Source organism: Lithobates pipiens, unplaced genomic scaffold (assembly GCF_037356315.1).
Source record: "Lithobates pipiens isolate NorthernLeopardFrog02 unplaced genomic scaffold, aLitPip1_a1.2 Scaffold_23, whole genome shotgun sequence".
Lineage (NCBI taxonomy): Eukaryota > Metazoa > Chordata > Amphibia > Anura > Ranidae > Lithobates > Lithobates pipiens.
Genome location: NW_027507785.1, coordinates 232,532,833 through 233,109,548, shown reverse-complemented (window position 1 = coordinate 233,109,548; position 576,716 = coordinate 232,532,833). Strand labels below are relative to the sequence as shown.

The following is a 576,716-nucleotide window of genomic DNA, read 5'->3' as shown; positions in this document are numbered from 1 at the left end:
GGGGGGTTATAACCCTTTTCTACAAACCTGCTTTTAATAATCTGGGCCTGATTGAGAAAGTTGCTTGTGGTTGAACAGTTCCTTTCCTGTTGCATCATGACAGCATACACTCTGGCAAACACTCTGGCTTGTGACTCTGCCTCCACAACCTGATAGGACCACATAACTATAAGGCCGCGTACACACGGGCGGACTGTTCACCCAACTTTGTTCGTCAAACAGTTTGACAAACAGTCCGCTCAAAATTAGCATGAACGGACTTGACCACACACGATGAACGAACAGTCCGCTGAAACCGTGCGCGATGACGTACGTCACATACGACGGGACTAGAAATAGGAAGTCCAAGACACAGCAAAGCACCCTTTGGGCTCCTTCTGCTGACTTTGCGTTAGTAGAAGTTTGGTTAGAGACGATTCGCGCTTTTCAGACTTCAGCTTAATTTGTCCGTTCACTGCGGCGCAGTCTACCTGTGAGGTTTGTATCTGTCTTTCGGTACGCGTGGATCAGTTGTACCTGTTATTAGGCGCTTCTGGTCCGCTCGTTTCTGGGTTTCAGGTCGTTCTTCATAGGTCTGGCTGTTCTTCAGTGCATTCAGTTGAGCTTGTCTGTCCAGCCGACCGTTTCAAAGCCATGGAGTGTGGACGTACTCGGGAACGAGTTCGTGCTATATTGGGGCTTGGTGTTGGGGGTTAATACTTTGACCCGAGCCCAGTCTGTGAACAGGGTGAGGAGGAGTTCATGGACAAAGAATTGGTTGCGCCAGCGTGACCAATTCTCGCATATGCCTTTACTCCGTGAGATCCGTGAGAATAATCCTGATGATTTCAGGAATTATCTCAGGATGACGGACCCCGTTTTTCACCGTCTGCTGGCTTTGCTGACCCCTTATATCAGCAGGCAGGATACCTGCATGCGGCAAGCCATCACTCCGGAGCAGAGGCTCGTCGCCACGTTGCGCTACTTGGCGACAGGGAGAAGCCTTCAGGACCTCAAGTTCTCGACAGGCATCTCCCCCCAGGCTCTGGGGATCATTATTCCAGAGACCTGTTCTGCCATTATTCGGGTCCTGCAGAAGGAATATATGAAGGTAAGTTTGTTCTTTTAATATTGCATTATATGCATTATATGCATTGTATGTTTGTATTCATTTCATCATGACTTTTAATATCCATGACAGGAATATGATGTGAATGTCCCCTTTATATGAATGCATGCATTTTTTTTTTTTTTTTTTTTTTTTTATTTAAATGTTTTTTTTTTTTTTTTTGGTGTCATTTTTTTTGAGCTTTTTACCTTTTTTGTGTCCCACATGCATATTTGCTTTCATTAACGTCCTCAGCATTCAATCCTGGGCCCCATATACACCCACAGCCAAGACTGTTTTTCTCTATAATTCATATTGTCAGCTCCATTGTACTATTTTACTTGCCCCCCCACCCTTTGTATACTCTTTGTATACACCCTGTGTGTGGAGAGAGAGAGAAAGAGAGAGAGAGAGAGAGAGAGAGAGAGATAGATAGATATATAGAGATAGAGATATAGATAGAGATATAGATATATAGAGATATAGATATATAGAGATAGAGATATATAGAGATATAGATATATAGAGATATAGAGATATAGATATATAGAGATATAGATATGGATTGTCAACTCATTAATTATTCCCCCCACTCAAATTGCTTGCAGGTGTTGGATACTTATTAATTAGTCCCCCCACCCCACTCAAATTGCTTGCAGGTGTTGGATACTTATTAATTAGTCCCCCCACCCCACTCAAATTGCTTGCAGGTGTTGGATACTTATTAATTAGTCCCCCCCACCCCACTCAAATTGCTTGCAGGTGTTGGATACTTATTAATTAGTCCCCCCACCCCACTCAAATTGCTTGCAGGTGTTGGATACTTATTAATTAGTCCCCCCACCCCACTCAAATTGCTTGCAGGGTTTGGATACTCATTAATTAGTCCCCCCACCCCACTTACCCACCTAATTTATGTCCCCTGGTCCATCAGAGGGCTGATTAATCTGTGAATTGGTCCGCCTACTTTTTTTTTTTGGCAGAAAACAAATTTGCAATATTTCTGTTTAACTGTTGTTCCAAAATGTTTTGGAGTTTTATTTGTTATGAATTGTTTTTATATTAATGACTAATTATTATTTTTTTTTTCACAGGAATGGCAGACTGTGGCTTCCCAGTTCGCTGCCCGTTGGGACTTCCCCAACTGCGGAGGGGCGATCGACGAGAAACATGTGAGAATTGTGCCCCACCCCATTCGGGGACCTACTATTGGAATTATAAGGGGTTCCATAGTGTGGTGCTAATGGCGGTGGTGTCGGCACAATGTGACTTTCTTTATGTGGATGTGGGGAAGAACGGCCGGATGTCTGACGGAGGAGTCTTTAGGCAGACCGAGTTCTGCCACCGTCTTATCACTGGTGGCCTGGACTTGCCACCAGATGCCGAGAATGTGGAGGGGCTACCGTTTGTTTTTCTGGCTGATGAAGCTATTCGGTCTTGAGTGAACATCTTATGAGACCCTTCCCCCAAAGGACCCTCACCCCGGAGAGGAGGGTTTTTAATTACCGGCTGGCCAGAGCAAGAAGGGTTGTGGAGAGTGCCTTTGGCATTATGGCCAGCCGGTTCCGTCTGTTACTGACAGCCATCAACCTTGCAGAATATAAACTGAACTATGTTATTCTGTGCTGCTGCATTCTGCACAATTTTCTACGGAAATTTTCAGGTAACCAGTACCTGCAGCCTATTGGGCCTGAGGCTGGACTCATATTTCCAGAACTGACAGGGCTGGATCATGCCCTTCCTGGCTTAGCCCCCGAAACAGCACGTGAGGTGCGTGACCGCTATGTCAGCTATTTTAATGGTAGGGGGGCTATTCCAATGCCAGCTGAGCAATAAAAATGTATTTTTCTTGAAATATGTCTTGTCTGTTAAAATTTTTAAGTTTGGTTCTTGTTTGCTTTTCACGTTGCTTGTCTCCTACATTGTCCTAATTCAGGGATATGCAATTGGCCAACCTCCGGCTGGTGCAAAACTACAAGTCAATCATGCCTCTGGGTCTCATGCTTGTGGCTGTCAGTCTTGCTATGCTTCATGGGACTTGTAGTTCTGCAACAGCTGGATTTCCACTAATTGCATATTCCTGTCCTAGTGCATTTGTATAGCAAAGTGGTTTTTGACAATAGGAAATAAGGCCCTTTGTGACAGAAAACACAAAATGACTTCCCAAACTGGTATTGAGTATTGAAAGAAGTAGACACACACACACACACATCTTTTTTTTGATTTTTTAATAGTGCACATTCCAACCAGTGCCTCTTTTTTAGATCTTTTTTTTTTTTTTGTGTTTTTTTTTTTTTTTTTGGGGGGGAAATTGTTTTTTTTTTGTTGAAATTGTTTTTTTTTTCTTTTTTTTTTTTTCTTTTTTTTTCTTTTTTTGTAAACATAGAAATATATAGATATATCTAAAATACAATTATCACAAAAATAAAAAAATAAAATCAGATTTTTAACTATTTATATAAAACAAGGGGTAAAGCCAAATTTTGAGGATGCACACCAAAAATTGGTAATGTCAACATGTGCTATGTACCATCATGAGTGATCAATGGATGTGTTTGGTGTGTGCAATCCCTTCCTCTCACATACTAGAATGAGGAAGGGTTTGCAAACACCAAATGCGTCCATTGCGATCCTCGGATGGCACATAGCACATGTTGACACACCGTGTGCATCTTCAAAATTTGGCCTCTAAAAACAATCTTGTAAAAACATTAAAAACTTTTTGGCAAGGAAATGAAGAACATGATCGATTGTGTTTTAGGGAAAAGGGGCTTAGATTCTCCCTAAAACATCGATCATGTTCTTCATTTCCTGCCTCATAGGGACCAGTTGCTGTTGTATGGCCTGGATTTGGTGTTGCATGGCCTGGATGTTGCTCTCCCTTAAATCCATCCTGCCATTCCAGGCCATGATCTGCCCAATCAGCCTCTGGGCACTGTCGCTCGAAAACGGCTCTGCAGCTTGTTGTCCTTCCACAACCAGATCATCACCTAAAAACATGTGTAGATAAAAAATTGGTTAACATATACAGCCATTAATTGTTTACCTTAAGCTGGGTTGTCAGACACTCACTTTGTGGGGTGCGTATCTCCACCACCTCTTCCTCCTCCACATCTAGCCCTGGGCTTGGCTGCTCCAGCTGGGACACGGGGCTGGGAAGCTCCATCACCGACACGGGGCTGGATGGCTCCATCACCGACACGGGGCTGGATGGCTCCATCACCGACACGGGGCTGGGGCTAATTGCCCAATCAGGCTGGCGAGGTCGGGGGGTCCTGGGCTGCTCCGCCTCTTGTCTGAGTCATTGTTCCCCTATGAGAATGAAAAAAAAAAAAAAAAATACTTTTAAGCATAGTGATATTTGAGTTCAGAAATTTGAATATGAAACATTGGTTTGAAGTGGTGTACAATTATTAGCTGGTTATTACAAGATCCTAGTTTAATACATCCTTAAAATGACTTTTTTTTAGTTAGGCTGTGTTCAGACTGCTGCGATGTGCGAACGCTGCAAATCTACTGTGGTTTCACGCATCGCATACGCAGTTCGCACTGCCCTATGTGACCTGCTGGGAGTATCAGTGTAAAGTTTTATTGACACCTCCAAATTAGTTCTCATTTCACAGTGCAATCTTTAAACTCAGACAGGAATCGGACCACATGGTGTGAACACCCATGTGATCCGATTCGGCTGTGGACTAAAAAAAGGGCCATGTACAAGTTTGGGCCGCATGCGATGCGAATTTAGCCATACTATATGTATGGCTGAAATCGCATCACACAGAGATCACATGTGATTTGCACTGCAGTGCGGTGCAAATCACATTTGATCTCGTACATTGCAGCAATGTGAACCTAGCCTTTAACCAAACTGTGATACTTTATATCTTTTGTCCAAGTTTCACAGACGGACACACTCGAATCATCCCCTGGAGTACCTGTGTGTGATTATGTCAAAAAATGTTCTATGATGTCCCAAACTACACCTAAATGTTTCCCAGTCCAGATGTTGAACCAGCATTTTATCTATCTATCTCATTTTTTTAATTGAGTCTACATTGCACTGAATAAATTTATGAAACTTTAGTAAAAATGTATATCCTATAAACTGAGCGTGACAATTCAGTTTATCATGAACAATACAAAAAAATTAATAACAAATTAAAATCGAATCCAACACCAGATAAATTTACACCATACACAAATTCATGCTATTTACGCCCACATATACGAACAACCATATGCGCTCATTACATGAACTATTAACTACACGAACAATCAAATCCGCCAGATTTACATACACTACCTACACGAACGATTACGAACAAATCCGCGGGATTTACATACACTACCTACACAAACGATTACGAACAAATCCGCCGGATTTACATACACTACCTACACGAACGATTACGAACAAATCCGCCAGATTTACATACACTACCTACACGAACGATTACGAACAAATCCGCCAGATTTACATACACTACCTACACGAACGATTACGAACAAATCCGCCAGATTTACATACACTACCTACACGAACGATTACGAACAAATCCACCAGATCTACATACAATACCTATACGAACGATTATGTCCAACAGTCACGAGAAACGCGGAGTTTACTCACTTTTTTTCAGGGCCTTTTTGATGCGGTAATATTGGTCCGGCTCCCTGGACTTGATGTCGGACCATCGTTTCCGGAGCTGGTCCTTGCCCCTTCGTGCCCCAAATTTGTTCTCCAAGGTTGTGACGACCTCATCCAAGATGGCGCTTTTCCGGACATTAGGTTTGGGGTACGGGCCATGTTCCCCATCATAGTCCTCCCTTCTTAATATAGCCACCATCTCCACCATCTCTTCAAAGGCCATATTGGTGGCCTTATATCTCCTCCTTGCTCCGGAAGCATGGGGTCCATGGCTTTCCTCCGCGCTGCTCACGCTGCTCATTGAATTTGCGTCCGCCATTTTCTCCTATCATTCACCCACAGCGGAACGAGGGTAAAAGGGGCGGGGAAACACGGTCACAAGGAACGTCAGGGGCGGGCGACGCAGGCGGACCCTGAGCGCATGCGCTGTATATAAAGCGTTACCGCGAGGCCGTACGCTTGTCCGAACGGAAGCAGCGAGTGCTACACGCGACGGTAAGATAGATATCGTTTTATTTTCGTTTAATTTAAAGCCTGCGTTAGGAATGTGCATATTGAATTTTAATCTTATTGATGTTTAATTGATTTTTATGTGGGTTGGTGGTTGAGTGGGGTTGTTGTTTTGTGTGGTAGTGTGGGGGTGGAGGTGGGTGTATAGGGGGGTGGGGGTAGTGTGTGTGTGTGTGTGTGTGGGGGGGGGGGTTAGTGTGTGTGTGTGTGTGTGTGTGTGGGGGGGGGGTAGTGTTTGTGTGTGTGGGAGGGGTAGTGTGTGTGTGTGGGAGGGGTAGTGTGTGTGTGGGGGGTAGTGTGTGTGTGTGTGTGTGTGTATGTGTATGGGGCAGTAGTGTGTGTGTGTGTGTGGGGGGGGGGGGGTAGTGTTTGTGTGTGTGTGGGAGGGGTAGTGTGTGTGTGGGGGGTAGTGTGTGTGTGGGGGGGTAGCGTGTGTGGTAGTGTGTGTCTCGCCTACATTGTCACAATATAGTGTGCATTTGGTCTGACTTTTTTTTTTTTTTCAGAAAATGCAAAGGTATACCAAAGACCCCTTTAAGGAGGAGGCCTTCCTCTCAACATTTCTAGATTTAGTTGAGTCGCACAGTAATCTTTGGGATTCAAAACACCCCCAATATTCAAGCCGTGCTGCCCGGAAGAAGACACTGGAGACAGTTTTGGCGTTTGTGAAAACCTGACTCCCCCAGGCAGACACTGACTTTGTGAACGCCAAAATTAAGAACCTGCGTAGCGGGTATAGGCGGGAGCAAAGAAAGATCCTAGAGTCCCAAACATCAGGAGCAGCAGCAGGTCAGGTCTATGTACCTAAGCTGTGGTATTATGACAGGCTGCGTTTTCTGGATGACACGTCAGAAGCCAGGCAGTCACTTTCGACTCTTCCGTCTACCCGTCCCTCCACCCTTCCCTCCGCCTCAGGTGAGCCATCCCTGGAAGATCCAGACCCTTCCTTGCTGGACGAAGTTGATGCGCCCAGCTGGAGCCAGGTATATTTTATTTTCTAAAGTTTGGATTGCTCAAATATCAATGATGTAAAGTTCAATGTTTGAATTGCTTCCAAATCTAGGATTTCATCACAAATTAAATTAGATAGAAGGATACAGTAGTTTACACAAATGTGGCTCAAATCTTGGTGAACTGATGGAAAAATGATGGTGTCAAAATGATAGCCTTTTGTATTTCAAGACAAATGTATTTGCAAGTGAGAACTGTAAAATTGTTAGTGATTGATGATTTCAAAATATAGACATATTTTATTTATTGATTTCTTTGTTTTTTTACACAGGATGAGCTCACCCAGGAGGAGGCCGGGACCAGTGGTATGGAGGAGGAGGCCGGGACCAGCCACACACAAGAGCTAGCTGGGCCCAGCAGGAGTCGGACTGAAAGCCAGGTCCCTCCCCTCCGCCTAGCCAGCAAAAGGCCCAGGAGGATGGCCCGTACAGAGGAGGAGTCCTTGGCGCTTATACGCCAAGCCACACAAGTTCTGTCCAAACCCCCCAATCCGGAGGAGGCCTATGCCACTTATCTGGCTAGTAAGCTACTTGAAATGGACAAACCACAGCGAAACTTGTGTGAAGCAATATTTTTTGATGCCATCCAACTGGGTCTGAAGGGTGAGCTCACACCCACCACCAAGCTTTACAACGTAGACCCTACTGCTCCTCCTCCTCCTCCTCCTCCTCCTCCTCCTCCTCCTACCACAACTCCACCACCAGAGGCACAGCCTCCAGCGACGCGTGGAGGGAAGGCTAGACGGAAGAGTCGCAAGTGACTGCCTGGCTTCAGTCTGCTCTGAAAGAAGACGCAGGCTGTTGTAGTACCACAGTCTGGGGACATAGATCTCATCTGCTGCTGTTCCTGGTCTTTGGGATTCTAGGACCTGGTTGTGCTCCCTATTTACATGCTACACAGGTTCGGAATTTTGGTGGCCACTCACTTGATATGTGCCTGGGGGACAAAAGGCTTCACAAACGTCAAAATTGTCTCCAGTGTCGCCTCGCTCTTGATTTATTTTTGTTCTGAGGAAAAAAAAAAATTTATTATTTCAAAAAAATCTTGTATGTTTTTTTTTTTTTTTTTTATATTTTTTTTAAATTTTGGCTTAAAAAACAAAGTTTATTTGTGAGTAGGCAGATACATGTCAAAAGACTCTGGGGGTTATTTACAAAACACACGTTCATGTAAATATGCTAACTTCAAGTGCAATTTTTAAAGCACTGCAAGTGCACTCGGAAGTGCAGTCGCTGTAAATTTGAGGCTTAACATTTGAAATGAGGGGAAGCTCTGCTGATTTTGAACATGCAATCATGTGTAAGCTAAAATGCTGGTTTGGGTATCTATCTATCTATCTATCTATCTATCTATCTATCTATCTATCTATCTCTACTTGCATAGTCCTGCTTGGCCCAAAAAAATGCAAGTCCATCTTGTTTCAACCCCCCCCCCCCCCCCCCCCCCCAAAAAAAACAAAAAAAAATATGACAATAGTAGTTCCAAAAATATATAGTAATAGATAAATTCTATATATTTTTTTTTTTAAGAAATAAATAAATAAATATATATATATATATATATATATATATATATATATATATATATATATATATATATATATACATTTTTGGGGGGGGTTTTATTTTATATTTTTTTTAAAGATATATATATATATATATATATATATATATATATATATATATATATATATATATATATAAATTTTTTTTTTTTTTTTTAGGGTTTTTTTTTTTTTTTTTTTAAATTTTGAATATATTTTTTCTATAATTGGAAGATTAATCATAGGATGAGGATGAATAAAAACATGTGGTATAACTCTGTGTGAATATAAGCAGCAAAGCTACTTCACTTTTCTTGCATTACGAAGAAGAAAAGAACGGGCTATATTAAAAAACCACAAAATTAGCAGCATGACGAATATGCTAGCTTCAATACGAACACTAGTTTTACAAGACCGAGCGCTTCCGCCCTGTCCGCCCTGAAAATTCTTTCTGAGCATGCGCGAGACTTAGTTTGACGAACAAGCCTACACACGAGCGGACTGTCCGCTCAAACCAAGTTTCAGCGGACAGTCTAACGGGAATTCCGAAAAACTTTGTTCGTCAGACTGTCCGCTGAAACTGTCCGCTGAAGCCCACACACGAGCGGACTGTCCGCTGAAACACTGTTCAGCGGACAAAGTTGGGCGAACAGTCCGCCCGTGTGTACGCGGCCTAAGATGATGATACGGCCCCCGCCCCAGCATTCTCTAATTTTTCCTCATCTGCTCCTCACCTGTTGAGACCACACGGATCAGCACCTCCTTACCGCTTCGCCCCAGCCAGATTCTAGCCTCTCCTGGTTGGAAGTCCTTACCGGTACAGCCTCTAAACGAAGCTAAATAGAAGGAACCCCACTCTGGTGATCTCAGGGGTATGTTTCACAACTCTCTCTGTGTCCTTGGGAAAAGCCTTAAAGCGGTAGTAAACCCGCATTTTTTTTTTTTAAACCTGCAAAGCAAAAGGCATAATGAGCTAGTATGCACCGCATACTAGCTCATTATGAAATACTTACCTTAGAACGAGGCCCCGACATCTCGCCCGATCCACGCCGAGGAAGCCGACATGCTCCCTCGGCGTCTCTTCCGGGTATCGCGGCTCCGGCGCTGTGAGTGGCCGGAGCCGCGATATCGTCACTCCCGCGCATGCGCGCGGGAGATTTAAATCCGGCCGGACGAGCGCTGCCGGATTTTCGCGAAGAGAACCCCCTTGTGCGCATGCGCCGCTGCAGTCAGCGGCGCATACCGAGGGGAATATCTCCTAAACCGTACAGGTTTAGGAGATATTTTTTTTACCTACAGGTAAGCCTTATTATAGGCTTTCCTGTAGGTAAAAGTTAAAAAAGTGGGTTTACTTCCACTTTAAACAGGCTTAAAACTGCTTCAAATTGTCCTCAGCTATCTTCAGTTGAGTCTTAAATAGACTCGGGTGTCGCCTCCTATTCATCATGATAAGCCTTAAACAGGCTTTGCAACATGCTATTGAGCACTTTGGCATATAAGCCTTAAACAGGCTTGGCCATAATGCAGTGGTCTCCATTCTATCTGTTCTCTGTGTACCTGTTTTTGTTTCCTTCTTTCCCCATCTGTGTTGGCCATTCTGCTCGGCCCTGTAGTCCTCCCTGTAGTCCTCCCAGGGTCGCCGGGATGTGTGTTGAGTGTCCCAGCGCTTTCACGCATGCAAAGTACGATTGCTCTGGGCAGTCTGTTAGTTTTGCTAGTATCTAAGATGGCGCCGGCCGCCGCCAATTTAAAAAGCTGATTGACTAAAGCTGCATTGCACTTGGTGTCCAGAGCCTAGATTGCGGTAGTTACTTTTCCTGCCTTTCATCTTTCAAGATCCTCATTCACCATGCTGAGGTAAGTGGCTGATTATTACTGTATCAATGTATTTTTTTGCCTTTACTGCTGTGTTTCCTCGTTTTCTGTTCCTCTACATGCCAATTGTTTGTACTGTGTATTTTCTTAGGCTTGCCTTTTTCTCCTTTCCATGAAGACCACTGCCCTAGTAGTTCACCATCAGCCTAATAGGTAAGGGGGGGGGGGGGACTTTGGTAAGTAGTGAAGACTTAAAAAAGAGAGCAATCCTAACGCTGCCTATATGGTTAGCCCTACCAGGTCCGCAAATTCACCCAAACCAAGGTACACGCAGAAGAAGCCATTCCGGCCACAGGCGGAGCTGCTCAAGTCGCAGGAGAAGTCGCTCAAGCCACAGAGGGAGTCGCAGAAGAAGTCGCTCCAGATCTTATTCTAGATACAGCCGTTCCTACCATGGAAGATCTCCTCCTGTTCATAGACAGCAATCCCCTGTGCGACCCTCTAGAAATGCATGCTGGATATGTGGGGCTTCAGCTCTCCCCAACAAACTGGCTTGCCATAGATGCTTTGAGGAGGCTACTAAAGAGAGAGAACTATACTCTAAGGAGCCTGCTGCTTCACTGATCTCCACTCCAGAGATAGAGTTGTCAACTCGAAGTGCCTCACCTGCTCCTCCCAGCTCGGCAAGAGAGCAGGATTCCCCGTCTGACAATGAGGGATTGGATGCGTCTGCTGGTTTTGATTTCTCCTTACTAGAACCATTTGTTAAATCGGTGAAAGAACCGCTGGAAGTGCAACAGAAACGGAAAAAATACTTCCCAAATATCAAAAGGGAAATTATATCCTTTAAAGGGGCCTAAAGTGAGCCCTCTCATTTCTCCTCCCATTGTAGACGCATCTCTCATGCAACTGGCCAGGCACGTAACACTGCCAATTGAGGTCGCGGTGACATTCAGAGACGTCCTGGATAGAAGGATCGAAACAGATATGAAAAGGGCTTATCTAGTGGCAGGAGGTGCTTGCAGACCAGCAGTGGCACTGGCAGCTGTAGGTAGGGCCATCTTCAGCTGGTCTGGGAATACCGAGAGGTTGGTCTCAGAAGGCTCAGACCAGGAGAGCATTGTGAAGGCGCTACAGGAGCTAAGTCTTGCAGGGGACTTTGTGGCGGAAGTATCGTGGATGCGATTAAATCAGCATAAAGGGCCATGCTGGCATCTGTAATGGCTAGGCGGGCATTATGGCTAAAACCCTGGTCGGCGAATACTATCTCAAAATCCAATTGGTGCTGAATTCCATATGATGGCAAAAATCTCTTTGGTGCAAAGCTGGATTCCTCAATTTTGAAGGTGACTGGTGGAAAATCGGGACCGATACCATCAGACAGGAAACCAAAGCAGCAGAGACCTCCTCCCTGTAGGCGCAATCTGATGGACAGATACAGGGATGTGAAAGCTTATAGGCCGGGAAAAGAATACAGGAGGAGCTGGAAGAACCCTCAAACTTCTTTTATGAAGTTCCAGAAGCCCAAGACTCCCACTCCCGGTTACCAAAAGTCTTTTTGAAGGTACGCCCATCCAGCCAGCAGTAGTGGGGGCAAGGCTTTCACAATTCGAGTTGGCTTGGGCGGAAGCAATAAAGGACCCATGGACAGTGGCCACTGTCCTTTTCGGGCACAAGTGGTCTTTCAGAGGGCGCCCCCCACGGGATAATTTTTTGCCAACCAGGCTTCCTCCATCAGGGGAAAAACGGTTTCTGCTGACCAGTTACGTTCAGGAGCTTCTTCAAAAGAAAGCAATAAGAGAAGTACCCACTTCACAGAGGGGACAGGGATTCTACTCCCCATTATTTTTGGTCAAGAAAAAAATCAGGGGACCTTCGCTCCTGTTCTATATCTAAAAAACCTTACTCATTCCATCCGAGTGGAAACATTCAAGGTGGAGAGTTTACAATCGATCCTCCAAGCCATAAATCTGGGGGATTGGATGCTCTCCATAGATCTTCAGTATGCCTATCTTCATGTTCCCTCCATGCCGCCTTCCAGAAGTTCCTTCGGTTCTCAGTGAATCAGGGCCACTTCCAGTTTCAATGTCTCCCGTTCGGGATCTCTACCGCTCCCCAGAACCTTCATGAAGGTACTGCTTCCAGTGATAGCGTCCTTAAGGGAGAAAGGATTGAGAGTCCATCACTACCTGGACGACATTCTTATCCTCTCAAGCAGCCAGGAGTCCCTTATCCAACATCGGGAGGTTCTAGTGGCCACTTTACAAGGCCTGGGCTGGTTGATAAACTGGAAAAAAGCAATGCTCATCCTACCCAGAGGATGATCTTCCTGGGTGCAGAGTTGGATACTCAGGCAAACACGGTGGAACTACCGGTGAACAAGATTTCCCCACTGATTCAGGGGAAAAGAGCAATCTCAGCAACATCTCTGCCGCCAGAGCGTGGCTCAGTCTTCTAGGTACTCTGTCTGAGACCATTCCTATGGTCCAGTGGGCCCAATGGAACACGAGATCCCTTCAGACTTCCTTTCTGCGTCAATGGGATGGCTTATCCATGACCCAACCGATCTACATCTCGGAGGAGGCCAAACAATCCTTGCAGTGGTGGACTCGTTCCATGCAATTTGACGAGATGCAAGCATATAGTTCCCCTTCCTTAGGAATCCTTGACCTTGGATGCAAGCATGGAAGGATGGGGGGCTCACTACCAACACCATGAAGCTCAGGGCCACTGGCCATTCAGGGGATGCAGTTTCAAATGTGCTGGAGATGAAAGCAGCCTTTCAGGCCCTCCTGGCTTTCAGTACCTACCTGAAGGGGAAACGAGTCCTTCTGAAGATGGACAAAAAAGTGTCCGTCGCCTATATCAACAGGCAGGGGGGTACCAGAAGCTCCTCCCTGATGCGGGAAGTTCGCCCTGTGATGGAGTGGGCTCAATTGAACTTACTGGATCTGAGAGCGGCCTATATTCCAGGGACCGAGAATCTCCTAGCAAATTCACTCAGCGGAAGTTTTGTTTCCAACAACGAGTGGTCTCTGAGTCCCCAAGCATTTACGCTCATAATTCAGACCTGGGGCTCACCGCACATAGATCTAGCAGCTACTCCAGCAATGCAAAATGTCAGAGGTTCCTATCAAGAAACCCCTTCCCTTCAGTGGAGGGAATAGACTGCCTTCAACATCCCTGGTACTAGGCTCAAGAGGTTGACAGCATTAGTAGTGGCAGTGATCCCCTTTTTGGCCGAGGAGGCCGTGGTTCACTACTCTCCTTCAGCCGAACACAGCGGATCCGCTTCCTCTCCCACTGTCAGCAGACCTGCTCTCCCAGGGCCAGCTTCTACATCCGAACCCGGAGAGGTTACATCTGATGGCCTGGAGGCTGAGAGGACTAGGTACCTAGAACAGGGCTGTAATCAGAAGGTAGTGGAGACATTACTTCAGGCTAGGAAGCCGACTACCAACAACACATACCGAAGGATCTGGGAGAGGTTTACCACCTTTTCCCAACTATAAGGTTGGGACATATCTTCTCTGACAGCCCCAAAAATCCTGGATTTCCTGCAGTCAGGCCTAGAGAAAGGGCTTCGATCCAGTACTCTGAAGGTCCAGGCATCAGCCATATCCGCTATGACCGGGGTAAAATGGGCACACGACCCCCTGGTCATCCAGTTTCAGAAAGCTTGCCTTAAGCTTAGGCCACCTAGAAAACCTTCATTCCTGGCATGGGATCTTTTAGTTGTCCTGGAAATCCTGTCTAAAGATCCTTTTTTCACGCTCGACAACATCTCCCTTTGGGACCTGATGTTAAAAAATTATTTTCTGATCGCTATTACTTCAGCAAAAAGAGTCTCGGAGATGCAAGCCTTGATGGTCAGGGAGCCTTGCCTGGTCGTTTACCCGGGCAGGATAGTGCTAAAACCATCAGATCATTTTTTACCGAAGGTATCCTCATCATTATATTTTAATCAGGAGATTAACCTTCCTGCCCTTATAACAGATCAGGGTGATCCTCATCCTCTGGATGTCAGGGGCAACATTCTGAAGTATTTCTCAGTATTCGAGTCATTCAGGAGATCGGAGAACCTCTTGATTCTTCCATATGGCCCTAGGAAAGGTCAAGCTTCATAGCTGGTTAAAGCAATCAAGAAGGCTGATTTACTGAGTAAATTACAGATTTCGGAGGGCTTAAAGGCGCATTCCACCAGGGCAGTGGCAACTTCTTGGGCAGCCTATTGTAGGGTCTCGGCGGTCTTCCAGAAACACCTTCATATTACATTATAGGGTGGATTCTGCATGGCTTTCAACAGTAGATTTTGGAAGGGCCGTTATTCAGGCCAACTCTTCTGTTCCTTGTTAATAAATGTATTTTCTTGCACTCCCACCCAGTCTGCGAGTTACTCCCCAGAGTGTATGCTGCCATGATGCGACAGGAAGCTGGAAAATTGTATACTTACCTTTCTGTAATTTTCCTTTCCTGTGGCATCTTCATGGCAGCATACAATGTCCCACCCGTTTGAGGTGATTTATATATACGGAGAATGCTGGGGCGGGGGGCGTATCGTCATCTTATAGTTATGTGGTCCTATCAGGTTGTGGAGGCGGAGTCACAACCTAGAGTGTATGCTGCCATGAAGATGCGACAGGAAAGGAAAATTACAGAAAGGTAAGTATACAATTTTCCAGCTTTAACACTCATAATTTGGCCTTTTGGTATGTTCCTCAGCCAGAGGGGATGGTGTCCACTCTGCAAAGGAAGATAACTGTTCCTATTGGTGGGTTTAAAATAGACCTTCGTCTCCAAATGGTTATTGTGTCTGTATACATTTACATCCAGTAAATTGATCTGATCCTTATTGCTTTGACTAGATAATTTGATGTGATTATTATTTGCATTTAGATAGTCTATAAACTCACATAATGATGCCTGTAAAAGACCAGTTCTTTCCTCTTATTTCCAAATACAAATTTGTCCTCCCATTTTCCCATAAAGAGGTTTGCAATACTGGGCACAAATTTTGCACCCATAGCGACCCCTCTCTTCTGGGAGAACTGGTTATCAAAACAAAAATAATTTTGACAAAGACAAAAGTAAAGTGCATTACGTAAAATATTTTCTTAATTTTTGGTAAATCATCTCTTTTGCTTAAGGCCCATTTGAGGGCTAATAAGGCGTCATTATGTTGGATAACCGTATATAAAGAGGTCATGTCAGCTTTTACCAGATATATCTTTGTATTAGTTACTGCCACATTCTTCAAAAGTTGCAAAAAAATCTTTGTTAAAATTCTCTCTTTTAAGCCTTTGTTTCAAGGACACTACTCTGAAGAAACTAATCCAAATACTGGCCCAACCTTGATGTAACAGACCCAATACCATTAACTATAGGTCTGGCTGGAGGGTTGACTGTGTCTTTATGTATTTTAGGAAGAGTGTAAATGGTAGGTATACAACAACTACTTGGTGCTAAATATTTCCTTTATTTACCTGTCATCACTCCGGATTGGTGACCTGACTCTACCAAAATACTTAATTCCTCTGTATAATGTGAAGTAGGGTCTCTATCCAACATTTGATAAGTCTCATCGTTAGACAACATTTCTGTTAACTGCCCCCGATATAATTCTTTAGATACAATCACTACCTTTATCTGCGGGCCTTACAATTATATCGCTCCTTTTTTCCAGCTCCTCAATCCCTTCTTGTACATACCGTGGGTTGACATTTTTCTTAGGCACCACTTGTTCTAGATAACGCAAAACCAGATTTTAAATACTTACAGATGTTGAGTTGTAGTGTTTGAAGGATTGAAAAAATATTTATTAAAGATTCACGATCCACTGCTCTGGATGTGTTATTTTCAATATTATTCAGGTGGGGGTTCTTATTTAAGATTTTTTTATTTATTTAATTTCATCATGTATTTGTGTACATATATGTACACATCAAACTTGCTAATTGATCTTTTCAAACTATATTTAAGTCCCAGATAAGTAAAATATTCATTTCTTTAGCAGATAATTCCACATTAGTTAACCGCTTCAGCTGCAGAGGATTTTACCCCCTTCCTGACCAGAGCACTTTTTACAATTTGGCACTGCGTCGCTTTAACTGACAATTGTGCGGTCGTTCGACGCTGTACTCAAAAAAAAATTCTGTACTTTTTTCCCCACAAATAGCGCTTTCTCTTGGTGGTATTTGATCACCTCTGCGGTTTTTATTTTTTTCGCTATAAACAAAAAAAAGAGCACCAATTTTGAAAACATAAAACAATATTTTTTAGTTTTTGCTATAATATATAATAATTTGATATATAAAATATCCCCAAATAAAAAAAAAACAACAACATATGTCTTCATCAGTTTAGGCCAATATATGTTCTTCTACATATTTTTGGTAAAAATAAATCGTAATAAGCGTATATTCATTGGTTTGCACCTGCAAACTATGGGAAAGATTTATGGCAATTTTATGGTATTTTTTTATTTTAACTTTTTTTACTATTAATGGCTGTGACCTGTGATTTTTAGCAGTACTGTGACATTGCGACAGACAGATCGGAGACTTTTGACACTTTTTTGGGGCCGTTGGCATTTATACACCGAGCAGTGTCATAAAAATGCACTCATTACTGTGTAAATTTCCCTGGCAGGGAAGGGGTTAACACTAGGGGGTGATCAAGGGGTTAATTGTGTGTTTTAACTGTGTGAGGATAGAACTGACTAGGAGAGAAGACATATCGTTTTTCCTACTTAGTAGGAAGAAACGATATGGCTCCTCTCCTCTGACAGCACAGGGATTTGTGTTTTTATGTACAGAAATCCCTGTGCTGGCGCTTGTGCACGTGATCGTGTGTGGCCAGCAGAGATCGTGCCCACCAACCACACGCATCGGGTTCCCCCTACTGCGCAGCTCATGCGCCGCCTCTGGTGGCTGAAAAAGGCTAGGATGTACCCGTGTGGGATTTCACCCAGGAGAGCCATTGTGTCACAGTATATCTGCGTGACATGGTCAGAAACCAGTTTAATTGCATATACCACATACTTCCTTTTTTGGACCCTGAATCCTACCCTACAGACCCTAATTCTTCTCTCCCTGATGGGCCCTGCTTTTTCCCCGCTCCCAATAGGGTTGTTCCTGCCATTGGGGTTCCCTCTGATCTTATCAAGCACCAGAGCCATTGGCGCTGGTAGGGTGCACCCTCGGTGCCAAAATCTCTGAAAATGAAGAAACTGGTGGAGAAATGTTAGGAAACAACAGGTGCCTATCTGTCTATGGTGAACTAGTGGTAAGACAGAGCAGAGCATGTATGCAGAAGAATTGGCACCATGGGGTGGATAGGGGCTTTAGGCTTTATTCTGTAGAAGAAAAGCTAACAATTGTGTATTGTATACCTATGGAAAATATCACTTTTTATACTGGAAAATGCGAACATCATCAATCACAGGGTTTATGTTGACATAGAGCATACTTGTGTTCTAGAGTGTCGAGCATGCACAGACCCTGCTGATTGCACATTTGTTTTTTTTAAGCCAGTTTTATGAGTTTTGTCTAGTGTCCTATAAATTTGTACTTATGATGGCCGGATCAACAGTTTGTGATAAATGAGGGGTCTATATTGGCTGGCACTCTACTTTTTATAGTTATTGGTGAAATTCAAAACTCTGTGACCTACAGCAATTAATTACAATGATGCCTTTTACGGATACATATTCATAGTCACGTTTATAAATCTAAATGAAAAGCTTGGAAGAAATAGGTATAAAGAAGACTTCTTGAAGCAAGGCGAACTAGGTGGACCGAAAATAAAGGCCATAATTTGCATTTTAATGATTACTGTAACATTATAATTCTTGCCCAACAGACAGATCAAAGAAATTGTTTCTTTGGAAGGGTTTATATGGTAATGTGGGGGCAGTGTATGGTTGTGATAGAAGAGGAAGAATCTATGAATGAAAAAGGAAAGGAGCTGTACATTGCAATACCTCTTTATAAAAGCATGCCAAAGTACAACGATGATGAACCTGTATATAGTGCAGAAACCAATAACAGCCAACTAGGTTTCAATTTATTGTAGGCAGTTCATTGAAGCATGTGGAACATAAGTGCAGCGCTAAAAGTTGATTTCAAAGTGAACTGAAAACAATATGAAACAGTGTACATATACATGTATGTGAAAAAATGCAAAAAAATGGTCTGAGAGTGAACTCAAAACAATATGAACACTGTATAAATATACATAAGTATACAATAAAATATACAAATGTAATAAACCTTTAAATGGAAGATAATATACTGAGTGTCATATCGACAAATATGCAGAAAAAAATTCTGTGAATAATGTCCAATGATAATGTCCAAAAGAAGGGAAACAAATCCTTAATGTTTGAAAAAGTGAAACAAACAATAGAATTATAAATATCCAAAATGTGGTTCAAAGTAGTTGACACTTAAACTAAGTAGCAATGGGGGTTATTTACTAAAGGAAAATTCACTTTGCACTGCAAGTGCACTTGAAAGTGCAGTCGCTGTAGATCGGAAGGGGGACATGCAAGGAAAATAAAAAACAGCATTTTAGCTTGCACATGATTGGATGATAAAATCAGCAGAGCTTCCCCTCATTTCAGATCTACCCCTTAGATTTAGAGCTACTGCACTTCCAAGTGCCCTTGCAGTGCAAAGTGGATTTGCCTTTCATAAATAACCCCCAATGTGATATAGAAAAATGTGCCCAAACTTGCTGATAAGTGATCCACCACCAGAAAATCAAAAGGCTTACCATAAAGATTGAACCCAAATGGGCGTACACCTAATGGGTCAATAAGGCTTGTAGGGCTACACATCCAAGGGGAATTGCCGTAATGGACACGACCTCCAATCAGAAGACCAACTCCAACAGTGAACCTCAATGGGGGTTCTCCAGTTGGGGACGGCGTGTATCCCTTGGACCAGGGGCAGACTGACCACTGGGCCACTCGGGCACTGCCCGAGGGCCCCGAGCCACTAGGAGGCCCCATCAGGGTTGCCAGCCTCAGTAAAACCAGGGACAGTATGTAAAAATCTGTGTTTTTTTTTACATCTGTCTCTGAAATGTCCCTTACCGACATCCTTTTGGTCTAAAAATCCCAAGATTATAGCTGCCCTACCTCTCCAGTACCTTCTCAACCAATAGAAACATGTCTGTGTATCCTGTGTGTACATGTATGTGTATACTGTGTGACTGTGTGTTTGTGTGTGTGTGTGAGAGTGTGTGTGTATACTGTGTGGCCCCATAAACTTGGATTGCCTGGGGGCCCCATAATATCCTTTTGCCCGGGGGCCCCATGAGTTGTAGGTCCAGCTCTGCTTTGGACATATGTTTTCCCTGATCACGGTAAACAGCCAATGAAATTGGCTGTTTACCATGTGATTGGCTATGTCCAATCAAAGCTGGTCATAAGTATAAACACAAACGGCAGTTTTCAGGAGTCTCTCCTGCTCTCTCCTCACACACCAATCGTGTGAGGAGAGGAAAGGAGAGATCTGAGAGTTACAACTTTACTGTCTGCATTTTACAGATTACTTTGCACAACCTGTCACACAGCCCATCTGGACCTGTCACAGCCAAACTGTCACACAGCCCATCTGTCACACAGGCCGCCACCAGTACCACCATCGGTACCCCCATCTGGATCTGTCACAGCCCATCTGGATCTGTCGAAGCCCATCGGTACCCGCCACACAGTCCCGCCATAAAGTATCGTCACACAGTACTGCCATAAAGACCCATCACACAGTCCTGCCATAAAGTACCATCACACAAACCCACCATCAGTACTCCAATCAGTACCATCACACAGGCCCGTCAATAAGTACCACCATGTCTCAAAGGATTTACACACCTGAGGAGGCATATGCCATCCTTACCATGTCAGAGGATGAGAGCAGCGGGGAGCTCTCATTATCCCATTCTGGTTTGGAATATGAGCCAGTGGAGGATAGTGGATAGGAGTCTGAGTCAGAGGAGGAAACTGTCCCTCCTAAAAGAATAAGGAGATCAGGACCAAGATCAGGACCAAGATCTGAAGACCTGCCTACCACCAGCAGCGCCAGACCCCAGGAAGAGGAGCCCAGTACCAGTACTGGAAGTACACGCCCAACCCAAAGAATCCAGGCCCAGTCCTACCTTCCCAATGCCCTGTTAAACTCCTTATGGTTGCCTGTCGACTCAGGATCCGCTATAATGCGCCCTTTCACCGTACAGCCAGGTGTGCAGCCCAACACTAAAAAATTTTTCCCAATTGGATTATTTTTAATTATTTTTACCACAAGATTTGCTGCAGAATATGGTGTATCAAACCAATCTGTATGCAGAGCAATTTATTGTTGCCAACCCCAATTCATCCTACATCCGCATGTTCCAATCGCGACATCTCACACTGGACGAATTTAAATCGTTTTTGGGCCTTACGTTCAATATGGAGCTTACAAAAAAGAACAAACTCCATCCCTATTGGTCTACCAACCCAGTCCACCACATGCCCATATATTCTGCTGTCATGTCTAGGACACGCTACGACAGGATTATGCGTTTTCTACACTTTAACAATAATTTGTAGTGCCCTCTCCAAGATCATCCCAACCACGACAATTTGTACAAGATATGCCCCCTAATAAATGAATTTTTCCAAAGATTTTCTGAAATTTTTATCCCAGGCCAAAACATTTGTGTGGAAAAATCCCTTATACATTTTACTGGACGACTGCACTTCAAGCAGTATATCCCAAGTACGAAAGCCAGGTACGGTTAAAATTGAATAAATTGTGTGATCGAGCCACTGGGTTCATGTACAGATTCCAGATTTATGAAGGCAAAGACTCCCATCTCCAGTCCCGTGAGTGCTCGACTTATATTGGAACAAGTGGGAAAATTGTAGGGGAGCTGGAATACACCCTGTTAGAAAAATGATAACATTTATATGTGAACAACCAATATACCAGCCTGCCCTTTTTTCGCAACCTTTATTGTAAACAAACCCTGGCCTGCGGTACTTTCTATTGACAAAAAATTACTAAACGGAGAATCGGCATTCATGAGAAATGAGGAAGTGTTGGCCATGAAGTGAAGGGACAAGAAACATGTCCATATCCTCTCTACCATCCACAATGACACCTTGAAGATCCGGAGAAGACGTGGCCCTATTTTAAAGCCTGAATGTGTCCATGACTACAATTTGTACACGGGGGTTGGATTTAAATGATCAGATGCTACAACCCTATTTGTCAACCCGCAAGTCCCGTTATTGGTATAAGAAAGTTGCATTTAATCTTTAATTTCTTATGGCCCTGTTTATTTAGTTTATCTGCTACCAAAAAGCAACTAAAACTCAACAAATCACCTTCCTCAAGTATATTGAAGATATCGTCACTGCCCTGATTTACCAACAAGGACCCGCCCCAGGAAGCATTTGCACTGATTGTGTGAGTCGACTTCATGAGCAACATTTTCCTTATAATATTCACCCCACAGGATCCGGAAGAAGACGCCAAAAGAAATGTTGTGTATGCAGCAGGAATTAGAAGAGATACAAGTTATTATTGCCCCAATGTCCCTCTGAACCTGGCCTGTGCATCAGAGATTGCTTCAGAAGTTACCACACATCCATTAGATGTTAGTTCCCCTTCTTTTTAACAGACTGCCATTTCCCCATTACAAATACCTATGTGGATCATTTGCCTGCTACCATGTTTCTACCTTCCACGTTAACTGACCCTGGCCATGTTTCTGACTTCCACGTGCACCAACCTCAGCCTGTTTACAGACGATGCTTCTGCGTGCCATTTTAAAACATGTTTCTGACTTCCATGTGCACCGACCTCGGCCTGTTAATCGACCATGTTTTTGCCTGCCACTTCGACTGCTCTTTTGCCCTTCCAGCACACAGGGGTCTCACATATATGAGGGGCTTCAGAATAGCGTTCTGAGTATAGAGTATAGAAAATCAGTTTTTGGTTTTCTGTGTTCCCAGAACAGGGTCTGGTTGTCCAGAAGCTTCAAAGAGATGTGGATGGGAGAAGCCCCTACCCCTAAGCTTGCTGGCCCTTTCTGCTGCCTGGACCAATACTTTGGCTGTGTTGACCATATCGCTGCCTGTAATGACCCAGGACTTTATGGACTATGTTTCTTCATCCTGCCTGGGCCAATACTTTGGCTGTGCTAACCATATCGCTGCCTGCTGCCTCTACTGACTATGGACAGTAATTCTGCCTCGACATCTCTGGAGAGTGCAAAATCAGGTGCAGCTATGCATATAAACCAATGAACTTCCAGTTTTTTTTTTTGTCAAAGCTTATTTGAACAAGCTGAAGTTAGAAGTATTGCAGTATTGGCTGCCATGCACAGCAGCACCTGATTTTACACTCAAAAGTTCTGGTAAATCAACCCAATGTGTAAATTGTCACTTGTCACTGTTTTCTAGTGTCACTTTGGAGAGGAAGGGAGAAAGCTAATGGAGTATGATTCTGACTTCATTAGCTCAATAGAGGGCAGGTGAGACGACAGGTCTCTAAAAGACCCCTGATGCCTTAAAGAGAACCTGTCTTTTCAAATATATCACATACTGTAGGGGACTTTATTGTCCAAGTGATATAACTAAGTGATATAACTAAAGTTATAGTGAAAGTAAAGGAAAAAAAAGTCTAAAAATAAAGTTACAGCCAAGCACTTAACCACTTTCAGACCGGACCATTTTGCTGGTAAATGACCAGAGGTCTTTTTACAATTTGGCACTGCGCTGCTTTAACTGGTAATTGCGCGGTCATGCAATGTTGTACCCAAACAAAATTTGCGTCCTTTTCTTCCCACAAATAGAGCTTTCTTTTGATGGTATTTGATTGCCTCTGCGATTTTTATTTTTTGCGATATAAATGGAAAAAGACCGCAAATTTTGAAAAAAAATGATATTTTCTACTTTTTGTTATTAGAAAAATCCAATAAACTCAATTTTAGTCATACATTTAGGCCAAAATGTATTCAGCCATATGTCTTTGGTAAAAAAAAAGTCAATAACTGTATATTTATTGGTTTGCGCAAAAGTTGTTACATCTACAAACTAAGGTACATTTTCTGGAATTTACGCAGCTTTTAGTTTACGACTGCCTATCTCATTTCTTGAGGTGCTAAAATGGCAGGGCAGTACAAAACCCCCCCAAATGACCCCATTTTGGAAAGTAGACCCCCTAAGAAAATTGATAAGTGGCATGTTGAGCCCATTAAATATTTTATTTTTTTGCCTCAAGCGATTGAATAATGACAAAAAAAAAATTTTTTTTTTTTTTTACACAAAGTTGTCACTAAATGATATATTGCTCACACATGCTATGGGCATATGTGAAATGACACCCCAAAATAAATTCTGCTGCTTCTCCTGAGTACGGGGATACCACATGTGTGGGATTTTTTGGGAGCCTAGCCGCATACGGGGCCCCGAAAGCCAAGAACCGCCTTCAGGTTTTCTAAGGGCGTAAATATTTGACTTCACTCCTCACTACCTATTACAGTTTTGAAGGCCATAAAATGCCAAGATGGCACAAAACCCCCACAAATGACCCCATTTTAGAAAGTAGACACCCCAAGCTATTTGCTGAGAGGCATGTTGAGTCCATGGAATATTTTATCTTTTTCCACAAGTTGCGGGAAAATTACAAACTTTAATTTTTTTTTATTTTTTTTTCACAAAGTTGTCACTAAATGATATATTGCTCACACATGCCATGGGCATATGTGAAATGACACCCCAAAATAAATTCTGCTGCTTCTCCTGAGTACGGGAATACCACATGTGTGGGATTTTTTGGGAGCCTAGCCGCGTACGGGGCCCCGAAAGCCAAGAACCGCCTTCAGGTTTTCTAAGGGCGTAAATATTTGACTTCACTCCTCACTACCTATTACAGTTTTGAAGGCCATAAAATGCCAAGATGGCACAAAACCCCCACAAATGACCCCATTTTAGAAAGTAGACACCCCAAGCTATTTGCTGAGAGGCATGTTGAGTCCATGGAATATTTTATATTTTGCCACAAGTTGCGGGAAAATTACAAACTTTAATTTTTTTTTATTTTTTTTTCACAAAGTTGTCACTAAATGATATATTGCTCACACATGCCATGGGCATATGTGAAATGACACCCCAAAATAAATTCTGCTGCTTCTCCTGAGTACGGGGATACCACATGTGTGGGATTTTTTGGGAGCCTAGCCGCGTACGGGGCCCCGAAAGCCAAGAACCGCCTTCAGGTTTTCTAAGGGCGTAAATATTTGACTTCACTCCTCACTACCTATTACAGTTTTGAAGGCCATAAAATGCCAAGATGGCACAAAACCCCCACAAATGACCCCATTTTAGAAAGTAGACACCCCAAGCTATTTTCTGAGAGGCATGTTGAGTCCATGGAATATTTTATATTTTGCCACAAGTTGCGGGAAAATGACAAACTTTTTTTTTTATTTATTTTTTTCACAAAGTTGTCACTAAATGATATATTGCTCACGCATGCCATGGGCATATGTGAAATGACACCCCAAAATAAATTCTGCTGCTTCTCCTGAGTACGGGGATACCACATATGTGGGACTTTTTGGGAGCCTAGCCACGTACGGGGCCCCGAAAACCAAGCACCGCCTTCAGGCTTTCTAAGGGCGTTACAGTTTTGAAGGCCATAAAATGCCAAGATGGCACAAACGCCCCCCAAATGACCCCATTTTGGAAAGTAGACACCCCTAAATTTAGGGGTACACTAGTGAGACTAGGTAATAAATGGCGGGTGCCCTGAAACTATAAAAAAAAAACTAACCAACCAGCGTCACCTGTAACCGTTATATGGTGATCACTGGTGAAAGGGTTAACTAGGGGGCAATCAGGGGGCTTTATGCGGTAGTATATGGGGGTCCCTGGCGCTATAAAAAGCTGCGGCGAACCTAAATACCTACCTGCCTAACTAGCGTCACCTGTGACACTAATACAGCGATCAGAAAAACGATCGCTTATTAGGCTGGGTTCACACTGGAGCGATGCAGGAACGCCACAAATCCGCGGCGGGTTCCCGCATCGCATGCCTCCCGGCGGCAGTTCACACTGCCCTATGCGAACTGCTGGGAGTGTCAATGAAATGTTAATGACACCCCCAGATCAGTTCGCATATCGCAGTGCGATCTGCAAACTCGGATTGCATGGTGTGAACAACCAATGCGATCCGATTCTGCTGCGGACCAAAAAAAGGGTCCCGTGCGAGTTTGCGGCGGGTGCGGCGGGTGCGACGCAAATTCAGCCATACTATCTGTATGGCTGAACTCGAATCGCACAGAGATCGGATGTGATTTGCACTGCAGTGTGGTGCAAATCACATCCGTTCTCAAACCGCTGCAATGTGAACCCAGCCTTAGTGACACTGGCGACGGGGGGTGATCACGGGGTTAAACCTTTATTGGGGGGGTTAGGGGGGTACCTTAGAACTAAAGGGGGCTAACCCTAACTGCCCTAACAGTTATTACAGTCACAAATGACACCCGACGGGTGATCAGGGGGTTAAACCTTTATTAGGTAATAAATGGCGGGTGCCCTGAAACTATAAAAAAATAACTAACCAACCAGCGTCACCTGTAACAGTTATATGGTGATCACTGGTGAAAGGGTTAACTAGGGGGCAATCAGGGGGCTTTATGCGGTAGTATATGGGGGTCCCTGGCGCTATAAAAAGTTGCGGCGAACCTAAATACCTACCTGCCTAACTAGCGTCACCTGTGACACTAATACAGCGATCAGAAAAATGATCGCTTATTAGGCTGGGTTCACACTGGAGCGATGCAGGAACGCCACGAATCCGCGGCGGGTTCCCGCATCGCATGCCTCCCGGCGGCAGTTCACACTGCCCTATGCGAACTGCTGGGAGTGTCAGTGAAATGTTAATGACACCCCCAGATCAGTTCGCATATCGCAGTGCGATCTGCAAACTCGGATCGCATGGTGTGAACACCCATGCGATCCGATTCTGCTGCGGACCAAAAAAAGGGTCCCGTGCGAATTTGCGGCGGGTGCGGCGGGTGCGGCGCGAATTCAGCCATACTATCTGTATGGCTGAACTCGAATCACACAGAGATCGGATGTGATTTGCACTGCAGTGCGGTGCGAATCACATTCGTTCTAATAAACCGCTGCAATGTGAACCCAGCCTTAGTGACACTGGCGACGGGGGGTGATCACGGGGTTAAACCTTTATTGGGGGGGTTAGGGGGGCACATTAGAACTAAAGGGGGCTAACCCTAACTGCCCCAACAGTTATTACAGTCACAAATGACACCAATGCAAAAAAAAAAAAAAAATGCAATTGGTGTCACTGTGACTGGGGGGGCAGGGGTAATTGGGGGGGTGATCGGGGGGTAAAGGGGGGTGTGAGTGTGCCTGGCATGTTCTACTGTACGTGTGGTGTGTTGGTGCAACTCACCGATCCTCTCTCCTCGGTGCCGGAACGAAAAATACCGACACGGAGGAGAGATTACATCACTTCCTCTCCTGTGAGGAGAGGAAGTGATGTCACGGAGCATTTCTATTCGTCTGGAGCGATCGCGAGGGGGTGGCCATGAATGAATGGCCGCCCCCTCATCCCGGATCGCTCCCGAACGAATGCCGACCGCCGCAGGCACCGGGGGGGGCCCGATCGGGCCCCCCACCCGCGGGAAGGCAGGGACTTATATATACGCCCATATGCCTGCCCGTGCCATTCTGCCGACGTATATCGTCGTGCGGCGGTCGGCCAGTGGTTAAAAACTCGTCCCCCAAAAAGCACACACACATGAACATAAATGCATCCATTGGGGCACCTAAGTACGAAAACTTTGCTTGCAATACACATGCTACATATTGCCTGGAACGCAAGAGTGAGAGTGATAATTCTAGGGTCGCTATTTACATCTAAACTAGGCTGGTTAAATCTAAGCTGATGACCTGCAGGGGCTTTAGCACAAATGTAAAGCTTGAATTGTTGGATATCTGGTTACAATTATTTTTTAAACATAAATGCAAAAAATGCTCCTTCGGTGAAAGAGTTATTGGGTTTCTCATTTTGTAAGTGAGTTTCTGTCTCATTCCAGTCCTGGGTCTTTATTTCCAGGTAGGAGTGGCCTTTGGTGCCAGATCTTCCAGACATTAGTGGGCCTCTGCTGTTTGATTCCTACAGATCTTCGGTCCGAGTTTTTGGTACATCATTGGAACACCACTGACTCTCTACATGGAAAAAAGCTTTGGGAAAACAGATTGGTAAAAAATTTATTTTCCATAGCTTAGTAAATGTTTAAAATTATGTAATTTTTTGGGGCGGGGCGGGGGTTGTACTATTAAACGTTTTTTTGTTTTGTTTTGTTTTGTTTTGCATTCTCTTTTTTTCCATCTTCTTCATAATACTTAAATGTCTTTGTGGTCATCAGCCCGATCCCCAGCTGATGCTGACCACCATAAAAAAGGTTTTTTTTTGCTTAAAATTATGAAAGAGGGGACTTACCTGGTGTATACTGGGTACATTTGTTGTGGAAGCACTGATAAAGAAAATTTAGGAAGATTCTGCATAAAATATATTAAAATTCAATTAATTTTTTCTTTGTCATACTTGTAATTTTTTATGTTCAATAGATTTTTATTGAAATTTGTAGTAGTACAAGAAACAAAGGAACAAAATAAAAGATAAGCGAAATATCAATAGTACAGTCAGTAGTAAAGTAATACACCGTGTGTCCAGAAGCTGTACAAAATAATGCAGGGTTGTTTGTAATGTACAATTATGACAGAAAAGAGAGTGAACATCAGTACTCGGGGAATATCCTCTCACCAGACACCCCAAATGGGATCTTGCTGTGTACTGGGTCAAGGATCAGCCTCAGAGCATCTTAAGAATAAAAGGGCAATACTAAGGTTTTCCCCGAGGATGCAGACAAACAATATGGGTCAAATATGACCAACTTTCAAGAGAAAAAAAAAAAAACAGAATAACAAAAAAAAAAAAAAAAAACATATATAACGCTTAACATAGTTAGGATGTAACAAATGCAAGAGCAAACAATAGTTATCACATGAGTACCTGGATCCGGGTAAGTGGTGGGCGTATTAGAGTACGAGTATGGTAGCGGGTAAGAAGACATAAAGCATAAACAAAAACAAAAACAATTTGGGGGGAGGGGAGAGGGGGGAGAGGGGGGATGGGAAGGAGGAAGGGTTTGGGGAGGTGAAAGATGAAGTGGTAAGAGAGCAAGTAAGTGAGCCCTTAATGGAGTATGAGTATTAGATAAGTAGGGGATGGGATTTGTCAAACCATTGTAACCAAGCTTCCCACAGTTTCATGGTTCTGGGTAGGTGGCCCTCAGCAGTGGCGTGCATGCGTTCATACATTCCGTGTAGGTGTGTTGTTCTCACAACTTCAGCACAGGAAGGTGTGTCAAGGGATTTCCAATTTCGGGTCAGAGTCAATTTTGCTGCTAAGCAGATGTGTGTAACTATGCATCTAAGGCCATGTGGGAATTGTTCGATGCCAATGTTGAATAAAGCTAGAGCGGGATCAGGTGGGGTAGCTATGTGGGTGACCGCCGATATAAGATTGAATATGTCTGCCCAGAAGGGGACCAGTTTGGGGCAGGACCAGAAGGTATGATAGAGGGTTCCTGGGAGGCCACAGTGCCTCCAGCAGGCTGAATTTGCGTTATCAAAGTATTTGTGTAGAAGGTTTGGGGTAAGGTACCATCTAAGATTGATTTTATACGTGAGTTCCCAAAGATTGGCCGACTTGGTTGCAGAATAGACAGCTTTTATGGCGAGCGACCATTGTTGTGGTGAGTATGAAGTACCTGTTTCATGTTCCCATTTCACCAAAGGGGGTAGTTTAGCAAAGATCATTTTATCATTAAGTGAAGTATAAAACAAAGAGATACCCTTAGCTGTAACATCATTACCTGATATGTATTGCCAAATTGTTTTCGGAATACTCACATGGAGATGGGGATTTTGTAGTAGGCAGTGAGTGATTTGAAAGTATTTAAAGTAGTCGCGGGGGGGAAAGATTAAATTCCTGTCGTAGAGATGTAAAGGATTTGAGAAGTCCAGAATCATAAAGGTCTGCTATGTGTGTAATCCCATTGTTTTTCCAAGAATGGAGACGCAAATCGGAGATCAGTAATCCAATAATATCTATTGGAAGGGGAATTTTACAGTTGGTGATGTTTGATTTTGTGTGGGTAATCAAGTATTTGAATGCTAACACTGATGCTACTATAGATGGGGAAAGGTGAGTACAATTTGCCTTCAATTTAGGCGCTGAGAGGAGCCACAATCCCAGATTGCTACCAGGTATTTGGCAGGATTCTATGGAGCTCCACTGATTGGAAGGATCAGGATTGAACCAGGCTCTAATTTGAGCCAGTATAGCTGTGTTGTAATAGTCTCTAATATTAATATATGCCATGCCTCCCGCCTGTTTGTGTTTTATTAGGGAATTGTGTGCTATTCCAACCTTTTTTCCTTGCCACACAAATCTTCTGAGGAGTGACTGAATTTGCGTGTGGAAGGTTGAAGGTATGGGGATCGGGATTGCTCTAAATAAATACAAGAGTTGAGGAAGATGAATCACTTTAAACGCTGCTAGTCTACCCGAACTTGTGAGCATCAGTCTAGACATTTTATCTAATTCTAGTGATAGTTTATTGAGAAAAGGGACAAAATTGGTTTTGAATAGATCTTTAGGGCGAGAAGTGAGAGTGATACCTAAGTAACTCAGAGAGTCTGTAGACCAGGTATATTGATAACGATTTTTTAGGAACAGAGATTGGCGCTCCGGTAAGAACAAGGGGAGGACATAGGATTTAGAAACGTTCACTTTGTAATAAGAAACAAGACTGAATTCATCAAGTGTTTGTTGTACCGAAGCCAGGGAAGCTGTGGGATGTGTCAAAGAGAAAATAACATCATCAGCAAAGAGGCTAATTTTGTGATCTGTGTTGCCAATGTTGATACCAAAGATGGTGGGGTGGAATCTAATTTTAGCAGCCAGGGGTTCGATCAGTAGGTCAAAGATCAGGGGCGACAAGGGGCATCCTTGGCGAGTTCCGTTGGAGATGTGAAATGGCGTCGATAGCATGGACGGGCAGTAAACTTGGGCCGAGGGATTAGAATAAAGGGCTAGGATGGCTGAGAGAATATGGTTCTGGAATCCAAATTTCCCTAGGGTCAATTTTAAGTAATGCCAGTGGACCCTATCGAACGCCTTCTCCGCATCCAACGATAGAAGCAGAGAAGGCGCTCGATGGGCCACCGCGTGATGGATAAGATTGATCATCCGTCGTGTAGCATCTGAGGTTTGGTACCCCTTAACAAATCCCGACTGGTCAGGATGTATCAACATTGGCAAGACGTCGATCAATCTTTTTGCTATAACTTTAGCGTAAAGTTTCACGTCATGATTTAATAATGAAATAGGGCGGAAGTTTTGAGTTAAGTTTGGTTCCTTCCCCGGCTTCGGTATAGTCACTATTAAAGCTCTAAGCATCTCTTGAGGAAAAGAGGCAGAGGAGGCAGCAGAGTTGAACAGCGGTGTCATGTGCTCAGTGAGAATGGAGCTGAATTGCTTATAATATTCTCCCACAAAACCATCAGGGCCGGGTGTTTTACCATTGGGTAGCGTTAAGATGGCAGATTGAATTTCTGTTTGTGTGAAAGGGGCATTTAATTCCTCCAGCTGTTGTGAAGTCAAGCTGGGGAGTTTCACAGAATCTAGGAATGCTTGTATCTGTACGGGGGTGGGTTGGGCTTGATCAGGAGCGTTTTTCAAATTGTATAGTTTGCCATAATAAGCGCTAAAGGCATTAGCGATATCTTGTGGGTTTTGTAATTTGGAGTTAGAGTCAGGATGGTGGATATAAGGAATGGGACGTCTAGTGAGAGGTCCCTTAATCTGGTGGGAGAGTAGTTTGCCAGATTTATTACCTGCAGCGTAAAAGTTCGTTTTGTGTCTCCGCTGAATATTGTCATGTTTTTCTAGAAGAAGAGCCCTAAGTTCTAATCTTAATGATATTAATTCCGATTTGAGTGCTTGGGTGGGTTGGGATTTATTGAGTAGATCAGTATCTTGGATGCGCATGAGAAGTGCGTCCATCTGCTGCCTTCTTCGCCTGCCATCTCTAGCTCCAAGTTGAATGAAAAGTCCCCGCATATATGCTTTATGCGAGGCCCATAAAATGTGGGGATCTGCAACAGAGTCTTTGTTATGAGCAAAGAATGCTTCCAATTCGTTTTTCAGTGTTTGAGCATAGGGTTCAGATTGTAAGATTCTTGTATTCATTCTCCAAAGATACGCTGGAGAATGTCTGACATTGTCTTCCAAGGTAATGCTGACGGGGGAGTGATCTGACCATGTAGTCAGGTGTATGTTGGAGGAGGATACGATTTGAAGGGTCCTGGGATCTGTCAAAAAGAGGTCGATGTGGGAGTAAGAGTTGTGTCCTGGGGAACAGAACGTATAGTCCCTCTCATCTGCATGCTGACATCTCCAAACATCCAGAAGACGTAGCTTATTCAGCAGAGGATTCAGTGCCAGCCTGCTTCTCCTGGGCTGGAAGGACGAATCAAGATCAGGATCAGGGGTGCTGTTAAAGTCTCCACACCATATTGTAGTGCCTTGTTTTTTTGTTTCCACTTTTTTATGTAATTTGCATAAGAAACGAGCTTGATGAGTATTGAGCGCATAGACATTAACAAAAGTATAAGGAGCCCCATTGATGATACAGGATAGAATAATGTAACGGCCTTCAGGGTCCTTGGTGCACTGAACCAGTTGAAACGCTAAAGAATTTTTAAAAGCAATAAGCACCCCTTTCTTTTTTTTACTTGCATTAGCTGTGAAGACAGTACTGAAGTCTCTATTGGTGCATGTAGGGGGATTACTCTCTTGGAAATGTGTTTCCTGTGCGCATAGAATTTCACATTTGGTATGCTTGGCCAGTGCCCACAAGGATCTTCTCTTCGCAGGGTGATTTAGTCCCTTCGCATTGATTGTAACAATGGTGATAGGCATATGTAGTGCAGGAACGTCAAAAAAATGACAAAGGTATTACCTGATAGGGCATAGGGCTAGAGGAGACTGGGACTTCAGTGAGCGATGAGATATATTTCAGCTGTCAGAATAGGTGAGCGTTGAAGGTGAACAGCAAGAAGTGCAGGTACCGTGCTAGTAGACTTGTAATAGAGGTGAGGGTAAATCTTGAATGGGAGCGTTGAGGCAAGTAGGTCGAGGCTCTCGAAGCGCTGTGTAAGGCAGAGATACAGGAGGGGAAGGAGGAAATAAGGGGAGGGGAAGAGCGCAGGGAAAGAACAAAAACAAAAAAGGAAAAGTACAAAAAGGTACAAACGTAACTCAACGGTCCAAGAAACAACAATAGCAGTGGATTGATATGATTCGGAATGCTGCTTGGTAGATGACCGTAAACTGTAGTAAGTGTTTCGAGTGAGGAATTACCTCAGCGCCTCAGTGCGTAGAAACACTAAATAGGGGTAACGAGTCTTAAGACCGGGTGTGAGTAGATGGCAGCGCCAAACGGCAATTGTAAAGCATGGTCCCAAACCACATAACTAGTGGGAGGCATTTTTCTGGCTCCTTGGGGGCAGAGGTTGGGTTGAAAGAGAGGCTGTGTTACTTTGATCCATGGGTGCTGCATCTGGGGGAGCAGGGATGATGTCCCATCTTTGTAGTAGGTGCAAGCCTTGTTGCAGAGACGTTACTACATGTTTTCTCCCTTCACAATGAATGGATAGTTTAGCAGGTGCTATCCATTGGTATTGAAGCTGATGGTTACGGAGAGCTTTAGTTATTGTGTTTAATTGTCTCCGTCTGCTCAGAGTGTGCTGTGAGAGGTCAGCATAGATTTGGAGACAGGAGTACGGGTCTGGTAATGATTCCATTCCCCTCATTTTGTGCATAAACTGTTCCTTGATGTGATAGAAGTGCACCCTCAATATGACATCTCTAGGTACTGCATCTGGTAAGAACGCAGGTTTAGGTAATCTGTGAATGTGGTCTATGACAAGCTCAATATTTTTTGCCTCAGGAAGCACCATTTTGATGAGACCTTTAGCAAAGGCAGGTAGCTCAGTATTTTGGACAGATTCTGGGATCCCTCTAATTTTAAAGTTATTACGTCTGGCCCTGTCCTCTAAATCCGCCATTTTGTCTTTTATCCAAGCAATGTCCTGAGATTGTGCCTCCTGAGTGTCAATAACATCATTTACTGTGCCCGTAATGTCACTTACAGTAGCCTCCATGTGTGTGATTCTGTCATCCATTGCTCCTAACTTGTGGCCAAAACTATGCATAAGGGAGAGCATGTCAGATTGCAAAGAGCTCCTCAGAGACATGAGCATGTCTTTCAAGGTAGAGTCTAGTACATCCTGTCCAGTGGTAGGAAATGCCGCTATGGCGTCAGGCTGGTGGTGCATCTGAGGGTAGGCCTGAGGCATCCCACTGTTCTGAGCCCTGCCCTGGGCCGGTTCCGTGTCATCCAGGCGCATTTTAGCCTTAGCTGGGCTGTGGGCTGTGTGTGTTCCCGGGGGAGAGAGAGAGTGTCCTGTTTTGCTTACCAGAGGATCCGATGTGAGGTGGTAAGCTCCCCCTTCATTTGATCGGGACGAGGCCTCAGCCTGTGTAGATTGTGAACTCGCTTCGGCGCCATCTTGGTTCTTCCGCGCGGACGGCTGGTACATATACGCCATCAGTTTTCGAGGAAGCCGACTATCCTTTCGCTTGAGCGACATCTCCGGGAGGTAGAGCGGGTGTTCCCCCAGGTTGCCAGAAGCAAAAAGAACGGATTGGGATCGCTGGAATGCCGCTTCAGAAGCCGTTCGGACGGAGAGCAATCTCCTCACGCAGCGATCTCAGTCACGCGCCGGCCACGCCCCCTCCTTGTAATTTTTTAAAGTGGTGATAAACATTCCCCCTTAATATCATAATGTGCTAGTATGCATCTTTTTAAGATGCAGCATGTTCCCCAGCTGCTGACGGCCATCACAAAAAAGGTCTTGTTCCAGGTCTGGGTCTAGATGTTTGACCTCCACTATCCCTAAATGAAAAAAAAAAAAATTGGGGAAAACAGGTAAGTATGTAATACAGCAAAGTTCATTAACCTTTTTGTTTTTTCATAGTTTTGTGATTTTTGCACTTTCTATTTTTTCTTCATTTTGTATTTTTGTAGGTTTTATTTGTTTGTTTTTGTTGCTTAAAACTGCTAAAGAGGGGGCTTACCTTGTATATCTTAGTTGTGGAGGCACTGGAGGACCAAAACCTTTATTGTTTTCGGAAAGGATGATGACAACTATCCTCTTAAGCCCGAGCAGGGTCCTCTGTCATTCTCTAAAGTGGAAAGATGGACAATCTTTGCTTTTCTGTTATGGCAATTTATGGGGTTAATAAGCAAGCTGATGACAAATATCGCTCTGTGGTCGCATGAAACAATTCAAGTGTGATCTATAACCTCTTGACATGCAGGCATGTACTGGCCATCGGGACTACCGGGAGATTCCCGGTGGGCCGATGGCTCAGTGGGCAAGTCTGGTGCAGTCCTGGAGCCGCTCCTCTCTGACAGTGAGTGATTGCCATTTCACTCCTGTCACGAGGAGCAGCTTCCATCATATGCTGGAGAAAGCATTAGGTGTTATGCTCCCTCCAGCCTGCAGGGGGGATAGACAACTGGCCGACTCTCCTACCTCTCTCCCCTATCACTTGTTATCAAATTACTGGAGAGAGGAAGAAGAGAAGCTGCCTTCAGAACTGTGAGTACAAGTGGGAGGAGGACACTCTGATGTAAGGGGCTGGTGATGGGACTCTGATGTAAGGGGCTGGTGATGGGACTCTGACGTAAGGGGGCTCCTGATGGGACTCTGATGTAAGTGGGCTGCTGATGGGATTCTGATGTAAGTGGGCTGCTGATGGGACACACTCTGTAAGTGGCTGGTGATGGGACTTTGATGTAAGAGGCTGGTGATGGGACTCTGATGTAAGGGGGCTGATGATAGGACTCTGATGAAAGGGGGTGCTGATGGGACTCTGATGTAAGGGGCTGCTGATAGGACTCTGATGTAAGGGGGCTGCTGATGGGACTCTGATGTAAGGGGGCTGCTGATGGGACTCTGATGTAAGGGGGCTGCTGATGGGACACTGATGTAAGGGGGCTGCTGATGGGACACTGATGTAAGGGGGCCGGTCTGGATGAAGTCCAGGGCCAAATTTCTGTCCCAGTCCAGCCATGCTGCATGTTTTTTTTTTTTTTTACTGCTTGCACGTTGTACAAGCAAATGTATTATCAAATTAAATATTATTCAACATATTATATTGAGTTGAGTTTGATAGGCTAATACTGTACTTTGGGTATACCTAACCTAATGGTAAATGTAGGTTTTGTTTGATTTGGCATTTATCTATGCAATGTTTCCTGGCATGCAGATCCTTGTTGTGATGAGCTCTATGTATAAGGGAACAGTATGAAATGATAAGACTGCATAGGTCTGGGTTACTTGTGCTGCCAGGAAGTTTTGCATCCTAGAATTGTCTAATAAAAGTAGGTAAAATGTCACCGCTATAAATATTACTTTATTAATAAAAAAAGTTTTATTTTTTAACACCAAAGTATTGCTTTAAACTACATAACAATTCTCTTGTCACTTTACTTGAAGAAGTATCCTCTAACAGCTTTATAAACATACTGCAACTGACTCTTGGAATGTGTTAATTTAAGAGGGAAAAGTAAAATATTGCAATGCACAGATATATACTAGAGCAAATATATTTTTTTCTGAATACAGATAAAGGATGTATTAATTATTCATTGAGACTACTGGTATACACCTCTGTCAAATATCTATATTTAAATATTTCACCGTCAAAAAAGGAACTTAAAGTGGATGTAAACCCTCACATAAAAAAGTGAAGTATGAAATAAGTCTCCCTACATAAGTTTTACATGCATATCTGCTGTCTTCAACTTTAAATATGCTTTAGAAAGTTCAGATCGTGTTAGGAGATTTTCTCTTCCTGTTCAGCACTGCAGTGAAGCCTGGGCATACAGCCAAGACAGCTGATTGGAGGAAAGGCACACACCCCCGCTTCTCATAGATAGAGACCTTCAGAACATTTCTTTGAATAGTTCACACACTCTGCTAATCTATTTATAGCATACTCTCCAACACAAAATTCAAGCTGCTTTTATCTCAGTTGAGGGAGAACTTGTCAGAAGTAGGGATGAGCTTGATGTTCAGGTTGAACATAAGTTTGACTCAAGCACCGGATGTTTACTCGTTCGCCGAACAGCGAACATTATGGGGTGTTCACGGAAAATTTGAGTGCCGCAGGATGCCCCATAATGCACTGTGAGATGGAAGTGCATTGCTGTATGATGATGACAGGCCACGCTTCTTCAGAGTGTGGGTCTCAATAGCCAGACCGTTAAATTTAGCATTTGTAAAGTAGGATGGGACCTTGCGAGAGAAGGTCTGGCCATGATGGAAGGGTCCATGGGTCCCCTACTGCCATTTTTATGATCTCTGCATACCAAAATTCCCTGGGCCCCATTGGGGGCCACAAAAATCAACAACTTCCTTTCCTGCTTGATCCTGCGAAGAAGTCAAGGACGCAGACAGAATAGGAGGGAATGCACAAATCAGTGAGAACCGATTCCACAGGAATAGCAAGGCATCTGTTCCACATGCTAGCGGATCCTTTGTTCTTGACACAAAGTTGTTGATTTCTTTGTTGAACCTGGACACAAACAGATCTATGTCTGGTATCCCCCATTTTTTACATATTTACAGGAAGATATCAGGGGGTGAAGGAACCATTCTCCCGGGAACAACTGCTGGCAACTCAAGTAGTCCACCTGCCAATTTTCTATTCCTAGAATGAAGACTGCCGATAGGCAAAGTACATTGTTTTCTGCCCAAGGTAGGATATGATTCACCTTTCTCTGGGCCGCACAACTTCTTGTGCCCCCTTGGTGATTAATATAGGCCATTGCTGTGGCGTCGTCAAATTGAATCCTGGCAGGACCATACCATAAACTGAACGTTCAAGCCCTCAGGACCAAGAGCTCTGCCTGAATTTCTAAAATGTTAATAGGCAAGGCCTTTTCTGATCTGGGGCACTTCTCTTGGACAGTTGCCTCTTCCAGGACTGTTCCCCAACCTAAACAAAAAAGGTTGGCATATGTTGTTACCACTTCCCAGGTAACTTGACAAAGGATTTTCCCCTTAGATTTTTGGATATTAACCATAAACTGAGTCTCTGGCACACCCAGCCTACAGCACCTGGTATTTCCAGGTGGTCTCTCATTCGGATACTAACCAGGCCCAACCCTGCTTAGCCTCCAAGATCAGACAAGACCGGGTGCTATCAGGGTGATGTGGCCATAGGCATTGGAGTCAGACACATTGGGAATGTAGAGCTTGAACCCTTTGTTCCAAGCCGATAGGATACTGTTTTGCAGCAGTTTCCAGCTTTGTTAAATGTCCGGATAGATGGATGGCCACAACCGAAAGTGCGTTCCAGCGTTCCAAAGCTGGAAACCGATTAAAACCATTGGAAATACAGAGGTGCTGCTCCAAATCAGTTGTTGGAACACAGAGGCAAGCCTATTGTCACCCCCCCCGTCTGCTTTTATACTCCATCAGCTCTGCAAACCCCATGGACCGGATTGAGACATGGATGCATCCCTATTTCATTTACATGCCTAAATCTCTCTGACCTTTGTGAGTAGCCATTTGGCTGTATGTTTTTCATTTTAATAAATACTTTATCTTTTATACTGCACTTAGTCTGGCGCACCTTCTCCCTGTTCTTTGTGTTTTTGAATTCTTTAGAGAGCCCTGCTTCTTCTCTCAAGACTGTTGCTGCCGATGGTGCTTCCCATATATTATTACAAATGCTATTGTTATTGACATTTTAAAATACTCATACTCAAATAGAGGCTATACAGTGACTGATTTTTTGCGCCATCTGATCCCAAATATTTATCAACCCACAATACTGGACCTGTAAAAAGCACCCTGTCAGTAAAACTTTATGGCCTTAATACCAAAAGTACTGGATCCTGGGGTCCAGCTCTCTAAAAAGAGAAGCGTTACAGACAAAATCTTGTTTCTTCGGATACAAGGCCTGGGTACCATTCAATTCGGCATAAAGACACTTTGAATGGATCCGGCTGCATAGCTAGCCCCAGCAAGGAATGCTCCAGTGGAGCTCAGCACAGCACATCTTCACTCGTGACCAACACCTTAGACACTGGCAAAAAAACTGAGATACTGTCAGAGAATTAGTAGACCGGACTATGTGGACTGCACAGAGGAAACCAAACATGCATGTAAGATGAATAATGGTATTTATTAGGATAGGTGATAAATAAGTAAATACAGTGCACAAATAACACCCATAAACAACAAATAATATATACAAGCAAAGGGGCAATACCAGAATCTCAAACATTAGCCAGGCCAAGGTCATACACAGGGAGATCAGTAGACGGGGACAGGGAACAAAACAAGACAATGAGAGAATGGATGGATAGGACTGCAGGGCAGGGATGTAAGGTAACAGGTGTGACCGTATGGGGATCAGGACAGGGAGACAGGATCAGATACACCGGTAAGAGGTTCAGGTTCAGGAAACAGGCAACCAAGGTCAGGGCCAAAGGAAAGGGAAACCAAGGCAAGCACGTGAGGGCTTACCAGGTATTTATGAGACTGCCAGTAATTGTCCTCATGTAACACCTGAGCACAGGAAGTGTTGTCTGCTCCATACTGCCAGGATCAATCCGCTGGTGGACGCCAGTACTGCGCCCAATGATGACATAATACCAGCAGGGAAAGTCTCCCCTGATAGTTCCAAACTGCCAGGAGACACCTACTGGTGGACCTCAGTACTGCAAATGATGGCTTTTACCAGCGGACGGATCCTTTCCTGACAGAACCCCCCTCAAAGGAGCGGCCTCCGGATGCTCCAACTGGCTGAAGTTGTCCATAGTCTATGGCATCAAGCAGAACAATGGATGGGGGTATGTAACACTGGGCAAGAGGAGCTTTAGTTGCTTAGGGCAGGGCATCAGGTACATCAGGGCAAACAGCAGGCACATCAGAGCAAACCGCAGGCTCCGGGTCATCGAGCTGGACAGCAGGCATGGGTACTTCAAGCTGGGCAGCAGAGAGTGACACCTCAGGCTGGGCAGCAGGCTCTGGGTCGTCGGGCTGGGCGGCAGGCTCTGGGTCATCAGGCTGGGTGGCAGGCTCCGGGTCATCGGGCTGGGTGACAGGCGCTGGGACATTAGGCCGAACAGTGAACACCGTAAAGACTGGCTGGATCACAGGCACCGGCTCAGCAAGCTGAGTAAGGGCCCCGGCCCTCTGGGCTGGGTAACGGGCCCTGGTTCAACAAGCTGAACACCAGGCGCTGGTTCAGAAAGCTGAATAACATGTATCGGTTTAACAGACTGGGACACCAGAACAGGACACCGGGACCCCAGACCGGAACACCAGGACCCCAGACCGTGACACCGGGACCCCAGACCGGGACACCAATATCAAGACATCAGGCTGGAAGGCAGGCACCGAGACATCAGGTTGGAAGGCAGGCAAGGAGACATAAGGCTGGAAGGCAGGCAACGAGACATCAGGCTGGAAAGCGGGCACATCAGGAAGGCAGGGAAATTGGACTGGAAGGCAGGGAAATTGGACTGGAAGGCACTGGGATGTCAGGCTGGATAGCAGGCACTGGGACATCAGGCTGGGTAGCAGGCACTGGGACGTCAGGCTGGGTAGCAGGCACTGGGACATCAGGCTGGGTAGCAGGCACTGGGACGTCAGGCTGGGTAGCAGGCACTGGGACGTCAGGCTGGGTAGCAGGCACTGGGACGTCAGGCTGGGTAGCAGGCACTGGGACCTCAGAATTAGGTGGGTCAACAGTTTCAACTGGTGAGAAGGCAGACTGGGGCAGGTTGGTCGGTGTGGAGGCAGACTGGGTTACTGGCAGGATTGTGTGGGTTGGGAAGAACTTTTGTTTCTGCTTTGGTTTAGCTACTGCAGCTTTGTAGGTAACTGCAGGGCTGTAAGAAAAAGATGTAACTGGGCAAAAGGAAGACCAGGGAACAGTGGCTGGAAGAGGGTTTTGTGAGATTGTTACAGGTGGAGGAGAAGAGGCATGTGGATTGAAAGCAGGATAGGTGCAGTGAGTAGAGACTGAGTAATAGTACTTGGTGGAAAGTTGTATATACTGGGCTGTAGCTGAGGTTGCCATGAGCGACAGGGAGATAGATTTTTGGGAAAGCAGGTGATTAATGGCAGGGCTGGGTTGTTGTGGCCTGGCTGAATGCAGAATATCCGACCATGCCTGTAGCACAGGTTGAAGAAAAGTTGGTTCACATACAGCCTGCTTAATCTGAGATTGTACTGAACAAATGCAGTCAATTATCACCTGCTGGGAACAAGAGGAATAATGTTCATCGAAAAAAGCCGGATCATCCTCTAACAACCATACCAGCGACTCAATCTGATCAAAACTGAAGGGGGGAGAAAAGTCATCTCTGCCCTTGGGAGTACTGGACAAGGCTAGCTCTGTACACAGCTGAATCAGAGGCTGAAAATTTTCAAATAGCATACCACCCTGATCCACCGGAGAATGGGCCAGACGGATACACTCTAAAGCCCTGTACACGCGGTCGGAGAATCTGTCGGAATGCGTCTTATCGGACCGTGTCGTCAGATAATCCGACTGTGTGTGGTATGCATCGGACTGATTCCGTCCGAATCTATTTCCCGACCAACTGGGCCGGTCGGACCTAATCCGATCATGTGTATAGCATTTTGATCGGACCAAGTGCCACGCATGCTCAGATCAAATTCCTACATCCAAGCTATTGGCTACTAGCCTGAATGTAGTCCCATCGTAACGAAATTACGTCATCACGTTCTGAAAGATCGGATTTTTCGCCAACTTGGCCCGACCGTGTGTATGCAACAGTTTCGGACACAATCCGTCGGACTAAATCCGATGGGCAAAATCCGACGGATTTGGTTGGCAGAATCTCCGACCGTGTGTACAGGGGCTAAGGCCCCTTTCTCACTGAGGCATTTTTCAGGTGCTACAGCTCTAAAAATAGCGCCTGTATAGCGCCTGAAAAAAGCGGCTCTGTTCACTCCAGTGTGAAAGCCGGAGGGTTTTCCCACTGGTGTAGTGCGCTGGCAGGACGTTTTATATATATAAATATAAATATAAATAAATATATATATATATATATATATATATATATATATATATATATATATATATATATATATATAGCGCTGATATTTTTGCCTACTAAAGCCGCGTACACACGGGCGGACTGTCTGGCCAACTAAGTCCGTCAGACAATCCGACGGACAGTCCGTCATACTTTCGAATGAACGGACTTGACCACACACGGATAGCCAAACAGTCCGCCGAAAGCTTGCGCGATGACGTACAGCACGTACGACGGGACTAGAAATAGGAAGTCCAAGACACAGCAAAGCACCCTTTGGGCTCCTTCTGCTGACTTTGCGTTAGTAGAAGTTTGGTTAGAGACGATTCGCGCTTTTCAGACTTCAGCTTAATTTGTCCGTTCACTGCGGCGCAGTCTACCTGTGAGGTTTGTATCTGTCTTTCGGTACGCGTGGATCAGTTGTACCTGTTATTAGGCGCTTCTGGTCCGCTCGTTTCTGGGTTTCAGGTCGTTCTTCATAGGTCTGGCTGTTCTTCACTGCGTTCAGTTGAGCTTGTTTGTCCAACCGACCGTTTCAAAGCCATGGAGAGTGGACGTACTCGGGAACGAGTTCGTGCTATATTGGGGCTTGGTGTTGGGGTTAATACTTTGACCCGAGCCCAGTCTGTGAACAGGGTGAGGAGGAGTTCATGGACAAAGAATTGGTTGCGCCAGCGTGACCAATTCTCGCATATGCCTTTACTCCGTGAGATCCGTGAGAATAATCCTGATGATTTCAGGAATTATCTCAGGATGACGGACCCCGTTTTTCACCGTCTGCTGGCTTTGCTGACCCCTTATATCAGCAGGCAGGATACCTGCATGCGGCAAGCCATCACTCCGGAGCAGAGGCTCGTCGCCACGTTGCGCTACTTGGCGACAGGGAGAAGCCTTCAGGACCTCAAGTTCTCGACAGGCATCTCCCCCCAGGCTCTGGGGATCATTATTCCAGAGACCTGTTCTGCCATTATTCGGGTCCTGCAGAAGGAATATATGAAGGTAAGTTTGTTCTTTTAATATTGCATTATATGCATTGTATGTTTGTATTCATTTCATCATGACTTTTAATATCCATGACAGGAATATGCTGTGAATGTCCCCTTTATATGAATGCATGCATTTTTTTTTTTTTTATGTATTTTTTTTTTTTTGTCATTTTTTTTAGAGTTTTCTACCTTTTTGTGTCCCACGTGCATATTTGCTTTCACTAACGTCCCCAGCATGCAATCCTGGGCCCCTATACACCCACAGCCGAGACTTCTCTAATTCATATTGTCAGCTCCATTGTACTGTTTTACTGCCCCCCCACCCTTTGTATACTCTTTGTATACACCCTTTGTGTGTATGTGTGTGTGTGTATATATATATATATATATATATATATATATATATATATATATATATATATATATATATATATATATATGGATTGTATACTCATTAATTAGGCCCCCACCCCACTCAAATTGGTTGCAGGGATTGTATACTCATTAATTAGTCCCCCACCCCACTCAAATTGGTTGCAGGGATTGTATACTCATTAATTAGGCCCCCACCCCACTCAAATTGGTTGCAGGGATTGTATACTCATTAATTAGTCCCCCACCCCACTCAAATTGGTTGCAGGGATTGTATACTCATTAATTAGGCCCCCACCCCACTCAAATTGGTTGCAGGGATTGTATACTCATTAATTAGGCCCCCACCCCACTCAAATTGGTTGCAGGGATTGTATACTCATTAATTAGGCCCCCACCCCACTCAAATTGGTTGCAGGGATTGTATACTCATTAATTAGGCCCCCACCCCACTCAAATTGGTTGCAGGGATTGTATACTCATTAATTAGGCCCCCACCCCACTCACCCACCTAACTTATGTCCCCTGGTCCATCAGAGGGCTGAGTAATCTGTGAATTGGGCCGTCTTGTTTTTTTTTTGTTTAATAAAAAACTTTTTCAATATTTCTGTTTAACTGTTGTTCCAAAATGTTTTTGAGTTTTAATTGTTATGCATTGTTTGGATTTAATGACTAATTTTTTTTTTTCCTGTGTTTGACTCCCCAGTTTCCTTCCACGCCACAGGAATGGCAGACTCTGGCTTCCCAATTCGCTGCCCGTTGGGACTTTCCCAACTGTGGAGGGGCGATCGACGGGAAACATGTGAGGATTGTGCCCCCACCCCATTCGGGGTCCTACTATTGGAATTATAAGGGGTTCCATAGTGTGGTGTTAATGGCGGTGGTGTCAGCACAATGTGACTTCCTGTATGTGGATGTGGGGAAGAACGGCTGGATGTCTGAAGGAGGAGTCTTTAGGCAGACCGAGTTCTGCCACGTCTCATCACTGGTGGCCTGGACTTGCCACCAGATGCCGAGAATGTGGAGGGTCTACCGTTTGTGTTTATTGCTGATGAAGCGTTCGGTCTGAGTGACCATCTGATGAAACCCTTCCCCCAAAGGACCCTCACCCCGGAGAGGAGTGTTTTTAATTACCGGCTGGCCAGAGCAAGAAGGGTTGTGGAGAATGCCTTTGGTATTATGGCCAGCCGGTTCCGTCTGTTTATGACAGCAATCAACTTAGCAGAGTATAAACTGAACTATGTAATTCTTTGTTGCTGCATTTTGCACAATTTTCTACGCAAACTTTCAGGAAACCAGTACCTGCAACCAATTGGGCCTGAGGCCGGACTAATATTACCTGAACTCACAGGGCTGGATCATGCCCATCCTGGCTTAGCCCCCCAAACAGCACGTGAGGTGCGTGACTGGAATGTTACTATTTTAATGATAGGGGGGCTATTCCAATGCCAGCTGACCAATAAAAATTAATTTTTCTTGAAATATGCATTGTCTGTTCAAATTTTTAAGTTTGGTTCTTGTTTGCTTTTCACGGTGCTTGTCTCCTACATTCTCCTAATTCAGGGATATGCAATTGGCCAACCTCCAGCTGGTGCAAAACTACAAGTCAATCATGCCTCTGGGTCTCATGCTTGTGGCTGTCAGTCTTGCTATGCTTCATGGGACTTGTAGTTCTGCAACAGCTGGATTTCCACTAATTGCATATTCCTGTCCTAGTGCATTTGTATTGCAAAGTGGTTTTTGCCAATAGTAAATAAGGCCCTTTGTGACAGAAAACACAAAATGACTTCCCAAACTGGTATTGAGTATTGAAAGAAGTAGACACACACACACACACACACACCTTTTTTTTTAATTTTTAATAGTGCACATTCCAACCAGTGCCTCTTTTTTAGATATTTTTCTTTTTGTTTTTGTTTTTTTTTGTAAAATTTTTTTGGAAACATATATATATATATATATATATATATATATATATATAAAATAAAATTATAAAAAAAATACATAAAATCTAATTTTTAACTATTTACAGAAAACAAGGGGTAAAGCCAAATTTTGAAGATGCACACCAAAAACTGGTAATGTCAACATGTGCTATCTACCATCATGAGTGATCAATGGACGTGTTTGGTGGGTGCAATCCCTTCCTCTCACATACTAGAATGAGGAAGGGTTTGCAAACACCAAATGCGTACATTGCGATCCTCTGATGGCACATAGCACATGTTGACACACCGTGTGCATCTTCAAAATTTGGCCTCTAAAAACAATGTTCTAAAAACATTAAAAACTTTTTGACAAGGAAATGAAGAACATGATCTTTCGTTTTAGGGAAAAGGGGCTTAGATTCTCCCTAAAACATCGATCATGTTCTTCATTTCCTGCCTCATAGTGTCCAGTTCTCGTTGCATGGCAATCATGTTGTTCTGCATCAAATCGATCTTGCCATTCCAGGCCATGATCTGACCAATGAGTCTCTGGGCACTATCAGTCGTAAATGGCTCTGCGGCTTGTCCCTCCACAACCAGATCATCACCTAAAAACATGTGTAGATAAAAAATTGGTTAAAATATACAGCCATTAATTGTTTACCTTAAGCTGGGTTGTCAGACACTCACTTTGTGGGGTGCGTATCTCCACCACCTCTTCCTCCTCCACATCTAGCCCTGGGCTGGGCTGATCCAGCTCGGACACTGGGCTGGGCTGCTCCCTCTCGGACACTGGGCTGGGCAGCTCCATCTCAGACACTGGGCTTGGGCTAACTGCCCAATCAGGCTGGTGAGGTCGGGGGGTCCTGGGCTGCTCCGCCTCTTGTCTGAGTCTTTGTTCCCCTATGAGAATGAAAAAAAAGAAAAAAAAAAAGGTATACCTTTTAAGCATAGTGATATTTGAGTTCAGAAATTGGAATCTGAAACATTGGTTTGAAGTGGTGTACAATTATTAGCTGGTTATTACAAGATCCTAGTTTAATACATCATTAAAATTATTTTTTTTTAGTTAGGCTGTGTTCAGACTGCTGCGATGTGCGAACGCTGCAAATCTACTGTGGTTTCACGCATCGCATGCCTCCCGGAGACAGTTCACACTGCCCTATGTGACCTGCTGGGAGTGTCAGTGTAAAGTTTTATTGACACCTCCAAATTATTTCTCATATCACAGTGCGATCTTTAAACTCGGACAGGAATCGGACCACATGGTGTGAACACCCATGTGATCCGATTCGGCTGTGGATTAAAAAAAGGGCCATGTACAAGTTTGGGCCGGATGCGATGCGAATTCAGCCATACTATATGTATGGCTGAAATCGCATCACACAGAGATCACATGTGATTTGCACTGCAGTGCGGTGCAAATCACATTCGATCTCGTACATTGCAGCAATGTGAACCTAGCCTTTAACCAAACTGCGATACTTTATATCTTTTGTCCAAGTTTCACAGATGGACACACTCGAATCATCCCCTGGAGTACCTGTGTGTGATTATGTCAAAAAATGTTCTATGATGTCCCAAACTACACTAAATGATTCCCAGTCCAGATGTTGAACCAGCATTTTATCTATCTATCTATCTATCTATCTATCTATCTATCTATCTCATTTTTTTCTTTAGACTACATTACACTGAATAAATTTATGAAACTTTATTAAAAATGTATATCCTAAACTGAGTGTGACAATTCAGTTTATCATGAACAATACAAAAAAATTAATAACTAATTAAAATCTAATCCAACACCAGATAAATTTACACCATATACAAATTCATGCTATTTACGTCCACATATACGAACAAGCATATTTGCTCATTACATGAACTATTAACCACACGAATGATCAAATTCGCCAGATTTACAAATATATCGTATACCTATACGAACGATTATGTCTGACCGTCACGATAAACGCGGAGTTTACTCACTTTTTTTCAGGGCCTTTTTGATTCTGTGGTATTGGTCCGGCTCCCTGGATTTGATGTCGGACCATCGTTTCCGGAGCTGATCCTTGCCTCTTCGGACCCCAAATTTGCTTTGCAAAGTTTCGACAACTAGATTCATGATGCAGTTTTTGCGGATATTGGGTTTGGGATACGGGCCATTTTCCCCATCGTAATCCTCCCTTCTCAATATATTCACCATCTCCACCATCTCTTCAAAGGCCATGTTTGTGGCCTTATACCTCTTCCTTGCTCCGGAAGCATAGGGTTGAGGGCTTTCCTCCGCGCTGCTCACTGAAATTCCGTCCACCATTTTCATCTATCACTCTCCCACAGCGGAACGAGGGTAAAAGGGGCAGGGAAATACGGTCACACGGAACGTCAGGGGCGGGCAACGTGGGCGACGCAGGCGGAGCTTGAACGCATGCGCTGTATATAAAGCGTTACCGCGAGGCCGTACGTTTGTCCGAACGGAAGCAGCGAGTGCTACACGCGACGGTAAGATGGTTATCTTTTTATTTTATTTTCATTTTAAGCCTGCGTTAGGAATGTATATAGTGAGATTTCACCTTGTTGATGGTTAATTGATTTTTATGTGGGTTGGTGGTTGAGTGGGGTTGGTGTTTTGTGTGGTAGTGTGGGGGTGGGGGTGGGTGTATGGGGGGGTAGTGTGTGTGTGGGGGGGGTAGTGTGTGTGGGGGGTAGTGTGTGTGTGGGGGGGTAGTGTGTGTGGGGGGGGGGTAGTGTGTGTGTGTGGGGGGGGTAGTGTGTGTGTGTGGGGGGGTAGTGTGTGTGTGGGGGGGTAGTGTGTGTGTGTGGTAGTGTGTGTGGGGGTGGGGGTGGGTGTATGGGGGGGTAGTGTGTGTGTGGGGGGTAGTGTGTGTGGGGGGGTAGTGTGTGTTGGGGGGTAGTGTGTGTTGGGGGGTAGTGTGTGTTGGGGGGTAGTGTGTGTGGTAGTGTGTGTGTGGGGGTAGTGTGGGTGTAGTGTGTGTCTCGCCTACATTGTCACAATATAAATAGTGTGCATTTGGTCTGACATTAGTATTTATGTTTTTCTTTTGTTTTTTTTTTACAGAAAGCAAAATGCAAAAGTATACTCCAGACCCCTTTAAGGAGGAGGCCTTCCTCTCCACATTTATCGATATGTTGGAGATGCACAGGAGCCTGTGGGATTCCAAGCACCCACAATATTCCAACCGTCCTGGCCGGAGGAAGACACTGGGGACAATTTTTCAGTTTGTGAAAACCCGACTCCCCCAGGCAGACCTTAACTTTGTGAGCTCCAAAATTCAGAACCTGCGTAACGTGTATAGGCGGGAGCGCAAAAAGGTCCTAGACTCCCAAACATCAGGAGCAGCAGCAGATCAGATCTATGTACCTAAGCTGTGGTATTACGACAGGCTGCGTTTTCTGGATGACACGTCAGAAGCCAGGCAGTCACTTTCCACTCTTCCGTCTACCCTTCCCTCCACCCTTCCCTCCACCTCAGGTGAGCCATCCCAGGAAGATCCAGACCCTTCCTTGCTGGACGAAGTTGATGCGCCCAGCTGGAGCCAGGTATATTTTAGTTTCTAAAGTTAGGATTGCTCAAATATTAATGATGTAAAGTTCAATGTTTGAATTGCTTCCAAATCTAGGATTTCATCACAAATTTAATTAGATATAAGGATACAGTAGTTTCCACAAATGTGGCTCAAATCTTGGTGAACTGATGGAAAAATGATGGTGTCAAAATGATAGCCTTTTGTATTTCAAGACAAATGTATTTGCAAGTGAGAACTGTAAAATTGTTAGTGATTGATGATTTCAAAATATAGACATATTTTATTTATTGATTTCTTTGTTTTTTACACAGGATGAGCTCACCCAGGAGGAGGCCGGGACCAGTGGTATGGAGGAGGAGGCCGGGACCAGCCACACACAGGAGCTAGCTGGGCCCAGCAGGAGTCAGACCGAAAGTCAGGTCCCTCCCCTCCGCCTAGCCAGCAAAAGGCCCAGGAGGATGACGCAGACAGAGGAGGAGTCATTGGCACTTATACGCCAAGCCACCCAAGTGCTGAGCAAACCCCCCAATCCTGAGGAGGCCTACGGTACATATTTGGCAAGCAAGTTGCTAGAAATGGAGAAGGTACAGCGCAACTTGTGCAAAGCCATTTTTTTGACACGATTCAACGGGGTCTGAAAGGTGAGCTAACACCAACCACCAGACTGTACAACACAGACCCTACTGCTCCTCCTCCTCCTCCTACCACAAGTCCACCACCAGAGGCACAGCCTCCAGCGAAGCGTGGAGGGAAGGCTAGACGGAAGAGTCGGAAGTGACTGCCTGGCTTCAGTCTGCTCTGACAGAAGACGCAGGCTGTTGTAGTACCACAGTCTGGGGACATAGATCTCATCTGCTGCTGTTCCTGGTCTGTGGGATTCTAGGACCATGTTGTGCTCCCTATTTACATGTTACACAGGTTCTGAATTTTGGTGGCCACTCACTTGATGTGTGCCTGCTGATTTTGAACATTCAATCATGTGTAAGCTAAAATGCTGGTTTGGGTATCTACCTATCTATCTATCTATCTATCTATCTATCTATCTATCTATCTATCTATCTCTACTTACATAGTCCTGCTTGGCCAAAAAAAACGCAAGTCCATCTTGTTTCAACCCCCCCCCCACAAAAAAATAAAAATAAATAAATAAATAATTTTAAACTGACAATAGTAGTTCCAAAAATATATAGTAATAGATAAATTCTATAATTTTTATATATATATATATATATATATATATATATTTATTTATTTTTTGGTTTTTATTTATTTTTTTAAATATTTTTCTCAAATTGCAATATTAATCATAGGATGAGGATGAATAAAAACATTTGGGATAACTCTGTGTGAATATAAGCAGCAAAGCTACTTCACTTTTCTTGCATTATGAAGAAGAAAAGAATGGGCTATATTAAAAAAACACAAAATTAGCAGCATGACGAATATGCTAGCTTCAATACGAACACTAGTTTTACAAGACCGAGCGCTTCTGCCCTGTAAATCCTTTCTGGGCATGCGTCATACTTAGTCCGTCCGACTAGCCTACTCACGAGCGGACTGTCCGCTGAAACCAAAGTTGGACGGACAATATTACGGAAATTCCGAAATACTTAGTCCGCCAGACTGCACGCTGAAAAAGTCAGCTGAAGCCCACACACGAGCGGACTGTCCGCTGAAATGTGTTTCGGCGGACTAAGTTGGACAGACAGTCCGCCCGTGTATACGCGGCTTAATGCTTTAAGATGTAAACCTATGGACAATGTAATAACTTAGTATGTGGCGCCCTCTAGCGGCATAAAACAGGAAATGGACTTGGATGGTTTTCTCCTTTCTAGAGCACTGAACAAGGGAAAGGAAGTGACTGTTGTTTACTTTTCATGTTTGACCTACCTACCCAGAATGCCAGGTGACCTACCCATGATCACCCTGTATTGAAATGCATGCTGGGTAGGCTATAAAAGGACTCTGCATGGCCATCTTAGGTCTCTTCTGGATGCATGGTCTGCCTGTAAGGAACCAGGAGGAGGGCTGCAGAGAGATAAGCTTACAGCCACTGTGGAGCACAGCCATTGCAGACCCTGCTACCCATCTGTGCTGGAGCGACTGAGTAACCAGATCAGGAAGGATCCGGAGACACCTGTCTGTGTCATCAGAGGGGTCCGATCCATGTTGCAGAGCAGAGTGGTGTGACGGAGCCGGCCGGCTAGAAGTAAGACTGTCAGAGAGTAGCCCGTAGCGGACGTGTCACTGGGCACGCTGCAGGGCATCGATGTGTGCCGGTGCGCGCTGGAGCTCCTGTGCGCGCGGCTGTGCGGGCGTGTGCGGGTTCGTCGGCGCGTGTTGGCGCCAATCGGCCTACTTAAGTGTCCCGCCGCGGTGTGCTCGGTGCTGTCCGATCTGCAGCTTCCTGTGCCCTGTTACCTGTGACTTTGATTGTGTTCCTGACCTCCTGTTTATCCGGCTCGTCCCTTGGATTATCCTGACTGCTGCCTGCCTTTGACCTCGGCCTGTCTCTGACCTTCGCATCTGCCTGCTCCTTTGTACCACGCTGCCCGCCTGTTGCCTACCCTGCTTGTGATCTGGACTTGAACTTGCTCATCCCTTTTCTGCACCGTCTGCCTGCTGTCATCTGTGCCTGTGGCTGGACCTGCTCACCATCTCCTGTTCGCATCTGCTCCTGCATCCAGCTGTGAGAGTCTGTCTACCTGTCCGAACCCAGCCGTCGGATCTCTTCTCCAGCATCTAACCCTGCCAGGCTCTCATACCTGTCTGCGCTCCCGTGCCACCTGTCCATCCTACCAGGGGCCGTGAACCAGACTCGTAAGGGAGACCTTCCCCTGCTATTTCGGGCTCACCTGTCAGGTACGTGGGTCTGACAAAGACACAGTGCACCGAAGCGGAGCTGGGACCTGTAGTCCCATGGAGCAGAATCTAACAAAGACTGACATTAGGCAGGCCTAGAGCCTACTCATCATTGCATTCCAGCACTGTGTCATACCAGAGGCTATACCAAATGGAGTATCTCCAGGAACAGTTCCAGGATCCCTTTTAAGTTAACCCGTATTATCTCACTACTTTTTGGATTACAAATCACTACAGACCTTTATAGCTAGCAGAAGAAAGAAGATCAAAGACTGTGTTATTGCAAGGCCTTTCACCTAGAATTCAAAGTGGGGGGGGGGCTCCCTTGTAGTTGTGCTATTATTATCTGTTGTTTAGACTTACTGTAATGTCACATTACATTGATGTGACAGCATGACTACTGTAATTACAACCTCATCATAACCATAGTAAAATACATATTTGGTTAAGCACTTTGGTGTGGAGTATTGTTCTTTTTCCAGCAGGTGGAGCCATTATATTGTATAGTGTGGGGTTATCTTTCACCATTTATTCCACACCAACATTGCACCACAGCTGTCTCAAGGGGATTGAGCCAAGTCAGTGGGGGGTTCATTAGCAGAGTGCAGGCCCAAATAAATTCAGCAGCTCCTTCGGGGGTCAGTGCTACATGTGGGGGCTCGTCCAGGATCCTGTCACTCTGCAAGCAAACCCGCCCCCTTGGTAACAGTATGGACCCCATCACCGTGGTCCAGTGGTGCGATGCGGAAGGCACACGCTCAGAAGCGAGCATGGCAAGATTAGAGAAATTGCACAGGCATTGTCCCCAGACAGGAAGGCCTATGTGGTCACAGTGAGATCAGATTATGGAATCCCTCACGCTTATGCACTACTAGAGTGGAGGAAAGTTGTCCCTGAAAATTTTCAAGATACCAGTGTAAAATTGTCAGAAGGGACAAGGTTCTTCCTGACACATCCCACCAGGTCACAAGAGGACTGTCCCTGTCCGGAGCAGATGGAGCCCCTTAGCAAGACGGAAAGGGCCGTTGCTAAATCCCAGTCAAAGCAATAATTGGCTGATCTGAAATGGCAAAACAATGACATACAAGAGAGATTTCAGGAGACCTCCAGCATGATAGCCGAGCACATTAAAGGACTAAGTGTCACATGCAGAGATCTAAAAGACAGTCAGATAACACCCAGACCTGTGTCGGTAATGAAGAGGCGCTCTCATAACCGCCTGCCAGAAGTGACCATCAGGAAAGACTTCTGGATCGATGGCCAGATAGGAGAGAGAGGGCAGAAACTTTTTTTACATTGATACATGTCCCCTGGGGCAGGACACGGGTCCCCAAACCCTTTTTTAGGACAATAACTTGCATATTAGCCTTTAAAATTAGCACTTTTGATTTTGAACGTTCGAGTCCCATAGACTTTAACAGGGTTCTAAAGTTCACGCAAACTTTCGGTCCGTTCACAGGTTCTGGTGCAAACCGATCCGGGGGTGTTCGGCTCATCCCTAGAGAACATGCCACATAGTTTCGACTGGTCGTATACTAGCCTCTTATTGAATGTTCCGAGATTACAACTAGGACTTGTTACTATACCTACCTTGGGTTTATGTGCTTTAGTCAACTTACCATTAATGCCCACAATACTAGCCTCTGGAATATGTTCCGCGATGACTACCTCTGGGCCCCCCCCTCCATTGCCTAGTTTAAAAACCCCTCTAACTATTGGTGACCAACTGAGAAGTCTGCCCAGTCCTCCAGGAACCCAAATCCCTCCTTACTACACCAGCTCCTCAGCCACTTGTTTACTTCTAATCTTCCTCTGCCTTTCTGGTGTGGCTCAAGGTACCGGTAGTATAGGAGATTAAGGGGGGATATGATCAACATGTACAAATATATAAGGGGTCCATATAGTGAACTTGGTGTCGAGTTATTCACTTTACAGTCAACAAAGAGGACAAGGGGGCACTCTTTACATCTAGAGGAAAAGAGATTTCATCTCCAAATACGGAAAGGTATAGAATAGACTCCCTGCAGAGGTGGTTCTGGCCAGCTCAGTGGATTGCTTTAAGAAAGGCCTGGATTATTTCCTAAGTGTACATAATATAACTGGGTACTAACATTTATAGGTAAAGTTGATCCGGGGAAAATCAGATTTACTCCTGGGGGATCAGGAAGGAATTTTTTCCCCTGCTTTAGCAAATTGGATCATGCCCTGCTGGGTTTTTTTTTGCCTTCCTCTGGATCAACTGTGGATATAGAATTGGGTATATGGGATTGTATGATATTATTATTATTTTTTTTTTTTTTGTGGGTGAACTGGATGGACTTGTGTCTTTTTTCAACCTGACTAACTATGTAACTATGTATTCCTGAGAATATTCCTGAGAATTCCTGAGAATACTACCTTGGGGGTCCTTTTCCTCAATTTAGCTCCCATTAGCTCCCAAGTCCCAAAAATCGTCCTTTAAGACACTCCACCTGCCTCTGACATTGTCATTGGTGTCAGCATGCACCATGACAGCCGCGTCTTCCCCGCCCCTCCCAGTAATCTGTCTACCAGATGCATGATGTGCCGAACCCGAGCTCCCGGTAGACAGCATACAGTTCGGCGCTTCAGGTCTTTGTCACAGATTGCCCTCTCTGTCCTAACAATTGAGTCCCCTACCACCAGAATCTGTCTATCCTTTCCCCTCACTTCTCCCCCACTCTCACTGGAGGAGTTCTTCCCCTGACATCTAGGACAGTCCCTCAGCTCCAGCAGTTCTGGTCCCTGACTTGTTTCACCAATGTCACTCAATGGAGCATACTTATTGGGATGCTCCAGCCCTGTATTGTCCTCCCTGGCACTTCCACCTCTATCCTTCCTGACTGTCAACCATCTACTCTTTTCTGGTGCCTGCACCTCTTTGTCTCCACCTGCCTCTGTGCTGACCCCTGTCAGCACCTCCCGGGTACGTTCCCGACTCTCCTTTAGTATGGAGGGTCTTCTCAGTGCTGACAGCTGCTTCCCTAGATTCAGAACCTGGGTTTCCAGGGAAACAATGCGCTTACATTTTGCACAGCAGTGTTTGCCCATTTGATCAGATAATCAAGGAACGCATACATGCCGCAAAATGTACACCGAGTCGCATCTCCACACCCACCGGGCATCGTACCTACCAATTTAATGAGGATTGGGGATTATACCCTGTCCAAATTACCTAACAATGAGCTTCCTAACACTAATACGCAACAATACACTACACAGGTACTTGCAGACCATGTGCACTCGCAGACCCGTGTGCATTCGCAGACCCATGTGCACTCGCAGACCACGTGCACTCACTGCCCATGTGCACTCACACTACACAGGTACCCACAATACACAGGTACACACAATACACAATACACAGGTACTAACGATCCCCACCACAACTCAGACGAAACTCAGGTACTCCCACACTCAGGTACTCCCAACATTCAGGTACTTTTTTTTTCCTGGCACCACCAACACCCGAGGCCCAATTTTTCTGCACCAGTTTGACTGGGGCATGTAATTTCAATTATTGAACGAATTTAACAGCAGGGCCCGTTTCTGCACCCAACAAGAGTAACAGAGGGGTTACAGTGTTCCAGCACCACCAACACCCAAGGCCCAGTTTTTCTGTAGAGTATATAGCGCAGTCTGTATAGTATATATAATGCAGTTCAGAGTATATAATGAAGTCAGTGCAGTATATATAATACAGTATAGGGTGCATAGTGCAGTGTTGAGTATATAATACAGCACATTGAAGTGGTTAAGGGGAACCCTATGACACAATTAAGAAAAAAATGGCCTGGGATCTCCCCAAAATCCATACCAGGCCCAGGTCCCCAAACACTTTTTAGGACAGTATCTTGCATATTAGCCTTAAAATTTTTTAAAAAAGCTGGCGTTGGGTCCACCCAAAAATCCATACCAAACCCTTATCTGGGCAAGCAGCCTGGCAGGCCAGGAAAGGGGGAGAGTGAGTGCCCCCCTCCTGAACTATACCGGGCCCCTTGCCCTCAACATAGAGCATCTTCCCGACAACCTGACCATTGGTTGTTGGGTCCCCCAGATCCCAATCCCCCTGTGTGAATGGGTATCGGGTATATCTTACCCCTACGAATTCACCAAAAAAAGTGTCAAAAAGTAAAAACCACAACAAGAAAGTGTCCCTCCATCTTCAATCATGCCACTCAACAGAACCGAAAAATAGAAAAAAAAAGCTCTGCCTTGATGAGAGGCCTCCTGGCGGCTGCCGTCTCTTGGCTGAGACAGCTGTTATATAGGCAAGGGCAGCGCCACCCTTCTGACATAACCAAGTGACCCCACCCCCTTCTGACATCATGTGATGGCAGAGGTGGGCGGGGTCATACCGTTACGTCAGCCGGTGGCCCCGCCCTTGCCTATATAACTGCTGTCAAAGCCAAAAGGCAGCAGTCGCAGTTAGGGATGAGCTTCGAGTTTGAGTCAAACTCATTGCCTGTTCGGTGAACAGTGAACAATTTGGGGTGTTCGCGGCAAATTCGAAAAGCCGTGGGACACCCTGTACAAGTCTATGGCAGAAATCTAAAGTGCTAATTTTAAAGGCTAATATGCAAGTTACTGTCCTAAAAAGTGTTTGGGGACCTGGGTCCTGCCCCAGGAGACATGGATCAATGCAAAAAAAAGTTTTAAAACCAGCCGTTTTTTCGGGAGCAGTGATTTTAATAATGATTAAAGTGAAACAATAAAAGTGTAATATTCGTACCTGGGGGTGTCTATAGTATGCCTGTGAAGGGGCGCATGTTTTCCGTGCTTAGAACTGTCCCTGCACAAAGTCATTTCATTTCTGCAGAAAAAAAAAGTCATTTAAAATCACTCGCGGCTATAATGAATTGTCGGCTCCCGTAATACAGAGAACACTCATTGAAAGTCATTGATAAAAACAAAAGCGTGGGGTTCCCCCAAATTCAATTACCAGGCCCTTCAGGTCTGGTGTGGATATTAAGGGGAACCCTGCGTCAAATTAAAAAAAAAATGTATGTGGGGTTCCCCCTAAATATCCATATCAGGCCCTTCAGGTCTGGTATGGATATTAAGGGGAACCCCGTGTCAAATTAAAAAAAAATTGACATGGGGGCCCCCCTAAAAATCCATACCAGACCCTTTATCCGAGCACGCAACCTGGCAGGCAGCAGGTAAAGAGGGGGGCAAGAGAGCTCCCCCCCTCCTGAACCGTACCAGGCCACATGCCCTCAACATTGGGAGGATGCTTTGGGGTCCCCCCCAAAGCACCATGTCCCCATATTGATGGGGACAAGGGCCTCATCCCCACAACCCTGGCCGGTGGTTGTGGGGGTCTGCGGGCAGGGGGCTTATAAGAATCTGGAAGCCCCTTTAACAAGGGGACCCCCAGATCCCGGCCCCCCCTGTTTGAAATGGTAAGGGGGTACAAAAGTACCCCTACCATTTCACAAAGAAAGTGTAAAAACAGTTAAATAAGACAAACACACCTTTGAAAAATTCCTTTATTAAAAATAAAAAAAATAAAAAGATTCCACCGGTGGTAATCCACTCTTGCTATCCAGCGATGGATGATCATCTCTCCGGGGTCTAGCGATGGCTGATCTGATCCAGCGACGGGTGATCTCTCAGTCCAGTGCAGTCCATCCATGGGCGGGGTCACCCATACGTCATTGGGGAAGCCTGGCTTCCCCATTAGCGTCAGAGGGGGCGGGGTCAGTTGACGGGTGGCCCCGCCCTCCTCATATAAGAAACCTCAGGCTGTCGTGATCCCGCAGTGTCTCCGACAGTGGAGACAGAGAATGCATGGATGGACTGCGCTGGACTGAGAGATCACCCCCTTACCATTTCAAAAAAGGGGGGCGGGATCTGGGGGGCCCCTTGTTAAAGGGGATCCAGATTCTGATAAGTCCCCCGCAGACCCGCACAACCCCTGGCCAGGATTGTGGGGATGAGGCCCTTGTCCCCATCAACATGGGGACATGGTGCTTTGGGGGGGACCCCAAAGCATCCTCCCAATGTTGAGGGCATGTGGCCTGGTACAGTTCAAGAGGGGGGGCGCTCTCTCATCCCCCCTCTTTTCCTGTGGCCTGCCAGGTTGCGTGCTAGGATAAAGGGTCTGGTATGGATTTTTAGGGGGACACCCACGTCAATTTTTTTTTTTAATTTGCCGCGGGGTTCAATGACTTTCAATGAGTGTTCTCTGTATTGTGGGAGCCGACAATTCATTATAGCCGCGAGTGATTTTAAATGACTTTTTTTTCTGCAGAAATTACACTGCAGAGGCAGTTCTAAGCACGGGAAACATGCGCCCCTTCAATGGCATACTATAGACACCCCCCAGATACGAAGTTTAAAGGAATATTACACTTTTATTGTTTCACTTTAATCATTATTAAAATGACTGCTCCCAAAAAAACGACCGTTTTTAAAACTTTTTTTTGCATTGGTACATGTCCCCTGTGGCAGGACCCAGGTCCCCAAACAAAGGGGAAAGGGCTGTTGCTAAATCACAGTCAAAGCAATAATTGGCTGATCTGAAACGGCAAAACAATGACATACAAGAGAGATTTCAGGAGACCTCCAGAATGATAGCCGAGCACATTAAAGGACTAAGTGTCACATGCAGAGATCTAAAAGACAGTCAGATAACACCCAGACCTGTGTCGGTAATGAAGAGGCGCTCTCATAACCGCCTGCCAGAAGTGACCATCAGGAAAGACTTCTGGATCGATGGCCAGATAGGAGAGAGAGGGCAGAAACTTTTTTTACATTGATACATGTCCCCTGGGGCAGGACACGGGTCCCCAAACCCTTTTTTAGGACAGTAACTTGCATATTAGCCTTTAAAATTAGCACTTTAGATTTTGAACGTTCAAATCCCATAGACTTTAATAGGGTTCTAAAGTTCACACGAAGTTTAGGTCTGTTCGCAGGTTCTGGTGCGAACCGAACCGGGGGTGTTCGGCTCATCCTTACCTGGGGTGTAGGCATCGCACACCATAAACATATGATAAAGCACAACCTGGGACTTCCCCAGCCTATGGCTTTTATCTAAAGTTCACCAATCTGATGATTTGTTATCCAACCAATCGAATTCCTTGTTTCTGGCACAATATTGCCATTCAAGAAACACTTTTTGAGACCTGAGGCCCCATCTCTCTTTATTGTGGTTTGTGCATTCTTTCCACATTGGATACTTTAATTACATATAACAGTTCACTTCCATTTAACCCCTGAGGAAGGAAATTAATACGTTTACCTTTATTGCCCTGCTTTTACGAAACATGTTGGGATTTTTGTGATCATATTACCTGCATGACCCCTCTTCTGGAGTCTACCTGTGATCCAATAATCAAGCAACTGTGTATGTATCTACACCCTATTCAATGGTTTTAGGTATATTTATAATGTAATTTGTTAATGTCTTTTTGTAATAAAATTACTTGTTTTTTACATATACAGTGCCTTGCGAAAGTATTCGGCCCCCTTGAACTTTTCAACCTTTTGCCACATTTCAGGCTTCAAACATAAAGATATAACATTTTTATTTTTTGTGAAGAATCACCAACAAGTGGGACACAATTGTTAAGTGGAACGAAATCTATTGGATTTTTGAAACTTTTTTAACTAATAAAAAAATGAAAAGTAGGGTGTGCAAAATTATTCGGCCCCCTTGCGTTAATACTTTGTAGAGCCACCTTTTGCTGCGATTACAGCTGCAAGTTGCTTGGGGTATGTCTCTATCAGTTTTGCACATCGAGAGACTGAAATTCTTGCCCATTCTTCCTTGCAAAACAGCTCGAACTCAGTGAGGTTGGATGGAGAGTGCGTTTGTGAACAGCAGTTTTCAGCTCTTTCCACAGATTCTCGATTGGATTCAGGTCTGGACTTGACTTGGTCATTCTAACACCTGGATACGTTTATTTGTGAACCATTCCTTTGTAGATTTTGCTGTATGTTTGGGATCATTGTCTTGTTGGAAGATAAATCTCCGTCCCAGTTTCAGGTCTTTTGCAGACTCCAACAGGTTTTCATCCAGAATGGTCCTGTATTTGGCTGCATCCATCTTCCCCTCAATTTTAACCATCTTCCCTGTCCCTGCTGAAGAAAAGCAGGCCCAAACCATGATGCTGCCACCGCCATGTTTGACAGTGGGGATGGTGTGTTGAGGGTGATGAGCTGTGTTTCTTTTACGCCAAACATATCGTTTTGCATTGTGGGCAAAAAGTTTGATTTTGGTTTCATCTGACCAGAGCACCTTCTTCCACATGTTTGGTGTGTCTCCCAGGTGGCTTGTGGCAAACTTTAGATGAGAATAAAGGGGTGGGTCCTGCGCAAATCGTGCCACTCAAATAAAGTACACAAATTCAAAATAATATAAATATGTGCATACATACAATGCCGTGAAAAAAAATATAGTCCAAAAAACAGCACGCATAAAAATATATAAAAAATATATAAAAAAATGGAAAAAAGGTTTAATGATAGAACAATAATAAAATGTCCGCTACTCAAGGCTCCCAGAACTCTCACCTTTAAACAAAGTGAATAAGCAAATCAAACAAACTCCAGGATTCTCTTATTTCATTCATAAATAATAAATAATAGCCATCAGGAAATCCAAAGGAGGGATGCAATGATACAATTCCGCCACTAGAGGGCCAGTCCCAGCTTCCAGAACAGGTGAAATGGATCTTCACTTCTATTTCACAGTGTATGGCTCAAAATAAGAGAGAGGAGGGGGAGAGAGAGAAACAGGAGACTTCCATAGTGTAGTAGTTTAAAAAACGGCAGGTAGATTTATTAAAAAGCAGTAAAGACTCTCACATTTTAATTGCAAAAACAAGCACAATCAGGAAGAGGGTATAATGACAACTTCCTCCCGCCTTACTCTACTTCCGGTTCGTCCTCTGGCCAATCCCTACGCGTTACGTCATGTGACTTCTTCATGGGGATCCCCATGAAGAAGTCACATGACGTAACGCGTAGGGATTGGCCAGAGGACGAACCGGAAGTAGAGTAAGGCGGGAGGAAGTTGTCATTATACCCTCTTCCTGATTGTGCTTGTTTTTGCAATTAAAATGTGAGAGTCTTTACTGCTTTTTAATAAATCTACCTGCCGTTTTTTAAACTACTACACTATGGAAGTCTCCTGTTTCTCTCTCTCCCCCTCCTCTCTCTTATTTTGAGCCATACACTGTGAAATAGAAGTGAAGATCCATTTCACCTGTTCTGGAAGCTGGGACTGGCCCTCTAGTGGCGGAATTGTATCATTGCATCCCTCCTTTGGATTTCCTGATGGCTATTATTTATTATTTATGAATGAAATAAGAGAATCCTGGAGTTTGTTTGATTTGCTTATTCACTTTGTTTAAAGGTGAGAGTTCTGGGAGCCTTGAGTAGCGGACATTTTATTATTGTTCTATCATTAAACCTTTTTTCCATTTTTTTATATATTTTTTATATATTTTTATGCGTGCTGTTTTTTGGACTATATTTTTTTTCACGGCATTGTATGTATGCACATATTTATATTATTTTGAATTTGTGTATTTTATTTGAGTGGCACGATTTGCGCAGGACCCACCCCTTTATATTCATTATTTGATAGTTTGTGCTCACTATTTTGTCCTGCTGCATTTTTTAGTTAGCATTTGCACTTTATATCACTCAGGCTCTTTTTCACAGCATCTGTGTTTCATTATATCTGATTTTGGATTTTGTTCCACTTTAGTCACTTATTACCACTTAGCGGCGCGAAGGCTGACCACTTTTATTTTTAAACTTTAGATGAGACTTTTTATGGATATCTTTGAGAAATGGCTTTCTTCTTGCCACTCTTCCATAAAGGCCAGATTTGTGCAGTGTATGACTGATTGTTGTCCTATGGACAGACTCTCCCACCTCAGCTGTAGTTCTCTGCAGTTCATCCAGAGTGATCATAGGCCTCTTGGCTGCATCTCTGATCAGTCTTCTCCTTGTCTGAGCTGAAAGTTTAGAGGGACGGCCAGGTCTTGGTAGATTTGCAGTGGTCTGATACTCCTTCCATTTCAAAATGATCGCTTGCACAGTGCTCCTTGGAATGTTTAAAGCTTGGGAATCTTTTTGTATCCAAATCCGGCTTTAAACTTCTCCACAACAGTATTACGGACCTGCCTGGTGTGTTCCTTGGTCTTCATGATGCTCTCTGCGCTTTCAACAGAACCCTGAGACTATCACAGAGCAGGTGCATTTATACAGAGACTCGATTACACACAGGTGGATTCTATTTATCACCATCAGTCATTTAGGACAACATTGGATCATTCAGAGATCCTCGCTGAACTTCTGGACTGAGTTTGCTGCACTGAAAGTAAAGGGGCCGAAAAATTTTGCACGCACCACTTTTCAGTTTTTTATTTGCTAAAAAAGTTTAAATTATCCAATAGATTTCGTTCCACTTCACAATTGTGTCCCACTTGTTGGTGATTCTTCACAAAAAATTAAAATTTTATATCTTTATGTTTGAAGCCTGAAATGTGGCAAAGGGTTGAAAAGTTCAAGGGGGCCGAATACTTTCGCAAGGCACTGTACTTCTGTTTCCATCCCTTACTATTATTATGTGGAGAAAGGGCATTCTTTCACATAATAACTTGCATACAAGCCTTTAAAATCAACACTTTTGATTTTTTATGTTCACGTCCCATAGACTTTTATAAGGTTTGCGTGTTCGTTCAAACTTTTTGCCTGTTCGCATGTTCTGGTGTGAATCGAACGGGGGGGTAGTGCTTTTGCCCATCCCTATGCATGTAAATGGTTTAGCTTTGTCGAGTAACTCTGATGTATATATATTACTTGCTCTTTATGGCTGATCTTGCTGGTTATACAGAAGCATGAATGTCCCATTGGCTGTTATCTATATATTGTGATAGCAGAAAATGCTCATGCCCCAGAAGAAGCCCCCTTAGCGATGAAACTGGTCGGTAAAGGAGCTGTTTCCTGCTATCGCGTTCCCGTTTACAGTATCTGGATGTTTTTATGGTGGCCGTCTATGTTGTATACAGCGTTGGTTTTTATCTGAGCAAATGTAAGTGCCATACCTTTTATTAAATGAGTCTTTAGGGATTTTAAACTATCTGGTGTCTACTTCATTTGCATGGTTAAGTCTGATCCTGGGGTGAATGGAGCCTGGTCTGATTATCCAGTGAAAGTTCCTAATTTGTTCTGAGAACACATCTCCAGCTGATGACCCCTGCAAAGAATATGACATCAAGCCTGTTTGACCCTCTGTAATAAAGGGTCCAGGCTCTCTGGTAATAGTCCATATTGCTTGAAGTGGCGGTACATGCACGAGGTGGAGGGCAGTGGCGACAGGTGCTCGAAATTTTTGGAGGGGCGCAAACAAACTGAAGAATTCTGAAAAAAAAACCCCCATCAATTGCAGGAAATGTGCCAATCAATTTCCGCCACTTACCATCAAACGCAGCCACTGTGCCATCAAATGCAGCCACTTTGTCCATCAAATGCAACCACTGTGCCATACCAAATGCTGCCACTGTGCCCCATCAAATACAGCTACTGTGTCCATCTTATGCAGCCACTGTGCCCCATCGAATGCAGCCTCACTGTGCCCATCAAATGCAGCCTCACTGTGCCCCATCAAATGCAGCCTCACTGTGCCCCATCAAACGCAGCCACTGTGCCATATCAAATGCTGCCAGTGTGCCCCCCGCCAGCTGCCTGTGCATTGTATGAATCTAATCTATTGTTGCTAGAGGGTATCGCAAGAGAGTGGGCGCGGTGCCCGTGCGCCCTTATGGACGCACTGCCACTGGTGGAGGGTCTTCTGGATTAATCTGCAATTTTATGGATTTGTGTTTTTTGGTTTTTCTATAATTTAACTATTTTCTATCAACGCTTTATGTTTAGCACAACACTGTCTTTGTATAAAAGCACTCTATAGCTCTTTGATCTCCACTATGCATACCTAGACCACAAGAGCGTTTTTACAAGACTTAATTGAAGTCCTCAATGCAGTTTACTTTATAGGAATGCTAAATGTGAGAACCTTGTGTTTGCTGGCAGGTTAGTGATCTTTTGCATGGGGCAAATGATGAGATTGGTATGTGCTCTGTTCTTTTGGGTGGCATGCAAATGTATTTTAACAAGGCAAATCTTTGGTATTGAAATATTAAAATTTGTAAGTGCTGTTTTCCTAGCTTTTTTAATTACTTGCATCACTCACATTGTCGTTTGTACTAGGGAACAATAAGTATTGCCTTAGAAAATCCCTAAAGATGTGTGAGTCAGAAATAAACAAAGACAGTACTGTTTTTTCCATATCTAGGAAAAAATAATAAAAGAAATATGGTTGTTTATAAAAGATGGAAAGGATAAGAAATACTCTTTATTTTAGCCTGTACCAGCAATTAAAGTGAACTTAAGCCATCCAGTTCTGTAGCATTCATTAGAAATGCTTGTTCTGCTATGTAATTGCCCACTTGGTACCAGGCTTTCTGAAAATGCAGTAGTGGAATAAAATGTAAAATGCCATATAGGTTGTCTTACACTTAAAAAAAATAAAAAAATAAATAAATAAAGTGAACTTAAGTGGATAGTTACCACTGGCTATAATACTTAAAATAAATGTTTTCTTGCGAAAATAAGTGCTGGAAAATCAAAAAGTCATATTTTGCTTGCTTCTCTTGGGCATATGTTTGGCATTTTGAACATAAAGTAGTGAACATCTACAAGGCCAGTCAAGTCCAGAATCAAACCATAACAGTTTCGGACATAGGAAAATCTGTTTTGTTTAGATATCAGTGGAAAAGTAACTGTTTATGTTGGCTCTGTGCAACCAATAAGAATCAGATCTGCCCTGGAAAATGACTGGTTTTATTGGTTAATATTATATATATATAGACCAGTACAAGTTTTTACTTGAAAACTATTTAATAAATAATGCCTAGGCTTTCAAAAGAAAATGCAAAAGAAGCAAACATTAGGCTCAGAGCAAAAAAGAAAAGAGGACAAATGAAGCAAAGATGGAGTTGGCCTGACTCTTGGCCATTATACAAGTCCTAAAGTCAAATACACTTGTTTTTAAAATAAAATGCCTGCCAAAACTTTTGTCTTGGATAGAATACAAAAGAGTCTGTATGTACTTAAATTAACTATAAAATGTATTATGCATCTGATTGCTATACTTGGACTTTTCTAAAAAAAAAAAAAAGATACATGACAATACATAGCAGCATACATATGATATAGCTCCTCCCCTATATCCACCCACAGGACCTGTTTAGCTTTATAAAAGTCTGACAGAGCTATCTACCCCATCCTCCATATAAAGCACAAAGATCAGAGAGAGGGTTCGTATGCTGCCATGTATTGGCATCAGGAAAGGAAAATGACAGTAAGTATTTGATACAGTTTTCCATTTTCCTGATGCCAACATGGCAACCAACATATGATACATAATGAGCTTTTGAAAGGGAGGGTTTAATGCTGCAAACATAGTCTTTATTGGACAATAGACATACAGTAGAAGCTTGGATAGTTTTCCTCCCAAACTCTACTGTAGTAAGAGCTGCTGGATTCACCCTGTAGTGTTTTAAGAACGTATGATGTGATGACCAGATAGCCGCATTGCAGACTGTCGCCAGGGACACTCCTGCCAGTGTTTGGCTCATCCCTAGTTATGACACCAAACTCGCAGGAGGAAAGTTGGTAAGTGATCCCAAAGAACATAGGACAAAGACTTTTTTTTACTGTTAACTATAATGGAAATCAAGTGTACTAGTCCATGTCTCTACGCATGCCTCTGAAGGAAAACTAATTATATTTGAAAGTCCTCCTGGAAATGATTACATAAAAGTTATGCTAGTTGTCCATTTGAATAAGTTGGGTAGATTGGAACTGTCTTTATTTACAACTCTATATAGGATCCAGCTAAAAGTGATCTTGGCTTCCTTAATTGCGTCTAAGTCTAAACTATGGCTACGCTTCACTCGCTAGACCCATGGTCAGCACTGGAATTCTCTGGGGACTACTTCCCCTTTAACTGTTCTACCTAGACAGGTCACCTAAATACCTGCATTGCACCCAAATCTCTTTTCCAAGAGTACCTGGCATGAGCCTACTTCTCTTACACACACACACACACACACACACACAATCTCACGCACAGTAACTCCACTCTTCTCCGGCTTTTTCACCTTGAAGTCACCATACATATCTTTTGGCTCCTCCTCTTTTTCATCTAACTGCCAGTCATTATTGAGATACATTTTTTATAGCTACATGGCCAGCAGTGTTTAATAACAGATTAAATCTCCTACTTTAACAATATTTTAAAATGGTTACTTAAAAAAATGGTTTAAACTACATACTACTACTACATACTACTACTGTTGGGGATGCAGTTTTTGCTCTGACTGTAAAGGGTGAAAAATACTATTTTAGAGACTTTAGTTCCAGGAACACTATATTTGCTTCTGCGAGATCATAAAGTAGATGTATGTTGCAAGACATCCCAATGTATGCATTTCATAGGTATACTCTGGTTTATTTAGCGGTAATGGGTTTTTGCAGGAATATGTAATGACAGGGCAGAAAGATAATAAACTTCAAAGTTTTCTATACTCACCGAAATAAGAGGTCTGCACTATTGCAAAACAGCAATGAAAGCTGTTTGAAAGAACTATAAATTATTCAGTAGAAATATAAGTGTCCTGTCCTGAATGGATGTCCAGGCAAAGCCTATTGGTGATTTTTTTGAAAGAGAAAATACTGGCAGAAAACATTCTTAACAGGTGGTTAGAGGTTAATATGGAACATTAAAGCCCACTGTAAACAAATGTACAGATAACAGGTGCGTTATATGCATACACAGTGGATCTAGTTGTCAGTGCCAACATTTTAGCAAGGGTCTGTTAGGATTTGACATCAGTGATTCAGGTGCCCGATAAGTTAAACATGCATCTGTTAAATTAGTATTATGCTTTAGGTAAATGATTAGGGTTAGTGTTAGGACCGATGGTTAGCATTTTGAGGAGTTATGCGTAAAGTTAAGTGTTAGGATGCAAATTGAGGTAAGGCTTAATAAAGGCCTAGGTGAAGTGTTGAGGTTGAGGTGAGGACTATGTGTTTGGGTCAAAGGGGTTGATTTACTAAAGGCAAATAGACTTTGCACTATGCAAGCAAAAATGCTATTTTTTTTTATTTTCCTTGCACGTGATTGGGTATTCTTTGCAAAGGGAATGTTTTCTAAGCTCTGGGGTAACTGCACTTGCAGAGTGCAACAGCAGTTTGCAAAGTAAATAGTCTATTTTGCTTTAGTAAACCAGCCCCAAAGTGTCATTAAAGTTGCTCTATGAGCAGGGTATCTCCCCTCCCACTCCCACCAATAAAATGTACCTATGTACCACCGCTAAAGATAATTCCTTAACTGCATTAAAAACTAAACAAAATTCCTAATTCTCCTACTTAAATCTGCAGTCACATGACACCCCAAAACCCATATTTTTTTCTCCTGCACTGTATAGTAGGAGGATCTCTCTTTCAAGCAACCTTGTCCCTTCCTTGCCACATGGATGCTCCCCATCCGCAAAGAGGAATCCAGTTGCAGTGTCCTCAAGGATATCCAAAGACTTCAGTGGCAGCGTTATGGCTTCATGGTGAGGGGTGGCAACAAATCTGGTTGGCCATGGTCCTGGACTGCAGCAGTAACCACTAGTGAAAGAAGTCCTGTGGATGGTAATGTGATGATGTATTTGGGTAAGCTAAAAATTGTGTTTTCTTTTTAAATTTTGAAAAGGCAGGAGTGAGGTATGTGAAAGATGATAAGAGAGGGTGACTGCTTTTGCTTGCAGATGTACATTAAAAAAAGGTGATGATGCTGATATGTTGTCTAATTACCTTACTATAGATGGAGAGGTCACAATGGAAGCTGCCAAACTCAATGAGGTAGGTTATCACCTACCTGTGTACCCATGTATGTAATTACAAATTCTGGTTGGTATTATAGTTCACATAATTGTATTTATTATTATTATTATTATTATTATTCAGGATTTATATAGCGCTAACAGTTTGAACAGTGCTCTACAATGTGTTTAATCAATGTATTTAGGTGTTAGCCTATACTTTCAGTTTAAAAGTCAAAAGCAATTTCTACACCATGTTGGTCTACTTTAAAACACAGTGAACCAGTTTTACTATTGAAAAATTATCAAAATTTACTGTTTGTTTTTTTTCCAAATTGTTCATCTTTGGGGCAAAGCTTATATCTTACACAGTTGTAAGGAATTAATAGGATAAATAATATCTTAAAGTGGTATTAAATCTATAATAGCAAAATTAACATACTCCAGCCTACCGGTTCTTAGATGTATTGGCTGCAATCATTTTATTTTTTAGGTTTTTTTTCTTTATTTTCATTTGTTGATCCTGCCAATGAGTCTGTTATCTTCTGTTCCTTTAACAGAACAATCTGTCCAGCAAAATAGGATTTGGAGGATTTAGACAAACCACTGACATGTATTAGAAGAGGCAGCTGTGCATGGTCATGTTAACCACTTCAATACCGGGCCATAGTCAAATGACACCCACAGATGGGATCTCCCAGCCCCCGGGGGCCCGCAGTGCAGCGATCGTGGATGAGGTGTGTCCTTCAGACACAGCCCATCCCCGATCTGTGGGATTTTCATCCCCATCCACCCCCCGATACACGTAACCGGCCGTGTCCAATCACAGCCGGTCATGTGTACTGTGCATTCATAGAGCTCGGGGCGCGTGCAGAGTGGCGATCAGGGACGCGGCTTGTCACCCTGACACAGCCCAACCCCAATCGCAGTAAAGAGCCAATGAAATTGTCTCTTTACCACGTGGCCAGCTGTGTCCAATCACAGCCGGTCACAGAATGTAAACAAACCGCGTTAACGAGATGTTACCGGGTTCTCCTCCTCACACACTAATCGCGTGTGAGGAGGAGATTGCGGTAACATCTCGTTACCACCCAGTGTACACACCAACACACACTGATTACCCCCCAATAAAGAGGACCTGTCATCACCCATCACAGCCCATCTGAGTACCCGAGCACCTGAGTACCTGTCAGCCCATCTCAGTACCCGAGCACCTGAGTACCTGTCAGCCCATCTGAGTACCTGAGTACCTGAGTACCTGTCAACCCATCTGAGTACCCGAGTACCTGAGTACCTGTCAGCCCATCTGAGTACCTGTCCCAGCCCATCTGAGTACCCGAGTACCTGTCCCAGCCCATCTGAGTACCCGAATACCTGAGTACCTGTCACAGCCCATCTGAGTACCTGAGTACCTGTCAGCCCATCTGAGTACCTGAGTACCTGTCAGCCCATCTGAGTACCCGAGTACCTGAGTACCTGTCAGCCAATCTGAGTACCTGAGTACCTGTCAGCCCATCTGAGTACCCGAGTACCTGAGTACCTGTTAGCCCATCTGAGTACCTGAGTACCTGAGTACCTGTCAGCCCATCTGAGTACCCGAGTACCTGAGTACCCGTCAGCCCATCTGAGTGCCCGAGTACCTGTCACAGTCCATCTGAGTATCCAAGTACCTGAGCACCTGTCCCAGCCCATCTGAGTACCCGAGCACCTGAGTACCTTTCCCAGCCCATCTGAGTACCCGAGTACCTGAGTACCTGTCACAGCCCATCTGAGTACCCGAGTACCTGAGTACCTGTCACAGCCCACCTGAGTACCCGAGTACATGTCACAGTCCATCTGAGTACCTGTCACAGTCCATCTGAGTACCTGTCACAGCCCATCTGAGTACCTGAGTACCTGTCACAGTTCATCTGAGTACCCGAGTACCTGTCACAGTTCATCTGAGTACCCGAATACCTGTCACCAGCCCGTCAGAGTACCCAAGTACCTGTCACCAGCCCGTCGGAGTACCCGAGTACCTGTCACCAGCCCATCGGAGTACCCGAGTACCTGTCACCAGCCTATCGGAGTAACGGAGTACCTGTCACCAGCCCATCAGAGTACCCGAGTACCTATTTGCAGACCATGCCTCATAGAATACACGTTGAGGTGTTTGCTTTCCAAAATGGGGTCATTTTGGGGGTAATTCCATTGTCCTGGTGCTCCAGGACCTTCAAAAGTGAGATAGGTAGGAACGAAATGAGAGGTGTAATTTATGCTCCTAGAACGCCTGAAGGTACCACTTCCATGTTGGACCTCTGTATATGGCCAGGCTGTGTAAAAGTCTTACACATGTGGTATCACAATACTCAGGAGGAGTGGCAGAATGTGTTTTAGGGTGTAATTTTTATTATCTTATAAATGGACAACTTTGTGTAAAAAAAAAAAAAAAAAAAGATTTTCATTTTCTTTCCACGTTTTCTGAAGACTTGTGTAAAAAAATTAACCGTTCAAAAGACTCATAATGCTTCATAGAATATACTTTGGGGTGTTTGTTTTCCAAAATGGGGTCATTTCGTGGGTAATTCCATTGTCCTGGTGCTCCAGGGCCTTCACAAATGTAATAGGTCATTAGGAAATTAGAGGTGTCATTTATGCTCCTAGAACACCTGACGGCGCTCCCTGCATGTTGGGCCTCTGTATGTGGACACGCTGTGTAAAAGTCACACACATGTGGTATCACCATACTCAGGATGAGTAGCACAATGTATTTTGGGGTGTAATTTTTGCTATGTACATGCTTTGAGTTAGAAATATCTTATAAACTGACCACTTTGTGTAAAAAAAAAAAATGTTTTCATTTTCTTTCCACGTTTTCCGAAGACTTGTGGAAAAAAATTAACTGTTCAAAAGACTCATTATGCCTCATAGAATATACGTTGTGGTGTTTGCTTTCCAAAATGGGATCATTTTGTGGGTAATTCTACTGTCCTGGTGCTCCAGGGCCTTCACAAATGTAATAGGTCTTTAGGAAATTAGAGGTGTCATTTATGCTCCTAGAACCCCATACGGTGCTCCCTGCATGTTGGACCTCTCTGTGTGACCAGCCTGTGTAAAAGTCCCACACATGTGGTATCGCCATACTCGGGAAGAGTTGCAGAATGTATTTTGGGGTGTAATTGGAAGTGTGTGTATGCTGTGTATGAGAAATAACTTGTTATTATGACAATTTTGTAAAAAAAAAAAAAAAAAAAAACATTCTTCTTTTTCCCAAGAATTGGGGGAAAAAATTACAACTTCAAAAAACTCACCATGCCTCTTACTAACACCTTGGACTGTCTACTTTTCAAAAAGGGATAATTTGGGGGGTATTTGTGCTTTCCTGACATTTCAGAGCCTCAAGAAATGAGATAGGCCGTCTGTGCATCAGGTGTGATCAGATGTGATCAATTTGCACCATAGCTTGTAGACTCTATAACTTTCAAAGAGACTAATTAATATCCACTAATTTGGGTTATTTTTACCAAAGAGATGTAGCAGTATAAATTTTGGCCCAAATTTATGAACAAAAATTACTTATTTGCAAAATTTTATCATAGAAACTAAAAAAGTGTCTTATTTTTTCAAAATTTTCACTTATGTCGCAAAAAATAAAAAACCCAGTGGTGATTAAATACCACCAAAAGAAAGCTCTATTTGTATGAAAAAAATGATAAAAATTTTGTTTGGGTACAGTGTTGCATGACTGAGTAATTGGTATTCAAATTGTGAGAGCGCTGAAAGCTAAAAATTGGTCTGGGAAGGAAGGGTGTATAAATGCCCTGTATTGAAGTGGTTTAATATTGTTCATTCAAAGCATATGTCAGTGCACTCGCAGGTGCTTTACACAGCCTCTATGAACAGCCACATATAGTGTTCTTAGATAAGGCTGATTTAGATTTTTTCACACCTTTTTCCTTTATTTTCATCTGAATATCCTGCAAATAACATGTTTTTTGTCCTTGGGTGTTTATGATCTCTCCTCCACCATATTTAAGGACAGAGCCATGCTTGTCAATGAGGCTGGACTTTAAACATGTTTTCCTTTGTTCATCTCTATTACAGGAAGGTAGGGGGTGGGGAGATTTACAAAAGGAAGATAACACGAAGTGATGGGGACCAGTGTCGGATTTATACCTTGGGGGTTTAGGGGGCACTTCAAGTTCAGGAGGCCCCTAAACATAACAATTCAATGACAAATAAAAAAGTTAACTAAAATGAACGATAAACCACAAAATATATTAGGTTCCACGTTAGGTTCTTGTCGAGACACAGTTGCCCATTTCGTCCAACACTTTGCTGTGTCATTTTGGGCAAATTATGGTCCAGGGTCATGCCTGTCCCAAATTTGACCAATCTTCTAATTTTGGGTAAAACAGGCTAACAAAAATTTACACTTTTTTGCTTTATTGCTTAACAAAATTCTAGACCACAGAGTGTCAGATTCGCCCCTTGACCCAATCATGGTCAAGCACCACAGCCAGGAAGCAAAGTATTGAAGTCATGGCATGTGTTCACCCCCAGCCACTGACTCTTCAGCTAAAGGGAGAGTGGTTGGGGAGGTGGTAAAATCTTGTGGTTGTGCTGCATTTCACACCATTCATTTAAAAAAGTTCTAAGATTGCAATGATGCTAGTATGGTAGTGATCCCTTGCATCGAATGCCCCACTCACATTTTATGTAGAAGGAGTGCGCGTTTCTGCTATCAGTGTCTGGTTAAAGCTTGTAGGAGGAGTTCTCATTCTACTCTGACTGTCCTATGAGGCTGCAAGACTCCTTACCCTCTGTCCTCCCAAGAAAAAAAGCTCCAAAACCAAACTGTGCATGTGCAGAGTGACTCCAAAGGCTCTGTACTATCAGGAGATGGATTGGGAACTGTGGAAGAAGAGGAGGATTAGAGAAGACAGGATCAAATAGCCTTTTTACACAATGCAGAGGTTCCACAGTGAATATAACAAGCATGCTTTACTGTATATACAGACTGATTTTACTGTTGTGGGTTTAGTAACAATTTAACTGTTCCATATCCTGACACCCACACACTTTGTTTATTTTATTTAACAATAAAACAACTTGTATAATTGTTTCTCTTTTCTATAAAGGAAGTTTGGGGCTCCCACTGGCGGGGGGGGGGGGGTAGGGTCAATTGGCCCTTCTGCCCTCTTATAAATCTGGCACTAATGGGGACACTGGATTTCTAGTAAGGAGCAGATATTTTCTCTACTTGATGAAAATGTTCTTAGCAAAGAAGGAAAAGAAAACATACGCAACCATTACATTTAAAAATGACAAAGCTACAATGTATTACATTTTGGGTCTTGGATTTAGTTATTATTTAGGATACAACATTTTAGATTAGTTTATCATGTAAGGTTAGATTTATCATGTAAACTTTATTAAACACATGTCCAACTCATAATGGTCAGAAGATCATCAAACAATACTGGTTTTACAGATCGTCTTACAAAATGCATCTAATGTTTATTTTTGTTGGTAGATGTTCAGGTTCAAGGTCAGAGAGGTGAAACTTCCTAACAAAAGTGCCTAGGCCAATATTTAGTAGAAAGCCAAAGAAAATAACCTACAAACAAAAAAGCGAGCTTGGATCTGTCAGCAGCAGAGAAAGGTGTAGCAGAAACCACAATTGGACGTCTTTACAGTAAAAACATATGAGGCTTGCATTAAACGAATGGGGATTAGTGCTGTCACCCACGTTGGCTATGATCCATCAGTGCATGTGTAGTGTGGATCGTAAGGACTTTCAAAAGGAGATCCAAAATTCCAAATGAGGAAAGTTGGAATACATTTTTTGTTTCTGTTTATTCCATCATGTCTGTTTAAAAAGGCAGAAACGTAGTTGGATTTCTGGAACTCAAGGGGCCAATATTTATTTTAATGCTAATCCAAACGAAGGCAATACATCTAACTGCCAACATACACTCAGCTAAACTGTTTGTATGACCCAAAACAAAGAGAAATTAAAGAATAGATTATTCTTGGCAGTTTAAACTGTTGGGTGTGTAAAAAGCTTGGTGGGTGACCAATACATCAATACTTTAAAAATATTAATATTTCCATTTATTGGAGGCATTTATAATGACTATACTCATTACAAAGTTTACAGGATCTCCAAGTCATATTTAAAGAGGTATTCAACTCGAAAACAAAAATGTAATATATTGTAGTTTACTAATCCTTAAATCTGGAGGCTGCATTCATTATTTCTTTCTTTTCTTTTTTTTTTAAGCTTTTTAACTTTTTTAACCTGGTGATCTGGCCAGTAACCCACTTCTTGTCTTAGGGTACCTGCACTCTGGATGGGGTAGCAACAGAGACACCCATTAAAGACAGCATTGTCAGGCGGGGGGGGGGGGGGGGGTAGGGTGATAAGGTGTTAGTGTATAAAGGGAGGAGGGGGGTGTGAGGTGGTGGTATTACCTAAACATTTTTTACCTTAATGCAGGGTATGCATTGAGGTAAAAAAAAGTTTAGATTTTATAACCACTTTAAAGGTGAACTCCAGCTAACACTTTTTAACCACTTAAGGACCAGGCCTCTTTTTCAGACTTGGTGTTTTCATGTTTAAAACTGTTTTTTTTGCTAGAAAATTACTTAGAACTCCCAAACATTTTATATTGTTTTTTTTCTAACACCCTAGAGAATAAAATGGCGGTCATTGAAATACTTTTTTTTACACCGTATTTGCGCAGCGGTCTTACAAGCGTACTTTTTTTTGAAAAAATGCACTTTTTTGAATAAAAAAATAAGACAACAGTAAAATTAGCCCAATTTTTTTTTATATTGTGAAAGATAATGGTATGCCAAGTAAATTGATACCCAACATGTCACGCTTCAAAATTGCGCCCGCTCGTGGAATGGCATCAAACTTTTAGCCTCAAAAATCTCCATAAGCGACATTAAAAAAATTCTACAGGTTGCATTTTTTGCGTTACAGAGGAGGTCTAGGGCTAGAATTATTGCTCTCGCTCTACCGATCGCGGCAATACCTCACATGTGTGGTTTGACCACCGTTTTCATATGCGGGCGCTACTCACGTATGTGCCCGCTTCTGTGCGCAAGCTCGTCGTGACGGGGTGTTTTTAAAAAAAAAATTTTTTTTTCTTATTTATTTTAATTGATTTTATTTATTTTTACACTGTTTTAAAAAAAAAAAAAAATGGATCACTTTTATTCCTATTACAAGGAATGTAAACATCCCTTGTAATAGAAAAAAGCATGACAGGTCCTCTTAAATATGAGATCTGGGGTCAAAAAGTCCTCAGATCTCATATTTGGGCTAAAATGCAAAAAAAAAAAAAATATATAATATACCTTTAAGAGGTATGGGCGGAAGTGACGTTTTGACGTCGCTTCCGCCCTCCTATGGTATAGAGACGAGTGGGGGCCATCTTAGCCTCACTTGTCTCTATGCCCAGCTAGGAAGAGGACCCGATCGCCTCCGCCGCTACCGACGGCTCCGGTAAGCGGCGGAAGGTGTGGGAGGGCGGCGGGAGACCACCGTTATCGTACAGCTGACCGCCGCCTGAAGAGATGGATATCTCGGTTGTGGCAGCAGCTGCTGCCGTTACCGAGATATCCCTCTTCAAAAAAAGGACGTACATCCCCGTGAGGCGGTCCACAAGTGGTTAAGCAGTTACAGCAACAGTTGTATTTATTTTTTCCTTTTGGGATAAAGGTTTTGATTAAAAGCTGCCCATTGTAAGAAACCCAGCCAGTGGTAAATCAGCTATCTGAACCCCCTAACTGCCACTTTTACTCGACTGCAGACTTACTGGCTGGATCAGCAGGTGAAAATAAAGGCAAAAAAAGTCCAATTAATGTAAACGAATGAAGCCACCACACATAAGAATTAGTAAGGTGCAAAATATAAAATTTGTATTTTTGGGCTTAACCACTTGCCAACCGTTCTATGGCCGAATGATGGCTATTGACATTATCCCAGAAATATGCACCTCACGCACCCACTGCACACATCCAGGGGGCTCTGTGACTGCTGTGCCCTTCGGACACAGCTGGTCTCAGATCGGGGTAAAGGGCCAATCACAACACCCCTTTAACATGTGATCACCTGTGTCCAATCACAGCTGATCACAAATGTAAACACACTTGCTGGTTTTCAGCAATCCTTTCTTCATGTGCTGTCATGGTATGAGGAGAGGAGAGACGGTAACCGGCAAGTGTGAAAGGGGACATCTACACTGATAATTAGGGTACTGATCATCAGGGTCCTGTTTATCAGTGCTGCCTTTCAGTGCCCATCAGTGCCCATTAGTGCTGCCTATCAATGCCGCCTGATAGTGCCCATTAGTGCTGCCTATTAGTGCCCACCAGTGCTGCCTATTAGTGCCCATCAGTGTTGCCTATCAGTGCTGCATATAAGTTCAGTCTCATCACTGCCCACCAGTGCTTCCTCATCAGTAACCATCAGTACCACCTCATCAGTGGCACCTAATCAGTGCAGCCAATCAGTGCACATTGGTGAAGGAGATAAATGACCTGTTTGCAAAATGTTATAACAGAAACTAAAAAACTTCTTTATTTAAAAATTTTTGGTCATTATTATTATTTTTTGCAAAAAGAAGAAAAAAAAAAAAAAAAAAAAACAGTGGTGATTAAATACCACCAAAATAAAGCTCCAATTGTGTAGAAAAAAATATTAAAAATTCATATGGATACAGTGTTGCATGAGCACGCAATTGTCATTCAAAATGTGATAGTGCTGAGAGCTGAAAATTGGCCTAGGTAGGAAGGGGGCGAAAATGCCTAGTAGGCAAGTGGCTAATATCGCTTTAAGGAGCAATTGCATGCCCCAAATTCAAGCACTCTATCCATCAAACACTGCAGCTGCGGTAAATTCAGAGAGCTCAATCAGTTTTTTTGTATTTGGTGTGGTATTATATCAATTAAGAGGAGTGAGCTACCTCCAGGCAAGCCTGCTCTGCATTAGCAATTCTATATATGCTCCGTAGTTGGTAGTTTTGAGGTAGGGAGCACATTTTATGGAGGTGTCTTAGCATATCAATGTGGCATCAACATATATTTACAAATGTATGCAACAAAAACCTCGTAGAAGTTGAAACAGTTTAGTTATTTTAATTTTTTTAGCTGGGTAGCTTGAGAGCGTGCTTAAATTGTTTTCATTCTGCCCTACCCAAATATATAGATATAGTTTCAGAGAATATGGTCCTATGTGGAAGGTAAAACAGCTCTCATATATGCATTTCATCTTTGTAGTTAGCTGTTTGCCTGCAATGCAGCTTTAAACAAATACTCATTTTAACTGAGCATTTTTATTAGTTTGCCTGGACTTCTGCTTTAACAGGATTGCCAGGGGAAAGAAAACGGAAAATTGTATCATACTTACTGGAATTTTCCTTTCCTGGTACCTATACATAGCAGCATACCTGTGATAAGCTCCGCCCTGGAGTCCTCACCTCAGGATAGTTAATATGTTATAAAAGTGACAACCATACCCCCAACAGCATTCTCCTATTATATTGAATACCGCGGGAGGGCATGTATGCTGCCATGGATAGGCACCAGGAAAGGAAAATTACGGTATGATCCAATTTTCCATTTTCCTGGTGCCTCCATGGCAGCATACCTGTGATAATATAAGTAGCTAACAACAGGGTGGGTAATGCTCATAAAGAAAAAAATGTATTAAGGAAATGCAAGAACTGACTGAATCGCCCTTCTTCCAAACTCCACTGAAGTGAGCGCCCCTGGATCAATTCTGTAGTGCTGCATGAACGGGGGATGAATAAGTGACCTGCAAATGGTTTCTAGAGAGACATTAGCCCTCCCCACCCATGATGGAGACTGCCCTAATTGAGTGGGCTTTCACAGCTGAAGGATCCATCCCTCTAGCCCTATACACCTTTTAGATCAGCTTGCAAATCCAGGAGGCGATAATCCTTCATGTGGCTTCCTTCCCTCTATTCCTACCCCAAGGAAGTATGAACAATTTGTTTGACACTATAAAGTGACTTGTGGCTTGCAGGTAGCATCTTAGCACCTTGGAAATGTCCAGTTCTTGTAGTGAACCTGAAAGTGGATCCGTAAAGGTGGGCAGTGCCCAAGCATCTGAGAGAGTAGCCCGACAAGAGACTTTTGGGACAAACCCCTGTACTGTCTGCAGTTCCACCCTATCCAGAAAGAAAGATATGTGCTCATCTTCTGCCCTCAATCTTGTAATTCCGAGGCCCTTTTTCCTGAAGTCACTGCAACCAGAAAGGCCGTTTTGAGCATCAGGTTCCATAGGGAAGTGGATTCTATTGGGACGAAAGGCTGAAAGATCAGACAGTCCAGGACAAAGGGCAAATCCCAAGCAGGAAAATAACGTCTTACTGGAGGTGGGATTTTTTTGACTGCCCTGAAGAATTGAATGCAAGCCTTCTGCCCATCTTTTCTGGGTGGGTGCTGATATAGCCGCCACCTGAACCTTAAGTGAACTGAGACTGAGACCCAGGTCCTTGTAGAAAATCCAAGAGAAGTGCAGTGGATGGCATTGTAGGATCCGAATACTTGTCTGCTACAAATAATTCATAATTCGTGGAGGGTTTTCTGGCCTTCAAAAAGTCAAGATAACATTAGTAGAGCAACCTAAGGACTGGAATTTCTCCCTTTCAACATCCAAACATGCAGATACGGCTTGTCAGGAACTGGATGCACAAATCTCCCTTGGGAGAGAAGTTGAGGAAGCACCGGAATCTTGAGCGGATGACACATACTGAGGCCCATTGTCCAGGAGAACCACAGCCTCCTCAGCCAGATTGGTTCCCTCATCAACCTGAGGAGAAACTTTGAGATCAATGGCTTGGCAGGGAAAGCATAGGCTGTTTTGCAATGCCACGGGCTCGAGAGGGCATCGGCTTCTTCCACACGAGGATGAGGCAGGTGGGAGAGAAATCTTGGAAGTTTGGCATTCATTGGTGAGGCAAAAAGGTTGATTTCCAGAGGATTCTGAAGACTCATGATCCAATTGAACACCAAGGGGTACAGAGACCATTCGTTGTTGTCCTGAAAACAGCGAGACAGATGATCTGCCTCTTCATTCAGATGCCCCAGAAGGTAGACCACCTTCAGATCCAGCAGATCTCTCTGCCCACAACATAATAAGCTCCACTTTCCTTAGCAAAGGGATGCTGTTTGTCCCCCATTGTCTTTGGATATACGACACTGCTGCTCTATTGTCCATGCATACTAGTACTTTCTTCTGGTGTAGATGTTCTCCTAGATTCACTAGGGCTACATAGACTGCCCATAATTCCAAGATATTGGAGACTACCCCCACCTTCCTTGTATTGCAAGGTGATCGCAGTGTACTCTCCAGCCCCTCAAACTCGCATCGGAGGTAAGAATGGTCCAGGAGGGGCATTGAAGAAGACTAGGTCTTGAGATTAAGTCCTTCTTTGACCACCAGAGGAGACTCCTCTTCATGGAAACTAGAGCTGCACAATTAATCGTTAAAAAATCGCGATCTCGATTCACCCCCCCGAAGATCTATTGCTGATTTTCTGATTCTTTCATATAACAAGTGGAGAGGCTATCTGCTCAGTACTCCAGGCAGTCTGCCAAGTTTTCAACAACGTGCAAATGCAGGAAGCCCACTTGAAAAATCCTCAGATGCCAATGAGCCCAGGGTAGCATCGAGATACAGGATGACATGGTCCCAATTAGACTTAAACAATTTGACACTGACAGGTGAGAAAGTGTTCTTACATGACAAATTTTTTGGACAATAGCCGTTACTTTCTGGGGATGGAGGCACACTGTTTCGGCTGAGGTGCTGAAAAGAGCACAGAGGTAGATCATTAACTGGGTTGGAGTCAGGAGACTCTTTTCTGTATTTACCAACCACCCAAACTCCTTCAGGATGAACAGGAGAATCTCCCTGTGTTCCAGAAGCTGCGTTGGACTGGAGGCTAGCAGTAGGATGCCATCTAAAAAGTGAAAAACTTGCAGTCCTCTTTCCCCGAGGGGAGCCAGGACTGCGATTAACACTTACAAAAATGTTTTATTGGGGATGTGCACAGCCTGAAAGGAAGGCACTGGAACTGGAGGTGTATGGGACCCACTACCACCCTTAGAAACTTCTGAAAGTCAGGGAGAATGGCGACATGAAAATATGCGTCTTGCAAGTCTACCAAGATCATCCAGTCTCCTGGTTGGACCATCTGGATGATAATTTGTAAGGATTCCATTTTGAGTCCAAATGAATGAAACAATTTAATCTCTTCAAATCCACTACTGGTCTCCATTCTCCACTCTATATGGGGATAAGGAAGAGAGGAGAATAGAATCCTGTGGATTTCTCGGAAGGAGGGACAAGGATTACTGCTTGCTGCTCCTGTAGCAGGTGAAGATATTTCTGCAGAGCCTCCGCCTTTTGGGAGGAAGCTGGTTGTTTTGTCAGAATGAATGAGTTTTGTGGGGGATGATCTAGGAATGTCCAAAAATGACCAAAACAGACAGGTGATACCATCCAGAGATCTTTTCACCAGCTGGACCAAACTTCGGCAAACTTCTTCAACCTGTCTCCTACTGGAGTAAGATGGCCTCCTGTCAAGTTTTCATTGCCTCCTGGAGGTTGGAGAGACTCCTCTAATTGTTTAACCCTTTCCCGCCGAGCGTACGCACATCTGCGTACTCGGCTTCCGGGGGTTATACCGGGATGATGCCCGCACCTGCAGGCATCATCCCGGTACCGTTTTTTACAGCAGGCGATTGGCTATCCAGGCATAACAACCGATGCGGCTAAAAGCCGCTCGGCTGTTATGCCGGAGGAGCGGGAGGGGACGTCCCCCCCTCCCGCCGCCTCTCGCCGCTGTTACCGGTGCTCCCGCTCGATCGGGAGCACCGATTAAAGATCCGTCGGCTCTGGCTGCTGGGGAGGAACTGGAACGAAGCCGTAATCGGCTTCGTTCCAGTCTCCTCATCGTAAACACGGAAGCGACGTCATGACGTCACTTCCCGTTTACTCGGCTGCCAATGGCGCCGGTTTTAAAAAAATATCCGGTATTCAGAATCGCCGTTTTCGGCGATCTGAATACATTGAAGTGTAAAGGAGGGGTGGGGGGTCTTTTAGACCCCCAATCCCTCCATAAAGAGTACCTGTCACCACCTATTACTGTCACAAGGGATGTTTACATTCCTTGTGACAGCAATAAAAGTGATCAAATTTTTTTTTTTTTTTTTTTAAAACAATTTAGTCATTTAAAAATAAATAAAATAAATAAAAAAAATAAAAAAATTTTTTTCAAAGCGCCCGCCGTCCCCGCGAGCTCGCGAAGCAAAGAAAACGCATGCGGAAGTCGCGCCCGCGTACGTAAACGGTGTTCAAGTCACACATGTGAGGTATCGCCGCGATCGTCAGAGCGAGAGCAATAATTCTAGCAGTAGACCTCCTCTGTAACGCTAACCTGGTAACCGTAAAAAATGTTTAAAGCGTCGCCTATTGAGATTTTTAGGTACCGTACTTTGTCGTCAATCTACAAGTGCGCGCAATTATAAAGTGTGACATGTTTGGTATCTATTTACTCGGCGTAACATTATCTTTCACATTTCGCAAAAAAATTGGGCTAATTTTACTGTTTTTTTTTTTTTTTATTCATGAAAGTGTCCCTTTTCCCAAAAAGTTGCGTTTAAAACACCACTGCGCAAATACCGTGTGACATAAAATATTGCAACAATCGCCGTTTTATTCTCTAGAGCCTCTGCTAAAAAAATATATATAATGTTTGGGGGTTCCAAGTAATTTTCTAGCAAAAAATATGGATTTTAACTTGTAAACACCAAATTCCAAAAATAGGCTTAGTCATGAAAGGGTTAATTTCAGAAAAGTGGCTTGAGTACTTCTCTAATTTTTCTTGGGATCTCTAATTTGACGGAACTGAGAGAAATTCCTGTTCCTGGAGGACTAAAATTTAGAAAAAACAACTCGAGAATGCCTAACCCTCCTGTCCTGGGGGAGTAACCCCAATTTAACCCCAGTCACTCGAGAGATTGCCTTCTCCAGCCTATCCCCAAACAGAGCATTCCCGTCAAAGGGGATTTTGCACCAGTTTCGTTTCAATGCTGCGTCGGATGCCCAAGGTTTCAGCCACAGAGCCCGTTTGGCCATAATTGTGTGCAAAATCGCTCTAGCTGAATACCGTACTGCATCAATTCTTGCTTCCCCTACGAAGTCTGTGGATAATTTAAGCTCCTCCAGAGATTTAATGATGTCGTCTTTAGGTACGTCTTGACGAATGGCTAACTCGATATTCTCAGTCCAGATCCTGATGGCATTAGAGACTGAAGCGAATGCTACAGCTGGCCTGCAAGCTCCTCCTGCCAACTGGTAGGCTTTCCTTAGGTCCAAGTCGATGCGCCTATCCAACAGATCTTTAAAGGAGGCTGAGTCCTCCATTGGTAGGGTGATGTTTTTCGCTAGGCACACCACTGCATCATCGACCACCTGAGGAGTGTCCAAGAGAATGGAATCAGACTCTGCTAAAGGGTATAATTTTTTAAGTCAGTTTAAGGAGAAACGTTTGTCCATCTTCTTCCATTCCCCCCTCTATAAGATCCTTTAAATCCTTCCATAAATGTAAAAATGCAAATTTTTCCTTTAAAAAATGGGAAAAAGGTCTTAGCTTTCTTAGGCGGTTAAAAAAAAGTTAAAGCCTGAGGGTTCCAATTCTTCCGCAGAATCCTCTGATTCCGCTTTGCCTCCTGTGGTCAGGGGAAGAGGCCCTTATGTGGCTACTGCAGGACCCACGGTTGCTGGCCCTGGAAGGGTTGACCCCGAAGGCTGAACCTGCCCACTAGCTATGCCCTGTTGCGATGGAGATGAGTGCATTAGCTTGGCTAAAGAGTCCTTGACCACTTTTTTATTAAGTCTGTCACCTGCTGCACTTCAGCTTGTTCTTGTTCAGCATAACCCTGAAAACAGTCTTTGCAGATTAGCTTATCTGCCATAGGGGTTGCTCCACATGCCTGCCATTTTTTGGTACTTTGCCGCCTGGGAGGGCTGGATGAGCAATTCCTTTTAGAAGCTGACCTCCCATCAGAATGATGTTGAGAACTAGTCGATCAACTGTGATCCGAATTTGGCCAGGAGTGACAGCTGTGATGGCCAGAAGTCTTGTTAGACATATCTTGGCGTATAGGGCTGAAACGAGAACAACAGCGTGAAAGGGACTCTTGTTAAAAAAAAAAAAAATCTCCTCACCTAAGAAACGAGGCTCTTAATCTGATGGTGGCTGACTCTGTGGGGGCAGGCAGATGGCGAAAGGCAGCAAAATAGAAAACCAGAGCAGAGAAAAGGGAAGCCATAGGAACCCTTTCCCCCTGGCACTAAGCATACTACAATAAATTATTTTTTCTATCTTTTTTATTTTTTTACACTTTCCCAAAAAAGAAACCATAGCCAAAGTAATAAAAATTTAATATTTAAACATTCTTAACCCCTGAACTATGAATATCTCTTTTTACATTATCATTTTTAAAACATTTAAATTAACTCACCATACGTGATCTAAAACTGCTGCTATAGGAGCATACCAAGGGCAAGACTTGAAATGACAGAGCCTAAGGCTAACTAATGCTCTGACCGTCTAAATAAGGAAAGGGGAGGCGGAACTGTCCTTCCCCCCCTCTTTCCCGCTCTGCCCCCTGACGATTCAGCCTCAAGTGAGGGAAAGTCCACAGGGTTTTCCCACAAGAAAGATGGCGTTACAAGCCTCTGTGAACAGCGCATGCTCAGGCTGGCTAGGAGCACCGCTCTACAAATCAGAGGCTAGACAGAGAATACAATACCACCCATTCAGCGGCGCTTCGCGCCCCGGCGCTCGCCGCACACAAACCCCTACCTGTCCCCACCCTGGAAAGCCAGCATAGCCTAATATGCAGGACTGTTTTTTCCAAGTTTGGAAACCGCTGCTGCCCCAAAAGACCCTCAGAAGGTGCTGTCCTCTTATCAGCGATGTTAGTAGCCCAAGATAGGGGACTGTATCTGCGAGAGGCCTGAACCCAGACGGAAGCTGCATATGGCAGAGGAAGGACACGTACTGAAACTATCCATCACGTATAAGGAAAAAAAAAGGAGAATGCTGACGGGGGTATGGTTGTCGCTTTCATAACATAGTAACTATCCTGATGGTCTCCCAAGCTTGTTCACAAATCAATTCAAAATAGTCTGGTGAAGTAAAAAATTGCCAAGTATATTATATACATGGTAAAAGCCAAAAGCTAAGTTAAAAGTATTACATCACAACACTGTGGCAACATCTGAGTTTTCTGCAGATCCCCCCCCCCCCCCCCCCCCGTACTGAGCTACAAAGTACAGAACAAAAAATGTATATATAATGTTCATTTTCGCAAATATTGAAAAGGCTTGACTTCAAAATGAAAACAAATCTGCCAAGCAGGTGATACAGTTACTTTTAGTTTGGCTTTTACCCTTTTCATAATAAACATTTGTTTTTTAACATTTGCAGACCCATTTGATATATTTTTGTGGATGACCCTAAGAGACTAGCATTATTATATTTATTTTTCTTGGCAGATTTAAAAAAATATGTAAACCCTAACTGGATAATATATAGTTTGCTAAAGCAGGGATCACGATTTTTTTAAAATATTGTTTTCCATCCTTTCTTGATCTTCTAAACCCTTTTTTTTCTATTTGTGACAGCTGTGGACCATGCCTATGCATTGTGTTCCTCGGCACCGCCATACATAGTCTCCATCAGGTATTATTTTAGTGAAGACTACAAATATAATAGGATTGAAAAACAACTTTTGAAATTACCTAAAGAGGGAGTCCCGCAATTTTTTTTTTTAAAAGTCAGCAGCTACAAATACTGCAGCTGCTGACTTTTAAAATAAGGACACTCACCTGTCCCAGGGTCCATCGATTTCGGCACCCGAGGCCGCACTGACCCTCGGTCCTCAGATGCTGCCATCCCAATCTTCGGGAAGGAAATCAGGAAATTAAGCCTTGCAGCTTCACTTCCCGGTTCCTTACTGCGCATGCGCGAGTCACGCAGAGCAATAAGAATGGTCTGCACTGTCTCTGGGACCCGTGTGTCCCAGCAGACAGCGCGGTAGGACAGGAAGAGGCATAGACTCCAGTGAGAGTCTATGCCCGGAAGTGGCTGCAAATACCTGTCTTAGACAGGTATCTGCACCCCTCCCCCCTGAAAGGTGCCAAATGTGGCACCAGGTGGAGAGTTTCGAAAAGCGGAGGTTCAATTTTTGTGTGAACCTCCGCTTTAAAGAACCTATAGAAGACCTACATACAAAACTTTACTTTTTTTATTTTTGGATGGAGTAAGAGAGTTTTATAACTCCTGTCAGTTTTTTTTTTGTCATCTGTGTCCCATTGGGGAGATCTTCCTTCACTTCCTATCCTATAGCAAAAATAGAAAGTTACAGGAAATCCGTTTAGAGTGAGGAAATCTTTGGTTGTCACCAGAACTAGTGCCTTCATTGTAAGATTTCCCCTCCATTCTTGTTCAGATGACAACTCAAAATGTCACGCTTTTCAGTAAACAGGACAAAGAGACCAGACAGCAATAAAAGCCTGTAGCTGTTATAATCCCTCTTCGCTCTTTTCAAAGCTAAAAAAACAAAAACAGAAACCTTGCCTTAGTTATATGAAATTCTAGTGTGGTTTGGTGAATGCCTGAAACTGTTGCATTTGTTTCTTTGCATCAAAGACCTGAATAAATCTTGAAAAGTATTCTGCAATCTGGTGTCTGGACACTCTCCCTCTATCTGTATATGGTATATATCAACTGCTATTTACTGATCGCAGCCACAGCAAACTCAATGTGGCATGTCGAGTTGACAGGCAGCATTACCTGTCAAACTCAGCTAATTAAGTGAATGGGACCATGTTACAAGCCAACTGATTAATGCAGTGCAACTGCAAGTGAGTCTCATAATTTTGCAAAATAAAACAGACATTCAGTAGGCATCAGAATCACCTTCTGAATGCCTGGCAGCAGCTGCTTTGCCGTACTCTGAAAAGCAATCGACCACAGATTGTTTTTTTTTTCTTAAAAATAAGTGTGAACTTAGCCTTATTGTCAAAGTTTCTAAGCTCATGTCAGTTCCTGAATCCTGACTAGTGATGGCCGAACGGTTCGCCCGGCGGTCGTTTCGCGGCGAATTTCCGACATTCGCGGTCCGCACGTTCGAACGCCTTTTTCCGTCGTTCGCCGCGGCGGACTTACGTGTTTAATGTATACAAGAACTTTAACCTTTGGTGACACGTTTATCATGTGATACAGGACAGCCAATTGAGACATGACAGCACATGGACACTTGTACATTCCCCCTAACCTATAAATACACCCGATCCGGTGGCCATTTTACATTCTTTCTTCTGTTAAGATAGGGACAGGTTCCTGTGTGGAGTAGGGAGAGATAAACCACTAGCTATTTGGTACACAAAAGTTCTTTTCAGGACTGGTATAGGTGTTAGGTGTTGATAGGTTTGCTGTGCTGCTGATTCTTGCAGCAGCCTGAGTGTCTTTTGTTAGTTTAGAGAAAGGGAAAGGACGGTGTATGCTACAGGGACAGCCAGATTAGTCTTTCATCATCATCATCATCATCATCATCATTAGCTGTTACTATCAAGGTCCACAAAAGAGCTGTTCCAGTAACCACTAATCGTTCTCTTTTTTTGCCAATTTGTATAGGGACAGGAAGGAAGCAGTGTTGTCAGGCAGTGAGGGTAATTTTAAAGACTTGCTGTTATTATTAGTTCCACAAAGGTTCTTTTCAGGACTGGTATCAGTGGTACAGTAATAGGCTTGTACATGTATAATATTCTTTCTTCCAAATATAGAAAGGATATTATACTTGACTGCTGCCCTTCTGCTGCAGTCTGCTAAACATTCACAACTCACTTGTTCCACAAAAGTTCTTATAAGGACTGGTAACTTGGTATAGGGTGCTACGGTACATAGGCTTGAGTGCGGTACAGTCTGCTGTTCTGTAAGGACCGCTATCGGTCCACAATAGATAGGGTTGACGTGCACCACTGCTGACCGCTGCCCTATACTGCAGCAGTCCTTCAGCGGTATAGGGACTGACGTACAGTCTGCTAATCACTAACACACAACCTGCTTGTTCCACAAAAGTTCTTATAAGGACTGGTAACTTGGTATAGGGTGCTACGGTACATAGGCTTGAGTGCGGTACAGTCTGCTGTTCTGTAAGGACCGCTATCGGTCCACAATAGATAGGGTTGACGTGCACCACTGCTGACCGCTGCCCTATACTGCAGCAGTCCTTCAGCGGTATAGGGACTGACGTACAGTCTGCTAAACACTAATACACAACCTGCTTGGTCCACAAAAGTTCTTATAAGGACTGGTAACTTGGTATAGGGTGCTACGGTACATAGGCTTGAGTGCGGTACAGTCTGCTGTTCTGTAAGGACCGCTATCGGTCCACAATAGATAGGGTTGACGTGCACCACTGCTGACCGCTGCCCTATACTGCAGCAGTCCTTCAGCGGTATAGGGACTGACGTACAGTCTGCTAAACACTAATACACAACCTGCTTGGTCCACAAAAGTTCTTATAAGGACTGGTAACTTGGTATAGGGTGCTACGGTACATAGGCTTGAGTGCGGTACAGTCTGCTGTTCTGTAAGGACCGCTATCGGTCCACAATAGATAGGGTTGACGTGCACCACTGCTGACCGCTCACCTATACTGCAGCAGTCCTTCAGCGGTATAGGGACTGACGTACAGTCTGCTAATCACTAACACACAACCTGCTTGTTCCACAAAAGTTCTTATAAGGACTGGTAACTTGGTATAGGGTGCTACGGTACATAGGCTTGAGTGCGGTACAGTCTGCTGTTCTGTAAGGACCGCTATCGGTCCACAATAGATAGGGTTGACGTGCACCACTGCTGACCGCTGCCCTATACTGCAGCAGTCCTTCAGCGGTATAGGGACTGACGTACAGTCTGCTAAACACTAACACACAACCTGCTTGGTCCACAAAAGTTCTTATAAGGACTGGTAACTTGGTATAGGGTGCTACGGTACATAGGCTTGAGTGCGGTACAGTCTGCTGTTCTGTAAGGACCGCTATCGGTCCACAATAGATAGGGTTGACGTGCACCACTGCTGACCGCTGCCCTATACTGCAGCAGTCCTTCAGCGGTATAGGGACTGACGTACAGTCTGCTAAACACTAATACACAACCTGCTTGGTCCACAAAAGTTCTTATAAGGACTGGTAACTTGGTATAGGGTGCTACGGTACATAGGCTTGAGTGCGGTACAGTCTGCTGTTCTGTAAGGACCGCTATCGGTCCACAATAGATAGGGTTGACGTGCACCACTGCTGACCGCTCACCTATACTGCAGCAGTCCTTCAGCGGTATAGGGACTGACGTACAGTCTGCTAATCACTAACACACAACCTGCTTGTTCCACAAAAGTTCTTATAAGGACTGGTAACTTGGTATAGGGTGCTACGGTACATAGGCTTGAGTGCGGTACAGTCTGCTGTTCTGTAAGGACCGCTATCGGTCCACAATAGATAGGGTTGACGTGCACCACTGCTGACCGCTGCCCTATACTGCAGCAGTCCTTCAGCGGTATAGGGACTGACGTACAGTCTGCTAAACACTAATACACAACCTGCTTGGTCCACAAAAGTTCTTATAAGGACTGGTAACTTGGTATAGGGTGCTACGGTACATAGGCTTGAGTGCGGTACAGTCTGCTGTTCTGTAAGGACCGCTATCGGTCCACAATAGATAGGGTTGACGTGCACCACTGCTGACCGCTGCCCTATACTGCAGCAGTCCTTCAGCGGTATAGGGACTGACGTACAGTCTGCTAAACACTAATACACAACCTGCTTGGTCCACAAAAGTTCTTATAAGGACTGGTAACTTGGTATAGGGTGCTACGGTACATAGGCTTGAGTGCGGTACAGTCTGCTGTTCTGTAAGGACCGCTATCGGTCCACAATAGATAGGGTTGACGTGCACCACTGCTGACCGCTGCCCTATACTGCAGCAGTCCTTCAGCGGTATAGGGACTGACGTACAGTCTGCTAAACACTAATACACAACCTGCTTGGTCCACAAAAGTTCTTATAAGGACTGGTAACTTGGTATAGGGTGCTACGGTACATAGGCTTGAGTGCGGTACAGTCTGCTGTTCTGTAAGGACCGCTATCGGTCCACAATAGATAGGGTTGACGTGCACCACTGCTGACCGCTCACCTATACTGCAGCAGTCCTTCAGCGGTATAGGGACTGACGTACAGTCTGCTAATCACTAACACACAACCTGCTTGTTCCACAAAAGTTCTTATAAGGACTGGTAACTTGGTATAGGGTGCTACGGTACATAGGCTTGAGTGCGGTACAGTCTGCTGTTCTGTAAGGACCGCTATCGGTCCACAATAGATAGGGTTGACGTGCACCACTGCTGACCGCTGCCCTATACTGCAGCAGTCCTTCAGCGGTATAGGGACTGACGTACAGTCTGCTAATCACTAACACACAACCTGCTTGTTCCACAAAAGTTCTTATAAGGACTGGTAACTTGGTATAGGGTGCTACGGTACATAGGCTTGAGTGCGGTACAGTCTGCTGTTCTGTAAGGACCGCTATCGGTCCACAATAGATAGGGTTGACGTGCACCACTGCTGACCGCTGCCCTATACTGCAGCAGTCCTTCAGCGGTATAGGGACTGACGTACAGTCTGCTAAACACTAATACACAACCTGCTTGGTCCACAAAAGTTCTTATAAGGACTGGTAACTTGGTATAGGGTGCTACGGTACATAGGCTTGAGTGCGGTACAGTCTGCTGTTCTGTAAGGACCGCTATCGGTCCACAATAGATAGGGTTGACGTGCACCACTGCTGACCGCTCACCTATACTGCAGCAGTCCTTCAGCGGTATAGGGACTGACGTACAGTCTGCTAATCACTAACACACAACCTGCTTGTTCCACAAAAGTTCTTATAAGGACTGGTAACTTGGTATAGGGTGCTACGGTACATAGGCTTGAGTGCGGTACAGTCTGCTGTTCTGTAAGGACCGCTATCGGTCCACAATAGATAGGGTTGACGTGCACCACTGCTGACCGCTCACCTATACTGCAGCAGTCCTTCAGCGGTATAGGGACTGACGTACAGTCTGCTAATCACTAACACACAACCTGCTTGTTCCACAAAAGTTCTTATAAGGACTGGTAACTTGGTATAGGGTGCTACGGTACATAGGCTTGAGTGCGGTACAGTCTGCTGTTCTGTAAGGACCGCTATCGGTCCACAATAGATAGGGTTGACGTGCACCACTGCTGACCGCTGCCCTATACTGCAGCAGTCCTTCAGCGGTATAGGGACTGACGTACAGTCTGCTAAACACTAATACACAACCTGCTTGGTCCACAAAAGTTCTTATAAGGACTGGTAACTTGGTATAGGGTGCTACGGTACATAGGCTTGAGTGCGGTACAGTCTGCTGTTCTGTAAGGACCGCTATCGGTCCACAATAGATAGGGTTGACGTGCACCACTGCTGACCGCTGCCCTATACTGCAGCAGTCCTTCAGCGGTATAGGGACTGACGTACAGTCTGCTAAACACTAATACACAACCTGCTTGGTCCACAAAAGTTCTTATAAGGACTGGTAACTTGGTATAGGGTGCTACGGTACATAGGCTTGAGTGCGGTACAGTCTGCTGTTCTGTAAGGACCGCTATAGGTCCACAATAGATAGGGTTGACGTGCACCACTGCTGACCGCTCACCTATACTGCAGCAGTCCTTCAGCGGTATAGGGACTAAGAGTTTTGTCACAGGGTCATTTAAAAAATGACATGCAGAGGAAGAGGCAGGCCCTTCCGCAGGGGTGGTAGGGGTAGGGCAGGAGCAACAGGCTTGAGCCAAAGTGGGAAGTTGCAGAAGGTGCGTTCAATTACTTTAAAGGATGCACCAGACTTGGTTGAGTGGCTCGCTCAGCCTTACTCTTCTGCACCCTCCTCATCCTCTCGATCTGCACCCTCTTCTTCACTCTCTGCTATGTGCACCCCCAAAGACACTACCACCAACAACACGACCACCACCACCACCACCACATACCTTCCGCTTGAGTCACTGGAATTATTTTCCGATCCATATCAAGAGGACATTTCTGATGCGCAGCCACTCTTGGTATTGGATCAGGAAGAGGAGGTAGCAACAAGCGCTACTCAGCAGTCTGACGCCAGTACCCAGATCAGCCCAAGGAGGAGGTTGGTCCCCGGTGTTGCTGCCTACTCTACTTATAGCGGTGGGGAAGGTGACGTTGATGATGACGTGTCTAGTGATGTCACGTGGGTGCCCACAAGAGAGGAAGAGGAGGGGAGTTCAGAGGGAGATATGGACCAGCAGATAGGGAGGAGAAGCAGCAATGACTTACATTGCACAGCAGGGACAAAGCAGACTGCAAATGTATCAGGAGCGAGTCATCGACCATGTACGGTCACATCTGGCGCTCCCAGGACACCGGCACATGGCTCCGCAGTGTGGGCTTTTTTTAACGTGTCCGCTGCTGACAATAGCGTTGCCATCTGCAATCTTTGCAGTCAACGCGTTAGTCGCGGTAAGCCCAATACTCACCTAGGGACGACCGCCTTAAGAAGGCACATGAGCAGCCATCACCGAGCCCAGTGGGAGCAACGGAACACACAAAGCCACACTGCAGGCTCTCACCGTCCAGCCTCGTCTTCTACTTCTCCTTCTCCTCTCTCCTCACAATTGTCCTCCACTCCACCTTCCATCACGCCAAGCTCACATTTTTCTGCAAAAAGGCAGGCTTCCGTGGGCCTAATGTTTGAGCGTAAAAAAATGATGACGCCGGATAACCCTCTTGCCCAACGGTTGGCGGCTGGCTTGTCAGAACTCATAGCCCGCCAACTACTGCCATATAAACTGGTGGACTCGGAGGCCTTTCGCAAATTTGTGGCCATTGGAACACCACAATGGAAGGTCCCAGGAAGGAAGTATTTCTCAGAGAAGGGCATCCCAGAGCTATATGGCCATGTTCAGCGGCAAGTGAATGTATCTCTGGCACACAGTGTCGGTGCCAAGATACATCTGACCACAGACACGTGGTCTAGCAAACACGGGCAGGGAAGGTATATCAGTTTTACTGCCCACTGGGTGAACCTTCTGACGGCCGTCAAGCATGTAACCCGTGGCACCCGTGTAGATTTGGTTTTACCGCCACGGATTGCATGCAGGCCTGACTCTTCTTCTCCTCCTCCTACTCCATCCTCCTCCCTCTCCTCCTCAGCTGCCTCCTCCTTTTCCGCTGCTAGCGTCTCTTCCACTGCACCGCCCAAGCTCCCCAGAACCTATTCCACATGCCAGGTGAGACGTTGCCATGCCGTGCTGCGTCTGTTGTGCCTGGAAGCAAAGAGCCACACTGGCCCGGCACTCCTTTCAGCTTTGCGTTCACAGGCAGATGAGTGGCTAACACCGCTCAATTTGACAGTTGGTAAAGTGGTGTGTGACAACGGTGCCAATCTGCTTAGCGCATTGAAACAGGGCAAAATCACGCACGTGCCGTGCATGGCACACGTCTTAAACTTGGTCGTGCAGCGATTCCTTGTCAAATACCCTGGGGTCCAGGACATCTTGCGGCAGGCAAGGAAAATCTCGGCCCATTTCAGAAGATCTTACACGGCCATGGCTCGCCTTGCTGACATTCAGCGGCGACACCATCTGCCGGTCAGACGTCTTATTTGCGATTGCCCGACGCGATGGAACTCAACCTTCTATATGCTTGATAGGCTGCTCCAGCAGAAACGTGCAGTTAACGTCTACCTGTATGAACTCTGCGAAAGAAACGGTTCTGGGGAGCTGGGTTTTTTTTCACCGCGCCAGTGGCTGCTCATGCGCGACACATGCAGACTTCTGCGGCCATTTGAGGAGATCACCAAACTGGTCAGTCGCAGCCATGGCGCCATCAGTGACATGGTACCTTATGCCTTCTTTCTGGAGCGTGCATTGCGTCGTGTCATTGATCAGGCTGTGGAGGAGCAGGAGCGGGAAGATGAGGAAGTCGCAATGCTGGATGAATTCCCAGGGGGGGCTACTCTATCTGAGACAAGTCAACAACAGGAGTCTGATGAGGAGTCAGAGGAGGATGGTGCCGGGGCGGATGAGCAGGAGCAAGAAGAGCATGCTTTAAACCTTTCTGGGATCCCTGTTGTGCGAGGATGGGGAGAGGAGAATGAAGAGGACGACATTATCCTGGATGATGAGCAGGAGCCAGGCCACCACACCGCTTCCACTTTAGTGCAAATGGGGGCCTTCATGCTCCAGTGTTTTAATAGGGACCCCCGTATAAAAAGCATGAGGGTCAAGGACCAGTACTGGGTGGCAACGTACTTAGACCCCCGGTACAAACACAAAATGGCGGAAATGTTACCGCCGTCGCAGAGGGCTGTCAGAATGCAGCACTTCCAGGCCTTGCTTCGAGAAATGCTGCATTCTGCTTTTGCGTGCGCTGGCAGAGGAGCAATTCCCACTCCCAGAGAAGGATTTGCGGGTACCAATCCAACAGCGCCTGCAAGAAGAGGCCGGTTTGAAGATGTGTTGGTGACTTCGGATATGAGGTCATTCTTTCAGCCGACCCATCGACAGGTGTCATCCGGATCCAGCATCAGGGAACGCCTAGACCGTCAGGTGTCCGACTACATTGGGTTAACGGCCGATGTGGACGCTCTGAGGAGTGATGAACCCCTAGACTACTGGGTGGGCAGGCTTGACCTCTGGCCAGAGCTTGCCCAATTTGCAATCGAACTGTTGGCTTGCCCCTCATCCAGTGTCCTGTCCGAAAGGACGTTCAGCGCAGCAGGGGGGATTGTGACCGATAAGCGTACTCGCCTAGCTCACCACAGTGTTAACTACCTCACATTTCTAAAAATGAATGAGGCATGGATCTCGGAGGAATTCAACACATGTGATCAGTAGACCATGTATATGTCTATAAACAATTTTTGGAATCAAGCACACAGACCTTCTTAATTCATTTGGCTCACTTCCCTGACCCAAAAAAGCACACCGTACTATATGCCCCTACCCTCCTCTTTGAAGAGGTTGAGCGGTGTCATATTTCTACTGGGGCTGCTTATTATGAGGGGTTCCCACCATCCCTGTGCTGTGCTGACTTCCTCCTGGGTGTTCTTATTATGAGGGGCTCCCACCATCCCTGTGCTGTGCTGACTTCCTCCTGGGGGTTCTTATTATGAGGGGATCACACCATCCCTGTGCTGTGCTGACTTCCTCCTGGGGCTGCTTACGGTGCTGCTGTCAGCGCTGTATGTCACGGAGCTGCTGTCAGCGCTGTATGTCACGGAGCTGCTGTCAGCGCTGTATGTCACGGAGCTGCTGTCAGCGCTGTATGTCACGGAGCTGCTGTCAGCGCTGTATGTCACGGAGCTGCTGTCAGCGCTGTATGTCACGGAGCTGCTGTCAGCGCTGTATGTCACGGAGCTGCTGTCAGCGCTGTATGTCACGGAGCTGCTGTCAGCGCTGTATGTCACGGAGCTGCTGTCAGCGCTGTATGTCACGGAGCTGCTGTCAGCGCTGTATGTCACGGTGCTGCTGTCAGCGCTGTATGTCACGGAGCTGCTGTCAGCGCTGTATGTCACGGAGCTGCTGTCAGTGCTGTATGTCACGGAGCTGCTGTCAGCGCTGTATGTCACGGAGCTGCTGTCAGCGCTGTATGTCACGGAGCTGCTGTCAGCGCTGTATGTCACGGTGCTGCTGTCAGCGCTGTATGTCACGGAGCTGCTGTCAGCGCTGTATGTCACGGAGCTGCTGTCAGCGCTGTATGTCACGGAGCTGCTGTCAGCGCTGTATGTCACGGAGCTGCTGTCAGCGCTGTATGTCACGGAGCTGCTGTCAGCGCTGTATGTCACGGTGCTGATGTCAGTGCTCTGTATTACGGTGCTGCTGTCAGTGCTCTGTATCTCCTGCACCCTCTTGTTTGCCTACCCTGGTCCCTGACCTTCCCTCTCCTCCATTGCCTTCATTAGCTCCATAGTCCTGAATTGTCAGAACAATTTCCCAAATAAAAAAAAAATGCTTGTAGTTATCGATCCCAAATTCACCTCATACATGTATTATGCTATTGTCCAGGTGGTGGGACTACGTGCTACCCCCTAATAATTACCCCGTGGCCGCAAATTCGACCTAAAGGTTTGCGAAATTCGCCTCCCATTGAAGTCAATGGAGCCCGCGGCGAACGGTCGTTTTCGCGAACGTTTGTGTCCGTTCGCGTTTCGCGTTCGCGAAACGTCCCGTCGGAAGTTCGTCCATCACTAATCCTGACTAACAGGGTGCCCTCTCAATGGGTTCTCCAAAACAAACAGGTAACACTAGTACCTTTTTAGTGTTCTGTCAGCTCCCTGACAGTGGCAGTGCATCCCTAAAGGGCGCAGGAGCTTTGCCCCCTCTCTGCTGGCATGAATCTATTTTTGGTCGGCACGGAAACCCCCTATTCAGGTGTCCGGCACCTTTTTGGGGCCGGACACCTGAATTACAGGGGCGGGGGTGATTTTGGAAGAACCTGATTAGAGCCGTAGGCTCCAATAGGCTCCCAAAAAGGTGAACAGCGGGCGCAATGCTGTGCGTTCGCTGTTCACTCAGCTGTGTGTTAGCAAAGTGAAGGAATTCGCTGTGCTAGCACTGAACCGCCTCTCAGACAATCAGGTGCTCGGGTCTGTTACCTGTCACCTAATTGGGTGAAATGTCAGGCGCTGTGATTGGATGCCTGATAGAGAGGATGGAAAAAGACTTCAAGGAGCGTGCAGGACACCGCTGCTGACCCGTTGCGAGACAGGTAAGTATCAAGCGATGCACACTGGCAGCATTTGATGGGGCACAGTATCGACAATTGATGGGCACACTGGCAGCATTTGATGGGCACACTGGCAGCAATTGATGGGCACAATGGCAGCAATTGATGGGCACAATGGCAGCAATTGATGGGTACAGTAGCTGCGTTTGATGGCACAGTGGCTGCGCTTGATGGGCACAGTGACTGCATTTGATGCCACAGTGGCAGCATTTGATGGGCACAGTGGCTGTGTTTGGGCACAGTGGCTGCGTTTGATGGGCACAGTGGCTGCAATTGATGTTTTTTTTTTCAATTTGGTTGCGCTCCCCAAAAAATTTTGAGCACCAGCCGCCACTGCTCCCTGAGCAGTAAAGAGGGCCATGAGCATCAGTCAGCTCACATATATAATAGCACGTGGACAGCTGAGATTAATAATGAGGTTTGGCTACCAGGCAAAATGTGGACCTAACAATGCCACTCTACAAGCCTATATGCTCCAGACTCAAAACAGAAACTATTAAGATTCAGAGAAAACAATGTTTTTTCTCCACCTCAACCATAAACCCTGGAACACGTTACTATATTTTTGTGAGAAACCTAGGCGATAGGTACACACCATCCACAATCCTGCCTGCCAGAGCTACCCTAATATATAGACTTGTAAACCTTACCAATACATAGCTGTATGTAAAGGAGCGAAATATAGAAAACCCATCATGTCCTGTAGCTGTACTCTGAGAAGTTCAATCCTCACCTAATCAATAGGACTTCAGTTGTTGGAGTACCATTGAGTTACTCTACCAACATGTGAAATTTGAATGACCTACTGTATGTAAGTTAATAAAAAGTCGATGTCCACTTTTGCATTACTTTTTGTACACACTTCATATACAGTATCTCAGTGAGTACACCCCTCACATTTTTGTAAATATTTTATTATATATTTTAATGTGACAACACTGAAGAAATTAAACTTTGCTACAATGTAAAGTAGTAAGAGTACAGCCTGTATAACAGTGTAAATTTGCTGTCCCCTCAAAATAACTCAACACACAGCCATTAATGTCTAAACCGCTGGCAACAAAAGTGAGTACACCACTAAGTGAAAATGTCCAAATTAGGCCCAATTAGCCATTTTCCCTCCCCTGTGTCATGTGACTCGTTAGTGTTACAAGGTCTCAGGTGTGAATGGGGAGCAGGGGTGCTAAATTTGGTCTTATCGCTCTCACTCTCTCATACTGATCTCTGGAAGTTCAACATGGCACCTCATGGCAAAGAACTCTCTGGGGATATGAAAAAAAGAATTGTTGCTCTACATAAAGATGGCCTAGGCTATAAGACGATTGCCAAGACCCTGAAACTGAGCTGCAGCATGACCATAAAGTGGTTAACCAGGACAGGTTCCACTCAGAAAAGACCTCACGATGGCTGACCCAAGAAGTTGAGTGCACATGCTCAGGATCATATCCAGAGGTTGTCTTTGAGAAATAGACATATGAGTGCTGCCAGCATTTCTGCAGAGGTTGAAGGGGTGTGGGGTCAGTCTGTCAGTGCTCAGACCATATGCCGCACACTGCATCAAATTGGTCTGCGTGGCTGTCATTCCAGGAGGCAGCCTCTTCTAAAGATGATGCACAAGAAAGCCTGCAAACAGTTTGCTGAAGACAAACATACTAAAGACATGGATTACTGGAACCATGTCCTATGGTCTGATGAGACCAAGATAAACTTATTTGGTTCAAATGGTGTCAAGCATGTGTGGTGGCAACCAGGTGAGGAGTACAAAGACCAGTGTCTTGCCTACAGTAGACATGTGTGATTAGTTTCACATGTATCGAAAATTCGTACATTCAGTTTCTGGAAATTCGTACGAATCCGAAATACAAATTTTTATGCACGAATTCTGTACGAAATACAAATTTCGTTTACGAATTTCGGATCCAAATTCATAACGAAAATTCATAATTGTTACGAAAAGTTAATTAACCTAAAAGTTAAAACCCCAGGAAGTCAACACAGGGATGGTGGGAACCCCTCCAACTAATTTCAGAATTTCGGATACAAATTAACAGAAACGTGACTGGTGTTTTGTTCACCAATCAGAGGAAGTCAGCACAGCACAAGGATGGTGGGAGCCCCTCATAATGATAAATTCATCATAACGAACTTTCGTTATTTTAGGAAAAGTTTACGAATCTAACGAAAACTTGTATTTCGGACTAATCCGAATTGAATTTTGGACTCGAGTTACTAAATTCGAATTCATTTTCGTACGAAATGAAATGGAACAAAACAAAGCAAAACAAATTTATTGATGGCGCATATGTCTAGCCTACAGTTAAGCATGGTGGTGTGAGTGTCATGGGCTGCACGAGTGCTGCCGGCACTGGGGAGCTACAGTTCATTGAGGGAACCATGAATGCCAACATGTACTGTGACATACCAAAGCAGAGCATGATCTACTCCCTTTGGAGACTTTGTCACGGGAAAGTATTCCATCATAAGGACCCCAAACACACCTCCAAGATGACCACTGTCTTGCTAAAGAAGCTGAGGGTAAAGGTGATGGACTGGCCAAGCATGTCTCCAGACCTAAACCCTATTGAGCATCTGTGGGACATCCTCAAACGGAAGGTGAAGGAGCACAAGGTCTCTAACATCCACCAGCTCCGTGATGTCATCATGGAGGAGTGGAAGAGGACTCCAGTGGCAACCTGTATAGCTCTGGTGAACTCCATGCCCAATAGGGTTAATTCAGTGCTGGAAAATAATGGTGGCCATACAAAACATTGACACTTTGGGTACCAAAATGTCATTTCTTCAGTGTTGTTACATGAAAAGATATAACAAAATATTTACAAAAATGTAAGGGGTGTACTCACTTTTGTGAGATACTGTATATACACACATGTATATCCCAGTAGCCATACAAAAATTCCTACTATCAAAACAACTAATCCTACTTACCATTTATACACTATCAATCTCACATTTCACCCTCCACCCCCCCCCCCCCCCCCCCCACAATGTTCAATAACTAATAATTCCTACTGCCAGCAATCACATATTTCTCACCCCTTATTCCCTAAAAATCATATGAATACCACTTTTCCATGCATCAATTTTCCAGATATGCTTCAATCTTAAAAGACAAAGGTAACAAAAAAATCAGAAGCAGAATGAAGTCAATTTTCATTTAAACAACTTGGTCCAGTCACCATAGTAGTATGACAGAGTGGCAGGGCAGACCCATCTCTGAAATTACAACCTCGTCTTGGTACTGGAGCAAAATGGAATCCATGCTTATTTTAACTGAGTTTCTCATGATGGTCAAAGACATGGGCTTAGTGACGCTACTGCAGATGACTGGACAACAAACCTGGATACCATGCCCCTTGTTCATGGCCTATGTAGCCAACCAAAAATCAAGCCTGGAGAGAACTGTAGATTAGACAGGGGCGCTGTCAATAAAGTTGTTTTGCTTTGTTCCATTCCGTTTCATATTGAAAAAAAAATTATTTTGTAATTCGTGTCTGAAATTTCATTCAGATTCGTATGAAATACGGATTTTCGTTAGATTCGTAAACTTTTTATTAAAATAATGAAAGTTTGTTATGATGAATTTATCATTATGAGGGACTCCCACCATCCCTGTGCTGTGCTGATTTCCTGGGGTTTTAACTTTTAGGTTTGTTAACTTTTCAGAACAATTACGAATTTTTGTTATGAATTTGGATCCAAAATTCCTAAACGAAATTTCGTATTTCGTACAGAATTTGTATGTATAAAAATTTGTATTTCGGATTCGTACAAATGTACGAATTTCCACAAATTCGTCCGTATTTTCGATTTATATGAAACTAATCACACATGTCTACTGTAAATTATATTGGCAATATAAAAAAGAATATAATGACAGTAATGACATTAATAGTGCAGAGTATAGTATTGAAAAGCAAATGGTGGACAAATACATTCTGCAGAGATAACCAAATTGTAGATGATGTAGACATTATTTTAATGTTACCTATTATGTAGTTTAGTCTCTTTCTTGGTAATGATATATATTTTTCCCAGAACAACTCTTTTTGCAAGGTAATTGTTTCAAGGCATGAGACTTTCCAAAGAACTGAGATTGCACAACATTGCACAGTATTTTAAAGAATTGTTGTACACAAAGTTAACCAATCCACTTCCAGAAAAAAAGTTAAAAGTATTCTAGTTACAGGCCATGCTTGGTCAACATATGGCGTTACTGCATTATGCTAAAACCAAAAAGTGCAAATTACAATGGAAAGAAGGATACAGTCCTTATACTGAGTCACTTGATCTTCAGTCAGATTTAATCATTTAGCCATGTTTTACACATCATAGTCATTGTGTTTTTACTTCCAAACCAGTTATGACATGTTATATTCAAATCTGACCTAATGTTAGTATACAGGTACATTATTTGTAGAGTAGTATGTTTCAGATATGGGACTGTAGTAGTTACCATTAAAGTATACATAAATCTGAAACCCTTTTATTAGTTTTAGAAAGAATGTGAAAGAAACAGTCACATATAGGGATGGCCAAATGGTTCGCCCGATCGGCGGACTATTGCCGCCGTACGCCCAGCGGACTTCCGTGTTTACTGTGTAAAAGAACTTTGACCTATGATGACACATCCATCATGGGGTACAGAACAGCCAATTGAGACATTACAGCACATGGACACTTGGACATTCCCCCTAACTTATAAATAGACCCGATCCGGCGGCCATTTTACATTCTTTCTTCTGTCACTATAGGGACAGGTTGCTGTGTGGAGCAGGGAGAGATTGCAGTGACCCAAATCGCTAGCTATTTGGTCCACAAAAGTTCCTTTTCAGGACTGGTATAGGTGTTCAGGATATAGGTTTGAGGCACTGCTGTGCTACTGATTGTTGCAGCAGCCTGTCTCTTGTCAGTGTAGAGAGAGGGACAGTACACTGTGTGCTGCAGGGACAGTCAGTTTAATCATTAGCTGTTACTATTAGGTCCACAAAAGTGCTATTCAAGTTATTGTTCCAGCAGCCTCTGTTTTGTCAGTTTAAATAGGGACAGGCAGGAAGCTGTGTGTGAGGCAGTGAGGGACAGTCAGTTTAATCAGTAGCTGTTACTATTAGGTCCACAAAGGTTCTTTTCAGGACTGGTATGGTAATAGGCTTGTACACGTGTAATATTATTTCTTCCAAATATAGAAAGAATATTATACTTGACTGCTGCCCTTCTGCTGCAGTAGTCCTTTATCAGTATAGGGACTGAGGTACAGTCTGCTAATCATTCACAACCTACTTGTTCCACAAAGGTCCTTATAAGGACTGGTAAGGTCTAGGGTGCTACAGTACATAGGGTTGAGTGGGGTACAGTCTGCTATTCCTTAAGGACTGGTATAGGTCCACAATACATAGGGTTCAGGTGCACTACTGCTGACTGCTGCCCTATACTGCAGCAGTCCTTTATCAGTATAGGGACTGAGAGTTTTGTCACAGGGCCATTTAAAAAATTACAGGCAGAGGAAGAGGCAGGCCCTTCCGCAGGGGTGGTAGGGGTAGGGCAGGAGCAACAGGCTTGAGCCAAAGTGGGAAGTTGCAGAAGGTGCGTTCAATTACTTTAAAGGACGCACCAGACTTGGTTGAGTGACTCACTCAGCCTTACTCTTCTGTACCCTCCTCATCCTCTCGATCTGCACCCTCTTCTTCACTCTCTGCTATGTGCACCCCCAAAGATACCACCACCAACAACACCACCACCACCACATACCTTCCGCTTGAGTCACAGGAATTATTTTCCGATCCATATCAAGACATTTCTGATGCGCTGCCACTCTTGGTATTGGATCAGGAAGAGGAGGTAGCAACAACCGCTACTCAGCAGTCTGACGACAGTACCCAGATCAGCCCAAGGAGGAGGTTGGTCCCCGGTGTTGCTGCCTACTCCGAGATCTCTACTTATAGCGGTGGGGAAGGTGACGTCGATGTTGACGTGTCTAGTGATGTCCCGTGGGTGCCCACAAGAGAGGAAGAGGAGGGGAGTTCAGAGGGAGATATGGACCAGCAGATAGGGAGGAGAAGCAGGAATAACTTACATTGCACAGGAGGGACAAAGCAGACTGCAAATGTATCAGGAGCGAGTCATCGACCATGTACGGTCACATCTGGCGCTCCCAGGACACCGGCACATGGCTCCGCAGTGTGGGCATTTTTTAACGTGTCCGCTGCTGACAATAGCGTTGCCATCTGCAATCTTTGCAGTCAACGCATTAGTTGCGGTAAGCCCAACACTCACCTAGGGACGACCGCCTTAAGAAGGCACATGAGCAGCCATCACCGAGCCCAGTGGGAGCAACGGAACACACAAAGCCACACTTCAGGCTCTCACCGTCCACCCTCGTCTTCTACTACTCCTTCTCCTCTCTCCTCACAATTGTACTCCACCTTCCATCACGCCAAGCTCACGTTTTTCTGCAAAAGGCAGGCTTCCGTGGGCCTAATGTTCGAGCGTAAAAAAATGATGACACCGGATAACCCTCTAGCCAAACGGTTGGCGGCTGGCTAGTCAGAACTGATAGCCTGCCAACTACTGCCATATAAACTGGTGGACTCGGAGGCCTTTCGAAAATTTGTGGCCATTGGAACACCACAATGGAAGGTCCCAGGAAGGAAGTATTTCTCAGAGAAGGGCATCCCAGAGCTATATGGCCATGTTCAGCGGCAAGTGAATGTATCTCTGGCACACAGTGTCGGTGCCAAGATACATCTGACCACAGACACGTGGTCTAGCAAACACGGGCAGGGAAGGTATATCACTTTTACTGCCCACTGGGTGAACCTTCTGACGCCCGTCAAGCATGTAACCCGTGGCACCCATGTAGATTTGGTTTTACCCCCACGGATTGCATGCAGGCCTGGCTCTTCTTCTCCTCCTCCTCCTACTCCATCCTCCTCCCTCTCCTCCTCGGCTGACTCCTCCTTTTCCGCTGCTAGCGTCTCTTCCGCTGTGCCGCCCAAGCTCCACAGAACCTATTTGACATGCCAGGTGAGACGTTGCCCTGCCGTGCTGCGTCTGTTGTGCCTGGAAGCCAAGAGCCACACTGTCCCGGCACTCCTTTCAGCTTTGCGTTCACAGGCAGATCAGTGGCTAACACCGCTCAATTTGACAGTTGGTAAAGTGGTGTGTGACAACGGTGCCAATCTGCTTAGCGCATTGAAACAGGGCAAAATGACGCACGTGCCATGCATGGCACACGTCTTAAACTTGGTCGTGCAGCGATTCGTTGTCAAATACCCTGGGGTCCAGGACATATTGCGGCAGGCAAGGAAAATCTCGGCCCATTTCAGAAGATCTTACACGGCCATGGCTCGCCTTGCTGACATTCAGCGGCAACACAATCTGCCGGTCAGACGTCTGATTTGCGATTGCCCGACGCGATGGAACTCAACTTTCTATATGCTTGGTAGGCTGCTCCAGCAGAAACGTGCAGTTAATGTCTACCTGTATGATCTCTGCGGCAGAACTGGAGCTGGGTTTTTTTTCACCGCGCCAGTGGCTGCTCATGCGCGACGCATGCAGACTTCTGCGGCCATTTGGGGAGATCACCAAACTGGTCAGTCGCAGCCATGGCGCCATCAGTGACATGGTACCTTATGCCTTCTTTATGGAGCGTGCATTGCGTCGTGTCATTGATCAAGCTGTGGAGGAGCAGGAGTGGGAAGATGAGGAAGTCGCAATGCTGGATGAATTCCCAGGGGGGGCTACTCTATCTGAGACAAATGAACAACAGGAGTCTGAAGAGGAGTTAGAGGAGGATGGTGCTGGGGCGAATGAGGAGGAGCAAGAAGAGCATGCTTTAAACCTTTCTGGGATCCCTGTTGTTGTGCGTGGATGGGGAGAGGAGAATGAAGAGGACGACATTATCCTGGATGATGAGCAGGAGCCAGGCCACCACACCGCTTCCAGTTTAGTGCAAATGGGGGCCTTCATGCTCCAGTGTTTTAATAGGGACCCCCTATAAAAAGCATAAAGGTCAAGGACCAGTACTGGGTGGCAACGTACTTAGACCCCCGGTACAAACACAAAATGGCGGAAATGTTACCGCCGTCACAGAGGGCTGTCAGAATGCAGCACTTCCAGGCCTTGCTTCGAGAAATGCTGCATTCTGCTTTTGCGTGCGCTGGCAGAGGAGCAATTCCTACTCCCAGAGAAGGAGTTGCGGGTACCAATCCAACAGCGCCTGCAAGAAGAGGCCGGTTTGAAGATGTGTTGGTGACTTCGGATATGAGGTCATTCTTTCAGCCGACCCATCGACAGGTGTCATCCGGATTCAGCATCAGGGAACGCCTAGACCGTCAGGTGTCCGACTACATCGGGTTAACGGCCGATGTGGACGCTCTGAGGAGTGATGAACCCCTGGACTACTGGGTGGGCAGGCTTGACCTCTGGCCAGAGCTTGCCCAATTTGCAATCGAACTGTTGGCTTGCCCCTCATCCAGTGTCCTGTCCGAAAGGACGTTCAGCGCAGCAGGAGGGATCGTGACCGATAAGCATACTCGCCTAGCTCACGACAGTGTTAACTACCTCACATTTCTAAAAATGAATGAGGCATGGATCTCGGAGGAATTCAACACATGTGACCAGTAGACCATGTATATGTCTATAAACAATTTTTTTAATCGAGCACAGAGACCTTCTTTCTTCATTTGGCTCACTTCCTTGTCCAAAAAAAGCACACCGTACTATATGCCCATACCCTCCTGTTTGAAAAGGTTGAGCGGTGTCATATTTCTACAGGGGCTGCTTATTATGAGGGGCTCCCACCATCCCTGTGCTGTGCTGACTTCCTCCTGGGGCTGCTTATTATGAGGGGCTCCCACCATCCCTGTTCTGTGCTGACTTCCTCCTGGGGCTGTACCTCTGCTGTGCATATTATGAGGGGCTCCCACCATCCCTGTGCTATGCTCATTATGAGGGGCTCCCACCATCCCTGTGCTGTGCTGACATCCTCCTGGGGCTGCTTATTATGAGGGGCTCCCACCATCCCTGTGCTGTGCTGACTTCCTCCGGGGGCTGTACCTCTGCTGTGCATATTATGAGGGGCTCCCACCATCCCTGTGCTATGCTCATTATGAGGGGCTCCCACCATCCCTGTGCTGTGCTGACATCCTCCTGGGGCTGCTTATTATGAGGGGCTCCCACTATCCCTGTGCTGTGCTGACTTCCTCCTGGGGCTGTACCTCTGCTGTGCATATTATGAGGGGCTCCCACCATCCCTGTGCTATGCTCATTATGAGGGGCTCCCACCATCCCTGTGCTATGCTCATTATGAGGGGCTCCCACCATCCCTGTGCTATGCTGACTTCCTCCTGGGGCTGCTTACGGTGCAGGTGTCAGTGCTGTATATCACGCTGCTGATGTCAGTGCTCTCTATCACGGTGCTGGTGTCAGATGACTCTATCACTGTGCAGGTGTCATTGCTGTATGTCACGCTGCTGGTGATCATCTCCTGCACCCTCTTCTTTGCCTACCCTGACCTTCCCTCTCCTCCATTGCCTTCATGCGCTCCACAGTCCTGAATTGTCACAACAATTTCACATATAAAAAAAGAATGCTTGTAGTTGTCGATCCCAGATTCACCTCATACATGTGTTATGTCATTGGCCATGTGGTGGGACTATGTTTGCACAGCTAGTAATTATTTTGTGGCTGCAAATTTGACCTGTAGGTTTGCAAAGTTCCCTCCCATTGAAGTCAATGGGGCCCACCGCGAACGTTACGGTTTCGAACTATCGGCCGCGGTCCGCGTTCGCGAAACGTCCCATCGGAAGTTCGTCCATCACTAGTCACATATAACAAAAAGTGGTTTGTGAAAGAGATGTCACTAAAGTTTTAGGCTGAAAAGGAGTATTCAAGAAATATATCATAAAGCACCCCAACTAAACTGCAATATAAACATATTTTTTAAAGACATACACTTTAACCAGTATTTGTTATATCTTTTATACCAAGGTATGATCGGTTCCAGAAACCATCGCCAGCGTCTGATTTACATGGTGCAGGAATACCTAGGGGCAAGGTCAGACTTGGACACCTTTCCCACTGAAAATCCTCTGGCTTACTGGGTCTTGAGGATGGATCACTGGCCAGAGCTTGCACAGTATGCAATTGAGCTACTGGCCTGTCCTGCATCCAGCGTTCTTTCGGAACGCACCTTCAGTGCTGCTGGTGGCTTTGTTACCGATCACAGGGTGCGCCTGTCCACCGACTCGGTTGATCGACTGACCTTCATAAAGATGAATCAGTCTTGGATCACCCACAGCTACCAAGCACCTGAAGCTGATGTAACCAAATATATTTTTTTTAAATATCACATCCCTTCAAGACTGCCTATGCTGATGCTGAGTGACTGTCCTGTTATGTTGATTGTCTATCCTCTTCCTCCTCCGCTGATTTGTTGGAAGAACATTTTTGGTTTTGGGTGATGCCACCAGCCCAATTTTTCAGCCCCTGTTTAACAGGGGTGTTTAATTACAATGTTTGATGCAATGCTTTGCAGTAGGGCTCATTCCTGCACTACAACTAGAGTATATGGGAGAGGTTGCAGTGTCGTGGCACCAGCACCAGTGCCTAAGGCCCACTTTTTCAGCCCCTGTTTAACAGGGGCTTTTAATTAAAATTTTTGATGCAATGCTTTGCAGCAGGGCTCATTCCTGCACTACAACTAGAGTATATGGGAGAGGTTGCAGTGGCTTAGCACCAGTGCCACCAGCCCAATTTTTCAGCCCCTGTTTAACAGGGGCATTTAATTACAATTTTCGATGCAATGCTTTGCAGCAGGGCTCATTCCTGCACTACAACTAGAGTATATGGGAGAGGTTGCAGTGTCATGGCACCAGCACCAGTGCCCCAGCCCAATTTTTCAGCCCCTGTTTAACAGGGGCGTTTAATTACAATTTTTGATGCAATGCTTTGCAGCAGGGCTCATTTCTGCACTACAACTAGAGTATATGGGAGAGGTTGCAGTGTGGTGGCACCAGCACCAGTGCCTAAGGCCCAATTTTTCAGCCCCTGTTTAACAGGGGCGTTTAATTAAAATTTTTGATGCAATGCTTTGCAGCAGGGCTCATTCCTGCACTACAGCTAGGGTATATGGGAGAGGTTGCAGTGTCGTGGCACCAGCACCAGTGCCTAAGGCCAAATTTTTCAGCCCCTGTTTAACAGGGGCATGTAATTACAATTCTTAATATAATATTTCATAGCAGGGCCCATTCCTGTGCCCACCGAGAGTAACTGTTAGGACTTATAGTGTTGTGGCACCAGCACCAGAACCACCAAAGGCCCAATTTTTCTACCACTGTTCAACAATGGCATGTAATTACAATTCTTGGTATAATCGTTCACAGTAGGGCGCTCCAGCGCCCACCAAGAGTCACTTTGAGGGCTTACAATGTTGTGGCAACACCAACACCTTGTTCTGCCATTTCTGCAGAGCATATAGGGCAGGCCCCTACTTTCAAACATTCAACTTACAAACGTCTCCTACTTGCAAACGGAAGGAGACAACAGGAAGTGAGGTGAAAAAAGACGGACGACAAAACAAATTATACAGGGGTGATAACCCTTCCCTATGTTTTCCAAAAAGCTTAAAAATAGATTTTTTGACTGGAGCTACACTTTAAAAATGTACCAGTTCAAAATTACAAACAGATTCTACTTAACACAACAAACCTACACAGTCCCTGTCTTGTTTGCACCGCCTGTATACTGCTGTTCTGTGTATATAGGGCCTGGGGGCCCCACGTCCTTGCTTTTTTTAATATGGGTACGGCGTTCCCCTTAATATCCGTACAAGACCCAAAGGGGCTGGTAATGGGCAGGGGGGCTACCCATGCCATTTTTCTCAATGATTTTCATCCATATTGTCGGAACAGATATTACATTAAAAACGCAAGCAGTTTTAAATGACTTTTTTTCTGTTAAATGTAATTTTGTGCAGGGACTGTTCTAAACATGGGAAACACATGGCACTTCACAGGCATACTATAGACACCCCCCAGGAATGATATTTAAAGGAATATTTCACTTTTTTTCACTTTAATCGTCATTAAAATCAGTGCTCAGTTAGTGACAGGTATTCTTTTAAAAAAAAGTTGGGGTCTATTAGACCCTAGAGCTCTCCTCTGCCATCAAAGCATCTGACCACACCAAGATCGGTGTGATACAATGCTTTCCCAATTTCCCAATGACGCTGTTTATATCCGGCGAAACCTAAGTCCATATAATGCTCGTAGCTTCCAGTTTCTTAGGCCATTGAGACGATTGGAGCCATTCTGGCCTCTGGTCAGCTCTATGGTTAGCTGGCAGAACCACCAGCTGCATTCTCAGTTTCCCTGTTGGGACAGGAGAGCCCAAGAAAACCATGAAGGGGGGGGGGGGGGAACGTTCCTTCCCACTGAACGTTCCCTCCCACTGCTTGTAAAAGCAGTCTAGAGGCAAATTTTCCCTTGGGATTCCTTTTACATGAAAGCCAACCACTGGCTGAAAAGAATGATACCAAAATGATACCTAAATCTGCAGGCATCTGGTATAACCACTCAAAGTCCAGCAACATACCAGTATGTCACTGGTCCTTGTTGGGCATACATTGTAATGTTTTTTTTTTTTTCATGCAGCCTGTGGGCTGAACGAAAAAAAGTGATTGATCGGTGGGTATGCCCACCATTAGAATACCGCCCTTCATCCACCCACTTCTAATGATGGGCATGCATGCACCATTTTTTTTAAAACTGTGGTGGTGAAATCACCTCCTACAGCGCTGGAGTCGCTGATTTACGTATCGTGGGAGCAAACGCTGTTGCTGTCAAGATAAATAAATCAGTGCTGCAGCTGAATGGCATACCTGCTAAGCAAATTATGGTTAACAATAAAAAAAAATAACATTACACTATAAAAGTAAGGCATACCATACCTGCAAAGCAAATACAATAAAACATAGTAAAAATAAAACCTTTTTTAACGCAATCTGTGCCTAAAAAAAATATGCTGAAGCATGGGGGCAAACAACCCCTAATGTTGCGAGTAAATCGCTCTTCCACCCCTGCCCCCGTGCTTCGGCATATATGCTCTTTTTTTTTAACTGTGGTGGAGAAATCACCTCCGACAGCACTGGAGTCATGGCTTTACATATCGTGGGAGCAAACGCTGTTATGAATTATTGCTCTCGCTCTAACGTTCGCAGCGATACCTCACATGTGTGGTTTTAACACCGTTTTCATATGTGGGCAGGACTTACGTATGCGTTCGCTTCTGCATGCGAGCACATGGGGACAGGGGCGCTTTAAAAAATAATTTTTTTATTGTTCATTTTACTTTATTTATTTTAGTTTGACATTTTTTTACCCAAAAATACATTTTTTGATCACTTTTATTCCTATTACAAGGAATGTAAACATCCCTTGTAATAGGAATATGGCATGACAGGTCCTCTTTACAGTGAGATATGGGGTCAATAAGACCCCACATCTCACCTCTAAGCTGGGAAGCCTGAAAGAAAAAAAAAAGATTCTGGCTTTGATCGTATTGGCGAGTCGGTAGAAGCACCGGAGGGCGGCGGGAGGAGGGGTGTCTATGGCTGGGTATTGCAGGGTATCACCGACTATGGCTGGGTATCTCAGAGTATGGCTGGGTATCTCAGAGTATGGCGTTGCAGAGTATTGCGTTGCAGAGCATTGCAGGGTATTGGCGGGTGTTGCAGAGCATTGCAGAGTATTGCAGGGTATTGGCAGGTGTTGCAGAGTATTGCAGAGTGTTGCAGGGTATTGGCAGGTGTTGCAGAGCATTGTAGGGTATTGGCGGGTGTTGCAGGGCATTGCAGAGTGTTGCAGGGCATTGCAGAGTGTTGCAGGGCATTGCAGAGTGTTGCAGGGCATTGCAGAGTGTTGCAGGGTGTTGTAGAGTGTTGCAGGGTGTTGTAGAGTGTTGCAGGGTGTTGTAGAGTGTTGCAGGGTGTTGTAGAGTGTTGCAGGGTGTTGTAGAGTGTTGTAGAGTGTTGCAGGGTATTGCAGGGTATTGCAGGGTATTGCAGAGTAATGGCAGGGTATTGCAGAGTATTGCAGAGTATTGGCAGGGAATTGAGGGGTTAATTTTCGGTGAGCAGCAATGTGGGCACTGCAGATGCAGCCCACATCGCTGCTGACACCGATCTCTTCCCCCTCCGTTGTACCGATCGGTACAGAGAGGGGGAGGGAGGAACCGGTTTGTTTACAAGTGATCACTCCGTCATTTGACGGAGCGATCACGTGGTAAACGGCCGCGATGAGCGGCCGTTTACCGCGATCCGTGATGCACCGGGTCCTGTGGACCCGGCGGTCACGGATTCTCTCGAGTGCGTGCCCCAGGGGGCGCGCGAGAGCGGAATTCTGGGAGGACGTCATATGACGGCCTCCCAGAGTTAAACAACCGCCCTGTAGCCGTCATTCGGCTATGGGCCGGTTGTTAAGCGGTTAAGAAAAAAGCCCTAAAACTATCCCCTATTTTGTAAACACTATAATTTTTTGCGCAAACCAATCAATAATCGCCTTTTGCGATTTTTTTTTTTTTTTTACCAAAAATATATAGAAGAATACATATCGGCCTAAACTGAGGAAAAAAATAGTTTATATATTTTTGGAGGCTATTTATTATAGTAAAATATAATGCGTTTTTTTAAATTGTCGTTCTTTTTTTTGTTTATAGCGCAAAAAATAAAAACCGCAGGGGTGATCAAATACCACCAAATGAAAGCTCTATTTGTGGGAAAAAAAATGACGTCAATTTTGTTTGGGAGCCAAGTCGCACGGCCGCGCAATTGTCAGTTAAAGTGACTCAGTGCCGAATCGCAAAAATTGCTCTGGTTAGGAAGGGGGTAACTTCTTCCGGGGCTTGAGTGGTTACATTTTCGTGTCCTACCCTTGTAGCTTGTAATCTTTTTTGAGCAGGCCCCTACTAACTATATTGTCATTTCCATGCCTTTTTATTTTATTTTTTTGGCCCAAGTATATTCATGTAACAATTGTTTATACTAATGTTAAAATAAAAAGTTGATTCTTTTTTGCTTTGTTTGACTTTTGCAGACTATAAATACATATTTTCTAAGTGCAAACTATTCATACCCCTTCAAATCTTTAGTGAATCGAGTTGCGGAGGTAGAAAAAAACAACCCTGCTCCAAAGCTGAATTTCAGGGCTAGAGTAATTCTTTTGTGGACTAGACAAATCATGAAATCTGGCAAATAAATGTGAATTCTCTAAGAAACCAATGTTGCAAATTTTCGTTTGCGAGTGCACCTATTTATTCAAAGCACCCTACCCATGTTGAGGGTATGTTGCCTGGTTTGGTTCAAAAGGGGGGGGCGCTCGTCCCCCTCACCATTCTGACCTCCAGGCTGCATGCTCAGATAAGGGTCTGGTATGGATTTTGGGGGAGACCCCACACCAATATTTTATTTTAAAATTCCCTTAAAATCTACGCCAGCCCCAAAGGGCCTGTTATGAATTTAGGGGGGGGGGGGGACTCTACGCCAATTATTTTTTTATTAATTTTGGCATTGAGTTCCCCTTAAAATCCACACCAGATGTTTTTTTTTCGGGAGCAGTGATTTTAATAATGCTTAAAGTGAAACAATAAAAATGAAATATTCCTTTAAATATCATGCCTGGGGTCTATAGTATGCCTGTAAAGTGGTGCAGTTTTCCTGTGTTTAGAACAATACCACAGCAAAATCACATTTCTAAAGGAAAAAATTTAATTCAACACTGCTTGCGGCTGTAACGTATTGTCGGGTCCCAGCAATATAGATGAAAATCATTGAGAAAAACAGCATGACCCCCCCCCCCCCCAAAGCCCATTACCAGGCTCTTTGGGTCTGGTATGGATATTAAGGGGAACCCCACACCCACATTTAAAAAAAAATGGCATGCGGGGCCCCCAGGCACTATATACTCTCAACAGAAGTATATATACCATACGGCCTGCTCTATATACTCTGCAGAAAATTGGGCCTTAGGTGTTGGTGATGCCAGAACACTGTAACCCCTCACAGTCACTCTTGTTGGGCGCAAAAACAGGCCCCGCTGTTAAATATTATTTCTAAAATTGTAATTACATGCCCTTGTTAAACAGGGGCAGAAAAATTGGGCCTTTGGCGGTGGTGGTGCCACAACACTGTAAGCCCTCACAGTTGCTCTTGGTGGGTGCAGGAACAGGCCCCGCTGTGAAATATTAGATCATGAATTGTAATTGCATGCCCCTGTTAAACAGGGGCAGAAAAATTGGGCCTGTGGTGGTGCCACAACACTGTAAGCCCTCACAGTTACTCTTGGTGGGCGCAGGAACGGGCCCTGCAGTGAAATATTAGATCAAGAATTGTAATTACATGCCCCTGTTAAACAGGGGCAGAAAAATTGGGCCTTGGGTGGTGGTGGTGCCACAACACTGTAACCCCCTCACAGATACTCTTGTTGGGTGCAGGAACTGGCCATGCTGTAAAATATTTGATCAAAAATTGTAATTACATGCCCCGGTTAAATAGGGGCAGAAAAATTGGGCACTAGGCAGTGGTGATGGTGCCCTGAATCAAAAATATTGTTGGAAGCTAGTATCATCAAGATTGAGGAGGAATAGGATAGTCACTCGGCATAGGCAGTCTTCAAGGGATTCCACATCCATAGAAAAATAAATCAGTTATGTCAGCTGCTGATCCAAAACTGATTAATTTTTATAAATGTGAGCCTATCAACAGAGTATGTGGACAGGCACATTCTATGATCCATTACAAACCCTCCAGCAGCACTGAATGTGCTTTCAGAAAGAACACTGGATGCAGGACAGGCCAGTAGCTCAATTGCATATTGAGCAAGTTCTGGCCAGTGGTCCATCCTCAGGACCCAGTAACCTAGAGGATGGTCTAGAGAAAGGTCTTCAAGTCTGCGCTTGCCCCTAGATATTCCTGAACCATGTAATGCAGGTGCTGATGATGGTTGCTTGAACTGATCAGACCTTGGCGCTGAGAACTGAAAAATTGTCTAAATGCATCGGTCAGCCGGCCACCTTCTCCACTACTTTTCCTCTGACTGAACAAAGCCTCAGCAACACGGTGTCCAGCACCAGAAAAGGCCTCCTGAAGATGTTTCATCCTCTGCTCCCTCAGCAAAGGCAGGGTGAGTTCTGCGACCTTACCTTTGTAACGTGGATCAAGAAGGGTTGCCAGCCAGTAATGATCCATCTCATTGATACCACAAATCCTAGGGTCCTTTCGCAGGCTTTGCAGAATCAGGGAGGCCATGCAGCGTACGTTTGCAGAGGCATTCGATTCTGTGTCCTCTGGGTCCCTAAGGATCACATGATCCATAACAACCTCCTCCCAGCCATGTACAACTCCTTGGGTTTCTGGGGACTGAAAACCAACCCTTGAAGACTGGTTGTGAGTGTTAACCTCCACGTCCGTGCTGACACAGTCCTCCTCCTCCTCCTCCTCCTCTTCCTGTGTGTTTGGCAGGCCCGGAGGCATACTATTTGGATAAAGGGGGCCTTGACAGGTAAGGAAGTCCTCCTCTTCCTGCTACTGTTCTGCCTTAAGTGCCCTGTCCATTATTCCATGAAGCGTGTGCTCCAACAGAAAGACAAGAGGGACAGTATCACTGATGCATGCATTGTCGCTGCTCACCATCCTTGTGGCCTCCTCAAATGGTGACAGGACAGTGCATGCATCCTTGATCAGTAGCCATTGGTGGAGCGAAAAAAAGCCAAGCTTCCTTGACCCTGTCCTGGTGCCATACTCACACAGGTACTAATTGATGGCCCTCTGCTGCGACTACAGCTGCTGCAGCATTGCCAACGTTGAGTTCCACCTGGTGGGTATGTCACAAATGAGGCGGTTGGTGGGCAGGTTGCATTCCCTTTGAATGTCAGCCAGCTGAGCATTGGCATTGTATCACCAGTGGAAATTACCAAAGACTTTTCTGGCCTGCCTCAGGAGATGATGTAAGCCTGGGTACCTGCTCAAGAACCGCTGTACCCCCAAATTCAGGACATGTGCCAAACATGGGACATGGGTCAAGTGTCCCTGTCAGAGAGCGGGGAGAAGGTTTGTGCCATTGTCCCATACAATCATTCCTGGCTGAAGCTGGCATGGCGTCAACCACCTCTGAGCCTGCCCCTGCAGAGCTGATAGAATCTCTGCCCCAGTGTGGCTCCTGTCCCCTAAGCAGACCAACTCAAGCGGCGCATGGCATCTTTTTGCCTGAGTGCTTGCGTAGGCCCTTGCACACTTACGGAGCACCACTGGTTCAGAGTACGAATCTGAGGAAGAGGCCATAGAGGAAGAAGAGGGGGTGGAGGAGAGAGCTGTGGCAGAATCACCCCTGGAGGCGTGGTGGCGGAACAAGCTTCAACAATACTGAGCCCTGTCCTGCATCCTTTCCAGCTGCCAGCAGAGTTACCCAGAGTGCCATGAAGGAAAGGTAACGTCACTGCCCATGCCTGCTAGACTATGAGTCAGCGGTAATATGCACCTTACTGCTGACTACCCTGTCCAACTAGGCCAAAACATTGTCTTCCACATCCCGGTAGAGAGCCAGAATGGCCTTCTGTGAAAAGAAATGGCGTTTTGTAACCTGCCACTGAGGTACAGCACATTCCACAAATTCACAAAGTAGGGCAGAGTCTACCAGCTAGAAAGGCAGCAGTTGCAGTGCTAGCAATTTGGCCAAGTTAACATTCAGACACTGAGCATGTGGATGGCTGGGACCTATTTTTTTTTTTTTTTACGGTTTAGCAACTGGGATAGGCAAATTTGCCTGCTAAAAATCAGAAGTAGGTGTACTGATAGCAGATTGGCTTCAAGTACTTGGGACACCTATTGCTATATCTTTATTCCTCTCAGTGCAGGTTTTTGAGAGGACTGGAAGTATAGTGGGGTTGGAGATCCCAGATGAGGTGCTGTTGCTAACAGACTACATGGGAGGTCATCATATGTCTGGTCAAGCATGTGATGCCAAAGTGGCTGCTGTTCTGGCCATGCTTGATCCACTTCAGACATAAGTTGCAAACAGCAATGGTGCGATCTGCTGCACACGTGTCAAAAAAGGCCCACACCAAGGAACTTTTCAAAATCAGCGGGGAGTCAGCAGCGCCCTACACCTGCTGAGCTCTGCGGTGTGATGTAGTAGGGTGGTTACCTATAAGTTGCCCCCTAGAGGACATCCTGCCTCCTCCTTCTCTCTTCTATCAGGCACCCAAGTAGAATCAGTGACCTCATCATCACCTCCCTCCTCGTCACTGGAGAAAACTTGGCAGTTTTCTGAGGCTGGGGGAACATGACTGCCAGTTTCTTGTTCTTCTTGGGCACCCCTCTCTAGGCTCACGCTACTCGGGGCTACGGAAGGAATGACTGTGGACAAGGAGCCAGTGGAATAGGCCACTTTGGCAGCTGCATTGAAACGTAAACTACTCTGAGCCTGGGTGAAAGAGGATGAGGAGGATGAAGACGGCTTTGTTATCCACTCCACCAACTCTTCTGCATGTTCAGGCTCAATAACATGGCCAGCAGCAGAAAAAAAGAACAAGCGTGCCCTACAACCACCTGCAGAGGATGCACCATGTCCACGACCAGCACTGTTGACTGTAGACACAGAGCCTGTTTGCCCTCTTTTAGTGGCCTGTGAGCGTCTGCCTCTCCTTGGTGGCCTTCCGGACATGATGCATATATTGTTTTGCAACACCACCAGAAGTGTAGAAGCATCTGCACTACAGCTGCACTGTATTGTAGACAAGATATTGTTTTCAAAAAATTTGTTTCGTTCTGTTCCATTGCGCATTAAAAAAAATTCATATTTCGTAATTCGTGTCCGAAATTCAATTCAGATTCGTACAAAATACGAATTTTCGTTAGATTCGTAAACTTTTCATTAAAATAACGAAAGCTCATTATGATGAATTTATCATTATGAGGGGCTCCCATCATCCCTGTGCTGTGCTGACTTCCTGGGTTTTTAACCTTTAGTTTTGTTAACTTTTCCTAAAAATAACGAATGTTCGTTATGATGAATTTATCATTATGAGGGGTTCCCACCATCCCTGTGCTGACTTCCTGGGGTTTTATCTTTCAGGTTCGTTAACTTTTCGTAAAAATTCATAAACTAAATTTCGTGTTTTGTACAGAATTCATATGCATAAAAATTCGTATTTCGGATTCGTACAAATGTATGAAATTCCGGAAATTCGTACGAATTTTATTGTGTAATGTGTACACCACCAGAAAAGTAGTAGCAACTGCACTACTGTTGCACTGAATTGTTTTTAGGTTTGAGATATGGAGATATATATATATATATATATATATATATATATATATATATATATATATATATATACACACACGCATACACACACACACACACACACACACACACACACACACACACACACACACACACACACACACTAGACTGACTGTATACATGTGTGTATATATATCAAATACACTGCGTCTGCCACTAACTGAATAACCTGCTTAATCTAAATCACACTTCTCCGTCCACGGCAACAACACTACACAGGGCCGCCATCTAGGCAGCCTTATATAGTGTGGGGCGTGGACTGAGCACTCTGCCTTTGGCCAATTATCACTCTTAGCAGAGGGTGCTGGGATTGGCCAATGCAGGTCAGGTGCATGCTTTGGCCAATCATCATACAGCAATGCACTGCGATCTCGCAGTGCATTATGAGGCATTCCGCGGGCACTCAAATTTCCCATGAACACCCCATAATGTTCACTGTTCTGCGAACAGGCGAATGCCCGATGTTCGAGTCGAACTTATGTTAAACCCGAACATCGAGCTCATCCCCACTATGTTCTATGTTCTGTGATATTTCCACTGCTCCATCTTGTGGTGCAGCTCTTTCTCTATACTTCCAGTCAGGGAGCATGCATAACATTGTTCCCCTATGCCTGATGGCAAGACTACCTGTCCTATGATGCATTGCATGTGCAATTGTAATGCGCATGCGCTATGAAGATTCAAAGAGTTTATGTTGGTCATTTTTCCTTTTTAATCCTCTGCTGGTCACTTTGTGTGCAATCTCTTGCAGACTTTTTTTCTTTCCTTTAAAAACTGCTGGCTTGAGTGCTATGGGCTATGTGCACACAGAGCATGGCTCAGCCCTCCCCTCACAAGGTGAGATTGACAGTGGCAGGAGCCAATGGTTTCTGCTGCTGCCTCTAGGTCCAGTGAAGAAAGAGAGGAGACAGTTGCACGTTGGATTGAGATTGGGCTCAGGTAAGAATTAGAGGGGGAGGTCTGAGGGGATCCTATGCACAGAAAGTTTTATACCTGAATACATTAAGGTAAAAAACGTTCTACCTTTTACAATCACTTTAAGATCCCAGATTTCAACAACCATGTAAGAGCAACTTTAAAGAAAGTAATTACTCCTGATAAATGAGTACTGTGCAAGAGAGATCATAGGTTATTGGCAGATTATGCTACACCACAAATGGACATAATGTATATAGGGGACTTTACACAGGATATCATGGAAGCAAAAGACAACATATATTTTATACATTACGGTTTTTATTGGGAATTTAATAAATCTAAGTATTGTATAGAACTCTTTTTAATTAATTGAAAGTAAACTTCCCAAGAGAGAAATACATGTAACCTTCTTTTGGGGAATGGGATTATGAGAAATTGCCCTCCCCAAACAGGATATTGTGCTAAACCTGCAGGTAAATAATAGAACCAGAACCCCTCGCTAAGTTAAAGAGTGGGTTTGATGATAAAGTTGGCAGTGCCTTCAAACAGGACAGGGCCTCTGAGAACAGAGGGGATTCCCTTCCTGGAAAATAAATAAGTAATAAGTAATCTAAGCAACTGGAAGCAGGAGAACTGCTCAATAGTAAGTAATGTATATAGATGCACACCAGTATAGGAATAATACAAGTTTAATAGAGAGAGAGATTAATAACAGATCATACATCCAATGTACAAATCAGTAAAATCAGCAAAGGGCCTCATAGGATCCCTGGAGGAATTTTACACATATACCCGGATATATATAGTTATTAATAAAGATATCGCCAAATGAAAGTTTCAGTAAAGTACAGTTGCAGGGGGGATGGTGTGCTGTCTTTCTTTGTGTCAAAGACCTGAGTACATCATTTTGGGAGATCCTTCAACTGTTGTCCAAACACCCTGTAACAGAGCTTCTTATGGCAGGAAATGTGGTGCTGCACTGATTTACTCTGCGCTTTAGTCCCTACTTAACAGTTTCTAATCTGACATGCAAATAAGCCTCTAAGCCCTTGATCCCGACCTGGCTACTGGAGCCTAATCTAGTTCTAGCCTGAATACAGGCGATACAAGTCAACACATTTTTGCTCATGGAAGGTACTGCATGTGTTAACTGAAAGTGTAAAATTTGGGTGTAAAAGTCAGATCGGGTTTTCATTAGAGCACAAGTACATATCTCAAGTCAGAATTTGTCTCAATAAATATTTAGGGTGAACACTCATGCCAGAAGCACTAAAACCTTTGTATATCTTGGACCTAAAAAACATATTAATATGTGTTTTTGCTGCAACACCTACCCAAGAGATCGTTTCTTAATTAATATAGATCCAGGCTTGGCAGTACTGCTCTATCTGCTGACCTGTTGTGGCACACTCTAGCAGTTGTTCCTATAGACTTCTTCCCGTAACTACACTTATAGCATATTAATCTCTGCTCTGGCAAGAACCAGAGTGGAAAATAATATATCTGACACACCCTTCTGCAGAACTGCTCACAGCCGAAGAAACCAAAGAAAGAGAAACAGCATGGAAATATCAGAATCACAATATGATATTTGAGATGAAGTCCGATACACTAGAGTGGAGCTTTCCAGAAGCATAGTAAAAGCATGACCTCTTCCCAGAGCAGAACAGGATACCACCACCACATATACAATATGCATGATATTATTTATGTTATATTAGATCAAAACTATATATATACACTGTATCTCACAAAAGTGAGATACTGTAAATATTTTATTATATCTCTTCATGTGACAACACTGAAGAAATTACACTTTGCTACAATGTAAAGTAGTGAGTGTGTATAACAACATACACCAACAATATATATCAACACACAGCCATTAATGTCTAAACCCCTGGCAACAAAAGAGGTACACACCTAAATGAAAATGTCCAAATCGGGCCCAAAGTGTAAATATTTTGTGTGGCCACCATCATTTTCCAGCACTGCCTTAATCCTCTTGGGCATGGAGTTCACCAGAGCTATGCTGGTTGCCACTGGAGTCCTCTTCCACTCCTCCATGATGACATCACGGAGCTGGTGGATGTTGGAGACCTTGTGCTCCTCCAGATTCTGTTTGAGGATGCCCCACAGATGCTCAATAGAGTTTAGGTCTGGAGACATGATTGGCCAGTCCATTGCCTTTAGCCTCAGCTTCTTTAGCAAGACAGTGGTTATCCCGGTGGTGTGTTTGTGGTCGTTATGTTGGAATACCGCCCTGCGGCCCAGTCGCCAAAGAGAGGGGATCCTGCTATGCTTCAGTATATCACAGTACATGTTGGCATTCATGGTTCCCTCAATGAACATGCAGCCCCAGACCATGACGCTCCCACCACCATGCTTGACTGTAGGCAAGACACACTTGTCTTTGTACTCCTCACCTGGTTACCGCCACACACGTTTGACACCATCTGCAACAAATGAGTTTATCCTGGTCTCATCAGACCACAGGACATAGTTCCAGTAATCCATGTCCTTAGTCTGCTTGTCTTCAGCAAACTGTGGGCTTTCTTGTGCATTATCTTTAGAAGAGGCTTCATTCTGGGACGACAGCCACGCAGACCAATTTGATGCAGTGTGCAGCGTATGGTCTGAGTAATGACAGGCTGACCCCCCACACCTTCAACCTGTGCAGCAATTCTGGCAGCACTCATACGTCTATTTCCCAAAGACAACCTCTGGATATGACACTGAGCATGTGTACTCAACTTCTTTGGTCGACCATGGCGAGGCCTGTTCTGAGTGGAACCTGTCCTGTTAAATTGCTGTATGGTCTTGGCCACCGTGCTGCAGCTCAGTTTCAAGGTCTTTGCAATCTGCTTATAGCCTAGGCCATCTTTTGTACAGCAATAATTCTTTTTTTCAGACCCTCAGACTTCTTTGCCATGAGGTGCCATGTTGTGCCATATTGTGCCATGTTGAACTTCCAGTGACCAGTATGAGACCAGCGACCAGTGACCAGCTAGCTGCCATAACCCCGATATTTTTGGGAAGCACATGCGTTTCACTTTAAGATAAAAGCCCATCCTGTCGAGCTCGCGCGCAAAAGTGAATGCATACGTGAGTATTGCCCGCATATGAAAACGGTGTTCAAACCACACGTGAGGTATCGCCATGAGAGTTAGAGCAAGAGCATAAATTCTAGCCCCAGACCTTTGCTGTAATTCAAAACTGGTAACCTGTAGAAATTTTTAAACATCATCTATGGAGATTTTAAAGGGTAAAAGAAAGCGGGTGCAATTTTGAAGCGTGACATGTTGGGTATCAATTTACTCAGCGTAACATTATCTTTCACAATATTAAAAAAAAATGTGCTAAGTTTACTGTTGTCTTATGTCGCGTACACACGATCGAATTGTCCAGCGGAATTAGTTACATAGTTACATAGTTAGTCAGGTTGAAAAAAGACACAAGTCCACCCAGTTCAACCACAAAAAAAAAAAATTGGAATTGGTCAGGCAAACAATCCAGCAAACAATCTGCTGGACTTTATAATGAACGGACTTGGCCACACACGGACGCTCAAAAAGTCAGTCGATTTCTAACGCGATGACGTACAGCACGTATGATGGGACTAGAAAAAGGAAGTTCAATAGCCAGTAGCCAATAGCTTCCTTCTCGTACTTGCTTCAGAGCATGCGTCATTCTTAGTCCGCCGGACTAGCACACTGATGAACGGATTGTCCGCTGAAAGCCAAGTCCGGCGGACAAATTTTAAGTCAAAACTACTCGCGCATGCGCAGTAGGAAACGGGCAGTGAAGCCGCAAGGCTCCACTGCCTGTTTCCCTTAGCCAAAATGGCGGCGCCGGGACCCGAGAGCCAAGGGACGGGTCAGCCTCGGGCGGCCCTGGACAGTGTGCTTATTAAGTCAGCAGCTACAGTGTTTGCAGCTGCTGACTTTTAATTTATTTTTTTTTAAACCGGCCCTCCTCTTTAATAGCTGTGTGTTGAGTTATTTTGAGGGAACAGCAAATTTACACTGTGATACAAGCCATACACGCACTACCTTACATTGTAGCAAAGTGTAATTTCTTCAGTGTTGTCACATGAAAAGATATAATAAAATATTTGCAAAAATGTGAGGGGTGTACTCACTTTTGAGATACAGTGTATGTGTGTATGTATATATATATATATATATATATATATATATATATATATATATATATATATATATATATATATATATATATATATATATATATATATATATATATATATATATATATATATATATATATATATATATATATATATATATATATATATATATATATTTTTTTTTTTTTTTTTTTTTTTACAAAGTATCTCTTTAAAAACAGAATTTCAGTTAAGAACAGAAATTCCCTTCCGGCTGCTAAGAAGCTTTCACTCTTACAAATGGGGTCAACATTTAATGGTCTGGAATGAAAATAAGTTAAGCTATGTTAAAATGCAGTGGGACATGCTATAGCTAAAGTGTGTGTGTGTGTGAAACGTTTGTGTAAGTAGCCTATTTTACATTATGGTTGCTAAAAAGCCATTACATGTGTCCTTTTTTAATTTAGATTGGATGGTGAAACCTCTCAAATTAGAGATAAAAAACACTGTGGTGCCTGGAAACACAGTGAAAAGGGATTCTTCTAGCCACAGAGGAGTATTTGACACACAACACTAGTACTGCCTCTACTTTAGTGGCATGGGATGCCTTTAAAGGCACATATAAGGTAGGGGGTGAATATATTCCTTGGCAGGAAAAAGCAGCTACAGCCCAACACCTCCAAGTAGAAGAAAAATCCTTGGAAGCATTGTAAGCTCCTTCACTAGCTGCTGATGCCCACTCATAGAAGTTTATACGTTGAATATCCATCTTGTCACACCAAGAAATTAAACCTACAAAAACAAAGGCAAGAATTTTAGTTTTTATGAGAATGGAGATAAAAAGGAGTTAAATACGTGTACTGCTAGCTCAGAATGATAAACCGTTTAGCACTATTCAAATGTTTTCAGTATCTGGCATGGTCACACTACTACTACTACTACTACTACTACTACTACTACTACTACTACTACTACTACTACTACTACTACTACTACTACTACTACTACTACTACTACTACACAATACTTTATTATCACAGCACCGCCGGGACTCTATTCTTAGTTCTACTGAAGCTCTAAGATTAGTGGGGGTTTTATTTTTTGCTATATAAATGAAAAAAGACCAAATATTAAAAAAAACAAAAAAAATATTTTCTACATTCTGTTTATAATGCATATCCAATAAAATCAAATTTCTTCATATATTTAGGTCAAAATTTATTCTACTACATGTCTTTGGTAATAAAAAAATCCCAATAAGTGTTGTAACCTGGGGGACAGGTAGCAGGTACAAAGCTCCATGGGAGCAGTCTTTCAGGCACAGATACCAAATCCAGTGAGGTAGTGACAAACAGTGCGGCATTTATTTGTGTTATATACAAGTCTATATAAAGGTGCTGTACAATGTTCCAGAAAACAAATAGAGGAAAATTCCCCATTTGTAATTTATCTAAGTGGGACTTTAAGGGACATTACTCCTCCGTAAGACCCCATTCACACCTGAGTGTTTTGTAGCTTGAAGCCTGAAGCTACAAAACTCTAGAGGGGAAAAATTCTATTATTCTCAATGGAGATGGTTCACATCTCCACTACATGTCGCCTGAAGCCGAATGCCTGAAGCTCAAACAAGTTCCGGACCCTTTTTTGTCGCTCGAATTGAGCAGATTTGGGCATTTTTCTTCTTTTTACATTGGTGACCTTTTGCCCTGCACAAAATCGCTGCAAATCACGGTAAAAAACGCCTTTAAAAACGCCGCAAAAAAACCATTGAAAACGCTACGCTCAGGTGTGAATGCAGCCTAAGTATAAAAACTATTATTTTATTTGAAAATGGTTAAAAGTAGGATATACAATACAAAGAGTGTACAGGATGCAAATACAGAGATATGCAAAGATACAATACAGTTGGAGACAACCACTACTCTGTTGGCTAAAGCAACAGAGATGAGCCAACGCGTTTTGAGTTAGCAATATATGTTTTTTTTCTTCAGGGGTAGGTGGTTAGACACAGGACATAAATACTTCTATAATAAATAAAGAACAGGTATACGAATATACGCATTGTAAAACAAGCAAAACATCAAATATCCAGTCAAACAATTTGTGTGAATCCACTGACCATAAAACTTGTATAAAAAAATCAATGATCTTGCATCCAACTAACTATACAATCTATACAGGCCCTAACTACCAGGCTGAGCAAGGAGCTTGTCTAGTTCCACTGATACAGCTTTTTACCAACCTTTTTCTCTCACAGACCAGTGTTGTCTGTGTTTCCCAGTCAGAGAGCAAAAGTTGTCTGACCCAGGTGAGCTTAAATTAGCCTGGGGGAAGAGGACTAAGACCCAAACTGGACCATGGATCAGAGATCCCTGAACGTGTATGAGAGGAGCCTGGGAGATGTATAAACCCTGAACAGGACTTTTCCTGGCTCTCTGGGATGCTCTGCTACAGTTTATATTAATTGGATATATATAAGTTATTGCGTCTACAAACTATGGTATAAATATTTGAAATTTGATCAATCCTAATGTACTGACGACCTATTTAATTTCCTGAGGCCCTTAAAATGCTAGGACAGTACAAACACCCCCCAAATAATCCCTTTTTGGAAAATATACAACCTGAGATATTTAGTAAGAGGCACATCGAGTTTTTTGAAGTTGTAATTTTTTGCCACAATTTTTTGTGAAAATTAAGAAATTAAATAAAATTTGTTTATTTTGTTTACAATTTTTTTATATATGGTCACCAGTGCAGTACAGCTTCATCAAATGACTGGTGTGGCAGTGATCAGGGATACTGACTGGGGACAGTATGTTAAAAAAAAAAACAATAAAACGTTTTAAACTTTTTTCTTTTTTTTCTCTTTTACTTTCGTCAGAGTAACAGTGTCACCATAGTGACACTGTGCTACTCTGGGGGAAGGGAGGGTATTTTTTTTTTTCTTATACCATGATTGCTGTTACAGTGATGATCACTGAAAAAGCTGTTTTGAACTGTCATGAATGGGTTACATTCATAACAGCTGTGATTACTATTGTGTGCAGTGATTAGCCCACAGCTATCACATGGTACAGAGTGCTATGATTGGCCCAGGTACTATGCGGTAGCTGTGGGCCAATCATAGCATGACAATACTAAGCACAGCTGTTATGAATGAAACCCATTCTGAAAATTTGTGTTTACATTGTGATGATGTGATTTCATAGCGATCCCATGATACCGGTACCAGGAGCTGCAATCTTCCGTGTCCACCGGCATGCTGCGTGACCATCAGCTGGTGAGGTACATGCACGTGATTCATTCTGCCGCAGTAAATGTACTGTGGGCAGGAACTGGTTAAAGATTTATATTGACAAGTTTGCTTAGGTAGGCACCATCATTCCTCCAAATTCATATAGCTAGCAAAAAACCTACCAAAACGTGGTACTTTATAGGTGCCCAATAATAAAGGACATGTACGATACTGTTAAAATGTAGTCAATTTATTAGATTCAGTAAAGCATTAAAAACATATTCCATACTTTGCCAACCATAACCTTTCTTTATATATATAAACATATGGTACATAGAAATTCTATAAGCATGTTTTACAGCATATCATTAATATGCCCACCCTGCTCAATAATGCTTGAATACTTTGATTGCTTGAACTTGATAGTATAAAAGTTCAGAAGAGTTTTGGCAGGGGGGAAGTGAATAATTTGTCATGATGTGGGGGGCTGTGTAATATAAAGGGGTCCAGAGGTGTAGGGTGCTGTGTAATGTAAAGGGATCCAGAGGTGTAGGGTGCTGTGTAATGTAAAGGGGTCCTTAGGTGCAAGATGCTGTGTAATGGAAAGGGGTCCAGTGGAGAGGTGCAGGGTGTTGTGTAATGTAAAGGGGTCTGGAGGTGCAAGATGCTGTGTAATGTAAAGGGGTCCAGTCCAGGGGTGCAGGGTGTTGTGTAATGTAAAAGGGTCTAGAGGTACAAGGGCTGTGTAATGTAAAGAGGTCCTTAGGTCAGACAGATTGACAGAATGCTGCCTGAGAGCCTGAGCCTAGGCTGAGCCTGCTGCGGCTGCCTGACTCTGAGTGTGCCTGCCTGGTGTGGTGGTGCAGGCTAAGTCTAAAAACGCGACGTGGAGAGGAGGGGGAATAAGTTAACCCTCCTCCTCCACTCTGAATGGCATGCTGGAGCATTCTGATTGAATGCTCCAGCATTCAATCAGAGCGGAGGAGGGAGGGTTAACCTTCTTCCTCCTCCACGCCTAGGGGATTTAGGCTGGCTGACTCCACCCACATCACTGCAGTGCAAATCACATGCAATGTCTGTGCAGTGCAAATTCAGCCATACAGATTGTATGGCTGAATTCACATCGCATTGGGATCAAAGTCACACAGGACCCTTTTTTGGTCCACTGTATAATCGGATTGCATGGGTGTTCACACCTATGCGATCTGATTCCTGTCCAAACTGACGGACTGCGATATGCAAACTGATCGGGGGTGTAGTTAACTTTCTATTGACATCCCCACACATTTAACCCTTTGATCGCCCCCCTTCCCTGCCAGTGTCAGTATCACAGTAACAGCGCATATTTTTAGCACTGATTACTGTAGTAATGTCACTGGCCCCCCCAAAAGTGCCAAAAATGTCAGTTAGGTGTCCGATCTGTCTGCCGCAATGTCGCAGTCCTGCTAAAAATCGCAGATCGGCACTATTACTAGTAAAAAAAAAAAAAAAAGACCTAAATCTTTCCCATAGTTTGTAGACGCGATAACTTTTGAGCAAAATACACTGATTGGGATTTTTTTTTACCAAAAATATGTGGCAGAATCTTTAATGGATATGCATACAATTATACAATTAAAAATGAAAGGAAATTGATGTAAAAAACAAACAATTGAAATTCTAACTCTTTAATGAAGGGGGGGGGGGGGGGCGCCGCTACAGATTCTCCCCAAGGGCGCTGGAGACCCTAGGAACCCCTCTGCATCTGAGCCTCGACAACACCAAACTACAGAAAACCTTCACCTGGGAGGAGGAACGACAAATGACCCAAAAAATGCCTCAGTGGAACTCCCTTAAAAGAAAGGGGAAGGAAGAATGAAGGACGGTAAAAACTTTTATACTTAATAAGTTAACACTTCTCCAATAATTCCCAACTGACAATGCACATTCCCTATAGGAGAGGAGCCTCTAGAGCTAGGCAACGCCGCAGATTGTGCAAACACAGACCACTGAGTAGTATCAATGAACATAACAGCTTACCATATTAATGGAAAAAGATTAACACATATGATGTTCCTTTGGAGTTTGCTATGTATCTTTTTTAGATGGCCCGGTCGGCAAGTGGTTAATGAATGAGTTGAATTTGTGCTTACTTTTTTTTTTTTTTTAATTGTGTCATTTTTTTATTTGAAAATGTTTAATGTTTTGAAAAAAAACACATTCATTCATCTTCTTATTCCTAAACACTTTACATGTATAATCGTAAACATAATGCATTACTTTTACGTCTTTGTATTTCTTAATATTTCATTTACAACATTAAAAATAAACACGTCAACCTTGTTGTTCTATTTTTTACTTATACCTCTCAAAAAAGGGGGAAGGGATTCATCTCTCCTAGTTGTTAACATTTATATATTCCTTTCTTACTTGTTTGCCTTATTTAGCCAGGGTCCATATCTTCTTAAATTAATTGTTGCTCCTTCTCTTAGTATATAGAGCACTCTCTCTCTTAATTGTAATATCTACTTCTTTTAACCATTCTGTATGTGTCAGTGGGCTCCTCCTTCCTTGATAAAAACAGACATCTGATTGTTGCCAGACACCTTTTTCTAGTAATACCTCCTCCCCCTATATAACCCAGTATACACACAATTGGATCTACTTCAAGGGCTGCTCCAAAAGTCTGTTTTATGATTTCCACAACCTCCCCCCAATATCTAAATAGTTTTGGGAATCTTTAAAACAATTGGATGAAATCTCCGCTTTGATCTCCGCAACGTGGACAGTTAGCATCTTATCTTCACCCATATTGAAATAACTTTTGGGGGGTATAATTTGATCTTTGAAGCAACATCAAATGCGAGATTCTCTGCTATGGGGACAAAGATACAATTGGTCCAGCCTCCAGTATATGTCTCCATTGTTCCTCTGTTACAACCCCTAAATCTTCTACCCACCTTTGTTTACAAGGGAGATCTTTTCTCTTATCTATTGCACCTTTACATATATTACAATAAATGTCCGATATTAACCCTCTAGACAAGCGTGCATCCACTACGTTACAAAGTATCACACTCTCACTCCATTCCAATGGTTTTTCTTTAAATTGTGTGTTTAACGCATGTCTTATTTGTAGGTATTTATAGGACTGTCTTAATACACTATATTCCTCTCTTAGCTCCTGAAATGACTTAAGATTGTTATCCTTATACAGTTGAGCTGGTCGCCTCAAACCACATCTTTTCCATTCCTTGAACCTCTCTACATTTTCAACTTCCTTTTAAATTTGTTGCCCCACATGGGGGAAAATTCTGTAAAGTTTTTTAATCAACATAAAAGTGGGGGTCTTAAAAAAGATGCACCCTCCAAAAGTCTGTTTTATAGTTTCCACAACCTCCCCCAATATCTAAATAGTTTTGGGAATCTTCAAAACAATTGGATGAAATCTCCACTTTGATTCGGGACAGTTAGCATCTTATCTTCGCCCATATTGAAATATGGCTCTATTAATGAGTCATGTTTTGTTCCTAAAAGTATAATTTCCCTATTCATATCTCCCCCCTCTGGGATATTACAGCCCCTCAGATGTTGCATTTGTGATGCCAAGAAATACCTCCAGGGATGTGGCACTGCCAGCCCTCATTCCTCTTTCGGCCTCTGCAGCACCCTCAATCCTATTCTAGCTTGTTTTCTCTTCCATATTAACTCTCGGAAGATTATTTCTATCCTCCGTAAACCAATGTTTTGGTGTCCAGAATCCAGAATTATGTAATATGTATGTTAATTGCAGCATCCAAACCATCTTTATCAAGTTACACCTGCCTGCCACCGACAAGGGTAGTTGGCTACTCACTCTTCCCTTAGTTTTAAAAATTTGTATGAGTGTGATTCATTTATTATCTATAGATATTGCTTGGGCTCTTCAGTTATATACACTCCCAGATATTATTTTTTTTTTTTAATATTCCTGCCTGTGGAAATCCAACAGATAGGGAGGTTTCTATAGGATCCACTGGTAAGAGCATTTTTTTATCCCAATTTATGCTTAATCCTGAGAATCGTCCATACTCTGTTTTCACCTCCATTGCTGCACTTAGAGATGATTGAGTATCCCCTATAAATAAAACTACATTGTATTATACAATTTTCTCCTCTCCTGTTGTTGTTCTTTTAAACCCTTGAATTCTTTTTGATTCTCTAACAGCTATGGCTAATGGTTTTATTTCTAAGGCAAAAAGCAGGGGTGATAAAGGGCACCCCTGCCTTGTCCCTCGCATCAGCAGAAATGTTTCTGAACATTCATTATTTATTTTAACTTTTGCCCCTGGTTCCCGATACAGAAATTTCATCCAGTTGACAAATCCTGGACTAAATCGGTAAACTGCTAAAACCAGCCATAAATAGTGTCACTCCAGGCTATCAAAAGCCTTTGTTGCATCCAATGATAATATAGCTCTTGACCCCATATTATTTGTCGGGATTTGTAAATTTAGGTATACTCTTCTTATGTTAATACTAGTTGCCCTACCTGGTACAAAACATGATCGATCAGGATGTACACATTTTTCTATCACTCCTCTTAACCTAGAAGCCAGTATCCCCCCTAGGATCTTAACATCTGCCCCCAGCAGGGATATTGGCCCATAGGAAGAAGGGTTTGTGCTATAATCATCTAATTATGTGCAAGCATAATCCCATTTTTTTAGAGTGTTACTAAACCCAGAACCCTGACTTCACTATATCCAGTCTCCCACAGTGCACAGAACATGGAAAGGCAACTATTTTAGTAAATATAAACTGCTAAATACATTTTCTCATCAGCAGTATATAGCAATCTTGTGACTTCTATCAGTGTCTGGTTAAAGCTTCTGCGAAAAGTTTCCATTCTCCCTTGATTGTCCTATGAGACTGCAGAACCCCTGACCCTCTGTCTGGACAGTGCTGATTAGCCCTGTGCTGATCACATGCACTCTCCCAAGAAAAAAGAAACTCTCTAGCAATACACACCAAACTGAGCATAAGCAGAGTGTCCCCAAGGCTCTGTACTATCAGGAGATGGTTTGGGGACAGTGGAAGAAAGGAAAGGATGAGAGAAGCCAGGGTCAAACGGCCTTTTTACACAATGCAGAGGATTGACCCCTTAGGTTTTACAGTGTGTATAACAAGCATGCTTTACTGCATAAACAGACTGATTTTACTGCTGTTAGTTTAGTAACACTTTAATTTTCCTTATGCATGGATATTTTGCTTTGTTTCCTCTCATTCACTAAGATAAGTGAAAATTCACTTTGCAAACTGGAAATTAGCTTTGACAGTGGACGTGCTCTATTTCTTTAGTAAATTAACCCCAATTTGTCATCTCAGGCCAAGGTAGAAGCTGACCTTATACATGAACAGAGTTGGCGCCATTCTTCTGATAAAGCACAGACAAAGACATAGGGGGTTATTTATGAAAGACAAATCCACTTTGCACTACAAGTGCACTTGGAAGTGCAATCACTGTAAATCTGAGAGGGACATGCAAGAAAAATAAAAAACAGCATTTTAGCTTGCACATGATTGAATGCTAAAATCGTCAGAGCTTCCCCTCATTTCAGATCTACCCCTTAGATCTAGAGCGACTGCACTTCCAAGTGCATGTGCAGTGCAAAGTGGATTTGCCTTTCGTAAATAAACCCCATTGTCAATTGGAATACTGATATCTGTGAAAGGCAAGAAATATTTGTGAATGTTACACTTACACATTCCTCAACATGCATGCACATAACATGACAAATTGTATCTTACCCTAGGTCCACTTAAAAAGTGAAAATTAGGTCAAATTAAAACAAATTATTGTTCCGTATCTTCTATAGTAATAAAGTGTAATCATTTTATCCATGTTTTTGATAACTTGTATTTTAGAGGTACCAGCCTTAAAAAAATGACCCACTGATAGAAACAAACTTCATATCTCCTGTGTGTCTTTTTAGCTAACATTTCTGTATACCTCAAGGCAGAGGATTTCCTAAATTTTTGACTCTTTGCCATTGGATGCTTTGGCAAACATCCTGTGTTGCTGTTGACTTTGCCAGTCAGGTCAAACTATCAAATCACAACATGAATTCCTGCATGGAAGTTTGTCCACTTGCAGCCTAAGCATAATGTTCCACCCGTTTCCACTGAGCTGACACATGTAAAGAAAGCGTCTAGGAATCTGGAATCACTGAATCTCCAAAACAAAGAGCGGTATTGTCAGTAAAAACTGCCAAAATCTTTTTTTGAAGAAAATAAGATTTTTCAAGAATTTTAATACAGAAAATGAAATACCTGTTGTTTTAAGAGTAACTCCACTTTTGTTGAAAAAAAAACATTCCCAGCTGGATGATTAATTAGCATTGCAAGGATTTTAACAAACTTAATTACAGATTCCTACATTTTGTTATTACGAAGAAATAGCTGTTTGTCTGTGCCCATGTGCAAAATGAATGTGAATGGGAGTGAGTTTATATTGTTCAATCAGCTGCTGCACTTGTAAGGCTCTGAGGAAAGTTGCAGGGTCTGCATCCCTTTAAACATGATTGCTCTGGCATTTTTGTTGCAAGGGATGCCAAAAATTTGACTTGTACCTTAGAGCAGACCATCTGTGTACAGAATACTTCCAAGTTGCCATTGCATTTTACAGAAAATGACAGTGTGGCAGATTGTAAATGAAAGAATTTTTATTTACATTAAATTGCAATATGATTTTTTCACAGTTGTATAGCTATATTGTTTTTTTTGTTTTTAATTGCTATTTTTTTGTGGAGTTAACATTTAAATTTGAACTATGGAATTATAGAAATTGCCATGTGGTACAGAAGGACTATTTTTTTCTTCCTCAAAATGCCACCTTCATGTTAATTCTGTACATTTTACTGTTTTTAGTTTCTGTTCATGAATTTAGCTGCCTGCTCAGTAAAACTCATTACATGGGTTGGAAACATAATGCTTCTGTACACAGTGCTCCCATCCATTCCTGCTGCTACCCTGCAATAGAGTAAATAAAAAATAACTATACATACAAAGCCTTGGAATTTACAAGTAATATGTTTCCCAAAATATTTGCGCATTATAATTTTACCTTTATTAAGATGGCTACATGTAGGTGGGGCCTAGGAAAAGGTTCCCCATTCAGGAGAAACCAGGACAAAGTCACATGCAGGATTACACACAGTATTAACAATGCACTGATGAGTAGTGATGGCCGAACGGTTCACCCAGCGGTCGTTTCGCAGTGAATTTCAGCTGTTCGCGGTCTGCCCGTTAGGGGGACTATTGGCGCCGTTCGCCCGGTGGACTTTCGCGTTTACTGTGTAAAAGAACTTTGACCTATGATGACACATCCATCATGGGGTACAGGACAGCCAATTGAGACATTACAGCACATGGACACTTGGACATTCCCCCTAACTTATAAATACACCCGATCCAGCGGCCATTTTACATTCTTTCTTCTGTCACTATAGGTTGAGGTTGCTGTGTGGAGCAGGGAGAGATTACAGTGACCCAAATCATTAGCTATTTGGTACACAAAAGTTCTTTTCAGGACTGGAATAGGTGTTAGGTGTAGTTCAGGATAGGCAGTGCTGTGCTAGTGTATGTTGCAGCAGCCTGAGTGTCTTTTGTCAGTTTAGAGAAAGGGACAGGACGGTGTGTGCTGCAGGGACAGCCAGTTTAGTCATTAGCTGTTACTATCAGGTCCACAAAAGTGCTATTTCAATTATTGTTCCAGTTGCCTCTGTTTTGTCAGTTTATATAGGGACAGGCAGGAAGCAGTGTGTGAGGCAGTGAGGGTCAGTTTAATCAGTAGCTGTTACTATTAGTTCCACAAAGGTTCTTTTCAGGACTGGTATCAGTGGTATGGTAATAGGCTTGTACACGTATAATATTCTTTCTTCCAAATATAGAAAGAATATTATACTTGACTGCTGCCCTTCTGCTGCAGTCTGCTAATCATTCACAACCCACTTGTTCCACAAAGCTCCTTATAAGGACTGGTAACTTGGTCTGTCTAAGGTGCTACAGTACATAGGGTTGAGTGAGGTACAGTCTGCCATTCTATAAGGACTGGTATCGGTCCACAATACATAGGGTTGAGGTGCACTACTGCTGACCGCTGCCCTATACTGCAGCAGTCCTTCATCGGTATAGGGACTGACGTACAGTCTGCTAATCACTCACACACAACCTACTTGGTCCACAAAAGTCCTTATAAGGACTGGTAACTTGGTCTGTCTAGGGTGCTACAGTACATAGGGTTGAGTGAGGTACAGTCTGCCATTCTATAAGGACTGGGATCGGTCCACAATACATAGGGTTGAGGTGCACTACTGCTGACCGCTGCCCTATACTGCAGCAGTCCTTCATAGGTATAGGGACTGACGTACAGTCTGCTAATCACTCACACACAACCTACTTGGTCCACAAAAGTCCTTATAAGGACTGGTAACTTGGTCTGTCTAGGGTGCTACAGTACATAGGGTTGAGTGAGGTACAGTCTGCCATTCTATAAGGACTGGGATCGGTCCACAATACATAGGGTTGAGGTGCACTACTGCTGACCGCTGCCCTATACTGCAGCAGTCCTTCATAGGTATAGGGACTGACGTACAGTCTGCTAATCACTCACACACAACCTACTTGGTCCACAAAAGTCCTTATAAGGACTGGTAACTTGGTCTGTCTAGGGTGCTACAGTACATAGGGTTGAGTGAGGTACAGTCTGCCATTCTATAAGGACTGGTATCGGTCCACAATACATAGGGTTGAGGTGCACTACTGCTGACCGCTGCCCTATACTGCAGCAGTCCTTCATCTGTATAGGGACTGACGTACAGTCTGCTAATCACTCACACACAACCTACTTGGTCCACAAAAGTCCTTATAAGGACTGGTAACTTGGTCTGTCTAGGGTGCTACAGTACATAGGGTTGAGTGAGGTACAGTCTGCCATTCTATAAGGACTGGTATAGGTCCACAGTACATAGGGTTGAGGTGCACTACTGCTGACCGCTGCCCTATACTGCAGCAGTCCTTCATCGGTATAGGGGCTGACGTACAGTCTGCTAATCACTCACACACAACCTACTTGGTCCACAAAGGTCCTTATAAGGACTGGTAAGGTATAGGGTACTACAGTACATAGGGTTGAGTGAGGTACAGTCTGCAATTCTATAAGGACTGGTATCGGTCCACAATACATAGGGTTGAGGTGCACTACTGCTGACCACTGCCCTATACTGCAGCAGTCCTTCATCGGTATAGGGACTGAGAGTTTTGTCACAGGGTCATTTAAAAAATGACAGGCAGAGGAAGAGGCAGGCCCTTCCGCAGGGGTGGTAGGGGTAGGGCAGGAGCAACAGGCTTGAGCCAAAGTGGGAAGTTGCAGAAGGTGCGTTCAATTACTTTAAAGGACGCACCAGACTTGGTTGAGTGACTCACTCAGCCTTACTCTTCTGTACCCTCCTCATCCTCTCGATCTGCACCCTCTTCTTCACTCTCTGCTATGTGCACCCCCAAAGACACTACCACCAACAACACCACCACCACCACATACCTTCCGCTTGAGTCACAGGAATTATTTTCCGATCCATATCAAGACATTTCTGATGCGCAGCCACTCTTGGTATTGGATCAGGAAGAGGAGGCAGCAACAACCGCTACTCAGCAGTCTGATGACAGTACCCAGATCAGCCCAAGGAGGAGGTTGGTCCCCGGTGTTGCTGCCTACTCCGAGATCTCTACTTATAGCGGTGGGGAAGGTGACGTTGATGATGACGTGTCTAGTGATGTCATGTGGGTACCCACAAGAGAGGAAGAGGAGGGGAGTTCAGAGGGAGATATGGACCAGCAGATAGGGAGGAGAAGCAGGAATAACTTACATTGCACAGGAGGGACAAAGCAGACTGAAAATGTATCAGGAGCGAGTCATCGACCATGCACGGTCACATCTGGCGCTCCCAGGACACCGGCACATGGCTCCGCAGTGTGGGCTTTTTTAACATGTCCGCTGCTGACAATAGCGTTGTCATCTGCAATCTTTGCAGTCAACGCATTAGTCGTGGTAAGCCCAACACTCACCTAGGGACGACCGCCTTAAGAAGGCACATGAACAGCCATCACCCAGCTGAGTGGGAGCAACGGAACACACAAAGCCACACTGCAGGCTCTCACCGTCCAGCCTCGTCTTCTACTTCTCCTTCTCCTCTCTCCTCACAATTGTCCTCCACTCCACCTTCCATCACGCCAAGCTCACGTTTTTCTGCAAAAAGGCAGGCTTCCATGGGCCTAATGTTCGAGCGTAAAAAAATGATGACGCCGGATAACCCTCTTGACCAATGGTGGACGGCTGGCTTGTCAGAACTGATAGCCCGCCAACTACTGCCATATAAACTGGTGGACTCGGAGGCCTTTCTCAAATTTGTGGCCATTGGAACACCACAATGGAAGGTCCCAGGAAGGAAGTATTTCTCAGAGAAGGGCATCCCAGAGCTATATGGCCATGTTCAGCGGCAAGTGAATGTATCTCTGGCACACAGTGTCGGTGCCAAGATACATCTGACCAGACACGTGGTCTAGCAAACACGGGCAGGGAAGGTATATCACTTTTACTGCCCACTGGGTGAACCTTCTGACGGCCGTCAAGCATGTAACCCGTGGCACCCGTGTAGATTTGGTTTTACCGCCACGGATTGCATGCAGGGCTGACTCTTCTTCTCCTCTTCCTCCTACTCCATCCTTCTCCCTCTCCTCCTCAGCTGACTCCTCCTTTTCCGCTGCTAGCGTCTCTTCCGCTGCGCCGCCCAAGCTCCGCAGAACCTATTCGACATGCCAGGTGAGACGTTGCTATGCCGTGCTGCGTCTGTTGTGCCTGGAAGCCAAGAGCCACACTGGCCCGGCACTCCTTTCAGCTTTGCGTTCACAGGCAGATCAGTGGCTAACACCCCTCAATTTGACAGTTGGTAAAGTGGTGTGTGACAACGGTGCCAATCTGCTTAGCGCATTGAAACAGGGCAAAATCACGCACGTGCCATGCATGGCACACGTCTTAAACTTGGTCGTGCAGCGATTCGTTGTCAAATACTCTGGGGTCCAGGACATCTTGCGGCAGGCAAGGAAAATCTCGGCCCATTTCAGAAGATCTTACACGGCCATGGCTCGCCTTGCTGACATTCAGCGGCGACACAATCTGTCGGTCAGACGTCTTATTTGCGATTGCCCGACGCGATGGAACTCAACCTTCTATATGCTTGATAGGCTGCTCCAGCAGAAACGTGCAGTTAACGTCTACCTGTATGAACTCTGCGGCAGAACCGGTTCTGGCGAGCTGTTTTTTTTTTCACCACGCCAATGGCTGCTCATGCGCGATGCATGCAGACTTCTGCGCCCATTTGAGGAGATCACCAAACTGGTCAGTCGCAGCCATGGCGCCATCAGTGACATGGTACCTTATGCCTTCTTTATGGAGCGTGCATTGCGTCGTGTCATTGATCAAGCTGTGGAGGAGCAGGAGCGGGAAGATGAGGAAGTCACAATGCTGGATGAATTCCCAGGGGGGGCTACTCTATCTGAGACAAGTCAACAACAGGAGTCTGAAGAGGAGTCAGAGGAGGATGGTGCTGGGGCAGATGAGGAGGAGCAAGAAGAGCATGCTTTAAACCTTTCTGGGATCCCTGTTGTGCGTGGATGGGGAGAGGAGAATGAAGAGGACGACATTATCCTGGATGATGAGCAGGAGCCAGGCCACCACACCACTTCCAGTTTAGTGCAAATGGGGGCCTTCATGCTCCAGTGTTTTAATAGGGACCCCCGTATAAAAAGCATAAGGGTCAAGGACCAGTACTGGGTGGCAACGTACTTAGACCCCCGGTACAAACACAAAATGGCGGAAATGTTACCGCCGTCACAGAGGGCTGTCAGAATGCAGCACTTCCAGGCCTTGCTTCGAGAAATGCTGCATTCTGCTTTTGCGTGCGCTGGCAGAGGAGCAATTCCCACTCCCAGAGAAGGAGTTGTGGGTACCAATCCAACGGCGCCTGCAAGAAGAGGTCGGTTTGAAGATGTGTTGGTGACTTCGGATATGAGGTCATTCTTTCAGCCGACCCATCGACAGGTGTCATCCGGATCCAGCATCAGGGAACGCCTAGACCGTCAGGTGTCCGACTACATCGGGTTAACGGCCGATGTGGACGCTCTAAGGAGTGATGAACCCCTGGACTACTGGGTGGGCAGGCTTGACCTCTGGCCAGAGCTTGCCCAATTTGCAGTCGAACTGTTGGCTTGCCCAGTGTCCTGTCCGAAAGGACGTTCAGCGCAGCAGGGGGGATCGTGACCGATAAGCGTACTCGCCTAGCTCACGACAGTGTTAACTACCTCACATTTCTAAAAATGAATGAGGCATGGATCTCAGAGGAATTCAACACATGTGACCAGTAGACCATGTATATGTCTATAAACAATTTTTTTAATCGAGCACAGAGACCTTCTTTCTTCATTTGGCTCACTTCCTTGTCCAAAAAAGCATACCGTACTATATGCCCGTACCCTCCTCTTTGAAGAGATTGAGCGGTGTCATATTTACTACTGGGGCTGCTTATTATGAGGGGCTCCCACCATCCCTGTGCTGTGCTGACATCCTCCTGGGGCTGTACCTCTGCTGTGCATATTATGAGGGGCTCCCACCATCCCTGTGCTGTGCTGACTTCCTCCTGGGGCTGTACCTCTGCTGTGCATATTTTGAGGTGCTCCCACCATCCCTGTGCTATGCTCATTATGAGGGGCTCCCACCATCCCTGTGCTATGCTGACATTCTCCTGGGGCTGCTTATTATGAGGGGCTCCCACCATCCCTGTGCTATGCTCATTATGAGGGGCTCCCACCATCCCTGTGCTATGCTCATTATGAGGGGCTCCCACCATCCCTGTGCTATGCTGACATCCTCCTGGGGCTGCTTATTATGAGGGGCTCCCACCATCCCTGTGCTATGCTCATTATGAGGGGCTCCCACCATCCCTGTGCTATGCTCATTATGAGGGGCTCCCACCATCCCTGTGCTATGCTGACTTCCTCCTGGGGCTGCTTATGGTGCAGGTGTCAGTCCTGTATATCACGGTGCTGATGTCAGTGCTCTCTATCACGGTGCTGCTGTCAGTGCTGTATATCACGGTGCTGGTGTGAGTGCTTTATGTCACGCTGCTGATGTCAGTGCTCTCTATCACGGTGCTGCTGTCAGTGCTGTATATCACGGTGCTGGTGTGAGTGCTTTATGCCACGCTGCTGATGTCAGTGCTCTCTATCACGGTGCTGCTGTCAGTGCTGTATATCACGGTGCTGGTGTGAGTGCTTTATGTCACGCTGCTGATGTCAGTGCTCTCTATCACGCTGCTGCTGTCAGTGCTGTATATCACGGTGCTGGTGTGAGTGCTTTATGTCACGCTGCTGATGTCAGTGCTCTCTATCACGGTGCTGCTGTCAGTGCTGTATATCACGGTGCTGGTGTGAGTGCTTTATGTCACACTGCTGATGTCAGTGCTCTCTATCACGGTGCTGTTGTCAGATCACTCTATCACGGTGCAGGTGTCATTGCTGTATGTCACGCTGCTGATGTCAGTGCTCTCTATCACGGTGCTGCTGTCAGATGACTCTATCACGGTGCAGGTGTCATTGCTGTATGTCACGCTGCTGGTGATCATCTCCTGCACCCTCTTCTTTGCCTACCCTGGTCCCTGACCTTCCCTCTCCTCCATTGCCTTCATGTGCTCCACAGTCCTGAATTGTCACAACAATTTCCCATATAAAAAAAGAATGCTTGTAGTTGTCGATCCCAGATTCACCTCATACATGTGTTATGTCATTGGCCATGTGGTGGTACTATGTTTGCACAGCTATTAATTATTTTGTGGCTGCAAATTTGACCTATAGGTTTGCGAAGTTCGCCTCTCATTGAAGTAAATGGGGCCCGCCGCAAACATTCTGGTTCGCGAACTATCGGCCGCGTTCGCGGTCCGCGTTCGCGAAACATCCCATCGGAAGTTCGTCCATCACTACTGATGAGTGATGCTCAATACAACAGCTGCAACAAAATGCCAAATTCACCCCAATTGCTCCCCAATTACATGTCTTGGAGGGGTGCTTTCACAGGAGGAGTGGTAATATAGTACTATGTGACTCATGACACAGCTGCCTACTGTATGAGGCTGTCCAATCTTTCTGGGTACCAGAGTGTAATATACATACCAGGACAGCCCTAACCTGTCCTTTCTCTTCCATAAGCACTTCCTGCTCTACCAATCCTGACCCTATCCAGCAGGGCCCTGTCCCAATCCTCACACATGCTCCTGTTGTGCCGGGTCCCCTTACATCAGGTCCCTGGTCAATATCCCCACTACAGATCTTGCAGAAATCTAGCTTTCAATTGGACAACTGTCCTCCTCAGGATGGCTGCTGGAGTCCATTCTCCTTTGAGTTCCACCTGAAGAAGTGGCAAAACACCACCTACATGTTGGAAGGACATGCAGCCTGCACTGATCTATATACAGATCAGCATCAAATAAAAAAAATGTAGCATTTACCCTCGGAATAACCACATGATAGGACGAGTCCTCTGTTCTTTGCCATGACTTTTGAGAACTGCTTTGGCCCGCTGACTATTCTGGTTGGGTAATAGGATGCTGCAAACACATAGGTTAGCCCAGGCATTAGAATATTAACCACAGCTATATTCGCATATAGGAAACAAACACCAAGCTATAGAATATCAATAAAATAAGCATATTGTCAAAAGGGCAAAATAAATGGCAATGCACCAGCATCTGTTAGATTGCAGTAAAATAATAGCTGCAAATACTAGGCTATCTTATGGCAGTTAACCTAGATCACAGTAATACTAAACTAAATGAACCTGGTACATGCAGCATTAATAAAGAACAGCATAAACAGTGATAAGTATAAATGGTAATAAAAAGTCTCACAATAACTCTTTGCACAAATGATCAAAAGTGTCTGCGTATAGTGTGGGTATATGTATATTCTCCTAAAGAGATAGCCCTGAGAGGTGCTTGAATTGTACCTGGTGCCTCACTTGTAAACTTTAGCCAGTTAGCAGTTGTCCCAGATCTGTATGGTGGTGCACTTATTACTGCCTCTTTAATACTGCATACACAGGGCTCTGCAAACCAAATGTCATTATTAGGTACTTCAGGTCCGCCCCATAGCAGCTTTACTGCTACAGGATGGTACTTGTGTGTGCAATGGAAAAACACATATGTGGGAGTTGGGCTGCACACTCCAAACAATTACAAAAATTTAACAATTTCCCCAAGGGGTTTTCAGGCAGCAAAGCAATTATAGAGAAATATAGTTAATGTTATGTTAATAGTTATGTTAAAAAATGTTATTTGACCCAAGAAGTCAATTTAAAATGTATACACTAGATTTTAAATATGAGCTCTGGTTTTTGACATATGAGCAACAACCTAACATAACATAATCATACATGGCAAAAATTGCACCGTGGGGACAGTTGTGTACAATACATTACAACATTATCTTCATGAATACCCCAATGTTTTTCGGCCCCTAGTTTTGAGGTCTTCTTCAGGGGGTTTTATATTCATTCAAATTATGGGGAGGTGAAAATATGTCCTATAACCAGAATTGTTAAAAACAATTGCATTCAGTGTTCCCAGAGCCTTTGTGCATCTCCACCGTGTTCTCCAGGCAGGCCCCAAGTCCACAGGGCTTAAAAGGAACCATGATCTTGGACTTTGAGAGGGAAAGAAGGGAGGCGAAGCACCTTGACTAATGAAGAAGGGCTAATAGGTGACCAAAAAGTTGAAGTGTATGATACCGGAACATATAAGAATATATGGTGCTGGAACCAATATTCAAAATGTATTTTATGGAGCCATATTCAGTGCTCCAATCTTTCTAATGTCACTCAGCAACTCTTCAGGGATCACCTCTTTTGTGTGATCCAGCTCTTCCGGGTAGGGGGCAAGCATGCACGTCACCAGTGGCTCGCTCCCGCTGTGATCAAACACAGCAGAAGCCCAGTGGTGGGTACCGTGGACTCATGCACTCGCTGATGAGCATGCAGAGAGGCAGAGCGGTGGTCTGCCTGTGTAAACCAGGCAGATCAACGTTGTGACCGGAGGGAAGGCATGGATCTTGTGTCTCTCCAAGGCAGGGTCATGGATAAATATCTTCCCCTAGTAAAAGCACCTCCCATACTGTAATAAAACATAGGCAAGGCACACAGTTAACCCTTGGTCCTTGATGTTAACTTCTTCCCAGCTGTATTAAAGTCACTGGTAACCAAAAAGTGTCAAAAGTGTCAGTTAGTGTCCGAATGTGCACGGCAATATTGCAGTGCTGCTATAAGTCGCTGATTGCCACCATTACTAGTAAAAAATAAATAAATAAAAATATTCCATTGTTTGTAGATGCTATAACTTTTGCGCAAACCAATCTATATACGCTTATTGGGATTTTCTTTTTACCACAAATATGTAGCAGAATACATATTGGCCTAAATTTATTAAGAATTAGATTTTTTTTTTTTTTTTTTTTTATGTATTGTATATGTTTTATAGCAGAAAGTAAAAAAATATATATTTTTTTCTAAACTTGTCAGTCTTTGTTTGTTTATAGTGCAAAAAACAAAACAAAAACACAGAGGTGATCAAATGTCACCAAAAGAAAGCTCTCTGTGGGAAAAAGGACATACATTTTATTTGGGTACATCGTTTCATGACCGTGCAATTGTCAGTTAAATTAACGCAGTCCCGTGTTAACAAAAAATGGCTTAGTTATGAAAAGGGGTGAACCTTCAAGGTCAAGTGGGTAAGGAATTAAAGGGGTTGTAAAGTCTCAAGGTTTTTCACCTTAATGCATTCTATGCATTAAGGTGAAAAACCTTCTGAGCTGCAGCTGCCTCCCAGAAGTCCCCCCCCCCCCTCTTTCTTACCTGAACCTGTTTGTTCCAGCGATGAGCACGAGTCCAGCCACTGTCTCTGTCCTTACTGGATAGATTGACAGCAGGGGGAGCCATTGGCTCCCGCTGCTGTCAATCAAATCCAGTGACAAGAGAGCAGGGAGCGCGGCCGAGTCCCGCTGCCTGTGTCAGTGGAGGCCGCATCGGGACTCGTGAGCATGCCTGCACAGGTGCCCCCATGGGTAGAAGCTCTCTGATAAAGAGGAGTAGCCAGGAGCGCTGCCAGGGCACCCCAGAAGAGGAAGATTGATCTGCTCTGTGCAAAACCGTTGCACAGAGCAGGTAAGTATGTTTGTTATTTTATTTTGCTTAAAAAAACAAACCTTTACAATCACTTTAAGCAGCTAAACTTTCCCTTGTGACCATTTCATATATATTTAATATTACAAAAAAATAGAGAGCTGGCGTGCGATGGGTAGAGGTGATACTCAGTCTCCAATAGTATGCACACAAAACAAACAAAAAAATTGAATAAACAAGTAAGCCTAATATAACTTATTTTGGTTGCAGTATGCAGATTTTTATTTTATTTGAACTAGGATGAGAAGTTTCAGCTTCCTGTATAGCAAAACGTTAATATACATATAACAGATATCAGCATGCGTGTACTGTGACCTGAAGTTTTGCAAGAGGGTGAATAGAGTTTAAAATAAATGAAAATGAGTCACTTGCATACTATGCACTAGAGATTATACCAACTTCAGCAAATACGAATCCACCACCCCCACTTCCCCCAACAGGAGAATGTACCAATGGCAGCAACAACAAAAGATAATTGTGCACCAAAGAAAGGGCAGCTTGATGTGTATGGTGATGAAGCATTAGTATAGAATTACTATCTGCAGACACTGCATGGACATGTCTGCCTTCTATTGCTCTCATAGTATTTGTAGACTGCTGTGCTCAAGCCTCTTAGCTTCAACGTTCCCATATCAGCGATATCAATCACTCTACGAATGGGAATCATTCAGAGCTCTATAAGAGCCCCACTTCTCCTGAACAACGCAAGTCAATGAAAGGATATGAACTCAGGACAAATTAACTGACCTATTAATTCCAACTTTATTAAAGCTATAGAAAGCCTTCCTGAGTTATATTAGGTGACAACGCAGGTCACTGTTATTCCAGAAACACGGGGTCAAGCTTTAAATCACATGAATAGTCAGTAAAAAAAGTATCAGAGCTTGGACATGTGTTACCCTTATTATTTGATTATTAGTGTTTTTGAATCCTAACAATAAACTTTTCTTCTTTTTTTCTCTTTTGATCTGTTAAATATGCAGGTTGATCATTTCATAAAATATTACTTGATGCTGCTAGAAATTCAGCTCTTACCTTTTTGAGCAGGTGTGTAACTGACAGCATTACCAGCTGAAAATAAAATAAAATAAAAACAATACAGCCTCTAAATCCAAGTACAGGTAATCTGCAATATATTTGGATTTTGTTCTTAGGTTTAGATCAGCCTTTCTCAACCTTTTTACCCCAGGGGAACCCTTAAAATAATTTTCAGGTCTCAGGGAACACCTGATAATACCCATTTATTGGTGGTCAGTGGGAACAATGTCCATTACTTTGGTGGTCAATGAGAAGATTTGCATTTTTTACAGTGATAGTAAGAATAGCCCCCTTACAGAAAGCTATGAAGATCATTGATGTCATACCACTGGCTCCTCCAAGTGGCATTGGCTCAGAAGTATGTAGGGACCATCAAACAGGAGGTAAATCAGCCACAGCTCAAGGAACACCTAGCCATCTCTGGAGGAACCCTAGGGTTCCATGGAACCCTGGTTGAGAATAACTGGTTTAGATTCATGTTAGGTAAATAGGAGCCTTGGTATATTAGAGCATACTAACCAGATATTCCTTCTCCTAGGAAGCACATAATGAAAGAAAAGAAATGGAAGTGATACTAAACAGAGAAGTGTTAATTGCCATAAATCATATACTGTATATCATGTCACTGCATTTTGTTTTTCTTTAAAGTGGTTCTAAAGCCTAAACATTTTTTACCCTAATGCATTGCTTGCATTAGCCGTTAAAGTGTTACTCGACAATTGCGGCACACCCACACCGTGATTAGAGGTGTCATCCAAATGAATGGCATCTTAAATGCGAGTCCCGCGATTTGTCATTCACACATAGGCGCTTTGAAATCGTTTGGGAAAAATCTGCCCTCGATTCAAAACGCTGAAGTGTGAATGCATCCTAAGAGCAGTCTTGTGACTCCAATCAGTTTCTGGTTAAAGCTTGTAGGAGGAGTTTTCATTCTCCACTGATTGTCCTATGAGGCTTCAGGATCCCTGACCGTCTGTCTGGACAGTGCTGATTGACCCTGTGCTGATCACATGCACTTTCCCAAGGAAAAAAAAAACTCTCTACCAATACACATCAAACTGAGCGTGTGCAGCTTGCCCACAAGGCTCTTTTCTATCAGCAGATAGATTGGCGACTGTGGAAGAAGGGGGGAAGACAGGATCAAACATCCTTTTTACATAATGTGGAGGAATAACTCCTTCTACAGTGACTATAACAAGCATGCTTGCCTGCATATACAGACTTATTTTACTGTTGTGGGTTTAGTAACACTTTATGTCCTTAGGAGGATGATTAAGAAATGGTTCATTAAAAAAAGGCTTCCTTATTGGTCAGCAATATTTTATTTCCAATGTCATAGTTCCTTTCAGCTGACGACATCAAGCAAGAGAAGTAAGCACAAGGATTAAAGTGTATATAAACCCACCACTCACCCAGTATAAACTAACGGCACAGTATTAATGTATATATACATGCAAGCCTCCTGCATGTATCCCTACCGCGCAAAATCATCCCCTTCAGCAGTAGGAGCCCTGCAAAACTCTGGAATCAGTGGGCGGGTTTCTTTGCTGGAGCTCGATGTGTGGAGTCGTGATGTCTCAAGTCACACTGATCATACCCCATGATGAGTAACATCCAGTCAAAATTCAGGCAAGGCCCCACATGACCAATCATGCTGAGGTGTGGAGCAGCCAATCCTCGGAGAGCTGGAGAAGAAAGGAGGAGGGATGTGAAGCTGTAATTGTAACACTCTGTGCTTTCATGCCATTCATGAGATAAAGAAATGAGATGTCAGTCACAGCAGTTTGGGATGTGGTGACACAAACATATCTGTGTAAAGTTTTTCTATCTTACTAAAAAAAAAAGAAGAGGATTGCTCAGAGCTGGATTAATGCTTTGTGGCAAGACTGGGCACAGATGACTTGACATCCTCTAGGTAGAAGTCTTCATTTAAAAAAAGATTCTCCTCTTCACTGAGAAAGGATAGCTCCCATGGCAGAGTCTGAAGCATCCATTTCTATTCTAAAAGGTAGTTTAGGACCGGGATATGCCAATGTTGGTGCAGAAATGAAAAGAGTCTTTAGTTTACTAAAAGCAGCCTGTGCCTCAGGTGGCCACACAAAGGTGCATCCCTTTCCTTGTCATTTGGGTATTTGGTGCTATCACCTTAAAAAATTATTTTAAATTTTCTGTAGAAGTTGGCAAATCCAACAAATCGTTGCATTACCACTGCTGTGATCTCTCAGGATCTGTGCTCACTGTTTCTGGAGAAATAGTATGCCCCAAGAACAAGATCTTGGTTCATTCAAACTCACTTTTCGATTATTGCTTAATCTTTCAAAGACAATGTAAACATTCTTGCAATACTCTTCCAGGTTATCAGAAATGAAGATAGTGTAAACATGATGTAAACATTCTTGCAATACTCTTCCAAGTTATCAGAAATGATGAGAAGCAATCACAAACTGGCCCAACATATCTTGAAAAACATCATTGAGTGTTGAAAAGTTGCAGGAGCGCTGCGAAGACCAAAAGGCATAACTGAGGAATCAAAATGCCTATATCTGGTTCTTAAGGAATTTTTCCATTCATCTCCTTGATAACTGCAGACAAGGTTATATGCTCCCTGTAAGGCCAGGTTGACACTTGAAAGTGGAATTCGCATGACAGGAAAGTGTGCTCAGCTTGCCAAGGAGCCAGTTCACACACCTCCGGGGAGGCCACAGTCCGCATTTGAAAAGGGTCCTGTCCTATGCATCTTTGGTTCTGATTGAGGTGCGAATTAAGGAAAAAATGTGGCCCTAAATTCACAACTGAATCAGTGAACGGAAACGCACTAGACCCTGCTGTAAGCCACGGGAGCACATTTGTGAACCCAGCCTAAGTCAAGTTTTGTAAAGACTTTGGCAGAGTCCTCCAAGATTTAAGATATTAAGGGGAGTGGGTAGATACTCCCTGAGCACCTTTAATTCAGATTCTGACAGATTGAAAAGATAGCAAAGGGCATTTCTGTCCCTAGAAGCAGCTCAATATGACATTCAAAACAGCGATGAAGTAATTGGTCAGCATTCTTTTTATCACAAACATCCTATAACACATGGTATTGTGGAGGCAGGTTGTCACGTGACTAGGTAGTTACCACATCAGCTTGCAATTCCTTGATCAGTGGAGACTTTGTACAATTTTCCTCGCAATGGGTAGATGCAGCAGCCGATCTGGATGAGTTTGTTCTCTGTACTGATGCCTGTTCTCCACTAACAATCTTGTAAGTGGCACCTTATCCCATCTACAATAGATCACTTTATCACAGCGTGTCCGACAGACAGACTGAAAAGCTGAGGGTCCATTATTTTTGGTGAGTGGGGTCACAAGAGAAGAGTGGGGCACACAACACCTGAAATATATTTGGAGCACTTTTGTACTTTATTCGTTTGGAGCACCCAGCACATTGAAAGAGACTATTTATGTGTTTTTTCTTCAATTATGGAAGTAATTTGATTATCTCATTATCACAAGTATTTTTGAGCACTTTATTTAATTAACACATTGTATGATTTTTGCAAGCACTGTTTTATATTTCTATTTAACCTGTCAAAACCAAGTACTTGCTCCCCCCCAAAAGTTGGAAGTTGAGGGGGGAGGGTGCAAACAAGCGGAGATTCCCCTTTTGAGCGGAGCTCCTCTTTAAGCACTATTGTGGGTTAACTAAAGAGGCAGCACAGTAGAGAAGCCTCTTTTGCTTACTTGGAACATTGTTTAATTCTTTAAACAATGGACTTCAGCTTCCAGTTCTAAAGGAGAACACAAAACCTTAATATGCAATATTTCATATTTACTTGCAAAAAAAAAAATACAATTAAAATTATTATTTTGCAGTCCTGACCATAAAAAATATAGTGTGTTTCGTTTTTAGTCTCCATCACTAGCTGAGTAGGGTTTTGTTCGTGAAGAAGTGCCAGGTGTGGATCAACTGTTGACTTATTGAAGAGAAGGTTTACAGTCTAAAAAACCCCACTCAACTTTTTACATAGACAGATGGCTTATTGGGCTAGAATGAACTAGTTCAGTTCCCAGATTTCTTGCAAAAGTATGCATTCTCTTCTGAATAAAGGCATGTTGTCTGGAACAATAGCCAAAATATGTTGTCTGACATAATGTCTTTCATTAAACTATGCATTCCAAATACAGACTTAAGCTTTGTAATGATGGTCTTAGAGGGTTTATCTAATTAGGTGAACATTTAAAAAAAATGTCTGCAATACACAAGAATGTCTGTCTTATGAATTTAAAGATGGAAATATAGAGCATGGGCAAAGATAATACCATAGTGATAGTTGGTATATTGGTGGCAGCAGAGGAAGCTGGGCAGAATTTCAGTTGATTTAAAGGATAAGTACACCCATCACCACTGTACAAAGAAGACATTTATAGCTTATCACCATTTTAGAATAGAATTGCACAGAGCAGCTCCGAACCTCCTCTTCTCGGGTCCTCCGCCAGTGCTCCTGGGTCTTTCACTTCTCAGTGTTCCACCATAGGAAACTGCTTCCTCTTGTGGCACACCTGTGGCCCCGATCCCGCGCAATGGCTCCTGCTGCTATTAATCTGCTCCATGAGGAGGGAGAGTGTGGAGAGAACCTCTGCTCTCAGGCACAGCACTGGATTGAGATTGGGCTCAGGTAAATATAAGGGGGGGGGGGGGGGGGGGACCTGAAGCAGGCAAGATTTTTTAGCTTAATGCAGAAAATACATTAAGGTAAAAATTCTTAAGCCTTTAGAACCACCCTACTCCCTGTTCATTAGCATGATAAAATATGTTTTTAAAACAAACCTTTCCATTTTTATTAAATACCTTCTTTAGAAGCAGTGATCATCACTGAGTCCCTGTGCTTCTTATTGCAATGCAGGCAAATCATGGCTTGTGGAAGGAGCTGGAAGGATACTGTAAATAGCTTCCTGAAACCATCATAGAACCTTGTGTCAGAAGACTTTAAATCAGACCGAGACAGTTAAATAACACTTGTTTAATAATAAAAGTAAAATAGAACAAATGTAGTCAAAACATAGCCAAAGTTCGGTAACCAGAATGAATAGTCAGCCAAGCCAGAAGGTCAGGGATCAGTGTAGTGGAACAGCAAGCAGGATCTGGAGCCAGAAGGGATGTCAGCTAAGCAAGTCTTTAACCGATTCCCGCCCGCCGTATGCCAAATGACTTCTTCAGCTTTAAGCGGGGATATCTGAAGAATGTCTGTAGCTACAGGCATCATTCAGATATCGTCTTTTAGAGCCAGCAATTCTTTGCACCATAAGAATGATCATATCAGCTGTTCCACCACTTGATCATTATTACGGGAGGCGAGAGGGGATGTCTGCCCCTCCCACCGCCCTCTGGTGCTTCTACCGTCTCACCGATGAGATCAGTGAGTTGGATACAGGATCCGACGGCCACGGATGTTTATCATAGAGATTTCCGGAGGACAAAATGGACGCTGGAGTCTCTATGATCGTCGTAAGCCGGGCGCGATGTTATGACATCACGCTCACTTCTGCATTCAAACAAATGGTGCCAATTCAGCTGGGAAGCCTGGATTTTTTATTTTTATTTCAAGCTTCCCAGCCTAGAGGTGAGATGGGGGTCTTATTGACCCCATATATCACTGTAAAGAGGACCTGTCATGCCATATTCCTATTACAAGGGATGTTTACATTCCTTGTAATAGGAATAAAAGTGATGAAAAAAATTATTTGGGGGAAAAAAAGTGTAAAGCTAAAATAAATAAAGTAAAATTACCAATAAAAAAAATCTTTTAAAGTGCCCCTGTCCACATGAGCTCGCACGCAGAAGCGAACACATATGTAAGTCCTGCCCACATATGAAAACAGTGTTCAAACCACACATGTGAAGTATCGCCGCGAACGTTAGACTTTCTCTGTAACTCAAAACATGTAACCAGTAAAAAAATTTAAAACGTCACCTGTGGGGATTTTTACGTTTCCACGAGCGTGTGCAATTTTAAAGCGTGACACGTTGGGTATCTATTTACTCGGCGTAACTTTATCTTGCATGCATTTTGTATGCAAAAACATTGGGCTAACTTTACTGTTATTTTTTTTAAAGCACAAAACTGTTTTTGTCCCAAAAAAATGCATTTGAAAAATTGCTGCGAAAATACCGTGCAAGATAAAAAGTTGCAATGGCCGCCATTGTATTCTCTAGGGTCTTTGCTAAAAAAAAGTCACATATTTGGGAGTTCTCCAAAATATATAATGTTTGGTGATAATCTCTGTGATGTCGACCAAGGAGAATGCAGAGATCCTCTGGGCTGGACGGCTTAAGTAGGCAGGACTGGTGAGTAGGATATCATCAACAGGGGAGTAACTGTGGAGAAATAGGAGCTGACAATTAGCCAACAGCTGAGCGGCCAACTCAGAGAAGGAAGGGCTGAGCTCAGCCCTGACAGTAACCCCTCTTCAATGACCCCTCCCCCTCGGAGGACCACCAAGCTTGAGGGGAAAATGTCTATGGAAATCACAGAGCAGGACAGGGCATGTATGTCTGAGGATGAGACCCAAGAATGTTCCTCCGGACCGTACCCCTTCCAATGCACCAGGTACTGTATGTGCCCACAGAACCTATAGGAGTCAACAATGGACTGTACTTCATGTTCCTCATGATTCTCAACCTGTAGAGGGTGAGGAAGTGGCACCAAGGTGGTAAAGCCGTTGCAGACCAAAGGTTTTAATAAGGGGACATGAAATAGATTTGAGATACGCATATTAGAAGGAAGGTCTAATGCGTAAGCCACTGGGTTAATCCTGCGAAGAATACGGAAAGGCCCAATAAACCGAGTTGTGAACTTCAGAGAAGGACGTGAAGTTGGAGGTTGCGAGAGGACTGCCAAACCCTGTCCCCAACCTGGTAGGAAGGTGCAGGCAGCCGTCTGCAGTCAGCATGAAGTCTGTACCTATCATTAGCATGTTGCAAAGCCTCCTGGACTTGTGCCCAAGTGGAAATAAGACCACGGAGATGCTCCTCTAATGTAGGATTACTCTGCGGAACAAATAAGTAAGGCAACATAGAAGGTTGGAAACCATAGTTTGCCATAAACGGGGACAATCGAGAAGCAGAATTCAAGGCACTATTGTGAGAAAACTCTGCCTATGGTAATAGGTCTGATCAGTTCTTATGATGGTCAGAAATATAGCAACGTAGGAATTACTTCAAGGACTGATTGGCTCATTCTGTGGCCCCGTTAGAATGTAGCTGATACGCAGAGGAAAAAGCCAGCTGAATTGCCAACTGTGCACAAAAGGCTCACCAGAACCGAGACACAAACTGTCCGAGACAATCACATTGGGTAGCCCATGTAAGCAAAAGATCTCCCGAGCAAAAATGGAAGCCAGTTCCTTTAAAGTGGGCAACTTCATAACTGGAATACAATGAGACATTTTTGAGAACCGGTCAACCACCATAAGGATAACTGTGTTTCCCCAGGGAGTTGGGTAACTCCACAATGAAATCCATAGACAGGTGGGTCCAGAGCCTCTCTCCATTGTGTATGGGTTGTAGGAGGCCCACTGGATGGTGTTGTGGAGTTTTACACTGAGGACATGTGGAACAGGCAGCTGTGAAGGTGGTTACATCAGCACGTAGACTAGGCCACCAGAATTGTTGGGAAATCGCCCAAAATAGTTGATTCTTGGCCAGCAGCCTTGGGAGAATGGTAAGTCTGGAGCACAGCAGTACAGGGGCTCTCTGGGGCAAAGTAGTGGTCACAAGATTTCTCAGGAGGAGCATGGACCTGAGCTGCAAGAATTTTGTCACCCAAAGGAGAAGGGAGATTGGTGAGAACCGTAGCCAGAATGCGATCAGGAGGAATTACAGGAACCGGGACCAAATCCATCTTGGAAGTGGAGGAAAATTAATTGTGACAGAGCGTCAGCCCTTACATTCTTAGTACCGGGTAAGAATAGAGCTGCAGGATTTTGGCCAAAATAAGAATCCCAATTTTTTTTTTCTCAGAATAAAAAGAGCATGATTCTCTCATGATTCTTGCGACATAAAATCTTTCACATTATACAAAAAAAAATGGGCTAACTTTTACTGGTTAGTTCTTTTTTTAATTCATTAAAGTCATTTTTTTTTTTTTTATTGCATTTGAAAGACCGCTGCGCAAATACAGTGTGACATAAAATATTGCAACAACCCCCATGTTATTCTCTAGGGTGTCTACTAAAAATATATATACAATGTTTGGGGGTTCCAAGTAATTTTCTAGCAAAAAAAATTATTTGAACTTGAAACCAACAAATGTCAGAAAAAGGTTTAGTGTTTAAGTGGTTAAAATTTTTTCACTTACACACAAAGTCTATTCCATTGATAAATTGTTACAATGTTTATACTTAAGTTCAACTGATAAAGAATGTTTTGATTCTTGGCAGACTGCCCAGTTTTTCTCTTCCTTTCTTTTGAAGGCTGTGGCTTCAGAAGAGGAGAGAGAATTCTTTGCATAGAAAGAATTGTGAAACACTTTAGTCAAGATCGCAGTAACGATTCTTGATGACTAATTGTGCAGCGCCAGGTAAGGATGAGACAATGTAATTGAAACTTGACAAGAAAAGAGCCCACCGTGCCCTTCTGGGAGAGAGGCATTTAGCCTCAGATAAGAATCTGAGATTCTTATGGTCAGTAAGAATGAGAACCAGCGCAGTGGCACCTTTGAGGAGATGTCTCCATTCTTTCAGTGCTAAAATGATTGTTAACAGCTTTCTGTCACCAATCTCGTAATTGCATTCTGCAGGTGACAATTTCTGGGAAAAGTAGCCAAAAGGATGAATAGTGGTCTCAGAGGTAGGACGTTGAGACAGCAGGGCGCCAACACCAGTCTTGGAAACATTAACCTCAAGGATAAAAGGTAATGTAGGATCAGGATGTGCCAACACAGGAGCAGAAACAAAGGCAGCCTTGCGACTCTCAAAGGCCTTAACAGAATCCAGAGACCAACACTGTGGGTTACTGTCCTTTATGGTCATATCAGTCAGGGGCTTGACCAGAGATGAGAAGTTACGAATAAACTCCCGATAATAGTTGGCAAAGCCCAGAAACCGCTGCAGAGGATGTAAACCCACAAGTCGGGCCACTGTAGGATTGCTGAAAGTTTCTCTGGGTCCATCGAAAAACCAGCAGTGGAAATGACATAACCCAGGGATTTAACCTGATAACAATGGAATTTGCACTTCTCCAATTTACAATAGAGATTATTCTCTTTTAGTTTCTGAAGCACATGACAGACATCTGTGTGGTGGCTCTCCAGAGACTTGGAAAATATGAGGATATTTTCCAACCACCACAAATAACTGCAACAAATCTCGGAGCACATCGTTAATAAATTCCTGGAAAACTGCCAGGGCATTACAAAGGTCAAAGGGCATTACAAGGTACCCATAATAGCCTGTTCTGGTATTAAACACAGTTTTCTGCTCATTACCCTCCTTAATCCTCACACAATTGTATGCCCCTCTCAAATCGAGCTTTGTGAAAACCGTTGCTCCCTTGAGGTGGTCAAATAACTCCGTAATCAATGGAATCGGATAGGCATTCTTAATCGTGAAATGATTGAGACCCCCTATAATCAATACAAGGTCTCAGTTCACCACTCTTTTTCTTCACAAAGAAGAAACCAGCACCAGCAGGAGACAAGGAGAAACCTTGAGAAAGTGCTTCTGCAACATACTCCTCCATGGCCTTATCCCCCAAGACTGACAAAGGGTAAACCCAGCTACGAGGAGGTATGGCACCAGGTTGAAGGTCAATTTTGCAATCATACGACCGGAGTGGATGCAAACTGGCAGCTTGACCTTTATCAAAGGCATCACAAAAATTGCGGTACTCCTCCAGCAGAGAGGAGAGTGAAGAGGTGCACAGGACCTTGGCTAACTTCTGGAAGCATGTCTTACTGCATTGTGGCAACCAGGAGAGAACCTGAGCCAATCAAAAGAGGGCTTGTGCCTTTGTAACCAGGATAACCAATAATCAGCAGAAACTTAGGTGAGGAAATAACTTGGAATTGGATTATCTCATGGTGAAGAGCTCCTACGGCCATGGACAATGGAACAGTCTCATGAGTCACATGGGCAGGCTGTAGAGGTCTCCCATCAAGAGCCTCAATGGCAAGTGCAGTGTCACTCATCTGCAGTGGAATTTAGTGCTTCAAAACAAAAGCAGCATCAATAAATAGGCCTGCAGCCCCAGAGACGATTAGAGCCTGTATCTCGACAGACGACAGAAACCAGGGGCTTATCCTTCTGGATAACTGGGGATGGAACAACGCCACCTAAGGTCTGTCTGTGACAGGGCCTCAAGGTTCGAGCGTTCCCTGGACAGGTAGGACAAGACTTCAAAAAGGGACCTGCCTGGCCACAATAAAGGCACAATCTCTCACTCCTCTAAAAGGTTCTCTCATCCGCAGAGAGAGAAACCCAAGTGCATGGGTTCCCCTTCACTGACCGACTCGGTACCAGGAGGCATGGGTGGAGAGGGAGGCACAGGTGGGACTGAAAAGCTCGGAGACAAACGTACAGGAGGCTTCCGCAAGTGCTCCTTAAAAGAGAGTCTTTCTCTGAGTTTGGAGTCAATGAGGATGGCAAACGTGATCAACTTCTCCAGCTCAGTGGGTATATCTCGGGCTGCTATCTCATCCTTGATGGTATCCGAGAGACCATGGGAAAAAGCAGCCACGAGGGCCTCATTGTTCCAAGCAACCTCTGCTGCCAGAGTACAGAATTTAATGGTGTAATTGGCAACAGTTCTCGTACTCTGTTTGATGGACATCAAACGTCAAATACCCTTTTAAAGGAAGCCACAAACTCAGGGTAACTCAAGACAACAGGTTTTCACATTTCCCACAGAGGGATTGCCCAGGCCAAGGCTCTCTCAGAAAGCAAAGATATCACAAAACCTACTTTGCTTCTGTCCTTGGGAAACACCTGGGGCAGCATCTTAAAGTATATCTCAACCTGGTTGAGAAACCCTCTGCATTGGACTGGATCACCCCCAAATCGCTGGGGAAGTGGAGCAGAATCAGACATACCTCTTATAGAGGTAATACTCGAGGTGGGTGCCTGCACAGAGACTGGAGCAGCAGCAGGGATGGCCTGCAACACAGGTTGTATCAGAGCAGCCACAGTGGAAGATGTGGTGATCCTGCTCATCCAATCTGGAAAAAATATTGCCAACAAGTGGATTGACTGTATCTTCTGAATTCATGGCCTTCACCTACTGTCAGAAACCATGAAATCAGACCGAGACAGAAGTACAGTTAAATCACACTTGTTTAATAATAAAAATAGAACAAATGTAGTCAAAACGTAGCCAAAGTTTGGTAACCGGCACAGGTAGTCAGCCAAGCCAGAAGGTCAGGGATCAGTGTAATGGAACAGCAAGCTGTATCTGGAGCCAGAAGTGATGTCAGCCAAGCAAGTCTTTAAACAGGAATGCAGGAGATAGTCTCTGTGTTGTTGACCAAGGCAGAGATCCTCTGGGCTGGATGGCTTAAAGCGGAGGTCCATCCTAAAGTGGACCTTCCGCTCATTGGAATCCTCCCCCCCTCCGGCGCCACAATTGGCACCTTTCAGGGGGGAGGGGGGTGCAGGTACCTGTACAGTACAGGTATCTGCACCCACTTTCGGCATAGCTCCCCCGCTGCCTGCTGGGAAACACACGGATCCCAGAGGCAGCGGGACCATCCTTATTGCGCAGCGCGACTCGCGCATGCGCAGTAGGGAACCGGGAAATGAAGCCGAAAGGCTTCACTTCCTGATTCCCATACCCAAGATGGCGGCGGCAGCACCCGAGAGACGATCGAGAGATCGGCATCGGGTGCCGACATCGCCGACGCGCTGGGCGGATAAGTGTCCTTATTTTAAAAGTCAGCAGCTGCAGTATTTGTAGCTGCTGGCTTTAAAAAAAAAAAAAAAAAACGACGGAACTCCCGGCGGACTCCCGCTTTAAGTAGGCAGGACTGACAAGCAGAATATCATCAACAGGTGTGTAACTGTGGAGAGATAGGAGGCGGAGCTGGCAATTAGCTGACAGCTGAGCAGCCAGCTCAGAGAAGAAAGGGCTGAGCCCAGCCCTGACACTCAATACTCCTCGCAAGAGTCTTCAGCCCTGATGCAGGCAGTGAGCTGCTCCTGGGAGGGGTTATGCAAATACAAAAATGCTTTGATAGGTGGAAGTCAGTCTGGAGAAGTGGGTGTTCCAGGGTGGGCTGCATTTGCATGTAGACAGGCCTAAGTAAAGCCCAAGGTGATGCTGCACCTCTATAACTGGAAAAAACTAAAATCTAGGTATATGTTTTATGTTTGTTCCAAACACAAGTTCCCAAAATTTGTTTAATAAAACAAAAAAAGGCAGGGGGTCCCCTAATTCCTACCTATTTATTATTCATATAATTCCTACCAGGCCTTTCAAAACAAGCCTTTTAAAATACCATACCAGACGCTCTGGATCTGGTATGGTATTTAAAAGGGAATCTCACATAAAAAGAAAAAAAAAGCATGAATTTCCCCCACAAATCCATACCAAACTCCTATCCAAGCATGCAGTGTATGCCCTCCCTCCTGAGCCATAATAGGCTACATGCCATCAACATGGGGGTTCCCCTCCTAGAAAACTAGAAAACCATTTTGTCCCCATGTTGATGAGGTCAAAGAGCCTCTTTTCCACAACTACCCTGGCCCAATAATTGTGGGTTACCTGTGGATAGGAACAAAGAGGCGGAGTCTCTTGGTTGATGTCACTGACCATATATGGACATGACCATAAATGATCAATGATATCTCAGTCAGGTATGGCTCAGGATGGGGGGCCTATGCTATACCCCCCCCCTCCGGATCCGATAGGCTGCGTGCTCAGTCAATGGTCTGCTATCTGATACTGTTTTGCTTTTTTTGCATGCCCCCCCCCTTTAGAATTTGTACCAGTGCTTTGTGTAAAATAGTAGGATGAACCATGTAATTTTTTTCACGTGTGATTGTCACCCATTAACATGTATATATTTTTGTTGTAGTAGGTTGTATACATCACACAAATGTGCCACTTGACTAGCAGGGTCTAGGCATCTCCGAGCTTGTTGTTTACTATGATTTTGCATTTTTAATATTTCACTATAAGCATTGTTATGATCACTTAATAATTTTTGTTTTGGTATTTGTGCTCAGAGCCCAGCCCCCCATGTCATGAGATGGACAATCCTTGCCTATTAGCCTAGAAAATGGTCAAAACTGTTTTCTGACATTTGGCTTTCATTGACATTGGGGTTCAGATTTGGTGCCCAAACTTTGGTTATATTTGGCGCACCCTACTCAATATGTTCAGCTCATCACATCTGAAATGCAATTAATGAAAGGGGTGATCCAGGAACAGTAAGGCCGCGTACACACGGGCGGACTGTTCGCCCAACTTTGTCCGTCAAACAGTTTCGGCAAACAGTCCGCTCAAAATTAGCATGGACGGACATGGCCACACACGACGAACGAACAGTTTGCTGAAACCGTGCGCGATGACGTGAACGGCACGTACGACGGGACGAAAAATACGACGTCCTATACACTGCATTATAACTTTCGGCGTGTAAATCCTTTCTGAGCATGCGCGGAACTTAGTTTGACGAACAAGCCTACACACGGGCGGACTGTTCGCTCAAACAAGGTTTCAGCGGACAGTTTTACGGAATTTCCGAAAAACCTTGTTCGTCAAACTGTCCGCTGAAACTGTCCGCTGAAAGCCCACACACGAGCGGACTGTCCGCCCAAACACTGTTCAGCGGACAAAGTTGGGCGAACAGTCCGCCCGTGTGTACGCGGCCTAAGGCTGGAGAGGATTTTTTTCTATTTTGGGTTGATTTTCCATAATATGTATTTTTCATTATTAAATTCTATTTTTGATACTTTGGTGTCTTGCTAATTTGAATATTATTTCCAAGTGGCTCCTATACCTGGCTCTTTTGACTGTCCTACTAAAGCCTCGTACACACGGTATGATTGTTGGTCAACCGAGCGTCTGATTTTTGTCAAAAGGGCGTGTGCCAGGATCTTGTCTTGCATACTTTTACACGGTACACAATTGTCGTACCACAACCACGAACGTAGTGACATACTACAAGGAATTTCAGCTCTTGAGCGCCACTCTTTGGGCCCCTTCTGCTAATTTAGTGTTTGGTGAGCATTGATTCTGAGCATTCGTGTTTGTACTTTCAACTTCTGTGTGACAGATTTGTGTACTTACAATAGGAAAACCGTCGTCTGCCTGAAAATTTACTAGCCTTTCATCAAACTTTTGTTGGCGGGAAATTGTATAATTGTCAACGGTAAGATTGTAGGACAACAGTCTGTCAACAGACAATCCCCTGCCAAGAATCGTACCATGTGTACAAGGCTTTAAGGCTGGCGAGGAAAGGGCTAGATTTGTTGGAAGGTCTCCAGCCAGGTAATGAGGCTGGCTCTATCTAATTTGCAGCTTTTATTGTTCACTGTGAGATGCTCATAGCGTGCAGTGAAATCAGAGTAAGCTATTTCAATACAGGAGAGGAGCTTGTTCAACTGTGAAAACTGAAAGTAGTGCTGGAGTTCAGCATTAAATACATAGGATTATAAGAATAATATATAGTCTTAACTTTGAAATATGCACGATCTTGGCCACCTTCCAAAACTCTGTGAATTACATCTTATGAAGATTCCAGTAATGCTGCATCATTGTTTATCTCTGATCTTTGCCTCCAACCTGAAATCCCACTATCTCAAAAATGTTTCTCTAGAGCAGGGGTCAGCAACCTTCTTCCAAGTAAGGGCCAGATTCAATGTATGTGAATGCATGGAGGGCCGCATTCACCGGCAAGGGGGTGGGGTGTCAGTCTGACACCCGGCAACACCGATCTAGGTAAAGAGTCTCTGACGGAGACTCTTTACCATGTGATTAGCCGTGTCCAATCACGGCTGATCACGATGTAAATAGGAAGAGCCGGTGATCGGCTTTTCGTCACTCGCTTCTGACAGACACTAGTAGAGGAGAGCCGATCGGCAGCTCTCCTGCTAGGGGGGTCTGTGCTGATTGTTTATCAGCTCAGCCCCCCCTCAGATCCTGCCCAGGACCACCATAATGCCACCCAGGAACATCAGGGATGCCACCACACTGGACCACCAGGTATGCCCCCCAGACCCCCAGGGAAATGCACATCTGTGCCCAGGCAGCTGCCAATCAATGCCTAGGCAGCTGCCAATCAGTTCCCACTGACAATGCCTACCACTGCCAGTGCCACCAGGGATGCCCATCAGTGCCTCATATCAGTGCCCATCAGTGCCACGTACCAATGCCCATCAGTGCCCAGCAGTGCCGCCTATCAGTGCCACCCATAATTACCCATCTTTTCATCCTTTCAGTGCCCATCAGTGTCCACCAATGCCCACCTGTGCCACCCATGAGTGCCCACCAGTGCCGTCTATCAATGCCCATCAGTGCTGCATATCAGTGCCACCCATCAGTGCCACCTACCAGTGCCCATCAGTGCCGCATATCAGTGCCCATCAGCGGGTGCTGTCAGTGCCAGCTCATTGGTGCCATCTCATCTGTGCTGCCCTTCAGTGCTGCCTTATCAGTGTCCATCAGTGAAAGAGAAAACTTACTTATTTACAAAATTTTATAACAGAAACAAAACCAAAACGTTTATTTTTTTCAAAATTTTCTGCATTTTTTTTATTTGTTTAGCAAAAAATAAAAACCACAGAGGTGATCAAATACCACCAAAAGAAAGTGTGTAGGAACAAAATTGTAAAAATTTAGTTTGGGTACAGTGTAGCATGACTGCGCAATTGTCATTCAAAATGCGACAGCGCTGAAAGCTCAAAATTGTCTTGGGCAGGAAGGTGTATGCCCTGTATTGAAGTGGTTAAAGTAGTGCACTCCTTGTCCTAGAGATGTACTGTAGCAGAAAGTAAAAGGAGCTCTCTCCAAAGCAAGGAGATGTGCTGCTTACACTGTTGTCAGCAAAAAAGATCTTCTCTCTTCTTGCAAGAACTCAAAAAGTTTGGATTTTCCACCACATTCTATACCAGAACCAACGGTCATCGGGAGCAATAGTGAAGGTAAATCGCCACAGCTGGGACACATACAGAAATAACATCCACACTAACTTTTCACATTCTATCCAAAAAGAAAAAAAAGAAGGCTTGGATTGAATATACGCTAATTAATAAAAAAAACTACTCATCTTTGGTTGCTTTATCACCTCCTTGAGCAAAAAGGTGCCAGCCTGGCATTTGCAAGTTGTGCAGACCTTTGGGAGCTTAGAAGTGTTAATGTGGGCCTTTTGCAATAACGTTAATATTCAGTGTTACATTTTTATAACTTTGCATTCTTATGTATTAAACATGTATATTTACCCCACTGTTTGGCTTTTTTTAAATGTTTTCTAAGGCTGACTTCCAGCATAGAAAGGCAAAGCTGAGAGGCCATCTGAGTTCTAACAGTTGCTGTTCTTTCAGCTGCCTAACCTCATGCTGCTAACACCGGCTGTAATAGTCTGTATAATATAATATTACAAAGTCCAGTAGTTAGGAGATACTGTACATAAACAATTAAATACTTTTTAAGTTTTTAAGTTGCACACTCAGCAACTTAAAAACAGCATGTGCCATCAGCATGAATTAAACCAGCTGATGAGTTAATAGCTGGAAAACCTCAGGTGAACTCTCACCTCTGACTTCCCTGGCAAAGAATCAGCTTAAGACAAACCAAGTACAGTGGTATAAGCTAAAAACTAAAATATAACCCTGCCATAAATAAGTCTAATTATTTAAAGCAGTATTAACTCAAAACCAAAAATGTAATATATTGCAGCTGACCAAAAATTAGATGTGGTGGCTGCATTCATTTTGCTTTTTAGACATTTTGCTTTTCTGATGATCTCACCAATAAAACTGCTCCTTTATTAAAGTGTTTCCATTCTGGATGAAGGGGCACAGGGACACAGCAGACAGAATAATTGGTAATCTGGGCACAGGGGAGTGTTGGATATACTAGCAGGTTTAGATACACTAGCAGATGGAAGCCAAACTCCAGATCACACTGCAGTTACACAAGCAGTTACAGCAACATTTTTTTTCTTTTAGGATAAAGGTTTTACATAAAAAAATAAAAGCTGATCATTGTAAGCACCCCTGTCCAGGGCCGATCCTGGGTGGGTGCACATGTTGCAGGGTTGAATGGCCAGAGTGTTCCCACTCCCTTCTTGTGTGTGGGCAGAGACGCTAGTGTGGGCACATCCGCCCCGCAGCTTGAGTGGGGTGTTTGGTGTCCCGTCCCACACTATAACGTTACCGCTGACAGCGTCTCTCCCTGTCCTCGCAGGCTGCCTCTAACACATGGCAGAGAGGACTGAAGCGTGAAGTCACAGCCCGCAGCCTCTTCATCGGCTCTGATGACTTCCTCCACACAGACAGTGAGAGAAGCCGGGGAGGAGAAGAGACACTGCGCTGTGCATCTGTGGCTCTGATCTGAGGTTTGTGATTATACTGTAACACACCAAGAGAATACTAACGATTTGGGGGGTGGGGAGCAGGGTAAGAGTATACTAGCGATTTGGGGGGTGGGGAGCAGGGTAAAAGGATACTAGGGATTTGGGGGGTGGGGAGGAGGGTAAGAGGATACTAGTGATTTGGGGGGTGGGGAGCAGGGTAAGAGGATACTAGCAAATTGGGGGGTGGGGAGAGGGTAAGAGGATACTAGCGATTTGAGGGGTGGGGTAAGAGGATAATAGCGATTTGGGTGGGGAGGGTAAGAGGATACTAGTGATTTGGGGGTGGGGAGGAGGGTAAGAGGATACTACCAAATTGGGGGGTGGGGAGAGGGTAAGAGGATACTAGCGATTTGAGGGGTGGGGTAAGTGAATAATAGCGATTTGGGTGGGGAGGGTAAGAGGATACTAGTGATTTGGGGGTGGGGGAAAGTAAGAGGATACTAGTGATTTGGGGGGGTGAGGGGGCAGTAAGAGGATACTAGTGATTTGGGGGGAGGGTAAGAGAATACTAGTGATTTGGGGGGTAAGAGGATACTAGCGATTTGGGTGGGGTGGGTAAGAGGATACTATATGTGCTAGGTGGCACCCCAAGCAGGGGCGTAGTTTCAGGGGTCGCACTTGTGACCCAGCCCCATGCTCCAAAGGGCCCATGAATCCCCCCTGTACAGCTGAATAGTAGGGGTGGCATATAGCAGAATTGATCCCCACATCCTGCAGCCGCTGAATGATGTGTCTCTCCTTGCCCTCCCGCAGGCATCCAGTGGCTACAGGAGGCGGGGATCTATTCCTCTATATGTTACCGCCCTGTTGCCCCTCCTATCCCTATGCCCCTCACTTTCAGCTCAGTGTGCTGCTTGGGAACACACCTTGACTTCATGCCAAAGCAACCCTCTGCTCCTAAGTTTCGGGTGAGACTTCCCTGAGCTGCCTGGATCCGGGTCACCGAGTGGGTGAGAGCTGTGAAGGGAGCATAAGCCGCCCCCCTAGCACTCTGCCACTGTGAGGGCACCCAGTGGGGTTTCTTGCTGCAGGACTCTGCACTGAGAGTATATCTCTCATACGGCTCAGTCTGCACTGACAGTCCCCCCCTCGCATGGAGAGGAGAGAGCCAATCTGCTCCTTATCCTCCCGCCCCTCTCCACCTGTGTGCACTGCAGGAACTGTGAAGCTGAGTTTGATCATTCAGCTGCTTAGCTTAACACTTTTCGCAGTACACACAAGGTGGAGAGGAGCAGCAGGAGAAGGAGCTGATTGGATCTCTCCTGTACGGTCCATGCGAGGGAGGGAGGGGGGGGGGGGGCTGTCTGTGCAGGCTCTGTGCTCTATGAGAGAGATGCTATCATCTCAGAGTGCTGCTGATGGGCACTGATAGGTGGCATTGATGAGCACTGATAAGTGGGACTGATGGGCACTGATAAAGGGCATTGATGAGCACTGATAAGTGGCACTGATAGGGGGCATTGATGAGCACTGCTATGTGCCACTGATAGGCACCACTGATGGGCACTGATAGGCGCAATTGGTGAGCACTGATAGGTGGCACTTATAGGCACTGATAGACGGCATTAATGGACACTGATAGGCACAATTGGTGGGCACTGATAGACACTGATAGACAGCATTAATGGGCACTGATAGGTGGCACTGATAGGCAGCACTGATAATCAGGGCACTGATTATCAGTGTAAACAATGTACTGACAGTCTTGCTGGCTAACTGCTCTCCTTTCCTCCAACAGACACATCAGCTGATCACATGGTAAAGAGTAGTGATGGATGAACTTCCGACGGGACGTTTCGCGAACGCAGACCGCGAACGCGGCCGATAGTTCGCGAACCGTAACGTTCACGGCGGGCCCCATTGACTTCAATGGGAGGCAAACTTTGCAAACCTACAGGTCAAATTTGCAGCCACAAAATAATTACTAGCTGTGCAAACATAGTCCCACCACATGGCCAATGACATAACACATGTATGAGGTGAATCTGGGATCGACAACTACAAGCATTCTTTTTTTATATGTGAAATTGTGACAATTCAGGACTGTGGAGCGCATGAAGGCAATGGAGGAGAAGGAAGGTCAGGGTAGGCAAAGAAGAGGGTGCAGGAGATGATCACCAGCAGCGTGACATACAGCAATGACACCAGCACCGTGATATACAGCACTGACACCAACACCGTGATATACAGCACTGACATCAGCAGCGTGACATACAGCAATGACACTTGCACCGTGATAGAGTGATCTGACACCAGCTGCGTGATAGAGAGCACTGACATCAGCAGCATGACATAAAGCAATGACACCTGTACCGTGATAGAGTGATCTGACACCAGCACCGTGATAGAGAGCACTGACATCAGCAGTGTGACATACAGCAATGACACCTGCACCGTGATAGAGTGATCTGACACCAGGACCGTGATAGATAGCACTGACATCAGCAGCATGACATAAAGCACTGACACCAGCACCGTGATATACAGCACTGACAGCAGCACCGTGATAGAGAGCACTGACATCAGCAGCGTGACATACAGCAATGACACCCGCACCGTGATAGAGTGATCTGACACCAGCACTGTGATAGAGAGCACTGACATCAGCAGCGTGACATAAAGCAGTGACACCAGCACCGTCATATACAGCACTGACACCAGCACTGTGATAGAGAGCACTGACATCAGCAGCGTGACATACAGCAATGACACCTGCACCGTGATAGAGTGATCTGACACCAGCACCGTGATAGAGAGCACTGACATCAGCAGCGTGACATAAAGCACTGACACCAGCACCGTGATATACAGCACTGACACCAGCACCGTGATAGAGAGCACTGACATCAGCAGCGTGACATACAGCATTGACACCTGCACCGTGATAGAGTGATCTGACACCAGCACCGTGATAGAGAGCACTGACATCAGCAGCGTGACATTAAGCACTGACACCAGCACCGTGATATACAGCACTGACACCAGCACCGTGATAGAGAGCACTGACATCAGCAGCGTGACATAAAGCACTGACACCAGCACTGTGATATACAGCACTGACAGCAGCACCGTAATAGAGAGCACTGACATCAGCAGCGTGACATACAGCAATGACACCTGCACCGTGATAGAGTGATCTGACACCAGCACCGTGATAGAGAGCACTGACATCAGCAGCGTGACATAAAGCACTGACACCAGCACCGTGATATACAGCACTGACACCAGCACCGTGATAGAGAGCACTGACATCAGCAGCGTGACATACAGCATTAACACCTGCACCGTGATAGAGTGATCTGACACCAGCACCGTGATAGAGAGCACTGACATCAGCAGCGTGACATAAAGCACTGACACCAGCACCGTGATATACAGCACTGACACCAGCACCGTGATATACAGCACTGACATCAGCAGCGTGACATAAAGCACTGACACCAGCACCGTGATATACCAGTCCTTAAGGATTAGCAGACTGTACCTCACTCAACCCTATATACTGTAGTACCCTAGACCTTACCAGTCCTTATAAGGACCTTTGTGGAACTAGTAGGTTGTGAATGATTATCAGACTGTACCTCAGTCCCTATACTGATAAAGGACTACTGCAGCAGAAGGGCAGCAGTCAGCAGTAGTGCACCTCAACCCTATGTATTGTGGACCTATACCAGTCCTTAAGGAATAGCAGACTGTACCTCACTCAACCCTATGTACTGTAATACCCTAGACCTTACCAGTCCTTATAAGGACCTTTGTGGAACAAGTAGGTTGTGAATGATTAGCAGACTGTACCTCAGTCCCTATACTGATAAAGGACTACTGCAGCAGAAGGGCAGCAGTCAGCAGTAGTGCACCTCAACCCTATGTATTGTGGACCTATACCAGTCCTTAAGGAATAGCAGACTGTACCTCACTCAACCCCATGTACTGTAGTACCCTAGACCTTACCAGTCCTTATAAGGACCTTTGTGGAACTAGTAGGTTGTAAATGATTAGCAGACTGTACCTCAGTCCCTATACTGATAAAGGACTACTGCGGCAGAAGGGCAGCAGTCAGCAGTAGTGCACCTCAACCCTATATAAATTGTGGACCTATACCAGTCCTTAAGGAATAGCAGACTATACCTCACTCAACCCTATGTACTGTAGTACCCTAGACCTTACCAGTCCTTATAAGGACCTTTGTGGAACAAGTAGGTTGTGAATGATTAGCAGACTGTACCTCAGTCCCTATACTGATAAAGGACTACTGCAGCAGAAGGGCAGCAGTCAAGTATAATATTCTTTCTATATTTGGAAGAAAGAATATTATACGTGTACAAGCCTATTACCATACCAGTCCTGAAAAGAACCTTTGTGGACCTAATAGTAACAGCTACTGATTAAACTGACTGTCCCTCAATGCCTCACACACAGCTTCCTGCCTGTCCCTATTTAAACTGACAAAACAGAGGCTGCTGGAACAATAACTTGAATAGCACTTTTGTGGACCTAATAGTAACAGCTTATGATTAAACTGACTGTCCCTGCAGCACACAGCGTCCTTTCCCTCTCTCTACACTGACAAAAGACAGGCTGCTGCAAAAATCAGTAGCACAGCAGTGCCTCAAACCTATATCCTGAACTACACCTAACACCTATATCAGTCCTGAAAAGAACTTTTGTGGACCAAATAGCTAGCAATTTGGGTCACTGCAGTCTCTCCCTGATCCACACAGCAACCTCTCCCTATAGTGACAGTAGAAAGAATGTAAAATGGCCACCGGATCGGGTCTATTTATAAGTTAGGGGGAATGTCCAAGTGTCCATGTGCTTTAATGTCTCAATTGGCTGTCCTGTACCCCATGATGGATGTGTCATCATAGGTCAATGTTCTTTTACACAGTAAACACGGAAGTCTGCCGGGCGAACGGCGGCAATAGTCCGCATATCGGGCGGACCGCAAACAGCCGAAATTCGCCGCGAAACGACCGCCGGGCGAACCGTTCGGCTATCCCTAGTAAAGAGCAGCTGTGGTTGGCCCTTTACTGTGTTCTGTAATCAGCTGTGTCACAGATCGTACTGGGTGCTCACCCAGGTGGCACACAGGAGGGTTCTGGGAGGATGTCCATGGACACCTTCCCAGAACTGGAAGCCAGGGGCTTGGATGGAGGGGGGGGGGTTTAGGTGTTTTTTTTTCCACCGAGGTCCTAAAGGATCTAGTTATGCCTCTGGCCCCAGGAGCTCACACTGGTGCCCCCCTGCCAGGCAAGTTAAGGGAGCCAGGTGGCCAAACTTTTTTCAGCAATGGGCTCCAGGAGTCAGGGCCGGTTCACCCTATGAGTAAGGATGAGCTCAGGCGTGTTTGCATGGTCCACGTGCAGAGTCCAGAAGTCGGCGCAGAGCTGCGCTAATGACAGGCAGTGAGACATTGTCCCGATGCGTGGCTGCAGAGATCGGGCAAGTGAATTCAGAGCTTTGTTGTGTCATTGGTTAGAAAGGGGCCTATTTTGGAGATGTTGAGGTGACAGGATGTGGACAGTGATTGGACGTGGTATACCATATGATCCAATGCAGGTAAACGCATTACATTTGCGATGTGCGTTTGTGGTGTTATTGAGTTAACATTACAATTTCATAATGGACCCTCTGCACACTGCTGTACATCCTTTCCAGCAAACTATGCAATGACAAAAAGGGATATTTGCGGTAGTTCACATATATTGCAATATATTTTTAAACTGTCTCTGCTGTAACGCCAGTCAGTAACCAGATCTGAACCTAGTAGCTCTCCCCCACCCTGGATCTTTATGCCCCAGGTTGGCATGGTGTCCACCTTAGCATTTGCAGTAGCAAGGCAGAGTAGAACTGGCCATAGAGGGATTACTTTGACGCAGCTTGCCGGCTTAAAAATGTTTTGCAATATATGTCAACTAAATATCCCTGTTTGTCATTCCAAAGTTTGCTTGGAAGGGTGTATAGCAGTGTCAAAAGGGTCCATCCAGAATTTGTAGTATTAATATGCGGACACACGTTTAGCACCTGATAGTTTAAACACATGTATAAGCTATCGGGATTTGAGCACAGGTATATATTTTCTCCGTTAAGTTAACACTGACACCCATTGCAGATCGCAACTACAGTGCGTTTTGAATGCAGTGCAAGAAACTCACACAGAAAGCGGGTTTTCCGGACTCACATTGCTGTGAACTGGCCCTTAGTCCGGATTTGAGGGATTTTGTTCTTCTCTCAGGGAGGTCTCACAGTTGGGAAGCATTGTTGATTAATTTGTATAAGAAGGGAGATGATTTGTATTTGGGAGGGAGGCTTTGTACTGGGAAGAGGGATTTGGGTGGGAAGATTGATGTCAGAACTGGGCAGTGGACTTGGCATGGGGGATATTTCTGAAATAGCTAGAAATATTTCTGCACCCAGGCGTCTGTGACCCCAGGATTGGCCCTGCCTCTGTCAGTGGTAAATGTTTTTTCTCAACACTCTTAGGCCCCTTTCACACTGCAGGCACTAAAGTGCTAAAAATAGCGCCTGCAAAGTGCCCTGAAAGAGCCGCTCAGTGCACTCCAATGTGAAAGCCCTGAGGGCTTTCACACTGGAGCAGTGTGCTTGCAGGACGGTCAAAAAAGTTCTGCAAGCCGCATATTTGGAGCACTGTAGGAGCGGTGTATTTACCACTCCTAAAGCGCCCCTTCCCATTGAAAACAATTGGGCAACACTCCAAACCCGCCTGCAAAGCGCTGCTGCAGCAGTTTAAACTGCCCCGCTAGCGGCCGATCAGCGCCGCTAAACCGACGGTAAAGCGGCGCTAAATATAGCTTTACCACCAGAGCGCTGAGCGCCCCAGTGTGAAAGTAGCCTTAGGCCGCGTACACACGCGCGGACTGTTCGCCCAACCTTGTTCGTCAAACAGTTTGGGCAAACAGTCCGCTCAAAATTAGCATGAGCGGACTTGCCCACACACGAGCGGACTGTTTGACGAACAAGGTTGGGCAAACAGTTCGCTCAACTTTTGAAATGAACGGACTCGCCCACGTAAGGCGGAGACAAGTCCGCCCATTTCGAGCGCGTGTACAGGTAGGCGGGGCCCGCGAAGGAGACGTCGCGGGCTCCGCCGCCTGGAATGGGCTTAAAGGGGAACCCCAACGCCGGAAAAAATCGGCGTGGGGGTTCCCCCCAAGTCCACACCAGACCCTTGTCCGAGCACGCTACCCGGCCGGCCAGGAAAGGGGGGCGAGCGAGCGCGCCCCCCCTCCTGAGCCGTACCAGGCCGCGTGCCCTCAACATGGGGGGTGCCTTGGGGAAGGGGGGGCCGCGCGGCCCCCCCACCCCAAAGCACCTTGTCCCCATGTTGATGAGGACAAGGGCCTCTTCCCGACAACCCTGGCCGTTGGTTGTCGGGGTCTGCGGGCGGGGGGCTTATCGGAATCCGGGAGCCCCCTTTAAGAAGGGGGCCCCCGGATACCGGCCCCCCACCCTATGTGAATGAGTATGGGGTACAATGTACCCCTACCCATTCACCTGTGAAATAAAGTAAATAAAAACACAACACAGGGGAAAAAAATATTTTATTGCACAGCCGGGGGTCTTCCGTCTTCGGGGGTCTTCTCGCCGGACTCCTCCGCTATGTGTGTGTAGCTCTTTTGCCAGCGGAGGAGTCCGGCTTTCTTCCTCCCCGCCGCCGGCCTCTTCTCCCGACTTCGGGGGTCTTGTCCCCCTCTTCGGTTCTTCTGCCGGGCCACCGCGCCTGGTCCGGTGGCCCGGTCTTCTGTCGCCGTCTTCCGTTCTTCGGTCGCCGCCTTCGGTTCTTCTGCCGGGCCACCGCGCCTTCTTGTAGCTCTTTTACAGGCGGTGGCCCGGTCTTCTGTCGCCGCTGTCGCCGCTGGTGGCCCGGTCTTCCGTTCGTGTTCTTCTTCTTGTTCTTCTCCAGGAGATGTTGACACGTCGCTCCCTCCGGCCGGAATGCCAGAGCCGCCCTGCGCTGTGACTTTTATAGTGACAATGGGGCGGGGTCACATGGTATATGTCACATGGGTTGGTCACATGGGTTGATGTCACATGGGGACTATGACATCGTAAGGGGGCGGGGTCACCATGTGACATCAACCCATGTGACATATACCATGTGACCCCGCCCCATTGTCACTATAAAAGTGACAGCGCAGGGCGGCTCTGGCATTCCGGCCGGAGGGAGCGACGTGTCAACATCTCCTGGAGAAGAACAAGAAGAAGAACACGAACGGAAGACCGGGCCACCAGCGGCGACAGCGGCGACAGAAGACCGGGCCACCGCCTGTAAAAGAGCTACAAGAAGGCGCGGTGGCCCGGCAGAAGAACCGAAGGCGGCGACCGAAGAACGGAAGACGGCGACAGAAGACCGGGCCACCGGACCAGGCGCGGTGGCCCGGCAGAAGAACCGAAGAGGGGGACAAGACCCCCGAAGTCGGGAGAAGAGGCCGGCGGCGGGGAGGAAGAAAGCCGGACTCCTCCGCTGGCAAAAGAGCTACACACACATAGCGGAGGAGTCCGGCGAGAAGACCCCCGAAGACGGAAGACCCCCGGCTGTGCAATAAAATATTTTTTTCCCCTGTGTTGTGTTTTTATTTACTTTATTTCACAGGTGAATGGGTAGGGGTACATTGTACCCCATACTCATTCACATAGGGTGGGGGGCCGGTATCCGGGGGCCCCCTTCTTAAAGGGGGCTCCCGGATTCCGATAAGCCCCCCGCCCGCAGACCCCGACAACCAACGGCCAGGGTTGTCGGGAAGAGGCCCTTGTCCTCATCAACATGGGGACAAGGTGCTTTGGGGTGGGGGGGCCGCGCGGCCCCCCCTTCCCCAAGGCACCCCCCATGTTGAGGGCACGCGGCCTGGTACGGCTCAGGAGGGGGGGCGCGCTCGCTCGCCCCCCTTTCCTGGCCGGCCGGGTAGCGTGCTCGGACAAGGGTCTGGTGTGGACTTGGGGGGAACCCCCACGCCGATTTTTTCCGGCGTTGGGGTTCCCCTTTAAGCCCATTCCAGGCGGCGGAGCCCGCGACGTCTCCGTCGCGGGCCCCGCCTACCTGTACACGCGCTCGAAATGGGCGGGCTTTCCGAGCGGGAACAGTCTGCTCATTTCGAAAGTACAGCGGACAGGCCCACACACGGGCGGACTGTTCGCTCAAACACAGTTTCAGCGGACAGTTTTTCGGAATTTCCGAAAGACTTTGTCCGTCCAACTGTCCGCTGAAACTGTCCGCTGAAAGCCCACACACGAGCGGACTGTCCGCCCAAACACTGTTCAGCGGACAAGGTTGGGCGAACAGTCCGCCCGTGTGTACGCGGCCTTACTGCTACATTTGCAGGAGAGCTTATTCTGTTAAAAACAACAGACTTACTGGCCAGATCACCCGGTGAAAATAAAGGCAAGAACACACAAAAAACTATTGCAGACATCACATCTAAGAATGTGTAAGCTACATTATAATAAATGTTTGCTTTTGGGCTTAATACAACTTTAAGACTGAATGTTCAAATTATTGTGAGTCCAGTTGTGACTGGCTTACTTTAAAAAATACTCTTTCTTCTCATCTTTACCCCAGAGACCTTGTCGTTCATCAGTTATTCTTGGAAGGAAGATGCTTCAGCTATATGTAGTCTTTGGACCATGAGACAATAACCTCTTGGTTATTAGGCTGGCACTTAAACAGCAGCATAATCTTCTAGCGTGAGCTCTTCATCCACTCACTATTTACATTAGTCATAAAAACATGAATGCCTACAGAAATCCAAAATTCTGTTATAACTTGCTGTGCCTTCTTCTTAAACTAGTGCAGATCCTCTGTCTTTATCCAGAAGTTTTGAATTCCAAATGTAGTCACATTAACCACTTCAGCCCCAGAAAGATTTGCCCCATTAATGAGCAGGCCATTTTTTGCGATACAGCACTTCATTGTTTTAACTGACAATGGCGCGGTCGTGCAACATTGTACCCAAACAAAATTGATGTCCCCTTTCCCCCACAAATAGAGCTTTCTTTTGGTGGTATTTGATCACCTCTGCGGTTTTTATTTTTTGCGATATAAACAAAAAGAACGCCAATTTTGAAAAAAACACAATATTTTGTACTTTTTTGCTATAATAAATATCCCAAAAAATATATATATACTTCTTCATCAGTTTAGGCCAATATGTATTCTTCTACATATTTTTGGTAAAAAAAAAATCGCAATAAGTGTATATTGATTGGTTTGTGCAAAAGTTATAGCGTCTAAAAAGAAGGGGATATATTTATGGCATTTTTATTATTATTCCTTTTTTTTTTTACGAGTAATGGTGGCGTTCTGTGATTTTTATCGGTACTGCGAAATTGCTGTGGACACTTTTGACACTTTTTTTGGGACCAGTGACTGTGAAGAATGTGGGTATTAGAACCCTGCCCTACTCACTTACTCATAAAGGAGGACCAGTCAATCTCACACCACACTGTCACTTACGTAACAATGCCACTCTCAGCTGTGCCCAGCACAACGATTTTCCAGCTTGCGGGACCACAATCTAGGTTCCAGTAGCCTGAGAGCGATTGTCACTGGGCTAATTAAGAAATGAACCCTTTAACTGCCACCACTGACCTTTAATTTATGGGAGAGTCAGAACTCCCATCAATTTAACAATAGCAATTATGATTTTAGAATAATAGTCTGTAATACACACTGCCACCACAGACAGGTCTGCTCAGAGGCCTTACTCTAAACAGTAGCGCTCTTCAAGAGGCAGGTTCGTTTATAGCTTGCATTAAGAGCTTTAGAGACAAGGTTAACACTTTTCAAAATAAGGTTTTTAATAATGAAGAGGTCAAAATTGGTGCAAATAAAATATTTATAGAAAAATATGTTTCAAAGGGGTAAAGACAATAGGCAGCCACAAGGAAATAAGGTGGAATTGAGGAGGAAGAATACTTGCAATTAATGTCTGAGGGTTGATTAGAGTTTGATCGATGAGCTGGGTAATCGGTTCTCAAACTTGGCATATTTTTTTCATCAACCAGAGAGTGGTCTTAAATCAGACAGCAAATGGAATTGGGCAATGCCTAAGGCAGAATGGGACGGGCACAGACCATCAGTCAATGAGACTACAATTAATAGTTCAGTTTCACCCCCATAGCAAGGTAGGAGCAGTCCACAGGTCTGTGGGGCAATAAAGAAACAAATGAGCTTTACAGCTGATCTGTGAAAACTATGAAGGCTCCGACCTGGAAGTATCATGAGATAAAACCTGTACCTAGTTGCCTGTTGAAGGTCAGATGAGGAAAGACAGACCCACACTAACCTGTGACAATACTACTCTCTGAATACAACGTGCAGGAGATGTTCAGTGAAAATGAAAGTTTCCACTTATATTAAAAACACTATTCTAACAATTATTCACAAATTGTGCTCTCAAATACTCAAATTTGCAGTTAAGCCAAGCTGGCTGGATCAGTCCCCAACAGCCTGACATTCTGTGGCTAGATTTTATATTCTTGCCTCAACTTTATTGTTCTGCTATCCAGTTCTCTCACCCTACAATTTTCCAACCACATTTGGCTACCTATGTCAAGCCAAAGATATGGAAAAGCAATATATAACTATAAACGACACCAAATTCTATATTCTGTCTCAAGGAAAGCAGTTGTTTTTATGAGGCAAATTCCAATTCTCCGTACTTGTGTGGATTTATTTGGCAGATATGTTTATGCGTGTTTCGATCTTTTTTATAAATTAAAATATAAAATATATGTTTACGTACTTTGGAGGAGTAAAGTGAAAGGAGAAATTGCCATCAGTTACAAATGGAATACTGTGAACTTTTATACCTTGGAACTGTTAAGAGGAAATTGAGTATCCACAATGAAGCTAGTGGTTTCTATGCTTCATTTCTATGTTGTAAAATTATTTTCTTGGGGCTCGGTTAACAGACTATTTCTTTATATTATCTTTTATTACATATTTCCTTTGTTTAGCTTTTTCTACAAACACATTCAAATGTGTCTGTGACCCCTTTGGTTCGGTATGTATTTCTTAAAGCGAACATTCATCTTTTCAACAATTTGTACATATGCTGTGCATTCTTTATTTGTGTAATTATATTTACCTATTAATGTACCACTAAGTGCAAATAGAACTTTCACTGTTCAGTTAGCAGGCTGGAACAGGTCGGTGAACTAACAGTTTAATTATAATGAAAAGGTGTGTGTCACCAACCTGACTGTGCTGTCTGGCGAGGGTATTACAAAAATCATCTGCCATGTCCAAGTGATTGACTTGTGTCTTTTTTCAACCTCGCCTACTACTAAGCGATTCACATATAGGAAAATTGTGTATTTAACTTTGTTTTCTGGAGTTCAATTTGTCTCTATAGAGATGCAGCCAAACCACTGATACAGTCCACACACTCAATTGGGATACCGTGCATTGATGGGATGCATTGCCATATATATATTCTGAATGCCACCTGAAGCTCCTTCTGAGCACCTTTGCAGAGTAACCAAACATGCTGCATATGTGATTTTTAGTCCATTGGGGTTCATTGGGCAGCCCATTTAAAGTGTTTCTAAAGGCAAAAAGTTTTTTACTTTAATGTATTAAGGAAGGAAAACAGAGTTTTAGGAAAAATAATGATAATATTAGTATAAGATGGGGAAGAAAGATATATAGTCATGTATAGAAATACATATGACTAGACTTTTGTAAATGGTTAAGTTTAAATAAGAGGAAATATAGATAATGAAAGTATGACATTTTTTTTGTATTCTACCTTTTGTCTTTTACGTTTTTTTCTGAATTTGTACCTTTTTTTTTTTCTGTCAATGAAAATGTAATAAAAATAAATTGAGTAATAAAATAAAGTGGAACTTTAGTCAGAAAATTATGTCCTGTGAGATTACTTTTATGTGGTCCCTTTTGCAGGCATAGCTGCCATACCAGTGATGGCGAACCTTGGCACCCTAGATATTTTGGAACTACATTTCCCATGATGCTCAAGTACACTGCAGAGTTGATGGGCATCATGGGAAATGTAGTTCCAAAACATCAGGGTGCCAAGGTTCACCATCACTGGTCTATACTGTTTAAAATCCAGTAATGCATTGCCTCACCCTGCTCTGCACATGCTCAGTTGCTCTCCATTTTTAGGAATTTTTAGGCATTGCCATGTTTACAAATGTGATGGCAGAAAAAAGACTTAGTGGTCCATCGAGTATGCCCCTTTCTTTTTTTTTCTTTTTTTTATACATTTGTATTTTTTTGTTTGTTTATTTATTTTTTCTGTTAGTTTATGCTTATAAGCTTATAGATTTATGTTTGTTCCAATCATGTTTGAAGCCATTTACTGTTGACTATGACTACCTCACTACCTTTGCTGGAAGTTAAAGTGGAAGTAAATCCATCGATTTAAAAAATAGTTAAAAAAAAAAGGCATGCCGGGAATGCTAACTGCACATTGGCTGTGCTCTCAGCCAAACTATCAAACCATCCAATGGCTGGTGTCATAACGAATCACATGTGCAGCACCATAGCAGTTGAAGATTAAACAGAGGCAAAGATGGCAGCTTCCTTGGCTGAAAACAATAGGGGAGTTTACTTCCACTTTAATTATTTTGGTTTCATATAACCACTTAAGCCCCGGACCATTTTGCTGGCCAAAGACCAGAGCACTTTTTGTGATTCGGCACTGCTTCGATTTAACTGACAATTGCGCAGTCTTGCAACGTGGTTCCCAAACAAAATTGACGTCCTTTTTTCCCACAAATAGAGCTTTCTTTTGGTGGTATTTGATTACACCTGTGGTTTTTATTTTTTGCACTATAAACAAAAAAGGAGTGACAATTTTGAAAAAAAACGCATTATTTTTTACATTTTGCTATAATAAATATACCCCAAAAATCTATCAAAAAATATTTTTTCCTCAGTTTAGGCCGATACGTATTCTTCGACATATTTTTGGTAAAAAAAATAAAATAAATCGCAATAAGCATTATTGATTGGTTTGTGCTAAAGTTATAGCATTTACAAAATAGGGGATAGTTTTATGGCATTTTTTATTAATAATTCTTTTTTTACTAGTAATGGTGGCGATCATCGATTTTCATTGTAACTGCGACATTATGGCGGACACATCGGACATTTTTGACAAATTTTTGGGACCATTGTCATTTAGACAGCAATCAGTGCTATACAAATGCACTGATTCCTGTGTTAAAAAAGCTGCCCGCTTGATGTACACTTGTGCTCATAAGTTTACGTACCCTGAGAGAAGTTATAATTTCTTGGCCATTTTTCAGAGAATATGAATGATAGCAAAAACTTTTCTTTCACTCATGGTTAGTGTTTGGCTAAAGCTATGTATTATCAATCAACTGTGCTTACTCTTTTTAAATCATAATGACAACAGAAACTACCCAAATCACCCTGATCAAAAGTTTACATACCCCAGTTCTTAATACTGTGTATTGCCCCCTTTAACATCAATGACCTCTTGAAGTCTTTTGTGGTATTTGTGGATGAGGCTCTTTATCTTCTCAGATGGTAAAGCTGCCCATTCCTTTTGGCAAAAACCTCCAGTTCCTGTAAATTCTTGGGCTGCCTTGCAAGAATTGCACATTCGAGATCTCCCCAGAGTGTCTCAATGATATTGAGGTCAGAAGTAGGGACAAGCTTTATGTTCGGGTCAAACATGAGTTTGACTCTAACATCAAGCGTTCGCCCGTTCGTTGAAAAACAAACATTATGGGGCATTCATGGCAAATTTGAGCACCGCGTAACGCCCCATAATGCACTGCGAGATCACGGTGCGTTGCTCTATGATGATTGGCCAAAGCATGCACCATGACCTGCATGCTTTGGCCAACCCCAGCGCCCTCAGCTAAGAGAGCTATAATTGGCCAAAGGCAGGGTGCCTTTGGTCAATTATGGCTCAGGGGGACTAATACCACGCCCCACACGATATAAGGCTGCCTGCACGTCGGCCCTGTGTAGTGTGTTGTTGGCGTGGGCGGAGAGATAGTGTAATTCAAATTGAGCAGGCAGGCAGGTTATTCAGTTGGCTGCAGTGTATTTTTTTTATATTATTATTATTATTTTTATATGAAAATTTTATATATATATATATATATATATATATATATATATATATATATATATATATATATATATATATATATATATAAATAAGTGAGTAAAGTCGCGCTATGGAAAGAAAACACTGATTATATAAAAATAGAAATAGAAAACTCCAATGTGATGAAAAATGTGTGAAACAAAAATACAGGGTTAGAGCTGCCTTTACGTGAAGCCCTCACTTCCTTAACAAGGAGGGGAGGGAAAATTTTAGAGTATTGAATAAAAAAGGTTATGGCGCTAAACCCGATTGGTGATGTGTTAAATTGGCCTATCGCCACAAACTAGTGTTATTAAGAAAGCGCTGTGTGCAATTAAAGTGCAAATGCTTCCTAGACAATGTAATCAATATTAAATAAACATATGTGTCCCATCATAATTAAATCCAAAACCAATATTAAGTCATCATATACGTGTCAACATTTTGTGAGTGAAACCAAAAAAATTTTAAACATTCACTTTAAGGTCATTGCAGGTATATCAAATGATATAAAATAATATAAAAGTTCTTTCAAACAACCCAGAAAGTACTACTGGTGTCCTTCAATGTTCTCATTCAGAAAGAACTGTGCAAATAGGTGCAAAGAAAGGGCAAAAAGCCTAGGGATCCAAAAACCTAATTCAGCCAAAAATCGCATATAAACGCATGTATGTCCAATACGTGTCCAATATTAATATTTGGCTGATGATACTGCCACCATAGACGAATGCTGTAGTTAATACGTAAAAAACAGTAGGGAACGTTTCATTCACTAGTGCAAACAGTGCTGGGTCTTCAAATAGAAACCTCCTTCCCCGGTGCGCCACTCAGTGCTGTAATATGTAAATGCTCTCACCAGAATTAATGCCCCTTATGGGGCTAGATGGACATTCACAATGTAAGCCACTGTGTCGCTCTCTGGCTGCTGCTGGTGCACTTGGGTGAGGTCTCCCTGTTCCATCCGTATAGTCTCCAACGTTAGTTATACATGTGGAAAGACACATCCATAGTGTAATACGTTTAAAATCAAGTCGTTCGTTTATTTATATTTAAAACTACTCACATTTAGTGTTAAAAGCATATGCATGTAACAAAACTCAGCCGTTCGTCTCTGTCCGTTCGGATGGGTGCACACAACGTGGCCACGCCCTACGCGTTTCGTCACTCTGATGTCCTCTGGATATATGTATATATACACTCTGCATCCAGTGTAGCTATATCTGACTGCAGGCCATCCCTGGTGTACTTTTTCTAATATACCTCAGAAAGGCAGGTTATTCAGTTATCTGCAGTGTATTTAATATTATATATATATATATATATATATATATATATATATATATACAGTCAGTCTTGTGTGTGTGTATATATATATATATATATATATATATATATATATATATACACACTGCATCCAGTGTAGCCAAGCCTATATCTGACTGCAGGCCATTCCTTGTGTACTCTTTCTAATATACTTCAGCCAGGCAGGTTATTCAGTTAGTTGCAGTGTGTTTAATTTATATATATATATGTCAGTCTCATGTGTATAAAATATATATATATACAGTATATATATATATATATATATATATATATATATATATATATATATATATATATATATATATATATATATATATATATATATATATATACACACACACTGCATCCAGTGTAGCCAAGCCTATATCTGATTGCAAGCCATTGCTGGTGTACTTTTTCTAATATACTTCTTCAGGCAGGCAGGTTATTCAGTTAGTCTCGTATATACAGTATCTCACAAAAGTGGGTACACCCCTCACTGTTTTGGAAATATTTTATTATATCTTTTCATGGGACAACACTGAAGAAATGATACTTTGCTAAAATGTAAAGTAGTGAGAGTACAGCTTGTATAACAGTGTAAATTTGCTGTCCCCTCAAAATAACTCAGCACCCAGCCATTAATGTCTAAATCGCTGGCAACAAAAGTGAGAACATGTCCAAATTGGGTCCAAAGTGTCAATATTTTCTGTGGCCCCATTATTTTACAGAACTGCCTCTTGGGCATGGAGTTCACCAGAGCTTCACAGGACTGGAGTCCTCTTCCACTTCTCCATTACAACATCACGGAGCTGGTGGATGTTGGAGACCTTGCGCTCCTCCATCTTCCATTTGAGGATGTCCCACAGATGCTCAATAGGGTTTAGGTCTGGAGGCATGCTTAGCCAGTCCATCACCTTTACTCTCAGCTTCTTTAGCAAGGCAGCTGTGTTTGGGGTCCTTGTCATTTTGGAATACTGCCCTGTAGCCCAGTTTCCGAAGGGAGGGGATCATGCTCTGCTTCAGTATGTCACAGTACATGTTCACATTCATGGTTCCCTCAATGAACTGTAGCTCCCCAGTGCCGGCAGCACTCATGCAACCCCAGACCATGACACTCCTACCACCATGCTTGACTGTAGGCAAGACACGCTTGTCTTTGTACTCCTCACCTGGTTGCTGCCACACATGCTTGACATAATTTGAACCAAATAAGTTTATCTTGGTCTCATCAGACCACAGGACATGGTTCCAGTAATGCATGTCCTTAGTCTGCTTGTCTTCAGTAAACTGTTTGCGGGCTCTCTTGTGCATCATCTTTAGAAGAGGCTTCCTTCTGGGATAACAGCCATGCGGACCAATTTGATGCAGTGTGCGATGTATGGTCTGAGCACTGACAGGCTGACCCCCCACCCCTGCAACCTCTGCAGCAATGCTGGCAGCACTCATATGTCTATTTCCTGAAGACAGCCTCAGAATATGACACTGAGCACGTGCATTTAACTTCTTTGGACGACCATGGCGAGGTCTGTTCTGAGTGGAACCTGTCCTTTTAAACTGCTGTATGGTTTTGACCACCGTGCTGCAGCTCAGTTTCGGGGTCTTGGCAATCTTCTTATAGCTTAGGCCATCTTTTTTGTAGAGCAACAATTCTTTTTTTTAGATCCTCAGAGAGTTCTTTGCCATGAGGTGCCATGTTGAACTTCCACTGACCAGTATGAGAGCGTGAGAGCGGTAACACCAAATTTAACACACCTGCTTCCCATTCACACCTGAGTAATGCAGTTGCTACTACTTTTCTGGTGGTGTACACAGTACCGTGCACCCCTAGTGCAGTTGCTACAACTTTTCTGGTGGTGTACACAGTACACAATACAGTGTAGTGTGGTTTTGCTAATAAAATTTACAGCATGTCCGGAAGGCCACCAAGGAGAGGCAGACGCTCACATGCCACTAAAAGAAGGCAAACAGGCTCTGTGTCTACAGTCAACAGTGCTGGTCATGGACACGGTGCATCATCAGCACGTGGCTGTGGGGCACGTTTGTCCTTTTTTTCTGCAGCTGGCCGTGTTATTGAGCCACAACATGCAGAAGAGTTGGTGGAATGGATAACAAAGCCATCCTCATCCTCCTCATCCTCTGTCACCCAGGCTCAGAGTAGTTTGCCTGCCAATGCAGCTGCCAAAGCGGCCTATTCCATCAGGTCCATGTCAACAGTCACACCTTCACTTGCCCACCATCATGCATGGAGGAGTCCCCCGAACTATTCGACCACAGTGTTGGGTACATGCTGCAGGAGGATGCACAGCGATTTGAAGGCTGCGATGATGGTACCCAGGTTGAGGAAGGGAGTAATGTGAGCCTAGAGAGAGCGGGTGCCTAAGAAGGACAAGAAACTGGCAGTTATGTTCTCCAGCTGCAGCATACTGCCAAGATTGCTCCAGTGACGAGGAGGGAGGGGATGATGAGGTCACTGACTCTACTTGGGTGCCTGATAGAAGAGAGGAGAACGAGGAAGAACATCTCCAACGAGGCAGGATGCCCTCCAGGGGGCAGCTTAAGGGCAGCCATCCTATTGCATCACACTGCAGAGCTAACAGGTGCAGGGCGCTGATGACTCCCCACATATTTTGAAAAGTTCTTTGGTGTGGGCCTTTATGGACGTGATTATTTTTTTTACAGAATTTTCAGTCTGTTTTCTTTTATAGCACAAAAAATTTAAAACCAAACGGCGAATAAGTACCACCAAAACAAAGCTCTATTTGTGTGAAAAAAGGGACAAACATTTCACATGGGTACAGTGTTGTATGACTGAGTAATTGTCATTCAAAATGTGAGAGCACCAAAAGCTGAAAATTGGTCTAGTTAGGAAGGGGGTTTAAGTGCCCAGTGATCAAATGGTTAAAGTGGCTGATGAACACCTAATCTTAAGGCTTTCTCATTAAGAGTTTGACCCCCTGGGGGAGTGTGCTTCGCGAGGTAGAATACACTTCTTGTTCTCTGGTGAAAGGTGCACACTAGGATAACTGTGATTCAACACCTAAAAAGCTTTGAACTGTCCCCACTATCTACTATATAGAGACTTATAACTTTGGTGTTTGCCACGTGTTCTGATAATTGTATCATTTTTAATTTCAGCACTGTTTTAGTATTTTAATGATTCAGTGATTGGACTGTTTATTTTTATACTACTGTTTTTATTTGCTTTGTCCTTTTTAACAGCTGCTTAGTACCTTTTAAATATTTTGGCAACTATATTTTGAAGTATCTCTTTCAGTGTATGCACTGCTCATAAAGATGTGGGATTGATCTGGCACTGAGTAGGTGTACTGCAGGCCTTATTAAAGTGATTGTAAACCCTTACAGACCACTTTAACCTACAGGTAACCCTAGATTAAGGCTTACCTGTAGGTGCAAGAAATATCTCCTAAACCTACACGGTTAAGGAGATATTTTCCTAAAAACGGGCACCCTTTGTCTACGGACATGCGCGCTGTAGACAAAGGCGCAGGCGCAGTGAGCGTGCCGTTAGTGAAGGCGATGATGCCATCACTGACAGCCCCCGTGCACATATGCCGGATTGATGTCATCGGTAATCAGGCCAGTCACAGCGCCGGAGCAGCGATACCAGGTAGTCACTCTGGGTATCAGAGCAGCGACGGAGGAGGTGAACCAGGGTCGTTTTGGGGGCTTCCATCTCAGGTAAATAATTCATAATGAGCTAGTAGGCTATGCATACTAGCTCATTATGCCTTTGTACTGCAGGGTGTTTTTTTTTTTTTTTACTTCCTCTTTAACCACTTAAGCCCCGGACCATTTTGCAGCTAAAGGACCAGGCCCCTTTTTGCGATTCGTGCGAAGTGGCTCCCAAACAAAATTGGCGTCCTTTTTTGCGCATAAATAGAGCTTTCTTTTGGTCGTATTTGATCACCTCTGTGGTTTTTATTTTTTGCTCTATAAACAAAAATACAGCAACGATTTTGAAAAAAATTCAATAGTTTTTACTTTTTGCTATAATAAATATCCCCCAAAAATATATAAAAAAACATTTTTTTTCCTCAGTTTCAGCCGATGCATATTTTTCTACATATTTTTGGTAAAAAAATCGCAATAAGAATTTATTGATTGGTTTGCGCAAAAGTTATAGCGTCTACAAAATAGGGGATAGTTTTATGGCATTTTTATTAATATTTTTTTTCTAGTAATGGTGGCGATCAACGATTTTTATTGTGACTGCGACATTATGGCGGACACGTCGGACAATTCTGACACATTTGTGGGACCTTTGGCATTAATACAGCAATCAGTGCGATTACAAATTAATTGATTACTGTAAAAATGTCACTGGCAGTGAAGCGGTTAACACTAGGGGGCAGTGAAGGGGTTAAGTGTAACCCAATATGTGTTTCTTACTATGGGGGGTGTGGCTTGGCATGTGACATCACTGATCGTCGTTCCCTATGACAGGGAACAGATGATCAGTGACAGGCAACTAGGAAGCATGGGGAGAGGTTTGTTTACACTTACCTCTCCCTGTTCTTCAGCTCTGTGAAACAATCCGGGACACCGGCGGTGATCAGGTCCGCGGTTCCCGCGGCCACGGTCATGGAGCTCAGGACCGGGTCTTAAGTGGTTAATGGCTGTGTGTTAAGTTATTTTAAAGGGTGGAGCAAATGTATACTGTTATACAAACTGTACAATCAATACATTACATTGTAGTAGAGTGTCATTTCTTCAGTGTTGTCACATGACAACATATTTATAAAAATGTGAGGGTGTACTCTCTTTTGTGAGAAAGAGAGAGTGACTGGCAGAGACAGTGCTTATTATGTGCCACATCCAAAGTTCAAAGTGAAAAGAAAAGGTTTTTCCCCTAGATGGACTTTATAGGCAACAAAAATTTATATAAAACAATATCAGAGTAGTATGAAAATAGAATATTTATTCAAATTTAACATGATAAAAAATATAGAAATGAAACATTGATTGACTAAGCACAGTCGGTTAACATCACCATATAAACCACATGTATGATGGAGCCTCCTTATACCCAACGCGTTTCGGGATTCCTTCTTCAAGGGTGCGGAAAGTGTTTACTTACATAGTAGTAAAAGGTGAAAGTGTTTACTTACATAGTAGTAAAAGGTGAAATGGTTTTCAATGTTTCATTTATTAACATTAAAAAATTGCAGACAAGGCAGCATATCACAGATGTGCCGGTGGGGCTGCTAGCTCAAGGTAGAAAGGGCAGCAAAAAAGAGTCTAATAAAAAGACTAAATGTTGGTGTCTTCAAAGGGGTAAGCCAGATATCCCCCATACCCTGAGCACTGGGCCGGTCCCATGAACATAATGAAGCCTGGCGAGGCGATCCCTATATTGCAGGTTGTAGCAATGGGACCCAAGCAGGGGCGTAACTATAGGGGGTGCAGCAGTCGCGACCGCAACCGGGCCCTGTGATGCAGGGGGCCCATGCAGCCCCCTCTACATATCAGTACTACGCACAGGGTGGCTGGAGGTGGAGGGTGACTAGCAGAGCTCCATGCTCGACTATCGCACTGGCTGCTCTTTAGTTGTGCATTCCCCGCATGACCTGTGTCCTCAGCTGGCTCCTCAGAGTACCCCTCTCCTGCTCCATGCATTGCCGCTCAGTCCGATGTCTGTTCTCCCCAGCCAGAGTCCCGCCCCCCCGAGTCCGGCCCACACTGCACTGCATACTTCTCCCGGGTAAACAAACTTTAAGCACACAGATGCAGTGCAGCCCTATGAGAGCCGGCTCTGCACTGCAGGCTTGTCTGCCAGCCCCCCTCCTCCCCGTCATACACAGATGATGAAAGGTCTTTCTGGGAGATATGCTGATCGCCCGTCCAGCACACTGGATGGAGCCCAGGCCAACATGGATGAGTGCGCGGCCTACAGCTTGGTCATGGTGAGTGAGAGGACCCCATCCCCCACACACCATTACATACCCCCTCCATCTCCCCCTGGGGACAGGGACCCCTTCTCACGTGGGGACAAGAACCCCCACCTCCCCTGGGGACAGGGACCCCCACCTCCCCTGGGGACAGGGACCCCTTCTCACCTGGGGGCAGTAACTTCATCTGCCCTGGAGAAAAGGACCTAATCTCTTCTGGTGACGGGACCCCATCCTGCCTTGGGACAGTCCCCCAATGGGGCACCTAAAAATAAAAAATAAAATAATAAAAAAACTATTGATACCAGTGGTGGAACTACAGGGCTCACAAAGGTCATACCTGTGACCACGCCCTGGAGTTCCACCGCCGGACTTGGAGGGAAGGGCCCTGGCTGGGGTTCAGGGGGGCCCTTCATGGTTTTGACAGGTACTCACCAAAGCCGAAGTGCTGAGAGCGGCTTCCCTTGCAGCTGGGTGCACAGTACCCCTGAGGGTGGAACAGTGGGTACAGGGCACGGAGAGGCACGGGTTGCCAGCAGGTGACTTGTATGCAGCAGGTCTTCTGAAGGAAGAGATGCCCGTGCAGAAGATCTTGGAACTGGTAGAAGTAAACGCCTGCCAGGGGTTCCAACACCTGGAGTGAAGGCCGAGGGTCAAACACAGGTACAGTCCATGAGAAAGAGGATATTCTGGAGACAGGCCGATGGTCAAACACAGGTACAGTCCGTGAGATAAAGGATATTCCAGAGGCAGGCCGAGGGTCAAGCACAGGTATCAGTCCGGGAGCCAGCAAGGCTAAGTGCAGAAAGTCCGTTTAAACAAGCCAGAGGTCAGATCAGGAGAGAATCAGAGTGGTCTTCAAACAAGCCGGGTCACAACAGGAAGTGGTCAACAGGACCAGGAACCAGGAACCAGGAACCAGGAACACAGGTGAGCTGAGGAGACAAACCAGCAAATACACAGAGCACATTGATGCCTTTTATAGGACTGTCAGGCCAATCAGGTAAGGCCCATAGCCGTGTGCATAGGTTTGCACATGCGTGTACGACATTGTATCGTACGACGCATATGCATGCGTCGTTGTGCAGCTCTTCCCCGCAGGCGCACGGGGAAGTGCCGACGTTGAAGTCTGGTGATTCTCTGACAGGTTTCTTGCATCGGGGCCCTGAAGGTTCTAGTTACACCACTGGACCCAAGGTAAAAAGTATATGTCATTATATAAGTGTATTCAATGCAGAAAGCATAGTACAATAAGGCGGAAATACCGTACCTGTAAATAGGGGTATATTGCACAGAGCAACAGCCAGAATAATTAGAAGGCCACCTATAACAGCTATAAAATAATAAAAGTCACATATGGCTATGTAATGTAAAAATCTCAAAATATAATATAGATATGAGTATATCACATATCATGGTGTTTTATAACGGGGCCAAGATTAATATAATAATGATTATTGGTAAGTAAAATATGAAATAAATCTAAATAAAAAAATGGGGAATAGTACTAAAATATTGGATATTAAGAATTGACTTGAAATACTTGAGTCATGTAGCAAATATAGCGAACCGTTAGGTATATCCAATATTGTTATTGCATATATCTGAAGATTTATAATAAACGTTAAAATGTTGTCGAAGATGATAAACACAAAGTAGCCAAGAATGCTAAGTGATGTCAGATGTGTTCACTACTAGGTGCATCCTAAATTAGCAAGTTAATATGAAACATAGACAAATGTAGTCAGTTATAATCTGGCACAGAGCAACATATGTGATAAGGGAACAGTGTATCAGATAGGTCCTAAACAATTGCTGGCTGAGAGAGCTAAGTCTATGAGTGGTAATATAACAGAGTGTGCCAGTGCCCATATTTAAGCCGACCGATCCCCAATCAGCTGGCACAACTAATTGCAGACAGCTGATAAGGGGGAGGTGGTCAGCAAGGATGGCCTCCGATGGCTCCCTGGGTTGAGAATGCGCTGCTAACTTTTTTTTTTAAATTACGATATATATACCATAGTTTATAGGCGCTATAACTTTTACGCAAACCAATCTATACACACCTATTGGATTTTTTTTTTACCAAAAATAGTTAGCACAATACATATTGGCCTAAATTTATTAAGAATTTTTTTTATTGGATGTGTTTTATTGCAGACAGAAATACCACCAAAAGAAAGCTCTATTTGTGGGAAACAAATTATATAAAATGTATTTGGGAACAGGGTTGCATGACCATATAGTTGTCAGTTAAAATAATGTAGTCCCTTAAGGCAAAAAATGGCATGGTCATGAAAAGGGGCAAATCTTCTGGTGCTCAAATGGTTAAATTAAGGAGAGTAAGGGTTAGGTTAGGTCTAGACCCAGGGGTAAGGGGCTGATTAGAGATGGTTACAGGGAGAGAACAGTTTATGAGTTAGGAATATATATAACAGTCATAACAACACTTGTATAAGAAAAAATATCGATTTATTTAAGCATCAATTTTCAAATGATACGAATGTTAACATACATGTGCACATTCACTCCAAGAACATCTCCCCCAATCTTTTTAGGATAATATATACTACAATCAAAAAATGGTAGTAGTTTAGGTGGTCTGCAACCAAGAACCAGGCCAAGAACTAAAGGTGACCATAGAGGGTATTCAAGGACCAGCTATAATAACATAGAAAGTAATATAATCAGATTATATCCCAAACGAAGGAAATAAATCTCCACCAACCAAAAAGGAGGATGAAGACATCAACCTACAAAACAAAGTTTTGCAGTAAAACTCAATACACAGGAACAGGGACCCTCCCAAGCAGGATACTTGTGTCTAGAACTTAAGAATATAAGCAAAAACAGAAAAGCTTCAGATACACATAGTGAACATGGTGAAAGAAAAACTGAATCACTGGCATGGAGTGTACAATTGAATGCTTCAAAGCAACAAAAAACAGCATCAGAACGTAAAGTGTGAGAGAAAAAATCTATCATGTTACAACTACCCGGTGTCCTGCAATTGCGTGGGCACACGCGATCACTCGTGACATAGTGAGAACCGAGATTTGTGTGTGTAAACAGGAGAAAGGAGAGAGATCAGTGTTTATACTAAGTATGAGCACCAATCTCTCTCCTCCCCTAGTCAGTCCCATCCCCACACCGTTAAAACACACATAGGGAACACAGTTAACCCCGTGATCGCCCCCTAGTCTTAACCCCTTCCCTGCCAGTGACATTTATACAGTAATCAGTGCATTTTTATACTAGCACTTATCGCTGTATAATTGTCAGTGGTCCCAAAATTGTGTCAAGTGTCCAATTTGTCGCAATATCACAGTCCCGATAAAAATCGCAGATCACTGCCATTACTAGTGAAAAAAAATAATAATAATAAAAATGCTTTAAATCTATCCCCTATTTTGTAGACGCTATAACATTTCTGCAAACCAATCAATATACGCTTATTACAATTTTTTTTTTTTTTTTTTTTTAAATATATAGAAGAATACATAGCGGCCTAAACTGAGGAAAAAAATGTTTTCGTTTTTTTTTCAAATTTGGGATATTTATTATAGCAAAAAGTAAAAGATATTGTGCTTTTTTTTTCAAAATTGTTGCTCTAAAAACTGCAGAGGTGATCAAATACCCCCCCCCCCCCAAAAAAGGTAGCTTTGTGGGGAAAAAAAGCATGTCAATTTTGTTTGCCACAGTAATAGCCTGGTGATAAGGGCTCAAGAGCTTCGCACAGGCACCATTAAATAACCAAATTAATGTAAATTAAAATAAATCACACAAAAATTGATGAAATATTGTGATAAATGACTCTAAATCCTCAAATTATTCTCATCGATCAAGACAAAATTTGCTTAAAAAATGACTTTAAGGCAACAGCCCATCAAAAACTGCAGAAATTGGTCCTATGTATGAGTTCTTATCATGACACCACGGTGATTCCATACGAAACACAGCAAGCAAGTGGTAAAGTGATCTTTTATGTGCTTTTACCAGCTATATGGGCTGGTATAGTTGTTTTGCCATTAACTAAAATGGCGCCGTCAGCCAGATCTTAGCTTCTCAGAACGAGGTTTGGCTTATAAATGGTGGTGTGTCGCTGTGCTGCCCGTTCCCCATTGACAACGTCATCTATGACAAAACGCGTTTGGGAAGGCACGCAGTGACGCCACCACGCCATACGAGGGGAGGACGGGCTCCCAAACGATTATTGTTGTTTTTAGTAATAGCCTGGTCCCTGCTGCCAGATAACGCATGATGTGGATCAGGTGCTACGTACGGTTAGGTGTTATAGTCAAACTTTTGGCTTTTGGCTATGTAGGACAAAACAACAGATTCACTTTAAAGTCTCCCTTCCCAGTCTTATATACTCTTCTTTCCTTGCCTGCCCTGCCACTACTTTTTTAGAAAAGAAAGCCCTGAGTAAGCTCCAAGCAGGTCTGGTTAGGATTACATGGCATTAGGCAGTCTTTCCCGCATGTGAGAGTGTTGGGTCCATCACCAAGCAAAAAAGGTGTGTATTGAGAGAAATTAGAGTGAGTCACATGTTTCGTTGTACCTAATTGTACTGTCTTGTTTTTGATCTTGGCTGCTGAACAGAGCAGCAAGGGAGTAAAAGGAAAGGTACTGTATGTGCTGCCTAGGAAAGAGTTTGCTTTGTCCTGTTTTAAATCGAACCTCCCGGCAAACAGATAAATACACAGCTGAAATACATAGCTGGAACCGGTGAAGGAGAAGAAATTGGCTGATGAGGTCATCTCTCTGCTCCTGCTTCCTGTCAACATGTTCTTTGTTAGCATATGTGAATGCAGAACACCTGATGATGCCAAGAGAGTGAAATCAAGTCAAATATAGGTATTTACTCTACTTGCATCTGAAGATGACGGTGAACATTTTGAAATGTGTAAGGCTACGTAATTATTTTTCTTAAGCTGGAGTTTGGTGTTATAGTTCAATTAATGATACATAATAATAATAATAATACTATTTTATTATATTTTGGAATTACATTATATAATCATAAATTAAATTAGTATAAAAATGGAATATTATAATATAATTACATTAAACATTTAGTATTATAAAATATTTTGATTAAATTATTTTAATAGTAAAAATAAGAATGATAAAAATCTGCCTGGATTTCACTCTTGGGTACAGCTAAAGTTTTCATTTCTAGGGCTATGTTACATTTTGGAGGTTGGTAGGGGGAACCTTTTGAGGGGTATTAGGGGTTAGGGATAGGTAATAGTTGAAAACACATGGGTGTGCATACTGAAATTCACATTCATTCTTACACTGAAAGAGATGTATCTTCCTTTGGGTTTTAGCACCACAGATTAACATATGAGAGTGTCTGCAAAGAAATGAAAACAGTTACATTTTAATTCTTCTCCAACTTTTGTCCAACCAAAAAAAAGTATTAAGGCAGAATGAGGTTAATTACCATAGCATCAGTTACTGACATTTGGTTCCTATGTTCATCCAAAGCCTGCTAAAGGTGATAGACTATATTAAAATTGGCTAAACGCACACTGTATAATTCTGCAAAAAATGTTTGTACCGAGAAAATGTCATTAGGATCCCTCTGAGCCAAGAGGCAGGAGTGAAATTCAAGACCTGAAATTGCAGCTCAGAATATAGAGGGTGCCTGGGGACCTGTTTCATGGAATACCACAAGTAATATATGATGGTAAACTCATACACCACAGGATTTTTTATGGTAATATTGCAGTCAGAGTCACCTATGAAATAGCAATACCTAGAAAAATCAAGATATGGCAGTTCCAAACATTTTATCTTTACATATAAGTTGTTACTTGCATAATGGGAAGAGATCACAGTCCTACTTTTTTTAAGCTCATAAAGCAGCCATAGTAGAAAAAGTGTGTCCTAGAGGATGAAACATTCATTTTCATCTTTCAAAATCTGGATTGTTTCATTGTTTTTGGTTCAGGAGTTTCATGTAGTAGAAAAAGACTGCTACAATCTGTCTGGAAGCAACAGTCTCTCTGTAGCAACCCGACAAGCCCAGAGCTCAAGTTTTCCAATCATAACATTATCATAATATTCACCTCTTTTTTATTCAATAAAACCATGCATTGAAGATAATGCACTAGGCCTACATGCTTGCTTTGTTCTTCTATGCTTTCAGCAGTGTTCTGCAGTATAAGCGTATCTAAACCCAAAAACAAAAATGTAATATATTGCAGCTTACCAGTCCTTGTATGTGGTGGCTGCATTTGTTTACTTTTTTCATGATTTTTTCCCCTTTATTCCTACCTGATAATGCAGCAAATAACATACTTCCTTTCCCTTTGTGTCTTCACTGACTTTTCCTTGGCATATATAGAGGAGTCATGGTTATCACATAGTCTGAATTATGAACATGTCTGCCTTTTGTTCATCCCCATTTCATGGCAGATTGATTAGTAGTTTACAAAAGAGAGATAACTTTATTGATTCTTTCTTTTTAGCTCCCAGGCATTGAATTTCACAGAATTTCACTGTATTTCTAACAGTGACAAAATGTACTTGCTGAAAATGTTCTTAACCTGAAAAAAGGAAACTAATGCTGTTACTACATCTAAAGACTAAAGCCGGCTATGGATGGATAGAATCTCGGCCAATATAAGGGACCGTTTGAGATTCAGTCGATCTATGGGTAGGCTGGTTGTGCTGAAGTCCATCCATCGATCAACTTCAGTAAAACAAGCCTGTCAGATTTTTGTTCATGTTATTACTGCTGGTGACTATAGAAGCCAGCAGTGATCGTTGTATTCTGCCAGCAGCAAAGGTTTCCCATGCTCCCTGCCAGCAGAACACAATAGCGCTATGGGAGGTGTGACAGCCCCTGATAGTCAAGCAGAGTATGTCCGCTATATAAGCTCCCCTTGCCTGGTACCAGCACGATTCAAGATCCCTTAGCCCACCCAGTCAGTGCACAGGCACAAAGAGATATACACTCAGGGGACAATACCTCTTTTTTGCATAATGACACAGGGCAGGGTAAACTTTACCTCCTCCAGTAACATGACACACAGGTGTATTCAACTTTTCAACAGTAGACCATCTTTAGGATAGGCTGCTGGAGCATCTAATCCACATACACATATACATCCCATAATAGTTTGCTCCCAAGGCCAACAGAAACAACAGAACAATTGGCAACAGGCACTTATAGGCATTTACCAAACACATAACAACCTCCCCCCCCCCCCACCCTCAAACTATGTAGAAATGGTGTGATACGGAAGGTGGAATTTATCTTTATATATTTCTTAAGGGATATTGTTCAGAAATATTACTGTCCCAAGTGAAAGAACCCCTTCATTCTTTCAACAAAACCACACATATAGAACCCTGGACAACAGGGGTAAAAAGAAATGCTGAGTCCAGGGTGGTTGTACGGTGAGTCTGGTTAGTGCAGACAGACTGGAGTGCTTAGTCACCCTGTCCCCCTAATGCCGCGTACACACGATCAAACAATCCGGTGGAAAAGTCCGGCAAACTCAAGTCCGCCAAACAATCCCCCCGTGTGTAGCCTCCGGCATACTTTTTTGACCCGAAAGTACGGCGGACTTAGAATGCCGTGTTGCACTCCAATCTTCCCGGCGGACTCGCATTTCGGCGGACAATCCGGCCGTGTGTATGCCAGTCCGCCGTACTTTTGAAATGAGCGGACTTTTCCCGCCCGGAGAAAAGTCCGCTCATTTTGAGCGGGTCTCCAGGTAGGCGGGGCCCGCGAAGGAGACGTCGCTGGCCCCGCCGCCTGGTATGGACTTAAAGGGGAACCCCAACGCCGAAAAAATCGGCGTGGGGGTCCCCCCCAAGTCCACAACAGACCCTTGTCTGAGCACGCTACCCGGCCGGCCAGGAAAGGGGGGCGAGCGAGCGCCCCCCCTCCTGAGCCGTACCAGGCCGCGTGCCCTCAACATGGGGGGTGCCTTGGGGAAGGGGGGGCCGCGCGCCCCCCCCACCCCAAAGCACCTTGTCCCCATGTTGATGAGGACAAGGGCCTCTTCCCGACAACCCTGGCCGTTGGTTTCGGGGTCTGCGGGCGGGGGGCTTATCGGAATCCGGGAGCCCCCTTTAATAAGGGGGCCCCCGGATACCGGCCCCCCCACCCTATGTGAATGAGTATGGGGTACAATGTACCCCTACCCATTCACCTGTAAAATAAAAGTACAAAAAAAACACAACACACGAGATAAAATACTTTATTGCACAGCTCCGGGGGTCTTCCGTCTTCGGGGGTCTTCTCGCCGGACTCCTCTTATCTTCTTGTAGCTCTTTTGCTAGCGGAGGAGTCCGGCTTTCTTCCTCACCGCCGGCCTCTTCTTCCGACTTCGGGGGTCTTGTCCCCTCTTCTGTCGCCGCCGCCTTCCGTTCTTCTTCTTCTTCTTCTTCTCCTGGAGATGTTGACTCGACGATCTCTCCGGCCGCAATGCCAGGGACGCGCTGCGCTGCCACTTATATAGGGACAAGGGGCGGTGTCACATGGGTTGGTGTCACATGGTGACCCTGCCCCCTTACGATGTCACAGTCCCGGAGGATGCTGGGACTGTTGCCATGTGACATCAACCCATGTGACTAACCCATGTGACATAAACCCATGTGACACCGCCCCTTGTCCCTATATAAGTGGCAGCGCAGCACGTCCCTGGCATTGCGGCCGGAGAGATCGTCGAGTCAACATCTCCTGGAGAAGAAGAAGAAGAAGAAGAACGGAAGGCGGCGGCGGCGACAGAAGACCGGGCCACCGCCTGTAAAAGAGCTATAAGAAGGCACGGTGGCCCGGCAGAAGAACCGAAGAGGGGGACAAGACCCCCGAAGTCGGAAGAAGAGGCCACGGCGACGAAGAAGAATGCCGGACTCCTCCGCTAGTAAAAGAGCTACAAGAAGATAGCGGAGGAGTCCGGCGAGAAGACCCCCGAAGACGGAAGACCCTCGGAGCTGTGCAATAAATTATTTTATCTTGTGTGTTGTGTTTTTTTTTGTACTTTATTTTACAGGTGAATTGGTAGGGGTACATTGTACCCCATACTCATTCACATAGGGTGGGGGGCCGGTATCCGGGGGCCCCCTTATTAAAGGGGGCTCCCGGATTCCGATAAACCCCCCGCCCGCAGACCCCGACAACCAACGGCCAGGGTTGTCGGGAAGAGGCCCTTGTCCTCATCAACATGGGGACAAGGTGCTTTGGGGTGGGGGGGCCGCGCGGCCCCCCCTTCCCCAAGGCACCCCCCATGTTGAGGGCATGCGGCCTGGTACGGCTCAGGAGGGGGGCGCTCGCTCGCCCCCCCTTTCCTGGCCGGCCGGGTAGCATGCTCAGACAAGGGTCTGTTGTGGACTTGGGGGGGACCCCCACGCCGATTTTTTTCGGCGTTGGGGTTCCCCTTTAAGTCCATACCAGGCGGCGGGGCCAGCGACGTCTCCTTCGCGGGCCCCGCCTACCTGGAGACGCGCTCGAAATGAGTGGACTTTCCTCCGCGTGTGTGGGCGAGTCCGTTCATTTCAAAAGTAGGGCAGATAGTACGGCGGACTTAGTACGCTGTATTAGTCCGCTCAGAAAGTGCCGTGTGTGGGCAAGTAGCCCGTTCAGAAAGTCCGACGGACAGTCTGGCGGGAAGTCCGCCAGACTAAGTACGTCGGACATACCGCTACGTGTGTACGCGGCTTAACAGACACAGGATGACTTAAACAAAGGAGGGGCGGGGGGCTGGACAAAGGAGTTTCCAGAGTCTCCAAGGTAAGCTAGGTTCCACAAGCTGGCCGGAAAGAAAATTGCATAATCTATGGGCTGCTTCATAAGCTGAAATATATTACATTGTTTGTTTTGGGTTTAGGTATATTTTAAACTCAGTTTAAAGCCCAGTTTTGGGAGTTGAAAACTTTTGGCTATCCGTTGAAGTTTGAGTATCGATAGATACTTTTGCCTATCCATAGAGTCCCTTGCTGCAGCAACTGGGAACCTAAGGACTTGTGCTGAAGATTCACTTTCACATTCCTATATCAGTAGCGCACTTTCACTTTTTCTTTGTTCCCTTTCAGTCACCAGTCCCTTTCTTGTTTAACCGCTTGAGATTCACGCTATAGCTGAATGACGGCTACAGTGCGGACCTCCTTTGACGGGACGACGTCTATTGACGTCGTCCCGTGCACCAGCGGCCTGCGCGCCCCCTGAGGGGTGCGCGCGGGACGCTCTGTGATCAGCGAGTCTATGAGACACGCCTGATCACAGATCGGAGCAAGGGGTCGATCCCGACCCTTACCACGTGATCAGCTGTCAGCCAATGACAGCTGATCATGTGATCACAACAGCCGGTAATCGAAAAAAAAAAGCCGATCACCGCCGGCTGTGAGAGGGACTTCAGTCCCGATCACGGCCAAGTCATTAGTGCCCACCTTCCCCCTGCCAGTGCCACCTAAATAAAGTTAAAGTGCCACCCATCAGTACCACCCCTTAGTGCCCATAGTTCCACCCATTAGTGCCCATAGTGCCACCCATCAGTGCCCATAGTGCCACCCATCAGTGCCTACAGTGCCACCTATCAGTGTCCATAATCTGCCTCAACAACAGTGCTGCACCTCATATGCCACATATCCGTGCCCATCAGTGTCATCTACCAGTGCCCATCAGTGCCGCCCATCAGTGCCCAGCAGTGCCACCTATCAGAGCCACCTATCAGTGCCACCTATCAGTGCACATCAGTCCCATCTATCAGTGGTACCTATCCATGCCCATCCGTGCCAACCATCCGTGCCATCTTATCTGTGCCCATCTTTGCCCATCAGTGCTGCCTTATCTGTGCCCATCAGTGCTGCCTTATCTGTGCCTATCAGTGCCACCCTAACCGTGCCTATCAGTGCCCACCAGTGCAGCCTATCAGTGCCCACCAGTGCCGCCTCATCAGCGCATTTCAATGAAGGAGAAAAATTACCTGTTTGCAAAATTTTATAACAAACTATTAAACATGATTTTTATTTTTTATTTTATTTTCCATCTTTTTTTGTTTGTTTAGCAAAAAATAAAACTCCCAGCTGTAATTAAATACCACCAAAAGAAAGCTCTATTTGTGGGGAAAAAAAAATGATAAAAATTTCATTTGGTTACAGTGTTGTATGACCGCGCAATTGTCATTCAAAGTGCATCAGCGCTGAAAGCTGAAAATTGATCTGGGCAGGAGGGGGGTTTAAGTGCCCAGTAAGCAAGTGGTAAAGTCCAATTTAACTAGTTATAACTTTAAATTCTTCCTTGGAGTGGGGCTGTGCTCATTTATTAAAGAAAATAGTTTCTTACTTAATCTTTCACACCTCCACCCTGCTAAACTGGTCTCCGCAGCATTTTCTCCCCCATGCTCCAGTGTTCTAGCATCCTAATGTCATCAAGATCAATGCACGGCCGAGAGCATGGGGGAGTGCTGTTTGCCAGGGAAGTGAAGGATCGAGTAAGTACTTTTACATTCCCCTAGAAAAAACAAACAGTTAACCTTTGCAGTAGACTCTCTAGTCTCTATAGTCATAGTTTACACAAGGCTTATGCCCCGTACACACGAGCGGACTTTTCAACATCCAAAGTCCGAAGGACCGAGTCCGTCAGACTATCCGATCGTGTGTGGGCTGCAACGGACTTTTGATTCGCCAAAGTCTGACGGACTTTAGAAATGAAGCATGCTTCAAATTTTCCCGAAGGAACTCCGCCGGACCCGGTCCCCTTCGAAAACTCCGCTCGTGTGTATGCTACTCCGACGGACTAAAACCGACGCTAGGGCAGCTATTGGCTACTGGCTATGAACTTCCTTATTCGAGTCGGGTCGTACGTCATCACGTTCGAATCCGTCGGAGTTTAGTGTGATCGTGTGTGGCCAAGTCCGTTCGGCCGAAAAGTCTGTCAGAACTCCGTCGGAACTCCGGCGGAACTCCGGCGGAACTCCTTTGGAAGTCTGTCGGACATAAGTCCTCTCGTGTGTACGGGGCATTAGAACATTTTTACCACACCAATGTGACAAAGCTTAGCCAATCGCTAAGCGCCAGTGCTGTCACATGATAGTCACATGCTCCTGCATGCCCACAAATACTCAGTATCATCTTACTCCCAGCAGCTGAAAAGAATGTACTGCTGGGGAGGGGGGACATTAAACTTTGAATAGATGGATGTTCATGGATGAAGAAAAGGTTTGATATAAAGGGTTCATTGCACCTTGCAAGCAACTGTACCACTGCGTGCACTTGACCGTTTTGTTTTACACTGAGGAGTTACAAAGTAAGGTTGAAATAAAGAGACTTATTCATTGAATGCAGCCCAAGAAAATAGGAATATATAATTGTAGCACCCTCTAGCGTGTGCTACCAGAAGGTAAAAGCATTTGGCTGGCTCTAGGATTAAAATCGGAGTCACTGAATCTGGCGAGGATTACTAGAGGCCAGGGCTGAATGACTCTGGACAGCTCTCTGGTGCCTCCCCCTGGTATCTGGAATATTGGAGAATGTTCTAAAACTAAAGGGCAGGGGGGCGTGGCCTGACGCGAATGGCGGCGGACGTGTAGCTGAGGAGCTCCAGCCGTTCACGGAGCTATCCACCGCCATCCACCCACCACCGCACGCAATCTACCACAGAAACTGCCCTACCTGGTCCGCACAGTGCCGCCGCTGAGATCTGGGCACTCATCTCCCAGCGCTGAGGCTCCCAGCCGCCCGGACCTGCCGCTGAACCCTCCGTCGGCCGCCGACATCTTGGGCCTCCGGGATCGCCTGAAGACGCTGGAGCCACGCCGGCTGGAGAGGTAAGGGGCTGCCATCGGTCCCCTCCTGTCATCTCCCCCCTCGCCCGGGTCTCATTTGGGGCAGTTTCGGACTTCCGCGGCCCTCGGGGAGCCCGCGGCCGGCTCCGGCCTAGTGCGGCCTACTGAGGCCTAAGGATCCCCGGGGTTTCCTACTGCTGCTGCCCCGGACGGTGCTCCACGGCCGTTCCGGCCTATAATTGCGGCCGCGGTTTGCCTCCTTGCGCTGGCCTGATTACCTTCCCACCCCCCCCCCTCACGGAGACTTGCTTTCTCAACATCTACCTGCGGTCCTCCACCCACGTTTGTTTGTAACACCCAGCCTGCTCTCCTGGCCCACTATTTCAGGCAGACATCCTTGCTACAAGCATCCCCTGCAGCCTTATACTCCCTCTGATTACAGACTTTGCTCTGGCTATCAATGTGTACTCATTCACCTTAATGCAGAAGGGGCCTGACAACTTCACATTGCTTTTGCCTGGCTGGCCTTTCAATCCTCTCAGATACTGAACCAAAATACCTCCCAGAATTACTACGGTGGCTTTCATCTTGAACTATCTCATGATTGCAACCGCATGACCGCATCTTACCGCATGCAAGCTCCTCCTAAATGATCTAGACTTTCACTTATAGGGGCCTGACCTGACATATGGAGAGGTAGGTCGAACCTACTCTCAGCTCCCGGCTCCCCCGGCTCCACGGCCCTCATTTCGGACAGTAAACCGGACCAACCATTGCTCCATGGGGAAAGACAAGCTCAAAGCACACAAGGGCGGCAACGGCCGTCACCCAGGGGGGGACCTGGATGATTATTTTGGCCACGGCAGGTTGTCCTCACAGCATCGATCGGCATCTAAAGGGACGCCGGCCCCTCCATCCCCGGCACGCTCTGAATCAGCCCTGCAATCTCAGGTGCATCCTCACAGCCAGCTATCACACTCTGAGGACTCTGCCCTCTCCCCCAGGCTTACCAGAAGCCGCTCTAATGCCTCCCTGGGATCGGGAGATGGATGGGACATGGAATCGCAGATCAGATCCCTGCACAGTTACATGAGATCTCTGCCTACTAAAGTTGACTTTGAACGCTGTGTGCATAGGATCAAGGAAACGTATCGGAAAGAGATCTCTGATCTGAGAAAAGATGTGGGGGTACGCTTTGATGATGTGGATGCAACAGTAGATGGCCTGCGGGACACTGTACAATCGCATGATCGGATCCTTAATACCCACACTGTCCTACTCCAGCAGCTCTCATACCAACAAGACGACCTCGAAAACCGCAGTCGCCGCAACAATATACGTATACGGGGGATTCCCGAGTCGGTTGACCCCAAGAATCTACCTGCCGCTGTGACGGCTATCTTTAACCAAATACTTCAATGCCCCAAAGATGACCCGATTGAACTGGATCGGGTGCACCGCACGTCGGGTCCCCGCACCCCTGATCCCTCCTTCGTCCGTGACACTCTGTGCCGTGTCCATTTCTACAAAATAAAGGAGGACATTATGAGGGCCGCCAGCACTCAACAGTCGATTCTATTCAACGAAACACCTGTCATGCTTCTTCCTGATCTCTCCCGCCAAACACTAGCAATGCGGAAATCTCTGAGACCCCTCACGCAACTCCTGCAAGCGAGGCAGATCAAGTACCAATGGCGTTTTCCGTTCCATCTTCGAGTGCACCACGCGGGTAAAACCGCCATATTTCGTACATTGGGGGACTTGCCTACATTTCTCAGTACGCTTGAACTGCCTCAAGTCGCGTTGCCCGATTGGCCGTTTGCTCCGACCACCCCTGGTCTACCCTACACCCCGCAATGGCAGAAGCAGGGTCGCAGGCGCACTCCTCGATCTCCGCTACCTCAGGACCCCAACGACTGACCTGATCCTGTAGGCCCACCCGGGCCTTTTTTCTCTCTCCACCTCTGGGGTCCTCCCCTGTGATATGCTTGGACCCGAACGGGTCGAATAGCTTTGCTGCTAATTAACCCTTTTGTTTACAGGTTTTTTTTTTTTTGTATGTTTCTTATGCCCTCTGTTGCTGTGCATCCCCCCCATATCCTCACAGTTGGGGTGCTCTGTTATGCCTTTTTTGTCCGTTCATGGATTGATCTCAGGACTTGTCCCTGCACCCCACTATCTGCTGCAGCCCCCCCTGGGCTGCCCCTGCCATACTTAACAGTTGTTGCTATGTCTGGTCTGCCCCCTCCCTGGGGCCTGTTCAATATTCTTTCCCCTATGCCTCATAGATGTCTCTATTTCATGCCGGTTTACTAACGCTTTTACTGATGACCGCTAAGATAAATTTCGTTGTTATGTTATTTGGTTTACTTTTTAGGTCGCAACTGAATCCGGTTTACCCGTGGGGCCGGGGTTCTGGGAGCTGCCCGGCTCGGTGATTCTGCTTCACGCCCTTCCCCCCCCCCTTACGGGTCTTTTTGTTTGTTTTTTCTATTTTTTTTTTTTTGCTGTGCGCCCCACGGTGCTCCCATGATCACTGTGGGGTGCACCGATTTTTGCCTTTATGATAGGCTGTTTTTCTACATGCTGCTTCCTTTTTGGAGCCACCTAGTGGCCTTTTTTGTTTTTGTTTCTGTCTTACTCACTACTTTTTTTTACATGACCTCTTGGGCCTGTCTCCCACGATTGATGTTTACAGCTATTGTACTCCATGTACCCCTGTTTGTTCCACCGGGAGCGGGTGACCGTGCCTATAACTTTTGCTGCTCCCTATACAAGGTTGTTATACTGTCTTTTATCTCTCTTCTTACCTTTTTTCTTCCCTCCGTCTTCTCTCTGCCTGTACCCTTCCACCCTTTGCCTCTCCCCCTGCCCCCCTTGCCCTACCTCTATTCCCGTTCCCTAGCCCAACAGGGTTCGCCCATGGTGACACTTATCATGCTGATTCTGAGCTCCCCCCTTCGACCCCCCCATGGCTAATGACGGTTCCATAACCTTTGCTTCTTTTAATTGTAGAGGTTTCAACACGCCTGAGAAGCGGAGCCAGACACTCTACCATTTTCACAAGAAACGTGCGAAAATTCTGTTGCTTCAAGAAACGCACTTTCGCGCGGGAGCTATCCCAGCCCTGCGCAATAGGTATTACTCGCAATGGTTTCACAGTGTTAATCCTCAGGCCAAATCTAAGGGGGTATCTGTTGCCTTTCATAAATCTTTTAACCCGGAGGTTCTAGATTCTCTCATAGATGATTCGGGTCGCTATGTGTTTCTGAAACTGAAACTAAATGATTTTCTTTTCACAGTGGCTAACATCTACGTGCCGAACGTGGGCCAGGCTCGGTTCCTCTCCTCGGTCCTCACCAGACTATCCTCCTTTGGAGGGTCAGCTTTCATTATTGGCGGTGATCTCAATGTTGCCCTCTCCCCATCCGCAGACACATCCTCGGGTAAGTCTTGCATTCCTTATTCCACCTTGACACGCATTAAATCACTTTTACATTCATCCCATCTGGTGGATGCCTGGCGAATCCAGCATCCCACGGAAAGGGATTACAGTTACTTCTCAATTGCACACAACTCCTACAGTAGACTGGACCACTTTCTCATATCACAATCACTACTAGACACGCCTCTCCAAACGTCAATCGGTAACTTTCTGTGGTCCGACCATGCCCCTGTCTACCTGACTCTGGTCCGCCCCCCTGCTACCCGCCGGGGAGCGAGCTGGAGACTTAACGACAATCTGCTGCGGGACACCGTGTGTATGGCAGATGTCTCTAAAGCCATTAAAGACTTTATAGGTGACCATTCCGCTGACACTACCTCCCCTATGAACCAATGGGACACACTCAAATGTGTGCTCTGGGGTACCCTTATACAACACGGTTCCCGCCTTAAAAAGGCCCGAGCCCACGACATTTGCAGACTCCTTACTACCATTGCGGACCTCGAACCCCTTCACAAAAAGGATTTGGATCCTGCTGTTTTTGTTCAGCTTTCCAACGCCCGCAGGGACCTACTCCAGCTCCTAGACGCGCACTCCCTGATTGCCAGGGATAAAGCGCGGAACCATTTCTACTCACTGGCAAATAAATGTGGTAAGCATCTGGCTAGGATTATACATCCTAGACCCCCGCGACATTCTATCCCCTTCATTGTTCAATCGGACCATACCAAAACATTTAACACCTCTGGGATATCTGCATCCTTCAGGCAATACTACTCACAGCTTTATAACCTTCCGCATGCAACCCCTCCAGATAGGTCCCCCCCGTTTTCTGACCCCATGCAAGCTTATATTTTGGAGACCGCCCTACCCACTGTTGACAATGTAGACGCGACGGCCTTAGATGAGCCCCTAATTACCTCTGAATTTTTACAGGCTATCAAAGCCCTTAAAGTGGGAAAATGTCCGGGCCCTGACGGCTTTACACCCTGGTTTTACAAAACCTTTGCCCCCCAACTTGCACCCCTTCTGACAAAAGCCTTTAATTCGGTAGACAGCTCTAACCTCCCCTCCAAAGACTCTTTATCTGCTAACATCTCTATTATCCCTAAACCGGGCAAGGACCCATCCCAATGCAGTAGCTACCGGCCCATCTCCCTGCTCAACATAGATATTAAGCTATTCGCAAAAGTTCTAGCTACCCGTCTGTCCCCTCTACTGCCTAAAATTATTCATAATGACCAAGTGGGGTTTGTCCCTGGCAGGGAGGCAAGGGACAACACCACCAAGACGATACATCTTATATCCCTGATCCAGCGTAAAAACCTGAGAGCTTGCATCTTATCTTTCGACGCTGAGAAGGCCTTCGATAGGGTCAGTTGGAGGTTTCTACAGCTGTCTCTAGAACAACTTGGCCTCGGAGCTCCCTTCGTCTCTAAAGTTATGTCCCTATATTCACGACCCTCAGCCGCGGTCCTGGTCAACGGTACCACGTCAGCCTCCTTTGACATTGCAAACGGCACCCGACAGGGCTGCCCCCTGTCCCCCCTCCTCTTTGTCATCATTATTGAACATTTGGCATGTGCCATACAACAAAACCCCTCCATCCTCGGTATTCAAACTCCGTCTGCACATCACAAACTCTCCCTGTACGCTGATGACCTCCTTGTGTATATCCAGAATCCACACATCTCCCTACCATCCCTACTCAGAGAATTTCAACGTTTCGGTATCCATAGTAACTTTAAGATCAACATCTCTAAGACAGAAGCCCTCAACATATCCCTTACCCCCTCCACGATGTCCCTTCTAAAGTCCAACTTTTCATTTAAATGGCAGACCAAGGGGATCTCTTACCTAGGGGTCATTATACCCTCCAACCTAGCTGATTTGTTTCCCCTGAATTATATTCCCCTGCTTAACCGTATACGGAAGGACCTTGAGGAGTGGGGGGGATCTCCTTTGCCCTGGTTCGGAAGGATTAATATCCTAAAGATGGACACTCTACCCAAGTTCCTGTATTTATTTCAAACGATCCCCATCCACGTCCCCAAATCATTTTTTATCTCCCTACGCTCGCTAGCTATCAGATTCATGTGGAACAGAGGCCTCCCCAGAGTTAAATTTAAACTGCTTACACTCCCGAAGTCTATGGGGGGAACGGGTCTCCCTGACTTTGAGACCTACCATACAGCTGCTCATGTGTCCCGCATCATAGAATGGTTCCCCCGTCCTCCTTGCAAGGCCTCGGTGTCCGTTGAACAGGACCTCTCTCCTGTAGATCTCCGGGCTCTTCTATGGGGATACAAACAAGACTACTCTCGTATGACCTCCTTATCCCCACTGACCTTGGCCTCCTTGAAGCTATGGTATATGACGGGGCTAAACACCACCCTTTCCTCTGATGCGGGCCCCCTGACGTCCCTCTTTGACCATCCCGCCTTACCTCAAAGTATGGGGGCAGCCTCCTTAGGACCCTTTAAGCGTACGGAGAGGCCGCAAGCTTGCACATTTGTGCATCCTTCGCAGGGGACCCCGGTCCCCGTGGCAGACTCCGGAGATTGGCTCACGGCCCTACAGGTGTCCACGTTTACCAAACGCCTACACTCCTCCTCTCAAATACATCGCAAGTTTACCAATTTCGAGGAACTGTGCTCGCTCCCAGAAACTCCCAAACACCTACTATCCTCCTTATATAACCTACTGCAGGCTTGATCAACTCCCACATTACACTAGGCTGTGGTCTGCGGATTTGGGTGAAGACATCTCTGTGCCGGAATGGAAAACCTCTTTTCATTTCACACATAAATCTACCATCTCCTGCTACTCCCAAGAAAAGAACTATAAGCTATTGTCCAGATGGTACAGAGACCCTGCTACTTTACACAAGATTTTCCCGTCTACACCAGCCACCTGCTGGCGCTGTGAAGCATCGGTCGGAACTTATATACATGTCTGGTGGGACTGTGAGAGGATCCGCCCCTTCTGGACACAGGTTTTTGAATGTTATAATCTCTTAGCTGATGCTCCGGTTCCTATCTCCCCGAAAATCGCATTACTCTCCATACTGCCCGGGTCTATTAAATCACAGAGACAGAGATTGCTCCGCTTTTTTATGTCCTCTGCTAGACAACTGATACCTGCTTACTGGAAGACGACAGATACTCCCCCATTGTCGCGGTGGGTATCGATTATGAATGACACCATGAGAATGGAGGAGATGTTGGCACTGGACAATGACACTTACACCAAATTTATATCTCAATGGTCGATCTGGCTCCGCTTCTCCTCCTCTGACGCCTTAAAGACCCAAATCTTGAATGCGTAAGGCCATTGTGGGCTCTCTCTTCCCTGCCCCCTTCCCCATACCCCTTCCCCCTCCCCCCCTTACCTCCCCTCTCCTCTCCTCTCCTCTTGCTATCTAGCTTTCCCTTCTACCACTTTGTTCCTCTCTCTTTTCTCCTCTCTCTCTCTTTTTATCTTCTTTATGTTATTAATTAAATTTTGCCTCATGTAGTAACCCATGAGTATTTTTCACTACTGTGGCCTCATGGATCGGAGAGCAGGCCGACTTCCCTACTCTCCAAGCTCCCCATCAGGGACCGGCTGTGGCTGATAGTCTATAGCCGGCTCCCCGTAAATGTACTCCTGTTACTGTTCCTGCTTGCATTTGCCTCATGATGGTTACTGTTTTATTGTTTTTACTTGAAATGTTTCAATAAAAAATATTTTCAACACTAAAACTAAAGGGCAGAGGTGAGGAGCTGCCATAAATATTTATTGGACCTCAGCCAATCCCCAGAAGTGGGCTGGCAGGGGGATTGAGAAAATCTCATAAACAGACGTGGGCCATGCTAGCACAGGATTCGGGTGGAAGATGCAGATGGAGTGCTGAGGAGAGCATGCGGGCGGCCCTTGAGGGACCTCTGCAGGAGAGGGGTTTTAACTCAGGCTGGAACTTGAGATAGCTGGCCTGGAAGGATCCCACCATAGGAGGCAACTGGAGGAATTTATGCTGGAAGAGGCACCAAGAAAGACCAAGCGGAGACAGCGAGTAATATCAGCACAGTGCAGGGACAACACAAGGGGAGAGACTGAAAGTTATAGCAGTGCTCTCTGAAGACGGCGTTGTGCTTATGTCTTCATCCCTGCCCTGTGGAATCTCCATGGATGTGTGCCAGTTAGGAAGACTGGGAAGTGTGCCAGTCAGGAAGGACTGTGGGAAGTGTGTGCCAGTCAGGAGGACTGGGGAAGCAAGCAGCCAGGTGGGCTAGTGTCTTCAGCAGCAGTAGAAATTGGCTCAGGGTTTACAGGAAGGCAGAAAAAGCTTTTGTTCACTCCACATTGTGACACTTTATCCACAAAGGGACAGGATGCTCCCAGCCTGTAATGAGTAGTTGCTGAATTAATGCTTAAGACAGTTCCCCTGGAGTCATCAACAGGAACTGCATATGTGAACCAAGTTTGTGCAGGAGGAAGGAAGATTTTTTTGTGTACATAGTTAAGAAGTCGTCCCCTCTGTTAATAGTTCTGGACATTTTTCAAGTTGGGCATCCCATAAATTCCCTACTCTATCTAAATTACCAATCCCTAATAAAACAACAAACGAACCAAGAACTGTTTTCTGTGTTGGAATGCATGAAGGAAATGCTGTGGAAGTGCCTGGTCGTGTAGCAGTGGGGAATCCTAACTCAGCAGCTCCTACAAGAAGTGTGCTACATAATAGTTACATTTTTATATATAAAATTTACATATTTTTACCACTCTCAGAAAACACTGAAAAAAAAAAAAAAAACTGAGAACAGCCAAATACAGATTGAGCTCAGGAAATAAATACTGTCTACACAAGCCTTTACTTTTTTTGTTGTTTGCTTCAAAATGTAAGTAAAATGAAATAGAAAAGTGCTATTTTCTTATTGTGGCCATGGGAAGTAGGTGGAGTTGGGAACCCAAATGAAGACCCCTCTTCATTGAGTTCAACAACATGCACTCAAAGCCCAAACAGCTTTGTTGGGTGGACTGACCATTTATTAAATACAATTTTAACTGAACACGAAAAAAAATACTGGCCACGAAGTTTAGATAAGCTCCCACATAAAACTTTGATAAAATCACTTATCCCCTCCCAGCAATTAAAGGCTCATCATGAGATGCATTAATAAGAGCTTCATCTCTACCTGTGAATGTAGGAGTTTTCAGTACAACCATTGTGTATCTCCAGAATAGCTTATGTTTTAAATTAAGCTCTTCAAGTTATAAACAGCTGACCGTCCCCAATCCATCTCATCGTCCAAAGCGCTCCTTAAGCCAGTTTAATTTAAACATTTGGAGTGTCTCAGACGTTCAGTTTATGTTAACAGAAAGTAAGGTAAAGTAAGTCTGGGATATCTACTGCAAAACAAATATATACAAAATAAAGACTTGTTTTCCTGTCTCTTCTTCCCACATCTGTATTATGACTATATGCAGGCTGAGAGTCCATTCTTGTATTGGAAATAATATGTTGTTACTCAGTATTATTCTTTCATTAAAAATCTGGAAAGTAAACAGGAAAATAAGACTCACAATCTAAGCACAGTTCATTTACTGTTAGGGCAAAATCGTAAATCCTCCCTCTCTCTTTTGGCTCCATGATAAATGGTAAGAACACGGAGAACAATTATATTACAATTCTGGGTGGACATTGGAACTCCAAGCCACCCGGCCATGACAACCCGCTCCCCATGGGATGTCACAATAATTGCAGTATTCCCTGAATTATTAAATAAATAATCGCAGCACTGGGAACCCTGGCATATATAACAAGCCAACCTGACATCCACACAGGACTTTTTTTTCAGAAAATAGGTGCAGGAACTCACCCTCCCCACCCAAATCCCTGCCCTCAACCACGCCCAAGCACCACCCCCCAACCACACCTAAATCCCACCCACAACCACGCCCAAACCCCACCTCCAGACACACCTTGCTTAGAGGCGAGAAGTATAGTGGTGCCAAATAACTATAATAACTGAGGCCTTAGAACTGCGCATCTGGAATGTGTAACACACACAGCACAGGACTCTGGACTTTATAACACACAGGGCTCAGGAGTGTGTATTGTGCAGTTGTGAGCAGTGCATATCACACAGGGTGCAGAGAAAAAAAATCACCAAACAGGATAGTACTTACATTCAATGTGAAGCGTTGCTTGTTCTCAGAAATATGGAGCATATAGCCCTTTGTACAGAGTGCAGGGGTCAGGAATATGTAACATAGAGCCCAGCACACAGAGAGCAGTGGTAAAGCGTATGTAATATGCAGTCCAGCATACAGAGTGCAGGGCTCAGGGATATATAATACAAAACCCATTGTACAGAGTACAGGATTCAGGAGTAACATACCAAGGCCTTTAATATTTAACATATAGTGCAGCACACAGAATATAGCTGTTTGAGTATGTAATGTACAAGGTGTTACAAAATTCTCACCACTGGACCCTGCACACTGTGCCATACATGACATACTCTTGGTCACTAACTCTGTATGCTTTAGACCCCTTTCACACTGAGGCGCTGTACAGGCATTTTTGCCCAAAAATAGCGCCTGTAAACTGCCTCTTCTGCAGCCCCAGTGTGAAAGCCCAAGTGCTTTCACACTGGGGCAGTGTGCTTGCAGGACGAGAAAATAAGTCCTGCAAGCAGCATCTTTGGGGTGGTGCCCATTGAAATAAATGGGTGCCGTAAAAGCGATTTGAAAGCAGTGCTAAGTGCGCACTTATAACCCCTTCTGGGGGGTTAAAAGCTCTCTGCTAGTGGCGCCAAAGCACCGCTATAACACTGGTACAGCGCCACTAGTTTTAGCGATTTACCGATAACATCCCCACCTCCCCTGTGTGAAAGGGGTCTTACTGTTCCCCAGCAAATTTCCATGATCTTCCCCCTCAAGTATCACCAAAAGTAACCATCAAATCCTCACTTCTGCTTATCTCTTTGCTTACCTCTGTGTCCCCCATCCACACCTAACCTCTGCAACCCTCATTCACAGCTCACCTCTTCTTTCCCTGTCCGCAGCTCCATTCTGCACCCCTATTCACAACTCACCTTTACCCTCCCCATCATCATCTCAGCTATGCGCCCCTCTAACTACAGCTTACACCCCCAATCCACAACTCCCCTCTGCACCTCCATCCATATTATCTCTGCTCCCCTTTTGCACCCCCATCTAAAGCTCACCCCAATCCACAGCTCTAATCTATGCCACCCACCTCTGTACCCCCAGTTTCCCCTACAGCTCTTACCTCTGCGCAACCACCCCCACAGCAACCACAATTTACACAACCTGCTCTGCCCTCCCCTCCCTCCTCCACATCTCTCACTTTGCACAACCTGCCTTCTGCCCTCTGCAGCTCTTACCTCTATACAAAGCTCCCTTCCCAGTTCTCCTCTCTGGACAAATCCCCCCCCCCCCACACACACATACTTTCCCCTTTCTCCTCCATGCTCAAATCCCCCACACACTTTAAAGTACTCTCTGCACAATCCCCCCCTCCTTTTTTCACAGTCATCCTCTCTCCATGAACTCAGTCTCTGGAGGGCTCTCTCACCCCCCCCCCCCCGTTTTTCACTCAGAACTCCCTCACCTCTTCCACGCCAATAAGTGCTCCAGTCCATGTGGTATGCGTGGGATTTTCAGATGATCGAGGAGCTATCAGAACTGTAGCTTGGGTGGAGTTTCAGGGCTCCTCCGCTCTGTGCTACAATGTGAGAAGAGGTGGGGATGGAATCTGCCTCCGGAGTCAACACAGGCAGTTGACCCGAAGAGCTCGAAGGCAGCAGCCCTGGGTGCGCAGTTACATGACAGGTCAGAGCAGAAAGGGCTGCCTGTCATAGGTGCCGGTACGGCGTTCTGCCATGTTCCGGCAGAAAAAAAGCCCTGCATCCACATAAAACTAAAATATTAATGAATTTTCCTTTTTATATTGGAACTCCAGTCTTAGGGGAAAAAATCCACTAAATTGTTTTTGTAACTATTGTAGTTTAATAGCTACTTCTGCACTATAGAATTTGATGGAGGTTTTTGCCAGCCAGTTAGTAAATTATAACACATAGTGAAGGTTTAGTGGAGACATATTGTTGGGGGATTGACCCAGAAGCATTTAGACCTTCTTATTATCAAAGCTGAACTCTAGGCAGATAACATATACATTGCACAAAGTAAATGTATTTTATTCCAATATACTCATCATGTGTACAGGTCTTTATGTGCAGCTGAAATAAGTAATTGGATATGGTTTGGTGTCACCTATTTGCAAACCCTTATAGTGCAACACTGAGAATGGGAAGAAGCAGTGCTTGGTGCTAATCAGACTACAGCCTGTATACAAGTATGCTGGCAGGAGGAGAGCAGCGAGAGAGTGAGAAGAGAGGTGACCTTGTTAGTTTGCTGCTGCTCCTTCACTTTCCAATCACAGCCTAGGGAAAAGGAAATAAAACTACTGAATTTTCTAATTGTAACAGACCAAGTAGGTAGTGTCATCCTCTATGAAGTTCAGCCTGTAAGGCTATAAAGCTCAGGGCAGGGAAAACATCACCCAAGCATCTGTGTATTTAGCTGTTTGCCTAATGTTCAGCACTAAGAGGTCAGATTCAAAGTTTCCTGTTCTTCAGAGTGTGGGGTTTTCATGGATTTTGATTGGGATGGGAGGTGATATGAACAAGTAGTCTCCAAACTGTGGCCCTGTGCTTGCTTTTATCAAGCACTTGGGGCATTATCCCCCCCCCCCCCGACATGAATGATGGGCACTATTCCTCCCACTGACATGAATGATGGGCACAATTCCTCCCACTGACACCAACAATGGAGCACTATTCCTCCCACTGACACCAATGATGGGCACTATTCCTCCCACTGACACCAACAATGGGGCACTATTACTTCTACTGACATCAACAATGGGGCACTATTAATCCCTCTAATAGCAAAGATAGGGAACTGTTTACACCCATGGACACCAGGTCCTATTCTACTCACACTGGCCGCGGTCTGCCCTTTGTTTAGAAAGTTTGGAGACCCCCTGATATAACCTTTTAGATGAGAAAATCTTTAGGCACTTTTACACTACAGTTGCTTGGGCCTTTGGATGCTCAAATCCATCATGTTTTGTTATACAGTACATATGGTTAAATATGTTTAAGAACAGGTTGGGTGGTCCAGCATAATATTGAATGGACCTGTTCATGGGAAGAGCTGGGACATCACAACACACCATTCCCGTGTTTCGGAAATTTAAACCTACTGTGAAAAACAGTATCTGTTCTGTTTTGTGAATGCAAATGTAAAAAAAAGAAAATGTATACTTCATTGATTTTCCTGATTCAGTATATATTCCAGCTGTTCTGAAAATACACTGATAATAAATGGCTGGGCTTCAAAGTTCTTGAAGTAATTAGCATGGCCAGAAACCAAACAAGCATGGGATACACAAATTTATGGGGTTGAAAGGCAATGCAGCCTGGGACTTCATGCATATTATCAGCTCCAGGGATTGCACATGTTGTCAGTACACAGCCTTTTTTTCATCCATCTTCCCTATTAAATGCCTTAATCTCTAAATGTACTGCAGACCTCTTGCGTCACAGAGTAGTCATATAGTTCAAATATGCAGATGTGTTTTTTTTATTAAAACTTCATTCATGGGTTACTAAGTATTAAAGAGATGCAGTTCAGTTCAGTCAATAAATCAATCAATCAATCAATCAATTGCTGTTTTTTTTCAAAAACATGGTTGTTGGAAGAAATGTCTCAAGTTCCCCTACTTAAATTTAATCTCCACAGCTGTGTCATATCTACCTCTATTTAACCAAGTAGTGATGTAACTTTAGATTCTCAATAGCAATGCAGTATATGAAGAGAATTGTGTTGGCCAGGTGGTACTCATATCTTTTAAATGTCAATGTCCTGTATAATGTATGTGAACCTTTCTGAACATCAGAGCTGCTCACTTCTGCTCTGAATTTGAAGCTTAAATGTTTAAAGCTGGAAATTTGGACACATTTTTTTTCCCATCATAGTAAGCTTGGCTGTCATCTAAACCAGTCCTTGACATAGGCTATTGACAAGCGTCTTGCCTTTACATGGTAAACAGGATCTTTATCCAGGATTCTAAAGCAGGCTGTGACGATGACCTTAGCAAAAAAGCTTTTTTGGATGACTGAGAGGGGAGCAAACTACTGCACTCAAAACAATATATTAAAGGGGGTCGATAATAGAAAACAAATGCTTGTAATTGCATCACTGGACAGCAGCAATATCATTCACACTGTTCAGTTAAGCCATTAGCTTCAATCAGCAATCTGACAATGTACCTGTGAGGGGAGAAATAAGATGTAAAATCAATAATCAGCCTTGTTGCTGGTCCTTGCCTTAAGGATTCTTTAGCATAGAGTCACTCTATACCCAAGAATCCTTAAAGCTTTTTCCAGGGAACAAGTATCTTTACTGGAAATATGTTTTATGTTGTTCACATATCTATCTATTATCTTTTATGCCAATGTATACTTTATGAATGTTACGAAGAATGCTTGAGCTCTGTAACTATTTTTAATATTTTGTATATGTACTTTTTTTTTTATGTATTAAATAAAAATTATTCTTATAATGGTATCGAGATAGTCCTCCTATACATTGGCATGGTACGTTAAGATACAGCTAGGTTCCCGTATACATGCCTTCCCTCTTTCTTCAAACTAAAATAAGGATGAGGATACCAACGCCTAACATTGGTACAATTTTTTGTAAAATTAGGCACCTTAACACACTACTATTATCTTTTATGATGTTTTTGTGTATATTTGTACAATAAATATGAGATTTTAAATTCCTACTGTATTCGTACTCACCTCAGTAATAGCATCACATCCTTTAAAGTCCTCGCCTTGTATGGGAGAGATACACTCTTTCCTTCTCCTTTTGTTTCTAAATATATAATTAGGATGTGGATGTGAGTTGCTGTCCCTAGAACTGGCTTAAAACTTTATTTCCAATCATAGTTACTGCTATCTGCTCTAAGGAGATTGAGCATTCAGCCATCATATGATCACTCTGTTCTCGAAGTTGGTGTTGGCGAAGGGCAGCTGCAGCATCAAAGTGAGTATGAATGTGTGTTTTTTAACTACCTGTTATTTGGCTGTTGCCCTTATGATGCGTGGGGGACCACCAAACTCTGTTACAATGTATGGCAGTTTCCTGTGAGTCTGTTATCAGCACTATGCTCAAGATGGGAAAGAACTGAATTGTGGTCTGGCATATCGGGAGTTTACAGGTATAAAATACCAATACATATTTAAACAAATAAAAACATGCCTAAGAGGTAAGGCTACATTATTATAGCAATTCAAGAGTATAGTATTAAAGCTGTACTCCAGCTTTTATTTTCACCTTGTACGCCTGTACAAGCTCATCTGCTGTACTAAAATAGCTTAGACAGATCTCACTGCACACTGTGAGCTTCTGCTTTTGATTCTGCAGAGCCATCTTCATTTCCTGGCTGGAGGACATCCAGCATCATCTTTCCTTTTCTTTCTAGGCAATTCTATCCCTGACCTGTTCATTTCATTCACTGGATTTCAATTCTTTCAATCATGGAGTCTCAGCACCACATGTTGGTGTTACTTAGGACGATCTACATTCAACTTCAGCCTGTCACAGTACCCACTCCTTAAAGTGGAACTTCCATCTGCTTGCTTATGTGGCCCAGCCTCCAAGGACGATGCCATTATGGCATATATGCAGATGTGCTCATTGGCTCTGCTCTAGTCCTGGAAGAGCCCCCGAGCGTATCTGTGCACAAGCTGTAGAAGTGCCTGGGCATGCAAAGATACCAATTAACCCAAGCACAGACTTAGTCAAGAGTGAATTTTGTTTTTTGAGACATCTGGTGTCATCTGTTTGTCAAGGTTGTAGTGGTCGGGGCCTGAGTCTGTGTGTAGTTAGGGGGGCGAGTGTGTCCAGAAGGCTGACAGTGAACTGTTGTAAACCAAAAAACAAGTATACAACCTCCTGCACTTGAGAGTGGACCCCAGATGTAGTGGTTGCCTATATTTCCATCCTAGCTTTTGTGGACATGTCTCCCCTTGCTGCCCTCTCAAGATTGGGAAAGTCTGGATCCACTAAAACCATACACAAAACAGAGGGTGCACCCACCTAGTGCATTATCATTATACCAAATCTTTTAATATTAAAAAGCTGGTTTTGGCTCTGAAAAAGAGGGAAGTCCGTGAAAACGTGTTAGCCTTTTGGACTTTTATCATACTGTTATGAGATGGGATGTATTGAGGTCTTGAAGATGATGTAATATTTTCACAAGCTTTGATGCACCTGTTGGTTTGTGAGTATATCTACCAACTTTTTAATAATAAAATATATGTTTTGAGGTGAAAGCACTAGGCTGGCGAGCCCTCTGTTTTGTTTATGGTTTCAGTGAACTGTTATAGACAGAAGCCGAATAGAGAATAGAAAAGTTAAAGTGAGGAAGGTGTCTACGGGTAACTGTTATGAAGGTGAAGGAAGAGGAGGTGGAAGACAGGGAGAGAGTGAAACTAAGGTAGTGACCAGAGAGAGGTTTGTTGCCATAAGAGTGAGTACAAGCACAAGCCCATTCCTTCAGGTCAAAAGAGGAGGTTGGACTGAGTCGTTTATAAGTACAAGAGTATTAGTATTAACAGGGATGTTAAAGTCACCAAGAAAGATTGCTGGGAGAGGCAGAGACAGTTTCTTGAAGCCAGGCTTCAGTAACAGCAAGTAGACTGAGTTAGTGATAAAAGATCATGAACAGAGGAGAGTTTGTTGCAGACAGAGCAGGGATTCTAAAGGGTGCAAGAGAAGGGTAGGCTGGTTTTGGGAAAAGCAATGATAGAAATTAAATTGTATGGACTGCAGCTGCTGCCAGAGGGCAGGGGCTGATAGATGTGTTGGTCAAAGATAAATGATGGAAGCTTAGGGTTTTTTTTCATGCAAGCTATTGTGAAAAGCATTGTGAAAATATAAAATACTCTATAGCAACATGGTGTAATTAAGTGGTCAGCTCCATTGGCTTGCAGATGTGGGATCTAAAATTTGAATCCCAGAACATACTGTCTTCATGTAGTTTATATTCTACAGGTGATTTGATGTACTCCAAAAAAACATATTAATAGGTTACCTGCTGCCTGCCAAACTGGTATGGCACCACTCAAACTTAAAAAAGACCATGTTGCCAGAATATCAAAGTCCTACCATAAGATCAGATGGGCATTTAAAGTATTTTACACTTGTTATTTACCTCAAAAGCCTCCCTTCTGTAGACCTCCAAAAGCCCTAAGCCTGCTGCTGGGTTTCACCATATTGAATGTGATGTCAGCAGTCATTCAAGTGATGCTCTATAGTATTTCCGTTCACTGTTCTCCTGGCTGCATCATAAAAGTTTATATAGTGAAGTGAGGGGAGGAGTGGAGGAACTGGTCCAGCTCATAAAGTAAGAAAAGAGGACTACCAGAAGGACAGATAGCTGTTTCAGAGAATTGACTTTTCTTGAAGTAGTCAAATTTCCTAGCAAGTTCAGAAGTATACTGCAAGTCGATAAAAATCAATTATGGGAAGAAAAAAATGCTGCAACTAAGCATTTAAAATACTTGACATGTCAATGGTCTTACATGTAGTTTTCTAAGTCGGTGACAGGATGTCTTTAAGAGCCAGGGGAGTGTAAAATAGTGCACATACTCTGTAAAGTTCTGCAAATGTAATAAAAAAAAATACTGGAACTAAAAAATATTCTTTATTTATTCCTCCTTATTTTGGGTGTCTTTTCAGCATGTTCTGCTAATGGGGAAAATTTGTTCAAAACATGGGCCATCTTAACTGGTGATCATCAATCTTCCATAATTAACTTTTTATCATATGGTTCAAATCATCTTTATACAATGGACAATGGACCACCTATTAGCAATGTATAACCAATAAAACTATTTATATTGTGCCAAATTTATTTAGAAATAATGGATCGTTTTATTTTATTTCAGTACAATATCTTGTAATGTTTTGTTATCCTCCTTATTTTGTTTTATCAGCTTGTGTTCTCTCACCCATGTAAACTAGACCTGCCAATGTTGCTGAGTTGTATTATTTTAATTCAGTTTGTGGCTGGGTCAGGACAGAGTCAGCAACCTGCTGTTTTTCAGTTGTTCAGCTATGAATTCCCAAATCATCTGCCAGGCCATAGCTGGCCACTTGATGGCTGTGAATCATGGAAAATACAGCCAGACGCTTCATAGACAATATAGAATAAAGGGATTGTCAAATATGGGTGGGCTATAGAAATGTATATACTAATATGATGAATGTTCAAAAAAAATACAGTGAACTTTCATCTTTGCAGAAATACTCAAAATCATCTCTCACTACTTTAGTGTAAAATCTAGATTTACAGACTCTAGACCACAATGCCTATATAAATATTGCGGCTTTAAAGAGGTTTAATGGGGTTATGGCTAAAGGTATCAGCCATAGTATTTTTTTTAGCTGGGGGTTGGTTTTCTCATGAAAGCATTCAGAGCGGCTCAAGAGCTGCTGGAATGCTTTCCGAAGCGGTGAGAGGGGACGTCCCCCCTCCCGCTACTCACCGGTGTTTCTCGGGCTTACTGTTTCCACTGGTTCATCCGAGAAACGTGGCTGGCAGGTCACAGAGAAGATCAAAGACTAGATTGTCTATTGCCTTAGAGGACAGGAGCAACGTCATGACGTAATTTCTGGTCCATGGTGGAAGTAAACAGTTTTTTTTTCTTGATCTTTTGCTTTTAAAGGTAAAGGAGAGATTTAGGATCTTTTTGACTCCAGATCTCTCCATAAAGAGGACTTGTTATCCTTATTTCTATTACAAGTGATGTTTACATTCCTTGTAATAGAAATAAAAGTGATTACAAAAAATTTAAAGAACAGTGTAAAAAAAATATATATATAAGAAAAAAAAACGTTTCATCCCTCCATGCTTGCACGCAGAAGCAAGCGCATACGTATGTCAAGCACGCATATGTTAACAGTGTTCGCACTACACATGTGATGAATCTCCATGAATGTTAGAGCAAGAGAAATTATTCTAGCACTAGACCTCCTATATAACTCTAAACAGGTAACCTGTAAAAATGTTTAAAGCATTGCCTGTGGAGATTTTTAAGTAACGTAGTTCGTCGCCATTCCACAAGCATGCACAATTTTAAAGCATGACATTTTAGTTATCTGTTTACTTGGCGTAACATCATCATCATATTATACAAAAAAATGGGATATATATTGTTTTTTTTTTTTTTTATTATTCATTAAAGTGTATTTTTTCCCCGAAAAAAGTTTGAAAAACTGCTGGGCAAAACCGTGCGACATAAAAAATTTCAGCAATGGGCAGTTTATATCCCCAGGGTCTCTGCTAAAAATTTTTTTAAATGTTTGGGGGTTATAAGTAATTTTCTAGCAAAAAATACAGATTTAAACAAAAAGTGCCAGAAAAAGCTTGGTTTTCAAGTGGTTAAACCTGACCTTCAAGCAAATAGCTAAAAACACAGTTAAAATACTTATTTGCAGTGCTGGGACAAGGTGGGGGGGGGGGGGTGCAAGAGGGGCAGTTACACTGGGGGCAGTGTCTTAATGTGGGGAAAGCACATTTTTATTTCTGTCTGTTTTACTGTCGGAGATTTTATTTCACTTCCTGTCTGGTAAAATAGCAGTAAAAACCCAGCAGGGTATAACCCTTTCCCACACCAAAAAAAAAGCCACAAAAATCTTAAGAGTCTACACTTTACACTTACAGAGTGAGAATGGGTTTGCCAACATAGTTCATTGGATTTACAGTTCCCAAAATTCAAATGTAAGCTTAATACCTATGTAGATCTCTTTTCCAGAAGGGGGTTATGAGGTTATGGATCATGGTTCCTTTCCCAAACAGGATATTGTGCTAAACTTGTAGGTAATTATGATAACCAAAACCATTGCTAAGTGGAAGAGTGGCTTTGGTAATAAAGTTGGCAGGGCAGGGCCTCTGTGAACAGAGGAGATTCCCTTCCTGGGAGATTAACCAGTAATTTAATTAAAGTAGTTAGGGGCAGAGGAACTAGCGCAGTCAGCATATAACATTAACCATAAATATACAGATGCACACCAGTATGGAAATAATACAAACTTTATATAAGAAAAGATAATACTACATACATCCAATGTACAAACAAGTATTAGCAGCAAAGGGCCCAACAAGAGTCCTGGTGGAATTGAGCATATGTACCCAGGTTTATATTGTTATTAAAACAGATGTTCAGGACAAAAAAAAAAAACATTTATACTCACATAGGTGAATTTGATCTGATGCTGCATCCACCCCCCGCCATGAAAGATCACTCAGTTCTCAGTCTTCAATGAGCAGAGAGATGGGGGCTGTCAGTCACTGACTCTCTGCTTTGCTCTTCCAGCGCTCACTGGAGCAGCAAGCAGTGTAGGGGGTGATAGCAGCTGCCTCAGGCTCTCAGCAGCTTGCTAAGAGGCTGAGCCAGCTGATGGTCCATGCATCTGAGTGGATCCCTACATTAAAGTCAGAATCTCTCCAGAACCTGAAATTGCTGAGTGACATCAGCCGACAATGGACCTTAGCCCACTGTTGGCTGAATTTGGCTCACCGGTATGTAGAACAAAGTGTACTCCTGTGATCCCCAGGAGAAGTAGGTCAAAAGAGCTTTGGCCCTACCTCTCCTTAACAGAAATACTGCCAGATGAATGTTGCAACAAAGTCCAGTTGCAGGGTCCCTAAAGATGACCATGATGCAGTCTGTCTTTGTATCAGAGACCTGCAGCCAAGATCAGCAGTGATCCTCTAAATGTTGTCCAACCAATCTACTCTGTGCTTTATTCCCTCCCTAGTAGTTTCTAGTCTGACATGCAACCAGACCTCTATCACTAGTGGCCATCTGATGCCTAACCTGGTTCTAGCCTATGCTGGTTATTGAGCCCTAAGTTAAAACTAGCTATAGAATCCCAGACCAGAAAATACAGGGTTAAAGCGGAGGTCCACCCTAAAGTGGACCTCTGCTCATCGGAACCCTCCCCCCCTCCGGCGCCACAATTGGCACCTTTCAGGGGGGAGGGGGGTGCAGATACCTGTACAGTACAGGTATTCTGCACCCACTTCCGGGATAGCTTTCTGCGGAAAGGGGCGTCGATTACGCCCCTTTCCGCAAGTGCCCGCCCCTTTCCGCAAGTGCCCCGCTGCCTGCTGGGAAACACACAGATCCCAGAGGCAGCGGAAACCATCCTTTTTGCGCAGCGCGATTCGCGCAGGCGCAGTAGGTAACCGGGAAATGAAGCCGAAAGGCTCCATTTCCTGATTCCCATACCCAAGATGGCGGCGGCAGCACCCGACAAGACAATCTAGAGATCGGCTTCGGGTGCCGACATCACGGGCGCGCTGGACAGGTAAGTGTCACTATTTTAAAAGTCAGCAGCTGCAGTATTTGTAGCTGCTGGCTTTTTAAAAAAAAAAAACGCGGAGTCCCGGCGGACTCCCGCTTTAACTAAAATAACAGGAGCTGCATATGAACTGTATTGCAATGAACAAGTTCACCTACCAATATATTGCAAGGTGACCACTACATATGATTAGTACAGTAGCACAGACCTAGCTATGTGCACTCTGTAACTAACGCCCAGCGGAAAGACAAGGAAAGGACCCCCCCTCCCCCTGGCTTTATTCCATACACAGTATGAACGCCTAGGAAAAGATCGATCCGAAGGGATCCCTCCCCTTAAACCTCGCTACATGCTGTTTACCTTACAGCAGTAAGGTAATCATTTATTTCAGCCACGGGTGTCAGTGACACTGAAGATTCATATCTTAGCACTTAAAGGCACAGTATCACTGAATGTCAGTATAGCAGCACACAGTGTTCCTGTGAAACACTTCCACATCTGCACTACTGTTGCACACTGGACCAAGAAATAAACGTCCAATATTGCACTAGAGACTTGATACACTCAGTTTGCTAAAGGAATTTTATTTATTTATTTATTTATATACTTTTTCTGTGTATATACATATATAATTTTTTGTGTTTCTCCTTGATGAAATAAGTCACTTTATGAATTATTCACTCTTTACGTATGTTGAACAATTTTGAAATCACACACTACTTACCTTTTTATGCAATTTTGCACATGTCGGATATATGTTTTACATCTATTTTTTAAATTTTGCACAATAGGAATTTTTTATGATGAACATCTATGTCCCTTTTTAACGTATATATTTATGAATTTATGATACTATTTTAGTATACTTTATCTACATATTTGCACTTTATTTTGCTAATGATACCGATGAATGTTTGCTAGCTATAATCACAAGTTCATAATTCTAACAAGTTACTATATATAGAAAAATATATAATCTTATGTAAGGAGCGCAACACCACCCCCTATTTGATTACTCCCCAGTTATCACCACCCTCTGAACTCACCCTTGTAGCCAGTTATCAATCCATGTACTCACCCTATTGTCCATGCCAACTGACCTTATTTTGTACAGTAAACGTTTATGGGGAACTGTGTCAAATGCTTTTGCAAAATCCAGATACACCACATTTACGGGCCTTCTTTTATCTAGCTGGCAACTCCCCTCCTCATAGAAGGTTAGTAGATGGTTTGGCAAGAACGATTCTTCATGAATCCATGCTGATTACTGCTAATGATACCGTTCTCATTACTAAAATCTTGTATATGGTCCCATATCATCCCCTCCAAGAGTTTGCATACTATTGATGTTAGGCTAACTGGTCTGTAATTCCCAGGGATGTATTTTGGGCCCTTTTTAAATATTGGTGCTACATTGGCTTTTCTCCAATCAGCTGGTACCATTCCAGTCAGTAGACTGTCAGTAAAAATTAGGAGCAATGGTCTGGCAATTACTTGACCGAGTTCCCTAGGTACCCTTGGATGCAAGTCATCCGGTCCCAGTGATTTATTAATGTTAAGTTTCCCAAGTCTAATTTTAATTCTGTCCTCTGTTAACCATGGAAGTGCTTCCTGTCATGTGTCATGAGGATAAACACAGCAGTTTTGGTTACTGAAGTTCCCCGATTCGCTTGTGAAGACTGAGGAGAAGAATTAATTCAATACCTTTGCCATCTCCCCATCCTTTGTAACCAGATGTCCTTCCTCATTCTTTATGGGTGCATTATGGTCTGTCCCCCCTTTTTTAGTGTTTGCATACTTAAAGATTTTCTTGGGATTTTTTTTGCTCTCCTCCGCTATGTGTCTTTAATGCTCTATCTTAGCTGCCCTTATTGCACTCTTACATATCTTGTTGCATTCTTTATAATGTCTGAATGCTGATGATGATCCCTCAACCTTGTATTTTTTGAAGGCCTTCTCGTTTGCTTTTATAAGCATTTTTATATTGGAGTAAAGCCATCCAGGACTTTTGTTCACTCTTTTAAATGTATTACCCAATGGGATGCATTGGCTAATGCCCTTATTTAATATGCTCTTAAAGCAAATCCATCTCTCCTCCTCTTGGTCTTAAGATTTTATCCCAATTTATGCCTTATAGTAAGGTTTGTCGTTTAAGGAAGTTGGCTTTTTTTAAATTCAGTGTCTTTGTATTTCCCTCATGTTTCCTATTTGTGTGATTTATACGGAAGCCAATTGACCTGTGATCGCTGTTCCCTATTGCCCCATATTTCCACATCCGTGATCAGGTCTGTATTGTTGGTAATCAGTAGATCCAGTAACGCTTTATTTCTAGTTGGTGTGTCTACCATCTGACCCATAAAATTGTCCTGCAAGACAATTAGTCAAATGATGGAGCAATCACTTGTAAACAAACCAGCGTCACATATGGTTTCTCTCTCCCCTCTCTGTACAGATCGGTACAGTGTGAGTAGAGAGGGCAGAGATTAGTTGCAGCAGCACTGTGGGCTGGATGTGTAGTGCCCACAGCACTGATATGTGCCCATTCCAGCCATCCATACATACATGCTCAACCATAGACGCTCAGCATACCCATCCATACTCGGCATACTCATCCATCCATCCATGCTCACCCATCCATACTCAGCATACTCATCCATCCATTCTCACCCATCCATACTCAACATACTCAGTCATCCATACTCAGCATACTCATCCATCCATCCATTCTCACCCATCCATACTCATCCATCCATCCATGCTCACCCATCCATACTCCACATACTCATCCATCCATCGTGCTCGGCCATCCATACTCAGCCTACTCAGCCATCCATACTCAGCCATCTATACTCAGCATACCCATCCATCCATCCATGCTCATCCATCCATACTCATCCATCCATCCATGCTCAGCCATCCATACTTAGCATACCCATCCCTACTCAGCATACTCATCCGTCCATGCTCAACCATCCATACTCAGCATACTTATCCATCCATCCATGCTCAGCCATCCATACTCAGCATACTCGGCCATCCTTACTCAGCATACCCATCCATCCATGCTCACCCATCCATACTCCTCCATACTCATCCATGCTCAGCCATCCATTCTCAGCACACTCAGCCATCCACACTCAGCATACCCATCCATACTCAGCTTACTCATCCATCCATGCTCAGCCATCCATACTCATCCATGCTCAGCCATCCATCCATCCTCAGCAATACTCATCCATCCACCCATGCTCAGCCATCCCATCCACCCCCTTACATAATTAGCCATACCCATATCCATACTCAACCTTACCCAGCCATACCAAGCAATACCCAGCAATACTCAGCCGTCCCCATCCGTACTCAGTCATACCCAGCCATACCCAGCCATACTCAGCCATACCCAGTCATCCAATCTGTACCCAGCCATCCCATCTATACCCATCCATACTCAGCCGTACCCGGCCATAATCATTCATACTCAGTCATCCCATCCATTCTCAGCCATCCCCATCCACGGCTCATCCATCCACATTCATGCTCAGCCATGCCACATCAGTTCTCATCCATTCCACTACAGTGCCTCACAAAAGTGTGATAGGTAGTCAAATTAGATATGAAACTTTTGCCCCTAGAACACCTGACGGTGCTCCCTGCATGTTGGGCCTCTCTATGTGGCCACACTGTGGAAAAGTCTCAAACATGTGGTATCGCCGCACTCAGGAGGAGTAGGAGAATCAATTTTGGGATGTAATTTTTAGTATGTACATGCTATGTGTTAGAAACATTGTATAAATAGACAACATTGTGAAAAAAAATTGTTTTAATTTTCTTTACACATTTTCCAAAAAACTTGTAGAAAAAAATGACACGTTCAAAGGACTCATTATGCCTCATAGATTATACATTGGGGTGTTTTATTTCCAAAATGGGGTAATTTTTGGGGGCGTGTCCATTGTTCTGGTTCTCCACAGCCTTCAAAAGTGCAAGAGATAGTCAAGAAATGATATGTGTAATTTATGCTCCAAGAACGCCTGATGGCGCTCCCTGCATGCTGGGCCTCTGTATGTGGCCACACTGTGTAAAAATCGCACACGTGGGGTATCGCCATACTTAGGAGGAATCGTAGAATGTGTTTTGGGGTGTAATTTGTGCTATGCATATGCTGTGTGAAAAATAATCTGCTAATTTAACAATTTTGTGAAAAAAAGGAAAAATAAATCTTGATATTTGCAAAGAATTGTGGAAAAAATTACAACTTCAAAAAACTCACCATGCCTCTAACTAAATACCTTGGAATATCTACTTTCCAAAAAGAGGTCATTTGGGGGGTATTTGTACTTTCCTGGCTTGTTAAGGAAGGGTCTTAAGAAATTAGATGTCAGTGCATCAGGTGTGATCAATTTTCAGAGATTGGCACCATAGTTTATGGACGCTATAACTTTAACAAAGATCAAATAATATACACCAATTTGGGTTATTTTTACCAAAGATATGTAGCAGTATAAATTTTGGCCAAAATATATGAAGAAAAATTACTAATTTTCAAAATGTTATAACAGAAACCATTTTTTTACAGAATTTTCTGTCTTTTTTCTTTTATAGCGCAAAAAATAAAAACCCCAGCGGTGATTAAATACCACCAAAAGAAAGGTCTATTTGTGTGAAAAAAAGTACAAAAATTTCATATAGGGACAGTGTTGTAATTGTCATTCAAAATGTGAGAGCACCGAAAGCTGAAAATTGGTCTGGTTAGGAAGGGGGTTTATGTGCCCAGTGAGTAAGTGGCTAAATTGACAATAGATATAGTTAATGGTCCTTGGTATGGGATATAAAGACAGGAGGAGAGTGTTTCTGGGGTTATGGGTGGTTACTGACTGAGCTCATGTTAACCACTTGCTTACTGGGCACTTAAACCCCCCTCAGTCCCAGACCAATTTTCAGCTTTCAGCGCTGATGCACTTTGAGTGACAATTGCGCGGGCATACAACACTGTACCCAAATGAAATTTTTATCATTTTTTTCCCACAAATAGAGCTTTCTTTTGGTGGTATTTAGTCACAGCTCGGAGTTTTATTTTTTGCTAAACAAACAAAAAAAGATGCAAAAAAAAAAAAAAAAAAATCATGTTTTAATAGTTTGTTATAAAATTTTGCAAACGGGTCATTTTTCTCCTTCATTGAAGTGCGCTGATTAGGCGGCACTGATAGGCTTCATTGGTGGGCACTGATGGGCTGCATTGGTGGGCACTGATAGGCTGCACTGGTGGGCACTGATAGGCATAGTTAAGGCGGCACTAATAGGCACAGATAAGGCGGCACCGATGGGCACAGATAAGGCGGCACTGATGGGCAAAGATGGGCACAGATAAGATGGCACGGATGGGTGGCACGGATAAGTGGCACGGATGGGTGGCACGGATGGGCACTGATAGGTACCACAGATAGATGGGACTGATGGGCACTGATAGGTGGCACTGATAGGTGGCTCTGATAGGTGGCACTGCTGGGCACTGATGGGCGGCACTGCTGGGCACTGATGGGCGGCACTGGGGTGCAGCACCTGAGGCAGATTTTGGGTGGCACTGTGGGTGGCACTGTGGGTGGCACTGCTGGTGGCACTGTGGGTGGCACTGTGGGCACTGCTGGGTGGCACTGTGGGCACTATGGGCACTGCTGGGTGGCACTGACAGGGGGGCACTTACTTTATTTCAGGATGGCACTGCGGGTGGCAGGTGGGCACTGGCAGGGGGCAGGTGTCCGTTTAAATTGCTGGCCGTGATCGGGACTGATGTCCCGAACACGGCCGCCGGCGATCGGCTTTTTTTTTTTCTCCTCGCGCTGTCAGCGCGAGGAGGAATACTAGCCGATTACCGGCTCCGTTTTATCACATGATCAGCTGTCATTGGCTGACAGCTGATCACGTGATAAGGGGTCGGGATCGACCCCTTACACGGATCGGTGATCAGGCGAGTCTCACGGACTCGCCGATCACAGAGCGCGCCGCGCGCGCCCCTCAGGGGGCGCGCAGGCCGCTCGCGCCCCTCAGGGGGCGCGCAGGCCGCTCGTAACCGGGACTACGTCAATAGACGTAGTCCCGAAAATGTGGGTCCGCGCTATTGCCGTCATTTTGCAATAGCGCGGATCCCAAGTGGTTAAAGAAAGGCTTTATTTTGTTTTTTCTTTTGTGCCCTTAAATTCTCCAGATTGGGGGGGGGGGGGCGCTGGGAAACCAAAATACAGGCATTATTCTGTATGGTTGACCAAGGTGTCATCAAGCTAGTTGACTTTATATCTACCTCCGGCCAGAGGTTCAAAGTATGTACATATCTGGGCAAGTGTTGTATTATTTGTGCTTTTATTTCTCTTTTTTGTGTATTTTTTGTTGTAAACTGGTTACATTTTTACATGTGACCAGCTGTTGGTTTCCGGGAACATGCAGTTTGATGTTGTATGTATTTACCATAAAACTCAATAAAGAGTAATTTACAAAAAAAAAAAAAATTGTAAATCCTGTTCTCTTCGCATTATTTCATTTGTGTGAAATTAGTGATCCTGACAGTCCCCCTGCTTACCTGTTTCAAACTTACCATGCCAGGGCATAGAAGCACATCCACCCCAATGGGGTCAATTTGTTTTGTTGTTTTACTTGGAAGCGATTCAGTTCGCATTGTGCGCTATACAAGTATTTCATTCATTCATTCATTCATTCAAGCACAGCCTGAATGTACTCCAAGGATCAGACGTCTGATGACACGTCCCCTGCACAGTTCTTCACTTCTAAGATCAGTGTACTGCTGTTTTCCGTCTCCTGCTGACCAGTCTTCTTGAGATAAAATAGGAAGTGTGGACTGGACAAAGGACAGCTCTGAAATTCTGACAGGATCAATAGATATTTTTTTGCACAGTAATATATACAGTAATAACAAAACTGTTTTAATTGTACATTTAATTTAATTGATGGAGAAAAAATAATAGTTTAATAAGTTAATTGTTATGGTTTACATATGGGACACACTTTAAATAGAACATATAGTTTTTAATACATGTCCTCAATATGTCTGGTAATTAAATCATAACATTTTTATTTTGCTTCCTTTTCATCAGACAAATAAAATTTATTGCGTATTTATTATCACGACTGGCAGCCAGCATGTGGTGAGCTTTAAGCAGAACAGAAGATTACTGTGTATTAATGTTTACTTGTGCCTGGAATTGTTTATTTATGCCTGGCTATGGTTTTGCATGCATAGCTAAAAACTCCTACAGCCTTATTCAAAAAGAAGCTTTAAAGGGTTGAATCAGTCTTCACTAACCACTAACACTTTGCTGGTATGCAGGAGCACAGTGCCTAATATTCAAGATATAGGACACAATTTACTTTGGTACATTTCTTTAAATACATTTGTTTAGATATACAGTTTGTATATATCCAACTGATGCCCAGATCATTTCGACTTACTATGAGCAATTGCTAATGTTTATTGGTTTTATGAATGGATGAGTATGTCTACACATCTGTATTGTTAACGATGTTGTATTGTACCTTGCAAAATGACTGTATATCTAAACAAATGTATTTAAAGAAATGTACCAAAGTAAATTGTGTCCTATATCTTGAATATTGAATATCTTTTTACATAGTTTTATATTTATTATTATTATTTCATTTTTTTGTTTTAATTTGTTTGGGCACATACTGTACAAATGCAGTGCATATGGGTTTAATGCTGTATTATATTGGCCACGTTATCACTAATTAAGCATAATACATATTACACTAATTATTATATATTCATTTGTATAATTTCTCACACACATACGTGGTTTTTGGCACTGAACTTAGTTAGGCCACTAATTTTGATTTTTACCGCTACACTTTATGCAATCCAAAATGGACAGCCAAGCAAATGTCACACATAGGGTGTGTACTTTATAAATAAATATATTTCTTATTCAGCAACACGCCTCATTTAAAGTCCCATTTCCCCCCTTTTTTGAATATTGAACATATATCCGGGATGGAGGCTTGCTGCTGCTACTAATAGGTTGTGTCAGGTTGCATCACTTTTAATCCACTATAGGTTTGTTATGTGTCCCAATCCACATAGATTATCCAGAAATAGTAAAAAAAATATTGTTTTTACCTTTCAATTGTTTCTTCGGAGCAGGCCTTTGGGAAAGGGGGGGGGGGGGAGGTTGGTGGATGAAGGGTGAATAGTGTACAGAATGCTCATTCACCAATAATAGCCCCTCAGAGATCAGGCTGTTCTCCCAGGGGCTCAGACAGCAGCAAGCAGGAACCAGTCGCCTGCCAATACAACGCCTTTCTCAGGCACAGCAGTAGCATTTCAGGTTGGAGGTTAGAGTCCCAACAGATACAGGTGATAGGACAGGAGGCGGAGCAGATACAACCTCCAAACAGTGCCTGGAGACTCCTGGTCACTGTGCCACCACATTTTCACAGGCAGTTTTTTCCATCCATGGACCTTTACAGAAAAGAGAAATGAGGGCATTTTTTACAGACTGTTATGGACGGTTGGCAACCCTGAAGACTTGTTGAGAGTGAAGATCAAAGAATAGTACATATTTGCAGAAGATTTTTTTAAGCTTCTTTGGTAGTCTGCTATTTTACAGGATGGAGCAGGCAGATTTCATATGCAAAAAAAAAAGTCTATTTCCATGGATTGCAGACCAGAAAATTGTACAGGTTGGTATACAGCTTAATCACAAAACTTGCACATAAAACCTAGCTTAGACTCTATACTCCATATGCATATGAAAAATCATAAGGCAGTATACTTAGTACTCCCAGTATTTGGTTCTGCAAGGGCTTCAGGCACAGGGAGGGTGCTATGGTCAAGTAAGCCACCTGACTGGTTTCACCAGACAACACCAGCTCCATAAGAGACCGACAACCCAAACTTTTTTTTTCACTTTCATGTTTGGTGATAATGGTAAACAGGTAAATAGAGAGGGTGAATCTCCTTAACAGAGACCCCGACAGCAATAAATGCATGGTGTTCTAATCCCTCTCTGCTCTAATCCAAAGCAAAAAATAAAAACAGTCTTTGCTTTTAGTTAGACTTCAACAGAATTATATCCTTTTCCATATTGGGACACAATTTGGGAGGCATGGAGTTAGAATTTTTCAGTCATACATTTTAGATAAAACTTTATTGTTTGCAAAAACACTTTATAATAAATGCAATTCTTTTCTGAACTAAATAACATTCTTTAGGATGTGACAGAGTTTTGGATGCAGAGAGTAGGCATATTTCACCCAGAAATATTAAGTGAAACTTTATTTTTCCAAAGACAATGTATAAACACTGTACACATTTGAAACACAGAATCTCATCCTTTTTAACAGGAAGCAATTTTGGAGGAAGGGAGTAGGCATTTATCAGAAAGAAATCTGAAATTTAATTCCTCAAATATTATATAAAAATTGAATAGATTTGATGCATGTAATAACATCTTTTTTAATATAGCCAGAAATAATCAAGTAGTGATGTGTTGATAATGATAAAATTACTCAGTAATTTATTTTGGAGACAGGCAAAAACTGTAAAGATTTCATGCACAAAATATTCTTTTTAAATAGGAATATATTTTGGCGGTGGAAAGAAGTCATATTTCAACACAGAATATTCAACTTTACTGTTATTCAGATTCGTAATTTATACGTTACCCTCAGAGCAAGCAGTTTGCCATGGGTGCACCCAAGCCAAGCTGCAGCTCCTCGTTTCCATTCAGACACGGAGCTGCCGTTCGGCCCACCCCCTCTCTCTTCTGATTGGTTAACTGACTTTGATTAACAGCCGCGGGAGCCAATAGTGCCGCTGCTGTGTCTCAGCCAATCAGGAGGGAGAGTCTCGGACAGCCGAGAGACTTGTGGACATTGCTGGACAGAGATGGGGTTCAGGTAAGTATTGGAGGGTGCTGGGAAGGCTACTGCACACAGCAGGTTTTTTAACTTAATGTCTAATGCATTAAGATAATAAACCTTCTGCCTTTACAACTTCTTTAATCTTTTCAGAAAATATGGGATTAATTCATCCGGCCTGCACAAATGTGTGTGACATTGGTCGAACCAAGGTCTTTTAACTAGAGGATGTTAATTCTGTTCAACAGTAAAACAGGTGGGGAAAAATGGGTTTGGATGTGTTAGTGGTGCTAAAACACCATAACCCTACAATCTTCACAGGATGTTACCTGGCATAAATTATTAAAAAATTTTTCCAACTGTGAAATAACTGCAAAAAAAAATGGGTTTGGGCTGTTAGTGGCACTAAAGCACTTTTAACCTACACAAATATATTTGTTTTGTGCATAGTATGTTACCTGGCCAAAAGAATAAATATTTTTGCAACTGTAAACAGCTGGAGTAAAAAATGGGTTGGGGGTGTTAGTGGTGCTAATATACCATAACCCTATGAAATATGTATGCAGAGCACAGAATTTTACATGGCCAAAAAAATTAATAAATCAAGGAGGAGTTGAAGGCAGGGTGTGCTCCTGGGGGGGCAGGAGATGGCAATGGTGGCAGGAGGTGGGATTTAATGCAGGGCTGCAGAGAGAGGGTTAGACTGTACAGAAAATAAATACTTTGGGTGTGGAATCCTCAAAAAAAAATATTTTGATAAACATTTGCACAAATATTGTGGGACCTTTAAAATCAGTAACACTTTCTTTTTATTCTAATGCGTATGTTCTTTCAGAAAATGTATGGTTTGGGGAGTAATTCACAATTTGGAAATCTCCAAATTTTTTGAGAAATTTGGTTATTTACAGTTTTGCCTACGTTTGATTTCACAAAAAAGCACAATTTTATATTTACAAATGTTTGTTATTTTCTAACTCAATACAGATTAAGCTTTTATATTTAGTAGTAATTTAGCCAACATTTTGTAAAATTTGCTGTGTTTTGTATCTGCTAATAAAGATTTTGGTGTATTTTTTGTGAAAATATTGTTTTGATAAACATTTATGCAAATATAGAGGTATTTTAAATGAAAAAATAGTGGCGCTGATATCAAAATGTAATAGTGAATTAAATACTAAACAGTGTACTAATATACAATAACACCATGTGAATAGTGAGAACCGTAATTATAAATAAATTTCAATATAATTAAAGTCTATAAAAGTGATAAACATCAAGTGATAATTCTTCTATGATAAATATCTGTGATAAAAAAGTTATAATGCAAGTGATAAGTCTTCTATGATAAATATCTTAAAGAAATTTTCTTCCACCACACCGTAAGTGACAGCGATTCAGCTTCCCTTAAGAAAACGCACTCACCAAATTTAAAAGCCTTGCACTCTCATGCTCGGCATTAACACTTTAAACCCCCAGGGTTAATAGTACTTTCGATATCCAACCATGCACAACAGAAGAGTATTGCTCCACATGTAAATGAGAATAAGTGCTTCCAATAGTGTAATAACGTAAAAACTATTTATTGTAAAAACAAATCTTCAACCATTAAACTCACATCAATCCCATCACAATCAGCATAAAAAGGCAAACTCCTGTTGGCAAACTGTAGCGGCATATTGTGGTCATGGCGGACCAACGGTGTAACCTCTAAATCTCACTTGCTCGTTCGTCAGTATCGATATGTCACATCTGGTAAACGTCATGCATCGCAGATGGTTGCCTTACAGCCATGCCCCAACATGTTTCGTCATCAAGATTTATTCATGGGATTGGCTGTACGGCATGGCAACACTTTCCTTTATACTAATTTCACCAGTTACTGGCGGAAGTAATTTATATGCTCATGCGCACACCCAGGGTCCCCGTAACCACAATAAACCGGCCAATACGCCACTCACCATGGATATAGGAACATAACATACAATTTAGCAGCAAATGTTTAAATCCTATGACTACATAGGCTACTTTTGTAACCGCATCAAATTCATTTATAATTTAACCTTTACAATGAATTTCATAAAAATAATCAATGTGTATATATATATATATATATATATATATATATATAATTAAATCATCAAATAATCTATGCAAATTGATGGCTAGACTATAAGACCCAATTATTACTTAAACTTAATTAGTAATAAAATTAAAAACTCACATTACTGCATGGATAGATGAAGGGGAACGCTCATGTGTCCAATCAGAAATGTCCAAATGTAAAAGGATTCTAATCCGATTAGACCCATAGTAACTCCCCATCCATCCACACTTGTAAATGACTTAATATTTCCCTCAGAGCAAACTGGCAAAAAACTGAAAAATGAATCAGTCAGTTAATTGTCAGTCTTAATGCCAAGCATCAAAGTGCAAGGCATTTAAATTGGTTGAGTGCATTTTCTTAAGGGGAGCGGAATCACTGTCACTAACGGTGTGGTGGAAGAAAATTTCTTTAAAATATTATTCATAGAAGAATTATCACCGAGTCAATCACTTGAATTTTATCACTTTTATGGACTTTAATTTTATTGAAATTTCTTTCATTTATCTTTATTTTTAATTATGGTTCTCACTATTCACATAGTGTTATTGTATATTAGTACACTGTTTAGTATTTAATTCACTATTACATTGTGATATCAGCGCCACTATTTTTTCATTAAAAATACCTCTATATTTCAATATCATTCTAAGTGGCAGCTCTAGATTATTATTTGCATGAGTGCAGTGGTGGCACTTCAAGCGTGGGCATGCTAGACTTGCTGCTCAACAGTTAGATTTATGTAAATATCACAAGGTCTTAAAAATCTGTAGCGCCTTTTTTTTTTTTTATTCTACAGGTCATGTGCTTTCAGAAAATATATAGTTTGGAGGGTTATTTAACCCATGTCAGTATTGAGAAAGGACTTGGAGAGTATTTGCAAAACTGAGTTTTTTACTTTTTCGGTCGTTTGGAGAGTATACAGACTCTTTTCCCTGGGGCCACTTAGCAACGGCCTTTCTTTTCACTGCTTGGTGTGGAGACAAATGCTGAAAAAGGAAGCAAGATATTCACGTGCGGTGAAAAAAAGATCAATCTAAACCCATCATGTAACTGTGAGGAGAGGTTTTTTCATCCAGTTGTAATGCCTGCCATGTTTCCTCTGGATAGTACAGAGTGATAGAGAGAAGTTCCTAAATATTGAACATCCTATTACGTTTTTTATTTCTTTGTGGCTGCACATTTAATAAATTACCTAAACTTCCCCAAATTTCTTTCTAATAACTGTCTGGGAAAAAAAAATCACCAAAAAAAGGGTTTATTTTCTTTCCATATGTTTTTTTTTCATATGACTTAGCTGTGTGTTGCTTTTGAATTATATGTTATGGAAAATATAAACAGCCAGTGCACAAGTACAATTTGGTATACTGTACAATGCAATAAAGGAAATTTATTTCCCTTATGGAAACAAAATTAAGCCAAGTTTCTTTGAAAATACTTAAGACTTAACCTTAGAAATTCTCTGAACAATTATATTTCCAATAGTGGATAAAGCACTGACTTGGCAAGCCTTTAACTTTCCTGTAACAAAGCTTGTGGTTTATATCGGTGAATGGTACCTTCAGAGTCAACAACTGTAAAATAAAGTTGTGGTTAGATATGCTATTAAAATATTCCTTACATGAGATTTCTAGAGCTAGTCAACAGAGTTGGGCAAGTTAATGAAGCAACATAAATTGCTGGCCAGTAACAAGATGGAAATTGATATTTAAATGCATTTTGTGGCAAAGAAGCAAGCTTCATTGTAATTGTGCATTCAAGCAATGTACAGTATATTATTTTTCTTTAAAAATGCTGTACTTTTTCAACCACTGTCTATTCAAGAGAATACTTAAAACGTTTTGAGTATATAACAGTGAGTTAAATCACCCAATGACTACCCAGATAGCAAGCAATTGAGCTGCAATTTTAAAAATGACTTGCTAAGATATTGCTAGACTTGCCAGGCTTCACAAGTTTGTTGTACAACTGCAGCAGCTTTGTATTGCATGACTTCAGATCAACTTTCTTTTCATATATTCTACAAGTCTGCTGCAAGTTCTGGTTCAGTTATGTTGTGCAATAGCCATCCCACCACAGGGGTCACTGTGACTTGCAGAGCTATTGCTGTACACTCACAACTGCAACTTTGCTCATGCTAGAGACTTGCTACTCAAATTTTCTACAAATTGGAAAATTGTTAACTAGAACTTTGTGCTTCAAGCGCTCTACAAGTTTACAACTTGCCAGTGGAAATGTGCAGAAAGTTAAAAATACTCAATTCAGCACTGCCACAAATTTGTGGTAAGTTATCCTTGCTATCTGGGTAAGGGCTCATTCACACTGTGTTAGTGTGGACAGTGGCATTTATTTTCAATGGCAATCCAATACACTAAAGCAACACACCTGTGTTGCAGGGCACTGTAACATACACATAACACACTACTAATGTTTGTGATGCACTGTTTTGGAAAAATTGTTGCAGATTTTGAATGAGCTGCCATTGCACCCCAGCACACTTACCAGATTTCACATTTGAGTACTTGTTTGTGTGTAAGCCTACATGAGATTGTACAGTTAGATTTTAATGCGGTTGGCCAGTTTTAAGAAACAGAAAACACTTAGCAAAGGCCTACAACCTGAATAAAACAGTAAATATTCATTTTTTCTGCAGCCCACCAGGGAAGTCCACTGGGGGAATCAATACTTACAGGCCTGTTGATTTCAGCTGTCCCACACAGCTCTAAATGGTTTTGATGCTCTGACCTCATGTCGCCACTCTCAGTTGCATTGACATGAGGTCAGTGAGAGGAACAATTTCACAGTACTGGAGAGGAGTTCACTTGTGCAAGCAGTGAGAAAAGTGCATTTAAGGAAAGGCCTTCTGTGCACAGACTAAAACATGTTCTCTTAATCGCTCGCAAGAATTGGGAACTGGCTAATGCATATATATGCATGCCGAGTGAGAGGTGAAGAGAGGCCTTCCTCATCATTTCAGGCTCTGCTACCTGGTATGTGATATTTTAAGGTTACCATTCATCCTCATTGTGAGGGGTCTATCTTTAGGAAACTGCCGTCCCCAGGAGTCAGGTACCTTAGAGTAACTATTTCAACAAGCTCCAACTCCACCTCCAAGTCCACCTTTACAAACATATGTCCAAGATGGTGCTGCCAGGGCAGTTTGTGCATGTAGTTATTCATGTTGTGGCACACACTCTGGCTCTGTCATTTTGGATAAGCGAGTGTGCAATGTGACTTGTGTTGGAGGCCACGCTCTGAGGGACCCCCAGGCATAATAGGTGCACAAGGTACAATCTGTAAGTTACTTGCTCCTCACATGACCCTGAGCAATATTTTTATCCTGAACCCTAAACTATGTTCATTAGTTTATCCTGTCCCCTGAACTGTGTGCATTATTGAATCCAGACCCCTGAACTCCATATTTTACACTTGTTTGACTCATATCAGCTATTTATTTGAAAATACCCACTTAAGCTCCATGCATGGTTACTTCAACTTGGCCCCACCCACAATTCACTGCTACGCATCATTCCTCTTCTCATGGTGCCCAAGGTATTTTGTCTGTATACTTTGAATGTCTGCCTATTGTTCCAAAAGTCTGTGACCAATTATTTTAGACTGTGTTAAAAATAGGAATGTGGTTTTGTGGGTGTAAAAAAAGTGGGTGTGGTCAGTAGAATGTCCCCAGATTTCATTTTGAAAATCTGATAAACTCAGAATATTTACAGTCTTATTTTTCATATATGCCTTTGCCGTGTATCTTTTGTTTAATGACATGGTTGCTTTAAGAGCTAAATTACACAGACTTGAGCTTCTGATTAACAACCTACTGGGTTCAGTAGGAGGTGATTTCCAACAAGAGGTTTAATTGCTCAGAAACATGAAATTATTATGAACCAATCAGGACTAAATTGCGGGAGCTACCCTTGCCGCAATATTTTTAAAGTGCAATTTGAGGGCTGTCATGTTTGCTGCAAAACTTAGTGACTTGGAACAAGTATAAAGCCATAGAAATGTTGGGACCCCTGATTTGTACTAAACACAGTGTACTTGTTCTAAGTCTATGGCTAACTAAGTAGCAAAGCAGGGAATAGAAACTGCGCCGGAGCTTGTCCTTTTAATAAAGGCAAATCGTATTCTGTGCTTTTTTCTTTCATTCAACAAATATGATATTTTTGCACTTGAGCTTCCAGGCTGCTCACAAGCTATGTCAACTGCTATATGTGTTCATAGAGAATGTGTTATAGGGGAGAGTGATCTAACAGTAATAAGACTCCATGGCAATGCCAGGAACTCCTGAGGGCAGATCTATTTGCTAGTGTCTTTGAGAGATGTAGGAAAGCTGTGGACAATTCATCCAACCAGTGACAACCAATATTGAAATATCGGTCCAGGGAGGACAGAAAATGTATTATCTTTGTAGGAATAGTCGGTCACATTTAGGCATCCTTCTTGACCAATACCAAGACCTAGAGTAAAATTCCATTATAGCAGGAGTGCTTATATTACACATTTACCTTGGTAACTAAAATGAGTTGAACACAAACTTGTTTTATAATGTGGTGCAAAGAACAATGGTTGTGGTTAGTAACTCAACACTAAAACAATATGAACCAAACTACGCATTTCCTACCCTGCTGCTCATCTGACCTATGATGTCAATAATCTCTTACTTCCCCAGCCAAGCAGCAGCCCAAGTCTCTGCAGGTCTCAGAATTCTCACAATATTTGTGAGACCATGTCAAAGAGGAACCCAAGAAGTAGGATCTGAACATGTAGTTCAAGGATAAACTTTTGGAGCAGTTTAAAATATAAGCCAAAACCTTTTCTTTAGTTTTGAACAGAGTGGAGATGGATTAGAACATCTGTCAGTTTTTATTGCTGTATGTTTCCCCATTAGGGAGGTTCCCCCTCTCTATTTGTCCTTTTTACTATTATCATTGGAAGTGAATGGATTTCTTCTCACTTCCGGCTATGGGACAAGAAGTGAAGGTAAATCTCCCCAATGGGACACAGATGGCAAAAAAATTAGCCAGCAGCGGTTATAACCCTCCACTCTATCCAAAATGAAAAAAATGTTTAGCCTATAGTTCTACTTTAAGAATACATTCAATGCAGGTAATACTGACCGAGTGTAGACCAAACAGTGGAATTGTGAACTGATATGAAATTAAAGTATGTTAAAACTGGATAATATATACATATAGTGATTTTATGTGATCATAATTCAATACCCTTGTTCTTCTGTGATGCAATAAAGAGACAACAAATCCCACAATCCTTGTAATTCAATTATATGGTCATATAGCATATGGAATATAGCAGAGGTGCTTATATATTTGGCAACCCTTCATGCATGATAATAAAAGCCAGTGCACATCCATCCAAATGGATATTGTCTTTAGTCTAGGTGTTCTGTAAATGGTCTGATTATCAGTAGAAGAGGTATTGCTTCACAATTAGTATATATGCACCTGTAGTCTTTACAAAGGTATATGTAACACTTATAACATTTATGATAAAAGCTAGCACCTTTACAACATAGCTACCATGTCAAATAACAACACAAAAACATATTCAGACACGTGATCATATATATCTATATCTTTATTATGCACAAAAGTAAATTAACACAACAAAAATGATGTACAAAACATAAATTAATGCATGTTGGAATAATGAGAATCATAGTCTGTTTATAAAAGCCAAAGGGAAATGCCTTTCATTATACTGTTTAATGGGCATGGGCAGTATTTTTAATTAAATATTTGTAAACATAGGAGGGACAAATCAGGAACAGTCAATTGTTGGTTATGATACCTCTGAAAAAAACATGGGTATTTTAATGGCAACCCTTTAACACTCATCAAAATATGAGGTAGATTACAATTTGTAGAATAACAGATATATAATAGCTATCCAACCAGAAAATTTGCAGAAATAAACGATACATAGCAAACCAACAATGGTTCAATACAAATGTGTAAATCTGGTATTTAGAGGACCACTAAACTTAAAATGAAGAAAGGCTATACACCACTGAATGTTTGCATACCTATGCTGTACAACCTAATCCTGTATCTTAGCTGCCATCTTAAGTAAAAAGATGAAACTAAAATGATAGTAGCTTTCTTCTCAAGAGGAAGTCATTTTTTTCTGGATGGGAAGGCTGCTGTGTGTTTGAACATATATCACAATATACTATCTTTATTATGAAGATCTTTTCTGATCTGAAACTCCACAAAAACTAGAAAAAAAACATTCTTTAAGTGGTCCTTTATTTCTTTCACAAGAGTCTGACAGAAGTATCTCATGGTGGCCAAGAAGTGCCATATTAAACTGTGTCACAGTGGAAGCTTATTGGAATGCTAGTTCCAAGAATCATCCAGTGTTTGAGAGCATTAGCACAGAAACCTGAAAAGTTTCACCTATCTTGGCTGGCCCTAGGTCAGGTCATGTTTCCTAACTGGTCTTTAAAGGGTCAATGTCCAGAGGTATTACCAGACTTTGAAGTACATCTATTGCATGCATGCTCATTCTACAGTTTATGAAGGGCTAACTATATTTCAGCAGCAATTACACAGATGGCTGATGAGTTTAAACACAAGATTTACTTTAATGTCAATTACCCCTGTACACAGAGGATTAAGAAATAAAGAGAAAGTGCTAAACGGGATTACCAATGTAAAACAACCCAAACTAGGATGGGTCAGAGGGAGATTTCTTAAGGCAACAGAAATAGTTCAACTATAATTACTATTTGTTTAGCTAAACACATTTTTTGATTATTGAATACAATCAATACACACTTGTTATACGTTTTAGTCTTGCATTAAGAGCTAAAGAACTGGTAAGGCAGTATATTGGTGCTACATTATACCTGCCCATGGACTGTTCAAAAAGACAAAATATGTTATCAAAATTCAGTCTTTCTAACCAGGGAACTTCCCTGGTCCTTCCCACATTGAACATTCAGAAGTGTAGGCAAATATATGACATCAAAGTCTATGTCAGGCCAAAAAAACATGTGCAGTACATCTCTTTCAAGACTCTGCAAGTACAAGAAAACACCTGTTGATGTACCAGAAATGCAGCCAGCTTCTGTCAGCTGACAACACACAGTATTTTGTGAACTGAGTGTTGTCAGCCTTCCTAGATGCCTTCTGCTAATCTACTTAGGCCCCCCCTTTGTCTATTCTACACAATGTCAAGGCTTATGGATCTGTAGTGCCAAGATTAGGATTGTGGGTTTGGGCTTATCAGGATCCTTGAGATAACACAGGAAGTGTGCACGAGACAGCTCTGAATTTCTGACAAGATGAACAGGTCTATTGTTGCGCTTATCAAACTGATATAACATAATAATTTTGATGGTATTTTTGACACACCAAAGGATAACTGTTATGGCTTATAATCTACAAATCTTAATAATAATGATCTAGTTTGAAGAATTTAAGAAAATAAACTAAAATGTAAATATTCTTAAAAACAGGCAAAATAATTTCAGCACCAGCCAACTCATTGAGGCCCCGTTCAGACCTTGTGTAGGGGCAACAAGCAATTCTGCTCGCAATTTTTAAACTGTGATTTACACTCAGAAGAAGCTCCTGCTCTTTTTTGGGCAACATGCCTAACATAATTATTAACTTCTTAAATTATTTAAGTTCTAGCGTGATTGCTGCATGACAATTGCAGCAGAATCGCACAGTGTTTGGGGTACTATTAAAAATAATGACACCCAAATGTGAACAGGGCATGAGGGATGATGCACTGGCAAGAAACAGTACAAACATATTTGGTTGAACAACAGCTGCAATGCAGACCAACTCTAGGTGTATTGTTAATGTTACCTTTTACCACCATACCCATATGACTACAAATTATCACTGATCATGTTCTAAATCATAGATGAAAAATGTTGTATTTTGCAAGAGCATCAAAACAAATAACGCACACAGGGCTAGTCTGGTCTACAAAAATTTTTAAAAAATAATTCCATTAATTAAAATTAATTCAAATCTAAAACAAAAAAAAAGAAGGATAGATAAATGGAATCCTCCAGTTTAGTAAATGGCCTAATCATCCTTTAGTTTATGCCATATATCTGTTAGAAAGCTAGCAGTGAAGACAAATTTCCAGAGTTCTGGCTGATTAGTATATACAAAGCCAGTTATGGGCTTTGATAGTTGTATAACACAAATGTTTATTATTTATTCCTTACGTGTTCAAAGTTGAAATATGCTACCATTTGATCCCTATACAATTTTGATATACATTTTCCATATGGAAAGCTGTTTCCAGTTTAGACTCATATGACAATATGTATACCTCAACAATAAAATCATAAACTGACATAATGAAGAGTGTGATGCAATCAGCCGCAGATAAAATGGTGACTGGAACATTTTTCAAAAATATTGTTGATTTTATTTTAAAGGATCGCTAAACCTTCAATACAAATTACTTTTAGCACTTAATGTATGTTGTAATAGTCACAAATTAACTTTTAAAGTTTACATGTTATGAAAGTACACTGAACTCCAAGCAAGCTGCTATGTACACAGCTGAAATACATGTTTTGGTAATGTTTAATCCAAATCACATGCAGCCAATCTTGTGCTATCTCTGCCAGAGATTCTGGACCTACACTGCTGAAGGAACAGCACAGCTTGGTCAGCAACACCCCCCTGAATACTGCTTAAGGCCATGTTTAGACGGCTCTCATAGGGAACCATTGATTTGTACACATCATGTGGCATCATGTGGCGTCGGAGCGCATGTCCCACCAGTGTGAACCAGGCCTAATAGTGGAATAACAGGAGGCTAATTTCGGGACAAATTGAGATCCTGTGGTAAGTAAACAGGAGCTTAAAGTAAAACTATAGGCAAAATCTTTTGGATAGGGTAGACAGAGGAAGATTAGAACATTTGTCAGTTTTTTTATTTTTTATTGCTGTCTGTGTCCCTGTTAGGTAGATTCACCCTCTATTTGTGCCATTTACTGTTATCACTGAGAGTGAAAAAAATCTATAATTTGAATAGTCACCAAAACAGCAATAGAGGGCAAATCTTCTAATGGAAACGCTTGTTCTGGTGACCCTGGTAATAACCAGAAATTCCCTTATTCTGGAGGGATTTCCTCCCACTTCCTTTTTTGGCTACAGGACAGAAAGTGAAGGAAAAGCCTCTCTTCACATAAAGCATCTCATTTTGTTATCAATAACTGTTGTACAGAGCACATGCAAATATTTTCAAATACATATTCACAACACTATTAACTACTGCCCTAGATAGTCCATTGCTCAGACAATTCAATCACATTTAGGCAAACTGTGTCTCTGTTTCCTATGTACCACCTGTCTTGGAAACCAACTCTTCATGATCTCTTTGAAATAGTCCATTGGAAGGTGTGGCATTCATTAAATGTAACTTGTCAGGTTCGAAAAAAATGGGAGCCCCTATACCCAACCTGTTTTTAAAAATGTAAACAGTAGGTTCTATTACTTACTATATTGAGTCACTGACCAGAAGAAATCAAATAGAACTTTCCCACTACCTGGTAGGATACTTCGTCATGGTCAGTGATTTACTTTGAGCTTGCAACTTTGAAACAAGTCTTCAGTGGCAGCTCCCATATCTTATATCATATCCTTAGAGCTTCCTTTTAGGGAAAGTCAAGAGACCAACACCGACAAACAAGTCAAACAGAAAAAGCCAATGATAATCTTTAAAATAAAAAATTTGTACATTCTGTTTAGCGATCCTTTAAGTATTACTGGGGTTTGACCATTTTATCTTCTTTTATATTGTCCACTGTTGTTGTATTATGAACATTAGACTAAAAACTAGGGGTATTTATCACACAAAATGACTTGACAACTTCTAGGCAAGCAAACATATTAAAATTGTTTGGTTATAGTTTTCATTTTGCTTTCACAGACACTTATCCAAAGAAATACACAGGTTATGCCAATAAATGTAAAGTGACTTTTTCTATATATTTGGTATAGAGTATGTGTGGCCTTTTATCTGTAAATATAATTTTGTAGATAGACATATATATATATATATTATAATTAAAGCAATTTATTGATAATACAGACCATTCTCTCTCAAAAATATACAATTTAAAGTGTTTACAAAAGTTTTAGTCCAGCCCAAACTTGAACATGTGCGTTCAAACAATGAGATGGAGTGTGTTTAAGGGATTTACAATGGGTACAATGGGTGATGTTAAAATTCACAGTAACTGAAGTAAAAACAAACACAAACAAAAACATACAACAAATCCTTTAGGGTATATTTCTCATAAAAATTTTAAATATAATCTCTCTATATAATGTAGTAAAATATAGCTATACGAATAGTAGAGACTCTTATCTTCTTTGAAGACATTTTAAAGTTTCTGTGTTTTTCTGTACAAAGAATATTTTTTATGTTTAAATACATTCAGCCTTGGGGTTGGCAAAGCGCTTGATTGTCTAACTCACAGGTAGCTTATATAAATCTTTTTTTTTTCCTAACAGGACAGATTATAATATGCTGCCGTCTCATGAATGGCAACAATTTTTTTCCCATTTTAATTGTATAAAATGTGCTTAAGCTGAGAATAGCAGTGGTTATAAACAATACAATTTGTATGATTGAAATGACATTAAGCCAACATGTCCATCACACCTACATTTTTTATAACTGCACAAACAATGGCAGTTTGAATTTTTAAGAAGACAAATCCTGCCTCCACTATGGCCTGGGACCAGGGGGTGCTGTTTGAGGTTGTTTAAAGCACAGCAGGAAGTGCTCAAAGCCAGGAGGCTGCAGGCAATATTGCTAGAAACAAAACCCTCTTCCAAAAAGGTAACCCTTTGTATTGGCATTTTTTCTGTAACACCTGCCAAGCACAAATGGGCACGCTTTCACGAAATCACATATACTTTCATTTGAAATTTCTTCCAATTTTTTGAACAAATACTTGAAATCGTCCTTTTCCAGCAGCAATTGCACACTACCCCCTGTTCTTGAACTAATAAAAAGTAGGCTTAGGCAAATAATGGCTCTCTAATGATGTAACACACTCCTATGCTGGCAAAGGAAGCGGGGATGAAGGAAAATATTAAACTAAATATTATCAAGGACAAATGCCAAAATTTCAGAGTACACTGGCTATATGACATCATCTTGCTGTAGATAGATTATTTTACAGGACTTCTAAGATCCTTAAAGTATCCAGTCATGATCACCCAGTGATTTCATTTCTCAGAAACCAAGCACTTTTAGGCAAATGTGAAAATCATTATTGCAAGGTATTTTACACATACATTTTCGAAACAAGTCTGCTAGTAAGAGGCAAGCAACATCCAGCATTGGGCTGTGACAGGCTCACCCTAAACTTTGAAGTGAAGGATGTTAATCTACTTGATCATTTTGTTTAATCCATCATTAAAGTGGTTGGAATTTTTTTTCCCCTTAATTCTGCATAAAAAGATAACAAATGAATCAGTGCAAGTATCGTCCTCTCAATCCCCGTATACTTAAGGAACTTGAGAGGAAGGTGATATGCACTTGGAATCACCACTTGGAGAGTATACTGGTGTGGCCACCCATGACATGCAGAGCAGAGAGAGTGTGTTGAATCACTCTCTGTGTTCCAGGCCCTACCTGGCACCAAAGGAAGCCATGGAGTGACCTAGAATTGTTAGGATTTAAAAAAATGATTTGCACTGGGTGCCCGTTTGGATAGGTAAACCATTGGCAAGAGGTTCACATGAACTGCAAAATAATTTTCAATACATTCTGAATACTGAATCAACACAGCACAAACACTAGATGCTTATTTTTTCACTATTAGGAATTGAGTTCTAATGTACAAATCTTTGCTACAACATCCTCTTCATAGTTTTCACTTAAATGTTGCTTCACACTTTTATGTTGGACATTATAAGATCTTATCTAAACTTAACTGTCAGTTTCAGCTTTTTCTCTATTCTAGGCAATACAGCTTACAGCTGTGCTGGATCAAAAAACAGTCTAGGGGGATCCAGAACTCTCCAGCAGTGTTGTCTGTCTGGTCACTTAAAAGCCTTATGTTGCTTACGAGACAAACAGCAGGGTGAGGATTTTTGAGTGACATCCTGATAGCTAACACATCATGAAGCCAAATAACAGAATCAGCACTAAACTCTGCCAAAATCTCAAAATGCCCCTAGTTATTCATTCAACATAATAGTGCTCTGCAAAAGACTTGGTGATCAGGATGGACCAGATAATTTAAGGTAGTGAATAAGAGCTGGACAAGAAGCCTGCGCTGCTTAAATCTTAGCAAGATGTTGTCAGTTTTAGGGCTCAAGCACACAGGACGTTTTTACAGCTGCTGTTAGGGGTGTCTGAATTTTTTTTTTAACCGCCTCTAAACGCCCCTCCATGTTAGCCTAAGTGTCCGTGCACACAAACTATCAGAGGCATTTGGAGGCCTAAGAAAAAAATGACAAGCTGTGCATCCAGGAGCAGAGGCTGTTAAGCTGTAAAAACGAAAAACGCCCAGAAACACCCTTAAATGCGGATAAACGCTGTTACAAGCTGTTAGCCCGGTTTACAACACCATAAATGCTATTCAAAAACATGGCTAACAGCGCGTTTTTAATGCTGCTTTTTCCTGGCAGCAGCGCTGGCATTTTTTAAATGTCCTGTGTGCTCAAGGCCTTAACATGCCAACTATCTCCTGGCTACCAAGTAATTCAAAACTTGCATGAGCCGAAGACAGGTAAAATATTGCCAAATACTTTATATTCCACCTGGCAAGGTAGTTATGGGATTATAGTCCAATAACTTGAGTACTGGTGATTTTCTATTCCTGCCGCAAACATTCTCACCAATCTGAACAAAATTCGTGTACATTTTTGGATATATAAAACATGTTTCCAAAATAGAAATGCCCGAAGGAACCTATATGTGATAAAATATTTTTGCATAGGATAATTTTCCCTTTTTACAGGATATATTTTTTTACATTTTTATTTACATTTTCTGTTATATTTTATATATTGCTTAGTTTTTAATCCCAAATATTCCTAAAGTCTTTAAATCACATTACACTGATACCTGACATGTAATTACTGAAGAACTGTTAAAAATGAATTTACCTATATTTTTATAATGGAAGTCAAGGCAAAAGTTGTTATCTATAATAATGCTTTCTCTTACGTGGCCTAGCTTTTACATGTTTTTTCTGTCATCAGCACTCTTGATATATCAGGTACTAAATCTCAATCTTAAGCATGGTAAGGGCCAGAGTTGATGGGCTTCTTGCTTCAGAACTGCTTCTCTCCCCATACAATTTTCAGGGAATGCAAATGCAGCTGAATTAGGCTAATGCAGGGCAATTGCACCTACAATGAATTCTGAATAATCTAGGAAGCATCTCTATTATCAAAAGCATATGCCATTTGCCCATTGAAACCCAACGACACAAGCCCTAACAGTTCATATGTCCTGTAAAGGTGAAATAAGACAGAGGTATCATGCGATCATATTTTTAGAATTTGATTATTTGGCACTTTAACATTTTTTTTTATTGCATATGCCAGGATGTTTGCTACTAAACTGGTTTAATTCTGTTGCCTTAACTTCCATATTACGTTTGGAAAATATTGTATAATAGAGAACCATGGCAGGCAGGTACCAAATGTTTTTTCTAAAATATAATGATTTTTTTTACCTATTAAAATTAAAGTCTGCAATATTGAAATGATTTCACCAACATTCCAGGATAGTTAAAATTATACATTCATACATTCTTCCTATTGGTTTGTTTAATTTATACAATAATTTAAAGTGTACCTGTCACCACAACAGAATGAAACCAGCTGTTTTGTAGGCTGATACAATGTTTTTAAAAAAATACACCAAATCACTCCATAAAGAGTTAAAAACATAAATGATGTGGTGATGTAACTAACTCCCAATCAAATGATAGGTTTAATCAGTCAGCAAAATGACTACCAACAGTGACAAATACACTTTAAAGTATCCTTATAAAGCAGTGACTGCTTTAAATTGCACTGCAATTTACTACAATCACTCAACGTCAATACAATAAACAACAAAGACATAAAAGTGCTCCAAACATCAAAAAAAATAAACAAAAAGAAAGAAACCTCACTCTCTACTTGATTACTGCAATAACAGGAGAAGAACCGGACATTGCTCTCCCAGAACAGATATTTGGAGAACACAGGGGTTGATTTATTAAAACTGGAGAGTGCAAAATCTGCTGCAGCTCTGCATGGAAACCATTCAGCTTCTCGGTTTTATTCTCAAAGCTTAATTGAACAAGATGAGGTTAGAAGCCGATTGGTTACCATACACAGCTGCACCAGATTTTGCACTTTCCAGTTTTATTAAATCAACCCCAATGTTTTTTCAGGTACAGCAGGCAGACCCATTAAACAAAGAATGCATGTCTATCTCAAGATTAGAATTAAGACATCTCTGAGATTGCAGGCTAACAGAGATTGAGGGAGAGTACAATTGGTCCTTAACACACAAGCTGGTTTACTTACTATGGCAGATGAATGTGCAGCAACCCATAGCAGACAATCAGAATTTTTCTTTTACTGACTTGACATCAGTAAACTCAAATTTGATTGGTTTCTAAGGATTACTCTACATCTCATATTATCTTTGTGCTGCTAATCAAATACGCTTGTGAATAGTTGAAGGGTCACCCTGCTGAGTGAGAAAGCTGAAAGATTATATACAACATCACACCAAACACACTTTAGCTGCACGCAGCATTTCAGAACAGCAAAACATTAACATTCAACAAACTGCTGCTTAATAGTGGCTAAATAGTTTACACTGCATTAAAGCACTTATGGTTGTACAATTAATCTTATATTATATATACAGTCTATGCATATATATATAATTATTTTTCTTTTACTATATACAAAACCATTGCACTTTAATACAGAATAAAAGGGATGCAAGCAGCATATCTAAAACTGGCACACAATTCACATTGACAGCCAAGGAAACCCATATTGCAGGTCTGGACTCTGCATAATTAGTAGTATTACCACTTTTTTGGCATGACGTTCTTTGGACTAACCCAAAGACTGCATTTATCCAGAAAAAATAAAAACAAAAAAACAGGCAGATATTACACTGATCCCTTTTCCTGTACAGAAAGAAATCCACAAATTCTTTCCAAGCTTGAAGAATTAATGTCAACAAACAGTGACTTTGAACTTCTGCCCCTATAGCTGATCTTCGTTCCTCTTGTGCCATGATTTAGGTTAGGCAGTGCTGTTGCTGGAACAGGGGGTGCTTTGTGTACTGCCAATGCTATGAGCCGCGCTGCTGTTTTCCGAAGCTGGTGGGGTTGTGGGGACCTGCTGTCTTCCTGCTGTATCACCTGAAAAACCCACAAAAAAACAGTTTTTTGATTATTTTTCGCCTGCTGCTTTTTGCGATGAATAAATCCAACATGATTGCAACAACAGTTCATTTAGTATGAGCTGGAAGAAGCCAACTGCTGGGCATGTAACATTTCCATTAAGTATGTGCAAAGGAAGGTTAACAAACCAGTACCTTATTCTCGTTTGTAGGTTTAGTTAGCTGGGAGAAGATTTATCAAAGATCTGCTATGTTTTCTCTCCCCACAGCTAAAACTCACACCTAGCCCCTTTCCTTTTCAGTTAGAGAATATGCATGCTCATTAATATCAAAGTACTAACTGTCAGAGACAAGTTGTCTTTTAACAATCCCCCTTCATGATGAATGCTAGTTATAGCTTAAAGGGCTAGAGCAGTAGTGGTCAACTCTATTGGTCTAGGGGACCTCAACTGTGGCCCCTGCCATCATCACGTAATATATACAGAATGTAATACTACAGAAAGTTGTCAGACTGCAGAAATGCAACAGGAGATGGTCAAAGGTTATGGACATGCTATACGAGATGGTCAGAGAATGCTGACATGCTATAGAAGATGGTCAGGAATTGTAAACACGCTATTGCAGTTGTTGGAGTTTCAGAAAATGCATAGAGATAGTCATAGACTGGAGACACATCACATGAGAGTGCTAGAGATCACTGTACAGCCAATTTATGAAGCAGGACCTGGTCTTTCCTTGGGACCCTGAAATTTAAGGACACATGCTATGGGCCATACACACTGAGACATGAATGCTGTCTGATCTAGCATTTAGCTAGTCTCCTTTGATGCAAATAGATACCTTTAAGTCCATGTTCACTATAAATCCCTCCTGGCTCTGCAGTTTTCAAAGTGCCCAAATGAGTTTCAGCAATATATATATATATATATATATATATATATATATATATATGCACATGCTCAGTGAAACATCTCTCAATAAAATCTCTGAAAGTGACTACCTACCTCCTGTAATCTGAAAGGGGTTTTATTCACCCAATACTATATGCTTTATCATTTGTAGTTGCCTCCATTGACCTGGCGCCCCCTGTGAAGTTCCTGTGTTACCTGCCTGCGTCACCTAAGTGACAAATTTATATTTTTCCTCTATACAAATATATTCACATAGCTCCAGAAGAAGCGTGTCCAGAGCGCAAAACTAGTCAAGCAATCTTTTAATGTACTCTTTGAATATTGAAGCAGAATTGATCTATTCCGGTTTGGCTTTACCAAATGCTCCATATGTGATTATTGTATGACAAATGATTAGGTCATCCTATATGTATACACATGTGTTATCCCTTAGGGCAGGGGTAGGCAACCTTGTCTCCAGCTGTGGTGAAACTACAAGTCCCATGAGACATCACAAGACCCTAACAATCACAGGCTAGAGTCCTAGAGGCAGAGGCATGATGGGATTGTTAGTTTCATCACAGCTGGAGTACCGATGTTGCCTACCGCTGCCTTAGGGGTTTGTTTGTCAAGCCATTGGAACTTTTTGTAATCACATTCACCTATGTAAATGTTTTTTATTCTTGTCCTAGTCATTTTCATTATTGATTTGCAATAAATAAATATTGTTACTTTTTAAAAAATAGTACAATATGCCTGCAAAGTTCATTCTTTTCAATTCCTATAGATACAACCAATTTATACATTGATTCTTCCAAATTACACATTTGTGATGTCTTTAACCCCCTTAAACATTACCAACAAAAAGTTTAGTTTTGACTTGGAATTTCCAGGGAACTCACCAGAAAGATGGTGATGTCACCCTTGCCTAGGCATCACAGGCATTAGAGGTAATGTAAGTATACTAACCAACTTTTTTCCCCCCTAAAAGTTTTTTTAAGCATTTTGAGATGGGAGAGGGTCCCTACTAAATCAACAGACATTTTAGTGAAAGTACTGCTTTAACTGCTGGAAGCCAATCTGAAGATACTTTTTTCACTGGCCTTAGCAAGCACCAAGGTAAGGTAAACATAGGGGCACCTGTTTTGCTGTGACTCTAAGCACTGAACAATAAATGGCAAAAGGCTGCATGCAGTCCCCCCCAGTGGGTTGAGGGAAACACTAGAAACTCTGACACCCTGAAAGTGTAGTTTTGTTCAACATTGTGTTACACCTGCTCCCATTCCATATTTTAGGTCACACTCCTAAAAGTGGTCAGGACATTGTTTGTGACCCTTCCTATTCCTGATACTCCAGAGCTCCTCCATCACTAATTCCTCTGTTGCAGCTGACATAAAATAACTGTTGCTTCCATGTAAGGGAGAAATGTGACTTCATCCTATGAGGTAGTTCTCAAGACAAGTAGCCAGTGGCTAGGCTTGAGCACTGTCTGGTGTCAGAGGGGTTGATGTCTCCATGCTCGCTAGGCTCAGTTTTTTTTTGCAGCAGATGTGGTAGGCTGCTGTGGAGGGAAGTATCAGTGGATTGGGAATAGGCTTTACACAGACACTGTCACTTTGCCCCTCCCCCCTAACACTTTTGGGCATTGTTTTGTTGAACAAATACTTTTTATTGAAAGTTTTTCAAGTTTGTACAAAACACACACAATGCAAAACAAAACAAAATAACGAAAAGATAAACATGACTGTTACATTGAAGTAACATACGTGTATAATCAGTAAGCCTATGAATCTTCCATCCCTATATAAAAAAAGTAGTCAGCACAGTGACATTTCAAACAGTAAAACCAGATTGTCCTTCATAGAGAAAAAGCAGACCAAACCAATCCCACTCCTTTTGAGTATTTTTTGATGGGGGAGGAGGTACCCGCTCCCACTTCTGGTCAGATCACCTACGTAAATCCACTGGAAGTTCGCCTCCCTCTTCTGTGCCCACAACCTCTTGGGACACATCACAGGTCCTATGAGGCTGCAGGACCATTCACACAGTGCAGCTCGAGCATGCACAGTGGAAAGGCGGTTGTGAAGCCGTAAGGAGTCACAGCTGGTTTGCCACACTAAACATGTTGGTGTGGGGACCGGTGAAGAACCAGCCCAGGTGAGGATAGCGCTGGATCTTTAGATAGGTAAGTGTCCTTTTATTAAAAGTCAGCAGCTGCAGTATTTGTAGCTGCTGACTTTTATTTTTATTTTTTTGCACATTCCGAAGATCCTCCTTTTCCTGTACAACTCAAAAATATTGTATTTATCATCACTTGCTGTACTGGGGACAATAGTTTAGCAGGACCAGTAGTGAGGGTAGATCTCCCTAATGGGGACAAAGACAGTAATAAAACCTAGAAAGGGGTTCTAAACCTTTCTCAATCTATCCAAACCTAAAAAAAAAAACATGTTTAGGCTTTACAAAACAAGTCAGCAATGGCAGCTTCTCTATCACAACCCTCACTAGTTTCCTTTAAGTCTCAAATCAAAAGATTGTTACAAAGTATCTCTGGTAATTTTAACAATTGTGTTTTTGGAGCATATAGTCAAATTCAGTAATATTTTGTTAAGCTCATCAATATTTCTGCACTTTTTTTAATAAAAACAACGTGGAGAAATATGTCTGACTCTAATAGTATACCCATATGTCTCAGTAGACATATAAATCAGGTTATACGTGTTAAATAATCAGTATTACAAAATAAAAGTGAGACCGCCTTGAATAGACAACTGAATGGGCAGTGGTCATAGCAAATAAGAGAAACTCAATCCTCAAACCACACTTTCTCTGGGAGTATAGAATATTAGGTAGACACATGTGCTCTGCATTAGGCACTGTATATCCTTCAGCTTTCCAAGGAAAACATATGCAGTTGTAAATGTCTTAACATGAACAGGGAAGTGGAAGAGGGTATATGTTCTCCTTTAATTCTTTTTAAAAACACTATAGCTTTTTTTTCTGAGATGGCTTTTAATTCCCCTTGGCTATAATGACAGGGCTACGATAAGAGGCCCCGTCTGTTGGTGTTTATAAGAGCCTCTCAAAGTGCTGGAAGATATTTGGATAATTAATAACAAACCAACTCCTTCTTAATTAGGGCTGTCAGTGGAGGAATGACCGCCAGAGCAATGCTCAAAGATAAACTACACAGTATGACATTATTACCAGCTAAATACAGGAACTCGAGCAAGTTTAATTCCCCTTTTGAGGCCCTATGAACATCTGTGCCAAGAAAGCAGAATGTACAACTGGATGGGAGTCTATGCAGAAAGGTCTTATTACAGTATTGCTGTCATCTATTGTACAAGTCAGGCTGTAGAACAAACAAAGTTATACACAATGCTGTATCAAAACAGAAAGCACACCCCGCACTGTATGGTCATTATATACAACCTCGATACAACTGGTATTGTTTTCAAGTCATTTTCAAAGAGCCTTTTAGCCCTTTTATTGTTTATCGATACGGAAAAGCAGCAATTTACTGCATGCAGTGCTGTAAAAAGACCACAGACTATTCACATCAGAGTATAATATATATTGTCCCCACTACCGTCATACATGTGTACACAGAAAAAGACTTAGGCCCCTTTCACACTGATACATTTTTCCTGTGTTTTTACTTTGCAAGAATAGACAACTGAATGGGCAGTGGTCATAGAAAATAAGAGAAACTCAATCCTCAAACCACACTTTCTCTGGGAGTATAGAATATTACGTAGACACATGTGCTCTGCATTAGGCACTGTATGTCCTTCAGCTTTCCAAGGAAAACATATATAGTTGTAAATGTCTTAAGTTGAACAGAGAAGTGTAAGTGGGTATATGTTCTCCTTTAATTCTTTTTAAAAACACTATAGCTTTTTGTTCTGTGACATTGCTTTTAATACCCTTTGCCTACAATGACAGGGCTACGATAAGAAAGGTCTTATTACAGTATTGCTGTCATCTATTTGCAGCAAAATCTCGGTAAAATCCCAATAGAAACGCACCACGATTTGCGTTTTTGATTGGTGTGTTTTTGAGTCACGTATCCATTTTTCACAGGTGCAGGCAACCCAGAAATGAACCAGAAATGCACAGGAAATGCATATGAAGCACATCATATGCGTTTTTACCACAATTTTGCTACAGAGCATTGTGAAAGGGCCCTTAAGCTGTTGACGGGCAGACAGCACAATCATTCTATTGATTACTGTGATAACTAGTGAGCGTGTGGATGCAAGCACACATCAAAGCAATGAAATTCTGACATATCAGTGTACGTAAAACTCAACACTGAACTTCTAATATTTGCTCCATTTAGACTGTTAAACATGCTATTAAAAAAATGTTGTTGTAAAAGAAAAAAAAAATTTGCTCTTGTCAGAAATTCAAAGCAGTCATATGTCCTCATCACACTTCCTGCGTTATCTCAAGTCCATTGGAATGGAATGGATTGTTGTAATTTAGCAAAAGAAAACTGGGCTGGATTGACATGACTAACAGAGAGTGCAACATCTGGTGTAGCTCTGCATTGAAACCAGTCAGCTTCTAGGTTTTATTGTTAAAGCTTAAGCCACCATTCACACTGGATCGACTTTTCATGCAATTTGACAGATCAAATCACATGACAAGTCGCACCCTATTGTCAGCAATGTCACTGTTCAAAACCATGTGAGTCAGACTTTGTGGTGCCGCATTGATTTGGGAAAGTAGTTCCTGCACTACTTTTTGTGATTTCAGGTGCCTTCCAAGTTGCACTAACATGTGGCTTTGAAATTGATTTCAGGTGAAGTTTCGCGACTTTTAACCACTTAACAACCGCCCTATAGCCGAATGACGGCTACATGGCGGTTTCTTAACTCTGGGAGGCCGTCATATGACGTCCTCCCAGAATTCCGCTCTCGCGCGCCCCCTGGGGCGCGCACTCGAGAGCATCCGTGACCGCCGGGTCCTGTGGATGCTCACGGATCACGGTAAACGGCCGCTCATAGCGGGCGTTTACCACGTGATCGCTCCGTCAAATGATATGACGCCGGTTCCTCCCTCCCCCTCTCTGTACCGATCGGAACAGCGGAGGGGGAAGAGATCGGTGGCAGCAGCGATGTGGCTGCATCTGCAGTGCCCACATCGCTGCTCACCGAAAATTAACCCCTCAATTCCCTGCAAATACTCTGCAATACCCTGCCATTACTCTGCATTACTGTGCAATACCCTGCAATACTCTGCAATACCCTGCAATACTCTGCATTACCCTGCAATACTCTGCATTACCCTGCAATACTCTGCATTACCCTGCAATACTCTGCATTACCCTGCAATACTCTGCATTACCCTGCAATACTCTGCATTACTCTGCAATACCCTGCATTACTCTGCAATGCTCTGCATTACTCTGCAATGCTCTGCATTACACTGCAATGCTCTGCGTTACACTGCAATACTCTGCGTTACACTGCAATACTCTGCGTTACACTGCAATACTCTGCATTACTCTGCAATACTCTGCAATACCCTGCATTACTCTGCAATACCCTGCAATACTCTGCAACACTCTGCAATACCCTGCAACGCTCTGCAACACCCGCCAATACCCTGCAACACTCTGCAATGCTCTGCAACACTCTGTAATGCTCTGCAACACCCACCAATACCCTGCAACACTCTGCAATGCTCTGCAACACCCGCCAATACCGTGCAACACTCTGCAATGCTCTGCAACACCCTCCAATATCCTGCAATGCTCTGCAACGCAATACTCTGCAACGCCATACTCTGAGATACCCAGCCATACTCTGAGATACCCAGCCATACCCAGCCATAGTCGGTGATACCCTGCAATACCCAGCCATAGACACCCCCCCTCCCGCCGCCCTCCGGTGCTTCTACCGACTCGCCAATATGATCAAATCCAGAATCTTTTTTTTTTTTCAGGCTTCCCAGCTTAGAGATGAGATGCGGGGTCTTATTGACCCTATATCTCACTGTAAAGAGGACCTGTCATGCCATATTCCTATTACAAGGGATGTTTACATTCCTTGTAATAGGAATAAAAGTGATCAAAAAATTTATTTTTGGGGAACAAAATGTCAAACTAAAATAAATAAAGTAAAATGAACAATAACATTTTTTTTTTTTTTAAAGCGCCCCTGTCCCCATGTGCTCGCATGCAGAAGCGAACGCATATGTAAGTCCCGCCCACATATGAAAACGGTGTTCAAACCACACATGTGAGGTATCGCTGCGAACGTTAGAGCGAGAGCAATAATTCTAGCTCTAGACCTCCTCTGTAACTCAAAACATATAACCAGTAAAAAAAAAATTAAATCGTCGCCTATGGGGATTTTTAAGTAGCGACGTTTGGCGCCATTCCACGAGCCTGTGCAATTTTAAAGAGTGACATGTTAGGTATCGATTTACTCGGTGTAACTTCATCTTTCACATTATGCAAAAATTGGGCTAACTTTACTGTGTTTTTTTTTTTTTTAAAGCACAAAACAGTCTTTTTTCCAAAAAAAAGCATTCGAAAAATTGCTGCGCAAATACCGTGCGAGATAAAAAGTTGCAACGACCACCATTGTATTCTCCAGGGTGTTTGCTAAAAAAACATATATAATGTTTTGGGATTCGATGTAATTTTCTAGCAAATAAATGATGATTTTTACATGTAGGAGAGAAATGTCAGAATTGTCCTGGGTGCTCCAGAACGCCTGATGGCGCTCCCTGCATGTTGGGCCTCTGTATGTGGCCACACTGTGTAAAAGTCTCACACATGTGGTATCACCGTACTCGGGAGTAATAGCAGAATGTGTTTTGGGGTGTAATTTGTGGTATGCATATGCTGTGGGAGAAATAAACTGATAATATGACAATTTTGTGAAAAAAAAAAAAGTAAAAAAAATCTTGATTTTGCAAAGAATTGTGGGAAAAAATGACAACTTCAAAAAACTCACAATGCCTCTTACTAAATACATTGGAATGTCTTCTTTCCAAAAAGGGGTCATTTGGGGGGTATTTGTACTTTTCTGGCATGTTAGGGTCTCAAGAATTGAAATAGGCCGTCAGTACTTCAGGTGTGATCAATTTTCAGATATTGGCACCATAGCTTGTGGACTCTATAACTTTCACAAAGACCAAATAATATCCACCAATTTGTACTTATTTTTACCAAAGATATGTAGTGGTATAAATTTTGGCCAAAATTTATGAAGAAAAAATTACTAATCTGCTAAATTTTATAACAGAAACGAAGAAAAATTCATTTTTTTACAGAATTTTCTGTATTTTTTCTTTTATAGCACAAAAAATAAAAAACCCAACGGTGATTAAATACCACCACAAGAAAGCTCCATTTGTGTGAAAAAAAGGACAAAAATGTCATAAGGGTACAGTGTTGCATGACTGAGTAATTGTCATTCAAAATGTGAGAGCACCGAAAGCTGAAAATTGGTCTGGTTATTAAGGGTGTTTAAGTGCCCAGTGGTCAAGTGGTTAAAGCCGCATTTAATATGAACGAGGAGTAAATGAACAAGCTGAAGTTAGAAGCTGAGTGGCTACCATGCACAGCTGCACCAGATTTTGTACTCTCTAGTTTTGGTAAATCCCTGTGCATTGTCAGCCCACAGTTGGTAATGAAGAGTCAAGTACATTTCTGGCAGAAAAACAAAAACAAAGGGAAAATGTGCATGTTTTGCAGAAATGTACTGCATTTTTTTTTTTGTTTAACTTGACATATGCTTTAAAGTGGTTGTACACCCTGGGGTTATTTACGAAAGGCAAATCCACTTTGCACTGCAAGTGCACTTGAAAGTGCAGTCGCTCTAAATCTAAGGGGTATATGTGAAATGAGTGGAAGCTCTGCCAATTTTATCATCCAATCATTTGCAAGCTAAAATGCTGTTTTTTATTTTCCTTGCATGTCCCCCTCGGATCTACAGCGACTTTACTTCCAAGTGCACTTTTCAAGTGCACTTGCAGTGCAAAGTGGATTTACCTTTTTCGTAAATAACCCCCCTTGTGTTTGAGTTTGAGTGACTGGTGATGTGAGAATCGGAGAAAGAGTAAGTTGTTGTGTTAGCTGCATAGCATTAGTAGTTTACTAATTGTTATCAAGGGTTGAATGAATCACTTCTTACACTAGCCAAACACACTTGAATATACTTTGATTTCTTCCATTAAGCCCACATTTCCTCCATCCACACTAAGCAGCACGGATGGAGAAATCACATCTGTCAGCTCTTGTATTCTAACAGCTGCCAACACCTGGGGATATCAGAATACCCGAACAGTGACAGTATCTGATAGGTTGTAGTCACTATCCATCTAACGGTTTTACAACAGGGCCACTCATAACTCAAATTTAGACCATTTACCAGGAAACATGTATAACCAACATTACAGTAAACCCATTTTTTTCACGTGTATTACTGTAATGAGAGAGGAAGGGGAATGCGTCACAAAATCAGCAGCTCTTGACAAAGATGTAAGTAAGGGTTTAGGGGCACCCATTGGGAGCACTATTCAAGCTTTCAACATTGAAATGGCTTGTTATTGCTTAAAAAGATTTTCCAAATGCATGTCATCTGGCAAGTTTTCTTTTCCTAAGTGACAAGACAGAGGGAAGCTGCTCAAGTCATGGATATTAGATTGTAAGTACACTGAGGCAGAAATCAATGTGAATAATGAATACGTTTTAGGTCCACCTACCTCTAAAAAGGTTTAAACCCATCTTGAAGAACTTTAAAATATGTTTTAGATGCACGTGAAACAGATTAGCTTAATGCAAATCTTATCAGTGTGTTAGTGATTTAAAAACCTTTCCGTGTATGAGTTGTAGTCATGCAAGTATATGTATATATATGTCATGTAAGGCAATAACTGTGCCTTGCTGATCTTGTCCTCTTACTGTAGACATAGTCTGAACGATGCAACAGACTTCCAACTGTCTCTAATGAAATAAAAACCCTTAATAATACTTCTGGCAGCCAGAGGTGTGATCCTAGCCTAGGCTGGGCTACTGATAATGATTTCTTAATTCAGTGCAAGAATAGAGGATTTTTTTTTACTAAAAATAATAATGTGATTTGGCTAGGTTGAAATGGTCCTAATGAATCATATAAAGCATGAATTCTAATGATGGGTCCACTTTAAAAAATAGCAATTTTCAATGAAAATATCACTTCCACATCAAACGCAAGTTCATTGCTCCACTAGTTGCACTCTCTGGAAAACAACTTTTTTTTACAACACACCGCTTTTTCCCAAAAGATGAGGACGTTCCTTATAAGGTCTGTAAACAAGCTGGACGCGACATCATGTACTTTATTAATCACTCTTTGGCACACGCTGGATGTTCCTCCCTGTACAGGAAGTCTCTCAGTTTGCTTTTCTGCCCTTATGCCAAAATCATTTTGTTGCCATGTCAGTTCATTTTAATCAGCATTCATAAAACTCTCTGGGTAGTGTCAAACCTCTGGAAGCTGTCAATGAAGTTTTGTAAACTGGCATATTGTGCCAATATGTACTATACCGATAAAATTCCATCAAAAAAATTAACAGATTCCTGAAGTGTGACAAAGTTTGGCAAGCTTAATATCTTAATCCATGTCAGGAAAAAAACGAACTTTACATAAAGCAGGTTTCATTGAGAACAATGATGTCATGGACGGTAAAGAGTAAAGCAACATGGAATTACACACTCACTGGGCATCAGCATAAGGATATCTGAAACAACATCAGGTGTCAGGGTTGGTAGTAGCAACTGATAGCCCTATTGTATGTCCCTGAACAATGTACACATGAAAATAAAAGTAAAATGATATCGTAAAAAACATTTATAGACCTTGGCTCCTAAAAATAAAGAAAATACCTATATGCATACACATACTTCAACCCTACAGCCAAATCATCTTTTTTGTGTTGGTCTCAAATAAAGCAAGTCCATGAAAACTGCTCAAATTGTTTATGAATTCAGCTGTGTTTCCTACAATGCAGTAAAGATTTCATGGTCTCACGGGCTTCCTCCTTACCAGTTCTGGTAGTGATGACTGGTCCTACACTGTATGTGATTATGTTAAAGGTCTACTCACATTTCAGTTGCAGTGAACTCCTAGACCAGAGTGTAAGCTACCATGGGGCTGTGGATTAAGGTGACTATTACTCTAGCATATTCCCCTAGATCAAATGATTATAATTTAGCATATATGGAAGGCGCAAGACTGGAGTTCAGCTTTCACTTTATAAATGCATAGGAAAAGGGGATGATGGATTAATGCATATAGCTTTTAGTCTACAGTAATACTTTATGTATTTGTAAACACTGTGCTTAATAGCCAAAGAAGAGTTTGCTACTCCCATAAAGTCAGAGATGCATGTTATGGGAAACTACAATCCTGGATACACAAGAATGATGGATAAAGACCTGATCATGTAGTGACAGGGAATTAAGATTAATTTATTTTACTTAAATTCCCTCCAATGCATCACTCTTATGTCTGCTTGAAAGTCCCTTCCACAGACAGCTCCCATGGAAGTGGTCAATGACCTCCAGACCACAAACTCTATGGGTTAGAGCCTAGACTGTTCAACCACTAGTGTTAAATAACCCTCCTACTACAAAACAAGCTTTTTTTATACTTATACTATATACATATATGTGTGATTTTTATGCACTCTTAGACTGCATGCTACTCTTTATCAGTAAAATTTCTGTTCCTTTTTTGAACACTTCTGCAAAGCAATGGTGATTAACTTGCCTAAAATGTCACTACAGGCAATATATATATATTTTTTCATTTTGGATAGAGTAAGGGAAAGTTCTAACCCCCCCCCCCCTTTTTTGCTATTTGTGTCCTATTGCCGTGATTTTTCTTCCCTTCCTGACCCATAGCCAAAACAGGAAGTGACGGGAAAATTCCTCCAAAGTAAGGGAATCGTGTGATGTCACCAGGGTCACCACAAATAGTGTCCTAATTAGAAGATTTCCACTCTATTCCTGTTCCGATGTCAACTCAAAATTTGGGTTTCCAGGATAACATTAAACAGGAAAAATAGACGAGGTAAACCTTCCTAACCAGGGCACAGACATCAAAAAATCCTGACGAGAGTTCTAATCCTTCTCCACTCTATACAAAACAAAAAAATAAATAAAAATTGCCTTTAGTTACACTTTATTAAAGTGGATTCAGTAGTGGCCCCTGATATTACCAAAGAGCTGAACATGAATATGAATGGGTATGAATGGTATATAATGCTACAGAAAACTTTCAGATGGCCAGATAATCCTAGAATGCTACATGAGCAACTGGAGACTGCAGGCATGCTGCAGAAGACAGCAAGGTGTGCACATGAGTGTTACCTGAGATTACTAGAGATCATTGCCATTACAACCATTTTGCAGATCAGAGCTCTCGAATATATATGTGCTTCCCGCAGTTCCTTAAAAATAACTAGTGCAACAATTAATATTGCTCTTAGCAAGATTCATGATAATAGATGATAAATAAAATATGTAAAACGAGAAAAGGGAATGAGTATCATATAAAAAGAAGAATGTGTAAAATAACTACACCCAATCATTTCATTAGTAAAATAAAAAAGCTCTTTCACTGACTTAAATAAGCGCATAGGCAGGCTGACTGAAAATTGACTGATGGGTCACAGGTGTTTTATAAAACATGCAACTCCGGAACCCCATCATGGGAACCAGCACTGTAGAACACCTTCCAAGGGTGTTCAAGGGAAATATTCAGATTTCTCCTTACACTCCAGTAGAAAATTTAAATTACTCATAAATATAACTAAATACTTCATGCTTTTTTTGCTCCCTATGATTTCCAGCAATGTTTTTGGGTCCTCAGAGGACAGTTTGGTTGGAGTTCTTCTATTTTGGTTCCCTGCACCGTAGCACATGATATATATCTAGCTGTAAATTACAGTTCCTGTCTTGAAAGTCTTTACTATGTGTTCACAGTAAGAGTAGTTCTCAAAGAAAATGCAGCAATAATTTTAATATCTATGACGTCTTGGGTGACAGGTCACAGAAAACACCTAGACCTCTGGAACCAATGCTAAAGCCCCTAATTTATTACTCTGCATCCTCCACCACCTGAAGAATTCTCACATCTGCTAAACTAAAGACAGGTTATCTATACCTTTGAAAAAGTTACGAATAATGATCCTGAAAAAATTAGATATATTGATACATGGGTATGATTTCCAATCCATGTAATGCTAATATCATATAGTCTTGCACCAACAATGCAGCTGACACAAAGGATGAGCTGAGGATTTTTTTCACAAATCAGCTGGTTATGGACTTTTAACCTAATAAACATAACATTTTACCACTTGCTGTTTTTTAAGTATTTCCTGGTGAAGCAAACCAAAGCATATTAGGTCATTTGTTTTGTTATCTTTTAAACCTTAAGCTGCTTGGACACAGTCCATATGTTGATCTTTCTTTCAGGGTAGATCATTCAATTCATTTGCACATCAGACACTATGAAATATTTCACATTCACACTGAAGGTCACATTGAGTGTCTGGATAACAAAGATGAAATAAAGATTGAAAATGTACTGTGCTTTCTTGCTTTTAGGGAGTCTTGCTGACAATATCTCTTTTAATATTTGCAGGGAGTCCATCAACAACATAACTCATTGACCTGGCTGCAAGTCTAGTCAGTTGACCATGCTTTGAAGATTTAGAGAGACAGATGTAGTCTATATGATTACTTATTTTTCTTAAATTATGCCAATTCTTTACAAATTACATAGAAAGGTTCAGAGCTGTCCTTGTCCTTGAAGCAGTTCCTGTCCCTACTTGTTTATTAACAGATATGTTTTTCAGCAGTAGAAGTAAATTGGATCATCCAGCAGAATCTTAGAAAAACATAAGAAAACCATAAAAAATTTGTGTAGTTAGTGTTTAAGTTGGATATGAACCCAAGAACTGAAGTGGCAAGGCCAGAGATCTAACTACTTGGCTATTGAACTACCAGACCAGATTATAAACAGGAAAAATTAGGCAGGAGTCTAGGGTCCACTGGATGACAAGGTAGTCTTGCTACAACCTTTATGGTCCTGCGCTAAACCAGAGAAATAGCACAGATGGTCAAAACTGTAGATCTGTCTGTCACTTCATAAAGGAGGATGCACATGTAGACAGCTGGCGTGAGATGAGGCAGGCCATTTTCTGTCCCCCGGAATTCTAAATCAATGTCAATATATGAGATGGGGGGGGGGGCATCTACTTGCCTTGAGCCCCAGTCTCTGTGTGCTATTCTAAGTAGCTCACAGCCACAAACCATGCATAAATTGACACTAGTTACCTGGCAAACCATTGCTGTTTTTTTATTTGCAACAGACAAACAATCATGCTACTTTTACATGTTTCTATGCTTAAAAAATAAATATGATCACCCCTGAGTTTTAAAATATATTTTAATGTAAACCCATGGATAAGCTTACTTTTCAGATCTCTACAGCCTCCGGGGAGCTCCAAAAGATGGCATGTAGTGATATGCAAATAGCAACTAGCTCTGGGCCCTTATTCACCCGCAACCACCTACTTATTTGTGGAAAGGACTCCTCCCACCTCATCCTCTCCTCTGTAGACTCAACATTGAGATGGCTAAACTAACAAACAATAATATCTGGTATTGCATGATGGTCATCTAATGCCATTAATGTCAAAATAGTATGATAAGGAAAATTGGCAATAGCCTTTTCTGCATACTGCCCAAAGATGGCTTTGTAGATAGTAAAACATCCACTCTTTGCTTAATGTCCTGAATTAGGAAATGTCCACTCCCAAAGAATCCAATCCAGAGAGCATTATCCTGGTGTTCTCATAAACACATACAATACTTCTGGCAGTTGGTTGGCACAGTCACAGAATTACAGAAGGCAATTATAAGGTGTAACATTTGAAAACTTTCCGAATTTTTAAGTAATTCTATACCACATAATAAATCATGTGGATTACATCAATCAAGTAGGGATACCAGTAAAGCCATTACACAATTCTCAAGGGTCCAGAATGAATGCGTGCAAATAACAGTCTGATCACATGGGAAGTAATGAACAGCTAAATCTATCAAGCAATATGAGGAAATACATGCATAAATAAATTGGCTGTTCTGAAACAACAATTAAAACAGTTGCTTACACCATTGTTTTTCTTAAATTTGGATCTGTTCACAGAAATCAATTTGACACATTTTCTGGAAAAACTTAGCTAAGTCTTTGCTTTAAAAAGGAAAAAAAATGCTTGTTTGTTTGCCTTCTTCTACGCTTACATTTGTATTGTTGCTTAGTAGCATGTGAGCTCAGAGAATGGGGGAGATGTCTGAGACAGTTTGGCAAAGCTCTGATCGTTCCTATCCATCCAGACACAAATAGGAAAGACAAGCGTTGTGATTAAACACACATTGCAAAAGAGTACATTCTAAAGAATGGTAATTTATCATAACTTCAAATTCTAATAAGATATCTTGACATAGGAAAAGAAAATATATTCTAAAAGTCTAATCTGAAAATACACACAGCAACCTAGGGGTGTAGTTTTGTATTACTTTATGGAAAAGATGACAGAACAAAAACTAAGATTTCTGAAAATTAATATTTATGGTGATAAGAACTAATTCAAAGTGAATCTCTACTTCACATATACAGAGTAAATCTACAGGTTCACTTAAATACAGACCTCCACATCAGTGCATACCTACCTTATTTTGGCTCCCTGCCATTCCATTTACCTGATGGAAGTGAAAGCAATGCTCTGTGTAAGCTACAAGTCTTCAAAGTCATACATTACATAGGAGTAAGAACTGGTTGGAACATTGTCACGTGGAGTGACTTACAAGCTGCTCTATAACCAGAAGTTCCAGTTGTTTTCTTGGGCTCCTGGGAGCAAAGGAAGGGTAAGTATATGCTGATAGAATGGGGGGGGGGGGGGGGATTAACGCAAACCTGTGGCTGTGCCTTGAATGGGCAAAACACAGGTTTGCTTTAAAGTGTAAATTCAGCCAAAGCTTTGGATAGAGCAGAGCAAGGTTAGATATTCTCAATGTTTATAATTATATGGCTCATTGTCACTGGGACAGAAAGTGAGGGCAGATCTCCAAAATGGATAAAGAGGACAATGAGAACCTAATGTAGGTTCTCATACCACCACTACCACCTACCACTATTCTGCCTCTGTTCTATGCAGACCATGGCCCATCCCATTCATAAAAAAGTGTGTAACCATGGAAGTCCCACGGAATTCTCTTCGTTCAAAGGAGTTTTGGCTGAAGTTAAACTTTGAATACAAATTGGTGCATAAATTGAACAGCCTAAACATAAATCATAAGCATAAGCATATTTGCCACTAAAATGTGGCTTCCTCATGAAAGGAAGGAGGAAGGGGCCTGAACAGTATATACAGAACTTACATTTTACTGCAAGGTCTGCTTTTAAGGAATCTCTGTGACTTGTTTGTGACATCATCATGTATCGATTTTGGTCCATGCGGTTTGCTGGTCCAACTAAGTGCAGAGATTACCGGTGCTATCAGCCTACTATAAGCTTATTTTTTCTGTAAAGAAATTCTTTTATTTCTACTTTGTACCCACATAATGTGGTGTTAAAAATCATGTTTTTAAATAAAGAGGCATTTTCTTTTAATACATACTTCACGATGGGAGACTGTTTCTTTTGCATCCATGAGTGACATCAGCTGGTGTGAGCGTCTGTTTGCCAAGGTGGAGCCCGTTTGGATTTGTCCTGCTGAGCTCGTTATGACCATTTATAACATGATGGTCCATCTTATTTGGTAAGAGGTGCTTTTGAACAGTGTCAGATGGTGGTGGAATCTCCTTTATTATGGTGGATCCTAATACACAAATTGAAGGAAGTTAAATTGTATCCACATTTTTTGGGATGGGTCGTTTATGGATGGATTAGCATTAAATAAGGATTGTTTGTGCTTTTTCTGTTCTTTCTTGTCACTATCGCATTGGACTTTTTATTTGTGTTATTCACTTTCTTCTTTAATTAACCAATTACTTGGCTGTATAGTGATTTATTCACGTAATTTTTTGTATTTTGATGATGTTTGTATGCTTTGAGTTTTTATTATCTTTATTTTTTTATTGTTTTGTTGACCAGTTTTTATTAGCGCTGCTTTTTGTTTTACGACTCCGTCTTGGTTCACACATATGCGATGTGGAAACCATCGCATCTAACTCGCAGGCAGTTCACACTGCTCCCTGCGAACTGCTGCGGGTGTCAATAGAAAGTTAATGACACCCCCAAATCAATTCCTAGAGCGCAGCAGAACACAGTATAAACTGTGGAATCGGATTGCATGGGTGTGAACACCGATGCAATCTGATTCCAGTGCGGACCACCATTTTGGTGCCAATTACGATAGGATTTCAGCCATACAAACTGTATAGCTGAATTTGCATTGCAAAGACATTGCATGTGACGTGCACAGCAATGCGGTGTGAATCCCATACGATGTCTGGTAGCACATATGTGTGAACCCAGCTTTAAAGAGATGTACCAATAGCAATGAATAAGACATCATATGATTGATTAAAAAAAACAAAAAACGCTTTATTCTTTTCAAATTAAATTTTAAGCCTACAAAATACAAACCCCTAGTCAAGAAAGGGTTAGGAAAAGAAGAGGACAATTAAAACATTTCTGGTGTTTTGCTTCTAGAAACAGATGGCTAGACATTATCAAAAACATACTATAGAAACATCTGGTTAATACAAATGATCATTATGGATTAGCACAGTATTCGCATCTTTGTTGCTGGTTGGTACAGCAACGTATTGTTTGTTGGTACTCTGCGATCCTCGTTCACAATGTAATAGTAATCTTTGTGCAATGCTTTCTGCCCCCCCAAGCAAAAAACTTGATTAGGCAAAAGATCTCTGCTCATGACTTATCCAGCCCCAGATTTTACCTACAATGTGCAGAAACCTGAGATCAGAGTGGACTGCCCAGAGCCGCTCAAATCCTATTACTGCAAGTTTTGCAGAAGTTTCAAATATGCCTTTCTCTGCACAGATGTGATTTTACTTTACACAATGACATGATTTCCAGATTCTGTTTTTGCTTCATTGCTATTCCCCTCTTCTTAAATGTCATGACAAAGACAGTGATACATCTTATTAATTTATGTTTTGCTATGATTTAGGCTACTGGAAGAGAACTCTGTAGAAATAACATATGTGACATATTGAAAAAGAAAGCAGACATTGAGAGGAGACAAATCTGGACTATACAAGTTAGATATACTTAGTTAAAGGAAAGCATCACAACACATGGTTACATGCTAACATTATGGGTCATGTCTATCAGGGATGCTGCTGCCACCTATTTCACCTTACCAACCTTTCAGTGTCCACCACCCTTCTCTGCCAAACCCTGTAGTGGTTGAGCCCAAGGAATACAACTCAAAATGCTAACAACATACAAAAGCATACACACTTCTGCCATCATCAACCTAGTCTCAAATTATCACCCAAACCTTTCTCTCCACTCTTCCCAAGACCTCTTGTTCTCTAGCTCCCTTAACAACTTCTCCCATGTTCACCTCCAAGACTTCCTCAGAGCCTCCCCCTTCCTCTGGAAGTCCTTACTCAAATCTGTGTGGCTATCTTCTACGCCGTCTGTCTTTAGTTGATCCCTCAAAACTCAAATCTTGTTCTTCTTTTACATAACAACGGATGCTTTCTTTCTTCATAAACTCATCCCCACACAGTTATTGCTCCCTTTTAGATTGTAAGCAGCCACCCTCACCCCCCTGTCTTGATCTGTATTGTACCTGTACTGAAGTGTATTGTAATTGTATTGACCACAAGAGTAGAGAGTCTGCTGAAAACCCTAGTTTAATTATAATTAGTTGTATATCTCGGTATATAATATACAGATAGACCTGCAGATCCAGTACTCAGTTGTTAGCCTATAGCCCAGATTAAACAAACACAAGCAAAACTAAGAATTCCCATTCACAAGAAATCATTTCAATGAAATGTATAGATCAGGTATTATCCGTGGCCAGCTTCCTGCTATCTGGGGAAAAGAGCAGAGTGGAAAATCTTGTACTGATCACTATTGTTGCACTAGTTATCAGAGGCTGACCTCTTTGTCCTCTCTCGTCTGCTCTACACTGTCATTAACTCTACCATAGAAGTTTGTGGACCATAGACAGCTTGCTGCAATGGCAGTTGGATTGTCCCTGCACAAATCTCTTTTTCAGGTCTGTGGACAGCATTACTCTTCTGTGTAATCAATATACACTCACTGGTCACTTTATTAAGTACACCTGTACAATTGCTTGGTAACACAAAATGCTAATCAGAAAATCACATGGCAGCCACTCAATGCATTTAGGTATCTAAATTTGCTGAAGTTCAAATCAAGCATTAGAATGGGGAAAAAAGGGGACTTTGAACGTGGCATGGTTGTTGGTGCCAGACGGGCTGGTCTGAGTATTTAAAAAACTGCTGATCTACTTGGAATTTTACACACTACAATTTCTAGGGTTTACAGAGAATGGTCAGAAAAAGAGAAAATATCCAGTGAGTGGCAGTTGTGTGGATGAAAATGCCTTTTTGATGTCAAAGGGCAGACTGATTTGAGATAATAGAAAGGCAAGAGTAACTCAAACAACCACTTGTTACAAACAGAGTATGCAGAATACCATCTCTGAACGCACAACACATTGAACATACAACAGCAGAAGACCACACTGGTTGCCAATCCTGTCAGCTAAGAACAGGAAACCGAGGCTACAGTTCACACAGGCCCACCAAAATTGGACACTAGAAGATTGGAAAAATGTTGCCTGGTCTAATGAGTCTTGATTTCAGCTGGGACATTCAGATAGTAGGGTCAGAATTTGGCGTAAACAACATGAAAGCATGGATCTATCCTGCCTTGTATCAATGATTCAAGCTGGTGGTTGTGGTCTAATGGTGTGGGAGATATTTTCTTGGCACACTTTGGGCTTCTTAGTACCAATTTAGCATTATTTAAATGCCATGGCTTACCCGAGTATTGTTGCTGACCATATCCATCCCTTTATGATTACAGTATACCCATCTTTTGATGGTTACTTCCAGCAGGATAATGCACCATGTCACAAAGCTCAAATCATCTCAAACTGGTAACTCCAATGGCTTCCACAATCATGAGATCTTAATCCAATAGAGCATCTTGGGGATGTGGTGTAACAGGAGATTTGCATCTTGGATGTGCAGACAACAAATCTTTAGCAACTGCGTGATGCTATCATGTCAATATGGACCAAAATCTCTAAGGAATGTTTCCAACACCTTGTTGAATCTATGCCACAAAGAATTAAGTCAGTTCTGAATGCAAAAGGATTTCTGAAGCTCACAGGCTGCTTGTACTTGTCGTGGGTTAAAGCTTAAAAGTGGAACTTCACTCTCAAACAACTTTGAAAAAAATTGATACAATTGCTCTTGAGACTAAACTTCATGCAAACTAATAAATACAAATAGGAAATATATAAAATTAATCTTGTTTATGTGCTAACAGATTTGTATCTCTGTCCATCCAGTTCTGAGATTTACACTGCTCTACCCCACAGCACAACCCTGTTTGTCATAGAAAACTTGTTCTTTTCTCCACTGCAGTTTAGTAACACTTACAGATTATGTCCCCCCAGGCTGTGACTGGCCAGTAAAAGGAGGAGCAGCAGGCCAATAAGTTAATCTCTTCATCCCCTTGCTCTCTCTTGCTAGTAACATGCTTTTTGCACTGCAGCCCTTCTTATCAGCTTCTTGTACTGCTTCTCCCTCCCTCAGTTCAGAGCTGCGTTCATTTCTGTCTTGTTTATGTGCCTGAAATTCAGATTTAAATTACACCACAAAAAAAGCTAAGCGGTCAGAAAACCTGCTAGGTAACCGGTCATTTCCTATAGTACAGAATGTGTAAAACTTCCATCAAAAAGCTGGCAGTGTTACCAACTCCCTAAGACCCAAAATAAAAGTTACATCATTTCATCTTGGCTTCCAAGTTCTTGTTTCCTAAAGAATTTGTACAAATGCAGTTTTAGCGTCTAGAATTTCCACCTTGCAGATTCCACTGACTTCACAAACCACAAATGTGCTGCCTTAGCTGTTGTGGTTTCTGTAGGTCTTAGAGGGGCTATAGGGAAACAATATTAGCAATTACCTGAGATTTGATTCCTTATAACATGCCAACTTGTGAAACGATCTATGGCACAGGCAAAAATCTTGGAGCCCGAATCCAGCTAAGCTTTTATTTTCTGAAGGAACTGCAGAAAGGTTAAATCGTCTTTCATGTTATTACTGCCATCTGGGTCCCCAGTAGTGATAATGTAATGATCACTGGGGTAACAATAACAGGAAGTGATAGAAAGTATCCCCAGCGGATACAGAGACACATTATTTGGTACAGTAGGGAAAGATTAAACTCTTTCGGTGGTTCTGAGGTTTGTGTGTCCTCCTGTCCTGGTGACCCCAGTTCCCTCTTTACTGATGGAGCTGTAGTGATAAAAACTGAATGAAAATCTCTAAGTTACAGATGGCAATAAAAACCTAAAAGGTCAACTACTCTATTCAAAACTTTAAAACAGAAAGGAAAATTCCATACATAAGCTTTAACAGTATCCATCTAAACATGCATTGCATTTACATAACACATTGGGGTTAATTTACTAAAACTGGAGAGTGACAAATCTTGAGCAGCTCTCCATAGAAAGCAATCAGCTTCCAAGTGTTTTTGTGAAAGATTAAAGCGAAACTTCAGTAATTTTTTCAAATTTCCATCTATTAAATCCTCTGCCCTTGTTGTTTTAACTTTGGATAGTAAAAAAAAAATTTCTGCCAGTAAATGCCTTCTAGAGCTCACTTCCTGTTTCTTAGGCTTATGACGTCATGCACAGCTCTCTCTTTCTCTTGTGAGTTTGCCAGGAAGGGGGGGGGGGGGGGGGCACAACTCCAGCACAACTCAGAGAGTGAAGGGTAAATTTTAGCAAGGGAGGTGGGCACTCGGTACCCGCGGGACAGCAACTTATTGTTATTTTCTTGTGTTTAAGAGTCTACTGAGCTAGAGTGTGTGAGAAGGTACAAGTGGTGCAATGGTTCCTCAGTGAACTCCTACCGTACCACTCCCCAAGGATGGCCAGCAAAATTAGGCTGTGACCCTCCAGGAAGCGGGACAGGCTAATATCCCTATCAGTTATCCAGGGACCAAAAAAGGACAATTTCTCCCCAGGAGGAAATCATGGAAAGTCACCAACAGGCGCTAGCGGTGATGTTTGGGGGGCTAGGGCCAGGGATCTATTTAGCCTGTCCCAAACTTTGAGTACATATGTTGTAGTGGGGATACCCACTCTGATAAACCCCTATCGCTCAGAGGGACACACAGTGCATAGGTTAGGTCTGCCATAGTCTTCTCAAGGGGTACCCATAATTGAGGTGTGAAATCTCCAGAGCAATAGCTCTATAAAATTGTAAGATATTGGGGATGCCAAGGCCTCCCAGTCGTTTGGGTCATTGCAACTAAACCATGGCTAAACGTGGCCGCTTACCTTTCCAAACAAACGAGGTGAAGAGGCCACGGAGCTCAGTAAAAAAAGCATCTAGGTAGGGAAACAGACATCATCTGCAGGATGAAAAGTATGCGGGCCAATACAGTCATCTTAATAATGCTTGTGCGGGCAATCAATGTGAATGTTGCTTTATCCCAGGATTGTAGATCCTGGCAGATCTTCTGAAGTAGAGGAGCATAATTTTGTACCTAAAAGGAATCTAGACGGTCAGTAAGTTGAATGCCCAGATATTTTATGGAGGTGGAGGCCCAAGTAAATGTGAAAGCTCTCTTCAAGGTAGTAGCAAGGGCTGGGGGTACATCTATCTGCAACATTTCAGATTTTGCATAATTTATCCGAAAGTTGGACACTTGGCCATAAGCAGTTAGTTCCTCCATCAGGTTAGGCAATGAGACAAGGGGGTCCACTACATGGAAAAGGATGTTAATGGCATAAGCCGATAATTTATGTTCCACTGAACTGGCCAAGACTCCTTTGATACTCCGATTAGCTTGGATTCTCCGGAGCAGCGGTTCTTACACCAGAGCGAACAACAGGGTTGAAATCAGGCACCTCTGCCTCGTGCCATTCCGAATGGGGAACTCCGTGAAAAGGACACCATTCACCTTGACCTGGGCAGTAGGGGATGTATAGAGCGCCAAGATCCAGCGTAACAGAGGGACCCAGGCCCAGCCGCACCAGGACAGCCCTGAGAAAGTCCCAATCCACCCAATCTAAAGCTTTCTCAGCGTCAGTATAAAGGATCAGGTATGGGGACGGGCAACCATGTACTCGGGCCCAATGGACAAGCTGAAGAGCTCCAATAGAGTTATCCCTGGCCTCTCGGCCTACATTAAAGTCTGTCTGGCCAGGCTCAACTAACAAGGGGAGGAGATATTTCAGACGATTGACGAGGATTTTTGCAAAGATCTTTATGTCTACGTTTAATAGAGATATTGGCCTATAATTTTGGGGGAGGGAGTGATCCTTCCTCTCCTTAGGAAGAAGCATGATGTGAGCCAATGAGGCAAATTGAGGGATAAAACCTTTGGAAGCCAGAGAGTTAAAAAATGTGCACACATGTGCCTGCAGCTTAGTAAAAAACTTCAGGTAGTAAGCTTTAGTAAAACCATCTGGCCCTGGCTTTTCCCATTTGGCAGAGACTTCACAGAGGCCAGCAACTCTGTTGAGGATATAGGGATTTCTAAGTCAGCCTGTTCGGGGGATAGATTAGGAAGGCCTGAGGAGGATAGATAGGCTTCAATGTGTGACTGCTTATTTGCTATGTACTGAGGAGAGTAGGCAGAGTCCAGATTGTATAGGGCAGCATAGTAATCAGTCCCATCTGGGACTGTAAATTATGAACATGAGCAGAGGCGCAGTGTTTGCGAACAGCCCTTGCCAACATCCTGCCACACTTGTTGCCATATTAATAGTACTTATGAGCAGCAAAATGTTATGTGAAGTGTGCTTTTTGCTGCTGTCAGCTGTCATAGTGGAAAACTGAAGTCCTCTGTCTACCCTCCCATATACTACAGCGGTAATCTTCTGGTGCTGCAGGGGTTAAAACCAAACCTGGACCTGTGATAGGCAGTCATCAAGAGTGACTATGCCTGCCCTTTCCGTTCTATCCTCCATTAATAGAAGCTGTACTAAAGCTTCCATAATAGGAAAGTGCTCTATGAATGGAGGATAAGCAGATAAATGAAAGGTCATAGTTAACACTTTTGATTAATGCCTGTCACAAATCCAGCACTGGTATTAACCACCTGAAGCATCAGAAAAATACCACTGTGGGGTAATTGAGGGGGTAGAAGACTACAGATTTTCACTATGGAAGTTGACAGCAGGACAAGGGACACTTCACATTAAATGTAGATAACGTGCTGATTTAAAACAAAAACAAAAAAACAAACTTAAGGTTTCATTTTTAAGGGACATGGTAAGGGTTCTTTTTAATACTTAAATACTTTTGAAGCACTGAATTTTACTTTCACCAAACATTCATTGGTGGTGAATCAATCATTGCAGAGTGACAGCAGGTGCTGGGAGCTAGAATTACTCCCAATGATACTAATGCCAATGGGGCTTTCATTATTTCCACTGAGACCAATACCTGAGACCAATACCAATTTCCTCCCACTGACTACTGATGCAGGGCCATTTTTTACTTCTCCTGACTGCTTCCAGAGAGCCAGAATTTTTATTTCCACTAACCACCGAAAAAAGGGGCAATTTTTTCTTCCAATGAAGCAGGGGCATTTATTACGCCCATTGATGTCAGAGGCTTTTATAACATTCATTGAAGATGGGGCAATTATTATTTACACTGGCGCCACGGCATTCATTACTTCCACTGGCACCAGGGAATTTATTATTTCCAATGACCACCAATTAAGGGGCATTTTTATTCCCACTGACCACTGACTGATGTCAGGGCATTTGTTACTTTCACTGACAAAGTAAGCTGTTACTTAATCCCATAACATTTTAGATATGTGCTTTCCAGATGTTTATTGCATGAATATAAAATGTGAAATAACTGCTTAGTATATACGGATTGCTCTATACTAGCCAATAGCTAGGGGGCTCCATTGAGACATACAAGTTTCTGGCTTGACATCATCACTGCTTATCTACTACAAACAAATGTAACATCAATTACTAAACAGTGCATGCACAAACATTGATATGTTCACATTTCAGTAATCAATCAATAATTAAAGACAAGTATTAACAAGTATACAAGTATAACAAATAGACTGTTAAACCTGATTGTGTTTACTCGTGTACCATTGAACTATTTCTGGTTTTCTAAATTTAGGTTTTAATATAGTCAAAAAGTTTAATGGGTAATAACTTTAAAGTCGTTTTCCGAAATAGCTTTAGATGAAACTAACGTCATAAACCACAAGACCTTATTGACCAGAACTTAGCACATACTGATGCTTGTAATAGTCATAACAAGAGACCATCTTTACGGTTCTAACAGTTTAAGACATTAAAGAATAATGTCCTTTGATAATGTAAACTTTTCAGATACTATACAAAAGTGGTTATTTGTATATTAGCATGACTGAGGTTAAATCTAATGTCCAGGCAATACACATCTAAAATAACATGTATAATGTATTATGATTTATTATCTACCAATAGATTTTTAATTCTATGCAGTTAGTCCTGAGATTTACACAGCTCTGCCACCTAGCAAAGTTAGCTTGGTAACCATATTTTCTCTGCTGTAGTTAAGCAATGCTGTTAGGTCTCCTCCCTGACCCGTCTGCGAATGGACAATAAGCTTGGGTTCACACTATAGCGATGCGGGAACTAGCACGATTCCAGTGCTGGTTCCCCCCATCACATCTCCCTCTCAGGCAGTTCACACTGCCCTCTGCGAAACCGCTGCGGGTGTCAATACAAAGTTAAAGACACCCTCAGATCTGTTCGCAGATCACAGTGCAAACTGTGAATTTGGACAGGAATTGGATTGCATGGGTATGAACATCCATGTGATCCAATTCCAGTGCGGGGAAAAAAAAAGCTTCCTGCAGCATCTTTGTGCGACTTCAATGCGAGTTCAGCCATACAAACTGTATGACTGAATTTGCATTGCACAGACATTGCATGTGATCTGCACAGCAGTGCGGTGCAAAATCTCTGTGTTCGCACAAGTGTGAACCCAGGATGAAGCAACAGACCAATCTCTCCCATTGCCATTGTTCTCTGCTAGCATATGTGAACACAGGCCACCTAATTGGCCCCATTCTAAATGCTTCTCTGCAAGTGATTACAATAAGATGAAATTAACATGAACTTGAGTATTTTCTGTATATTAGTTGTATTAGAAAATGTTTTTAAATAAACAAAGCAAAATAAGAAAGGGTACAAAAATCTATTAAATGATGGATAATTGGGGAAGGGAATGGGGAATGTGTGATAATTGTGCAGAGAATATACAGGGGTCTCACCATAGGGGCTTTTTGTTCATGTCTATATACTGTCATGCTGGCACCAAGACCCCTTTCACACTGTGCCACCACCTTCGTCAGCGGTAAAGCAGCGCTATTTTTAGCGCCGCTTTACCGTTGTTTTAGCTGTGCTATTCGGCTGCTAGTGGAGCGGTTTTAGGGGTGAAAGGGGTGAAATCCACCCGCAAAACGCCACCAGAGCAGCGTTTTGCCGGCCGTATCGCAGCGCTGCCCCATTGATTTCAATGGGGAGCAGCGGTGGAGGAGTGGTGGAGGAGTGGTGAGTTCACAGCACCAAAGAAGCTGCTGGCAGGACTTTTTTTGATGCCCTGCCAGCGCACCGCTCCAGTGTGAAAGCCCTCGCAAGTTTTTCTTGCATTCACACTGACATATAAGTTGGGAGGGATGAGCATTTGGTTTGGACTTTTTGCTTATTTGGCAAGAGCTGAACGTCATATATATTAATAATTTTTTTATTGAGCTACTTAATATGACAGCTTCTTGTCAATGGTTGTTACAGAATCAGCAGGTGCTGGCACTAACAGCATTCATAGCAACTATTGATGGCACCCTCTGCCAATGGCTGTTAAGGAAGCAGAAGGTGTGAGTACCTGCCTCATGATTAACGATGAGTGACTTCACCTGGCCCCATTCATCTGCTGGGTGGCCATGTAGACAAGGGGACAGAGATAGTGCTGATGTCTCTGACCAGATAGGGCCACATGACCACATTTGATATTACCCAGGAGACCCTAATCCTTTTGTATATATTTAGAGATGGGGATTGGAAGCTGTCAGTCAGTGGTGAATGAGCAATGAGAGCAGATTGTGTCTGCAGCCAAAGGAATTTTTTTCAACGGTTTTGAGGGGCGTCATTGTGAGTGCATGTTGGATAATGTGAATGACGGTAGATTTATATTGTGGGACTTTTCTTTTATTAAGGAATGTAAAAATGTGTCTGTCTTTATCTACCTCTTGTTCATTCACATAGAGGGAAGGGACGGTATCAGCAGACTTCCATATCCATCATGTCCCCCCATTTTGTTTGAGGGCATGTGGCCTGGAGTGATTCGGATTGGGGGTGGGCATATGCCCCCTCCCCCTTTCCTGGTCAGGACACTTTTTTTTTTTTGCATAGGGGTTCCCCCCTTAAAATCCATACCAGTTTAAAGAGAGATGTACCACATCATAGGCAGGTTAAGCGCATTCCCCAGACATGATATTTAATAGAATTTAATGTTATTTAATATAACTTTTTGCATTTTTACTGATGCCCTAGAAAATGGTCATTACTTTTTTTTTTACCATTCCGCTCCCATTCAGTGGGGTTCGGATTTTGCACCTGAACTTTAGTAATGGCCACCAAACCTGCCTTGAGCTGAACTCAGGTACGTTCAGCTTATTCCTATTCAGGCATAAAAGCAAATTACATACAGATCCCAAAGCTCTGTCATACTAGTGATTCTGTCGCTAAAGTTAAATTGCCAGCAACAGAATCACTAAGAATAAGCCTCATTTAATTTGGAAAACAGTACTGCTCTCTTATTACAGTCAATTGCTTCTGTACTGCCATAGTCAATCACTGTAAATAGAGCAGTGAGTTACTGTTTTACTGTAACTTTAGTCTGAAAGGTTTCAGTTTTGCAGAGACAAACAATTTGTGGCATAGAATAGCTCAGCTGTGTTCTGAGGGATCAATTCCCAAAACCACAAGGGTGGAGGAAGCTTTATATCTAGAAATATGTAATGTACAGTGGATATGTTTTATATTCATTTGTGTGTTCCTACTGGCACTTTGCCTGATTTTCTCGCCCATAGAATTGTTGGAGAGTGCTTGTGCACTTTATATATAAAACACAAGAACCAAAGTTGAGATGGTTACAGATGGGGAGAACTCTCACCAGCAACGAGAAATGAGCAGAAGAGTCAAAGGAAAGTCTACATAGAAGAGACTTCACATGTATGTTCAACACTTTATGGTTGTAAGCAATCATTATCACACCGTACAGAAGCCCTAAACAGCCTCATCCTTTGCCTAATCATTGTGGCAGGCTCTCAAGACAATGTCCATTTGGAATGAATGTTGGCACATTTGGAAAAGTTCAGCTCAAAATAAAATGTGCAACACAGCAGTTGTGTAATATAATTTCTAGAAACCAATTTATAATCAGCCTGGCCAGTTTTTAAGTAATATCTTGGTATGTTACATGCTCATCTCTCCTTTGTAATATGGCATACTAACAATTTTTAGATCTAGATGGTTTTCAGGTCTTTTTAACTGTTGGCCTTCCAGATAGGAGACATTTGTTTAAAGTATAACTAAAGGCCAAAATAATAATTAAAAATAATACCTCCACTAACATTCATGACATTTGACCAAGGGATGCCCACCTTTTCTACTCAAAGGTGACACACACTTTACTAAAGTGGATTTCATTCTGACATAAGCATATACCACCCATGCGTGGGCAACCTTTCCGCCATCTGTATGTTACTTGTCAATCACATGTATGTGTTTATAAGACCAATAAAAAGATAAAAAAAAAAAAAAAAAGTATAACTAAAGGCAAAACTTTTTTTTACGTTTTGGAAAGAGGGGAAAGGGATTAGAACACTTGTCATTGATTATCGCTGTATGTGCCCCCATTAAAGTGGGAGTTCCGCCGTTTTTTTTTTTTAAAGAGCGCAGCTAAAAATACTGCAGCTGCTGACTTTTAAAATAAGGACACTTACCCGCCCAGCGCGCCCGCGATGTCGGCACCCGAAGCCGATCTCTCGATCGTCTCTCGGGTGCTGCTGCCGCCATCTTGGGTATGGGAATCAGGAAGTGGAGCCTTGCGGCTTCATTTCCCGGTTCCCTACTGCGCATGCGCGAATCGCGCTGCGCAATAAGGATGGTCCCCGCTGTCTCTGGGATCCATGTGTTTCCCAGCAGACAGCGGGGGACCTGCGGAAAGGGGCGTAGATTCTGCGGAAAGGCCCGTAGATTCTGCAGATATCTATGCTGGAAGTGGGTGCAGATACCTGTACTGTACAGGTACCTGCACCCCCCTCCCCCCTGAAAGGTGCCAATTGTGGTGCCGGAGGGGAGGAGGGTTCCAATGAGCGGAAGCTCCACTTTAGGGTGGAGCTCCACTTTAAGGAGATTCACCCTCTCTATTTGTCCTGTTTACCATTATCATTGAAAGTAAACGTAAAATAAAATCCCAGAAAATCTTCAAATGGCGACACTAGTTCTGGTGACCTGGGGGTGCCCAGGAATTCCCTTAACTTGATTTCCTCTTACTTCCTGTTTGGCTATGGGACAGGAATTTAGGGTAAATCTCCACAATGGGACACAGATGGTGAAAAAAAATATATGACAGGGGTTATAACTCTCCCTTGCTCTATCCAAAATAAAAATAAAAATGTATTTCTATAGTTCTACTTTAAGTTTTGAGGCATGTGTCAACTATACTATCAAATGAATTACATACATTTTCGAACAGTACCTTCAGAATTACCACATTGTGTAGACACATTACATGTTGTTATATAAACCTAGCTGCAATGAAATATCAAATGAATTACACATCAGGGACTAAAATGTTTTGTTATCTGCAGTCTTGAAAACACAGCATGGGACCTCCTAATTTACTTCTTGGGAAGCAGTGGAAGGCAAGTTTCTGAACAAACAATATCCATGATGGCCAGGTTCAGGCTACACACTCACCAGCAGAATAACCACAATTAAAACATGGCAAAGGACTTGTTTATTGTGACTGATAATGTGAAATCTAAATTTCAGAAACTGGCATCTTTTTATTATCCTAAATTTATATCTAGGGATGGCCACCTGTCATGGCTTTTGTGACGGTATATTGTGAAGAACCATCACTGCCGTCAACTGCCTACCCCACCTGACTACATTTCAGATCTCAGGCTGGCATGGTAATTGCAGTCGAGGAAAGTCCCAGGCTCTTCCTCGGCTGTCGTACCATATACAGCTGGGGGAGACTTGGGAGGATTTCCATCACGCTACCAGGTGCTGCTGTGAGAAAAAGAGAGTGATCAGAGCAAAGGGGAAGGGGCCGTTCTCTGAAGTTCCTAAATAGCTTTTTAAATTGGATTTGACAAGGGTTATGTGTCTTCTGACAAGAAAGCAAGGGGTGTGTAAAGTTCTGCAAAAGTGTATGGGCATGCTTGAGGTGGGGAAAGTGTAGCAGCCTGAAATTTGTGAGCTTAACTAGTGAGGAGCCCTGGTGCTAGAAACTGACAATGATGTCACAACCTTTTTCAAAACAAATGTGGCAGAGTCAGAAAGTATGAGAGTACACTGATCCATTGCTCATACCCCTTCTTTACTACCGAACACTTAACCCTGTCAGGCTACATAACCATGGCTAACAGATGACTGAATAAGCAAAGGGGAATTTCCACTGTGGAACTCTGCATTACTTACAACTGATCCCTACACTGTGCATTACTTACTCCTGACCTCTGCATTACATGCTACTGAATTTTAGGTTACATACTACTGATCCCTGATCTCTGAGGTACTTAATCTTGACCTCTGCACTCTACGATAGACACTACTCACCTCTGAACTCTGTGTTAATACTGACCCCTACATTGTGCATTACTTAATACTGATCTATGCGTTACTTATATCTGACCCCTGCACTTTGTGTTACTTACTCCTGACCCTAAAAAGTTAAAAAGTTTGGATAAGCTTATATTTTTACAGTGACATTTGTATTTGCATATATATTTTTTTTAATTTTATTGCAAATCTTCCTAACTTTTTAATACAGCCTTGCTAGGTTATTTCCTTAAAAAGAAAAAGCGCATGGCACCCTGGAGATGTTTGTTTTTTTGTTGTTCAGGTAGATCTCCACCACTCCAAGGATTCCTGCCCCTGTTACAATATATCTTTATGATTTTAATTTTAACTATCAAGAGGTTAGTGAAGGTCTCGATAAATATATAAAGTTGTAAAAGCTTCACATTGCACCCCTAATTTGTCTATAATTGTTCACGAATGTGACTGAGTTTCTATAAAACATACCTACAGCCTGGCCAAAATTTTTGAGAATGACACAAATATTAAATGTCACAAAGTCTGCTGCCTCAGTTTTTTATGATGGCAATTTGCACATACTCCAGAATCTTATGAAGATCGATCAGATGAATTGTAATTAATTGCAAAGTCCCTCTTTGTCATGAAAATGAATCCCATAAAAAAAAACACTTCCACTGCATTTGTGAAGAAGGCTTCAGGGCACCCAAGAAAGTCCAGAAAGAGCTAGGACCGTCTCCAACAGCTTATTCAGCTGCGGGATCTGGGCATCATCAGTGCAGAGCATGCTCAGGAATGGCAGCATCTGCATGTACCGTGAGGGGAAGACTTTTGGAGGATGGCCTGGTGTCAAGAATGGCATCAAAGAAGCAACTTTTCTCCAGGAAAAACATCAGAGACAGATTGATCGTTTCAAAAGGTACAGGGTTTTTTTTCTGATGAATCCCATTTCTGATTGTTTGGGGCATCTGTCCACTTCTCAGCGCTACCATCAGTCCCATGTCATGCCAACAGTAAAACATCCAGAGACCATTCAAATGTGAGGGCGCTTCTCAGCTATGGGAATGGGCTCTCTCACATTTTTGCCTAAGAACACAGCCATGAATAAAGAATGGTACAAAAAAACGTCCCTCGAGAGCAACTGCTCCCAACCATCCAAGAACATTTTGGTGAGGAACAATGCCTTTTTGACCATGATGGAGCATCTTCAGGTCAGGATGTGGCCCAGAAGTTGAATGACAGCATGCAAGGGCAAATTGCAGAAGTCTTGAAAAAGAAGGGCCAACACTGCAAATATTGACTCTTTGCATAAACGTCATGTAAATTTCAATAAAAGCCTTTGACACTTATGATATGGTTGTATTGTTTACTTCAGTAAACCTTTCAGTAAATTTTCAGTAAAACTTTATATTCGTGTGATTCTCAAAACTTTTGGTCACTGCTGTACAATACTGCTTTCCTCTGCTGAGATTAAAGGTTGACACTGTCTTGCAGATTTGTGAAAATATAAAAACTGAGCTTAGTTAAAAGATAAGCAAATGACCCATTAAATCTGAACTCTAGGCACAAAAACTTTAATTAAAACATATATTTTAATAGCCACAAAGGATATAAATCCACTTTGTGAGCACCAAATACCTTTGCAATTATGGATATTACCTTGTAAAAGTAGGACTGAGATCAACAATTTGCAAACCAAAGCAGACACGTGAGCGGGACCTGCTACAGGCTGTCTGCAGGGAGAGAGCATGGCAGTGACTAGAGATGTGCTTGGGCATCTTCCTAACTCATCTCTAACCCGAACTCTGAACTCCTGTTTTTTATTTCTGTACTCCAGTGACCTGTGGGCTAGGTCATTCCTTGCATAATAGCTCACGGAAGGTGGGCAATGACCTGGCCCACAGCTCACTGGAGTATAAAAAAGTTTGGGTTAGATATGAGTTTGGAGGATGCAGTGACCAGTCTTTATCAGAGGAAACGTATGCACAGTGGCAGAGTCCAGGAGTTGTTATATGATGGAATACAACACAAATCTGCAAGGATTACATACAGGACACAAAGAATCAAACATGACTTTCACATTTAGACAATATTTGCTTAACCTGGATATCAGATTTACCATAACTGAACAATATCATTGAATCTGAAGGAAAAAGATCCAGATTGCTGTACTCCAAACAATGGGTAGCGGTAAAAGCAGACTCAGTTAGCTCTGTCCAGGCCATGTCCCCAACACGTTACATCTTGCCCCACCCCTGGGGCTTAGTCATGGAGGTGGGGCATGAGGCAGGGCAAAACACATCTGCAGCGTGGCCTGGAAGGAGCTAGACTGGGGTTGGCATGACTGAGGTTTGTTTAGAGGGCGGCAATAGGGATCTTTTTCTTTCAGTTTGAACACATGCTGCCACCCATAGTGGGAGTCCACAGGATTTGGATACAGGAACCCGAGCAGCAATCTAAGACTTTTTGTTTAGGTTCACAGCGAACAATAACATTGAATATACATTTTTGAGGTAGATTGACCATTCTTGCCAGCTGCTTTGCAAAGGTACCTCGTTAGATATCAGTTTTGATCAGCTGATTTTTGAATTACCTATATACTTTTAAATAGAAGCTGTTTGGCAAGTTTTTAAAGTTCTAGTGTATATATACATCTATTTAAATTTGAAATTGTAAAGTGAAATATTCTTAATAGTAAGGACATACCTGTGTGAGAATAGATGTACCACAATGCTCCTGTTAATAAGGCACCAATTATAAATGCTGCAAAGGCAATTCCGACAACAGTTGGGGTGTCCAGGCCATAGAAAACCGCTATGTTAACAGAAAACAAATTTGACATTATTTACAAAGTCTTGCACAGAGAGTGTCTTCAAAAACATCTCCAACGTCTAATTCTGGCTACACATCTGACAAGTCCACAATGAACTAGCTGTTGTATATATTCACATTTCCCAGTAAAGTCAATAAATCATAGGCTCTATACCAGCATGTGTCTGTGCGTTTGTTTTTTTTCTTTACAGATCGACATACTCTGGGGTAGAAAAACCCTTCCCACATAGCTGCGAGAGATCACGGCCTTCGGAACATGTCTAAATTCAGCACCGTGAAAAATTGATTTTTGCAGAAGCACTTAACTGCAATGGCCTTTAAATGCTGTACTGACAGTATTACTAAGATTTAGGGAAATATCACTTATTCCTACATGTGTACAACCATCCCAGCCAATTTCATTCTGTAACCTATGAAACCTACTTGGCCCTCTTCCCATTTGTAGGTGGAGAGCGGAACCGCTTGGAAATAAGTGATGTCAGGCAAAGGACACAAAATCACAGAAATAGAATCCATTGTTCTCAAAATTTGGCATTGCCGTGTATGTTTGAAATTAAATCCAGACAAAAAAATACACTTCCTTTAGTTGAATAAGTCAGAGAGACACCCTTTGCCGATATCCAAGTGTGTTTCTATTTTATTTCAAAACCTTTAGGGCATTCATCAGGAGGCTGCTTTGTTTTAAACACAATGGAACTAGTAGAAAATCTGGAGGAAAAGCAAAGCTGTGGTGTTAGGATCAGCAACCAATTCGCTTCTAAAAAAAAAAATATATTTTTCCGGTGTTGGTTAAAAATAAAAGGAAGCATATGACTGGTGGCTAAGGGCAAATATGATACTTTCCTTCCAGTTTTTTACATGAGGCCCAATATCCAAACAAGGTGATGCCCATTATCCCTTCCAAATAAGACCTGCTAGCATTAGAAAATAGATAGGAAAATGTATATCATATTTACTTGTTTCAAACTTTTTTCTTACATTTCCCAGTTTCCAGGCCTAGACAAATGATGTCATACATCCCAGGAGTCTTCAGGAGGGGAGGAGGGATTTTCTTGGATAGACACACCCCCCTGTCTGCATGCATGAGCTAAAGGCAGATGTATTCCAGGAAGTAAATGCTACATGAATCACCTGCCCTTACTCAAAATGGGTGCAGCCAGAAATGCTAGGGGTGTTTTTAAAAGTGATTTATCAGCAAAATAAAGCCAGAGACATGGATAGATGGATGAGTTTGCTTTGAATATTAAAATTAATTACATAGTATTTTTTGTTTGTAATGCTCAGATGAAGTGTAGTTCTACTTTAAACTCTGCCTTGTCAGTTGACCATTGTTGAATGGTATTGACCAGTGGGTAGGAGCCTGTGTTTGGAGCTCACAACCTCTCTCCTTGACAATCTCATGCCTATGGCCACCGGCCTGCACCACTAGCCAACTGGTCTGGGTGGGTTAGAAAATCTTATATGATCATTATTGTCTGCCACAAAATAAGCCATTGCCAGAGATATTAGAAGATGCTACAAGCGCTTTCATTTTTTAGGCACGAACATACATATTTGGGCAAGCCAAATGTAAACATTTATGGCTGATCGACCCAAGGGTGCACAGGAAATCTAGGCTGGGTTTTAACTGCATTTAATCGCTGACAGCCAAGCATAGACAAAGGAAGAATCTGGACCCCATTATTAATTGTCTATATAATGAATGTAAATAATAATATCACTTACGTTGAGGTAAACTTGGACGGTTTGGATCGCTTGGAGTATCTGCTTAAAAAACAAAAAATATTAAAATAAATACGATGATAAATATACACATTTACATGCAATAACATAAACCTAAGTTATTATTACTCTTTACATAACTACAACACATTTTGCAGTGTTTTACACTTTGGGCAAGTGCCAAATTAAACATACAAGGATCAACGGTCGGCAATGATGACACCTGTATGTGTTTTATCTGTATATATGTTTCCACATCGCCATATGTTAAACAGTATAAAAATATAGGCATACAGTACATACATTTTTGCTTCTGTTTAATCATGTTTTTTAAAATGGGTTGAAACCCAAGGCACATAGAACAAAATAGATTCTCAGCATTCTTAATGGCAATGCATTGAGTTATTTTGAGGGAACAGCAAATTTACACTGTTATACAAGCTGTACACTCACTACTTTACATTGTAGCAAAGTGTCATTTCTTCAGTGCTGTCACATGAAAAGATATAATAAAATATTTACAAAAATGTGTACTCACTTTGAGATACTGTATATACAGAGCAAATATTCCTTTCACACACCATACTACAATCAATCATGTGGTGAAAAGGATGTGGCAATGACTCCCAACTGGTCCTGCCTTCCAACGTGCAAAAGATATGGCACCAGCCAGTTTGTTTCAATAGGCAAAACCCTTTATTCTTGTACAATAAGATACAAAAGCAACATTTTAGGACCGTGCACGGACCCTTTCCCACTCAAGAAATGCCCCCCCCCTTACAGTCCCAAATGCTGCTTTTCCACGAGATTATAAAGATCACCATATGCCTGAGGAAGGGTCCCTGTATGCTCCTGAAAAGGTTGCTTTTCAATATGATCATACAAAATGGCCATTTGCCTGAGGATTGTTCTCCCAAAAGGGTGTCTTTTCAATGTGCCCTAAAAGATGACCACGTTTCTGAAAAAGAATCCCTGTGTGGTCCTGTAAAAGGAGCTTTTCAGTATGACCATAAAAGATGACCACATACTTGAGAAAGGGTTTCTGCATGGTCCTGAAATGTTGCTTTTTCACATGCTCATTCAAGAATAAAGACATTTTTCACTGTGAAACAAGCTTGTTGGTGTGCTGACGAGATATCTTATTCTAACATATAGACAGATCATTTGTTATGACCTATAAAAGTGTTGTGATTGTGTCCGGTAACGTCTTCCATGTTCTAACAAATTTTTCTGGATGGACAGCACCGTCTACTTATTCAGTCACGTATTCTAACAATAGCTGTTTTATAACACAGAGATGTATTCTGACAGTGATCTCTTCTGAAATACTGCTGTGTTGTGATACTGCCATGTTTGGACAGACTGGGGGACATTTTTCTGATATGGTAGTAAAACTAAATGTAATAACTGAATGAGAAAATAGCACAGATTTTATGCTAATGTAGATTAAAGGTTTGCATATTCCTGCTGAGCAGTGAGATAAAGCTTTCCATGCAGATATGTTTGCAATCAACTATCTCACACAGTTACATTCCTTCCTGTTCACTGTTATCACCGAATGTCACGGCGATCAGCAACACCGCTAATCTCCCCCACTAGCAGAGAGATGTGTTCATGCTATTGTTGTATGTAAATACTTTCCTGGGAATATAATGGCTAACTTTTCAACTCTGAAAAGTTTTCCATCTACAAAGTGATTTTCGTTATCATGGTAACCACAGTGTATTTAACATTTTCAAAGGAATTTAAAAGCATTCTAAAGTTTTAAAGATATACATTTAAATATGGTGAGCTTATTGTGAACTTGTAAAGTAAACAGTATATATATGCATATAAGTTGAGGTTGCGTTCAGTGAAAACTGCATATTAGAACCATCAGAAACAGAGAAAAGTTGCATGAAGCTAAATGCACATATCTCAAGCTCCCCTATTGGTCAATTAATGTAATGAGAACATGGCAGGGACAAGCCCAGTGTGACTTTACATGGAAAAGTCATAATTTGCATAAAGTACCAGCAGGCGGGGAAATCTTTGAGGGAATAGAATCCATGGCACTCTATCTTGTGACTTTAACAACAGAACTTGAGCAGTCAATTATTTCCTTCCTCCTGCACAGTGATAGCAGGGTGGGCCCTGGTGCACAGACATTTTCCAATGTGTTTGAAAAATTCTCTGTATTATAGTTAAAAGATAAGTTCACCTTTCGTTACATGTTACATTATACTCTCATATTTACGGTGTAACATGTTACAAACAGTTCAGCCCCACACCTCCCCAATCCCCGCTGTGACAGCTAGCAGGGTTCTTCTCCCTTCCTACTAGCTGTCACAGCATCACTGATTAACAGAGCCCAGGGCATGGAAAACGACAAGGTCAGGCAGCCTTTGCAGCTGTCGGCTTGTAGTTTTCAATGAACTTCCACGGCACTGTGGAGCACCATGGTAGTTCATTCATACTTCTTGTCAGATTGTATCTGTTTACCTGTACGGGATGCATGGGCAAGAAGATACACTGGCTCTGCTGGAGACCTGCATGGCACCAGCGATCTGCTGATCGCTGGTGCAAGGCATTACAGACTCAAAAAATGTGCATTTATCTTTTTGCAAAAAGTGAACATCCTTTATAGCGGAAGTAAACCCATCCGTAAAACAGTTTCATGTGCCGGAAATGTATCACTCCCATTGGTTGTGCCCTCAACAAAACTGTCAAACCATCCAATGGCTAGTGTCATAACTGATTACATATACAGCATCATGGCAGTTGTAGATTAAACAGAGGCAAAAATGTCAGCTTTCTTGGCTGAAAATGATAGTGGGGTTTACTTACACTTTAAGCCTGTCAGACATTTCTCGAACAAAAAATCTGAGCCTAGGGTTGCCCTGTCAGCACCAACTGATTCAATAAAAGTATATTTTTTAAACAACTTTTGTTGAAGGAGTTGGGTGGAAGACTGTTGGGCCAAATGGTGTCTGTTTCCAATCCAGAAATCTGAATACAATATCTGGCAGGGGGAATTTGTCCATCCCCTGCTGTTTAGCAAGGATGGGAGAACTGAGCTAAAGAAATCTGTGTGTAGGGCCCGATTTAGAGTTTGTCATGATCAGGAGTAATTTTTATTGCTTCCTAGGGTTTCCCTATATGGCCCAATCCACGTCTAAACATGGACTAGCACCTTTTCCCATCCTTGCTGAACACAATATTATACACAATCTCTATTGAGGAATGGAGGACTGCATAGGTAACATAAGTTAGCCATACAGAGAGTTTGTTGATTTTAAAGAAAACCTGTCATTAAAGAAAAATGCAGCCTTCTGGAAATGCTAGTAACCACTAGTAGCACAAAGTAACCTACTTTTCTAGCCTGCTTAGTTGTTTCAGGGTAATGACTTGAAGAGCTTTAAAGCTAGTGGCTCAGAAAAACAGAGAGTAAATTAGCATTTCTAGTAGCAGTCACCGATAGCAGCTCCTGTATTTCTCTCATGCCAGGTTTTTCTAGTTTGACCAGGCTGAAAGGGGGACCAATAAAGTACTATCACTGATCACCATTACTAAGCTGAAAGTACAAACCATATATAATATAACGATCAAATATGGCTGTTCATAAACATGTAAATGTTATACCTATAAAAAAGGTTTAAAACGTTTACATTCAGTAACATGGTTATTTATAATCAATTTGCACTGACATATATAGTATATCTAAAAAGAGAAAATCCTCTAAGAAATTCAAGAGGTTGTAAAACTCAGACATGAAATATAAACAAAGCATTTCCCTCTATAGTGTGTAATTGTCTCAATTAAGAGCAGCAAGTGTCACTTTTGTCTGCTGCTTTGTTCTTTCGTTATCAACATGAAACACTTCTGACAAGTTTTCCTGACACCAAGAGAAAAATGGTGATAGGGGAGGGACCTCTGGCTGATTGACAGCCTCAGCTCTGTTTCTGTGTGCAGCGTGAAGGGGGTGTGTCCCTCCCCTCCAATCAGATGTCAGAGCTCTCCTCACTGAGCTCTGAAAAGTGTAACTTCTGTTCTCCGCCCCTTTTTTTTCTGAACTGTCAGACAAACTTTAAAATTCTGCACTTTGAACGGATGTAGAGAAGAGAAGACTGCAGATAGACAGACCCAACATATGTAGGAGGATTTGTTTAATCTCTGTGTATTCCCTGAGGCCAGTCACTTCACTGGGTATATGTAAGGGTTTACAACCACTTATGTAACACACAGTAATTACTGTATACACAGTTTACCGTAAACATTTGTCACATCATTTAAATGTCTATATACCGTGCATGGTATGTATAAGGTTTCCATTTAAAAAATACAATGCATTTAGCTATGTAGATGATGCAATGGTAAATCTATATTAATTCAATAAAAAAATGCATCCAATCCACTTGTTAGCCAAAATCGCCTTGCAGCAAACTGCACAGAGTTCTATTTTTTTGCTATAAATTACTGAGTGCCCTGCTTTTACTCCATATGCACACTATGTACAGCTATATGACACAATCTGACAGTAATAAATCCCTCTTGGCACTACGCCAGCAGGTACTGTGCAACATTTCTGTCACTGTATCATATAAATAGTATAAAGCTGCTATATTAAATGTGTGATAATTATCAAGCCTTGCTCTAGTCCATAGACTAATACATTGTGCAGTGAATAAGTGTACTGCCCTTGTAAAGTGTTCTCTGCAAAATTCAATTACATCCCCATTTAAGGATATCTTTGGTACTGAATTGTTTACATCAAGTTAAATCCTACGGCCCAAATATTTTAAGCATGTTATACCATCCTATAACGTCTGCACAGGACGCTGGTGTATACAATTGCCTGTAACAGCTGAGTTGTGTGAGAACATATCTTTCATTAAGAACCGTTCATGAAGAATTCTGTGAAAATTTAGGAAACATTTTTTTTTCTTCCCTGGGATTCTGGGAATATGTTGTATTACCTGAAGTTTTCTCTGTTGTGATCACCGCTAGCGGCTTTGTGAATGACTTCTTGTTTTTTATCATTGCTATTATCATGCTGCTGTCAAGAGATGTACAGGCTTCATCAGGAGGAATGCACTGAAACACAAGTATGAAGGGTCAGGTCGGGATGCGCCAAGTATCTTTACAAGCTTCAAAGACTGTCAGACTGACCTGCTACAATATGTGAAGCTGAAAGAGTCTGTACTGTTAGCAAGAATCATTTGTGTACAAAGTGGCCACATATACATAATTAAAAAAAGTTAGGCATTAGCATACCATATATCACCTAGCCCATAACAACCAATCAGAAGCCTGGACAGAGATGAAACATGAATGGTTATGGTGGTCTCTCTTTTTGTCCCTGTTTTTCGTTCTACTATATTTTAAATAAATAGGGCTTAAAAAGTTTCATTGTGTTAGGTCCTCGACAAAAACAGATGGATCCATGTGGATAACTACACTCTACACATTAATATTATTGATCTTTGCTACTTTTTTTTTTTTTTTAACACAGGCATGAAGAACTACAAAGGAGCTTAAAGGCTAACTCCACCTTTTGCACCATTGTACATGTTACACCCCCCGATTTAGGGTGTAACAGGGTGCAAATGGGACCTTCATCTTTCATTCAGAGATATGTGAATGAATGAACTGCCACCTTGGCATACAGACTTGTAGTTCTCAATGAAACAAAAGCACGGTGATCACTTCCTCCATCTCTTTAACTTAAATCTTATACCTTGGTACAGATATGGAGATGGAGGAAGAGCCTGCAAGAGCCTGGCATTGCACTTGCTATCCACATTGTTGCTTCAAAGACTGATTTGACAAATAATAATAATACATTTTTTTTCCTGCAAATATACTGTATGTGTATTTATTGCTTGTATAAAGTGTAATTTGCCTTTGATATTTAACCTGTAATATGTCAGGAACGGCCTGACAGCTTTGTTGAAGTAGTAAGGAAAATAGAGATTAGCATTGTAGGCAATAAACATGACAGTAACATAAACTGTACATTATACTTCAGGTAGAATATAAATTTGCGAAGAAATCCTTGAATATTTTGATCCACAAAATAGATGATATATAATATGGTGTTTGTATTATTTACCTAGTCACATCCTGTGTTCTGGAACCGTTAGAACAGGGTTTCTCAACCAGGGTTCCATGGAACCCTAACGTTCCTCCAGAGGTAGCTAGGGGTTCCTTGAGTAAGGAGCAAATTCTGCCTCTTAGATAAGTTCCCACTGACACCATTGAACTTTTAGACTATCTCCAAGGGGGTCATTCTTCTCAATGTTCACAACTGTAAGGAGAATTTTTCCCACTGACCATCACACTAATGTATCATGAGTTGTAGAGTGAATTTTAGAAGGGGTTGCCTGAGACTAGAAAGGTATTTTAAGGGTTCCTTTGTGTTGATAAGTTTGAGAAAGGCTTCCTTAGATTCTTTGGACAAAGGGTACCCACAAACATGATAATCATCTGAACCATTTTCATCCAGATTGGGCTGAGATGTCATTGTTCATGGCAGACCTCCATCAGAAGGAACGAGTGATTGAACTGATTTGTAACCCTGTCTGGACTGATACGGTTTATTCGCTTAAACCAGCACAGGTCTACTGCTCCCAACTTCCCACCCTGACCCTGTCTATTGATACAATCTCTTAGTTTATGGATAGCTCTGCAGACAGCTTGACCTTAGGCTAGTCAGGTCACACATGAACAAATGACCACCCTCTCAAGTTTAAGCACAGAATAAGCATGGTATTAAATTCTAACCCCTCTTCCTTAAAGAAATGAAGCAAAACACACCTCTGAACATAAGTAACCCGACACACAATTGTCAGCGTGTATACTTCAGTTTAGTAGCATGAACGTTCCACTTGAGATAAATGCATTCAGAATTGCTGTGGTTTTCCACACTGCCCTCAAACACAATCTGATTTTCTTACTATTATCACACAGTCAGTGCTCATTTCAGGAATGCAATGAACTTTCACTGCCTGGGTTACATTAAAAATTAAGGCTAAGTGCCATGTCAAGAGGCAAGCAGCTATGATGTGCAATTACCACTAATACCACTAACACCTACTCCAAAAAATAAAGAAACACATTTAGCAAAAACTCAGAGCTTATCTAAACCTAAAAGCAAAAACTGTAAAATAATACAGAGTACTAATCCTTGGATGTTGTGGGTATATTAGTTCCATCTTTTTATTAGGCTTCTTTTCTTATTTTTACTGGGGGATTCTGACAGCAACACACTTCCTGTCCTATAGTAACAATGTTTACTCTCATTTCCTTAGCTGGGATGGCGTATACTATAACATCTGGATTTCTGTGAGGATCAACGGTATTTTTTTGTACTTAAAAAAAATTATATATATATTTTTTATATATATATATATATATATATATATATATATATATATATATATATATATATATATATATATATATATATATATATAACCAGCCACCACATCTAAGGACTGGTAAAGCTGCAACATATCATATATTTGACAACAAATTCATACGACAACTCCGCCCGCCCTGTTCTCTATATAAATGCAAGTGCTTATAAAAAATATCCGTGCATAAAAAATGCATAGAAAATGGAAGCAGTGAAATTTCAAACAAAATGACCAAAATAAATAAAATAGGTAGACTGTTGTAATCAAACAGAGATTCTAAAGCAGCCGCTTATACAATTATTCAGAACTGAATAACACCATCACTTATTAAATCTAAACATTTCCAAACATGAAAATCCAGCAGCACTTATTTGTTAAATAAAAATAAAAATCAACTTTTGTGGTGCAATATAGCCAGGGCTAAAACATTAAATGCAGTCCATATAGTCCATAGTCCAGAGAGATAATCAGGAGTGGTCTGCCATTGAAATATATGGACTATGTGGACCACATTTAATGTTTTAGCCCTGGCTACATTGCACCACAAAAGTTGATTTTGATTTTTATTTAACGAATAAGCGCTGCTGGATTTTCATCTATTTGGAAATGCTTAGATTTAATATCATATATTTGAGCTTTCATTTAGATATACTTTAAAGCTAAACTCCAGGAAAATTAAAAATGCTCCATTGCCGTGGGGCTGTCCCCACACTGCATGGATTAAATGCTTCTTTAGGTCTAGGAGATTAATAAAAACAGTTTTGCTTACCTTATCCCTGTAGGCTGCCTCTGCACTGCAAGAGCAATCCCTGCAGCCTCTTTTAACCAATGGTCCAGTGGTCACAGGTCCTCTGATGTCATCAAGTCCAATGCAGAGTCTACAGCCCTACTTTGGAGACAAGGACGCTGAGGAACAGTCCACAGCTGGAGTGTAGGGGAGCGTCCGGGTGCTCCCCGTTTATTCACAATAATAAAGAATCATCCACCACTGTGGGGTTGTGTGATCTGACAGCTGCAGCTTGTAAACATACACAGCCCTGGCAGAACTGAATGATCTTTGACTCTTAGGCTGCATTCACACCTGAGCGTAGCGTTTTCAAGCGTTTTTTTGCTGCGTTTTTTTACCGCGATTTGCCGCGAATTTGTGCAGGGCAAAAGGTCACCAATGTTAAAAGAAGAAAAACGCCCAAATCAGCCCGATTCGCGCAACAAAAAACGGTCCGGAACTTGTTTGAGCTTCAGGCGTAGGGCTTCAGGCGACTTGGAGTGGAGATGTGAACCATCTCCATTGAGAATAATGGATTTTTTCCCCTCCAGCGTTTTGTAGCTTCAGGCGTCAAGCTACAAAACGCTCAGGTGTGAATGGGGTCTTATGAATGAACAAGCAGCGTTGTCATGGTGATAGAGCTGCCGGTGCCCTGTATGTTTACTAGCAGCTGGCAGTTATATCACACAGCCCCTATAGCACTGCTTGTCCAATTATAATAGTAAACATTGAGCTTAGAGAGGGTGGGGTGCTGATTGTATCCTCCATCACAGGAATAACCATAAATATGGCATCAGACTAGAATGGAGATTTAGCCAGTATTAACATATATATACTTTTAATCCACAATGACCACCACTCAAAACAGGGCCAAGTGCTATATGCACTCAGTCCCATGGGGAATTAAATGAAATGATGTAGCTTTCACCAATGTTAGGTAGACAGCATAGAAGGTACTTTACAGGAAAAACAAAGTCAAATTATCCTCATACTCACAAGCTACAGAAATTATCATATTATCGCAAGACATTACCACTGACATATTGTAAAAAATATAATTTTATGAATTTATGGTGTTGTTAATGACCTTTAAGTGCCTTGTTAGATATTTAACTGCTGTCTACTTTGGTTCAAAAACAGGAGTCAAAGCTACCTATTTAAATAGTTCCTAAAAGACCTAAAAGTAAATTTATCTTTGAGCCTGACTGCAGAGTGCAGGAAATTGGCTGCACTGTCCGTTTTTTTTCTACTAATCACTCATTGACCTTGGAGTGGATCCATAAAAAAAAAAAAAGTGGCTTGTTCTATTTATACCTCCAAAAACAAATTGCACAAAGGATCCAAAATCTCACCTTGGGTAGATTATCCATCTCTCCGTCTTTATTTGTGCATAAGGTCAACTCACAATGCAGGAAGAGCAGAGAAGAGTTAAACATAGACTTAAACATGAAGCTGAACCGTTTCTTTTCTGTTTGCTCTTGTGATTTGGGGTAGTTTAGTTTCTTTACATTGTAGAACTTGACAGAATCATCTTTCGGACAGATGTTCTCGATGATTGTATAATCGCTTAGCAAATCAAAATTGGCGGAAGTAGAAACAAAGCAAGTATGGATCATGAAGCTCAGATCTTTTTCTGCCTTGGTTAAGGAGACCTTAAAAATGTAAAGTAAAATGTTAAGGCATTTATATTTTTTATTTCAAATGAAGATTCAACAGTGGAATCTCTGGCAATATAAGATTTGTACTTAAAAAAACACTAAAATTTGTATTCTTGCTGGATCACACTTCTAATATATTCATATATTATTTATTATATTATTATACATATATTTATTATTTTATACTCCTCTATCCCTATCAAAATATCTTACCCACTGAAGCAGCAACCCAGTCTCACCAGTAGGCTAGCAGCCCATACCTCCAAAAGGGAGTTAAACACCACCACCCATCCATGGAACCAACTAATATTTACAATGAATAACTTAAAGAGGAAGTAAACCCTGATGAGTTTACTTCCTCTTTCATTCCCTGCAAAGGCAAAGCATAATGGACTACTATGCATCACATAGGAGTCCATTATGTGTCACTTACCTGACACAGGAGCCAGCGAAGTCACCGCTGTCCCCTGTAGTCCGGCGCATCCATCTTCTCGTGGGGTCTCGCAGCTCCGCCGCTGTCATTCGGCGAAGCCGCGATGACGTCACTCCCGCGCATGCGCACGGGAGCCAACGCGTGCGGCAGCTCCGTTGTTGAAAGTGCCACACTCAGTGCGCCTGCGCGCCGCTGTCTACGGCGCATGCACTATAGACAGCGGTGCCTGTCTACGGGCAAATATCTCCTAAACCGTATAGGTTTAGGAGATATTTCTTGGACCTACAGGTAAGCCTTAACCTAGGCTTACCTGTAGGTCAAAGTGTGTTGTAAGGGTTTACAACCACTTTAATCAGTCCAGCATGGTCTCTAGCTCAAACCATCAATGTTCAAAGAAAGTAATTCCTCTGAATTTTAGGGGACTCCTTTCATTTCCTGTTGTACCTCCAAGACAGAAAGCAAGGAGAATCCTCCCAAAATAAATAAATTGACTGGAAAGGCTTTTAACGCTTTTAACCCTCACCTACTTTATCCAAAATGAAGAAAAAGTTTGGCTATATATACATATACCGTATATATATATATATATATATACATATATATATATCAGTCCAGCATGGTCTCTAGCTCAAACCATCAATGTTCAAAGAAAGTAATTCCTCTGAATTTTAGGGGACTCCTTTCATTTCCTGTTGTACCTCCAAGACAGAAAGCAAGGAGAATCCTCCCAAAATAAATAAATTGACTGGAAAGGCTTTTAACGCTTTTAACCCTCACCTACTTTATCCAAAATGAAGAAAAAGTTTGGCTATATATACATATACCGTATATATATATATATATATATATATATATATATATATATATATATATCCTCCCTGGGTCAGCTCATAGCCTCCCATGGCTTTCACTACCATTTATATGCAGATGGCACCCAAATCTATCTCTCTGCCCCTCAGCTCACCCCATCAATCTCCTCACGCATCACTGATCTACTAACAGACATATCAGCCATGGATGTCAAACCATTTCCTCAAACTTAATCTATCTAAAACTGAGCTCTTAATATTTCCTCCCCCACGTGCCCCTTCTCCCTCTGTCAAGATTAATGGCACATCAGTCCGTCCCCGCATGCCAGGGTACTAGCGGTAACCTTAGGCCGCGTACACACGGGCGGACTGTTCGCCCAACTTAGTCCGCTGAACAGTTTTTCAGCGGACAGTCCGCTCGTGTGTGGGCTTCAGCGGACTGTTTCAGCGGACAGTCTGACGAACAAAGTCTTACGGAATTTCCGTAAGACAGTCCGTTCAAACTTGGTTTTGTCCGTCCAAACTTGGTTTCAGCGGACAGTCCGCTCGTGTGTAGGCAAGTTGGATGGACTAAGTATCGCGCATGCTCAGAAAGGGTTTACACGGCTGAAGGTTGCATTGCAGTGTATAGGACGTTGTTTTTCTAGTCCCGTCGTACGTGCTGTACACGTCATCACGCACGTTTTCAGCGGACTGTTCGTTCATCGTGTGTGGTCAAGTCCGTTCATGCTAATTTTGAATGGACTGTTTGTCGGATTGTTTGACGAACTTAGTTGGGCGAACAGTCCGCCCGTGTGTACGCGGCCTTAGACTCTGAACTGTCCTTTCAGGCCCACATACAATCCCTGTCCAAATCATGCCGCCTTAGCCTCCGTAACATTTCCAGAATACGCCCCTTTTTGACTAATGACACCCCCAAGCTTCTTATTCACTCCCTGGTCATCTCTCGCCTCGACTACTGCAACTCCCTCCTGGATTACCTTTACATAGACTATGCCCACTTCAGTCCATAATGAATGCCGCTGCCAGACTCGTACACCTTAACAGCCATTCAGTGTCCTCCCCCCCTCTCTGCCAATCCCTCCACTGGCTTCCACTCACTCAACGAATAAAATTCAAAGTACTAACAATAATTTACAAAGCCATCCACAACTCTGCCCCCAGCTACATCACTAACCTAGTCCCAAAATACCAACCAAGCCACTCTCTTCAGTCATCCCAAGACCTCCCGATCTCTAGCTCCCTTGTCACCTCCTCCCATGCTCGTCTCCAGGATTTCTCCAGAGCTTCTCCCATCCTTTGGAACTCCCTACCCCAATCTGTCCGACTGTCCCCTAATCTATCCATCTTTAGGCGATCCCTGAAAACCCTTCTCTTCAAAGAAGCCTACCCTGCTTCTAACACTGTTTTACTTCCTCCATCAGCTCATCCCCCCACAGCTATTACCTTTGGAATCAATTGACCCTCCTTTTTAGATTGTAAGCTCTAACGAGCAGGTCCCTCTGATTCCCCTTGTACCAAATTGTAATGTAGCTGCCCTCTTGTTGTAAAGCACTGCACAAACTGTTGGCGCTATATAAAACCTGTATAATAATAAATTATATATATATATATATATATATATATATATATATATATATATATATATATATATATATATACACCTATATAAACCACTGACCTCGGCAGAATACTATAGACCAGTGATGGCGAACCTTGGCACCCCAGATGTTTTGGAACTACATTTCCCATGATGCTCATGCACTCTACAGTATAGCTGAGCATCATGGGAAATGTAGTTCCAAAACATCTGGGGTGCCAAGGTTCGCCATCACTGCTATAAGACAGTCAATTCTATACCACCCTGTCTCCAAAAACTGCAGATAATACATAAAAATTACCAAAATCATGAATTTAGCAATATAAATTAATGAGAGATGTGTTGGTTACTTGTTATTTTATCTAATAAAAACGAACTCCTGCATATCAAAGAGTTATTTTTGGAATGTTGCTAGGCTTCCCATTCTGTTTATGTATAACTTGTACACTCCTTACATTTGTACTTTTCTTTATTATGATGGATATCTAAATACATACTTGTGCAATCACATTTGAGCATCAACATTTACTCTGTAATGTATTGCTGTAATAGTACTGAAAATCAGAATGTTTAACTCCAAACATGTTCCTATTTCTAATGATATCTATGGTAATGGTCTATTAGTTACCAAAAGATGAACACATATAACAGCATTAAAGGCACTTATGTATCTCCCCATAGTATATTTATTATTTAAATGCAATACATTTTGTTTGAGACTACCTAAAAGACTAAAGGAACTGAAGACAAGCCACATCCCAAATATATGGAGAAAAAGCAAAAAGGGATGCCCAAGGGATTTTATGGCCTAGGGGTATGGTCAAATACAAAAATATAAAGCGTATAAGCAAAAATACAAATTGTATTATTGGACAATATTCAAATTTACATACAGCAATGTTAAAACCAAAAATAGATGGTCATGTTATAACAATATACAGCTAAATGCTGAATCAAAAAGCTGGTCTCATGGTGGGAGGCCAAACAATCATATAAAGATTCAGAGATCCCAACATGTTTTGGAAATAGTTAAATTCCTTCTTCAGGGGATCATTTAATGCACGCTGTATTGCCCAGTAACATAATAGCAAAGATAAAAATATATTAGATCATAAGTTCAGTATAAATGTATAACGTATATAATAAAAGGTAAAGGGGTATTATGTTTATTATTTTAATAAACATAATTTTTAGGGATGCACTGAAATTTCGGCCACCGAAACATATCGTCCGAAAAAATTGTGTTTTCTGCGCATTGCCGAAAGGAAAATCTTGCCGATAATGGGGCCAAAAATGGGGGCGGGCCTGGGTGGACCCCTGCCTTCTGGTGCCGCCCATTGCAGGGGGCGTCTTCCTGGCTCGCCCCAGTCCTCCCTCCTCCTCTCCTCCATCCCCACAGAGCAGGCATCTCTGTGTGTCACGGAGCTGAATTGCCCGGGCGGCTGCAGTAACAATGTCCTGCCTCCTGTGACAGACGGCACACTGATCCAATGGCGGGACATTGAATCGGCGTGACGTGATTACAGGAGGTGGGACATTGTTACTGCAGCTGCCCGGGCAATTAAATTCACAGCTCCAGGACTCACGGAGATCGCAGCTCTGATCCGTGCACGGGTGAGGCTGCATTCAGAGCCTGGCAAGCTGCATTTGAGGGGAACTGGCAGGCTGCATCTGAGGGGAACTGGCAGGCTGCATTTGAGGGGAACTGGCAGGCTGCATTTGAGGGGAACTGGCAGGCTGCATTTGAGGTGAACTGGCAGGCTGCATTTGAGGGGAACTGGCAGGCTGCATTTGAGGGGAACTGGCAGGCTGCATCTGAGGGGAACTGGCAAGCTGCTTCTGAGGGTAACTGGCAGGCTCCATCTGTGGGGAACTGGCAGGCTGCATCTGTGGGCATTGGGGAGGCTGCATTAATCTCTTGTATCATGTCTGCAGTCTCTGACTGTCTCCTGTAGTATGTCCGCAGTCTTTGACTGTCTCCTGTATCATGTCTGCAGTCTCTGACCGTCTCCTGTATCATGTCTGCAGTCTCTGACCATCTCCTGTAGCATGTCTGCAGTCTCTGACCATCTCCTGTAGTATGTCTGCAGTCTCTGACCATCTTCTGTAGCATGCCTGCAGACTCTGACCATCTCCCGTAGCATGTCAGCAGTCTCTGACCATCTCCTGTAGCATGTCTGCAGTCCCTAACCATCTCCTGTATCATGTCTGCAGTCTCTGACCATCTCCTGTAGTATGTCTGCAGTCTCTGACCATCTCCTGTAGTATGTCTGCAGTCTCTGACCATCTTCTGTAGCATGTCTGCAGTCTCTGACCATCTTCCGTAGCATATCTGCAGTCTCTGACCATCTCCTGTAGCATGTCTGCAGTCTCTGACCATCTCCTGTAGCATGTCTGCAGTCTCTGACCATCTCCTGTAGAATGTCTGCAGTCTCTGACCATCTCCTGTAGAATGTCTGCAGTCTCTGACCATCTCCTGTAGTATATCTGCAGTCTCTGACCATCTCCTGTAGCATGTCTTCAGTCCCCGACCATCTCCCGTAGCATGTCTGCAGTCTCTGACCATCTCCTGTAGCATGTCAGCAGTCTCTGACCATCTCCTGTAGCATGTCTGCAGTCCCTGACCATCTCCTGTAGCATGTCTGCAGTCTCTGACCGTCTTCTGTATCATGTCTGCAGTCTCTGACCATCTCCTGTAGTATGACTGCAGTCTCTGACCGTCTCCTGTAGTATGTCTGCAGTCTCTGACCATCTTCTGTAGCATGTCTGCAGTCTCTGACCATCTTCCGTAGCATATCTGCAGTCTCCGACCATCTCCTGTAGCATGTCTGCAGTCTCTGACCATCTCCTGTAGCATTTTTGCAGTCTCTGACCATCTCCTGTAGCATGTCTGCAGTCTCTGACCATCTCCTGTAGCATGTCTGCAGTCTCTGATCATCTCCTGTAGTATATCTGCAGTCTCTGACTATCTCCTGTAGCATGTCTGCAGTCCCTGACCATCTCCCGTAGCATGTCTGCAGTCTCTGACCATCTCCCGTAGCATGTCTGCAGTCTCTGACCATCTCCCATAGCATGTCAGCAGTCTCTGACCATCTCCTGTAGCATGTCTGCAGTCTCTGACCATCTCTTGTAGCATGTCTGCAGTCTCTGACCATCTCCTGTAGCATGTCTGCAGTCTCTGTCAGATGGTTAGAGACTGGGGACATGATGCAAGAGGTGGTTGGAGACCGCAAACTGAATTTTCTTGAGCTTTTCTTGCACCAAAGGTGGCAATAATGGCCAATCATAAATTCATATTAATTTAAATTGATGATATTAATTAAAAAGTCAATTATAATACAATTGTATACAAAGATATAAATATTTTTTATTTTCGGTATCTGTTTTCAGCACCAAAAAACCCATTCGGTGCACCACTAATTATTTTTAGTCATTAACAATTTTGTATAAAAACACAAACTTTTTTTTAAAGTGACACAGCCAATAAAAGTGTCTGTACCTCTCCATTACTAGATTTCTGGGGTTCCCATAACGTTAACAGCTTACCTCCACATAAATCTGTCCGTTTTCAGCCACTGAGAAATAGTTCTGAGACGGTGTAAGGAACAGATCTGTTTTATAAAGCTCCATGTTAAATGTAACATTGTTTATTGCTGCATCTGGATGAGCAAATATTAAATCAAAGGGGGACCCAGTATCCTGCGGCATTGTACAGTTAAACTAAAAAGACAAGAAAAGAATATTAGTTGCTAAAAGTAGAAAATTTGAATTTTTATTTTTTTTATTTTAGCACAAACACAACGGTTTCCAGATTATTTATTTCTGGATTGCAAAATTGCCCTCAATTGGATACTTAAGTAAAGTAAACTTCTATAGACTCGGAATTAATTTGTTAATCATGGTATCTACCACAGGCATTTTTCTGTACTGGCATCACGTCAGCAATGATCATTTCAGTTCATAGAGAACCTTTCTTAAGAACTAAGGGATGTGGAGAAGTTGCCACAGTAGGAAAAAATGTGAACGGTGCCAAGATATCCCAACGAAGGTAGTTTAATACATACATCACTTGGCGCTCCTATAGATTTGCAGTGTTGTGTTATATATTCACCCATATGATCTACTCATTTTCATGCATCACATATAAATGGAAAACAAATTTGCTTTAAACTGATGACTTATTTTTTTGTATACCACGCATTAGAATTTAGATCTGAAAATGACACTCATTTTTGGTCTGTCCCGTAAAGAATGGAGAGTGGAACACAGCAAATCCCAAATAAACAATTGCATACATTGAAAAGTGGGTATTTCCCAATATATACTGAATAAAGATATATATTTTAATCTGTATTTTCCATTTCAGTGGCATACTATTTTCTAGTACACAGCATTTACAAGTAACATTCCTTAATGCCAAAATAGAAGCCAATGTTTTTCAAAAAGCTAATGTAGACAACCCCTTTTTGTTAAATATTGCTTTTGCATAAAAGATTATTTTCACATGGCATTGCAAAATCACTATGGAGAGCATAGGCACGCACAGTTATGCCTGGGCACACACTAATCACTACATGCCATGCTGATTACCCATATGCCCGGTCATCCATCCTATTGGCTCCCCCACCTTGAAGTGCTACTGGCTTCCCTCCTATCCTCCCAGCTGGTGCAGGGGATGTTTCAGGATGGAGAGTGGGGGACGGGGGTAGTAAATATGTAATTTACCAGCACCTTCCTTTTCTAAATGAACCCACTTACTTACTGTGTTCATTCATAACTGAACCATAGCAAACTGTGTTTATTATGCTTCAGTTTGGGAATGAACAGGAAGCCGATCAGCACAGAGCACTTCCTATTCATTTACTGCCCCGTGCAGCTGAGACTGCAGAGAAAGTCATGTGTGTTTGAGCTTTGGTGTGCACACCCTAATGAAATGGGCATCACACCTATGATGGAAAGAGGAGTTTCCATCAGTAATGGCAACAGTCTAATATCCTCTTTATAGTTATTAGATAATAGATATTTAGAGCACCTTAATCACTGCAACTAATAGCAATTTACTATGTGCTCACTCAGTTTAATGCTGCTATTCACAGACATACATTTCTGATATTCTGATGCGCATATAATGTTAACTGCCCCTTAGGGCTCATTTACACTTGCTTCCGCTTCAAAACACATTAAAGCACCCCCTGCTTCAACATGCTTTTATGGTGTGTTTTTGATGCTTCGGTGGTGCTTTGGTTAAGCTTCGGTGATGCTTCAGTGCAGCTCTGGTGAAGCTTCGGTGATGCTCTTTTTAAGCTTTGTTGAAGCTTGGCAGATGCCCTGTGTGTGTGTTGATATATCATACCTGCAATTTCTCCAAAACAAAACGAAGCTAAATCAGAATTAAAGCCTCTCAAAAGCTGCAGGTGCTTCAATTGAGCTTTGCTATAAACTTCTATGGAGGCTTGAAAATGGAGTTCCGCTTAAAAAAAATAATAAATAAAAGTCAGTAGCTACAAATACTGCAGCTGCTGACTTTTAATAATCAGACACGCACCTGTCCCAGGATCCAGCGATGCAGGGGAACGAAGCCCCGCTCGTCTCCCCCTCCTCTCTGTGGCGCTGCCATTTTGAATGTCGGTGCCCGGCTGTGGCTTCACTGTGCATGTGCGAGCCACGGGGCGTGCCACAACTGGCCAGGCAATCATCTGGGACTGATTGCCAAGAGGGTGGGGGGAGAGGTGATCTCCCTTCCGGCGTCGCGGTGCGCAAGGAGGAAGTGGGAGCCCAAAATAGGGTATCCGCTTCCCTCCCAAAAAAATGTGGCATGTCAGGGGGTCACCTTCCCTTAAAGCGGACATTCCATTTTTGGGTGGAACTCCGCTTTAAACCACCACTAAAATGGCATGGGGTATAATTTTTGAAGCAAAACAAAAAGCAAATGCAAGGTGTAAACAGGAATGTAAGTTAACCATTTTATTTAGTGACAGGAGCATTAAGAGAGCTTTCAAAAAAAGCCTTGTTTTGAAGCAAGTGTAAACGAGCCCTAAAGATGAAACACGGTTAAGGAAGGGACATGGACCTTGGCAGGTATTCAGAATACAGTAGTAGCAGGGATCATAATGATCTTATCCTAGACTTGGCAATAACTTGGGGACTCAAAGAACCACCTGGCTTCCTTAATGCACTCTAGGGTGAATGCACAAAATATTGGCCGACCACGCCGCTCGCATTTTTCATCTCAGGCGTGTGAGTGGCAGCCATGTCTAATAATATGGGTCTAATAAAAATAACATTCGAAAGGGAAGCAGCTAAAATAGCTTTTTGGAAAGTCCGCTCCTTGTGTCTTCCTGAAAAACACATACCACCACAATTTCAGGACGCTTCAAGTATGGAAGACCTATTTCAGTTTCCTCTGTGTCTCCTGGAAACCCGCTATCGCCAGATTCCAAATCCTCGTAATCGCTAGGCCAGCCACTTCCCTCAGTGGGTGGTGATAGCTGTATAACAATCTGGAACATCACAGGAAAAGCTGTCAGTGTGACTGCTTTCACAAAAATAAAAGCATACAATTTTTTATTTTTTTTTCTGACTAAAAAGATTGCATTCAACTGATTGCTTTTCCATTGAGCATACTCATTTTAAATTGGGGGAACTCCACACAAACAAACAAAGCACCTAAATGACCAACAGGCAAGGTCATAGGAAAAACAGATTGTTTGGGAGCATGTGGAAACTATGAAGCCTGCAAGAGAAAGGGAACATGTGTTTTTTATACATTCGGATTGAGCTCTGGGGAGGAAGCTGCCCTATCGTGTGAACAATACTTATGTCAAGAGAAGGATTTGGATTTTATTTCAGGCTCAAATATAGAAATTGCAGGAGATTTGTTTTATAGACCAATGAATGGGCAGTATAGAAAATTTGGCCTAGATGAAGCTCATTACAAAACCACATCTTACTAAGCTAAGTGATAAAGCTTTAAATGCTGAGTGATGTTGTCCTATCTGTGGCTCATGAGATATATGTAGCTTTTAGCTATTTTTCTATGTCTGTTGACATCACCCCTGCAGGCTGTAAATATGTGTGTGACCGAGCACCTTCTATACGGACTAAGCCAATTCCCAGTCACTTATTGAAGAATTCCAGGTAGAGATTTTATACCTAGTTACATGGGTCCCATTTGGACTAATGTAACTATGCATATACCATATCTGGCCAATCGCCCTAGAAGCTGCATGACGTCACCATCCTGCTTCTCCACCTTGTCCAATCAGAAAATGCAAAGCATTCTCTGAATGGCATCATAGCCAAGCAACCAGCATCCTGTGTACAGAATGCTGCAGGGCAGAGCACGGGACCAGGAAAAAGTGGAGATCACTGGTGCAATGGTGCCTACTGCAGTGGTTGTAAGTTTCCAGGGGGTTTGGTCAAGCATGGTGCTGTATACGCATAGATACATTGGTCCAATGTACTAAATAGCCATACCTGAAATTCTTAATTATGTCATTATTAGGGTGTATATTTACTGTAGCACATATACAGTTACTGGCAAAAGTGAGTAGACCCCTCACATTTTTGTAAATATTTTAGAATATCTTTTCAATGTGACAACACTGAAGAAATTACACTTTGCTACAATGTAAAGTAGTGAGTGTACAGCTTGAATAACAGTGTAAATTTGCTGTCCCCTCAAAATAAACCCACAGCCATTAATGTTTAAACCGCTGGCAACAAAACTGAGTACATCCCTAAGTGGAAATGTCCAAATTGGGCCCAATTAGCCATTTTCTGTCTCCATGGACATGTGACTCGTTAGTGTTATAAGGTCTCAGGTGTGAATGGAGAGCAGGCATGTTAAATTTGGTGTTATCGCTCTCACTCTCTCATACTGGTCACTGGAAGTTCAACATGGCACCTCATGGCAAAAAACTCTCTGAGGAGCTGAAAAAAGAACCGTTGCTCTACATAAAGAAGACCTACACTATAAGAAGATTGCCAAGACCCTGAAACTGAGATGCAGCATGGTGGCCAAGACCATACAGCGGTTTAACACTACAGGTTCCACTCAGGCCTTGGTTGAGCAAAGAAGTTGAGTGCACATGATCAGAGTCATATCCAGAGGTTGTCTTTGGGCCATAGAGTGCTGCCAGCATTGCTGCAGAGGTCAAAGGGGTGGGGGGTCAGCCTGTCAGTGCTCAGACCATACGCCGCACACTGCATCAAATTGGTCTGCATGGCTGTTGTCCCGGAAGGAAGCCTCTTCTAAAGATAATACACAAGGAAGCCCGCAAACAGTTTGCTGAAGACAAGCAGACTAAGGACATGATTTACTGGAACCATGTTCTGTGGTCTGATGAGACCAAGATAAACTTATTCGGTTCAGATGGTGTCAAGCGTGTGTGGCGGCAAGCAGGTGAGGAGTACAAAGACAAGTGTGTCTTGCCTACAGTCAAGCATGGTGGTGGGAGTGTCATGGTTTGAGGCTGCATGAGTGCAGCCGGCACTGGGGAGCTACAGTTCATTGAGGGAACCATGAATGCCAACATGTACTGTAACATACTGAAGCAGAGTATGATCCCTTCCTTCGGAGACTGAGCCGCAGGGCAGTACTACAACATGATAATGACCCCAAACACACCTCCAAGACGACCACTGATAAAGGTGATGGATTGGCCAAGCATGTCTCCAGACCTAAACCCTATTGAGCATCTGTGGGCATCCTCAAATGGAAGGTGGGGGAGCGCAAAGTCTCTAACATCCACCAGCTCCGTGATGTCGTCATGGAGGAGTGGAAGAGGACTCCAGTGGCAACCTGTGAAGCTCTGGTGAACTCCATTCCCAAGAGGGTTAAGGCAGTGCTGGAAAATAATGGTGGCCACACAAAATATTGACACTTTGGGCCCAATTTGGACATTTTCACTTAGGAGTATACTCACTTTTGTTGCCATTAATGGCTGTGTTTTGAATTATTTTGAGGGGGACAGCAAATGTACACTGCTATACAAGCTGTACACTCACTACTTTACCATTGTAACAAAGTGTAATTTCTTCAGTGCCGTCACATGAAAAGATATAATAAAATATTTACAAAAATATGAGGGGTGTACTCACTTTTGTGAGATACTGTACCTGATTTACCTAACAACTCCTTTCATACTACTGGGGTAGAAAATTTTTTTACATTACCGATGATTTCATGACACTGGCCTTTATTTGACATACAGTATAAGCCAGAATTTTGTGCCAAAGGGGTATATTTTCTAAAACCAGTGCACCCAAAATCTGGCGCAGCTGTGCATGGTAGCAGATCAGCTTCTAACCTGCACTCTCCAGCATTAGTAAATAAAACCCAAAATGTGTTGTTTCTGAACCAAACTTCTATACTAGAAGAAATAGCATTTCATGCACCAGAACAATGTCAAAACTATAATTTGGGGTTGTTAAGCCATAACTTTATTATGATGTAGCATTCTTAAATTATTTGATTATTGGGAGTTAACTTTGGTACTCAAAGCTTTAACTTTTAGGGCAGCTGATATTCTGAATTGCTTGCAACCTGGGGGCCTCCAGTTGTTGTGGAACTACATTGCATGGCTGGCAGTTACAATTACTCCCAGGCAGGGGCGGATCCAGAGTCTAGTCTCGGGAGGGGCACTGCCAGAAAAATATGTGGGCAATTTGTCAGGGCAGTGGCTGGTGTTGGCGCTTCAATCATCATGGCACCATGGTTGATATGGTGTCAGGATGATTGAAGCGCAATTATTATTATTACACTGTAATATAAAATGTAATAGTTCAACTCACCATAATGGACCTGCACCTTTTTTCAATATAACACACCACAATGCACTGGGGGCTCACATATGTGCCTAGTGTTGCATTAAAATGTATGTGTGTTGTGGTGCTTTGGATCTCTATTCAAAATGAATATCATGTCACAGTAACGTATATTGTGATACTGTGCATTGCAGTTACACTTTAGTAAGCATTACCACATTGTGCAGATGTGAATCTGGCCTAACCCTAGGTTCACACTTCGGCACGTGGCTGCGGGTGCAGGAATCGCAGTGAAACCCGCAACCACCCACAGTGAAAAGACACTGCTCTGTGGAAAAGTGCAGGGCTGGCATTTATTCTGAATGGCACCCCCACGCATATAAAATCGCAGTGCCTTTGCAGGTGTGGGAACCGCAGGGAAATTGCATAGTCAAAAAGACCATAAAATTTCCCTGCGGTCGCGTTTTTGAAAAGGTTCCATTGAAATGAATGCCATGCCAATGCAAACGTGGCCTGCAAACATGCAGAGATGTGAACCTTTTAGAAAAAAAACACCATCTGATCTACAGCTGAATATGGTTGAGTAAGCCAACATTTCACACTACTTTTACTGTGTGCTTCTGGTGTGTTTTTGGGTTGCCTGCACCTGTGAAAAATGGACATGTGACTCAAAAATGCAAATCGCAATTTTTACCGTGATTTCCATTATTTCAATTTTTCAATTTTGGTGTAGGATGCACCTGTAACGCAGTGGTGTGAAGAGTACCATAGGATTTAAAGGGAAACATTTTTCTTGCATTTTTTTTGCAAGGTAAAAACGCAGGAAAAAATGTTTAAGTGTTAAAGGACCCTGGGGTATTTTATCAGGCCATGTTTGCGCACATATTTAAGAAGTAATGGCTTTTCAAGGGAAATGTGTATACAAAAAAAACTTGTGATTGCAGTGAATTCCTAAAACTATATTTGTCCCTTCCATCCCATCCTACAATAAACCAAAAAACTGTGTGCTATATGATGATGCTATAATAATTTACCCAAAATCTGCATCACAACAAACTGTTCATGACAGTCATGACAGTCCATAAGTTACAACTAAAAACACAATTTTTCAGTGATATCAACAACCATTTATGATCCCGAAATCTCATAACAGAACTGGTGGGAAATAGAAATAAGTGTGCTCTAGCTGCGTTCTAGGCAAGGATTTGGGAAGATGATGTTGGGGTCTAAAGATCTTGAACTTATGCTGGGTAATGTATATGTAAAAAAAAGTTTTCAGCCAGGAAAAAAATGAAAGATAAAAACAACAGGGAAGAAATGAAAATACAATTCAACATAAGATAAAAAAAGATAAGAGGACAAGTTTAAATCCAGGAAAGGAAGACGATCTAGGTAAACCAAAACAAGCATACCATTCTACACTCCCTTGTAAATTGATAAATTGCTATCAAAGTTTTGATACTATATTTCTATTAAAATGCCTCAGATAGAACTAACAACCCATCAATCTACTTACAGTATTAAAGTAAACAATACTTGTGCCATCAATGGTGTGCTGTGTTCCACATCCCTCCAGGGAAGATTCTAAGATAAAATGAGTGTCATTTTCCTGTGCTCTGCATACTGGATCGAGTAGAGAAAGCTCGGTCCCTATGTATCCATTGGCCTTAAAAAGGATGCAACAAGTCAACAGCTAAGGCCAAAAACCATGATTAGAAGCAGAACGCATTATCATTTAAACTAAATAAACACATTTTAAGCCCAAAGGCACTGAGACACATTTTATGGATTTTTTAGCCAGCCAATACTGATATCAAGTGCTTCAATTTTGCATTATTTAGGTAAAAAAATATATATTAACACAAAGGTTCAGTTCACAAAGCTAACAAAAAAAAGATAAAGGTCCTTAACTTAAATAAAATGCCTTTGTTGACAGGCTTTGGGCTTGGGCATGAGGAGTTCCTTTGAGCTTTGAGGTTATTCAAAATTCATTGACAGGTGCATGTGACCTGCAGTTGATCAGGTTTTGCGGTGCTTTAGACATGTATAGGGATGCAATACCTATCTGAGACAAACGCCCTTCAAACAAAGCCCTTACAGTTATTTTCAATAGAGTCAGATGAGATTTGAAAATGTATTCACCTAACTTTAAAATTAGGATCATTTTAACTGTGTTAAAGATTTGGCCTAAAATACATATTATGGAATTCAATGTTATTTTCATTTACTACATTTTAAACATCAGGAACGTGACTGCTACTGCGCAGTGGGAAAGGAGCCTATCCATATGGTAAAAGGACAGCTGCATGGGGGAGAGGAAGTCAGGATGAATGCCTTTAATCAACTGCAGGGGATCCAGTCCCCGATATGAATGTTTAAAGCGAAGTTCCACCCAAAAGTAGAAGCTCCGCTTATCTGCCTTCTTCCCCCCTCCGGTGGCAGATTTGGCACCTTTCGGGGGGGGGGGGGGGGGGTACCAGTTATTGACAAGTACCCATCCCCAGAGATCTCACCACAGCAAAATCATTTGCAACTTCGGCACTCCTCCTCCACCGGGCAATTCAGAAAGCACAAGGCTTCACAGTCGGTTTCCTTACAGTATGTGTAGCTGCTGACTTTTAATGTTTGCTGGGGGGGGGGGGGGTGTCAGTTGAGGAGTTGAGGGCACTTTAGAGTAGAACTATAGGCACTTTCAATGATAATGCTAAACAGGACAAATAAAGGGGGGATCTCCTTAACAGGAGCACAGACAGCAATAAAAATTGACAGGTGTTCTAATCTCTCTCCACTCTGCTCAAACCTAAAAAAAAAAAAATGTTGCCTTTAGTTATACTTTAAGAAACCTCTAAGTAAAATATAGAGGTATCTAGCCCTGACCTCTCCATATGAAAATGTTAGTCCTGGCCGAACGTATTAACTATTTTCCAAATCACGGGCCTGAAACAAGTAGGCAGATCCGGAGTTATGCTTTCACTGTTTGCCTTCTTTTCTTTGGTTAGTGACTGAAAAAGTACTAAGGCTATAGAGAGCCAAGCAGCCGGCATTTTCTGCCCAGGCTAAGAAGACTGATATATTAAAATGAATGGTTTAATTGAACTGAAAAGCAAAGGTTATACAACCTGTAAAATATTTCATGTTGCCTTAACGGTAGGAATATCCTCTTACATATACATTTAAAAGATAATTATAATATTCTTAAAAGGAGGTATTCTATTTTTTATTTAATGATCCTTCATGCATTTTTAACACACATTGTTGCCCATTCCTGTCTCAACCACTGTGACTTCTCTCCATTTGCGCAATGGTCAAAAATCTGAATTTGAATGCAGATACTCCCATTTTTGTCAATAAAGGAAAAAAAAACATCACTTGTGTCATACAATATTCCTTTAAATGCAGAACGCCTCAATTAAATGACCGTATTTATATATAAACTAGTCAAATTATATGTCAAAGTTACGCACCTGTAGATTTTCTTTTTGTATGGCTGCCACAATCTTAGTCTCATCGCATTTAACAGACAAAGCAACATTAATGTTCCCCTGTGCCTCCTCTGGTTCTTTCAGGGAGTCCCGAGTGTCCAGATCTTCTGATGTTAGATTAAACTCTCCTATTTCTTCTCTATCAGTTAAACGCAGTAATTCTAACCATTTAGGGGGGATCGCTGACTTTTCATCATCGTTCATCTCTACTAAACAAAAAAAATGTATCTAAACAGTTCATAACTATAAATCACATATTGATTTTAACAATTTTAAACTAATCCATTGCTATACATAATGTGGTAAATGGATTTCATTCCACTGCAAAATAACTACTTTGACTATACTGGTTGAAATGTATCTCTAGCCAAAACTTTTTTTTTTTTTAAGTTTTGGATAGAATAGAAACAGAACAAAAAGTAAATGGGAAGGAATGTTTCTAGCAAGGACACAACCCTTTTTCATTAGTAGGGTATGGAAAAGATAGAGCCTACATGAGCATTTTATTGCTATTTGTGTTTAATGGAGTTCTTCTCACTTCCTCTTATGGAAGTAATGTTGTCACCTTGAAATGAAACAAAGGGAAATTGCCGCAATGGGACACAGACAGAAAAGAAAATGTAATTTCTCTGTACTTAATCCAGAAAACTTTAGCCCCCCTTTGCACACAAAGCGACCTAGCTGCAGTGTGTCCCTCCTGGCGTTTTGGTGTGCCCAAGAAGGATAGATGCAGTGTCCAGCCACACTGCCGGCAGACTGTCAAAATCTTTGGCAGACTGCAGCAGGATGATGTTGAACGCTGTGCAGAGTAGTAGCAGCATTTAGGACCTTGTGACCAGGGACAAATGGCCAGAATACAAAAGACCTGTTCTGGACCTTTGTCCCTGAATGCACACGGCCCTAAAGGCTGGCACCGTTTAGTACAGGGTTTAGCACAGTTCAGCTACAGCCTGCCACACATTTTAACAGGCTGCCTGAGGTAGGGCTGAACCTGCACCTGTCTATTCCGAATGCACTAAAATACCCGCACAGATGCATTGCAGCAGGAAAGCTCCATGTGCAAGGGGCCTTAAACAATTAAAAAATGTCAAAACCAAAAGCCATATGATGTGGGTATAATGCATTACCTGATTTAAAGTAGCAATGTTTAAAGCAGTTGTACAATTACAAAAAAAAAACATGTTATACTTATCTGTTTGTGCAATGCTATTGCACAGAGCAATCAGGAACCTCCACTTCTGGCGTCCCCTGGGGGTGCTCTTCTGCATGTGCCATCATAGGAAGCCACATCCTATAGTGGCACACAAGCAGGCTCACTACAGAGCCAGGCTGTGTGTATATCCACTGGCACACATAGTGTGGCTTGGCCCCATCCCCTGTTCTCTGCCCACTGGATTTGAATGACAGCGGTGGGAGCCAATGACGCCCGCTGCTCTCAGCCAATCATGTGAGAAAACGGATAGAGGATTGGAGTGGGCCCCGTCACTCCAGAGCTGGGTTGTGTGTGTCCATTGACACATACAGTGTGGCTTGGTCCCATCCCCTGCTCTCTACTCACTGGATTTGACTGACAGTGGTGGGAGCTAATGGCTCCCACTGCACTCAACCAATCCTGTGAAAAAGCGGAGAGAAGATCTGCAGACCAAGCACAGCGCTGGATTGATACAGAACTCAGGTAAGTATTTAGGAAGGGGGTACATTAAGATAAAAACCTTATGATTTTAGAGCCACAGTTAAATGCTACATAGAAAACATATTCAGTATCTCACAAACATGAGTACACCCCTCACATTTTTGAAAATATTTTATTATATCTTTTCCTATGACAACACTGAAGAAATGACATGTTGCTACAATGTAAAGTAGTGAGTGTACAGCTTATATAACCGTTACAAGTTGCTGTCCCCTAAAAAAATAACTCAACACAGCCATTAATGTCACACCCTAAGTGCAAATGTCAAAATTGGGCCAAATTAGCCATTTTCCCTCCTCAATGTCATGTGACTCGTTAGTGTTAAAAGGTCTTAGGTGTGAATGGAGAGCAGGTGTGTTAAATTTGGGGTTATCGCTCTCACTGGTCACTGGAAGTTCAACGTGCCACCTCATGGCAAAGAATTCTCTGAGGATCTGAAAACAAAAATTGTTGATCTACATAAAGATGGCCTAGGCTATAAGAAGATTTCCAAAACCCTGAAACTGAGCTGCAGCAAAGTGGCCAAGACCATACAGCAATTTAACAGGACAGGTTCCATTCAGAACAGGCTTTGTCATGGTCGAGTAAAGAAGTTGAGTGCACATGCTCAGCGTCATATCCAGAGGTTGTCTTTGAGAAATAGACGTATGAGTGCTGCCAGCATTACTGCAGAGGTTGAGGGGGTGGGGGGGTTACAAAGACAAGTGTATCTTGCCTACAGTCAAGCATGGTGGTGGGAGTGTCATGGTCTGGGACTGCATGAGTGCTGCCGGCACTGGGGAGCTACAGTTCATTGCGGGAATCATGAATACCAGCATGTACTGTGACATACTGAAGCAGAGCATGATCCACTCCATTTGAAGATTGGGCCGCAGGGCAGTTACTGCCACATGATAACGACCCCAAACACACCTCCAAGAAAACCACTGCCTTGCTAAAGAAGCTGAGGGTAAAGGTGATGGACTGGCCAAGCATGTCTCCAGACCTAAACCCTATTGAGCATCCGTGGGGCATCCTGAAACAGAAGGTGGAGAAGCGCAAGGTCTCTAACATCCCCCAGCTCCGTGAGGTCATCATGGAGGAGTGGAAGAGGACTCCAGTGGCAACCTGTGAAGCTCTGGTGAACTCCATGCACAAGAGGGTTAAGGCAATGCCGGAAGATAATGGTGGCCACACAAAATATTGACACTTTGGGCACAATTTGGACATTATTACTTAGGGGTGTACCCACTTTTGTTGCCAGCAGTTTAGACATTAATGGCTGTGTGTTGAGTTATTTTAAGGGGACAGCAAATTTACATGGTTATACAAGCTGTACACTCACTACTTTACATTGTAGCAAAGTGTCATTTCTTCAGTGTTGTCAAATGAAAAGATATAATAAAATATTTACAAAAATGTTAGGGGTGTACTCACTTTTGTGAGATACGGTATGTTAATGTGTAGAAGTTATCAACCTGCATTACACTTACAGTAGTAAAACCGTTTTGGATGCGGAAGGGACAACATGTAGATATATAAATAACAAAAATGATAATGCAACAATGATTTAGTATCTAAAAAGTATCTTTAGATACAAATTCATTATTGCACGATGAATGTATTGAACTGTGTATGATTATATTCAAATAAATTGCTTTTCCAACATAAGAGGTAACACAATTGCATTGCAAAATAAACATGCTGAGGCTTACCCCGAGTAGGGAGCAGGCCTGATAGAAAACATTTATATTTCACACGCAGGCGAATACTAATCTGAATACAGTAATAGTAATACAATCGAGAGGGGATTGCCACTGAGAGATGCTGAGATTTGTTTTTAACTGTCTGTGATTTACTTGTTTTCAATACACCCAATTCTGTTGGTTCTGATAAAGTGGATGATCCGCGAAATGCGTTGACCTTGTCAAAAGATTTAATACGCTTATCTTTGTAATGTATTTCAGAGACAACAATATGTGTTTTTATATTGTATGAAATAAAAAATATATTTTTATACAAACTGTATGATATAGGAATTTTTTTTGTGTGTACACGCTGGGGAATATTCAGAGTCCCAAAATACTCTCTGTCCCTTTTCTACTATATTGGGATGATACCCTAGTGTTCACACATTTTAGCTTTACTGCACTCTTTCCCACAAACATAAACTTGAAGCATATACATGAAAACAAGCAATCTCAGAGAGAAAAGGCTGCACTAACAATTCAAGAGGATTACTAAAAATACCCATTGGTAAATGGCCCACCATTTATATAAAACAATACCCTTTTAAAAGGATTCAAGTAGCGTTTAAGAAAAGATGTACTGAAACGTATTATAGTTTTTAATCATAAAGCCTGTAATCATGCACCATGAACATGATCATACTGGGACCTGGTTCATGCGCATTTATAAGTTATGCAGTATGAAGCCTTGTATAAATAAACTGAAAATCTATTACTGAGCCTAGGTTCACATTGCAGTGATTTGGCATGGGATTTGACATGTCAATTCTCATGCCACATCGGCGGCTATTGCCGGCAATGGCACTGTCTGAATCAGTGTGACTCTGAGTTTGCGGCACCGAGCCGATTCCCAAAAATAGTTTCTGTGCTACTCTTGGCGACTTTGGGGTGCGCTTTGTATAGACATCTGTGCAGCAACCCGCTAAGATGTCTCTGAATTCGCCCTCGAAGTCCAAACTGACATGGGGGAATGAAATCGTGCGAGTTCATCTGAACGCGCACAATTTCAGTCCCGCTGTCAGTGTAAACATGGGCTGAATCCAACAAAATATATATACATGCTGGATCACTACTCTGATTAGGAACCTTGAATTAAAGCTCTGTGGTAACGCAGAACCTAAATCCTTGGAGTAAGAAGAAGGAAGGCTCTTTTCTCTATTGTACAAAGAAAATTCCGCAAAGCAAAGATGTCTCAGATTTACACTGATTACACTGATTTTTTAAATAGCATATATAATTTTAGACAACAAGTATAGATGTCTCTGCCTGGTATTAAATTTAATTCATATTAAATTAGATTCACATGTGCAAATATTGACATGTTTAATCCCTACCTATGTCATCAACGAGTTTAATATGGAACTTGTTTGCCACTGATGCATGAGTGTAGTAATTCGCTGGGTGATTTTCCTTAGAAGCCCACTTGATTAAACTCTCCTGTGTTGACGGAATGCTTGGGATCACCAGTTTGCTTGTCGATAGAGATTTTTCTGTATCTTTGTCAAAGCTGACGCTGTTCGGAGTCTACAGAGATGAGAGCAAATACAAAAATCACATCAAAATGAGAACAGCAACAGATTTTTAAAAAACTGTTATTTAACCACTTGCTTACTGGGCACTTAAACCCCCCTCCTGTTCAGACCAATTTTCAGCTTTCAGCGCTGATGCACTTTGAATGACAATTGTGCGGTCATACAACACTGTACCCAAATGACATTTTATCTTTTTTTTTCCCCACAAATAGAGCTTTCTTTTGGTGGTATTTGATCACAGCTGGGGTATTTATTTTTTGTTAAAAAAATTGAAAAAGACCGAATAAAAAAAATAAAAAATAAATTTCATAAAAAAACTTCATAGCATTTCAACACTGTGTTGTATATTATATATTCTCCACCACTCTAGTCTGTGCACTGTGCTGCACACTGTACACTTTGTACACACTGGTGCATATTCCTTACTTAACACCATTCCGTTCGGGACAATTTTATGAATATTTTACAATCCACATAGCTCCATACTATATACTGCTGTATAATCCAAATGATTCCATAATTTTCACTGCTGTATAATCCAAATGGCTCCATGTTATATCAAATAAAATAAAATTACTGCGTTGCCACCAAAAAAAAACAAGTGAATTGGTGAATGAATAAAAAATGAATGTGCTGGTTTTTAGAAGGACAGGCTGCAACTTCCTGTGAGATACACACTTTTTTTTATATCAAATACTTTTTTATTAATTTATATTAAAACAACATTGACACAATACAGACAAAACCTCAAAAATAGAAATCACACCAAACAAAACCAAACCCCACCCCGCCCCCAAGACCACCCCCTTTAACAAATTCTGCCATCCCACCTCCCCCTGCTCACTCGGTGTATATATGACACAAGAAAAAGTATACAGTACCCATTTCTTGACATGATACCTATACCTAAATCATAGATTGAAGCCATCTAGACCAGATAATATCAAACTTATTCAGGGAGTTCCTTAGGGAATCTGTATGGTTTTCAAAGAGAATGATCCTATTGAGATCTACAACCCAATCAGACATAGTCGGTGGATGTGGAGAGGTCCACTTAAGAGCAATCTGTTTACGGGTAACAAAAAGTGTGCGCCTTATAGTATTACCAATAGGGGAGGTGTAGATAGAGGTATCACAGTAATCCAAATACATATAAGCGGTAAATATAAGCGGTTCAACCGGAATGTTAATATGCAATAGCCTATTTAATGTACCAATAGAGATACACACAAAATAATCAATTTTCTATAATAAGGTGCGCTAAACCTTCGTATAAATGAATTTGTGTAACAAACTCCTATAGCGCTAAACTTTGATACATAAAGTGACTCCATGAAAAAATCTAAAAAATTCATAGATTGATTATCGCATTATAGAATATTAATAAGTCCACTGTGTTAAGATAATTTCCAGATGTGAGACTGACACATGATACACCCAAAAGCCATGGTTAAGAAAGATGTGACCTCCACCTTTACACACACTGCCGTTTACCAACTCCAAATGATCTCCTATTACAGGAGTTCACACATGCTTGTGGCTTAATACCCAGCCTGGGCTTTTAGGGAATGGAGTGATAATCCCAGTGTCCTCCAAGGTATTATCCTTCAAAGGCATGTATTGCCAATTGATACCCATAAAAAGATGAAAGCCTCCATAGTGTTAAATCTTATGTAACTTTATTAGATAAAAAGGAATATTACTTACAATAAGAATGATAAAAAGTTGCAGTATAAATGAGCTGGCCAGCTCTCGTCACTTCGGGACCTGCGTGAACGTGGTGACGTCAGCACGTCGCTCCTCCCCACACGTTTCGTCACACCTGACGTCCATACAATACACTGCTGTATAAGCCATATGGCTTTATAATTTACACTGTTGTATAATCCATGTGGCTCCATATTATACAATGCTGTATAAACCACATGGCTCCATACTATACACTGCTGTATAATCCACATGGCTCCATACTATACACTGCTGTATAATCCACATGGCTCCTTACTATACACAGCTGTATAATCTACATATCTTCATATGATACACTGGTGTATAATCCACATGGCTTCATAATATACACTGCTGTATAATCCACATGGCTCCATAATATACACTGCTATATAATCCACATGGCTCCATACTACACACTGCTGTATAATCCACATGGCTCCATACTATACACTGTTGTATAATCCACATTGCTTCATACTATACACAACCGTATAATCTACATAGCTCCATACTATACACTGGTGTATAATCCACATGGCTCCATACTATACACTGCTGTATAACCCACATGGCTCCATACTATACACAGCTGTATAATCTACATAGTTTAATACTATACACTGGTGTATAATCCACATAGCTCCATATTATACACTGTTGTATAATCCATGTGGCTCCATACTACACAATGCTGTATAATTCACATAGCTCCATACTTAAAAATATAGAATAGCGTTGACTATTTTGAACTCCAAGATAAACTATGCTAGGTCCCCAACTGGAAGCATTTAAACTAAACACTGCTGTATAATCCACATGGCTTCATACTATACACTGCTGTATAATCCACATGGCTCCATACTATACACTGCTGTATAATCCACATGGCTCCATACTATACACTGCTATATAATCCACATGACTCTATACTACACACTGCTGTATAATCCACATGACTTCATACTACACACTGCTGTATAATCCACATGGCTCCATACTATACACTGCTGTATAATCCACCTGGCTCCATACTATACACTGCCGTATAATCCACATGACTCCATACTACACACTGCTGTATAATCCACATGACTTTATACTATACACTGCTGTATAATCCACATGGCTCCCTATTATACACTGCTGTATAATCCACATGACTCCATACTACACACTGCTGTATAATCCACATGGCTCCCTATTATACATTGCTGTATAATCCACATGACTCCATACTATACACTGCTGTATAATCCACATGGCTCCCTATTATACACTGCTGTATAATCCACATGACTCCATACTACACACTGCTGTATAATCCACATGGCTCCCTATTATACATTGCTGTATAATCCACATGGCTCCATACTATACACTGCTGTATAATCCACATGGCTCCATACTATACACTGCTGTATAATCCACATGACTCCATACTACACACTGCTGTATAATCCACATGACTTCATACTACACACTGCTGTATAATCCACATGACTTCATACTACACACTGCTGTATAATCCACATGGCTCCATACTATACACTGTTGTATAATCCACATTGCTCCATACTATACACAACCGTATAATCTACATAGCTCCATACTATACACTGGTGTATAGTCCACATGGCTCCATGCTATACACAACTGTATAATCCACATGGCTCCATACTGTACACTGGTGTATAATCCACATGGCTCCATACTATACACTGCTGTATAATCCACATGGCTCCATACTATACACAGCTGTATAATCTACATAGCTTCACACTATACACTGGTGTATAATCCACATGCCTCCATACTATACACAGCTGTATAACCCACATGGCTCCATACTATACACAGCTGTATAATCTACATAGTTTAATACTATACACTGGTGTATAATCCACATAGCTCCATATTATACACTGTTGTATAATCCATGTGGCTCCATACTACACACTGCTGTATAATTCACATAGCTCCATACTTAAAAATATAGAATAGCGTTGACTATTTTGAACTCCAAGATAAACTATGCTAGGTCCCCAACTGGAAGCATTTAAACTAAACACTGCTGTATAATCCACATGGCTCCTTACTATACACTGCTGTATAATCCACATGGCTCCATACTATACACTGCTATATAATCAACATGACTCCATACTACACACTGCTGTATAATCCACATGACTTCATACTACACACTGCTGTATAATCCACATGACTCCATACTACACACTGCTGTATAATCCACATGGCTCCATACTATACACTGCTGTATAATCCACCTGGCTCCATACTATACACTGCCGTATAATCCACCTGGCTCCATACTATACACTGCCGTATAATCCACATGACTCCATACTACACACTGCTGTATAATCCACATGACTTTATACTATACACTGCTGTATAATCCACATGGCTCCCTATTATACACTGCTGTATAATCCACATGACTCCATACTACACACTGCTGTATAATCCACATGGCTCCCTATTATACATTGCTGTATAATCCACATGACTCCATACTATACACTGCTGTATAATCCACATGGCTCCCTATTATACACTGCTGTATAATCCACATGACTCCATACTACACACTGCTGTATAATCCACATGGCTCCCTATTATACATTGCTGTATAATCCACATGGCTCCATACTATACACTGCTGTATAATCCACATGGCTCCATACTATACACTGCTGTATAATCCACATGACTCCATACTACACACTGCTGTATAATCCACATGACTTCATACTACACACTGCTGTATAATCCACATGACTTCATACTACACACTGCTGTATAATCCACATGGCTCCATACTATACACTGTTGTATAATCCACATTGCTCCATACTATACACAACCGTATAATCTACATAGCTCCATACTATACACTGGTGTATAGTCCACATGGCTCCATGCTATACACAACTGTATAATCCACATGGCTCCATACTGTACACTGGTGTATAATCCACATGGCTCCATACTATACACTGCTGTATAATCCACATGGCTCCATACTATACACAGCTGTATAATCTACATAGCTTCACACTATACACTGGTGTATAATCCACATGCCTCCATACTATACACAGCTGTATAACCCACATGGCTCCATACTATACACAGCTGTATAATCTACATAGTTTAATACTATACACTGGTGTATAATCCACATAGCTCCATATTATACACTGTTGTATAATCCATGTGGCTCCATACTACACACTGCTGTATAATTCACATAGCTCCATACTTAAAAATATAGAATAGCGTTGACTATTTTGAACTCCAAGATAAACTATGCTAGGTCCCCAACTGGAAGCATTTAAACTAAACACTGCTGTATAATCCACATGGCTTCATACTATACACTGCTGTATAATCCACATGGCTCCTTACTATACACTGCTGTATAATCCACATGGCTCCATACTATACACTGCTATATAATCAACATGACTCCATACTACACACTGCTGTATAATCCACATGACTTCATACTACACACTGCTGTATAATCCACATGACTCCATACTACACACTGCTGTATAATCCACATGGCTCCATACTATACACTGCTGTATAATCCACCTGGCTCCATACTATACACTGCCGTATAATCCACCTGGCTCCATACTACACACTGCTGTATAATCCACATGGCTCCCTATTATACATTGCTGTATAATCCACATGACTCCATACTATACACTGCTGTATAATCCACATGGCTCCCTATTAAACACTGCTGTATAATCCACATGACTCCATACTACACACTGCTGTATAATCCACATGGCTCCCTATTATACATTGCTGTATAATCCACATGGCTCCATACTATACACTGCTGTATAATCCACATGGCTCCATACTATACACTGCTGTATAATCCACATGACTCCATACTACACACTGCTGTATAATCCACATGACTTCATACTACACACTGCTGTATAATCCACATGGCTCCATACTATACACTGCTGTATAATGCACCTGGCTCCATACTATACACTGCCGTATAATCCACATGACTCCATACTACACACTGCTGTATAATCCACATGACTCCATACTATACACTGCTGTATAATCCACATGACTCCATACTATACACTGCTGTATAATCCACATGGCTCCCTATTATACACTGCTGTATAATCCACATGACTCCATACTACACACTGCTGTATAATCCACATGGCTCCCTATTATACATTGCTGTATAATTCACATGACTCCATACTACACACTGCTGTATAATCCACATGGCTCCATACTATACACTGCTGTATAATCCACATGGCTCCATACTATACACTGCTGTATAATCCACATGGCTCCCTTTTATACATTGCTGTATAATCCACACGACTCCATACTACACACTGCTGTATAATCCACATGGCTCCATACTATACACTGCTGTATAATCCACATGGCTCCAATGTTTACACTGCTGCATAAGCAGTAAGCAAACAGGCAACCCTTAAATAATCAGCACTGCACTAGTAAACACAAGTTAAGATTTTTCTGGGTACCCCAGTGTGAATTCCACATAAAAGGTTTCATGTGATCTTTCAGAGAACAATTAAGATTTCAAGGCTTTTGATCACTAATAGGAGGGGGTACTCACGCCTTCATTCCCACAATAAGTGACCTTAGACTAGCTTGAAATCTCAAAGCATCAAACAGCTATAAGTTTGTACTTTCCTCAAATAACAGACTGAGATTAGATATCAACAATAAGGTTTGGTAACCCGCTCCGTGTGCAAACAAAATATGCTTTGGTAACTCAATTACTAACATCTGTGAAAATATTTATGATCCCATTCTGGTGCTTCAGTTTAGGAAAAAAAAAAAGAAAATTGAACTTTAAGTCAATTGAAGCATGGACAGTACTAGACTCCAGATAGATGAGCCACGCTAAATATCCAGTTTAATTGATGCACCCACTCTAGATTTAGTTTCAAATAAAATGCATCTAATTTTCAACAACTGTTTATTTTCTACGGTCTGGAATTTTCTCCTTGCAAATTGAGACATTTTCATGCTTGTATGGAAAGAATGTCGATGTGAATTTTATTTCTATGAAAAGTTAACCTAGCTTAACCGTCTCAATTTATCACTCTTTAGAAATAAATTCTATCTATAAAAGCAGGTTTATAAAGCAAACAACTGTTTTTGATTCTTGAAGAGTACTCAAAAGGGTTTCTATAGACCTCATGGCTGGGGCTATTTTGTGTGTCAAAGTGTATGAATACCCAAAATCTATTTTTCAGTATGTCTGGCGTCGTCTTTTTTGTCTACAATTTTCTTAAGCAAATAATTTTTTTTTTTGTGAATACGTTGCAAATTTTCTTGCCTGGATATCCAGCTAGTAACAGCACTTCCTGTTTCAGGCCAAAAATTGTAAGCCACTATATTGCAAATAGCAACAGGGTTGTCAGCCTACTGAGCCTGCAACTTCATTTGGCTGTTGGGCTGCAAATAAGGTCTGAGCATGCCTCTTGCAGACCTGATAGACAGCCGAATGGCCAACAGAAGAAGTGTGCACAGCAAGCTCACGGCATTACTGCTAACTGCATGGAGGTGAGTGTTGTCATCCGGAAAAAGGCATGGCATCTGCAGCTTTGTCGCTGTGAGAAGTTTTCTGTTTTTTTATTAAGAGGAGTTGCTGCAAAAATCCTCAGAAGCTAAAAGGATGATTTCGGAGCTTCACGTGGAAACCATTGCTTGAATATACAGTGAAGCAGGCAATGATAATAATAGGGAAATCATGGCCATCGATAGTCGTAGCCTCCCTGGCAGTCTGATTATGTCAGATTTTTGAATCTCAAAGCAGTACATTGTTTTGCATAGAAATTGGGCGTTTTATATTGTAGGCCTGTAATTCTTAATAACACACTTAAATCTGTCCAAATAAGAGTTTATTAGACATCCCGGGTATGATAAAGTTTGAAACACAAAATCATAAATTATAATATAATAAATAACTATAAAAAATAATAATATAATAATAATAAATTGAATTTCCCTATAACTATCGTTCAATTCTGCAAGTGTTCTAATTTACTCTCACTGTTTTCTAGCTGGTCTAAAACCACTTTTGACGTAAAGGCACACTTTTTGGTTGCCATGAACAATCTCAAGTTCCCAGGGAGAAAGAACAGTATATATAATATAAAAGTGCATGCAGGGCACTGGACAAAGCACTAGAGATAAAAGGGAGGTGAAATGATTTGATACAGTAATGTAATCTGTATGTGTTGTGTTTTTTGTACTTGCCGCCATGAATTTGCCACCGGACTCTGCCCCCATGCGTTGCGACGCTCGCAGGGAACGGAGTCCGGGACACAGAGCATAGGGTGGCTGATCCGATGGAGAACACAGCAGGGGGACATCGCAGGATCCTTTTGACAAGGTAAGTAACCTGGACCAGGATTCTGCAATGCAATTCCGAGTGTGGCTCGGGGTTACCGCTAATGGTACTGAAGTTTAACCCCAACACTCTGGAATACTGCCAGGAGGTTTAAATAATATTTTGCAGCACCATCTGTTAATAAAATCTGGTTGGCGTTATAAGACCATGTCAACAACACAGAGCTCAATTTATGCAGCAACATATGAAAAATGTTGAGATAAGTACGTAGCCTTTGAACGTGATACCTGAATGGTTGAGGCACGGTAATCCATCAATTATTATTTTTTTCAACCCAGTAATGTTGTGTTAAAATATTAAAGGACACAAAGTGTTACCTGCATGTGGGATACAACAACTAAATTTGCCATAGTCAACAGTACTATGTAATAATGGAAGAAAGGGGCTAAGCAATGAAACTGTCAGAATCAATAGTTTTGGAAAATGTTTTGGAAAGGGATCACACAAAAGGCTGTAGTCACACACGGTACCATATCCAAGACCACCCTTAAATCCAGGGCCAGAATTACTGATACAGCTGCAGCTTACCAGCTGCTCATGCTGGCAATAAGATCACCAACTTGATAAGAAATAATATCCTACACAGTTATATACAGAAACCTTACAACATTTTTCCACACTTGTAAAATATGTATTGGTTAATAATTGTATGATTACATTAAGAGGAATCAAGCGTAATAAAAGCCAAGAAAGGGTCAGAACACGTCTAAGATCTTGGTAATAGGTCTCTGGTGGTTATATTCTAACAGGGCCAATTCTATACACATTCTGGGTGGTTTACAAGAACTCTGCTATTTAACAAAGTTGTATTTGGGGTAAGGTTTGCCTGGTGGGTTCTGCCAATAAGAATGAATGTATATTTTACTTCTCCAGACCTATATTTAGACTTATGCTGTAGTTCTAGGGAAAGAAACTTGTACTAACAATTAAGCAATTGACAGCCAGTAAAGCAAACTGTTAACATTACTAATCCCTACACAAGGGTTTTCAATGTGTCCCACTGCATGTTATTCTTTACTACAAGTTGATTGTTTTAAACTTTAAAGAAAAAGCTTCTAAAAAGTGTTATGCCGCGTACACACGATCGGACTATCCGGCGGACAATCCGCCCGTGTGTGGGCTCCGGCGGACTTTTTCTTCCCAAAAGTCCGGCGGACTTAGAAAGACGTTTTGACTCAAAATTGTTCGCCGGACTTGGCAGTCTGGCGGACAATCCGCCCCTCTGTGTGCTAGTCTGCCGGACTTTTGAAATGAACGGATGCCCACACACAGAGAAAACTCAGTTCATTTTGAACGTGGCTCCAGGTAGACGGAACTAGCGAAGTGCATGTTGCCGCCTCCATCGGCGAGATTGACACCTCGCTAGCCCCGTCACCTGGTATGGACTTAAAGGGGAACCCCCTACACCAAAAAAACTACGTGGGGCTCCCCCCAAAGTCCATAGCAGACCCTTATCCGAGCACGCAGCATGTACCTTCTAAGCCCCTGTACACACGGTCGGAGATTTCCACAACCAAATCCGTCGGATTTTGTCCGTCAGATTTAGTCTGACAGATTGTGTCCGAAACTGTTGCATACACACGGTCGGACTAAGTTGTCAAAAAATCCAATCTTTCAGAACGTGATGACGTAATTTCGTTATGATGGGACTAGATTCAGGCTAGTAGCCAATAGCTTTGATGTAGGAATTTGATCTGAGCATGCGTGGCACTTGGTCCGATCAAAATTCTCTACACATGATCAGATTACGTCCGACCGGCCCAGTTGGTCGGGAAATATTTCCAACATGTTGGAAAATTGGGTCAGACGGAGATTCGGACGGAATCAGTCCGATGCATATCACACACAGTCGGATTATCTGACGACACGATCCGATAGGACGCATTCCGACGGATTCTGCGACCGTGTGTACGCGGCATTAAAGTGCACTGTTTAGAAGATATTCACTATTTCTGCAGCCGGTAACGCAACTGGTGTATGCAGTCTGCGTGGACAGCATACTGATTGACAGGATCGTGGCTCCTATGCATACGTGGGATTTATGTAAACGCAAGTCTTTCATAATGTGTTAGTAGATGAAGCGCACTAGCACGTTACGCCCTTAAAGGATAAGTTCACTTTTTAGAAAAAAATTGTAAATGCAAATTTTTTTTGAAGGTAAAAAAAAAAAAATAGGATTTTTCCGTCATACTTACCTGTAAAATCCTTTTCTTGGAGTACATCATGGGACACAGAGCAACCATAATAACTATATGGGTTATATGCCACCTACTGGTGGATGGACACTGGCAGATAGTCAAACAGGAAGTCCACCCCTATATAACCCCTCCTACACAGGAAGGACCTTGGTTTTGTAGCAAAGCAATGAATATCCCAAAAAAGATGGGGGGACCTCTGTGTCACGTGATGTACTTCAAGAAAAGTATTTTGCAGGTAAGTATGACGGAAAAACCCTAATTTCTTTATTGTACATCACGGGACACAGAGCAACCATAATAATGACTATATGGTATGTCCTAAAGCAATGCCCCTCGGGGGAGGGAGAGGGAGACAGAATCACAGAAACTGTCACCTGAGAAGGACTCCTTCTGCCTCCCAAAACACACTGTGGCCAATGCAATATCCTCTGTGGCTTGATATCTATTCTATTCTGTGAATGTATGAACAAAAGACCATGCAATGGCCTTAAATCCTGAGCCACTGACAACTGATGGCAGATAACCCAAGATGCCCCCACATACCTGGTGGCGAGCGCTTTTACCAAAAAAAGATGTGGGGAACCTTGCCCTTTCAAGCCATAGGCTTGAATAATTAACTGGAAACCCCAATAAAAATTGTTAACTTGGATGCCTCCTACCCATCCTGGGCTCTGCTGGCAGCAAAAAACAGGATTCCTGACCTGAACCAACAAATCGAGTAATTGTGATCACCAGAACTACCTCCAGAGTATGCAGTGATCCGACTCCTGCCAACTGAGGATCAGAAAAGAAGGCAAGACATTGTCTTGATTCAAGTGAAAACCAGACACCATACTAGGCAAAAAATGGATGAGGGCAAAACATTATTATTATTATTATACAGGTTTTATATAGCGCCAAAACATCACCTTAATATGATGCGAGACCAAAAACATCACCTTAATATGATGCTCTTTGCATGAAACGCTAACATTCCACTTAGGGAAGTGATAGTAACCAAAGAAGCCACCTTCCATGATAAAGAACTAACAGAATCTCTCGATTGGTTCAAAAAGTGGCCTCTGCAAGGACAGTCAAGATCAAATTCAAGTCCCAAGGACACAAGAATGTATAGAGATGAACCCTGCTTGTTAACGGTACTTAAGGCCAATCTCCTTTCCCCTGGCTTTCAGGGACTCAACAGTGCTGAGATACAGGACATAAGACCATTAGGTCCCACTGGACTGGGACCTAATCCAAGGAGCAACCACCGCAAGACTTGCTATGCCAGTGTACCAAGCCCTCCTGGAATAATTCGGCTAACATTATTATCAGTGCTAGCCCCTTCTGGATTCTTCCCAAAAGATGTAACAGAAGCGGAAACATAGGGAAAGCATCAAATAAGGGAGAACTAGTCCCTAAGGTGTTACTGGTACATCTACCCCTACTGGCAGTGGAACCCTCGTCCAAGGCACAACCTGTCCCAACTTGTTGTAGAACTTGGAATTTAGAAGATTCACCTGCAGAGTTCCTTTTGCCACTATTCTACCTGGAATATGCACGGATAGTGACAGTCCTTGTGCTGTCCCAGACAGAAAGTCGTTCACTTTCCTGAGCCGCATGACTCCTGGTGCCACCCTGGTGGTTGATATATATGCCCCTGCAGAGGCTTTCCCGAAAAGAACCTACAACTGGTTTGTACCATAATCCAGAGCAAGGCATACTGGCCAAAAGCTTAAGGATATTTATGAGCAGTATACTCTTCTGTGGAGACCAAGTCCACTGAACTGTAGCCACTCTCAATCCAAATGGAGAAACTGGCATCAGTGGTTATTATCTTCCAATACCTGAAAGGAAGAATTCAACCTTTCTAGATTCCAAACCATCAACCACCAATCTTTAGCTGTGCAACACCCCGGGAACAGAGTACTCCGGTAATCCAATGCCTGGATCTTCAAGTTCCAGACAGAGAGAGAGAATGATCCTCTCCAAGACCTGGAGTAGGACTATACATAAGGATTGTGCTTCAACCTAGATACAGCTTCCTACTGGAAAATCTATCGAAGGAAAATCTGGACCAACTTCTTCCTGATCAAAAGGTTATTGAGGTATACTGAGATTGACACCCCCCTGTGTTTTTAGCAAGTCCAGCTCCAGAGCTAGGAGCTTTGTGAACCTCAGAAGCCATGGCCAGCCTGAAGGATGGTCACGAAAAAGAAAACAGACAACTTTCCACTGCAATTACAGAAATCTTTGATGAGGCTGGAAACAACCCGGCACATGAAGCTGTGTGTTTCCTGATGATTATGGGCCCTGCAATCTACCTCTTGCAGAGAGGTCATCACTTTATTAACATGGTCGCCTTCCACTTCCTGCCTATATCAAAATAGGCCATACTGAGCGAGCATGTGCCCTCTAGTGGCTGAAGAAGAAACCGCAGCCCACATGACTAAGAATTACACAGCATGATTAAACAGCACATTGCCCCCAGTGGCCACTGGGAGAGCAGACAGTCAGACTTCTCTCTCTTTAAAAAAAAAAAAAAAAGAGAGAGAAGCTGCAAAAATGCAGGGCTTACCATTCCCGCTGCAGGAGTCTGAACATAACAGGAATCAAATCTTCAAACATCATGGTGAGCTTTGTCATAATTGACATTTACTGACTGGGTCCCCTCCCCTGAACCTGTATAGCACCCTGCAGGAAAGCACCTTGGTTAGAACAAGCACTGCACATGGTTCCATAACAAAGGGTCCAGCGCCACAAGGCTGCATTACAGGCAAACCATGAGGAATCTTCTCTCCTTCCAATGAGGCTCAGGAACCATTCAGTTTGGCTTTTTGAATGGATCTGAACGAAGTCCATGATTCTAAATAGAACTGTCCAGACCTTCAAGTATGCTCCAAGAGCACATGTATCACATGTGACCATTCCACCTTACAGACACTGGCGAAAAAACTGAGGTCCTTCCTATGTAGGAGGGGTTATTTAGGGGTGGACTTTCTGTTTGACTATGTGTCAGTGTCCACCCACCAGTAGGTGGCGTATAACCCATATAGTCATTATTATGGTTGCACTGTGTCCCAACATATACGATGGAGAAATCTGCATTTATTTTTTTTATTTTTTTAAACCTGTAAAGCATTAAATCCGGGATCAGCAGATCGCTGGTGCAATGCAGGTCTCCTACAAACAGTTAGAACATCTAAGTGTACGTATATCCCATAAGGGCAAGCAGATACTATCCAGCAGGAAGAATCCATTAACTACTATGGCGCTCCAGAGCGCCGTGGTAGTTCATTGAGAACTACAAGCCAACAGCCACAAAGGATGTCGTGCTTGTAGTTCATTCACACACAGAGCTTGTGTGAATGAATTAAGTGGTCATGTGGGCACAGTCCCATGCAGATGCGCCAATTTAAAAAGGGACAGCTAGTACAGATGACTTCTCCCTGTATTGCTGTCACCCGGAGTATGGGGATCACGCAGCAGGAACATGTTACATATTCCAAAAAAACGTATGGAACATGCAATATGTTCCCAAAGGTGAACTTATCCTTTAATTTGCAGAGGAAAGTTTTCTTTTCCCTTAGACTTACTACCGCTTTAAAGAGCATCGAAAGACATTTTATTTTATTTTGGATAGAGATACAGTATCTCAACTCAACTAGTCTGGAATTATCCTTAGTTTTAGCCTCATTGTCAAAAATCATTAGGACAAATAGACTGCATTTCTCCAGTGGAAACACAGACAGAAAAAACATGACAGAGGTTCTAACCTCTTACCACGCTATCCAAAATAAAAAAAATCTTTGGTTTTACATACGCTTTAGTACTGCTTATTATTGCTTATTATGACCGTTGCAAATATAGTTTTGTACAGCGGTCTCAGATATCCGCTAATACAACTAATTTGATAACGGATTTAACTGTTTAATAAAACAAATTAACAGTCTCATGTATATTGTTAGCCAAAGGGAGGGGGCTAGGGGGGCAATTAGACAGGTGTTGCTGTCCGTGTCCCTATCGCAGATCTTTCCTTTCTTCCTGTTTGGTACTTGATGTGATTGTAGCCGTATTAGTGCAATTGTGACAGATAAAATTGAGTACTGTCCGTGATATATTTTTTATTTGCACTAGCATACAATTTTTCAGGACAAGATGTTTGTTAAAATCTTTCTCACTACAACAGTGAAGGGAAATCACTTTAATGGAACCCATCGCCCCTCCAGCACCCACAGGTTAGTTACTGTGGAATGCAATAATTAGAACACGGCCTTATTAATTTCATCTAAGTGCTAGGGGGGTTTCCATATAGCAATCCACATATAGACTAAGGGGCTCTTTTATAACAAAGAGTGGACTGCTATCTCCTACAATCTCTATTATGCACCACTGCCCATCCCATTATAAAAACAAAATCAGGCCGCAGGGATGTAGGTGGAAAAGACCACGGAGTTCTCTCTGCACAGATGAGAGCTCTGTGATTGCAGAAGAGGCTTTTGCAGGTCAAATGACCAGGCTCTTTTTTTATGTTGTCTTTTCAACCTTCATTCCTTTTTAATTGCACACCGCCAGCTTCAGAATACCAAAGCTGACAGAGTGCTAACCTCATTTGTAGAAAGAAAAAAAAAAAGAAAAAGCTTCACAAGGACTAGCTTCTAGGCATAAATACACTTCTATAGGAAAGCCTCAGACCTATTCTTACATGAATGAGTGTGTATGTTCCAAAAAGAAACTCAGAGTAAAATCCCTAAAAATGACAATCTACTTATCTTGAAGGAAAAAAAAATCAAACAGCATATGTTTTAAATGAAAACATTTGGCAGACTACAGTAAGCCGCAATGTGGAGATTTTCCTTCCCTGGTGAATTATCATGGCGTGCAGTGCTTGATACCTGCTGGATTAAGGAAAGCCAGTTATAAGTACTACAGGGGTTAATCACAGATGACAGACTCCCTCCTAGCTGGAAAATCTCTTTTTTATTTTTTCGTTTTTATTTTTAGCGAACCTTAATCGCGAAGCACCCGGGTCGAGAAGACCCAGTTGGAAGTGAACGAAAGCCGAAATGGAAACATTTAAGGTCAGACCTAGTTCATGCCGCGCTGGAACAGGCCGTAAGTACGATACAACAAACAGAGCTATTCTCCATGGTTTACACTGACCAAAATAACATAAAGCCACATCAGATATAAACACTGCCCATTGGGGACATGAGAAATCCATCCCTCATGCTAATTTTTACTTAATTAGAAGGCAATTGAGGCTTGGATGAAATGGTTATTGCCATCCTATTTCAAGGGACTGTCAGCAACTTGCCATTCTGCAAGTTTTTACATCATGTACTTTAAAATGAGTAAAAAAAAACAAACAAATCAACCAGTCTATTTAGATCTATTAAAGGGGAACTATAATAGTTTTTGGTAAAATTAAAATTACTTTAGAAGTTTGAAATTGTATGGTAATACTATATACATGCACAACATCTTTATTGTACTAATAAACATTTATTACAAGGTGCACTCATGACACTAAAGGGCTGATTTACAAAGTAGACTGGATATCACTATTGGCTCAACAACATACAGGCATACCCCACTTTTAAGTACACAATGTGGTTTATTTACTAAAGCTGGAAAGTGCAAAATCAGGCTCACTTCTGCATGGAAACCAACCAACTTCCAGGGTTTATTACCAAAGCTTAATTGAACAAGCTGGGGTTAGAAGCTCATTGGTTTCGATACAGAAGTGAGCCTGATTTTGCACTTTCCAGCTTTAGTAAATAAACCCCATTGTGCACTTAAAAGTGGGGTATGCCTGTACACCACAGTGTTTACGCCATGCTATACACCGTATTTACGGGTTCAATTTTGGACAACTTACCACCACACAGAGAGCTCCCTGGAGCACACAAATGTAGTCTTTAGATTGGGTTATGGCATCTCCATAACAGGATTCCACAACAGCGACAGCACTACATATTATGCCAAAGTTCTTTATAATTTGAATGACAATTAGATACAAGTTTACCATTATTTGCCAACAGTCTATTTGCGGGAAGTGTTTTTGAGTTTTTTTTATAGTCATTACCAAACTCTAGTGGTATGTTTAGTAGGATTTATATGTAATGGCAGTGGTCATCAACCCTGTCCTCAGGGCCGATGAACAGGCCAGGTTTTATGTATTACCTTGGGGAGATGCAGACTAGAATACTGCAATCACTGAGCAGCAAATGATATCATATGTGATGGATTTCAGTTATCTTGCAAACCTGGCCTGTTAGTGGGCCCTGAGGACAGGGTTGATGATGGGACATCTATTTATTTATTTTTATCTGGTCATTTTGAGTTGCCTGGAATTTGTTTTTGGGAATTTCTTAGGTAGCCGAGAGACATAAGAGTTCATATAATGAACGTTGCAATCACAAGCATGTTTATGCCTATGGAAGAGGGAGGTGGAGAGTAGATGGACATCCTTGGTACCAGTACCTATTCACTCTGGAGTAAAATATTATTAAATTAACAGGAAAAATCCACCCAGGCAAGTTGATACTTTAAAGTCAACTTTGCGGCATCTGTAAAAGTTGCTGTATGCCCCACGTCATACAATGCTTTAATTATTTAGTTGTAATTATATGGATCCGGTAAACATATTCTTATTTCTTTAAACAATTTAGAACAGAATGCCATCCAGATTCAGAAAAAAAAATCCAATTGTATTTATTAAAGTATATGTGAATCCTCACCTTGTAAAACAACCCATTCAGTTTAAAAAAATAAACGAAGAGTAAAACGTTTGAGTATAGATATAAAATAATTACAAATACCTTTTTTCCCTTTTTTTTTTATAAGTGATCACCGTCTGTTCTCAGCTGCATAATAGGAGCTGATGGGGGAGCACACTGAACTAGTGAGTGCCTATGCGGGGGGGGGGGGGGATTTAAAGACAAGTCTGATCATTGCAGGAGAGCACACGATTTCCCAGCACAGCAAGAGAACTGACCACACTGTGCGTTACTGCTTAGTGTGGTCATTTTTAATAGGAAAGTGGAGTGACTGGCAGGAACACCAGGGATTTTACACATAGGTAGCAAAAGAAAGAGAAAAGTATACTTTTTCACACAAGTACATGGTAGAGCAGGCACATATCAGGAATATTAAATATTGGGTTTACATACAGTTGTGCTCATACGTTTACATGGCAGAATTTATGATTTCTTGGCCATTTTTCAGAGAATATGCATGATAACACAAAAAACGTTTCTTTCACTCATGCTTAGCGTTTGGCTGAATCCATTTATTATCAGTCAACTGTGTTTAATCTTTTTAAATCATAATGACAACAGAAACTACCCAAATCACCCTGATCAAAAGTTTACATATCCCAGTTCTTAAAACCGTGTATTGCCCCCTTTAACATCAATGACAGTTTGAAGTCTTTTGTGGTATTTGTGGATGAGGCGCTTTATCTTCTCAGATGGTAAATCTGCCCATTCCTCTTGGCAAAACGCCTCCAGTTCTTGTAAATTCTTGGGCTGTCTTGCATGAACTGCACATTTTGAGATCTCCCCAGAGTGGCTCAATGAAATTGAGGTCAGGAGACTGAGATGGCCCCTCCAGAACCTTCACCTTATTCTGCTGTAGCCAATGAAAGGTCAACTTAGCCTTGTGTTTTTGGTTATTGTCATGTTGGAATATCCAGGTACATCCTATGCGCAGCTTCCTGGCTGATGAATGCAAATGTTCCTCCAGTATTTTTAATAACCTACTGAATTCATCTTGCCATCAATTTTGACCAAATTTCTTGTGCCTTTGTAGCTCACACATCCCCAAAACATCAGCGATTCACCTCCGTGCGTCACAGTAGGAATGGTGTGCCTTTCATCATAGGCCTTGTTGACTCCTCTCCAAATGTTGTGTTTATGGTTGTGGCCAAAAAGCTAAATTCTGGTCTCATCACTCCAAATTACTTTGTGCCATAAGGTTTGAGGCTTGTCTCTGTGGTTAGTGGAAGTGGGATACTTTGTGGCATTTGTGTAGTAATGGCTTTCCTCTGGCGATTCGACCATACAGCCCATCTTTCTTCAAGCGCCTCCTTATTGTGCATCTTGTAACAGCCACACCACATGTTTTCAGAGAGTCCTGTATTTCACCTGAAGTTATTTCTGGGTTTTTATTTGCATCCCAGTCCCTAATTTTCCAGGCAGTTGTAACTGAAAATGTAGTTGATCTACCTGACTGTGGTTTGGTTTCAACCGAACCCCTCATTTTCCACTTCATGATTAGAGATGGAACACTGCTGATTGGCATTCTCAATTCTTTGGATATCTTTTTATATTCCTTTCCTGTTTTATACAGTTCAACTACCTTTTCCCACAAATCCGTTGACAATTCTTTTGCTTTCCCCATGACTCAGAATCCAGAAACGTCAGCGCAGCACTGGATGAAAGATGCAAGGGTCTGTCAGGAGTCCAGAAACGCATTGACCTTTTATACACACACACACGAATGAGGATGGTTACTTTTAATAGCCGTTTGTGTCAACTTGTGTGTACGTTATCAGGCCAAAATCACCAGGGTATGTAAACTTTTGATAATGATAATTTGGGTAGTGTTGTGATTATAAAAAAAAAAAAACTGAAGGGGTGATCAAATACCACCAAAAGAAAGCTCTATTTGTGGGAAAAAAGGATGGCAATTTTGTTTGGGTACAACGTCGCACGACCGCGCGATTGGCAGTTAAAGCGACACAGTGCCATATAGCAAAAAATAGCCTGGTCAATAAGGGGGCAAATCCTTCTGGTCCCTAAGTGGTTAAAATACAGGTAGTATAAGAATTTCAGTTATGTCTTTACATTAGCAAATTAGCATTTATATCAGCACTCTGGAGGATGTTAGATTAATGCCATAAGCCAACCAGGACTCTCGTGCTTTGCATGTTGCATATGTTACAGGAGTGAAAAGAACAGGGGTGACCAACAGCTGCTCCTTCAATGCCCAGTCAGAATCCTGACAGTTACTGTACTTGGCTTCATTTTAACTGCAGCATAATCCGCATGGATGTACAGAACCTGGCAGTACTATCTGGCAGGGGTTTCTGGATCATAAAATGTGGCTGTGCCGAATAACACAGCTTCTGGTATGGAAACAGTCCAGATGTACAGTATTTCAAATATGCTATCAATTTGCTTGGGGTTCACTTTTAACTATCGCGGCATATCGGTTTGTGATACCTGGAATATCGGCATGGGCAGCATGACATCTGTTTAGCTTTATGGAAATACTGGTCTGATCTGAAGTCTAAATATACTTATAGTTTACTCAAAGTAATCCCGAGTAATTTCATATCAAATTCCAGAAAAGTGTTTAGCCAGTTAGTGTTAATGATAAGAATGGAATAACTTGGATTTATGAACATATTCAAAAGTCTATAAATAAGTTAAAACCAGAGATAACAAAACACTCTAGATAAGTTCAGCTCTGTAAGGTGTTAGAATGTATGTTATTGTAAGTGAATTGCTAACAATCCGTCAACAAGTATAAGAGGCAAGCTCTTGTCATTTGGGTCATGTTGAAAACAAATCCTTTTTCCATTTTCTTTTTCGAGACACGTTGTCTATTTTAGGTATATATTTTTGTTCAATCTCATCTTATTAAGGTTTAACAAGGTACAAAGGTAAGATACAGAGTATCCAAGGTAAGCATATTAAACATAACAGACCTTGAAAGGTGATGGTACAAATCTACATTGGTATCAACGTCTAAGCCCTTGTACACACTGTCGGAGATTCCGTCGGAATGTGTCCGATCGGAGCGTTTTGTCGGATATTCCAACTGTGTGTGGTCTGCATCGGAACTGTTTCCGTCGGAATATCCGTCGGACCAAATTTTCCAACTTGCCGGAAATATTTTCTGACAAACTGCTCTGATCGGACATACTCCAATCATGTGTAGAGAATTCTGATCGGACAAAGTGCCACGCATGCTCAGATCAAATTCCTACATCAAAGCTATTGGCTACTAGCCTGAACGTAGTCCCATTGTAACAAAATTACATCATCACGTTCTGAAAGATCGGATTTTCCGACAACTTTGTCCGACCGTGTGTATGCAGCAGTTTCGGACAAGATCCGTCGGACAAAATCCGACGGATTTTGTTGTTGGAATGTCCGACCGTGTGTACAAGGGCTAAGGCATCAATGTTACAAAGCGCAATACAGTAAAACCTTGGATTGTGAGCATAATTGGTTCCAGAAACATGCTTATGATCCAAAGCACTTGTATATCAAAGCCAATTTCCCCATAAGAAATAATGGAAACTCAAATGATTCTTTTAACAAACATTTATTCATAAGTCCTTCAGTTTATAATGCATATCAAAAGATTATAGCAATGTGACCAGGTTGTGTGACCATAAAATGTCCATTCACAAATGGAAGCCTCCACAAGGGACACTACCTACCTGGAGCTTGCATGTTCTCCCTGTGCCTGCGTGGGTTTCCTCCGGGTAGCTCGGTTTCCTCCCACACTCCATAGACATGCAGGTAGGTTAATTGGCTTCTGTCCAAAACTGGCCCTAGTATATGAATGGGGACCTTGGATTGTGGGCTCCTTGAGGGTAGGGACCGATGTGAGTGTGCAATGTACAGGGATAGGGACAATTGTAGACACTCACTCAGGTTGAACTGGATGGACTGGTGTCTTTATTCAACCTTATTAACTATGTAACGGGATTAGAAGCAAAATCCAGCAGGAGTTACAGAGTATATAAGAGAAGAGAGGCGCCTCTAAGTGTAGCAATATGTTGCTAAATGGTGTACCTTCATTAAATGTAACCAAATTGCTACACTTCGAGGTGCCTCTCTTTTATACTCAGTTGTGATATGATGCTACTTGTATATCAAGACATCGCTTATATACCAAGTCAAAATTTCTTAAAAATGTTTGCTTGTCTTGCAAAACGCTCTCAAACCAAGTTACTCTCAAACCAAGGTTTTACTGTACATCTATAAAACCTTGTATCTAAAAATTCACAGCGCTCCCCCATATTCTCCAGTGCAAAAAACCCAACACAAGAGACTACAACTGAAGTCACATTGGATATAAGTTTGAATAGACTAAATGAAAAAGATTTATTGAATGTATATGCATTGAAATAGCAATTTTCAAACAATATTGAAAGGTTGGAGAACCGTTCATGATATTTTGCACTATTTGTATTGTTTAATAGCACACAATTTCCTGTCTTGAAGGGGCACAGGGGCCCCTAGTCTCAATACGCCCCGCCCCTAATCTCTATGAACGGTACTGGATGCATAGAGTTTTACAGGGTTTTTTTTTTTTGCAAAGCACATGATTAGAGCTGGAAGGCTCTAATTGACTTCAAAAAGGGCGGGCTTGGGACGCAGAGCACTGCACCGTGAGCCCACCCACTTGTGACAATAGTGAATCGACATTTGCTATTGTCTTCCTGCTTCCCCTCCCGGCTAATCAGGACAGGAAGCAGGTCCTAAGACCGGATTGGCTGGAATAGAAGCGACCGGACTGGCCGGGAGAAGAAGCCGGGGAGCCGCCGAAGCTGCCCAGGACCTGGATAGGGTAAGTGTGGGGCTGGCAGACTTGCAAGAAGGGCTGACCCCCCCCCCCCCCCGAAAAATATTAAACACCAGCCACCACTGCAATTGCATATAGGCATTATTGCACTGGAGATTAAGGGGGAGCGCAGTGTACCTTTAGAAACTAGTTTATAACAATATTATTTAACAGCAACACACCCAACACATTTTGGAGGTCATTCACAACACAGAGGGGGCAGTACTGGCTTTTTTTAGCTATAGCTATAAAACATTATCACCTAAATATCTAACAGGTAGCTGGACCTAGTCTGTCTGTTGGCACTAGGAGATAAATCTGGGTAAGTGTTGAGAAGGTGATATCATTAAACTGATCAGATTGAACATTTCTATATACTGGTTTATCTATGGTCCTTTTAAGAATACTGTATATTTGTGAGAGAGAACACACAGATGCTCTGTTGATTGCTTAAAGAGGAACTGCAGTCTGCTCACATAATTTGTAATAAAACATCGTTGCCATTCTGAAGCTTCCCTCCAACCACTTTGCATATTATTTTTTATATACTGTGATTCTGTACTTGCCTATATATGCTGCAGAAATCTCCCTCCACTGAGTCTGCCTGCAATCATTTTAACTGTGAGCAGCTGAAGCTGCTGTCTGTTCACTTCCAGGATTTACACAGAGGCACACCTCCAGCTCTGCAGCTCTCATTGGCCCTCTAATGATTCACCCCCCTCCCTTCCTGGCAAACTCTCATGAGAGTGAGAGAGAGAGCTGTGCATGATTTCATAAGCCTAGGCTTTTTTCCAGACAAGAAACAGGAAGTGGGCTGTATAAGGTATTTACTGGCAGGGAAAAAATGTTTTACTATCCAAACTTAAAACAACAAGGGCAAAAGATTTAATAGATGGAAAGATGAAAAATTAACTTAAATTCTGCTTTAAGATCTCAGTGACAGAAAATATAAAAATATATATCCGTTTTTTTTTTTTTTTTGTGACCCAATAGAGATCTTGCATAAAGAAAATTCAATTTCAACAGCTTACTGCTCTGCCCACTGACATTTTAAAGGAGAGGTTCCATATTTAAAGAAAAAACAAGAAACATTTATACTCACCTACTCACTCACGCATTTGCATCTGTCCCCTGCTGGCTCCCCTCCACACTGAGCAGAGAGCTGTGACAGTCAATGGCTCTCTGCTCTCCCCTCCTGCACTCACTGGAGCATTGGGCTGTGGAGAAGGCAGAATGGGCTGGCTCATCCTCTCCTTAGATTAGAGAGGCTGAACTGAGTGCCAGTCCAGGTACCTGGGTGGATCTCAACCATATGGTCGGGCCTGGCCTGGGTAAGTGACGTCAGCTGACAATGGACTTTAGCCCACTGTTAGCTGAAAAAGGGTCACAGAAGTGTAGAACGAACTGCACTAATGTGATCCATAGGAGAGGTATGGCCAAAAAAAAAATCAGAGAAATCCCCTGATTTCCCTATCCAAGCTAATGGCGTGGATGGAGGAATCTACCCTGTTGACTACTGTATTTAGACAGCAGTAACACCTGTATGAATACCCCAACAGTAACTACTTCTGCTAGGATGCAGGAACTGCTCGGTCAACAGTTTTCCTCCTGGCTCAGTCCATTTTTAAATTGATTTTGTCAAGCCGGTCTGTGCTGACAGGACCCCACACAGCAAATGCAAGGCAAGTATGGCTAGATATAAAATATGTAATGCAACACAATAGATGCTGTACACTACATTAAAATGTGTGGAATTATATATTAAAAATAGCGTATAAATACAGTAGATATAAATAGCAGTAGAGATACAAAAACAAAAACATACCAGAACGTGCAGTTTGCCTGCAATATTGTGCGTCTTGATAACCCAATTGACTGCCTTTTCACATTTCAGAATTAGAACAAGACTCTTGGAAAGTTTGGCATCTGGATTGAGTGGCTTGATGTCAATGATTATGTCCACCTGGAATGAACTAAATGGGAACAATAAAAACAGAATGAAGATGAATGCCAGTTATCTCCAGTCAGTTTAACGTCTTCTGCTCCAGCATATGATCAACCAATTAAACACTGCGGCTCTCTCCAAATTGTGAAACATGTGCTAAACAGACTGCACTAACAAATGGCAAGTGAAAAAGAACAGAACGGAGTGTCTTGGGAGTTATCTACAAAATTAAATGTTAAGAGCATTCTCTTAGCACCAAATCCCTGCATGCTGTACATATGGAGAGTGGACAAAATAAAAGAATGTTACTAAATCACAAGTACAATTACAGAATCCATATTTGTTTTTATTTTTAATATATTTATTATCTTTTATAAGAATGAAGCGTACAACCTGGGAACAATAGCGATACATCATACTAACATTACTAACATTTATAGGTAAAGTTGATCCAGGGAATATCGATTGCCTCGCGGGGGATCAGGAAGGAATTTTTACCCCTGTTGGAGCAAATAGGATTATACTTTGCTGGGGGATTTTACCTTCCTCTGGATCAACTGTGGGTATTGGATTGTGTATATGGGATTGTATGATTTTATTTTTCAATTGGTTGAACTAGAAGGACTTGTGTCTTTTTTCAACCTGACTAATGCCCCTGTACCCACGGTCGGAAATTTCGACAGAAAAAGTCTGAGCGGATTATGTTGTCTGTAAATCTGATCGTGTGTGGGCTCTATAGGACTTTTTATGTCGGAATTTCCAACGAAAAAAATTTGAGAGCTGGATCTAAAATTTTCCGACAACAAAATCCGATCTGACTTTTTCCAATCGTGTGTAGTGAATTTGGAGACGAAAGCTATTGGCTACTGGCCTCTTTATAGTCCCGTTGTACGTGGTTTACGTCACCTCATTCTGAACGATCAGATTTTCCGACAACTTTGTGTGACCGTGTGTATGCAAGACAAATTTCGGCCAAAATCCGTCTGAAAAAATCCAATGGATTTTGTGGTTAGAATGTCCGACCCTGTGTATGGGGCATTACTCTCCTGGGATATGTCTCCCGAGTACATGGCCCATACCAACAATTGGTGTAAAAACAATGACCTGACGACTATGGTAAAGAATGCAATGTACACAGCTCATAATGGGAATAATATTAAGGTAGTGGTCAGTCAACATAGAACTTCCATCCAAATGTCCTCGAGTGTACCGACCACGACCCTGAGAACTAGGACCAGGACCATCAAAGAAAAAAGAAAAGGATGGAGGATAGAAAAAGTTGGAGGATAGAAAAAGAGTCAAGAAAAAAAAGAAAAGGGCAACAGAAGTGGACCAAGTATGAAAGAGACACTCGCCCCCCCAGGCCCCAAAATATATTTTAAGTTTCAAAGGAAATATGCTGACACTGAGCCCAAGGGTGAATTCATTTTTTTTATTGCAAATTAGTTATAAAAAAAGTGTCTCAATTAGCACTTTGATGTTTCAATTTTCAAAGCAACATGAAGCAACTTGCTGACTTCTAAAGACTGTCAATGCTCTGTAAACCATTATTGTTTCAAGTTGTGTGTTATAAGCTTATTAAACAATTAGAAATGACTTAAGCCGGCCAAAGATGGATTGAATATCAGCCAGTTTAGCAGGGACCGTCCAAGATTTAATCCATCTATGGGCAGGCTGGTTATTCTGGAGTGGACCAACAATCAATGTCAGTAGAACCAGCCTGTCAATTTTTTTCATGCGATTACCATCGGCGGCTAATGCTGCTAGCAGTAATCATTATGTTCTGCTGTTTAGGGAAGGCTCCCTGTGGGCATAACACGATAGCGCTGCAGGAGAGATTCTCCCATCAACACTGACTGTAATGATGGAAGAATTAAGTGATGTTCTTTCCTGTAAACTGTGATTGCAGGGAAAAAAAAATCACATCCCATATGGTTTGCTTTATAACCAACCCAATGTACAAGGCCACTTGACCTGGTGTAAATGCTTAACAATGGAAAAAAAAATTTGGATAGTTATTCTCATTGCTGGGGCACAAATTTGAGGGATTTCAAAACACTGAGCTTTTTGGAGAGACATCTGTTCGGCGTGACGATGCCTCAGAAAATGGATGGAAACCAGAATTCAAAGTAAGTATTTCATTTCATTCGTTTTTTACAATGCCTCATTTAGGTGCCCTCTTGAAATAGTTGGTGGTGGTGGAGCGTCAATAAAGTAGACCTTGCATGTTCATGCACAGTCCACCTTACCGCTTGACATAATTTCTACACACTTCTGCAAAAGTTTTGGCTGAAGTTGGGTAGGAATCTAATCCAAGGTGGTACCAATACTTAAAATGCCAATACAAATAAAAAAAGCTGCGCTGACCATAAACTTAAGAATACAAAATAGTTAAAAAATTATGAACACACAATGTGAAGTTATTAGTCCATATTTATCATCTAATCTTGCGTGAAGAAGGAAGGTGAAAATTGTGTATCATTTTAAATTCTCCTTGTGACAATGATATTAATAGTGACTCACACAACAAAAAGATGTGCGCCCCATATAAAAATACGCTTACTAGATGGCAAGTATTTGGAGCTTGTGTCCTCCCAAGGAGGGACGCGCTGACATCACTGCACTGTTACAAACCCAGAAGGATGAGTGGTTCATGCAAGCCGGCTTTTTTTTATCAAATGCTCTTATATTAGCTCCTAACGGTAAGTGAAATGCCATTTATATTAATAAAGGTGTAGTTGGTTTTATACTATGGCGATCTCTTTCTTTTTGGGTCATCCTGGTGATTTTGTTCATTGAATACGGAGCTGACCCCATTTGGATTTTATGAAAGCATGAGATCATTCGCTCCGCGTTACTTCATGTGGAATGAGTCCCATTTTGAGAGCCGGCATCTGATTCCCCTATAGGATAAAGGCTTTGGCTGGGTAATAGCCGAAAAGCTCCAAATGCTTGCCATCTGGTAAGTCTGTTTTTTTTTTTTTTTGGTGGAGGCACACTTCTTGTGGTGTGAGTCACTATTAACATTATTGTCACAAGGAGAATTTAAAGTGATACACACTTTTCACCTTTTTTCTTCATGAAGGATTAGATGATAAATATGGACTAATAACTTCACACTGTGTGTTCACCATTTTTAATATATTTTGTATTTTTGAGTTTATGGTCAGCGCAGCTTTTTTGTTTGTATTGGTATGTCACTGTGTGTATCTCACAGTAGAGCTGTCGCTTGTGCTAAATTACTAGTGCTGTATTTTTTTTTTTCCCTAAAAGTGTCAGCATTCTGGCATTCCAAAAACTGATTTACTCTATATTGTTTTCACTAGCAAACAAAATAATTGTATAAATGAGAAATATACATTGACTTGAATACTTCTTTATCTGTATGACTTGCAGTTGATTTGTTGGTTTGGAAGGACCAAGGTTTCAGCTGTAAGTAATCCACCCCGGCTCTAAAGGAAATTAGCACTCTTGGCACTCTACGATGTCATTAAGCTAGAGATATCCAAGTTTAGTCCTTCATTATTTTTTAAAAAAATATTGAAGGAATTTCATTCAAAGCACATAAAACCAGAAAAGGTTATAATACGGCAACCTAAAAATATCAAGGGTGTTTCCTGTACCAAGGCAACCAGCTGCATGGTACCTCAGATTTAACTTCCAACGACAATTAGGATCAGGGACTGTAATGTGTACTGAAAATGAAAAGCATATGTGGAACTTTGGCTATCTCAATGCCACCAACTCTGGGAAACATTGCTTGTGTTGACTAAACTGTAATTACACAAAAATAGAAGCAAATATTTCAGTCAGGTCCAATTTTTTCCCACTCACATACACACAAAGAGCCATGTGAATGCAATCAATATATATATATTTTTTTAAGATAAGTCCATATTTATTATAGGTACTTATATAGCGCTGTCAATTTACACAGCATTTCACAGTTTATATATATATATATATATATATATATATATTGCACATTCACATCAATCCCTGCCCTCAAGGAGCTTACAATCGAAAGTCCTTAAAGAGGGAGTCAATCCTAAAAAATTTTTTATTAAAAGCCAGCAGCTACAAATACTGCAGCTGCTGACTTTTAATAAATGGACACTTACCTTTCCTGGAGTCCAGCAATGTCAGCAGCCGAAGCCAAGCAATCGATCAGCTCTCGGTTGCTGCCGATGCCATTCCCGGTGAGGGAATCAGAAAGTGAAGCATTGTGGCTTCACTTCCCAGTTCCCTACTGCTCATGTGCGAGAATGGTCCAAGCTGTCTCTGGGACCTGTGTGTGTCCCAGCAGACAGTGTGGCGGGACAGGAAAAGACATAGACTCCCGTGGGAGTCTGTGCCCGCAAGTGGGTGCAAATACTTGTTTTAGAAAGGTATCTGCACCCCCCTCCCCCCTGAAAGGTGTCAAAAGTGACATATGAGAGTTCCGAAAAGCGGAGGTTCAATTTTTGTGTGAACCTCCACTTTAACTTACATTCATACATACACATACTAGGGTCAATTTAGACAGGAGCCAATTAATATACCAGCATGTCTTTGGAGTGTGGGTGGAAATCAGAGTATCCAGAGGAAACCCACACAGGCACAGGGAAAACATGCAAACTGCAGGCAGGTAGTGTCATAGTTGGTAATTGAACTGGCCACACTAGTGCTTCTAGATGGAAGTGCTAACCACTTGGCAACTGTGCTGCCCTGACCATGCTTCATGGTACACCAATATTTAGGGTAACGTAAAACATAGTTACAGCCCACAGCCCCCATCCTGAAATCGCTCCTGCCCCCTTAAAGAAACCAGGGGTTATTCTCCCCAAAAGCTCTTCCCATTATTTGAATTTGGCATGGCTGTGCATGGCTCAGCCATGTCTTTCATTCACAGGAATCCGCAAATGAAAAAGCCACAAACTCCATATGCCGGTATCTCGTTCCCAATGGAGCACATGTGCGGTGATGCCACCACATTTATGACCCATTGATTCTTCTTCCGGCTCTGTAACTGAAGATCCATAACTTGGTACAGACCCACAGCTGGAGGAATAGTCTGCAGGAGCCTGAGCATTGCGCCTGAAATCCACAGATCATGGTTGCAATGCTTTGCAGACTTCAATACAAAAAAAAATGCACATATTTTAATATGGGTACATTCATTTTTTTCTTTTTTTTTGCAAAAGGTGGAACTAGCCTTAGAAAAAAAAAAAAGAAACCTTCAATGAACTGTATACTGTAGATACAAAACTTAATATTTGATCTATCTACAGGTAATAAATATGAACAATGAATGAAAAAGCTGATTTTTGGGTTCAATTGCTTTACCTATGTGATGAGTAGCTTGGAGAATCCAGCTCAATGATGTGGACTGTTGTGTCTTCACTCTGGCCAATAATACAGCCCTCAGCAGGTTGTGGTTGCACATAGCGAGCAAGATAATTCAGTGATATAAAGTTCTTTTCTATTCTGCATTTTGCAGGAAAATTTTCATCTACAAGGAAAAAATATATTTTTTATATAGTTTTGAACAGACATACAAACTGAGACGTTACAGTCAGAACTGACATTTTCTAGATATCTCAACCAGTTACTATGTTAGGTAAATCAGACCTTAGGCTTCATAGAAATATCTTGAAGACTTGTTTTTCACACAGATAAACTATTACTTTTTTTTTTTGCTGCACTAAGAATACTACAGTCAGAATCTGTTTGGTTGAAAGGGACATGCTCATTTTGTACACAAATTCCTACCAATATTCACGGACATAACCTAATGCTTGCTATACACATGACAACAGATCCAGGTAGTCTACCACCAAATGTTGAAACCATTAAACATTAAAAAAAAAAAAAAAACTTTTAAAACCTTTTCACTTTTTGCTCCAAAACATTGCAATAAAGAGTATTTCTACTTGTGCAGTCAAATTTGAGAAAACACCATTAAATGTTTGTTATATGTTCACACAGCATACTTAAAACATTTTTATCAGCATGGGGGTCCACAGTTTTTAACAGATTCTCACCTTTAGATGTTTCTGATAAGAAGGTGTCATGGCTAAGTGCAAGCATTTTATTAGCTGCTCAGCATGATCTGTCCCAAAAGCTAGACCAGCTCTCACTAAGGCCGCATACACACGCGGGGACTGTTCGCTCAACTTTGTCCGTCAAACAGTTTCAGCGGACAGTCCGCTCAAAATTAGCATGGACGGACTTGGCCACACACGACGAACGAACAGTCCGCTGAAACCGTGCGCGATGACGTGAACGGCACGTACGACGGGACTAGAAAACGACGTCCTATACACTGCAATGCAAACTTCGGCGTGTAAATCCTTTCTGAGCATGCGCGGAACTTAGTTTGACGAACAAGCCTACACACGAGGGGACTGTTCGCTGAAACAAAGTTTCAGCGGACAGTTTTTCGGAATTTCCGAAAAACTTTGTTCAGCAGACTGTCCGCTGAAACTGTCCGCTGAAAGCCCACACACGAGCGGACTGTCCGCCGAAACACTGTTCAGCGGACAAAGTTGAGCGAACAGTCCCCGCGTGTGTACGCGGCCTTACATACAATAGAGAAGCCCAAAACAAAGAGAACTAAGTAGGATTTTTGCTTGCTGGAAGTTCCAGAAAAGAGCATTTAAAAAAGGTAAGCTGCAATTTTTTCATGTAACAAATATGAAGTAGGTAGATGTTATTCCAATTTGACTGCAAAAGTGGAAATACACTTTGAATTGGTCCTGTCGCCATCTTAAAAACTCCAGGACAGAAAAATTCAAATGTTTTAGTTGTAGCGTTTTCCTTTTCATAAAAAAGTTTTATTCACTTGCATTTTCTACTTTAGTATAGCATTAGGAAGTATTTTGCCCTGAACACACAACCGGTTTTCCCGTCGGAATAACTCCGACGGAGTTCCGTTGAAGCTGTCTTGTGTACACACGATCACAGCAAATTCTTACCGTCAAGAATGCGGTGACGTACAACACGTACGACAGGACTAAAAGAAGGAAGTTCAAAAGCCAGTAGCCAATACTTGCTTCAGAGCATACACCATTTTTGGTAAGTCAGAACAGCATACAGACGAGCGATTTTCCCGACAGGAATTGGTTCAGTCGGAAAAATATAGAACATGTTCTTTTTCTAGGTCCATCAGAATTTTTAATGTAAAAAGTCCAATGGGGCACACACACAATCGGAATATATGATAAAAAGCTCCCGTCTGACTTTTTCTGTCGTAAATTTCGCTCGTGTGTACACGGCATTAGAAGTCCTGATAATTTTCACTGTTGTCCCAAGCTTTATTAGAGAGATTTGCCCTCACTTCCTGTCACGCTGGGTTTCACTAGACAGGAAGCAAGGGAAAGTGTGCAACAGGGATACTGACAGCAATAAAAACATTCAAGGAGATCGAGCCATACCTATCCTACTAAAGAAAGTTTTTCTTTTAATTTCTCTATGATTTACTGTTGAAAAGTGTTTCTCACTTCCTGTCTGGTAAAATGCAGGACAGGAAGTGGGGATCAATCTAGGAGCCTAGGAAAGTTCTACATTTTCTTCAAACATAGAAAATACATTTTGGCTTGATTGTACACTTTAAAGAGAACATGTATAGTAGGCATTTGAATTGGTGAGAATGTAACACGTCATTAAAAAAATTATTCAAGAGAAAATAAATCTTTAAGCAGCTGATTCCCTATACCATGAGGAAAATAAGAATTCCACACTTATGTAATATTTATGTTTGTGAACTGAACATTTTGACAAAAAAATGATAATAAATTAAACTCATGAAAATAAAAAATGATTCCCTGCTCGTGAACTGAACAGGTTGATGAGAATTTTCTCATGAGCTAAACCAACCGATTTAAAATAACCTATCAAATTTACAGCAGCATCACGTTACTATACAGCAACGCTGCTAAACAATTTGGCGATTATTATTTAATGGGGTCACATTAGTAATAACAAAATACCTTGAAGACAAATACTGCAATCCAATATTTGACTTACCTTCACCCACTTTGATGTCAATTCTTTTGGTCATTTTGACTTCTGTGAACGATGTAACAGCCCCATAGTTCCTCTGAGTCCACTGTAACAGGTGCTCATTCCCAGAAGGGAGGGGTCTTTCTTCTGTTTGTGCGGACAGAGAGAAGTTACCTACTTCAAACTGGACAGTTGAGCCACGTGATACCTAGAAGACAATACATTTATATGTTTTACTCGATGTTGGACAGGGAAGGTGTGGGGGTGGTGTTTGTAACTTATCAATTGGGGACTTTTTATGCACAGATAGAAAAAGTCCATACTGCGGTTTTTGCTTTAACACTGGCCACAACTAGCTTTATTATGCATCCAGTTTCAAGTTGACCATACACAGGAACATTTTTTTTGCTCAGCCTATAGGAACAAATTTCTCTGTCACATTTGACAGTGTAAATAGATGAATATTCTGCTGTGGCTATTGTATTTTGACAACCAGTGCTGCCAGATATCAGAAAACCTAAAGGCTCCTTTCACACGGGGCGGATCAGTGCTGATCCGCCCCATGGATATCCGCTTGCACAGCGGGGTATCACAGGAGGGATCTCCGCTGAGCAGGCAGAGGACAGGTCCGTCTCTGCATACTGCGCAGGGATGGACCTGTCACAGCGCCTCTCTCCCCTATGGGAGATCGAGTGACGACAGACAGCAGTGTCCGTCGTCACCTGATCCGATCCGGCTCGGATGTCAGCGGACATGTCACCGCTGACATCCGACGCTCCATACAGCTCTATGGAGCATCCATTCAGGTCCGCCTGAAAAACTGACCGGATCGTCCGTGTGAAAGGACCCAAACAGTGCCTGCATCTGATTGTAGAACACATCAAATTGGTGGCTTTTTATCTGACTGGATGCACACACTGTTCGGCGATAAATTTTCTGATTGGCTCCTTTGATTTTTTCAATTGAATGATGTAATGCAGGAGAGGTCTGACAAGACCACATGTGGAGTAAACTTCCCTAGGATCGTTGGGAATGACCTTTGCGCCATATATGGCCAGCTTTATGTACAACATAAGTACAGTACAGAGAACAAATAAATGTAAAATAAACTTATCTACGCAAAAAAGAAAAATCCCTTTCTTAATGGCCTCTGTCATCACACCAAGGTTGGCAGTTCCAAGAGAGCTTATAAAGGCAGCTAGGCAGCAATTATTGAGGTCTGTAACCAAAATTTTTCAAATAACCTATAACGTGTTCTGCTTGTTGAAAATGGGTTAATATGAAATATTCATATATAATATATAATTTATCTATCATTTATACAGTATCTCACAAAAGTGAGTACACCCCTCACATTTTTGTAAATATATCTTTTCGTGTGACAACACTGAAGAAATGACACTTTGCTACAATGTAAAGTAGTGAGTGTACAGCTTGTATAACAGTGTAAATTTGCTGTCCCCTCAAAATAACTCAACACACAGCCATTAATGTCTAAACCACTGGCAACCACTGGTGAGTACACCCCTAAGTGAAAATATCCAAATTGGGCCAATTTGGCATTTTCCATCCCCGGTGTCATGTGATACATTAGTGTTAGAAGGTCTCGGGTGTGAATGTGGAGCAGGTGTGTTAAATTTGGTGTTATCGCTCTCACTCTCTCATACTGGTCACTGGAAGTTCAACATGGCACCTCATGGCAAAGAACTGTCTGAGGATCTGAAAAAAAATTGTTGCTCTACATAAAGATGGCCAAGGCTATAAGAAGATTGTCAAGACCCTGAAACTGAGCTGCAACACAGTGACCAAGACCATACGGCAGTTTAACAGGACAGGTTCCACTCAGAACAGGCCTTGCCATGGTTGACCAAAGAAGTTGAATGCACATGCTCAGCGTCATATCCAGAGGTTGTCTTTGGGAGATACATGTATGAGTGCTGCCAACATTGCTGCAGAGGCTGAAGGTCTGCCTGTCAGTGCTCAGACCATACGCCGCACAGTGAATCAAATTGGTCTACATGGCTGTCTTTCCAGAAGGAATCCTCTTCTAAAAATGATGCACAGGAAAGCCCGCAAACAGTTTTCTGAAGACAAGCAGACTAAAGACATGGATTACTGGAACCATGTCCTGGGTTCTGATGAGACCAAGATAAACTTATTTGTTTCAGATGGTGTCAAGCATGTGTTGCGGCAACCAGGTGAGGAGTACAAAGATAAGTGTCTCTTGTCTACAGTCAAGCATGGTGATGGGAGTGTCTTGGTCTGGGGCTGCATGAGTGCTGCCGGCACTGGGGAGCTAAAGTTCATTGAGGGAACCATGAATGCCAACATGTACTGTGACATAACGAAGCAGAGCATGATCCCTTCCCTTCAAAGACTGGGCCTCGGGGCAGTATTCCAACATAACGACCCCAAACACATCTCCAAGACGACCACTGTCTTGCTAAAGAAGCTGAGGGTAAAAGGTGATGGACTGGCCAAGCATGTCTCTGACCTAAACCCGACTGAGCATCTGTGGGACATCCTTAAACGGAAGTTGGAGGAGCACAAGGTCTCTAACATCCACCAGCTCTGTGAGATCGTCTTGGAGGAGTAGAAGAGGATTCCAGTGGCAACCTATGTGTTGCTATGGCAATTTGTATAGTGCCTATTGCAATAATATGGAGTTAGATATATTAAAGAGCATATGTTTACAGAGGCTCTTCCCCTGCATTGATATGTACATAAACCAGTTGGATAGGTTTTGGAGCTGAGCAGAGGAAGTTGGTGTATTCAGGAAGTTGGTGGGAGGGGCTTGGGAGCTTTTGAACAAAACATGTGTTCAGACAAGAGATGTGTTTGGAAGGACAATGAGGAAAGACATGGCTACCAGAAGCTGGAGAGTTTTGGAGAACTTGAGTTGAACTGAGCAAGGAACCATGAAGGACATTACATCTTAAACACTAAGTTGAGTAACTGTTTAGTTTAATTAATGTGCACATGTGTGTATCCTACAGTTGTATGTGCAGTTTTCTTTTCTGTTTAGTAAAGCATTGATACACGACAGAAGTCTAAGCTTCTTTGGTTTTACTGTAAGAACTTTAATAGATAGACGCAAAGCAAAACAACATGTACTGTGGCATACTGAAGCAGAGCATGATCCCTTCTCCTCGGAGACTGGGCCGCAGGGCAGTATTCTAACATGATAATAACCCCAAACACACCTCCAAGATGACCACTGCCTAAGGGTAAAGGTGATGGATTGGCCAAGCATGTCTCCAGACCTAAATCCTATTGAGCATCTGTGGGGCATCCTCCAGTGGAAGGTGGGGGAGTGCAAGGTCTTTAACATCTGCCAACTCCGTGATGTCATCATGGAGGTGTGAAAGAGGACTCCAGTAGCAACCTGTGAAGCTCTGGTGAACTCCATGCCCAAGAGGGTTAAGGCAGTGCTAGAAAATAATGGTGGCCACACAAAATATTGAAATTTTGGGCCCAATTTGTACATTTTTACTTAGGGGTGTACTCAATTTTGTTGCCAGCGGTTTAGACATTAATGGCTGTGTGTTGAGTTATCACATGAAAAGATATAATAGAATATTTCCAAAAAGGTGAGGGATGTACTCACTTCTGTGTAAAAAAAGTAAAATTGCCAAAAGTGCTAACAGATATCTGACAAGTTTAAACACGTGAAAGGCGAACTCTAAAATATTCCTTTGTATAACTATCAGCTTTTAATTTACCTAAGCAAGAAAAAAAAGAGCCTTATTTTTTCCTAACACTTGCTGATTTCAAGCATTTTAAATCACTCTAGGGAACTGCAGCTAAGGTGTTTTATCAAAGCTATCACACACTATTATTCTGAAGCTCTTGGAAAGTTACAACATGAGTCAGATGTTATGACAGCATCGACTCTGATTGTTACTCTAAGCAATAAGAAATTATGGAGTGTTTGGATATTTTATCAAACGCAATGCCAAAACACAATGCTGATTCCCGAAGAAAGAAGTGCCTTTTTTAAAAAGAAACCTGGACAAAAAAAAAAGTTAATGTGAATGAGTTGGTACCAACATTCAAAATGACATTAAACAACCCATTATAAATATCTTTCAAAAAAAGATTCACTGTACTAAAAGTGCGAGATGCAACTTTTCATTTTATAAACAAAAAAACCCCCCCAAAAAAACAGAATATTGAAGATATTTTAGTATTGGTCGCTCATGTGGAAACATTGGACTATCTCTATGAATAAAAAATGATATCCTTTTATTTCATTGGATCAAATAAGTGTAAACTAACATAGACATGGCATGACAGGCATTTAAAAAGCTGTAATTTCAGCCTAAAGGCCCTAAAATGTATGTGAACCCTATCACTGAACTTCTTTTATTTGGTCCCTTTTGGTCTGTTAAATATACCATTGAAAGTGTTTTTTCATAGCTGTTTGATAAGTTCAAGATATAAACCAGTTGATCTTGCCAGGAATCTTGTGAGCTGGTAACTTTCTGAGCTCTCTGCCTGTGCTGACTATTATCAATTACATTGTTCCCAGCTATCTATGAGAACTACAAAAACACAGCCCTCTATATTACGGAAAGCAGGAGAAAGGAGGGGTTTCTGTTGTCCTAATACAGAAGGGTGAGTGCATTATCACCCTGGGGCAAAAAGTGTGTTACTGGCAGACTCCCCAGGTGAAAATAGAGGTAAAATGCTTGAAAAATGTAAAACAAATGCATCCACCCCATCTAAGGACTAGTAAGTTAAAGATTGTTTTGGGTTTTGCGTGAGCTTAAAGCCTAAATGGTGCTAAAGTGTTCGCAGGGTGGTGATTCTCAAATATGAAACAAAAAGTTGGAAGCAAGTTCCAAGGTTTCCACCAATACAATAAAAAAAGGAGAGGTGGGAGAGCCCCTACTTAACTCAACTTACTCAGCTTACATTTGCCAAGGTTGGGAATAACCAAGCTGTGTGATAGATGCAACCTTCCTCTGTACTGCATTATTCTTTGTATCTACTGAAATGATATATAAAGAACATTCTCAATGAGCAACTTGAGCCCCAACATTGCCTTCGTCTCTGGATGGACTTACTGAAGGCTGTACCTGGAGAGATCCTGCATATAACTATATGAAACTACGTTTAAAGCCATTCATAGAAAAACAATTCTGCAACAATATAATGCTAAGGTAATTCTCCTACACTGTAATTACATATAATACCATGGACACTGTGACTATAAGAGACTACAAGAAAAAGACACTCCCCCTGCATACTTCAACAAAGAGACCACAAAATCTTCTATGCTGTAATTACACATAATGTTGTGGGTAATATGACTACAAATCTACTATCCTATAATGTAATTGTATATAATACTAAGGGTACTGCCTACAGTATGTAAAGCAATTACATACAGCAAGAGTATAGATTCTTCTATACTGCTATTAAACATAACAGACATAATAATCTTAGAATAATATTTACTTATGTATGCTATCCACTATTATATCTACATATAGTACTGTGATTAGTCTAAGGTGATTGCAAAAGCATTTTTTTCTTTTAAGTAACAAACAGGTTTATGCTTACCTGCTCTGTGCAATGGAATTGCACAGAAGGGCCCGAACCTATTCTTCTCAGGTCCCCTGCCAGCACTCGTGGCTTCTCCTCTGCAGCAAGTGCCCCATTGGAAGCCAGTAGGAATTGGCTCCGTTCCCCCACTCCCTCGTCACTGGCTTTGATTGACAGCAGCGGGAGCCAAAGCCAGTGAGACCCGGAAGTGAGGGAAGAGATGAACTGCAGATGTGCACAGCGCTGGATGGAATAAGGGCTCAGGTAAGTAAAAGGGCGGGGGCGTGAGGGCGGGCGATACTGATGCATAAACATGTTTTACCTTAATGCAAGCTTAATTAGAGCAGCCCTGATCCTTGTCTGCTTGCTGTGGGGGCACTCGTGCTTGCTCACTCCTGATCCGGCTCTCTGCGTCCATAGGACAGAGAGAGCATGGCTCAGCCCCATCCCCTGCTCATGCCTCACTGGCTGTGATTGACAGCAGCGGGAGCCAATGCTGCTGCATCTCAGCCAATCAGGAGGGAGAGAGCCAGGAGAGCCTCGGGGTCTCCTGCACATTGCTGGATCGAGATTGAACTTCCGAAAGTATTAGGGGGTGCTGAGAGGGGAACTGCACACTGAAGATAAAAAAACATTCAGCCATTACAACCACTTTAAGGAGAAGCGTTTTTTGCAACCTGTGTCCTCATTGGAGAGGTTTGCCATAATTTTCTGTCTTGACTGGACCACAGTATAAAGCAGATGAGAATCTTTCTCTTGCGCCGTTTGCTCAGACATTTTTTTTTTAGAGGTTTTTATCTTGAGTTAGACTTGAATTACACATAATGGGATGAGCATTGTAACTATAAGAGCATAGTATGTTTCATCTGTATCTAGAAGACCCTGGATTCCTATGATATATAACACCACAAGAACATTGAACGAGGTACGATGCACATGGAACCATGGGACGTGTAAGAGCACATTTTTACACTGCAATTACACCCAGTACCATTGGTACTTATACTAAAGAAACAATATAAGCCTATGATAATGTACAGTTTGTAATTGCTTGCGCACAGCAAGATGTACACTGTAATTGTAGTGGAACACTTAGTATGCAATAACTACTTGGAAATTGTAACCTACAAAAACACTTTCCACTCAGTACACAGCAATAGTAGGATGGATTTAAAAATGCAAAACTCACACCTGAAGAGTATATCCAAAACCAAAACAAAGATTTAGAGAAGTGGGAAGGATAAAACTGCTGTTTTTTTTGTCATCCTGTCCTGCACACTCAACCGCAAACGACAGAATATCTTTTTACTGTAAGGGAATTCTCCTTTTAGACAGCTGTCACAAAAGTGTTGTTCTGCTGGAAACTCAAAATTTGGGATTTGTGGTCATTGTTATCTCCAGTGATGTTGATGATCAGGGCAATTAAGGTGAATCTTCCTAAAAGAGAAACAGACAGCAATACAAAAACAGACAAGGGTTCTAACACCTCAATACTCTATCCAGATCTTAAAGTGGAAGTAAACCCATCAATTTAAACAGTTAAAAAAAAGGCATGCCGGGAATGCTAACTGCACATTGGCTGTGCTCTCAGCCAAACTATCAAACCATCCAATGGCTGATGTCATAACGAATCACATGTGCAGCACCATAGCAGTTGAAGATTAAACAGAGGCAAAGATGGCAGCTTCCTTGGCTGAAAATGATAGGGGAGTTTACTTCCACTTTAAAAAAATAAAAGTTTTCCTTTAGTTATACTTTAAATTGCCCAAAGGCATCTTGAATTTCTCAAGAATTAAATGACATATTTGCTGCCAAAGCTAGCCAAATACGTTAAGATTTATCTTGTCAAGCCCTTAATAAGAGAAATCACGTGATTCCTCAATCTATGCTAAGCACCTGGGGCTGTCAGAATACTTAAACAGTGCCTGAAAAATCAACTTTTGTTGAGCCGGGTGGTGCCAACAGGGTCACCCAAAGAATAAATATTGGTTGATTCAGCAGGAATTACCTGAAATTCAATGCAGAAGTTTGTAAGTAATTTAGTCACCAGAATCTACCTGTAACTGAAATCTCAACTCTGTCTAATTGATGTTTTAGGCTGGGTTTACACAGTAGCATGGAGCGGCTCACAGCAGGGGTCTGGTGAGTCCCCATTCACCGGTTCAGGTCCAATTTCAGCCCGAATTTTTGGCTGACTTCGGACCTGAAATGGACCAAAAGACGGACTCCTGTGCAATTCATTCCGGAGATGTGTGAACCAGCTCCATAGAGAGCCAGTCACAATCTCCTGAAATGTGAATTGGATGTGATACAGTGATGCTGATAATAGTACTATGACGACTTAACAACAGTACAGAAAGCCCAATATCCAGCAGCATCCAATCAGCCTTTCAGTGATTCTGATTTCAGATAATTGATTAGTTGCCTTTGGTTAATGCCTATGTATCCCCAATGCGCTTTACACTTCTTTATTACATAAGCCATGGCTACTATATATAAAAGTATAGCAGTAGATTGTGGTTTAATAAAATAATCTATGCAGAAGTAACTTGCCATATTGCTTTCCCAATGCAGGAAAGTTAAATATAAAAAAAGAAAATTATATTCCTACTAGCCTCTAGTTATTGTATGAAAACAGCAATAATATATCAAAAACACTTCATTGTGTGTCTCAGAAGTGGATGAATTATACATCAGATAAATACCACAACTGAAGCTCGTGTTTTCCTGGACAGGAATACGCATTCACTGGCCAACTGGAGGTGAAAATGGCTCATGGGTCAATTTTGAAATGTAATTATGGAGTCATTTTACAAGATAAGAACCAGCACTCCAGCCCCGGCCTTTGGAATCACAGAGTGATCAGCTAAGCAGACACGATTCAACTGCTGAAAAGCCTAGCATGTGGAAGACCTTTCAGTAAACAAGCAGAAATTCATTAAATTGTTTAACAATCGTTTCCAAGTCTATGGGGGTCTTTACATCCAACATTCCAAATAACTAAAGAGATAATTTTAAGTCAGTTGATTGGTTGTGTTTACATTTTTTACAATGCACACATCTTGACTGACTTCCATACCCAAGTTGCCATGAAACAAGGTTACTATGAAAAAACTAATTCTGTACAGAAATGATACATCAAATCACATAATAGCCTATCAACATAAAATACCTATACCTCTAAAGTCACTGATGAACTACAAACCCCAGCATCTAATGTCAGGCAGCACACTTCCTACAAGCTGATAATTCAAACCACACTTGTATCTTGGGAGTCGATTACAGATAAATTTATTAAACTACCATGCTAAATAGATCATAAAAAAGTCATGTTGCATTGACAACGTTATATTTATCCAGCAGGAAAGAAATGTCTGTGGGATGCAGTAATAAACAGTCTGATACCATAACAACAAATCTAAACCATTGCTAAATCTAAAAGTAAGACTAGGATGGAATGCGCAAACCTCAATTGGAGTTTTACGGTAGAGCTTCAAGATTAAGGAAAGATAAAAGTTCTTGATTATATCACAAAGAAGGTTTCTTTTTTAGCAACCGTACCCTCTTTTTATAGTGTGTGTTTTGGGGTAAAGGTGGAGGGGGGGCTGGTATGGTAAAGAGGTCAAATGACCATGACAGATAAAACTGAAACACAGGCAAAAAATGCATGCAGGTAAATAGCTGCTTTCCTATGATGAGGTTATGTTTTTTTTACTGAAAAATTTGTAAGACAAAAAAAAACTTTTGGGTCAGTTGCAGGAAGGTAAATCTGTTGAAAGGTTCCTATAGATTTAGGCACACTTATGCAAATTGAATGAAGGTTTCTCGCCTTCTATTCGCATCACAATGGAGCCGGTTTACACATCTCCGGAGCACACAGCAGAAGGGTCCTATGCTTCTTTGGCTCCGTTTCAGGTCAGAAATCAAGCAGAAACTCTGACCTAATTTGGACCTGAAACGGTGAATAAGGACACACCGGACCACCTGCTGTGCCCAGCCCCACACATAGTGTGAACCTAGCCTGAGGAGGATGGTCCCTCTGCGGGCACAGCCACATGCCAACAATTATACAGCCAGGAATGCTTTTTGACTGACTCATTTTATGTTTACGCAGAGGGGATTTTTCACTAAGGTATCAACAGGCATTATAATACAATTGGTAGCAACAGTGTGGACACTAAATGATGTTTCAAATGATCCTTTCTCACCTAATGGTGCCAAGACATTTATTCCCATATCATTCAAATTATGTAAACAGTCAAGATTCAACCAGCTCTTCTATACATTTGTTGCCTGTTCTGTACATTTATTCCCATATCATTCAGATCACGTGAATGGCCAGATTCAACCAACTGCTCTACAAACTAGTCGAAAACAAAGTTATTAAACAGCATTGAGTGTCTGTGGTTACTTTTCTATAAGAGTATCTGATATTCTGTAATGAAGAAATCAGTGGAGTGTTAAAGTGATTGTAAGGGTTCGTTTTTGTTTGTTGTAAATAACAAGCATATCATACTTACCTCCACTGTGCAGCTCGTTTTGCACAGAGTGGCCCTGAACCTCGTCTCCTGGGGTCCCTCAGCGGCTCTCGCGGCTCCTCCCCACATCAGATAACCCCCTAGGAGAAGCACTCTACCGAGGGGGTTACCTTGCAGGCACGCTCCAGAGTCCAGCATTCGACGTCCATAGCCGCTGAATGTATGACTCGGCCCTGCCCCCCTGGAGCATGCGTCACTGGATTTGATTGACAGCAGCGGGAGCCAATGGCTGCACTGCCATCAATCTATCCATTAAAGTACTGAGAACCCCGGGAAGAGAGAGACCATGCGTCCCCACTAGGTCAAGCTCAAGGGCTCAGGTAAGTAAAACGGGGGGGGGGGAGGGGGGGACGGTCACTGCCAGGTGTTTTTTCACCTTAATGCATAGGATTTACAACCTCTTTAAGGGCAACTTCATCCAAAACATTTTGGTGTTGATTATTAAGGGTCTAAATGCTTTCTGTGTTCACTTGAAGAGATTTTCACTCCACTTCCTGTTGCATCTGACACGATTACAGGAACAAGAAATCAGAGAAATCACTCCAGGGAGTCAAAGACAGCAATAAAAACCTGACAGATAAACCTTCTAAACTATTAAAAAATAGTGTTCCCATTGAGTATATTTTCTTTTTATTTCCCAATTTGTCTGCTGTACTTTAGTTAGAAAAGATTTATGTTTATTTCTGCCCAATGTGGACACAGACAGCAACAAGAATTCAAAGTTTTCCTGTTCTGTCCAAAACTAAATGAAAGTTTTATCTGGAATTTGTGGTCTTATTTACTTTAAAGACAAATACAACAATCTAGGAAAGCCTATCCCTACCAGGGCTCAATGGAATCCTATGGTACCTTGAAAGGTTGCTAAGGGTTCATTGGGCAGAGAGCAAATTCTGCTTCTCAAATAAGTAGCCATTAACATCAATTATCTTTTTTGCTATGTTTTAGGTGAGTGCCCCCCCCGACCAACACTCTAAAGTGCATTCTTCCCATTGACCACCAATATAGGAAGCATTCTTTCAATCTTTCGACCAGCAGTGTAAGGGAACCTTCTATCACTGTTAACTAGTTTAAGGCTCCTTAATGTCGTTTATCACCAATACAATGGGGCCCTTCTCCCACTGCCTACTAGTTTAAGGGGCCCTTATGTCATCAACCAACAATGTAGGGGGGGGGGGGTACTTTCCTCTGTCAACCAATGTGAAAGAACAATACAGTTTTCACTGTCTGTGTTTCTTTTCTTGCTATTATTATTAATATAATTGTTTTAATTCATTATTATGATTACGTAAAATAATTTGTTATATAGAGCAACCCTGAGTGCTAAAAATGCAAATGCTTATTCTATTATTTATTCCTAGCAGGGTGTGTTACGTCAGTATGTATATATATAGAAAGATTTTTTTCAGACTTACATAAAATACATCTGTTGTTTTTCAGGCGTAAATGCCATCAGATTTTCTTGTGGGAACACCACTCAAATAAATGCCATTGGAACAATGTTTGCACATGAGTAGTACACATGATTAATAAGCCCATGTGGGAATAGGGGGACTTCAACTTGGGATGACATTATCGGGTGGATTTATTAAAGGCAAACAGACTCTACACTTAACAAGAACAGTTGACTCTGCAAGTGCAGTTGCTCCAGAGCTTAGTAAATGAGGGGAAGCTCTGCTGACTTCTATCATCCAATCAATCAATTTTTGAAAGCAAAAATGCACTTTTTTTAATTTTCTTTGCATGTGATTGGGTACTCTGTGCAAAGTGAAGCTTCATCTCATTTACTAAGCCCTGGAGTAGCTGCACATACAAACTGTACAGTCTATTTGGCATTGGTAAATCCACCCCTCTATCTAGACCACAAGTGAACCAGATCAACATACCACTTTTCTTTGAAAGTTTAATGCCTGAAGTCCTGTTCAAGTAGAAAATTGTGGACCAGCTATACTGCATACATATTATTGGCAATATTAATTTGCTATGAAAGGCTAGTTAGCGTGTAGGTGTGTACAGGCATACCCCACTTATAAGTACACAATGGGGTTTATTTACTAAAGCTGGAAAGTGAAAAATCAGGCTCCCTTCTGCATAGAAACCAACGAGCTTCTAACCCCAGCTTTGGTAATAAAACCTGGAAGCTCATTGGTTTCTATGTAGAAGTGAGCCTGCACTTTTCAGCTTTAGTAAATAAACCCCATTGTGTACTTAAAAGTGGGGTATGCCTGTATGCATGTTTCCTCACTTACCGCAAAGTAGCTGAAAAGATACACGCAAGACAGGGAAACCTAAGAGTTATTTCATGGGTTCCTCCGTGTTAAAGGGGTTGGAAACGTCTGATCTACGACCAAAGCAAGCTAAAATAAAGGGCACTGATCCAGTCATGAACTTGGGTGCGTTGGATAAAACAGTATCAAGCAACCATTATCATTATTATGAGAAGATTACTATTCATAACAGGTGAATTGGTGGCACGAGAAAAGCTGATCAAAGCAGAGGTACTCCAGAGAAATTCCTGAAATTTTGGCAAGAGTGATTAGAGATGCTTGGGTGGGTCCTACCACAGATTGCATATTACAAATGTCATGAATAATAACTAGTTGATTTTTTGTGCTTGGTGGTTGGGTGAGGGGAGAATTATGAACATGTTGTGGAATATAACAATGAATCAAGTGTCTACAGTTTTATGATCTTTATGCTTTATTTCTATTGTAACTTAAATGAATGTGTCATGATCTTTTGTACAATGTATTCAACTTTGGGATACAGGCAGTGGAAATGGGGATAGTTTTGAAGTTTTACAAATGTTTTAAACTATCAATAATTTTTTTTTAAATTAAAATAAAGGGCAATGTTATTTGAATAACTTGAACAAACCCATAAGTGTATGGTTAGTAGTTAGGGGAAGCATAACTGGCGAATCTGGTACCAGTGGAAGCTAACACTTAGTTTACCAAAACTACTGGTTTCCATACACATGGGATTCCGTTTTCTATTAACAATTTTGCTGTGTGAGTTTGGAGCAAGAGCAAATGCTATTAAATAAAGTATTTGAGTCACTTTTCTGGCAATATTTATATAATCATATACTGTATATGCATCAGATAAAAAAAAGCCTTGCTCACAGTTATGGTAGCTCTACCAAAACATACAACAGATTCAGGTACTTCTTAATAGGTGCAGGCAAATTAATAAAGTAACATAATCTCCACCATATTCAAAAATAATTACCTCCCACTCATAGATAATAAAACTGGAAGGAAATTACGGCCAAATCTCAGTTGGCATATAGAAACAGGCAGAGTGCCTGTCTCTGTATGCTATGTAGCAGGGTGGCTTGTTTGTCAGCACTATCCTCTCCCTCCCCCTCCTGCTACTATTTGTCGAAGACGCTGTCAGCTTTACAGCTGTCAGGCCTCTAGCAACCAGTGACATGGACAATGGAAGCAGCCTGATGTAGAAGCTGAGGGACTAGTTCCCCAGCAAGTCCCCTCTCCCCCTGTGATTGACAGCTACCAATGGGTGGATTCCATGGCCTATAGCAGGTTGTCTGTGGTCCACCCACTGCCTGCTGTTAATCCCTGTTAGTCACAGGGGGAGTCGATTTTATGGCAAACTATTATCTTATAAGCCCCCTAATGCACTGCCCATCCAGCTACAAAACTTCTTGACTAAAACAATCCAGCTAAGAAAACTCCTTGGGAGCTCAGCTGCATTAAGAATAGAATGTCCTTATGGGCACACCAGCCCCAGTGTGCCTATGCATCACAAATATTGGCGCTTATCCCAAATTCATGTACCCGTTTCCAACAGGTACATAAAGTTGCAGCAAGTACCAACATTTGTGGTTATGGCAGCAAGACAAAATTCTGTCGTCTATGACACCCTTTATGAATGCAGGACAAATAAATGGTTGACAGACCATTGTGAGCATTTCCAGGGCATTGCTCATGCACGTTTAAAGAGGAAGTAAACCCTTCCAAACAACTTGGACCCACAGGTAAGCCTAGATTAAGGCTTACCTGTAGGTCCAAGCAATATCTCCTAAACCTATATGGTATGAAAAAGAGGTTAAAAATATTCATAAGCCCCCCAAAAGACGTGCTGTTCTATTTCATAGATAATGATTTTAATCTAAAGACTCTCTAAAAAAACTATCAAAGTTGCTAACATATGAAATAAAGAGGGTGCATGTTTTCTTCTTGTTCCACGGTACAGGAGTGCGCCACTATAAACAACCCAGCGGAACCAGTAAAACAGATGTCAGCAGAGGACAGGCCAGGCCATATTCCTGCCATCCTAAAGTCAGGATGTTTAGATCTCCTTATGGGTTGTATTATAGTTTGACCAGACTTATATTTCTTATTAGAAATCTTGGCAATTGTAAAGGCAATTTAAAAGTAAAGAGTTTTGCTTCATCTGTCAATTCCATAAACTTTATTACAGCAGCTTAAGGTGATGGCAAGATACCAAACCTTTTATTATTACTGGATGTAAGTCAACTGCCTAGCTCAAAAAAAAAAAAGGACAAAACCACAATTTCCACACCTGCCATTGAGGCATGATCATCTTACATCACCAGCAGCTAAGTGTGGTACGATGCAAACATATTCTCATTATACACCCATCAACTACAAACTCTGTTAGATTTTGTTCAGTAAAGCACTGCAAATAACAATAAGTACACTGACATTAGGGCTCATTCAAACAGACAAAGAGAGCAAATCTCTGCAACTGGAAATGACAAGTGTTTGCAGACAGGGACAGATGGGAGACCATTTATGCAAGTAAATGCTCAGGGGTGTGGTTACCAGCATACAGCCACAGCCAGTAATCGAGCTATATAGGATGCAAAAAACGTGTTATTCTTGGGTACAGAGCTGCACTTTTTTTATGGTGTATGGCTCTCTGTGCCCATGAGAATGAGCCATATAAAGTGCAGTAGCTTACAGAAACAAATGAGGTTTCAGAGTACTATGTCAGGCCACTGAAAAATATATCTGATTGGTTGCTGGTGCCATTATTTTAGTACTGTATGTTTTTGTCCTTCATCCTGTCAGCTCACACATATACTTTTTATTTCCATCTTTAAATTGACTATGCTCTCTTTCTGTAAGAGAATGACAGTTCCTCTTTGTAGAGTCAGCCCTCCGCAACTAATTACATGTCCATGAATCACACATGCTTGTTGGATGCTCCCTCCTAAGAACCAGCATGTTCATTCCTGAGCAAGTTCCCGAGAGTGTTGACAAGTCCAAGCTAGCGCCTACACTTCAATCTTTCCCTCTAACACTATCTGGAGCCCAGCTGCCTCTTTCAGGTTCTTAAAGCCAGCCCCCGATGATATATGCCAGGCCTGGCCACCAGCTGTGAATCCCTGCTTCTGCAGCCTCCAGGGATATATGACAGGCGCAAGCAGGGACACATCATTTTTGGCTAGGCAACAATGGCGGTGGGGGGCGGGCTGTAAAAAAAAAAAAAAATGTAAAAGAAAAAAAAACACATATTTTGTAATGCATGGGGAGGGAAAGGTTGCAGGGAGCAAAACTCCCTTTTGGGAGTGAAGGTTCATTTTAAAGAGAGTCTGTCACAAATTTTAATAAAATGCAGGTAATATCACAGAAAAATCAAGTGTTTTAAATGCATACTTGCAGTGTCTTTCCTTTCCATACATTTTTTAAGTTGCTCTTTTGAATTTGCTAGCAAATTAGTCAATTTCTTAGCATATAATCCTCCCTTCTTTCACGTCATAGTCCATACTTAGAGAGTGATTCTATCCTATGACCTGCAAATATCTGGTAGTAAAGTGGAAGCCATGGATAAACTATGATTCCCATTCTCCCTTTTTTATGCAAATAAGACACATGGGCTAAGCAAGAGTGGGCATGGCTTGTGACCATCAGCAGTGAGGTAGCTATTGTTTATGCCCCCAGCCAACAATCCCCCCATGCCTGGCCATGCTTGATTTAATCATTGAGGACACAGCTGAAGCAAGGAGGGAACACTGCTAGACTTTGTATAGAGCAGATTTATGTGGTTTCTAGAGGAGCTAGCATTAAATGTAGAAGGCATGTAGAGCAAGCACATTATTTCAATTTTATATTTGCCTATACATTGCCTATAATTCTACTTTTTTTGTAATACAGGCAATTAAAAGCAGGTGTAGGTGAGATATGTCTCTGAAGATGTTACGGGTACACTTACTGTCCTATGTGTGTAGAAGATCTGTTGCTTCTAATAGGAAATTACATAGTAATGGTACATTTTTCAACAGATTGCTTACTTAAATGCGGCTAATAAATTCCTGTTGAACAGTCAAACTGTAAATTCTCAATATATGGATTATATAACATATTATATAACATTTATATAACATTTATAACATATAAAAATTTCAGCCAACGCAGTAAAGAGTAGATAAGAGGCTTGTAGTATCCACTTTAAAGCAGAATCACAGTATAAAACAAAGGGGTACATCTAAAATTTAAAGTTGCAATAACATTTCTTACACTGCTATAGCTCATAAAGACACAGAGCATACAGTGAAATGCATTTGCCATATATTTTAATGAATTGTTTATTACATCAGAAGATATTTTGCTTCTGAATCTGCAGTTTAGCAGTAGTTAAAATTACTGTAGGGATATGTCACAAGCTTTTAGCCGGTGTTAATGATGAACACCAGAGCAATACAACCATAACTTAGACTTTCTTTTGGGTTTCAGTCTCGAACAAGATTTATGGCCAAAGTTCTTTCATCTTAAATAAGTTTTATGATTTTTTATTTTATTTTGTGGAACATTGTAACAATATGATTACCTCTTAAAAGGTGACACGTATTCTGCGGGAAAAAAAATGTCTGTAAACTGATGCAGATCGGAATGTTGAAATCTGGATCATAAAATTTAGGAAAATGTCACAAAGTGGAAAGAACATCTGCTTCAGTTATTTAGATGACACCATCTGAGAAGACTGTCATACATGTACTGGCGTTTTGCTGCAGAAGAAGATATATTATTATTATTTTCAGTAATGAAAATAAAAATGACATTGTATCGTCCCCAGAACCTGCTGTCGTTTTATAAGTCCTGGAACCTTTTATAAGATGACAGGAGTGAGTGATACTTGTTGGATAAATGGCCACTCCAACATGTTCCACACATGTTATTCATCAAACAGATTTAGCTACTTGTTGTAAAGATAACCTTGTGATGTGTACTGCCAATACTGAATTTGATTTACCCCTAATATATCACAGATGATGAAAGAATCAACACTTAAATAGTTCTCTGTGGAAAGGTTGTGGCAAAAAAACTCAGACTAAATTTTTACTCCAGCTCTTACAGTAAGTCTGCAATATTAGGTGAACTGGGGAACCAGAGGGCTCTTGGAGTTTCATCATGTCATCAGCATAGTCCTAATCCAGTGGTCAATCATGATTGAAAATAATATGGGGGACATGACTGAGTTCTCTTGCTTTTGCTGCCTCGTGCGATTCAGATGATGTGCCAATTTATTTGTGAGGTTGCATAGGTAGCAGAGTAAAACTCCAGTTCTGGTTTTATGGCTGTAATGGCGATTGGCAGGATCTCCATGTGGAGTCTTGGACAACAGTAAAGACCCATTGTATTACTGAATACTGTCTCATTCTTGCCAAAACAGTGTTCTGTAAGCACACATTTTACTAATCAAAAGCTGAAAATAAAACTTTTACAACCATTACTTTTTGCACTGCAATATAATGGACTGAGTAGGTAATACTTGGCCAAGTAGTTACAAGAGATGTGCAAAATTCAAACATTGCTAATGAAGACCAGACAACTATTGGTCTTTGTGGGATTTCTCTGAAGGGTGGAAATGAATGCTTCGAACTGCTAGAAAATCTCTGCAAAATATATTCTATAGAAGAAAGGGAATAAGCTACACACCAGGCATGCTTAGTTCCCAATGTTTGGAGATAAGAAAGAGAGACACCTTTCAGCACAAAGTATGTGGACAAAGACACATCTCTGCCATGCCTCCATTTATGTTAACCACGGAGGATTATTGAAAAAAAAAATGATTGGCTAAAACCACCGGTTTCACCAGTTCTTTTCTCAATACTGCAATTTCCAAATAACAAATACAATACATTAGAGGAAAAATTTAGCTTAGTATTACACATTTTGGCATTTAACAGCTGTTTTTTTTTTTTTTTTAAAGAAGGACCCCAAGGAGGAATGAGGAAGGGATTTGGTTCCAAAACATGGTGCAGTCCATCCGAATTAGGGACAGTCGGAAGTTGGAAGTCACCACATCCTACTGGATAATTTAGGAAGATAATTTCCATTGGGCCTAGAACTTTTCAGCCCAAAAATGAATAGCCATCATGCAGGCTCCAGTACCTTCTGCAATCTCCCTGATTTAACTACAGATGCATTGCACACACAGTGAAAGTTTCCTTTGTGTATTGTGTGATTGTGTGTTTTTTGTATGTTGTATATTATGTTTTTTTGTGTTTTTTTTTATATTATGTGATTGCTTAAACTGGATACACCCATTGCTGCAATGCTACATATTCTAATGACACAAGAGATTAGTCAAATTGCTTTTACTGGGCTGTCTATGACTAACCTAACAGCCAACTCCAATCCAATGTCCAAAAATATTTAATTATGTTGAAGGCCATTAGTGCCTCAATAGGAATATCAACTTTCTTTACAGCTGTACAAAGTCAACACTATTTTAACTTTATTGTTATTATGTCACATGATAATCTCTGCATATAATCTGCAAGCTATGTAAATGGTGTGCTGAAAATAAAATATAAATTTCTACACTACCGAGTGTGGTGACAGCCAATACAAACACCACTTGTCCTTACATAGCATGTTGAACTAGGCAGCTGAAGGGATTGCATGTAACTAGGAAATATAAAACCAAGTCAAGCCATCAAAATGTGAAGAGAACCTATCTCTATAAAGAAATGTACACAATATTGATTCAACACTAGAGACATATCAAATAATGCAGCTAAGTATACATTCTGGAATAATCTGTAAAATATCTGTAATATTACTTGAAAAGACTGCCTACTATGTGTAGCAGTATTACCAAAAACAAGCTATATGTGCTTTATCACTAACATACAAAGCTCTGCTTGTTATGTTTTATAAATCAGGATGCCATTTACATTTTTTAATAATGTCAAAGAGTAAAGCTGACTATAAACAATAAAACATGGTAGGACTCGTATCTACAACTGACATTTTTTGGCAGTTTTATGCATATACAGTAAATGCTCATATACTAAATAAAGACAGACAAAACACATGGACCTTGTGCTTAATCAGTGAATAGTGCCAGCTGCCCCTTTAAAGTGCAATCTTTGCATTAGTGCCAAAGTGTGAACCAATATAAAGTGGTGAAATTTCTCTTTTTAGTGTAAAATTAATCTCCGTGTGTCAACATACAAAAAAGACTTATTTTTTTATATAAACAACGAAAACAAAAAATGCCTCTAATAAATGAAGTCCATGCACAAATAAAGACAACTGTGTAAATAAATTACTTTTAAGTCCCAGTGTCTACCAAAAAAAAAAAAAAAAAAAAAGTTTCAATCTATGTAAATATGCTTAAATTGAATTGCGTGTTCTTCTTCTTTATCACCACTATGCACTGCATTCCACCCAGTGCATAAAAAATTCTCACTCACCGAAAATGCATATATATGACTTCTTTCAGCAAGAAGGTCAAAAGTGCGCTTTGGATCAGTACCAAAATCATTCTTTTACTCTCACTCCAAGAATGGCAGGTCCACAGCTAGGTTCTTTGTTTAGCACAGGTTCTCCTCCTCATCACAACATCGCCAGGCAGATATGAACCAGAAAGTACTTATAGTGCAGTATTTATCAAAAAATAAATCGTCATATCACATAATAAAAGTTACACTCACATGTAAAAGTACCTCCACATGACACCAAAACAAACAGCCTTATTATTATATTATGGAACACCGCCACTTTGCTCTCACCTAGAACTGATATGCAATCTAATCACTGGATGCCTCAGTCAGGAACTGATGTCACTGGAACTGGAAGTGATGGCCGGGAAGTCCTGCCTCTTTACATGTTCCCAATACTGCATCTTCAGGAAGCTTTCTCTTCAGCTTCCTGAAGACGCGGTATTGGCGAAACACGTAGAGGTATGACATCCGGTTGTCACTTCCGGTTCCAGTGATGTTAGTTCTGGACTGCAGCATCTGGTAATTAGAACATACACTGGCTCTAGGTGAGAGCGGAGCAGCGGCGTTTCACATATCAATTTAAGGTTATCTGTTTTGGTGACATGTGGATGCACTTTTACATGTGAGTGTAAAACTATTTATTGTTGTATGAAGAAGAATTTAATAAATACTATAATGCTTTTCTGGTCCGTATGTGCCTGGTGATGTTGTGAGGAGGACCTGTGCTAAACAAAGAACCTAGCATATGTACCTGGCATTCTTGGAGTGAAAAAAGTGAACCGCACTTTTGACCTTCTTGCTGAAAGAGGTCATACGTGTTTGGTGAGTGAGCATTTTTTTTGCACTGGGTGGAACGCATTGCATGGTGGTGATAAAGAAGAACACACAGTTGGATGTGAGCATATTTACACAGATTGAAATGTTTTTTGTTTGTTTTTGGTAGACACTGGGACTTGAGATTTATTTATTGTGTCAATTTGTGCATGGATTTCATTTATTAGAGGCATTTATGATTTTCTTTGTTTATATATATATATATATATATAAAGTACTTTTTGTATGTTTACACAGAGTCTAATTTTACACTAATAAGGGAAATAGCATGACTTTATATTGGTTCACATTAAATAATCACACATTTACTGGCCAAGAGCAGAAGAGAATAGCTGGAGCGGATAGTGGAGGCCTTGCTTGGATTGACTTGCAGTACCTGAGCCTCGGCGCAAATGCAAAGATAAAATGGAGAAAGTCAGGATATAACCTTATTTGCATTTAACTGATGTAATTAACTTCATTCCAAGACTGTAGGAGGTATGGATATTTTTGTGGTCTTCACTGTCAATGACATCCAATATTGTATGACATAATTATCAGGATGACATCTGGATTTTAGAGAAGGATGAGGCCCTTGAACAAACCGCATAAACATTTTTTTTTTCTTCTGTTATTTCAATGAACCCTTATGGTAGTGGCATTTTGTCAATGAAACTGAGGACTGAAGTAGCAGTCAGCACCACTCCAAGCTAAGTACAACCCTGTGGTTTTCACAAAACTTACAACAGAACTGTCAACAGCAAAAACATCCATCTTGCTTATAAATATTATATTAATCATTACAGCTCCTTAGGACGCCTATTACTTTTACTGCTTTGTATCAAATCAAGCTAATGATTATATACTACTCAGTTCCTGTTTAATAGGCAATTTACACTTCCACATCTCCGGCCACTTTCATCACATTCATGCTAAACCTGCCTGGCTGTGTGGAAACATTAATAGCTGCAGTTCCTATGAGCTTAAACACTGGCAGTGCGTTTACTCTTACGCCTCACTCCTCTCCTAGCGGAGCTTGAGGCTCACATCTGGATCCATTTAAAAAGCGATTCTGGAAATATATCCTCCTGACTTCCCGTTAAACGCTAAGCACAGGAAAACAAATGGCACTTGTTTTTCAGACAGTTTTGACAGCAATCCAAGAAGTAGACCAGGCGATTGCCTGCCTACAAGTCACTTGTGAGGGTATCATGTTAACCAGTTTCCAGCATAGGATGGGGAATAGAGGACAGCTTCAATGTTTACTTGCCAATAGTACCTTCTTGAATAGTAAGAGAGCAAATCAGTCACTTCTCTCCTGCAGCGAATAATACAAACTACTACAACCAGATCCAGATGGCCAGATATACAATCCAAATAGTCTGACAATGTGGTTCTTGTGGATTTTCTATAAAATGTGTACAGTCACATTGCCATTGGAGTTTATGAACGTCAACCCAAAGAGCTTTCACTCCAGTCTTACTCCATATGGTATGCATTAATGTGTCTCTTTTGGTCTGAATGTGAAAATGGATGTATTGCTTACACACAGACAAGACACTTAGGCCCCATGCACACAGGGCATTAGCTAACCTCTCGTAAACGCCTTTCCTCTTCTCAGCTGCGTTTTTGCAGAAAATTTTCTGAGATTTAGGGGTGCCAAGTGTTTGGGTATTATTTGTTTTCATTGGTCTGAATTTTGGCCATTGAAATTAATTAACGCTCACATGCTTGACGAGCCTAGTGTTAATGTTGAATCGTATTTACATGCATCAAGCATTTTTTCTGCCAAGCTGCTTCTGGACGCCCGGGCAGTGAGCTTTTTCTTTCTGCCTCTAAACGCCTCTAAATGTCTATATGTGCATGGACACATGGGGGAGATTTACTAAAACTTGTGCATACAGAATCTGGTATAGCTGTGCATCGTAACCAATTAGCTTCTAACTTCAAGTAGAACTATAGGCAAAACATTTTATTTAATTTTGGATATAGTAAGGGAGGGTTATAAGCCCCTGATAGATTTTCTTTCGCCATCTGTGTCCCATTGCGGAGATTTCCCTTCACCTCCTGTCCCAAAGCCAAACAAGCAGTGGAAGGAATACCCAGCAAATTAAGAGAATTCCTTAAGAAACTCCTAGGTCCCCCAGAGCTAGTGTTCCCATTGGACGATGGCCTCTTTATTACTTTTCTGGGGACAACCCAAAATTTGAGCTTTTCTTTTACTTTCACTTTCAATGATAATGGTAAATAGGACAAATAGAGAGGGTGAATCTTCTTAACGGGGCACAGATGGCAGTAAACAGTGACATGCATTCTAATCCCTCTCCACCCTATCCAAAAAAAAAAGCTTTGCCTTTAGTTATACTTTCAGCTTGTTCAATTAGGCTTTGACAATAAGATCCTGTTCACATTAGGCCGTTTTGACATGTCAAATCACCACCTATTGCTGGCAACGGCACTGCCCGAATCGGTGCGACGCCAACTCTGCGACGCTGAAAAAGTAATCCTGCACTACTTTTGGCAAAATCGGGGGGCGATTTCAATAGACATCTGTGCAGGATGTCTTTGAAATTGCTCTCGATGTTGGACTGAACTGCAGGTTTGAAATCGTGCGGGTTCAGCTGAACTTGCAGGATTTCAAACCGGCATCATTGTGAACCCAGGCTAAAACCTAGAAGCTGATTGGTTACTGTGCACAGCTGCACCAGATCCTGTGTGCACCAGCTTTAGCAAATCTCCCTCTTAGGCTAATGTGGAGGGATTTTTAGAGGAAAATAAATAAAAATAATTTTGACTTCCCTTTTTACACTCGACTTCCCTGACTTCAGGCCTAAGCCCCAACATCCATAGCCCTGTCCAATAAGAGTGGCCAACAAACAAGGGAATTCTTATTGGTCAGAGAAATGGCTGATGACTGATGGCAGGGTTTTTTCTAATCATTAGCAATTTTCTGACAGCCCTAATCATGTTTACTGCTATAGCAAAAATGACAATAAATATATTAAAATTATATATATGTTGAGTCAATAAATTGTCTTTTGTGATACACAACTGGTTAAAGGTTTAGCTTGGCAGTACATTGCCATGTGTATAGCCAGAATTCATCCTGAAGTCAGACCCCTAGTGACCAAATTAAACTTTGCAAGTGCAGTTGCCCTAATTTTCCGATTTCCGATCTGCCGATTTCCATCATGCAAGCATGTGCAAACAAAAATGCAGTTTTTTTTTTAATTTTCCTTGCACCTGATTGTTTTTTTTTTTTTTTTAATACTGTTTTTTTATTTATTGAGCTTTTTCAGCAAACATAAAAGAAAAAAAAATAGTACAGCAGGTTCAGTTTACACACTTATACGGCTAACGAGCTTAACAAGAACATGTACCCTGTCAAAGATGGAACTTTGTAATGATACAGGTCCACAAAACTGAAAGTCTGAGCAATGCAAAATCAAGGCTTGTAAAATTAAGAACAAATGTACTGTAGCAGAAACTTAAAAAACACCTTCTGTCAACAGTCCACAGAGTAAGTAATCCAAAATATTGTAATATAAGATAAAAAAATAAATGGACTAAACACTCTATAGGCAAATGACCCACCATGTCACACACATACTAGGAAGAAGTACTCCAGAGGCCAATGGGCATATTGTGTCTTATCTTACAAAAAAGCAAGTTACAAAAATGATCTGAAAACACCTAAGTTTCAGGCAATTCACAGGTATTAACCTCCCTGGCAGTATTCCCGAGTGTGGCTCGAGGTGAATTTTCACTAGGGGTGCAACGGATCAAAAAACTCACGGATCTGATCGTTCCTCGGATCAGAGTCACGGATCGGATCATTTTTCAGATCAGCAAATAATAATTTAATTTGCAAAAACCTGTGAAAATTCCACCACCATATAGACCCCACTATAATATCCAAAATCTCCCCCACTGTAATATTGGCTGAGTATGGCTGGGTACGGCTGAGCATAGCTGAGTATGGCTGGGTATGGCTGAGTATGGCTGGGTACGGCTGAGTATGGCTGGGCACGGCTGAGTATGGCTGGGCACGGCTGAGTAAGGCTGGGCATGGCTGGGTATCGCAGAGTATGACTGGGTATCGCAGAGTATGGCTGGGTATCGCAGAGTATTGGCAGGCAGGGTATTGCTGAGTATTGCTGAGTATTGGCAGGGTATCGCAGAGTATTTGTATTGGCAGGGTATCGCAGAGTATTGGCAGGGTATCGCAGAGTATCTCTAGAGCATTGGCAGGGTATCGCTAGAGCATTGGCAGGGTATCGCAGAGTATTGCTAGAGTATTGGGGTATTGCTAGAGTATTGAGGTATTGCAGAGTATTGCTAGAGTATTGGGGTATTGCAGAGTATTGGGGTACTGCAGAGTATTGCTAGAGTATTGGGGTACTGCAGAGCATTGGCAGGGTATTGCTGGGTACTGCAGGGTATGGAGGGATAGCTGCTTCCATCTCAGGATCTCTCCCCTCTACTGTACAGGTTAGTACAGAGAAGGGAGAGAGGAAACGGCGTCATGACATGACGGCGGTTTGTTTACAAGTGATCGCTCCGTCGGAGCAATCAGTGTAAACAGCCTGGGTGTAGAAAGATGGCCGTCGCTTCGGAGCTAGGCCAAAGCCGCGGCCTTTCCTAAGGCCGAGACCGCGGAGCGCGGCATGTGGCGATCCGAGCGGGTTGACCAGTTCGGATCACGGATCGGTGACGATCCGTTGCACCCCTAATTTTCACTACCAAATGCGGTAGCCCTGAGCCACACTCGGGGCTGCCTTGCAGGATCCAGGCAAACTTACTTACCTTGTCCCCAGGATCCTACGATGTCCTCTCGCTGTGTGTGCGAGTTGTGTCTTCCGCTCGATTCATCACAGTGCCGAGTTCCATTCCCTGTGAGCGTTGTGATACACGGAGATGGAGCACGTCGCCAAATTCAAAAAGTGAAAAACACAAAACATATACAGTACACTGTAATCTTACAGATTACATTACTGTATCAAATCATTTCACCTCCCTTTTGTCCCTAGTGCTTTGCCCAGTACCCTGCATGCAGTTTTATATTATAAATACTGTTCTTTCTGCCTGGAAACTTGAGAATGTCCATAGCAACCAAAAATTGTCCCTTTACATCAAAATCGATTTTAGACCAGCTAGAAAACAGTGATAGTAAATTAGAATCACTTGCAGAATTGAGTGATAGTGATTTGCGGGGATATTTGTCATCAAACACTGAAAGGGACGACAGAGACAATTCAGCAACTGAGCAAATTTCAGTGTTTTTGATTTGATTACATTATTGAATACATTTTATTATTATAATAATATTTGTTATAATTATTTATAGTTATTTATTATATTATAATTTATGATTTTGTGTTTCAAGCTTTGTCATACCCTGGATGTCTACTAGACACTTGTTTGGACAGATTTAAGTAGTAATAGTGTTATTACTAAGAATTACAGGCCTACGATATAAAACGCCAAATTTCTATGCAAAACAATGTACCACTTTCAGCATCAAAAATCTAACATAATCATACCGCCAGGGAGGTTAAGCTCTACCCATGTACCCCAAATCCAATCAAAATTTTGAGGGCAATTCCTAGCCTCATAGGTCAACTTATACAGTGGCAATACTTGATCGATCAGATTTTTCCACAGATTAATACTAATCACGTCCAAATGTATCCAGGGTATTCTTTACAAACTGAAGCTTTACCACATTTACTAAGTTCTGGGTAAAATGAGTGCACATTCACTTCCAGTCTATTTCCCTTGAGTAAATCCACCCCACCGTGTAGATGTTGCTGTGGTTGTTTTTCTGGCAAATAACACCCTTTAGAAATGGAGAAAAACCTGGTTATAGCTAGAGATGTACACAGCTCTGCCAATTATATACTATAGCAGTTCTGTTTAGACCAGGGTTCTCCCTTAAAACAAAGGCAATACTGTGATCCTTTTAGAAATGCCAACAAATTAAACATTTCCAATTCCACATAATAGATGCGCAACAGAGAAAGTCTGAAACTGGATCAAGGAGTAAAGCTTCCTGCTGTTTAGGCCTCAAGCATACAGCCGGATATAAATAAGCAGATGTCCACCATTTATTTGCTTTTGGTACATGATTGTGTATTTATGTACAGCACTTTGTATCGTTTTATCACAGGCCAAAATCAGAGCATGCATGGGCTCACATTACTTCAAATTCTTCAGTCTGATTACAATTTATAATAAATAAGAAATTGGTTTCAGTGAAACACACAACGCACCTCTGAAAGCCATGTAAACAAATAGTAGGTATATTCATGTGCATATCGAAAGAGATCTGGATGGAGACTTCAGTGATGTAACAGGCTTAACATCAAGTAAGACTTCTATGTAATGAAATGTAAGCTAAGTGGGGTCTATTAGAAGCTTAGACCTACCCCATGTTCTTCAGCACAACAAAGCTCTGGCATGGGTCCAACATTGAAGGGTTTGCCATTTTATTGTTTAAATGGAAAAGCCTTGAAGAATGCTCATTGCATATTAGGCTGTCACAGCCAGCCATACATGGCCCATGGTATAAAATGTTAGTATGGTGTCTACACCACAGAAGGTGGAACACACAGGTTAAAATGGCATTTAAATGTTAATTTCCCACATTTGTGGCTTTTTAAATTACAATTAGTGTCCGAGTATAAATAGTCAATGCGTTTGTTAGCTCTCGTATGGATGCACTAAGCAGACTAGACACTGAGCCATGAGGAGGTAGAAAAGAACAGTTAAAAGGCCTGCGTAACAAGGTAATGAAACTTTACAAAGATGGAAAAGAATATAAAAAGATATCCAAAGCCTTGAATATGCCAGTTAGTACTATTTAATCACTTATTAAGAAGTGGAAAATTAGGGGCTCTTTTGATACCAAGCCAAAGTCAGGTAGACCAAGAAAGATTGCAGCCACAACTGGTGGAATAATTGCTCAGGATACAAAGAAAAACCCACAGGTAACCGCAGTAGAAATACAGGCTGCTCTCCAAAAAGACAGCGTGGTTGTTTTTAAGAAGCACAATTCAACAATACTTAAACAAAAAAGAGCTGCATGGCTGAGCTGCCAGAAGGAAGCCTTTACTGCGTCAATGCCACAAAAAAGCCAATGAGGCATGTCAAGGTGTTGTTGGGCATACTGTAAACAGGCTTTTTTGTGCAACTTGTACAGTAAAGGTTTCTTTCTGGCAACTTGACCACGCAGCTCTTTTTTGTTCAAGTATCATCGTACTGTGCTCTTTAAAAATAACCACACCATCTTTTTCCAGAGCAGCCTATATTTCTCCTGAGGTTACCTATAGGTTTTTCTTTGTATCCCGAACAGTTCCTGTGGCAGTTGTGGCTGAAATCTTTCTTGATCTACCTGGCCTTGGCTAGGTATCAAGAGATCGCTAAATTTTCCTCTTCTTATTAAGTGATTGAACAGTACTGACTGGAATATTCAAGGCTTTGGATGTCTTTTTATATCCTTTTCCATCTTTGTAAAGTTTCATTACCTTGCTACGCAGGTTTTTTGACTGTTCTTTTCTACCTCCTCATGGCTCAGTGTCTAGTCTGCTTAGTGCATCCATGTGAGAGCTAACAAACTTATTGACTATTTATACACAGACACTAATTGTGATTTAAAAAGCCACAAATGTGGGAAATTAACCTTTAATTGCCATTTTAACCCAAGAGTGCCACTTTTTGTGGCTGTACCAAGGCCAAACATTTATCAGGGCCATTTGGGTGATTTCTGATATTAAGATTTAACCACTTCACATCTTGCCCATTGTCATGTGATGTCCGCAGATGGGATCTCCCATCCTGGGCAGGCATCATATGATGTCATCGGCTTCCCAGCGGTCACAGAAGAGCACACCCTGAGGCCACGATGACTGCGATTACTCGTGACAGAGCAGGAACGTGAAAAACACACAGACATCCTGTCAGGGAGAGGAGACAGATGGTGTGTTCCTAGTATACACCGATCGGTCTCCTCCCCTAGTCAGTCCCATCCCCCACAGTTAGAATCACTCCCTAGGTAACACATTTAATCTCTTGATCGACCCCCTCTCTTCCCTGCCAGTGACATTTATACAGTAATTAGTGCATTTTTGTAGCACTGATCACTGTATCAATGTCAATTTATAATAGCAAAAAGTAAAAAATATTGTGTTTTTTTCAAACTTGTCGCTCTTTTTTGTTTATAGTGCAAAAAAAATAAAAAATACCATCAAAAGAAAGCTCTATTTGTGGGGAAAAAATGATAAAAATTCATTTGGGTACAGTGTTGCATGACCGCGCAATTGTCATTCTAATTGTGACAGCGTTGAATGCTTCCTGGGCAGGAAGGGGGTGAAAATGCCCTTTGTTGAAGTGGTTAAAAGGATCCAAAAAAACTATGTGATAATGCATGGCTTCATGTGATTGCTATCCTTAAATAAAAGACAGTTTTTTGGCATGATCAGCCATATTCATGCCAAAATGTCACAATTTCTGCCAGGGTGTGCAAACAACTGTGTATATTTATATTTATATATATATATATATATATATATATATATACACACATTATTTTTAGGTATGCTTTGCGAATGGGACCACATAACAAACATACTGTATAGTGAGGGTTTCTCAAATGTGACTCCAAAAGTGGAACTACACTATAAAGGAAAAATCATGGTGTGAAAAACAGCATGCTGCACAATACTCCTTGTATTGTTAAATGCTTGATCAGCAGATAATTGGCTACTATGTGTGAATATTCCGGACTTCTCTTTAGATTATAACTGTATTGTAGTAAAGTAATATAGTATATAGGGTAGTTTAGCTGAATCTTCTTTCTTACCCCCAAAGGTGTGGCTGCAAGCCTAAAAGAATCCATATTATGATGTGTAGACCTCTGAATCATGGGAAGGGAAGGGGATAGTCTGTGTTGGTCCACAGTGAGCTAGTTTGTACAGAGTTCACAAAAAGACTGCAGTGCATGTACGGTGTGTCCGTGGCCTAAATGTCTTGTGTTGGGGAAAGCCAGAATCTACAACTTACAGAAGAAAGGTCCAAGGAGGGGCAGCAGAGCAAGCAGGTTGAAGAGTCCACAGTAAGACTCAGTGATGGGATTTTTTTGTAGTTCTCTGGGGGACCATGGAAGTGTAAGTGTAACCTGCAAGAATGTTTGTGAATTTAGAGTCCATTGTAAGCAGGTCTGCCCCCTATGAATGAAAATGTTCACTACATTTAGTCATTGCCTCATGATTCATTACTGTCAAAAGACAACAATTTCGAATTACACCAATGCTGGATCAGAGAGAAAATGGGGTTTTCTAATGTTATCAGTGGGATACTGCATACAATATACTATAAATAACACACGTTTTGTGATGGTGTTAAAATCCCTAGAAAAACAATGCGTACGGCTTATTTCTAACTAGCGCCTGTCTAGGAGATCAAGATCAACATGTGGCCTGCCGACAATATAATTCATACTAAAGAATGATTCTTATTAACTCATTTTAGAAAATCAAGCCACAATGTGCTGTGCAGCCTGGGATGGCTCACTTCCCTACAATACATTGGATTCCAATTCATTTGGGAGAGCGGGTGGAGTGCAATGTCTCAGTTCAGGAATCCTATTCTTTCTACTACCACAGGAATCCACAAGCAGATTTATTGGAAGCCTCAGTCCCTTCTCTTTTCCTTTTTTTTTTACTTCTTTGTTTAAAATATAAACTGTTTTATAACTTTACAATTCCAAAGCACCATTACTTTGTTAAGCTGTATTTGGATGGAGTCTGGTATATTTCCTCCTTACTTATAAACAATACAACAAATCCATGGATAAGCCAATTATATTACCAAGCCTGTTACACCGATCATTGGTGATAATAAACACAAGTATACAGTATCTCACAAAATTGAGCAGACGCCTCACATTTTTGTAAATATTTTATTAAATCTTTTCATGTGACAACACTGAAGAAATGACACTTTGCTACAATGTAAAGTAGTGAGTGTACAGCTTGGGGGTGGTGTCAATATTTTGTGTGGCCACCATTATTTTCCAGCACTGCCTTAACCCTCTTGGGCATGGAGTTCACCAGAGCTTCACAAGTTGTCACCGGAGTCCTCTTCCACTCCTCTATAACAACATCACGGAGATGGTGAATGTTAGAAACCTTGCGCTCCTCCACCTTCCGTTTGGGGATGCCCCACAGATGCTCAATAGGGTTTAGGTCTGGAGACATGCTTGGCCAATCCATCACCTTTACCCTCCGCTTCTTTAGTCAGTGGTCATCGTGGAGGTGTGTTTAGGGTCATTATCATGTTGGAATACTGCCCTGCGGCCCAGTCTCTGAAGGGAGGGGATCATGCTCTGCTTCAGTATGGCACAGTACATGTTGGCATTCATTGTGCCCTCAATGAACTGTAGCTCCCCAGTTGCGGCAGCACTCATGCAGCCCCAGACCATTACACTCCCACCACCATGCTTGACTGTAGGCAAGACACACTTGTCTTTGTAATCCTCACCTGGTTGCCGTATCAGAAATACTGGTGCATACTTGAAAGGTTATTACATACTCTCATTTTTTTGTCTTCTTTTTAACTGCCAAATGAGATGAAATTATCCAGTGTATGAGCATATGTACAGTATACCCTGGAAAAATGTATCTGTTAATGTTAAATGGGGCCATGTCAATAAGGGTTGTGTACAATAATTTATAAACAGCCTTTAATCAGTGTAAGCAATATAAATAATAATTTCCATTTTGCCGAGACCAATTAAAGTGAGCGTACATCTTGTATAACAGTGTAAATTTGCTGTCCCCTCAAAATAACTCAACACAGCCATTAATGTCTAAACCGCTGGCAACAAAAGTGACCCATTTTCCCTCCCTGGTGTCATGTGACTTGTTAGTGTTACAAGGTCTCAAGCGTGAATGGGGAGCAGGTGTGTTAAATTTGGTGTTATTACTCTCACTCTCTCATACTGGTCAATGGCACAACATGGCACCTCGTGGCAAAAAACTCTCTGAGGATCTGAAAAAATAAATTTTTGCTCTACATAAAGATGGCCTAGGCCAGTGATGGCGAACCTTGGCGCCCCAGATGTTTTGGAACTACATTTCCCATGATGCTCATGCACTCTGCAGTGTAGTTGAGCATCATGGGAAAAGTAGTTCCAAAACATCTGGGGTGCCAAGGTTCACCATCACTGGCCTAGGCTATAAGAAGATTGCCAAGACCCTGAAACTGAGCTGCAGCATGGTGGCTAAGACCATACAGCGGTTCAATGGGACAGGTTCCACGCAGAACAAGCCTCGCCATGGTTGACCAAAGAAGTTGAGTGCACGTACTCAGTGTCATATCCAGAGGTTGTCTTTGGGAAATAGACATATGAGTGCTGCCAGCATTACTGCAGAGGTTGAAGGGATGGGGGGGTCAATCTGTCAGTGCTCAGACCATATGCCGCACACTGCATCAAATCAGTCTGCATGGCTGTTGTCCCAGAAGGAAGCCTCTTCTAAAGATTATGCACAAGAAAGCCCACAAACTGTTTTTTGTAGACAAGCAGACTAAGGACATGGATTACTGGAACCATGTCCTGTGGTCTGATGAGACCAAGATGAACTTATTTGGTACAGATGGTGTCAAGTGTGTGTGGCAGCAACCAGGTGAGGAGTACAAAGACAAGTGTGTCTTGCCTACAGTCAAGCATGGTGGTGAGAGTGTCATGGTCTGGGGCTGCATAATTGCTGCTGGTACTGGGGAGCTACAGTTCATTGAGGGAACAATGAATGCCAACATGTACTGTGACATAATGAAGCAGCGCATGATCCCCTCCCTTCGGAGACTGGGCTGCAGGACAGTACTCCAATATGATAATGACCCCAAACACACCTCAAAGCTATATATATTTTTCTCCAGCTTCTAACATCAGCTTGGTAAATTGGGCTTTGACAAAAAACCTGGCAGCTGATTGGTTTCTATGCAGAGCTGTACCAGATTTTGCACTCTTCAGTTTCAGTAAATCAACACCAATATACCTATCCCAATAAAATTTGATAGTCCAATATTTTCCTAGTACAAGCCCTAAGCTTGGTCATTTAACTTTTGCCCAAAGTGAAAAACTTCTACGGTTTTAGATTTCTTCCTTTAATTTTCCTTTCCTAACGTAAAGACACCTGTAGTCCCTTGTGGTTGCCTACAACTAGTACCAATCATGTAATAGCCTTAGCTCAATATATTTGGTTGTAGATTGCATTACACAGGGGCTGGCGGAGAAATGTCAAAGTTACCATTTACAAGGTAATGTCAGATGAAAGAAATGTGACAAGTTTATGAGCTGCTCCAATAAATCTTTTTTTTTTTAAATGCATACTAGCTAATACATTAGAATTGTATTGAAAGGTTTATGAGTGAAATACACATTGCTGGGACCAATATACAAGAGTGCGGAACTCTGCGCCCGAATGTCATCACCAGGGAGTTAAGATAGATATTTAATTAAAATCTTCACTCAGCTGCCAACTTTTACATAATAGAAATCCCCTTCACCTTGCACTCTTAATTAAGAAGTCTTTAATATCTGAAAGATCGAGACCTTGTCTCATAATCCCGTGCTCTGTAATAAAAAATGACATGCTATTCCGGTTGCCTTGAAAGACACAATGACCAAATCTTTCCTGTAGTAATACAATTCCTGTTTAGTAACTCTAACCCTGAAGTAAAGCAGTTAATAGAATTCACCTTGAGAAGCTGTGCAAACAAGGAGTAATATCATTCATGTGTATTAGGTGTAATCCTTCTCATTAATATAATTCATGTTTGATAGCTGTAAAGCACCATGAGAAATGCAATTAATATAATTCAAATTTTGTAGCTCCATAGCCCAGTTATTTAACACATGTTTAATAACCGTATAAGCTGGGAGAAATATACCTGACAAAATTCATGTGCAGCAGCTGTGAAAACTAACCGTAATGCAATAAATACAACGTATTATTAGGAGATAGTAAACTAGAAGTAACACACTGAGAAAAATACCATCTGGTAGCAATGTCATAAGGAACCCACAATCATTTTTATAGCAACCATGTCATATAAGTAAATCATTTAAAGCAAACAAGTGTCTTTAAAGCTGAATTCCAGGCATAAAAATGTTCATCAAAAAATATTCCTCAGTGGCCAAAAAATGATAGAAATCCACTTTGTGTGCATCAGACACTTTTGCCAATTCAGATATTACATAAGTACATAAGTAGCGGTGACATCCTCACTGTGCTGCAGTGCCTGTGCAGAGAGCAGAGGGACCCAGCAGACCCTGCAGAAAACTATAGGAGGGGGTGGAGACAAGACCAATCACTCTGCACAAGCAGAGGGATCAGCAGTGACTGGTCTTTATTACAGGAAGCTCCTGCACAACGTTTCACACTGGGTTCCTGCACAGATCTGGAATAAATACAAAAAACACTGCAAGATACACATGCCTCTTGTGTTTAGACAATATTTGCTTATCCCAGAGTTCAGCTTTATAGAATATAGGGAATACTTACCTTTCATGCTTCCTGCACCAACAAACTGCACTCAGTTCATGAGAAATGATCCCCTGCAGTCCAATGGGAAACCAGCATTTCTGGGAGTGTCAATTTCTTGTGTCCCCTGCCACTTAGACTGTTTTTACCTGCTGCCCTCAGGTGGAACGAGAGAGAGCTGTGGCTTTAAAGCTGAACTCCAAAGTTGCCTACAGTTCTATACAGTTGCACAGGCTCCTCATCTGTATTGAAAATGCTTAGTCTGATTTCACTGTACACTGTGGACTTCATACAGTGTGCAGTTGAAACTGCAGAAAGTCAGCTCATTTCTTTTCCTGGCTGAAGGACATGCATCATCATCTAGCACTTTAGCACTTTCCCCTGCAGCCTTATTATCCCTGGCCTGTCCCTTTCATTCATTGGATTTCAGTTCTTTCAAACATAGAGGGTTAGCATCACAAATGGCATAAACTAAGGAGGTCTGTATGCAAATCCACTCTGCCTAGGAATGTGTACTCCTCCATACTGACATCCAAAGTCCCCCCCCTGCCACCGGCCCCTGTCAATCCCTCCCACCAGTCATTATCTGCCTGCATTGCACAGAGAGTCACAAAGACCAAGTGATGATATCACTGGGTCTAAAGGTATGCATATGAACCTGGTCCATTTACTGCAAAAAAATAAAAAAAAGTATAAAAAGTTGTTTCTTTTTAAGGGCCTGTTCACACTATTGCATTTAGGTAACGTGCATTGGTGCAACACAGGTAATATTTGTTACCACACGTGTCCTAATATATGTCAATACACGGCCACAGATGCAAACAATGGTGTAAAATTACCCTAACTGGTCTACTTATAGTATATCTGTATGTATATATATTGCAAAGAAAATGCCTAAAAAAGCAGAGCAGCCACCAATGTTTTGTGGCTAAGTGGTTAGCACTTAAACCTGGCAACACTGGGTCATCGGATCGAATCTCAACCACGGCACTACCTGCCTTAAGTTTGCCTGTTCTTCCTGTGCCTGCATGGGTTTCCTCTGGGTACTCCGGTTTCCTCCCACAATCCAAAGACAATTTGGTAGGTTATCTATGAATGTGAGGTAGGGACCTTAGATTGTAAGCTTCTTGAAGGCAAGGATTGATGTAGATGTACAATATATATGTGAAGCGCTGCGTAAACTGACAGCGATCTATAGGAAGCTGTAATAAATAAAGACATTTCAGACTTTTAGAGACACATCAAAAGCTTACAGTGAACTATTATACTCTGCCTATGACTTAGTTCACATGATGAGCGCAACAGGTTGGCTCCTGGGGTAGTAAGACAGCATGGGACTAGAATGTGCACATCAGGATTGAATATTACATTTACATCTGTGTGTGGCTATCAACTAACAAGGAATTTCTTGGGTACCTGGGTTAAATCTAGTGCGTTTCTGAAGCTGTGGAGGGGTCCGCCAACCATTTGGACCAGACATTGTTGTATTTTTGAGGGCATCCGCTATTGGCATAACAGTCCCTGTATATGGGCAAGCTGTTGTTAACCAGTTGTTTCCATTTCCATAGGGAGGTAGTGGATTTGCGCCAACTAAGAGTTTTGGCTTTCCCACGGTGGTTTTTACTAAACATATTTTGAGTAATTTTTGCAGTATTCATCTTTTTATTTGATTTTTGCATTTCTACAGGTTTCCACTTCTTTTCTTCTTTTTTGTTATTTTATTAAATGAAGACCAGGGACGATTAGCTACTTCAATGATCCTGCCTAACTGCTGTTGAAAAAAAAAATATCAACAACACAAAGAGTCCATTGTTTTCAACAGAACAATGTTTCATTGCTCTATTGTCTATAGCGGGGTACGCACTGCAGTTTCTTTTCCACGCAAGAAGAAAAAAACTGTCAGAGCCACTGAACCAACCATGCAAAGTTAGTGAAGTGATCTCCCCCATTGAGCTGTTGTGTTCTGACAGAGGGACCCCCCCCCCCCACCCCCCGTGCCAGAACACTCCGATCAGCGCTCTCAGCCATTGGCAGAGAGCGTTGATCTGGAGTCGGTCGGCTGCTGGTTTTCCATCATGCACATCCAACAGAAGCCAGCCGAACGGCCAGCTTCTGTCAGACAGACCGACATACACACGGGCAGAATGTCGGAAGATTTTCTTTTTAACTGGCAAATGTCTCCTGACATTCTTAAGTCATAGATGTTGAGTTAGTAAACACAAATAGTCTATCCACTTTACAAGGGAACTTTGCTTTAGCTTAGTGAATGTGGTGAAAATTTGCTTTGCAAAGAATACCCAAACATGTCCAAGGATAAAAAAAATATATATATTTTTGTTTTTACATAATGATGAAAGTCAGTACAGCTTCACCTCATTTACTAAGCTAAGGGAAAATAAATGAACAGCCTATTTACCTTTAGTAAATCAGTCCCTTAAACATGCACGGAGAGAAGCAATAAAGCAGTACCATAAATTAGCATGAAGAGCAGGACTGCTTGTTTTTTTTTGTTTTTGTAAAAAGTGATAGACATTGATAAAATTACTTACATCAAGTTGATTTTTCTTTTACATATAAAGGATTTTACAGTATGTTCCCTTTAAAGTCTCAAAGAATATTTTGCTACACTCATAAAACCATGATTTTCCTATAAAAACACACAGGAACTTTGCCCTTTCTATTGTCTGACAAATGATATGACTAATGCATAGGAATTGTGTTCAGTCTACACAAAATGCATTTCAGCTGTTATTTGTAACCACTTTAAAGGAGCACTCTATCTAAACCTTAACCTCCCCGGCTGTATGATTATGTCAGATTTTTAAATCTCAAAGTAGTATGTTGTTTTGAATAGAAATTTGGCATTTTATATTGTAGGCCTGTAATTCTTTGGAATAACTCACTTAAATCTATCCAAACAAGCGTCTAGTAGACATCCCGGGTATGATAAAGTTTGAAACATGAAATCATAAATTATAATACAATAAGTAACTATAAATAATTATAAAAAAAAAATAATAATAAAATGAATTTCCCCACAATTCATTATGGCTCAATTTTGCAAGTGTTCTAATTTACGATCGCTATTTTCTAGCTGGTCTAAAACCACTTTTGACTTAAAGTGACACTTTTTGGTTGCACATGGACAATCTCAAGTTTCCAGGCAGAAAGAAACGTATATATAATATAAAATTGCATGCAGGGCACTGGACAAAGCACCAGGGACAAAAGAGAGGTGAAATGATTTGATACAGTAATGTAATCTGTAAGATTACAGTGTACTGTATGTGTTTTTTTTTTTTTACTTTTTGAATTTGCCGCTGGGCTCCGCCCCCGTGCATCACGATGTCGCAGGGAACGGAGCCTGGGACACAGGACATCGGGCGGAGGACATAGCCCACAAACACAGCAGGGGCACATTGCAGAATCCTGGTGACAAGGTAAGTAACCTGGACCAGGATTCTGCAATCCAATCCCGAGTGTGGCTCAGGGTTACTACTAATGGTACTAAAATTTAACCCTGAGCCACACTCGGGAATACCGCCAGGGAGGTTAAAGTGTTACTAAACCCAGAACCCTGCATTCATTATATATGGTCTTCCACAGTACACAGAACATGGACATGCAATCATTTTAATAAATATAAACTGCTAAATACCTTTTCCCATCAGGAGTTAGAGCAGTCTTATGACTTCTATCAGTGTCCAGCAGAGCATGGGTTAACGCTTGTAAGAGGAATTTTCATTCTACTCTGGCTGTTCTTTGAGACTGCAGGACCCCTGACCCTCTGTCTGGACAGTTCTGATTGGCCCTGTACTGATCACATGTGCATACGCACCAAACTGAGCACGTGCAGCCTGCCCCCTGGCTCTGTACTATCAGGAAATGATTAGGGGAAGATGAAAGAATGAGAGGATCAGAGAAGACAGGATCAAACATTCTTTTTACACAACGCACAGGGTTAACCCCTTGGGATCCATAGTGATGCTTTACTGCATATACACAATGATTATACTGTTGCGGGTTTAATAACACTTTAATGTTCACTGCAGGGTGGGATCCTGTGGGGGAAAGTATCTGCCACTTACGTTTGTTAGTTCTTTTGATTATGTACATAAAGTTTCAAACTGGCCTATCTTTTAGAGATACAGTATATTCCCTGTATATTCCCCAAACTTCCCTGTAAATATCTTTAAGTATAAGTGTTTTCATCTAGCCAGGATGTTTGTGCAGCGAATGTCCCACCACTGCTGACAGTTGCTTACACTCCGTTCTCAGCACTGATTAATGCAGAACATTACAATCAACAACCCGCTCTGAAAATACTTTCACTCATTCCAGTGGGAAATGTTGTATATGACAGACAGTACTGACTTTTCAGCATTTCCTAGAATTGTTTTTAATGGATTTATACAGAGAATCTAAAATGTTTCCAACACTAACTCAGCATCTGCATCAATCACACCTGTCAATAGGGCCTGATGGGCAAGGCAACCAATTTGACAAGAGGAATGTGATTATTGTCTAAGGCAGGCATCATTAGATGGCGGACTGCAGCCCAGACCCAGAACAAGTGTCAGTTCTATGTGGGCCGCCAGCCCCCAGAGCAGGTCCTTTCTCCTTCTCTGCAGTGATTGGTTGATAGGAATGCCGGTGTCCTAACAGCCAACGACATTTTGTGCAGGCCCCGCCCACTGCATCAAAGAGGGATGAAAGTGAAACTTCCTCCATCCAGACCTGCAGCCCCCTCCGCCTTCCTGTGTGGCGCTAGAGAGCATGGAGGTACTATGATGGGTGCAACTGACGGAAGAGGGGAATTCGATGGGGACACCTGATATAAAGGGAAACGCAGATGGCGACACCAGATATAAGATGGCACTCTAATAGGGACACCATTTGTGGGAGACACACTGAAAATTGACAATAAATATTACTGAAATGCTATGGAAATTGTACATTTTTATAGACATTAAATGATTACATTTATACTAGGATCTGAGTCATAGCAAAAACATGAGATTCGGACCTCTGCTGGATGAGAATTTTAATGACTGGACCTCCTTCAATTTGAACTCAACGCCTCTGTGGTCTAAGACAATCATAAGCAGTGAGTGCACTGGACTTGTATAGGTACAGCTGTACCCCCTCTCCACAGGCTGTGAAATAAGAAAAAGGTCTGGTCCATCCCTAAAATATGCAACAGGCCAACCTTTGAGAAAGCTTGTTAAACAGCTCTACTATTCATCTATATAGCCCCATAGATGTTCCTACATACAGCAAAGGCCTGGGCAGTGGATAAGGAAGCCACACTGTATCTGAGGTCTGTGGGTAGTGGGAAGTAGGGGAAGTGGAAGTTGTATGCTACACAAACAACTTTATTGTAAAAGGCAGTTACAGGTAACAATTTGATGAGTTACTAATGCTATCCAGTCAACATGCCAACTGTGCTAAAGTCAGAAAGTTTACTCAGTGTATTTAAAGTGTTACTAAACCCAGAACACTGCATTCACGATATCTGGTCTACCACAGTACACAGAACATGGAAATTAAATTATTTTAGTAAATTTAAACTGCTAAATACCCTTTCTCATCAACAGAATATAGCAGTCTTATGACTTCTATCAGTGTCTGGGTAAAGCTTGCAGGAGGAGTTGTCATTCTCCACCGACTGTCCTATGAGGTTTGCAGAACCCCTGATCCTCTGTCGTCCTGATAAGGCAGAGCCTTTGGAGTCAGTCTGCACACTCTCAATTTGGTGTATATTGCTAGAGAGTTTTTTTTTTCTTGGGAGGGTACATGTGATCAGCACACGGCCAATTAGCACTGCCCAAGTGCTAATTGGCCGTGTGCTGATCACTTGTACCCTCCCAAGAAAAAAAAAACTCTCCATCAATACACACCAAACTGAGAATGTGTAGACTGACTCCAAAGGCTCTGTCTTATCAGGAGATGGATTGCGGACAGTGGAAGAAGGGGAGGATCAGAGTAGATGGGATCAAACAGCCTTTTTACAAAAGGTGAGGATTAACCCCCTACCTTGAGTATAATGAGCATTTTTTATTGCATATACAGACTGATTTTACTGTTGTGGGTTTAAATGAACAAGCTGAAGTTAGAAGCTGATTGTCTACCATGCACCAGATTTTGTCATCTCCAGTTTTAGTAATTCAACTTCATTTTGTTCTGTTGAATAAAGTATGTTAAAAGTTTATAAATATATAAAGAAAAAAAGGGTGCCTTCGTCCTGTCAATTTAGAGAAAAATATTTTGTATTGAGGTCACAATGGACTTTGGTGGTACCATACAGACGCTTAGGATACAATAGGTAGATAAAAAAAGTAAAATTTTACTTAATTTACAACAACATGTTAAAACGCATATATTGTTTATTTATAAAAGCTCTGTAAGTTCTCAGGCGTAACTTAAAACATTGAGATTATCAGTTCACCCAGTAACAACTGTATATTTTGCTAAACTATAGAGTTACTAGGTGAACTGGTAATCTCTGTCTTTCAAGTTACACCCGAGATGTTTGAATTCACAGAGCTTTTATAAAGAAACGATGTATGTGCTTTAACATGTTGTTGTAAATTAAATAAAATTCAACTTTTTTATCTATCTATTGTATCCCAAGCGTCTGTATGGTACCACCAAAGTTCATTGAGGCCTCAAAACAAAATATTTTTCTCTTCATTTTGTTCTGAATAGATGTGTAGAAAAACTAGATGCAATTAATGCTTATCTGAAATGAATCTTATTTTGCATTATATACACTTGTGAGTGCAATAGCTTTGTTTTTACTTGTATTTTCAATAAATGAACTTGCTACACAATATGGCTACTTGGCGTCGTTCTCCGCATATGTTCAAGTACAGATATGGCCTGTTTATCTGATACAAGTTTTTGTTCCTTTTCAAAACTCCTGAGTATTGCATTTTTACATCAGATTTTCTATGTGTGGGAGGCAGCAAGGAGGCTGCCCCAAAATGATTAGAAGATACTTTCCAGTATCACCAACTACAGACATAAGTTATTGGGATAGACAGGTTTAATATGGCAAGATCTGAATAAAAAAAGGTGAGTTGTGCTTTCTGCATGCATCTCAAGCTTGACTTCCTACAGTTCCTTTAAAAAAGTTATTTAAAAAAAAAGATCTTTAAAAAAGTATTTTATTCCTCAGGGGACAAAGTACACAAAGTATATCACTTGGTTCTGTTCTGATCATCACTTTCATGCTAACTGTGGCTCCACCCCATTCTGAAGCCCAAATTATGGGTGTTCAAGAGTGTGTGTGTGTTAAGGGGGGTCCGCTAGAGCCAGCACAGACTCCTGCACTTTCTTTAAGTGGAATGAGCTTTAACTAATATGAATGAACAAGCAGCCATGCTCGTTCACTGATACTAGTAAAATATCACTCAGCTCTGTGTATTCTATCTGCCAGTAGCCTGTATGTATACATCAGCCACAAACAGATCATACAGAGCCACAGATTGGAGTGACAAGCAGCGTTGATCGTATTTTCATAAAAATAAAGGATCACACAGCACTGTGGGGCTGTGTGATCTATCTGCCAGCTGCCTATAACCATACACAGCCACAACCAATGGATCACACAGTGCAGCAGTGCTATGTGATTGTTCCGTTTTATGAATGATCAGAGATGTTGGGCCAGTGCTGTGTATGACACAGACTGGAAGTACTGATCGTCCATTCATAAAAGTGAAAGATCAATTAGTGCCACAGAGATGTGTGGTGTATCGGCTGTAATGTATATGTTTAGATGTGTCGCAGGCTGTGCGATTCCTGTGAATGGCAGCCCTGCACTGCAGAACGACCCTTGCTGCCAGAGACCAGATGTGCCACTCATAAAACAATCTCCTTTCTGGCAGACATCGGGGAGGGTTGGGGACTGTCCTACCACACTCCTTTGCAATCTAGGGATAGATTTGGATGGGACCAAGTTCGTTATGCACTTGGTCCCCTTGGGAATAAATAAATTATTATATTATTATTATATTAGTAATAAGACATCTTTAAGGGAGATGCAAAGCTGAAATGTTTACCACTTCTCATCAACTCCATATTATTTAGAGCCTAAGGAACATTGTGTTTTTGTATATTCGGCAACAGCGACAGGCTAAAACTACCTGACATATTTATTCCATATGAAGCTGCATACCATTTCTACTTATTTCGCAACCACTCATATGCTATACTCACAAAGAAATATCTTGGAACGTCTGCTGCTAGCCTCTCAGTCTTCAGCTCCCACGTCACAGGCCGTGGGGAGTTTAGGATGAACACCAGAGGTTTATGATGAACTGAGATTGCTGGGATTGGGGTCAGATGCAATGCGACCTGTAAACAAACATAATGAAACAAGATTAGGACATGTATTTTCCAACCCTCTGAAGAACTTCATACACTGGTACAGCTGGTCTGACATCAATAACAGATATTATGAAAGCACTGTATGTACCATGCTGAAATTAGTAAAGTTATCCCACAGACATAAGATGATTGTTGTCTGATCCAGTCAGTTATAGGCAGATTGGGAAATAATTGTATGAGATTAAGGAAGAAAATATTGAGATGAAAGCAGAGCCATGGGTGACTACTCCATGAGTAAACATAACTGGCTGTGCGCACTACATGTACACAACTATCCACACTTAGTTTACATACCACTGTCATGATCAGACTAAAAAAAATACAAATAGTTATCCCACATCTATCACTATCTTAAAGGGTATATAAGGGCAAAACATTTTTTCCTCATTTTGGATGGGATGGTGACCCCTTATAACCTCACATGTGCACTGTGCTCTCCACTGAGCAGATGAGTTGACAGGAGAACGAGGCAGCTGCTGAAGTCATCTGGAGTGACAAGAGATAGCACACTGCACATGTGCGGAGCTCAGAAGGACGTCCCTCACTCGTGTACAACTAGGGGGCACTTATCCTAAAGGCTGGTCCATCCTAGAGAGGAGAACAGGATGGAGAAGCATTTAGGGTAGTCTTCACTTTGTACCCAAATGGCCTAAAGGTATGAGAAGCGCATTAACACCTTTTTTTCATATCAGATTAGTTTATTATTATGGAATATTGTTTATGGCCTTCATAGAGCATTCATAGAGCATTTTTTTTAAACAGTGAACCCCAATGAAGCATTTTTTGATTTATTGTCCGGGATACCCAAAGCTACCAATATTATTTCCCTGATACTGAAGTCGGGTTAGAGCTCATTTGTCTTATGATAAGCTCTTTTATCTTTACATGAGACTTTCTTTTGAGGGCAAAAATCCTTAACTTTCATTTTCAAAAGGTTTAAATGTCTACAACCATGTTAAAATAGTTTATTTGCTCTCTTTGTCCTGATGAACATTGCCACTGGGACTGCAAGCGAAGGAAATTCTGAGTTGCCATCAGGGTAGGGACAGACAGGAAATCTTCTAATGGGAACATTGGTTCCTCTAAAAACTGGAACTTTTTTAGACGGTTTTATTGGTTTAGATGGTTTTATTTCATCCACTTCCAAGTTACCCCATCATGTTGCTTTTCAAGCGATTCTTTATGATGGAAAACTGTTTTAGGTTGGATTCACACCTATGCAGATTTAGTGCTTTTTGCATTTTGCAGATTTGCACTACAGTCCATTTAACATGGTTTCCTATGGAACACGTTCTGTAGTGCAAACCTGCAAAATGCAAAAAGCACTAAAAATGCATAGGTGTGAATCCAGCCTTAGTTGCTATGATTGTTTGCATGGATATCTGGTTAATAATATGTGATTGATATGCTTGTTTACCATGCATGTACTCATTTTGCTATGTCATGTTTTTTAATGTATGGAATAAAACATTTCTTCTTACATTGACTCATCTTTTAGCCATGCTAGACCTAACTCATTTAAAGTCCCAAACCCCCTTTTGCATATAGATATAGGGATGGAGATGTGTGATCTCACACACCACATTTAAAGTCCTAAACCCTTTTTTTTTTTGTAAAAGCTGGGAAGGGTTTTGTTGCACTTTGAAGAGATTTGTTCTCACTTCCTGTTGTATCTGCAGAACAGGAAGTGAAGGAAGTTCTCTCTAATGAGACACAGGGCAACCTCTTGCCATTTTTTCTACTGCTTTAACCACTTCAGCCCAAGATTTGGCTGCTCAATGACCAGAGCATTTTTTTGAGATACGGCACTGCATCGCTTTAACTGACAATTGCACGTCCTTTTTTGTCCTTTTTTTCCCCACAAATAGAGCTTTCTTTTGGTGGTAATTGATCGTTATTTATTGTTTGCCCTATAAACAAGCAAAGAGCAACAATTTAGAAAATGCAATATTTTGTACTTTTTGCTATAATAAATATCCCCAATTTTTTATTTTTTTTTAAAAAGCTAATTTTTCTCTCAGTTTAGGCTGATATGTATTCTACAGATTTTTGGTAATAAAAATCACAATAAGCGTATATTGATTGGTTTGCGCAAAAGTTATAATGTCTACAAAATAGGGGATAGATTTGTGGCATTTAATTTTTTTTTTTTTACTAGTAATGGTGGCGATCTGCGATTTTTATTGTGACTGCGACATTATGGCGGACACATTGGACACTTTTGACACATTTTTTGGATGACTGACAATTATACAGCGATCAGTGCTATAAAAATGCACTGATTACTGTATAAATGTCCCTGACAGGGAAGGGGTTAACACTAGGGGGCGATCAAGCTGTTAACTGTGTTCCCTGACTGTGTTCTAACTGCAGGGGGAGGGGACTGACTAGAAGGGGATGACAAATCGTGGTTCCTAGCTATTAAGAACTCACGACCTGTCTCTCCTCACAGAACAGGGATTTGTGTGTTTACACACACATGTCCCTGTTCTGCCTCTCTTGGCCAGTGGTCATTGCGACTATCGGCCACAAGCATCGGCACCCCCACAGTGCAGCCTCCGTCGGAGCTGACGTATAGCTACGATGGCTTGCCGGACCGTGGCGACGTGCCGCAGTATAATGACGGTGGCTGGTCGGCAAGTGGTACAAAAAAAAAAAAAGCTTTAGATAAAGCTTAACATATCTGGTGTATGCAAGTGGAGTAAAGTCAGAGCTCCTTATCTGCAGGTATTTTGAGGTGAGTGACTCAAAGTGTTGCAGTCAACTGGTACCTATCATCTTCCCCCACATTCACACTTGCAAATGGGCCTGACATTGAATACATGGGAGAACAACAGCTGCGGAGGTAGCCGCGTCCAGGAGATATTCTCGATTCAGGGCAGATCACTTGTACGAGTGATTACATGCGAGCTGCTGTGATTAGTAGTGAGAGTCGGCAGCCTCCCATTTCAATGGGGCTGCCTACCGCAGCTAATCGTTGGGAACCTCCCCTTGGTTCTTGCATGTTATCGCTGTTGGGCCTATTCGCAAGTGTGATTGTTGCCGAAATAGAAAAGGTCTGCAACAACATTCTCCAGAACACCCCAGCACAGTTTTTCATTTAGGCACGCATGTACAATTTAAATTATACAGTGAGTGAAGTCCTGTTGAGTTGGCAACAGCAACTGGAGTGCTTATGTTACACAAGTCTATACCTACCTGGGATTATACCTACTACATTTCAGATTTTTTTTTTTAACATTTTGATAAAAAAAAAAAATTAAAAGCCAGCAGCTACAAATACTGCAGCTGCTGACTTTTAATAAATAGACACTTACATGTCCAGGGTGCCCGCGATGTCGGCAGCAGAAGATGAGCAACCGCTCGTCTCTCGGCTGCCCCCGCCACCATCCTCTGTGAGGGAATCAGGAAGTGAAGTGTTGCGGCTTCACTGCCTGGTTCCCTACTGCGCATGGCACGTGTCTTCACTGGTCCCTGTTGTGTTCTGGGAACTGTGTGTTTCCCAGAACACAATTGGGGGGGGGGGGGGGGAGATGGGAAGTGATGTATCTGCAGATATTCTGCAGCTATCTATGCCCGGAAGTGGGTGCAGATACCTGTATTACACAGGTATCTGCACCCCCCTTCCTCCTGAAAGATGCGAATTGTGGCACCGGAGGGGGGAGGAATCCGATGAGCGGAAGTTCCACTTTAGGGTGGAGCTCCGCTTTAACATTATAGCAATAGTTATATTTGTACATATTTTACATATATTTTATATATGAATTTATCTATTATTATATAGGATTTATATAGCGCCAACAGATTGCGCAGTGCTTAACAAAATGAAGGCAGACATTACAGTTACATAACAATTTCGTACAAGAGGAATCAGAGGGCTCTGCTCATTAGAGCTTACAATCTAAAAAGTGTAGGGTCAATTGATACATAAGGTAATAGCTGTGGGGGATGAGCTGATGGAGGAAGTAAAACAGTATTAGTTAGAAGAAAATGTACTGTATACTGTATATACAGTATATATTGATCAAATCAATGGTCTCCTTAAACTTGTAGTTTTTTCTTGTGGATTTTACTGGCTACAGTGATATGAAAATTACAATGAACAATTTAGCCTAATATTGGTATCTGGAAGTGTCTGATCTGGTAATTAGTAAGTATTGAACCAGTGTCCTGTCATGCCCTAAATTGTACCTCATTAAGAACATAACTGGTAAGCTGTGAAGCTTTTCAAACATCAGTTTCAATGCATCAAATTCCTTCATTTCAACAAAACGTCATGCTTTAGTAGCAGAGGGTTATAATGTCATGTATGGTGAATGAGGCTATTGTGCAAAGATCCAGAGTGTCAAGCTTGACATACAAGCTTCCGTCCATCGCACACACACATACACATTTACAACTGTACTTTCTGCAAACCATGAAAGCCAACCACAAGACCCTCAATGGAGTACACAGGACTCTACACATTTCTTCACAGCACACATTTATGGCATCCAATAACTTATTCCAGTTAAAATGCTGAATTGTCAGCTCTGAACACATCATGAAGTACAGATGGCATGTTTTAAACATTTACAAAAGGTATTTAATTTTCACCATTAAAGCTTTTAAGGAAAAGTAGACAATGTACAGATTGCCCATAATGAATGCAAAAAAGATGAATGGAAATATGCATTGCATAAAGAGCACTATTTCTGCAAGTACAGTTCAATCTACAGATTTATCATTTTACAGTCTTCAAGGGATGTTAAATAAAATTGCTTGCTATCAGAAACGCTTATCATTTCTTGTTCAGTGAAATGCATTTTAAGGTGGTGAATCACAATCCCAGAACACATATTTAAGTTTTTTTTTTTCAAGAGAGCAAAATGGGAATATGCTTATCACTCCTTCATGTAGCAACATACATAAATCTGAAATTCTGCATCCACTGCCCCTGCAGGTGAAACTTGGTACTACAGCCAGAACATTTAGACGCAACAGCACTCACTGTTCTACTATAAAAGAAACATCAGGAAAAAGGCCAAGCAAAAGTAAACGGCAGCAGGACAATCCTGCTTAAGATGGGGCTGCTATTGTAAAGGGCTCATTCTGTGATACTACGGATGCATCATCATGATCAATTTTTCATTTGAAAACCAACTTAAAGTATATCTAAACCCAAACACCTAAAGCCAAACTCCGGGCCGCATAACTCACCTCCTCTTCTCCCCTGCAATTATTCCTTTCCTCCAATAGTAATCCCTAGCCTTTTGGGTTAAATGATGTCCATCATCATTAACCACTTAAGATCAAAAGAATAAAGCGATTAAAGAATAAAGGACTGGGTGTTTGTACAGAAGTATGGGCAGGGTGTTTGTACAGAAGTATGGGCAAGGTGTTTGTACAGAAGTCAATCTACTGATTAAACGCCCTGCTGGAAAATTTCTGCTAGCTATAGCATGTAGCGCTGTCAGAATAAAAATAGCTCAGTGGGGAGGATTCCCCTATCCACCTCAAATGTGTGGACAGATGAATCAAGTCTTTTTTTTTTTTTCAACTCGCTGGTTTATTGGTAAAAAATGAATCATCTATGGGCTGGCTAAGTCACCACATCCCTCTGCACACACATACAATAATACAGATTGCTCTTTGCATTACTGATGACTGCCCAGTGTCAGGTAAGAGGTCCTGCACATCACATGACCAGCCTGAAAAAGGTAAAAAGGGGAGAGAGGGGTAAGTACTGGGGGCTGGGAGAATGAGATCAGTACTGAGCTTTAAACCAAATATGGTCTTGCATAAGTTCTGGTTGTGCAAAAGTTTAGTCATTTTTTTTTTAATTAACTGCTTTCAATTTAATTATACTTGGTGATCCAACAAGCAAGGTGTATCCCCAGGCTCTTCCTTTTCTAGGGTGGCATTGCCACCTTTCCATAAGGGCTCTTGTGTTGGACTACTATTTTTTACTTGGACTGCTACCTTTCTGCTTTCAATTAATCATACTTGGTGATCCAACAAGCAAAGTGAATCCCTTTTCTGGGGTAGCATTGCTTATTTAATTTATTTGTGGCACTACCACCCTTCCCTGAGGGCTTCCAAGTTGGATCACAAGCAGTCATGCCAACCCACAGTCTGCTGGCACGTTTTGACACTGTCACCGCAGTAACACTGGGACATTCAGGTATTGGTGAGGCATGCACACATCCACATGAAGATCATATAAATAGTCAAGAGCTTGTACACACTGCTGGGATAGGGAAGATATCAATCAAGTAATGAGAAATCTGTATATTTTTATAGAAAAATAAAAAATAAAATCATGGTCTGCAGTGCTCCACAGATTTAAGTATTCATTTGTGAGAGTTTAGGTGTATGTCAATAAGCTGAATCACCCGCTCTTGTCTAATATTTACCAGGAGCTATTCCTCCTTCTCCAGTAGGGTGTCTGGTCTAATGATTTTCTTATCACTAACAAAAGAGGGAAAATGAGACCTCCTCATAACGGCATACATAAGGGCCAACAGCTAAGATCTAACAGTCAATGCCTAGAAATGGACATTGGTTACACACAGGTGGACTCTATTTACTAATTAGGTGACTTCTGAATGCAATTGGTTCCATTCGATTTTAGTTAGGGGTATCCGAGTAAAGGGGGCTGAATACAAATGCACGCCACACTTTTCAGATATTTATTTCAAAAAAAATTGAAAACCAATTATTATTTTCCTTCCACTTCACAAATCTGTGGCACTTTGTGTTGGTCTATCCATAAAATCCCAATAAAATAAATTTATGTTTTTGGTTGTTCTGTGACAAAATATGGAAAGTTTCAAGGGGCATGAATACTTTTTCAAGGCATTGTATAGCAGGTTCAACTCTTCTGGGAAGGCTGTCTACAAAGTTTAGGTGTGTGTCTATGGGGATGTTTGACCATTCTTCCAGAAGCGCATTTGTGAGGTCAGGCACTGATGTGGATGAAAAGGCCTAGCCTGCAGTCTCCGCACTTATTCACCCCAAAGGTGCTCTATTGGGTTGAAAACAAGACTCTGTGCAGACCAGTCAAGTTCGCCCATCCATGCCTTTATGGACCTTGCTTTGTGTACTGGTGCACAGTCATGTTGGAACAGGAAGGGGTCATCCCCAAACTCTTCCCACAAAGTTGGGAGCACGAAATTGTCCAAAATGTCTTGGTATGCTGACACCTTAAGAGTTCCCTTCAGACAAACTAAGAAGCCAAGCCCAACCCCTGAAAAACAACCCTATACCATAATCCCTCTTTCACCAAATGATTTTGACCAGTGCACCAGTGCACAAAGCAAGGTCCATAAAGACATTGATGAGCGAGTTTGGGGTGGAGGAACTTGACTGGCCTTTGGGATGAATTAAAGCGGAGACTGTGAGCAAAGCCTTCTCCTCCACATCAGTGCCTAATCTCACAAATGCGCTTCTGGAAGAATGGTCAAACATTCCCACAGACACACTCCTAAACCTTGTGGACAGCCTTCCCAGAAGAGTTGAAGCTGTTAAAGCTGCAAAGGGTGTGCCAACTCAATATTAAACCCTACGGACTAAGTCTGGTATGCCATTAAAGTTCATGTGCGTGTAAAGGCAGGTGTCCCAATACTTTTGGTAATATAGTGCATCTCTAATGTCAAAAGAGTTAAGACAGTTGCAGTGTTTTTTGCTCCAACATGAGATAGTACATTTTGTGGATGGCTGGATATCTCCATAGAAACCAGACTTGGAAAAATAATCAAAGAGTGCCTGCCCCATTACTCTGGTAAAGTAATTTGTAAGATGAGAAAAGGTCTCGGGCACAATTCCTTAAAAAATATAATAATCTAAACAAACAGCACTACCGTTGCAGCCTTTATTTTGCAAGTGCACAACTTATACTGCAAGTTGTGTATTAAAAGTTTTGTTTGGATCTTCTAGGTTACTTCTGAACACCGAGAGAGGATGAAAACATGTTTAGACATCTCTTAGAAGTGAGTATATTGAAGTCAAAGAACTTAAAGTGTATGTAAACCTGTAAAATAAACTTCTCCTATTTGATCCATTTTGGTCTGTTTAATACTGTATATACCATTGTAAGTATTTTGTTATATCTGTTAAAAAAAATAATAATAATAAAAAAAAAGGTTAATCTTGTAAGGAATTCAGTGTTCCCCTGTGCCCTTAGTACACAAAGCCCTCCTATCTGTTATTTTGGACTGCAGAGCAATAAGCCTTTCTTTTGCAAAGTGTTTCCAAATACTCTGTACTATCAGGGGATGGATTGGGGACAGTGGAAGGAGGAGAGGTTCAGAGAAGACAGGATCCAACAGTCTTTTTTACACAATGCAGAGGATTAACCCCTTAGGTTCCACAGTGAGTATGACAAGCATGCTTTACAGATTGATTTTTCTGTTGCGGGTTTTAGTAACACTTTAAATCAACATTATTTGGATATTCATTGCATAAGGAAAACCGGGATCGTATCATATGCATCAATCTTCTAGATAGGTTCCTGAATCACTATCGCACAGAGGAGGGAGCATTTGCGCATACATGCGTGCACTGGATACAATTGCATGTTCGCTCTTTATCCCTGATCTTATTTACACTTTTTAGTAAATTGGCCCCCCGGATTTTATCCGTGATATTCCTATTTAATACTATGGAGGACCAGCTGTGTTTGCTCCCTCTCAATCACCACGCCGCTGTATAGCTGGCCATACACAGTCGAATTTTGAAAGAATTTTCTTTTGAAAATCAGAAAATTTGTGCGTTTTGTGATCCGATGATGCCACCATTGATTTCAAAATTCAACCAACCAACCAAACCTTCAACACGTCACCACCTGTTGCTACAGACAAACAATGTTGTGCCTGGGAATCTTCTTGTCTTTCCGGGAATTTCCTTTTCTTGCACATGTGCATTTATTTTTCGATTACATTTCTCGCATCATTCTCCCATCATTGATTAGAAAATCGTTTGTTTTTCGAAAAATTTCCAACATGTTAGATTACTCAAATTCGATGGCTGCACGAAAATCAGCTGTTGCTGCAGCCCACTAATGGTGCAAAATACGAACAAAAAATTCTTAGATAATGTTTTCGAAAGAAAATTCTTTCGAAATTCGACCCATGTATAGCCTGCCTAAGGGAACATTCTGTGCAAAATTACAGGAAGATTCTGACTGCAGAAGTGTTACGTTTCATCAATTAATTAATGACTTGAGATCCAGAAGTAATTTTCTGTATAGAATTTGAGAAAAATGGATGGAAAAGAAATACAAATTTTGACTGTATAAACAAACAGGTGAAAGTGGAGGTTTTATTTACCATTGTGGTGTTACGGAGATTAGTAGACTTTGCCTGTGAGTCAAAAGAATAGTGCTGTTTGAAAGGATAGCCAGACAAAACTACATAGTAAAGCAGTATAAAATACAACAAGAGAACTACATAGAATGGGGCAGCTGTCCCCCACACTTCTAGGAAATCCCAGAAAAATCTCTCTATAGGGAATGTAAGAAACTTACAACAGACATGAAACGTTGCTGAAAGAAATGTTATTCTTCAAGGACCACCATATAAACTTGACACTGACACACAAATCAAGTCCTGGCAGCCTTGTCCATTAAAACTGGAGTAAAAGGATAAACGGAGAAGTCACCTGTAGCAACCCATCTAGCATCGGTGGGATGGAGTCAAATCATTTTTTTAAAGTTTTATAAAACCTTTAGACATGTACCGTATATACTCGAGTATAAGCCGAGATTTTCAGCCTCTTTTTTGAGGCTGAAAGTGCCCCCCTCGGCTTATACTCGAGTCATCGCTGTCTGCCCGCTCGATCAGCGTGTCGAGCAGACAGACAGCGGCCATTCTATTCAAAAGCCGCGCCTCCGGCTCCGCCTTCGCCTGTGATAGGCGGAACACTGAATTTCCCAGCAGCCTGTGTTCCGCCTATCACGGACGTCGTATCATCCTCGTACTACGGACGAGGATGATACGACGTCTGTGATAGGCGGAACACAGGCTGCTGGGAAATTCAGTGTTCCGCCTATCACAGGCGAAGGCGGCGGCGCAGCTTTTGAACTTTACAATGGCCGCCGACGAAGAGGGCACGGGACGGCACGGGACGGGACGGGGGCAAGGCAAGGCAAGGCACGACACGGGACGGATGCAAGGAGGCAAGGCAAGGCACGGCACGGGACGGAGGCAAGGAGGCAAGGCACGGGACGGAGGCTCGGGACAAAGGTAGGCTGGACACACACACACATACACACACACACACACACACACACACACACACACACACACACACATGGATGGAGACACACACAGGGATGGATGGATGGATGGATGGAGACACACACACACAGGGATGGATGGATGGATGGATGGATGGAGACACACACACACAGGGATGGATGGATGGATGGATGGAGACACACACACACAGGGATGGATGGATGGATGGACACACACACACACAGGGATGGATGGACGGACACACAGGGATGGACGGACACACAGGGATGGATGGACACACAGGGATGGACGGACACACAGGGATGGACGGACACACACACAGGGATGGACAGGCATGTCTCACCCTCGGCTTATACACGAGTCAATAAGTTTGCCAGTTTTTTTGGGGGTAAATTGGGGGCCTCGGCTTATATTCGGGTCGGCCTATACTCGAGTATATACGGTACTAAAGAATTTCTTACCTTGTGTTATCTTTTGTAAGCCCCACTACTACAAACCTTTAGTTTGTACAAGTAAATAAATGAAAAAATAAATAAAATGTGACCAGCATAAATGGTCGTCAGACCATTTATTCGAGCAACAATTTTCCCATAAGGTTATATGGTAGCTTAATATATATTAGGCAGGTCATTTGCCTGTACAAGCCTTGTGTGTAGACACCCAAAAGTCCTGAGATTGCTGCTGGGTGCTATCATTTTGCAGCAACCTTGTCAAACACAAAGCTGTCACTCAAGTTACACACTATGTTATTCCTCATTGCTTCTCTCCCAGCTGGTATTATAGGGAGGGGAGAGTAGCAGCAAAAGAGCTGGGCCAGCACAGAGAGTAATTAGATACTTCCTGAAGAGAAGAAGGCTATGAAGTGCAACTTCGGTGGTACACCGATGGGGGTAAGAGCCACATTCTGTGTTATACATTTGTTCTCCCTTATATCTTTTACAATGTATTCTAGATGATTATTGTCTTTTTTATTGTCTTTTTCTGTTTAATTTATTACACTCATGTTTTTTACAGACGTATGTATTTCCTGAAGAAGCTCAGTTAGGGTGAAACTAGTAGAAATACGTCACCATCTGTACCAGTCTGTATATTGTCAAATGATTTTATTACTTGAATAAACTTTATTTGTATTTTACTCTGGTTCAAACAATTGGTTATTAACATCTCTACAAATCCTTTAGCTCACCTCTGTTTTCGACAAGCCTGATATGGGAACCAGGCTTTTCGACCTATATCTCATATAATTTTGGATGATGGTACACTTTAATAACTCATTAGATTATCTGAGTGACAAGGCTTTCATTCTTTTATTTTTTGTGCATTCTATGAAGTGCAAGGAGGAAGGGGGCTGTGCCAAGGAAATTACTTTGTTGAAGAAGTCAAAAGGAGGCTTCCTGTACACTACAGCTCCTAAACTTGAGTTTAGAAGCTTTTGGTGTTTTTTTTTGCCAAAGCTCCGGAATTCAGCTCTATAAAAGCCTATGTGTCAATGTACACATAGGCTTTTAGGATCATTTAGGAGCTGCTGCGGTTTGGGGAGCTTCAACCTTCTTCAACCTCCCTCTCCTGAACATGGAAAAATCGCGTTCAGGATAGAAACATTTTGACTGGCTATGTAGGCTATGTGTGCATGAAGCCAAAGGCCTCATGTACACTGCTGCTGCTAAACCGACGTTTAGGAGCAGTTGGGCATTTTTTTAACTGCTCCTGAACTCTCCTCTGTTATCTTATCAGTACTTGTACACAGGGTCATTTCTGGGCAGTTGAGTTTAGAGGCCTTTTTTGAAAAGCAAAACATTTTTCAGAAGCTGAGTTTAGAGGCATTTTCAAGTGCTAAATGCGGCTAAACGCGGTAACTAGCCACCTTTCGTTTACAGACGTTTTTTTATTTTTGGCTATTTTGAAAAAAAAAATGTTTTTCTTCAAACACTTTTAAACGCGGAAAAACACAGCTAAACGTGCCATGTAAACATAGCAAAACGGACGTTTTAAATGTGGGTTACTATCTGTCAAGTTAAATTGTTCAGGAGAGGTTGTAAAAACATCCTGTGTACATTAAGACTTAGAGAGGAACAATCTTGCAAGTAAGCATTTAAAATCCTTATTTTCCTGCACTCTTACTTGCATTTTTTTAAGTTAATGAGAGGGTTTTTTAACCTCTATGTCTAAGCCCTATTCGGATTAAATGCATCATTGGGGAGTGGGCAATAGAAGAGAACTGAGCTGAAGCCATCATTTAAACTATATCATCACGGTTAACATTGCCAGTGTGCAGTCTTGACTTGCTATATCAGTGCCTCCATAGAGCACATTGTGCTCTCTAGAACTGGCACCTGGAGCAGGTATTGAAGATGATAGGAGGCATACACAGAAGATTTAGATCTGTGCTGTCAGCATTACATTGAGGCCAAGTTCTCAAATGTGCAGCCGCAGTTTCCAGCATGGGGTCCGGTGCATTCCTGTTCACAAGTTTAGGTGAGAATCAGGTCCGAATTTTTACACATATGTGAACGCTGCCGTAAGGGTCTCTGCCAAAATAACCTTTTCAGTGAGGACAGACCTGACTAATTCACTTGCACTGTGAGACTACTCTGCTTCTAAGGGCTTGTTCACACCAGACTACATACTAAAATGGGCCATTTTAGCATGCAGCCTGGTGTCCATGTGTAACAGTGATGAGGGGAGGTGGCGTCTTATATTCTAAAGCCTCGTACCACAATCCGTTTGTTGGCCAACAGAGCGTCAGTCTTTTGTCCAAAGGGTGTGTGTCGGGGACTTGTTTTGCATACAAACGGTACACAATTGTCGGCCAACAAACATGAACGTAGTGACATACTATGTGGAATTTCAGCTCTTGAGCGCCCCCCTTTGGGCACCTTCTGCTAATGTTGTGTTTGGTGAGCACTGATTCCGAGCATGCATGTTTTTACTTTGGACTTTTGTGTGACAGACTTGTGTACACACGATACGAAGATCTGACAACAGACCATTGCCTACCGAAAATTTACTAGCCTGCCATCCAACATTTGTTGGCGGAAAGTTGGACAACAATTGTCTGATGGAGTGTACCAACAATCGGATTTTAGGCAAACAGTCTGTCATCACACAATTCCCTGCCAAAAATCCGATCGTGTGTACGAGGCTTTAGACTGCTTATCTTTTTTTTTACTTTATTGAAATGCTGCAAAGAAATTTTATTGAAGCGCAAAGAAGGTGCAGTGCTGTGAGGTTTGCTCACATGAGGTGAGCTTTGTGTCTCAACGGGCACAGGATCTGAATTTCTTTGTCATATATGCCTGACTTCTTAGCTATTCTGGCTACGATCTCTGGTATGCTTATTTACTGCAAGATATCATACTGGATGGGTTGGAAGGACAATCTTTGGCAGCACCTGTCAGAGAGGCAAGTATGTAAACTCTTATTCGATAGGGGCCATTAAAAATAAATTGTGGGCAACAGGTTCTCTTTGAGGATGACAAAATGCTTTAGTTTTATCAAAGGTGATCTCTGAAAACAAATGATTAAAGGCAGGGTTAAACTGGTGTAAGTAACCTTTCCATATTTACTGCTGTTTACATGTGGAGAGTTTATAAACTGCTTGGTGTTTTCCTTCTCTGACACCCTGCTACTCTTGTTCGATAAGGTTCGTGATTAAAGAACTTCCTGCTTGTGTTTTGGTTTAGCAGGAAGGAATATTCACTCAGAATTGTTTGAGGTCTGAGAACCGATTGGGAATTCCTTTGTTTTAAAGGCTTTCAGGATGCTGGTTTATCTGATGATCTCTCTGTGTGTTTCCAGGCCAGAATTGACCTCTCGTTGGTTTGCTGATCACTAAAGATTTCAGTACTGTGCCCCTGTGCTTGCTTTCGGACTCCCAACAACCAGAGTCTAGCCTATTACTGTTGGAAACCTCAGGGTTAAGGATCTGAATATGCATTGACACTGTGCCAAGGTTTATTATTGGAGAGATTTGCTGATTATGCTGCGGTGAACCTTTAAAATGTAAGAAATAATCTACTTACCGTAACTAGCCATTTAGTTAAAAAAAAATGAAACTGCAATTAAACTGCAATGCTAAAAATGTAAAGGAACCTAAATAATGGTCACCCCTAAATAACCACAGGGTCTTCACAAACACTACATGCACATTACACATTTAATTCACTCTATGCAGTGCAATTTTTGGTACTATAAATCTTGTCCTGTCTGATGACTTACCTGTAGGAGTTAATCTTGAAGATCAGCTTCAGAAGTCACTTTGTTTGAGGTGCACTATGAACTTGATGGAATGTAAATCTGCAGTTTATGAATGCAAAGTCCTGTTCTGAGTCTAAAACCCAGTGGCAAGGACAGCAAGGTGATTATCCACAGACACAACTTGATGCCTGCTAACATCCACAGCACTGGTTGACATTGGCAAGGGCCGAAATTTACCTATATGTTTAAAGTGAGCTTTATTGCATTTGCAGAAAAGGTTAGTGCTACAGTGGATATAGAAATCAGATCAGATCTCTGAAATGCACCAACACTGAAGCAGTTAAAGTCTACAGTAGAAAGGTGAGTGATCAACAGAACCAGCCAATAGTTTGTGTGTGTGTTTGTGTGTGGGGGCATGCTAACTTCTTCTCTTCCTGGATCAGTCATCTCATTGTATATATGCTACCTCTCAGTGCAGATCAGTAGAAGGCTCAACCATAAAATGAAGAAAAGCTAAAAATTCAATAGTTCTAAAGTTGTCTTCCACAAAAATCATACAAATCTTTTTTGGCAGTCATGTGATCTCCCTAGGGGTGCAAACATCTGTATTAATGGACTGTGGGAGACCAGCCTCAAGAACATTAGCTTGTGAATTATCTGACAGATAAAGTAGAGATGACTAAAGATAATCAGTTTTTTCCCTTTGCTGCGTCTCAGAGCGTGAAAGGGATAAAATGTGTTGAATAAAGGATGTGCATGTTGGATCAGGGGAGGGTTGAAGGTCTCATCTTTTTTTCTTTTTTACTGTTCTCCCCTCTTTCTGACCAGCCTAAATTGTAACGTTAGTCAAATGCTTTTCCTATCTTTCGATAGAATGGTTAAGGAAAAGAACCTAAGTCAGTTTTTTTTTAATCACAGTCCATGTCCAAACTGAGAAAGTGTTGTATTATATAGTTACATAGAAATAGCTGTCTTCCTTGAATTTGTGGTAGCTATGAGTGTTACATATTTCTTAAAATTAAAACGCAGAACTCGTCTTTAAAAATGGATTATATATTATATGGATTATATATATAAAACACATTTTCCCATGTTCAACTTTCCTCCACCTTCCACCTTAGAATTTACTGTTTTAAAGTCTTATGTTTCAACTACCCTTGTGAAGAATTTCACAGGTCAATAATATACTCTGTATCCTCTGGTATTTAAGACAACATCCTTTGTCTATCCCTGCTACTGTATTGACATACACATTAATAGACCTACTTTATATGAACAGTTTTCCATTCAACAAATTTTAACTGGATTGTAATATTCCTGTTATTTTTCACTGTTAAACGCGTTAAAAAATTTATATTTATTAATGGATACAGAATATAAAATGTATACAAACCCTAACACTTTTTAGTTTTGAACAGAGACTGGAAACAAGAAGAGGAAATCCCTACAAATGATGTAAATTCCCCTTTTAGACATCTGCCTTAGAAAAAGGGAGTCCCCTTTTGAATATTTGCTATTTTTGTTCTGGTTTCCATTTCTTTCTCCTTGACAATGGTCATAAGGACAAATAAACAGGATGACTTTATGTAGTGTACACCCAGAAAGCAATACAGTCTACAGTTTTAATCCATCTAAAATGAAAATTAATGGTTTTGGCTTTATATATATTGTAATGCTCACACAGATAAATGGACTGTCTGTTCTACAAGATTTTGGTTAAAATAGATAAAAGGTTCGGAACCTTCTATTTATTTTCTATTTCAAAACAGGTTTTAGAGGACTTTGCACATTTGATATGTTTATATATATATCTATATATATATATATATATATATATAGATATATATATATATATATATATATATATAGATATATAAAATTTAAGTTACAGCGCATGTAAAGCAACAATAACAACCATCTATATATCTATAACTGTCAAGATAATCTAAGTACTTAATTTGTCTAGATTTTGAGAATTATTTTAGAGTATTCCAAGTCCTTTAATAATCCATGCAAATCATGTTTGAATGCATGACATGGACAAAGACCTTTAGCTAAACAACATGGTAGCCAGAAATTCAAGTGAACTGTGCAATCTCAAGAGCCTACTTCAGAATTATGACATTGTTCTTTAAAGCGCAGCTGTTCTAATAAGTCTCCAATCTTTGTGTGTGCGCCAGTGCCTTTTAACTCTTAAAACATTTTATACACAAACAAAATCTATAGGGCTCTAAAAATGAGCCCTTATTCTCAAAGGAACTTACACCTTAAATGTTCATACCACAATAATGCAAGAACAAAAAAAATAGGGCCTGTTTGGATGGAAGCCATAAAATAAAGCACAATGATTTTGAGTTGTGGAAGGAAACCACCCTCGCACCTAATGCAGGATAATGTATAGACTCCATTCAGTGTTCATTTTTTTATTATTTATGTTTTATATACAGTATTGCTTGGCTATCTGCAATAATTCTGAAAACATCAACTTGTATAAAAGTGTATACAAGTCATTATTATCATAAATTCCCACATTATTGTGGGAGGCAGGGTCACCTGGTGGATGGGATGCTTGGGAATCAAAGGAAGGTAGGTACAGACTGCTTATAGACATCTATGCAGCATAACTGCTGTGATGGTGACCTGTAATATTTCAGCACGCAAACTAAGTTATATGCGCAATATTTAGGTGGGATCTTTTTGCAAGCTTGTATATGTTTGACTGCATGGAATGGTCCAATGTATGTTACACCATATAATTTTTACACCACCGTATAATTTGTATTGTTTTTTATTTTGATTTAGACTTAAATTTCATCCAGCTTTCTGAAGAAGTGGGACTTGATTCCTGGAAAAGCATACAGTCCAGGGCTAGTCCCACCCCTAGTTGATATACTACTCTACAATATTGAGTATATTGGATTATATAAGTCAATAAGTGAGCCACGCCCCTGACCACATCAATTGTATGGCGAAACACATTGGACGGTGCCTAATGTGACATCATCACAAGGAATGCTTTGTGGATGTTAGAATTGCTGCAGCTTATGAATATTTGATGCAGGTTTATTTTATAGCACATGTGAGTGTATTTCTTCATTTTAATAAATGTTATTTTAGGGATATACTGCACTATGAGTGTTTATATATTGCATGTTCCTGATCAATAGGAATGAAGTTGGAGTGAAGCCGGAGATATTAGCATGATCACATCATCCATCGCAAATATGTTTGGAGTTTATCCCAAAAGTGTTTTTTGGCTTTTCATTGGTTGAAGAGCCATTTGGTTCTGGTAAGCACCCAATCTCACTCCTATCACTGTTGGATTTCTGGATGACTCCTTTGGCGTTTGGAGACACCTGCACTCTTGTGGACTTTATTTTGAGCACCAATTGTTATTGGGGAGAATGATCTCTGGTTACTTGTTTTTTATATGTTTTTTATTGTATTGATTATTTTTTCACTTTTTTTATGATAGCGCTGCACATTGTTTATGAGTTTGTTGAAGGTTATATATCTTTGACTGTGCTAGCAGCTTTTTTTGTTTGTTTTTTCCCCACTTCATTTTTGACACATTACTAATCCAAGGGCGGAATTGCACACATTTATATTGTTGGATGTACATGGTTTTGTATGCTGGGGGTACAACACCCCCTCCGGATGAATTCTAGCTTCTTAATGTCATATGTGAATGTGCTATAATTTTATTATTTTCTAAATTTTAATCATGTACATTAATAAAATAATAAATTTTTAGATATTACTGTGTGGGTGACATTAAAGTCCACTGGGTCTATTTTTTGTTTGTTTACAATTTTTGTAGAACAGGATGTGTCACTCTTATACCATAAGACATATATGATTTTTCTGGGGGACTGTAAAGTTTTATTTAAAGACCTTGTGTTTCGCCCTCTGATCAAGTGGCTGGAACTTTATTGTCTGCAATGGTCAGTGTTGCCCAATATGCAAAACATAAAAATGGTACCACAGTTTCTTTAGTGTTTGAATTGGCCTCAGTCTGGTGTGCATCTTACAGTGTAACCCCCCTCCCCCCAAAAAAAAGAAAACAATAAAGCTTATTACGCTTATTACTGAACCTTTCATTTAATCAAGCATTGATAAAAACCCTTTGTATCTGTCTTCATCTGTTTATTTCCTCCACAAAGATTATCTAGATACTCTAATCTTCTCTAACAATGTCCTCAATTTCTTTCCGGCTACATCAACATAAAAAAAAAAAAAAAAAACAGCAAAAGCTTCAACATGCAATGTCCCTAAATTCTTTTTTTTTTCAAGCAGTGTCTCCCTACCAGATAACTTTATAAATATCCTCTAAGCTCTTGTACACGCGGTCTGACATTCCGACGGACCGTGTTGTCGGATAATCCGACTGTGTGTGGGCTCTATCGGACTGTTTCCGTCGGAATATCCGACGGCCAAAGTTTTAGAGCTGGGCTATAAAACTTTCCGACAACATGATCCGATCGGACTTTGTCCGATTGTGTGTAGAGAATTCCGATCGGACAAAGTGCCACGCATGCTCAGATCAAATTCCTATACCAAAGCTATTGAATACTAGCCTGAACGTAGTCCCGTCGTAACGAAATAACGTTGTCACGTTACAAACAATTGGATTTTCCGACAACTTTGTCCGACCGTGTGTATGCAACACAAGTTTCGAACAAAATCCGTCTGACAAAATCCGACGGATTTTGTTGTCGGAATGTCCGACCGTGTGTACAAGGGCTAAAAGAGATGAATAACTAGCAGCAAGCAGGTTTCCTTACATCCATATGCTGTGCTTCATACACTTTATTTATAAAGCACTTACTTAATTATAAACAATGTTTAGTTACAGTTGAAACTTTCCTATACTTGATATTCATCAGTGATTACTCAATAGGAAGAAGTTATCAATAAAAGTATCGTTGGGGTTTATTTACTAAAGCTGGAGAGTGCAAAATCAGGCTTACATTTGCATAGAAACCAATCAGCTTCCAGGTTTTATTGCCAAAGCTTAAAGGGGTTGTAAAGGTTTGTTTCTTATTTTCTAAATAGGTTCCTTTAAGCTAGTGCATTGTTGGTTCACTTACCTTTTCCTTCGATTTCCCTTCTAAATGTTTTTTTCTTTGTCTGAATTTCTCACTTCCTGTTTCTCCTCAGTAAACTTCACACCATCATCCGAGCGGTGTTTAGTCAGCCAGAACAGCTTAGGCCGCGTACACACGGGCGGATTGTCTGCCCAACTAAGTTCGGCAGACAATCAGACAGACAGTCCGTTCAAAATTTGCATGAACGGACTTGACCACACACGATGAGCAGACAGTCCGCTGAAAGCGTGCGTGATGACGTGTACAGCACGTACGACGGGACTAGAAAAACGACGTCCTATACACTGCAATGCAACCTTCGGCCGTGTAAACCCTTTCTGAGCATGTGCCATACTTAGTCCGTCCAACTTGCCTACACACGAGCGGACTGTCCGCTGAAACCAAGTTTGGACGGACAAAACCAAGTTTGAATGGACTGTCTTACGGAAATTCCGTAAGAATTTGTTCGTCAGACTGTCCGCTGAAAAAGTCCGCTGAAGCCCACACACGAGCGGATTGTCCGCTGAAACACTGTTCAGCGGACTAAGTTGGACAGACAATCCGCCCGTGTGTACGCGGCCTTACTGAACAGCTTACTGAGGAGGAACAGGAAGTGAGAAATTCAGACAAAGAAAGCAAAGTAAAAAAAACATTTAGAAGGGAAATCGAAGGAAAAGGTGAGTGAACCAACAATGCACTAGCTTAAAGGAAACTATTTAGAAAATAAAAAACAAACCTTTACAACCCCTTTGATTGAATAAGCTGGGCTTAGAAGCTGATCTGACTTGATATGACTTGATATGTGAGCGCTGTCTTGCAAGACAAGCAGGACTCTGGAGCTTATCTATGTGGTGAAGCCGCTGGTGTATGTAATATTATATGTGGCCAGAGGTCAGGGGGCGTTGGTGGCTCCTAGCGCTTCCTGGAGAACTCGGCAACACTCCCAGCTGGGTGGGGCGGGCGTAATGTGTGTCGGAGCACCCAGAAGTGTCAACAGTTTCCGAGTGTCTCCAAGTTCTCCAGAAAGCGCTGGGAGCCACCAGCACCCCCGCACCTCTGGCCACATATAGTACTGCATACACCAGTGCCCCCGCACCTCTGGCCACATACAGTACTCCTTACACCAGCAGTAGTTGTAGAACTAATCAACTGAGTTTCCATTATTTCCATTATTTATAATGATTTGATATAGGAGTGCTTTGGATTACAAGCATGCTTCTGAAACGAACTATGCTTGTAATCCAAGGTATTACTATATATCAGTCCCCAAGCCAGGCTAGGAAAATCCATGTTCCAGTTCATCATGTAAAAGCACAAACAAGAACAAATAGTAGTGCTGTTTTTTTTTATTAGAACATTTCTAAGCATTGCAGACAGGACAAGAGGAGGTTGCTCATAATTATTTTTCATATTCTGGAAGAACACATAAAATTGTTTTGTTTAGGTTCCAACTGGCTCGTGGTCCCTGTCTGCTAACAGCCCACAAGAATCATATATAACTTTCCAAATTTCAGCGCTGAGATTCCAAGGTTCATTCTGGGGATGTTAATACCTGTGATCGCTTCTTGACCTCAGAACAAAAACAGCTATCTGAATAGTCTAGAATTATGAGGTCAGATTTCCAACAAACCTTAGGGCCCATCAATTTGGTGCAAACAAAAATAGGCTTGCAATGCTTGCCGAAACTTAACTGGAGTAAATATCACTCATTCTTGCATATTTTTAAATAATTAGAGAAAAGAACCTAAAAAAAATTGAAGTTTTATACATTCAGCCTAGTCACTACTAATGCTAAAAGACCCCCTAATGTACATTTATGTTACAGTTTGAAGTGGTTTACTGGGGTTATGAATGTAACTTTCAGCCATAACCCTGGTATTTTTTTTCAGCCGGCAATTCTCTTTTTCTCTTTCAGGTAAAAGCAATCCAAATGGCTAATTAGGCGCTGGATCGCTTTTAGAAGCAGCGGGAGTAGTCAGGGAAATGATCTGCTGGCTTGCGCGGCTGGACACAGAGGTGAGGAAAGACCAGATTGTCTCTTCTCACCTCTATGATCTAGAACGGGGGTATCCAAACTATGGTCCTCCAGTTGTTCATGAACTATAATTCCCATCATGCCTAGTCATGTCTGTGAATGTCAGAGTTTTACAATGCCTCATAGGATGTGTAGTTCCACAACAGCTGGAGGGCAGTAGTTTGAAGATTCCTGATCTAGATGAACAGGAGCAACAACATGACATCAGTTTCCGGTCTAGGGGGTATGTAAACTTTTTATTTTTTTTTAAAGCAAAATGTCTTTTTTTGTATGCTTTTAAGGGAAGAGAAGAAATCTGGAATCTTATAAACCCCAGATTTCTCCATAAAGAGGATCTGTCATCCCTTAGTTCTATCACAAGGGATGTTCAAATCTCTTGTGATAGGAATAAAAGAATGATAAAAAAATGAAATTAAAGGGACAGTGTAAAAATAAAACAATAAATTAAATAAATAATAATTTTAAAAAAAGTAAAATCATCGCCACCCCTTCCGTGCTTGCACACAGAAGCGAGCACATACTTAGGTCGCATACACATATGAAAATGGTGTTCGCACTACCCATGTGAGGTATTGGCATGAATGTTATAGCGAGAACAATTATTCTAATGCTAGACCTCCTCTAACTGTAAAACTTTTTAAAATGTCGCCTATGGAGATTTTTAAGTATCGGATTTGTCACCATTTCACAATTGTGCACAATTTTAAGCAAGATATTTTAGGTATCTATTTATTGGACATAAAAGCTTTTCGATTTACCCCAAAAAATTGGGTTATAAACAGTTTTTTTTTTTTGTATTACAATTCAACATTTTTTTCCCCAAACAAAATTGCACTTGAAAAACTGCTGTGCAAATACCGTGTGATATAAAAAATTGCAACAACCGCCATTTTATTCTCTAGGATCTCTGTTAAAAATATATAACATGTTTGGGGGTTCTAAGTAATTTTCTTGCAAAAAATACTGATTTTAACTTGCAAACAAAAAGTGTCAGGCCGCGTACACACGCGGGGACTGTTCGCCCAACTTTGTCCGTCAAACAGTTTCGGCAAACAGTCCGCTCAAAATTAGCATGGACGGACATGGCCACACACGACGGACGAACAGTTTGCTGAAACCGTGCGCGATGACGTGAACGGCACGTACGACGGGACGAAAAATACGACGTCCTATACACTGCATTATAACTTTCGGCGTGAAAATCCTTTCTGAGCATGCGCGCAACTTTGTTTGACGAACAAGCCTACACACGAGCGGACTGTTCGCTGAAACAAGGTTTCAGCGGACAGTTTTTCGGAAATTCCGAAAAACCTTGTCCGTCAAACTGTCCGCTGAAACTGTCCGCTGAAAGCCCACACACGAGCGGACTGTCCGCCCAAACACTGTTCAGCGGACAAAGTTGGGCGAACAGTCCGCCCGTGTGTACACGGCCTCAGAAGAATGTCTGGTCTTAAAGTGGTTAAAAATACACAAGTTTTATGAAAGTTGAAGCTGCTAATTCTGTAGTCACTGTGAACTTGACAAGTTAAAGCCCAACCTCATCAAAACCTTTTTTGTTTCAGATAGAGTGTGAAATGGTTAGAAACTCTACCAGGTTTCATTTGTTTTTCATGTTTGGAAGACCTCCTAAAGAGGAAAGTTGGCTCAGCAAAAGAAATGTGAGCAGGAAGATATTTTCATTGCAGAATAGACATACTTTGCTTTTCCTGAAATAAAAGTATATTTTCTAACTGTTTGCAAACTTTCTTGGAATTTACACTGAGCTGGACAATACAGTGCACTGCTCAGTGTGCATTCTTGTCATGCCTTTGTGCTGGTTTGATTCCCATGTGCACGTATGGAAGTTATGTCCTCCTTCACCAGCCAATCAGATGGCCAAAGATATTGAACCTAGAATACGACCTGTCGAAAATGTCAACACTAAGGCACGATGTGGCATTGCTGGAGGGGAGGCAAGCATTGCAGACTTTAGTTCTGCTTTAACTTTCTTTGTTTGTGATTGGCATTAGACAGAACAGGACATAAAAGGTACAGCCCTTTCACACTCCTCCCCCCACCCCAAACCTAATCAGAAAAATTTAAGCCCCATACACACAATCAGAAATTCTGCCAGCAAAAGTCGGATGTGAGTTTTTGCTCAGAAATTCCGACCGTGTGTATGCTCCATCGGACTTTTGCTGGCAGAATTCTAGCCAGAAAAAGATTGAGAGCTGGTTCTCTATTTTTCAGTCGGAAAAAGTTCTGATTGGAAATTCTGATCGTTTGTACAAATTCCGACGCGCAAAATTCCTACGCATGCTCGGAAACAATTCGAGGCATGCTCGGAAGCACTGAGCGTCATTTTATCGGCTCGTCATAGTATTGTACATCACCGCGTTCTTGACGGTCAAATGTTCAGAGAACTTTTGTGTGACTGTGTGTATGCAAACCAAGCTTGAACGGAATTCCGTCGGAAAAACCGCCCAAGTTTTTTTTTCAATGGAAAATCCGCTCTTATGTATGGGACATTAGACTGAATTAGGGCTCTTTCACAATTGGGGTGCCCTCTGATTGAAAAATAGCATAAATATTTTATGATCTAATGAATACAACACATTTGGACACATCTTTCAGGCCTTTAGTCATTATAAAGTTGCTCCGGCTATGATTTTGAGTGTAGATTTAAACACAGAATTTAGGAATACTTAACACACGGAACAAAATCACTAAAAAAAACAGGCCCAAGAGTGCTAGTATATTAATTCAATTCTCAGACCATGGAAAGAGAAGGTGGGAGAGACATTTTGGCTTGCTTATCTTCCATACCCTTGGTTTGTTGCATGCATCTGTCCTTTAAAAAATAGTTAATAAACACCAAATTGTTTTTATACTGTATTTGTGTGTCAAGTGTTATTCAGTTCTTATACATGCAAGAGACCAAATCCTGTTGCTCGATAGTTTGCTAATGTTGTCTTGAGAAACCTGCGGATGATTTTCTGGTTGTGGCAGTATAATCATAGACCTATGCATATCATAATCATTCTATGAGCTGGGGGCATAATTTTGTATTTCACCTTTATTTTGTCTGAATCCAGGTATACACCAGTAAATCTGTGGGGAGCAAAGCTGTATAAGGGACAGGTTTGGATATGTAGCCAGGGGGGCATTAAAGAGGTGGCTCAGTCGCCTTTCTGAAAGAGCCCTCAAAGACTCTAGACTGCTGTTAAATTTACCCATGCAGTGGGGCCCATCCCACACTGCATAATTTGGACTCCATTAAAGCCCAACTCTGTGCTGCTGTAAAAATGAACCTTTGTAGTAGGGCCCATCCCACACTGGGTAGGGACAAGCATGAAAGGATTATAACCTTTTTATACTCTTTCCTACCCAATCAGAAACAAAAATAAATAATGTAAGTTGGACTCTGTGATGCCTGCAGCTGCCGTTCTTTATAGTGGACGTTCAGCTTCACCACCGCCTTCCGCAGCTTTCCCGGGCTATCCTGTCCCACCGGGAGGCCGAGCAACTAGCCAGCATGTCTGCTGGCTGGCTGAATGCCCGAACAAAGCCAATGCTTCGTTCAGGCCTCGGAGCTAGTAACCCAGAAGAGATGTCACAACATCACTTCCGGGGATTACTGGCATCTTAAAAGATGCCAGTTTGAAAAAATATAAAGTATTCAAAAATGCCGATCTTGACGTTTTGAATACTTTCAAGTGCAGAGGAGACCCTGCAATCCCTCCAAAAAGAGTACCTTTCACTGCCTATTACAGTCACAAGGGATGTTTACATTCCTTGTGACGGCAATAACACTGATACATTTTTAAATGCACACAATATCGGCTATCGGTCTGAGAGGGTGCCAATCCCTAATACATAGGTCTATGATTATACTGCCACAACCATTACTCATCCGCAGGTTTCCCAAGACAGCATTAGCAAACGGGATTTAGTCTCTTGGATGTATAAGAATTGAATAAGACTTGACACACAGGTACAGTATAAGAGCAATTTGGTGTTTATTAACAATTTTTTAAAGGATAAATGCATGCAACAAACCAAGGGTATGGAAGATGGGCAAGCTCCCACCTTCTCTTTCCATTGTCAGAGGTGAAATACTATGCTAGTGCTCTTGGGCCTGTTTTTTTATGGATTTTGTTCCATGTGTGTTAAGCATTCCTAAATTCTGTGTTTAAATCAACTGTATAATGACTAAAGTCCTGAAAGTTGTATCTAAATTTGTTGTATTCATTAGATCATAAAATATTTATGCTATTTTTCAATCAGAATGCAACTGCTATATGATGGAAACGTCACAACAATTCTTTTTGTCAGCTTGACAGAAGAAAATGAACAGAAAACATCAACGGCTGAGCATAACCAGCTGTACGTTTTCAAGGAAACACAACCTTTGTAGTGAGGGGTTATATAGAGGCCCCTAACAAGACGTCATTTTCTAAGCAGCTTCAAGGTCTGCCATTTTGAGAGTCAATTCCCTATAGAAAGTCCTTCCCGTTAGTGTTTCCCAAATAAGGCGAGTCCAATGAAATCATAGCTGCGTCTGTGATTCACTTTCCCAACATTATTGGCACTTGGGAGATTCTGCAGCTGTGAGTAAGGCAAAGGGGGCAAATAAAAATGAAGAGGATCGAAGAAAGTGTGTTTATGCAGTGTCCGATGTCATAACATCCATTTCATTTGTTAAGTGATTTTGTTTCGACAGGATTTCACAAACGAACTTGGCTTTATGCAATTTACTTTCTAAAAAGAATGATGGGTTATATTTAACTTTCTTTGAAACAGTCAGGTCTCAGGAAAGTCAAATTCATTTTAGATTACAGCTGGCAAAGAACGCAAAGTCTTGTAACTGCATTAAATGGTATTTGTGAGGTTTACATGTGATTCAGCCCAGCAGTGCCAAAAACTAAAATAAATTCAAAGCTTATACAGAGATGTTAGAATGGAGTATATATTTAGATCTGTGGTAGTTTATTACAAAAATATCATAGAGAGACATATTGCTTAAAGCTGAACTCTAGGCATATATAAAAGACACAAATGAATGCAGCTTTGTATTCATTAGTATATCATTATATGTATTTTTTAAATACAAGCAATGTAGGAGCCTGAATTTGACATGGTATCAGCCTGTTGTACTCCCTACTCAAGTGGGCTCAATTTATTTGGGCACTTGCATGGGCATGCTGCCCCCTCACCCTTCCTTACATATGGCTAACTATGGCATTTACTTGCAGTAAAGTTAAGGTTTGTAAGATTGTGCACTGTATCTTTAAATTTACCACACCTTACTGTACAGGTAAATTTGTGTCCAATCAGATTGAGGGGAACTTGCCAGATGTTGTGGGGCATGCTATATAAAGGGCTGCAGCCCAGGTATGTTCCTCTTTGGATCAGCACGGGAAAAAGGAGCTACCCACCCGTCGCAAACACTTGTTTGTGGCATGTCACCCCCAGGGGGGTTCTGTATACAGGTTATTTGCTTGAGTTTTTATGACTAAGCAAAGATATCTATTATTTTCATTAATGATGAGATTTAATGTATGGTTATTATTATTTAAAAAAAACAAAATAAAGTGCCACGGCCATTTTTGTTACTTAACCACTTCAGCCCCAGAAGATTTTTTGCGATACGGCACTGCGTCGCTTTAACTGACAATTGTGCAGTCGTGCGCCGCTTTACCCAAACAAAATAGACGTTTTTATTCCCACAAACAGAACTTTCTTTTGGTTTTTGATCACCACTGCGGTTTTTATTTTTTGGGCTATAAACAAAAGAAGAGGGACCATATTCAAAAAAACACAATGTCTTTTACTTTTTGCTATAATAATTATCCCACTTTTTTTCTTTTTTTTTTTTTTAAACAAATTTTTCCTCAGTTTAGGCCAATATGTATTCTTCTACATATTTTTGGTTAAAAAAAAATAAACAAATTGCAATAGGCATATATTGATTGGTTTGCACAAAAGTTATAGGGTCTACAAAATAGGGGATAGATTTATGACATTTTTATTATAATTTATTTTTTTAACTAGTAATGGCAGCGATCTGCGATTTTTATCGGGACTGCGATATAGCGGAGGACAAATTGGAAACTTTTGACACATTTTTGGGACCACTGACAATTATACAGCGAGCAGTGCTAGAAAATGCACTGATTACTGTATAAATGTCACTGGCAGGGAAGGGGTTAACACTTGGCGAAGATCAAGGGGTTAACAGTGTTCCCTCACTGTGTTCCAACTGTAGGGGGGATGGGAATGTCTAGGAGAGAGAGATCTGTGTTCATGCATAGTATGAACACACGATCTGTCTCTACTCCCCTGAAAGAACTGGGATTTGTGTGTTTACCCACACAGATCCCAATTCTTGCTCTGTCATGAGAGATCATGGGTGCCCTGTGGTCATCGCGCCCACCAGGCACTCACAACGGCTCTGGGCAAACGCGCCCCTAGTGACCAAAGAGAAAAGCGACGTACGGTAACGTTGATTTGCCCTGCCGAGCCAACCCACCACAGTAAAACTGCGGCGGCTGGTCTGGAAGTGGTTAATGGTTGTCTTTGGAGAATGTTTTGATTGAGGGGGGTTTTATAGGTGCAGCCTGCATGCCCATGTACAGCAGAGCTCTGACTGAGGGAGGAAGCACAAGAAGTCAGTCAGTTGTGCACTGTACTCATATCCTAACAAGAACTAGAGTGACAGAAATAGAAGCTCATAAGTCTGCTGCTTCTGCTTGCCAGTCAGGTCACAATGTTAGGTCAGCTGCAGCCATGATCGTGGTATAACCACTTGCTTCCCAGGATGTTTACATACCGTACATACGCTGGGCAACGTGTGGTTAACAGCCTTCAATAATTTCAAACTTAATGTCTGTTAATGGTCAAAGGAAAAAAAATGCAAAAATAAAAACACTGTATATATAAGTCCCCCAGTAAAATAGTTTTACCTGCTGATCCTGCCAGTAGGCCAGTTGATTTTCAATATCCCTCAGCAGGGTGACAACGTTGTTTATTGTGCAGTTAAATCACTTCAGCAGTGTCACTCACAGTACATATAGATTTAGATGGATTTTAAACCTGATCTCCACCTTTAGTGAAATTTAAATAGATCATTTGGACCAATATGGTCCAAACAAACTACTTTCTTCACTAACAGTTGCTATGAGCTCTGTATAAACTGTATGTAGCCTCAGCTATATACAGTATACAGTGCTGTGTTCCAGTGACTGTGCTGTAGCAGGTCCCCGGGGCACTTGCCGTAATCTGGAAATATGCTGTACAGACTTATCTTCCCAAATGCCCTACTCCTGCAATGAGACATCTGTCATCTTCATCGTCGCCACCATCTTCTCACATTCTTCCTTTGGGTCCAGTCTTCTATCTTTAGCCACTGATCAGCCAAGGATATCATAACGCTCATGCATGCATCCTAACAGCACCTGGCTCTTCTTAGAGACGCCAAGATTGTACACTGCATGTACTTGCCTGGCTGTCATTGTCCAACATTTAAAAAAAATATTGCTAGCAGGAAGGGAAAGAAGTTCTATGGCAGAACAGGCATACATAGCCTCTTTTGATATAAAAATCTACCAGCTAGCAGTTTTTGGTGCATTTTTTGCTTCCTGATAAGTTATCCACAAACCATTTATGTATATGTAGCCAAAATCACATGCTACTCTACAAAAGGAAAATGTCCATGATGGTGATAATAACCAACTTCACTTACTTTTATTTCTAATCTACACTAGTAAACTTTCAAAAAAACAGACTTGTTCATTCTACTGTCCCCATTACCATACTGTACCTCCTAACTTTTTGAAATGGGAACAAGGGACACCTATTAGCAAAAGTATTTAAGCATAGGATGCACCCCCTGCCACATCCCTTTAACCACTTGCCGACCGCTGTCGATATATATACGTTGGCAGAAGGGCACGTCTGGGCAAAGTAACGTACCCGTACGTTACTTTGAAATTCCCGTGGTGCATGCGCACCTGCCGCAGGCTCCGTGACCGTGCAACGGAGCTCAAGAACGGGGAGATGCCAATGTAAACAGCATCTCCCCGTTCTCCCTAATTACAGGATACTGAGCTGTCAGTGGGGATGAATAAATGTACCTCTGTTCAACCCCTTATTAACCCTTAATTTACTCTAATCAGCCTTAATTAACTCCCTATTGTCCATTTAATTATTATTTTCCTGCTTTTTTTTTGTTCACGTCTATTTTATAAACGATAAACGATTAACTTTTTTTCTGTTTGCTTTGTTATTGAATATTTTCACACATATATATTAACATATATTTACACATTTCACAAAAAGCGCAAAATTAAAAAACAAAATCTATTTATTTAATTTGTAAATGACTTATCAGTGCTTTGTACCATTGCTGACAGCTGAAGTGTAAACAAAACAGTTGCGGTAGGTATCGGTAATTGGTATCGGCGAGTACTAAAAAAAAAAGTATCGGTACTCGTAAAAAAATTGTGTAGTTGCATCCCTAGCTAATGGACAGCATTATACAGTACTATTACACTCATAGTATTAAATCAACCTTGGTACACATTGGTCTGAATTTAAGATGCACATCAAATAAAGTTGGAATAAAAATTTTGAAAGTTTGATTCAAATTATAAATAATGCATTTGGTTCTCTTTCTGAGGGTTATGGAATTCTGAACTTGCAATTACATTCTGATCTGTTGAAAAAATACTTGATTTATGTTTAAATCTGGAAGTAAAATACCAGCTGTCACTAAAGGTAAAGTTCTAAAATGCTGTTAACTATGTGAATTGTACTTTCAACGGCTGCTATATTCTATATGACAAAAATGTCATGTGACAAGCAATAGGCAACTTAGTGAGCTCAGTGATGTTACAGCAAAGCAAATTTGTCCATCTAAAAATGAGCTTTTAGCCATTAAAGAGAAAACAGATAAGCATGTGACAGCATGACTCTAAAACTTGGTAGAACAATTTGATGTCGTTTAAGAACTTCCTTGCATTGTGGTAAGCTGATGCTTCTCACACTTTCAGTTTTCAGTATAATTAAAAACAGATCAAAGAATTGATTGAGTTCACGACGCAGTTAGAAAAAAATTTACATTGCTGAGTGACACTATGACAACTAATTTATTCCAGAACAACTGGGAAGGTCCTTTAGGATATCAAGCACCCAATAAGGATGGAAGAATAGTGGCTGTAGTATTAACAAAAACTTGTAAATAAAGGGTATGTTATCAATATGATTAAGGTATAGGCTAGGACGATAGGGAAAACACACATGGAAATCATTTAAGAACACAGCTGCCCAAACCACTACAAAATAAATAGGTCATAAAATAATAATTTTTGTATTATTAGTGTATTTAAAAGATTTAACCAATTTTGGCTCCAAATATGACATCATGGTGGTTGATCTAAACCAGGACAGAGAATTTTTGTAATCAATTTAAATAGGAGTTTTCCAGTCTGTTGTGATCGAAAGTCAGTCTGTTATTTCTCTTATAAGTAGAATCTAGACGTTAAATCACCCTTTGGATTCTTGTATCTCATATGATCTCCAGCAGTTACATCTCAGTGCTACAGTCTATGGCTGTGTTCTCCACCAAGTGGTAGACATGTTTCTCTTTACCCTAGGCTGTTTTCACACTTTCTGTTGTATTCTCGATAATTTAAATTAAAATAAAAAAGTTACAGCGGTTACGGCTGTAGTGTACAGGCTTAGTAAAAATCCAACCACCAAAGTCTCTTACCACTAATGTCTCTGGTAGTTGAATTTTTACCAAACCTGTACAATTAAAATGTTTAGGTGGACAGACCCTTAAATATGGGTCTATAAATGAATTTTTTAGGATGGCCGTTACATGTCACAGCTGCAGATTCCATTCAGCAATAGAGTCTGCCATCATCCATTCATGTAGAGTTGTTCTGAAATACGCCTGCCCTAAAATTGGCATCAAATCCAAAAACAGAGCAATAACAGCCTTCAGCTCTGAAATGGAAATGAAACAGAAAAGGGAACAGACTCTATAGTATACTAAGTCTAATTAGTCTAATGATGCTGAGACAGTGTGGAAACTGGAAACTGAAGTACATCAGCAGCTCCTCAGCAGCTCCTCAGCAGGTATCACCTCCTCAGGGAATGTCAGTCGTCAGAAGCACGTTTTCGGAAAGCAATCAACCTCCTTCATCTTCATCTGGAGCCTACTAAAGAGCCACTCGTGTAACATCAGTTTCTTGTTTCCATGCTGTCTCAGCGTCCTATCCTCCTAGTAGTATCTTTCTCCTCTGCTCTTGTGCCCGTGGCTTTTTGTGTGTGTGTTTCACATTTGTTATTAAAGTGACATTATAATTACTACACTATAGAGTCTGTTTGCACTGTTCCCTTTTCAATTTTCATTTAGCTATCCTTGGAGCACCCAATCTTCTGCTATGGAACTGGCTGCACACTTCCCATCTTCATATTATTGTAGTAGATCATTGTCTATCATTGACTATTTAAATAGGACCTATGCATTAGGGTACAAGGAAATATTTGAAATGTATGTACATGGTGTCTGGCGATATATGTCCCTAATGAGGAGTGAAGTGTGTTTTTGTATATAATCAACTGCATTAGCCCTCCCATATGAGGGAGGGTTTTAGAACACAGGAGCTCATTCTTTGATCCCAGTCATCATATAATAATAATCTACCTGCATTACAAACCTAGCTCTGAAGAAGAGAGGACACCCCTCGAAACGCGTTCACTTTCTTTGGACTTTACATCCCACCTATGTTTTTACTGGCCAACAGATCTTGCTGGAAGATGCAAATGATGGACTTTATACTATCTGCCTGATTATATCACTCGTTTGTGAGTATGCAATTTTACCACTTTTTAAAAAACCAAGTGTTTCAAAGGTAATGCGCAAGGCTGGTGCGCCCTCTGTTCCTTTTTCCTTTTAGAGTTACAGTTCTTTATGATAAAAAGAAAAAATAAGGGGGAGAGAGCACTATTCCCTCTACAAAAATGGGATGCAGAGGGATATGCAGAAGGGCCCTTCTGCATATTAAAGCATCTTGTTGTTTTCTGTATCAAGTATCATTTATGGTCTATACATTATGACTATGTGATTTTTATGCAACTATGCAATAATACATTTAATACTTTCTTAAACTAAATTCTACTTGCATGTTTACCTTAGTAACAGACTTATATATTTCCATCAAAAAATCCTTTTTATCTATCACCAGGGATTTGGAGATATTCGCTGTCTCTGGAAATAGTCCAATAACATATCTTTATATAAGTTCTTTATGATATATTGTTTTTATCTATACATATTTTTTATGAATTTATATTTATATTGTCTAAGTATATTAGCCTAAGCACCAAAACATACTTTTTATAAAAAGATCTGGAAATGCCCTTTGGATATAGCAGGTCACAACTATTATCACCAAGACCCTTTAAAAGCGACTGTACTCTATACAAACTGCTTGTACAATCTCCTTTGGATCTATCATTAACTATGTTTGTATCTGTCTAAATGTAACATATTTATTTGCCTCCAAAGCCAGCCTTTGGTTCTCCAATGTTATATACAGTAGAGGCTTTAGCTTGAGCCACATCTTCAGAGTCTCCGGTAGAATGTGCACTCTAACCATAAATATTTTAGTTTTGATGGGTTATTGGTGAGTTTTATTACACTGTGGTCTCTTTTATCTCTCAGATAGAAACTGATATGGATATTGCAAAGCCAAAAGATGGTGTCACCAACTCTGATGGATTCTCCATAATGCAGAATAAACAAATGACTGGGAAATTCATCTACAAGGGAATGAGATCCCTACTTTAGCCTCAAGAATGGATGTAGGTCAACACACAATATTGAGGGGAAATTTCACCTTTGGACTTTCAGAGAAATTAAAGGGTAACTTGACTTTCGCAAGGGAAAAAAGATATCAAACAAAGAAAAATTATTATAGCACATATAATTGCGAAACGAATCATATTGTAATTGAATGTTATTAAGAATTATCTTTCCTTTTCAATCTGCCGCAACTGTCATTTTCTGAGAATGCATTGCAATATGGCTATCTGGAGTTGTTCTGTACACAGAATGAGTACTGACCACTCCCCAGAAACATCATTTCCTGTTTGTGTGATTGGCTCACCAATTTTCCCAGAAGTCTGCCTAAGATACAAGTCAGATTTCAGGCATCCCCTGCAACAAAAATGTCATTTTTAGAGAAATACTTTCAATAGGAGCACGTCTAAAGGGATGCAGGCCCAGCAGCTTTCCTCATTAGTGCCCTGAAGCTAAACACCAGACAGTTGTTTATGCAAACACTCTCATTAGACCCACTCAGTATAGAGGCACAGAAACACACATGGATTGCTTCAGAATAATAAGGCTACTTTCACACTGGGGCGCTCAGCATGCTGGCGGTAAAGTGGCGATATATTTAGCGGCGCTTTACTGTCATTTTAGCTGTGCTGATCAACCGCTGGCGGGGCAGTTTTAACCCCAGCTAGTGGCCGAAAAATTATTAAAACCGCCCGCACCTGCGGGCTTGGAGCGCTGCCCCATTGTTTTCAATGGGAAGGGGCGCTTTAGGAGCGGTAAATACACCACTCCTACAGTGCTCCAAAGATGTGGCTTGCAGGACTTTTTTGACTGTCCTGCAAGCGCACTGCTTCAGTGTGAAAGCCCTCAGGGTTTTCACATTGGAGTGCATTTAGCGGCTCTTTCAGGGCGCTTTGCAGGCACTATTTTTAGCACTTTAGCGCCTGCAAAGCGCCTTCGTGTGAAAGGAGCCTTAAAGGTGGGAATCTGCAACAAAGGTTGTTATAATCCTTGCAATGTACATCGATCACCCAGAGAGGAATGTTTTTTTCTCAACAAAAGTGGAGTTACGCTTTAAAGAAGCTAATAGCCATTCAAACCACTAAAATATTCGTTTAAGTTGGTGTTGGTTTTTCTCTATGGAGTCAATACCCAACTTTTTTTTTTTTATTCTGTCGCAACGGAAAAAAATGTAAAATAGCGGATGACAATATTCCTTAATTCCTGAAGCAAAACAAAGTACACATAGATTACACATGGCTCACACTGAGCAGTCAATGCAACTTGCAGAGAACTGACAGTTCAGCCACTTTAATATATTAAGCATTAGCAAAGGTCTGAACCATACTGTTCTTGGAAGTGGCCTTCCTAGAATCTCTTTGTACTTTTGTACTTTGCCAGAATAACATTTAGTTGACAGAAGGTGAGGGGGAAAAACTAGGGATATTGGATAGCTTTGCTCTTGAACCTGGAAACCAAAAGCAGAAATTTAGCAAGCAGACAATAGCTCCAACAGAGCTGAGGTCTGGGCATACTCTATATTAGTATATTAGTGTCATCTCACCCCAGGCCAACACCTTCAGTTAAACGTTGACGTAAGCTAATAAAAAAGTATTTAATCCAGCATTAGTTTTACGGGAAAAAAATCTACAATAAATTCACAATAGCTAAAATATGAATACTCTATAGATCAATGCTAGCTAAATCTAGCTAGACAAAGTAGCTCAAAACCCTAACTTCACTTTGCTAAGAAATTTTCACTTTGCAATCTTAGTAAATGTGGTAAAGTTCTGCTGACTTCCATCATCCAAACACATGCAAGCTAAAATTCATGTTTTTATTTTCCTTGCATGTTTAACCACCTCAGCCCCAAAAGGATTTACCCCCTTTCTGACCAGAGCATTTTTTCCGATTCTGTACTGCATAATTTTAACTGACAATTGCGCAGTCTTGCCGATATTGTAACCAAACAAAAATTACGTCCTATTTTTCCCCACAAATAGAGCTTTCTTTTGGTGGTATTTGATCCACTCTGCAGTTTTTATTTTTTGCGCTATAAAACAAAAAGAGCGACGATTTTTATAAAAAAAAGCTATATTTTTCTTTTTGCTATAATAAATACCCCCCAAAAATATATATAAAAAAACTAATTTCTTCCACAGTTTAGGCAGATATGTATTCCACATATTTTTGGTAAAAAAAAAATAAATAAATCACAATAAGTATATATTAACTGGTTTGCACAAAAGTTATAGCATCTACAAAATAGGGGATAGATTTATGGCATTTTTATTTCTTATTTTTTTATTGGCACTGCGACATTATGGCAGACACATCGGACACTTTTTTCAGACCATTGTCATTTATACAGTGATCAGAGCTACAACTAGCCACTGATTACTGTATAAATGACACTGGCAGGGAAGGGGTTAAATACGGGGGGTTGAGCGATCAAAGGGTTGAGTGTGTCTTAGGGAGTGATTCTAACTGTGGGGGGGGGGGGGGTGGGCTCACTACAACATGACAGAGATCACTGCTCCCAATGACAGGGAGCAGTAGATCCCTGTCATGTTGCTAGGCAGAACAGAGAAATGCCTTTTTTACATCTCCCTGTTCTGCCTCTCCTTGCCACAATTACGGGCTGCCGGCGAACATCGAGTTTGTGGGACCCGCGGGCATGCCCCCAAGGCGCGCGGCCAATAGGCAGCAAATTTAAAGGGACGTACAGGTACGCCCATTTGCCTGCCTGTGCCATTCTGCCGACGTATATGTGTGTCCGGCGGTCACTAAGCTAATGGAAAATTCCCTTGTAAAGTGAACAGACTATTTGTATTTATTAAATCAACTCCATGCTTAAAGTGAAATTCTGACTATACACTTAAAGTTGTTCTAAAGCCTAAAGTTTTAGTTTTTTTTACCCTAATGCATTTTATGCATTAAAGTAAAAAAAACTTTTGTGTTACAGGATCCCCCTCACTTCCATTATATTTGAGCCTGATCTCAATCCACGCTTTGCATGAGAGCAGCGGCTCTCTCTGCTCTCTCCCTCCTCACAGGGCAGATTGATAGCAGTGAAAGCCATTGGCTCCTGCGGCTGACAATCAAATTCTGTGGTAAGGGAGCGAGGGGCAAGGCTGAGCTGCACTGTCTGTGTCAACGGATACAGACAGGGTGCCTTGGGAGTGAGCCCACACAAGTGCTCCCATAGAAAGCCTCATTCGCCAAAAAAGAGAAGCCAGGAGCACTGGTGGAAGACCCCAGAAAAGGAAGATCGGGCTGCTCTGTGCAAAAACATTGCACAAAGTAGGTATTAATATTTTATTTAAAATAAAATAAAAAATGTAAGCTTTACAATCCCTTTAGCCTTAAATCTGTGCTCTTCCCTGTTCCAAGACCTATACTAACTAACCTGTGTAAGAAAGATGTATATGCTTACCTATTTTTTGACTGCTCCAGTCAGGTCCTGTGTCAGTCTGCAGTGGCTGCAAGGGAGAGGAGGGAGGGCCCTAACAAATGTTAAGAAAAGCTTGGAGCTGTGACATCACCCATAGACTTCAATGGCCTGTTGTTGGCACTCCCTCCTCTTCCCTACAGTTGCACTGGCTGACACAGGGGAGCCAGATCATGTGGTGGGAGAAGGCGGAAAACCTGCATCAGGCCACCCAGTCTTTCACCTACAAGAGCGGGTCATTTAAACAGCATAAAATCAGGTAACGATGTGCAGTAAAGCTAGAATGAGTGCATGTAGGAAGGCAGTGTCTAAAAAAGGCTGGGGGAGGTGAGCAGCACTGAGATGCAAAAAATGAATAAAAATGTGTTATCTTAAGCTGGCATTTACCAGGTTTTATTATTTCCAATATATATCACAATGTACTAAATGTATTATTTTATTCTTGAAAATAAAATACTTTGAAAGCGAAGAATGAAAAAATGTGAAAGAAAAAAAATTAAAGAGGAATTCCGGATATACACTTAACATGCCTTATAACAGGCCCCTCCCCTCTTCTACCCCCATCCTAATGCCTATGGTAACTAACCTGTGTAGGAAAGCTGTATATACTTACCTGTGTTAAAAGTAATCAGGTGGTCTAAACAGTTATTATAGGAAGACTGCCATCTGGGAGGACTACATTTATGTTACAAACAGATCCCAGAGTCATATGTTGTCATTATATGTATTAACTTAATGGCATGTCTAAAAATTTTAATTTCAATTTGTATAGCTTATTTACACTAATAAGGGATCATTATGTTCCATTTTTTTCCCACTGCTCAATTGGAAGGTTCAGAGTGAATGCACTAGATCTAGAAGATGTTACCATTTGTACAAATAGTCTGACTTTATGCTGTTTAACCACCTGACATCTGCGCTATGGCTGAATGACGGCCACAGCACGGATGTGTATTCCCAGGAGGCCGTCATATGACAGCCTCCCCTGTGCACGCTCCCTGAGACTCGGGTGATCACCGATCCGAGTAAGGGGCCGGTCCCGGCCCCTTACCATGTGATCAGCTGTCAGCCAATGACAGCTGATCGCATGATGTAAACAAAAGCTCGGTGAGCGTTTTTTTTTCTCCTTACGCTGACAGCGGAGGAGAAAAAAGAGCCGATCACTGGCTTATATTAAAGGAACAACGGTCCCGAAAAGGAAGAGGCAATTATGCCTCATTTATAGAGTAGTGCCCACAAGTGCCACCTATCGATGCCCACCAGAGCCACCTATCAATGCCCACCAGTGCCACCTATCAATGCCCACCAGTGCCACCTATCAATGCCCACCAGTGGTGCCAACCAGTACCACCTAGAAGTGCTGCCTATCAGTGTAACCGATCAGTGCTCATCACTGTCACCTATCAGTGCCCATCAGTGCTGCTTCACCAACGTACATCAATATTGGACAAAAATTACCTGTTATAAAATTTTAAAACAACATTTAAAAAAAAACTAAAAAAAAAAACGCACTGGGGATCAAATACCGCCAAAAGAAAGCTCTATTTGGGGGAAAAAAATTGAAAAATGTAATTTGGGTACAGTGCGCAATTGTCATTCAAAGAGTGACAGCGCTAAAAGCTGAAAATTGGTCTGGATAGGAGGGGGGTTTAAGTGCCCAGTAAGCAAGTGGTTCAATTTCCACTTGTAGGTGAAAGACTGGGTGGCCTGATGCAGGTTTACAGAAGGTTTTATCGGCCAGTGACTCTATTATTAGAGATGTTCAATTTTATAAAGATAAGACATGCTGGGGCTTGTTGTTCTACATCATCTGGAAAGCTACACACTACTTTTTGGCACTACCCTGACTTATCATCAAAAAATGGCTAGAAATTAGTAGAAAAATAATACAGTAGCTAAATACAGATAGACCATATACAGAACAGAGTTCAGCACATTTAAAATATATCTTGTTCAAACAATGCAGGATTTCGTATCTGCTGGCACCTTAAAAAAAGAGCATATTCTGCGACCAGTATCAACCGAGTCAACTTTCAGTCTACAAATAGATCAAGGTATTTTGCCGTAAACACATAAGCGTCCAAGCTTACTAGAGCCAGCAGACATCAGGAAACCACTTATCTGTTTTCAACATGAAGTGGGATTGATTTCGGTCCAAGCCAAAAGGTCAGGGAGAGCGCTAACTTTTGCAAGGATCAGAATGATAACATTTGATTTGCTTTGTTTAAAACGGCATGTCCCAAAAGTACAATTGAGGTCCTGCTTTGGTTGTTTATCGTCTTGTTTTGCACTGTTGCCACCCATCAATTTCTTGGGCTTCCGGGACAATTCAGCAGTCTTCTGCAGAGTATTGTATTACGAGGAAAAGGAAGAGGTTGGGGGTTTATGGTGCTTAATGAATGCAGCTATACAGCAGAAAAAAGAATACCCTGATCAGCGCAGGAAGAGAATATTCTGGACATGAGCATCTTATAACAAATGACTGTTGTTGTTAACACAAGTCCTTTCTGAAAAGGTGTATTGTTGAGCAAGGAAATGGGACGGAGCAGGATTCAGCATTAACAGGCATAGGAACACAAAAGAACAACAGGGTAATAATTGTGTCCCTAGCTTGATCAATTTACACTGTTCAAATAAATTAAAGGAACACTTTTTAACCACTTCACCCCCGGAAGAATATACCCCCTTCCCGACCAGAGCACTTTTTGCGATTCGGCACTGCGTCGATTTAACTGACAATTGTGCGGTCGTGCGACGTGGCTCCCAAACAAAATTTACGTTTTTTTCCCCACAAATAGAGCTTTCTTTTGGTGCTATTTGATCACCCCTGCGGTTTTGATTTTTTGCGCTATAAACAAAAAAAAGAGCGACAATTTTGAAAAAAAAACGCATTATTTTTTACTTTTTTGCTATAATAAATATCCCCCAAAAATATATAAAAAAACTATTTTTTTCCTCGGCTTAAGCCGATACTTATTATTCTACATATTTTTTGTAAAATAAGCGATTATTGATTGGTTTGCGCAAAAATTATAGCGTTTACAAAATAGGGGATAGTTTTATGGCATTTTTATTAATATATATATTTTTTTTTTTCTAAATGGCGGCGATCAGCCGCCTCTTAAAGGGCAGGTATGTGATTCTGCCTGTGCCCTTCTGCTGACATATATCGGCATGAGGCGGTCGGGAAGCAGTTAATCAGAGTATAACATCAAGTCAATTAAACTTCTGGGATATTGAGCTGTTCAGTTACATAGGCAGAGGGGGTTGGTAATCAGTTTCAGCTGATTTGGTGTTAATAAATGAACAACAGGTGCAATAGATGAGGAATAATGAGACAACCTCCAAAACAGGAATGGTTTTATAGGTGGTAGCCAATGACATTTTTTTTCCAACTCGTGTTTTTTGACAGCCTTTAACTAGTTTTGCATTTGGCTAGGGTCAGTGTCACTACTGGTAGCATGAGGCTATACCTGGACCCTATAGAGGTTGCACAGGCAGTTTGTGCCATTGCCTGTGCTCAAGTGCATGGAGGAGAGATTCCAGGAGACAGGCAGTTACTTCAGGAGAGCTGGACAGGGCCGTAGAAGGTCCTTAACCCATCAGCAGGTCTGGTATTTGCTCCTGTGTGCAAGGAGGAACAGGGTGAGTACTCCCAGAGTCCTACAAAATGACCTTCAGCAGGCCACTGGTGTGAGTGTCTCTGACTAAACAGAAAAAGACTTCATGAGGGTTGTCTGAGGGCCCGACGTCCACTAGTGGGCCCTGTGCTCACTCCCCGGCACCATGGAGCTCGATTGGCATTTGTTATTGTACACCAAAATTGGCAGGTCCGTGACTGGCGCCCTGTGCTTTTCAGAGATGACAGCAAGTTCACCCTGAGCACATGTGACAGACATGAAAGGGTCTAGAGAAGCCGTCTAGAACATTATGCTGCCTGTAACATCTTTCAGCATGACCTGTTTGGTGGTGGGTCAGTGATGGTCTACGAAGGCATATCCAAGGAGGGATGCACAGACCTCTGCAGGCTAGACAATGGCACCCTGACTGCCATTAGGTATCAGGATGAAATCCTTGGACCCATTGTCAGACCCTACGCTGGTGCAGTGGGTCCTGGGTTCCTCCTAGTGCACCACAATGCTCGGTCTCATGTGGCGAGAGTATGCAGCCAGTTCCAGGAGGATGAAGGAATTGATACCATTGAATGGCCTCCACACTCGCCTGACCTAAATCCAATTGAACACCTCTGGGACATTGTGTTTTGGTCCATCCAATGCCACCAGGTCGCACCTCAGTCTGTTCAGGAGCTCAGTGATGCCCTGGTCCAGATCTGGGAGGAAATAACCCAGGATACATCCGTCATCTCATTAGGAGCATGCCCCAATGTTGTCAAGTATGCATACAAGCATGTGGGGGGCATACAAACTACCGAGAACCATTTTGAGTTGCTGCAATGAAATTTCAGCAAAATGAACTAGCCTGCTACATAATTTGTTCACTTTGATTTTTGGGGTGTCTTTGAAATCAGTCCTCTATAGGTTGATCATTTTCATTTCCATCATACGATGTAGCATCCTTTTGTTCCTACCATATTACCCAGTCCATATCAGATATAGCCAGCATGATATTTTTCCCCATTGATCTGATGTGTTTTCAAAGTGTTCCTTTCATTTTTTTGAGCAGTGTGTGTGTGTGCGTATATATATATATATATATATATATATATATATATATATATATATATATACACACACACTTTATTTTTTTGTAGAAAATCAGAGCAGGGTGGGGTGCCCACTGAGATATGGAGCTTATACTTTGTAGGGCATCTGTATGTGTTGTATATATATTTTTTATTAAAGTGTACAGTATGTAAAAGCATTTTTTTTTTGGTTAGAGTAGCAACGGTTTAGAACTTCTGACAAGTTTTTATTGTAGTCTGTAAGCCTACTTTAACCCTCTAGCTCCACTTTTTGATGCTTGTTACACCTGAAAATATGACATAGGGTAAGCCACATATATATGGAATTCCATTGGCATGCATGTGCATAGAAAGGTAATATTTTGGTCAACGGGGGTTAGATCTTGGACCTAAACTAGGATTCTGACCTTCATTTTCCCTAACCCCACCCTTTCTTTGGGACTGGTGTACTATAATACTAATATAACCTCCTTCACGCCTCATTATTTTCTCCCTGTCCTTCAAACTTATGGCCAATGTGTCCACTTCTACTTCTTTTATTCTAGTGTCACCTAGCTCAGGGAGGATTTGCAACTGTGTACTGTGTTTGGCTATGCCTTATTGTACAACAGAGAAGATGCTGGAATAGTTTTTCTATAGTCTTATCTTAATTGTATGAGCTTTTGAAAAAAACGAAAAACTTTTAGGTGGACTTACATATGTGAATTGTGAATGGTCACATGATATTGTACTTGCTCCATCTCATACATAAAGATAATATAAAAAAAAGGGGGGGTTGGATCACTCTCTATCCAAATTCAGCACTTACCTCTCATGAACGAAATACTAGAAAGAAGCATGAAATATTTGCTTCATACAGTACATAAACACATTTATCAGTTTCTAAAAGATCTCTCTCCTTATGGCTTTAAAATAGATTGTGCGCAGCATGATCTTGACGGCTAGCAAAAGCAAATCTTGAAAATGTCACCTTTGTGAAGGTTTTACAAATACGGACCTTTGCTTTGGCACTCATTGGTAGCACATATTACCATGATTTACATCCCTAGAGGAGTTTTCTGCACTGTTAGTGACAATTAAGATTTAAAAGGGATTGAGTCTAGCAGTCAACAGTCTGCGGCAGTCATAATAAAATTCCGTGCTGCCCTCCCTTAGTGAGCCTTGTTTAAATGAGCAATTATGCTGTACTGTGAAAATGCTGTGGTCAGCAAGAGAAGCAGAGACAAAAATGCGATCCCCATATGATATAACTTAACTATGCATCGCAAGGGTGAAAGAATTTGAACTTAAATATTTGTTTATAGCAATCATGGCAAGCAGCCTGGAGAATAAACGATAATTTGCAACACATTCATTTAAATTGTGGCCTGTACAAGAATGCAGTACAGCTAAAGAGGAACTACCCCCATAAAAGGATTATTTTCTTATTAGCAATATTATACGTATGTAACGGTACCGGTTTGTTATATTCTGCATCATTTTATTTTCTAGCACTGCAAACAGTATTCTGCATTTCTGAACAATAAAATACATGCTTGATCTGATTGGCTCCTATAGACTACCGCAGTTAGAATATCATCACTGGTTTCTACTAGGCTTTATCAATTATGCTTTATGTGGCTGGATTTTCTGATGGAAAATGTTCGATGGGAGCTTTTTGTCGGAAATTCCAACCGTGTGTAGGCTCCATCGGACATTTCCATCGGAATTTCCGGCACACGAAATTTGAGATCTGGATCTCAAATTTTCCGACAACAAAATCCGTTGTCGGAATTTCCAATCATGTGTACACAATTCCGACGCATAAAGTTCCACGCATGCTCAGAATCAAGCAGAAGAGCCGCACTGGCTATTAAACTTCATTTTTCTCGGCTCGTCGTATGCGTTGTACGTCACTGCGTTCTTGATGTTCGCAGTTTCGGACCTACTTTGTGTGACTGTGTGTATGCAAGACAAGTTTGAGCCAACATCCAACGGAAAAAAGCCATGGATTTCGTTGTCAGAGTGTCCGATCAATGTTCGATCATGTGTACGGGGTGTTAGAGGCATAATTACCATTGCTGGTGCTTAAACCAGAGAAGCGCAGTTAACTTTTTTCAATAAGGTCAAACAAAACTGTGTGCTGTGCAAGCAGCAGTAGGGTCCCGGTCCGAATCCCGGTCAGGACACTATCTGCAACGAGATTGCATGTTCTCCCTGTGCTTTCATAACTAACACACTAACCTTATTCAGGCAAAAGGGAATGTACCACAGGAAATATGAAGAACCTGTGACAGGTTAAGTATATAAAGAAGTTCCTCATCCTATTGTTTTTTCTATCATAATCTTACTTTTTTTATACTGAATAACTTATATTCATCCAAGGGGACCTGCAGAAGTGTCATCGGGGGCCAGCAGCAAAAACCTGGAAGAGACAGCCTGTGTGTGTCCTGCTCCTGCAGTCTCAATGAATATATTTTTAAATAAAAGAGAAGGGAGGGACTCAATGGGGAAATGTTTGTTTTAGGAGTGAAGGACCACATGAAGTTCTATGTCTCTATATGAATACCATATACAGTGCATTCTACATATCACAGCAGGACTCACCTTGTTGAGTGCACCCACCACCCACTGCCTGCTTCATTTTATATATATATATATATATATATATATATATATATATATATATATATATATATACATATATATATTATATATATAAAAATCTAAAATGAAGCAGGCAGTAGGTGCATTCAACATATACACATACACACACATACCTTCTTTTTTTTTTTTTTGGAAAATCAGAGCAGGGTGGGGTGCCCATTGAGATATGAAGCTTATACACATATACTATATTACCAAAAGTATTAGGACGCCTGCCTTTGCACATACATGAAATTTAACGGCATCCCAGTCTTAGTCCGTAGGGTTCAATATTGCGTTGGCCCACCCTTCGCAGCTATAACAGCTTCAACTACTCTGGGAAGGCTATCCACAAGGCTTAGGAGTGTGTCCTTGGGGATGTTTGACCATTCTTCCAGAAGCGCCTTTGTGAGGTCAGGCACTGATCTTGAATGAGAAGGTCTGGTTGGCAGTCTCCACTCTAATTCATCCCAAAGATATTATTTCGGGTTGAGGTGCAGGCCAGTCAAATTTTTCCACCCCAAGCTCGCTCATCCATGTGCCTGATGGACCTTGCTTTGTGCACTGGTGTGCACTTGTGTACTTATGCCTAGACAAAAAAAAACTTTGGTGCCTCATTGGGGAAGCTGCAAAAAGCTGGGACAGACAGTCGGCTCCCAATTATGCACTGCCAGGCCCACTCTTTTAGCATTAGCAGAAGGGGTGAGTTGCAGCAGTCCCACTTTATACTCGATGTGCATACCATAAAAGTTAATGTGTATACTATGCACAGTACATATATATACAATATATATATATATATATATATATATATATATATATATATATATATATATATATACATACATATATATATATATATATATATATATATATATATATATATATATATATATATATATATACACACACACATATACTGTATATGTGACATTTAATACATGTATGATTGCATGCATGATTTCTATGCTAAAGTATGTCTTCTTTTCCAGCTTTTAATAACTAAACTGCGGGTTACCTTGTGGTTTTGTGGTTCAGGCTACTAATAAAGCCCATATTCCTAACAAACCCCACAAAATGTATGTTTGTGTAGAATAATTGGGCAACTTGCTGCTGGTTCAGTTGCAAAGGACTGCGGGTCATATCATGCTGTGCTACAGAAGACTACAGCTTTGTTACTTCTGTGCCATATGTACTTCCATTACACGAGTACAAAGGCAAAGAACCGCGTGAATGGCCCTTTAACTTGGTTTCGGCTGTCCTGTGTGAAGAATTTTTGTGTAAACACTGCAGGATGTTCTATCAGTGACAGGATCGCCGGCAGTGATAGTAAAGGCAGCCTAAAACAATAGGCCAAGGTATAATATTGTGCTTCCAGGAAACATTGCTGAACAGATTATACTGTAAATCATACATACCTCTTTTTCACTTTGACAGGGGTCTTCCTCTTCACATTTCAGATTTATGATATGGACCTCTTGGGGATAACTTATTGTTGCTTTGCTTGCACAGCCAGATAAAACAGTGTAGCTTTCCAGCAAGGCTTGGACGGGGTAAGATTCAGTAACAGGTGACAGCCAACATGGAGCTTCAGGGATAGGACCTAAAGGACATAAAGAGGAAGCATTAAGTACATTGTTTTTACTGTAAGTACCATCAACATATATTACACCTCTTTCCATGACTTCATTGCCTATTGCAGCTTCGAAGAGTTCAGTAATGAGTCAGCACCGTAAGGCTCCATGCACACTGAAGCTCAAAAAAGCTTTTTCTGGATGCCAGATTGCTGGCAAAAAACGCTGGTTGAAAAACGTGCTTTTAACTGCGTTTTGTACTAGCGTTTATGAGCGTTTATTGGCGTTAGCGTTTATGGGCGTTTTCAATAAAAATACACAGAGGACACTCCAAAAATCCCACAGTGCATTCCAAACTCCCACAATGCATTGAAAAAATAGAATGCCGAACACTAATTAAAGCGTGTTTATGAGTGTTTATAAGCGTTTATCGGCGTTTGCCGTTTTTGGCAGTGAAAAACGGCACTTTGAGCACAAATTTCTGATGAAAAAGCCTATAAACTCCACTGCTCATTTAAGCTAAAAAACGTCCATGTGTGCATGAACACATACACTAACATAGAGTTGGGTTTTTGGGTTTTTAAAAAAAACGCTCAAACTCCAATAAACTGCAGTTTATGAGCTCCAGTGTGCATGGAGCCTAAAGAGACCCCACCACCGACTTTAGAAATTGGAATTAAAAGTAATTAAAAAATGCAAGCATTTTAACCTTTTCACGGTTTTTGCATTTTTTGCACACGTTTAAAAAAGAATTTTAGGTCTAAAAATTGCATAAACTCCCAAAACATATATTTTCTGAAAGCAGATACCCTGGAGCAGAGGTGTCAAACTCAATTCCATTGTGGGCCGCATCAGCATTATGGATGTCCTCAAAGGGCTGGTTGTATCTGAAAGATTATATGCATTTATGAAAGGCTTTATTTCCTCAGAGAATAGGTGCAGAAACTCAACCACACCCCCCCCCGCGCTAAACCACATCAAACGATGGGTGTGGCCACATTGCACTAAAAGAGGGAGGATCTTAAAGTGGTAATATCAGGAGTGCCGTATATGAAATGCAGAGTTCAGGGTTGTGCTATGTACAGATTGCAGTGTTCAAGGGTGCACTACGTACAGAGTGCAGAGTTCAGGGGTGCTTTATGTACACAGTGCCGAGTTCAGGGGTGCACTACGTACAGAGTGCAGAGTTCAGGGGTGCTTTATGTACACAGTGCCGAGTTCAGGGGTGCACTACGTACAGAGTGCAGAGTTCAGGGGTGCTTTATGTACACAGTGCCGAGTTCAGGGGTGCACTATGTACAGAGTGCAGAGTTCAGGGGTGCTTTACATACAGAGTGCAGAGATCGGGGGTGCACTATGTACAGAGTTCAGGGGTGCACTACATACAGAGTGCAGAGTTCAAGGGTGCGTTACATACCAAGTGCAGCGTTCAGGGGTACGCTATGTACAGAGTGCAGAGTTCAGGGGTGCGCTACGTACAATGTGCAGAGTTCAGGGGTGTGCTATGTACAGAGTGCAGAGTTCAGGGGTCCACTACGTACAGAGTGCAGAGTTCAGGGGTGCACTACGTACAGAGTGCAGCGTTCTACTGCACACAGGTTTTTTACATAGCATAGAATGCATGAAGGTAAAAAAACCTTGTGCCTTTACAGCCACTTTAACTAACAGGATCACCAGATAAAAGCTAAGATAAACCCCTTAAAGTGGAAGTAAACCCATGGATTTAAACAGTTAAAAAAAAAAGGCATGCCGGGAATGCTAACTGCACATTGGCTGTGCTCTCAGCCAAACTATCAAACCATCCAATGGCTGGTGTCATAACGAATCACATGTGCAGCACCATAGCAGTTGAAGATTAAACAGAGGCAAAGATGGCAGCTTCCTTGGCTGAAAACGATAGGGGAGTTTACTTCCACTTTAAGTGCCCCACCTACCGGCTGAAAGTTTAAATGTTACTATGTAGTATTTCATATGCACCCTACAAAAATAAAAAGCATTTAGTTATGTAGTGGAATTTTTAGTCCTGACCATCGTACATACTGTATAAAGAGAAAACATATAAAACCACTACACTTCCTTTAAACAGAGTCATGTATATTTATCACCGCATAGCAATAATAAGCAAAAGAACTGTATCTGAACCTCCTTGGGTAAAGCTAATGTTCTGAGCACTGTGTGGTAACATTAAGGCTCAAAACATATTTCATAGAGTTACCTGACAAAATGTATTTACAATTTCTTTAGAGAAATAGGTCTCTTGCTGAGAGCCATCAGCGTCTTTTTTTTTAACTGCCTCCAAATTACAGGAAAAGACGTGGACAGAATTGATGTATGTGTATATTAAAATGCATAGGGGATACTCAAGTTTCACTACTGCTTTGTAAGCGATGAGGCATAAGACTCTGCAGAAATGAGAATGAAAATTACAGAAAATGTAGGCAATATATATATATATATATATATATATATATATATATATATATACATATATACATACACACACACACACACACAGTATATTTCTATATGTAAAAAGAGAGATATTGTAAATCCTTGTGTGGTTTTAAAGTTTTAAACAGATAAGTTATACAATACTGCAGCTGTGTTAAAATTCTAAATTTACTAAGTTTACCTCAGCGTGCCTTCTGTTTTTTTTTTTATCCCTTGCAGCAAGAAAGCAGAAAGCATCTCACATGGTCAGTGGGCATGCATTTACAGAAATCTGGAAGATTTCAACATTTGGGACAGTAGGTCCTCTTCCCCACAAGCCTGGGTGGTGGTTGTGGGGGTCTGCAGGCAAGGTGCTCCCAGATCCCGCCCTCCCATGTGAATGCGTATGGGGTACATCGTACCCCTACCCATTCACCAAAAAAGTGTAAAAGTGAATAAAGACACAACATACGTTTTTGACAATTTCTTTATTTAAAGAAATAAATAAAATGTCCCCAATCATGATACCCACCACACCGGCCATTCCCAAAAAAATAAATAAATAATAATCTCTGGCCTTGTCAAACTCTCCTGCCAACTGCCTGCTCCTCTGTCTAACATTTCTTAAATAGCTAAGGGGCAGTCACCCCATGATGTCAGGAGGTGACCTCACCCCCTTGTGATGTCACCGCCCGGGCATGCTGGGTCGATGACGTCACAAAGTGGCGGGGTCACCCACTGTCAGATGGAGAAACAGGCAGTCGAGAGCCTTCAACGAGGCTGGAGTTTTTTTGTTTGTTTTTTTTTTTCAAGTGCAGCAGTGTGGTGGCCGTCTTGATTGGCGATCCAGGGGGACTTTTTAAGAAAATTTAATAGAGGAATTGTCAAAACCTTGTGTTGTATCTTTAGTCACTTTTTTGATGAATGGGTAGGGGTATTATGTACCCTATACTCATTCACATAGGGGGCCAGGATCTGGAGGCCCCCTTGGTAAAAGGGGGCTTCCGCATTCCGATAAGCCCGCCCCTCCCTTTCCTGGCCTGCCAGGCTGCATGCTTGGATAAGGGTCTGGCCTAAATACAGGTGGAACATGTGACATGTTCCAAAGGTGAACTGGGCCCCTTCAGGATCCCTCTAAATTTATCAGCCCGGTAAACACTTTGCTCCACAGTACCAAGCCCTGATGAAGGGAGATTCTTTAGACTGTTTGGATTTTTATAACAGGAAAATTTTCATGAAATCTGAATATTATGCATCGTGCTTTTGGCACTTTCTCCTGTGCACACCCAGCAATTCAAACCTGACAGGCTTGCTAACCCTTTCTTATTCTATCCAAATAAGCTTTTGGGTTTAGACACACTGTATGCTCTTTACAACATGCTCCTACATTGTGTACATCCAACGCTTTTACAGTTTAAGCATTAACAAAAACTATGCATACAGCATTCATTTTAACTGGTACAAGCATCTACTGAGTGGTCCAAATCAGAACTGCAACATAAAATAAACGTAGAGCTACACAACATCTGAAAGATAATCTTGTATTGTAGAATATATTATATTGCTGGTAAGCATGTATTCTGACATGACTTGGAATACCAGGAACTGGAAAAGCATTTACAACTGGTTCTCAGTAACTTTAAGTATAAATATAAAACCTACTGATGAATGACATGTGACCGAGACCTCTAATGTAGGAACACAATTAGTTATGTGCAAAGTAAAGGACTCTTTTGTATACTTACAAGAGATTACCATACTAGAAATAAGGAACCTACGAAATCAGTAATACATCTGTAAAATAAACAGCTGTGCCTATTTTTATGTATTCATTCCAGAGTTACTATAGCAAGTAAAGGAAATGTCCCGCTGACCTTTTGGGCCTGTAACTACTACAATAGCCAATTTATAAATCGGGCACTGTGACAGCTATTGGACGTCATTACTCTCAAACAGTAAAGCCACGCCACATCTCAACATTTTATGATATTGCATATCTTCCCAAACAATAAAACCTAGATTTAAGGGGCTAAACTTGCTTTTGAAAGAAAGTGAGACTTTGGTTTAAAAATAAAAAATTCTATTCAAGTATGATCCGTCTTATTAGAGTTCTCTATGGTCCCACTGATTGTAGGAGCATAGCCACCCTCTACTCCTGAGATGGACTGGGGGCTATGGGATAGGGTTGCACCGATACCATTTTTTTAAGACCGAGTACAAGTACCCATACTTTTTTTCAAGTACTCGCTGATACCGATTACGATACTTTTTTTCAAGTACTCGCTGATACTGATTGCGATACTTTTTTTTAATCTCAAGTGACGGATTTCAAAGCACAATAGAGATTAACGATATCTTTTTTTATAATTATGAAGACTGAAGGGCACTGATTTGCAACACTGACAGGTGGCACTGACTGATGGCCACTGATTTGCGGCAATGATGGGTGGCACTTATGGGCACTGATATGTGGCACTTACTGATGGGCACTGATATGCGGCACTGATATGTGGCACTCACTGATGGGCACTGATTTGCAACACTGACAGGTGGCACTGACTGATGGCCACTGATTTGCGGCAATGATGGGTGGCACTTATGGGCACTGATATGTGGCACTTACTGATGGGCACTGATATGCAGCACTGATAAGTGGCACTGGTATGTGACACTGACTGATGGGCACTGATTTGCAGCACTGATAGGTGGAACTTATGAGCAATGATAGGTTGAACTGATTGGTAGGCAGTGGCCCTGAAATGCAGCACTGATAATTGCTGGAAGCCTGGCATGATAAAATTAAATCGATGAGTAGAGTATACAATAGAGGTCGACCGATATGGGTTTTTCTCTGGCCGATGCCGATATTTAGAAATCATGGTGGCCGATAGCCGATATATGATGCCGATTTTTTTGGGCCGATATGTTAGGCCGATTTTATTTATTTATTTTTTTCCTTTTTTATTTTTTATTTTATTTTTTAATCCCCCTTGATCTAACACACCTTTCCCACTGGGGCGTTTTTCAGGCGCTTTTGGGCTAAAAATAGCGCCTGTAAAATGGCTCCCCTGCAGTCTGTGTGAAAGACAGAGTGCTTTCACATTGAGGCGATGCGCTGGCAGGATCTTAAAAAAAAAAAGTCCTGCAAGCAGCACGTTTGGAGTGGTGTATACCGCTCCTCCACCACTCCTGCCCATTGATATGAATGGGCACCACTGCCGAAGCGCAAATGCGATTTGGCAGCAGTGCTTCATGGGCGCATTTAACCTCTTCCTTGGCCGCTAGCTGGGTTATATGTGCCCCACTAGCCAAATAGCACCGCTAAAATGATGGTAAAGAGCCGCTAAAACTTGCGTTTTACCATCAACGCCTGCCCGCTCCAGTGTGAAAGCAGCCTTCATAAGTGATACAGAAAATTTCTTACATTTAAACATTTATTAACCACTTCAGTTCCGGACCAATAAACACCTTAAGGACCAGAGGTCTTTTTGCAATTTCGCACTGCGCTGCTTTAACTGGTAATTGCGCGGTCATGCAATATTGCACCCAAACGAAATTTGCGTCCTTTTCTTCCCACAAATAGAGCTTTCTTTTGATGGTATTTGATTGCCTCTGCGATTTTTTTTTTTTGCGATATAAATGAAAAAAGAGCGAAAATTTTGAAAAAAAAAGATATTTTCTTCTTTTTGTTATAAGAAAAATCGAATAAACTAAATTTTAGTCATACATTGAGGGCAAAATTTATTCAGCCACATGTCTTTAGTAAAAAAAATGTCAATAAGCGTATATTTTTTGGTTTGCGCAAAAGTTATAGCGTCTACAAACTAGAGTACATTTTCTGGAATTTACACAGCTTTTAATTTATGACTGCCGATCTCATTTCTTGAGGTGCTAAAATGGCAGGGCAGTACAAATCCCCCCCAAATGACCCCATTTTGGAAAGTAGACACCCCAAGGAAATTGCTGATGGGTATGTTGAGCCCATTGAATATTTATTTTTTTTGTCCTAAGGGATTGAATAATGACAAAAAAAAAAAAAGTTGTCACTAAATGATATATTGCTCACACATGCCATGGTTATATGTGAAATGACACCCCAAAATACATTCTGCTGCTTCTCCCGAGTACGGGGATACCACATGTGTGGGACTTTTTGGGAGTCTAGTCGCGCACGGCACCCCGAAAACCAATCACCACCTTCAGGATTTCTAAGGGTGCAAATTTTTGATTTAACTCCTCACTACCTATCACAGTTTCGAAGGCCATAAAATGCCAAAATAGCACAAAACCGCCCCAAATGACCCCATTTTGGAAAGTAGACACCCCAAGCTATTTACTGAGAGGCATGTTGAGTCCATGGAATATTTTATATTTTGCCAAAAGTTGCGGGAATATTACAAACTTTTTTTTTTTTGCACAAAGTTGTCACTAAATGATATATTGCTCACACATGCTATGGGCAGAAGTCAAATTACACCCCAAAATAAATTCTGCTGCTTCTCCCGAGTACGGGGATACCACATGTGGGGGACTTTTTGGGAGCCTAGTTAACTAGCTACCTAGCGACACTAGCGACACTGATGCAGCGTTCAGAAAAATTATCGCTTAGTGACACTGGCAAAAGGGGGTGAAAGGGTTAACTAGCGGAAATCAGGGGGTTAAAACCATTATTGGGTAGTATATCGGGGTACCTAGCGCTATAAAAACCTGGCGGTGAACCTAAAAAAATAACTAGCTACCTAGCGACTGTAGCGACACTAATGCAGCGATCAGAAAAACGATCGCTTAGTGACACTGGCAAAAGGGGGTGAAAGGGTTAACTAGCGGCAATCAGGGGGTTAAAAACATTATTGGGTAGTATATCGGGGTACCTAGCGATATAAAAACCTGGCGGTGAACCTAAAAAAATAACTAGCTACCTAGCGACACATGCAGCGATCAGAAAAATGATCGCTTAGTGACACTGGCAAAAGGGGGTGAAAGGGTTAACTAGCGGCAATCAGGGGGTTAAAAACATTATTGGGTAGTATATCGGGGTACCTAGCGCTATAAAAACCTGGCGGTGAACCTAAAAAAATAACTAGCTACCTAGCGACTGTAGCGACACTAATGCAGCGATCAGAAAAACGATCGCTTAGTGACACTGGCAAAAGGGGGTGAAAGGGTTAACTAGCGGCAATCAGGGGGTTAAAAACATTATTGGGTAGTATATCGGGGTACCTAGCGATATAAAAACCTGGCGGTGAACCTAAAAAAATAACTAGCTACCTAGCGACACATGCAGCGATCAGAAAAATGATCGCTTAGTGACACTGGCAAAAGGGGGTGAAAGGGTTAACTAGCGGCAATCAGGGGGTTAAAAACATTATTGGGTAGTATATCGGGGTACCTAGCGCTATAAAAACCTGGCGGTGAACCTAAAAAAATAACTAGCTACCTAGCGACTGTAGCGACACTAATGCAGCGATCAGAAAAACGATCGCTTAGTGACACTGGCAAAAGGGGGTGAAAGGGTTAACTAGCGGCAATCAGGGGGTTAAAAACATTATTGGGTAGTATATCGGGGTACCTAGCGATATAAAAACCTGGCGGTGAACCTAAAAAAATAACTAGCTACCTAGCGACACTAGCGACACATGCAGCGATCAGAAAAATGATCGCTTAGTGACACTGGCAAAAGGGGGTGAAAGGGTTAACTCTAGGGGCAATCAGGGGGTTAAATCTTTATTGGGGGGTGATAGGGGGCTACCCTGGACCTAACACTAACTGTCCTGACAGTTTTTACTGTCACAACTGACACTGAATGCATTGATCAGTAAAGAAATGATCAATGCAATCAGTGACACTGTGACTGGGGGGGGAGGGGGGGCGGGGGGGGGATCGGGGGGCGATCGGGGGGGGGGATCGGGGGGGGGTTTGTGTGCCTGTGTGTACCTACATGTCAGTGTAGTGTTCGTGCAGACTTACTTTTACTCTTCTCCTCGTAGTCCGGTCAAAAAGACCGCCCCGAGGAGAATGACATCACTTCCTCCTTCCTGTGTAAACAATACACAGGGGAGGAAGCTTCTCATTGGCCAGGAGCGATCCAGAGGGGGTGGCCGAAAACGAACGGCCATCCCCTCATCACGGAGCGCTCCTGGACCGAATCGGACCGCCGTAACCAGCGGGAGGGGGTCCGATGGGACCCCCCACCCGCTGGAAGGCAATCACGTAGATGTACGTGATTCTGCCTGCCTGTGCCATTGTGCTGACGTACAATGGCAATACGGCGGTCCTGAAGTGGTTAAACAAAACAAACCTCCAATCAGTTTACTTGTATGTATGATTTAGTTTAAAAAAAAAAAAAAAAACCTATATATTAAATAAAAACAGGTAGTCAAAACTTTTGGACGAAAAAAAAAATGGGCTAACTTTACTGTTTTTATTTTATTTTTATTTTTTAAATTGTGTATTTTTTTCCTAAAAAAATGCATTTGAAAGACCTCTGTGCAAATGCCGTGTGACATAAAATATTGCAACAACCGCTATTTTATTCCCTAGGATCTCTGCTAAAAAAATATATATCATTTTTGGGGGGTCTAAGTGATTTTCTGGCAGAAAATACAAGATTTTTACTTGTAAGCAACAAGTGTCAGAAAAGATTTAGTCTTTAAATGGTTAAACTGAGAACTTCTACACAGAGATGACTTCATTTATTCAAGTGTAAACATTGTATCATTTAGTTCTTTTCTTGGCAGTCTGCCCAGAGAGGAGGAAAGTGTTGCTATGACGACTCAGGCAACTTACACTGACTGAAATGACTTCTGTAATAGAAAAGTCCCGCTGTAGTTCTAATCGGCTTTTTATCAGCTCAAATCGGCCGATGCCGATTATTTAAAAAAACGGCAAATATCGGCCGATATATCGGCCGGCCGATATATCGGTCGACCTCTAGTATACAAGAGCCCATCTTGATACATCCTGCACTTGACCTCTAAAAAGCCTAGTCAGAATGCAGCAGCGAGTATCTTGTTACACCCAGCCCATATAGTTAGTGAACTATATGGGCTGGGTGTAACAAGATGTCCACTGCCGCCTTGTGACTTGCAGGCTTGGCCGGGTGCAGGGTGTGCCAAGATGAGCGTCACTGTGTACAGTCTCTTATGGAGATTTGCGCCGTCACTTACGTTAACGATTCTGCTGACCAGAGTCACCGATTATGATGGGCGGCACATGCGGCTGCGACCCACACCCCTGCCCCCTAAGTTTACCTTCCACTGCAAGGACTTGCTCTCACTGTGCCAGGACTCGGTGCTCCGCTCTGAGTTCTTTGCCCACTGACTTCCGGGAGACTCTGCATGTAAAAGGAATCGGGTGAAGCATTGGGAGCATTTGCCCAAGTACAAGTACTCGGACAAATACTCGGTATCGGCACCAATACTAGTATCGGTGCAACCCTACTATGGGATGCTCTTTATCTTCTTCTCACTTGTCCCAGCTTCCCTTTAGATAGTTCTGAACACCTCAGGGGTGGGAAGGATCAACAATCATTTGACCACTGTCAAATTGGTCATATGATCAGAAACCGGTCCCACCAGTTACTGATCTCTATTCCCGTCTGAAAGTGGTCTTTGACAGCTCGATTTTTGTGCTGTGAGCATGCAGCGAGCACGCATTATCAGAACATAAACAATGGCTGCCAAGCAACACATGTCAAAGTTTTTCAGCTTCATGGAAAAAAGTCAACTGGAAGTGCAGATTTTACAAAGGCTGCTATAGAGGTGAATTGCTTTTACATTTGACTCCCCCCCCCCCCCCCCCAAACTTTTAAAAAGTAGAAGTCCAGGACAGCCATTGGCTAGACAGTTTATTTATTTATTTGCTATTGCATGCATTCGTTTTGGCTCTCTGCTTCATTTGCTCGGATCTGATTAAAGGTTATTTAAAAAACAGAACCAGACTCTTTTTGGACAAACATGTTTTTCTTTAAATAATATAATACTACTGGAATTAAACAAATAAGCCTGTCCAAATGTGGAATGGTAGTTTATTTTGGGACTGATACAGGTATGTTATCAATGCAGCCGATCACTGCTTCATCTAACCTAGACTTTACAAATAGAATGTTTTGTTTACTTTTTGATAAGTCTGAGGCTGCACTGATTGGTTGTGTTACAGAGTTTAGATAACCAACCACCCTTCTATTACTGGTAGACAGAGGGTGTCTGCAGAGCTTGATTTGGATCTAAGTACAGAATAATAATGGTAGTAATATTTTTCTGTATTGGATTCAAAATAGAGTGAAATGATATAGAATAAAACACACAACAGGAGCACCAGAGCGAATGGTAAAGGAAAACAAAATTGCTTTAATTGTTCAACATACGATCACATAAAACTGTTCCCCTTCATCATTGCATTGTATGTTAATGAGGACAGACTTGGGACAGACTCACTCTAATATTGTTCAAAAACCTTTGCAGGTTGCAACCATGAGACCTCACCCTGAGAAGTATCTAAAATGTAAGACATATTTAAAAGAAAAACTTTTTTAGGCATGTTGGGTGAATGCGAACACATACACATGTAGGGTTTTCTCAAATTAGACAATAAATGTGGAAATATGCTGGTACATCACAAGAACAATTGTGCAGAGTATGTCAGTTTAGGCAGAGATAGCAGATTCTGCTGTGATGGGATAGTGAATGGGTAGCAAAGCATTAATTAGGTTAGCCTTGTACTCTTTACTCTCATGCCTGGTACACACCATCAGTTTTTTTTTAGGCTCAACCCAGCAGGCAAAAAAATATAGAGGAGCTCGGGAGTATCTCCTTGTACTAACTATCCAATGTTAGTACAGCAATCTCACCAGTTAGCGCTCACAGCCATTGGCTGCGAACGCTGATGGGATGCCAATCGGCAGACATTTTTCTGGCATGCCCTTTCGACAGAAGCCAAACAATCAGCCAGCTTTTGTCAGACAAACTGCCGTAGACGTGGACCGAATGTTGGTCGGTTTCTGTTGAACCAGCCAATACTGGCCAATATTCGGCCCGAGTGTAACAGGCTGTACTCTTTAGCTACCTGAGAACTGTTCTAACTAGTTAACAGTGCTACTGCTTACTGTCCTAATCTCAATCTTGTTATTCAGAAGCACAAATAGCTAATACAAAGATAGAGTGAGGTACTTAAAATAAATTTAAATATGAATTCCAGGTGTGTATATTTTATACATAGTTACAATGGTCCAGCCCGGACCAATGTAACCGTGTATATACCATACTTAGCTGATCTCCCTGTAAGCTGGACATCACCGCCCCACCCCTCCACTTGGTCCAATCAGAGAAAGCGTTGCATCCCTTCTGAGAATTCTCTGAATGGTGCCCTAGCTGAACAGCCGACCTCCTGTGTTCACAAAGCAGTAAGGAGTTCACTAGAGTAGCTGTGTCTACTTCAGTGACTTTCAACTTCCAGGTCAGACCAACAAGGTATGGTATATGGATAGTTACATTGGTCCAAGCTGGACCAATGTAACTATGTATAGAATATCCATATCTGAAATAATTTTTAAAGGATTTTTAAATTTCTATATACCGTATTTTTTGCTCCATAAAACGCACCCCCCCCCCCAAAACAAAAAGGTAGAGGAAATGTCTGTGCATCTTATGGAGCGAATACTGACCAACCGCCACTGTGTTACAATATCGGGCACCTCCCCTCTCCTTTCCCCTCTATACCTTCTGGGTCCTGTAGGATGGCTGGCGTTCATGTCACTGGCGCACGTGCAGTGACGATTTTTTGTCCCTGCTCGATCGGTGACGTCAGGCGTGTCAGGCATGTCATCTGCTGGAGTGGCCATACGATGTGTGTACATGGTAACAGGTAATCTAGTCATTCTCAGGTTTGTTTTTTTCTCAGACTGCACCTGCATTACTGTGCTCACAGCCTGCATGGTGCATTTTTTTTAAATAAGATGGTGATATTTCCTATGACTTGTATATAGACTGAATTTGGTGACAGGGCGATATTTGTTTGCTGCCTGGAAGCTATCTGGCAAACTTGATAGGTGCCTATTTTTAGGCATCAGCTTTCATTGGTTGTGTAAGTTACAAACTATAGCATATTGATTGGGGATATGGGTATCCTCTCCTGTGCTCCAAATCAGCAGCATTTGGTTCAGAATATTTTTTTCCTGTTTTCCTCCTCTAAAACCTAGGTGCGTCTTATGGTCAGGTGCATCTTACTGAGTGAAAAATACGGTACCTGGAATAAAAGAGGGCATTTGATCCTGCCTATATGCCTGCTTCAATGCCTTCAACATAGAGCAAAACTTTTTTTTTTTCCACAGCAAGTTTATATATTGTAACTGAAACAAGATCTCTTTCTGTTTCTGGCTGGTTTGCTGCGTTTTCTTCTTTTCCTTGCCAAAACGCCAAGCTGTGGCCCACATGAAATCATTTGTACTGCCTCAAAGTTTGTTTTTTTTGTTCTCTGAATAAACATATGGCAAATCAAGAGAAGTAAAGGTACAGTTATTGAATGACCAAGCCGTATGTTAAATTAGCACTGATACATGGTATGGCTCACTGTTATAAAATTGAAAAAAGTGAACGCCATATGGAACAAAGAATCCAGGTCTACAGTTCCTATTGGTTAATGTGTTAGGTGACATGTTGTTTGACTTTGTTCCATCAACTGTTTTATGATGAAACATCCTGAAGCAGACAGGGTGGAACGAAAATATTTTTTTTTCTGAATGTATTATTTTCATTTATCTAGCAAATATCTGCTATGCACAACATGAACTATTCCATGTGGAAACAAGGGCGTGGTGAATGTACTTGTGGGGAGAGATCTGTAGATATCTCCAAATTCAACAAAGTCTTGGAAGCATACAATTTATTGTTTCTTTAAGGAGAAACAAGGGAGAAGAGTGAGATTTGTGCCCCAATTGCTAACTGAACATCCATAAAACAACAGTAGCCTAGAGTCAAAAACACATTCTAACACATGTTTAAAGGAATTGTAAAGCTTATTTTTTTTTTTTATTAAAAAAAAAAAAAGATGTTATACTTATCTGCCCTGTGCAATGGTATTGCACAGAATGGCCCAGAACCTCCTCACTGGCGCTCTGTGCTCCTCCTCTTCTCGGTGTGCCACCATAGGTAGCCACTTGCTATAGAGGCACACCTGCAGGCTCACTCCCAAGCCAGGCTGTGTGCATCTATTGACACACACAACATAGCTCAGCTCTACCCCCTGCTCTCTGCTTACAGGATTTGATTAGGAGCAGCAGGAGCCAATGGCTCTCGCTGCTGCCTCTGGAAGCAGAAAGAGAAGAGAGAGCAGCTGAAAACAGAGGCACTGCATTGAGATTGGGCTCAGGCAAGTATACAGGGGGGTGAGAGGGGTGATACAAATACAAGGAATGCATTAGGGTAGAAAATGGCCAGCCTTTAGAACGACTTTAGGTCTTGATTAATACTATAACAAAACATTACTTGTCTTAAAAAAAATTGAATTTCACTGCAGGAGGAAGAGTATTGTCAACCTATTAAAGAAAGCATCTATCCAATGGTTCCACTTGCAGGATCAATAGGTATTTACAAAATGTTTACAGGGGTGCCTACAAAACAAATAACCTAGTCTTACTTGTATGAGCAGTCTATGTCACATATGCCTTTTTTTAAATGTCACTACAGTTCTCTAAAGGGCTTCCCAAATATACAGAGGAATCCAAGTATGGATATCTGGTACGTATTTACATTGGTCCAACTGTGACATCACTGCCCTGCCTCTCCCCCTCCTCCAACCAGAGAACACTTTGCATTAATTTAGAATATGCAAGGCTTTCTCTGAATGGCACCCATCAAACTCCTGTACTCAGAATGCAACAGGGAAGTTCCACAGTTCCCAGAACACAGCGCAACCCATTACCCAGAAGACAACGTGACAAGGAGAGAAGAAAGAAGATCTCCGCGGAGGAGGAAGAGGAAGATTAGGATTATGTGCCTAGCAACATGCATTTCTGGTAAGTAAAAAAAAAATTTTTTTTCATTTATTTTTTTATTTTTTATTTTTTTGTAATTTTTAATATTTTTTTTATCAGGGTGGCCCTCCACTTTAAGATTTGTCAACAAGAAGCAATTTGTATTGTAAAACTTAACTGAGATTCAGATCAATTAGTATTACTGAAATTTTGTTGTCCATGGTGATACTAAAATTGTACTCATTTCAAAAACATTTTATTTTAGTAATATCAAGAATAATATTATTATGCTTTTTAGGTTTTTATTTGGGCAAGTTAACACAACACCATTATCCCCGTAGTTTTTAAGATGTTGGTGTTCCTTGTTAATTTTACATTGTATTTTTTAAAATGTAACTGCCTACTCCCAAAATGTAAATTTGAAGTAAAACACATAGCCAAGTATTATTCTACACAATTTTTTGTATTGTGCATTCAAAAAAAAAGAAAACAAATAAAATTAGACATGCTATCTGCCAATAGAACTTAACCAAATAGTGGATTCTATGCATCCAAAAATATAGAAAATATACCAAATCAAATCATTATTCAACCCAAAAAATAGTGTCAAAGCAATAACTGCAAGGCCAATAATAAATAACGCGTTATCTCCTCCAGTTCCGCAACATGTCTGGTTGACGAACAGCAGCTCAGAAACAAACTGAAAAGCACAAAATGAAAAACGCAAACTGAAAAGCGCTAAATGAAAAGCGCAAAAAGAAAAGCGTGAATCAACACTCAAACTTCTACTAACACAAAATTAGCAGAAGGAGCCCAAAGGATGGTGCTAAAGAGCTGAAAAAACACAGTGAGAAAGGGTATTTAGCAGTTTATATTTACTAAGATAATTGCATTTCCATGTTCTGTGTACTATAGGAGGCCAGATATAGTGAATGCAGGTTCTAGGTTTAGTAACACTTTAATAGAAACTTTCAAGAATATAACAATTATGTAATCTGCAAGTTTTTAAAATTACACTGGAAATAGCCCTGGTTTTCTGTTCTTTTCCTAAATGTTTTAAATGTGTATTGTCAATTAACTATAAAAACAAAAGGACTTTTGGCTAATAGAATAAATATATTTTTTAGAGCCTTGAATTTTTTTAAATTGCTACCCCAATTTTTTACTTTATTTTTGCAATGTCTCATATTAATACAGGTATTTATGTCTGTCAGGGACTCTGTTGGTGAGATGTTTGCTCACTTAATTCATCATTTATATGCATGATAACACAAAATAAAACCACCAACGCATTTTAGGGGTTACAAAGCTCCCCTTAATGTCCCAATAGAAAAATACGTTTTTTTTTTGTTTTTTTTTAAATCAAAATGAATCAAATAAAACATTTTGTCTGACATTGGGCTTTATGGGTAAAAGAGGCTACAAGAGACACTATAGAAAGCAACAACTGCCTACTATACCACCCTTATACATCTGGTAAACTCAAGTGTAGATCTTTTAAAACAAAAGTTTATAAGTTACAAAACAATTAGGTATAGTTTAGTTTTTATGAAAACATACTTTTCTAAACCATTCAATACATGACTGCATATTTTAAACCTTAAATCAGTGATTCTCAACCAGGGTTCCGTAGAACCCCAAGGTTCCTTCAGCATTGGGCAATTTCTGCCTCTCAGATAAGTTCCCACTGACACCATTGATCTTTTTAGCTACCTGTAAGGAGGTAATTCTTCCCAATGACCACAAGTGTAAGGATCATTCTTCCCACTGACCATCACACTATTGTATTATGAGTTGTAGATTTCTAATTTTAAGAAGGGGTTCCCCCGAGACCAGAGAACTATTTCAAGGGTTCCTCTGTGTTGAAAAGGTTGAGAAAGGCTGCCTTAAATGGATAACAATAGTCATCTAGATAGCTTTATCAGGACAGTTAAAGGGGTTATCGGAACAGTTAATGGGGGTTATCATGTTTGAATATACTGGTAAATGGTTTAGGAGCCTATGTGTAGTACCAATGAAATAAATAGCAAGCATTCCTTATCCATGTTCTGTATCAAGCGTTCAATGCTAGGTCTTACAGTCATTCTTATTTTTGTCAACTAGATCGAAAAGGACAAGTGACCAAACACACAACTGAGTAAGTGGCAATTTGTGTAAGTGTGGATGTCATTTACATTGAAGGATACTTGATAGATACTTGAGCAGAGGGATAGTGCCTCTGACACATGTCACTCAGTTATAAAGTCCGATTAAAATCATCAGCAACACAAATCCTACAAAATAAGGCTTCACTTTGGTTGTGGACATAGACGCACAAAAATTGTTTATTACCCTACAAAAGTGTTTTTTTTTTTTACAGAATAAGATGGATTTCCTGCCCCTAAAGAAAGATCTAGTTTCCAACAAACTCTCCAGTGCCAAGCTCTAGCCGTTTGTTTGCTTTACGGTGAGGAATTGAATTACAGGCCAAGGCAATGAGTTTTTAATAAGGCTCACTTGCGTATTATGCGTTTCTAATACCTATAATGTTGTAGTATACTTGAAGGTTTTTTTTTTTTAATATGGATATAATTTTTTTAATCTGGAAGAGTTTCCAGAACTGTCAATCTGCATGGCAGTTAAAAGCAGATGTTCAGGCAAAAATCTAAATATGGGTAATCAGTTCTTTGCCCCACCTAACTGTAGCTTCATGTGTCCACTGTGCTTCCAATCTGATGATTGGCAGGGCAATGTGTTCCAGGGTTCAAGTACTGCCTTGTCTCTGAAGTCAATGCTGCCACGTCATACATAGTGTGGAAAGCAGAATAATTCCACTCAAAAATCATATGAAAAGCAAAAATAATTTACTACCAAGGGATTATCAAAAAACTCATATTAGACGTATATAAAGTGGATTCGCGAATGCTTTGAATCACTGACCTGAAACCAAAATCAAAGTCAAGAACACAGGGACATGACCTCAAACTAACTGGAGGAAAGTTTAAAAAACGAATTCTAGAAAGTATTATTTTACTGAAAGAATAGTTAATGCTTGGAATAAACTTCCAGCAGAGGTAGTGAGAAAGTCAACAGTAAATGTCTTTAACCAAGCTTGGGACCAGCAAAGACCTATACTTAAATAAATAAAATGGCCCAGACTCAATTGACTACTCAGTCTTTTTACCTGTTGTCACTTTTCTACGTTTCTATGAAACAAATATAAATATAAGTACAACTGACTTTGCTGCAATTTTACTGATCTTAATAATTGTTTGACAGACGGTAATATACACTATATTAACAAAAGTATTGGGACGCCTGCCTTTACATGCACATGAACTTTACTGGCATCCCAGTATTGGTCTGTAGGGTTCAATACAATATGAAAAAAGCACACATAAAATCTTATGAATAGTTGGAATAAACCAATCAGAAGAGAAGTTTGAAGGCTGCCCCTGCTGACCTCATTCTAAAAAGTTGATTTGCTGTTATGCTCGCCTTTTAGCTACATTGTATTACCAAAAGTATTGGGACAACTGCCTTTAGGCATACATGAACTTTAATGGCATCCCAGTCTTGGCCCCTTGTTGAACCTAAAAAACCTGGCTGATCCTGCCAGTTTCTACCCTTCCCTCTGTAAACTAACCATGGCTGCTGAGCCCTGACACCGTGGTCAGTTTACATGCCTCTGTCATCTGCAGCTCTCCTGTATCCTCCTCTGTCCTCTCCCCCCCTTCCCTCCCTACCTGGCAGCTAGTGAGAGCGCCCGCCCCTCCCCTCATGCTGCTGAAATAGCATATACAGTCTTAAACTATCACACTGCTCTGTCTCCTAATGTTGTGTGCCCCTGTGTGTGTGATTTATAAAAAAAAATGCAGATTATACCTGATTTCAGAGCGTCTCCCGGCGCTCACATGAATGTCCGGCTCTCTCCTCCTCTCCGAATTAGTACAGAGACTACAAGCCAGGACTTCTCGTCCAACATCAGTGCCTGACCTCACAAATGCGCTTCTGGAATAATGGTCAAACATTACCATAGACACACTCAAAAACCTTGTGGACAGCCTTCCCACAAGAGTTGAAGCTGTTGTAGCTGCAAAGAGTGGGCCAACTCAATATTGAACCCTACAGACTAAGACTGGGATGCCACTGAAGTTCATGTGCGCGTAAAGGCAGGTGTACCAATACTTTTCGTAATACAGTGTAGCTAACAGGCGAGCATAACAGCAAATCAACTTTTTAGAATGAGGTCAGCAATGGCAGCCTCCAAACTTTTCTTCTGATTGGTTTATTTCAACTATTCATAAGATTCTATGTCTGCTTCTTTCATATTGTATGACAGTGGGAAAGAAAGATACACAGCTGAAGCCGCTGCACATAAAGAGGTGCCGGGACACCAAGAGGCATTTGCACTGCATAACCTGCACAATTCCCCTTTATTCTCTAGAGTATTTTGGGACTTCCAAAACTCAAGGCATATTGTTTTGCATACACTGACGAAAACTATTATTGAGGTGGGCTGTGGGCTGACTCTCTATCACTATTGTCCTTCCATTGTGAAGAGTTTCATAAACATACAGGGGGTAGTGGAGCAAGAAGAGCTTGAAAAAGGAGTGCACAGTGCTTCCATCTCACCACTGCGCATGCTCTGAAATACGTTGCATCATGTCCGTGATATCATCCAGCTATACGCTGCATTCCAGCCCTCTTTCTAGGCCTGCTGATTGTGCTCCAGACCTTGTTCTGGTTCCCACCTGAGAGCCGGAAGTCACCTGGTAGACAAGACGCCGGCTCTGCTCTACACGGCCCTACAGGAAGACACTGATGCTTCCACCCATAACGGAGACTGACGTTCCACTGGACTTCACTATGCCTCTATAAAGATACCTCCATGTGAGTCTTTTTAATGCATCTTGTTCATTAAAATCATACAAATTTACTTAAGTGGCACCTTTTCTCTTTGTTTCCTTTTTCACGCTGTGAAGAGTTGTCTATCTGACCAATATTAAAGCGGGAGTCCGCCGGGAGTTCCGCCGTTTTTTTTTTTTTTTAAAGCCAGCAGCTACAAATACTGCAGCTGCTGACTTTTAAAATAAGGACACTTATCCGCCCAGCACCCCGCGATGTCGGCACCCGAAGCCGATCTCTCGATCGTCTCTCGGGTGCTGCCACCGCCATCTTGGGTATGGGAATCGGGAAGTGGAGCCTTTCGGCTTCATTTCCCGGTTCCCTACTGCACATGCGCGAGTCGCGCTGCGCAATAAGGATGGTCCCGCTGTCTCTGGGATCCGTGTGTTTCCCAGCAGGCAGCAGGGGACTTTCGGAAAGGGCCGTAGATTCTGCAGAATCTACGCCCCTTTCCGCAGATAGCTATGCCGGAAGTGGGTGCAGATACCTGTACTGTACAGGTACCTGCACCCCCCTCCCCCCTGAAAGGTGCCAATTGTGGCGCCGGAGGGGGGGAGGATTCCAATGAGCGAAAGGTCCACATTAGGGTGGACCTCCGCTTTTAAGGTGAGAGGGAGTGGATCATTGCCAACCACCACAGTAACTTGGCCATTATTTGCATATCAAAACACCCAGGGTTTTGGGTATGCTAAAGAAGACATGTTCACAATGCATCACTAAAAAAAAGTACCTAGATTACATGAACTGAATATAGTGTCTTCAGCATAATTATTACTATTACTATTATTACTATTATTATTATGGAAACTGCTTGACTGGACAACAAGGCCATGGGGAAGTCTACACCAAGGCCACCTTGTCCCCAGGAGCTATTTTCAGTCCGCCAAAGCTTATTTCAGTGTAGCTAAAACACATGGTACAGAAAGGAAATAGAATTTGACTTCTTTTCTTCCAAAAAGAATCCCCAACAGCTGATAAATTAGTTAGAATGAAAGTTTCCTTTAGGTTATCTGCACCATCTTGCAAAGCTGACTAATAACCTGGCATACAGATAAAAAAAAATATCCCTGAATATACATTATATAAACTATGTTCATATAGATGGCAATTGGCAACAGGAAAGCACACAGGCGTACTGAAAATACTATATGCATAAAAAGGGCAAACCACATCAAAGAAGCCTTCAGACCTGTGACATCTCAGTTTACTACATGCCTCATTTACCGTTGTAACAATAATTTGCAAATTAGCAAGTTAGAGATCTGTACACCGATATGCAGATGGTGCTCAGGATACATTTTACAGAGAACCCCTAATCCAATAAATGGTTTAGAGCCAACGTTTTATTTATATTCACTCTGCATTCCTTATAAAAATGTTCAAGTCAAAAGTGCCTATGCACATGAAAAGTACCGGCAAATATGGATATTTTCCATTTGAAAGCTATAGACTTAGATATTGTTTAGGTATTATGAAAAATGTGAATTAACCAGAAAGTAGCCATGGTTTTCTGTGCTTTTATAAATGTCCTTTTTTTACTATAAAAAATAAAGAAATTTTTTCGCTAATAGAATAAATATACACTATATTACCAAAAGTATTGGGACACCCACCTTTACACGCACATGACCTTTAATGTCATACCAGTCTTAGTCCGTAGAGTTCAATATTGAGTTGGCTCACCCTTTGAAGCTATAATAACTTCAACTCTTCTGGGAAGGCTGTCAACAAGGTTTAGCGTCTATGGGAATATTTGATAATTCTTCCAGAAGTGTATTTGTGAGGTCAGGCACTGATGTGGACAAGAAAGTGTGGCTCGCATTCCCCGCTCTAATTCATCCTGAAAGTGTTCTATCGGGTTGAGGTCAGGAGTCTGTGCAGGCCAGTCAAATTCCTCCATTCCAAACTCACTCATCCATGTCTTTATGGACCTTGCCGTGTGCACTGGTCCAAATCATTTGGCCAATATAGAACCCTACAGACTAAGCCCTTGTACACACGGTCGGAGATTCCGTCGGAATGTGTCCGATCGGAGCGTTTTGTCGGATATTCCGACTGTGTGTGGTATGCATCGGACTGTTCCGTCGGAATATCCGTCGGACCAAATTTTCCAACTTGCCGGAAATATTTTCCGACAAACTGCTCCGATCGGACATACTCTGATCATGTGTAGAGAATTCCGATCGGACAAAGTGCCACGCATACTCAGATCAAATTCCTACATCAAAGCTATTGGCTACTAGCCTGAACGTAGTCCCATCGTAACAAAATTATGTCATCACGTTCTGAAAGATCGGATTTTCCAACAACTTTGTCCGACCGTGTGTATGCAACAGTTTCGGACAAGATCCGTCGGACAAAATCCGACGGATTTGGTTGTCAGAATTTCCGACCGTGTGTACAAGGGCTAAGACTGGGATGCCATTAAAGTTCATGTGAGTGTAAAGGCAGGTGTCCCAATATTTTTGGTAATATAGTGTATATTGTAACTTACAATAGAATGAAAAGTTAGTTACTTCAAGTCAACTTCAATTTTTTCTTTGTTTCATATTGAACCTATAGAAAATGCAGTAAGCTATTTATTTTGTCATATTCTTATTCCATATTTCTTATTTCAAATTCCCTGTGTATATTGTAGGATTTGTAACCCCTGAAACGCATTATGCTTTTTTTTTCCGTGTTATCCTGTCTATAAATTAAAAATACTTTTATTTTAGACTGTAAGTTTAGAACTGTAGCACTACTACTTACTTTTTTCATTATAGCATTGCATCCAGGATACCCTGCAAGGCCCCTGGTAGATGAGAGCTGCCCAACCTTAGCAGTTGAGTTCTATTACTGTACAACTAAAGCAGGGGTGCTCAACCTGTGGCTCTCCAGCTGTTGCAAAACTACAAGTCCCATCATGCCTCTGCCTCTGGGTGTCATGCTTGTGGCTGTCGGAGTCTTGCTATGCCTCATGGGACTTGTAGTTCTGCAACAGCTGGAGAGCCACAGGTTGAGCACCCCTGAACTAAAGGCACTTGTGTGACCATCTAAACAAGTACCAAATCCAGTTACCATCTAAACAAGTCTCTCAAGTAGGGATAAGTTCAGGCGTGTTCGAACACTAGTCTGAACCCACTTGAGCTATCTTGCCAGGAAGCTGTCAAAGCAGACAGCCAATCGTAAGCAACTCAGGCTTCCCAACTCCGAAGCTTCAAGTATTTACACCCCCCCCCCCCCCTTGTATACATGCAGCTGCAGGGTGAGGAATCCCTCCGCTGCCTATGAGTAGCACTTTGACAGCTTCCGGGCAGGATAACATGCCTGAGCTCATCCCTACTCTTAAAGGTAACCTGAGGCTGCTAGGATGCAAAGACCAGTTATAAGGTGCAAAGCCACGCAATAAGGACACTAAACTGCTTGTGCTGCATGTTTTCAAGAGCTCCAACTGAAGTCTATAAGACCAAAACTGTGCAATTCCGCCTGAAAATAGTTCTTGTATTAGTCCCGAAAAAAAATTTCAGGTGTGAAGGGGCTAAATTACTGCAAGCAACCTTGTTAGGAAGGTCTATAAATTGGCTATAAAATCTATTTTATCTTCCTGATATAGAAAGCTGAAATCATGGAGAGGAGAGACTATCCCACTTGTCATTTCACAAACAGTTCCCGATTGCATTATCATGATAAAAACTTGGCGTAAAGTATATAACAGTTCGGTTGGTGACAATGTGCACTATTGTTTTGATAAAATGACATCAGTGCTTGCCGTCTGTCATCTCCTCTGCTTGCAGGCAGCTCCAATTAATCAAAGCTGTATTTTTCCAGCTCGCAGTAACAGAAGAGGCCTCTCAAATGTAATAAACAAAAGATTCCGCAGGAGAGAAACCGTGGGGTGGGGGATGCCTAAAATGCATACACATTTCCCCAAGTGATAAATCTTTTATGGAATGGAGGTTTAATTCTTGGACATTAACCAAGTCTTCCAAGTAAACCGATTTAGGGGGCACTGAGACAGTTTTGTATATTAAATGTAATAGTAACCAGCTGTGCATCATATACTGTCTGCCGTGTGGCTGATGATCAAAATCTACAACTAACTTTATTAGCAAGAAAATGTATACTTTTCCATAGCTTCAATTGCTCTTGCTTGGCAAGTAGTCTGAGTTACAATGCAGAAACATAATGTATGAAGATTTAAGTTTCAATATCCACTCTTTATAAAGAGTCACAGGTGTAAGAGAATAAACAGTGGAACATGCTTTACCAAGACTGGGTCAGGTTGCAAAATAAGACCAGATGAACATTTTGGTTATTGTTCTTTAAGCTGAAGGTTACTAACACAAAGTATGACACCTCACTAAAATAAGTTGGATGCTTATGCACCATTGAGGAGTCCCATATCCCACAATCCTTGGGTCTCTCAGTATAGTGCTCTGCAGGTGAGGGCTTAACAGTAATTAGATCTAACACAGCCGCAAGTAGGCAGTGCAATGAAATGTGTTTCTTAACATTAGCATGCCCTCATTTGTGATGCAACTTAGAGGAAGTAGCCAGGAATTGATTGGATGCTGTCTGACCCACAATAAGAAGTTGACTGTCCATTTAGTGATTAGTGACTAGCTAGGTGAATGAATACATGGACATAGGGATGTCAACCAGCCATGACAATACAAACAGCAGCCACAACATGGGAGCCCATCATCGCAAGCTAAGCCACACAAATGACACAGGGAATATAGCTACACAAATACCTAGTTAAAACTAGTTAAAAATGTACAATGCCTTTTACGGCATAAAAAAACTACTAATAAACAAATGCAGCCACCAAGTCTGAGGACTGGTAAGCTGTAATACAATAGATTTTTGTTCTCGGGTTCAAATACACTTTCATTTTTATAGATAAAATAGTTCATCATCATCACAGAACATACAGCTTGAAAAGGGGAAGAATGCAACGGGGTTGATTTACTGAAGGCAAATAGACTATGCACTTTGCAAGTACAGTTGCAATCTGCAAGGACATTCACTGTAGAGTTTTGTAAATGAGGTGACGCTTCACTTTGCAAATACCACCCAATCACATGCAGGGGAAAAAAAAAAGTTTTGCTTGCATATAATTGGATAATAAAAGTCAGCAGAGCTTCCTCTCATTTACTAAACTATGGAGCAAATGCCCTTGCAAAGTGCATTTATGAAAAATAACCACTAGGGGGCAAATAAAATGCACTTCACTCTCAAGTTATCCAGTTCAGTATCTATAAGTTATATCAGTTCAGTATCTATAAGTTATATCAGTATCAGTATAAGTTGCTTATATGGCCAAGTTACTCGGATCTTTTTTTAATTTTATATACAGTAGCTCTGTGTAAATGTACTTCTCTCAGAAATATGCATTAACTATAGGAGAGTGATAAAGAAATGATTTTCATGGCCCCAGCCCTTGTTTTTGCAATCGTGTTGGGACTAATGTCATACAAATCCCATTTGTTTTAGGAAAGCATGCTGCAGTGTTTTAGAAAAAGGTTTTTTTTTGGTTCCTTTTAGCTCATCTCCTGATCCTCTGGTAGGTGTCCAAATTTGATATTCATTCCACTGTCATGTACCTAATACCTTGAATTCATGAGGGTCAAAGAGCCTGAAACAAGTGCATGCAAGCTCAATAGATCCCTCTGTAACTGTGGGTTGCATTTGTGCAGTACAGTATTGGTTCTGGATGAAAAAAAAACTACAGTTGCAAAAAAATTGCACGGCGCCACTCATTACCCTAAAATAAACAAGATGACATAAAAAAATCTTCTGTTTTTAGAAGGCAAATGGGGAAAAAATCTAAGAATAGTAAAGAATAGTAATACTAAGAATAGTAAAATCAACAATAATAATAATGAAAACAAATAATTAGAAAAGTATTTTTATTAAGTTTCCTAAAGTAACCAAACTAACTTAAATGACCTTGACAATATCAGATGGAAAAAATAGTAAAAAATGGCAGAACTGTGTTCCAAAACATAGTTCCACAAAACTTCAAGGACACGTAAAGCCTAAGTTTAACCACTTGACATCCGCGCTATGGCCGAATGATGGCCACAGTGTGGATGTGATTTCCCGGGAGGCCGTCATACGACGGCCTCCCCTGTGCACGCTCCCTGTGCGCACCCTACAGGGCGGAGCGTGCTGTGATCACTGATTCAATGAGACTCGGGTGATCACCGATCCGATTAAGGGGCCAGCCCCAGCCCCTTACCATGTGATCAGCTGTCAGCCAATGACAGCTGATCACATGATCAAAACAAAAGCTTGGTGATCGTCTTTTTTTCTCTTCGCGCCGACAGCAGAGGAGAAAAAAAAAGCAGATTACCGGCTCATCTTAAAAGGACATGGGTTCCGAAAAGGAAGAGGCAATTATGCCTCATTTATGCCATCTAACAGTGCCCACAAGTGCCACCTACCAATGCCCACCAGTGGTGTCAATCAGTGCCACCTAGAAGTGCTGCCTATCAGTGTAACCGATCAGTGCCCATCACTGCCACCCAACAGTGCCCATCACTGCCACCTAGAAGTGCTGCCTATCAGTGCCGCCTCATCAGCGTACATCAATGATGGACAAAAATTACCAGTTTTAAAATTTTATAACAAAATTTAAAAATATATATATATATATATATTTTTTGTTTAAAAATTCGTCATTTTTACATTAAAAAAAAAAATTCAAATCGCAAAAAAACTTGATAAAAATGTAATTTGGGTACAGTGTTATATGACCGCGCAATTGTCATTTAAAGTGCATCAGCGCTGAAAGCTGAAAATTGGTCTGGATAGGAGGGGGGGTTTAAGTGCCCAGTAAGCAAGTGGTTAATCAAATTAAAGGAAGACAGCAACAACTGTACCATCAATGCTAAGTGTACCTTACAAGTGGAGAGACCTGTCAGACATTCTTCAAGAGTGCCGACTATGCCCAAACTTCCCCCTTCACAGAAATTGTACTTTAGCTTTCATGAATGAAAAACTATCTATGAATGGAGGTTGGGCAGGTGAATGCAAGTCCCACCTCCGCCATTCTCCTTTCATTCAAGGAAATTGGAGACTCCAATGGTAAAATAGTTTTACCTGAATTTCCAAGTCCCAAGTGACTCTCTATAGCCACTGCACATCTGAATGATGGTTTCAGGCTACCCTGATGGATTATATGTGATGTAATCTAAAGAAATATTTGGATAGCTATAAGAGAGTGACAACTCTACTATGACTTTGTAAGAGTTAAGACAATACAAACTTCTGAAGGGAAAGCTTGCCAATAAATTCTCCAAGAGATACATCAATGGGTTAATGCAATTAACCTGCATAAAATAAAATAACAGCCAGCAATGTTTTATCATCATCATTCATCCTTTACTACTTGGCTGGAACAGGCATGTGCAGGATTATGTTAGGGGGGTGTTCTTTTAAAGTCAGTGGGGCTGATTTACGAATGGCAAATAGGCTGTGAACTTTGCAAGTACAGTTGTACTCTGCAGGGGCATTTGCTGCAGAACTTAGTAAATGAGGTGAAGCTTAAAGTTAAAGGTTTTTTTTTCTCTAAAAATACACTGAGCAAAATTATAAATGCAACACTTGTGTTGTGTTTGCCCCTATTTATCATAAGCTAAACTCAAAGATCTACGACTTTTTCTAGGTACACAAAAGGTCTATTTCTCTCAAATATTTTTCACAAATCTGTGTTAGTGAGTGCTTCTCCTTTGCCAAGATAATCCATCCACTTCACAGGTGTGGCATATCAAGATGCGGATTAGACAGCATGATTATTGCACAGGTGTGTCTTAGGCTGGCCACAATAAAAGGCCACTTTAAAATGTGCAGCTTTACTATAGTGGGGGGTCAGAGGGGTCTGAAAACCAGTCAGAATCTGGTGTGACCACCATTTGCCCCACACAGTGCAGCACATCTCCTTCACATAGAGTTGATCAGGTTGTTGATTGTGGCCTGTGGAATGTTGGTCCATTCCTCTTCAGTGGCCTTTTGTGAACATAGAAAAAGTCAACGATCTTTGAGTTCAGCTCATGATAAATAGGGGCAAACACAAAAGTGTTGCGTTTATAATTTTGCTCAGTGTAACAAGCATGTTATACTTACCTTCTCTGTGCAGTGGATTTGCACAGAGCAGCCCAAAATCTCCTCTGTTCAGGTCCCTCTTAGGCTCTCATGGCCCCTCCCTTCTGGTGAGGGCCCCCACAGCAAGCAGCTTGCTATGGGGGGCACCCGAGCCAAGTCACATCTTCCTGTGTCCATTCAAGCGTGGAAGCCCCAGTTTGGCCCCGCCCCTTCTCTCTTCGGATTGGTTAACTGACTTTGATTGACAGCAGAGGGAGCCAATGGCGCTGCTGCTGTGTCTCAGCCTATCAGAAGAGAGTCCTGGATGGCCGACACACTTGTGGACATCGCTGGAGAGAGATGGGGCTCAGGTAAGTATTAGTGTTGTGCTGGGTGCTGGGGTGGCTGCTGCACACAGAAGGTGTTTTATCTTAATGCATAGAATGACTTTACGATTACTTTAACTTTACCAAGAATACCTAATAATATGCAAGGAAAAAAACAGTTGTTTGTGCACATGATTGGATGATGGGAGTCAGCAAAGCTTTTCCTAATTTAGTAAGTTCTGGAGCAAATGTTCTTTCAGAGTGCAGCTGTCTATTTGCCTTTAGTAAATCAACCCCAAGGTGTTGCCTATGACAGAAGTATGACACATGACCACCAGGGGGCAAAGAAAATGTACTTCATTCTCAAATGCGGAGTAAATGTGGTGACGCTTCACTTTGTAAAGAATACCCAATCAGATTCAAACAAAATAAAAAAAAAGCCAGCATTTTTGCTAGCACATGACTGGATGAAGGAAATCACCAGAGTGTCACCATTTTCACTAACCTCTGGGGAAAATTAGTGCAACTGCACTTGTCAAATCCACACTTTATCTGCCTTTAGTAAGTAAACCCCAATGACTCACTAACTAATAAATTAATAGGGAGTACCACAAAGCATTGTATATTACTGGAAATGTGAAAGAAAACATTCCAAAGTCAAAAGTACTAAAAATATATATTTTATAAAGAATACAAATTCACTGCTGTCACAAGTGTGTACACTGAAAAAAGCTGTTCAAAGCAAGAGAACTTGCTCGGCACGGCAGTCCATACCTACATCCATCAATGTATGTCTATCACGCAGTTTTTATGGCGCTTTAGTCCAACAAATGGAAATACACAGTGGCATTTAAGACTAATTTTAGCTAGTCAGCTTTAAATTACTTCACCGATGCTCTTGGAACCCTAGAAGAGCCTTTTCCGAAAAGTATATTTTTTTGTATTTTTTTTTTGTATTTTTCCGAACCAATATTGGCCAGCAAACTTTGACCTTCTTTCTTACAATGTAAAACAGGTTTCTAACTATCTTGAACACACTATCCTCTATTTGTATTATGGGTATACACCAACAGTGAAGATAGATGACATCTCAACTTCGTTAGCTTAGTTTTGAATATAAAATGAGGACCTTTCACTTTGGTTTATGGATTCTAATATATTCTGATTACTTATTATTCTGAAACAAGCATACCACTCTGCTTCTGCACATGGACTTGATGTGATGGGCTTAGCGCAGATGTTCACCACATGCAAGGAAAACAGAGAAAAGGTTTTCTAAGTCTAGCAGAACACATATCTTTCCATCCAGACAGAACACAGTAGAGTCCTTTCATGTGCATGTCCCATGTTAGAACATCTTCGATTAGTAACACATCTTTATGTTCCGCACAGCTCATACTAGTCACTGTAAGCTCCCCTAGTGTTCTTGCAGCTAACTGTACAGGTCTTCCAATTCCATAGACATTTATGCTGGATATAGTTTATATAGCTTTTCCAGTGGTAGTACTTTTGTTTTTCCTGTTTGTATAGCATATTTTACAGCAATTTGCATATCTTCTGTGGCACCAATATCAGACTTTCTCAAGATGCATTAGGTTTTCATCTAAGACACCATCACAAATGTATGGGAGGACTGAGTGTGTGACAAATTGTGCCCTCTGAATTTGTTCTACTGGTGACAACTCTGGTGCAGACAGGAGATTTATACAATGTATTGGCAAACATTTTACAATACCAGCCCATGCGGCTGCTATGGGGTGGTATGGTGGCCCAGGGGCAGGAGAGGGTGGCAGAGATACTACAATAAGCTGTCTTCCACTGCCCAGTCAATCTCCAAAGAACTGCAGAAGGTACTGTATTGTGGCTTGACTGGCATCTAAGCTTTCACAAATAATGGATTACTTTGTGGGCAAAATGATCTACCCAGCTATTCTTGCACAGCTGAATTTGTGAGTTTTCCAGACCAGGTTTTAATCCTGTTACTGGCCACAAATATGAGATGGGGCATTCTCCACTAATTACCAGTGTAGGCAAGGCCCTTCTTCTCTGTCCACTAATGTAAAGTGGCATTCTCACTGACAACAAATGTAAGGGGGACCTTCTCCACCAACCTCCAATGTAAAGGGGTAATTTTTTCCTGACCACTAATGTAAGGGCACACAACTGTAGGGCTCTTCTCTATAGAGTATAAATGTTAGGGTGCATTTATTTTTGCCATTCTTGCCATTAATATAAAAGGAACCTTCTCCATTTACCACCTATTTATTGTGAGCATTTACACTGACTGCTGACCACCAATATAAAATAGCTTTCATTCGGGGGTCTTGTCCTTTCCCTTGGCCACTGATGTACATAGAATTTTAATAGGTGAAAGGGGGGACTATGTTCATTGACCACCAATGTAAAAGTGGTGAGGATAGGAGAGATATTAAAAGGAGAAGTATGGCCAAAGCTCTTTTGGCCATAACTTTCCTGTGGGTCACAGGAGTGCAGTTCATTCTACACTCCTGTGGCCCAGATTCAATCGACGGCGGGCCAAAGTCCGCTGTTGGCTGAATTCACAGAGCAGGTCCAGATTCTGCAGGGATCCTGACAATGTCAGGATCTGCCCAGATGCCTGATCACCAGCTAGTTCAGGCCCTCAGTATGCCACTGAGAGCCTGAGCCAGCTGCTCCTGCTCTCTACACAGCCCGGTGCTCCAGTGAGCACTGGTGGAGCAGAGCACAGAGCCAGTAACTGACAGTCACCACTCTGTGCTCAGAGGGGACCCAACAAATGAGCAATCGGCAGTCATCAATTGCTCGGTTCTCGGTTTAGATCGGGTGGGGGGACAGCTGCAGCATTGGAATGATGCTGTAGCCATCTACGTGAGAATGTGTTTTTTTTAGATTCCCACACTTCTCTTTTAAGCTACCACAGAACACTACCATTGGAGACCATTGGCTTATATTTCACTTATATATTACCTTCTACTTGTTAAGAGACCTGTTATTGGAGATACAGAATGCCAGGAGCCCTAAAGATTTCACTGGATGGGGGATTCTGAGCAATGAAGGAGGGCAAAAAATTCCTGATGCAAAGAACCATGTCAAATAGCTAGAGGCAAAGATCTATGAATATAAAATAATAACAATTTGACATATATAACAGAATATAATTTCTGAGTCAACCTGAAATGTTAATTTTACACATATGCACACATTTAAGCACAATGTATTTGTTTTTACATTTATCACACAAATCTTGGCTAGAAGAAGACATATTTTGGATTCATGTCTACAAGCTAAAAAATCGTGTATTTTAAGAATATCTCTTGCCTAAAAAGGAATATTCAGGTTCATTGTTTCACTATTTTTGGATATATTTGCTGGCTATCCAATAAACTATTTTATCAGAAAGAAAAAAGTGTCATTACAAAATAAAATCTACACAAAAGAGAACTGAAGCCAGTTTGTCTGCTGCAGGTCAGCAATCAGGAATGATAGATCAGATAGAGCGGCTTTTCCAGACAAGTGAACAGCATAGAAAAAAATAAAATAAAAGTCAAATTCCATAGATACCTATAATACACATTAGACTAGAACAAAAAACAGTAGGATTCTCTGAAATCCTATGCAACACGAACGGACTCTTTTACTTAAAGCAAAGAGACAGCAACACTCACAGAAGGGATTTCATTAGTGACCTGTAATAAATGACAACTTTAAAATGTAGATACATCCAAGAATAAAAATGAAATATACTGCTGCTTACCCATCCCTAAATGTGGTTGCTGCATTTGTTTTCTGTTTAGACTGTTTTCCTTTATCTCACTTAAGCCCCATACACACTTTTAGATTTTCTGCAGATTTTTGTCTTCAGATTTACCAAAACCATGTAGTACACCTGATTGCATACAAATTGAAACTCCTAAGGTTTGACCTTATTTTATATGGTTTTGGTAAATCTGCAGGACAAAATCAGCAGAAAATCTGATAGTGTGTATGGGGCTTTAGATATCCTGCCAGTCATAAACTTCCTGCTCTAGAACATGAAGAAAAAACATGAAGCACGAACAAGGAGCTTGCTGCACTAGCTTTGCAATGTTGAGCTATTGTATTCAGACAGGAGGACTGAACACACTGGTCAGTGCTCGCAGCCATTGACTGACAGCACTGATCAAGTGCTTATTAGCTGCCATTTTTCCAGCATGCCTGTTCAACAGAAGTCGGACATTCAGCCAGCTTCTGCCGGACAGGCTGCTATACACACAGGCTGAATGACAGCCGTTTTATGTTGAACCAGCCAATATCTGATCTTGTCCCGGCACTAGGTTCCCGCTGAAAAAAAGCCCTGACTACATCTATGGAAGTGCAGCATTGTCACCCTAGGATTTACAGTGTCAACTGGTATAGTTCTCCACCTACCTGCGACTAAGTTTGCATCCTGGTAAAGCCATTACATTAACAAACACTACCATTCCTTAAAGGGGTTGTAAAGGTAAATGTTTTTTCACCTTAATGCATTCTATGCATTAAGGTGAAAAAACATCTCACACTGCCCGCGCCCCCAGTCCCCCCGTTTTACTTACCTGACCCCTCGAAAATCCCGCGCTCGCCCCCGCCGTCCTCTTCGCCGCTCAGCCTGGCCGCTGATTGGCTGGAGTGGATGGATTGAAAGCAGCGCAGCCATTGGCTCGCGCTGCTGTCAATCACATCCAATGACGCAGCGTGCCGGGGGGCGGGGCCTTGTGATACAGCGAGCGGCTATAGCCGCCGGCTGTATCACGGGAGCGCGCCCGCAGTGCTTCTCACCAATGCGAGGGAGCACGCATTAACGTGAGAAGCACCTGCGGGAGGAAGCAGAGACAGCCGCCGAGGGACCCCAGAAGAGCAGGTTCGGGGCCACTCTGTGCAAAACGAGCTGCACAGTGGAGGTAAGTATGACATGTTTGTTATTTTAAAAAAATAAAAAATTTTACTTTACAACCCCTTTAAAGCTGAACTTCGGCCAACAATTTTTTTTTTTACATAATCATTGTAAAAGTAAATCCACATTAATAAAGTGTATCAGATGTGTCTAGGCTGTACCGTTATGTACAATTCCAATGCTGACTAACCCACATACAGTGAAGGCAACAATAAATGTCCAGCTTTGAGAATGAAGTTGACCAAAATAGTGCTAGAATGTATTTGCTCAGCCTTTAGGCCGATTGAAAAAAAAAAACAGCACAGATGGACATATCCCCCTGCTGGGCTATTGTGTTCTGACAACCGACATCAGAAATCCATCTAAATGGAGTGCAGTAGGGTGGGTTTTGCCATTGTTTAGATAAAAATCTGAACTGTGCTATATGTATCTCAAGGTTTAATTTTCAGATCTGATTGAACTAAACTCAATCACACGCCTTTGAATAATGGGTCTGAAAACTGGGACAGCTATTTCAGAAAAAGGACAGTTAGCATGGTCAAGCAGTAAGAAAAACAAAATTAAAAACCCATTACAGACATTTCTCATCATTTATATCAATATCATATAAACTTCCAAGAAAAGCAGTTTATTTTTTTTAAATCTTCTGTAACGAGTTGAGAAAGTTTATTTTTTTAAGAAAATGTGATAATTTGATATTAATAATGCAGAAGTTGGATCTGACGTTTCCTGGATTTTAGAAACAGTTGCTAAAGAACGAATCTAAGCAGGAATAACCTAATGGTCGCGCTCAGGTGTTGGAAGTCGATAACTCACATCATGACCCAGCTAGACGTTTAGCTGCAGGTTATCTGCCTCTCTACTGGATGACATATGTTTAATTGAAAGCACATTTGAACTTAAGTATATGAAAATGTAGAGTGACTTGAGCATTCTGTCATCAGTTAAAAATGAGGCTTAACTAGCTGTTAATGAATCCAATATGTAAAGCATTTCGTGGTACTGACTTCTCTCTGACGTCTGGCAACCATGGTCAAGTTTCAAAAGCAAATGTAAAAAAAACAATGGGTGGGGAAAGGGGGAGTTAATTTCTGGATTAATTGATTAATACCATACAGCTGGTACAATATTAAACAAATCACTAACACACATGGTACTGAAAAAATACTAGACGTGCCTTGGTGTGCGTTAATATAATTTACAAGAGTGACTGAAAGTAGGAGAGTCTCTTTAGGACAAGAATTTGGTTTGACTGTTGCTTTTAAAATACTCCTTAAAATACATTATTAAATCCACATTTAGGCACGCAAAAACATAAGTATTAAATGTGCATAGATATAAATGGGTCTATAGGCTATAAGGTATTAAGTCCTCTTTCACGGTTAAACATTTCGGTTTATTAATGAGAAAGAACAAGCATGGTACAAAACAGAAGAGCAGATGACAGTTATCGCAGTATACAGCAAGTGAAAAAGATTACATTAACTTCCCATGAGACATAATTACCATTAGATCAAGATCCAGAAAAAGGCATGACACTTCTCAGAACTCTTAAATCAGACTGGTCCTTCAGCAATACATATCAGACAAAATATGGAATGTAGGCATAGGGGTATGGGGAAACACAGGAGAAGAGGGGAGAAAAACCAACCCTGATATTTTACTGTGGCATTCAATGTCTCATGCCGTCCAGGGCAACCAGATACCATCAAACTTTTTGGGACACTTCCTATTAAGATAAGTTATTTTATAAAGCGGTAAGGCCTTATTTATGATATCCTCCCATAAAGTCACTGTGGGGGGAGATGTAGAATTCCATTTAAGGAGAATACTTTTCTTAGCATAGTAGAGTAGGAGAGCGATCAGAAGTTTAGTATCACGTGGCCTCTGGTCAACCTCCTGTATTCCGAGCAGCGCTAGTTCCGGGGACTGAACCAATGACAGCACAAGACGTTCATTAATGGCTTTAAACACTGCAGCCCAAAATTGGGACACCTCAGAACAACTCCAGAACATATGATAGTATGTCCCCACCTCTTGTCGACAACTATTACAGAGGGGATCTCTCAAAGGGTACAGTCTGTGCAGACGCTGCGGGGTGTAATACACCCTATGTAGAAACTTGGCTTGTATCATCTTATCTCTAGAAGAGATAACCAACCCTGAGCTATCCTCAAAACAGTCATTCCAATCCTCCCTTTCCAGTGTGGGGATATCGGCCTTCCACGCCTCCTACAGCCTCTCCAACCTGGGAGATTCCAAACTAAGCAATGACATATAGAGGGAGGGGAGAGGCTTGGAAAGCGACTCGTGAGCCAAAAGCTCCATAGAGAGGGCAATTGGGCCTGGAAACTGCGCCCCAGCTGCATGTCGCAACTGGTAATAGCGAAAATACATACATCTGGGCAAATTAAATTTGATTAAGAGGTCTTTATATGACAGTAGCGTTCCTGTTGGCATAATATCCCCTAGGGTTCTCACCCCATACTTACCCCACACTTGTGGGTCCGGGATTGTACGGAAGTGTGAGAGGTTAGCACTACCCCACAGAGGTTGGAAAGGTGACCACACATTAGGCTTGTGAAACTTCCTCCTAGCTGCTACTCACACCCTGAGTGTTGTCCTAGTCGGATGCAGGAGACCAGCGTACGCCCCGGTGCCCCTGTACACCAGATTCCCCAGATCCCCAAGGGAGCCAAAACAGGCCATCTCGAGGCATACATCTGCATTTGCTCGAAATCGAACGAACCACCAGCGGACCGACACTAAAACGGCAGCCCAGTAGTACACCTGAAAATTGGCCAATGCCAATCCTCCGCATCGCACAGGAAGACACAAGGTGAACCGTGCCAAACGTGGAGTGGAACCACCCCACACAAAGGTCCCAATACAGCTATCTAGTTCCTTAAAGAATGTACCCAGAATCCACACCGGGGAATTCCTAAATAGGTAATTAAACTTTGGGAGAAACACTATTTTAATTAGGTTGATGCGTCCTAATAAATTAAGTGGCAGAGTTCCCCAGGAGGCACACTTAGCCTTTAGCTGCAGCAACACGGGTGCGGTCTAAGGGAAAAAGAACCAATTTCGCCCAGTTTATTTTAACCCCCGAAAAATGTCCAAACTCATCAAAGAGCTCCAGAGCAGCCTGCAAAGGAGGAGTCCGCATCATGTAGAAACAACAGGGAGTCATCGGCATATAATGACACTTTCTACTTCAAGGGGCCGATCCGCAGCCCCTCCACCCTCCGAGACGCCTGGAGTCGGATAGCCAGGGGCTCCAACACCAGAGCAAATAGGGAAGGGGAAAGAGGGCATCCCTGACGTGTACCACGTTGTAGCAAAAACCTCTCAGAGAGCCTTCCGTTGATCCGAATACAAGCCAAAGGCTTTTGATATAGTAGCTGCAACCATCTCAGGAATTGGGGGCCAAAACCATATCTACCCAGTACTTCCCATAGGTAGCCCCACTCAACTGAGTCAAACGACTTTTCGGCATCTAAAGAGGCAATGACTCTGGATCCAGCGTTATCGTGGGGAATGGACAAATTAAGATGGAGATTTCTCAGATTAATGTTGGTACCCTTGCCGGGCATGAACTCCGTCTGGTCCACACGGATGAGCTCTTCCAGGACCCGCGAAAACCGGTTAGCCAGTATCTTGGCCAGCAGTTTGCGTCTAGACTAATTAATGAGATCAGTCTGTACGACGCACAGTCCTTCCCCGGCTTGGGCACCAGCACAATCACAGCTTCAGACATGGACTCCAGTAACGATCCTATTTTGTTAAATTGAGAAAATAGCGCTGTGAGCCTGGGGGCAAGGAGTTCCTGGTATGTGGTATAGAATATCGGAATATCGGATGGTATCGGAATTCCATCCGTGACGGGGGTTTTTCCAGGTTGCATCTGGGCCATAGCAGTCTGGACATCTTCCAGGGAAATATCTCGCTCCAGGCTCTTGCTAGCCTCCCGAGAGAGGGTGAGAAAATACACCCCATCCAGGTAGGCCCCGGAGATCTGTCATACCATAGTTCACCCTAGTGGAGTATAGGGAGCTATAATAACGCATAAACCTAGCAAGAATTAAATCAGGGTTTGTAAGGGGAACACCCCTCTCATCTCGCATGCTGCCAATATGATTACTGGGGAATTGCCCTCAGGATAACCACGCCATTGCCATTTTTATCCCCGTGTTCGAAAATTCTTTGGGTCGTACTGAGCATAGATTTTTTAGTCATGTCTATCCTATGCAGTTCCACTGCCCTGAGTGCATATTGCCAAGCCGTATAATTAAGGGGGGTAGGAGCAGCAACATATCCAGCCTCTTTGTTAATGAGATCACCCTCCAACTCCTCCAGCGACCACACAGACTGTTTACGGCTGTTGGTAATACGAGATATGTATTCCCCCCTCAGCCAACCCTTAAATGCGTCCCAAACCGTCAACAGCTCCGCGGAGTCAGAGTTTTCAAGCCAATAATGACATAAAGCCTCCGGCATGTCCTCCTGAACCTTAGGGTCTGCTATCCAGTGTCCAGACAACCACCACAGCCTTGGCCCGGTGGGGGGCCCCAGAAGAGCAGTGATCATAAGGGGGCTTGATCGGAGATACCTCTTGGGAGAATTTGTACCTTCAATACCCGCTGCAGAATTGCCCGTGTGACAAGGCCCAGGTCAATGCGAGAGAGAGTTCGAAATGTGGATGAGTAACAAGTGGACATTCTTTCAGAGTGGTTGTAATGCCGCCAAGCGCCGATTAATTCAAAGGTATCAGCCCATTGCATGAGAGCAGGTGCCCCTCGGGTCGGCTGGTGGAATTTGTCCAGGGCCGGACACAGAGCCAAATTAAAGTCCCCCAGCAACATGATATTCTGCGTCCCATATTTTATGAAAACTCGCATGATATCGTACAAGAGGGAGACGTCCGCAGGAGGCGGAAGATATAGTCCTACTAGTACGTATTCAACATTAACTATTGTAACATGAATAATGATATATCTTCCTCTCGGGTCAGTTTTATTATTATTGAGTTGAAAAGAGAGGGATCTATGAACTAATATGCTTACTCCTCGGGAATAGCTACAATGTGTAGCATGGTAGTGTGAACTTACCCATGCCCTTCTGAGACCAAGGACTTGAGAGCCCACCAGGTGAGTCACCTGTAAAATACAGATTTGGGGAGTGTACTTTTAAAAAAAATTTAAAACCAGAGAGCGTTTAATCACTGAATTTAATCCCCGGACGTTCCAGGAGAGAACTGAGAAATTAGCCATAAGGAATATGAGGTATGTATGTGTCCCAGGAGTCAGTCCAACAGTGTCCCAACCCCGGGGGCAAGGAAACTACCCAGGCGGAAGTCCAGCTGTCACTGCAGGAGATGTCATTAAGGCATGTAATTCCTAGAATGCATAGTCTTTTACCATACCTGAGCATATTGGAGAGAAATATGTTGAAAAAAACGTGAAAGATAAAACTAAACCAAAACCAACAAGGGTCAGCATTCAGCAACGGCTGCCCTCCCCTCCCCCCCACCCCACAGAACCCCCCAACCAGAGTCTCGCATAACCCCAAAACCCCCAACCTTTCAGAGTAACCTACTCATGGAGGCGCACCTCAGGCAACAGAGGAGAGCCAGCAACCCCCTCCCTTAATTTCACAGGGGGGGGGCACAACTCCAGCTAGCAAAAGACGCAATAGCTCCCAGCAGGAGTTGCTAGAGAGTTAGGTAGTATGTAGTAACATAATAACACACCCGTCCTTCCTGGATCTCCGACCACAAGCACGAGGTGACATCAGCGCGTCGCTCCGCCCTCAGTCACCTCATGCTTGGGGTCGAAGGATCCACGAAGGATGGGTTTGTCCGTGTGTGTCGGCCGTGTGTGCCGTTGTAGAGCAAATTTTAGCAAAGGTTTTCAAAAAGGTTTTTTGTATACAGTATGTAATAAAGTACAATGGTATGATTTTAATATATGGTTTCTGACTCGTATTTGGCACCTTCAAAGTCCCATCCCATTTAAAGTGGTTGTAAACCCTTACAAACCACTTTGGCCTACAGGTAAGCCTAGATCAAGGCTTACCTGTAGGTCCAAGAAATATCTCCTAAACCTATACGGTTTAGGAGATATTTACCCGAAGACAGCCACCGCTGTCTACGGCGCATGCGCACTGGGCAGGCCACAGATCGAGCGAGTGTCAGCTCCCCTGCGCATGCGGAAGTTGCTCCGGGATCCATGGCAGCGGCGAAGAGGAAGACAGAGGACCGATTCGGGGGCTTCATTCTCAGGTAAGTTATTCATAATGAGTTGGTATGCATAGCATACTAGCTCATTATGCCTTTGCCTTGCAGGGTGTGTTTTTTTTACCCTTTACTTCCTCTTTAACAACTTGTGTCAAAGGCTCTTACTGCGCTAACTGATGCCATGCCTCACACGTTTGACAAAGAATTTAAGAGTTCCTTGGGCATGAATAATAGGGAAATATGAAATTCACAAATTCCAAGAACACAATTATTTCCTATTTAGTGAGAAAGTCTAAGAAACAAAAGAGCTTTTCACAGTTTTATAGCATGAATGACATCTCAGAACAACAGAAAATGGCTTTTTGTAAAGATGGAAAATGGCCCTAAGGAAGACTTTTTTTCATTTTTTCTCCATCAGTTTGTCCATAAAAGGAGGACTGAACATGGCTCCAATCAAAAAAAATGCTATTATCACAGTAATTCATGGATGCATGACAAAGGTCAACAACAATGACGCCTCGAAGAAACAGGGCGACCCAAAAGGTCGCCAATGATGATGTAATGCAAACATATTAAACTGTTATAGCCAGCAGCAGTAAAAGTACAATAATGAACATTTTGTCTGTATAACTCCTACTTGAGGCAACTTGAGGCAACTAAAGCCAAGATTGGAAATACTGTGAATGGAACATTAAAACACACAGCGTAATATCTTTAGATATGAAACTCCATTTGTAAAGTCTGTGCATCATAAATAAATAGCTAGGATTTTTTTTTTTTTACGTTTAAAGGGTAAACACCAAGGAGCATATTCATAAAAACAATTTCCATAGTAATTTGCCCTGTGAAAGCGCATGTACATATATTCTGTGCAAATAGGGCAATAAAAATGTAATGTTATTAGCCATTTCCTGTGCTGGACAAATGGTTTTTATTGTTTTAAAACAGAAAATACTCTGTATCATTAGAAATGCCCATAATACTTAGTACCATCTAGTGGCCAAATGTATGCAACATTTTTTCACAGCACACATTAATGTATGGCAACACATGTCCGCGGACAAGGTGTGTTGGGATGTGATTTAAATGAATGACACCACATTGCACCAACACACATAGGATGTGCTGCCAGAAAGTGTGCATTACTGTAACAACATCATGTGAACGGGCCCTAATACAAATCCTTTGGCAGATAAAACAGCTTTCAGATATGTATTTCATCTGTGTATTTAGCCATTTCCCTAGAGTTCATCTGAAATTATAGTCCAAATAAGAACTTCTGTATCCCCGCCTCTCCTTAAAAGCCATAATAAAAGGTGACAATTCCCATGCAGAAACCAATACAATCCTACTGCACAAACCTACCTACACATTTTGGAAAACAAATCTCTCCTGCCCCAATGATGGTGAGCGAGACTGCCAATTAACATGGCGCATCCATAGTTTGTTGTTGGAGTGGGCAGGCCAAGGTGCCATTTTCCTAGCTGAAGACAATATTACAGGTCAAAGCTCTTCTGACTTTAAGGGTCTCCAGAAAGAAGATGAAACTATGTACAGGCACCTGGATATGACAACTACTGTGTGCATATGGTGGATTACCAAGGGTAATGTTACTATAGAATTTACTTTCAAATAATGCCAATATTTGATTGTATAGTATACTGTACAATATTCAAGCCATCTTTTTATTTGACGACTAAGTTAAAGTACGACTAAAGGCAAAACTTTTTTTTTTCAATATATTTTGTTTCACAAATATGTGTGTCATCCTTGTGCAGGGGCTATGCTAATATTCTCTGCATCATTCTAAATTTAGTATATGTCCTGCCGAAGCGAGAACAAGGCAAATCTTTTTTTTTTCAATTTTGCAGAGTAGAGAGGGATTTAAATACCAGTCAGGTATTTATTGCTGTCTGTGCCCCCATTAGGGAAATTCACCCTCTTTTTGTCATGCTTATCACCAAAAGATCCCCTAATTGTGGTTGTCCCTAGAACAGTGAAAAGGGGACATCTTCCCATTGGGACAACCAGGGATTCCCTCACTTTGGAGGGATTTTGTCACTTTTTTTTGACTACGGTATAGGAAATAAAAGGAAATTTGACAAAAAAAAACTTACAGGGCCCATAGTCTTCTCCTACTCTATCCAAAATACAATTTAAAAAAAATGTTTTGTCTTAAAAGAGAAGTATGGTCAAACTTTTTGGCGAAACTTCTCTTCTGGATCACAGGAGTGCACTTACTTGTGCTCTCCAGTGACCAAGAATCAGCTGACAGTGGGTTTTAGCCATGTCACATGTCCAGGCTCTGGAATGTCATGTCCAGGCTCTGGAAGGATCCCGATCATATTTTTGGGATCCACCCAGATCTCTGACTGATCTCTGGATCTCAGGCCCCCGCTCCCTCTCAAATGAACACTGAAGGGGTAGAGGAGAGTGGTGATGGAGAGGCAATGCTTTCTGCTCATATCTGATCAAGAACTTAGCCGCTGTGTGATCACTCTGTTCTCTGTCTTAGAGTCGGCAAGGGACTGCTGCAGCATCGGTTCTACTTTAAAGCAAGTCTGTGTTTTGCTTATTTTGAGCAGTTAGGAGTATTTAGAATGCATAGGTGAGGAGTAAAGCACAGAACACACAGACTTCTTGGTATAGAAAAACAAGTGATTCACCCCATCTGACAGCACTGGGCCAATCAGTAATGTCACATGGGAGTCTAGAGCCTTGTGTAAGTGAAGATTCAAGCAAACTGTAGCTTGCATGGAGCTTTCCTTTTGTTCCTAGTGGCAGGGGAACAAAAGGACGGAGAGGAAATGAGTCTATGGAAGTCCACATTAAATGAACCTGTTGCTTTGATCTGCATGGGCACAAACTCCCCTTAAAGTGTAATGAGAAAAGAAATGGGCCTACCATTGCTGGCCTTTCTTAAGAGAATTAAGTCATTCTGGTGCTTTGCTTTTATTGCTTTCTGCATTCTGGTGTAAAACATAGAGACTAGGAATTCTGACACTAGTTTAAAGTATACTTGTTCTAGGCCTGTGACCGAACAGTAATAACGACATTAGGTTACCACCGCTCAACAATCTCACTTGTGCCACCTCCGGACTTTGGCTGCAAGGGACTCCACTGTGGATGAATTACATGTATGAGAAAGGACAGCTGCACTCTAATGACATCATCTTAAATAGCTTTATTGAAAGTGGGACATTACTACATAAAACACAAGTGTCCTGCCCAAAGTGCTCATAGACTGCTCTTCTCTAATGTGTTTCCACATAACCAAGCCCTGTGGAAGGGGTGAAACATATCAGTGGATGGCAGTCTATGGGCAAAACTTTCAATAAAGCTTATTAAGAATGATGTCATCTGAGTGTGATTCTCCATTATTGTGCATCAAAAGTATGTGGTTTTCTTATGACAGAGTCATTTTAAAGTTATTCTAAAGGAAATAATAAAAAATAAATAGACATTTCATACTTACCTGCTCTGTGCAATGGTTTTTCACAGAGCAGCCTCAATACACTTCTTGTTGGGTAGCCCCTCACTTTCTTCTCACTGGCTGTGATTGACAGCAGTAGGAGCCAGCTGCTGTGTGAGCCATCGAGGAGAGAAAGACCCATTAGAGATGCTGCTCTCATGCATATCACTGGATCGAGATAGGGCTTTGTTAAGTATAAGGGGGGGGGGGGGGGGCTGGGGGTGGGGGAGCTGCACCCTAAAGGTTTTTGCAAACAGCAGTTGGATCATGTAGAAGATGCATGTTCACCAAGAGACACATGTGTGTTACTCACCATGGTTTTTTATTAGACTTTTACATGAAAGTGTAGACAGACTGGTTCATGTCTATGTGACAGCATAGTACACTGTGAGACATTGTTACAGGTTTATGCCAGCTCGGTTTTCTTATGCAGACAGATAATTAGCAGTCTCAAGGCCAACTGTATTGTGCTCTGGGACAACTAACATTGTATCTAACCCTGTGTAGAAATATACTGGCAGTGCCAGTTGGCTGGGTGGAAGTACATTTTGCGTCATCCTTCTCAATGTAGAAGAGTCTCAGACATGCTGAATACACCCCAAGGCTGGAAAGTTCTAGCCAGCTCTTGAAAGAGTTATCCTTTCTACAACACATTATGGAAGTGTGCCACCACAAGACACTATTAAAGTGTTGCAATCAAAAGCTCACCATTTAGGAACTTTCATTAAAAAAAAAAGGAAAAGAAAAAAGAAAAAGAGCCTTTCAGCCAGATTTCAATAGGCGTCAACTGAGGAAGGAATTTTAAAATCAGTCACCGGATAAGTTCTGACAATGCCACATGAAGAAACATCCTGAGGATCTAACACAACATCTTTATCTACAAATAATGAACTGGGAGGAAAGCTGTATGAAAGTTAAGAGGAAAAAGAATGCACAGCATTCATCTGACCCCACACTTCAGCGAAAGTCAGATAAACCTCCCTAATGTCAGTTCAGATTAGAAGAAAACCACAGAGCTTGTACAGAGAGACATGATTAAAGTTGAACTGCAGGCAGATATACAAGAAATTACAAACAATTGCAGTGTTGTATTCAATAATACATTAATAAATGTACCGTATATACTCGAGTATAGGCCGACCCGAATATAAGCCGAGGTCCCCAATTTACCCCCAAAAAACTGGAAAAAATTATTGACTCGTGTATAAGCCGAGGGTGAGACATGCCTGTCCATCCCTGTGTGTCCGTCCATCCCTGTGGGTCCATCCATCCCTGTGTGTGTCCATGCATCCGTGTGTGTGTGTGTGTGTCCATGCATCCGTGTGTGTGTGTGTCCATGCATCCGTGTGTGTGTGTGTCCATGCATCCGTGTGTGTGTGTGTGTGTGTGTGTCCATGCATCCGTGTGTGTGTGTGTGTGTGTGTGTGTCCATGCATCCGTGTGTGTGTGTGTGTGTGTGTGTCCATGCATCCGTGTGTGTGTGTGTGTCCATCCATCCCTGTGTGTGTGTGTGTGTGTGTGTGTGCATGCATCCGTGTGTGTGTGTGTGCTTTTTCCCACCTTAGTTTGATTGGTTCATTAATATATCAAAATTGCCCTAAGGAATTAGAAACAACTGTCAAATAGGCTACTAAGGAATAAACCAGTAACACCAGTAATAGAAAGGTTTTACATTGCTGTTGTTACAAAAGCACTATAATAAGCATATGTGTATGTATATTATTTGCTAAACATTGTTTGATCATCATAAACACCAGTCAGAGGAAGTAGCCATTGAAGTAATGGGTTCCATATGGTACAAACTGAAAGAAAAATGGAATAGGGCACATGCATTGATTTCTTCATTTCCAGGAGAGGCACAGTAAAGACACAGTAGAGCCTACCTGTGTCCGTCCAGCCTGTGTCCGTCCCGGCCTGCGTCCCGTCCCGGCCTGCGTCCCGTCCCGGCCTGCGTCCCGGCCCGTCCCGGCCCGTCCCGAGCCGAGCCTCCGTCCTTCAGCTCTTCGTCGGTGGCCATTCTAGGATTCAAAAGCCGCGCCTCCGTCGGTGATAGGCGGAACACTCAATTTCCCACTGACTGCTGGGAAATTGAGTGTTCCGCCTATCGGATGTCCGTGATAGGCGGAACACTCAATTTCCCAGCAGTCAGTGGTCCGCCTATCATGGACGTCCGCTCATCTTCATACTACGGACGAGGATGAGAGGATGTCCGTGATAGGCGGAACACAGACTGCTGGGAAATTCAGTGTTCCGCCTATCACAGGCGAAGGTGGAGAGGGAGGCGCGGCCTTTGAATCCTAGAATGGCCGCTGTCTGTCTGCTCGACACGCTGATCGGGCAGACAGACAGCGATGACTCGAGTATAAGCCGAGGGGGGCACTTTCAGCCTCAAAAAAGAGGCTGAAAATCTCGGCTTATACTCGAGTATATACGGTATATATATATTTTTAAATGCAGTGTAAGTTCCTGAATTTGTTTTGGCATAAGCCTCTTTCAACAGAATACAACAGAGCTCAGAATAAAGGAAACAAAAGCAGCACAAGTAGTTAAGACGCACACTGATAAGAGGAGAGAACAGAGTGACAGAGCACAAACCTCATTCGTTTTTTGATTATTCTTTTACTGTCCAGACACAGGTTGTGAGTGAGAAGCAGCCCTTTAAAATTAAGGCCATTAGTGTTAGTGTTTTTTTTTTCACCTCTACTTTTCCATTTTACTGGTTTTGGAAAATAACAAATACAATCGCATACTTAAGAAATTTATTGCAGATGCTTCACTTCCAACAATCCTTTTTATTGAAGCTTCATATGACAAGTGGTTGACAGATGGAGCAGGGGACAAAGAAGTAGCTGTGTTTCACGCAAATGTTAGTCATTACCTAGTCTTTTTTTTTTTTGTTACAATCGCATACATGTTTAACAAAAGTATAGTGTACACTTTTGGTAGTTAAAATGGTAGGTAAAGTGGAACTTCACCCAAAAGGGGAAATTAAAACTCTTCCTCCTCACTCCCCCCCCCCCCTCCTCTGCTACATTTGGAATCTTTTTTTTCTTTTGGGGGTACAGGTACTTGCTCCAAAGTCCGGTTGATTGCCACAGTGGATCCACTGGAAGTTCTCTCCCCCCCTGCCCGCAGCTTTCTGGGACCTGAACCATTTACAAAATGCAAAGGGGCTTAAGCACAAGCAGTGGGTAGCCGGCTGCCTACAGTTAACATCCCAGCGCCAGGGACCTGAAGACCAGAAAAGAACCAGCTCAGGTTCGAGACCCCTAAACAGGCGATGGTCTGTTTATTAAAAGCAGCCTCAGTACAGGCTTGCAGTTGCTGACTTAAAATTTGTGCAGAATTGACTGAAGCTCCTCTTTAAAGAGGAAGTAAAGGCTATTTAAAAAATGCAACCTGCAAGGCAAAGGCATAATGAGCTAGTATGCATAGCTCATTATTAATAACTTACCTGAGAACGAAGCTCCCGAAGTGGTTCTCCGTCTTCATGTTCGCCGCTGCCATGGATCCCAGAGTGACTTTCCGGTCTTGCTGATTCGCCGGAGCCGCGATTACGTCACTCCCGCGCATGCGCACGGGAGCCGACACAAGCGGCACATCGTCGTGATCTGCGGCCTGCCCAGTGCGCCTGCGCACCGCTGTCTATGGCGCATGCGCCGTAGACAGCGGTGGCTGCCTTTTTGTAAACATCTCCTAAACCGTATAGGTTTAGGAGATATTTCTTGGACCTACAGGTGAGCCTTAGGTCAAAGTGGTTTGTAAGGGTTTACAACCACTTTAAACAACACGTTATTTTATAGAAGTCTATACATCTGGGAAAAAAAAGGAAAAAGTGTCAAGGAAAGAGGGACAGAGAGATTTGGTTCCAAAAGAGGGACAATCCCTCCATATGATAAACAATTGGGAGCAATGCATGTATACACAGCATGCTCTAAAGCATTAGTAGGTAGCCAAAGTCAGAGCAGAGGTGGGCAAGTAAAATCAAATCCAGATATTGTGGAATTATAAGTTTGCATGTCATGTACAGATTTTAAATACAGTCAGAACTTGTGGGGATTTGCATCAAAAAGATCATTTACACAGTCAACACTTTTTTTTTTTTTTACAACAAAAAAGCAGTGATGGCAAAAACAACACAAAGTCACAAGAGAAAGGGTTAAGCATCACATCTCTTAGCTATGGTGAGGCCAAAGCACACTGCACTGAGAGTTCCAAGTTCTCAGATGGCTTATTTAGTCAGACAGCCGAGATACGGCGAAATTGTAAACGGCCTGAAACTCCTCCCAAGAACTAGAAAGGGTCACGTTTTCATAGAAAAACAAAATTTACTCAATCCTTACTCATTCTGGTCTGTCCTTCCAATACACATAAATATTTAACAACGAGAGAGCCAACAGCAAAAACAGCTTCATTATAATTCCTTTCTTCTGAATCACCTACGCAAAGCTGCGCTGGTACACGAGATCCAAGTTCTGGGCTCTGTGCAGACACATGTATGCTAGTAGTAACTCAATAGTACAAAATATTTCCAGCAACAATTCTACACTGATGTGAGCACACAAATAAAAAACAAAGCTTGGGCAAATCTGAGACTAGACCTTTTTATTGAAAAGAGACACACAAGATTTATTTTTTACTATAAAGCTCCAAGAGGGTCCACTGGTTCTCATAAAGGGGTTCTCCACTTTAAAATATATAGAGAACCCACATCTCTGTAACCTAAAGAGGCCCCATTACAACACATCTTCCAAAAGTTGGGTTATCAGTTCTCAGATTTGGCAAACCTGAAGAGCCATGAAACAATACACCAAAAAAATATTAACTGCACCTGCAGCATTTTTTTTAATTCTATTTCAATCAGTCAACATACAATATACAAATCATTAGTAAGACCTCATATGGAATACGTAGTCAAGTTTTGAGCACCAGTTCTCAAAAGGGGTTCAGGGAACTTGAGAAAGTGCATAGAAGGGCAACCAAACTGATAAGAGGCATGGAGGAGCTCTGCTATGAGGAAAGATTAGAGAAACTGAATTTATTCCCTCTTGAGAAGAGGTGATTAAGGGGGGATATGATCACTAAGTATAAATATATAAGGGGTCCATATAGTGAGAAAGAAAGAAAAATATTTTTGATATTAATCAAATGTCCTATGTGTTCACCGAAGCCTAAGGTAGCTACTTTTTCTTTTTTCCTGGTGTTGGTACGCAAGTTAAAAGCGGGACACAACAGCGGGGGAAAAGTCTCTCTCTTTTTTCTTTTTTTCTGACTATATGTTAGCTACGGCTTCGGCCTTGTAGACTCTGAGGCGTGACATAAGGACTTATTTCTTTCAGAGGGGCCCACTGCCACTATTTGGATTTATTCGGTAGTGACAGTGGATATGGTCATGTAACGGTATAAATAGTCCATATAGTGAACTTGGCGTTGAGTTATTCACTTTATGGTCAACACTGAGGACAAGGAAGCATTCTTTACGTCTTGAGGAAGAGAGATTTCATCTTCAAATACGGAAAGGTTTCTTCACAGTAAAAGCTGTGAAAATGTGGAATAGACTCTCTCCAGAGGTGGTTCTGGCTCAGTAGATTGCTTTAAGAAAGGCCTGGAATCTTTCCTAAATGTACCAAATATAACTGGGTACTAACATTTATAGGTAAAGCTGATCCAGGGAAAATCCAATTACCTCTCTGGGATCAGGAAGGAATTTTTTGTGTCTTTTTTCAACCTATGTAATTATTTAAAAGTTGTCCATAGGTTTGTACCTTAAAGACAAAAAAAACACACTTCCAGATAGTGTCAGAACATACCGCTATATTATCCTATTGGCCCATAACTACGAAAGGGTGACTCGCAGGCCAATAGGAATGTACAGGAGGCAGGAGGAGGTGGTTGAGCCCCTTCACTATCAGGAATTCTTGAAGTTTGCCAGTCAGAATGGTCTAGTGTTTGGCTTTAACTGATTTTTGGAGGCTGCGGCAAGTACGTTCCTTAAAGGTTAGCTGCCAAATTTTGGAATAAGCTGTCGACTAACAGAGCAGCAATATGTTTGAACAGATGACCTGCTGTACCTATGTGTGATACTGTTAGGGTAGGTTTACTAAAGGCAAATAGGTGTTCACTTTGCAAAGGAAGTTGAACTTTGCAAGGAATACCCAATCATGTACCAGAAAAATCAAATCGAAAATTAATCTAATCTAAATAAAATTAAAATAATATAAATAATTGGCCGATGGAAGTCAGTAGAGCATTTACTAAGCTCTGTGGAAAATTCTCTTGCAAACCGCAAACTGCATAATCTACTGTATTTGCCTTTAGTTACTCAACTTTTGTGACTGCTGATACCAGAGTGGTGAAGCCATAGAACCCTCAAAATTCATTTTTTATTTAATTATTCATATAGCACCAAATTATTAAGCAGTATAGATCCATTCCAATCCATTGCCATAAAACCATTTACTAGCCTCTATATTGTCATGTTTAGAGGTTTTGTAGCCCAATTTTATAAGAATGAACAACCAGACTGTTTCACAAGGAAGCTAAAGGGATCATTTTAATATGAATCCCTTTGACACATTTAGAGGATGAGTGTTTCTTTAAATGTTGAATATAACCACTGTAAATCATATCTTACACCTGTCCTTGTTTTGGCAGCGCCGTTTTAGTTTTCAAAAGCCGGGGCTCTTTGATACACAGACTGCACATTGCACAAGCTAGTCCCAGGGCAGTGAAACTGAAAGTGATCCACTTCACTGTATGTCATTTCACAAAGCACAGCTACAACATATAATATGGGATTCAACTTGAGGATTTAACTGACAGATCTGCCCTACAGAAAGTAAAGTTTTACAACTGTTCTCTTTGGATTAGAGGAGATCTATCAAAAAATGCAGCAGAGACAGGCTGGTGTAATGGCTTTCCTTTCAAGTTACACAATACAGCTTTGTCACCTACCTGCTATCATCCTGTGCTTAAACAGTAAAGGATCAACAGAAGACAGATGAAGTCATCACTCTGCTCGCTCCTCCTTCTAGGATCTTCCTTACCAGCACATGTGCATGCAGGGGCCCATTGCATTCTGAGCAGCAGGGTATCTGCTCAAAGATCCACTGCTGATTGGAGCACAGTGGGGCAGAGGACAGGTCCGTATCCACTCAGTTTCTGCAGAGCGGACACAGACAGACAGACCCGCTCTGTTCTATGGGTGGCTGGGAGTAAACAATTCCACTGCATGTTTACACCTGTCTGTCTCCAATCTGGTCCATCGTAAAAGAAGAGGAGGCAGTCTTCCTCCATTTTTTTTTATAGAGGGATTGATTGGATCCAGAAGTAGGCAGGGGTAAACTGGCATAAGTACTTTTACACCAACCGGTCCATAGGAATTGCATGGACCATCCGATCTGGTCCGCCTGAAAAACAGACAGGGGGACCTAATCGAATCGCCTGTGTGAAAGGCCTGGCATTACTCCTTTTCCCAGAGTCTGAGATCTACGGTTGAATATGTTACAAAATGACATCAAGAGAGATATGGACACTTACACAGATTGTGCTTGAAAATACTACATTAAAGTGGTTATAAACCCTTACATATACCTAGTGAAATTACTCAGGTGATACACAGAGATGAAAAAATGTTCCTACATAAGTTGTACCTGTTTATCTGTTGTCTTCGCATCGTCTGTTTAATCACTTCCCAGCCGGCCTATAGCAAAATGACTGCCGGAAGTGGTTCAGTTATCCTAACTGGACGTCATATGACGTCCAGTAGGATAAGCCACGATCGCGTTCACAAGTCTGACACATCGCAACACTGATCTCGGTAAAGAGCCTCTGACGGAGTCTGACAGACTCGCGTCGGTCAGAAGTGAGTGAGGAAAAGTCAATAAATGTCTCTTCCTGTTTACACTGTGATCAGCCATGATTGGACACGGCTCATCACGTGATGAAGAGCCTCTGACGGAAGCCATGTCCAATCACGGCTCATCACAGTGTAAACAGGAAGAGCCATTTATCGGCATTTCCTCCCTCGCACCTGATATAGGTGAGTAGAGGAGAGCCGATCGTCTGCTCTACTGATATGGGGGGTCTGTGCGGATTGTTGCACATCAGTGCCACCTATCAGTGCCCATCAGTGCCGTCTATCAGTGTTCGTCAGTGCCACCTCATCGGTGCTGCCTCATCAGTGCCCGTCAGTGACGGAGAAAACATACTTATTTACAAAATGTTATAACAAAAACAAAGAAAAACTTTATTTTTTATTTTTTGGGCAAAAAGTTAAAACTGCAGAGGTGATCAAATTCCACCAAAAGAAAGCTCTATTTGTGGGAACAAAATGATGAAAAGTTTGTTTGGGTATAGTGTAGCATGACCGTGAAATTGTCATTTAAAAAGTGACAGCGCTGAAAGCTGAAAATTGGCTTGGGCAGGAAAGGGGGGAAAATGTGCCAGGTATTGAAGTGGTTAATGTCCAGAATTTACACAGCTTTTTTGAATTCCCAGAGGCAGGGGACCATTATGTGATGTCACGCATTGCACAGCTCAGAGAGGAGAGCCGAGTGTAATTGGAGACCTGAGGATAAGGAGGGGACACATCCACCTGTACACAATCTCATAGGCAAACATGCACAGCTGAGGCTGTCAATCACAAACTATGTGTTGGAGCCCCCCCCCCCCCCTCCCCTCCATCCCAAATTGGCACAATCTGTCAGAAGTGACTCATGTAGATAGCAGAGGAAGGAGACTGAAGACAGAAATTATACCCAGTGCTTTTGATTGAGGCAAATACACACTATAGAAGGATATGCTTTGTTCATATTTTATGTCAGAAGTTTACACGCACTTTAACTAGTGTTTTTTAGACATGGAATTGTACTCTAAGGGCCCATTCAAATGAGTGATTCCCTTCTTTGCCAGCTGATGAAGTTTTGCTCCGCGCTCATACTGTGTGCGGGTAGCTGTGGCCAGCAGTTTCTATGTACCCTGCATACCTCCCAACATTTTGAGATGGGAATGAGGGACGCCCACTAACAAAACGTATAGAGGTATAGTGCACACCCCCTGCCACACCCCCTTAAAGGAGAATTAACCCCAAAAAAGTTAATTAAATCCACAAGGGCTTTTTATACCACTACTATTCCTTTATATTGGCTTTTAAAATGTACAAATGCAGCAATTTAGAAATTGGATAAAAAGGTTTAGCACTGGGACACACTTTTTGAAAGATAAAAAGTGCATTTTATATATACAACTATATAGATCAGACCAAAATGAGGGACAAATGAGGAGGAAAGAGGGACATTGCTCCAAATCGGGGACAGGTCCTCGAAATCAGGGACAGTTGGGAGTTATGACCCTGTACAAATCAATAACTGGAGTTGCTGCTCCACATGTAACTGTTCATTTTTGAGCAGTTACATGCAATTAGGAGCTCTGATCGGCCCTGGATGCAGAAAGTTTGCACCCAGGGCTGGTGTTTCTGGCCATAGCTAATCACCCGGTTTGTATATGGCCATAGCACAGAGTGCTGCTGCGTCCAGAAGCGGCGTTTAGGCAACCTATCCACCCATCTGAATAAGACTTAAACGTCTACAGTATTTTTTATTTTTTATGTAATTCTAATATTATCTCTTTTCACTCCGTATCCAAGACTCTTATATTATCTCCATTCACTCCAAGCTTGGACTCCTAACAACTGAATCTGTGTCCAGCTTAGTCACACAGGATTAGAGATTCCATAAATCCAGCTGTTTGGCAGGCAGACCTATAGGATGAGGCCCACTTGTTGTTTTGGAGAATTAGAAGTCTACATTGTCGTGTATGTGTACAAATTGGGGTGTGCACTATGAAAAGTAAAGAATGAATAAGTAGGGATGATTTCCATTTATTGTCGTAAAAGTAACCTAAAACATCTGTGCAGGGATTCCTATGGTTATTAGTTGCTAGGATGGGTCTGAAGATTCAGTGTGAACTTGTAATATCAGCTATGGGATTAAGGGATTACCCAGCTAATTTAGATAAGTACAGTGTTTACCAAAACATTTTTTTAAAATAATTTTTAATGGATGAACACTTGATTGTAGATACAAAAGTGATTTATGTTAAAAGCAGTGTAGAGTTGTACAGTATATACTAGTGATGGCGAACCTTGGCACCCCAGATGTTTGGGAACTACATTTCCCATGATGCTCATGCACTCTGCAGTGTAGTTGAGCATCATGGGAAATGTAGTTCCAAAACATCTGGAGTGCCAAGGTTCGCCATCACTAGTATATATTGTCTTTATTTGGCCAAGCCTAACATTTTTTCCCCATTTCAGGCTACATGCCTTCACATCTATTTTTAAAGGAGAAGTATACCCAAAGTTCTTTTGGCCATACTTTTCCTGTGGGTCACAGGAGCGGTCTTAGTTCGGCACTCCTGTGAACCAAATTCAGTCAATAGTGAGCAAAAGTTTGCTGTCAGCTGACATCACAGTGCCGGTCCAGGCTCTGCAGGGATCCCAACAATAAAGTCGGGATTTGCCCAGATGCATGACTGGCAGCTCCAGTGAGCTCTCTGATCACTGAAGATCGAAAACTGAGCAATCATTAGATTTCTGATTGCTCATTTCTTAGTGTAGGGAGGGGACAGCTGCAGCCATCTAGGTGTGTATGATTGATTTTCTTTTTTTTTACATTCCCGCACTTCTCTTTTAATGCTTAAAGCGGAGTTCCACCCAAAAATGTAACTTCTGCTTTAAGGCAAGGTGACCTCCTGACGTGCCACATTTGGTATGTCATTTTTTTTGTTGGAGGGAACAAAAACCCTAATTTTAGAGGGTTCCAGCTCTAACTTCCTCCCGGAGAACCGCGGCGCCGGAAGCAAGATAACCTCTCCCCCCTCCCTCTCGGCAATCATCTGGGACACGTCACAGGTCCCAGATAATTGCCCGGCCAATCACAGCATGCCGCGCGGCTTGCGCATGCGCAGTGTGTGCTGGGCTGTGAAACCACAGCCGGCGCCCACAATGACAATCCTGGCACGGCAGAGAGGAGGGGGCGAGGAGCGGGGCTTCGTTCCCCCGCATCGCTGGACCCTGGGACAGGTAAGTATCTGATTATTAAAAGTCAGCAGCTGTATTATTTGTAACTGCTGACTTTTTTTGTTTTTTAAGCGGAACTCCGCTTCAACTCTAGGCAGATATAAAAGACACAAAATAATGCAGCTCAGTAATTAATATATTTTTTTTTAATACAAACAGTGCAAGTACCTGAATTTGATCTAGTATCAGCCCGTTTGCCAACCCTGTACAGCAGGGCTGAAGCATGAGAGCAATAAGCAGAACATGGAGCCAATCAGTTAATGTCCTCACAAGAGGAAGGTTTATAGGAGGAGAAAGCAGTGACCGAGATGAGCTCATCATGGTACTGCTTCTCTTTTCACTGTCACGTTCATGTTAAATGATAATGGCTAGGAGGATGAGGACATCTGGCTGCAGAAAAAAGTACTACAAGAAAAATTCCTGGATTGGAGGTGAATATTGCAGCAACAGTTTACTGAGGTTATCAATGTCCATTCTGTAATTTTTGGCTGGTGTACTGCCTTTAGGTGTATATAAAGTCTAACAATTAATTACCTTATTAGTTCCCCATTTGGTCTGTTTAATATACAGTTGAAAGTGTTTAATCATATTTGTTCGATAAGTGAAAGAAAAAACTTTATTAATCCAGCCAGATATCTTGTAAAATTATAAGTGCCTGTACACTCTGCCTCCTATCTCAGTGGACTATAAAACACCTCCACTGTTGGGATGGAAAAGATAAGGATGTGTTATGTAATCCTAACGCATTCCCTGCCCTAGGGTGACAACGCTGCTCACTACGGTCTGACAGAAAATGAGTTAATGACAGGGTTACCGGGTTAAAGTAGAGGGGAAAAAAATGTGAAAAAAACAAATGCAGCCATTGTATCTAAAGCCCGGTAAGCCGCAATACAAATTTTTGTTCTTATGTTAAGATACGCTTTAAAGAAATTGTAAAGGCGGAAGGTTTTTTATCTTAATGCATTCCATGCAAAACCTTTTGTGTAGCAGCCCCCCCCCCCCCCCCAGCACCTCCCTAATTACCTGCATGAGTCCAGTCTCTCACTAGCGATGCCCACAATCCCCTCAGCCATCCAGGACACTTCTCCTGGTTAACTGAGATAGAGCAGTGGCGCCATTGGCTCCCACAGCTGTCAAAGTCAGCCAGCCAATCAGGTGAGAGAGGGGGTGGGGCCCGGTCAGGGTTCCATGTCTGAATGGATACATGGAGCTCCAACTTGGCTTGGGTGCCCCCTGTAGCAAGCTACTGGCTGAGGGGCACTCAAAGGAGGGAGGGGCTAGGAGCAGCGACGAGGGACCCGATAAGAGGAAAATCCAGGCTGCTCTGTGCAAATCCAACTGCACAGAGGAGATAAGTATAACAAGTTTGTTATTTAAAAAAAAAAAAAAAAAAAAAAACGAGCCTTTACAATTACTTTAATTTACTGGGAAAAAAAGTCTGCTGTTTATAGAGCCAAATAGCTCAAGCTTAATACACACAGCTAAATGAATCAGAGAGTGACTCACCGCCTCCCCCTGAATTCCCCTCCTTGTCTGCTCTATTTAGGGCATGGCTGCTCAGCCTGTGGCCCCCCAGCTGTTGCGGAACTACAAGACCCATCATGACTCAGCCTTTGGGAGTCATGCTTGTAAATGTCAGCCTTGCAATGCAATGGGACTTGTAGTTCCGCAAGAGCTGGAGGGCCACAGGTTGAGCACCCCTGGTTTAGGGACATGCACAGTGTAGGAGCCTGGAAGTAAGCAGGCTCACCTGTGAACTCTATTAAAAAAAAAATGTTTTGTGATACCAGTGTGTCATGGGTTAACTTAAAACAAATGTTTTATATAAAATAAAAAAGAAGTTTGAAAACGTTCAAATAAACTTGGTCTAAAGCCATAACAATTTGCTACATCAAAAGAGTTCAAATTAATTGAATTAATTATACAAATAGACATTTAATACTTTAAAAAGGTAAGATTCTAGTATGGATGTATCAACTTGTTAAAAAAAAAAAAAAAAGTGGAATTTTAGCAGCTCAATTTTACTAGTAAAAAAACCCGCTGTGCAGCTCTAGCCGACGTTCTAAAATTCTAGGAGGATGTCTTGCACAATATGGCCATAGGCAGACAAAGATCTAATAGGAAAAAGGGCTCTTACTGGCTCGCGTCCATTTGGAATGATTAACATCCAGCTAAAATCACTGCACAGTCTTCCTGACAATTTGCTCAAAAACAATACATCAGCTGTTCAGCCTCTCAGCGAAACAATTTAAAGCTCAATTTAATTTATTATCCTTGCACAATTCATTTGGCCGGGCAATGCAGGATTGTGGAGTCTGATTACTACTTAATTAACTTCTTGAACACAGAAGATGATATCACACAAAATAAGCTAAATGCATTATTCTCCAGGTAACCCTTGTGATTGGACAGTGCAAATGTTGCTCAAGGACTAGGATTTATTGTATTTTATTTTATCTATTGCACCAATGCTTTTGATAAATCTCTGTGGAAATAGAGCAACACCAACAGGCTTGACTAAAACCTAAGCGCTAAGGCCCCTTTCACAAGGGTCGTTTTAGCGGCGATCTGCGGGCGCTAGCGTGGTGGTTTTAACCCCCGCTTGCAGCCGAAAAAGGGTTAAAACCCTTAAGACTTATTATGAATATGACAAAGCAGAGTGATGAATTTGAGAAGTAACACATCTACTTTTGAAAGGTTCTAATATTTGGTATATTGCCATTCTACAAAATGACTTACCTTACTTATCTAACTTACAGTTTGGGAAAGCTTGAGAAACTTTCCTTGTCACGGTCTTACACACTTCTCAAGCACAACTCTTTTCCTTTTAACCACTTCCTGCCCAGCCTATAGCAGAAGGGCGGCCGGGCGGTGTATCCATTATCCTGACGTTATCCGTTTTCATGTGACTTCATTCAGGATAACAGCCGGTGTGCGCCCGTGGAGGCGTGCAGCGATTGGTGGTGCAGTGTGTCAGTCCGACACCACAACACCGATCTCGGTAAAGAGTCTCTGACGTGTATCGGTTTTTCCTCACTCGCATCTGACAAACAAAATTAAGAATACATTTTTTTTTTAAAGTGCCCCTGTCCCCGTGTGCTCGGCGCTCGCACGCAGAAGCGAACGCATACATAAGTCCCGCCCACATATGAAAACAGTGTTCAAACCACACATGTGAGGCATCGCCGCGAATGTTAGAGCAAGAGCAATAATTCTAGTCCTAGACATCCTCTGTAACTCAAAACATGTAACCAGTAAAAAAAAAATGTAAAGCGTCGCCTATGGGGATTTTTTAAGTACCGAAGTTTGGCGCCATTCCACAAGTGTGTGCAATTTTAAAGCATGACATGTTAGGTATCTATTTACTCAGCATAACTTCATCTTTCACATGAAAAAAAAAATTGGGCTACCTTTAATTTTTTTTGTTTTTTTTTAAAGCATTAAACAGTTTTTCTTACCAAAAAAAAGGTATTTCGAAAAATTGCTGCGTAAATACAATGCAAGATAAAAAGTTGTAACGACTGCCATTGTATTCTCTAGCGTCTTAGCTAAAAAAAGCATATATAATGTTTGGGGGTTCTATGTAATTTTCTAGCAAAAAAATTTATGAATTTTACATGTAGGAGAGAAATGTTAGAATTGGCCTGGATGGGAATTGGTTAAAACTGGAACTGTCCGGGTGAATCCCAGACAGGTGGCAACGCTAGTGCAGGTAGAATATTTCTAAATTGACATTAATGCAGAAACGGATGTTCTCAGTCTAAATCAGATCTGTTGTCACAACGAAGCCGTAGTGAATGCGGATTGACAAAGGTTTTCATTGCAAACACTGCAGAATTTCTTCAATGATGTGTGATGAAAGCAAAGCATGGTAAAGTAATTAACTTAGCACTGAAGCTGTCAATCATTATTCACTGGAGCAGAGTTTCAAGAGAGTTAAGATGACTATGTGTACCCCCCACCTAACATGAGCCGCTGCCTTAAATAGAGCGCTATTACTGACAGCTCACCTTGCCAGTGGCCATATCAATGCACAGAAAAACCAAGCTGTCAATAGCACAGCCTAAAAGGGGACAGGAAATAACTCATCTTGACACTAAAGGTTGTTGTAGGGATGTGTCTAAATCCTTAAGTGCCGAGGAGGGCAGAGACCATGAAATTCTATGCAAGCCTCTGGGTTATAAAAAGCTGTCTAAACAAAAGCCAAACCCTATAGCAACAATAATCTACGGATCTACCCTGCACTACAGAACCTAATGTATTCAAATTGCCTAAGGAAGGACTTTTTTTTCTAACTGTAATATGTTCAATCAGAAATTAAGCCTAGGGTGGAGTACCTTTCCTAAATCACGATGCACATATCTTAGGCTATGAATAATATTGTATGGCTCATCACAATATCCAAATAAAATCATATGCTTTAAAAAACGATCAAGCAAGTTTGAGCAAGTATAAAGCCCCGTACACACGAGAGAACTTATGTCCGACAGACTTCCGAAGGAGTTCTGCCGGAGTTCTGCCGGAGTTCCGACAGAGTTCTGATTGACTTTTCGACTGAGCGGACTTGGCCACACACAATCACACCAAACTCCGACGGATTCGAACGTGATGACGTACGACTGGACTCGAATAAGGAAGTTCATAGCCAGTAGCCAATAGCTGCCCTAGCGTCGGTTTTAGTCCGTCGGAATAGCATACACACGAGCGAGTTTTTCGGAGGGACCGGGTCCGGCGGAGTTCCGTCTGAAAAATTTGAAGCATGTTCCATTTTCTAAAGTCCGTCAGACTTTTGCGAATCAAAAGTCCGTTGCAGCCCACACACGATCGAATAGTCTGACGGAATCATTCCGTCGGACTTTGGATGTTGAAAAGTCCGCTCGTGTGTGCGCGGCATAAGAAATTCCATAAGGCATACATTTTTGGGGGGGCGCAAACAACCTGAAAAATACAGAACCCCCCCATCAATTGCAGCCTCACTGTGCCCATCAAATGCAGCCATTGTGCCAATCATATGCAGCCACTTGTGCCCAGTAAATGCAGCCACTTGTGCCAAGTAAATGCCGCCACTTGTGCCCATAATATGCAGCCACTTGTTCCCAGTAAATGCAGCCACTATGCCCATAATATGCAGCCATTTGTGCCCAGTAAATGCAGCCACTTGTGCCCAGTAAATGCAGCCACTTGTTTCCAGTAAATGCAGCCACTGTGCCCATAATATGCAGCCACTTGTGCCCAGTAAATGCAGCCACTGTGCCCAGTAAATGCAGCCACTTGTTCCCAGTAAATGCAGCCACTATGCCCATAATATGCAGCCACTTGTGCCCAGTAAATGCAGCCACTTGTGCCCAGTAAATGCAGCCACTTGTTTCCAGTAAATGCAGCCACTGTGCCCATAATATGCAGCCACTTGTGCCCAGTAAATGCAGCCACTGTGCCCAGTGCCCCATCATTGGTGTCAGTGGGAGGAAAAGTGTCCCATCATTGGTGTCGGTTGGAGGAATAGTGCCAGATAAAGGCAGGTAAGGGGCCGTATGTGGCCCCTGGGCCGTAGTTTGCAGACCACTGCTCTAGGCCAATTAGCCTTTACCGCATTGCAAAGCACAGCTAATCTAACAAATGGGTTGTGCGGATTGGAGGAGAGAGAATGCAACATGAAAATGGGCTTATTAATGAGCTGCTGATCCTTTATTATCCTTTCACAGACTTAACCAAGAGGTATTGCTTTTGACTGCAGTGGAGCAAATTGTATTGTGTGTTGTAGATATACAGTATATACACATATCTCATATATATATTGGGAGAAAGAAATCGATTTTCTACCTATATTCCCAGGATTTACATTTCCCACAACTTGAGTAAACTTGTCAAAGAACGGGTTGTAGCCTAAAACAATTGCATGACCTTTCAGTTCCAGTAAGAGATTCACAGTCAGACATGGGCAAACCAAGGAATAAGCGTGAACTAATTAGTAAATGTGAAATAAGCCAGGAAGTGGAAGTCTTTCGGAAATAATTAGCCTGATATAAAAATCGAGGGGCAAAATTCTTAACTCTATAGAAGGCTTTTCATTCCTAGTCTGACCCTCAACCCTTTCAATGCCCATGGGGTCATTTTGAAGTGAAAAAAAGGCAAAACAACTGTATGAATTTCTTTCTGCGGGGCAGATTCATTGAACGCGAATTCAAAAACCGCTGAGCATAATTATGCAGAAAATAACTTAAGAAGATTAAAACCCATGCATGAAGTAAATGCTCCAGGGCCTGAATTACCAATGTATTTTCTGACACTAACAGATGTGGTTTGAATACATCTATACTTCTAGCCCTGATAAGCAGTTATAAACTAAATGAAAAAAAAAAAGACACATACCGATTACTTCTTTGTCTAATCTAAAGTACAGCCTTGGGTGTGTCCTTTAAGCCAATAATTTATGCTATGCATGTACAACATCTGGTTCTAATTACACCCTCAGCTGGATATATTTCTTTACATGCAAGAGAGTGTTTACTGGAACCCATACTGAGAGGTGAAAAGAGGTAAGATGGAAAAACAGAGTTAAATCCAGGCATCTTCTGCAGAATTGCAATAAATAGTAAGTAACAAAACAGCAGCACTTAGAATGCCTTCCAACAGAGAGATCCAAGCTCCAAAACTCTGTTCTAATCCTTCACTTTTTCACAGCTCTGGTCTTTGTTCCCTTTGTCTCTGCTGAAGACATTCAGTTCACTTACTGATGTGCCCAATGGGTATCCGATTGGCCAATATACCAGGCAGAAGGACTCTGTCTCATATCTCATCCAAGAGACCCATCAAAGTGTTTCCGAAAAATGGCTATCCTTTGGTTATGAGTACACGTTAGCAACTGAGATATTCCGGAGTTTATAGAACATCAGGGAGACGATATTGTCCTGTGAACACTTCTCTATGTGGTTGTAGCTTTATGAAACACTTAATTATTTTAATATTATTATTGCTACTACCATATATTATTTAATATTTCCCTTTATTATCACCCAACTCAAAAAGAGGCCTTTTATTTTAGACATGTTTATATAAAAAATCAAAGCATCCTTGTGCCTGTACTTTCCCCGTAGTCAACAATAGACCCCAAATCTCAGAACCATTTACCTTTCCAGGGTAAACTGTAGCTTTTCAAAACAGCAAGTTATTAGACCAGAGAGATGTAGGTTGCATAACCCCATTAAAGTAAAAAAAATAGAAATAATCTCTGGTCATTTACGCTAATAAAGGCCCGTTGAGCCCATAGGGAAAGGGAGCCTTGACGAAGAAGGGCATGGCAAAACATTGGGCATGGAAACATCCAATATGTAAAGTAGCTCAAAAAAATTGGCTACCTTAGCATGGGGTGAGGGGGCTGGGTCCAAAATTTGAAGCCTAAACAAAAAAAAAAACGCCTCACTGGGGAACCATTGGTGCCTTGAGGAACTGCAACTGGCAATAGTTGCCTGTCCTCCGCCCTGTTCATGGTGTTTGTTAAAGCTTAATCAGCTGTTTTTGACCTTGCCAGCATTACACGTTGCCTTAATGGGCTATGCCCTTGATTGGAAGTTGGGTCAATCTAATGTTATAACATTCAGCACTCATGCTAAAGACAGACTCTTTAGACTTGGTCAAGTTAATGTTTAACTGCGTTCACTGTATAACTGTGACCGGAACTGGTTAAGTGTTTACGTTGGAAATTGTTTGTGTTGGAAACGTTAAATAAAACTGTGGCCTTACCCTTTCCAAATCAATCGGTCTGCCTGTTATTTTTTTGGGGAAGGTTACTGAATAAGTGGTGTTGTGTCTTTAAGCCTATGCTCCTCAACAGTCAAAAAACAGCAAATTTTGTCTTCAAGTTGGAGGCATGGGCAGGATCGTAAACCATCACCACATTAAACCACCACTTTACCCAAGCCTAAAATTCCTAATCACATATCTTTCCACACTGCAACCTAATTATCAAAGCCCCTGACTCCAATTTTCCTTCTGCTGCATTTCTCTATAAAATATTAGAGACAGTGAGACACCTTCATGATGGAAATGGCAGAATACAAAATGGCAGGAATCTCGACACAGATAAAGCTAGTCAGTTGGTGAGTCCACCAAATGGCATCTGACAGAAACTAAAATATATTTGTTTAGGTTAGCAAGGTTTTATTATCCCCATTACTGTACATAGAATGCTTGACTGATGAGATTCTTACAGACAACGCTGTTGGCTGAACATTAAGTCCACCAGTGGAAATATTTACTATTGAGAAAACTGCCATTTGTAGTGAGATCATCCATGATTATTTTTACTTTACAAGCTGATAAATAATGGAGGCGCAAAGCAGTCATCGTTAAATATTCTTTCCCGTCAAAAACTAATTAAAAGCCGTCTGCTGCTCTTTAGAAGATATGTAATTTTAATGGCCGTTGAATCTTTTCTTGGGACAATTCGTTCAGATCGGATCACGTAAGGCGATCATGTAAGGCGATGTCTGCACAGCAGAGCAGGGTGTCCGCCCATGCTGCAGCTGTTCCCTTACCACAACTAGCAGAGTAGTCTGTTATTTTTTGTTTGGATGACAAGGATGAGATGCCTAGTCTGTTATTATGGATCTGACAGAAACAATATTGGGTTTGGGTTTACATTCACTAATTACTTTTACACATTTTGTACCTGCTGTCAGCTATAATTTGCAAAAAAGTTAAAGGTACAGCTGTAAATGAATGGAACATAAAAGCAATGGTGTCCTCTTTCCTTTTCCCAAGAATGTAAACATAGGAGCTCACCATGGACTGGTTCCAACACAAGCCAGGACACTACCTGCATGGAGTTTGCGTGTTTTTCCTGTGCTTGAGTAAGTTTCATCCAAGCACCCTGATTACCTCCAACACTCCAAAGACATGCTGGCAGGTTAATTGGCTTCTGTCCAAACTGGCCATGGTATGTTAGTGTACGTGGGAGAACATCCTTAAATTGCAAGCTCCACATAGAGTGATGAGAATATACAATATGTAAAGTGCTAAGTAAATTGATGGTGCTATATAAATAGCTGTAGTAAATAAAAAAGCAGTATAGTTGCATTAAAAGATATGCATAGTTATAAAGCACACAGAAATATGCTTTTCCACACTTGCCAACCTGTCTCAGAAACTTTTTTGTTCAGTTGTCCCACAAGGGCTATGTCCATTAAAATTTGCATATAATTGTGCCAACAATTTGCATATAAATGAGCCAACAATTTGCATATGGATGACATGTCGGCCATTCACATGCAAATCACACGGCTCCTTTTTACGCTTGGGTATGGCCGAGGGGTAGGACAGTACCAACTTAGGGGGGCAAAGGCAGCCTGTTTTGGTGTTGGAGAGGAAACAGTGAAGGTGTTGGTAAGAAGTAAGGAGGTGAGATGTTGCTGACCCACACTGTGCATCCAGATACCGAGGTACTCGGGGTCCTCTGTCCGTGGAGGCAAAAGGGGTTTAGCCATTTTGTAATGGAGGTGTTGGTCGGGGTCTATACTTCACCTTCTTACTCAAATTTACTAGCATATTTTCTCAAATTTACTAGCAGTAATGGGCACAATATTACTGACCCTTGCAATCTGTACACAGGGCTGTCTCCTACATAGTCCTGACCTCTGCAATGAAATGCAGAGGCAGATGCTGTTTATCACTTTATTCTCTGAGAGAACTGTTGGGTTGCTGCACTTTAAAGTGGTCATAAAGTCAGAAGGTTTTTTATCTTAATGTATTCTATGCATTGAGATAAAAAAAACTTCTGTGTGCAGCAGCCCTCTTCAGCCCCCCTAATACTTACTCTGTCCAGTGATGTCCACGAGTGTCTCGGCCATCTGAGACTCTCCCTCTTGATTGGCTGAGACACAGCAGTGGTGCCATTGGCTCTCACTGCTGTCAATCAAAGTCAGCCAATCAGGAGAAGGGGGTGGGGATGGGTCACAGCTCTGTGTCTGAATGGACACAGGGAGCTGCAACTCAGCTCAGTTGCCACCATAGCAAGCTACTTGCTGTGGGGGCACTCAAAAGGAGGGAGAAGCAAGGAGCGCCAGAAAAAGGCCCGAAAAGAGGAGGATCCAGGCTGCTTTGTGCAAATTCACTGCAACAGAGCTTTAGATCACTTTACATAGACTGCAGAGACATTTGTCGCTTGCCAAATAACAAAACACAAATAATTTTACCAAGGAAACAATATTTGCTGCAAAATGCATAAACGTTTCCTACCACCGTAGCCAGTAACTTCAAATCCTACATGCATTTACTTTCCAATAAGCAATCAAAGGCACCAATCCAGCAGTTTGAATTTTTCTGGTGGCACCCAGCATACCAGTAGATCACACGCTCTTCGGGACAGAACAGCTGTGACAGTTCACATTGTACACTGCTACAGCTACAAGGATGGCCATGAAATACAATCTGGATGTAGAATTCCGAACTTTACAAAAAGCTTTACAGAGGTGATGTAAGGGGGGGGGGGGGGGTCACAGAAGATATAATCATAAAAACTAAAAAGACGCAGGTTTATGATGGAAGGATTTGGATAAACGTTTCCAACTGACATGTGATAACTGTAAAATGGCCCATTATGTTCTATGTGTCAGCCCGCAGGAACATAATGTAATGTATTTATGGGCTTATCTAATCTTAAGTAGACTCATTTTAATGCTGTGTGGCAAGGGGGTTATTGCTAAATACCAATCAAGCAGTTATTCCACTCTTTTCACCCTTGTGACTAATTAGCTGAAAGTGACAACTGGCTGTATTTTTCAATAGTTGTGTACCAACAAGATAATCTATTTCTATTTCCTTTGGAAAGTGATCAATGAACATTTCCAGAAACTGTCCAAATCATAATGTAAAAGTCTGCCTATTTGTATAATTAGTTCAACCTGATCTTGGCACAGACATACACGCCAATGATCCCAAATCACCCGAGTTGAGCTTGTGCAGAGCCTTTCGAAGAACAACACCTGTACAAATACATCACTAGATGGTAAGCTTTTGGGCACAGGCTAGCTGTGGTTGCCATGAATTCTGCATGTTGCTCCTGCCCTGCAGAGTGATAGGTAACATAACACACACTTACTATGCGACCTGTGTCTTTGGCATTTTGGGACTTGTAGTTCCCCAGCAGTGCAGCTTGTTGCTCTTTTCCGTCTGTCTGTAGAAGGGACCTGGTGTACTCGCCGGGCCTCATCTGAACTCTCGGGATCAGGCAGCTTTCCCATTCCTAACGCCAATCCAAGATCAGCACAGCTGTTGTTTTCATTGAGTGGGATCCTAGCCGATCCCATTTCTTTCTATCCCACTCTCAAGCTCCCTCCATTCTTTCTCCTTCCCCTAACATCTGACAATAGTTACATGCTAACCCACTTTTTCACCTCTTTGGTCTGTAGACTGCAGAAGATAACAAAAGAGACATCATCTACTGGACAAGGAAATAATCCCTTTGACATGCATTTTGGGAATCAGTGACCTCCCTCTTCATGTCCACAGCTGAAATTGTATCTGGCATCTGGTGGTCAATCAAAAAGTGACATCTCACATATCTCTACTCCAATTGGTTGAAGAACTAAGCTAATGGACACCTGCTTAGTGGAACCAAAATCGTTGGATTGAGTCAGCATTTCGATACCCCTAGAAAATGACCTAGTGTTTATTTTAGTCTCACACACCCCTACCAGCAATAGCTTTCAATTACCCAGTTGCCAGAGAAATTTTGTGACCTGGGAAATCCAGAATTATCCAGCCTTGGTTTAGAAAAACTCTGACACATGATCGGACTTTCGGACAACAAAGCCGTGGATTTTTGTTCGAAGGATGTTGGCTCCAACTTGTCTTGCATACACACGGTCACACAAATGTTGGCCAACAATTATGAACGTAGTGACGTACAAGATGTACGTGATATCTCCATTACAAAAGCTAGTTTTACAAGACTGAGCGCTTCTGGCTCGTACTTGATTCCGAACATGCGTGGACTTTTGTCTGACGGACTTGCGTACACACGATCGGAAAGTCCGACAACAAACATTTGCTGGCGGAAAATTTGAGAACCTGCTAGTCAACATTTGTTGGAGGAAAGTCTGACAACAAATGTTCGATGGAGCATACACACGGTCAGACTTTCCGCCAACAATCTCACATCCAACATTTGTTGTTGGAAAATCCAATTGTGTGTACGGGGCATAAGAATTTCAGATTTGTCTTGGTAATATGGTAAACCTCTGCATAGCAGTTCAGCTTAAAGCTAGAAAAAGGGGTAGACCCAAGAAAGCTTGTCCTAAAAAAATAAAGCTGAACTACAGGCAAACAGCCAACTACAATGATGAAATACAGTACATATATGGGAGCTGTTTTACCTGCCAAAGGATTTGTATTTCTGTCAATCCACATTCTGAGATTTCCACTGCCACACTACGCAGACCTTTCTAGCAGAGGAGGAGACCTAATTTTTCTTGGCTACATTTCAGTAATAAGTACAGGTTTCCCCAACCGCTCTTCTATCAGCATGCTTCTTCCACTGCAACACAATTAATTGGTCCCTTGTGCTGCTTCCCTCTACCCTAGTTGTCAGCTCGGCAGTCAAATTCAGGTACTTAAACTGTGTACTTTAACCACTTCAATACCAGGAACTTTCCCCACCTTCCTGCTCATGACAATCTTCAGCTTTCAACGATGTCGCACTTTGAATGACAATTGCGTGGTCATGCAACACTGTACCCAAACTAAATTTTTATCATTTTCTTCCCACAAATAGAGCTTTCTTTTGGTGGTATTTGATCATCTCTGAAGTTTTTATTTTTTGCACTCTAAACAAAAAATTACCAACAATTTTGAAAAAGAGAACTGATGGGCACTGATAGGCGGCACTGATGGGCACAGCTAGGTGGCACTGGATAGGCAGCACTGATGAAGAGCTACTGACAGTTATGACTGAGTGACATCTGAAGGGCACTTGCAGGCATTACTGATGGGGCACTGATTGGCACTTTTATGGGCACTGATTGGCCCTGTTTGCCACTTTTATGGGAACTGGCAGGCATTTATTATGGGGCACAGGCTGGCAGGTGATGTGCACTTATTGGCAGCTGATGGGCACATCTGATGGGGGCTGCACTGATAATCAATGTGCTGATTATCAGCGCAGACCCGCCCCTGACAGGGAGAGCCACCCGGCTCTCCCTGTCAGTGTGAACCGAGGAAAGCCGTTTACCGGCACTTCCTGGTTCACGCAATGATCAGCTGTGATTGGTCCCAGCTGATCACGTGGTAAGAATCCTCTGTCAGAGGCTCCATATCACCTTTGAAGTTGTGGTGTGTCAGACTGACGCATAGCACCTCTGATCGTCGCAGGTGCGCTGGCTTGTTATCCTGATCACGTCCGATCAGGATAACTAAACCGCTTTGCCGCCATCATATTACTATATGGCGGACGGCAAGTGGTTAAAATACATTTAAAGTGATTACAAATGATCACATTGTAAAACAACCCATTCAGATTAAAATAGAAATAAAAGGCAAAACATTTGTGTACCGTATATACTCGAGTATAGGCCGACCCGAATATAAGCCGAGGCCCCCAATTTACCCCCAAAAAAACTGGCAAACTTATTGACTCGTGTATAAGCCGAGGGTGAGACATGCCTGTCCATCCCTGTGTGTGTGTCCGTCCATCCCTGTGTGTCCGTCCATCCCTGTGTGTCCGTCCATCCATCCCTGTGTGTGTGTGTGTCCATCCATCCATCCATCCCTGTGTGTGTGTGTCTCCATCCATCCATCCATCCCTGTGTGTGTCTCCATCCATCCATCCATCCATCCCTGTGTGTGTGTGTGTCCATCCATCCATCCATCCCTGTGTGTGTGTGTCTCCATCCATCCATCCATCCGTGTGTGTGTGTGTGTGTGTGTGTGTGTGTGTGTGTGTGTGTGTGTGTGTGTGTGTGTGTGTGTGTGTGTCCAGCCTACCTGTGTCCCGAGAGCCTCCGTCCCGTGCCTTGCCTCCTTGCCTCCGTCCCGTGCCGTGCCTTGCATCCGTCCCGTGTCGTGCCTTGCATCCGTCCCGTGTCGTGCCTTGCCTTGGCTCCGCTCCGTCCCGTCCCGTCCCGTCCCGTGCCGTGCCGTGCCTTGCCTTGCCTCCGTCCCGTGCCCTCTTCGTCGGCGGCCATTGTAAAATTCAAAAGCTGCGCCGCCGCCTTCGCCTGTGATAGGCGGAACACTGAATTTCCCAGCAGCCTGTGTTCCGCCTATCACAGACTTCGTATCATCCTCGTCCGTAGTACGAGGATGATACGATGTCCGTGATAGGCGGAACACAGGCTGCTGGGAAATTCAGTGTTCCGCCTATCACAGGCGAAGGCGGAGCCGGAGGCGCGGCTTTTGAATAGAATGGCCGCTGTCTGTCTGCTCGACACGCTGATCGAGCGGGCAGACAGCGATGACTCGAGTATAAGCCGAGGGGGGCACTTTCAGCCTCAAAAAAGAGGCTGAAAATCTCGGCTTATACTCGAGTATATACGGTATTTATAAACACATTATTCCCTTGTTTTACAAGTGATCACATTCGCTCTTCACAGCTGCATAAGAGCTAGGGGGACGAGAAACAGCAGCATACTGATCTTCCTAGTGAATTGCTGTGCAGGGGAGGGGGGGCATCAGGACAAGTCTGATCATTGGAGGAGGGCAGGCTTTGTTCCGAGAACAGCTAGAGAACTGACCACAATGTGTTCTCTTGCTTAGTATGATCACTTTTTAATAGGAAAGTAAAGGAACTAGTAGGAACACCAGAGATTTCACAAAAAGGAAGCAGTACAAAGACAACAGGACTTTTTCATACCAGTACATGGTACAGCAGGTACTTACAGGTGATACTCGAAAAATTAGAATATCATGCAAAAGTGCATTTCTTTCACTAATGCAACTTAAAAGGTGAAACGAATATATATGGTAGAGACAGATTACATGCAAGGCAAAATAGTTCAAGCCATGATTTGTCATAATTGTGATGATTATGGCTTACAGCTCATGAAAACTCCAAATCCACAATCTCAGAAAATTTGAATATTGTGAAAAGGTACAATATTCTAGGCTCAAAGTGTCCCACATTAATCAGCTATTTAAGCCATAACATCTGCAAAGGGTTCCTGAGCCTTTAAATGGTCTCTCAGTCTGTTTCAGTAGGAATCACAATCATGGGAAAGACTGCTGACCTGACAGTTGTGCAGAAAACCATCATTGACACCCTCCATAAGGGGGGACAGCCTCAAAAGGTAATTGCAAAAGAAGTTATATGTTCCCAAAGTGCTGTATCAAAGCACATTAATAGAAAGTTATGTGGAAGGGAAAAGCGTGGAAGAAAAAGGTGCACAAGCAGCAGGGATGACCGCAGCCTTGAGAGAATTGTCAGGAAAAGGCCATTCAAAAGTGTTGGGGATTTTCACAAGGAGTGGACTGAGGCTAGAATCCGTGTATCAAGAGCCACCACACACAGTCAGATCCTGGACATGGGCTTCAAATATCGTATTCCTCTTGTCAAGCCACTCCTGAACAACAAACGTCAGAAGCGTCTTACCTGGGCTAAAGAAAAAAAGACCTGGTCTGTTGCTGAGTGGTCCAAAGTCTTTTCTGATGAGAGCAAATTTTGCATCTTATTTGGAAACCAAGGACCCAGAGTATGGAGGAAGAATGGAGAGGCACACACTGCAAGACACTTGAAGTCCAGTGTGAAGTTTCCACAGTCTGTTTTGATTCGGGGAGCCATGTCATCTGCTGGTGTTGGTCCACTGTGCTTCATTAAGTCCAGGGTAAACGCAGCCGTCTACCAGGAGATTTTGGAGCACTTCATGCTTCCTTCTGCAGATAAGCTCTATGGGGATGCTGACTTAATTTTCCAGCATGACTTGGCACCTGCCCACACTGCCTAAAGCACCAAAACCTGTTTCAATGACCGTGGGATTACTGTGCTTGATTGGCCAGCAAACTCGCCTGACTTGAACCCCATAGATAATCTATGGGGCATTGCCAAGAGAAAGATGAGAGACCGAACAATGCAGAAGAGCTGAAGGCCACTATTGAAGCATCCTGGTCTTCCATAACACCTCAGCACACAGGGTGCCACAGGCTGATAGCTTCCATGCCTCGCCGCATTGAGGCAGTAATTGCTGCAAAAGGGGCCCAAACCAAGTTCTGAGTACATATGCATGCTTATACTTTTCAGAGGTCTGATATTGTTCTATGTACAATCCTTGTTTTATTGACTGCATGTAATATTCTAATTTTTCTGAGATTGTGGATTTGGGATTTTCATGAGCTGTAAGCCATAATCATCACAATTATGACAAATCATGGCTTGAACTATCTTGCTTGGAATATAATGAGTCTATTTCATATATTACTTTCACCTTTTAAGTTGTATTAGTGAAATAAATTAACTTTTGCATGATATTCTAATTTTGCGATTATCACCTGTATCATGATTATGAAATGTTGGGTTTATATACTCTTTAAGGGTGTATTAATAAATACACAGCTCCATTATTCTGTGCCTTTAACATCTATCTGGAGTTCAGCTTTAATGGTAAATTCCAGGTATGGCTATGTTTGCATAGTTGCATTGGTCCAGCTTGAACCAATGTAGGTAGGCCAATACCATGCCTGGCTGAAACCCATGGAAGCTGGAAATCACTGAAGTAGACACCACTACTACAGTGATCACCGCTAGCTTTCAGGTCCCTTGCATGCTAGGGCACAGGCGAGCTAAGAGGCTGCCCTGTTTCTTAGTGAACACAGAGGGTCACCTGCTCAGCACAGGCACCATTCAGAGAATATTTCAAAATGAATGTAAAACATTCTCTAACTGTACGAGGTGGAGAGGCAAGTCAATGACATCACATCTCCACCTTGTCCAATCATGCAATGCTGTGCAGTCATTGAGAAAAAAGTGTTCTCTCTGAATGGTGCCTATGCCGAGCGTGCAATCTCCTGTGTTCACTATGCAGCAGGGCAGCCGCTCAGCATGGGACCTGAAAGCTGGCAATGACTGGAGTAGCGGTACCTACTACAGTGATTGCCAACTTTCACGGGGAGCCCAAATTATGGTACATACTGTAACATTGGGGGTTGTTTTAGCTTAAGGGTAGAGCTTACCAGTGAGCTAAGTCCACGCCAGATATGCCATTTTAAGGGCTTGTTGACCCTCCTTTATTAAAGAAAGAAAATGTCCAATAACAGAAGAGTTGCCCACACGGGGTTTCAACTTTCCACAGCAACAATGTAAGTTAAACCAAAAATACCAAGCCCCCTGGCTCTCTTTAGCAGCACTGCTGCTCAGACTTATGCTTCAGCCCTCTCGGCTCTATAACAGAGTTTCTGAACACCCAGTACTTCAGCACTCTTTTCCAACTTCCTTTTCCAGCCCACAGGCTTGGACTCTGTCTGCTCTGACAGACCGACCTGTGCAGACATGCACACTTCTCCCTTGCTTGCCTGGACTCCTCAGGAGGGTGGAGCCCAGAACCCTGGTCAGGTGTCTACAAATAGCCCAGCACAGTGGTCATCAACCCTGTCCTCAGGGCCCACTAACAGGCCAGGGTTGATGACCACTGGCCCAGTACACACCTGACCAGTCAGTATGCTGGTGTATCTCAAAACCCGGACCCAGGATTGGGGATTTCATTCCACCTGGATCGCTACGATATCCCCGGGCTCCAGATCCCAAAACTGATTTTAGTAAACAATGAGGAAACTGAAAAGCCAGTTTTCTCCCAAATAAGCAAATAAACTGGAGCCCCTCAACCTGCCTGGTTGAGAATCCTCCATCCAAACACAGGTGGAGTACCACACTACCACAATACATAATTACATTGGTCAAAGCTGGATCAATGGAACTATGCAAAAATTGCCATACCTGGAATTCAACTTTAAAATGTTGAAGCAAATAAAAAGGTATCATATACAGTAATCAACATAACCGATATTGAAGTTCCTGGGAGAGTGCCAAACCACAAAGATCTGTTTACCAGTGTACACACTTGCACTAAAGTTTACACTTTGGAGGAACATATTTCCGCATGAAACCCCTGTGTTGTGACAGGATATCCTGGATTCTGGATTTTACTACCAAACCTTACCGCTTCCTATGTTCTAAATTATTTTGGCAGCCATGTTTATTTTTTCCTCCTGCAGAATAAATGGCATGCTCTTTTAAATGATTCCTAGAAACTGGAGGTTAGCAAGGACACACCACATTTTAAAAAATAGGCTAAAAAAAGCCTTGTGGACATTTCACTGATTATTATATAAATATACTGTATAATGTCTGTTTGTTGTCAAAGTGTAAACTGCCGTTTTTACTATTAACTCCTACAGTGCATACATTTTTATTTAAAAAAATAACTCTTGCTAAAAAAAAGTTAGATAAATAGTCATCCCCAAGGAAAATGCTTAATACCTCTCCAGCTTCCAAAATAAGATATAAAAAAAATGCTGCTTGAAAAAAGGTTTCAAATTGGGAGCTTCCTGGCCCACCGCTGTGCTCGGAGGTTCAATGCATAAGTCCCCTATGTCACAAGATATGGCACGGTAATGCTCATTAACCACTTAAGGACTGAGCCCGTTTCTGAGATTTGTTGTTTACGAGTTAAAAACATTTTTTTTTTCTAGAAAATTACTTAGAACCCCCAAACATTATACATTTTTTTTAAACACCCTAGAGAATAAAATGTCGGTCGTTGCAATACTTTCTGTCACATCATATTTGCGCAGCAGTCTTACAAGCGTGCTGTTTTTGGAAAAAATACACTTTTTTGAATGAAAAAATAAGACAATAGTAAAGTTAGCCTGATTTTTTTTTATATTGTGAAAGATAATGTTACTCTGAATAAATTGATACCCAACATGTCACGCTTCAAAGTTGCCCCCGCTTGTGGAATGATGACAAACTTTTACCCTTAAAAATCTCCATAGGCGACATTTAAAAAATTCTACAGGTTGTATGTTTTTAGTTACAAAGGAGGTCTAGGGCTAGAATTACTGCTCTCGCTCTATCGATCGCGGGGATACTCGTGTATACGTTTGCTTCTACATGCAAGCTCTACGCGTTTACATTTTTAATTATTTTTTCTTATCTTACCGTTTATTTTTTATTTTTACACTGTTCTTTTTAAAAAAAAAAAAAGAAAATGTGTCACTTTTATTCCTATTTCAAGAAATGTAAACATCCCTTGTAATAGAAAAAAAGCATGATAGGACCTCTTAAATATGAGATCTGGGGTCAAAAAGACTTCACATCTCATATTTACACTAAAATGCAATAAAAAAAATGTTGTCTGAAAAAATAAAAATAAAAAATGTCCCTTTAGGAGCTATGGGTGGAAGTAACGTTTTGACGTCGCTTTCGCCCTGCAATGGTATGGAGACGGGTGGAGGCCATCTTCACCTTACTTGTCTCCATGCCACTGACGTGAGAGGATCCAATCGCCTCCGCCACGGCTCCGTTAAGCGGCAAAGGGCACCAGAGTGCGGTGGGAGGGGGGGCTTGAGAGCAGGGACTGATGTGAATGTACAATATATATATATATATATATGTATATATGTGTGTGTGAAGTACTGTGTAAATTGACAGCACTATATTGGGTACCTGTAATAGATAAAAAGAAATAAATATTAAAAGGCCCCCTTTGTACCTGTGCATTTTAGGTGTAGTGCATTAAAAAGGTCCTGCTTGCTGCATATTTAAAGTAGAAGTAAGGTTAAAAATTAAAAATCAATATCTGATAAAAGTAAATATGATGTACAATATATCTGCCTTTGTTTGTAGTCTGAATGCAAGTAGATGGAGAAATCTACCTGCTTCCTTTTTATTGCATAGACTACAGAGCTTTCTGGTTTTCCAATTTATTTTTACCCCTTCTCATCATCATATTCTCAGGATAATATCCACTTTTCTTGTGGATCTTACCAACTTTTACTATTAAATTCACCTCTATGCTTCCACCTCTCACCAGACATGGTCTAATATTTTAGTTGAAGCAAACCTAGATTAGGAGTTTTACTGGAGGTGGTAAATGCAGAAAGGCCCTTTTAAACCAGAAGGTATCTGCAGGTCTCACTTCCATCACAGATCACCAAAAATGAGGGCGTTTCAAAGCAGAACTCCAGGCTGGAGCTAAATAATACCCTTGCCACACTGGGTATGAAATTCTGTGCTTCAGCAGGCTCTTGTGTTGAGTCTACGCTCCCTCCTAAGCTGCTCAAAGGCTGGGTCAATAGCCCTGTATCGTACGTGATGACGCCGAGGGATCACCCACATGCCAGAGGTCTGGAGAAAGAGGACAACACTGGAGACTGCTGGAACCAGGAACAGGGTAATAATAGTGCCTCTCCCTCTACCCCCTGGCAGTAGGAAGCATTTAATCCTTGCAAGGGACCCACTGTAAGATTATTTTTCTGTTCCAGCCCAGAGTTTAGCTTTATGGATCGTGAGCAAAGCCATGCAAAACATCCCTATATGCCCATCCACCTTAATAAGGAATAAACATCTTACTTTTTTAAATGTGATAAAAGTGAGACCCTGAATTTTTGGGGGTTTTTGTTTTGGTTCTTTTTTTTCCTAACAAGTCCGTAGTGTGGTACACAAAAAGTAAAACACTGAACTTGAACCAAAAAAAATGTATGTAAACAAAGTGAAAGCGTACTTAAGGCGTGCCATATGGTCCCCTCCCGAAGAGGAAGGACCCTTCCCTGACTCTCCAGTGCACAAGACTCTTGAGGGGGGCAAGGCACACTTAGGTCTACCCAGTCAAAAGGTCTGGCAGACCTTGCTCCTCAGAGTCAGCCAAATCTGATCAACAAATTCTAGGTGAGGGGTTCTCCCCGAAGAGGGACCCTCCCTAGGCAGAGGAGGAAGAAACCTAAGGGTTGAAAATCATTCCCTTAGATTTCGGGGTAAGCAAGAAGACCCGCACCCTACAATCCAAGATTTGAAAGCACACACATAAATGAAATACATGTGATAAAAAGAAATAAGAGAAAATGTAAAAAAAAAAAAAAAAAAGAGGCTAGGTCCTGCGGTCTGGTATCAAATATTGCCTGTTCTCAGCCAAATGGCCTAGTCCATGAGGCATGGTGTAGAAGCTTGGTTCCTTTTATCCACCTGAACATAACCTGTCTGGTTGTTCCATTGTGTCAGTCCATAAGCCCTACTACATAGAAGCCATGGTTTCTCTACACTGCATTCATGATGACCAACAAGCCTGAAACAGCTGTATGAAATAAACGTTTCTATAATATATATATATATATATATATATATATATATATATATATATATATATATATATATATATATATATATATATATTATATAATTTAAGCTCTATTATAAATTAGGGGTTCTGGATGCACAGTTGGCCACAAAAGAGTAAAGAAATAATCTGTATCATTCCACAAAAATGTTGAATAAACCAATTTTAGGAGGGCTCTAGAGCGCGTTAGGTAGGACCTTATTGGTTCCTTTATCCCACCTACAGTTGTAGTTGGAATAATTGATTTTTCTATTTTGCCTGCTCTTACAGTTTTTCATTGATATCTATAATAATTTTATTCCAGAATTTAATTTCCCTGTATTGTCGTTTCACACTTTTGTAACCGTCAGGAAAACTAGCGGGGGAACCATGCAAACAGTCCTCCTGTAGTTTGTATAATACAATATAACCCCAGTTCTTAGCACAAACTACCAATGCTGAACGTGTATTCCTTTCCCAAAGTCTACAAAAAGCCTTTTCAGCCATTCAAATGTTTGAAATTTCCGTCCAACCTTTAAGCCACAAAACTGGTCATTGATCGTCTGGCCATTCATCACCATATGTAACCTTCTCCTCTGAAGAGTAAACATTGCTTTTACACTCTAATGGTTAACACTTCTGATAAAGTCCTTTGATGCCAAGTTCACAGTATACCGGCTGGTAATAGCAGAGGAGGCTGAATTGGATGATTAAACAAAGTGAAGATTGCCAAAAGCTCATTGTGTCAATCATTAACTGGAGTGAAACAATGTGGTGGAGCTTCTCATGCATGTCACAGAAAATGACTCGATTTTAACAGCCATTAAAGAGATGGGAGGAAGTAAAGTAAAAGTCAACTGTATGATTTTAGACAATGGGACAGTTTTACCAAAATCTGATTGGAGATGACGTGAACCTGGGTGATCTTCTAGCATCTTATACACAAGGAATTAAAATATAATATAAATATAAATATATATAAATATATATATATATATATATATATATATATATATATATTTATTTATTTATTTAACATTCCATGCTAATTAAACTGCTAAACCTAGTCCAATGTCACTGTTTTTATTAGCTCACTTAATCAATTACCTAGTATTTGTAATCCCTTAAAGTGTTTATTCAGTTACATTCATGAGGATTCTCTCCCTAACTGTTGCAAGCCCTTTTTGCTCTTAGTTCTATTTTATGACTAAATATCTATAGCTATTTACTGGAAATTCTTGTCTCAAACTAATTAGTCAGGTACTCCCACATGATGTATTAGGCCAGGCTCAAGAAATTGTGTAAGTTTTGGGATTCTTGGGTGAACTCTGAAAGTTCTATACCGCCTGATACTTAAGATATGGCTTTGAGCTGGGAAAATTTTTTTCTTTTTCTTTTTTTTTTCTTTTTTTTGCTTATTATGCCTGTATGCGTTGTTTATTAGCTTACACCTCCAGGACCAGTCTATAGTTTCCATCTGTTTTTTGTCTTTTTTGTTTTCCTGCATCCAATGTGTTTAACTGTGCCTATGCCCTCTAGATATCCCTCTATTGGACGAAGGCAGTGTACCGAATGGACATTCTGTTCATAATGTACTTTTACATGAGCAATGTTTGCTCTATCTTTTGTTCTTATTATAATATTATATATAAAAGTTATGTAAAAAAAAAAGGTGCATCTAAACCCAAACCAAAAATAATGAATATTGCACACTACTAGTTCTTAGATGTGATGGCTGCTTTGAGGTTTTTTTTTTTTTTTTAAACCTTCTCTTGCTTTATTTTCACCTCATAATCCTGCAGATAACACATTTCTTGACCCAGGTGGCTACATCACTCTTCTACTGTGTCTATGGCGGGAGCCATGGTTGTCACTTTTGGCTGCTTTTGCTAATATGGACTCCAAACATGTCCGTATTTTTTTTATCTCCATTACAATACGAAAGCCTGTCCCATATCTGCACATTGGAAGCTATTCTAAATAAAATAAGCTGCCTACATAATCATATGTATGAACCTGCCAAAAAAAAAATTGAAAAAGGTAAGAAATATTTTTGTATTCATTTTAGTATGCAGTGTGAATGGGAATACATAACATATATGGGATTCTCAAATTTGACTGAAAAAGTGGAAATATGCTTAAACGGTTCCCGACTGGCGCACGCTGATGTACATCGGCAGAATGGCACGGCTGGGCAAATGGGGGTCCCTGTACGTCCCTTTGAATTTTCCGCCGTGCCATCGCACGCATGCCGGCCAGAAGCTCTGAGTAGGATCATGGGTCCCACGGACTCAATGTCTGCGGGATTACACGCGATCGTCTCATGGGGAGGAAGAACGGGGAGATGCTAATGTAGACAAGCATCTCTCAGTTCTGCCTAGTGACACTGTGATCGGGGGCTATGATCAGTGATGTGTCACAGCTAGCCCATTCCCCCTACAGTTAGAACACATCTCAAGGACTTAACCCCCTACAGCGCCACTAGTGTTAACCCCTTCACTGTCAGTCACATTTACACAGTAATCAATGCAATTTTAATTGCACTGATCACTGTATAAATGTGAATGGTCCCAAAATCACGCCAAAATTGTACGGCGTGTCCGCCATAATGTCGCAGTCACGATAAAAATCACTGATCGCCACCATTACTAGTAAAAAAAATATATATATAAAAAATGCCATAAAACTATCCCCTATTTTGTAGACGCTATAACTTTTGCGCAAACCAATAAATACATTTTGTTTACCAAAAATATGTAGAAGAATACGTATCGGCCAAAACTGAGGAAAACATTTTTTTATATATATTTTTGGGGGATATTTATCATAGTAAAAAGCAAAAAATAAAGTGTTTTTTTCAAAATTTTCCCTATTTTTTTGTTTATAGTGTAAACCGTAGAGGTGATTACATACCACCAAAAGAAAGCTCTATTTGTGGGGAAAAAAATACGTCAATTTTGTTTGGCAGCCAACGTCGCACGACCGCGCAATTGTCCGTTAAATCGACGCAGTGCCGAATCGCAAAAAGTGCTCTGGTCTTTGGTCAGCAAAGTGCAAAGTGCTCTGGTCTTTGTCCGGGGCTTAAGTGGTTAACACTAACAATTAAAGTGGTTGTAAACCCTTACAACACACTTTGACCTACAGGTAAGCCTAGATTAAGGTCCAAAAATATCTCCTAAACCTATACGGTTTAGGAGATATTTGCCCGAAGACAGGCACCGCTGTAGACAGCGGCGCGCAGGCGCACTGAGCGCGGCATTCTCAACGACGGAGCTGCTGCGCGTGTCGGCTCCCGTGCGCATGCGCAGGAGTGACGTCATCGCGGCTTCGCCGAATGAAAGCGGCAGAGCTGCGAGACCCCACCAAGAAGATGGATGCGCCGGACTACAGGGGACAGCGGTGACTTCGCTGGCTCCTGTGTCAGGTAAGTGGCACATAAAGGACTACTATGCGATGCATAGTAGTCCATTATGCTTTGCCTTTGCAGGGAATTCATCAGGGTTTACTTCCTCTTTAACTTCTCTCGTTTGCTCGTTTTTTTCTATTATATTTACCATCAGAAGAGCTTTGCTATATCTTCTGGAAAGTGAAAAAGAAAAACTGTTGATTTTGTCAGAAATTCAGAGCTGCTCTGTGTCCTGTGCAGACTTCCTGTGTTATCTAAAGAGCCCTTCTTGTTCTTATCTTGGACTACAGAAAGATTAACCTCTATGTAGAGAACTTTAATAAAAGACAATGGGCAGGATTCAAAACACTACAAGGCCTCATGCACACAAGACGTTTAAAAAAACGCCAGCGCTGCTACCAGGACAAATCGGCATTAAAAATGCGCTGCTAGCCACATTTTTGAATCGCATTTATGGGCGTTTTTTTCACGTTTGCATTTTTTCCATTAGTTTAGTAAAAACACCCCCTATAATGTAAAAAAAACTAAAAACGCCAGTACCTGTCAGTACCAATCAGTGCCACCTATCAGTGCCAATCAGTGCTGCCGGTCAGTGCCCATTAACCACTTTCAGACCGGACCAATTTGCTGGTCAAAGACCAGACAACTTTTTGCGATTCGGCACTGCGTCGCTTTAACTGACAATTGCGCAGTCGTGCGACGTGGCTCCCAAACAAAATTACCGTCCTTTTTTCCCACAAATAGAGCTTTCTTTTGGTGGTATTTGATCACCCCTGCGGTTTTTATTTTTTGCGCTATAAACAAAAATAGAGCGATAATTTTGAAAAAAACACATTATTTTTTACTTTTTGTAATAATAAATATCCCCCAAAAATATATAAAAAAACATTTTTTTCCCTCAGTTTAGGCCGATACGTATTCTTCTACATATTTTTGGTAAAAAAAAAATCGCAATAAGCGATTATTGATTGGTTTGCGCAAAAGTTATAGCGTTTACAAAATAGGGATAGTTTTATAGCATTTTTATTAATAATTTTTTATTATTTTTTTTTTTACTAGTAATGGCGGCGATCTGCGATTTTTATTGTGACTGCGACATTGTGGGGGACCCATCGGACATTTTTGACACATTTTTGGGACCATTGTCATTTATACAGTAATCACTGCTATATAAATGCAGTGATTCCTGTGTAAATGACACTGGCAGTGAAGGGGTTAACCAGTGGGTGGCAGTGTAGGGGTTAAGTGTTCCTAGGGGTGTGTTACTAACTGTGGGGGGGTTGGGCTTTCATTTAGTGTACACTGATCTCTGCTCCAATCACATGGAGCAGAGATCAGCGTCACTAGTTGCTAGGCAGAATGGAAAAATTTTGTTTATACAGCATTTCCTCCATTCGGCCGCTCCGTGAGACGATCGCGGGGATGCCCGCGACGATCGAGTCCGCGGGTCCCGCGACCGGACTCACGGGGGTCCCAACCAGTGCGGGAGCGCGCCGCCGGCGGCGCGCTCCCGATGGCACGGCGGCAACGAATATTGGACGTACATGTACGCCAATATGCCTGCCCGTGCCATTCTGTCGACGTACATCGTCGTGCGCTGGTCGGGAAGTGGTTAATGCCGCCTGTCAGTGTTCATCAATGCCGCTTTCAGTGCCGCCTGTCAGTGCCCAACAGTGCTGCATATCAGTGCCACCTATCAGTGCGAATCAATTCTACATATCAGTGCCTCCTCATCAGTGCCACCTTATAAGTGCCAACTCATCAGTGCCAAATCATCAGTGCCGCCTCACCAGTGCCCATCAGTGCCGACTCATCAGTGCCCATCAGTGAAGGAGAAAACAAAATTTTATAACAGAAACAAAGAAAAACATTTATTTTTTTTCAAAAATTAAGTTTTTTGTTTAGCAAAAATAAAAACCGCAGAGGTGATCAAATACCTACAAAAGAAAGCTCTATTTGTGGGAAGAAAATGATAAAAATTTAGTTTGGATACAATGTTGTATGACCGCACAATTGTCATTCAAAGTGCGACAGCACTGATAGCTCAAAATTGTCCTGGGCAGGAAGAGGTGCATGTGCCTGGTATTGAAGTGGTTAAGGAAAAAAAAAAAAAGTTAAAGACTGTTTTGCCGATTTTCAGACAGAATTGTAATATAGTATATGCTGGCCATACAAAAACAAAGTCTTCCTTCTAACAAAAATTTCATTTTAAGATCGTTTGTTCGATTTTCTAATTGTTAGTGGGGTCAAATCGACATTCGTTTTCAAACACAGTGACAGGAAAATTTAGAAATAATAGAAAACTTCTTGGTGAAAGGGATTTTCAGACAGTGTATGTGGTTTTCATTCTGAAATGAAATTCGTTTTAAAAACAAAAATGTTAAAAGCAAGTGAAAATGTCAAACAACATTCTTTCATTCAGCGAATGTACAGAGATTTTTTGTATGAATATTCTCGTCTGAAAATTGATCCATGTGGCCAACATAAGGCTTGGTGCACCCCTATGCAGTTTGCTTTTGATCTGTTTTTGCTGTGTGTTTTGATTTTTACACACGTGATTTTGCTGCGACTTGCGTTTTTGCCTTTTTTTTTGGGCCAATTTGTGGTTGGGCACATTAAAAAACACAAATTTCAGCAAAAACGCATTACATGCTTTTCTGCAGCTTCTCCATTGAAATATATTGAACCAAAAAGCACCGTTTTGTGTAAAAAAAAAAATCCTTGACCCTTTCTAAATACACAGCAGCTGAAAAAAGCATAGATGTGAAGTTTTCCCATGGGAAACCATGTAAATGAACTGTAATGAGTTTCTGCAAAAAGCACCAAAAAACACATAGATGTGAACCAGGTCTAAGACGCTTAGTAACATGTGCAAACAATATTCCTTATGTGAAAAAATGGAACATAGTTAATTATCATTAAGGCTGGATTCACACCTATGCATTTTTAGTGCTTTTTGCAGATTTGAACTACAGAACGTGTTCCATAGGAAACAATGTTAAATGGACTGTAGTGCAAATCTGCAAAATGAAAAAAGCACTAAAAATGCATAGGTGTGAATCCAGCCTTAGTTTATACATACTGGGGTTAAAAAAAAAACTAAAATTAGCCCTTTATAGTACAAAAAAAAAAGCAGATAATCGCTACTATAAGGAGTACATTTTTTTACTGTGAAACTAATATTTACAGTAGCGATTATTTGCTCTTTTTGTACTATAAAGGGCGGATTTTAGTTCTCTTTAACCCCATTATGTTAATGGACAATTAATGGATTATGAAAATAGTAATCGATTAGATTCATAATCGACTAGTCGTTGATTAATCGAACCGTTGTTTTGGCCCTAATGCGATGCGTACTAGCACATTATGACAATTGTCCATTCATTTGCAGGGAGAATATTTTTATTTTATTTTTTATTTTTTTTGCAGTTTACTACTGCTTTAAGAAATGATCAGATCTTGTTTTGTCCTGAAATTAAGATTTGTCCGTGTATGGTAAGCATTAAACTAATAGTACAAGATTCTGACAGTTTAGAGTACAAAAAAAAATAGCCATCCACCTCCTAATATAGTAATAAAACAGCGTGTGTTATATGTTTATTACAAACTGCTTGTGACATCCATTCAACAGCTGCATATTTATTGGGGTTTACACAAAACTAATAAATGCAATGACATGTTTACAGAAACAGTCATAGAGTAACAGATATATTAACAAATCAGCATGTTTTTATCTTGACATGAGCCTTATGTAAAGTATACCCTAAAAAAGACATCCATATATAGTGTTCATTTACAGTAAGAAAGTATAAAGATACTGAGCAATGTTTAAAGAGGAGCTCCAATCATATTTATGAAAGTCAGCAGCTACCAAAACTGTAGCTGCTGACTTTTAAAGTGTTACTAAACCCAGGACCCTGCATTCGCTATATCTGGTCTCCCGCGGTACGCAGAACATGGAAATTCAATTATTTTAGTAAATATAAACTGCTAAATATCTTTTCTCATCAGCAGTATATAGCAGTCTTGTGCCCTCTATCAGTGTTTGGTTAAAGTTTGTAAGAGGAGATTTCATTCTCCCCCGATTGTCCTATGAGGCTGCATGACCCCTGACCCTCTGTCTGGACAGTGCTGATTGGACCTTTGCTGATCCCAGGGACCCTCCCAAGAAGAACAAAAACTTTCTAGCAATATAAACCAAACTGAGCATGTGCAGCTTGCGACCCCCCCCCCCCCCCCCAGGCTCCGTTCTATAAGCAGATAGATTGGGGACAGTGGAAGAAGGGGAGGATCAGACAGCCTTTTTACACAATGCGGAGGATTAATCCCTTAGGTTCCAAAGTGATTATAACAAGCATGCTTTGCTGCATATACAGACTGAATTTACAGACTTTTACTCTTGTGGGTTTAGTAACTAATCACTTGCTGACCAGCACTGCGACAGAATGGCACGGCTGGGCTAAACGACTTTATGTAACGTCGCTTCGCCTTGTGGCCACTAGGAGCGCACGCGTGCCCCCTGCTGGCCCGATCCAAGGTCACAATCACCTCCGGGCTCCTGCGATCGTTTGGAGCACACAGAGAACTTGGATCTGTGTGTGTAAACACAGTTTCGGGTTCTCTGAGGGAATAAGAGACAGATCATCTGTTCATACAGAGTATGAACAGCGATCTGTCATCTCCCCTACACAGTCCACTCCCCCCCTTCAGTTAGAACACGTACTAGGGAACACATTAACCCCTTGATCTCCCCCTAGTGTTAACCCCTTCACTGCCAGTGACATTTTTACAGTAATCAATGGATTTTTATAGCACTGATTGCTGTATAAATGCCAATGGTCTCAAAAATGTGTCAAAATTGTCCGACATGTCCACCATAATGTTTCAGTCCCGAAAAAAATGCAGATCACCGCCATTACTAGTAAAAAAAAGATTAATAATAAAAATGCCATAAAACTATCCGCTATTTTGTAGATGCTATAACTTTTGCGCAAACCAATCAATATAAGCTTATTGAGATTTTTTTACCAAAAATATGTAGAAGAATACATATAAGCCTAAACTGTGGAAAAAAATAGTTTTTTTAATATATTTTTGGGGGCTATTTATTATAGCAAAAAGTAAAAAATATTGTGTTTTTTTCAAAATTGTAGCTCGTTTTTTATTTATAGCACAAAAAATAAAAACTGCAGGGGTGGTCAAATACCACCAAAAGAAAGCTCTATTTGTGGAAACTTCGCACAACCGCGCAATTGTCAGTTAAAGCGACGCAATGCCGAATCGCAAAAAGTGCTCTGGTCAGGAAGGGGGTAAAATCTTCCGTGGCTGAAACGGTTAATAAGCAAACACTTACCTGTCTCAGGATCCAGTGCTTGGCTCACCAGAGGGGGCCCCAGGGAATATCTTTGGTCCCCGGCACCTGTCATCTTAACTGTGGGCTTCACAGTCGGCTGACTGCTGTGCAAGGTGAATGGTTCAGAAGACTGCGGAGAAGACTAGGCAATTTAAGCAGAAGTGAGAGGTACTGCTCCCCCCACCCCCAAAACAATAAAAAGTGTGCCAAACTTTCCCTTTTGTTGGAGTTGTACTTTAAAGAGATAAATTAAGTTGGGCTACATTCACACCAGCGATTTAGGCCAATGCAAATTGTAGCGGCAAGAATCTTCTCCTTCTAGCTTAAGAGGCCAAGAAGAGGAGATCATAGGTGAACAAAGGGTGGACATATACGACTCCTAGAGCATTGGACATACAGAGGCACATTATTCAAGCCCAATCATCACAAATGTTCATTAAGCTTTTTCAACATGGTGGAGATAGAAAAGTGAGAGAACATTTCATTGTGTATACATGGCATGCTGTCTTCCCTCTGGTAAGGCCACAAAAAAACTGTCTTTCTGTGTTACGAAAGCAGAACTCAAGCCAACAATAACAAGATAAAAATGAATAGTCCCTCAAAACATATAACAACAAAAACAGATTTTCCTGCAAACTTCAACTTAAATCCAGATATTTCCCACACAGTACTTTTTTCTGCCACTTGATGACCTCAGTCTGATGTCCACCATCATTCAACCCACTTCCTCTGAGCCAAGGTAATCCTGATCTTGCCCCAGCCTGTGATTGGACAGTGACAGGAGAAGTGAAGAGGTTTTTCTTCCTATCAGCATGCTTCCACACTTTTGAGACTATAAGAGACTTATGCCGCGTACACACGACCTGACTTTTCGATGGACTAGTTCCGACAGTCTTCCCGACTGACTTTCGGTGGAGTTCCGGCTGACTTTCTGAATGAACGGACTTGGACACATACAATCACACCAAAGTCCAATGGATTTGAACGTGATGACGTACGACCGAACTAGAATAAGTTCATAGCCAGTAGCCAATAGCTACCCTAGCGTCGGTTTTTGTCCGTCGGACTAGCATACACGCAAGCGGATTTCTCGGTCCAGCGGAGTTCTGGCAGGAAAATGTAAAATATGTTCTATTTCTAAAGTCCGCCAAATTTTTTGCAAGCAAATGTCCGATGGAGCCCACACACGATCGAATTGTCCGACGGACTCGTTCCGTCGGACCTTTGCTGTCAAAAAGTCTGGTCGTGTGTACGCGGCATAACACTGCTTTCATTTAAAAATACATTTAATAGTAGATTAATAATTACAGAGCTGCATTCATTTGTGACTTCAATATTTGCATAAAGTTCTGGTTTAGGTAAGTAATTTTCTAAACCAATTGTGTTACAGTATACACATGTAGCAGCCCTTGATGCTCTCCTGAGAAGCAATCTGTGGTGGTTTGCTTTTCAGAGAGCATTTGACAGCCAAGTAGGAGGCGATATATCACCTCCTAAGTGGTCAGGGTCCATTTTAGTCCTTTAAGCCTGCACCACTGGCCCTGTTTGAATGGGTCATGTTCAGCAACAGTACTGCCTAGTAGTGTATTTAGGTTTTGTGCTGCCCTAGGCCTGACTAAACTCGTATATACCCCCCAATTTAAATATGACATGCCCCTTCCTGTCAAGGCCGCACTCCTTGCTGTTTAAGACCCACCCTGAAATTTTCGAGTGGAGACACTGGATTCCCTTAATTTGCATAGATTTCCTCTCGCTTCCTGTTTGGCTATGGGGCAGGAAGTGAAGGGAAATCTCTGCAATGAGACAGGGATGGTAAAAAATAAACTGACAGGGATTTTGTCCGAAACTGGTGTTGCCTACACACGGTCGGACAAAGTTGTCGGAAAATCCGATCGTTCGGAATGAGGTGACGTTTGTTGCGTACAACGGGACTACGTAGAGGCTAGTAGCCAATAGCTTTGGTCTCGTAATTTGATCTGAGCATGCGTGGCACTTTGTCCATAAGAATTCTCTACAAACGATCGGAAAAAGTCAGATCGGATTTTTTTGACGAGAATTTTAGATCCTGCTCTCAAACTTTTTCCGTCTGAATTTCCGACGGAAAAAGTCCGATAGAGCCCCAACACGATCGGATTTTCCGACAATATAATCCGACCGAATCTTTTCCATCTAAAATTCTGACCGTGTGTACAGGGCATAACATTCTTTCCATGCTGCCCCCCTGCAAAGTGCTGCCCTAGGCCTGGGCCTTGTCAGCCTAGGCCAAGATACAGCATTGGTACTGCCTACAAATGCAACAGGTTGTATAATTTTTGCCATGACATGTGTATGAACTTGTCCAGCTGCCTTTGATCCCCCCCTTCCCAACTGCAAGTGTAAAAAAAGCCTTAATCAGCTTCATACAATCCCTTATACAGCAGCACTGGGAGAGGTAATGCTAGCAATGGCCAATCAGGCTCTGTCGCAGTACATGTAAAGATGGGGGATGCTTGTAGGAGGTGAAACCAGAATGAGGGATGATCTCACCAATGTACTGATTATTTTTCACTGAACAATCACAAAACAAGGCTGTATTTTGGATTAGCTATGCTTCCTGGTAGAAGTAGCTTGGAAACAGGTTTGGATGAACATGGAAAAACACAATTATTTTTCTGCAAATGCAAATGTACCCTATGGGTAGTTAGATCCCATCTGTTCAGCCTCTGTTTGCCAAAGACTTATCTTTCTAAGTACGATTCTCCATTTCAGGACATTTTACAGGTTTCTTTTTTATTGACTGAATTTTGAACTGCCTGTAAAATGTTCTCTCTGTTCTGTACGGGAAGACTATAATAAAACTAGTAATGGGTCACTGTAATAAAGATATATTTGGCATTCCTATTTAGGGAAATAAAGGGTAAGCATGTAAATCTCTGCGTTTAATTTGCAATGGAAAAACAACAAATCTAAAACCAGCTGGGAAAGTAAAAAACATCCAATTTTTGTGCAGGGACACTTTCCACAATGGTCTTGGTCAAGGGTCTCCAAACTTTATAACCAAAGGGCCAGTTTACTGCCCTTCAAACTTTAGGAGGTCTGACTGTGGCCATTGGGAGTAGAAAACGTCAGTGGAAAAAAAAACAATGCCCCATTGTTGATGTCGGTGGAAGGGATTGTGCCCAATCATTCGTTTCACTGGGAGAAAGTATGGCCCATTGTTGGCATCAGTGGGAGGAACAGTGCCCCATCATTGCTATCATTAGTCCCATTATTGGTGTCAGTGGTGGCATTTATGCCTCAACGTGGGTATCTGTGGATGAAATAGTGCCCACGAGGGTCAGATAAAAGCAAGCAAAGGGCCGCATCTGGCCCCTGGGCCACAGTTTGGACACCAATGGTCTTGGTGTAAGTGACTGTCTCAGTGTGTATGACAGAGAAAAGCTTCTTTCACACTGGTCCAGCCTGATGCATTAACAAATGTGTGCGATGTTGCGCATCAACATGCAATACATAAGTCAGCCCATTGATCTAGCCAGGCAGTGGAAAGTTCAGGATAGACAAGGCTTTCGGCCTTGCTGCCCTTCAGGATAGGGATATCCTAGCAATCAAACAAGAAAACAGAAAAAAGAGGCCTTGTGCATTATCCTTTGACACATTTATTAAGAAAAAAACATAATTTAAACTACTCACAAAAAAGTAGACGGAAAATCACACTTAAAACAGTCTTTGACATGTGGCAGTCCACCCACTGATAGCAGTCTTCAGATCCTAGGAAGAAGACGTGCAAGCCACTGCTGGTTGACGCGTTTCGAAGGTAACACTTTCTTCCAATTTCTAAATTGCTGCATTTGTAATTTTTTTTAAAGCCAATATAAAGCAATAGTAGTGGTAAAAAAGGCACTTGTGGATTTAATTAGCCTTTTTTTGGGGTTCATTTTCCTTTAAGAGGGTGTGGCAGGGGGCGTGTCCTATGCACCTACATACATTTGCTAATATGTGTCCCTCATTCCCATCTCAAAATGTTGGGAGGTATGCAAGTGCAGTGATATCACCTCGTCTGTAGCCCATTGTTTGCTTCCCCCAGCGCCATTCCTAAAAGGCTACACCTCCGTACAGAACCGGGGATGGAGGAAAAGTCTTCAGGAGCCTGTGCATTGCACCCGCTATCCACTGATCACAGTTCCAATAATTTGCAGACTGCTATGCAAACATTTATAAATGAAAATTTTTTCTTTTTTTTCAATATGGGGGGGATTTGTTTGCTTCTTCCAGGTCTGTAACTGAAGGTCTGTACATCTGTACAGGCTAGGAAGAGCCTGTGCATTGCACCAGCAATCCACTGATTGCAGCTCTAACGCTTTGCAGACTCCTATGTAAAAATGAATAAATGTGCACTTTTTTATTTTTCAATATGGGGGGATTTATAATTTTTTTCACAATTGGAGAATTATGCCTTTAAACATAAAATACATTTCTGATCATCCAGCGGGGGCCGCTCAGAACGACTGTCTGTGTCTACATTAGTGCGAAGCCAAATGTCTGAGTAAGACTGCAGACAGCGTAGGCAAATGCCAAAATAAAAAAAATAAAAAAACATGCTGAATTAAAGTACAATGTAGGTGATAAGTCACCTGGCATCATGTCTGTATCTGGACTTTTAGAAATAGATAGGAAAACAGGCAGGCTTGGACGGGCCAGTTGCTTGTTATCTGCTCTCAGATTCTCGCAGTCTGGCCGTGTGGGTTGCTGCACCTTTGGCCCGTCTTCTGGTGTGACTCACCCCTGCAAATGATGCCCGGAATGCATATTGTCTATTGCGTAATTTCTGTCTCACTTTTATCTGTCAAATTCTACAATTACAGCTTCTATGTCATTTTATTGACAGCTGAAAAATGGGGCTTTGGAGCCGAGGTAACCAAAACAATGACTTTGTTTGGCTGCATTGAGATGAAAAAAAAAAAAAAATCCTTATGCGTTTAAATAATCATTTTATTCCACAAGATAAATGGCAAACATGAATAAGTACTGCTAGGAAATGCATTACTTTGACGGGAGACTCATGCCAGCTGCCTGGAACACGGCACACGCATTGGCAAGACGAGCAGCATAGCGAGGAAACTCTTAAAGTCTATTTAAACACATACACAGTGTTTACCACCTTTCCAGAATACAGGGGCCCTCTGATGGACTGAGGACCAGACATGATATTTGGAAATATGTCCGCCGGCGTCTAATAAACAAGAACACATAAAACTGGTAATTTAAGATTAATCAGGCCGTAATTTCAAAATAAGTATGAAAACAACAACATACAAGTGTTTATTACAGCAGAAGAGTTTGTATATACCCAAGACAAACATGATCACTTTGGATTTAAAGCTTATATACGGTCAAACCATTTGCTTTATTTTTCTGATAAAACCTCAACTTTTGGGTTTTTTTTTTTTTTGCTTACCCTGTCCCATTGAGATTTCCTTTCTCCTCCTGTCCTGGATACACAACAGGGAGTGGGAGGAAATCTGTACAATATGAGAGGAATAGCCCTCTTAGATAGTTGTCACTGGAACAGGTGCCCCCATTGGACCTCTTTTTTTGGTGACAACTGTAGAATTTTGAATTTCTCATCACTTTGTCTCTTAGGAACAATGCTCACTAGGGCAATTAGGGGGGTAAATTTACCCAATGGGGACACAGACAGCAATAAAAACCTTAAACATACCATAAGATGAGAGCATCAAACCAATGGGTCCAATGTTTTTAATGGTAAAGTTGATTCATACATAAAAAACTCAATGTGTTTTGGGGGCCAAACACACCACCCCTTCTTAAGGGGTTAGAGATTTTGACTGGATAAATACTAGGGTAAGAAATACCAAACAGATTTGCATTGCATTTTTGCCAGGGCCTGGACTTTAACCTGGGAACTTAGCTACTTGATATGCTGAACAGCACCCTGTCTGATCCATTGGACAACCCTGCCTTGTGCCTTAAATGAACCTTGAACTCTTTGCTCCTTCCATGAACTTCCTGATTTAAACCATGTTTCTGCACTTCCCGTTTGCCAGATTATTGTGCTCTCTTCAGCCAGTATCTCTCTCTCGTCTTTCCTGCTGCCGTTCATATTTTGCTACCACTCGTTTTACGACCCTTGGCTTGTTTCTCGGCTATGCCCCTGCCTGATTCCAACCTGAAACTACTTATTACTGACCTTTGGATTGTTTACTGGCTATGCTTCTACTTGGTCCTTACCTGCTTATCTGCTACTGGACACTGGCTTGCTGACCTCCTGGTAGGGTGATCCTGGGGAACGCAACCTGGTAATAACACGCAACAAAATCCATCTCCACCATCAGAATCTCTGGTGAAATACTTAGATTCCACACCTCAGGTGAATCCTGAATCCTAAGCCCCATTTGTTGTTGTGTTTTGGCAATAAAAACCTGATAGGGTTCAAACCCTTCACTATTCTATTGATAACAAAAAAAAAGTCTTTATACTGTATATACGGCCTTGCACAAAACATCGCTTAGTTTTTCAAGTTTTCACCTAGATTTCATCCATCTTCTGCACCTAGCCACCTTCACCCCTCTTCTGATTGGCCCTCTATTACTCCCCCTTTAAAAACCATGCTTGTGTGTTCACTGGTTAAAGCCCCACTTTCTTTCTCAGCCAACTGAAGCCTTGCTTACAGAGACTGTAGCATAAGAGCCAGGCTGCATAGTGATCACGTGACTGAAGTCATACCCAGAGGGCAAAATATATATATCTTTTTGCACTTGATTTTATAAAATATAAATTGACACCTTTGTCTGACTTCTCCATGGTCTCCTGCAGTATTAGAGCGCATTACACAGTCTCCCAAATGGCAGCTTAGGGGCTGAAAGACATGGGAACTGCTGGAGCAAATCTTCATGGTAAATATACAAGTTCTAGCATGTAAGATTTACATATAGCAAAATACGCATACCAAATCTGTGGACCTGTCAATTCAACACCATGGAGAATGAAGAAAGAAAAAGAGCGCTAAAAGACTGTCATGAGCCCAGTTGGTCTTTATTGTGCAATAAAGACTTACGGGACTCATATCAATCTTGTGGTGCTCTCATCTTTTCTACATTCTCCAGACAACGCTGAGGACCCCTAGGGATTCCCCAGTTGACAGAGTGCTGTTTCTTGTATTTGGATCTAAAGTCCTACCTCTTTTCAGTTCCTGGGTCCAGGAACTACAGTTTCTGTAGATTTAACACCATGTCTATGGACAAATCGTTCGGCATTGGACAACACAAGTCACATCAAGAGATGTGAATCCTCAATGATAAAGAGAAAGGGTTCCAAAAGTGCCACAAAACTGGCATGATTCCAGTAGGATTTTTTGTGCATAATATGGCACTCTCATCCTTTATACATTCTCCAGACCACTCTAAAAAAAACCTTGGGATATCCCAACTTAGATCTAAAACCCTATCTCAATTCCTGGGACCAAAGCTCTACTAGCATGGTTACTATAAGGTCAGGACCATGTCTACAGACACATGGTTAGAGATTGGACATCTCATACCTCAAGAAATGTCAATCTTAAGTGGTATAGACATGGATTCCAAAGAAAAGCATCTTATGCCAATAATTTCTTAACTGAAAATTATAAGGAGACATTCTTACTAATGCCACGTACACACGATCGAATTGTATGACGTACTTAGTCCGTCATACAATGCGGCGGACAATCCGGCGGACTTTCTACCGAACGGACTTGGCCACACACGGATACACAAACAGTCCGACGAAAGCTTGCGCGATGACGTACAGCACGTACGACGGGACTAGAAATAGGAAGTCCAAGACACAGCAAAGCACCCTTTGGGCTCCTTCTGCTTACCTTGCGTTAGTGGAAGTTTGGTTAGAGACGATTCGCGCTTTTCAGACTTCAGCTTAATTCGTCCGTTATTTTTTTTTTTTTATTTATTCTCGAATTGGAATATTAATCATAAGATGAGGATGAATAAAGACATTTGTGATAACTCTGTGTGAATATAAGCAGCAAAGCAACTTCACTTTTCTCACATTATGAAGAAGAAAAGAATGTGCTATATTAAAAGATCACAAAATTAGCAGCATGACGAATATGCTAGCTTCAATACGAACACTAGTTTTACAAGACAGAACGCTTCCGCCCTGTAAATCCTTTCTGGGCATGCGCCATTCTTAGTCCGTCGGACTAGCATACTGACGAACGTATTGTCCGCTGAAACCAAAGTACGACGGGAAGATTGGTGTGCAAACCGACCTTCTTAGTACTCCGGACTTCACGCTGAAAAAGTCCGCTGAAGCCCACACACGAGCGGATTGTCTGTTGAAATGCGTTTCAACGGACTAAGTATGTCATACAATTCGATCGTGTGTACGCGGCATAAGCTGACAAATATTGTATCATCTTGGTGTAAGCAACCAATGGGAACTGCTCTGACCGTCAGATAGCCAGTGTTACTTCAAGCACTGATCATCTGATGCATGGTAGACCTGGAACCATAAGCTTTAAAGCTTTTAAAAAAAAAAACAGTTTCTGCTTTTTTTTACCCTATTTTTTCTTTACCAGTGCATATGTTTTGTGTTGGTATCCCCATGTTTTCTCATCTGCAACTAACGGTGATACTTCAAGGACTATTGCAGACATTGATGACTATTTTTCTAAAAAGGAACTTCTTTATGTAATTTCTCACTTTTCTATTTACTTTCAAATTGAGGCTTAGTAAAGTAAACCGTCTAAGCTAGCTCGCCGTACCTGTCTGCCTCCCAAGAGTTTTCCTCAAATATCTAACAAACTCTTCAAATCTTCTAATACTGCTGCTTGGAGCAAACACAGATTTGCAACATTAGGCAGACGGTATGCGTTCAGCTAACAGACTCTGAAGTCTTCCTTGTCTCTGTCCCCTTGAATTTGACAGTGATGCCTTTTTACTACCATCCTATCTGACTTCTTTCCAGAATATGACAGTAATCCACCGCTGATTTTCCTGCTTATTTTTCCAGCTGCAATCACCTTAATTAAGAGGAATCAAAGGCACTTTTTTTTTAACATGAATTACCTGGCTAGAGTAAGAGCATATACAGAAAATGGGGGTTGCATTTTTCAGAGAAGCCTTTTATCTGACCAATGAAACATGTGTTCAAAAACCCATTTGGGGTTTTAAAAAAGATGCAGAAGCAGATCCGGGGCATTTGTGGCTTCAAGCCATGTTCCAATTTTCGTGTCAACTTTCCCTCTACAATGAACAAGGTTTAAAAGGAGAGCAACTACTAAAGTGAACGTAAAACCTAGCAATAAACTCTTTTGGTTTGTTCAAAATTTCATTGAAAGTGTTTTGATATGTCTATTCGATAAGCACAAAAAATGACCAAATGATCCTGCTAGATAGATATCTTGTGACCTGATTACTTCTAGTGCTGCTTTATTCCCAGTTATCTCTGTGGAATAAAGCCAGCCATACATGGATTGAAACCTGGCTGGTTTAGCAGGGACTGGCCGAACTGGCTTAATCGGTGCTGCTGGCTATAGCCTGCAATGCTGATTAGGGTATTCTGACGGTAAGGGAATTCTCCCCATGGTCAGAATATATACGCTCATCAGGGTGGATTTCCTCATTCATCAAATTTGTGCATGCTAGTTGAATTATAAAAATAAATGACTCATCTATGGGCTGTTTTAGGAAAGGAGTAGGATGATTGAGTGTTGTCACCCTAGGACAGGACGTGTCTGTCAGGCAGGATTACCAGGTGAAAAGAAGGCATAAAAGCCTAAAAAAAATTAAAAAGACAAATGTAGTCACTCACTACATCTAAGGACTAATAAACTTCAATATATTACATTTTTGTTCTTTGGGGTGGATATGCTTTAATGAGAGGGCCAATATAAAGTATCATCAGAGGATGAACACTTTACTTAGCATTTGTGTGTTCTGAACAATCAGATCCAAGCACCCTTTCTGTCCCTGGATCAGGCAAGGTATGCTATTACATACTGTATGTTTTGTTTGTACAATAACCTAGTAAGAGGGAAATTTGTAAAAAATAATAAAAATACCCATATGTTGTTTATTCTTTGGCTAGACAACTGCACAGGCAGCAATTCCAAATGTTCCAGTGCCATGCTAAAAATTATAATACCACTTGAATATATAATATCTGTGAATATTTGTATAAAAACAGCATGTGAAGTGGCAAGAATAAAAGTCCCAAGAAATGTGTGAGTGATACAAACAGTCCCAAATAGTGTAAACACAACTGGATAAAAAGTTCTGATCCACACTGTTAATTAGTGCTGAAGACACAATGGCACCTCTCGTGATCCACTACCTGGTACGTAATAAGACTCTTACCAGAGCAAGTGGACTCTTTAAATTATTATTATTTATTTGTTTAAAAGAGTCAATTGTGCTTGTGTATCCTTATAGTCCTCTGTTCAGAAACATGAGCCTCCAATGGGTTCCACTACAGAATCATAAGCCTCCAATGGGTTCCACTACAGTCTAATATGGATGTGATAACAATAGACAGCCAATATGGAATCATGTTGAAGGAAAAAGCCAAGGAAGCCACATAGTGTGAAACTGCATTTAAAGAATTTATTGTAAAAAGCCTATACATACAATATAACAGAATGATACGTGCTCATCTATGAAAGACTATCCTGGGAATCAAATCAACTACTTCCTGGTTGTAGAGTGCGTAGTGAAGTCATAAGCGATAGCTCTGGCCTACACGTTTCGTCACATCTGATGTCATTGAGGGAACAGTCAGTGTCTGACCATGCTGAAGCCAGATTTGCACCTTATATAAGATCATATTTAGGCTGGATTCACACCTTTGTATTTTTGCTTAATGCATCTTCTGTTTAAATGTTTGGAAGTGCATTGATGTAAATGTTCATGCATATTCATCGATCGCAATGGTAAGCATATCAGAGGGGGAAAATTGCATAAGGTTGTTCACACTAGCCAGTCTGCTGAGGTGCATTAAATGCACACATGTTAACACATACATGCATTTTTTATGTTGTTTTACACATTAATGTGTGTTCTGTTAGGGTAGCCTATCCATTCATTTCAGTGAGCTGCCTATTGCACTTCAATGGTTCATATATTATGTGTGCAGCATTTTTGGCAACTCAGCGCACCACAGAGCACATTAGTACGCCCCAAGGTATTGTTCTGCACTGCAAAATAACTGCACTGAGAAGGTACATTTGAGTACCATTTATTCTGATTGCAGAAACATACCATAACGCACAATAAAGTGCATAACTGCAATGTAAAGCGGTGAACAGGCCTTATCTTTTTTTTTTTTTTCAAATATTGGGAAACTTCCCACAAGCAATCAACTCAGGCACCAGTCCCAACAAAGGTGTCTGGGGACTTTAATGAATATTTCCAATCTACCTGAAAAAAAAGTTCCAACTTTGAGGGCATCCAATGTAATTGTATTCCAGTACCCATCAGAGCATGATGAATTGCAAGACTGCAAACAATGGACTAAAAGCTGAATCATTTACGTTTCGGAAAACCACTTTGATAAAATTATGATTATCTAACACTCCAATGGTACAATTCCAATTTAAGTGTGAATGGGTCCTAATGACTAGTTAACAGCATTTTCACAAATTAAGTACATAATTCCAAAATAAGCAAATGTAACTAATGTTTTATATTTTCCATTGTAAAATTATAATAAAATAGTATAAAGTCAAACTGAGAAAATAATTGAGACATAGACCAGTAACCCAAATTACAGGCAAGTATGAGAATAATCACATCAACCAGTACAAATTAGTTCAATTTAACACTTACTCTACCATTGTCATAAGACCAACCATCTTCTACAATAAGAGCCCTGTGTTCAGTAAGAAGTATTACAAAACACAATTCATGGTTCACAACTAGGTACTATGAATACACAACTAAGTTTGAATTGTGTACTTTTTAGATAACTATGTAAACAATACCTGTGCAAAAATAACCTACAAAAAAAGGGCTCAAGTACATCATCGATCTATCTACAAACTCATTTAGAGCTGTGAACAAACAACTAATTATCAATGATAATGTCATATTCAAATTTTTTGCTAACCAATAATTCCCACTTTATTATATTTTTCATTTTTTTCTCATTTGTAGACAGCATTTGAACAAAAAACAAAATACTGATTAGAGAAAAAAAAAAAAACTTCTGATATACTTCTCAGCATGTCTGCACACCATAAATACATAAAGGCCACCATACACATCCCAGAAAAACCGCTAAAGGGAAAGAATAGTATAAACACAAATTTGTAGTTATTATTGTGTTATTTTGTTCATCTTATGATTTTTATATGCAGTTTAGATTTTTACAAGTTTGTTCTTGCAATGTTTTCTTATTGAGTTAAAAATATAAAGAGTTCTATATTAGCCACTATAACAACAGTTAAAGTGATATTAGGCCCTTTTTTTTTTTTGCGCTAATTCAGATGCTGTTGGTGATATTTCGATATTTTAGATATTTAGATGATGTTTGTTTCACTTATTCTAAAGCTTAGTTATTTCTCTCTTCCAATTTCACCCGATCCCCGATCGCTAGTCTTGTTTTCCATTTTAAGGGTGGCTCACGGACTTGCTATGGCTCCCTGCCAGAGCCACCCTTATGTGCATGCTCACGGAAAATATCTGCCACTGCTACCTGTACACATCCAGTGGAACAGAAAAAATTATGTCATGATGCTAGTGCACATACGCATTGTCAATAGGTATGATGGAACATATGGTCCCATGAATGGTAAGATTTTTTTTTTTTACATTCAAAGTGCTCGCTCTTTGGCCAAAAGGTCGGTGAACTGGATGCTACAAAAGTTAAGAGAAGAAAATGCAAGTGTTTTTATTTCCATTTATTATCCAGCGATTAAAATGTATGTCAAGAGGGATTTATCTGTCATAAAAAAGCATTTTGGTACTACTTTTTAAAGGTAAAAAAATAACCACATAGGGGTTGCATGGTTTTAAGATGACTCTTAGCCCTTGTACACACGGTCGAAAATTCCGACGGAAAATGTCCGATCGGACCGTGTTGTCCGATAATGCGACCGTGTGTGGGCTCCATCGGACATTTTCTGTCGGAATGTCCGACCAACAAAGTTTGAGAGCTGGATATAAAATTTTCTGACAACATGATCCGATCGGACTTTGTCCAATCGCTTGTAGAGTATTCCGATCGGACACGGAAGTGCCACGCATGCTCAGACAAATTACAAGACCAAAGCTATTGGCTACTAGCCTGAATGTAGTCCCATCGTAACGAATGAACGCCATCACGTTCTGAACGATCATATTTTCCGACAACTTTGTCTGATCGTGTGTATGCAACGCCAGTTTCGGACAAAATCCGTCTGACAAAATCCAATGGATTTTGTGGTCGGAATTTCCGATCGTGTGTACAAGGGCATAGACCAGTGATGGCGAACCTTGGCACCCCAGATGTTTTGGAACTACATTTCCCATGATGCTCATGCACTCTGCAGTCTAGTTGAGCATCATGGGAAATGTAGTTCCAAAACATCTGGGGTGCCAAGGTTAGCCATCACTGGCATAGACTATTATAAGAAGGAACAGTAAAGCACAGCTATTGTGCAGCACTACAAAGCAGATACTGAGCCTGTGTATGTCATGGAAATATGGCTGCCCCCATGTACATAATTATAAATGCAACCTAGAAAGAAGGTTTTAAAAATATTTATTTATTGATAAGAATATTTCAAGCTGATGTATATCTATTTAGAAAACACATGGTAAAAACAATATATTCCCATCAAGAATTTGGCTTATGCAACTGGTATGAGTTTTTGCTGCGTTTATCCTTTGTTACACCATGCTAAAAAATACAAAACCTAGTGTCTAGAATTGCTATATTCACTGTCACATAATAGATAATTAAAATGATGTAGAAACACTTGTAAATATTTAAAAGCAGAATAAAACGTATTATTGGTCAAAGTTGACAAGAAACAGCAAAGCGTCCATAACAATGAGCGTTTCAGTGCAAAACCTCTCCCGCAATACAGACCACTGCTTGTCAATGACTACCAATGAATCATTAGGGCTCCTGAGGTTGACAACAGCTGTGAAGTAACAGGTTGTAAGTCCCTGAAATAACACATAAACACTTGCAAAGCAAAACAAAACCATAATATTGCTGACCCAAAAAAGCAACTGGCATTCAACAGAGCATAGGTCAGCACGCCAAGGCTATAGAACTGCTAATGGCATTGAAGAAAGTTAATTAATTGGCCATCACTTAAATCACTTTTAAATGTTTTAATTTTTTGGCCATGCAACAAAAAAAATTATTTCCATGCAAATTAAAATACAAATACATTAAAGCCAATTGTAACTGTATCTGTGCAACAACATAGGTGACTTTTTTATTTGCAAAAAGAAAAAAATTATCAATAGACAATACTCTGTGTAGGTATGTGGAATCCATAGACTAAGCCTCATTCACATGGATGCAGGTACCGATCCGTACACCTGTGTGATGGGCGGTTTTTGTCTGTACGGGATGCACAGTATTTCATCCATGTGTGTCCAGTCCTATTCGTGTTTATTGGGGCGCAGCTGTCATTTAGTATGTCGGGCATCAGAGATGAGCTCGGGTGTCATCTGAAGAAATTTTTATTTGAATATCAAAATTGCACAACTTTTTATTCCAATCAGCTGCGGACCGGTCATTCCTGACCCAATAGCACACATAAACATAAAAGCGGCAGGACGCTGGTGACATCAGTGCCCATATATGGACATATTGTCATTGACACGGAGATGCTTCCGAGATTAATCAGAATTCACTGACAGGTACATCTGGCAGCCCACAAAAGCGCCATAATAACTCTATGGGTGATGTCAGCTGTGTCTTCTGCAGAGCTTCCCCTGCTGGAGACCAGATCAGATCGACTTCAAAAAAGGTATGTATACTGATTTCTTGTTTATAGGGATAAATAGGTTAGAGTTAGATCGTGAATGTCTGTAGATGCAGGCATTTTAGTGTTAGGGTGGACTTCTACTTTAACCACCTCAATGCAGGGCACTTATACCCCCTTCCTGCCCAGGCAATTTTTCAGCTTTTGGCGCTGTCACAGTTTGAATTACATTGCGCGGTCATGCTAGACTGTAACCATGTGAAATAGTTGTAATTTTCTTCACACAAATAAATCTTTCTTTTGGTGGTCTTTAATCACTTCTGGGTTTTTAATTTTTTCATAAAAAAAAAAAAAAAAACACATTTTGAAAAAAAAAATAGTTTTTCTTAGTTTATGTAAGTAAATTTTGTAAAAAAAAGTAATTTGTCTCCTTCACTGATGGGTGCTGATGAGCCAGCACTGATGGGCACTGATAGGCTGCACTGATGGGCACTGATGAGGCGGCACTGATGGGCACTAATGAGGCGGCACTGATGAGGAGGCACAACTATGCCGCACTTATGTGGCACAGATATGTGGCACAGATGGGTGGCACTGGTGGGAACTGATAGGTGGCACTGGTGGGTACAGATAGGCAGCACTGGTGGCCACTGATGGGCATTGATGGGTGGCACTGATGGGCAGCAGTGATGAGCATTGATGGGCAGCAGTGATGGGCATCACTGATAGCCAGCACTGACTGGCATCACTAATGGCCACTGATTGCTGGCACTTGTGGGCACTGATTGGTGGAAATTGTGGGCACTGGTTGGCACTGATTGCTGGCAGTGGTGGGCATACATTGCTGGCATACATTGCTGGCTAATTGGGCATACATTGCTGGCTAATTGTAATCAGGGCATTGATGATCAGTGCCCTAATTACATCCCTAGATGTCTTCTGTGAGGAGATGCCGCTGATTGGCTCTCCTCTCCTCACACTCTGTCAGTGTGAGATGAGGAGCGCTGTTTACCAGCATCTCCGTGTTTACATGTGACCGGCTGTGATGGTTAAAGAGTCGCGGTCGCGGCTCTTTACACAGATCCTGGTCACACCGTTTCCTAGCAACACGGCACGGCCGAGAGCGATCGTTCTGGGAGGCCGTCGTATGACGTCCACCCAGAACGAGAGCCGCACCGACCGCCCAGCCGCCATTTGATGGTGGGTGGGCGGCAAGTGGTTAAACCAATTTTTACTGAAAAAAATGGGAGTGATTATGTACTACTCGTAAAGTGATCATTGAGCTCCACCTGTAATGGCAAATTTTTCTTTTTTTTTACACCATAATTCCAAATTAACCCTACTATTGCAACTATCACAAAACCAAAAGATGGCGTCACACTCCCCCAAATCATCTTCTTTTTTTTCAGAGTAAACAAATAATTGGATGCAGAAAAGAAGCCAGGATCCAGTACTCTTCCAGATGAAGAGATGACGTAAATCATATGAAGATTTCAGACAGACAAAAACATCCTGAGCCAACTACCATTTTATATGCCATGGCACGCTTCCCTAAGAAATGCTCATTGGTAATTGGATATTTATCTGTCTGTATTTTTTGAGCAGTTCATGAAACTTATAAAGTCTGTTCATCTGGAGGAATTATAGGATCCAAGAATCCCCTGTGACTACTATGGTCTATCTAGGGACAGATATGGGGCATCTGGGGTTAAAGAGCGCACTGCGTGCAACCAGATCGCCGGATACAACAGCTGGGACGGGTTCCTCACTCTGACCCCCTGATCTCTGAGGATCTGACTTATTAAGTGCCCCTCACTTAGTGTTAATTAAGTGCCACTCAAACGCATTATTGGAAAAACAAACAGTTAGAGGATACGGCTGTGAAAAACTGTTATCTATGGTAAGGTCTTTGAAGCAGAGATGCATGCTGTTTTAGGGAAGTTTCACCATCATGGTCTCCGAGACAAAAAATCAGCACGGGTCTCAACCCGCATGTGCCCACTCAGAAATGAAATCATTTTTTGGTGGAGCTGGCCTTTAAATTAGGAAATATATTAGCTAGCTTGGAGGAAGGTTTCGCCTCTTCTATACCAGAAAGCACTTAAGAAACCAAGCACATAACAAATTCCTCTGTTAGCCCTTGTATACACGGTCAGACATTCCGACAACAAAATCCGTCGGATTATGTCCGAAACTTGTGTTGCATACACACGGTCGGACAAAGTTGTCGGAAAATCCGATCGTTCAGAACATGATGACGTTATTTCATAGTTTCATAGTTAGTAAGGTTGAATAAAGACACCAGTCCATCCAGTTCAACCTGAGTGAGTGTCTACAATTGTCCCTATCCCTGTACATTGCACACTCACATCAGTCCCTACCCTCAAGGAGCCCGCAATCCAAGGTCCCCATTCATATACTAGGGTAAATTTTGGACAGAAGCCAATTAACCTACCTGCAAGTCTTTGGATAGTGGGAGGAAACCGGAGTACCCAGAGGAAACCCACGCAGACACAGGGAGAACATGCAAACTCCAGGCAGGTAGTGTCGTGCTTGGGATTCGAACTAGCGACCCTTCTTACTGCTAGGTGAGAGTGCTAACCACTACACCACTGTGCTGCCCATTTTGTTACGATGGGACTACGTTAAGGCTAGTAGCCAATAGCTTTGGTCTAGGAATTTGATCTGAGCATGCGTGGCACTTTGTCCGATCGGAATTCTCTACACACAATCGGACAAGGTCTGATCGGATCACGTTGTCGGAAAGTTTTATAGCTAAGCTCTCAAACTTGGTCCGTCGGATATTCCGACGGAAACAGTCCGATGGAGCACACACACTTCTGGATTATCCGACAACACGGTCCGATCGGAAATTTTCCATCGGAATGTCCGACCGTGTGTACAAGGGCTTAGAGTCATAACACCGATAGTGCCTTGAATATATGTAAACTCGTGTAGATTGTTAAAATGCAAAAGATATGCAGTATGTTTCTTATTTAGCCTGTTGCACTAGTAGCAGTTTTTAGTTTTAGTTTTTCATTTTGTAATAAGTTCATCTATAGCATTGATATGCAATTAGCAGACCTACAGCTTTTGCAGAACTACAAGTCCCATGAGGCATAGCAAGACTATGACAGCCACAAGCATGAAACCCAGAGGCAGAGGCATGATGGGACTTGTAGTTTTGCAACAGCTGGAGGTCCGCTAACTGCATATCCCCGATCTATAGCATTCCAAGAACTGGAGCATTGTGAGTGATACCTACACATCTTTTTAATTTCTGCACTATTGTCAGTATGCACACTGATTCTAGCTATATATAACACTCTGAATGCTGATTAATGTACATGTTATATATTTTTTTTCATGTAATTGTCTGAACTTTAATAAAAACGTTTGTAAAACAAAAAAAAAATTAGGAAATATAAACAATACCAATAAACTAAGCATACATTAATCAAGTTCTGTATTACTATAATATGAGGTCATAATGTACATATATAAAACAATGTATACAAGGGCTTGTTTTTGTGTGCAGCAGCCCTGGATGTCCCTCTGAAAAGGGATGTGTGGTGGATGGCTTTTCAGAGGGCATTTAACATGCAGTGTGGAGGCAATATATTCTGCCTCCACACTGCCAGTTTTAAACTTGAAAATGCCGCAATCGCATCCATTGCACATGGTTGCAAGGCGGTTGCAGCCCCCCCCCCCCCACTCCCCCGTACACAGGCTAGGTTCACATCTATGCGGTTTTTAGGGCATTTGCAGATCTGCAGAAAAGCACCACAATCCATTTACCCTCATTCCCCAAGAGTCCCATTCACATCTATGCAGCTTCCTGCAATGCGTTTTTTGGAAAGGTGCAGAGATGTTTTTACGCTTGAGGCGGCCTGTTTTGGGCTCCATAGACTTCAATGGAATTGCATCAAAAATACACGCATTTTTAATGCATTGTTAATGTGTTTTCCTGTATGACAACAGAAACCTCCTCCTAGCAACATCAACATGTAAGCCACCATTGGCCAAAACAATAAACACAAAATGCCTTAAAACGCATGAAAAATACATGAAAAAAAATTAAAATGTGGCACAAAAACGCATCAACTGCACATGTAGAGATGTGAACCTAAATGGTTGCAGTTTCATTTTTGCTGTGAACAGGAAGCAAAGCTTTGTGGCGATGACATGTGCACAGCCTTGAGTGGTTGCATGTCCTTTTTTTTAGATGGGTGGATTGGGGCAGTAAAACTGCAGCTAAACTGCCTGCATTTCGGCTGGATTCACACCTATGCATTTTTGGTGCTTTTTGCATTTTGCAGATTTGCTCTACAGAATGTGTTCCATAAGAAACCATGTTAAATGGACTGTAGTGCAAATCTGCAAAATGCAAAAAGCACTAAAAATGCATAGGTGTGAATCTAGCCTTACAGCCCACTGGCTGCAAATCTGGATGAGCCACAACACAGCATATTTATTATTCTTTAATGCTTTTATTAAAATCAACTTTATTTCATGGGCTCATGCACATGGCCAGAAAGGGTCTATATGGCATGGATGACCATCCAGAACCTCCATAAAACGTCCCTAGGATCCACAGCTGTTGTGTACAGCTGCCTATTAATAAGCAATTACAAGACGACACTATACATGGGTATGCCCTGGTACTTGCATAAAGCATGTACAGGGATGTTTCTTACATATGTTCATGTGCGTTTTACAAGTAATGACCCATACCTGCATATAGACGCATCTAGTAATTTCTGTCAATAGTGGGCAACAGCTGTGGATCCCGGGGGTTATGAACGCTCATGCATGCTGTATGGCTCCCCTGCAACAGTGTGAATGAGCCTATCACTCATTTGTAGAAACCATCACACAAAATGCATGCTCACCCTGTGTATACAGCACAATCGATTGAGCCGGTTCACATATAGCGACAGCAGGGCGTCGCAAGTTTTAGCATGCTTTTAAATATATGATTTTGGGGCAGCACCATTTCATTGAATAGGCTGCTCCAAAACAACGCCAAAGTAGTTCCTGTACCTTTTTTTAAGTTGACTTTGGTGCGTTTTTGACAATCACATTTTTTTGTGTTTTGCTCCAACTTTGTCGTGCAACAAAAAAAGCGAATTTCTTTTGAGCATTCCGGGTGCCTTTACCAATAATGCCACCCAACTGCATGTTTTGTGGAGATTTCAATACGTTCTGGATTCACGTGACACTGCTAGGGGTTCTAAAATGCCCAGATGTGAACGAGGCCGAAGGAAGAGGATGGTTAGCAGTGATAAAAAATGTCTGCTTGTGACGTGTTAAACAATATTCTGCATATTTTGATATTGATGAGCTTCAGTAATAAATAGAGACACTTCTGATAATCAAGTCATAGGCTGCTATGGGGGGAGTGTCATCCACTAAATACAGGGATGTAGATATTGGGGGACCATCTCTTCTGATGGAGGTGATTGTTCTCTTTCAGATTCATCCGTGTGTGACCAGTTTAAAGTGTATTTCCCCTTTTGCAGTCAAATCGGGAAACACCTACTTTATGTACAGTTCATGTTCCCATACACGTAGCATAAATCAATAAACATTGCTTATTATATTTTACTTCCGCTTTTCTAAAAACCCCAAAACTGAAGTTTTCCTCTTCTCTGCGGAGGAAAAAAGGCTGGTTCACAAAGCCTGGTTACAAAACGCATAAAAATGCTCTACATGCGTTTCCGCAGCGTGTCCATTTAAGTCTATTGAACCAAAAATGCACAATGTTACGTTTAAGTCTCCATTCACACCAATGAGTAATTTCATGCTTTTTGCAGAAATGCAGGACATGTTTCTTAACAGGGGTTCCTATGCAACACATTCATATCAATGCATTTTTGTGCCTCTGCATTGTTGGAAGGGATGTTTTTAAATGCAAAATGCAGCTTTTTGTTTGCTCTTTTAGTTCAATAGACTTCAATGGAGATGCTGCAGAAAGCATGTCATACGTTTTTAGGCCTGATTCACACCTATGCATTTTTAGCTCTTTTTGCATTGGACGCCAATGGATGCATTGCTGTCAATCTATCCAATCAAGAGAACCTCAGACAGAGAGACAGCGGGTCAGGTAAGTAAAACCGGGGGGGAGGCCAGTCACTGCCAGGTGTTTTTTTCACTTTAGACCCTTTTCACACTGGGGCACTTTGCAGGCGCTACAGCACTGAAAATAGCGCCTGCAAAGTGCCCTGAAAGAGCCTCTACTCACACTCCGAGGGCTTTCACACTGGACCGGTTTGCTGGAAGGCCGGTAAAAAAAGTCCTGCTAGCAGCATCTTTGGAGCAGTGAAGGAGCGGTGTGTATACCGCTCCTTCACCACTCCTGCCAATTTAAATGAACAGGGCAAGCAGCTATACCGTCGGCAAAGCGCTGCTGCAGCAGAGCTTTGCAGTGGTTTTAACCACTTCTTGGCAGCTAGCAGGGGGGTAAAACCACCCAGCTAGCGGCCAAATACCACCGCTAAAATGACGGTAATGCAGTGATAAAAATAGCCCCAGCGTGAAAGGGGCCTAATGCATAGGATGCATTAAGGTGAAAAAACACTTACCTTTACAACCCCTTTAAGGCTAGATTCACACCTATGCAGTTTTAGTGCTTTTTGCATTTTGCAGATTTGCACTACACTCCATTTAACATGGTTTCCTATGGAACACGTTCTGTAGCACAAATCTAAAAAAAGGCAACAAGCACTAAAAATGCATAGGTGCGAATCCAGCCTAAGAAGTCCCTGACCCTTTCCAAAAATGCAGCGGCTGCAAAACGCATAGATGTGAATGTATCCCATGTTAAATGTACTGCAGTGCGTTTCTGCAAAATGCGCTAAAAATTGCACAGGTGTGAACCAGGCCAAAGACGCAGTTGGACAGACACAATTGAGTCGGCACCTGATGGTTTGATGAGTGCCAACCTTAGATTTTAGTGCATTATCCAAAATGGTTTTATTATTTAACTCCCATAAAAGTGTGATCAAAACATGGTACTAATAAAACGCACAACATCTACGTCCTCTATTGTCAAAAATGCAAAAACCTGCGTAGGCAATCAAGCATATACAGTATGTTACTATCTAAGTGAGAACAAGCAACATCTACAGTGGTCCCGGAAAACCTTCCACAAAATATCCAACTACATGCTTATTTAGAAGCAGCTGGTCAAAGGAAACGTGTGCTATAGTATAACAAAGCACTACAAATATTGGGATGGAAATCCCATAGCATTGTTAGATGCAAGATCATTCTCACAACAGGCAAGTATCGGATTATTTGCCGCCATCGGTGAACAATCTGTTCTGTACGCCCAACTAAACCTTAACCCTTCACGTCACAACTTGAGATCTACTATAATCTCCATCGCTGGGAAATCTGCAGCTGGGAGCCTTACATAAATTCTTGGATCGTGGGGATAACAAAAAAAAATAAAAAAAGAGATCCTTGCAATGTAATTCAATGAGATAGAAGGCAAAAGTGACGTTCGGGGAGAAGGGGGCTATTAAAAACAGCTGTGACTGGCGCTGGTAAACAGCGGAGGGAGCGATGGAGTAAGCTGCGTATTACATTGTACAGGATACACACGCGGTTTATATGAAACAGGTGAAACATGCACTGCGGGCAAACTGGATTTATGAAATCGTAAATGACGTTGGAACCAAGAAGTAACACTATTTATAGATTAATATCCAGTTTCACAATTACTTTATTGGGAAAAAGCGCTTAAAGGAGAACGCGGCCAACATAGATGAGCTATTAGCGTGTAAATAAATAATCGAAAAAAGGAGCGTTCCCGCTGGGATGTTATAGTGCGGTTTATGTGTATTGCGGTATACTGTAATTAAAATAAACTGCGCCAGGCCTTTTAACGGCGTTTAATCACTTGGAAGTAATAACAAACGTCAGGTACTTGTCAGATGTGTTGCAATAGATCTTTGGCAGTCCTAAGCTGCAATGTGCTGAAGGAGGCTTCCAGCTTGTAGAACTACACCTCTCAGCATGTCCTGACATTTCCCCAAAACACCTACAGTATTCCATGACCCAGCCTTATTACAAATGTGAGGGGTAACGTGTGGTCATTCAGCTCATGCCATCAGCTATTGACACTTTCAGGATGAACCAAGCAAGCAATATGCCACTTTTGCCCCGGCTGTCATAGAACTACAAGTTGCAGCTTGACCTGCACCAAGCATACTCAATACATTAATAGTTTATAATTGCAAAAAAAGTTAAACAACTATCATGGACACTTAGGACCCATTCACATCACAAGGCTAGCGTTAAAGCAAGTGCATTGGCATGCATTAACATGTGTTTTTGCGGTTTTGTTTTTTTCATATGCTGAAATGCACTTTTACATGCATTGGGGTTATTTACTAAAGGCAAATCCACTTTGCGCTACAAGTGCAAAGTGCACTTGGAATTGCACTGGACGTGTACTTGGAAGTGCAGTCACTGTAGATCCGAGGGGGACATGCAAGAAAAATAAAAAACAACATTTTAGCTTGCACATGATTGGATTATAAAATCAGCAGAGCTTCCCCTCATTTCAGATCTACCCCTCAGATTTACAGCAACTGCACTTGCAAATGCACTTTCAGTGCAATTTCAAGTGCACTTGTAGTTTGCACTTGTAGTGCAAAGTGGATTTGCCTTTTGTAAATAACTGCCATTGCGTTGCTTTTTTTTCCATATGAATAAATTCCCTGCTTTGCATTCACACGTTACATAAAAAAAAAAAAAAAAGTAGCATGCTATACTTTGTCAAGGTAATGCAATGGTGTGAACAACCCGAATTTAAATCCATACTTATACTGTACATTTTAGACAGTGCACCCAATGCATATGGTGTGAATGGACAATAATGCTGACGCTTATTCACTCAAGAGAAATAGAATATAAAGTGCAAACACAATGCAACAAAAACAAATTATTTTGTGACGTTAATCAGTACCAAAAATGAGGTGCACTTTGAAAATTCAAATGCTAGGACTATCCTTACCAATCAGGGAGAGCATACAACAAAGTTTGTCGTCAAACACATTTCTGATATTATGGGGGTTATTTACTAAGGGAAAATTCACTTTGCACTGCAAGTGCACTTGAAAGTGCATTTGGAAGTAAAGTCGCTGTAGATCCGAGGTGGACGTGCAAGGAAAATAAGAAAACAGAATTTTAGCTTGCACATGATTGGATGATAAAATCAGCAGAGCTTCCCCTCATTTCATATCTACCCCTCAGATTTAGAGCAACTGCACTTCCAAGTGCAGTTTCAGTGCAAAGTTGATTTGCCTTTCGTAAATAACCCCTTATATCTTCATGTGCTTTGTTCACACCACATTGAGCTGCGTTTTTTCTGTACACATATAAGCTGCTTTCACACTGCTCTGTTGCAAAAATGCATTAAAAAATATTGGTGCGTTTTCTGGGTGCCTGTCTTCCAACATGCACCTGTGACACATGGACACGTGACTCAAAAAAAAAAAAGACCAAAAATGCAACCGTGATGCCTTTTGATGCTTTTTGCATTCATTTCAATGGGAAGCTGCGTTTTTGTTGCGGCTCTGAAAAGCGCACCAAAGATGCAGCATGCAAGGTTTTTCAAGACACACCACAGTGGTGTGAAGAGTTCCATAGAATTTAAAGGGCAATATTTTTCATGCTTTTTTCCGTAGCAAGGTAAAAAACGCAGGAAAAGTGCATCAGTGTGAAAAGCAGCTTTATGGCGCCAATAGGGCAAAAATGTTTTCTATGCCTACTGATACCCTGGTACGTATATTAGGTAGCAGCTGGAATTCAGCTCATAATCAAACACCGCTGACTTCTTATTGCAAATGCCATCTTTTCGGACATGGTGAGAACAAGCCCAAAAAAAGATGTTTACAATGAGAGATCAGCAGGGGTTAATTGTCAGCTGCATTTCAGCCGCTGCACCAATATACACAGCGGGCATCACATGCAGGAGAGGCAAGGTGGAACGTGTGCTGCAGCACGAGGGACACAAACACAAGGCTGCGCAATGACAGCACACACATGACACGTTACCTGTAGATGCCAAGTGTAAGAGGAATAGAAGACACACGCTCAGGAACATCATCATGTTATCCATGCAGGATCTTCTTCTTCTTCTTCCGAAGCTTCCACAGTCCGCTGACCAATTCCCCCAGCTTGTCACTTCTCCGGGATTTGTATCCAGCAGATCCTTGTCCAGCCTGAGAAGGGAAAGAGAAGAAAAACTTGAATGTGCGGCTGATGAAAACATCCTGCTGACATATCCCACCCCCAATTCCTTGCAGGACACAGCGGAATACAAGCACTTACACAAGTCCAGAGTGGACAGCAAAGGAAGTGACACTGCCTGGGATCACCCCGGGCAAAAAAACATTCGGGAACTGTGCAGATTGTCAGGAGAGAGCGTGCAAAAATCACAGCAAGCCACAAGAGCACCGGTGTGATCAGCACAGACGCTCCATGCAGATGCAGAGCAGTCCTAAGAAGAGCGCTGGAGACAGATGTTTGGACATGTCCTTAAAGCCAAGAAAAGCCAAAGCTAGAGTCAGGGATCAGTGCTAAGTGACATCTGACAGTGACACACTTACCCAGAGCTCTCAGGGTGACGCTGATGAGATAATGCCCCTTTCCACTTCCCACTGGGCTGAAGTTTCATACATCTCTCAAAGCTTGGGAGAGGAAAGAAGGGGGCAGCAGCCTGGCTCTTCCCGGAGGAGGGGCTTCATGTAAGGCAGCCTCACTGTACACCACTACTGCTGTGTGTAGGGACAGGCTCTTCAGCAAGGACAGTGCAAGGACTAGCTTCGCCACCTAGTGGTCATAGTAATAGTACTATTGTGTGCATACTCCAAATACACACACTTCAATCTATATAGAAAAATGACTCCAAGTACAAATGTGTCCCAATGAAAATATATTCAAAGAAACAGAAATATATATTAGAAATCACAAACAATCATTTTGATAAAACAATTTTTAAATTGCAAAAACTAAATCAATATAAAGCAAATCAAAAAAATAAATGTGCATCAAATTTATCTTAATGAAAATATAGGTGCAATAAATTTAAATAAATTTAATAAAATTTATATATATATATATATATATATATATTATATATATATATATATATATTTATTAAAATTCTCATTTATTGCACCTATATTTTCATTGGGATAAATATATATTTATCCCAATGAAAATATAGGTGCGATAAATTTGAATTGTATTTTATATATACACACACACACTATATATATATATATATATATATATATATATATATATATATATATATATATATATATATATATATATATAAAATTTATTAAAATGTATTGCACCTATATTTTCATTTATATTTTCATTGGGATAAATATATATATATATATATATATATATATATATATATATATATATATATATATATATATATATATATATATATATATACATACATACATACATACATACATACATATACACACATACACTATATTGTCAAAAGTATTGGCTTCACACGAGCATGACCTTTAGCATACCTCCCAACTGTCCCTGATTTCAAGGGACTGTCCCTGATTGAGCGATGTCCCTCTGTCCCTCATTCCTCCTCATTTGTCCCTCATTTTGGTCTGATCTATATAAAATGTATCTATCAAAAATTTTTTACAGCGCTAAACCTTTCATCTGATTTCTAAATTGCTGCATTTGTAAATTCTAAAAGCCAATATAAAGGAAGAGTACTAGTAAATAAAGCACTTGTGTGTCGAACCAATCTTTTTTTTTTTTTTGTACAATTCTCCTTTAAGGGGGCATGACAAGGGGTGCCTGCATATTTTTGCTGATAGGTGTCCCTCATTCCCATCTCAAAAAGTTGGGAAGTATATATATATATATATATATATATATATATATATATATATATATATATATATATATATATTCAAAAGTATTAGGATACCTGCCTTCACATGCATGTGGTCTTTAGTGCTGGTTCACACAGGGGCAACGCGATTTTGCAAGGCGTTTTGGAGGTGACTTCAGTGCGACTTTGAGCAACTTACAACGCAACTTAAATTCACCTCCAGGACAGGCTTCTTTAGCTGTGGCCAATCACAGAATAATCAGCTCTGTGGGAGGGAGGGGGTTGCCTGGGTAACCACTTCAGGACCGCCGTATTGCCATTGTACGTCAGCACAATGGCACAGGCAGGCAGAATCACGTACATCTACGTGATTGCCTTCCAGCGGGTGGGGGGTCCCATCGGACCCCCTCCCGCTGGATACGGCGGTCCGATTCGGTCCAGGAGCGCTCCGTGAAGAGGGGATGGCCGTTCGTTTTCGGCCACCCCCTCTGGATCGCTCCTGGCCAATGAGAAGCTTCCTCCCCTGTGTATTGTTTACACAGGAAGGAGGAAGTGATGTCATTCTCCTCGGGGCGGTCTTTTTGACCGGACTACGAGGAGAAGAGTAAAAGTAAGTCTGCACGAACACTACACTGACATGTAGGTACACACAGGCACACAAACCCCCCCCCGATCCCCCCCCCGATCGCCCCCCGATCCCCCCCCGCCCCCCCTCCCCCCCCCAGTCACAGTGTCACTGATTGCATTGATCATTTCTTTACTGATCAATGCATTCAGTGTCAGTTGTGACAGTAAAAACTGTCAGGACAGTTAGTGTTAGGTCCAGGGTAGCCCCCTATCACCCCCCAATAAAGATTTAACCCCCTGATTGCCCCTAGAGTTAACCCTTTCACCCCCTTTTGCCAGTGTCACTAAGCGATCATTTTTCTGATCGCTGCATGTGTCGCTAGTGTCGCTAGGTAGCTAGTTATTTTTTTAGGTTCACCGCCAGGTTTTTATATCGCTAGGTACCCCGATATACTACCCAATAATGTTTTTAACCCCCTGATTGCCGCTAGTTAACCCTTTCACCCCCTTTTGCCAGTGTCACTAAGCGATCGTTTTTCTGATCGCTGCATTAGTGTCGCTACAGTCGCTAGGTAGCTAGTTATTTTTTTAGGTTCACCGCCAGGTTTTTATAGCGCTAGGTACCCCGATATACTACTCAATAATGTTTTTAACCCCCTGATTGCCGCTAGTTAACCCTTTCACCCCCTTTTGCCAGTGTCACTAAGCGATCATTTTTCTGATCGCTGCATGTGTCGCTAGGTAGCTAGTTATTTTTTTAGGTTCACCGCCAGGTTTTTATATCGCTAGGTACCCCGATATACTACCCAATAATGTTTTTAACCCCCTGATTGCCGCTAGTTAACCCTTTCACCCCCTTTTGCCAGTGTCACTAAGCGATCGTTTTTCTGATCGCTGCATTAGTGTCGCTACAGTCGCTAGGTAGCTAGTTATTTTTTTAGGTTCACCGCCAGGTTTTTATAGCGCTAGGTACCCCGATATACTACCCAATAATGGTTTTAACCCCCTGATTTCCGCTAGTTAACCCTTTCACCCCCTTTTGCCAGTGTCACTAAGCGATAATTTTTCTGAACGCTGCATCAGTGTCGCTAGTGTCGCTAGGTAGCTAGTTAACTAGGCTCCCAAAAAGTCCCCCACATGTGGTATCCCCGTACTCGGGAGAAGCAGCAGAATTTATTTTGGGGTGTAATTTGACTTCTGCCCATAGCATGTGTGAGCAATATATCATTTAGTGACAACTTTGTGCAAAAAAAAAAAAAGTTTGTAATATTCCCGCAACTTTTGGCAAAATATAAAATATTCCATGGACTCAACATGCCTCTCAGTAAATAGCTTGGGGTGTCTACTTTCCAAAATGGGGTCATTTGGGGGGGTTTTGTGCTATTTTGGCATTTTATGGCCTTCGAAACTGTGATAGGTAGTGAGGAGTTAAATCAAAAATTTGCACCCTTAGAAATCCTGAAGGTGGTGATTGGTTTTCGGGGTGTCGTGCGCGACTAGACTCCCAAAAAGTCCCACACATGTGGTATCCCCGTACTCGGGAGAAGCAGCAGAATGTATTTTGGGGTGTCATTTCACATATAACCATGGCATGTGTGAGCAATATATCATTTAGTGACAACTTTTTGTAAAAAAAAAATTTTTATTTTTTTTTTGTCATTATTCAATCCCTTAGGACAAAAAAAATAAATATTCAATGGGCTCAACATACCCATCAGCAATTTCCTTGGGGTGTCTACTTTCCAAAATGGGGTCATTTGGGGGGGATTTGTACTGCCCTGCCATTTTAGCACCTCAAGAAATGAGATCGGCAGTCATAAATTAAAAGCTGTGTAAATTCCAGAAAATGTACTCTAGTTTGTAGACGCTATAACTTTTGCGCAAACCAAAAAATATACGCTTATTGACATTTTTTTTACTAAAGACATGTGGCTGAATAAATTTTGCCCTCAATGTATGACTAAAATTTAGTTTATTCGATTTTTCTTATAACAAAAAGAAGAAAATATCTTTTTTTTTCAAAATTTTCGCTCTTTTTTCATTTATATCGCAAAAAAAAAAAATCGCAGAGGCAATCAAATACCATCAAAAGAAAGCTCTATTTGTGGGAAGAAAAGGACGCAAATTTCGTTTGGGTGCAATATTGCATGACCGCGCAATTACCAGTTAAAGCAGCGCAGTGCGAAATTGCAAAAAGACCTCTGGTCCTTAAGGTGTTTATTGGTCCGGAACTGAAGTGGTTAAACGTGGGGATTACCTGTGTATATTCTTTTTTTTCCTGTAAAATTGCTTCAATATAGATGGAGATCCAACTTGGAGGCGACTTCCATTGCACTCTATGAAGTCGCCTCAAAGTAGTACAGGAACCTTTTCTGAAGTCGGAGCGACTTCAGTAGTATACATTAAGACAGCTCTCATTCACTTCTATGGTATGTGTTATGTCCAGCGACTTGGGCCGACTTTCTGGATCCTAAGTCGCTGTAGTGTGAACCAGCACTTAATGGCATCCCAGTCTTAGTCTGTAGCATTCAGTATTGAGTTGGCCCATCCTTTAACAGCTTAAACTAGTCTAGGAAGGCTGTCCACAAGGTTTAGAAGTGTGTCTATGCAGACATCCCAACCTGCAAAAACGAATTTCAGGGAGGTGGCGCCAAGTGCCGCTAACCCCACCCACGGCAATTTTGTTTTTAAAACGGAGTTCAGACGAAAAACAAGGATTAAAAGTCAGCAGCTACAAATACTGCAGCTGCTGACTTTTAATAATTGGACCCTTACCTGTCCCAGGGTCCAGTGATGTGGGGGAACACAGCATTGTCGCTGTGGGCGCCTGGCTGTGGCTTCAGAGCCGGGCACGCACTGCGCATGCACAAGCACACACTGTAACTGGCCGGGCAATCATCTGGGATCTGTGACGTGTCCCAAATGAATGCCAAGAGGGAGGGGGGAGAGGTGAACTTCCAGCACCATGGTGACCCGGGAAGAAGTGGGACCTGAAACCCTCTCTCCCCCCCAAAAAAATTACATGCCAAATGTGGCATGTCAGGGGGTTACCTTCCCTTAAAGCAGAAGTTCCATTTTTGGGTGGAACTTCGCTTTAAATAATTTTTCAATATCTTCTCATAGTGCTTCTGGGAAAGGGGGTGAGGGGTATGTGGCAGTGGACGGTGTCAGTAGTTTGTTATTTTTACGTATTGATTTTTTTACAATTTCATTTGTTATTAATTTTTTAACAATGCTTTTTTTTTTTTGGGGGGGGGGGGGGCAGTGGACAGTGATGGTAGGGCGGAGAGAAGTCGTGTCAGTCGTTTTTAATTTTATAAATTTTTTTACAATTTAAATTTTTAGAATTATTTTACAATTACATTTTGTTATATTTTTTGCATTTTTATTTTTTTATCAGCCTTGTTGGTGGGCTTTGGTGAGATATTAGGGGTCTAAGCAGACTTCTGACATCTAACCTTTGACACAGAGAAAGGGACTGAGCACCTGAGGACACAGATTCCCCAGTCCTTTTCTCAGCATTGAAGATGAATGGACAGAGACAGAGGCTCCTGTCCAATCATAAACTGAAGAAGAGTTTACGCTTCTCAGTTTTCACAGGACACAGGAGCGAGCATTGCTCACGGTGTCCAATTCAGAAAAGGAAGGGGCCGGTAAATTACATATTTACCTGTCCCTTCCTCCGCTCTGCTTCCTGACAGATCCCGAGGGGGCGCGACAAGGAGCCAGAGGAGGACACGGGGGGGGCCACAAGAACAGGGGGCCAGAGGAGGACACAGGGGGTAAGACAAGGACAGGGGGCCAGAGGAGGACACGGGGGGCTGGACAAGGACAGCGGGCCAGAGGAGGACACGGGGGGGCTGGACAAGGTCAGGGGGGCCAGAGGAGTGGCCGGAGGACACAGGGAACAACCAGGAATGATTGGTGCAACGGGAGGGACACCTGTGAACACTGATCTCCCTGTATAGCTTTTTAGCCAACCACCATGGGAGGGAGAGAAGGAGAAGTGGTTGTCAGCTATAAAGCTATACAGTGAGATCGGTGTTCACAGGTGTCATTCTGCCACACCTATCATTCCCCACTGTAAACCAGGGAACCATCAGGATCAGCCCTGCAGCTGGGATATCAGGAGGAGCTTGCGGGTGTTTGGGGGCCGCAGCAGAAATGCAGGAGACTTGGGATGTCTGGTCTATGGGAATGTTTTACCATTCTTCCAGAAGCACATTTGTGAGATCAGGTACTGATGTTAGACAAGAAGACCTGCCTCGAAGGCTCCACTTGAATTCATCCCAAAGGTGTTCTATCGGGTTCAGGTCAGGACTCTGTGCAGGCCAGTTAAGTTCCTCCACCCCAAACTTGCTCATCCATGTCTTTATGGACCTTGCTTTGTGCACTGGTGCGCAGTCATGTTGGAACAGGAAGGGGCCATCACCAAACAGTTCCCACAACGTAGGGAGCATTAAGAGTTCCCTTCACTGAAACTAAGGGGCCAAGCCCAACCCCTGAAAAACAACCCCACACTTTAATCCCCCCCTCCTCTACCAGTGATCTCAACCTGACAGAACACCTTTGGGATGAATTAGAGCGGAGACTGCGAGCCAGGCCTTCTCATCTACATCAGTGCCTGACCTCACTAATGCGCTACTGGAAGAATGGTCAAACATTCCCATAGACACACTCCTAAACCTTATGGACTGCCTTCCCAGAAGAGTTGAAGCTGTTATAGCTGCAAAGCATGGGCCAAATTTAATATTGTACCCTACAGACTAAGACTGGGATGTCATTAAATTTTATGTGCGTGTAAAGGATTGGCGTCCCAATACTTTTCATAATATAGTGTTAGTATACTGCATATATATATCTATATAAATATACACACACATACCGATCAGCCATAACATTATGGCTACCCATCATAACCCACTGAGGCATGGACTCCACTAGACGAATCTGACAACCAAGCCTATCAGTAGCAGATCCTTTAAGTTTGTAAGTTGTGAGGTGTGACCTCCATGGATCAGGCTTGTTTTTCCAGTATATCCCACAGGTGCTGAATTGGACTGAGATCTGGAGAATTTGAAGTCATGACCTCTTGTGTTTTTAAAACCACTCTTGTATTCATCAGACCAGGCCTCGTTCTCCCATTGCTCCTGTGGTCCAGCTCTGATGCTCACATTCACATTGTAGGCTCTTTGGCTGTGGACATGGGTCAGCATGGTATACCTCCCAATTTTTTTGAGATGGGAACAATAGGACACACCCCCTACCATGCCCCCCTAAAGGAGGATTATACAAAAAAAATTTAGTTAAACCCACAAGTGTTTTTTTTTTTTTTTTACCACTTCTATTCATTCACACTGCTTTTTGCAATTTACACATGCACCAATTTAGAATTTGGATGAAAGGTTTAGCTCTGGGAAACACTTTTCGAAAGATAAATAGTGCATTTTATATAGAACTATATACCGTAGGTCAGACCAAAATAAGGGACACATAGGGAGGAAAGAGGGACAGAGGGACTTTGTTCCAAATCAGGGACAGTCCCTCAAAATCAGGGACAGTTGGGAGCTATGGTCATGGGCACCCAGACCAGTCTGTGGCTATGCAGCCCCATACACAACAAGCTGCAAGGCACTGCGTATTCTGAGACCTGTTCTGACAACAGGCACTATTCCTCTCACTGACACCAACAATGGAGCACTAGTCCTCCCACTGACACGTACAATGGGGCACTATTCTTCCCACGGATAGCAATGATGGGGCACTATTCCTCCCACTAATACCAATGATGGGGTATTATTCCCCCCCCTCATACCAATGATGGGGTACGATTCCCCTCACTCATAACAATGATGGGGTACAATTCCTCCCACTGACACCAATGATGGGGTACAATTCCTCCCATCGATATCAATGATTGGGCACTATTCCTCTTACTGACACCAACAACAGGGCACTACTCCTCCCACTGACACCAACGATAGAGCACCGTTTCTCCTCTGAATACCAAAGATGCATTGTTTACACCTACTGACACCAGGATCATTTCTAGTCCCAATGGCCACAATCTGGCACCTCTAAAGTCTGAAGGCCAGTAAACTGGCCCTTTGTTAAAAACGTTTGGAGATCCATGATCTATTGCATTACATTGATTTTTATGTTTGCAATGCTATGGATTGTGCTATAACTATTACTATAAATAAAGTGCAGTGTGCTATGTGAAATAGAAAAAAAAAAAATGTAAACACTAACAAAGAACTTCACTTATTTGCTACCTTTTGATCTGTTAAATATACCATTGAATGTGTATTGTTATAGCTGTTCAATAAGTTCAAAAAACTACCTGTGACCCATGTCAAATATTTAAAGCTGTCCTTTGCCCTTAGACCTCCTAAATGTTCCCCAGAGTTATCCCAATTGAAATATGTGCAAATAAATATCTGAAAATCACAAAATATTTAGCATTGCAAACCCAAAATAAATATAGAACAGTGGCCTCAAAACTGTGGCCCAAGGGCCAGATGTGGTTCCTCGCTTGATTTTATCCAGCCCTTGGGGCACTATTAATCCCACTGACACAAATGAATGGGGCACCATACTTCCCAATGACACCAACAAAGGGGCACAATTTCTCCCAATGGCACCAATGATGGGGCACTATTTCTCCCAATGATAACAATGATAGGGCACCATTGCTCTCAATGACAGCGAAGATGGGGTACCATTCCTCCCAGTGATACCAATGATGGGGCACCATTCCTCTCAATGACACCAACAATGGGGCACCTTTTCCTCCCAGTAACACCAATGAGGGGGCACCATTCTTCCCAATGACACCAATGAAGGGGCACCATTCCTCCCAATGACACCAACGATGGGACACCTTTCTTCTCAATGAAACTAATGATGGGACACCACTCCTCGCAAGGTCACCAACGAACGGTGCACCATTCCTCCCAATGACAGCAACAATGGGGCACCTTTCCTCCCAATGAAACTAAGGATGGGGCACCACTCCTCTCAAGGTCACCAACGAATGGTGCACCATTCCTCCCAATGACACCAAGAAGGGGCATAATTCCTCCCAATGACAACAACAATGAGGCACCATTCCTCTGAATTACAACAACAATAGGGCACCATTGCTCCCAATGACAGCAATGATTTTTTGTTATAACATGTTTTTTTATTTTTTTCAATTTGGGATGGCAAGATGAAATTAATGGTAAATTAATTATATAGGAGTTTTGGGGTTTGAATGTATTTGGGGGTTATAAAGCGATGGAGTAAGGAAAAGATTGGGAAAATGGAAATCATCAGCAAGCATGCTTGTTTCGTTTTTTTGGGGGAAAAATTAAATATCCCGTGATTAATATCAATTTTTTTTATATTAAACACTGTACTCCCTCCTTTTAATAAACCATAAAAATCTCTTATACTAGACACTTGTGTAGAAAGAAATGAATTAGTAACAAACAGAAATGTTGTTTACATGAACATTCTCTACAATGGGACTATGGTCCTTTTTTGTTTACTGAACCTCAGTTATTGTAATTATTTATAACAAAAAAAAAAACAATCAAACATATATAAAACATTTATGTATGAGATTGCTATTAATGGGAAACTGGCAGAGAAAGTGGCGTAGTCTAAAAGTTTGGTTCTTCTAAAACGATTTTCCACGCCGTCTAAAGACTCAAAAAGCGAATATGTTTTCTCAGTAAGGTTGGAAAGTGCTTTTTTCCATCTGTGGTACATAGAAAACGCAGTATGAGCTTGGATCAAAAAAGAGATGGGCCGGTTACCTAATCTATAGTCCTTCTCCAGTTTGGGACTAATAAGTAATCAGTAGGATACAGCTGCTGTCACAAAATAAAAGGGTGCAGTGCAGCTTCTTTAATAAGGATCTGAGAAACAGATCAGTCTGCTGAACATTTGGAACTGCTCATTTACAGAGTGTTAGTAAAAAAGTTCTGCACCTGCTTCTGTATTTAACCTGTGTTGATTCCAAGGGCACTTGTATAGGAAGAGTAATGGATAGGTATGGTTAGAGTTCTGGTGAATGCATAGTTTCTTTTAATAAAATACTGTACAGTGTATCATTCATCTTTTAAACCGATTTCATAAGTCCGTGTCTCATATCTGGGGCCAATTGCGTGCTATCAAGCCAAAAATTTAAGCTGCTCTTCATAATAGTGAAAGCATGATTACCACAGTAGGTGAAGTTCTCACAGCACCCTGTTATTCATGGAAGATGGCCACATCAAAGAAAGGCAAAGACACGTTCTCCTTGCATTATGGTTTACTTCACAACCAAAACACGCTCTATAAATAATATCCCTTTTCAGCTTAATATAATTACATACCAGCGTGGCTGCTACCACCATCTGATCCATAGTTTGTGTTAGAGTAATTTTTTAGGCTCTTAGATTACATGCTACTGCTTACCTCTTAGTTTTCGTTTTTGCTCACTGTCTCTGAAGTTATTTGAGGAAAAGAAAATGCCCTGCAGCTTGGCCAAGGAGGAGGAAGGAAAACTCCTCACATCACATGTCCAGCAGACTGGGAAGTTTGAGTTGACTTACCCATTTTTAGGAAGTCGAATTGCCATAATATATTCAACATGTAGTGGCTTAATAAATCAAACATAACAAATAACCAAATATCCTGGCAACCTCTGTGACCCGTGTTGCCAGTGTAGGGGTCTGTAAACCGTAAACTGTAATACAAAGCCCCAAATCCAGTATCCATTCATAATGCTTGCAATGACAAGCGCATCTTTGGTCAGCTCAACTATGTGACCATGCTGACCAATGAAAGGTGCATCTTCTTCCAGTGGTATCCCAGAAGAAAGAAGCAGATCTCATTGGTTAGCACAGTCATGTGGTGTACAGTGTATGGAACGCTACACCTGCTACATGGGGCATCATAGCTGCAAAAGTGCAGCAGGGTCTTCAGGGGTGGCCAGGATATCTTAAGTTTACCTTTTCCTTTCAATCTTTTTATTAGGCAAAAGAATGGAAAATTTACATAACCAAAAATAGGTTTAAGGTTACAATAAGGTGGGATATACACCCACTCAATTTACCTTAAATATAACAGATTATTACACAAAAAAAAATAACATAGGTACACAAAATAATAAACATACAACAAAATCAAACAACTGGAGCACAAATACCCAGCACCATAGGAATGGTCTTTATATTTAGTAATGTGAGGTTTACTTTTGAATTGTAGTGCAGAATTTCAACAAAACAAAAGAAAGCTAAAGAGAAAAATAAAGGAGAGAGGAGAATAGGGGGAAGAGAAAGAAGAGAAGGGTTAGAGGAAAATAGGGGAGGAGAAAGAAAAAGAAGCAGTGGTGGTTGGAGGTCAACAGAATCCGAGTGGCCAAAGCCAAATTGTCTACCAAAGGCTGACAGGCCTTAAGGTGTTTAGAGACTTTATCAGTGAGAGTAGCCTCAATGTAGCTGTGAATCATTGCCTGAGTAATTCTGTTTTTGGTTTCTGCTATACAGAGGGTTGAGGTCTTCCAGGCTCTTGCGACAGTTTGTTTAGAAGCTGTCAGGATCTTTACCGCAAGTTGCAGTTTACCTTTTCATTTTCCATGAAATGGTGAACTTAACCTTTGGGTCTGATAAATACTGGGCGTTTAGCCCTGGTGCATGAGGCTCCAGTGTTTACATGTGGGTGGAAAGTACAGGCGCACATTCCAGCCCCACTGCGGGCAGCCTGTCAAACTCTATGAGATGCTAACTAACAGTTGCTCTGGCTGGGCGGTGCACCCAACAGTTCCTTACAATTAGTGCAGTAGATACCCAGGGACATCTCACATTGTGAATTTGAGCTTACATTTGATGTAAGTATGGAATCATTGCATTGCATGCCCCGTGTATCAGTTCCTCTGAGATTATTAGCTCATTGTACAAATACAGCTAACATTCAGGGTGGGGTGTATTATGACAAACTATTTTCAAAGGCAGAGGACTAAAGAATATAATTTTAAATTAACCCTTGCTTTTGTATAAAGCCTCCAAACTGCTGCCAAATATTATTTAGCAAATCTCAGTTGCCAGTGCCTTAGTTCTGATTCTAAAAGTCGACACATGGTGTATCCAAATATACCAGTTATGGCATTGTCATATTTCCAATCAATCCTGCATATGAATGACCAGCCCATGTGCCACTCTGTGTAGTAGGCATTTTGCTGGCATATGGCAGCGGGTGGTTTGAGGTGCAGATTAACAGCAAGGTGAGTGCTGGAATAGTGCAGGAGAGGTGAGGTTGGAGGGGCACGTCATTAGGGAATTTGCATTCTGAAGAAAGCACTGCTGTTTCTGTTTATAGAAATCAATAGGCTTAGGGAGAGGTGCATTAAATGCTGCTAATCAAGACCTATATAAAAGCACTTTTAACTAAAACAAAACAAAGAAAGCAAAGGTCTCTTTGGTCTACCAGTTTGATTTAGACCTGTGATCAAAAACAGACTGCAATGTATCCCTATGGGCAGCCAGATGTACCTCTGTTTACATGCACTTACCTCTGATTTCGTTCATGTTTGTCGGACTGAACACAATAAGTTTGCATCTAGGCAGGGAACCAAAGGGCAGATGGGCCCCACACTGTCCACCACTACAGGTATCTCTAAAGGTAAATTAATAAACTATATAAAACGTGCGCTAAGGTATTAAATTGTGTGATACGTACTGTAACAAACTGCAGCAGCTGTTGCAAAGGTGCTACAACCTCAGAAATTAAAATAAAATGTGTAAACAGCATTTGCAGAAAAATTAATCAATACCGTGACATCATAAGCTGTGAAAATCAAAAATACATCAAATATGTAAGAAAATTACATATATAAATGGACACAGTCTATTTAAAGTGCTGAGTGCTCATAAAAATGATATAATAAAGTGCATCAGTGCTCCAAAAAATGTTAAGGTGTCGCGTGCCAAACTCCCCTCTGATGACCCCACTCACCAAAAATAATGGACCCTCAGCTTTGCAGTCTGGGGTCAAAAGAGCTGTGATCTAATGATCTGGTATGTGAGGAATGGATTCTCAGACCAGAAAGATGTTTTTATATTGAGTGGATCGACCATGCACAATAAATGGGAAAACAGAAGGAACTCATCGTAAAATACAGACAAACTGGGTAGTTTGCACAAATTAGGCGCCACTTACACGATAGCTGGAAAAAACAGGCATCCATGTAAGACATCCGGGTCTGCCGCTGGTCGGAGTGCCTTCCCGCAGAAGGCGGAAGTTGCGTCAATGGTTAGGCAAAAATAGGAGTACGTCAACGCGTTTCGCCCCTCCTCCAGGGGGTCAAAGGACATCACCTCCAGTTTCATGTGATCAATTTATATCCGAGGAGTGAATACCTCCTCTCTCATAAGCCAATAAAAAAATGACCAATTCCTAATGGTGTAATGTAACATCACTTCCTGTTAACATATTGTATACAGACAGAACATCTTTAATATGAATACTAGCCACATATGCAGATTACATGTTACTTAAAAAATGTATAACAATATATTGATGTGTTACAATAAAATTTAAATATCATGGCAAAAAAATGTTTTTTGTTCAAATAAATAAAAAATAAATAAAAATAAAATGAAAAAAGAATAATGAAAATAAAATAAAAAATATAAATTAAAAATGAAAAATAGAATACAAATAAAATTAAATAATTAACAAATAAATAAATAATAATAAAAATAAATGAAATAAAATTAATAAAAGTTCTACCAATTAGACAAGAAACAATTCAAGTCCAGCTCTATGTTTAAACCAAAGGGACTCATAGAACCGAGCCTATGGATCCATTGGGTCTCATTCTGTGAGACAGCCTTCTTAAATTGGATCCTCTCCAATGCTCTTCTACTTTATCTATTCCACAAAAAGTGAGGCCCCTTGGGTCTCTATTGTGAAACAATCTAAAATAATTGGACAAATTATGATGCTTGTGTAGCAGTACCCCCGTGGGGGCTGCTGAGTTGTTCTATTTCCCACTGGCTATCCCGGGCACTCATGACCACCCTTCCCTCTGACACCTCGGGTTCCATGCTCTCAGTAAAAGGTCACACTCTATTGTAATTAAATAATGTAATAAGTTTACTGGAGGGATTTAGTTGTTCAAACAAATAAGTACAGTAAAGATATTATCAAAAGTTAATGTAAAACACACACTAAACAGCTGATGTATGTGGACGCGTCTCCAAGTGGGACTAATGCTCAGGGTTGTAACGCCCTCACACTGAGCACCTTCCCACTTTCAGCAATGGCCACACAAACACTCTAAAACCCGCAGTACACTATACAGTGCTTGTAAAACAATGTAACACAATACAATTACTCAAGAGCTCCCCCTGTGGTGAAATGCAGTTCTTTGTATGTAACAGCAACACAAGGCCTTCTAATGAATGGTATAGTCTCTTACCTTCTTTCTTCAGCTAGCCATTATACTGCAGTATTTGTATTTCATAGGGTTTGCAGATGGTAGTGTAACATAAAATAGTGAACAACCACAATGTCAATTATGCAATGCACTTATAACTTCCTTTCTCAAGAATGTGCCCAGCCCGACAGTCAGTTCCTAGTGAGTTACAGGCTTCAAGGCCTGATTGAGCACAGTCTAATTAGAAGGAACTGTTCCGTGGGACTGCAAGTCTCAGGCGCACTGTAGTGACCAGTCTATAGTGTGTTAAGTGCTTTAAATAAATTCTGGGCAACAGCCCTCTCACCACACCAGGCCCAGATAATTAGATGCCTCTGCTCCGGTGATCTCAGTCCTGCCGCCAGCCAGCACGGTCAAGCTGCACACTCCACAAGATGACCGGGACCCTCAGTTGGCTCTGTTGGGGTGTTCTGGATCCTCCAACACAGACACACTCTCCGTCAACAGTCCGTGTACAGCTTACCTCCGGTGGCACCCACTTTGTTATGCACTGAACAGGCCTCGCTCTCTCCCGGACAACTTCACAAAGGTCCCTGCAGGCAGACCACACGTCCCCAGGGGAAGAGAGTTAAGTAGGCCGTGCCCTTCCTTTTTATACCCTGCCCAGCATGCAGTTCAGTCGCCCATGGGGAGGTAAATGAGGCACTGTGGGTAATTGAGTCCTTTCACAGAATCATTAAGTCACTTCCTGTATAAGCCTTGTTCCATGTTATGCGAAAAAATAAACAAGTCTCTTTCACAGTGTATACCACTAGAGGGAGACAAATACCAACCTAATAGCATTGTCTTGCTATATAACATTACATGACAAAGAATCACAATGCTACACTTGAAACCCTTTTTGATTTTGTTGATATGCTCTCTTAACCTTATCCCCAATTTCCTTGTGGTCCTCCCCATGTCCTGTAGACCACAAGGACAGGACAGAATATAACTGTGTTTTTGGTGCCACGAGTGATACATTTCTTGATCTCAAAGGGCCGTTCAGGTTTGTTGGACTGAACACAATGAGTTTGGATCTAGGCAAGGAACCAAAAGGGCAGATGGGTACCCCCACTCTCCACCACTACAGGTATCCCTAAAGGTAGCCTTTCAGTAAAGTTGCCTACAGACATTGGTAAACAATCTCTTGATCTAGCCAAAATTTAGGAGACTGTCCATGGGCAGCTTCAGACAACTGTGGCTAACATTGAATGGATTCAGTAAAACTTCTCAAAATGTTTTTGTTTCCCCCAAAATAAACAGATATTGGGTCTATCTGTAGCTGTGCCTCCTTTCTCTTGCAAAGCCATAAACAGTAATGCCTGTGTTTTCGTATCAGTATTTATACAAGCCAAAACCCCAAGGAAAGTGTAGACATTCATTGTAGCTTAGCTTCTAGACTTTGGAACCATGAAAGCCCTGATCAGGTGAAAAAAAATAAAAGCTCCCAATTCTGATCAACAGAATAAATGGCAGGCAGAGAACATTGCAGCAACCCAAAACTGTATGACTACAATGGGTCATTCAATAAAAGCGCAGGGAGGGAAAGTGGCAGCAACTTACACTTGTTTACCTATAAGGGCTCATACTGTAAAAGGTCATGCTAAAAATAGAGATTTTAAAGAAAAAGTATAAAACATAAATATAATGAGAAGGTTAACTCATGTAGGGAGCAGTGACTTTAATATGCAGATAACCAGGAGATTCTTTACAGATTTTAAAGTTAAACAGTAAGCTCACCATACCTGGTATAATGGCCCAAGGTCCTAAGAAAATTTTGTCTAGGAGTCTGCAAGCAGTTGCAGATTGCTTTCCAGTGTTCTTCAAAACCAACCCAGGGAATTCTAATATGCCATTGGTGACCACAGCTGGCATTGTGGCACTCAACCCTGCCCCCTGCATTCCTTATGGCCAGAGGGCTCCCTAGTGCATTTGGTGCACAATAGGGACCTGAGAAAAGGAGTCAAAGCCATGCTAGCATGGAAGAATCTTTTTAGTATGCTGTACTTCATTATTATTATACATGATTAATATAGCGCTTTACAAATACTGAGTGAGTTTGAGCAAGTGGTAAGACATCCATATTGATATGGTTATTAGAAAATTTGTAATGCACGTAGAGGCCGACAGGGTGAAGTATTGGAAGCAGTTGGAGGCTATCAGCTGACCCAGGGAGGAGGATGTAGAAAAGAAAAGAAGTTGTCCTACAATAATACATACAATAAAATAGGGCTGTGAAAATTAAAGATTAATTCCTCGATTAATTGTTAATTTTTTTGATCGATCAACATTTTTTTGATCGATCAAAATTCTTTTGACCGGTACTCACCTCTCCGCCAACTTCCCGGGTCTTCAGGGAGTTCCGTCAGAGATCCGGTGACGTCGCCGGACTCCTCCCCCTTCCACAAGTGTCTCCGTCTGCTAACGAAGGGAAGGGGGAGGAGTCCAGTGACGTTGAAGTTTCTGATTGAACGTAACGTGAACGAGGGAGGAGCTACGCATGACGCCACCCGCTGCTGCCCTATGGAACTAACACGATTGTCGGCTTTACATGCTGTGTTTTTATCATCTTTATGTAGTTTGTGTTTGAACACAAAAATTAAATCTTATACTTAAGCAGTGAGCACTTTGATCTTTTCTTTCTACCCATGACCTGAGATTGTGAGAGAAGTTTATGATCTGTGTTAACCCTTTTGATAACCGCATGCATGACCACCTGTTTGCACAGGGGTCCATGCCATAAGGTGAGAGTGATTAGTTAGACCGGAGGTGGAGGGATTGTGACGCTACTGTGGGAAAAAAATTACTTACGTCAGTGCTACAGTTTGAATTTAAAACGTTTGTGTGAACTGTGAAGTTAAGTTATGGATTGTGGAAACGAACTAGTGTCGGGTGATTGTATATATAGTGTATACCACATTTACCACTGACTTATGCAGAGTTGCAATGCAAGGAGATCAGCTAAAAGTAGTTGGATCTGTATGTGCGTTATAATTAATCGAAATTAGTGGATTAATCGATTAAAAAAAAAATCAATTAATCGAACACGAAATTTTTAATCAGTAACAGGCCTACAATAAAACCTTGGGGGACTCCAACAAGAAGTGAAAAGGGAGAGGAGGCAGTAGAGTTATAAGTGACACTGAAGGTGTGATGGAATAGGTAAGAGGAGAACCAGCAAAGAGCATAGTCAGAGAGACCAAGAGAATGGAGTTTTCTGAGGAGGAGGGGATATGTCAACTATATCAAATCCAGCAGAGAGGTCCAAAAGTAAGAGTACAAAATAGTGACAATGAAACAAGTGTTTGGGTTTGCAGCTAATTACCAGGGGTTTCCAAACTTTTCAACGAAAGAGCCAGCTTACTTTAGGGGGGCTGGACTGTGCTCAGTGGAAGTAAACAATGCAAAATCTTTAGTATTAGGGGGAAAATAGTTGGTGTCAGTGGGAAGAATAGTGCCCCATTTTTGTTGTGAGTGGAAGGAGTTATGCCCCATAGTTGGTGTCAGTGGAAGGAATAGTGCCCCATTGTTGGTTTCAGTGGCAGGAATTATGCCTCAAGGGCCAGATTAAGGCAAGCAAAGGGCTGCATCTAAACCTAGGGATGCAGTTTGGAGACCACTGCTCTAGACCGAGAAAGAATATGACAAAAACATGTTTAAAATGCACAGATTTTTTTCTCAGAGAATAGGTGCAGGAACTCCCCCCCTTCTAAGTTACCCCTTGTCTCCACCCCCTACCCACCTCTGAGCACTGTCCCTTGGTTCCATTCCCTATCCACCTCCGAGCACTGTCCCTTGGTTCCACCCCCTACCCACCTCCCTGTACCACACCTTTTAGAGAATACAGAACCAAGTATCATTCTGTGGTGCGAAGTAATTTGTATAGAATTTGTTAGCACCAAAATAGATCCCCTGCAGCCAGTAACAATAGATCCCCCAGCAACAATAGTTCACTCACACAACAATGCTTCCCCACAACAAAAATCCACCCCAGCAACAATAGACCCTTAGCAGCAACAACAAATATCGGGAAAGATCATGACCATATGGTCGGGATCCATGCACATGTCAGGACCTGCACTGGGCTTAGCCTCTCAGCAAGCCACTGAGAGCCTTAGCCAGCCGCTCCCATCCCCTCCACAGCCCAGCACTCCAGTGACCCGGGGGGGCGGGGCAGAGCAGAGAGACGGTGACTGACAGTCACCAGCACCAGTTTTCTGCTCATGGAGCTGAGAAAACCGAGCGATCATCAGTGTTGGTTCACTCGGTTCTCAGTCTCAGGGCTGGCGGGGGGACCGATGCTGCATCCAGCTGGATAAGTATGATTAAAAAAAAGAAAATTTCCATACTTCTCCTTTAATAAAATAAGTAAAATAAGTGACTTTTATATCTAGGCCATTAATCCTACTGCAGCTCAAGAGACGAAGCAGACGTCTAAAGAATCAGTCATCACTTCTTTCCTCCTGTCAGCTCTTGAAAAGCTCTCCTTTGCTCTCACTACTCATATACTATCAAAAGAAAATGAGTTGTAATCATGATTGAGCCTTGAGTTGTCACTCACAAATTGCTTCTTGCTTACAGCATGTTTCTGGAATAATGACTGCTTTACAGGAACATTAAATGGGAGAAAAAAACTAAAGCTTAAATTTTATAAAAATAGGCCACGGATGGCCCTGGCTTTATTCTGCTGTCCATAATGTTCTCAACACCGATCTTTGGTATTTAAAGTGGTATTAAACCTAAAAACAGAAATGTAACATATTGCAGCTTACCAATCCTTAAAATGTGGTGGCTGTATTCATTTCTTTTTTTAAGATGTTTTTTTTCCCCTTTGTTTTCCGCTGGTGATCTGGTCACACTTCCTTAGGTTGGTTCCACTCCACACTTAAAAAGCACTAGTAACACCTTTGGACACCAGCATTCTCAATCTGCAGAGAGGAGAGCAGTGTTAAGCCTCATACACACGATCAGACTTTAAACAAACTTTCCCGTGGATTTCTGTACAAAGGGCGTTGGCCTTGGACTTGTTAAGCATACACACGGCAGGACTTTTTTTTTCAGCCAATGTTCAACAAATCACGTGGTTTTTCTGCTCTTTATCTCCAACCTTTGGTCAACTTCTGTATTGTTGTCTGATCTTTTGCATTGGTTCTGAGCGTGTTTGTACTTTGGACTAAATTCCTATGGTTTTCTTTACACACGATCGGACTTTGCTTCATCTGACTTTTGTTCCCGAAAAGTTTGTCTGTTTGCAGAGCGAACTTTTGCCAGATGAAAACCGAAAAAGTTTGTCCGATGGAGCGTACACACGGTCGGATGTTGCCTTAAAACAGCTAATTTGCATGTTTGTTGTCAAAAAGTCCGATCGTGCGTATGGGCCTTTAGATGTACTAGCAGGTTTAGATGGACTTGACTAACAAAATATAGGCCTATAGGTTAACCCTTTGAGGACCAAGGGACGTATTTGTCCCATGTTTTTAATTGCCTGTATCATCTGATTAAGAACTTAAAATACTTTATTTTTTTTTTTGGTTTGAGTCAAAATATTAGTTCTTATGAACAAATGGATCTAGATTTTTGCCAGTTATTTCATGAAATGGCTTAGTTACAGCAACTGAAGTGTACAAACTTACGAAACAGTACGAAAATAAAAAGTAACCTAAATAGTCAGATGTTTTTGGATCATAATTCCTCCCCCAAAAATGACAAGTGTGGAAATGGTTTTATTTATTGTTCAAATACATTCTTAAAGGGAAAAAATATAATTATTTTTATACTGATGACGGTAATTTTATGGTCCTCAAAGGGTTAAAGCATCAAGGGTTGCTTTTTTTTGTCTAAACACAAATACAAATACATCTACATAAATACAGATAGGAATATATAGGAATCCTAATAACTAAATAAACTGAAAATGTAAAATGTGAAAATGTAAAAACGGACAATTCAAGAAATATTTTGCTGCTGTCTCTTTCAGTAATAAAAAATCCTGTGGTTTAACAATGACAGCTTAGTGCTGACCCAAAGCTGATTTATCACCTTATTTTAATCGCCTCTTTAGTCGTGGGTAGACACACAGTAATTTATAAGGATTTCATTATCTCTCATAATAACAAAAAAGATGAAAGTTATGCCAAGGAGTTTTTATTAGGTTTAGGTAAATTACAACGTTATTAGCATGCAAAACACAAACTAGGTTTTATATTTATTTTATTATACTGGTTAACAAAATATTGTAAAAAAAAAAAAAAAAAAAGCATTTATACATATATAAATCAAAGCTTTGATTTTTAAAGGGGGTTGAAGGTATACATACATCAATATGCACATGTAGGGTAATGAACTGGCATAAATTCCCATTAGACCCCAAGATTTCCAGATTGCTAAAAAGGGAGCTTTGGTGTTCAGAACCTACCTAGCTTGGTTAGAGGGCACTTTTGGGTAGGATATACTGTGCAAACGTTTTAGGCAAGTGTGAGGAAATGCTGTAAAGTAAGAATGCTTTCAAAAATATATATTTTAATTGTTTATTTTTATATATTTACAAAATGCATATTGAGCGCAAAAAAAAAAAAAATATTAAAATCAAATCAATATTTGGTGTGACTACCCTTTGGCTTCAAACCAGCACCAATTCTTAGGCCGCGTACACACGCGGGGACTGTTCGCTCAACTTTGTCCGCTGAACAGTGTTTCGGCGGACAGTCCGCTCGTGTGTGGGCTTTCAGCGGACAGTTTCAGCGGACAGTCTGCTGAACAAAGTTTTTCGGAAAACAGTCCCCTCGTGTGTAGGCTTGTTCGTCAAACTAAGTTCCGCGCATGCTCAGAAAGGATTTACACGCCGAAGTTTGCATTGCAGTGTATAGGACGTCGTTTTCTAGTCCCGTCGTACGTGCCGTTCACGTCATCGCGCACGGTTTCAGCGGACTGTTCGTTCGTCGTGTGTGGCCAAGTCCGTCCATGCTAATTTTGAGCGGACTGTCCGCTGAAACTGTTTGACGGACAAAGTTGAGCGAACAGTCCCCGCGTGTGTACGCGGCCTTACACTTGCACAAAGTCAGGGATTTTGTAGAATTAGAGCCAGGTGTATAAAGGTGACAATAAAGCTTTATCTTTTTTGTTTTAAAAATAACAATGGTTTTGCACCCGATCCTCCTTTTCTCAGGTCCCCTGCTGGTGCTCCCGACCCCTCATCATTTGCTGAGTGCCCCTAGAGCAAGCTGCTTGATGCACCCATGCATGATTGCTCCTGAGCCACTTCTGTAGGTCTATGAGACACACACTTCTCAGTCATGCCCCCTCCCCCCCACTCCCTCTTCACTGGCTGCACTGTTCTAGCCAATGAGGAGAGGGAGAGATGAGCCTCCTGTGCACAGCGCTGGATCGGGATCAGGTTTGAGTAAGTCCTGGGGGGTAGGCGGGGGGAGCAGCACACTAAGGTAGAATGCATGAAGGTAGAAAATCTACAACCACGTTAACTAATTATATCAAGCAGGTGCTAATGATGATCAATTTCATATGTAAAAGGAAACAAAAAATAAATCCCATGCCAACTTACCACCCAGCCTGCAACCAACAGAATTAGCCTGTCAAACAGTATGCATTAAAAACAGGGGTTTCATTTGCACACATTTGCAAATACATGAGTAAGCAGTACAAAGCCTCTTCACGTCACCCCAGTATTATCTGCAGTCCTAACTCTAAATTTTAAGAGCCTCCACAGTGGAAGCACATACATTATAATGGATAGACAAAGAGCAGGTTAGCCTGGAGGGGCCCACCCCTCAAAGGCACAGGGTGCACTGGACACCCAGCATATAGCACAATGGCAGAAAAGGTGTCCAGTGTGCCCATCACCAGTATTCCAACAGTACAAACAAATGTCCAGTGGGAAGTGGGACCCAGGTACATCCATCTACTGTCTATAAAAATCTGGCCAGATGTGGACTTTGTGAAAGAACTGCGGCCAAAAAACCATACCTCTGACATGGAAACAAGGCTAAGTGACTCAACTATGCACGAAAACTTGCAGCAGGTGTTCTGGACTGATTAGTCAAAAATTTTAAATATTTAGCTGTAGTAAAAAGCAGTTTGTTTGCCAAAGGGTTGGAGAGCAGTACAATAATGAGTATCTGCAGGTAACAGTGAAGCATGGTGGAGATTCCTTGCAGGTTTGGGGCTGAATTTCTGCAAATGGAGATTTGGTCAGGATCAATGATGCTCTCAATATTAAAAAATACAGATAGATACTTATCCATCATGCCATACCATCAAGGAGGTGTGTGTTCCTAAATTTATTCTGCAACAGGACAATGACCCTGAACATTTTATTAAGAACTATCTTGAGTGTAAGGAAGAACAAGGAGTCCTGGAACTGATGGTTTGGTCCCCACAGAGCCCTGATCTCAACATCACCTGGTCTGTCTGGGATTACTTGAAGAGACAGAAGGATTTGAGGCAGCCTACATCCACAGAAGATGTGTGGTTAGCCCTCCAAGATGTGTGGAAGCCCTAAAAGGAGTACCAACACCTGCTTAAAAGTTTTTATAAATGAATCAAGCTCATGAAAGCACCATCGAACAGACAATTCTGATCCTTTCTCGTCCGAATGTTTGAATGAAATTCTTCAGGCGTAAGGCCAGCTTTATTGGTCTGCTGGACTTCCAGGCTCTTCAAGTGGCTTCAAGGCACCAGATGGTGTAGGTCATAGGGTGACCAATATATTAAAATGTTATGGAAGCATATACCTACAGGGATTTGTGACAATTGAAAAAGCAGATGTGGTGGAAGAAATACATCTTTGTAAGCTCAAATAACTATTTAATGTCCAATTATAGTATATTGATGTTTGCAAGTTTCAGGTTTAGAAGAGTTACCCTAACTTTTGTCTTGGTGTCACCAGGACAGAGAGGAAAGGGACATCTCCCCATGGGGAAACACAAAATAAACATGTGATGGAGGTTTAAATTGTGCCCCACTGTATCCAAAATGGAAAGAAAAAATATTCGGATTTATACTTCCTAAAGCTGGATATACACTATACAATTTTCTTTAGATTTTTTCCTTTAGATTTACCAAAACCATATAATATGAAGTCAAACCTAAACACTTTCAATTTGTATGCAATCAGGCAGGCCCTTGCACTACATAGTTAAATGGTAAATCTAAAGGAAATCGAACAAAAGTTTCATAGTGTGTATCCAGCTTTACTGCACAAAGACCAACAATCTTAACCAAGAAAAAGTATTAAACCAATTTTTTTGTTTGCTTTTTTTTTTTTTTTAAGATAAATAAACTTTAACCACTTCCGGACCACCCACCGTCATTATAAATCAGCTGTTTGAATAGGAATATCTTTGTTATGGCAGCAACTAGCTGCCATAACCCCGGTATCCTCTTCTTCATTGAGCAGTCTTTTTTTTCTTTTCAGTGTGCGGTCTGTATTCGCCGCAAGATCACTTTTATCAGTGGCAGGAGAGCCCCCCCCCCCCCCTCCTGGCATGCTCCGGTGCCCTTCGTCGCTTACTGGAGCTGTTGGCAGCGCAGAGGTGATCACATGCCGCCACTAGCTGGGTATGGAGACGAGTGAGGGGAAGATGGCCCCCACCCATCTCCATAACAATGCAGGCCGGAAACAATGTCAAAACTTCACTTCCGCCAACAGCTCTTAAAGGGCCATTAAAAAAAAAAAAAATAATTTAAATGACAATTTTCTTTTTTTTATTGCATTTTAGTGTAAATATGAGATCTGAGGTCTTTTTGACCCCAGATCTCATATTTAAGAGGTCCTGTCATGCTTTTTTTCTATTACAAAGGATGTGTACATCCCTTGTAATAGCAATAAAAGTGACAACATTTTGTAATGTAAGTGTAAAAATAAAAAATAAAAAAGTAATTAAATAAGTAAAAAAAAGCTTGTGTGCAGAAGTGAATGCATATGTGAGTAGCGCCCGCATTTGAAAACGGTGTTCCAACCACACGTGAGGTATTGCCGCGATCAGTAGACTGAGAGCAATAATTCTAGCCCTAGACCTCCTCTGTAACTCAAAACATGCAACCTGTAGAATGTTTAAATGTCACCTATGGAGATTTTTAAGGGTAAAAGTTTGTCGCCATTCCACGAGCGGGCCCAATTTTGAAGCGTGACATTTACTCGGTGTAACATTATCTTTCACAATATAGAAAAATATTGGGCTAACTTTACTGTTGTCTTATTTTTTAATTTAAAAAAGTGTATTTTTTCCAAAACAAGTGCGATTGTAAGACCGCTGCACAAATACGATGTGACAGAAAGTATTGCAACAACCACCATTTTATTCTCTAGGGTGTTGGAAAAAAAAGTATAATGTTTGGGGGTTCTAAGTAATTTTCTAGCAAAAAAAACAGTTTTTAACTTGTAAACAACAAATCTCAGAAAGAGGCTTGGTCCTTAAGTGGTTAAAAAAATGATGATTCTCCTTACACTCCATCCTCCACAGCCACTAAATACCTCTGCTTTCATGAAATACCGTTTTTACTACTGCCCTGCTTGGGGCTAGCAGAGTGTTTATTATCGCCTGTACTCGTACTTTGCAAGCATGCCCAATCTCCATCTTCAAATTGGCACATAAGCCATGCAGACTGGTATTATTTATTACAGTCAATCAGACCTTGTGTCCTTCTTGGCTCATGTGCAGGATGGTAAACAAGCTACAAGCACCACAGCCCATAAACAATGTACTGGCACCAGAAAAAAAAAAAAAGGTGCCTACTTTTTTTTAAAACAAAAAGTACACTTATGTTTTAACCTGTTCCCAACCATGTAACACATATACTGTATATGCAGTGGCAGGAAAAGGGGCCTTAGCACCAGTTGCTGCATGCATTTGTCCACACTGGCCCTAGCTTGTGTGCTAAGAGCACGCTCACTGCATGCTCCCAGCACCCTGGCTGAGCTTCTTCGATGGCTCTCCATCACAGTGTCTGACCAGGAGCCAGCAGGATCATGTGACTGCTGAGAGCCAATAACAGCTGTCAAATGATCAAAAAGTGACTCCACTTTCAAAAGCCCACTTAAAGGGCTACTGGCTTCAAGGGGTTAAACATGTGCCTTGAGTGGTAGAAAGAGCCAGCGCAAAAAGGGTCCTTTTGTAATACGATTGGCAGAGCCACCCAATGTGGTGGTTCAAAGGATAGGCACAAGTCCTCTACTTTGTTAAAACCTCCAATTACTTTATTTCACCAAATAAAACGCATTTTGTGGCTTTATCTTGCCACTTTCTTATGTAACACCCTCTACCAGAAGGTGGGTGCTACTAAGGGCTATTTTACAAAGTTATTTCAGCACAGGCAACTTTAGGCAGCCCTATGCTGCAAGCTAGGTCTGTATGTTTTGATCTGGGGGCTGGGAGTGGTCAGAGTAGCAGTGGATGTGACCACCTGTGCTCCATTCTGAGGTGCCTTCCCTGCTTCCAGGGAGAATGTTCTGGAAGAGGGACTGGGCCTAGAGTTGGAGTTGTAGGAACCAAATGTGGGAGCCCTGACCAATACCTTACTGGTGTTGGCAGGGGGCGGGCCTCCTATATAGGCTGGGGTCACATGCTGCTGGGGAGGAGTACTCGGCTGGATGACGTGAGGAATGGAGTGCTAGACAGCCGCAGGAGGCCATCCCCATCTGGGGGGGGGGGGCGCCGATCTCAGGAGGAGGCTCGGGGAGAGCTGTGAAGGAACATTGCCTCTACACGGTAACTAGCAATGTCTCGGTCACCACACGGTCGGTGGCAGGGAACTCCTGGAGCAGAGGGGCAGGAGAAGCTGTCAGAACACATGGTCTGGACAAATTCCTCATCAAAGACTCAGGGCTGTAAGGTCGGTGAGTGTTACCACAGTGGATGGCTGGAGGTTCCACTGAATCTAAGGGAACTCTGCTTCTACACGGTCACTAGCAGAGTCTTTATCATGCACACAGTGGATGGTGAAGAGTCCTGGATCAGAGAAGAGTCTGTGGGGATGTGTGTCAAATCAGTGTGGCCGGCTGGCACATGGATTGCAAGTTGGACTGGCTGGGAGCAGTAGTCCATTTCCTAGAAGACAGACTTTAACCTACTAGGCCTCCGGGGAGAGGTTCTGCAGGCCTCAGACCTTGTAGCAGCGACTCACCAGAGCCAATAGAGGGGCTTATTCAGAGTGAGGTCATACTAACCAATAGAAGAGGATGTGTCATACTTTAATTAGCAGCTACAAGATTGTGCAGGAGGAATCAAGTTTGTACAAGAGGAAGCAAGTTTGGGCAGGAGGTGAAGAGATCTAAGACCATTGCTTTTACATGGACAAAAGTGATGTTTCTGTCCCTCAAACAGTGACGGATGGAGAACTCTTAGGAACAGTAGTCTGCATGGAGATGCAGAGGGAGCAAAAGTCTGCATGGAGATGCAAGGAGCAACAGTCTGCAGGACGGCAGGAGAAGATTTATACCTAGTCAAACATGCACATTCAATCTTCAAGCTCTAACTTTGTTCAAAGTGTATTGAATGCTGTAAATATGATGGCAATGATTAATTCCATGGGCATCCCATATTCCAATCCAAGTTGTACCCCCCAATAAAACAACAACAAAAAAAGCTTGCAAAAGACTGTTCATTGTCTCTGGAAAGGATGCATGAAGTCTGTCAGTGGGGTGATTTGGTGGATCGTTTGCAAGTAGTGCTAACACCATGGTTACACTTAGTTCAAGATGATACCATTAGTGTCTAGTATCAGAACCCCCACAAAGCACCCAGGATGGAAATACCCAAAGCATAGAGAGTAACGGCACTGACCCTACGTGGAGACAGGTTTTCACTAAAAAGGCCCCATGTTCCCCCCTAGCTGGGTGACCGCAGCCTCAACAGTTTTAAGTCCATTTTTAACTTTTTACCTATTATTGTGGAAGCACTGTATTTTTGTTTATGAATTGATCTACTACATTATAAGGGTTCTCCCGCCTATCTCTCTTTTCATTTTTAGTGGAAACCCTGAGCTTTACCAGAAACCCCTGGCCAGCCCCTCAGGATTCTTCGGTCCGTTATCTACCACCACACCCCAGACCTTAAACCTGGCCTTAGAAATCACATGCCTGTAGTTCACAAAAATGCATGCAGTTACAGCGACAGATGTTTCAACTACGAAAAAAATGTATTTTCCATACCCGTCTATTAAACTCCAAGTCTGGTATTGTAGTTTACCATGTTTCCATCCCAAAGTCAGATAAATCATCCCTAAGAGCCATATTTTGAAATTTCCATATGTGCAATTATTTTTGACTAGTTAAAAGCAGACACACAGTCTATAACATTCAAAATCTGTCTTATTTTGTGATTCGTTTTTTTTTTTTTCTATGAATTTAAATACAATACTTTCACAGGAACCTGTTTGATTTGTAATTTATTGTATTCTGCAGTGTACCTCCTTCTGTTTTATGATAGTTGGTTTAGTACCTACAATAGATAGACACTCCTAGCATCTCTGATTAAGCAGCATTTAGTGTTGTAGTAGTCAACCTTGTATGGCCCCCAAAAATGTCTGGAGGGCCACACAACAGCTTTGTTTTTGCAAGGCAAAGGAAGCAGAAAGGTGTAGATGGTGGGGTAAGGAAACCTGCAAGCTGTTTGTTTGCCAAGTATGTCTATACAGCAACAAGACTTCTCCACTCCTCTGAAAAGCAATGTGTGGATTAAAGTCAGTTTATAGGTGTTTAGTAGGGAATACAGCTGCCTCCTAAATGCCTGTTTTTTTTTCTAATCCAAAGAGGGAATTTACATAAAATACAGTGACAAGCATTTGGCACGTGGTTGTGGGACAGTCCCATTGACTTCAGTTGGTGAGTTTTACAAGCCCCGTGGCTCTCTAAACTCAAATACTGAATCGGAATTGTGGCACTTTGAAGCATTCCTACTTTGTGACCAGACCAGAGCAGGCACCATGTCACATTGTAAGTTAGCAGTTGGGGGGCTGTAAATATGTGGATCAATCACCCATTTTTACCAACCCCAGGCATGTGAACTTAGCCTAAATTCCAATCTATCGATCTCCCATTTAACAAGCCAACAGCTTTTTTAAACTGGTAGTGGCTCCTGTGTAAAAAGAAACAATCCTGTGCTACAAACTTGCACTGCAGTCTGGCCACATGTTGGGCATACAGATCTTAGAGAGTCAGAAAGCTTTATTTGGGATTGGGAATGTCCCTTCACCTTCAGGAAAACAGGATAAAATATTCACTGTAATGTGCCGGACTGAAATAGACCACATTGGATTCTACCTTGGTGAGTTGACACTTCCTGTGGATCTGGCCAAGTCAACAATTGCTAGATGAAAATAAAAGTATTTTTGTGTGGGGACAGAGTGTCAATAATTGAAACCCTTAGAAGGCACCATCCCTTAAAGAACAAATATGAAGATACGACACAGTTTGGGACTTTTCATGTACCTTCTATGGTTAAATAACCACTTGACCAAGTAGTTATAAGAAAGATGGTCACAAAACGTTATTCAAAACATTATACAGATTCTTAAAAAGGGGTCTGTTTAAAAGCAATTTAAAAAAAATGGTTGTCCAGGGTGCTGTTATCCTGGATATGAGATCCGATTTATATGGTCAATGCGTTTCACGAGCTGACCCACTTCGTCAGGGCCCACTTCATCAAAGTATTGTACATAAAAAACATTCAATATTGGATGTTTTTTGCTTTGTTTGTATATTGTTACAGTTTATAGAATATAAATCGGATCTCATATCCAGGATAACACCACTCTGGACAACCAGTTTGTTGAATTGCTTTTAAAACAAACTCCTTTTTTTAAGAATTTGTATGATGTTTTGACTAAAGTCTTGTAACAATCTTTCTTATAACTATTTGGTCAAGTGGTTATTTAACCCTAGAAGGTATATGAAAATACCCAAACTGTGTCGTATCTTCACAGCTGAAAAAAAAAGAAAACAAAGCCTGAAAAGGCCCCTGACAATGTGTTTTGATGACAAAATACGCGGGGTGGAGTAATGGCATGTGACGTCATCCGCACCTGGCACGGACCATGGTCATCTTGTTGGTTTGAAACATTTCCCTGACATGCTGGCTTTTATATTGTTGGATGTAGGTGCAATACTTTAAATAAAGTGCTAAAGTATGAGATAGCCTTGTTCTCGTTTTAATGTATGTTGTCTGGAGTCAGAAGGAGTGGTGCATATATATATATATACGGTGAACAGATTGATGATCCATATCTGGTGGTTTAAAACTGCGCTATTTGGCCATTCCTCAGGGTGGTCAAATATGTATTTTAAGAGGTTGTATGATTGCCGTTTCGGTGGAGGACTTACCTGATACGTGTCTCACCTTTCAAGCACCAATCTATGAGCATTTGCATGGACTGATTATATAGATTTGTTCTTATGTGTTTGCACTTTTCCACACCTTTTTTGGTGGGGTTGTATGTTTATTCATTTTTGTCATCTGTAAATCGATAGCGCTGCAATTATTACTTTCAATTGTATACTTTGACAGACCAAATGAGAGCAAATAAGAGATATTCATTGTTAAAGTCTACATATGCTACAAACATAATTTTAAAGCGGGAGTCCGCTGGGACTCCGCGTTTTTTATTTTTTTTTTTTAAAGTCAGCAGCTACAAATACTGCAGCTGCTGACTTTTAAAATAGTGACACTTACCTGCCCAGCGCGCCCGCGATGTCAGCACCCGAAGCCGATCTCTAGATCGTCACTCGAGTGCTGCCGCCGCCATCTTGGGTATGGGAATCAGGAAATGGAGCCTTTCGGCTTCATTTCCCGGTTCCCTACTGCGCATGCGCGAGCCGCGCTGCGCAATGAGGGCGGTCCCCGCTGCCTCTGGGATCTGTGCGTTTCCCAGCAGGCAGCGGGGCACTTGCGGAAGGGGGTGGGCACTTGCGGAAAGGGGCGTAATCTACGCCCCTTTCCGCAGAGAGCTAGCCCGGAAGTGGGTGCAGTTACCTGGATTATCCAGGTAACTGCATCCCCCTCCCCCCTGAAAGGTGCTAATTGTGGCGCCGGAGGGGGGGAGGATTCCGATGAGCGGAAGGTCCATTTTAGGGTGGACCTCCGCTTTAATGTAATGGGAGGTTAGCAGCAAGAGGTTAAATTTAGTAGCAAAAGATTGAAATCACGTGAATGGTTAAACCCTTCTAGGGATATTTTATATACAATTATTTCTGCAATAAACTGCACAATAGAAAAAAAGTTTTATTGGCTGCACATCACTATACAACCTAACCATTTTTGGATAACACCAGTAAGTTCCACAATGCCTGTGATGCTATGTGCTGGCTGGCTCTGTAATTACAAAATGTATTGGCGTTCACTAAATATTATAAATAATAACTCAATAAAAATATCCTGAACTATGAATTTTATTAAAAGGCAAAAATGACTGTATATTAAAGAAATAGCACAGCCTAAAAATACAATATTAGTTTAAGGTCCTTGCTTTCAGGCTGACATAAAGTGTAATTAACTGTATCTGAGCATCACAAACTGAAAATGTATTTTTAATATGCAAACTCACCCATCCATCCATGGCTTCATGCTTTATTTTGTTGAGAAATCACTTTAAAAAACACTCCCTAGCATTTTTAGCTGTGCCCATCATGAGTGAGGACAGGTGATTAATTTACTTCCTGGAATCCCTCTGCCCTTAGCTCAGACATTGCAAGCAGATAAAAGAAAAAAATGCCCATGAAGACTTCTGGGATTTATGACATAATTTGCCTAAGCCAAAAAGCAGGAAACAATTGAAGAGGGTCTAGTGCAGGGGTGTCCAAACTTTTTTCAAAGAGGGCCAGATTTGATGAAGTGAACATGCTCGAGGGCCAACCATTTTGTCTGACATTCTTTAAACCATTAAAATTCGGTCTAATTGTGTTCCTCCGAGCACTAATACACGGCCCAACAAGAATTCTCTTGCCTTTTTGCTGTGTGTGGTGAACAGATGAGCTTGGGTGTGTTATTTGGATATACTGTATTTAATCGGCTTATACCACACAACTTATCTTTAAAAAGGAAGTCTCAGGAAAAAATATAAAAATCTTACATTTTAAATAAAGACATGTGAAGCAAAATAAGAGTCAGTGCCCATCTGCAGCCCCCAGCGTATTGCCATGAATGCAGCCTCCACCGTATTGCCATGAATGCAGCCTCCACCGTATTGCCATGAATGCAGCCCCCACCGTATTGCCATGAATGCAGCCCCCACCGTATTGCCATGAATGCAGCCCCCACCGTATTGCCATGAATGCAGCCCCCAGCGTATTGCCATGAATGCAGCCCCCAGCGTATTGCCATGAATGCAGCCCCCACCGTATTGCCATGAATGCAGCCCCCACCGTATTGCCAGGAATGCAGCCCACACATTGCCAGGAATGCAGCCCACACATTGCCAGGAATGCAGCCCACACATTGCCATGAATGCAGCCCACACATTGCCATGAATGCAGCCCCCATATTGCCATGAATGCAGCCCCCATATTGCCATGAATGCAGCCCACACATTGCCATGAATGCAGCCCCCATATTGCCATGAATGCAGCCCACACATTGCCATGAATGCAGACTCACCATTGCCATCGGTGCAGCCTGATTCATGTTCTGCAGCCTTGGAGGAGACAGGGAGGGGGCGGGATGAGCGCCGACAGACATACAGGAGAAACTCCTGTTTCTATCGACGGCCTCTTTAATTGAAAGTCCCGCCTCCTGTGATGGACAAAACGGTTGTCCAATGGCAGTGCAGGACGGGACTTCCTTTTTACACAGGACACTGTCCTGTATCCACGGCACTCGTTCCCGCCCCCTCCATGGCAGGCAGCATATCTATCTTTTGTGGCCCCCGGCGAACGGGGGTTCGTTGGGGGCCACAAAAGATATATATGTGAAGATGTCCAGACGGGCCGTCTGAAACCGGAACGCGGGCTGCGATTGGCCCGCGGGCCGGACTTTGGACATGCCTGGTCTAGTGAGAGACCTGGGGAGCTCAGTGTTGAAGAAACACAAGAGGCAGTTGTAGTGAAGCTGAAGGAACTGTTACGTTTGAGTTAGGAACTGTTAAAGACTGTTGCCATAGGAGACAACATTCCTGCATGTGCAGATGTGATACCTTGCTGGGGGCCTTTCCCTGCACAGCTGTCCTCCTATTAGAAGTCTCGGAGTCTGCCAGTTGAATCTGCAACTACTTAAGGGTGTCCTGGCCCTAATTCCCTTTTCCCCAAAAATATAAAAAATACTGTTAAGAGAAATAAAACCTCTTTTACATCCAGGAATTGTCTGGCACCCAATAACTTTGTCCACCTTGCACCCACTATGCCTCACAACCCACCACATACAGAAGGATGTCAGCTATTTCTGGTCGGAGAGTTGTCATTAGACTGGACAGAGACCTTGCTACACAAAAAAGGTACATTTTTCCTGAACACTCCTTGAGCACATTTCTAACTCTTCTCTAAGGCCTTGTTTAGGCTTGCGGCTGAACTGCGCATTTTTGCTGCATGCCAACCGCCCCCTTAAGCTGCAATAGTCTGCCGAGGGGGATGTTTAAATGCCACAGACGCAATGATTTGACCCAAAATGTGACGATCGGTGGGCGGCGAGCCTGCTGAACACTACACACGCACGTCAACGGAGAAGCGCCGCAAACACACAATTGCAGTTCGATTTTCTGCAAAAACGGGGTTGAAACAGGCGGTGAGGAGGCGTCACATTATTTCCTGTCTGTCAGTAGTCTCTGAAGCACGATCCAGAAGCAGATCAGGCTTCAGAGGCAAGGCAGATACATAGCAGATCTTCATATCTTGAGTTCAGATCCACTTTAACTTTGATATTTTTTGGCAAAAGGTAGAAATACACTTAAGTAGATTGCGCTGCGGTGAGGCAGTACAGTCAAGTGTTTATTAACAAAAGATTCTTATCTATAGACAATATCTCAAGGGTTGCATTGAAGGACAAAGCTTATTCCTGGAATTCAGTTTTCTCAGTAACCTGGCAGATAACCTTGTAAAGAAAAATAATATGCAATCGCTCTGATGTAAAGTGGAGGTTAGAGCATTTATTTTGCTACCTACTAGAATTATATTTTCAAGGGCACACTGTGTATCTTCACAATCCAAATGCATTAGAATTGAATTCAAAGGGCTAAAACAGATGTTCACATATTTTTTAACAGCAGAGAGTTGGCCACCTAAGAGGATGTACCAGGCCATGAAATGTCAATTAATGGTTTAGTTCCTCAATATTGTATTTCATCACTTCCATGAAATTTCAAATCTGCTGAGCCATGTATAAGCCTGCCTGCAATTTGACTAGGAGTGCTCAGGAGTTGAAGAACAGAGACTGCTACTTGTGAGTTGAACTCTGGGCAAAAATTAATAGTTGATTTTAAACACAAAATACCTCCAGTTCATAAAATGTCTTGTATTCTCACCACAGAATGGAAAAGGAGAGAAGAGGAAAGGATGAACATCCCAATAAACACCTCGTCCAATCACAGAATGCCTTGTATTCTGTGAAAAGAATACAAGATGTTTTACGTCATTCAGAATTTAATGAGAATTTGACCCATAGTTGGAGTACTTCTTACCTGAAATTGATCAGCTTACAACTGCTTTTGCATTCCCAAAGACTTGTATATGAAAATCAGCCTGTCTAAAACCCCATACACACTATCAGATTTTCTGCTGATTTTTGTCTTCAGATTTACCAAAACCATGTAGTGCAAGGGCCTGCCTGATTGCATATGTAGCACTGACCCGAAGGAGCTGCTGATTTGATTTGGGCCGGCACTCTGCTAATAAACCCCACTAACTTGCCTCAGTCCCCTTGACACAGCTGTGGTGCAATACAATACAGTACAATATAATATAACACAATATACCTGTATTGTCCTCTACCTGCTGGGAGAAAACAATACTTCACACAACGGGGTACTTAACCAAAGTATATTTTAATGTATATATTGATAAACAGGTGATTACAGCAATTGTACTGTCGTCCCAAAAAAGAATGACAGCACAATGAATTTTGATAAAACAGTTATAAACAATTATATATATATATATACAGTGGTGTGAAAAAGTGTTTGCCCCCTTCCTCATTTCCTGTTCCTTTGCATGTTTGTCACACTTAAGTGTTTCGGAACATCAAACCAATTTAAACAATAGTCAAGGACAACACAAGTAAACACAAAATGCAATTTGTAAATGAAGGTGTTTATTATTAAAGGTGAAAAAAAATCCAAACCATCATGGCCCTGTGTGAAAAAGTGATTGCCCCCTAAACCTAATAACTGGTTGGGCCACCCTTAGCAGCAACAACTGCAACCAAGCGTTTGCGATAACGTGCAATGAGGCTTTTACAGCGTCCTGGAGGAATTTTGGCCCACTCATCTTTGCAGAATTGTCCTAATTCAGTTACATTAGAGGGTTTTCGAGCATGAATGGCCTTTTTAAGGTCATACCACAACATCTCAATAGGATTCAGGTCAGGACTTTGGCTAGGCCACTCCAAAGTCTTCATTTTGTTTTTCTTCAGCCATTCGGTGGTGGACTTGCTGGTGTGTTTAGGATCATTGTCCTGCTGCAGAACCCAAGTTCGTTTCAGCTTGAGTACACGAACAGATGGTCGGACATTCTCCTTCAGGATCTCTTGGTAGACAGCAGAATTCATAGTTCCTTTTATCACGGCAAGTCTTCCAGGTCCTGAAGCAGCAAAACAGCCCCAGACCATCACACTACCACCACCATATTTTACTGTTGGTATAATGTTCTTTTTATGAAATGCAGTGTTCCTTCTACGCCAGATATACTTGGACACACACCTTCCAAAGAGTTCCACTTTTGTCTCATCGGTCCACAGAATGTTGTCCCCAAAGTCTTGGGGATCATCAAGATGTGTTGTGGAGAAATTGAGACGAGCTTTAATGTTCTTTTTGCTCAGCAGTGGTTTTCTCCTTGGAACTCCATGCAGGCCATCTTTGCCCAGTCTTTTCCTGATGGTGGAGGCATGAACGCTGACCTTAACTGAGGCAAGTGAGGCCTGCAGTTCCTTGGACGTTGTTGTGGGGTCTTTTGTGACCTCTTGGATGAGTCGTCGCTGCGCTCTTGGGGTAATTTTGGGCGGCCGGCCACTCCTGGGAAGGTTCACCACTGTTCCATGTCTTCGCCATTTGTGGATAATGGCTCTCACTGTGGTTCGCTGGATTTCCAAAGCTTTGGAAATGGCTTTATAACCCTTTCCAGACTGATAGATCTCAATTACTTTCTTTCTCAATTGTTCCTGAATTTCTTTGGGTCTCGGGATGATGTGTAGCTTTTAAGGATCTTCTGGTGGACCTTACTGTGTCAAGCAGCTCCTATTTAAGTGATGCCTTGATTGTGAACAGGTGTGGCAATAATCAGGCCTGGGTGTGGCTAGAGAAATTGAACTCAGGTGTGGACAACCACAGTTATAGTATGTTTTAACAAGGGGGGCAATCACTTTTTCACACAGGGCCATGATGGTTTGGATTTTTTTTCACCTTTAATAATAAACACCTTCATTTACAAATTGCATTTTGTGTTTACTTGTGTTGTCCTTGACTATTGTTTAAATTGGTTTGATGTTCCGAAACACTTAAGTGTGACAAACATGCAAAGGAACAGGAAATGAGGAAGGGGGCAAACACTTTCACACCACTGTATATAGATAGATAGAGGAGCTCCCCCTACTTTTATCTATGTGTGAGATCTCACTTAAAGTACTCAGTCTTTAGTCTTCTTGTCTTCGCTAGCAATGATAATTCCTTATAATTTGTAATCCAGGGGTTAAAGTAATTAAAGTTGAGTTAAGGATAATCCTAGTGATGCTTCCATAATTATAATACAATACTTGAGATGCGATAGTAAGTAGGCCTTATGCCTGCATAGTGTCAGTTGCTATACTCCTCCTCTGTGGGACTATGGATCCCAGCGAGGCCTGTATATAAAAGTCTGACTAGGTGAAAAGTTTAGAAAACTGTGGGCTGCAACCCGCTCACCAACTGGATCGGAATCTCGGTATGGTAACTTTGGTCCGGTGTTTGCAGCTTGCTTCTATGTCAGCCGGCTCCGTCACTCCATTCCGATAGGTTTACCTGGTTTTCCGATGCTCAAACGAGTGTCTCTGGATATTCCCAATCCGAAATCCGATCACTGTGTCTCTGGCACTTCAGGTCACCCACACAATGGAGAAGAGTTGTGCTCCGCAAGGGCAATAGGCCGCTTCCTCCAGGAGACCTCCTCACAAGTCCTCACAGGCAGGCCATGCGTTCCCAAGAGACCCAGGATGGCCGCTCGGGGTCCTTTTATGTCCTACCCAGCATGCAGTGCAAGAGAGGGGTCCATGGGTAGGTCACCTGGCATCCTGGGTAAAAAGGTTAACTCTCCAGTGTAAATAACAGTCACTTCCTGTTAGCGGGTAAAGTGATCTGTAACTACTAATATGTCCCCTTGCCCACTCAGGTCGGGTTCCAAACATAGAAAGTCTATGCAGACCAGATCCATTGGCCCTTGGCTCTCTAAGTGGCCCATTGGGGCAGCCCTCTGGGGCAAAGTCTTCTGTTGTATGCACCTGAGGCAGGAATGACAATGGCTCTCTACTTCGGTCCTCATGTGAGGCCAGTAGAACCTGTCCCTTATGAGTTGAAGAGTGCTCTCAGCTCCCAAATGACCACCCCCACCCCTTCGACCTCTGCAGCAATTTTGGCAGCACTCAGATGTCTATTTCCCAAATTTGGACATTTTCACTTAGGGGTGTACCGTATATACTCGAGTATAGGCCGACCCGAATATAAGCCGAGGCCCCCAATTTACCCCCAAAAAACTGGAAAACTTATTGACTCGTGTATAAGCCGAGGGTGAGACATGGCTGTCCATCCCTGTGTGTCCGTCCATCCCTGTGTGTGTGTCCGTCCATCCATCCCTGTGTGTGTGTCCATCCATCCATCCATCCATCCCTGTGTGTGTGTCCGTCCATCCATCCCTGTGTGTGTATCCATCCATCCATCCATCCCTGTGTGTGTGTGTGTGTGTGTGTGTGTATTCATCCATCCATCCATCCCTGTGTGTGTGTGTGTGTGTGTGTGTGTGTATCCATCCATCCATCCATCCATCCCTGTGTGTGTGTGTGTGTGTGTGTGTGTGTGTGTGTGTGTGTGTGTGTGTGTGTGTGTGTGTCCGTGCAGCCTTGTGTGTGTGTCCAGCCTACCTGTGTCCCAAGCCTCCGTCCCGAGCCGCCGTCGTCCCGAGCCTCCTCCGTCCCGTGCCTCCTCCGTCCCGTGCCTCCTCCGTCCCGTGCCTCCTCCGTCCCGTGTCGTGCCGATGGATCGCCGCTCCAGGATCGCCGCTCTTCTCGGCGGCCATTCTACAATTCAAAAGCCGCGCCTCCGC

At 42.0% G+C, this 576,716-nt stretch overlaps 1 protein-coding gene, 1 non-coding gene and 1 pseudogene across 8 annotated transcripts; all 3 read right to left on the bottom strand.

Moving 5' to 3' along the window:
* Window positions 1-37,954: 37,954 nt before the first annotated feature.
* LOC143928464 (5S ribosomal RNA) lies at window positions 37,955-38,073 on the bottom strand (annotated as a pseudogene).
* A 195,493-nt stretch (window positions 38,074-233,566) lies between these two features.
* TGFBR3 (transforming growth factor beta receptor 3) lies at window positions 233,567-539,143 on the bottom strand. 7 transcript variants are annotated; one of them, XM_077452926.1, is made up of 18 exons: window positions 538,982-539,143; window positions 538,428-538,594; window positions 429,858-430,042; window positions 384,104-384,241; window positions 341,742-341,925; window positions 339,060-339,225; window positions 333,615-333,762; window positions 309,617-309,806; window positions 304,845-305,071; window positions 302,897-303,046; window positions 297,966-298,112; window positions 295,159-295,332; window positions 288,465-288,764; window positions 283,905-284,022; window positions 278,953-278,994; window positions 277,102-277,209; window positions 259,960-260,160; window positions 233,567-243,392 (listed from the first exon to the last, which is right to left on the bottom strand). In XM_077452926.1, exons 1-17 carry the CDS (start codon window positions 539,047-539,049, stop codon window positions 259,961-259,963), a joined length of 2,712 nt encoding a protein of 903 aa, XP_077309052.1. In that variant the 5' UTR covers window positions 539,050-539,143; the 3' UTR covers window positions 233,567-243,392; window position 259,960. The 7 variants fall into 7 exon arrangements, with proteins under 7 accessions (XP_077309052.1, XP_077309053.1, XP_077309054.1 ...); XM_077452927.1 differs by having other exon boundaries at window positions 278,953-278,991; XM_077452928.1 differs by having other exon boundaries at window positions 304,845-305,068.
* Window positions 470,575-470,681, bottom strand: LOC143928605 (U6 spliceosomal RNA). Its single transcript, XR_013262445.1, has one exon. It is a non-coding gene; the product is annotated as a U6 spliceosomal RNA (small nuclear RNA).
* Window positions 539,144-576,716: the final 37,573 nt, after the last annotated feature.

Bases quoted from the DNA above. Each gene is read 5' to 3' on its own strand.
- TGFBR3 (XM_077452926.1), bottom strand. From the start codon at position 539,049: ATGAAACTTCAGCCCAGTGGGAAGTGGAAAGGGGCATTATCTCATCAG. The intron at 341,926-384,103 runs GTGAGTATAGCA...ATTGTCTTCTAG, and splicing joins ACGTTCCAAGATATTTCTTT to GTATCACGTGGCTCAACTGT. The intron at 339,226-341,741 runs GTAAGTCAAATA...TTTTCCTTGTAG, and splicing joins TGACATCAAAGTGGGTGAAG to ATGAAAATTTTCCTGCAAAA.